Source organism: Chiloscyllium plagiosum, unplaced genomic scaffold (assembly GCF_037043375.1).
Source record: "Chiloscyllium plagiosum isolate Xiang-an unplaced genomic scaffold, Cpla_swu_hap1 HiC_scaffold_34, whole genome shotgun sequence".
Lineage (NCBI taxonomy): Eukaryota > Metazoa > Chordata > Chondrichthyes > Orectolobiformes > Hemiscylliidae > Chiloscyllium > Chiloscyllium plagiosum.
Genome location: NW_028270172.1, coordinates 16,262,630 through 16,799,879, shown reverse-complemented (window position 1 = coordinate 16,799,879; position 537,250 = coordinate 16,262,630). Strand labels below are relative to the sequence as shown.

Sequence of the window (537,250 nt, the reverse complement as noted above, 5' to 3'; positions counted from 1 at the left end):
CCCACCCCTCCCGACCCAAACCCTCCCACCCGCCCCAAACCCTCCCACCCCCCCCCTCTCCCGACCCAAACCCTCCCACCCCCCCCAAACCCTCCCACCCCCCCCTCTCCCGACCCAAACCCTCCCACCCCCCCCCAAACCCTCCCACCCCCCCCTCTCCCGACCCAAACCCTCCCACCCCCCCCAAACCCTCCCACCCCCCCCAAACCCTCCCACCCCCCCCTCTCCCGACCCAAACCCTCCCACACCCCCCAAACCCTCCCACCCCCCCTCTCCCGACCCAAACCCTCCCACCCCCCCCCAAACCCTCCCACCCCCCCAAACCCTCCCACCCCCCCTCTCCCGACCCAAACCCTCCCACCCCCCCTCTCCCGACCCAAACCCACCCCTCCCGACCCAAACCCTCCCACCCCCCCTCTCCCGACCCAAACCCACCCCTCCCGACCCAAACCCTCCCACCCCCCTCTCTCCCGACCCAAACCCTCCCACCCCGACCCAAACCCTCCCACCCCCCCTCTCCCGACCCAAACCCTCCCACCCCCCCCAAACCCTCCCACCCCCCCCAAACCCTCCCACCCCCCCTCTCCCGACCCAAACCCTCCCACCCCCCCCAAACCCTCCCACCCCCCCAAACCCTCCCACCCCCCCCTCTCCCGACCCAAACCCTCCCACCCCCCCCTCTCCCGACCCAAACCCACCCCTCCCGACCCAAACCCTCCCACCCCCCCTCTCCCGACCCAAACCCACCCCTCCCGACCCAAACCCTCCCACCCCCCCTCTCCCGACCCAAACCCTCCCACCCCCCCTCTCCCGACCCAAACCCACCCCTCCCGACCCAAACCCTCCCACCCCCCCTCTCCCGACCCAAACCCACCCCTCCCGACCCAAACCCTCCCACCCCCCCCTCGCCCGACCCAAACCCACCCCCCGACCCAAACCCTCCCACCCCAAACCCACCCACCCCCCCGACCCAAACCCTCCCACCCCTCCCTCCCGACCCAAACCCACCCCCCCCGACCCAAACCCTCCCACCCCTCCCTCCCGATCCAAACCCACCCCTCCCGATCAAAACCCTCCCACCCCTCCCTCCCGACCCAAACCCTCCCACCCCTCCCTCCCGACCCAAACCCACCCCTCCCGACCCAAACCCACCCCTCCCGACCCAAACCCTCCCACCCCTCCCTCCCGACCCAAACCCACCCCTCCCGACCCAAACCCTCCCACCCCCCCCTCCCGACCCAAACCCACCCCTCCCGACCCAAACCCTCCCACCCCCCCTCTCCCGACCCAAACCCACCCCTCCCGACCCAAACCCTCCCACCCCCCCCTCTCCCGACCCAAACCCTCCCACCCCTCCCTCCCGACCCAAACCCTCCCACCCCCCCTCTCCCGACCCAAACCCTCCCACCCCCCTCCCTCCCGACCCAAACCCTCCCACCCCCTCCTCCCGACCCAAACCCTCCCACCCCTCCCTCCCGACCCAAACCCTCCCACCCCTCCCTCCCGACCCAAACCCACCCCTCCCGACCCAAACCCACCCACCCCTCCCGACCCAAACCCTCCCACCCCTCCCTCCCGACCCAAACCCACCCCTCCCGACCCAAACCCTCCCACCCCCCCTCTCCCGACCCAAACCCACCCACCCCTCCCGACCCAAACCCTCCCACCCCCCCTCTCCCGACCCAAACCCACCCCTCCCGACCCAAACCCTCCCACCCCCCCTCTCCCGACCCAAACCCACCCCTCCCGACCCAAACCCTCCCGACCCAAACCCTCCCACCCCCCCTCTCCCGACCCAAACCCACCCCTCCCGACCCAAACCCACCCCTCCCGACCCAAACCCTCCCCTCCCGACCCAAACCCTCCCCTCGCCCGACCCAAACCCTCCCCTCCCGACCCAAACCCTCCCACCCTCCCCCTCGCCCGACCCAAACCCTCCCACCCCCCCCCCCGACCCAAACCCTCCCACCCCCCACCCCGACCCAAACCCTCCCACCCCCCCCCTCCCGACCCAAACCCACCCCTCCCGACCCAAACCCTCCCACCCCACCTCTCCCGACCCAAACCCACCCCTCCCGACCCAAACCCTCCCACCCGCCCCAAACCCTCCCACCCCCCCCTCTCCCGACCCAAACCCTCCCACCCCCCCCAAACCCTCCCACCCCCCCCTCTCCCGACCCAAACCCTCCCACCCCCCCCCAAACCCTCCCACCCCCCCCCTCTCCCGACCCAAACCCTCCCACCCCCCCCAAACCCTCCCACCCCCCCCAAACCCTCCCACCCCCCCTCTCCCGACCCAAACCCTCCCACCCCCCCCCAAACCCTCCCACCCCCCCTCTCCCGACCCAAACCCTCCCACCCCCCCCAAACCCTCCCACCCCCCCAAACCCTCCCACCCCCCCTCTCCCGACCCAAACCCTCCCACCCCCCCCTCTCCCGACCCAAACCCACCCCTCCCGACCCAAACCCTCCCACCCCCCCTCTCCCGACCCAAACCCACCCCTCCCGACCCAAACCCTCCCACCCCCTCTCTCCCGACCCAAACCCTCCCACCCCGACCCAAACCCTCCCACCCCCCCTCTCCCGACCCAAACCCTCCCACCCCCCCCAAACCCTCCCACCCCCCCCAAACCCTCCCACCCCCCCTCTCCCGACCCAAACCCTCCCACCCCCCCCCAAACCCTCCCACCCCCCCAAACCCTCCCACCCCCCCTCTCCCGACCCAAACCCTCCCACCCCCCCCCTCTCCCGACCCAAACCCACCCCTCCCGACCCAAACCCTCCCACCCCCCCCTCTCCCGACCCAAACCCACCCCTCCCGACCCAAACCCTCCCACCCCCCCTCTCCCGACCCAAACCCTCCCACCCCCCCTCTCCCGACCCAAACCCACCCCTCCCGACCCAAACCCTCCCACCCCCCCTCTCCCGACCCAAACCCACCCCTCCCGACCCAAACCCTCCCACCCCCCCTCGCCCGACCCAAACCCTCCCACCCGACCCAAACCCTCCCACCCACCCCTCTCCCGACCCAAACCCTCCCACCCCCCCCAAACCCTCCCACCCCCCCCTCTCCCGACCCAAACCCTCCCACCCACCCCTCTCCCGACCCAAACCCTCCCACCCCCCCCAAACCCTCCCACCCCCCCCTCTCCCGACCCAAACCCTCCCACCCCCCCAAACCCTCCCACCACCCCCAAACCCTCCCACCCCCCCCCTCTCCCGACCCAAACCCTCCCACCCCCCCAAACCCTCCCACCACCCCCAAACCCTCCCACCCCCCCCTCTCCCGACCCAAACCCTCCCACCCCCCCAAACCCTCCCACCACCCCCAAACCCTCCCACCCCCCCTCTCCCGACCCAAACCCTCCCACCCCCCCCAAACCCTCCCACCCCCCCAAACCCTCCCACCCCCCCCAAACCCTCCCACCCCCCCTCTCCCGACCCAAACCCTCCCACCCCCCCCAAACCCTCCCAACCCCCCTCTCCCGACCCAAACCCTCCCACCCCCCCTAAACCCTCCCACCCCCCCCAAACCCTCCCAACCCCCCTCTCCCGACCCAAACCCTCCCACCCCCCCCTCTCCCGACCCAAACCCACCCCTCCCGACCCAAACCCTCCCACCCCCCCTCTCCCGACCCAAACCCACCCCTCCCGACCCAAACCCTCCCACCCCCCCCCTCCCGACCCAAACCCACCCCTCCCGACCCAAACCCTCCCACCCCCCCTCTCCCGACCCAAACCCACCCCTCCCGACCCAAACCCTCCCACCCCCCCCTCGCCCGACCCAAACCCTCCCACCCTCCCCCTCGCCCGACCCAAACCCTCCCACCCTCCCCCTCGCCCGACCCAAACCCTCCCACCCTCCCCCTCGCCCGACCCAAACCCTCCCACCCTCCCCCTCGCCCGACCCAAACCCTCCCACCCTCCCCCTCGCCCGACCCAAACCCTCCCACCCTCCCCCTCGCCCGACCCAAACCCTCCCACCCTCCCCCTCGCCCGACCCCCTCCCACCCCCCCCCCTCCCGACCCAAACCCTCCCACCCCTCCCTCCCGACCCAAACCCACCCCTCCCGACCCAAACCCTCCCACCCCCCCTCTCCCGACCCAAACCCACCCACCCCTCCCGACCCAAACCCTCCCACCCCTCCCTCCCGACCCAAACCCACCCCTCCCGACCCAAACCCTCCCACCCCTCCCTCCCGACCCAAACCCACCCCTCCCGACCCAAACCCACCCCTCCCGACCCAAACCCTCCCACCCCAAACCCACCCCCTCCCGACCCAAACCCTCCCACCCCTCCCTCCCGACCCAAACCCTCCCACCCCTCCCTCCCGACCCAAACCCACCCCTCCCGACCCAAACCCTCCCACCCCCCCCTCTCCCGACCCAAACCCACCCCTCCCGACCCAAACCCTCCCACCCCCCCTCTCCCGACCCAAACCCACCCCTCCCGACCCAAACCCTCCCACCCCCCCCTCTCCCGACCCAAACCCACCCCTCCCGACCCAAACCCACCCCTCCCGACCCAAACCCTCCCCTCCCGACCCAAACCCACCCCTCCCGACCCAAACCCTCCCCTCCCGACCCAAACCCTCCCCTCCCGACCCAAACCCTCCCACCCCCCCTCTCCCGACCCAAACCCTCCCACCCTCCCCCTCGCCCGACCCAAACCCTCCCACCCCCCCCCCGACCCAAACCCTCCCACCCCCCCCTCCCGACCCAAACCCACCCCTCCCGACCCAAACCCTCCCACCCCACCTCTCCCGACCCAAACCCACCCCTCCCGACCCAAACCCTCCCACCCCCCCCCTCTCCCGACCCAAACCCTCCCACCCGCCCCAAACCCTCCCACCCCCCCCCTCTCCCGACCCAAACCTTCCCACCCCCCCCAAACCCTCCCACCCCCCCCTCTCCCGACCCAAACCCTCCCACCCACCCCAAACCCTCCCACCCCCCCCTCTCCCGACCCAAACCCTCCCACCCCCCCCCAAACCCTCCCACCCCCCCCTCTCCCGACCCAAACCCTCCCACCCCCCCCAAACCCTCCCACCCCCCCCTCTCCCGACCCAAACCCTCCCACCCCCCCCAAACCCTCCCACCCCCCCTCTCCCGACCCAAACCCTCCCACCACCCCCAAACCCTCCCACCCCCCCTCTCCCGACCCAAACCCTCCCACCCCCCCCAAACCATCCCACCCCCCCAAACCCTCCCACCCCCCCCTCTCCCGACCCAAACCCTCCCACCCCCCCCTCTCCCGACCCAAACCCACCCCTCCCGACCCAAACCCTCCCACCCCCCCTCTCCCGACCCAAACCCACCCCTCCCCCCCCAAACCCTCCCACCCCCCCCTCTCCCGACCCAAACCCTCCCACCCCCCCCAAACCCTCCCACCCCCCCCTCTCCCGACCCAAACCCTCCCACCCACCCCAAACCCTCCCACCCCCCCCTCTCCCGACCCAAACCCTCCCACCCCCCCCAAACCCTCCCACCCCCCCCTCTCCCGACCCAAACCCTCCCACCCCCCCAAACCCTCCCACCACCCCCAAACCCTCCCACCCCCCCTCTCCCGACCCAAACCCTCCCACCCCCCCCAAACCCTCCCACCCCCCCCTCTCCCGACCCAAACCCTCCCACCCCCCCCCAAACCCTCCCACCCCCCCCAAACCCTCCCACCCCCCCAAACCCTCCCAACCCCCTTCTCCCGACCCAAACCCTCCCACCCCCCCCAAACCCTCCCACCCCCCCAAACCCTCCCACCCCCCCCTCTCCCGACCCAAACCCACCCCTCCCGACCCAAACCCTCCCACCCCCCCCTCTCCCGACCCAAACCCACCCCTCCCGACCCAAACCCTCCCACCCCCCCCTCTCCCGACCCAAACCCACCCCTCCCGACCCAAACCCTCCCACCCCCCCCTCTCCCGACCCAAACCCTCCCACCCCCCCCAAACCCTCCCACCCCCCCCTCTCCCGACCCAAACCCTCCCACCCCCCCAAACCCTCCCACCACCCCCAAACCCTCCCACCCCCCCTCTCCCGACCCAAACCCTCCCACCCCCCCCAAACCCTCCCACCCCCCCTCTCCCCGACCCAAACCCTCCCACCCCCCCCAAACCCTCCCACCCCCCCCAAACCCTCCCACCCCCCCCAAACCCTCCCAACCCCCTTCTCCCGACCCAAACCCTCCCACCCCCCCCAAACCCTCCCACCCCCCCAAACCCTCCCACCCCCCCCTCTCCCGACCCAAACCCACCCCTCCCGACCCAAACCCTCCCACCCCCCCTCTCCCGACCCAAACCCACCCCTCCCGACCCAAACCCTCCCACCCCCCCTCTCCCGACCCAAACCCACCCCTCCCGACCCAAACCCTCCCACCCCCCCTCTCCCGACCCAAACCCACCCCTCCCGACCCAAACCCTCCCACCCCCCCTCTCCCGACCCAAACCCACCCCTCCCGACCCAAACCCTCCCACCCCCCCTCTCCCGACCCAAACCCACCCCTCCCGACCCAAACCCTCCCACCCCCCCCTCTCCCGACCCAAACCCACCCCCTCCCGACCCAAACCCTCCCACCCCCCCTCTCCCGACCCAAACCCACCCCTCCCGACCCAAACCCTCCCACCCCCCCTCGCCCGACCCAAACCCTCCCACCCTCCCCCTCGCCCGACCCAAACCCTCCCACCCTCCCCCTCGCCCGACCCAAACCCTCCCACCCTCCCCCTCGCCCGACCCAAACCCTCCCACCCTCCCCCTCGCCCGACCCAAACCCTCCCACCCTCCCCCTCGCCCGACCCCCTCCCACCCCCCCCCCTCCCGACCCAAACCCTCCCACCCCCCCCTCCCGACCCAAACCCACCCCTCCCGACCCAAACCCTCCCACCCCCCCTCTCCCGACCCAAACCCACCCCTCCCGACCCAAACCCTCCCACCCCCCCTCTCCCGACCCAAACCCACCCCTCCCGACCCAAACCCTCCCACCCCCCCCAAACCCTCCCACCCCCCCCAAACCCTCCCACCCCCCCTCTCCCGACCCAAACCCTCCCACCCCCCCCTCTCCCGACCCAAACCCTCCCACCCCCCCCTCTCCCGACCCAAACCCTCCCACCCCCCCCTCTCCCGACCCAAACCCTCCCACCCCCCCCTCTCCCGACCCAAACCCTCCCACCCCCCCCCTCCCGACCCAAACCCTCCCACACCCCCCCCTCTCCCGACCCAAACCCTCCCACACCCCCCCTCTCCCGACCCAAACCCTCCCACCCCCCCCTCTCCCGACCCAAACCCACCCCTCCCGACCCAAACCCTCCCACCCCCCCCTCCCGACCCAAACCCACCCCTCCCGACCCAAACCCTCCCACCCCCCCTCTCCCGACCCAAACCCACCCCTCCCGACCCAAACCCTCCCACCCCCCCCCTCCCGACCCAAACCCACCCCTCCCGACCCAAACCCTCCCACCCCCCCCTCTCCCGACCCAAACCCACCCCTCCCGACCCAAACCCTCCCACCCCCCCTCTCCCGACCCAAACCCTCCCACCCCTCCCTCCCGACCCAAACCCTCCCACCCCCCCTCTCCCGACCCAAACCCTCCCACCCCTCCCTCCCGACCCAAACCCTCCCACCCCTCCCTCCCGACCCAAACCCTCCCACCCCTCCCTCCCGACCCAAACCCTCCCACCCCCCCTCTCCCGACCCAAACCCTCCCACCCCCCCTCTCCCGACCCAAACCCTCCCACCCCCCCTCTCCCGACCCAAACCCCCCTCCCACCCCCCCCCTCTCCCGACCCAAACCCTCCCACACCCCCCCTCTCCCGACCCAAACCCTCCCACACCCCCCCTCTCCCGACCCAAACCCTCCCACCCCCCCTCTCCCGACCCAAACCCACCCCTCCCGACCCAAACCCTCCCACCCCCCCCTCCCGACCCAAACCCACCCCTCCCGACCCAAACCCTCCCACCCCCCCTCTCCCGACCCAAACCCACCCCTCCCGACCCAAACCCTCCCACCCCCCCCTCCCGACCCAAACCCACCCCTCCCGACCCAAACCCTCCCACCCCCCCCTCTCCCGACCCAAACCCACCCCTCCCGACCCAAACCCTCCCACCCCCCCTCTCCCGACCCAAACCCTCCCACCCCTCCCTCCCGACCCAAACCCTCCCACCCCCCCTCTCCCGACCCAAACCCTCCCACCCCTCCCTCCCGACCCAAACCCTCCCACCCCTCCCTCCCGACCCAAACCCTCCCACCCCTCCCTCCCGACCCAAACCCTCCCACCCCCCCTCTCCCGACCCAAACCCTCCCACCCCCCCCTCTCCCGACCCAAACCCTCCCACCCCCCCTCTCCCGACCCAAACCCTCCCACCCCCCCTCTCCCGACCCAAACCCTCCCACCCCCCCTCTCCCGACCCAAACCCTCCCACCCCCCCCTCTCCCGACCCAAACCCTCCCACCCCCTCCCTCCCGACCCAAACCCTCCCACCCCTCCCTCCCGACCCAAACCCTCCCACCCCTCCCTCCCGACCCAAACCCTCCCACCCCTCCCTCCCGACCCAAACCCCCCCCTCTCCCGACCCAAACCCCCCCCTCTCCCGACCCAAACCCTCCCACACCCCCCCCTCTCCCGACCCAAACCCTCCCACCCACCCTCTCCCGACCCAAACCCTCCCACCCACCCTCTCCCGACCCAAACCCTCCCACCCCCCCCCTCTCCCAACCCAAACCCCCCCGACTCAAACCCACCACCCCCTCCCCAAACCCTCCCACCCCCTCCCTCCCGACCCAAACCCTCCCACCCCTCCCTCCCGACCCAAACCCTCCCACCCCTCCCTCCCGACCCAAACCCCCCCTCTCCCGACCCAAACCCTCCCACCCCCCCTCTCCCGACCCAAACCCTCCCACACCCCCCCTCTCCCGACCCAAACCCTCCCACCCACCCTCTCCCGACCCAAACCCTCCCACCCCCCCCTCTCCCAACCCAAACCCCCCCGACTCAAACCCACCACCCCCTCCCCAAACCCTCCCACTCACCCCTCCCGACCCAAACCCACCCCCCTCTCCCGACCCAAACCCATCCCCCTCTCCCGACCCAAACCCACCCCCCTCTCCCGACCCAAACCCATCCCCCTCTCCCGACCCAAACCCGCCCCCCCCCCCCCCCGTTACCTTGGTGACGATGTTGTGGGTGAGGGCGGCGGGTATCCTGTATTCCCGGTGTTTGCACCGACAGCTCTGGCTGCTGTTGCTGTTGGCCCCGGAGGGGCCGGCGTCCGCCGCCCGTTCCCCGCCGCCGCTGTGGGTGAGTGTCCGGCCGCTCCGGTTCGCGGAGACCAGGGCGTGAGCGGCGTGTCCCCCGGGGGCTCCGGCCAAGCGGCTGCTGCTGCTGCTGTTCGCCCAGCACAGGATCTCCGGCTCGGCGGTGAAGAAGCAGTCGGAGCTGCGGCTCAGCCCGATCAGGAGAGCGGGGATCCAGGTCAGGAGCAGGATCTTCTTCTGGTACCTCCCCAGACCCCCCAGACCCCCCAGCAAAGGCAACACCGTCCCATCCACATCCCGGCACCGGGGAGCTGGCAATTTACCCCCGGAGGATTGTTGCTGCTGCTGCTGCTGCTGTTCCACATTCCTTTCCACTGCCATTTACACTTAAAAATTATAGATGTATATATATATATATTTTTAAACACCCAAACCCGAGGCAGTTGCAAAATTATTCCATTGGGAAACCAATTTGGAAATTGATAAAGCTGGCTGTCAGCAAAACAAAAAGGGTTGAAGAGTGGGAACCCCAGGCGGTAGAGGGATGAGTGAGCTGCTCTCAGTCACACACTGGGCAGCGCTAACCAAGACTGGATCAGCATGTCCTCTGGCAGGGACTGAGGCTGCCTTTCTTTCTCCCCCTCCCACCCCACAAACGCCTTTCCCGGAAGATGGCTCGGAGTCCTCGCCTCCCTCCCTCTCTCTCTCTCCACCTCCTCATGACTTACACACAGGTAACCACACCTGCCCTCTCCGACACGCCATCTTTCCCAATCCCTGCAGCAAAGAATGAAACGCGTTTTGTTTTTGAGAGGTTGACTTCCTCGCCTCTGTCAGACCTACACCCTGCCCCTCACTGAGCCAGCCCTCCGCCAATACCCTACCTAGCTCCGAAACCAACCTGCCTTAAAGCTGTACAGTCCCCTCTGGTATCAAACCCCTCGGGCACTTTCCTCTCCACAACCTGTTAGTTCCCAATCCCGCCTCTCGTTTAACTCACGCCCAGTGCTTCCTGAATCAATTGTACAATTTCCCTTGTGCAACTGAAATTAAGGCTGGTCTTTAAGAGACTCGCAACTTTAAGGACACTTCTGCGGATAAGGCTCGCTAGGAATTCGACATTACGGAAAATGATTTTTGAAACTCTTACATAAGATAATTATATCTCATTTAAAAAGTATTTTTGAAACATTTATGATTATGGAAGGGAGGGTGTTGAACTCAAGGACAAAATAATATAGATTTTGTGCAAAGTGAGACTGGTAGAAGGTGTTTGGGTTCAATTTCGTTCTTAACACATTATAGACTACTGCTCAAGGGACTGCTGGAACGAGGGGAGTTTGAATGAACGCCCCGTGGAGATTATTGATTTTTTTTAAATCCAGTGTTTATCTGGTTCCTATAAAGCAAAAAAAAACAAATTACCCGGCACACATGACTCATCGAGAAACCTTACTCACTATACCGTCAGTGGGGCTGCGGTATTCCACTCGAACGTGTTGTTAAATCAATTCTGTTCCCCACGAAACTCAAACTCAACGAGGGAGTGTTGATTTCCCCGTATAAAAGTTTTGAACTTTTATGGATTTTCAACATTTCTCTGGTATATGCTTTCCCTAAACACTGACCCATAGGCTCTTTGTACACAGTAATCAAATAAGCATTATTTTAGTGCTAATCAATATTGTTAGGCATCAGATCAATATTCAGCCTAGAGAACAAAAAAAACCTTGAAAAGCTTCCTTTCATGCATTAATAACCTTTGCAAGATAGCAACAAGACAGCGAGTTATGGAAATGGGTATGCAATATGTCACTATGCCAAAACATTCTCTTCTAGGTTCCATTAACATTGGCCTAGATCAGCAGGGAATGGGGGGTTTGAGTTATAAGGAAAGGCTGGGTGGGCTAGATGTTTTCACCGGAGTGTAGGAAGTTGAGGGCTGACCTTATAGAGGTTTATGAGGGACATTGATAAAGTGAATGGCAGATGTCTTTTCGCTAGGGTGAGGAATTTCAAGACTTGGGGCACATTTTTATGATGAGAGGACAAAGATTTAAAAAGGACATGAGGGGCAACATTTTTACACAGAGAGCGGTTCATGTGTGGAATGAACTTGCAGAGGAAGTGGTGGATGCAGGTTCAGCTAGAATGTTTAAAAGTCACTTAGATAAGTATAAGAATAAGAACTGTTTGGAGGGATTTGGGCCAAGTGCAGGTAGGTGGGACTGTTTTGTTTGTGATTATGGTCAGTATGGACTGGCTGAACCAAAGCACATGTTTCCATGCTGCACGACTCTATGTAATTAGTTGCAAAGGAACAGGGCTTGTCATTCAGCTTACAAACACTTACCCCACAAAATGTAAAACTAACTTTAAAGTAGAGACTTCCTGTCACCAGGCACGTGATCCAGAGAGGATCCAGGTGATCCAAAATATATGAGGCTCTTCAACTAATCAATCATCACTCAGATTCACAGAGAATAAAGCAGAAAATATAATTTGGAGTTAAGTACAGATAGGATTAAGGGAGTAAGGTATTTAAAACAAACTGTGAAAGAGTAAATCCACAACTTTGATTTTCTTCTGAGATAGTGAACGTTTTTCAGGATCAGAGAGGCTCTTCAGCAGAAATGATCAGTTATGCTGTTGATAACTCATTTATTCCTGAATGAAGTCTTGGATTTTTTTAGTGGGAACTATTAGCATTTGCACTAAGTCCATACATAGTGGTGATTTCAATCCTCAGTGTATAAGCGCAAACTGAAGCCAACAATCTGGCAAGCACCTTCTAGATTCCACATCTAACTGCACAAATGTAGACCTCAAATGTTACTTCAGTTTACTCTGTAATATGAGTGCTAATAGTTTCAACATTATTATTACATTAAGATCCAGGGCCAAATCTGATGAAAAATTCAAATATCTGTTGACAAGTCTTTGTCCCATTCATTTCTTTATGTCTGTTTGCATTAAGTTGCTTCTAATCCTATTGCTTTAAGGAATTATGTCAGTTTTATGATTTCCAAGCCTCTCAAAGTTCAAGAAAGTTTAAATTTGGATTTTCAGCATCAATTTGTGTCAAAATTTCTTCATGTTTTCTGTACCATATGGTGAACCCATTAAGTATTACTGATAATTAAATATTAACTTGACATGGTAGAAAAACTTGATTGTGACATTGTTGCCACTTAATTACAAAGGAAATGTAGCATTGTAGTGATGTTCTGGATGAGTGATCCTTAGGCCTAGCCTAGTGAGTTCATATTAAATTAATCAATCTGGAATAAAGATCATGAAATTACTGGATTGTCATAGGAATCCATCTAGTTCGCTCATATTTTTCTAAAGAATCCTTGCCCATTCTGGCAACACCTGACTCAACATCCACAGCAATGTGGTTGACTCACTGTAACCCTCCGAAATGGCCTAGCAAGCCATTTCATTGTATCAAGCCCATGTGGAAAGAAACACTATAAGTAATTCAGTAGTTTGTGAATGTGGGTCACCAATTACTTACCTATGCAATTAGGGATGGATTAGAGTTAGTTCCCATTAATAAATAGTAGAAAAAAAAGTAGATAGTGGCCTCCCCTATATTGGGGAGACAGGCCGCCTACTTGCGGAGCGATTCAGAGAGCACCTCTGGGCCACCCGGACGAACCAACCCAACCACCCTGTAGCACAGCATTTCAACTCCCCCTCCCACTCCACCGAGGATATGCAGGTCATTGGACTCATCCACTGCCAAACCACAACAACGCGACGGTCGGAGGAGGAGCGTCTTATCTTCCGACTGGGAACCCTCCAACCACAGGGGATGAACTTGGACTTCACCAGTTTCTTCATCCCCCCTCCCCCCACCTTGTCTCAGCCGAATCCCTCCAGCCCGGCACCGCCTTCCTGACCTGCAGTCTTCTTCTTGACCTCTCCGCCTTCATCCTACTCCAACCTATCACCCTCGCCTTGACCTCTTTCCACCTATCACATTTCCAACGCCCCTCCTCCAAGTCCCTCCTCCCTACCTTTTATCTTCTCCTGCTGAACACTCTCTGCTCATTCCTGAAGAAGGGCCTGTGCCCGAAACGTCGAATCTCCTGTTCTCTGGATGCTGCCTGACCTGCTGTGCTGTTCCAGCAATAAAGTTTCAACTTTGATCTCCAGCATCTGCAGACCTCACTTTCTCCTCACAATACAAGGTGGATTGCATATCCAAGTTTTCATGTTTACTTGGCACTTTGTTCAACAATAAACTAATTTTTAAAATTCTGTTTAGCACCGACAGCTAAGTATTCAGTACAACGCCAGTTTCTCAAGTTGTTTGGGCTTTGTGAATCAGATATTGTTAATATTCTAATTCTTCTGAAGGTGCATATTAATTCCAATCTGTGAGCCATGACCTGGCAGTTCTCCAATACCTCACCCAGAGAGTCATTTCTCTTGCAAAGGTTTAGATGGAAGCTCAGTTTTCTGAAGTGCATTAGCAGTGGAGGAACATACAACATTACTCATCTGACCTCAGGAGTGTTAACTACTTACATGATCATGGAGCATATGAGAAGTGAACCTAATTCTGCCTTTAGCCAAGGTCCTTACTTCTAGCAGAGTCGATGTATAACCATCAGCAATGGCTGATTGTTGCATGAAGTTAATTTTAATTTTAGCAATTCTGACAGATTTAGAATGATAAGAATCCATTCTGCATGACTCAATAAAAAACCACACCTTGCATTTTACCCTAAAGTCATTAGGGTGTATTTTATATTCTGACAAGTACTTCAAAGTCAATGACACGTAGGTTATGACCAGGGGAGGAGAGGAATTGGCTTCCCTCTTTTTAACGCACTCTTGGTCTGTTGCAACAATTGTTTTAAATTCTTGTAAGCATGCAGCCATCACATTTCAATTAAAATGAAAGAGCCAAACTCCAAGTCTTGTGTGAAATTAGGAGGCATTTTAATATCAACTAACCTCAAGAAAAAAGACAATGCAACATCAAACACATATATAAACAATTAATACATTTTTTTTCAAAGAGGGTGGTACAGGCAGAAAGAAGTAAAGCTACACTGTTCAGTCTTTAGAGTCTTTGAGGTGTAAGATTTTAAATTGAGACCACAGTTGGTTAATTGTTGACTCGCATTTTCAGCAATAGCGGAATCAATAAATACCTTTGAATCCTTGGTGAATGGTTGCTTTTCCAAGTTGCTATTTCACAGACATCACTTGGCAAGATCACAGAAGAAACAGATGGATTTCGTTTTTCCTTCTCTCTGCTCTACTACTCCAAAGCAGCTGTTGAAAAGTAGTTCAGTGTGTTGTCCAGGGTCTGGCTCCATTGGCTAACTGGTGGGCCAGCCTTTCATGTCCCATTATTTGAAATTATCATACATGTGTGAACTAAACAGGAGTGATGAAATTCTTTATGTTGACTCAGTTGCCTGGTTTCACTGTCTTTAGATGCAAATAGTAATTGCAATTTATCTGACTTCCACATGAACCTCAGAAAATTTTCCTCAATCTGTGGTCAGATGACCACTGCTACCATTTTAGGCTAATGGGGTTTATTCCTTTTCAAAAAAAACTGTCCAGTGAAAGTCTCAGATGTAATAATCAGATGGTGAATGTTAAAATTTAATAATTTCTAACATTTACTATTATTGTAATAGGCATGGCTTAGATCTTAGCATGAATATAAAAAGGTGGATTTTTCATCTAAGCAGCATGTCATAATCTCCCTTTTTGTGCTGTGTGTCATCATATACCAATTACAGTGAATCAATCCCAGAATATAAAATTTAAGCACAGTAAATCAGGGAGATTAAAATAATTGTGCCTGTATTCTCTAAAGTTTAGAAAAATGAGAGATGATCACATACAAAATTCTTATAAGGCTCCACAGGGTGAGAATGTTACTCTTAGCTGGGATCTAGAATCAGAGAAAACAGTTTCAGCTGAGGAGGTAAACCATTTAGTTATGAAATGAGGTAGAATTTCTTCACTCAGAGGGTGATGACTGTATAGTATTCTCTGTCTCTGCTGATTGTGGAGGTTTGGTCACTGAGCATACTCTTGGTTTAGACAAATACATTTGTAAAATATAATGATGTCAAGTGATTTGGAGATGGTGATGTAAAACGTTCTCTGTGTTCCTATCTTGATTCAAGGAGGTCTCTTATTATACAGCGTATATATGGTAGATTGCAGAATAGAGTTTCAGTTGTCAGCATTGTTTCATTGGGAGATTTCTTGCATATCTGATTTTGAAGGTTATGGCTTTCAGTCCCACACTAGGGCCTGTAAGTAAACTCAGCTGATTCTCATGTGGAACTTTGGGAGATGCCCTGTTGAAGGTGCCATCCATTGGATTAGATGTTAAACCAAGGCCCAGAGATAAATCTTCCTCTAGCCTCAAGAAAACTCAGTTCTGTGCACACAGACCTGACCCATACCTGACTTCACATGTTACTATTGCCTTTTCACACCAGCATTGGGTTTGTTGTATGGTTTGTGAGTGTGGAGGTGGGTTAGTTAAAACACCTACCTCAGTTCCTCATCACAATATACCAGCATCCGACAGTGTTTGTGCAACACTAAAGCTCCTTTCTCACTTCCCTCAGCTTCACCTACCACCTCCTGACCAACCCAAGATCTCCAGATCACACCATGCCAACTCTATTTCTTCCAAGACACTTCTATGTCTCCGATGTATCCTCCATAGCCATTCAGTCAATGTGCACCTTGAACACTCCTCAGATTCAATGCAATTCCAAAAGAAAATATTTTACATTCCAAGGAATAAAGTAAATATCTCACCACCTCCATATCCATGGGCTATCAACTCCATAAACGCCTCTATATTATTGATACTGAGGAGAATATTCTACCATGTGTTACGTCACGGGGTAAACCCCCCCTGCTTAATTTAAACCAGGAACACAGAACAGGTTTATCCCATGCAGTAATCTGTGAAAATTCGAGAGGCCAAGAACTAGTTAAAGTAAAAAGTAACAACTTTATTTCTTAACAGAGAATAATTAACTAATAACTATTACAACTCCATTCTTTACTTTCCCTTCTCTAATACTAGTCTGATAAAACCCCCGATTAGATTAGATTAGATTCCCTACACTATGGAAACAGGACCTTCGGCCCAACAAGTCCACACCAACCCTCTGAAGAGTAACCCACCAAGATCCATTCCCTCTGACTAACGTACCTAACACTATGGGCAAGTTAGCACGGCCAATTCACCTGACCTGCACATCTTTGGATTGTGGGAGGAAACCGGAGCACCCGGAGGAAACCCACGCAGACACGGGGAGAATGTGCAAACTCCACACAGGCAGTCACCCGAGGCTGGAATCGAACCTGGTGCTGTGAAGCAGCAGTGCTGACCACTGAGCCACCGTTCAAATTTCAAAACCAGCCAGCTGTCGAATCTTCTCTTGGTATCTTCTCTGTAGATTTTCTTCTTCTTAGGAATTTCTGTTTCAAAACTCACTGATCATTATAGGTACCTTTAAGAGAGCTAATTCTCCGGGCAGTCTGTAAATGCTGGAGGCTTGGCAGTCCTCTCTCAACTGTTGACGTTTGCCCGGATTGTGTCATTGGTTTTTAATATTGTCAATATACTAAATTCAAACTTGATTGGAGTTTGGTTCTTTTTTAGGGTATAATTTAAACTGATTGGGCTAATTTGAATTTGTTTTTGTATTCAGGCAACCAGCTGCTGGACCAAAAGGTTGCATTACATCTTGTTGAGAACACTTGGTGCTGTCAGGTAGTTCTGCTAGCTTTTAACTTTCTTAAAGATACAGTACACTTCTACACCTTCATAACACTTGGAAAAAAAATTCTTATAATCTTATTAGCTGGTGTCAATAAACCAGCAATCAGTACAAGGTGGCAATCTGTTAATCCAATTTCTTGAAACTGTTAGCTATTCTTAGATGAATGAATGAAATGCATTCGACCTTGAAGCACAGCCCAGCATTATAATTGCCTCAGTTACTCACTGAGATGGACAGAACAGAAGGTAACAATTTGAATTTCAAACCAGAACCTTTGTCAGTCATTATAAGGCTGGTTATACTTCTGCAAAATTATTGAATTATTTTCAAGCATAATGTTCCCTTATCCACCCAAACCATCTAAATCATAGTAGCAATTATGACTACACTGGCTGACAGGACATTTTGAACATTATTCATTCTATTTGTCTAATTAGAAAAAGTCATTATCAGACATGTAAACAAATACACAAGGCTGCCTAATGTGTAGGTTGTATATTTTAAAGGGCAGATCTCTGACATAAATCACTGCATTAAAACACATTATCATTGCAATAGAGTATCTAATAGGGAAATCTGTAGCTATGAAAGAATTTGCACTTACCTTTCAGAATATTCAAAACTCCTCCACAGATTTGTGGGCGGCACGGTGGCACAGTGGTTAGCACTGCTGCCTCACAGCGCCAGAGACCCGGGTTCAATTCCCGCCTCAGGCGACTGACTGTGTGGAGTTTGCACATTCTCCCCGTGTCTGCGTGGGTTTCCTCCGGGTGCTCCGGTTTCCTCCCACAGTCCAAAGATGTGCAGGTCAGATGAATTGGCCATGCTAAATTGCCTGTAGTGTTAGGTAAGGGGTAGATGTATGAGTATGGGTGGGTTGCGCTTCGGCGGGTCGGTGTGGACTTGTTGGGCCGAAGGGCCTGTTTCCACACTGTAAGTAATCTAATCTAATCTAATCTAATCTAATAGATTTCACATTTCCTTCATGGACTCCTAGATATGCCAAATTTTTACCGGCCTTCCAAAACCCCCTACCACCAAATGTAAATAGCGCATGGGAGGAATGCAGTTTCCATCCTCAATATAAAATACACCAATTCAGTTGGGGGGGGAGGCGGGGGAATGTATTTTGCACACTAGGCATTCACAACTGGAAAAATTGCAAAGGAAAATGGCGTGGAATCAGGAATGTGGAGGAAAATCGGATTTTTCCCAAAATGATGCAAAGTGTGACCATTTGTCTACTGAAAAGCACACTTCACGCAGTTGAAACAACTGCTCCTGGCAGTTTAATGGGTTGCGTAGCCATCGTACTATTTATAGAAGAACAGGAAATTCATTCAATGTCCTGACCAATTCTACCAAAGCCAGAGAAACCAGGCATTCGTCTATTGTTGCATTTGGAACTTTGCTGTGGGAAAAAGTGATTGCACTTCAAAGATGCCTGGTATTATGAGGTGTTTCTGAGAACTTTCATGCAGCATCAAATGGTTCATTTTCTCTGAGTTTGTGTGGCCCGCCTTGCAGGTTATAGGTTTTGTCTGGAAATAGTTTCAAACATGTCATAAAATGTACCAATACTTGTCTACATAAGTCACCAAATATTGTTACTTAAAGAGCCCTGTAATTTCAAGGTACGAATCAATGATGACAGTAAAACATTAATGCTCAAATCCAGAGAATCCAAATAATATCCAGACAGATGCTATTAAAGTCAGAATGTTGCGAGTGCACTGGGTTGTTGTGCCTCCTCTTTATCTCAAAGCAAGGCAGATTTAGTCTAAAACGAAACAGTTTATTTATGGAACATTCAAATATCTGCAAACTCGTCGGGTTTCCAAGATACGTGGGGCAGAATCTTTTACTCACTGACGTGACAAGATTGGAAGTGCAAAGAGCACTTATTGAGGTGAGGTGGAAATATCTGTAAATGCAGCCTCCTTCTCATCTCTATCAGAATGAAGTTATGAGCAAGAAGTCAACCATGGAAAAAGTGAGGACCACCGACGCTGGAGATCGGAGTGAATAAGTGTGGTACTGGAAAAACACAGCAGGTTAGGCAGCAGCCAAGGAGCAGGAGAGTCGACATTTTGGACATTAGCCTTTCATCAGGAATGTGGGATGTGGGGAATGGGGTGGGGAGCGGCGAAGACGGCTGAGAGATCAATAGGAGGATGGGGGTTGGGCTGGGGGCGAAGGTAGCTGGGAAGACAATAGGTAGATGCAGGTGGGGGATGAAGGTGATAGGTCGGAGAGGAGGGTGTAACGGATAGGTGGGAAGGAAGATGGACAGGTAGGACAGTTCATGAGGGTGATGCTGTGTTAGAGGGTTGGATCTGAGATGAGATGGGGAAAGGGGAGATGAGGAAACTGGTGAAATCAACATTGATCCCATGTGGTTGGAGGGTTCCAAGGTGGAAGATGAGGCGTTCTTCCTCCAGGTGTCAGGGTGGCTACAATTTGGTAGTGGAGAAGGCCCAGGACCTCCATGCCCTTGGTGGAGTGGGAGGGGGAGTTGAAGTGGTCAGCCACAGGGCAGTGAGGTTGTTTGGTGCGTGTCCCAGAGGTGTTCCCTGAAACATTCCGTGAGTTGGCATCCTGTGTGTCCCCAGTGTAGGGGGGACCACATTGAGAACAACGGACACAGTTGATGAGATGTTTGGATGTGCAGGATCTGCCAGATCTGGAAGGATTATTTGGGGTCTTGGACGGAGATGAGGAGGGAGGTGTGAGTGTAGACTTTACACCTCTTGCAGTGGCAAGTGAAGGTGCCGAGAGTGGAAGGTGTGATGGTTGTGGGGAGGAGGGGTTTGGGGCGTAGCCTTAATGAGGGAGTTGTGAAGGGAAGGGTCTCTGCAGAATGCTGATAGGGATAAGAAGGGAAATATACCTCTGCTGGTGGGGTCTGACTGTAGGTGGTGGAATTGGCAGAGGATAATGCGCTGTATCCGGAGATTAGAGGGGTGGAAGTGAGGACGGGGGGTGGGGGTTCTATCTTTGTGGTTGGAGGGGTGGGGTTCAAGGGTGGAGGTGCAGGAAGTGGAGGAGATGCGCTGGAGGGCATTGTTGATCATGTCGAGGGGAAGTTGCGGTCCTTGAGCTAGGGGGCCATCTGGGGTGACCTGGAGTAGAATTGCACCTCCTGGGAACAGATACGGCAGAGGCGGAGGAATTGGGATTAAGGGATAGTGCTTTTACAGGAGGTGGGGTGGGAGGAGGTGTTGTCCAGGTAGAGTTCTTTGAGGAAGTGACTAAGTTGATGGATGAAGGAAGGGCTGTTAATGTCATATATGTGGACTTTAGTAAGGTATTTGACAAGGTTCTCCATGGTAAACTAATAGAGAAAGTGAAGTCACATGGTGTGCATGGTGTTCGAGCTAGGTGGATAAAGAACTGGTTGAGCAACAGGAGACAGAGAGTAGTAGTTGAAGGGAGTTTCTCGAAACGGAGAAAGGTGACCAGTGGTGTTCCACAGGGGTCAGTGCTGGGGCTACTGTTATTTGTGATATACGTAAATGATCTGGAAGAGGGCACTGTTGGTATGATCAGAAAGATTGCAGATGACACGAAGATTGGTGAAGTTGCAGAAAGCATAAGGGACTATCAGAGAATACAGGAGAATATAGATACACTGGAGAGTTGGGCAGAAAAGTGGTAGATGGAGTTCAATCCAGACAAATGTGAGGTGATGCATTTAGGCAAGTCTAATTCTAGAGCGAATTAAACTGTAAAAGAAAGAGCCTTGGGAAAAGTTGATGAGCAGAGAGATCTGGGAGTTCAGGTCCATTGTATCTTGAAGGTCCCTGCACAGGTGGATAGAGTGGTAAAGAAGGCATATGGTATGTTTGCCTTCATCGGGTGGGGTACATAGAACATAGAACATAGAACAATACAGCACAGAACAGGCCCTTCGGCCCACGATGTTGTGCCGAACATTTGTCCTAGCTTAAGCACCCATCCATGTACCTATCCAATTGCCGCTTAAAGGTCACCAAAGATTCTGACTCTACCACTCCCACAGGCAGCGCATTCCATGCCCCCACCACTCTCTGGGTAAAGAACCCCTGACATCTCCCCTATACCTTCCACCCTTCACCTTAAATTTATGTCCCCTTGTAACACTCTGTTGCACCCGGGGAAAAAGTTTCTGACTGTCTACTCTATCTATTCCTCTGATCATCTTATAAACCTCTATCAAGTCACCCCTCATCCTTCGCCGTTCCAACAAGAAAAGGCCTAGCACTCTCAACCTATCCTCGTACGACCTATTCTCCATTCCAGGCAACATCCTGGTAAATCTTCTCTGCACCCTCTCCAAAGCTTCCACATCTTTCCTAAAGTGAGGCGACCAGAACTGCACACAGTACTCCAAATGTGGCCTAACCAAAGTCCTATATAGTTGCAACATCACTTCACGACTCTTGAATTCAATCCCTCTGCTAATGAACGCTAATACACCATAGGCCTTCTTACAAGCTCTATCCACCTGAATGGCAACTTTCAAAGATCTATGAACATAGACCCCAAGATCCCTCTGTTCCTCCACCTCACTAAGAACCCTACCGTTAACCCTGTATTCCGCATTCTTATTTGTCTTTCCAAAATGGACAACCTCACACTTGGCAGGGTTGAACTCCATCTGCCACTCCTCAGCCCAGCTCTGCATCATATCTAAGTCTCTTTGCAACCGACAACAGCCCTCCTCACTATCCACAACTCCACCAACCTTCGTATCATCTGCAAATTTACTGACCCACCCTTCGATTCCCTCATCCAAGTCATTAATAAAAATTACAAACAGCAGAGGACCCAGAACTGATCCCTGTGGAACTCCATTTGTAACTGGGCTCCAGGCTGAATATTTGCCATCTACCACCACTCTCTGACTTCGACTGGTTAGCCAGTTTTCTATCCAATTGGCCAAATTTCCCTCTATCCCATGCCTCCTGACTTTCCGCATAAGTCTACCATGGGGAACCTTATCAAATGCCTTACTAAAATCCATGTATACTACATCCACTGCTCTACCCTCATCCACATGCTTGGTCACCCCCTCAAAGAATTCAATAAGACTTGTAAGGCAAGACCTACCCTTCACAAATCCGTGCTTGCTGTCCCTAATCAAGCAGTGTCTTTCCAGATACTCATAAATCCTATTCCTCAGTACCCTTTCCATTACTTTGCCTACCACCGAAGTAAGACTAACTGGCCTGTAATTCCCGGGGTTATCCCTATTCCCTTTTTTGAACAGGGGCACAACATTCGCCACTCTCCAGTCCCCTGGTACCACCCCCGTTGACAGTGAAGACGAAAAGATCATTGCCAACGGTACTGCAATTTCCTCTCTTGCTTCCCACATAATCCTAGGATATATCCCATCAGGCCCGGGGGACTTGTCTATCCTCAAGTTGTTCAAAATGTCCAACACATCTTCCTTCCTAACAAGTATCTCCTCTAGCTTACCAGTCCGTTTCACACTCTCCTCTTCAACAATACGGTCCCTCTCGTTCGTAAATACTGAAGAAAAGTACTCATTCAAGACCTCTCCTATCTCTTCCGACTCAATACACAGTCTCCCACTACTGTCCTTGATCGGACCTACCCTCGTTCTCGTCATTCTCATGTTTCTCACATACGCATAAAATGCCTTTGGGTTATCCTTGATCCTATGCGCCAAAGATTTTTTATGCCCTCTCTTAGCTCTCCTAATCCCTTTCTTCAGGTCCCTTCTGGCTATCCTGTATCCCTCCATTGCTCTGTCTGAACCCTGTTTCCTCAACCTGATGTAAGCCTCCTTCTTCTTCTTTACAAGACATTCAACCTCCCTCGTCAACCAAGGTTCCCTCACACGACCATTTCTTTCCTGCCTGACAGGTACATACATATCAAGGACACGTCGTATCTCTTCCTTGAAAAAATTCCACATTTCCACGACATCCTTCCCTGACAGCCTATGCTCCCAACTTATGCTCCTCAGATCCTGTCTTACAGCATCGTAATTACCCTTCCCCCCAATTGTAAAACCTACCCTGTTGCACGCACCTATCTCTCTCCATAACCAAGGTGAAAGTTACAGAATTGTGGTCACCATCACCAAAATGTTCACCCACTAACAAGCCCATCACTTGTCCCGGTTCATTACAGAGTACCAAATCCAATATGGCCTCCCTCTGGTCGGACAATCTACATACTGAGTTGGAAAAGCTTCCTGGACACACTGCGCAAACACCGCCCCATGCAATCTACTTGATCTAAAGAGCTTCCAATCAATATTTGGGAAGTTGAAATCGCCCATGACTACTACCCTGTGGCTTCTGCACCTTTCCAAAATCTGTTTCCCAATCTGTTTCTCCACATCTCTGCTGCTATTGGGGGGCCTATAGTAAACACCCAACAAGGTGACTGCACCTTTCCTATTTCTGACTTCAGCCCATACTACCTCCAAAGGCAGATTCCCCAAGAACTGCCTTTCTGCAGCCGTTATACCATTTCTAATTAGCAATGCCACCCCCCCCTCCTTTTTTACCACCCTCCCTAATCTTACTGAAACATCTGTAACCAGGAACCTCCAACAACCATTTCTGTCCCTCTTCTATCCACGTTTCCGTGATGGCCACAACATCGTAGTCCCAGGTACCGATCCACGCCTTAAGTTCACCCACCTTATTTCTGATACTCCTTGCTTTGAAGTATATGCACTTGAACCCATCTCTGTGTCCGCAAGTATTCCCTGTCTGTGCTACCTTCTTCACAGCCTCCCTACATTCTTGGACATCCTGACAAACAGCTAGCCTACTTGCTGGACTACAAGTCCGGATCCCATCCCCCTGCCAAATTAGTTTAAACTCCCCCAAAGAGTGCTAGCAAACCTACCCCCCCAGGATATTGGTGCCCTTCTGGTTCAGGTGCAACCCGTCCTGCTTGTACAGGTCCCACCTTCCCCAGAATGCAGTCCAATTGTCCAAATACCTGAAGCCCTCCCTCCTACACCATCCTTGCAGCCACGTGTTCAACTGCACTCTCTCCCTATTCCTTGCCTCACTGTCACGTGGCACTGGCAACAACCCAGAGATGACGACTCTGTCTGTCCTAGCTTTTAGCTTCCAGCCTAACTCCTTGAGCTCTTGAATGATCTCCCCATCCCTCTTCCTACCTATGTCATTGGTGCCAACGTGCACCACGACTTCTGGCTGCACACCCTCCCCCTTAAGGATTCTGAAGACACGGTCTGAGACGTCTCGGACCCTGGCACCCGGGAGGCAACAAACCATCCGAGAGTCTCGCCCATGTCCACAGAACCGCCTGTCCGTCCCTCTAACTAGAGAGTCTCCTATAACTAGCGCTCTCCTCCTCTCCCCCTTTCCCTTCTGAGTCTCAGAGTCAGACCTCGCGCCACAGACCCGGTCTCTGCAGCTTACCCCTGCTACCCCAACAGTATCAAAAGCGGTATACTTATTGTTTAGGGGAACGGCCACAGGGGATCCCTGCACTGCCTGCTTCCTCCCCTTCCCACCTCTAACTGTTACCCAGCTACCTCTGTTCTCTGGCGTAGCTATGTCCCTGTAGCTTCTATCTATCACCCTCTCAGCCTCTCGAATAATCCTCAGTTCATCCAACTCCAGTTCCCGTTCCCTAACTCGTTCTGTGAGGAGCAGAATCTGACTGCATTTCCTGCAGATGAAGTCGGCAGGAGTATCGGTGGTCACCCCTACCTCAAACATCCGGCAGGAGGAACATTCCACTCCTGCGCTGCCATTACTCTACACCTCGTCTCTGAAAACAAGAACACTGAGTAGCTTACCTGTGGACTTTAAAATTAGATTAGAGGAGGAGGATGGGAGGGAGGCCTGGGGTCTCGAACACACCCACTCAAATATCAATTGAGTGGGTATTGAGTATAAGAGCTGGCAGGTCATGTTAAAATTGTACAAGACTTTGTTTCAGCTGCATTTAGAATATTGTATACAGTTCTGGTCGCCACATTACCAAAAGGATAGGGACTCTTTGGAGAGGGTGCAGAGAAGGTTTACGAGGATGTTGCCTGGTATGGAAGGTGCTAGCTATGAAGAGAGGTTGAGTAGGTTAGGTTTGTTTTCATTCAAAAAAAGGAGATTGAGGGGGGACCTGATTGAGGTTGACAAAATCATGAAGGGTATAGACAGGGTAGATAGAAATAAGCTTTTTCCCAAGGTGAAGGATTCAATAACGAGAGGTCATGTTTTCAAGGTGAGAGGTGAAAAGTTTAAGAGGGATACACGTGGCAAGTACTTTACACAGAGAGTGGTAGGCATCTGGAACGCTTTGCCAGTAGAGGTGGTAGAGGCAGGTACAGTAGATGCATTTAAGGTGCGTCTGGACAGATGCATGAGTAGGTGCATTGAGGAAGCAGAGGGATACAGATGCTAAGGAATTGGGCGACAGGTTTAGACAGCAGATTTGGATCAGCTCAGGCTTGGAGGGCCGAAGGGCCTGTTCTTGGGCTGTAATTGTTTTTTGTTCTTCTTCTTCTGTGGGAGTCGGTGGGTTTGTGGTAGATGTCCGTGTTGAGTTGGTTGCTGAAGATGGAGTTGGAGAGGTCCGGGAAGGGGAGGAAGGTGTCTGAGATGGTCCAGGTGAACTTGAGGTCAGGTTGGAAGGTATTCATGAAGTTGATGAGCTGTTCAACCTCCTCGTGGAAGCATGAGGTGGCGCCAATACTGTTATCAATATAGCGGAGGAAATGGTGGGAAATGATGCTGGTGTAACTATGGAAGATGGACTGCACCACACACCTAACAAAGAGGCAGGCAAGGCTGAGGCCCATTTGAGTGCCCATTTGACCCCTTTGGTCTGAAGGATGTGAGAGAATTTAAAGGAGTAGTTCATCTCTGGCGATCGACTCAACACGGACATCTACTTCAAATCCATCAACTCCCACAGCTACCTGGGCTACACTTCTTCCCACCCCACCTCCTGTAAAAACACTATCCCTTATTCCCAATTATTTCACCTCCACCATATCTGCTCCCAGGAGGAGCAATTACACTCCAGGACATCCCAGATAGCCTCAAGGACCTCAATTTCTCCTCCCATGTGGTCAACAATGTCCTCCAGCATATCTCCACTTCCTGCACCTCCACCCTTGAACCCCACCCTTCAACTGCAACAAGGATAGAACCCTCCCCTCCAGTCCTCACTTTCCAGCCCAGTAATCTCTGGGTATAACGCATTATCCTCCACCATTTCTGCCATATACAAACTGACCCCACCACTAGAGATATATTTCCCTCCCCAACCCTATCAGCATTCCGCAGAGACCATTCCCTCCGTGACTCCCTTGTTAGGTCCATGTCCCCCACCAACACACCCTCCACTCCCGGCACCTTCCCTTGCCACCGCAAGAGGTGTAAAACCTGCACCCACATTTCCTCTCTCACCTTCATCCAAGGCCCCAAACGATCCTTCCACATCCAGCAGAGATTTTCCTGCACATGCAAACATCTCATCTACTGTGTCCATTGTTCTTTATGTGATCTCCTCTGCAACAGGAAGAAAGAATGCCAACTCGTGGAATGCCTCAGAGAATATCTCTGGGACAGATGCACTAAACAACTCCATCGCCCTGTGGCAGATCACTTCAAAACCCAAACCCCCCACTCTGCCAAGGACATGCAAGTCCTGGGCCTCCTCTACCACCAAATCCAACCCACCCGTGCCTAGAGGAAGAACGCCTCATCTTCTGCCTTGGGACCCTGCAACCACACGGCATTAACGCCGACTTCACCAGATTCCTCATCTCCCTTTTCCCCACCTCATCCCAGATCCAACCCTCCAACTCAGCATCACCCCCTTGAACTGTCCTGCCTGTGCATCTCCCTTCCCACCTTTCTGCTTCACTCCACTCCAACCTATCACTATCACCTTCCAAGTGTATCTACCTATTGCCTTCCCAGCTACCTTCCTCTCCCCACCCCCACCCTTCTATTTATCTCTCAACCCCCTTTCCCTACCTCACATTTCTGATGAAGGGTGTATGCCCAAAACATCAATTCTCCTGCTCCTCAGACGCTGCCTGACTGCCTGTGCTTTTCCAGCACCATACTTTTCGACTCATAGTCAACCATCCCCACTACAAATCTGAGGCCCTTAAATGACCAGTGAAGGACTATTTAAGAGCCCCAGCCCTTAAATTACCTGGTAGACAATGGCCTAATGGTATTTTTGTGAGATTATTAATCCAGAGACAACAGTAATTTTCTGAGGACCTGGGTTCAAATCTCACCATGGCAGATGGTGGAATTTGAATTCAATAATAATCTGGAAATAAGAGTTTCACAATGACCATTGCCGATTGTCAGGAAAACCCCATCTGATTCACTGAGATATCCTTTAGGAAAGGAAACTGCCATCCTTAACTCCTAGCTGCCCTCTGGGCAATAAGTGCTGGTCCAATCAGTGAAGTCTACATCCTATGAATGAATAGAAAACCCCCATTGTTTGTAGTAGGCCCGGAGATGGGGTGATCTGGTTATCAGTGAGGGGGTGTGGCAGCTCCTGGTTGTAGTAGGCCCGAAGCCCAGGTCTCCTGGTTATCGGTGAGGTAGTGCAGCAGCTTCCTGTTCTGGTAGGCCTGGAGCAGGGACTCTCAGTTCTTGGTGAGGTGGTGGTGGCTGCTCCCGGTTGTGGTAGATCTTGAGCTGGGACTCCTGATTCTCGGTGAGATGGGGTACCAGCTCACAGTGTGGTAGACCCTGAACCAGGGTCATCTGGTTATCAGTGAGGGGTGGCAGCAGCTCCTGTTTGTAGTAGGCCCGAAGCCCAGGTCTCCTGGAAATTGGCAAGCTGGCAATGGCAATGGGGTCAGGGGCTCCTGGTTGTGGTCTGTGTGTGGGTCCATCACGAGACCCAGCATCAATGGCCTGTCAGCAATTCAGGACCATCAGTGAAGAGATGGCACCTGAAGAGTGGCGACTCCGATGTTGATGGGTCCAGTGCAGGCAGCAGAGGGCGGTAGTGCAGGTGTCATTGGTCAGCCACCTCAGGACTTATGGCGGAAATGGTGGAGTGAAGATGGACTTTATTTCAGCTTTATCTTTTTATTCTTAAAATATTCAAAACAGCAGCGGTTTGGCGGGGGGAAGTTGATGTTTTTCACCGTATTTTATTGTGTTGTTCATTGTAAAGTACAAATGACAATAAAACATCATTCATTCATTCATTCAGGTGTTGCTGTATGTTTGGAGGTCAATCCTCATGGTACATCAATTATAACCATAAATATTATTCAAATTCATAAACTGGGACTTGCCTCAGCATTTCTCCAGGGAATGGGTTACTTTTCAAATCCTGTAAAGACCGTGCTGACTCCAGCCACACTTCCTGCACGTTGCACTGCAGTCCATGATTTCCCACAATTCCACATATGACTGTGAGTGATTGTCCTGTCTGCTGCAATTCTTTCTGTATCACCATCATACTTCCTTTCATCAAAAGGGCCAGTTCCGGCTACATATGCTCACTCCAACTGCTGGCCCCAGTTTCCCGTAGAGAAGTGTCCAGCTGCCTGGAAGTGAAAACAATAGCTCCTTAAGAGTGGCCACCTCCCAGGGATTTTACCTGCTACCAATCATAGTGAACACTCAGGAAGGAGTGTATTCAGATTCAACTCCAAAAAGCTAGTGACATGGAGGCTTTGTGAAAACAGACCCTTTCAACAATAGTTGCTGAATTTGGTCCCACTCTGATAGCAGTAAGCTTGCAACTTAACATTTTTGAAGCTCAAGCCAATTAAAACTACACTACGATCTTTGTGCTTTCACCCCGAGCATATGTAGCTTCACTCAAGTTCAGTAAAATTCAATATATGTCTTTTTTCCTGAAGTTCATAACTCAGAATGGGATATTTATCCTCCTATGATTATTTATAGGGCATCTCTGACAGTCCTTGAGAAGATGTTGTTAGCCATCTTTCTGAGTGTAATATGAGCAGTTTACTAAGCTGTTTTAGAGTGTAGTTGAGAGTTAGAAAACTAATATCTTGCTGTGGGCCTGTCATATTGGACAGAAAGGGTGAGGCTGGCAGATTTGCTTCCCCTCTCAGTCATTGGTGAATCAGGTGGATTTTTATACCACAATCTGATATCTTCATGATCACCATTACCAAAGCTGTTTCCTTTTAAATTCTGGATTGATTTCATTAATTGAACTGGATTTCCTCAGTGATTCTGGTGTTTGGCTTTGAATTCCTGATCATTCTTTGATTTTCTGGATTACCAGTCCAGTAATATAATTACTATGCTACTGTACCCCATATTTCCACATCTTCTGATAGCCCGCTGATGCTGAATGGACGTGATTCACACGGAAACCTAAGAGGAGAATATTCAACTCTAAACAGTGACGGTGCCTGATCTAGTGGGGCAGCACGGTGACTCAGTGGTTAGCACTGCTGCCTCACAGCGCCAGGGGTTCAGGTTCAATGCCCACCTTGGGCGACTATTTGTGTGGAGTTTGCACTTTCTCCCCATGCCTGCATGGGTTTCTTCTGGGTGCTCCAGTTTCCTCCCACAATCCAAAGATGTGCAGGCCAGGTGAATTGGCAGTGCTAAATTGTCCATAGTGTTAGGTATGTTAGTCAGGGGTAAATGTACAGGAATGAGTCTGGGTGGGTTACTCTTCGGAGGGTTGGTGTGGACTTGTTGGGCCGAAGGGCCTGTCCCCATACTGTAGAGAATCTAACCTGGTCTTGTCCTCTCCCAGTTTTCCAATTGGACTCACTTGAGTGAGAACTTTTGGTCATTTCTTTGACCAGCCAAGATAAAAAGATGTTGAAACTAATTAGGGCAGTCCTCACCATGTTCATGACCATTTTCAAGGATTGCATTCGGAACCTTGGCTGTATTTCCCACTACTTTACCACGTAGACTATTTACCCGCTGAGTTTTTTTGCTGACCCTGTTGATCATATTTCATATAATACAGATGCCTGGGGCTTAAAGGTAAATCATTGCTCGAAAAAAAAATCAGAACTCCAAGTGCCTTTGAAACAGCATCAAAGATTTGCATCCAAATTCTTGACTCTAGATTTGTCATTTCCTTTGCCAAATGTACAGCTTTAAACTTTTGTGTGCAGCCATGCAGTTCAGTCCCAGGTCTGTTATTCTGTAAATACAGGACTTCCTACTCATGTACAGAAAGCAACTAATTTCATGTCTCTTCCAAACAATACAGCATTTTCCCCAAACTTCCTAGGCATTTTTTTTTTGACTAATGCCTTTATTCTAAATGTTAAAAGCCACACTGAGGACATATGCTGATTGGATCTCCTCCCATAAGGCACATCTATCAATTTTTGTACTTATTTGCATGAAAGCATTCACCATAGCAACAAGCAGGAAAATGAAACAAGGCGGTTTCGTGTTGTAACAAAGTTCTAACACAATGGATTGGAATGGAAGCGACTTGTTGTTTGCATGTTTTCATTGGTTCTGCTAGATGGCGTCCCACATTCCCCTTCCGTCAAGTCTGCCAGTGTGCCTCCACTGTAAACCCACCCCGACTCCAAAAGAAACTTACAATTTACAAGGACAATACCTCCCTTTGATCCATGTAAACGGTGCAACATTTTACAAAGGGTGGCTAAATCACGTAGTGGGTACAAGAATAGTGACACTCGACCAGCCCACGCCCAGTGGTTGTGGATTGCGGGCAACATGCCAACTTTATGCTATTTCCCATTTGCACATGCCCAGTTTCCAGCCACCAGCAATCTCAGTGTTCATTGGTTGGATGCAGCTTCAGGGAGTCACGATTGTGAGAGGTTAGTGCTAGGTAAAGCTGGACAACACTGCTTAAGGCCTGGAGATAAAGGGGGATGGAGATTCCCTCGTCACACAGTCAAAAGGCAGTGGGAGCAGTTAGTTTTGTGGAGGCTAATGATAAGAATCAAAGCCTGAAGACCTGGATCAATTGCTGCAAACGTGGTCAAGATCAATGAGTCCATCTTCAAATGCCATGCTTTACCACCTGCTCAGTTTGAGAGGGCATCGGATGATTATTTACACAGATGTGATGTGATGTGTTTGAGGAACAGGTTGAAGATTGGCACTAGGGAATAGAACCAGTGCAGGCAGGATGGGCTGAATGGTCTCTCTCTGTGCCATCGTAATCCTGTGATTCTGTGAACTGCACTAGCAGCCATAGCAACTACTCATTGACTAGACCTCATCCATCGCCTCCTTCTATTAATAAGGTCTCGGATCCTATCCAACTATCCTATCCCTTGCCTCCATTTTACACATTTAGCACTGCTTAAGCCTCACACTCTCATCTCAATGGTGTGCACAATCCTTTTAATATGTGGACAGCCTTTAAAATGAGGAAGCTGGCTGACTTATGTGACCAGCAAGCAATGCTTCCAGGCCACCTTGCTGTGTGCAGGGGCAGCACTGAGATCAGAGGAATAATGTAACAGGCGGTGAGACAGATGCGTGGTGCAGCAATACACTCGAGGAAACGCAATGGGTACTGTACAGCAATACTTGACCCTCAATTCTGAAAATCAGAGCAAGCAAATTCTGAACCCTATATAGTTCCAATGTACGTTGTCAGCAAATTGTATATGATGTAGGCCCAATTCCTCAATATAAGCTTCTTCAGATGATAGTATGCCTCCTGCTTACAGTGTGCCTGGGGATGAAAGGAAGAGAGTGGAAGTAATAAATAAAAACTTTTTTAAAAAAACGTATATATATATATATATATATATATATAAAACATTTATATAGCCTCTTTACTGTGTCAGCTCTGGCTTAGTTGGTAGCGCACCTACAGCAGAGGATTCTTTGTTAAAATCTCCAGGGTATGAGATCACAATCAAAGCTAACTCTCCAGTTGTGTGCTGCAGTGTATTGTTGGATGAGATGTTAAACTGAGGACCCCATCTGTTCTCTCCAATGGATTTTAAAGATCTCATGGCACTATTTCAATGAAATACAGAGGAGTTATCCCTTAGTCAATGCACAACCTCCAATCAATATCCACAGAAAGCTGGTCATTATCACATTGCAATCTGTACAGTTTGTTGTCCTCAAATTGGCTGCTGTTTCCTACATTACAATAGTGACTGCACGTCTGCAGTGTTTCAACAATTGTAACTTGCTTTCAAATGTTCAGTGGTTATGAAACACACATATTCAAACATAACACTTTAGGAAGGACATGAAGGCATTAAGCAAGGGTGCAAAAAAGATTGATGAGAATAGTTCCAGGGAGGAGGTTATGTCGCTAGATTGAAGAAGCTGGGACTGGAGAAGAGAAGAGTGAGGTGGGATTTAATCAAGGCAATTAAAACCATGAGGAATTCTGACAGGAAATGATGAGGAACTTTTCCTTTTGGTGGGAGCCCAAGAATTGAAAGAAATCAAAGTAAACTACAATACAATTATAAAATACAATTCAATACAGCACAGCACAGGAACAGGCCCGTTGGCCCACCAAGCCTGTGCTGATAACTCATCCTTATTTAGACCCAGTACTTATTGCCCATGCATGGTTTCTATCCCCCTGTTCACCTCCCATTCATGTGTCAATCAAGATACTACTTAAATGTTGTTAACGTGCCTGCTTCCACCACCTCCACTCACAGTGTGTCCAAGGGCACCCACCACCCTCTGGGTAAAACATTTTCCCCAAACCTTCCCCCTCTCACTGTGAACCTGTGCCCTCTTGTAGTTCACCTTTCCACCCTGGGAAAAAGCCTTTGACTAACCACCCTATCTATGCCTCACACAATTTTGTAGATCCTATCTTGGTCGCCCCTCACCCTCCACCTTTCTAGTGAAAACAATCCAAGTTTATCAAACCTTTCCTCATAACTAAAACGCTCCAGACCAAGCAACATCCTGGTAAACCTTCTCTGCATCCTCTCCGAAGCATCCACCTCCTTCTAAGAGTGCAGCAACCAGAACTACATGCAATATTCCAAATGTGGCTGAACTAAAGTTTCGTACAGCTGTAACATAACTTGCCAACTTTTATGTTTGATGCTCCAGTCGATGAAGACAAGTGTGCTGTATGCCTTCTTGACCTTATCTACCAGCATTGCCACTTTCAGGAATCTGTAGACCTGTACACTCAGATCTCTCTATGTGTCAATGCTCCTAAGGGCTCTGCCATTTCTTGTCTAATTCACAGCTGAATTTGATCCAGATTAAATGCCATCTGCCATTTCTCTGCAGAAATCTGCAAATTGATTGGTAGAAGAAGCAATGACTGCAAAATGTTGAACTATGAAGTATTCCATCTTACTCTGGACTCAGACTTGAGGGAAAATTTCTTTCAGCTACCAGGGATATCATAGCTCAGTGTGAAGCTGTCCCATCAGAACAGGATGGAGGAAATCTTGCATTAAATTTGGTTTCAGACCAGGAGAAAATAAAATGTTACTTAAGAATTCAGGTGAATGAGACCGATATGCCTTGCCTGAGAAGGTGGTAGAGCCAAATTCAAAGTCTTTCCGAAGGGAGTTGAATTGTTACCCAAAGAGGAAATGTTTTGCAGGACTACAGGGAAGTGACAGGGTAGTGGCACTGGGTGAGTTGCTCTTGCTCAGAGCTGGCAAAGACTGAATGGTGTCCTTCAGGTCTGTAACAATTTCTACCATACTGAGCCTTTCCTTGTAGTTGTGAATTCATGTCCCTCAGTGTATGGTTCCTGACTGCAAAATGTTGAGCTATGAAGTGTTCCATCTGGCTCTGGACTCAGCTTGTTCAGTCCTCGCAAAATGTTTACGAAATGAAGCCTATGTTTTCATTTTCCACAGCTCAGATTTTTAGTGCGATAAAATTTAAGCTGTTTTGCCACAATGCTGGAAAAGATTCGATTTTGTAAATGAATGTCATGGTTGCAAGTTAATCCCATCCACCTGAATCCTCCAATCGCATTTCATTTTTTCCCAATTTGAAACAGAGAATTTTACTTCAGCTTTCCTCCCTCCTGTTCTGAAGGTACAGGTTCATACTGAGCTAAGGTATTCCCGGTATCAGGATCACTCAGTACTGATTATTGGCTCCACACAAGCCCCAAGCTGGGGCCTGATTTGATCCTTGCGCACTTTACCATTATTGAGTAATAGAGATTAGGGGCAAGACTTCACAAGGCCTGCCTCCAGTCAGGAGCGTGTTGGAATTCTCTTCACTTGCTTGGATGAGAGGAGTACACACACAAGAAGGTTGACTTTTTCCAGACCAAGGCAATTGGAACCCCACCCACTCCCATCAGCATACATTTCCTTACTCGCTGGCTCACAGAGGCAAATGTGTGTACCGTCTACAAGATGCCTTGCAAAAACTCACCAAGCCTCCTTTGACAGGACCATCCAAACTCGTGACCTCTACCATCCAGAATAACAAGGCCAACAGATTGCAACATCATTACCTGTAAGTTCCATTGAAACCATCCTGACTTGGAACTATATTGCTGTTTTTTCACTGTCGTTGGGTTAAAATCCTTGCACTCCCATCCCAACTACACTGAGGGTGTCCCCACACGGCATGGACTTCAGCATCACAAGAAGGCAGCCCATCATCTGTAGAGCAACTAAGGATCGGCAAAAATACTGATCTCATCAGTGATGGCCACATGAATAAAAAGAAACATTCGCTTTTTTCTCACTTCCCTAGCCCAGAATACTTAAGTTCAACTGTGCAATCCAATAGAGATTATGGTGACTCTTTGCTGAAAAGTACGGGACCGTCGTAGTTTGTAGCATAGAGTTCCATGTCTGGTAATGGATTTAACAAATCTGAGGCCTCTTTCAGTTAAAGAAAGCATAGTGATGTTTTTTGCTGGTGTATTCTATCTCCAGATCAGGTGGTGTTAAAATGGAGATCTTTCAGGACCTAAGAACACTGTGTAACTTTAACCCAGGGTATGGCTGTTGGACAGTACACTTTGTGATCTTAATGTAGCCCTACTTTATGAAGATTTCACTGTTCATCCTAGCATTTTTTGCTTTTCACAAATGGCTCATAAATGGATTTTCCTGTAACAATATTTATTTACATAGGGGATGGATAATTTCCTTTGTTCATTACTTTGGAGGATTAATCTTTCCCTCTCCTGCTCTCCTGAAGTCACTGACCCCTCATACTGGGGTACGGTTCCATATGGGTTCTGACTGCTCTTTTTCTTCAAGTTCAAATGGCTACTTCACTCTGATTACCAATCTCTTCATGACTCACACAGATTGCCAAGACTGAGGTCAGCTAGTTCAGCACAAAACCGAGGAGGGTGGCATGTTTCTGTGGTGTGGCTTCATTCCACACAAAACAATGTGGCTGCCAAATGAACTGTTGGTAAATTAGTTTTCAAACACATCTAATGCATGTGTAGCACAATAATTCTGTTTCGGTGCAATGCAGTCTCAGTACTGTTGAGTCAAGTACATTGACAGTGGCCATTGTAAGTCTCTCTCACCCGTTTGTGTGCCTCCTGCTTTGTTGAATGAGTTTTATTGTCACATGTATTCATATGAGTACAGTGAAAAATCTAAAAGTCGCGACTTACAGTGCCATCATAGTATAGATTCTAGATACAAATTCTTGAGTACAAATTCTTAGGAAAAAAAAGTTAGAAAAATTAAGAGATAATAAGTTCAGAATAACAGTCCTCCCACAATAACATAATTTAAAAAGGAAATTAAGAAAAAAGAGAATTTAAGACAAAGTCCACTTAGTCCATTTCATGGCTCTGGGCTTAAGGACCCGATCCCTAGTTTGGAATCCTGGGCCTGACTCACCATGATGCCTAAGAAAATGCCGCATGGAACCTTGGGCTGATGGAAGCCAGAGAAAGGCATCCCAGGCCAGTGCTGTAGCTGCTGAAAGGAGCACAGACACTGACCAAGATGTAGCAAATCAAAATGGTCAATACCGAAAACACTCAACACATCGGTCAGGACCCGCAAAGACAGAGACAGAGAGAGAGGGAAAAACAAAATTAATAGGGTGGCAGGGGATGGGAGCGTTTTATGAGTATCTTTTCTAGCAGTGGTGTGGTAGAGTGACATGCAACATGGTGTTTACAATGTTATGGGTGGCCAGCCCAGTGCTACCTTTCTACTCTGGGCTGACCCCTTGCCACACTGAGGTAACACTCAGCCCTCCACCAGGGTTGGAGCTATCCCTATTGCAAAAAAAATCTCAAGCCTGAAGGCGACCAGTTCATTTTCCCTTCAGCAGCTGCTGTTAACTATAGCTCTTAACTGATAAGCCAGAGATTTACAGTCACTCTGTAAACACGTGAAAAGAGCTGGAGAAGACGGATCATGGAGAGGCACGTTCTGACCATCTGAAAGGCTCATCGTAGTGACCAATGGGAACACAGCACCATGGAACTGCCTTCCCAGTTACTTCATCTGTCTATAACATTAAATGTTTTCTTTCCTGTCTGTGTTCATGTCTATCTGTATGTGTGTGTAAGAGGGTTAAAATTTTAATGTGTGGGATTATATGTCAACAGTTTGTAATTATTTGACTTAATAATTACTTAAATTATTTAGCTTGAATTTATTTATTATTCATCAACGCAACTTTGGAACCTGGAGTGTATGTTTTGTCAGTCTGGGTCTAAATGATACGAAGGCTGGGGAATTGTGATGAAACCCTTAAATTTTGCGACAGCTCCAGGAATAAATTGATTTCCAGAGCATTATGCCAGTGAGGTATAACAATATCAAGTATATTCTTTCCTTCAATATGTGAATGTGCATCTCAGTACAGGACACATGCTGTGACACAGAAGAGAAGAAATGAGTATTACACAACATCACCACGAGGAACACTACCATCCTTCTTCAACCATCACGTAGCCTGCTGGACATTTGGCTCCTGAATCTGGACAAAGGAAGTTATAATGGTATGAGCTGTGAGTTAGTTATGATAGAGTCATAGAGGTGCACAGTGTGGAAATAGACCCTTCGGTCCAACCCATCCATGCCGACCAAGCATCCCAACCCAATCTAGTCCCACCTGCCAGCACCCGGCCCATATCCCTCCAAACCCTTCGTATGCATATACTCATCCAAGTACCAGCCTCCACCACATCTTCTGGCAGCTTATTCCTTACACGTACCACCCCCAAGTGAAAAAGTTACCTTTTAGGTCTCTTTTATATCTTTCCCCTCTCACCCTAAACCTATGCCCTCTAGTTCTGGACTCCCCGACCCCAGGGAAAAGACTTTGCCTATTTATCCTATCCATGCCCCTCATAATTTTGTAAACCTCTATAAGGTCACCCCTCAGCCTCCGACACTCCAGGAAAAACAGCCCCAGCCTGTTCAGCCTCTCCCTATAGCCCAAATCCTCCAACCCTGGCAACGTCCTTGTAAATCTTTTCTGAACCCTTTCAAGTTTCACAACATCTTTCCGATAGGAAGGAGACCAGAATTGCAATATTCCAACAGTGGCCTAATGTCCTGCACAGCTGCAACATGACCTCCCAACTCCTGTACTCAATACTCTGACCAATAAAGGAAAGCATACCAAACGCCTTCTTCACTATCCTATCTACCTTCGACTCCACTTTCAAGGAGCTATGAACCTGCACTCCAAGGTCTCTTTGTTCAGCAACACTCCCTAGGACCTTATCATTAGTGTATAAGTCCTCCTAAGATTTGCTTTCCCAAAATGCAGCACCTCACATTTATCTGAATTAAACTCCATCTGCCACTTCTCAGCCCGTTGGCCCATCTGATCAAGATCCTGTTGTAATCTGAGGTAACCCTCTTCGCTGTCCACTACACCTCCAATTTTGGTGTCATCTGCAAACTTATTAAGTGTACCTCTTATGCTCGGATCCAAATCATTTATATAAGTGTCAAAAAGTAGAGGGCCCAGCACTGAGGTTTTCCACTTTGTTGGTAAAAATAGGAAGGCACATTATTTTCTGAATGGCTATAAATTGAGAGAGGGAAATGTGCAGCAAGATCTGGATATCCTCATACACCAGTCACTGAAGGTAAGCATGCAGTTTCTTAATAAATGTGAAGAAGGCTAATGGCATGTTGGCCTTCACAGCAAGAGGAGTTGAGTACAGGAGCAGGGATGTCTGAGGAAGGATTATTCAACTCTAAATGTTAACTCTGATTTCTCTCCACAGAAACTGCGAGACATGCTGAGCTTTTTCAGTAGTTCCTGTTTTTTGCCTCTGAATAGTTTGTTGAGGTCGTGTAATTTGATTTCTTGCAAACAGTGACTGTGAGACATGGAGCTAACATCTCCCCTTCTCCCACCTTGACTATCGCAATGGAGGTGGTGCCCTCTGCGTGTGATAGGTCACCCTGCCTCTGGCAACATGTCCTTTAACTTGCCCCTGATTGAAACCTTAAATATGCAGAGTGGCTGGGCAGCTTCCTTGAGCAAGCACCTCAAAATGCTTTCCTGTCTGCCACTGACACACTACCCCAGCAGTGGGCATATTGTGGCTATGTATTAAATAAAAGCCCTTTCAACAGTGTAATGAATCCTCAAGGAAAACAAATAAATCATTGGAACTTTCTTTCCAAAGGGATAGAATCAAAGAAGTGATGCTAAACTTACGTAGAAACTTACTCAGACTACAATTTGAATACTGTGCATAATTCCGACCTGCATTTTATTAAATGTGTTAGAGACATTGGAGAAGCAGCTAAAATATTTAAGAGAATGATATCGGATATAAGAATGATCAGGAATGTTGGAACAGGTTAGGGCTGTTTTTCTCTAAACAAAAAGAAAAGCTGAGGGGTGTCTTGATTGGGGTCTTTAACATAGAGTCATAGAGCTGTACAGCACGAAACACACCCTTCGGTCCAACTTGTCCATTTGGACCCCAGATATGCTGAGTTAATCTTGTCCCATTTACTAGCATTTGGCCCATATCCACCTTCCTATTCATATACCCATCTAGACACCTTTTAAATGTGTAATTGTACCAGCCTTCACCATTCACTGGCAACTCATTCCATACACGCACCACCCTCTGCATGAAAATGATCCCTTTAGATCCCTTTTAAACCTTTCCCCTCTCAGCTTAAACCTATGCCCTCCAGTCTGGGCTCTGCTAACCTGGGAAAAATACCTTGGCTTTTCACCCTATCTATGGGCTTCATGATTTTATAAACTTCTATAAGGTCACCTCTCAACCTCCAACGCTCCAGGGAAAATAGCCCCAGCCTGTTCATTCTATCACTATAGCACAAGCCCTCTAACCCTGGCAACATCCTTGTAAGTCTTTTCTGAACCCTTTCAAGTTTCATAACATCCTTCCTATAACAGACAAACCAGAATTGAATGCAGTATTCCAAAAGTGGCCTAACCAATGTCCTGTACAGCCGCAACATGATTTCCCAACTCCTATACTCAGTTCACTGACCAATAAAGGAAAGCATATCAAACCCCTTCTTCACCACCCTGTCTACCTGTGACTTTACTTTAAAGGGACTATGAACCTGCACTCCAAGGTCTCTATGATCAGCAATACTTCCCAGACCCTTACTACTAAATATATAAGTCCTGCCCTGATTTGCTTTCCCAAAATGCAGCACCTCCCATTTATCTAAATTAAACTCCATCTGCCATTCCTCAGCCCATTGGCCCATCTGATTAAGATCCTGTTGTAATCTGAGGTAACCTTCTTCACTGTCCACTACACCTCCAACTTTGGTGTCATTTGCAAACTTACTGATTATTCCTGTTATCTTCACATCCAAATCATTTATATAGATGACAAAACCAGTGGACTCAGCACCGATCCTTGTGGCACACTGCTGGTCACAGATCTCCAGTCTGAAAAGCAGCCCTCCACCACCATCCCTCAGATAGTGAGAGTTGCTGCAGACATATATTAAAAAGAGCTAATAAAATGATCATCAGCTTTGTAGAAATTGAGCCTAGGGAATTATTAATGGAAAATAAAAAGATTGAAGATGAATTGAACAGTTACTGAACATTGGTTTGGAGCTGCAGACTGACAAGTCATTGGCTGCTAATGAGCTTTATCCTTGGGTCTGAAAAGAAATGACTGGCGAGATAGTTGATGCTTTAATTTTAATTATAGAAAATTTCTTAGACTCAGGGAATGTTCCATTAGATTGGAAATGTAACTTGCTAAAAAGAGGAGGGAGACAGAAAATAATAAACTACAGACCATGTCCTTCAAGATCTGTCATAGGGAAGATGTTAGAACCTATTCTTAAAGATTTTGTGACAGGGTACTTAGAAATGTTCAAGGTAATCAGGCAGAGTCAACATGGTTTCCTGAAAATTTTGTTAATGGAGTTCTTTGGGAAAGTAACATGTGCATTGATAAAGGTGGATGTGCTGCACCTTGATTTCCAGAAGATACTTGATAAAATGCCATATCAATGTTTATCGTGGAAAATAAAAACTTGTGGTGCTGGGGGGAGATAACATATTCTCAGGGAGATAAGATCGGCTGGCTAACAGGAAGTAGAAAGCTTGGTATAAATAGATCATTTTCTTGTCAAGTGTAATGAGCAATGTGCCATAAGGATCAGTGCTTTTTACAGTTTATATGAATGATGAGGATGAAGGGATTGAAGGTATGGTAGCTCAATTTACTGATGACGTAAAGTTTGGCAGGAATGTAGGTTGTGAAGAAGACAAAAGGAGGCTGTAATGAGATAGAGATAGGTTACATAAATAGATCTGGCAAAAGGATTAAAATGCAGAAAAATGTGAAATTGTCCATTTTGGCAAGTAGACTAAATAAAGAAGTCATGATTTGGAGATGCCGGTGTTGGACTGGGGTGTACAAAGTTAAAAATCACACAACACCAGGTTATAGTCCAACAGGTTTAATTGGAAGTGCACTAGCTTTCGGACCGACGCTCCTTCATCAGGTGACTATCATCACCTGATGAAGGAGCGTCGCTCCGAAAGCTAGTGTTCTTCCAATTAAACCTGTTGGACTATAACCTGGTGTTGTGTGATTTTTAACTAAATAAAGAAGCGTATTATCTGAAAGGTAAGAAATTGCAGAGCTCTCAAACGCAGAGGAATCTGGGTGTCCTAGTGCATAGAGTCATAGAGTCATAGAGATGTACAGCATGGAAACAGACCCTTCGGTCCAACCTGTCCATGCTGACCAGATATCCCAACCCAATCTCGTCCCACCTGCCAGCACCCAGCCCATATCCCTCCATCACAAACGCTGAGTATACCTGGCACAGCATGTAATTATTGAAATCAAGCAGATTGTTATCACTGGGGAGGACAAGGGTTGGAAGTTATACTTCATTCATACTGAGCATTGTGAAGACCGTATCTCGAATCCTTACACAGTATCGGTCTCCTTACGTAACCATCTCTGTGCAATGTATGTAAATCCATTAGAAATAGTTCAGAGATGGTTTACCAGATTAATTCCTGGAATGGGTAGGTTGATCTTTTGAGGAAAGATTGAACATGCCAGACCTGGATCTCTGGAGTTTAGAACAATTGGAGGTAACTTGATGGAACCTGAGGAGTCTTGACAGGGTGCATGTGGGAAGGATGGATCCTCTTGTGGGAGAATCTAGAGTTAGGGGACCTCTCTTTAAAAATAAGGGGCTGCTCATTTCGGCCAGCGATCTGGAAAATATTTTTCTCACAGAGCATTTTGCATCTTTGGAACTCTCTTCCTTGAAAGGTAGTTGATTTGATTTGATTTGATTTATTATTGTCACATGTACCTAGGTACAGTCAGAAGTTTTGTTTTGACTGCAGTATGGGCAGATGGTACCAAACAAAATGCATTATGGTAACAGAACAGAGTGAAGGATACAATGATATGAATGCAGAGAAGAGTGAGAGTGGCAGGAAATTTGAAATTTGAGGGGTCCATTCAGAAGTCTAATAACAGCGTGGAAGAACTTGTTGGTCCGTTTATATGTATTTTCTGCTCAACAGAAGAGGGTGAAAGAGAGTATAACGGGGTGGGAGGGGTCTTTGATTATGATGGCTACTTTCCTGAGACAGCAGGAAGAAAAATGGTTGGAACATGGTCTTTGAATAATTTTAAGATAGAGGTATTTGGATTCTTGATAAACAAGGGGGTGTAAGATGATCAAGAATAGACAGCAATCTATGGGGTATTCACATCAGCCAAGATTGATTTGAATGGTGGAGCGGGTTTAGGGACCAAATGGCATAATTTATATACTCCAGTGGGTAATTCAGGAGAGATGTCTTTACCAAGGAATGGTTAAAATGTGGGACATTCTAGTTTGGACTAGTGACTAAAAAGAAGCACTTAAGAGCATTATATATAGAAATGCACGAGGAATAAGGGAAGATAAGGAGATAATAATGGGATTAAACGAAAAGGGGTGGGAGAAGGTTTATGCAATATATAAACACCAACACTGAGCTGTTGAGCTCAATGAACAGCTTCTGTGCTGTAAATACTGTGTGACTGTGTAATAGTATGTAATGTTTGTATAGTGTGGCTAGGATTATTTAAAGATTATTTCCAACTCTATAATCAACTGCAGGGAGGTGTCACAGCAGTCTGAGTGACTCAGTCCCTAATATCGTTCTCTGTGGGGAAGTTCCCAGCAACATTTTACACTGCCAAGTGAACAGGCTCAAGAAAGGCTGCTTCCCTTCTTTACAGAAAGTTATCCAAAAAAAAGTGTTTTTGCAGAGCACTTTTCATGACCAGCAGACATCCCTAAGCACTTGGCAAGTGATGAAGTGTTTCTAAAGTGCAGTTATCACTGTTCTCTCTAAGCTGCATGGCTGTATGAAGGTCCTGTGCATATCGTTTGGCACCAGTGCATTGACTTGCACAAGTGAAAATTACTGCCGTGCACTGACCTCAGAGATCAGTGAAAATCAGGGAATGCAGATACTCACTATTGTAACATTGGGCAATGTTGTGTAGGACTGTTAGTACCTGAAAGGGTTAACTGCTATCACAATAACCTCTGTCCATCAGGATCTTATGGACTGTTCCCATAAGAAGATAACCAATTCCCCATGTGTTCCCCAATCTGTAAAGTGCTTCAGCGAGAGTTCTTGCTGCTCTAGCTAAACTAGAATATGAACTTACTCCTAAGTAATCCTTAGATAAGCACATGGATGATGATGGGATAGTGTAGGGGGACGAGCTGAGAATAGTTCACAGGTCAGCACAACATCGAGGGCTGAAGAGCCTGTTCTGTGCTGTATTGTTCTATGTTCTATGTTCTATGTAATGTAAGTAGCTACTAAGTGATATGTCATAAGCCTACAGGTTGTTCTGCAGTAATGGGCATTTTGTTAACACAAATTCGCTGTTAACATGATTACTGAATTGGAGACACTGTTTGTAAAGCGCAAACCTTTAAAGCTTGTATTGGTTATAATGCATTTCCGGTCCCTTTAGTTTAAATGGTGCTTCTGTTACATGATTTTCCGATAACCCGAGATTGCCCAAGGATGGGACTGCCGTGTTATAGCAGAACTGACTGTATTTACTGTTCATCAAGATTGAGCTGATCCTCTGCCTGTGGGTATGCCTCCTTCCCCATGGTACCAGCCCTGTAGACTCATACCAACAAGAAGGACTGGGGGGGGGGGGGGGGGGAAGCCATTTACCCAAGATATCCCAGATCACACCTAACATCATAAAGATGGTGACAACAGCGAGGCCTTTGCCAATTCTGAGACAACACACAGCAGCCAGCAAGATCCCATAACCCGTTAGGCGATAATGACTACATGTTGTGATGTTGATTTGAGGGGTGAATATTGACCGGGCAACCAGGGGTTATCTCTCCAGGCCTTGCTTAAAATGGAGGGCCACCACAACAGGGAGTACAGACCCTCAGTGTAATGTTTCATGTGAGAGACAGCACCTTCAATAGTGAAGCGCAATCTCAGCATTTCATTTGTGTGATCCTTGCATTAGGTTCCCTCAAATTCATTTACCTTCCGCACAGATCTCCAAGATCTGGACATGCCAGTGATTGCTGAAGTCAGTGCTGGGAGCGGCGTCATCGCACCAATTGTGAACACGGACTCTCGAAATGCCCATGTGGCTGTAGAGGGAACATTGCCCTCGAGTGAGACTTGAACCTGTGACTCGAAGGCAAGAGCACTACCAACTGCTGCCCCCCCTGGAACAAAGCCAAGAGCAAGTTGCTGGATCGGGATTCAAGAAGGAGTTGGAATAGCACTTGGGGCTAAATGGATCAAGGATATGGGGAAAAATCGAGGTGGATGATCGGCCATGATTGTAATGAACGGCAGAGTGAGATTGAAGGGCCAAATGGCCTACTCCTGCTATTTAATATGTTTCTTTAATTGGTGGGGGCAGATTTATTGCAATGTATCAAAAAAGGAACAGCATGTGCTTTGTTCAACGTCTCATTTTACTCTGATAGGTGGGCCTTGGGTTTGACCTTCATCATCACCCGGAACTCATTTTCATTGCTTTATGGGGTGAGAAAGGAATTTTTCAAATTTCCACCACTCCACCGTTGATGTAGGGTTTTAAAGCTCCTGTGTTAGTCTCTCCCAGGAGATAGAAACATAGAAAATAGATACAGGAATAGGCCATTTGGCCCATCGAACCTCCACCACCATTCAACATCATCACAGCTAATCATACAGTCTCAGTATCCCACTCCCGCCCTCTCCCCACTTCCCTTGATCCCCTTAGCCACAAGGGGCACATCCCAATCCCTCTTGAATATATCTGACAAACTGCCCCTAACAGCTAACTGTGGGAGAGAATTCTACAGGTTCCCAACTCTCTGAGTGAAGAAATTCTTCCACATCTCAGTCCTGAATGGCTTACCCTTTATTCTTAGACTGTGACCCGTAGCTCTGGAGTTCCCCAACATCGGAAACATTCTTCCTACATCTAGCCTGTCCAGTCCCATCAGGATTTTATATGTTTCTATGAAGTTCCGCATCATTCTTCTAAGGTCAGTGAGTGCGTGCTCAGTCGATTCAGTCTTTTTTCAGTCCTGCAATCCCAGGAATCAGTCTGGTGAATCTTTGCTGAACTCCCTCAATAGCAAGAATGTCCTTCCTCAGAGAAGGGTGGTGCAGTGGTTGGCACTGCTGCCTTACAGTGCCAGGGACCAGACTTGACTCCAGCCCTGAGTTCTCCTCCTGTGTGGGTTTCCTCTGGATGCTCTGCAGAGGATCAGGCAAACAGACTGGGCCGGCGAGCAGGTCTATGAAGTGTTACGAGGCCAAAGATTGGAAAGTGAATTCACTGAAGCATGAGAAAGCAGTGAAGCTGAACAATGACACAGTAATGGAGAGCTGGATTTGGAGACGGCGTAGGCCACAAAATTAAAGATTAGCTGCAATAACAAACAGCAAAGGATGGCTGAAAGAGTATTTAAAAAATCAAAGTTAAAAATCACACAACACCAGGATATAGTCCAACAGGTTTAATTGGAAGCACACTAGCTTTCGGAGTGACGCTCCTTCATCTGGTGATAGTGGAGGGCTCAATCGTAACACAGAATTTATAGCAAAAATTTGCAGTGTGATGTAACTGAAATTATACATTGAAACATTGATTGTCTGTTAAGCCTTTCATCTGTTAGAATACAGTGATAGTTTCACTTCTTTCATGTGTAAATCACAAAACCTTTTTTTTAAAGTTGCATTCTCGGGTTAGCTGTTAACAATGGTGATAGCTAGACAATATGTTGAAGGTGTTAGCCCCCTGTGTTCTCTGTCTATGACCTGATGTTTAGATTGATTCTAATCTAAAAAGTGAGATAACAGAGTTTTACATAAATTCATGCAGTTTTTGAGTTCAGAGTTCTACATGAATGTATGCAGTTTTTGAGCAAAGTGCAATGTAACTCTTCAAGTACAAATTCACCCCACAAAATATATGTGCACATGTGGGTCTTTGTCTGTGTGTGTGTGTCTGTCTGGGGTGGGGGTTGTGAGTGTGAAAAAGTGTGTGTGTGTGTGTAGTGAGTGTAGAGTGTCTTAAGTCTGTGAGGGGGTGCATGTGTGAGTGTGGGAGTGTGTGTGTCTATAAGGGTGTGTGTGGGTGTCTGTGTGCGCGTCTGTGTGTACCTGTGTCCGTGTGTATGTGAGAGTGTGTGTGTGTAGGAATATCTGTGTGTGTGTATAGTGCAATGGTGGTCACCTGTAATGTGACATGAACCCAAGGTCCCGGTTGAGGCCCTCCCTATGGGTACCGAACTTAGCTATCAGCCTCTGCTCGGCCACTTTCCTCTGCTGCCTGTCCCGAAGTCCACCTTGGAGGATGGTCACCCGAAGGTCCGAGGCTGAATGTCCTGGACCACTGAAGTGTTCCCCAACTGGGAGGGAACCCTCCTGTCTGTTGATTGTTGTGCGGTGCCCATTCATCCGTTGTCGTAGCCTTTGCTCGGTTTCCCCAATGTACCATACCACCGGGCATCCTTGCCTGCAATGTATAAGATAGACAACGTTGGCCCGAAATGTCGATTTTGCCTGTCCTCGGATGCTGCCTGAATTGCTGTGCTCTTCCAGCACCACTGATCCAGAATCTGGTTTCCAGCATCTGCAGTCATTGTTTTTACCTCGTTGATTTAACCCTACTGCGAATCCTCTTGCAAGGATGCCTGCCTTGAAGAAGTTTTCCTCCTCTCTCTACAAGAATCTCAGGGAGTCTCTCTCCCACTGCAACTCCCAGGTCATTTCCTCAGCCCTGAAGCTCTTCAACCATGTCCTGAAACAAACTCGACCTTCAACTCCTTCCCCACTGACCTATTGTACTCTATGCCACTCTCTCCCCACCCCCACCCTCCTCTAGCTTATCTGTCCACGCTTCAGGCTCTCTGCCTTTATTCCTGATGAAGGGCTTTTGCCCGAAACGTCGATTTTGCCTGTCCTCGGATGCTGCCTGAATTGCTGTGCTCTTCCAGCACCACTGATCCAGAATCTGGTTTCCAGCATCTGCAGTCATTGTTTTTACAACGTTGGCTGAGTCACATGAGTACCTGCCATGTACAAGGTGGGAGGTGTTCCCACGCGTAATAGTGGTATCTAACACCTTCAACATATTGTCTAGCTATCACCATTATTAACAGCTAACCCAAGAATGCAACTTTAAAAAAAGGTTTTGTGATTTACACATGAAAGAAGTGAAACTATCATTGTATTCTAACAGATGAAAGGCTTAGTGGTATCTGACATGTCTTGCAGCATCCACCGTGACAGGGTTGTATGGAGTTATCCTGAGAGCCGGGCAGTTTGCTACGAACAATGATCTGTTTGAGGTTTGGCGGTTGTTTAAAGGTAAGTAGTGGAGGTGTGGGGAAGGTCTTGGTGAGGTGCTCATCCTCATTGATAATGTGTTGCAGGTCACGAAGAACACGAAAATCAAAACTTTGATGTAATACGGATGGGGATGGAAAATTTCCAGAGTAATCTTTTCTCCAGAGTCCTTGCTGTTTTTCCTGTAATCTCCTAATTCAAATTTTGGTGAAATATCCATCCCCCTCTAGTTTGAAAAAATTGACACCACAGCCAAATAAATCTAACCTCACTCAGTAACGCAGGCACGTGATTGTGTGTCCACAGTTAGACCTCATAGACATGAGTGCAGCCTGCAGCGTGTCCCATTCTCAGTAGCCAGCTTCATGCTTATTCCAAATGTCACTTAAGAAGCAGCTATCATCTCTCTGAAGGGCTGGTACGTCCAGTTGTGGACCAGGAGAAATCCTTGGAACAAAGTACTGGAGGTACAAAACCCACAGACCAAAACTAGCAGGTTAAAATCTCCTTTAAGCAATACCATGGGGTTTGCTACACCCACTATAGTGCTTCAAGAAGACAGCTCGCTACCACAACTAGGCGTGGTCGATAAATGTTGGCCTAGCCAGCGAAGCTCATATCCAAAGGAAAGAATAGATATAAAAAGCCCTTTCCTCCCTTTTCTTCAGTGTTATTCTGGAGGCCCTTGTCCAGGCAATGGATGAAAGCAGCGAGATTATTCATTCCCCGCTCCATTGTGGTCTTTGCTCACCCAGTCAATCTCAATAGTAACCATGACTACCAAGATATCACATAATACATACCTGGGGTCTCAAATCAACCTGCACTGAGGGAGTGAAATTCGCCATCTCTATGGCCTTCATGATTTTATAAACTTCTATAAGGAGCTGAAGGCTCCAGGGAAAATAGCCCCAGTCTGTTCAATCTCTCCTGATAGCTCAAGTCCTCCAGCTCTGGCAATATTTGTGTAAATCTTTTCTGAACACTTTCAAGTTTCACAACATCCTTCCTATAGCAGGCAGACCAGAATTGAATACAGTATTCCAAAAATGGCCGAACCGATGTCCTTTACAGCCGCAACATGACCTCCTAACTCTTATACTCAATGCACTGACCAATGAAGGAAAGCATACCAAACGCCTTCTTGACTATCCTGTCTACTGGCAACTCTTTCAAGGAACTACGAACCTGCATTCTAAGGTCTCTTTGTTCAGCAACACTCTCCAGGGCCTTACCATTAAGTGACGAAGTCCTACCCTGATTTGCCTTACCAAAATGCAGCACCTCACATTTATCTAAATTGAACTCCATCTGCCACTCCTCTGGCCATTGGCCCATCTACTCAAGATCCAATTGCACTCTGAGGTAACCTTCTTCGCTATCCCCTGCACCTCCAATTTTGGTGTCATCTGCTAAATTGCTTACTATATGTCCTTTGTTCACACCCAAATAATTTATATAAATGACAAAAAATAGTGGACCCATCAATGATCCTCGTGGCACAGTCCTCCAGTCTGATAAAACAACCCTCCACCAACACCCTCTGTCTCCTACCTTGAAGCCAGTTCTGTATCTAAATGGCTAGTTCTCCCTGTATTCCATGTGATCTAACCTTGCTAACAAGTCTACCATGAGGAACCTTGTCAACTGTCTTACTGAAGTCAATATAGATCATGTCCACCACACTGCCTTCATCAATCGATTGATTGAGTGAATGGTTTATTGTCAGGTGTACCAAAGTACAGTGAAAAGCTTTGTTTATGAGCAGTATAGGCAGATCATAGTAAGCAAAGATATACATAGGTTATATTGCAAAAGCTGTGCGCTAGGCGGGATCAATGTTAGCAAGATCAAAATTATTTGAAGTTAGAGAGTCCACTCATCAGTCTAACAATGGTCGGGAAGAAGCTGTTCCTGAACCTGCTGGTGCATGTGTTCAAGTTTCTGTATCTTATGCCTGATGGAAGGTGTTGTAGGGAAGCATTATGGGGTGCGATGGGTCTTTGATGACTTTGGCAGCCTTTCCACATTACTTCTTCAAAAACCTCAATCAAGTTAATGAAACATGATTTCCCACGCACAATGCCATGTTGACTCTCCCTAGTCACTCCTTCCCTTTTCAAATACATGTAAATCCTGTCCCTCAGGATTCCCTCCAACAACTTGCCTACTGCTGATGTCAGACTCACCGGTCTAGAGTTCCCTAACTTTTCCTTCCCACCTTTCTTAAATAGTGGCACCAGATTAGTCAACCTCCAGTCTTCCAGCACCTCATCTGTGGCTATTGATGTTATCTCAGCAAGGGCACCAGCAATCACTTCCCTAGCTTCCTGCAAAATACTGTGGTACACCTGATCAGAGCCATCTTTATGCATTTTAAGACATCTAGCACCTCCTCCTCTGTAATATAAATATTGGTAATCTGTGACTATGGTTCATTAATAATCTTCCAAATGGAAACAGAATGTCAGTTGTTATTAGCTGTTAACAATCGAAATAGAATGGTCTTTGTTATACGTGTGTGAGCTAACAGCAGGAGTCCGAGAGAAAATAAAATAGCCTTTGTTATCTGACTGTAGGACAGTAAATCTTTGAGGGCCAAGGGAGAATTTTAGTTATGAACATAAAGATCATTTTAGTTTTATTGCGTGAGTTTTAGAGTGAAGATATTTTATTTTTTTCTCTCCGGTTCCCTCCCATCTTCAAGGGCTGTCATTCACGTGTGCTAGCAGCAACTTCCCAGTGTCTCACTGAGCTTGGGCAATCTGCTCATCGAGAGCAACACAATTCTTGATACCTGAGGTACCACTGAGTCCTTTCTGTTTGGTATGGCTCAGTCTCTCATCATGCACTTACTCCTAGCTCACCACCTTAGTGTCAGCCATCTCTGAGTTGGTCACATCTTACCTCTGAGTTACAAGGTTCTGGTTTTAAGAAGCCCCACCAGAATTTGTACACCAAAATCAGGACTGACACCCCTGTGCAGTACATAGGGAGTACTGCAGAGTTGGAGGATCCTGTTTTGGAACCAGCGTTAAACTGAAGCCTCGTTTACCTGCTCTGGAAGGTTATAACAGATTTGTAGCTCGGGTGCTCGTTGCTGTGTTTCAGTTCGCCGAGCTGGAAGTTTTTGTTGAAAACGTTTCGTCCCCTGTCTAGGTGACATCCTCAGTGCTTGGGAGCCTCCTGTGAAGCGCTTCTATGGTGTTTCCTCTGGCATTTATAGTGGCCTGTCCCTGCCGCTTCCGGTTGTCAGTTTCAGCTGTCCGCTGTAGTGGCCAGTATATTGGGTCCAGGTCTATGTGTTTGTTGATGGAGTTTGTGGATGAGTGCCATGCTTCTAGGAATTCCCTGGCTGTTCTTTGTTTCGCTTGCCCTATAATGGTAGTGTTGTCCCAGTCAAATTCATGTTGCTTGTCGTCTGCGTGTGTGGCTACTAGGGATAGCTGGTCGTGTCGTTTCGTGGCTAGTTGATGTTCGTGGATGCGGATCGTTAGCTGTCTTCCTGTTTGTCCTATATAGTGTTTTGTGCAGTCCTTGCATGGGATTTTGTACACTACATTAGTTTTGCTCATGCTGGGTATCGGGTCCTTCGTTCTGGTGAGTTGTTGTCTGAGCGTGGCTGTTGGTTTGTGTGCTGTTATAAGTCCTAGTAGTCGCAGTAGTCTGGCTGTCATTTCAGAGATGTTCTTGATGTATGGTAGTGTGGCTAGTCCTTTGGGTTGCAGCATGTCCTCGTTCTGTTGTCTTTCTCTTAGGCATCTGTTGATGAAATTGCGAGGATATCCGTTTTTTGCGAATACCTTATATAGGTGTTCCTCTTCCTCTTTTTGCAGTTCTGGTGTACTGCAGTGTGTTGTGGCCCTTTTGAATAGTGTCTTGATGCAACTTCGTTTGTGCGTATTGGGGTGGTTGCTTTCATAGTTCAGGACTTGGTCTGTGTGTGTGGCTTTCCTGTGTACCTTAGTGGTGAATTCTCTGTTTGGTGTTCTCTGTACCATCATGTCTAGGAATGGGAGTTGGTTGTCCTTTTCTTCCTCTCTAGTGAATCGGATTCCTGTGAGTGTGGTGTTGATGATCCGGTGTGTGTTTTCTATTTCTGTGTTTTTAATGATTACAAAGGTATCATCAATGTATCTGACCCAGAGTTTGGGTTGAATTTGTGGTAAGACTGTTTGTTCTAACCTTTGCATTACTGCTTCTGCTATGAGTCCCAAGATCGGTGAGCCCATGGGTGTTCCGTTGATTTGTTCGTATATCTGGTTGTTGAATGTGAAGTGTGTTGTGAGGCACAAGTCCAGTAGTTTAAGTATGCCGTCTTTGTTGATGGGTTCAACGTCCTGTTGTCTGTTATGTGTGTTCAGCAGATTGGCACGACCAGCTATCCCTGGTAGCCACACACGCAGACGACAAGCAACATGAATTTGACTGGGACAACACTACCATTATAGGGCAAGCCAAACAAAGAACAGCCAGGGAATTCCTAGAAGCATGGCACTCATCCACAAACTCCATCAACAAACACATAGACCTGGACCCAATATACCGGCCACTACAGCGGACAGCTGAAACTGACAACCGGAAGCGGCAGGGACAGGCCACTATAAATGCCGGAGGAAACACCACAGAAGCGCTTCACAGGAGGCTCCCAAGCACTGAGGATGTCACCTAGACAGGGGACGAAACGTTTTCAACAAAAACTTCCAGCTCGGCGAACAGAACCACAGCAGGTTATAACAGAGTCACCATTTTGACCATGAGCAGGAATATTCCCTTCAGTGCCTTGGAGAATACTTATCCCTCTTTCTGGCCATAATCATGTTGCTGTTTGTGGGAGCTTACTGTGTGCAAATTGGCTGCTGTGTTTCCTACACAACAGCAGGGACTACACGCCAAAGGTAATCCATGGTTAGAAAGTGCTTTTTGATGAGGAAACAGAACTCAAAATGGCACATCTCCATAATAGTATTGAAATTTAACTATATTTCATGATAGTGAATGGTTCCCAGTATCTTTACAGTCCCATTTCTGTCCATGTGGAGATAATGTGACACTCGTTTAACAGTGAGTAACATATTAATGTCATTAATCAGGTTTTAGAGGCATTCATGTGCATGCTTTGTGAAAAAAATCATTTGTAGCAATTCTAGGATGATCAGTCCTCTCCTCTGAGCCAGGCAATTATTTCTTAGATTTTTAGATTTCAGCCTGTGTTCCAAGATCCCACTGATGATGATAATGAGGCCAATGTATGTTGGGGGCAGCTTGACAATGACCATAAGTTTAGAGTTAATACTGGCACCTGACACATCCATATGGGCTATTTAACAGAGAGGTTGCTGGATAATGTTTTTATTCATTAATGGGATGTGGGTATCATTGGTTAGACCATCATTATGGCCCATCTTTAATTGCCCCGGAGGAGGTGGTGGTATGTAAGGTACCTTCTTGAAGGGCTGCTGTCTTTTGGGTATAGGGTGGGAAAGGAGTTCCAGGATTTTGACCAAGTGAAGGAATGACAATATACTTCCTAGTTAGGATGGTGTGTGGTTTGGAGGGGAACTGACAGCTGGTGGGTGTTCCCATACATTTGCATTTATCCTTCTTGATGGTAGAGGTGCCAGGTTTGGATGTTACTCAGTGCGCCTCATACGTGGCACATATTACTTGCTTATGCCTGAAACGTCGATTCTCCTGGTCCTCGGACGCTGCCTGACCTGCTGTGCTTTTCCAGCACCACACTTTTCGACTCTGACTCTTTAGCATCTACAGTCCTCACTTCCTCTCAATATTCACTGAGTCAGCGGTAGAGCTGAACAAAGTGTATTATTTTGCAAATAAAGTTTGAACAGTATGTACAGAGAAATCAAATATAAACCAGAAAAGGCAACCTTGTACCTTCGAAGGACAGCAGTGGACAAGTTTGGCGAGGGCTGCTAATAATCCAGAGGTTGCACCTCTGTTTATGTCATCTCTTTAGAGAGAGGAGGGAAGACCCAGGGAGAGTGTAAACTTGAAAACCAATCATTTCATTGGTGCAGTTATCTCTTGTTTCCAGTGTAGAAATTGTGGCTTGTGGTGGATTGCTGGGTCTTGTTTATTCCATGCTACATGGGTTACATGATACCATGGACAGGCTAGTGTGTTCCTCTGGTAGAGCTGTCCATGTTGGTGGGCATTGGTGCTGGACAAAGTAGAATCTGAAAAATCAGCACTGAGAGAACAGCCAAAGAAAGACTGAGCAGAGACACAACAAGACTCCAGTGGTTAGCTGGTCCCAATCGTTGTGGCTTAACGTGTTAACAAAATCTGACCACTAACCCACCAAAACTGTGTGGTCCCCAGGTCCCCACATGAATCAAAGCCACGTGCGGACTTATAAGGCAGGTTGCATGTTTTTCTTCTACTATACATCATGGATTCCATCTCACACCAAAGTACGCAGATTTAGTACTACACCACTTAGGGACTATTTGGGAACTCTGTGAGTAAGTAGTCGGCGAATAGTCCTCCACCTAAAAAATCTTAATTCCTTGTGCCAGAGCATCTAAAAAAAAGCTGTTAGTTAGACTTGTATTTGCATATTTAGGTTTTTAAAATGTTTGTATCACAATTTGTTTGACCAGATGAGTTGCTAATGTAAAGAAGATACATGGGACCTGAACCGACAAATCAAGCTACTCCTGAAACAATTCAGCTGAAGGTTTGTGGAAATTAGCAGTGTGAGGCCTGCAAGTTACAAACCAAAATACCAAGTTGGAAATCTGAGATCATGGAAAAAAATATAGAAACACTCAACAGGTTAGCCAATGCCAAAGAGAGAAATACAGGGGTTAATGTTACTGATTGATAATTTTTCATTAAGGTATAAATTGCGGTGGGTGAATTCAATGTCAAATCAGGCAAATAAAGTGAATGAAAGAAAGATTGGATTAACAGCAAGTTAAATAATATACGGGAAAAGTTAAATACATGTTATTAAATTCCTAAAACCTCTAACAATTGAAATCTTAAGAAATGAGACTTGACATCTTTAATCATTAACATTGAGTGTCAGAGAGATTGATTGGCAGAAATTAATGCTTACCATGTTGCGAATAGTGCACTTAGACTTGAAATGATTTGACTTAATTCTCTGCTTTGAGTTTTGTTTGTATCTGCTATGCAAGCTACAGCAACCTCATGCCAGTCAATGAATTTTAATAGTGAGAGACGATGAGCAGATTAGCTAAAATTAAATGAAACTAAACAGACAGCATTATATGCAATTAAAACATCAATGTTCCTTCTCAGCTGTGTGACTGCACAGCATCTGGAAATTCCTGTGCAGGCTACACACAATTTACCCTTTAAATTATTCCGCCGACAAAAAAAGGGGGCCACGCACTTAAACAAATTTCCCATGCACTCTGGAAACAACAGGGTTTATTGCAGTGTGTGGCAGAAAATATTAAACTTACAAGCAATATTGCAAATAATTTAACCTGAGCGTCTCATGATTCTTCTCATTTGAGGACTTCAAATTATCTATCACCTTCTTCTCCCCTTTAATTGTTTATTGTGCTACCCTCCCTCAAAACCCCAATCATGAGTTCCCAACCTCCCGCTGCACCGGAATGGATTAACTTCTCAATTTTGATTATTTCAAGCTCCATCTGAACTCACTTTGCTCTCTTCCTGATTCCACACCTTCCTGTCCTATTCACACTTTTATTTCTCCCTCCATGTAAAGTTTCGGCAGCACGGTGGCTCAGTGGTTAGTCCCTCCCAGCGCCAGGGACCCTGGTTCGATTCCAGCCTCGGGTGACTGTCTGTATGGAATTTGCACATTCTCCCCGTGTCTGCGTGGGTTTCCTCTGGGTGTTCAGGTTTCCTCCAACAATCCAAAGATGTGCAGGTCAGGTGAATTGGCCATGCTAAATTGCCCATACTCTTCAGGGCTGTGTAGGTTAGGTGCATTAGTCAGGAGTAAATGTTGGGGAATGGGTCTGGGTGGGTTACTCTTCGGAGGGTTGGTGTGGGCTTGTTGGGCCAAACGGCCTGTTTCCATACTGTAGGGATTCTATGGTTCTATGATATTCACGCTATGGTTTCCCCCTGTCAGATCTGTCCACTGCTGTGGCCCGATTGCAAAAATCGCCTTTTCCAATCTCTTCCTTGCTTCTCTTGTTGCCTGCACCAACAAACCTTCTTCCAACATGACTTCCTTCTGTTCTGACCCAAGGAAAACTTTCCCCAAATCCATTGATAGTTGCATTTTCAAACTGCCATTGCACTTCCGTTGGTAAAGTAGTAAAATGAGGGAGAGCCATCGGTGTGCTTGCACGTGCCTGTTGTGGTAACTACCCATTTTGTACTTTTGCTGTTGTGGATTAAGGTAGGCACTTACTCAGGTTATAGCATCTACACTGCACTTTTAAAGTGAAAAATCACACAACACCAGGTTATAGTCCAACAGGTTATAGTGACAATCACCTGATGAAGGAGCGTCACTCCGAAAGCTAGTGTGCTTCCAATTAAACCTGTTGGACTATAACCTGGTGTTGTGTGATTTTTAACTTTGTACACCCTAGTCCAACACCGGCATCTCCAAATCATTTTTAAAGTGACACATGCTTGTTACAGCTGCGGTAGAGGATTTTGGAATTCATCATAGGAATGAAAAGTGACAGTGTTGCTGTGACATCCTGTGAAATATAATTTAAGTTGAGTCTGCCCTCACAAACCTACTGGTCCATTCAGATTTGTAATGGATAAAAGAGTGATTGGAGCGGGAGAGAAAGGTAAGCATTTGTGGTAATAGACACTTACACATGTATTGGATTCGTCTGTTTCCTAATGATGTAGAGTAGTTCATGAACATTTGCGCATAGTAAATTGGCAAGTTAGGAAATGTAGCACAGGCCAGGACTCTTGGTCCTTTGTCAAGTCGATCTAATGGAAAGTCCTCCTTCTGAGCAAGAGACTGGTAACCCAAAAAAAACTACTTGGATGTTGATAATCAACTGATAGCCATGGTTACTCAAGAGGTGGACAAGGTACTGATATTATAAGAACTAAAACTAATTATCCACTTTCCATCTATTCTACCTCCAATTGAACATTATTGGGATGAGAAAATTATTGATAGTAGACCAAATGGCATGTGCGGGAAAGCATTGGTGCTCATTAGATGAGCCAGTGGGTCAGCTTCTGTGCTGAGCATGGTGCTGGAAAAGCACAGCCGGTCAGGCAACATCCAAGGAGCAGGAGAATCGACGTTCCAAGCATAAGCTCTTCATCAGGAATTATGCTTATACTCGGAACGTCGATTCTCCTGCTCCTTCGATACTGCCTGACCTGCTGTGCTTTTCCAGCACCACACTCTCGACTCTGATCTCCAGCATCTGCAGTGCTCACTTTCTCCCATCTTCTGTGCTGTAACTCTGTGTTTGATCATGAAGGGCTCGAATTCAATTCCTAATCTATTTGGTAATGGCTGCACTATGATGAGACAAAGGAACCTGGATATATGTTCCCAACGGCCAAATACTAATCCCTTTTGGAAGGTATGCTTGTCCAGCTCTCAGGGTGTGGACATCATCGCTAGCTTTTCCTGATGCCCTTCATGTCTGAGAATGTTCAGCAGCACTCAATGCTTCAAGAGCTGCCACTTGGTAAGAAAACTGCAAAGCCTCATGTGTCCCTGCGAGGCAATTTTCCACTAAACCCATAGCGTGGCAATCTGTGGAATGGATAACCCATATTTTGTTGAATCCATTCAATGTTTAGTCCATTGGTTTCAGTGGAGTAAAGTCAGGGTTATCTTCATGGATGGGAGGTTACCATCCAGAGAGTGAAATTAAAAACGATCATCAACATCATAAAGATAACGCTGTCTCATCTCTCCAACATGTCCACCCCCCTTCTCTCTTTCTTCCCATAAATTACTGGCCCTAGGAAGCAGATTATGCACATAAAAAAGGACAAATCAGAAATAAACCTTTAGAAAGCAGGGGCAAAATGATGACAATGAACTCCACGGCTTTTAGCAGAATATTTACACGACAATCACAACAAAGACCATCTGAAGGGCTTCTCTGAGCTAGTCCTTCACAGTTCCCTAATGAATAATGCATTCCATTTAATTATATATTGCATTCAACTCCATGCCCTCTCATTAGCTTCTGTGTAAACAATAGACCACTTAATTGCACCTGTTTAAGTGCTCAGGCCACTTTATTGCTTAAAATTGTGGCCACGTATTCCCATTTGTAGCAACCCTTGTCTGAAGTACCATATGCCCCTGTGAAAAGTAACCAGCCTTCGAAAGAATCAGTTTCACTTCTGTATTCTAAGCAATCCTATTGCAACAGTTTATTTACAGATGTATTCACAAACTCAGAATAGCTAAGGCAGACTGAATTACTCTTTGACGGTTTTCGCATTCTCATAACCCCCACCCTTTAATTTCTGGTAGTTTTTCACTTGATGTTATTATAAAGGCCCAAACAGCCATGATGTTTTTAATAATGTGCCATGAGTAAAATTATAGGAGTTCAGTGGGTATTTTAAGGTTCATGAAGCCATGTTGGAAAATTGGTGGGTGGTGTACAACTAAATTAGCTTTCCAAACTGGTTCATGGTTTAAACATCTACTTCCTGGCATCTTTTCAGAATAATGCTCTCACAGATTAGACTGTCTACAATAGGTATTATCCTACATTCTACAAAAACCCATGCAGTCAGGCAGCTGTGCTGATCTGTTTGACCTCTCTCACATCCACTTCAACAGGGGCTCAATGGGGCTAGTCACCTGCAACTCAGATTACTGGTGTGTGTAACTGTGCTATTTGACAACATAAGAGTCACTTGCTGTGAGGCTGTAAGATTCACAAGTGGTTTCTGCCTTGGTTTTTGTGTACATGGTATTTTTTATGATTCCTTAAATACACATGTTTCGCTGATTTTTAATGTGCAATCCAGGCAGCACTGTAAATTGTCAGGCAGGTGAAGATGTTTGGAGGTAGAATCCATGGTAATGTGAGTGTGGGTAGTATTGCTTTAACCAAGCCAACATGCAGATCATTTCTGTTTAGATATGGATAAACCCAGGATGTTCTTGCTGTGAAATGATAAACAGAAATTCTTGAACTGAGCCAAGACTTTGTTTTGTCACTAAGGGGAAAGTAGGACAATAGCAATTTCAGTCAGCTCAGTCTGGTTTAGCTCTGTCAAAAGAGTCTGGTTCAGCATGTTCTGTAGCGTATTTTCCCCCCAAAAATGTAAAATACAAGCAAAAGTATAATTGCTTCCACAGCGATCATTCCTATTGAGGGTCTCCTTGGTGTGGAGAACAAGGTGAACAAAAACAGAAATTGTGTGAAGGGGACGTGTGGGGTTGGGGGATGAAGGCGGGGTGGTGGGGAATGGGGGAGTGAAGGGGGCAGTGGGGTGGGGGTGTGAGAGGGAAATGGTGAGGAATTGGGTTATGAGGAGGGGATTGTGGAGATGCAGATGTGAAGGGGGTGCTGGGAGGGTGGGCTGTGCAGGGGTGGTGGGTGTGTGAAGGGGCAGTGGTGTGGGGTGGGGTGGGAAGGGAGTGTGGTGGAGGTGGGTTGTGATGGGACTGTGGAGGTGGTGGGGTTGGTGGTGTAGAGGGGAGTGATGGGGGTGGGGATGTGAAAAGGCTGGGGGTACAGGTGGGGATGTGAAAAGGTGTGTGTAGGAGTGGGGGTGGGGAATGGGAGTGGGGTGGGGGTGGGGTTGTGAAAGACTGTGGGGAAAGATGCGCCATTAACTCCACCCAATTTTCCACTGCCAGCTGTTTTCCCCAATTTGTGCTCTTTCATCTCGCTCTTTTAACTCAGCGTTGAGCACCTGGCAGTGGGAGAGAGATAACTGAATGATTGCAGCATCAATTGCCAATATATTTATGACTGACCTTTGGAATGGTTTAACCTTGCTATTTCCAGTGGTAATACTGTGGAGCTATAATTTCCATTCTCTGCCTCCAAACACGATTTTTATACCATCTTTGCTATTTTTGGAAGGAGAAAGTAGAGAGGTATCAGACCAATCAAGCATCTCTGCAGGTATGTGCTCCTGGTCTGCTTTCACTCCCACACAGTCGTGGTCATACCTGCACATGTTAAAGGAGCAGCATCAATGGGACCAAGGAACTCCTTCACTGAATTATGTCATATCCCATGGTGACTGGCTCCTAGGCTGCCATTAGAGTCTTCAGGAGATGCCCTATCTAAGGGCATTCTCAGTTGGATCTGTTGTGTGCTGAATAACTCCTAAACTCAATGCACTGACCAATTAAGAGAATCATACCAAATGCTTTCTTCACCACCATGTCTACCAATCAGTCTGCCATCCTTCATTAGTTGCTGAATGAACCTATTGATTTCAACTTGGCCAATCCAAACCAAATCGATATCAGGTTCTATCTCCCTATACCGTCTGATGTTGGGGTCCCAGTCGAACAACACAAGACCCTGCCTATGGCCTTGTAGGTACAATTTGCTTTCTGCCACTCTGTCCCAATTTAGTTAGGATTAGTCAATCCATCTCCACAGGGTAAATATGAAACTTTATGGACTGATATTTAACCGTTAATTATGAATGCCTATTCTTCAAGAGCAGGGGATTGTGGATGAATATGGACTGTTAGCAGTAACAGTGATGATGGATGTTAGGAAAGAAATTCTTAATGGAATTCAGAGTCAAAGGTCATTGTCCCCTGCAAGGGCTGAGGTAAATCCCACAGGAAAAAAAGACTCAAAAGCCACTATGTTTGGCAAACTGGTCTCATTCTGTGAGACTAACCTTTGCCAGATCAAATGGTCTTATAAATATGTCCAATATGGTGATTTGTGGCATATGCAATTGAGCAGTACTTTTTGTCTACTTCTCTGACTGTTGACTCAGATTAATTCTCTTCTTGAATCTTGTCTAGGTGACTATAATTCAGCTTTAATAGAGTGCAGGCAGATTATTTCCAGTAGCGGAGCTGTGCTGAATCCAACTAATGTCAACATGTTCCCTTGTGAGCAGCAGCCATTGAATAATGATCAGGAGTGGGCACTAATCTCTCCCTTGTGACTGGTAATCACCTTCCAACCTTCAAGTTAAGATCAGTTAACTCGCCACAGATCAGAGGTCAAATCTAATCTGTTTAGAAAGTACATTAAGCAACGTTGTTATCGACGGGTCCTCAGGGAATTCAGTAGCAGTTTCTTGTTTTATTGATTAATTGGAAGCTACAGACTTTATTTTCAAGCAGTCCAACTCCAAGTGCAGCTAGAGAATGTAACTGCTTGATCTGACTGAAACCCAAGCTACCATTTTACTCATGCTAGAAATATACTAGAAATATATAGAAATATATGTGATGAAGTTGAAGGTGTGTACGGTACCTTTAAGAGAGAGTGACTGCTGTTTGGACTGAGAGCTTACAAGCACCTATCATATGACTAGCTAGCAGTCTCAGAATGTACTGAAGAATTGACAATATATAACATTTGACTGTGAAATGGATACCTGAGTTTTGGTTGCTATTTTGATAACAATTCGAATTTAAGCCATCAGTTTAAATTATCTACTACAAGCCCACTGACTCCCACAGCCACCTGGACTACACCTCCCTACATCCTGTAAAAACACCACCCCTTATTCTCAATTCCACCACTTCTACCACATCTGTTCACAGGATGACCAATTCTACATTAGAAAATCCCAGATGACCTCCTTCTTCAAAGACCGCAATTTCCCATCTCATGTGGTCAATGATGCCCTCCAGCACATCTCCTCCACTTCCCGCACCTCCACCCTTGAACCCCACCCCTCCCAATGCAACAAGGACAGAACCCCCCTGGCCTTCACCTTCCACCCCACCAATGTCTGTATTCATCGCATCATTGTCCGCCATTTCTGCCACCTACAATTACACCCCACCACTAGAGATATATTTCCCTCCCCACCCCTCTCAGCGTTCCGGAGAGACCATTTCCTCCGCGAGTCCCTTGTCAGATCCATCCCCCCCAACCCCCCTCTCCCACCAGCACACACCGCACTCCCGGCACCTTCCCCTGCCACCACAGGAAGTGCAAAATCTGCACCCACACCTCTCCCTTTACCTCCATCTGACAGAGTTGTAAATAGTTGTTGTTTCATGTTCACTTTTAGAGTTAAAGAATAAATTGATATTTTTTCTTTAAATAGTGGAATTTGGGAGTTGCCACAGATTATGAGGCAAGGTGAGCTTTTCTGGGTGTTTGGTTTAATTAGCAGAAGGGTTCATTGCCCTGTTGTAACATTTATCTGTATGGTTTTGCATTGACTAATAAGTGTTGGTATCATATGAAAGCACAAAGCAGCAAACAGTTCTCTCTCTTGCTCTCTCTCTCTCTCTCTCTCTCTCTCTATATGTATATATATATATATATATATATATATATACACACATTTTATACACGCACCAGTAGAGACTAGAGTCTTCCAAATTGAAAATTGGTTAATTCAGTGAATGATACTCCTATTTATAACCACGTACATTCGATCATAACTTGTCGTGAATCTGTGGAATTACTAACCCCAGAGGGTTGTGGATCCTCTATTGTTGAATATATTTAAAGGCTGGGGCAGATTAGGGAGCAGGCACAGGAAGTGGACTTGGGTCCATGATCATATTAAGTGGCTGAATTGGCCTATTTCTTATGTTCTCATATCACTGCGACGTCACATCCATTTGTATGACTGTTTGACAAAAAAGGTAATACTTGATTAAATCCAGCACGGGAATGAAGGAATCTCTCTAATGTTTTGGATGTGAAAGCCCCATTAAGGTAATTGACCGCCTTGTGGAGCTTGTTGTGTATGAGTTTCTATGTTAACAGGCAATGGCCTGCCTAGACAGAACTCATCACTTGAACCCTTGGTCAAGTAGACCAAGGGATGGGTCTGCAGAACAGTCTGTCCTGCTGGAAGTAGCCTATGTATGTCGTGAGCAGTGGCTCTATTTTGGTGTTTAACAATAAGTGATGCTCCTTCCCAGTTGATCTTCCTGAGTTATCACAGTGGATTAATCAGTAAACCTTGGCTCTGCTCTCTAGATAATTACATAACCTGGATTCTCCTTGTGGTAGGTCACTACATTGACAGAGGTACTACCAGGTGGGATTTTCACTACCCAATCTGCCATGGTAGGGACCCTACCTTGAGCCCCAGGGACAGATTGAAAAATGAGTGCTTGTGGGTTCCTGAATCCCATTCTGAAGGGGTGCCAGGAATTTTCCAGTGAGAAGTTTTGCAGTAATGTAGCCAAACTGTACAAAGGACTATGTCTTCTTCCTGAATTGTTTAGTTACTGCTTTCCTGTGATTGATGGACATTCAAAAATGTCATAATGCCAAGGAACACGGTAAAGAGCATTGCTCTACCCTGGAAATATCCTCCTTTAGTGGCTCCTGACCAAAATAGACACAATGACATTTGCTGGGTCTACTGTGGGCTGGGCTGTGTTAGACTTCTGACCAATGTTTGTGTGGCTCTATTTGGCACATTCATGGTTGCATCACCATGGGAGGTCATGCAGCCTGTCTGCACATGTAAGCTCCTCACGAGAATAACTCCGATAGGCTCACCCCCCACCTTTACCTCGGAGTTCTGCAGATTCTCCCCCCTATCTTGTTCCCTTTCGAAAGGTGTGATTGAATCTGCCTCCACCATTAGTGCACTCCAGATCCTGGCTATTTTGGGCACAGAAAAACATTCCCTCGAGTAGTCTTTGGTTCTTATGCCATTCGTCTTCAATTGGTGCCTTCTGGTTCTTGATCCTCCTGCCAGTGGAATATGGAAAAAAAGGCAATGGAAGCAAGAGTTGGCCATTCAGCCCTTCGAGCCTACTCTACCATTCAATGAGGTCATGGTTGATCATCCAGCTTGGTTCCTGTTCTCACTTTCTCCCCATTCTCTTTGATATGGACAAGCCTGAAGAACTGTCCACTTCAATCTGGTTTATTTGTTTCTTTCTTTCTCTTTTTACTTTTGCTCTTTTCCTTTTCTCTTCTTCTTCAGTTTGAAAGCCTTTGTCTGTGCCTTCGGCGGGGCCCAGTCTCCCGAGTATGTGCAGCTGCAATGGCCTTGGGGATGGTGAGGCTGATGAGAGTGAGCCCAGGACGGGGCGGGAGAGTGAGGCCTGATGCAATGTCAGCGAGGTAGGCCCAGTGACAGACAGCACCTGAGGATCGGAGACTCCAATGTGAGTTGGGTCATGGCGGGAGGTGGTGGTTTTGAGCAGGCTCAGAACTCGCAGGTAGACCTCTCTTTAAAGTTATTATCAGTCACTTTCTCATATTCTTAAACTGCCAAAATGGTGCCGGACTATGGTGAAAAATGAAAGCTTTTCATTGTAAAATACACATGACAATAAATCATTCTTGAAAACATTCAATTTTTTGGGGTCTAAACCCCCTTTCTGGGTACGGCAGAGAATTCCCCAGGCTCACCACTCTCTTGGTGAAGAGGTTTCTCCTCAACTCAGTCCTAAATGGCTTACCCTGTATCCTTTGACTCTGACCCCTGTTCTGGATTTCCCCGTCATCGGGAACATCCCTCCTGTGTTTACTATGTCTAGTCCTGTTAGAATTTTATAGGTTATATGCGATTCCCTATCATTCTTCGAAAGTCCAGTGAATATAGTCTGAATTGATTTGGTATCTTTTCATATGTCAGTCCTGCCATCCCAGGAATCAGTATGGTAAATCTTTATTGTACTCAATCCATAGGCAGAACATCCTTCCTCAGATAAGGAGATCAAAACTGCACACAGTACTCCAGGTGTGGTCTCATCAAGATCATGTACAATTGCAGCAAGACATCCCTACTCCGGTACTCAAATTCTCTCACTAGTAAGGCCAATATGTCATTTGCTTTCTTCACTGCCTGCTGCACCTGTAATATTGACTTTCAGTGACAGGTAGAAAGTGAGCACTGCAGATGCTGGAGAGAATAGAGTTGAGAGTATGGTGCGGGAAAAGCACAGCAGGTCAGGCAGCATCTGAGGAGCAGGAGAAACGGCCTTTCAAGCATAGATTTCTGAAGGAGGGCTTATGCTCCTCCGCTTCTGCGCTTTTCCAGCACCACACTATCAGTGACTGGTGTCCAAAGACACCCAGGTCTCATTGCACCTCCCCTTTTCCCAAACTGTTGCCATTCAGATAATGATCTAACTTCTTGGTTTTGCTATGGAAGTGGATAATCTCGACATTTATCCACACTAATTTTTGTTTCTCGTGCATTTGCCCAGAAACTAAACCACAGAATGGTTTCTTCCTATTACCTGTCAAATCTCCCCTCAACCTCCTCTGCTCTAGGCAGAACAGCCCCAGCTTCTCCAGCCTGAACCACTAACTGAGATTCCTGATGAAGGGCTTATGCCTGAAGCGTAAACTCTCCTGTTCCTTGGCTGCCGCCTGACCCACTGTGCTCTTCCAGCGCCACACTTTTCAACATGAACTGATCTCGCTCATCTCAGTTCTGGTGAATATTTCCTGTCTAATGCCTTCATATCTTTCTGATGGGAAACGAGCAATGTGATTAGATTAGATTCCCTACAGCGTGGAAACAGGCTCTTCGGCCCAACCAGTCCACGCCGACCCTCCGAAGAGTAACCCACCTAGACCCATTCCCCTCTGACTAATGCACCTGACACTATGGGCAATTTAGCATGGCCAATTCACCTGACCTGCACATCTTTGGACTGTGGGAGGAAACCCACGCAGACACGGGGAGAATGTGCAAACTCCACACAGACTGTCACCCAAGGCTGGAATCGAACCTGGGACCCTGGTGCTGTGAGGCAGCAGTGCTAACCACTGAGCCACCATGCCACCAGGTGGTGGGACAAGCAAAGATGGGGAAGAGTTGCACATGCACAAAACTAACATCACTGGTCCCCGTGGGGTTTCTGACAAGAGTGCCAGTAACAAATCTCAGACCACAAGATGTTAATACTTGTTCCAAGGATCATTACTTTAATCACATTTTGAGCTAAGGAGGAAGAAAGCGCAGGCGCACTGAAGCCTGTAACTCTATTTCAAGGATTGACTAAAAGTTTCTATTAGATATTTTGTATGGACAAAGGTATGACTGCAGTAATAAATAATGTGCCTTGAAAATGACCTTCAGTCTGCAGTCTGATTCCACTCTGCATTTCTAACAAAACAAATCAACGATAATGATGATCTATCGTGTAGACTGTGAATGTCTAAGATTCGAAGGAGAAGTCATTCTATTGCAATCCTAATATACAGGAGTTATTAGGGATAAAAAATACATTACTCCAGGAGATTAATTTCACATGCCATCCACACTTAATGGACAGGGTTTAATGTTCTTTATTTCTAATTATATTTGTCCTGAAAAGTTCCCAGTTTTAAATTTTTAAGGACACCCAGTTCACTGGGGTCATTCTGATGGTAACCAGATAAATTGTTAGCAGGATTTTCCACATTGTTTGGAACTATTAAAAATTCTTAATCATGAGAACACATATTTACAGAAAGTCTTAAATAATCAGTGACAGTATTTGTCTGGTTGTACCTGATGGTTAAATAGTCCACACTGCTTTTCCCAAAATGTTTTTGTTGCTCTGTTGAATATAGATATAAAACAGAATCCCCAAGAGCAATTAAACTGTATTGTGTAGTAATTCAGTTATATATTCTATTTGGTCTGTCACTATGAGTTTTGTACATACCAAGCACTTTAAATTGTTATTGTATTTTTTTTAATTGCGGAAATATATCTTCAATTTTTGTTTAAAGCAACTTTAAAAACCTTTTCGAAATTTATTTTCCACATGAATAGGATTGGGATTGTTGACTGATTGATGGGGCAATGGTTTTGAATGATTGGTGACATGGTGCTGTCATGATTGGCAGAGTCTGTGATTGGTGGAATGGTTCCAATGGTACATCCTCTTCTGAGGACACACCTGTCTAGCCATGAGCTGATGGAAGATCATGTTTGGCAATAATGGCCTCTTTGGGTAAAAGTCTGCCAATACCCAGAATCAATATTCACACATGAAGACCAGATTTAAAGAGTAGAGCAATTGGTACATGCTGGTTTGAGGCCCATCTACAGGAAAGGAGAAAAATTGCAATCATAAAAACCTGTGATGAATCAAACAAAGTGAATTTATTTGTGTTGGGTGTATCTACCTTAGGGAAGTTATAATGAAGTATAGTCTGATTGGTGCTATAGCTGTTTGAAGGGCTATACGATAATAAAAGAGAGTAAATATAACGTGCAACATTTTTATTTACCTTGTGACTTTCCTTGTGACCTTGGTAGCTTGTTACACTAAGTAGTGGCCTAGTGGCATTATCACTGGGCTTTCGGGTAATGTTCTGGGGACAACGGATGGTGGAAATTGAATCTAATAAAAATCTGGAATTAGGAGTCTAATAATGACCATGAATCCATTGTCAATTGTCAGGAAAAACTCATCTGATTCACTAATGTCCATTAGGGAAGGAAACTGCCATCCTTACCTGGTCTCGCCTACATGTGACTCCAGACTCATAGCATTGTGGTTAACTCTTAACTGCCCTCTGGGCAATTAGGGATGGGCAATTAATACTGGCCTCAATGTACGAATGAAAAATAAGAAAAACTTCCATCTGTTTTGTAGAAACTTCGTGCAGTGCACCTATGGAAATGAAAATTCTACCCATACAAATATTACGGGATGATTTAACTCACTTGGCTAATGCATAATGCAGAATGACCCTGGCAGTATGTGTTCAATCCTGATACTGACTGTGGTCAGTTATAGATATCCTGCCACATTGCCTTTAGCCATGCCTGCAGAATGGAGTCCCCCATATTGTCTCCCTATTGGAGAGAGACACCTTTGTGGATTGTGGCTGATTTTGGGGTGGTACCCTGGCTCAGTGGTTAGCATTACTACCTCACAGCATCAGGGACCTGGGTTTGATTCCAGCCTCAGGTGTGGAGTTTGCATGTTCTCCTCGTATCTGTGTGGGTTTCCTCCGGGTGCTCCAGTTTCCTTGCACAGTTCAAAGATGTACAGGTCAGGTGTATTGGCCGTGCTAAATTGCCCATAGTGTCTAGGGGCGGGTAGGCTGGGTGGATTGGCCATGGGAAATGCAGGGTACAGGAATCGGATGGTGGGGGTGGGTCAGGACACAATGCTGTTCAGAGGGTCAGTGTGGACTCGATGGGCCAAATGGCCTGCTTTCACACTGTAGGGATTCTATGATTCTAATTACTTACTTATAAATGCATGCCTTCATTACTGTGAAAGTGCCATTTAATGAGTGATTTGATCATGTAACCCACAATAGGGTGTGACATAAATCACCGGTTAAACACTCTCCAAATTTAAACATTTCTTGTGCCACCTCTTCTGTTTATAACTCAGAACTGCAAAGAAACATTGATGTTTGCAACCTTACAATTACCTTTCTAAATATACAATTAGACACGAATATATATATCGCCATTTGCCTGGAGACGGAGTGGTTATTATCTTCATTTGATAGTCTCTGTAAGAATGCAGCAGTTTTCAAGGGATGGACTTAATTTGCACTGCAAAAGCCTCAAGTGCAGGACATCATTGAGATTATAAAGAAGAGCAGGTAAGAGATGTTGCAGTGTGATTCTGGTTTTCAAAGATTATGCTGAATAAAAAGAAGAGAGATTAATGTGCAGAAGCATGGAGAGACGGTGGCATTGTGGTAACATTATTGGGCAAGTAATCCAGAACCATAGTATATTGTTCAAGGGACAGTGGTTTGAATCCCACCGTGGAAGATGGTGAAGTCTGAATTTCATAAAATCTGGAATTTTTGTTTAAAAGCTAGCTTATTCGGTGACCATGTAACCATTGTCAATTGTTGTAAAACTCTACTTGGTTCACTAATAGCCTTTAGGGAAGGAAACAGACATCCCCAACTGGTCTGGGTTACATGTGACTCCAGACCCACTGCAATGTGGTTGACTCTAAACTGCCCTCTGAGGTGTCTTAACAAGCCACTTAGTTCAAGGGCAACTAGGGATGGTCAATAAATAGCCCGGTTAGTGACACCCACTTCCCATGAATAACTGAAACGTTCTTTTCCATGAGCTAATTTGGGTCCCCATTCAACACTCAGGCACAAATGTTCAAGCCATGGTCCCTGGTTAATGACATCTTAAATCCCTCCCTCCACCTCCTCCAACGGCTATATCTCATTTCTCTCCTGTCTCCCTTCACACTCTCTCAATGTCCTCCTGTTTATAAGACCTAGCTCCTGCTCCCTTCATCTCGTTCCCACTAAACCGCCAACCACGGAATTTTCCTTCTTGACTCCAGGTTGGCTGATATTGTTGATGGTTCTCTCCCTTTGGATCTTGTCACCCTGTCTTTCAAATCTGCTGTCACCAGCTCCCTCCTCAAAAACCAATCCTTGACCCCTGTACTCTTCCAACTATTGCCCTCATTTCCAACTTCCCTTTCATGTTCAACGTTCACTGATGTGCTGTTGCTTCCCAAATCCACGCCCATCATTCCTGAAACTCCATGTTTGAATCCATCGAGCTGAGATTCCACTTTTGCTATAGTAGAGAGTTTATTCTTATTACAGTCACACATAGCCTTCGATGAGAAGGGCTGATTAACCTGTCTCATGTACCAAGTGCTGTGTATACCTTTTAATAAGGTTGACTACACCATCCTTGACCATTGTTCAGCTGGGTGGGACTGCATTCGATTGGTTCTATTTGTATCTATCTAATCACAGCCAGAGAATCAACCGCAGTATCTCTCTCCTTGCTCTGGCACCATTACCTCTGGTGTGCCTCAAAGGACTATCATTGGTCGCCTATTCCTCATCTTAATGCTGACCTTAGCAATGTCACAATATACTGTCAGAATGAGACATACTCCTGACAAGACCCAGTTGTATCTCACCAACATTTCTCTCAATGCCTCTGTCATCTCCGAACTGTTAGACTGCCACTCTGGCATTTGGTAATGGGTGAGCCAAGATTTTCTCAACTAAATATTGGGAAGAATTAAATCATTGTCTTTGGTCTCCTCCACAAATTCTGTTTCTTGGCCATTTACTCCAATCCCCAACTTGTAAACAGTCTGAACCTGAACCAAATGTTCACAAACTCAATGTCATGTTTGACCATGAAATGAACTTCCAGCCATGCCAGAATGGCCACACCCTGCCATTTCTATCTCCCTCCTTTGAACTACCTACCTCTTCTGGCTAAATCCAATGGAACAACTGCATTCCCATGATTTCCTAGTTTCTCAGGAGTATATCCCACTCTGTTCCACTTATCTGGGTCCGACCAACCAGGGAAACGAACAGGATACTGCCTGAACCTATCAGATTTAAGTACTGAGAAATAAACAGAAGGATTGAGAAGGAGGCAGAATTAGAGTGGGTAAGCTCAATGACACATGAATTTCTTGTGCTAATTTCTCTTTCCTTACATAAGGAAAGAAGGATTATTAGCACAAGAGGACAGTGAAGCAGAAAGTGAAAGCAGAACAGTAACATTTTAAAATGTGGTTTTGGTTAGGTCGTATAACCTTCTTGAAAAATTCTCAGCTTGGAGAAATGAAACTCCATACTTGTTACTAGTTATTTATCAGTACCAGAGAGGTTCTAGAACTAGGGGTATTGCCTGAGAATTAGGGTCAGAACATTCAGGAGAGATGTTAGGTAGTACTTCTACACACAAAGGGTAGGAAGGGTAAGAGTTCCAAAGAGGTTTGGAGCCCTCTTTGACAAATGGTAGTGGATGCGGGATCAGTTGTTAATTTTAAATCTGAAATGGTTATATTTTTGTTAAACAAAGGTATTAAGGGATAAGGGCCAAAGGCATGGAGTTGGCCACGGATAAGCCATGATCTCATTGAATGGTGGAACAGGTTTGAGAGGCTGAATGGTCTCCTTCTGTGCCTATGTTCAAAGACAGATGAATAATAACTACAAAAGCTTGAACAAGACTTAGCTTTCTGCGGTGAATTTAATGGGCCATATGTAAAATAACTGGCTGTGTTGGCTGTTTCTGGAGAACTGTCCCACATCACTGACGTTTTCTCTTCCCTCAGATATTTATCCAATTGCCCCTTCAGAAACTTGTATCCCAGTTGGCAGTCCTTTCCAAATCCCGACTCCATGTGTAAACAGCTTTTGCCTCAAGTCACCTCTTGTTCTTTTGCTAATCACCTTAAAACAGCAGGAAGTTCCTACAGGGAAAAACACAAAGCCAGGAAGCCGAGCTGTGGTGCCACTGAACCCTATGGTTGGATCTTCACCTGCCCTTAATCTGAAGCAGATGCAGCATTTACCCAGAAATAACAAGTAACCTCTCTGTTACTTCAATTTATCCATTATTCAAAAATAGATAGCAGCCAAACGTTGGTACACTGATTAAAATATCATTTAATTGATTAATACTGCATCCAATAAAATACATTTGAAGATACACTGTATAAAACCATCTAGACTTTAATAATTTACTATTTACATAAGCCAAAAATAGTGAGTTAGTATATATTTGTTGAAAAGGCGCTTATACAAGAGAATCTGTGACTGTGCACTCCACAGAGAAGCAGCATGGTGCAGGCACAGCATCTCAACTCAGGCTGCTTTTCTCAAAACCTTCAGCAGTTCCAGTCATTGGTGTCCCTCAGGTGCTGGTGCTGCCTGTGTGAATACTGATCGGTATTTCTGTGTTCGCTTTGCAGCAAAAGCTTGATCAGTGTGTGTGTGTGTTTGTGTGTTTGTGTGTGAGTGTGTGTGTCATGGTGGGAGACCCATGTAGATCTTGAAACAGCTCCTTGCTGACAGGATTGCCTTTCCAGATGGAGCAGCCTGGTAGGTTGTCCCTGATGGCCTGTTGCTTGAGAATCAGTCAGACTGAGTTAAACAGCAACCCTTCTCCACGGAAATCGACTCTGTGACTCAGAGACAATCGTCCATCAGCATTGCTTCAAAGGGATGGGATTTGTTGTTAATCTACGGTGGTCTATTTGCTTACTGCAGCATTAATTAATTTCTTTTTGAATGGAGGAAACACCTCGTGCACTAATTTCCTCACCTCAGTCATGTGAATATCCGGTGTCCTTTGAATTAGCCAAAGGATTCATTGTTGAAGCAGCTTTTCATGTGTCACTTTAGTCCATCTTCTGTAAACATTTAAATGAGAAACTGAAGTAAGAGGGGGTTACCCAGCGGTATTCAAGTATCCTTCATCAATTTCAGCCAGCTGAAAGAGGGCTCCACTGCTGACCAATAGGTAAGGGCTCCTGTGACACAGTGGTAGTGTCCGTACCTCTGAGGCAGGTGACCTGGATCCAAGCCTCACCTGCCCCAGAGGTGTGTCATAATGTCTCTGAACAGGTTGATTAAAGATAATTAGAACTGCACGTTGGTTAGCGAACAGCATCATTCCAGGGTGCGGTTGCACACTCCGACAGACGTGTGGTTGTGGGCAGTGACTGGGTAGAAAGAATGGGGACAGCGGGCAGAACAGCAAACCTTTGTAATAACCTGCGTCCCCTGCTGGAATCACTCCAAGATATCCGTTTCGAAAGGAACTAGCTGATAGTACGACAAGTTTGTAACATAGGCGCTGGGATCATTGTTCTCGGCTTCTTCGGGAAACTCAGTTCCAATTTCAAACCTATAAAAGAGAAGATTGCAGCCAGTCATAGAAATCTACAGCACAGAAAATGGACCTACCAGCATCCAGCCCACTCCCCATCTCTATTCCAATCCCATCTCCCAGCACTTGGCCTGTAGCCCTGGACACCTTGGCATTGCAAATGCACATCTAAATATTTCTTAAAGGTTATAAGGGTTTATGAGGCCTCTCCACCCTCAGAGGCAGCGAATTCTAAATTCTCACCATCCTCTGGGTGAAGGATGTTTTTCCTCACATTCTCTCTAACCCTTCTGCCCCTCAGTTTAAATCTATGCCCCTGGTCACTGGTCCCTGCATCAACGGGAACAGTGCCTTCCTGTCTACCTTATCCATGTCCCTCATAATTTTATACATCTCAATCATGTCCCCTCTCAATCTCCTGTGCTCAAAGGAAAACAAGGAAAAAGTGAGGAGTGTAGATGCTGGAGATCAGAGTCAAAACACGTGGTGTTGGAAAAGCACAGACGGTCAGGCAGCATGCGAGGATCAGGAGAATCGACATCTCAAGCATAAGCTCTTTATCAGGAAGCGTTTCTTCTTCCTGATGAAGAGCTGAAGCTCGAAACGTTGCCTCTCCTGGTCCTTGGATGCTGCCTTACCAACTGTGCTTTTCCAGCACCACACTTTTTGACTTGAAGGAAAACAAGTCCAGTCTCTCCGATCTCTCATCGTGACTGAAACTAGGGGGCAATAGTAGACCCCCAGCAATCTGATTACTCCTTTTCGGCCATTAAGATGGACCTATATGGCTCCATTTGAGGAACCTTCTAAGCTGTCATACCTCCTTATTGCTAGTATAGACACCCTGATCAAAACTGCAACATCTTTTTTACCTCCTTTCCTGTCTCACCTGTAGACCCGTCAGGTGCATTGGTCACAGGTAAATATAGGATAATCGGATAGGGGAATGGGTCTGAGTGGGTTCCTCTTCGGAGGGTTGGTGTGGACTTGTTGGGCCGAAGGGCCTGTTTCCACACAGTGGGGATTCTATGAAGACAGTGTACCGTGGAATATTCAACTGCCAGTCCTGCCCCTCCCTCAGCCACTGTGGGCTGGAAACATGTGACAAGTGAGTAAACCATATCAGTTTGACTAAACCTGCAGAGTGCGTTGGAGGACATGTTGCAATTGAACCACATCAGCTGGTTCCATATATTTTGGAAAAATTCCTTTCTGTGAAGGGACAGTTTCTGTCCGTTCTGGTAAATGCATTATGATCTCATTAGTGAACAGTGACAACGTTGTGGTAATTTATCGTGCGTGAGTTCTCAGACATTTCTGAGAAATAATGAAAGAGTCCTTTTCTTTCCTTAAGTAATTCGGAAGTTACCTCCTGTTCCAACACACTTTGGATCTTCAAACTCCACGAGACAGACCACAAACAGCAGTTCAGGAAAAGTGCACGTCCTCAAAATGTCCCTAGCCTCGCCCCACGTCTGAATGTGTTTCCATTTCCAATGCTCAGCACTTTCTCACAGTCGTGTGATGAGGAATGACTCAGCAGTGGTGGGGGTGATGATAAATGTACATGATTCAAAGGCAGTTTGTCCATTAGTGTTCTATGCAACTCTATCCACTAGTCAATATTTCCAAACAAATTCAATAATGAACAATTCAGAGGGAGGGGCACTGGACTCAAAACATTCACTCTGATTTCTCTCCCTGGATGCTGCCACACCTACTGAGCTTTTCCAGCAAGCAATTTCTGTTTTTGTTTCTGATTCCCAGCATCCGCAGTTCTTTCGGTTTTTATTGAAGAATGACCACAGCAGGTAGTCACATTAAGCTTGTTAATGACCACCGAAAGACAATTAAAGAGGGATTCAAGTCCAGGCTGCAGGAGATGCAATTTAATTGCCTGGGGGCCGAGCCACAGGGTGTCAGTGGTTCATGGATGTGCCGAGAGGACTTGCTTTTCTGCAGGTATCAGGAGCTGGAGTCCACCCAGTAGAAGAGCTCACTGCATTTCTCACTCCCCCTGACCATCCCTGTCCTCAACACTTCCCCCAAATTAAAACTCTGCAAAAGCCACGTTTTATTTAAATGTTGTAAAATACCCCTCCGAATGGAATAACAGGACAGGGATAACATGCATAAACTTGAGGGTTAATTGGATATGAATCAGTGGTAGAAATATGAGGAATTAGAATTTTTTTTAAGAATTAGAATTCCTACAGTGTGGAAACAGGCCCTTTGGCCCAACAAGTCGACACTGCCCCTCCAAAGAGTACCCCATTACTCTACATTTCCCCTGACTAATGCACCTATCCTCCGCATCCCTGAACACTATGGGCAATTTAGTATGGCCAATTCACCTAACCTGCACATCTTTGGATTGTGGGAGGAAACTGAAACCCACGCAGACATGGGGAGAATATGCAAACTCCACACAGACAGTTGCCTGAGGCTGGAATCAAACGCAGGTCCCTGGCGCTGGGAGGCAGCAGTGCTAACCACTGAGCCACCGTGCCACCCTAGGAGCTAGTCATCAGTGGAGTGTGAGTTTTGTGAGGTGTGGTTTAATAAAGCTCTCAGTAAATGGTGTGGCCTGTTCAAGCTCAGTCACAGCCTAAGGATTCCTGTGACAGAGATTACACCAAATCTGCTACTGCCATTGAGTAAGTTCAAGGGACCTGCACAGCATCCCCAGGAGTCTGACGACAGGTTAAATGTTAATTCTTTGACTCCATGGTGTAACTTTTCAATATTACTTCCCGCGTAGACAAAAGAGTCACACAAGACATGAATGATGATTGTGTGTGAATTGCTGAGTTGTTTGTTCACCCCTGCCACAGCACGTTTTGCACAGGTGAGTGCTAATTCACAAAGTGGAGGTGCTCATGTTGGGACTGGGGTGAATAAAGTCAGAAGTCACTTCAACTGACGAAGGAGCGTCGCTCCGAAACCTTGTGATTTCAAATAAATCTGTTGGAATATAACCTGATGTTCTGTGACTTCTGACCTAATTCATAAACACCACCCACATATATATTTCTCAGGAAAAATAGTAAGACCTAAACCACCTTTCCCTTCAAAATTCCTACCCAGTTCTGGGCAGAAGTTAAGGTTCAAACAAACAAAGCAATTTCTATTTTAAAAGTTTGAACAATTGCAAAAATGAGCAACACACTGCCCTCTTGTGGAAAGTCCTATATTTCCCAGCAGCAGCCTTTAATTAAATCCACTCTGTTCCATTTTTTTTCATTGTCTCTTGTTGGAGCACAGACCCAGAGATACTGAACTGTGTTTTCTTATATCTGTATCACCTTTCCAGTTCGATATGCTATGACCAAGCCCATAAGGTAACGCTGAGGAGCTCTAGCAGTGCAGTGGTAACGTCCCTACCTTTGAGCCAGGAGGCCTGATTTTAACTCCTACTTGCTCCAAAGCTGTGTAACAACATCACTGAGAATATCTATAAGGTAGTTCTTCCCCAAGCTTATTCCCACTATAACCCCATTTTGAGGCTTTCAAGTTGTCACACCTCCCAGTAAGAATGGTGAGAGTTGATTGGGTGGAGAAGAATTCTGTCAAAGTTCCATGGTGGCTATTGCCATCTCAGAGCTCCTAACCCCAAATTTTCAGCTCACTTGGGGTCCTCACCGTCACTTTGGGGAAGTCTGTTGCAAGGTCTTTAAATTCTTACTCATTTGCCATCCCTCACCATCTGCTGTAGTGGGATTGGAACCTGGATCAACGATTAACAGGCCAGCGCCATCACCTCCCCTTGTCTGCTTATTGCATCTACATTGCCCTAAGTCAAGTGAGGGAATGAAGAAGTTACAAGGTGGAAGAGAATTCACAGCCATATGGGCTCCCAGGTTAATGGAAAGATTAGGAATTTGCATTCATGTAGTGTTCAAAACTGTTTCCAACTGTGTCACGTACAGTGATCTATTTTAAGATGAAGTCACTTAAACACATGACTTCAGAGCAACAATAATGAATGGACCAGGCTTTGGGTTGGCTGGTCAAGGAGAACCTAGGGCTCCTTCGTCTGAACAAAGTGCCACAGGAAGTTTGACATTTGGCTGACCCGTGATAACGGAGTTTAAATGCCTGACCCATAGAGAGCCAAGTCTAACAATATGCACATTACCGCTGCCCTTAAATATTTCCAGCATTGACTGCAAGTGACAGCAAATAATTGGACTGACGCAACACCATGTGGGGAATGTCATGAACTCCATCTCAACACTTCTGGAATAATGCCCAAAAAACTGGGTAAGTGGAAGAGAAAAGAAATAAATCACGCTTCCGTCTCTCCTGTTGTTTAATTCCAATGCTCAGTATGGTGCCAGGGGCGAAACAGATGCACTTAGCAGCCACTCGTGTTTGTTTGAGCTATATCAAGGATGATAGCTTGGATGAGCTGGCAACCCAGTACTGCATCACTGGCTCCATGATCTGGGTCAACTATTAATGTCAACTGGGTTTGGTTTGAGCATGTGCAGGACAAGTATTTGCTACCCAGTTCCTGCCCCTTATGGCAGGTCCTCAATGCTAGGTGCAGCCATGTTCTCCACTGGATAAATCAGGGAGAGCCCAGGTTGGATTTATGCTGAAAACCATGCTGTCAGTCAGAGTGACAGTGGGAATTGGTCTCAGTTCCCCTCTGTAGAGGAACTGCAGATATGTTGTCTGAAAATGTCGAAATTCATGATGCATATGTTGTGTGAATATAATATTTAATTTTAGGGGAAACTAGATGTGTACATAAAGGTTATTGAAACTCGGGAATTCAGAAGTTGCTCGACCACGCAAAGTTACACAAAAGTCCTCCATGTGGTGTCACCCAGGGGTGAGAGCTATAAGATAGCTGATAGGCCCATTTATTTGGGTAATTGAAGACAGTCTGTCTCAGAAGGATTGCCCTGGCATTGATAAAGTTATCGAAAGTATCTATATATTTTTCAGATCAAAGGGCATGTTTGGGAATTTAAATTAATCAGATGAGATATCTATCTGAGACATACTGGGTGTTTCATGTTGTCATTGAAGAGGTCCTGAGGAAGGGTCACTGGATCCGAAATGTTAACTCTGATTTCTCTCAGCAAATGCTGCCAGACCTGCTGAGCTTTTCCAGCAACTTCTGTTTTTGTTCAATTTGGGAAACTTGGTTGGCCTGGATGAGTTGGACCGAAGGGTCTGTTTCTGTGCTGTATGAGTCTATAAATTATATTTTAAATATAATTTGCTAACAACCATTGCACAGTGGTAGTGACCCTACCTCAGAGCCAGGAGGCCTAAGTGCAAGTCCCAAATGCTTCAGATTTGGGTCATAACCAGTCTGGACAGGCTGATAAAAAATATCTCCCGATACTTGCTGTTCAGACCCATTGGTGATAAATGAGCATGTCAGCAAGGCACTGTAAACCCGTTATACCCATCCACTTGAGATGAACATTTGTAATGCCACAGCATATAGACCACAGGCCAATGGCTGGCAAGTGGGATTAGAATAAATAAAAGAATGATGAGCCAGAAGGCCTTCATGCACATCGCAGAAACTCTATGGCTATTGATCATTTCAACATCACCATGCGAAACACTTTCAATTCCATTATTTACGTTTCATCAGGTGCTACAGGGAGATTTGAACCCATACACCCCAGAGCATTAGCCTGGGCCTCTAGGTTATTAGATTAGTGACAGTACCACTATGTCACAAAGTTTGCTGCAGATCTACAGTAGCAGTGAAGTGACACGATATTGACTTTAGAAAGGGAGGAAAAGTTAGATTTTGAAATGCCAGCCAGTGATGGACAGAAGCAATTACCAGACTGTGCACACTTCAGCACAGACTCATTAGCTGCTTAACAGTTGCCCTTTCAATATAAAACTCAATGAAATGAATCCGGTTAAAAGAATCAAAGAGCTGAGATTAGCACCGTTTCAGCTGAGTGATGAACAAAGACATTTGAAGGCTGATGTTGCACTGTCCTGGGTGAATGGAGTGGAGCTGGAGTGCAATCAAGCAGCTCGTAGAGCTCAGACTTGGTTCGAATTATCAATCACTTCACCTGCACAACAGACAGCAAGGAAGCTGGCTCTGGGAGCTCAGTCTACACGGCCCTAACATGTAGATATCTAACCCTCTCTGTCTCCTTCATCACCCAAAGGGCTGTGAGTCTGTGGAATTCCCTGCCCTGTGCAGCAACTGAGACTATCTCATTGAATGTTTCTTAGGCAAAGATATTTAGATTTTTGAACCTGTGGTGAGCCGGGGGGGAGAGTGGAGCCCCTATATTATCGAGTGGCAGAGCAGGCTCAATGGGCCAGATGGTGAGAGTGTGGTGCTGGAAAAGCACAGCAGGTCAGGCAGCATCTGAGGAGCAGGAAGGTCAACGTTTCAGGCATAAGCCCTGAAACATCGATCCTCCTGCTCCTCGGATACTGCGTGACCTGATGTGCTTTCCCAGCTACACAGTCTCGACTCTGATCTCCAGCATCTGCAGACCTCACTTTCTCCTCAATAGGCCAGATGGCCTATTCCTGTTCCTTTTTCTTATGTTCTTAAATGTAATTTGCTCCCAACCATTGCACAGTGGTAATGACCCTATCGCTGAGCCAGGAGGCCTAAGTGCAAGTCCCAAATGCTTCAGCCAATCTGGACAGGCTGATTAAAAGCTATCGCCTGTTACTTGCTGTTCAAACCCATTGGTGATAAGTGACCATGTCAGCAAGGCACTGAAAACCCCTGATACCCATCCACTTTAGGTGAGCACTTGTAATGTCGCAGCATACAGACCTCACATCCCGAAAACGTTATTTGTAGTCACTGCAAGATAGTAGGCACACAAAATTTCCATTCTCCCATTTTGATTCCTCATGGTAAATGATGCAGTGCTACTCCCTGGCTTGGAATCCTGTGACTTTGAAGAAAATTGTATCTCTACAGCAGCTTGCACAGCCCTAGGAGGATCCAAAATGAACAGAGTACCGGGCATGCAAGAGTGTGGTCATTGCTGCAACATCAGAAACAGAGTGACCGATTTGTACACAGCAAGCTTCCACAAATAACCATGTGATAATGATCGGATAATATGTTTTAATGACGGGGATTGAAGATTCAAAGTCTATCACAGCATCAGACAGACCTCCCCTGCTGGTTTTCAGAGTAGTGTCACGGGATAATTTATGACACCCCGAGAGAGTTGAAGGATCCTTTGTTTAATGAGAGTTTAGCAAACAGTCCTGTACTGGAATGTGACTGGAGCCCATGACCTTATTGAACCAAAGTTCACGTCCAATTGGTTAAATCTGAGCAAGTGATGTCCCAGCATCAGCATACGCATCCTCAAAATAACAACTTCTATTTATGAAGACCCTTTCACGTAGTGAAGCATCCCAACACATTTCACAGGAACCATGATCAAAAGGAACTACACCAGATAAGGGGAGGTAGCTGAAAGCCTGGTCAACAACGTGAGGTTTCAAGACGTGACTTAAAGGAAGAGAGTGAGAAAGAGAGAGAGAGAGAGAGAGAGAGAGAGAGAAAGAGAGAAGTTGAGTGATGGAATTCTAGATCAAGGCATCTGAAGGAACAACAGCCATTGGCGAAACAATTCAAATGGGGGATGGGTGAGAGGCCAGACTGGGAGGACAGCAGTGATCCTGATGAGTTGTAGGACTTGAAATGTTGGAGGTCGTGAGGGTGAATGGGAATTGGAACTGAGTGCACACAGTTTACAATGGAAACCCTGATGGAACAGGAACCAACAAAGACCAACAAGCACAGAGTGATGTGCAGCTGGGATCGGGTGAGAGCTAGGACATGAAGAGCAGAGGTTTTGATCAGCTGGAGTTTACAGAGAGGATGTAAGGCAAACGGCTGGGCAGGAACTGCCGAACCTCATAGTAACAAGGGCATGGACAAGGGTTTCAGCAGCAGGTGAGCTGAGGGAGGTAGGCTGGCGTTTGGCAAAGAGCTGATCCCAGGGAAACGCTGTTGGAAACAGCATTCCAAGATTGTCTTTTTTAATTCTTTCATGGGATTCTGGTGTTTCTGGGAAGACCAGCATTTGTTGCCCATCCCTTGAACTGAGTGCATCGTTGGGCCAGTGCAAAGGGGGGTTACTTTGGTTCTGGAGGGAGGTGCAGGCCAGATTGGGTAAGGATGGCAGATTGCTTTCCCTTTAGTGGACCTAATAGATTTTCATGACAAACAATGGTAGTTTTGTGGACTTCATTACTGAGAATAGACCACAGAATGTAGAACATAGAACAAATTTCTAAATCACAATTTGAAATAAAATGTAGATTACATGTTACCAGAATCAGCATGAATAGTAACACAAAATCTGTGATATACAACTATCTTGATTTAAAGGTTATCCATAGAATCCTGACAGTACAGAAAGAGGCCATTTGGCCCGTTAGGACTGCACTGACCCTCCGAAGAGCATCCTACTCAGAATCCTACTGCCGATGAAGGGTCACTGCACTCGAAACATTAACCCTGCTTTCTTCCCTCAGAGCCTGCTCAGTTTCGCCGACAATTTCTATTTTGATGTCAAATTTGATTTTCTTGTCTTGCAGGAGGATCAGGATGTCAGACATTTATTAAATTAAACAAAGGGTTGCTGCTGGGGTGTTTTGCTGATGACCATAAGTCTGTCTGGGAGCTGGGGAGCTGCTGTCGTTACCCCCCCCCGGTGGTTAACGGCCACAGTACACATGCTCACTGAGGGAAAATCACAAAGGCCCATCTCATAGAAGAATACAGCGCAGTACAGGCCCTTGGGCCCTCGATGTTGCGCCGATCCAAGCCCACCTAAACTACACTAACCCACTATCCTCCATATACCTATCCAATGCCCTCTTAAATGCCCATAAAGAGGGAGAGTCCACCACTGTTACTGGCAGGGCATTCCATGAACTAACGACTCGCTGAGTGAAGAACCTACCCCTAACATCAGTCCTATATCTACCCCCCCTTAATTTAAAGCTATGCCCCCTTGTAATACCCGACTCAATACGCGGGAAAAGGTTCATACTGTCTACCCTATCTAACCCCCTAATCATCTTGTACACCTCAATCAAGTCACCCCTAAACCTTCTTTTCTCTAGTGAAAACAGCCCCAAGTGCCTCAGTCTTTCCTCATACGATTTTCCTTCCATACCAGGCAACATCCTGGTAAACCTCCTCTGCACCCGTTCCAATGCCTCCACATCCTTCCTATAGTATGGCGACCAAAACTGCACACAATATTCCAGATGCGGCCGTACCAGAGTCTTATACAACTGCATCATGACCTCAGGACTCCGGAACTCAATTCCTCTACCAATAAAAGCCAGTACGCCATATGCCTTCCTCACCACACTATTTACCTGGGTGGCAACTTTCAGAGATCTGTGTACATGGACACCAAGATCCCTCTGCTCATCCACACTACCAAGTATCCGACCATTAGCCCAGTACCCCATCTTTTTGTTATTCTTCCCAAAGTGAATCACCTCGCACTTAGCTACATTGAATTCCATCTGCCACCTTTCTGCCCAGCTCTGCAGCTTTTCTATATCCTGCTGTAACCTGCCACATGCTTCCTCACTGTCAACAACTCCTCCGACTTTCGTATCATCCGCAAACTTGCTCACCCAACCTTCTAACCCCTCTTCCAGGTCATTTATAAAAATGACAAACAGCAATGGTCCCAAAACAGATCCTTGCGGAACACCGCTAGTGACGGCACTCCATGAAGAAACTTTGCCATCAACTACTACCCTCTGTCTTCTTCCATCCAGCCAATTCCTAATCCAAACCTCTAACTCACCCTCAATGCCATATCTCCGTATTTTCTGCAGTAGCCTACCATGGGGAACCTTATCAAACGCCTTACTAAAATCCATATATACCACATCTACCGCTTTCCCCTCATCAACCTCCTTCGTCACCTTTTCAAAGAATTCAATAAGGTTTGTGAGGCACGACTTGCCCTTCACAAAACCATGCTGACTATCCTTGATCACATTATTCCTATCGAGTTTCCTGGGAGTTTCCTCATCTCCAAGATGAGGAAACTCCCAGGCTGGGACTTCCAGGCTGGGACTCCCAAAGCTTGTCTTAAGCAAGAGAGAACAGAAATCAAAATGAGGGCCAGTCCCTTAAAACACAGGATAACTGATCACCCTGCACCCTAACCACATCCAAAGGGCATGTCGCAATTTCCCCTGCTGCTGTCTGAGGACAAATCATGAGCCCCATATCCCAAGGATGGGCTGGGACATGGATAATTCAGGCAGACTTGGTTTTTCTGTTGAATTCCTGCTGACGTCTGGTTCAAAGCACAGCTTTGGAGATCCTGAGTGATGGCGAAATAGCCAAATGCCAATCATGTTCTGGATCCTAAACCTGACAAGTAGCCACTTAGGGGAAAGTTGCAGAGGAGGTGAAACAGTAAACCCCACATTCAGGAAGCAACGAGAGGAAGCTGGTGATGTTAGCAGGAATGATGTCAGCTCTTGTTATTGCAAATAAACAAGGGGACATGTCACCTCCTGAAACAAAGTATGACATCCCCTTTTAGTCATAGAATCATAGAGATGTACAGCTCGGAAACAGACCCTTCGATCCAACCTGTCCACGACCAGATATCCCAAACCAATCTAGTCCCACCTGCCAGCACAGATCTGATCTATCCTTTTCCATCACTATTTAAAAACTAATAGAATTATGGTTGCTGGCCCCAAAGTGCTCTCCCACTGACACCTCAGTCACCTGCTTTGCCTTATTTCCCAAGAGTAGTTCAAGTTTTGCACCTTCTCTAGTAGGTACATCCACATACTGAATCAGAACATTTTCTTATACACACTTATCAAATTCCTCTCCATCCAAACCCTAAACATTGTGGCAGTCCCAGTCTATATTTGGAAGTTAAAATCCCCTACCATAACCACCCTATTATTCTTACAGGTAACCGAGATCTCCTTACAAATTTGTTACTCAATTTCCCTCTGACTGTTAGGGGATTAGACTTTACATTAACACTAAGACGTAGGTTGAGCTTTACCTGTTCCTGCGATGGCCTGCATCTCAGCTGATAATTAATGTTTACCACGCACAGATGTTTTCCTGATATCCCAGAACAGTTTAACTGGGAGTGCTGATTGCTTTGTTAACTGGTAGCCAGCTTACAAAACCAGGCCCTTCCATCTCCTTTCATGTCTCTCCTTATTAATTGACGTCACCTCAGATCACACAAGTGGGTGCCCTTTAGTTTTGAGAAGGACAACTATGTAGCTCAGTAAATGAAGAATATAAAGGGTGAGTTGGAAGCTATAATCGAATGCTGTGGGTTCTGCTGGTGTCCATAAATTACTTTAGAAGATGTCGCCACTCAATTACGGCCTTGGAGCCAAACTTCAATTATCCATTATAAAACCGCACCACAGAAAACATTCATCTTAAAGTCAAGGGAAGATATACTCACAAGTTTTCTGCAGAATCTGCTGCCAGGTGCTGCTCTTTGCCGTTTGGAATATTGCTGTCGAAAACAATTGTTTCTGTGTTTGCTAAGCAAAATCCATTTGAACGCATAATATCTGTGGAGGGGGAAGTAAGGAAGTAAAACTGATTTGTTTCAGGTGACTGGCTTCGCTATATGTCTAGATAATATTTCATGGTAAGCTCTAAAGGGATGGGGTATGAACAGTTAACATTGGCCAGGGAGAACAATAGAACCACAGAAACACATGAATGATACAGCACAGAAAGGGGGCCTTTTGGCCCATTTTGTCCATGCCAACCCAAACACAACACGACAGGGAGAGGCTGAACAGGCTGGGGCTGTTTTCCTTGGAGCGTCAGAGGTTGAGGTTTATACAAGTTTATAAAATCATGAGGCTATACAGATAAGGTCTTTTCCTTGGAGTCCATAACTAGTGGGCATAGGATTAGGGTGAGAGGGGAAAGATTTAAAAGGGGCCTAAGGGGGCAACCTTTTCACACAGAGGGTGGTGTGTGTATGGAATGAGCTGCCAGAGGAAATGGTGGAGGCTGGTGCAATTACAGCATTTAAAAGGCATCTAGATAGGTACAGAGGAAACTTGATTATCCAGCATTCAATTAATCAAATTTCAGATGATCCAAACAAAATTACAAGGTTCCAATGCATGGCTAACTGTGTTATCCAGCATAAATTATCTGGAATTCGATTAGCCAAACAAAATACTCCCTGCCTGTGTCCTTCAGATAATCAAGGTTCCTCTGTATATGAATAGAAAGGGTTTAGAGCAATTTGGGCCAAATGCTGGCAAATGGGATTAGATTAGGTGAGGATATCTAGTCAGTATGGGCGAGTCGGACCGAAAGGTCTGTTTCTGTGCTGCACACCTCTTTGACTCTATGACACCTAGATACCCTTTGTAATCCCATCTTCCTGCACTCGGCCTATAACCCTGCAGCTTACCGCACTTAAGGTGCCGATCCAGGTACGTTTTCAAAGAGTTTAGAGTCTCTGCCTCCACCACCAACTCAGGGAGCAAGTTCCAGGCACCCACCACCCCCTGCGTAAAAACAGTTTTCCTCACATTGTCTGATCTTACACCCACCCACACAGATGGGGAGCATACTGAACGCAGGGAAGTCACAGTCTGATTAACACAATGCAATTTTAACCCAAGGAAAGGGGGAGGTCTGTACAGCACCAAACATGCCATCAGAAGCTATCAGCAACTTGCCTAAGGCCACAGAGGCCCAGGTTAAGATTTCTTTCTAAAACATTTTCTTAAAATTGATTGTGGCCCATGAGGAGGAAGTTTGCCTCCTCTTCCTGAGTCGATAAAGTGTGGAGCTGGAGAAAGCACAGGATATCAAGCAGCATCAGAGGAGCAGGGGGGTCAACATTTCAGATCAGTCCAACTCTCCTGCTCCTCTGATGCTGCTTGACCTGCTGTGCTTTTTCCAGCTCCACACTTTATTCACTCTGACTTTCCAGCACCTGCCATCCACACTATCTCCAAGTTGGCTCCTCTTTCTGGCCTCAGCGGAGTCAGACATCCTCCCGTGTTGCATCTTCTGGTTTCTGGGTCCTTCCTGCCAGCTCCTATCTCATCCCCACCAGTCGGTGGACAATCCTGAGGGACGTGCGTTTTAAACAAAGCCCAAAGCCTTACGTTCAACAGCGTGCAGATGTTTACAACCCACCCACACCCTCCAACCTTCCCCGAGGTCGTCAGCACACCTTCAGTTCCCTTTGTGCCAAGTGAACCTGCTGATGTAATTTGGAGTGATGTCTTCAGTGAACCTGATGTTGCGATAGCAATGTCCGACAGGTGCAGGCTCTCCTCCCGATAATGATCACCAGTGTTTGTGAAGACGGAACAGTTACAGGAAAAAGGGCTGCTTTCTTCATTAAAAAACACATCTGCCTTTTCTTGCCTTTTCTTTTTGAGAAGCTTTGAGGATGATCATTCTTACTTATTCGGCAAAATGGCCCACGTTCATCAATCTCCCATTAATAAGACCATTCTGAGGTCAGGCCAGGACAGAGACTGCAAGTCAGGGTCAGGGGTCAGGGGTCATCAAGTCAGTAGTTAGAACAAGGGGAGATGATGCAAGTTGCGTGGAGGGTTCACAAGTTGGAGAACAGGAGATGGTACAGGCAAGAGTGCATGGGAAACAATGTTAAAATTAGTTTCAGGAGGCTCACAGAATTGTTTTGGAGCAGAAAGGGGCCATTTGGCCCATTCTGTCGGTGCTAGCACACTGAGTTTTTCAACTCTCCCACTTAGTGCCAATCTCCAGCATGTTGCTTTTCTTTAAGTAAGATTGGTCAGCGCGATTGTAACCCCTGTTCACACCAGTGTGAAATCGTCTGTGTGTGTGGGGTACAATGTTAAATGAGGACCACCTACGTGTCATTTTTGTGACATGTGACATCAGTGACCGAATGCAACTTTTCAAAAAAGGTTTTGTGATTTACACATGAAAGAAGTGAAACTATATGGTATTCAAACAGATGAAAGACTTAACAATCAATTTTTCAATGTATAATTTCAGTCACATCACACTGTAAATTTTTGCTATAAATTCTGTGTGTTAGGATTGAGCCCTCCACTATCACCTGATGAAGGAGCAATGCTCCGAAAGCTAGTGTGCTTCCAATTAAACCTGTTGGACTATAACCTGGTGTTGTGTGATTTTTAACTTTGTACACCCCAGTCCAACACCGGCATCTACCAATCTCAACCAGAAGGTGGCAGCAAAGTACCAAATTTCAACCTTCCAGGAAGCAGGAGGTGCCACAAAACCAGAGAGAACTCTAATTGACATCAATGGCCAATCCACATTCAGGACAATGATATTCTCATGGCTGCATTGTGTCATTTAACTGTGCTGCTATTGATAGGTGCCTTATACGGTCAGCACTGAATCCACCAGAATTTCAAATCTGTATTGACAGGTTTATTTTCAGAAATATTGCGGGCTTGGTTTTCAGCTAGGAACTTGGGAACCCAATAGCTCAATCATTTCCTGGTTCCAATCCCACAAATGTATCACTCAATCCAACCTTCATTTGCAGATTCTCTTAATGGACTGGGAACTGATTCCCCACCCACCCTCATCCTCCTCAATCCCACTTCCCTTCCCCCTCCTCATCCTCCTCCCCAGCATTCCCCCTTATCCTACTCTTGCTGTCCTCCTTTCCTGTCTCCTTCCCCATCCTCTTCCCGCCCAGGTTCTTAAAGATAAAGGGACAAACATTATGCCTGTTTAACACCTCGTTTCAACAATCTCTCAGCCAGGACTCTCTTCTCCAGAGTGGAATTGAACTGACAACTTTCAGACTGAGGATCATGGGGGCTACTCACTAAGGCACAGTAAACATGTAGCTGCGATGCTACTCTGGTGAGGAGCTGGCAATGTGACCACCAAACATGGCCACGATAACAAATGTACAGACATCCCTATGCCACAGAGGACAGGCCTCAATCTCCCTGTTTGGAAAATGAGTCCATTCTGATACTGGTTGCAGTTGTAGCTGGGAGGGCGATTGCTGTCTGTGTTAAAGAACAATATGCAGTTTGCCAGCTCACTAACAGCCAGGCTGTCTGAATATGCTAAAGGCATGGTAGCTCAGTGGTTAGCACTGCTGCCTCACAGTGCCAAGGACCTGGGTTCAATTCCAGCCTCGGGTGACTATCTGTGTGGAGTTTGCACATTCTCCACACATCTGTGTGGGTTTCCTCCCACAGCCCAAAGATGTGTAGGTTAGAGTGGATTGGCTATGCTAAATTACCCATAGTATTCAGGGATGGAGAGGTAAGGTGCATTAGCAGGGGAATAGGTCTGGGTGGGTTACTCTTCAGAGGGTTGGTATGGACTTGTTGGGCTGAAGGGCTTGTTTCTACACTGTATGTATTCAATCTCTGTTACTGGTACCTTCTGCAGTCTTTATAATGGAGGAGAAACAGCATGCATTTATATAGTACTTTCCATGATTGTCAGATACCATGAAGCACTGTACAGCCTGTGAATTCATTTTTGAAACGTACTTCCGGTCGTAATGGAGGCCAACTCAGACATAGCAAACTGCCCACAACCAGCAATGTGATAATGACCAGATACTCTGTTCCTGTAATGTTGATTTAGGGAATAAAAACGAGTCAGGACACCGGGCAATAACTCCCATTGGAAGAGAAACATGGGATCTTTAACACCCACCAGAACGACCCATTTAACAGCTCAACTAAAAGACAGCAACAGCTTCTGTCAGTGCAGCATCCTCTCGATACTACACTGGGGCAGCGACCCTGATTTCTGTGCACAAACCCCTCAGTGGGACTTGGACCCAGACCTTTGTGAGTTGGAGGCAGGTATGCTGACAAAGAAGACACAACTTTACAACTGTCCCTTCACCACTGACTCAAGCATGAGCTGTTTGATTATGCAATTAAGTGCTATTTGATCCAGCTTGGAGAGGCGACGCAGTTTCAGTCAATGATCACACTCAAACCCTTTCACTTAAATGGATTCTGTACCAATTAATTGAAGGGCTGTTCCTAAGATGGAGCAGGATTCCTCAAGGGTTTTCTCTCCCATTGTAGGGCTCCCAGCAAACACGACCCAGTCCCCCCGGTGATGGAGCAAACATGACCCCACTCCCCCCCGGTGATGGAGCTAACATGACCCCACTCTCGCTAGTGATGGAGTTAACATGACCCCACTCCCCCCGGTGATGGAGCTAACATGACCCCACTCCCCCCTGATGATGGAGCTAACATGACCCCACTCTCGCTAGTGATGGAGTTAACATGACCCCACTCCCCCCGGTGATGGAGCTAACATGACCCCACTCCCCCCCGATGATGGAGCTAACATGACCCCACTCCCCCTGGTGATGGAGGTAACATGACCCCACTCCCCCTGGTGATGGAGTTAACATGACTCCACGCCCCCTGGTGATGGAGCTAACATGACCCCACACCCCTGGTGATGGAGCTAACATGACCCCACTCCCCCTGGTGATGGAGCTAACATGACCCCACTCCCCCTGGTGATGGAGCTAACATGACCCCACTCCCCCTGGTGATGGAGTTAACATGACCCCACTCCCCCTGGTGATGGAGTTAACATGACCCCACTCCCCCTGGTGATGGGGTTAACATGACCCCACTCCCCCTGGTGATGGAGTTAACATGACCCCCCCCCCCCCAATGGTGAGATTAACATGACCCACTCGCCCTGGTGATGGAGCTAACATGACCCCACTCGCCCCGGTGGTGGAGTTAACAAGACCCCACTCCCCTTGGTGATGGAGCTAACATGACTCCACTCCCCTCGGTGATGGAGCTAACATGACCCCACGCCCCCTGGTGATGGAGCTAACATGACCCCACTCCCCCTGGTAATGGAGCTAACATGACCCCACTCCCCCTGGTGATGGAGCTAACATGACCCCACTCCCCTCGGTGATGGAGCTAACATGACCCCACTCCCCCTGGTGATGGAGCTAACATGACCCCACTCTCGCTAGTGATGGAGGTAACATGACCCCACTCCCCCTGGTGATGGGGCTAACATGACCCCACTCCCCCTGGTGATGGGGCTAACATGACCCCACTCCCCCTGGTGATGGAGGTAACATGACCCCACACCCCTGGTGATGGAGTTAACATGACCCCACACCCCTGGTGATGGAGTTAACATGACCCCACTCCCCCTGGTGATGGAGCTAACATGACCCCACTCCCCCCGGTGATGGGGCTAACATGACCCCACTCCCCCCAGTGATGGAGCTAACATGACCCCACGCCCCCTGGTGATGGAGCTAACATGACCCCACACCCCCTGGTGATGGAGCTAACATGACCCCACTCCCCTCGGTGATGGAGCTAACATGACCCCACTCCCCCTGGTGATGGAGGTAACATGACCCCACTCCCCCTGGTGATGGAGTTAACATGACCCCACACCCCTGGTGATGGAGTTAACATGACCCCACACCCCCTGGTGATGGAGTTAACATGACCCCACTCCCCCTGGTGATGGAGTCAACATGACCCCACTCCCCCTGGTGATGGGGCTAACATGACCCCACTCCCCCCTGTGATGGAGTTAACATGACCCCACTCCCCCTGGTAATGGAGCTAACATGACCCACTCCCCCTGGTAATGGAGCTAACATGACGCATTCCCCCTGGTGATGGGGCTAACATGACCCCACTCCCCCCTGTGATGGAGTTAACATGACCCCACTCTCCCTGGTGATGGATCACATCTGGAATCCAGACTAACATTCTGAAGACAGGCATTTGAATCTCACTGGTGGAACTTGAATTTGAATTTAAACAAAGCAAGCCTAATGATGAAAACCTTTTATTAAAAAGTAATTTGGTTAATTAATATCCTTAAGGGAAGGAAACTGCCATCCTTACCTCGTCTGGCCTACAATGTGGAAATGAATTCTGGCATAACCAGTGATTCCCATATCCCATGGGGTGAATGAAACAGAAGTTAAGGACATTGAGACTCCCCCTGAGCCGTGATTTAATGTCCGTGTAGTTGTGTTTTGTAGGGGTGTCTCTCACAGACATCTGCTAGAGCTGGCAGTTCACCCAGCACAGAGTGAACCTCACAAATGTGAATGTTGCTTTAATGAGTCCCTAATAAAAGACAGGCATTAACCTATTGATGGTAAAACTCAATTAAAACCGTGTACATAATGGGCGAATAAGTTGTTTAAACAATCCCTGCAATGGAAATACTGTGTAATAGCTAAGAAGGTTCTGGGCATCGCCTCTGTACACTTTATTTTTAAATCCTCGATTGCATAAAATCACATAGACATCTCAAAGCTGAGCTCTACTGACAACTAATGGACAGTCGTTTCCATTTGGCTTCAAAGCAGCAATTAATGATCCCTTTGTAAAATGTACCTGACCCACTCGGTGACCCATGCGTGAAGCAGGAAGAATTGTGAAGTGACTCACTCACCCGATATTTTGACAGGGCTTTGGAAGCTCATCTGAACTTTCTGGATAGAGTCATTTTTTAATACTTGATCTATCGAAGATCTTTCGAAGAAGGTGAGAACAACTTCTGACCTAGAATACTAAATGAAGAGGCAGAGAATAAATGTGTAAAATTCAATAAACTGAGAAAAGCACTACATTTATACAATACATTGCATTTACTTCTCCTAGGCACTTTCAGCTTGTTGCAATGAATTACTTTGGGAATGCCTGACAGGCTGTTGTTACTGTCGATAAATAAGAGGCCTATGGTTTATCTGTAGTAGATCACACAAGTGGTTGGATGGGTCTGGGTATTTTCTCTGATGATTATCATTGAGTGAACAATGTTGGTTCAGACACATAACCTCCCTGCTCACATAAACTCCCTGCTCACATGACCTCCCTGCTCACATAACCTCCCTGCTCACATAAACTCCCTGCTCACATAACCTCCCTGCTCACATAAACTCCCTGATATTTTTGCATCATTGTAAGCCACAGGTGAGGTCCTGGAAGACTGGACGGTAGCGAATGCTGTGCCGTTATTCAAGAAGGGATGCAAAGAAAAGCCTGGGAATTATAGAGCAGTAAGCTTAATATCAGTGATGGGTAAGTTACATGAGAAGATTCTGAGGGATAAGATATATGCATTTGGAAAGACAGTGTTTGATTAGGAATAGTCAGCATGGCTTTGTGAGCAGGAGATCATGCCTCACAAATTTGTTAGAGTTCTTTGATGAAGTGACCAGGAAGGTTGAAGAGGGCAGGGCAGTAGATGTGTCTATATGGATTTCAGTAAAGCCTTTGATAAGGGTCTACATGGTAGGCTGCTCTGGAAAGTTAGATCGCATGGAATCCAGGGCAAGCTAGCAAATTGGATACACAATTGGCTTGATGGTGCGAAGCAGAGGGTAATATTAGAAGGATACTTGTCCGACTGGAGGCCTGTGACTAGTGGAGTGCCTCAGGGGTCAGTGCTAGGCCCATTATGGTTTGTTATCTATATCAATGACTTGGATGAGACTGTACAAGGCATGATTAGTAAGTTTGCTGATGACACTAAAATAGGCGATATCATGGACAGTGAGGAAGGTTCTCAGAAATTGCAGGAGAAACTTGATCAGCTGAGGAAGTGGGCCGAGAAGTGGCAAATGGAGTTTAATATAGGTAAGTGTGAGGTCTTGGAATGTCAAATCAAATACGAGGTTTCATGGTGAATGGTAGGCCCTTAAGGAGTGTTGTGGAACAGAGGGATTCTGGATTTCAGGTTCACAGTTCTCTGAAAGTGGAGTCACAAGTAGACAGAACAGTGAAGAAGGCTTTTGGCACACTGACCTTCATCAGTGAGGGCATTGAGGATAGAAGTTGGGAAGTTATGTTCTAGTTGTACAGGACGTTGGTTAGGTCGCACTTTGAGTATTGTGTTCAGTTTTTGTCACCTTGTTACAGGAAGGATGTTATTAAACTGGAAAGAGTGCACAAGAAATTTACAAGGATGTTGCCTGGACTCAATGGTCTGAGTTATAGGGAGAGGTTAGACAAGCTTGGACCTTTTTCTTTAGAGTGTAGGAGGCTGAGGGGGTCGTTATACAAGTGTATAAGATCATGACAGACATGGATAGGGCGAATGCACTCAGTGTTTTTCCCAGGGTTGGGGAATCGAGGACTAGAGGGCATCAGTTTAAGGGAAAGACTAAAAGGGAACCTGAGGGCCAACTTTTGTGCACAGAGGGTGGTACGCATATGGAATGAGCTGCCAGAGGAAGTGGTTGAGGCGGGTACATTAATAACATTGAAAAGGCATTTGGACAAATACATGGATAGGAAAGGATTAGAAGGATATGGGCCAAGTGCAGGGACATGGTGTTAGTGTGGATGGACATTTTGGTCGGTATGGGCCAGTTTGGGCCGAAGGGCTTGTCTCCATGTCTACAACTCTATCTTTGAAAGTGAGATATTTAATCTAACCTGACCAAGCATGTGGGATTTTAGATCATAATGTGCTCATTAATTCTTGCTGGAAGCAGCTAATATTCACATTCAAGGTCCCAGTCTCTACAAACTAAAGGAATACATTCAAGCCTTGTGCCTTTTTGTGAATGACCTGGCAGGTTGGAGAATCTACATTCCCTTTCTCCATGGCAATACCTCACGAAATCAGAGATAACTTGCCAGCCAATCAGCAGCCTTTTCTCCTGTGATGTAAGTTGATGTCATCATTTAAAATCTGACGTTCTTGAGTTTGTTCTGATGAATGTAAGATGAAAGGTTTCAATAATGTGTCTCTTGTTTCAGCAACGTTGAAGTTCTCCATATTTGCAACAATGCACATCAGGCTCAACCTCCAAAGACTTCCACAAATGAAACTGGGTGATATGGTTTTCCCAAACCTCATTATTCCATGGGCACTGGGCAAGAACGAAAGAGAGTCCCCCTTCTCTTTTCCAATGGATTACTGCAATTCCACCTCAAACCAGCAGATGGGAGTCTTTGTTTAACCTCTCATCAGGAAATACAGCACTCCCAGTGCTCCAGTCTTGATTTTTGTGCTTGAGTCCTGGAGTGAGATTTGAACCTACAACCTTCCGTCTTAGAGGCAACTAAAATGTGACAGATTAATCTATCGCAATTGTCAGAAGGACTTGGTGGTCCTTGTAGGTGAATCACAGCTAATCTGTAGTTAGAGCAAGCAAATGGCATCTTAGCCTTTAATGCAAACTGGTTGCAATTTGATAATAATGACATTGAACGTTATCATTATCACCGCAGAAACGCCCCACCGTTATCAACGGCTTGGGGGTTACTGTTGACCAGAAAGAGAACTGGAGAAGCCAGCTAAATAATGTGATGCAGGAGTAGCTCAGTGATAAGGAATCCCACACAGAGTAGCTCACCAAAACTCATCTACCATCTACAAGGCACAAGGCAGGAGTGGGATGGAATATTCCCCACATGCTCTGGATGAGTGCAACTCCAACAACTATCAAGAAGCTTGACACCAGCCCAGATAAAGCTGACCTCGTATTTCACATCACATTGACAATCATTCACTCCCTCCCTGACTGATGTACAGCAGTAACAGCATGTACCATCTACAAGATGAACTGCAGCAACTCAGCAAGGCTCTTCAGACATCAGCACCAAGATCCATGACCACAACCATCCAGACAGGGGCAGTAGATACATGACCACAACCAAACGGACCCCACCACCAAGGATATATTTCCCTCCCCTCCCCTATCAGCATTCCGTAAAGACCACTCCCTCCGTGACTCCCTCGTCAGATCCACACCCCCCCACCAACCCAACCTTCACTCCCGGCACCTTCCCCTGCAACCGCAGGAGGTGCAAGACTTGCGCCCACACCTCCCCCCTCACCTCCCTCCAAGGCCCCAAAGGAAACTTCCATATCCGCCACAGATTCACCTGTACCTCCACACATATCATCTATTGCATCCTTTGCACCCGATGTGGCCTCCTCTATATTGGGGAGACAAGCCGCCTACTTGCGGAGCGTTTCAGAGAACACCTCTGGGACACCCGGACCAACCAACCCAACCACCCTGTAGCTCAACATTTCAATTCCCCCTCCCACTCCACCAAGGATATGCAGGTCTTTGGACTCCTCCATCATCAGACCACAGCGAAACGACGATTGGAGGAAGAACGCCTCATCTTCCGGCTAGGAACCCTCCAACCACAAGGGATGAACTCGGATTTCACCAGTTTCCTCATTTCCCCTCCCCCCAGCCTGTCTCAGTCAAATCCATCAAATTCAGCACCGCCTTCCTAACCTGCAATCTTCTTCCCGACCTCTCCGCCCCCACCCCAGTCTGACCTATCACCCTCACCTTGACCTCTTTCCACCTATCACATTTCCGACGCCCCTCCCCCAAGTCCCTCCTCCCTATCTTTTATCTTAGCCTGCTGGACCAACTTTCCTCATTCCTGAAGAAGGGCTAATGCCTGAAACGTCGATTCTCCTGTTCCCTAGATGCTGCCTGACCTGCTGCGCTTTTCCAGCAACACATTTCCATCTCTGATCTCCAGCATCTGCAGACCTCACTTTCTCCTCAGGGGCAGTAGATACATGACCACAACCAGCCAGATAGACAGGGGCAGTAGATCCATGACCACAACCATCCGGACAGACAGGGGCAGTAGATACATGACCACAACCAGCCAGATAGACAGGGGCAGTAGATCCATGACCACAACCATCCGGACAGACAGGGGCAGTAGATACATGAACACAACCATCGGGACAGACAGGGGCAGTAGATCCATGACCACAACCATCCGGACAGACAGGGGCAGTAGATCCATGACCACAACCATCCGGACAGACAGGGGCAGTAGATACATGACCACAACCATCCGGACAGACAGGGGCAGTAGATCCATGACCACAACCAGCCAGATAGACAAGGGCAGTAGATACATGACCACAACCATCGGGACAGACAGGGACAGTAGATACATGACCACAACCATCGGGACAGACAGGGACAGTAGATACATGACCACAACCATCCGGACAGACAGGGGCAGTAGATCCATGACCACAACCATCCGGACAGACAGGGGCAGTAGATACATGACCACAACGATCCGGACAGACAGGGACAGTAGATCCATGACCACAACCATCCGGACAGACAGGGGCAGTAGATACATGACCACAACCATCCGGACAGACAGGGGCAGTAGATCCATGACCACAACCAGCCAGATAGACAAGGGCAGTAGATACATGACCACAACCATCGGGACAGACAGGGACAGTAGATACATGACCACAACCATCGGGACAGACAGGGACAGTAGATACATGACCACAACCATCCGGACAGACAGGGGCAGTAGATCCATGACCACAACCATCCGGACAGACAGGGGCAGTAGATACATGACCACAACGATCCGGACAGACAGGGACAGTAGATCCATGACCACAACCAGCCGGACAGACAGGGACAGTAGATACATGACCACAACCAGCCGGACAGACAGGGGCAGTAGATCCATGGCCACAACCAGCCGGACAGACAGGGGCAGTAGATACATGACCACAACCAGCCGGACAGACAGGGGCAGTAGATACATGGCCACAACCATCCGGACAGACAGGGACAGTAGATCCATGACCACAACCATCCGGACAGACAGGGGCAGTAGATCCATGACCACAACCATCTGGACAGACAGGGGCAGTAGATCCATGACCACACCCATCGGGACAGACAGGGGCAGGAGATACATGACCACAACCATCCGGACAGACAGGGGCAGTAGATACTTGACCACAACGATCCGGACAGACAGGGACAGTAGATCCATGACCACAACCAGCCGTACAGACAGGGACAGTAGATACATGACCACAACCAGCCGGACAGACAGGGGCAGTAGATACATGACCACAACCAGCCGGACAGACAGGGGCAGTAGATACATGATCACAACCAGCCGGACAGACAGGGACAGTAGATCCATGACCACAACCATCCGGACAGACAGGGGCAGTAGATCCATGACCACAACCATCCGGACAGACAGGGACAGTAGATACATGACCACACCAGCCGGACAGACAGGGACAGTAGATACATGACCACAACCAGCCAGATAGACAGGGGCAGTAGATACATGACCACAACCATCCGGACAGACAGGGGCAGTAGATACATGACCACAACCAGCCAGATAGACAGGGGCAGTAGATACATGACCACAACCATCCGGACAGACAGGGGCAGTAGATACATGACCACAACCAGCCAGATGGACAAGGGCAGTAGATACATGACCACAACCATCCGGACAGACAGGGACAGTAGATACATGACCACAACCATCCGGACAGACAGGGGCAGTAGATTCATGACCACAACCATCCGGACAGACAGGGGCAGTAGATACATGGCCACAACCAGCCGGACAGACAGGGGCAGTAGATCCATGACCACAACCATCCAGACAGACAGGGGCAGTAGATACATGGCCACAACCAGCCGGACAGACAGGGGCAGTAGATACATGGCCACAACCATCCGGACAGACAGGGACAGTAGATCCATGACCACAACCATCCGGACAGACAGGGGCAGTAGATCCATGGCCACAACCAGCCGGACAGACAGGGGCAGTAGATACATGACCACAACCAGCCAGATAGACAGGGGCAGTAGATACTTGACCACAACGATCCGGACAGACAGGGACAGTAGATCCATGACCACAACCATCCGGACAGACAGGGGCAGTAGATCCATGACCACAACCATCTGGACAGACAGGGGCAGTAGATCCATGACCACACCCATCGGGACAGACAGGGACAGTAGATACATGACCACAACCATCCGGACAGACAGGGGCAGTAGATACATGACCACAACTAGCCAGATAGACAGGGGCAGTAGATACATGACCACAACCATCCGGACAGACAGGGGCAGTAGATACATGACCACAACCATCCGGACAGACAGGGGCAGTAGATACATGATCACAACCATCGGGACAGACAGGGGCAGTAGATACATGACCACAACCATCCGGACAGACAGGGGCAGTAGATACATGACCTCAACCAGCCAGATAGACAGGGGCAGTAGATACATGACCACAACCATCGGGACAGACAGGGGCAGTAGATACATGACCACAACCATCCGGACAGACAGGGGCAGTAGATACATGACCAAAACCAGCCAGATAGACAGGGGCAGTAGATACATGACCACAACCATCCGGACAGACAGGGGCAGTAGATACATGACCACAACCAGCCGGACAGACAGGGGCAGTAGATACATGACCACAACCAGCCAGATAGACAGGGGCAGTAGATACATGACCACAACCATCCGGACAGACAGGGGCAGTAGATCCATGACCACAACCATCTGGACAGACAGAGGCAGTAGATACATGATCACAACCATCCAGACAGACAGGGGCAATAGATCCATGACCACAACCATCTGGACAGACAGGGGCAGTAGATACATGATCACAACCATCCGGACAGACAGGGGCAGTAGATCCATGACCACAACCATCCGGACAGACAGGGGCAGTAGATCCATGACCACAACCATCCGGACAGACAGGGGCAGTAGATACATGGCCACAACCAGCCGGACAGACAGGGGGAATAGATACATGGCCACAACCATCCGGACAGACAGGGGCAGTAGATCCATGACCACAACCATCTGGACAGACAGAGGCAGTAGATACATGACCACAACCATCCGGACAGACAGGGGCAATAGATCCATGACCACAACCATCTGGACAGACAGGGGCAGTAGATACATGATCACAACCAGCCGGACAGACAGGGGCAGTAGATCCATGACCACAACCATCCGGACAGACAGGGGCAGTAGATACATGACCACAACCATCCGGACAGACAGGGACAGTAGATACATGACCACAACCATCCGGACAGACAGGGACAGTAGATACATGACCACAACCAGCCAGATAGACAGGGGCAGTAGATACATGACCACAACCATCCGGACAGACAGGGACAGTAGATACATGACCACAACCAGCCAGATAGACAGGGGCAGGAGATACATGACCACAACCAGCCGGACAGGCAGGGGCAGTAGATACATGACCACAACCAGCCGGACAGACAGGGGCAGTAGATCCATGACCACAACCAGCCGGACAGACAGGGGCAGTAGATACATGACCACAACCATCCGGACAGACAGGGACAGTAGATACATGACCACAACCAGCCGGACAGACAGGGACAGTAGATCCATGACCACAACCATCCGGACAGACAGGGGCAGTAGATACATGACCACAACCATCCGGACAGACAGGGGCAGTAGATACATGACCACAACCATCCCGACAGACAGGGACAGTAGATACATGACCACAACCATCCGGACAGACAGGGACAGTAGATACATGACCACAACCAGCCAGATAGACAGGGGCAGGAGATACATGACCACAACCAGCCGGACAGGTAGGGGCAGTAGATCCATGACCACAACCATCCGGACAGACAGGGGCAGTAGATACATGACCACAACCTGCCAGATAGACAGGGGCAGGAGATACATGACCACAACCAGCCGGACAGACAGGGGCAGTAGATCCATGACCACAACCAGCCGGACAGACAGGGACAGTAGATACATGACCACAACCAGCCGGACAGACTGGGACAGTAGATACATGGGAACACCTGCTCCCCAAGCCACTCAGCACTACACCAGATAGACCTATCTCCAAACAGTGGGATGTATTCAAGAAGGAGATTTGGAGAGTACGGACCCAATATGTTCCAATACAGCAAAAGGGTGAGATCATCAAAAACCTGTGAATTCTGCTTATCAAGGGATACACCGCACTGTGTAAAGAGAAACAAAGAAGGATTATGACGAATACCGAGGGTCCAAAACAGCAGAAACTGTATAGAATGGACAAGAGAGAACTTAAAAAGGAGATTAGGAGAAGGAAAAGGTGACATGAAAGGATGCTGGCAGGTAAAATAAAGGAAAATGTTCAGGTGTTTTACAGGTACATAAATAGTAAAAGGATATTGAGGGAAACAGTAGGGCCCATTAAGGCCCACAGCAGTAATTTATATGTGGGGCCAGGGGACATAGATAGGATTCTAAATGAATACTTTGTGTTGGTGTTCACTAGTAAGAGGGACACTACAGAGAGAGAAATCAGGGGGAGAATGTCTGTGATACATGAAAGAAATTTGAACAGACAGAGGAGGAGGGTTCTGAGTGGTCTGGCAGGTTTAAAAATAGATGAACCTTCCGGGCTATTGGATGAGGGCACCGAGGAAATAGCCTGGGCACTGGCAATAATTTTCAATTCCTCTCTGGCAATAGGAGAGGTGGCAGACAACTGGAGGACAGCCAAGGAGGGAGCAAGGATAAACCAGGAAACTACAGGCCAGTCAGTCTAACCTGGATGGCTGGGAGGAATTGAAAGCAATGCTGAAGGCCAGAATTAATCTGCATTTGGAGAGTCAGAGATTAATCAAGAACATGGTTTTGTCTGACCAACTGAGTAATTGAATGTTTTGCAGGGGTGACCAGGTGTGTAGATGAAGGCAATGTTTTTGATGTTGTCTACTTGGACTTCAGCACGGTTATTCTTAAGGTCCTCCATGGGAGACCAACAGCAAAGGTAGGAGCCTATAGGATCCAAGGAAATTTTGGCAAATTGGATCAATAATTGGCTGAGTGGCAGGAAGCAGAGGGTGATTGCATTTGCAATGCCAATTCATGAAGGCTATGCATCAAATGCTGGGAAATGGGATTAGACGAGTCAGCTGGTTGTTTCCAATGGCATGGACACAATGAGCCAAAAGCCTTTTACTGTGTTGTAGACCTCTGCAATTCTATGACCACCCTAACTTGGAAAAATATCATCGTTCCATCAGTGTCACTGGGTCAACATTCTGAAATTCCCTCCCTAACAGCAATGTGGGTCTACCTACATTAAACTGACCTTTCCCAGGGCAATTAAGAATTGGTACTAAATGTTGGCCCAGCGGAGCTCCCAAAACCCAAACTAATCAAAGGAAGCATCAGGACCTCTTCCAGAAGTTGTGTACATCTTTAGCAAGGTGACAGCTGGAACCTGGTCTGGGATGTTGGCTTCCTTATCTAAGGGAGGATACTCTCACTCCAGTAAGGGATGTAATAAAATGTCACTAACTCTAAGAGCTGTGCTGAGGAGAACGGGCCCATTTCTTCTCGAATTTCAAGGAATCACAGAATCCCCACAGGCCATTCGGCCCATCGAGTCCACACCCACTCTCCAAAGAGCACTCCAACCCAAACCCACCCCCCTACCCTATCCCTGTAACCCGGCATTTCTACATCCCTAGAAATTATGGGCAATTTAGCATGGCCAATCCACCGAGCCTGCACATTATTGGACAGTGGGAGGAAACCGGAGCACCCAGAGGAAACCCACGCAGACACGGGGAGAATGTGCAAACAGACAGTCGCCTGAAGGTGGAATTGAACCCAGGTCCCTGGCGCTTTGAGGTTTAAAAAAGTTGGATCTCATTGAAACATGATATTCTTAAAGGGCTTGATAAGATGGATGCTGAGAGGCTGCTTCACTGGACAGGAGAGATTCGAACTAGAGGCTCATAGTCTTGGGAAGAAGGGGTCAGCCACTTTGTCACTCGGAGGATTTTTACCCCAGACCGCTATAGATGCTGTGTCATTGGGTATACTTAACAGTGAGATCGACAGCTATTTGGGCAAGCAACAAAGGAATTAGGAAGAGGATAGATAAGTAGAATTGTTTTGAAAGTTCAGCCCCAAACTGATGGGAAGTACTCCTGGCTTTCTGATTCCTTAAACTTGTGTTTACTAAACTTGCACAATCAATAGCTGAATTCAGAACATAGCAAATTATTTTTCCAGAACTCGTTTGGTTGAAAGCGCTGGAGTGTTGGCAAAGTATGTAGGTGCCTTCAGTAATCTGAGAATAAGGAACACCCAATGCCAGATACTTACTTTGCAGGGCAAGTTAATTATAATCTTCAGAACTTTCTCAATTTCGTTCAGTCTTGCTTCTATGTCATGGGCTTTTTTCACTGCAACTAACCCTGGAAGAAAAATAAAAAGATGATAAGAATGGATTGTTCCCCAGTGAAGTGTCCAGGTGAATGATCATCTGGTGAATGCAGCAACAACTGAATCTGGGGAAGCAAATTAGGCATCAGACGTAGAAAGCTTAGAATTGGGAAAGGACCAATTTCTCATACTGGCTTTCAACGTCATGTGCTACATCTGTTGTACCCAGTCACCTCCCATGAAGCAACCTTTCTGAGCAAGCTCCACCAGCCTCTGTCCTTCGGAATAAGGAATGGGAAATGCAGGAAGTCACTGTGTTTCTCCAGACACACCCCCTCTGTCAAACAGCAGGTTTGAACTCGCATACGAGTGTGATTATTGTTCACTAGTTTCAGGACTAGTCAGAGTCACTGTGCAGCCAACCCCTAGCAATGGAGTCTCAGTAAAAGCTCCTTACGCACTTGTGAAGAGCTTAGGTTAGCACTGCTGCCTCACAGAATCAGGGTCCCAGGTTCGATTCCCGCCTCAGGCAACTGTCTGTGTGGAGTTTGTACGTTCTCCCTGTGTCTGCAGGTGCTCTGGTTTCCCCTCCACAGTCCAAAGATGTGCAGGTTAGGTGAATTGGCCATGCTAGGTGAAGGGGTAAATGTAGGGGAATGGGTCTGGGTGGGTTGCGCTTCGGCGGGTTGGTGTGGACTTGTTGGGCCAAAGGGCCTATTTTCACACTGTAAATAATCTAATCTAAGTAATCCAATCTAATCTAAATAATCTAATCTAATCAATCACGGTGGACGTTCCTGAGGAGTGCTCCCTCTATAGGTGAAGTGGAGACCACATCACACCTCAAACCCAGCTGGCTTCAGGAATTTGTACTGACTGAATAGAAATGAATTTCCTCTTCACAAAGACAACCAACTGCTCCCTAAACACATGCCGTTCTTGTAACTTATTCGACAACTTTGTGACCTCTTGAGTGAAACAGCTAAAGGAGCTCCTGCTGTCATTCGGTGACACACATCACTGCGACTTGGAGATCTGATTCTGCCACCTGTAATCATTTCCTCAGTTCATTGGGTTCTCTTTCTTTCTGGTCTGCGTTTGCTGCAACATTTCGCTGAAGCGCAACGCTAGCTCAAGAAATGACACCTCATTTTCTGCTCGGTCACTTTACAGCCTCAAGGTCTCAATGTCGAATTCCCTAACTTCCAAAACTGACTGCATAATGTTTATCCCTCATTTTTATACATTTTCTCCACCTCTCCCCTCTCCCCATTACAGCATTGTTTTGCTTGTATCTTATTTAGAATTAGATTTTATTGTCACATGGATATAAAAATGCAGTGAAAACTGTTTTATCGTGTGCAAAATGAGAGGTGTCGTCATGTTCCAATGCCACCTTTGAAACACTGAATATTACGCAAGGTTTTGACTGCAATAGAGATCATCATTCCTTCATCTTTTTGTTACCTTCTGCTACTCTTACCTCTCCTTCACTTTAACCCTCTGGTGAAGTCGGTTGGTTTGCGAAGTGGTTTGATGCCAACAGTGTGGGTGCAGCTCTCATCATCAGCTGAGGTTACCATGAAGAACTCTCCTTCTCAACCTCTCCCCTTACCTGAGACACGTTGGCCCTCATGTTAAATCGCCACCAGTCATCCCTCTCAAATGGGAGAGCAGCCCTATGGTCTGGTAAGACGATGGTGACACAGCATCCCTTATCGATAGATCCTTCCCCCTCCCCTGTGTTTCTTATTGAATTGGTGCTGCTGGGTGACATTGGCTGGAAACATAAATGCAGGTTCCGTGGATACACTGACAACACTGAGCTCCAAGTCAACACTATGAGCGGGAATGCTGTCCTGTTATGGGGATGGGGTGCAGGCAGCTGGCTGTGGAATTTTGTGCTGCTGGCTGGCATGGCATTTTCCCAACGCCACTCCATTCCTGAGCCATCTTCCACGATGGATGAACAGAATGCACACTTGCCAGACAGGAGTGGATCACTTTGTAAGATCATTAAGAGGCCAGTTAGGACCAGAGGTCAGAGGGCAGCTGGAATTGGTTGATCTTGATAGTGAACCTAATGTGAAGCCAAATGGACACAGATCTGACTCCCCCCCATGCTCTCATTGATTTTAAACTAATGGGTTGATTTGAAATTACAAGCTTTCGGAGTGCTGCTCTTTCATCAGGTCATAGGAGTCATTGAGTCACAGAGATGTACAGACCGGAAGCAGACCCTTCGGTCCAACTGTCGAACCAGATATCCTAATTTAATCTAGTCCCATTTGCCAGCACTTCACCCGTATCCCTCTAAACCCTTCCTATTTATGTCGCCATCCAAATGCCTATATTTGGATATTGTAGCATGCAATAATTCAATTTATTACAGCTATATACCAACAATGCATTCACAGAGACTCCAGGTCTGGGCTAACATTAAGCTTAGGGTGGCACAGTGGCTCAGTGATTAGCTCTGCTGCCTCATAGCACCAGGGACCCAAGTTCGATTCCACCCTCGGGCAACTATTTGTGTGGAGTTTGCACATTCTCCCTGTATCTGTTTCCTCCAGATGCTGTGGTTTCCTCCCACAGCCCAAAGATGTGGAGGTTAGATGGATTGGCCTTGCAAAATTGCCCGTCATGTCTAGGGATGTGCTAGCTAGCCTACTTCAACACTATTAAGAGTTCTATTAGTTACGAAAGAGCAGCATGCTTCTAGTAGAGTGCTCTGCTTCAGGTGATCCTGGTCTCAGATGGAGTTTGAGATCACATGCTATGATATAATGATGATATCACAAGCTTGTCTCTTATTGACATACAGTGCCTCTTAAAGGTAAACTGACATACTGACTGTGAGACATAAAATGACAGTAACTTGGTCACTAATGATTTGCGTTTCTCTCTACTTAAGTATGACAGGTTTGTAAGCAAAGTTGGAGGTCATGGAACAAAAGGAACCGGAGCAGCTTGGTTGAGTGATGGGAAACAGTAGTGCCGAATGATTAAAGTTCATCCTGAAGGAAAGTAAACAGAGGGGTTTCCCGGAGTTTCACAATATTAGGACATCAGCTTCTCTTGATGACCCTGACCTTGATGTACAAACACACATCAAAAATTTGCGGATGTCATAAAACATGGAAGCATTGTGAGGAAGATAACTTAAGAGTTCATTATGAGGCTGGGGCAATGAGTAGACAAGTGACCGATGTCTTTTAATAGGGAGAAGTGGGGAGCAATCACACTGGTAGGAAGAATGAGGTTGGGCAACATAAAATAAAGGGCATAATTTGAAAGAGAGTGCAGGAGCAGAACAGCCAGGTAAATACATACGTGCACAAATCATGGGAGGTGGCCGCAGAGATTGAGAAAGGGGTTAATAAAACATGTACAGAATTCACAACAAAAGCCAAAACAACTGCAGATGCTGTAAATCGGAAACAAAATGGAAGTTGCTGGAAAAGCTCAGCAGGTCTGGCAGCAGCCACAGAGAGAAATCAGAGTTAACATTTCAGCTCAGATGCTGCCAGATCCACCAAGTGTTTCCAGGAAGTTCTGTTTTTATATCTGGAACGCACACTGCCTGACAGGGTGGTGGAGGCAGAAATTCAAAGAGGCTTTCAAGAGAAAATTCAATAATTACCCAATGTTTTTTTAAAAATGGAGTGTTATGAGGAAAAGGCAAAGGGAGTGCGGGCACATGTGGGTAGCCCAGGCAGAGAACCAGCATTGATGTCTTGGGCCAAAGGGCCTACCCTCAGTGCTGATAGCCATTCTGAGAGCAGAAATATTGAGTTGCAATTGATTAGAAGATCCACGCACAATCTTATAATGCCTGTCAAAATCATCATGCCACAATTTACTGCCGAGCTTAGCAAATTGATTCTTCATGTGTGAGCCACTTGACAAAAGAATTTTTCATAAGTAACTCATCAAAAGAGCCTTGCCTTCAGTATGACCATTTGCTGCAGTCAGTGTATCATTCAGCACCAGAGCCCAGTGCTGGGTGCTGGAGGGAGCAACAGCAGCTGGACTCTGACATGGAGGTGATGTGGAACCTCACCTCCAAAATGTTTGCAAGTGCAGCATTTGTATACAGTGTATGGTGTCACTTTGACAGGATTATTCCTGTTTCCACAGGGAACCTTCACCAGGACTGACTGCCATGGAAATGCTGTCAAATCACCCGCGTTAATTTGAAGTTCCGAAATTTCTGTTTTGTATTAGATGATAGGACACTGAGCCTCAGTTGAATCCCCTTCTCCCCACCCCAAGACCTGATGAGACTGAAACATGGAAGGGAGTTTAAATGAAGGTGCGTTCATACCACATTCCCCTCGAAGAGGTTCTGTCAAAGAAAGCCCAGTGGCAAACAGGATCAGAGTCCCAGAAAGGGCCCTGGAAGACAAGCTTTTTCTGCAAAGATACAAATTAGGAGCAGAATCACGTGACTCAATAGAATCATGGCTGATCTGTTTGTGTTGTGAGTTCCACATTCCCGACCTTTATTCATTCACAAAATGAGGGCATCACTGGCTCAGCAGCATTTATTACCCATCCCTAATTGCCCAGAGGGCATTTAAGAGTTAACCATATTGCTGCGGGTCTGGAGTCACATGTAGGCCAGACCTGCTGAGGGGGCGCAGTTTCCTTCCCTAACGGCATTAGCAAACCTGATGGGGCCTTTCCCAACAATCAACAATGGATGCATGGTCATCTTTAGACAATTAATCCCAGACTTCTTAAAAAAATTATTGAAATCATATTCTGCCATGGCAGGTTCAAACCCAGGTCCCCAGGATCTCTGGGTTAACAGTCCAGAGATTAGACCATTAGGCCATTTCCTCCCCCATCTGTCACCATCACATAGTCATAGAGTCATAGAGATGTACAGCATGGAAACAGACCCTTCGGTTCAACCCGTCCATGCCGACCAGATATCCCAACCCAATCTAGTCCCACCTGCCATCACCCGGCCCATATCCCTCCAAACCCTTCCTATTCATATACCCATCCAAATGCCTCTTGCAATTGTACCAGCCTCCACCACATCCTCTGGCAGCTCATTCCATACACGTACCACCCCCAAGTGAAAAAGTTGCTCCTTAGGACTCTTTTATATCTTTCCCCTCATCCTAAACCTATGCCCTCTAGTTCTGGACTCCCGACGCCAGGGAAAAGACTTTGTCTATTTATCCTATCCATACCCCTCATAATTTTGTAAACCTCTAGAAGGTCACCCCTCAGCCTCCGACACTCCAGGAAAAACAGCCCCAGCCTGTTCAGCCTCTCCCTATAGCCCAAATCTCCCAACCCTGGCAACATCCTTGTAAATCTTTTCTGAACCCTTTCAAGTTTCACAACATCTTTCCGATAGAAAGGAGACCAGAATTGCACGCAATATTCCAACAGTGGCCTAACCAATTGTCTGTACAGCCGCAACATGATCTCCCGACTCCTGTACTCAATACTCTGACCAATAAAGGAAAACATACCAAGCATCTTCTTCACTATCCTCTCTACCTGTGACTCCACTTTCAAGGAGCTATGAACCTGCACTCCAAGGTCTCTTTGTTCAGTAACACTCCCTAGGACCTTACCATAAAGTGTATAAGTCCTCGCATTTATCTGAATTGAACTCCATTTCAAAACTCCATTCAACTTCTCATCCAATTGGCCCATCTGGTCTAGATCCTGTTGTAATCTGAGGTAACCCTCTTCGCGGTCCACTATACCTCCAATTTTGGTGTCATCTGCAAACTTACTAACTGTGCCTCTTATGCTCGCATCCAAATCATTTATATAAATGACAAAAAGTAGAGGACCCAGCACCGATCCTCGTGGCACTCCACTGGTCACAGGCATCTTTGTTCTGTCTTAAAATTAGTCAATGACCGGTTCTCCGCCATCTTCTTAAGCAGATGGTTCCAAAGCTGAGAACCCTCAGAAAAAGAAAAAGAATACTCCTCATCTCTGTCGTAAAGGGTGGTGCCTAAATTTAAAACTGTGTTCCCCAGTTCTGGACTCCCCCACAAGAAGAAACATCCTTCCCACATCATTTCCACCGTTTATCATATGGATCGACTATAATTACAGGGTTGAGCTTTACTGGCTGTCCATTGTTCAAAGGCCAGACTCCAGTCTGGAGTGACTTATTATCGATAGCTCAGTAGGTATGGTCCACAATACACTGCCTTCAGGTACAAAGCAAAGAAATTGTAAAATCTTAAAAAATGTCGTTGACTGTTAACAGCCCTCTGAAATGGCCCAATAACCCACTCAGTTCAGTGAGGGATGGGAAAATAAATGCTGGCCTTGTCAGTGAAACACACAGTTTAAAAAAACTGGATATGCCAGAGGTATAGTTGCTGCTTTTAACTCAGTTTAACTCAGAGAGCTTAGCGGCAACATATAAAGAGAACAAACTCTATGTCAACCTCAATAAAACGAAGGAGCTGCTGATTGATGTCAGGAAGTGGAGTGGAGGGGCATGTGCCTCTTTGCATTGATGATGCTGAGGTGGAGACGGTCAAGAGAATCAAGTTCCTGGGAGTGATGACCACCAAGAATCTGGTGGAGCAAATCTTTCCCATTTCAGCGAACAACCTGATTTTCAGTTCATTCTGTGGGGAGATGGGAACAGGAGTCATTCAGATCCTCAACGTCTTTTGTTTTTACATTAAGCCGACCTATTGTTTGACTAAATATACAGACCTTTTTCCAAATCTTTTGATAGATAGCCTTAGCTAAGAAATATTCAACAATCTCAGTATCGAAATCTTCAAACAATCCAGCATCTCCAACTCTTTCACAGAATCACAGATCGGTTACAAAGCAGAAGGAGTCCACTCAGCCCATCATGTCTGTGACAGTTCTTCAATAGGGTGATGCACCTACTGCCATTCTCCCTGTAATCCTGCACATTCTTCCTTTTTAGATAATAATGCAGTTGGCTCTTGACCGATCCTGCCTCTGCCACACTCTCAGACAACACATTCCAGATCTTAACATCTGGGAAGCATGGTGACAATTTCAATTAGCAGTTTTGGTTATAAGTTCTTCTCGATTTCACTTCTATCGGGCCTAGTTCTAATTTTCAAACTGTGCCCCTTGATCTGGACTTGCCCAGATGAGGATGTAATTTCTCTCTATCTACTCTATCTTGTCCCTTTAAATGCCTTGGTCAGATCAAACGTCTGTATATAACATTCATGTTTGTGTAACCTGTCCTTGTAATGTAACCCCTTAAATCCCAGCAGCGTCCTGGTGAAACAGCACTGCACCACCTCCAAATGCAATGTACCTTTCCCATAGCTAAGTGCCCAGCATTGAAGACATTATCCTAATGGGCTCTAACCAACTGAAACACCATTCCCTCATGTTTCATTTTCAGTCCCTAAATGATCAACATTCCATTAGCCTTCTTAATTTCTTTGTGCATGTGCACTAATGTTTAGTAACTTGTGCACAAGGAAATCTAAATCCTTTTGCTCCTTCGCACTCATTATTCATTAGGAAAATATTCCCATTTGCCTTTCTTGGATCCCAGGTGGAGCAGCTCATATTTCCCCACATTGAATGTCATCTGCCCTCATTTTGACCACTTGCTTAATCCACGTCTGTTAGTAGTTCGTCCCTGTCTCCACATATATTGGGAAGTGAAAAATAAAGTAGCCTGGGTATTATGACCTAGGTAGCCAGGGCTCCAATATGAGAAAGTGAGGACTGCAGAATTCCTGATGAAGGGCTTTTGCCCGAAACGTTGACTCCCCTGCTCCTCGGATGCTGCCTGACCAGCTGTGCTTTTCCAGCACCACACTCTTGACTCAGGGCTCTAATATCACTGAGTTCAAAATTATCCCATATAATAAACCAATGGAGTATGGGAAGGCAAATGGGAATATTCTTTGGGGTAGCACGATGGCTTAGTAGTGAGCAGTGCTGCCTCACAGTGCCAGGGACACGGATTCGATTCCAGCCTCAAGCGACTGTCTGTGTGGAGTTTGCATATTCTCCCCATGTCTGCGTGGGTTTCCTCTGGGTGCTCCAGTTTTCTCCCACAATCCAAAGATGTGCAGGTTACGCCAAAGATGGCCATGCTAAATTGCCCATAGTGTTCAGTGATGTGTAGTTTAGTTGCATTTGTCAGGGGTAAATGTAGAGTAATGGGGAATGGGTTTGGGTGGGTTACAGGGTCAGTGTGGACTTGTTGGGCCGAAGGGTCTGTTTCCACATTGTAGGGATTCATTGATTCATTATTCTCAACTACATCACCATGGGCTGTTATTAATTATAAGTTAAGCATTTCTCAGCAGAAAGGGAAGGGAAACCAAGGGAATGTTGCTCCAATCTCACATTCCCTTCCCAAATAAAGTCACCATAGGTCCAGAAGGCTGCTCATTCATCAGAGAGAGAGTCAGAGAGAGAGAGATAACCGATGGTGAGTTTAACGGTCGGCACTCCTCACAGGGCAAGGTTTGAAAAGGCAGGACCTTCACAGTGATTTCAGCCTGGATGTGAATTGAAGCCACACTGTTTGTGCCACCCTGCACCATAAACCAGCTAACTGACTACTTTGCCCCCAAACTGGATCTAGCCAAGCAACAGTCTCAGGGAAAGCATCACCTGCTTTTCCTCTTGGTCTGTGCTGGCAGTGCTGTGGAGACTGTAGAGAAGAGGGGAAAAGCAATAAATATTCTGCTAGAGAAGGAATTTAAAGTATGTGTTTATATGCAGAAGCTCTCAGAGATACGCATCATAATTTGGCAAGTTCTTTGGGCTATAACTCTCTGTTAGCATTTTAAATTCCAGCATGAAAATACAACAAATACAATGGGTGCAGAGGGATGACACCTCCAATCTGAAAACTATTTTTCTCTAAATTGAAAACAGCCAAGTGACGGTTTCAATTGGGAATGTTTTAGTTTTAATGGCAACAGTGCGGTCCAATGGAAATCTCTGAAATGTAAGCCGTGACTTTTTATTTAACTACAGCAGGTCAACCTTGTGGTTCAAGTATGAAATACAATTTTTCCTTTTCTTTCTCAATACATTGAGTTCCTGAATCCTGGCTACTGTTTCTGTTCCATCTTACACATGTGAATTGCCGGCTGGCATCCTCTCCTACTCATGTGTAAGATGGCAATGATTGAACAGTGTTGAGGAAAGCCTTGGAACAGCTGCATTGATGTTGCCTCCTACATCACAGAGACATAATTAAAATGAAGGCGTGAATGGGCCAGGGGAATAAACTTTCCAAATAAATAAGTTTGTAGATAAGTGAAGAGGATAGGGGACAAAAAGGATTTGATGTAAAAACAGAAATTGCTGGAAAAGCTCAGCAGGTCTGGCAGCATCTGTGGAGAGAAATCAGAGTTAACATTTCGGGTTGAGTGACCCTTCCTCAGAACGGTCACCAGTTCTGAAGAAGAGTCACTGGACCCGAAACGTCAACTCTGTGATTTCTCTCCAGAGATGCTGCCAGACCTGCTGAGCTTTTCCAGCAGTTTTTGTTTTCGTTTATGATTTACAGCAACTGCAGTTCTTTCGATTTTTATTTAGTAACATTTTGGACAATTCAGTTCCAAAGAAGATTCATATCAGGCTCAAAATGTTCATTGTTTCTCTCTCCACGGTTACTGAGTTTCTCAAACACTTAAAGATTTTATTTCAGATTTCAAGCCTCCATAATATTTTGCCTTCATAAAAAGGTTTGATACTCTGATTTTCTTGGGTGGGAAGAGAAGCTACACTCGATGTGATGGCCTTGGCAGAAAGATAGTGGCCAGACCAGAAAAAAAAGGAGACAGAATACACTAATCCCATTTTACCAATTGATAAAATGATAGCTCATGATCTGGCCATAAACCCCTGACCTGTCCCTTTTAACCACACTTAACTTTTGGCACAAGGTGACAGATTATGAGCTTTATGTCCCACATTTGCTCCACTTGAAATTTCTTATTCCAAAATTCAAAATCCTTCTGTTCTAAGTCCCTCTCTAACTCTGTAAAGTTTCTGCATTCTATTTCCTCTTGTCCCTTCCAGCTTTCCTCCTTCCACCTGAAAATGATAAGCATTGAGGTCGAAATGGTTTGAACCACAATATTAGTTCCAAGGTTCATGGCTGCAGGCTTTGGAAGCTTCTAGAAAGAGGCTGTGACTTTATCACTGGGGAAAAGGAAGATAAGATTGGCGAGTCACACTGCTTTCGTACTAAGGCTGAGGAAATGCTAAATAAGGAAGCCTTGGACAATAGCATTGTGGTAATGCTCTGGAGACATTGGTTCAAGCCCTGTCAAGGTAGATGATAAATTCAATTAATAGATGTGGAATGTAAACTTAGTCTCAGTAATTTTGACCATGATAACTATCAGCATTTGTTGCTTAAAAAACCTTCTGGTTCCCTAATTTCCTTTAGTGAAGGAAATTGATCTTTCTACCCAGTCAGGCCTACATAGGTCTCCAGACCCATTACAACATGGTTGATTTTTAATTAGCCTGTCCAGCTGCTCAGTCTAAGGGCAATTAGTGATGGGTACAATGCCTTGTGAAAAGCTTTTATTTTAAAGAATGAGATGGTGCAGGGAAAGCTTGGAATAATATGGGATAATCTGATCAAAGTACAATTTCATGGCAAATTAATCATCTGAAAATGTAAAAAAAAATTAAATAAGTTTTACGTTTTTTCCTTCTAGATGTTTTAATAATCACTTTTGAAAGTTTAAATGTATAATATTGCCAACTATTCAAATGGATTGCCGTAACACTGGGAGACACTGGCTTCAGTGAGATTGAGTTTAGAAATGACTATCTTATTCTCAGAAATTTAAAAAAAACACGTTTCTCTTATATTGTTTGGAGAAGCCAATGGAGGAGGCACAAAATCAAGAATAATTAAATATCATATTTGAGGTAACTAACATAATCTTGTGTAACTGCTTTATCTCATCCTCGTACTTGTTGAATGCTTATGGGCAGAGCAACTTTAAAAAAGGAAATTAAATCAAAGTAACCCAAAATTCGAAGGTGTGTCTGCTCTTGTGTCAATATTGTCCAGTGAATACAGTATTTGATTTATAGTTTGAACAGAACACCTTTTGAAAACAGCCTATCCCCAGTGTTCCATTGAGAAACATTAATTAAGTTTCCCAAATGACTTTGTGAATAAACACTCTCCCAAGACTGTGACAGATTCATGAAAACCAGCTATGATTGATGGATCTCAAAAAAACCTGGAATCAAGGAGAATAGAAGTAAAAATATCCACTTGCCAAGAGCAAGAAATCTGGGGCATAGTGCATTTTCATGGTGATTTTGTGCTGATCAAATTATTTCTTTTAAGTTCTGGAACTGGCCACTTGATCGAACACTTCCCACCACGTCAAGATGTTCCTATAGACCTTATGAAGACTCTACCTTTATCCCAAACATGTGTTTGCTCCATGGTAGATTTTCTTAAATTCTATTCAAATAATTGCCTATTCAAAAATATCAACCTGTCCTTTCTCTCTTGCTTGCTGTACACATTTAATATATTCTTTACTGTTTCTGCTCCTTCTTTGGAAGCTTCACTGTCCCATAATTAGCTAAAGATTGCGCCACTGTCAGGCCATGGGAGACCAATGAAAGCCACAAAGGAAACATAACACTCCTGGCTATCATGGATCTCCGTCATTTCTAAACAGCCTCCATTTTGACTTAAAATGGGCAGGACCACTGCACCGCCCTCACATACTGAACACGCCTGGAAGTGATTGGGCCCTGATATGGATGATATGATGTAATAGATGTGACAAGGACTGTTTCCATGCTGTATAACTCTATGACTTCCACAAGTTCACACACAGACCCCAAAGGTGGAATGTACCTCCAAAGAGGGACATACATATAAAGTAAAAACATTTTATGGCTTGTCCCTTGCATGCTATGAGCAGTGAAGGCATTTGGAATGACATTTTAGAATGACAGGATTGTTGCAATCCAGAAGGAGGCCATTTGGCCCATCATGTGTGCACCAGCTCGTTGAATGAGCCCATTAGCCAGTGCCAATCTCCTACATTTGTTCCCCATACCCTTGCACATTATTTTTATTCCAATAATCATCCAGAGCCCTCCTGGATGCTTCAGTCGAACCTGCCTTCACCACACTTCCACATAATGCATTCCAAACCCTCACTACTCGCTCGGTGGAAGAGTTTTTACTCACTTCAAACATGCTCCTTTTGCACATAATTTTAAATCTACGTCTATTTGTTCCTTTCATGAGCAGGGTGGGGTGAGGGTGGGGTTTGTTGGGCAAAACCTTCCGTTGGTGACTGTCAAATTCCAAGGTGCATATTGTCGATGGGCAGTGCACTCTTATAGCCCAGTGTTGGAGGGCACTAACAAGAGGTTGCCCCACCAGTTGTAGTGACAGCTAATGGAATTTCAGAACTGTTCCTTCCTAACTGCAGAAATAGTCTACACTTAACCTTTGCTCACTTCCTCATTTTTTTCAAATTAACCTTTAATTTTTTTGTTCTTGTTCTTTTGACCATATAAATTGCCAAAATTGTATTCCAGTGGAGATCTGGTTAAAGCCTCAGTAAAAACTTTCAGGTCAATATGCTATTGTTCTGACAGGATAACTCACAGTCTGTTTATTGCTTCTCCACACTGACCCTGAATCAGAGGCAGCTCTAACATTGCTCAATGGTGCAGTTACCGAGGCATCACAGGGGTGCTGTAAAATTGTCGTATAAATCCACAATGGAAAGTTCAACCTGACTCGAGAATTTAGTGCAACATTGGCTGCAACAGGTAGCGCCATATTACTTCAGTTTTGCATCACAAGGCATATAATTCTAACAATCTGCATGAGCCTTCCTGTAACCTTAGCTACAGATCATTTAAATGTTCAGACTGAGTATACGCCACTGCCTATACTCCCTAAACATTTCAGCTATAATTACTGGGTACAGAAATCTACGAGAATGCATAACTACACACGTATTGAGAGTGTGTTGCTGGAAAAGCACAGGGCTCCTTCCTGATGAAGGGTTCCAGCCCGAAACGTCGATTTTCCTGCTCTTCGGATGCTGCCTGACCTGCTAGGCTTTTACAGCAACACACTCTCAACTCTGATCTCCAGCATCTGCAGACCTCACTGTCTCCTAATTACACACGTGCTCAGCTCTTTCCTACAGGGGAGCACTAGAAGATGAGGCAGGCACCCATTACTGCAATACTAGCCTGACATTGGCTGTTACACCATAAATCCAGCATTGGTCACTCTTTGCTAAGTATTTCTTTATTGTTCATTTCTTGACTAATATTCTAATATAAATTTAATTTTAAAAAAAGTTATTCTTAAGATGTTCAAATTGCAGGCATGGCCAGCTGATTGTCCTAGAGAAGGTGATAGTGAGAGGAGTCAGATGAGTGATCTGGAGGGATTTTAAGGGCAGTGATGTTCCCCTGCATCTTGTTCTTCTGGATGGTAGAGGTGATGGGCTTGGAAAGTGCTGTCAAAGGTGCTTTGGCAAGTGTATTTGTTACTTAGCTATAAAGTTGCATAACTAGTGCAAATTTCTTCTTGTTAACTGCACATCCTCTTTCCCTGTTCTTCTCCCAATGTCAGTGACCACTGACAAGTTGGACGCTTCAGATCATTTATTGTTTTCAGGTAATAGATGTATCTAAGAAGAAGCAAGTGTCCAGATACTGACTGCCTTGGTAATTCACCTGCCGTGTATTTCATGACTTTTTCAAGGTTAGACTGTTTCTTACTTTTATCTATTTCTCCAGTCCCATGTTCACTGAAGTCTCATGACTTTTTGGAGGCTTTGGAACAAGGGCTTTGTCAAAGGCATTCAAGCCACCAAATGGCAGGGAGCTCTATTCACTTCACTCTGCAATATTTTCAAAAGATGTCAGGAGGTTTTTTCCAAATACATGCTGTCTTCTTATCGCTAAACCATTTCATAGCCAGCGAAACCATTTCACAGGTACACCTCCAGACATTTTCCTCAGAATCATTTCTATTATGTTATCAAATGTGGACTTTAGGCTCTGAATGTGGCTTGGGTCAGATTCACCCCTTTGGAAATATATTACAGATATTGTGGAAAGCAACAGTCTGAAATAAATCTGTATTGATTGTAGCCAGCACCCACTACTGTTTCCTGAGATACATCCTCCTGGGATTATATCATTTGGACCATCAGACTTCATCCTCTTTTGAAGGTCTGTCATCTATTTTCAATTTAGTTGCTAATCATAGTCAATCAATACTCATACATTTTGGGAACTGTTTGTTTAACTCACACTTAACTTCCTTTAATCTGTACAATTTAATGCGAATTGCATTTATTGAATTCTTACAGTGCGGAAATAGGCCATTGGCCCAACAAGCCCACACTGACCCTCCGAAGAATATCTCACCCAGATCCATTCCCCTATCCTACATTTCCCCTGACTAATGCACCTAACCTATACATCTCTGAGCACGATGGGCAATTTTTTTTTTTGCATGGTCAATTGACTTTACCTGCACATCTTTGGACTGTGGGAGGAAACCTGCAGAGACACAGAGAGAAGGTGCAAACTCCACACAAACAGTTACCCAAGGTTGGAACTGAACCCAGGTCCCTGGTGCTGTGAGGCAGCAGCGCTAACCACTGAGCCACAATGCTGCCCTAAAGATTCCCTTTACTGTTTATAAGTGGTCTGTTCTTCTTCAGCTTGACTATCCCTCAGCACCATGTTCACTCAAATCCTTTCCTTCTTTTTGTTGGGAGTACAGAGTTTGAGTATGATTTGGAAAATTATGAATTTTGACAAAGCTTTTCATCTTGTACCCATCAGGACACTTCACAAGAATTACCAATTTCAGAAAATGTCAACTAATGTGTGCTATATTCTTTACAACAAAGTAACGGTTCACACATCTCACTGAGTCTTTACTACCAAAAACCTCTACAAACCTCTCCCCAACTCTTGCCTCAGTTTCCCGATGTTGCTCTCGACTTCACACTTTTTCCAAAAGAGTGAAACCGGATGATTCATTTTGTTTAATTCTTTTCTGTTCTAGTTTATATGAACACCTTTAATTATTGCTCAACATCATTCAACTTGAAATGTGAACTGTTTCTCCCAATATATTGAGTTGCTTTGTTACCTGTTAAGCAATGTAGTGCCCTGAATGTTTACAGTGAACTGTATCCTTGTAGCAAGCTATTCATTTACCTCGATGTTTTATTCATCTGCCTTGTGAATTGGAACATAAATTAAAAACCAATCACTGACAGACAATAAGCCTTGCACCAATTATTTAGATCGATTCCCATTTCTGGAACCGACTGGTTTCTTACCTCATGCCTGAAAAACCCTCCAGAATCTCTCAATATTCTGACACTCAAGTACCAGGATCATTGCCGGAAACAAAATGAGTCAAAAATTGCAGGTGACACCTATGCGTGGTAACGCAAGTTAATTTCAGATGATCCATAACAACAGGGGTGATCACATTCAATTTTTTTTTGTCAAAGGTGTGATGCTGAAAGGAATAGAATGCCTCAGGACTGAGAAAGGGGGTGTGATAAGATGGGTACTAATTGCACAATAGGAGCTACTGAAAGGATTTTAATTTATATACCACCATGTATGACCACTAGATATTTCAAATTCTTTCACAGCCATTACCCTTTTGAAGGGTAATCACTGTGTTAAAGTAGGAAGTGTGCCAGCCAATTTTCACACAGCAAGCTCTCGCAAACAGCAACCAGGTAATATTGTGTGTTGTGAAATGGACTGAGGGATAAACATTGGCCAACCCAATTCCCCTGCTCCTCTTCAAAGCAATGCCCTGAAATCTTCTGCATTCACATTGTAAGCAGATAGGGCCTCAGATTAGCATCTTTTTAACCAAAAGACAGCACTTCCGACAGTGCGGGACTTCCGACAGTGCGACACTCCATCAGTACTACACTGGCATGTCAGACTTGGTTTTTATTTTCGCACAGACCATGAAATCAGATGTGATTAAGAGGCAAGAGGGCTACCATCAGAGAAACAGAGCAAGAATCCCAGTCCAGTCTGAGCGAGACCCATTTTACAAAGCTATCTGATGGATGCCTGATCATGGACAGGGTACGGAGAAAGCAATATTTATGCCCATGTACTGTCCTACAATTCCATAGAAAGGACATTTCCCCAACACTTACTTTAAAACCTTGATAGACTGTCATAAACCAAGGCAACGTAAATTGGAGCAAGATTAGGCCCCTTGACCCTCCTCTGCCATTCAATAAAATCACTTAAACTAAACCGGACAGTGCTTTTCCAACATCTGATCCTTCAGAGAGGAATCCCTCCCTCCCTCCTGGAGAAGGATTATACCCAAAACATTGACTTCTCCACCTCCTGATGCTGCCTGGCTGGCTGTGTTCTTCCAGTCTCCTGTCTGATCATCAGCATCTGCAAATTTGTTTGTCTCTATTTATTAAAAGCATGACTGATCTGATTGCGGCCTGAACCCCACCTCTGCCTGTTCCCCTTTGTCAGTCAGGAATCTAATTCCAGCCTTGAATATATCCAATGATCCAACTTCCCTCGCTTTCTGGGAAAATAATTTTAAGCATTACTGACCCTCTGAGAGATGAAATTCCTCCTCACCTTCGCCTTAAATGGGAGAACATTTATTTTTAAGTTGTGTCCCCTGGTTTCAGACTCCCCTGAGTGTGGAAACACACTTTCAATATCCACCCTGTGGAGCCTCTGTCAGACTCTTATGTGTCACATATGTGTGTGTGTGGTGATAAAAATGACTCGTGGCATTTTCTCTCTCTCTCTCTCTCTCTCTGCAAACTGTAAAACGTTTGCTCATCACTTTTCCAACAAGACTGTGCCCTTTTCATTTCTGGAGGCTAATAAAGGAGTAACCCACTCCTCTCCGGCCCACCATCCAACACACACACACATAGGATTTTGTTGACAGCTATTTTTGGACGTGGGATTGGGGGAGGGGTCAGTAAAATGTTAAAATAAAACTACTGTACTGTGTTGGATGATGCTTGGAAACTAATTTTAAGGTTTATTTTGTAATACCCCCATGTAGCCTGGAAGGGGCGACAAGCCCCTGTCAAGCTCCAGTCAAGAGACAGTGAAAGGGGCAAGTTCAGACCAAATGTGACTTAACTTATAAAAACAAGAGGAAGATGAGGAAGGGCGTAGAGCAGGAGGAGCAGAGTACAAAGGGGAAGGAGATGTAGTTCCCTGGAAAACTGCTAAACAGTGACAGAAAGTGGCCGGCTTTTGTGTGTGTGGGGGGGGGGGGGTTCACCGCAATAAGCGAGCGATTAAAAGAACAAACCAAAAGCTCTACAAATAAAGTAGGAGAGGCGAGGGAACGGAGTCCAGAGAATGTTATCCTCTCTGTGTAGCGTCTCCAAGTATCAATAATACAAAAAGCTGACAGCCTCGCGGTAACTGTACACCGGAAAACGCGATGCTGCCACGCGTAAGGGTTTCGTTGTTTCCTTTTTTTGCGAATATGAGGAGGGGAGGAGAGAGGGAATTAAAAACTCTGCTACTTGGAGGAAATAATTCTCCAAATCATCAATCTCGCCGGCCACTCGTAGTTGCTGAGGTAGCGTCACCGGTTTTTTTTGGGGGGGGGGGGGTTACAAAACGGTTACAAAGTCAAATTGTATTTCAGGATTTTTGTTTAAAAAGTCACGGTCAATTATGTTCTGCGTTTACTTTTTTGTTTGAAGAGTGAGGAATGTTCCGTTTGTTTAATTGTTTTGAAAACACTTTCTGAAGTTGTATATGAGAACCCCCTGACGATTCAGACAGAGAGAAGCAGTTGTTACTGAGCTACACAGACCGTGGGATGTTTAAAAAAAAACAGATTAAAGTTAATAGAAACTTCACCCACACACTGACAGCTGTCTGAATCTGAATTTAGTGACCTCAGGCACCACCACTCCCTCCTTCAAATCACAATTGTTAAATTCAATTGTCTTTAAAACCACTTCACTCTGCCTTTCATTCTTTTAAAAAAGACTTTGAAGCTAAACTTGTATAAAATGCATTAAATGCGAGGAGTCAAAACTTATTTTGTTGGTGTTAATATCAATCACTTACCATCATTGGCAAATAAACTGGATTAGTTCAACTTGTATTCTCACACAGACACACACACAACTCCCCTCACAGAAACATTCTCCTCCATCCTACATACACCATCCCCACACCCACACCCACCCACCAAGCAGACCCCCACACATAGACCACTCCTCACACATAACCTCCAGTCTACATACACATACCATCTTTACGCACACAAACGCACAGACCAACCACACACAAACACACCACAAACATACTACCCCACAAACACACCACTCACCACCTCTCACATACACACACACCACTCCCCATATACACACGCACATGCCACCCCTACACACATACACACACACCATTCCTCATATACACACACACCACCCCTCATATACACACATATACCACCCCTACACACATACACACACACCACCCCTCATATACACACACATACCAACCCTTACACACACCACCCCTCATATACACACATATACCACCCCTACACACATATACACACACACCACCCCTCATACACACACACATACCAACCCTTACACACACCACCCCTCATATATACACATAGCACCCCTACACACACACACCAGCGCCTCCCACACTCGAACAACATATACACCCCACTCCCACATCCACACACATACCATCTCTACAAACACACACACGACACCCCCTCTTACATATACGGCACCTCTACACACACCAACCCCCCTCACACACATACCAAACCTACAAACATAACAACCTCCCTGTCACACTTATATGCCATACACACATCACCCTCACATACACTCACTCCGCCCCAACGCACATAGACACACACAGACACCCCCCCCCCCCCTCCACACACACACAAACACGGTACACGTACCCTTACAGACACACACACACAAGCCCCTCCACATACACACACACTCACACCCCGCCCCCCACACACACATCTCCCCCCAACACACACATTGCTCTGTTGTTGGCTGAGGCGAGTCTAACTTGAATCCTTAATTTAGACAGGAATGTGAAGTGACCAAACCTTCGACCAGAGGGCAGCGGGAAAGTTCCGCCTGGTCTTCGGGGAAGGCGTCCGTCAGCCTCTTCAAGACCCTGGCCAGGTCGGCGTAACTCCGGTGTAAGTACAGCACGTTCCTGTCCGACCACTCGGTCCTGATCTCGAAAAACTCTTCCTCCCTCCGGTTGACGATGAGTTTCCTGACGCCGTTCACCCAGCAGTCCCTCACGAACATGTTCACCAGAGAGGTTCCTTCAAACACCGCGGAGGCCATTCCCCCATCAACCCAGCATGTTGGGGTTGGGTGGTTGGGGGGGGGGGGGGGGCAGAGGAGAGGATCGAAAATTCAAGCAAAAAAGTTAATCTTCCTCAACCGATCCAAGTTTGAACTGGTAGTGGAGGTCTGTAATATTAAACAAAATGAAACGCGCCGACTAGATTCCAGATCCTCACTTTGATGATGCTTTTCCAAAGCCTTGAGTTGCTCCTGTGTCTGTTTTATCCTTTCTCCCTCTCCCCCGTCTCCTGCTCTTTCACCTCACCTTTAGGAATGTGAATGTTGACAGTTCCTTTCAGGTCTTGCAACTTAGCCGAGCTGTCAGTGCTGGCCTGTCACAAAATGCTGCTGTCATCTGTCAACCATAACCAGCCCCTTCTCTCTCTCTCTCCCTTTCCCTCTCTCTCTCTCTCTCTGTGTAGCTCTGATCTCACTCTTGGCCGACAGCTCAACTTTACTTCAGACACGTACTTCCAGGGAAATGAGGTTTCTTCCGCAAGATCCCTGACATCATTCCCAGGAATGTCTCTCTCTCTCTCTCTCTGTGTATGAACGCTGCGTCTGTTTGGCTGGGGAGTAACACCAAGGCACTGCACACAGAGACACATTAAAGGAATTATCCCTGACAGAATGTCCCGCCTTTATCGACACTCAGCCCCTCCCGGAGAGAGCAAGAGACAGCCCCTCATCCCAAATGTTACCCTCTGCTCCCTCACCACATTCACTTCCACAAGCGAAACGCATCCTCTCTCCACACACAAAAAATAACTGAATTGCTCTTGTTCAATAATAAAGTGCCCCCCAGTAACGCATCTTCTTTACTCCCATGGAATCATATATTCCCTACAGTGAGGAAACGGGACATATCCACACCGACCCTCCAAAGAGTATCCCACCCATACCCATTCCCCTACCCTGATCTATCCAGCTAGCCTACACATCCCTGAACATTACGGGCAATTTAGCATGGCCAATTCACCTAACTGCACATCTTTCTGTGAATCAATACAGAAATGTTTCCACAAAGTATATAATGTGCACGTGGTGGAATGTAAACACACTGAAACCCAGGGGTGAACTATGTCCCGCCCCCATCGTGTGCAGAAAACCTCCATTTCCTGATTGATTGCAAATTTTCCCTCTGATGTAAGTTGTCAGTAGTTAAGGGGCTCTTGAGGTAGTGCCTCTGCCCCTGGACTGAGAAACCCAGATACAAGTCTCACCTTCAAGTATGTAATTACATCTCTGAAACAGGTTGTATCGGAAAAAAAATAGGTTTATAACTTATCATCGAGCCATTTTTTAGAAATAGCACAAACGTAAGTGAGATTTTTATTCACTCGGTTCAGGGATGTTTTGAACAATAATCTATATTATGGCGCCACGATACACTTCAGGAGTAGGTGGGATTTGAAACTGCATCACCTGTCTCAGAGGTGAGTACACTATCACTACAGGACAAGACCGTTGGTTGGATGGAGTTGTTGAAAAATCACACACACACATACATACAGATTGGCATTTCATTTTGGAAACCATTGGTGTTAAACAGCCAGATCCGACACAAGGTGAAGGTGAGAGTGAACATCTAGTTGTGGTGAAAAGTCCCAGATGGTGCATGGCGTGCTAAAAATTACTAGTATTGTTTTTTTTATCTTTCTGTGTTCTTAATTAAGATAACGAGGAAACGGCAGTGACACGGGAAGGCTTTTTTGACGACCCGTGACGATAACCTGTCACCGGGTTGTATTGTTCCATTTGAAGGACATGCTTGTGTATTTCTGGGCCTTGTGGAGACTGGGCTGCAGTTCTGCTTTCAGGAAACTGAGCGAGCTGTGAGACAGAGAAGTTGCACATGAATGGCGTGACATTGTGAAATCAGTATTTAGGGTATTCTGAAAAGGCGGAAGTGTGTCTTGTCTGTGGGTGTGTGGAGCGGTGGGAGGGTCTAATGTACAGCCCATCCACAGACAGAGAACAACAAAATCCGTATGGTTTACAGCTGGCAAGAAACGTTACATTTTCAATGCAAAGATAAAATATGTACTGAAGTTTAGCAGGCAGTGCATATCCTCCCCGGTCAGGCCGGGCAGTAGGTTACATCAGGTTACTCAATAGATAAACATTCCAGTGCCACCAAAGATGCTCTCAGAGCAGTGTTACACAGAACGTGTCCTAACACAGCAGACAGGGTCTCATCTGACCCCTTCGGTACACATCAGAGTGCAGCCCCTGGGTCTGAGTGCACTTGAAACAACATTGAGCGGACTTCCTGACATCACAGCATTCTTTAAAACGTTCGGCTGGTGGTCTAGATCTTTTAGTCATTTCACAAAGCGAAACAGGATCCATATTTGAAAAATATTGAAAAAGCCATGGGCTGGGATGGGAATCTCTAACACAATGTGCCTGCATTCAAATACAGAACCTTACCTGGTATGTTTGTACACAAGTACACAACTCTAACTGGGTGTATTTGTATGAGTACAAAACTCTAACCAAGTGCATTGTACATGTGTGGTCTGTTTGCACACAAATATAGAATCCTAACTGGGTGTACTTGTATATGAACACAGGAGTCTAACTGGATATGTCAGTACATATGTACAGTATTTCAACCAGTTGTGTTCGTACATGCAACTGACATACCTAAAGAATAATTCAAGTTGGCCAATGTAAATCAGATGTTGCTGGCTATGAAGTGAAGTTTATGCTTGGAGTCATGTGTTATTACCACAACTTTAAATGGATAAAGCAGGCCACAGAGAGTGCACAGATAGATGTGAAATCCACAGACTCCAGTAATTAAAAAAGTTGGTACATAAAACAATGTAAACAATGTTGGTACATAAAACAATTATCTGCAGAATCCAAACTAAATGTAAACAATATCACGCACTAAATGACCATAACAGCCCAGATAACAATCTGCTGCATAGGCCAGAGTCTGCAATTCCCATTTGTAAGGAATGACTGCCAGGTTTGCAAGACTGTGGAAGAAGTCCTATCTATCAGGCTGTTTCCCTTTCAACTTAGCTGCCTAGTCATGCCAATGGAGTGGTTCTTCCGCCATCTTGTATCTTTTATTAGCTGTTGCATTGTCCATGAAGATCAAATGGAGATGAGCTTGAATTTACATTCACAATATAGTTGGATTCAATGTTGCAGGCAGCACATTGAGAATGTTCCTTCTAAAACCTTGCCCCACGTCCACTTTACATGAATTTCTGGGTGGAAGGGTGTGGGTAAGTTTCAGGGGCATGAACTCCATAAGTTAATTTTGAAGATGGTGTTTTCCCATGAACATTTCACAATTTATAGTTTTTTGAATTAAAATGATCTGCAAGATAAGTTGCATTTGTTTATTTCTTATTTTATAGAGACTACTGCTTCATTAAAACCTTTCTGAACACTCTCCCACATACCTGTCACCTTTTCACAGAAGTCCCCTTCCCAGCCAGTGGTTTAGCCGTTTTGCTCTGCCCACTCCAAACCCATTAATTCAGAGAGATCCTACTCCTTCTCACATCCTGAATAATATAGGTGTTTTTCTTCGCCCTGTACCTCCCAATCCCACCTACTCTAAGATGTGTGCACAATATCTCCCTAATCTCTCTGCCAGTCACAACTCTGACCTGAATGATCTCGTTTCATTCTGGGAGCAGCTTCTGCATAAGGGAGGAAGTTCCAGACCTATTAACCAGACTAGAAATTCCTTCTTGTAGCCACAAAGCATAGGTATGTGCTGAAGCTGTGATCAACACTGTGAAGGTAATTAGGAATGAAGAGATGGATGATTTCATGCTGTTGCATTCTGAATTTGCCAGGTTTTGTAGATTTGTGTAGAGCACATGTCCATCTCATTTCTCCTTGGTTTTATGATGCTTGTAATGCAGTAATGTGTCACTTAATTACTATTAATGTTAATTCATTCACAAGCCAAAACAATCTAGACAGCAACCTTTTTACGTAACGCTGGATGTATTTCCAGAATGCAACATTACGTATGTCAGCCTCCTCCCTAACCAGCACTAACGTGTTTCTGAAAACCAAAATAATTCATTAACAAGTAACAGCCCTTTCAATGTGCACCATAACAGGAATTAAATCCTCAAAGGAAACTTACAAAATTTAAGTTAACATTTGATTATCGGGAGTATTAGTTCATTCCAGACCCAGAGGTACCATCATAGAATCCCTACAGTGTCAAAACAGACCATTTAGCCCATCATGTCCACATTGATCCTCTGAAGAGTATCCCACCCAGACTCACTATAATCCTGTATTTCCCATGGCTAACCCACCTAGCCTGTACATTATGGGCAATTTAACATAGTCAATCTACCTAATCTGCACATCTTTGCATAATGGGAGGAAACTAGAGCACCCAGAGGAACCCCATGCAGATACAGGAAGAATGTGCACACAGACAGTCACCTGAGGCTGGAATCAAACCTGGGTCTCTGGTGGTGTGAGGCACCAGTGCTAACCACTGTGCCACCATGCTGTACCCATCGGTCATGGAAGTCCTCAAGTGTACAAGTAAACACTACATGCTCTTTCAGCTGTGGGTGCAGGCATGACCATAGGAAAAGTGCAGGCAACTGGATCTAATGAGTCCTCCCCCTCCACAGCCCACAGTCTGAACCTGTGAATTGCCATCTTGACTGGACCCAGCAGCAAATCCAGGAGGTGGTCCTCTGATCTGACCAGAAACGCGCAGCAGGTTAGGCAGCATCCAAGAAGCAGGAGAATTGACGTTTTGGGCATAAGCCCTTCTTCAGGAATCCTGAAGAAGGGCTTATGCCTGAAACGTTGATTCTCCTGCTCCTTGGATGCTGCCTGACCTGCTGCACTTTTCCAGCAACACATTTCCAGCTCTGATCTCCAGCATCTGCAGTCCTCACTTTCTCCTCTGATCTGACCACACCTCCTTCCTCACCAGATGGCTGAGGGTGGGTTTGAAATGAAGCCAAAGATTAAGAAGAAGCCCTTCAAAAAAAGAGGAAGTATCCCTTCATACGTGTTCGATAGGCTTAATCATTCAGTATCCTCCATCTGGACATTCTTAAGTTTAAGAATACAATTAACAATCATAATCATTATATGTTCCTATTTCCTTCCACATTGTTCTGATATATATGGAAATCATTCTTTTTCTTTTTGCTTTACAATTACCTGAATATTAAATCTTGCTCTGCCTTTGATTCTCATCTTCCATGAGACCTGTATCATCTAGAATGGCAAGGCTAGCAGACACAGATTCCCATACCATCCAGACTTGGAAATATATTGCTATTCCTTCACTGTCATTACGTCAAAATCCTGCTCCAAAAGCACTGTGCATGTACCCACTTTGTACAACTCTGTTCAAAAAGACAGCTCACCACCACCTTCCCAATGGCTGCTAAGGACACATCATTAGTGAATTAAGTGCAAATAGAGTTAAATTTTTCAACAATTAATATCTGCCATTTTTTAATCAGCCAACTGCACACTTCAGATTAATTTGCTCTTTTTTCTGATCCTCTGGAAAGGGTCATGGTACATACACATCTGGTGTGAGAATGACCATTGGTTAGAGTGAGCTGAATACCAGCTGCTATGAATTCCAGGTGGAGATGGTTAGTGGAGAGAGCAATCCTCTCTAGGTAAATGTGAAGGGTATAAAAACTAAAATCCTTCAAAATAAATGAGAGATAAATCTAACTAATGGCTTCTTCAAGAGAAAATAAAATAAAAATCACACAACACCAGGTTATAGTCCAACAGGTTTGTTTGGAAGTAAACCTAGTGGACTATAACCTGGTGTTGAGTAATTGTTAACTTTGTCCACTGGCACTGGCACCTCCACATCAAGAGAAAATAATACAGTGGGTGGAATTTTCCCAACCCCTCATTGGCATGGGCGATGGCGAGTCAGTTTTGGGAAAATATGAAGAGAATGGAAAAAAAAAGATTTTTAATGTTGACAGAAAAAAGTTGGATTTTCTACCCTAGGTCTCGCTAGTGAGAGGTGAGGGCCCTATTTGCATTTCTTTACATCTCATTTTAACCTAATCTTGCTGCATTTATATGCAAGTTGTTATATTCCCAGGAAGTAGAGAAAAACTAGACAGCAACAATTCCCGGCCTGAAAGTCTGAGCTGGTATTGAACAGTTCTAGCATTCCCCAGCATCTCAGGACACGGTCCATGGAGCAGCAAATACCTGTTTCTCTCCTCCATGGAGATTACTATCAGCAAAGCACCAGCTCATCATCATGGCAAATCTTGGACTGACTTATAAAATAGTTCATTGCTTCAATATTGCTTTTTAGAGCTCACCAAGCCCTACATTGCAATGCTGCTCCCAGGCCACTCAGGGACACAGATCAGAATTCTGATCCCAAGCATCAGTAGAGAGAGTATCTCAGGGTTCCTAGCTTGCACTCTTAGCACTGAGTCACTTTGCACCTTCTTGAACACTCACTGCATCATTTTCTTTCCCTACTTTTTGGAGCATTTTGCCACCTCATTCAGAACTTACACATTCACAGTATTTCTGTCTTGCCTTTACTTTTAGCACAGACACAAAGCCAGGAACACGTCATGTTTGTCAGGAATGATCACTAAAGGGGTGGACATGCTGCTGTACAGTGCTGCGTCAATGGAATATCCACACCATGTTTCAGCAGCTTATCCGGAAAATGCAGTGAATGTGTTTCAAGAAAATTGCCATGTCTCAAAGTCTAAGGAGTGTAGTCTTCAAACATGTCTAGGGGAAGATTTTTTTAGTCAGGAGGCGTTGGCACAGTTAGTGAGAGCACTATCCCATCTTGGTCCAAGGGCTTAGAAGGAGCACACGTCCATTTGGAATGTTCAGGATCAGGAGTCCTGTATCATTACGCCTTGGGAGGGCAGTGGATCATGGTCAGTCCTGCAGGTTCACTGCAGCCAGTCTGGAGATTAGTGGTAAATCAGTCGCAGAACTGGACAGAGATTAGTCAGGGGCCTGGTCACTCATCATTCAGCCCTGTTCTCCCAGTTCAGTCAGGGGAGTGGGCTACTGCCAACCATGTTGACTGAAAATCAAAGGGGCAGTTCTTAGGGGTGACTGCTGTGCTGTGCAAGTTGAAAAAGTCAGGTGTGGTAACTGGAGGCTGTATGCTGGGATGCAGAGAGGGCAATCATTGTGGAGTACAGCAATAGATATGAACTGGGCAAAGTCTTCATTAATCGATTATAAGTCGGTTGTGTTTGAAAGTCAAGTAACCGTCTATTTCCAGAAGCAAATGCAGTTCTTTTTGTTTGTCCTTTCTTTGCTTCTCCTGTTGTTTAAGAAAAAAAATAACAACTGTTTGAAGGCTTTACAACTTCTAATGTTTCCAAATTCATCAAATGACAAGATGTAGTGCTCGGCTGGGTGATAAGGAGAGAGCAGCAAGGACAGGTAGCCCCTGTATCTATAGCTGCAGCTACAATGACAGATCAGTAGACCGCTGATGTTTAAATGTATTTATGAATGTGATTTTCTGTTTGTAATGACGTGTCACCTATATGCCCTCAGAAACGTTTGTGTTCCATTTACCTCCTACTACATCCAGAGTGAAGGTCTTTTTCTGGCTTACAGCATTTGAATGGGTGAGCAGCTGGGTTTTAAATATGATGCTGGCAACAGGAAACCCACTGGGGAGCACAAGATACACGAGAGCACTGCCATTGAGGTATGGTGTATTTTTAACAAGGTGGGGTCGGCTAGATCAGTTGGCTGAATGGTTGGTTTAAAATGTAGAATGATGCCAAACAATGTGAGTTCAAGACCTGCAGCAGCTGAATGAACAAACTGCATGGAGGCTGATGTCCTGTTACCAAGCTGCACGTGGACAGTCCTTGACACTGATCCAGCTCTCAGAGTCAACAGGATGTCTGACACTCTTGTTCTTATCTGTCAGCCAGGGCTCCCTGATTGGACCAGATTAACAGCCCCAATCTGGGCACTGATATTCTATGACGTCCACCTGGCTGACCTCACTCCAATCATTGCACTAAGATTACCACAAAGATCCTACCTTCTCAACCTCTCCCCTTGCCTGAGGTGTGATAACCTTCTGGTTAAACTCACCACCAGTTATATCTCTCTGATGAGAGAGCAGGCCTATGTGACTATGGTGAGTTTACCTTCACTTCATGACATGAGCAGCAGTGATAACTTAACAGAATGAAACCATCTGTGAAACATTATCAGAAGCTTGACCCTGCACAGAACAATTAAGTTGAATATGTTTCCTTTTGTAATTTTGAGATCATGGATCATTTCTGAATGAACACCCTCACAGCAGGATAAAGGGGTACAAGTTCAAATAGCTGGAGGGAATTTAATTTCAGCCAAATTCCTTGTGATTTCAATAGTCTACACAGTTTGCTGGACCCAGTTGAACAAGTAACATAAGGTTGAGCGAATGGCCTTTCTCATATATGGTTACCTTGTGACATTGAGAAATTGATCTGTTGTCATATGAATAATTCAAAATAACAGGGAATAACGGCAGTATTTAAGTCTGATTGGATGCAGGCTGGAGAAAGAAATATAGAGGCTCAACATAAACTACACAGAATACATATTAATCTAAAGGTGAAATATTTTAGTTCTCTGTAAATCTGGATTATAGGGAGAGGTACATAAATTGTCCATCCTCAAAAAGTGCATTCCAGACTTTGATTAAGACTTAAGGCTTATGGTTCTAACAGCCTAGAAATTTGAAACAATCGGGACTATTGTATCGCAGTCACCTTGTTTAAGTCAGTTAACAATCTGTGAGACTTTTATTTGAACAACGCTACAACCAATTCAGTACTGTACCTCAGGAACGATTTGTAAGCTTTAAAGGAGTATAATTTCCTCTACATACTTGATAATTAGGCTTCATACACAATTGATGGTGAGACCCAAACACAGACCTGCAATAAAAATGATACGGTCATATGTACATTGTGCTTGGGATAAAGGCCTTTGGTTCATTCTTTGAAATGCACTATTTTGTACCAGAAACAGGAAATCCAATAGAATCAGGTAGAGACCATTCAGCCCATCAAGTCTGATGGAGCCATTTTAGTTTACAATACTTTTGCATCACGGGTATTGGTCTTAAAACTATTGAACCTCAAATAGATTTTGTGGTGATTTTAAATGAGTTGAAGGTCTCTTCCATTGCATCATGGTTGATCCATCCCACAGATCCATGCTGCCACCATTGTTCCAAATCCCACACTATCCTAATCTGATAAAAATTCATTGATTTCATTCTTTCAACGTCATCAACTCAGCAACCACAGCCTTTTGGTTTGGGTGAGAGCTGAGATTTCATCAACTCTTTGTGAATTAGCGCTTCTTGCCTTTTTTTTTAAATGGCCCTAATTCTAATTTTTGAAATGAAACCAATTTGCTGGATTCCCCCACCTAAGGAAATCATTTCTCTCTATCCCTCCTTTGACATCTGATTATTATTTTAAATAACTTGATTAAATTATACCCTCCCCACCCAACTTTCCAAATTCAAGGAAATCTAAACCAATTTGTCCTCATAACTTAATCTTTTATGTCTGGATATTTTTCTGATTATTTTCTGTTTTCACTCTGTTTCAAAGTCAATGTACTTTTTTCCCTCAGATTTAGTTGAGGCATCCTGACTGCAGGATGCCTAAAGGCCTCTGTTTAACTAGTACATTACTACCTCACTTCTGTATTTCTACCATCTACCTTTCAGGTTTTAGTGCACTTGTAGTTCAACAGCTACCAGTTGTTCACATTGAAATAAAAGCATTTGGCTCCAAAGTGAACGAACCCCCATTTTGCCATATTGAACACCTATTTGCCACTTCTGAAGTAGTCATGCTTGAATGAAACACATTTCTCTCTCCCCTCAGGCTTCAAGGCCTGCTGAGAATTTAGTGTCATAGAGATGTCCAGCACAGTCACAGACCGTTTGGTCCAACTCATCCATGCCGACCAGATATCCTAACCTAATCTAGTCTCATTTGCCAGCAGTTGGCCTATATCCCTTTTAACCTTTCCTATTTAAGTACCCATTCAGACACCTTTTAAGTGTTGTAATTGTACTAGCCTCCACCACATCCTCTGGCAGCTCATTCCATATACACACCATCCTCTGTATGAAAAAGTTGCCCCTTAGATCCTTTTTAAATCTTTTTCCTCTCACATTAAACCTATGCCCTTTAGTTTTGAACTCCCCTACCCTGGAGAAAAGACCTTGTCTATTTATCCTATCCATGCCCTTCATGATTTTATAAACCTCTATAGTGTCACCCCTCCGCCTCTGACACTCTAGGGAAAATAGCCCCAGCCTATTCAGCCTTTCCCTATAACACAAATCGTCTAGCCCTGGCAACATACTTGTAAATCTTTTTTGAACCCCTTCAAGTTTCACAACATCCTTCTTAAAGCAGGGAGACCAGAACTGGATGCAGTATTCCAAAAGTGGCCTAACCGATGTCCTTACAGCCTCAACATGACATCCCACCTTCTATACTCAAGGTAAAAACCAATAAAGGTAAGTGTGCCAAACACCTTCTTCATTATCCTGTCTACCTGTGACTCTACTTTCAATGAATTATGCACTCCAAAGTCTCTCTGTTCAGCAATACTCCCCAGGATCTTGCCATTAAGTATCGAAGTCCTGTCCTAATTTGCCTATCCAAAAAGTAGCACCTCAACCTTCCAGTACTTATGGTTTTTATTTCAGATTTCCAGCATCTGCCTTTATCCTATTTGCCATTGCTCTCTTCGAATCTGCTGAATGTTTCACAAAATCCTTGCAAGTCATTGAGACTTGGTGGCAAGTGAGGAGAGCTGAAAATGTGTTGCTGGAAAAGTGCAGCAGGTCAGGCAGCATCCAAGGAGCAGGAGAATCGACCTTTTAGGGCATGAGCCCTTCTTCAGCCCTTCTTTCCTGAAGAAGGGCTCATGCCCGAAACGTCGATTCTCCTGCTCCTTGGATGCTGCTTGACCTGCTGCGCTTTTCCAGCAACACATTTTCAGCTCTGATCTCCAGCATCTGCAGTCCTCACTTTCTCTGGCAAGTGAGGAAAATTAGAATTCAGCTCAGCACAGAAGAACAAAGGTATGGTTCAATATTCAGCACAAATCCAATTAATGTCCTAACAATCTGCACTGCAGAGCTTTCAGCAACTTGAAATTAATTCAGTTTGTACTGGTATCATGGGCTGTTGTGGCACAGTGGCAGTGTCCCTACCTCTGGGCCAGAACCACATGTTTCATGTCCCATCTGACCCAGATATGTTTCATGGCATTTCTAAACAGGTTGATGAATAAAGTCCTCCTGATCCCTCCAGAATGTTGTCTCTCCCTACTCTTGTGAACTGCTTCAGCTTTACTGCCCAGTTCCTTTTGCATCAATCTTGGTGGCTGTGCCTTCTGCTCTTTATACCCTAAACTCTGGCATTTTCTCCATAAACCTCACTACCTTACCCTCCATCTGAAAGACCCTCCTTAAAATCAACCTCTTTAAATAATCATCCTAATGTCTACTTTATTGGCTCAGTGCCTGGGACCAGCCTTGAACTGTTTCTCCTAGGTTAATGGTCAATATTAAGATAAATTGTTGTTGCTTAATCCCAGTCAAAAAGTGTGGTGCTGGAAAAGCACAGCTGTTCAGGCAGCATTTGAGGAGCAGCAGAGTCGATGTTTTGAGCATAAGCTCTTCATCAGGAATGAGAGGGGGTGGGCCAAGAGCTGAGGGATAAAGGGGACGGGGGTGGGGCTGGGGGCAAGGTAGCTGGGAATGCGATAGGTACATGAAGGTGAGGGTTGATGGTGATAGGTCGGAGAGGAGGCAGGAAGGAAAATGGACAGTTCAAGACGGCAGTGCTGATTTAGAGGGTTGAATCTGAGATAAGATGGGGGCAGGGGAAATGAGGAAACTGGTGAAAACAACATTATTTCCATGTTGTTGGAGGGTCCCAAGGCTGAAGGTGAAGCGTTCTTCCTCCAGGCGTCAGGTGGTTGGAGTTTGCCAGTGGAGGAGGCCCAGGACCTGCATGTTCTAGGCAGAGTTCAACTTCCCCTCCTCCTCTCACTCCGCCACGACTGGAGGGAGAACTGCCCTCTTGAACTGCTCTACCTGTCCTACTGCATTCCCAGCGACCTTCTCATCAGCCCCATCCTCCCTTCCATTTTTCTCTCAGCTCCCTTAGGCACCACCTCATTCCTGATGAAGAGCTTATGCTCGAATCGTCAACCCCCATGCTCCTCAGATGCTGCCTGACCGGCGGTGCTTTTCCAGCACCACACTCTTCGACTCTGATCTCCAGTATCTGCAGTCCTCACTTTCTCCGAGTTGTTTAATTCCAGGCTGTATTGAACTAGCTAATTCTATGCAAATCCAGCAGTGCATTAAAATAACCCCAGATCTATGAAAAGAAAGATAGAGAAAGAGAGATGTCATCAAGCTCAGCTCAGTTATGATGTTTGTGTATGGTATAGGTGTGATATGTTATGCTAGTGCATGTGTATTTATGTGTGTATGAGTCTATGTTTATGCCTGAATGTAACTGTGTATGTGTGTATGCTTATTTGTGAATGCATGTATGTGTGCATTTTGAATTTGTGTATGTGTCTAAGCGTTTATGTGTACATGTGTGTTTGTCTATATATTGGTAGTTGTGTCTGTGCATTGGAGTGTCTGTGTACACCTGTGTTTGCCTAAGTATGTATATATGCATCTGTGTGTGTCTGTTTGTATATAAGTGTGTCTTTGTGTATGTACATGTGTGCATGCGGGTGTGTCTGAGCGAAGTGAATTAATTTTGTCAGAGTTCATTCAGCCTCAGTAGTACCATGTCAGATTGAGTACCACATAATTCCATATGTTAAGCAATACTGATGGGTTCAGTAAAAAAATCTAGTAAACACAGTGAACATGCTGTATCAGAGATGACACTTGAAACGTCAGTTCAGCGAAATTTTGTTTTGGTACCCTTGCTACACAGTGAGTGCTGTGGTTTATGTGCTGATGACAGAAATATAGAGAAATTATATACAGAAATATAGGCACAAAAGTGTGCCTCACAACACACTTCACATTCAACAACCAAATATATGAACAAATCAACGGCACACTCATGGGCTCACCCATCTCTGGACTCATAGCAGAAGCTGTAATGCAAAGATTAGAAAAATCAGTCTTACCGCAAATTCAACCCAAACTCTAGGTCAGATATGTGGATAACACCTTTGTAATCATTAAAAACACAGAAATAGAGAACACACACCGGATCATCAACGCCACACTCACAGGAATCCGATTCACTAGAGAGGAAGAAAAGGACAACCAACTCCCATTCCTAGACGTGATGGTACAGAGAACACCAGACGGAGAATTCACCACAAAGGTATACAGGAAAGCCACGCACACAGACCAAGTCCTGAACTACGAAAGCGACCACCCCAACACACACAAAAGAAGTTGCATCAAGACACTATTCAAAAGGGCCACAACACACTGCAGTACACCAGAACTGCAAAAAGAGGAAGAAGAACACCTAATCAATGTATTTGCCAAAAATGGATACCCGCGCAATTTCATCAACAGATGCCTAAGGGAAAGACAACGGAACAAGGACATGCCACAACCCAAAGGACTAGCCACACTACCATACATCAAGAACATTTCCGAACTGACAGCCAGACTACTGCGACCACCAGGACTCATAACAGCACACAAACCAACAGCCACTCTCAGACAACAACTCACCAGAACGAAGGACCCGATACCCAGCATGAGCAAAACCAATGTAGTGTACAAAGTCCTATGCAAGGACTGCACAAAACACTACATAGGACAAACAGGAAGACAGCTAACGATCCGCGTCCATGAACACCAACTACGCATGAAACGACACGACCAGCTGTCCTTAGTAGCCACACGCAGATGACAAGCAACATGAATTCGACTGGGACAACACTACTATTAAAGGACAAGCCAAACTGAGAACAGCCAGGGAATTCCTAGAGGCATGGCACTCATCCACAGATTCAATCAATAAGCACATCGACCTGGACCCAATATACCAGCCACTGCAGTGGACAGCTGGAACTGACAACCGGAAGCGGCAGATTCAAACCATTATAAATGCCGAAGGAAACATCACAGAAGCGCTTCACAGGAGGCTCCCAAGCACTGAGGATGTCACCTAGACAGGGGACAAAACGTCTGCAACACAAATTCTCAGCTCGGCGAACAGAACCACAACAGCACAGGTGCATTGCAGTGAAGGTGGGGTTGGCTTAACAAACTCTGAAGCAGTTTGGGCTGAAATGGAGCCCCGAGTGTCTTAAAAATCAGTAAGAGAAAGGCTTTAGGTACAAAAGGCTGTTGAAGAGGTGCTTAAGGAACCCATCTCAATGAATAGTTGAGTTCTGTTAGTAGTTTGTTTAAGGGTCTCAGGAAGAGACAGTGACTAAAGAAACGGTAATGAGTGAATGTAGAAGTTTCCCGAAAAGAAATCAGGTGCAGTCATTATCTACTGAACAAGTCGAAACAGGATGACCCTACATTGAGGTTTGAGTCTCTTGGGTTAGAGTTGAGGATAAAGGAGTCAAATCTTTATTTCTGATAGATGTAATAAGACCCATTCTAATAATTCTTACATAGTGTAAAATAGTTCATATTCCTTTTTGTTTTGTGTCCAATAAACATTCTCGTGTCTAAAGTACAATGGCAGCCTCTTGTGAACGTGTTCACCTTGGTAAACAGCTAGAAAAAATTAAACTTATGTTCTAGCAAGCTACCTTTCATTCGGGAATCTGATTTTTCCAGTATTACCATCAGCTGGAATTGTACAATAGAAGCCAGAGAGAAAAAAAATCAGGATCAAGTAGGCTGCAGGCTTCAGTCATTCTTAGCAAATACTGTGCTTTCAACACATTACATAAAATTGAATCATAAGACCAGCTATATTCCCAGTGCACAAAACATCAGCAAACATTTTCTAGAATTGAACTTCATTGAAAACCCATCAGATTTCAAGTGCAATCTTCACTCCCCATAATTTAAAATAAATTGAAATGGCACAAAAGACAGAAGCTTGTAATATTGATGTCTTTGAGTGTGGTGTCAGTGAATGCCTTTGAGAGGCCCAGAAACTATGGTATTCATAAAATCTTCATGTATTCTAAGCCCTAGAATAGACCTGAACATCCAGCTTTTAAAGCTCAGAGTCCATTGATTTAATCAGCAGCATCCCTGGTAGTTTTGAGGTATACATTGACAAATATTCTTCAGATTTTTACAAGGAGATTTGAAGGTTCAGTGCCTAGTAAAGACTGAACACTAGTTACTTTGTGAGAACTTTATATTCCTTAGCCTATTGGATAATGATTTCTTTTTCCTTGATATTAAACTGCAAATAGGGAGACCTATTCAAAGCCATTGCTAAGCAACCAAACCCTTCTCATGATAGGAAGGAAATAAACAGGCCATAAAGGAAATCCATTACATCATTTAGGATCCTAACACTGCTTCTATCATTAAGGATGAATTGCATTCTAAGAAGTTGTTTGTGTATTCTAGTATTTTGATAAAAGTAATAGAACATCTTTTGTGAGTGACTGTGTCATTATTTATGTGACCAGATAACAGCAGCTAATGGCAAAAAAGACAAATTAATTAGAGAATGGAGAGCTATATGATCAATATTTTCAGCGATGAAGATGTAATATTCATGAGATGGACAATCCACAGCCTTACGGGCAGAACTGAATCATCCCAAGAGAAAATTTGAAGGATTTTCTGAACAAGAAAAGGAGGATCTACCAGCATTCAGTAGAAGCAAAGAGTTGAGGAACAGCTTGGTCCTTTCCATTCATGATCCACAATTGTTCTATTTAAAATGCAAGGGAGATCATAGAGATGAACAGCACAGAAACAGACCCTTCGGTCCAACTAGTCCATGCCAACCAGCAGGGGATTGTGTTGTAGTTGCAGTGCTTGCATTTAGTCACATTTCTGACCTTCAGGTCTGAAATTTAAAAGCTAGGCATGGAAAGAATTCCTGTGTGGTTCTCTTACTTTACCAGAGTAATGTAACTTCTGATTTTAGTAACATGGGCAATGGGCCAACAAGATAGAAAATGTGTCTTCCAGTTTAACACTGCAGTGTAGTAAAAATCATTTATCATATCTTAATGCCAATGGAATGGATGAGGAATGGCAATCTTGTTTTTAAAAAAATACTTGAAGTACCACAGGGTATTAAGGAAGGACTATTTTATTTTTATGTGCTAAGCTATTAAAATTAAAATTCAATCAATCTGAGATACCAACTCTCCATCTAAGGGTGACAGCACCTCAAAGGATCTAAAGTAAACGTTGCAGGTGATAGAAAGAATGACGGGCTGTCCTGTGTGTTAAATCCTCTTAGCACCTTTCAGCAAACATTTGAATGCCATCATGAAAACTGACAAAGATCTGACACCAAGCTGACAGGTGAAAATTAAAAGAAGAGATTTCCCTTCAAAGAATGGATTGCTTTGCTTTGCTCCTTTTGAGTAAAGGTGGAGATATCAGGAGTGGGAGCAGTAGTTCTGGTGCAGTGATAGAGCCTTGCCTCTGAGACAGCAGCTGTGTTCAAATCCCACTCCAGGACCTGCCATCAAGGTGGAATATTGATCTAAAAATCCTTTCAACGTGTACCAAAGGCAAGCAGTAACAGTGAGAGAGGTTCTTGGCCAGCCAAATGATAGCTATGGACCTCCAGACAGCAACATAGGTTTAAACGTTTGTGTTGACACAGCAATTTAGACTCCTTGGATAGGACTGGTTAGCTCTTTTGGATAGACAAATGGTCTGGATCAAATTGATGCTAACAACATAGGGCTTAATCCCTGTTCTGGCTAGGGTGACTTCAGGACCTGACACTTACCCAACCCATAGCTCCGGCAGTGCTCACTTTCTCCCAGTTGTTGCTATTATGTGTTAAATGTGCCTTCAGACAGAGAAGGGAGTGAGACTGTCTGTGTGGGAAGGATCAAAAAGATAAATTGATGATTAGATTCCCTACAGTGTGAAAACAGGCCTTTCGGCCCAACAAGCCCACACTGACACTCCGAAGAGTAACCCACCCAGTCCCCTTCACTTACCCTGACTAATGCACCTAACACCACAGGCAATTTAAGATGGCCAATTCACCTAACCTGCACATCTTTGGACTGTGGGAGGGTACCCACGCAGACACAGGGAGAACGTGCAAACTCCACACAGACAGTTGCCCGAGGCAGGAATTGAACCCGGGTCCCTGGCTCTGTAAGGCAGCAGTGCTAACCACTGAGCCACCCTGGACACATTCCTTTTCAATAATCCCTTGCTAATTTTTCTTCCACAAGAAAACTAGGCAGGGTATGGAAGAGCTTACTTCCTGACACTTAATGTGATGGGGAAAGCAACACGACAATATTTTCCTATTGGAATTAGTGAAGTTATGACTGGGGAACAGCCTAATATTCTTTTCCTCGGTGGGCTGAAGACTGAACTGGCTGTTACAACCAGTCCCTATACCAGATTCTTCAATTTGTTATGGCTCAAGATAGCAATGCCACAACCCGGCTGGTAGCACGGCGGGAGGGGGATGGGTTCACTCCTCTGTGTGCAGGAGTGCACCTACCTGCCTGGCACAATAACAACATTCCACGTACTGCATAGGCACCTCTGTTCAATGGCTCCTCCTTCCAACCTCAGTAGCAGTCACTTCTTTCATTCTGTTCAATAAAACCGCTCTACAGTGCCTCTGTCTGCCCACATTGGGTCCGACGGTGTATCCACAGGGTGCTAGTAAAATTCCAGTCAATGACGTTTCAATAGAACCCCTGGATTCAGTGCATTTAAATGTTCAGTATCCTCTTGATCTGGTGGTTGTGTGTGTAAAGTTGAATGACAGTAGTTCTGTATTGCTGCCCTTCTCTCCTTTTGCTATTCCCTGAGGACAGTGTACATCCACGATGTGGTGGTCTGGCTAAAAACAGGTTCAGCTGAAAAACAATTGCATTCCGTTATGCATCAACCAAATGGGCGAGATTCAAATGAGAAGGTGGTAGGGTGGGATTGCTCTGACTGGAAGACAATGTTGGCAGTTGGGGGAAAGGATGCATTTGGAGGGCTGTCATTGGATATAATGCAAGGCTACACAGAGAGGAATGAAGGAGACGTTAAAAGACTTACCTTTTGTTGTAATTGTGAGGTCATTAGATTTCTTCCTCCACTGCAACCATGTCAGCAAAATACAGGGAGAAGTGGGAGAGTGGGCATATGTCCAGCAAGCATCAACTTAGCCAGCTCTGCCACATCTCTAGGGGATTTGACATCTTTCTCTAACCAGTCCTTCCTCTCACTAATCTTCTCCACAATTCTCCACAACAGAATAAAGAGGGCTCTATCGTGCCATTGTTCACAATCCTCATTGATAGTTGCTCACATTCATGGCAGTATGTATCATTGCCTTCATTTGGGGGGTAGAAGAAGACAAAACTGAAACCACAAGACAATTGTCCAAATGTGAATAAATTGGAAGTAGGATGGAAGGTTGCTGGTGGCGAGGGCAGCAGTGAGTTTAACATTACACGACGGACAACAACATTGAGCTGATTTTATTTCACACCTTAATCTGCAGATTCTGTGGCAGCTGCACCTTTGAGGGAGTGTGCTCCTTATTACAGAGGGCAACATTGTTTCACTATTATTGCAGTTTTTAAGTTTTGTCAATACATTACATTTTTATAAGGAAAGGTCTCTTTTTATGTTACGACATCTAATTTGTTTCGATTTATGCTTCAAATGGGATTACGTTATGTACATAAAGAGGATGTAAATTCAAGCAAATTTCTGACAAAAACTAATGGTAAGATAAAACTCAGCAGTATCCTCCAGTAACTGTGACTTATATATTATAAATGTAGTATTATATTATGTGTGTGTCTCTCTGGTACATGCTGTAAATTGTACATTGCCCGTGAATCAGTGCAGGCTGTGAAGTGAGATGATAAATTAGGCTGTGTCACATTAAGTATTCATGTGTAATTACATTGGCCCTGGTTGTTACTGGGAGCGAGTGGGGGTTGGATCATAGCAGCCAGGAAACACGGAGTGGTAACAGGCAGCTTCTATTGAGTTTAACAGCATCTCCTTCATTGATATTATTTCTCTATTTCCCACTCAGTGGTCAGTCAGGCTGAGAGACTCTCCAGATGTGAGGAAGATTGGGAAACTATACACATTAGAGGGAGATTGAGGGCTGAATCGGACCATATTTTGACTCAGTAAAATTTGCGTCGAGTTTCATGGAGGGTTTGTCTCTGCAAGGTCGAGTCAGTTTTCTTGCGCGATTGTACCAAACTCACCTCATTAATTACCTACCATTCCACCTACAGTGCCCAAGTGTCTACTGTCTCACATTTGCAAGCCAGAGTAGACTGGCATCTTTGTTGGCGATGCCATATTTAATGGATATTGTGTAGCCAGTCTAGTCTTGGCAACATGTAACTGCCCTGAGTGATGGGAGATCTTTGCCCTAGCAATTCCAGCCAAGGGGAAATGAGTGCTCTGTTTTTTAGTTGGGGTCTGTAGATCCTGGTGGATAGGATGATGCATATGGCCTCACTCACAAATTAAATTAAGAAATTCACCTCTAGACTATGGACTATATTCCCCCACAACTATTAAAATAGGAACTTGGAGATGGTCTGGGACTGGGTTTCAGCATTTGGAAATTCTAACTTCCTCCCCCATGTGTCCTGGGAGGTTAGAATTACTCCCATGGTCTGTTAGTGAAGGTATAGTGGATGCAGTGATTGCATTAAACTTATAGGAATTCTGCCCAGTATCTTTGAAAGGTGACATGACAGGATGAAATCTAATTACAAATTCTTATCCAACATGAAAGCATTCCTTAAAATCAGAGTCTCCTCCTTTATATCAGATGAAAGTCAAAAAGACGCAAGCCTATAATGTTCAAGAAGAAATATCTTTACTATCTATGGAAAGGTCTTGCATGTTCCTACACTCTAGTTACATACTTACAAAGTCATTTCTCCCCCATTCACTTGTCATTGAAATGGTCGATTGTTCTGAGTTTGAATATGTGAGTCTGTTCTTTATTGATGTTTGTTGACCTTGATTGGTTAAGTCTGGATGTGGACTCCAAGGAAAGTAACCAAAGTGAGAGAATGGCCTGGAAGCCAGAGCTGTTAGTCTGGGTGAAGATATGTTATGACTGCAGAGATATTTTAAAATCCTGTGAATAAAGTTCTTACACACATAGAAATCAATGGCATCTCTCTATTTATGTAAGGTATAAAGCTTACAGCAGTGAAATAGGATGTTCCATTGTGTAATCGTTCAGAGAGACTATTGGAAATATCTCTACAAGTTGTCAGAAGACAGGAGTTTTCAGGCTGTGCCTTCAAGCAGCAGGAAGGAAATCTCTTGAAAAACATCAGCAAATAGAAATTGCTTTCTAAGCCAAATCAGCAAGTTTTCACTGGTTGTGGATCAGGCAGTTTTATATCTCGTTCTCTTCAGTTTTTCTGTTGATGCAGAATACAATGAAGCTCAGCTCACCTCAGTCCTGTGCTATGATAAGCTTGTCTCCAAAGAAGCTTTTGACTTAACATTGAATTTCTGATCAAAAGAGGAGACTCATTTCCCAGGGGTTTCCCTGCTCCACTGCAACTCTGCCTGAAGAGGATCAGGATGCCTATAGCAATAGTTAAACCCCTCTTTTACTTTGATTTTTCACAATTTTATCACCATACTGCTGTTTGTGAGAATATGCTGTGCATACATTGGCTATCACATTTCCAACATTACAACAGCAATTACTTCGAAAAGTACTGCACTGGTCATAAGATGCTTTGAGATGTATAGTGGTCATGAAGGGTGCTATATAAATGCAAGTTTAAAAAAAGTTCTGCTGACAGCCCCTGGCTTAGGATTTCAACTCCACAAAGGAAGAAAGTTGCTGGAAACTTTCAGCAGTGCCATGGAATGTCATTTCAATCATTTGAGTGAGCTGCTGGTTCTCATTGGGTCTCCAAAGGGAGTTCACCCATTCTGTAAACAAAAACGTCCGTTTGAGGTTTCTACTCTTTTAAACAATAAGACAGAAGCCATCACATAACATTCCCACCCAGAATTGGGCTGAGGACCATTTCTATAAAAGGCAAGCAATGTTAGCCACTACACTATGGAAGCACTGAGGGCTCTGGGAGATGATGTGGAGGAGCTGGTGTTGGACTGGGTTATCTAAGTTAAAAATCACAAAACACCAGGTTATTGTCCAACAGATTTATATGGAATCACTAGCTTTCGGAGCGCTGCTCCTTCGTCAGGGAGCGGGTGAAAGCTTCCACTTCCAAGTCAACCTGTTGGACTATAACCTGGTGTTGTGTGATTCTTTTAACTTTGGCTCTTAGAGAGAGGACATGGGCTGTCAGGCTGTTGCCAGGTGGAGGATGAGGGTGGGAGGAGTTGCTGCTTCCGATAAGTGGAGGAGCCAGGCGAAATCCCTATTGTAGATTTTTTAAAAAACAGAAAATAGTGGAAATACTCAGCAAGGTCAGGCAGCACCTGCAGAGAGCGAAACAGACCTGATGATTCAAATCATTGGCTTCACATCTGTAATATTAGCAGAACTGATTTCGGAAGATATCACAAGCGTCAAAATGTACCTTTCACCCACCAACTGACTTGCAGTTTATCACTGATGAGATTTATTGATCTCTTTCTGAATGGTGTGGTTACAATTTGAGATTACCTCCCAGCTCAATGCTTTTTCTTAAGCTTATTCTGCACATGCTGTAGACTACCTCCAAGCTTCTCATGAACCAATGGTGGTTAGTGTACCATACCTGGTTAAACATAGTGAGGTCTAACATGTCCAAAGTGCAATAAATCGCTGACTACTTAATATGTGGTATTAAAGCTCCTACTGTTTGTCCAGAAACTACTCGGTGCTTATCTATAGTTAAAATAAAGTCAGAAGTCACAAAACACTAGATTATAGTCCAACAGGTTTATTTGAAATCACAAGCTGTCAGAGTGCTGCTCCTTCTTCCTGGACACTTAACCCGATGAAGGAGCAATACACCAAAAGTTTCTGATTCCAAATAAACCTGTTGAACTACAGCCTGATGTCATGTGCCTTCTGACTTTGTCCACCCCAGTCCAAAACTTGCACCTCCACATTATAGTTAAAATAACACACAGGAGTAGAAAACATGGGCAATATCCTCTCACAGTCCAATAACAAAACTAACATTGTGTTCATGAATTGACTTGTCACAAAGTCAATGCTATGATTAGCTTGGGATCAGTAAACTCAGCAGTACTTAATTTGTCAACATCCAATTAAAGTAGCAGAACTGGAAACTGAAATGGTCTTCTAAATAGTCCAAACATTGTACTAAGTGTCGAGAAATCTTTTAATTCCAGTTTATAAATAATCCTGTTTCAGTGCTATAGAATAGGGGAGTAAAATGGTTCCACGGATGAAAGATTTCAGATACATGGATAGATTGATGCAACTAGAGCTGTTCTCCTTCGACAAGGTTGAGACAAAATTTGACAGAAATATTTATAATCACGAGGACTCTGTACAGAATAGATAAATTGTTACCATTGATGGAAATGACAAGAACTATAGGACTCTAATTTAAGGAGATTGGCAACAGAACTAATGGCAACATGAGGAAGAAATGTTATTTTCCATTGCAACTGGTTAAGGTCTGGAATTAATGCTGAACATGTGGTGGGGGCAGATTCAGGCACAGCTTTCAAAAGGGATTTGCATAATTACCTGAAGAGAACAGATTCGCTGGACGTACAAGGAAAAGGTGAGGGACATGTCTTTCTCTTGGAGTGAGCCAGCACAAACATAACAGACTGAATGGCCTCATTTTATGCTGTGATCTTTCTGTGATTCTATTAAACATGTAGTTGCCAGAGAACTTGGAATCACACTGGCAGATCACTGAGGAGCTGGCTTCACAAATGAGAGTTGAAGCAATATCATTGCTGTAACTGCTAAATGCTGTTTTTTTCTTGGAATCTATCTGAAGTGCAAGGACTAATTAAACATATTGACGTTGTGGAGCTATCACTGTGTGTAATCCCTGCATGAACTGAGGCTGAGAAGAGTTTTGCAGGATCTTCATAAAATGAACTAATTGCTGCATTGGCCCTAAAGCATCTGAATTAATATGACATTTGGTTTCAGATCATCCAATTGCTCAGATCGGGAGATGCACCATTCAGTATCAAACATAGAAAATGAAAACTTCTACTGAGTTTGGGCTGACTGAAGCTACTGGTTGTTAAGCTCAAAATATTGAGTATTTTGCATATGCATTAGGAAATTGCGCTGAAAAGGTCTACATTCACTATCACCCACTAACAGATAATGGTCAGCATGCTGGAGTCACACATCCAGAGACAGAGTTAAAAATCACACAACACTAAGTTATAATCCAATAGGTTTATTTGGAAGCACTAGCTTTCAGAGTGCTGCTCCTTAATTAGGTGGTTGTGGAATATAAGATCATAAGATCTTATACTTCACAGCCACCTGAAGAAGGAGCAGCGCTCCAAAAGCTATTGCTTCCAAATACACCTGTTGGATTATAACTTAGTGTTGTGTGATTTTAAACTTTGCACACCTCAGTCCAATACCGGCACCTACAAATCCAGAGACAGATCTGTCCTAAATTTACATTTGGATTCATTGTAATAACTCTGTTGGAATAAATACACTGCTGTTTCCAGCAACAGTCTGATTTCCCCATGATTCCAGCCCTTCAAGCCTGGGCTGTTAAAGGTGGCTATAATTACAATTCTTGAGAATTGGGGTGAGTGAGACTTGTAATAACTTAAAGAGAAACAGGATGTGTACATTGCTTCCCTCTGGCTCCAGATTAATGTAGGCTTTCCATTTAAAATGAAATCTACCTGACAGTTAGTTGTGCACTCCACCACCCCAACTTACTTTAGATAAAGTAGTCACTTTCACAGGGCTAGCTCTGTGTCATATAAACAAATCTCTCCGAAATGGCTGCAGGACACCTACTTCAATATTGTAAAGAGGTTTGTGCTCATTTCAGGCATGTGTCAGGAGGGTGAGGAGCAGTGCAGCCAGGGGATAAAGAGTGTTTAGTGGAATGGGATGTTGACAAAGGAGGTGTTGAACACAATGAAGGATTATTAGTAAAGAGGAGGTCTTTGTACATCTGGGTTACACAGCCCAGAGAAAGGTGCAAAATGCCTTGTGTTAATCCAATCCTAATGAATAATAATGCAGCCAATAAATAAAACAAAATCTGTGATTGAGATCACAAAGTAACCTTTTTATTGGGGTTGCAGTATAAGTCATTGCAATCATATTTATTCACATTTACTCTCAAGTTCCACTGTAACTTCAGATAAAACTGAAGAACTGTGGAAGCTGGAAATTAGAAACAAAACCAGAAGCTGCTGGAAGAGCTCAGCAGGTCAGGAGGGTGAGGAGCAGTGCAGCCAGGGGATAAAGAGTTGTTTAGTGGAATGGGATGTTGACAAAGGAGGTGTTGAACACAATGAAGGATTATTAGTAAAGAGGAGGTCTTTGTACATCTGGGTTACACAGCCCAGAGAAAGGTGCAAAATGCCTTGTGTTAATCCAATCCTAATGAATAATAATGCAGCCAATAAATAAAACAAAATCTGTGATTGAGATCACAAAGTAACCTTTTTATTGGGGTTGCAGTATAAGTCATTGCAATCATATTTATTCACATTTACTCTCAAGTTCCACTGTAACTTCAGATAAAACTGAAGAACTGTGGAAGCTGGAAATTAGAAACAAAACCAGAAGCTGCTGGAAGAGCTCAGCAGGTCGAGGAACGGTCATTAGATCCAACTCTGATTTCTCTTCACGGATTGTACACTTCAACACTTACCAATCTTCTTTGAAAGTGTCACTCATACAATTTTATGCACAGAAAATTAAAAAGGACAGAATGGGCATGACCCTGAAATGAATTATCATTAAGAGAACACTTACAATCATGAGAAAACGCAGGTTTACAGTAAAGACAGGAGGGTGCAATCTAGAAGGCGGCCAATTAGCCTTTTGAAACTACTGGTGCCAGTTCAGCAACTGGGATTCTTTACGAGATTACAGACAAACTCAGTAAAATTAACAATATTGTGGTGCTCCAGTAGAATCTAGTTCAGACCAGATCAAAACCAGATAATGCCAGTTTGGGTCAGTTAAATCTCAGACTGGTTGAGGTACGGTCAGAACTGTTTTTTCCCTCTGTGTATTGGTGGTGTGGAATAGGGTGGTGTGTGTGGTGATTGTAATGAAGTCAGCTGGGTGGCCTTTATAGAAAAGGGGTTGCCTGATTGGGGCTGTTAATCTGGTCCAATTAGGGAGCCCTGGCTGACAGATATAAACAGGAGTGTCAGGGATTCTGTTCATTCTGAGAGCTGCCTCTGAGAGAGCTAGATCAGTGAGCAAAGGACTCTCCAAAAAAGAAAAAAAAAGAAAAAAAGCAAAAGAAAAATGAGAGTCAAGGGATTCTGTTCACTCTGAGAGCTGGCTCTGAGTGAGCTGGATCACTGTCAAGGACTCTACATGTATAAATAAAGGCTGGATTAGTGACAGGATACCGGCCTCTATAGAGTTACTTCAGTGTGGAATGAGGTAGTGGAGTAGGGTGGAGTGTGGTGATGGTTAGAGTAGCATGAAGCGGCAAAGTAAGAGGTGAAATGCTGTTGAGTGGTCTCCATTTGAGTGGCATTCCATTTCATCGACTGAGGAAGGCACAATTTATCTCATACACTTATATAACCTCAATTTTGAGGGCATAATATTTCTCATTTTATTGCAATTCAGATCTCACATCAGCTAATAATAGTAGAGTCAAATTTGACTCAAAACTTTAACTCTTCTGTTCTTTCCACTCTGCTGCCTGAGCTCCTGAATATTTTTTCCAGGACTTTGCTTTTATTCAGATTTCAAGCATTTGTAATATGTTGTTTTTAATTTAATTAATGTCTGTTTCTGCCTTTCATCTGGAACCAAAATGTTGTATAACAACAGGAACTGTGTTTTGTTGAGTCATATTAGTCATTCTAGTAATTCAATCTATGTTAATTATTCAGTCTGTATTAGTTATGTGTAAAACTACAAGTAGAGGTTTATTAAAGATATTGTTATAAAGGAACTGACTGTCAGGGTAGCATTAGACAAGGAGCCTGTTCAGCCAATTTGGTAAGTTATAATTGGACTCATGTTAGACAGTGCCAAGATAGTACATTGACAATGATCCAAGTCTGTTCTGTAATTTGTAATCATTTACAGGCTAGGAACTTAATCTCCTGCAGGACTATGTTCCAACCAAAGAGATAAAAGTAATTTCAAAGCTTCAGATGTTTAATGAGATGTAGATATTGATAAATGTGCTAGTTTGAGAGTGGACTATGTGGGATTGATTGGCAAAGCTGGAAAAAGCAGAAAACTCAGGTCCAAACATTCATGAGGCATAGTCACCCTCCATCATTATCCTGTGCACCCCCAGCCTCCATTCCCCGCTCTCACTGCCCATCCCCTGTGCCCCATTCCCTACTCTCCGGTCACCACTGAACAACATCAGCTGACTTTGCTACAGAGAGCCAGCACAGACACAAGCCACCACAACAAGAGGGCAGGAGGGTCACACAGCATCACATCTGGTTTCAGAAAGCAACGAGTGTTTCTCAAGAGGAAGAGGAGACAGAGGCACCTACAAACTGCAGAGTCAGACCAGCAGAGTGACTTGATCTAAAGAGTTACATCTATGTAGGGTTTTCCCCATCCATAGGCAACTTGCCTCCCAAACCCCACACTCCCTTCATTGAAGTGAGGTCATTGGATGCCATGTAGGAAATTCAGCAGCCAATTTGTACACAGCAAGCTTCCAAAACCAGCTTTGGGATTTCACCGGATCATCCACCCGGAGTCCAAAGATGTGCAGGTCAGGTGAATTGGCCATGCTAAATTGCCCGTACTGATAGGTGCATCACTCAGAGGGGAATGGGTCTGGGTGGGTTACTCTTCGGAGGGTCGGTGTGGACTGGTTGGGCTGAAGGGCCTGTTTCCACTCTGTAGGGAATCTAATCTACTTTGTTTTAGTGACATTCACATGACTGAGGGATAAATATTAGCCAGGACACTGCGCAGAGTTCCTGGGCCCTTCTTCAAAAGTGTGGATACAGAGTCCGTTTAATGTTGCAGCTGAATATGGCACCTCCAACAATGCAGCACTCCTTCCCAACTGCACTTGAGTGTCAGCCGACAACTTTCATACTCACAGCAGGAGAGTTAGCAAAGGAGCCACGGCCAGTGTGTCACAGAACACTGCAGGGATGAAGAGTTACCTGTTATGGAGCATAAAAGAGCATGAGGACCATGCTGATCCCAACAAGAAGCCCCTTATAGGAAATGGGTACACAATGAGCTTGCTGTAATACCCAGCACCAAGTGATGTTGGAGACACAGGCAGTTGCACCAGGGGTGCTACCACCTTGCTAGAATCTCAGTTGTCATCCTGAGATGTTGGCTGACTCATTTGTTAAGCATGATGAATTATGGCTCTCATCCCTGACAGGAGCTCAAGGCTGCCACCTCTTTGCCCAAGAGGCTCCAGACTGGGGCAGCAACTCAAGGCATCAGTAAAAGGGACCAACTGCTGTCATCTTTCCAGGTGGCAGAACCAGCCAATTCAGGACTGAACTTCCAGCAGCACATATGGTGTCAGATCCACAGGACAGGCTGCACAAAGCAAACATGGATTTCTGTCCTGGGATATAGGTATCGGCAGTGCCAGTCACAGAGTATGGCTACCAGTGTGTCCCGACCACAGGCCAACAGCTCATCAGCTTAGTGATGAGTAATGAGCCTGAATTAGTCAGCTGTCTAATGATGAAGGAACACAAACAGTGACCTTAATACAATACCATTTGGCAATGCATAGCAGTGTGAGAAACCGCTATGTCATGTCATGAGCTAAGGCTTAAAATTTGGGGAAGGAAGAGGTTAGGGAAGTAATATTTGCACAACACAAGTTCCAGGTAATAATCATCCCCAGCAAGCAAGAACCTAACCATCCTCCTTTGACATTCATTGCTGAATTCCCCCACGATCAACATCCTGGGGATTACCATTGTCCAGAATCTGAATGCGTTTAACTGTCAAGATTCTATGGCTCCAAAAGCAGGTCAGAGACAAGACATTCTGCAACGAGGAACCCACGTTCTGTCTCTTCAAAGCTTTCCCGCCACCTAACAGGCACAATCAGGAGTGTGATAGTGTAATGGATTACTCTCTGTTACCTCGGTGAATGTGGCTCCAATAACATTCAATAAACTTGCATTCTCCAGGACAAAGCAGATCACTGGCTCTGCAACATACCCACCACCTTCAACACTCACTCCCTCCACCACCTTCAACACTCACTCCCACCACCACCTTCAACACTCACTCCCACCACCACCTTCAACACTCACTCCCACCACCACCTTCCACACTCACTCCCTCCACCACCTTCAACACTCACTCCCACCACCACCTTAAACACTCACTCCCACCACCACCTTCCACACTCACTCCCTCCACCACCTTCAACACTCATTCCCTCCAACACCTTCACACTCACTCCCTCCATCACCTCCACACTCACTCCCTCCACCACCTTCACACGCACTCCAACCACCACCTTCAACACTCATTCCCTCCACCACCTTCAACACTCATTCCTTCCACCACCTCCACACTCACTCCCTCCACCACCTTCACACGCACTCCAACCACCACCTTCAACACTCATGCCCTCCACCACCTTCAACACTCATTCCTTCCACCACCTTCCACACTCACTCCCTCCACCACCTTCAACACTCATTCCCTCCAACACCTTCACACTTACTCCCTCCACCACCTCCACACTCACTCCCTCCACCACCTTCACACTCATTCCCTCCACCACCTCCACACTCACTCCCTTCACCACCTTCAACACACACTCCCTCCACCACCTTCAACACTCACTCCAACCACCAACTTCAACACTCACTCCCTCCACCACCTTCACACTCACTCCCTCCACCACCTTCAACACTCACTCCCTCCACCACCTTCAACACTCACTCCCTCCACCACCTTCACACTCACTCCCTCCACCACCTTCAACACTCACTGTATCCACCACCTTCCACACTCATTCCCTCCACCACCTTCACCCTCACACCCTCCACCACCTCCACACTCACTCCCTTCACCACCTTCAACACACACTCCCTCCACGACCTTCACACTCACTCCAACCACCAACTTCAACACTCATTCCCTCCACCACCTTCAACACTCATTCCCTCCACCACTTTCAACACTCACTCCCTCCACCACCTTCACACACACTCCCTCCACCACCTTCAATACTCATTCCCTCCACCACCTCCAACACTCACTCCCTCCACCACCTTCACACTCACTCCCTCCACCACCTTCAACACTCACTGTATCCACCACCTTCAACACTCATTCCCTCCACCACCTTCACCCTCACACCCTCCACCACCTCCACATTCACTCCCTCCACCACCTTCAACACTCCCACCCTCCACCACCTTCAACACTCACTCCCTCCACCACCTTCAACACTCACTCCATCCATCACCTACAACACTCATTCCCTCCACCACCTCCACACTCACCCTCTCCACCACCTTCAACACTCACTCCCTCCACCACCTTCACACTCACTCCCTCCACCACCTTCAACACTCATTCCCTCCACCACCTTCAACACTCACTCCCTCCACCACCTTCACACTCACTCCCTCCACCACCTTCAACACTCATTGCCTCCACCACCTTCACCCTCACACCCTCCACCACCTCCACATTCACTCCCTCCACCACCTTCAACACTCACTCCCTCCACCAGCTTCACACTCACTCCCTCCACCACATTCACACTCGCTCCCTCCACCACTTTCAACACTCACTCCCTCCAACACCTTCAACATTCACTCCCTCCACCACCTTCACACTCACTCCCTCCACCACCTTCACACTCACTTCCTCCACCACCTTCAACACTCACTCCCTCCACCACCTTCAACATTCACTCCCTCCACCAGCTTCACACTCACTCGCTCCACCACCTTCATACTCACTCCCTCCACCACCTTCAACACTAACTCCTTCCACAACCTGCAGCACTCACTCCCTCCACCACTTTCAACACTCACTCCCTCCACCACCTTCACACTCATTCACTCCATCACCTTCAATACTCATTCCCTCCACCACCTTCAACACTCACTCCCTCCACCACCTTCATTAAACTCCCTCCACCACCTTCACATCACTCCCTCCATCACCTTCAACACTCACTCCCTCCACCACCTTCAACACTCCCTCCCTCCACCACCTTCAACACTCATTCCCTCCAACACCTTCAACACTCACTCCAACCACCACCACCAACACTCATTCCCTCCACCACCTTCAACACTCACTCCCTCCATCACCTTCAACACTCATTCTTCCACCACCTTCAACACTCACTCCCTCCACCACCTTCAACACTCCCTCCCTCCACCACCTTCAACACTCATTCCCTCCACCACCTTCAACTCTCACTCCCACAACCACCTTCAACACTCACTCCCTCCACCACCTTCGACACTCACTCCCTCCACCACCTTCAACACTCATTACCTCCACCACCCCCACACTCACTCCCTCCACCACCTTCACACTCACTCCAACCACCACCACCAACACTCATTCCCTCCACCACCTTCAACACTCACTCTCTCCACCACCTTCAACTCTCATTCTTCCACCACCTTCAACACTCATTCCCTCCACCACCTTCACACTCAATCCCTCCACCACCTCCACACTTACTCCCTCCACCACCTTCAACACACACTCCCTCCACCACCTTCACACTCACTCCAACCACCACCATCAACACTCATTCCCTCCAGCACCTTCAACATTCATTCCCTCCACCACGTTCAACACTCACTCCCTCCACCACCTTCACACTCACTCCCTCCACCACCTCCACACTCACTCCCTCCACCACCTTCAACACACACTCCCTCCACCACCTTCACACTCACTCCAACCACCACCATCAACACTCATTCCCTCCAGCACCTTCAACATTCATTCCCTCCACCACGTTCAACACTCACTCCCTCCACCACCTTCACACACACTCCCTCCACCACCTTCACACTCACTCCAACCACCACCATCAACACTCATTCCCTCCAGCACCTTCAACACTCACTCCCTCCACCACCTCCACACTCACTCCCTTCACCACCTTCAACACACACTCCGTCCACCACCTTCACACTCACTCCCTCCACCACCTTCACACTCACTCCCTTCACCACCTTTAACACACATTCCCTCCACCACCTTCAACACTCACTCCCTCCACCACCTTCAACACTAATTCCCTCCACCAACTTCAACACACATTCCCTCCACCACCTTCACACTCACTCCCTCCACCTCCACACTCACTCCCTCCACCACCTTCAACACACACTCCCTCCACCACTTTAACACTCATTCCAAACAACCACCTTCAACACTCATTCCCTCCACCACCTTCAACACTCACTCCCTCCACCACTTTCAGCACTCATTCCCTCCACCACCTCCACACTCACTCCCTCCACCACCTTCAACACACACACCCTCCACCACATTCAACACACAACCACTCCACCACCTTCACACTCACTCCAATCACCACCCTTAACACTCACTCCCTCCACCACCTTCAACACTCACTTCCTCCACCACCTTCACACTCACTCCAATCACCACCTTTAACACTCACTCCCTCCACCACCTTCAACACTCACTCCCTCCACCACCTTCACACTCACTCCCTCCACCACCTTTAACACTCACTCCCTCCACCACCTTCACACTCACTCCCTCCACCACCTTCAACACTCACTCCCTCCACCACCTTCGCAATCACTCCCTCCACCACCTTCAACACTCACTCCCTTCACCACCTTCACACTCACTTCCTCCACCACCTTCAACACTCACTCCCTCCACCACCTTCACACTCACTCCCTCTACCACCTTCACACTCACTCCCTCCACCACCTTCAACATTCACTCCCTGCACCAGCTTCACACTCCCTCCCTCCATCACGTTCACACTCGCTCCCTCCACCACTTTCAACACTCAATCCCTCCACCACCTTCAACATTCATTCCCTCCACCAGCTTCACACTCACACCCTACACCACCTTCACACTCACTCCCTCCACCACCTTCATACTCATTCCCTCCACCACCTTCAACACTCCCTCCCTCCACCACCTTCAACACTAACTCCCTCCACAACCTTGAGAACTCACTCCCTCCACCACCTTCAACACTCACTCCCTCCACCACCTTCACACTCATTCACTCCATCACCTTCAACACTCAATCCCTCCACCACCTTCAACACTCACTCCCTCCATCACCTTCATACTAACTCCCTCCACCACCTTCAACACTCAATTCCTCCACCACCTTCAACACTCATTCCCTCCACCACCTTCACACGCACTCCCTCCACCACCTTCAACGCTCACTCACTCCACCACCTTCAACATTCATTCCCTCCACCACCTTCAACACTCACTCCCACCACCACTTTCAACACTCTCTCCCTACACCACCCTCACACTCTCTCCCTCCATCACCTTCAACACTCACTCCCTCCACCACCTTCACATTCACTCCCTCCACCACCTTCAAACTCACTCCCACCAGCAACTTCAATACTCACGCCCTCCACCACCTTCAAACTCACTCCCTCCACCACCTTCAACACTCACTCCCTCCACCACCTTCACAATCACTCCCTCCACCACCTTCAACACTCACTCCCTCCATCACCTTCACACTCACTTCCTCCACCACCTTCAACACTCACTCCCTCTACCACCTTCACACTCACTCCCTCCACTACCTTCAACATTAACTCCCTCCACCAGCTTCACACTCACTCCCTCCACCACCTTTACACTCGCTCCCTCCACCACTTTCAACACTCACTCCTTCCACCACCTTCACATTAACTCCCTTCACCACCTTCAACACTCCCTCCCTCCACCACCTTCAGCACTCACTCCCTCCACCACTTTCAACACTCACTCCCTCCACCACCTTCACTCACTCACTCCATCACCTTCAACACTCAATCCCTCCACCACCTTCAACACTCACTCCCTGCACCACCTTTCACACTAACTCCCTCCACCACCTTCACATCACTCCCTCCATCACCTTCAACACTCAATCCCTCCACCAACACTCACTGCCTCCACTACCTTCACACTCAATCCCTCCACCACCTACACACTCACTTCCTCCATCAACGCTCACTCCCTCCACCACCTTCACACTCACTCCCTTCACCACCTTCAACATTCATTCCCTCCACCACCTTCACACCACACCCTCCACCACCTTCACATTCACTCCCTCCACTAGCTTCACACTCACTCCCTCCACCACCTTCACATTCACTCCCTCCACCACCTTCAACACTCAATCCCTCCACTACTTTCACATCCAATCACTCCACCACTTTCAACACTCACTCTCTGCAGCACCTTCACACTCACTCCCTCCACCACCTTTAACACGTAATCCCTCCACCACCTTCACACTCACTCCCTCCACCACCTTCACACTATCTCCCTCCACCACCTTCAACACTCACTCACTCCATCACCTTCACACTCACTCCACCCACCACCTTCACATATACTCCCTCCACCAGCTTCATACTCACTCCTTCCACCACCTTCACACTCACTCCCTCCACCACCTTCACACTATCTCCCTCCACCACCTTCAACCCTCACTCACTCCATCACCTTCACACTCACTCCCTCCACCACCTTCACACTATCTCCCTCCACCACCTTCAACACTCACTCACTCCATCACCTTCACACTCACTCCACCCACCACCTTCACATATACTCCCTCCACCAGCTTCATACTCACTCCCTCCACCACCTTCACACTCACTCCCTCCACCACCTTCAACACTCACTCCCTCCACCACCTTCAACATTCATTCCCTCCACCACCATCAACACTCACTCCCTCCACCACCTTCAACACTCACTCCCTCCACCACCTTCAACACTCATTCCCTCCACCAACTTCAACACACATTCCCTCCACCACCTTCACACTCACTCCCTCCACCTCCACACTCACTCCCTCCACCACCTTCAACACACACTCCCTCCACCACTTTAACACTCATTCCAAACAAGCACCTTCAACACTCATTCCCTCCACCACCTTCAACACTCACTCCCTCCACCACTTTCAGCACTCATTCCCTCCACCACCTTCACACTCACTTCCTCCACCACCTTCACACTCACTCCCTCCACCACCTCCACACTCACTCCCTCCACCACCTTCAACACACACTCCCTCCACCACATTCAACACACAACCACTCCACCACCTTCACACTCACTCCAATCACCATCCTTAACACTCACTCCCTCCACCACCTTTAACACTCACTCCCTCCACCACCTTCACACTCACTCCCTCCACCACCTTCAACACTCACTCCCTCCACCACCTTCGCAATCACTCCCTCCACCACCTTCAACACTCACTCCCTTCACCACCTTCACACTCACTTCCTCCACCACCTTCAACACTCACTCCCTCCACCACCTTCACACTCACTCCCTCTACCACCTTCACACTCACTCCCTTCACCACCTTCAACATTCATTCCCTCCACCACCTTCACACCACACCCTCCACCACCTTCACATTCACTCCCTCCACTAGCTTCAACATTAACTCCCTCCACCAGCTTCACACTCACTCCCTCCACCACCTTTACACTCGCTCCCTCCACCACTTTCAACACTCACTCCTTCCACCACCTTCACATTAACTCCCTTCACCACCTTCAACACTCCCTCCCTCCACCACCTTCAGCACTCACTCCCTCCACCACTTTCAACACTCACTCCCTCCACCACCTTCACTCACTCACTCCATCACCTTCAACACTCAATCCCTCCACCACCTTCAACACTCACTCCCTGCACCACCTTTCACACTAACTCCCTCCACCACCTTCACATCACTCCCTCCATCACCTTCAACACTCAATCCCTCCACCAACACTCACTGCCTCCACTACCTTCACACTCAATCCCTCCACCACCTACACACTCACTTCCTCCATCAACGCTCACTCCCTCCACCACCTTCACACTCACTCCCTTCACCACCTTCAACATTCATTCCCTCCACCACCTTCACACCACACCCTCCACCACCTTCACATTCACTCCCTCCACTAGCTTCACACTCACTCCCTCCACCACCTTCACATTCACTCCCTCCACCACCTTCAACACTCAATCCCTCCACTACTTTCACATCCAATCACTCCACCACTTTCAACACTCACTCTCTGCAGCACCTTCACACTCACTCCCTCCACCACCTTTAACACGTAATCCCTCCACCACCTTCACACTCACTCCCTCCACCACCTTCACACTATCTCCCTCCACCACCTTCAACACTCACTCACTCCATCACCTTCACACTCACTCCACCCACCACCTTCACATATACTCCCTCCACCAGCTTCATACTCACTCCTTCCACCACCTTCACACTCACTCCCTCCACCACCTTCACACTATCTCCCTCCACCACCTTCAACCCTCACTCACTCCATCACCTTCACACTCACTCCCTCCACCACCTTCACACTATCTCCCTCCACCACCTTCAACACTCACTCACTCCATCACCTTCACACTCACTCCACCCACCACCTTCACATATACTCCCTCCACCAGCTTCATACTCACTCCCTCCACCACCTTCACACTCACTCCCTCCACCACCTTCAACACTCACTCCCTCCACCACCTTCAACATTCATTCCCTCCACCACCATCAACACTCACTCCCTCCACCACCTTCAACACTCACTCCCTCCACCACCTTCAACACTCATTCCCTCCACCAACTTCAACACACATTCCCTCCACCACCTTCACACTCACTCCCTCCACCTCCACACTCACTCCCTCCACCACCTTCAACACACACTCCCTCCACCACTTTAACACTCATTCCAAACAAGCACCTTCAACACTCATTCCCTCCACCACCTTCAACACTCACTCCCTCCACCACTTTCAGCACTCATTCCCTCCACCACCTTCACACTCACTTCCTCCACCACCTTCACACTCACTCCCTCCACCACCTCCACACTCACTCCCTCCACCACCTTCAACACACACTCCCTCCACCACATTCAACACACAACCACTCCACCACCTTCACACTCACTCCAATCACCATCCTTAACACTCACTCCCTCCACCACCTTTAACACTCACTCCCTCCACCACCTTCACACTCACTCCCTCCACCACCTTCAACACTCACTCCCTCCACCACCTTCGTAATCACTCCCTCCACCACCTTCAACACTCACTCCCTTCACCACCTTCACACTCACTTCCTCCACCACCTTCAACACTCACTCCCTCCACCACCTTCACACTCACTCCCTCTACCACCTTCACACTCACTCCCTCCACCACCTTCAACATTCACTCCCTGCACCAGCTTCACACTCCCTCCCTCCATCACGTTCACACTCGCTCCCTCCACCACTTTCAACACTCAATCCCTCCACCACCTTCAACATTCATTCCCTCCACCAGCTTCACACTCACACCCTCCACCACCTTCACACTCACTCCCTCCACCACCTTCATACTCATTCCCTCCACCACCTTCAACACTCCCTCCCTCCACCACCTTCAACACTAACTCCCTCCACAACCTTGAGAACTCACTCCCTCCACCACCTTCAACACTCACTCCCTCCACCACCTTCACACTCATTCACTCCATCACCTTCAACACTCAATCCCTCCACCACCTTCAACACTCACTCCCTCCATCACCTTCATACTAACTCCCTCCACCACCTTCAACACTCAATTCCTCCACCACCTTCAACACTCATTCCCTCCACCACCTTCACACGCACTCCCTCCACCACCTTCAACGCTCACTCACTCCACCACCTTCAACATTCATTCCCTCCACCACCTTCAACACTCACTCCCACCACCACTTTCAACACTCTCTCCCTACACCACCCTCACACTCTCTCCCTCCATCACCTTCAACACTCACTCCCTCCACCACCTTCACATTCACTCCCTCCACCACCTTCAAACTCACTCCCACCAGCAACTTCAATACTCACGCCCTCCACCACCTTCAAACTCACTCCCTCCACCACCTTCAACACTCACTCCCTCCACCACCTTCACAATCACTCCCTCCACCACCTTCAACACTCACTCCCTCCATCACCTTCACACTCACTTCCTCCACCACCTTCAACACTCACTCCCTCTACCACCTTCACACTCACTCCCTCCACTACCTTCAACATTAACTCCCTCCACCAGCTTCACACTCACTCCCTCCACCACCTTTACACTCGCTCCCTCCACCACTTTCAACACTCACTCCTTCCACCACCTTCACATTAACTCCCTCCACCACCTTCAACACTCCCTCCCTCCACCACCTTCAGCACTCACTCCCTCCACCACTTTCAACACTCACTCCCTCCACCACCTTCACTCACTCACTCCATCACCTTCAACACTCAATCCCTCCACCACCTTCAACACTCACTCCCTGCACCACCTTTCACACTAACTCCCTCCACCACCTTCACATCACTCCCTCCATCACCTTCAACACTCAATCCCTCCACCAACACTCACTGCCTCCACTACCTTCACACTCAATCCCTCCACCACCTACACACTCACTTCCTCCATCAACGCTCACTCCCTCCACCACCTTCACACTCACTCCCTTCACCACCTTCAACATTCATTCCCTCCACCACCTTCACACCACACCCTCCACCACCTTCACATTCACTCCCTCCACTAGCTTCACACTCACTCCCTCCACCACCTTCACATTCACTCCCTCCACCACCTTCAACACTCAATCCCTCCACTACTTTCACATCCAATCACTCCACCACTTTCAACACTCACTCTCTGCAGCACCTTCACACTCACTCCCTCCACCACCTTTAACACGTAATCCCTCCACCACCTTCACACTCACTCCCTCCACCACCTTCACACTATCTCCCTCCACCACCTTCAACACTCACTCACTCCATCACCTTCACACTCACTCCACCCACCACCTTCACATATACTCCCTCCACCAGCTTCATACTCACTCCTTCCACCACCTTCACACTCACTCCCTCCACCACCTTCACACTATCTCCCTCCACCACCTTCAACCCTCACTCACTCCATCACCTTCACACTCACTCCCTCCACCACCTTCACACTATCTCCCTCCACCACCTTCAACACTCACTCACTCCATCACCTTCACACTCACTCCACCCACCACCTTCACATATACTCCCTCCACCAGCTTCATACTCACTCCCTCCACCACCTTCACACTCACTCCCTCCACCACCTTCAACACTCACTCCCTCCACCACCTTCAACATTCATTCCCTCCACCACCATCAACACTCACTCCCTCCACCACCTTCAACACTCACTCCCTCCACCACCTTCAACACTCATTCCCTCCACCAACTTCAACACACATTCCCTCCACCACCTTCACACTCACTCCCTCCACCTCCACACTCACTCCCTCCACCACCTTCAACACACACTCCCTCCACCACTTTAACACTCATTCCAAACAAGCACCTTCAACACTCATTCCCTCCACCACCTTCAACACTCACTCCCTCCACCACTTTCAGCACTCATTCCCTCCACCACCTTCACACTCACTTCCTCCACCACCTTCACACTCACTCCCTCCACCACCTCCACACTCACTCCCTCCACCACCTTCAACACACACTCCCTCCACCACATTCAACACACAACCACTCCACCACCTTCACACTCACTCCAATCACCATCCTTAACACTCACTCCCTCCACCACCTTCAACACTCACTTCCTCCACCACCTTCACACTCACTCCAATCACCACCTTTAACACTCACTCCCTCCACCACCTTCAACACTCACTCCCTCCACCACCTTCACACTCACTCCCTCCACCACCTTCAACACTCACTCCCTCCACCACCTTCGCAATCACTCCCTCCACCACCTTCAACACTCACTCCCTTCACCACCTTCACACTCACTTCCTCCACCACCTTCACACTCATTCACTCCATCACCTTCAACACTCAATCCCTCCACCACCTTCAACACTCACTCCCTCCATCACCTTCATACTAACTCCCTCCACCACCTTCAACACTCAATTCCTCCACCACCTTCAACACTCATTCCCTCCACCAGCTTCACACGCACTCCCTCCACCACCTTCAACGCTCACTCACTCCACCACCTTCAACATTCATTCCCTCCACCACCTTCAACACTCACTCCCACCACCACTTTCAACACTCTCTCCCTACACCACCCTCACACTCTCTCCCTCCATCACCTTCAACACTCACTCCCTCCACCACTTTCAACACTCACTCCCTCCACTACCTTCACATTCACTCCCTCCACCACCTTCAAACTCACTCCCACCAGCAACTTCAATACTCACGCCCTCCACCACCTTCAAACTCACTCCCTCCACCACCTTCAACACTCACTCCCTCCACCACCTTCACAATCACTCCCTCCACCACCTTCAACACTCACTCCCTCCATCACCTTCACACTCACTTCCTCCACCACCTTCAACACTCACTCCCTCTACCACCTTCACACTCACTCCCTCCACTACCTTCAACATTAACTCCCTCCACCAGCTTCACACTCACTCCCTCCACCACCTTCACACTCGCTCCCTCCACCACTTTCAACACTCACTCCTTCCACCACCTTCACATTAACTCCCTCCACCACCTTCAACACTCCCTCCCTCCACCACCTTCAGCACTCACTCCCTCCACCACTTTCAACACTCACTCCCTCCACCACCTTCACTCACTCACTCCATCACCTTCAACACTCAATCCCTCCACCACCTTCAACACTCACTCCCTGCACCACCTTTCACACTAACTCCCTCCACCACCTTCACATCACTCCCTCCATCACCTTCAACACTCAATCCCTCCACCAACACTCACTGCCTCCACTACCTTCACACTCAATCCCTCCACCACCTACACACTCACTTCCTCCATCAACGCTCACTCCCTCCACCACCTTCATACTCACTCCCTTCACCACCTTCAACATTCATTTCCCCCACCACCTTCACACCACACCCTCCACCACCTTCACATTCACTCCCTCCACTAGCTTCACACTCACTCCCTCCACCACCTTCACATTCACTCCCTCCACCACCTTCAACACTCAATCCCTCCACTACTTTCACATCCAATCACTCCACCACTTTCAACACTCACTCTCTGCAGCACCTTCACACTCACTCCCTCCACCACCTTTAACACGTAATCCCTCCACCACCTTCACACTCACTCCCTCCACCACCTTCACACTATCTCCCTCCACCACCTTCAACACTCACTCACTCCATCACCTTCACACTCACTCCACCCACCACCTTCACATATACTCCCTCCACCAGCTTCATACTCACTCCTTCCACCACCTTCACACTCACTCCCTCCACCACCTTCACACTCACTCCCTCCACCACCTTCACACTATCTCCCTCCACCACCTTCAACACTCACTCACTCCATCACCTTCACACTCACTCCACCCACCACCTTCACATATACTCCCTCCACCAGCTTCATACTCACTCCCTCCACCACCTTCACACTCACTCCCTCCACCACCTTCAACACTCACTCCCTCCACCACCTTCAACATTCATTCCCTCCACCACCATCAACACTCACTCCCTCCACCACCTTCACACTCACTCCCTCCACCACTTTCAACACTCACTCCCTGCATCACCTTCAACACTCACTCCCTCCACCACCTTCAACACTCACTCACTCCACCACCTTCAACACTCACTCCCACCACCACCTTCAACACTCACTCCCTCCACCACCTTCACACTCACTCCCTCCACAACCCTCACACTCACTCCCTCCACCACCTTCAACACTCACTCCCTCCACCACATTCACACTCACTCCCTCCACCACTTTCAACACTTACTCCCTCCATCACCTTCAACACTCACTCCCTCCACCATCTTCAACACTCACTCACTCCACCACCTTCAACACTCACTCCTTCCACCACCTTCAACATTCATTCCCTCCACCACCTTCACACTCACTCCCTCCACCACCGTCAACACTCACACTCTCCACCACCTTCAACATTCACTCCCTCCATCACCTTCAACACTCACTCCCTCCACCACCTTCAACACTCACTCACTCCACCACCTTCAACACTCACTCCCTCCACCACCTTCAACATTCATTCCCTCCACCACCTTCACACTCACTCCCTCCACAACCCTCACACTCACTCCCTCCACCACCTTCAACACTCACTCCCTCCACCACTTTCACACTCACTCCCTCCACCACTTTCAACACTCACTCCCTCCACAACCCTCACACTCACTCCCTCCATCACCTTCAACACTCACTCCCTCCACCACTTTCAACACTCACTCCCTCCACCACCTTCACATTCACGCCCTCCACCACCTTCAAACTCACTCCCTCCACCACCTTCAACACTCACTCCCTCCACCACCTTCACAATCACTCCCTCCACCACCTTCAACACTCACTCCCTCCATCACCTTCACAATCACTTCCTCCACCACCTTCAACACTCACTCCCTCTACCACCTTCACACTCACTCCCTCCACTACCTTCAACATTAACTCCCTCCACCAGCTTCACACTCACTCCCTCCACCACCTTCACACTCGCTCCCTCCACCACTTTCAACACTCACTCCTTCCACCACCTTCACATTAACTCCCTCCACCACCTTCAACACTCCCTCCCTCCACCACCTTCAGCACTCACTCCCTCCACCACTTTCAACACTCACTCCCTCCACCACCTTCACTCACTCACTCCATCACCTTCAACACTCAATCCCTCCACCACCTTCAACACTCACTCCCTGCACCACCTTTCACACTAACTCCCTCCACCACCTTCACATCACTCCCTCCATCACCTTCAACACTCAATCCCTCCACCAACACTCACTGCCTCCACTACCTTCACACTCAATCCCTCCACCACCTACACACTCACTTCCTCCATCAACGCTCACTCCCTCCACCACCTTCACACTCACTCCCTTCACCACCTTCAACATTCATTCCCCCCACCACCTTCACACCACACCCTCCACCACCTTCACATTCACTCCCTCCACTAGCTTCACACTCACTCCCTCCACCACCTTCACATTCACTCCCTCCACCACCTTCAACACTCAATCCCTCCACTACTTTCACATCCAATCACTCCACCACTTTCAACACTCACTCTCTGCAGCACCTTCACACTCACTCCCTCCACCACCTTTAACACGTAATCCCTCCACCACCTTCACACTCACTCCCTCCACCACCTTCACACTATCTCCCTCCACCACCTTCAACACTCACTCACTCCATCACCTTCACACTCACTCCACCCACCACCTTCACATATACTCCCTCCACCAGCTTCATACTCACTCCCTCCACCACCTTCACACTCACTCCCTCCACCACCTTCAACACTCACTCCCTCCACCACCTTCAACATTCATTCCCTCCACCACCATCAACACTCACTCCCTCCACCACCTTCACACTCACTCCCTCCACCACTTTCAACACTCACTCCCTGCATCACCTTCAACACTCACTCCCTCCACCACCTTCAACACTCACTCACTCCACCACCTTCAACACTCACTCCCACCACCACCTTCAACACTCACTCCCTCCACCACCTTCACACTCACTCCCTCCACAACCCTCACACTCACTCCCTCCACCACCTTCAACACTCACTCCCTCCACCACATTCACACTCACTCCCTCCACCACTTTCAACACTTACTCCCTCCATCACCTTCAACACTCAATCCCTCCACCATCTTCAACACTCACTCACTCCACCACCTTCAACACTCACTCCTTCCACCACCTTCAACATTCATTCCCTCCACCACCTTCACACTCACTCCCTCCACCACCGTCAACACTCACACTCTCCACCACCTTCAACATTCACTCCCTCCATCACCTTCAACACTCACTCCCTCCACCACCTTCAACACTCACTCACTCCACCACCTTCAACACTCACTCCCTCCACCACCTTCAACATTCATTCCCTCCACCACCTTCACACTCACTCCCTCCACAACCCTCACACTCACTCCCTCCACCACCTACAACACTCACTCCCTCCACCACTTTCACACTCACTCCCTCCACCACTTTCAACACTCACTCCCTCCACAACCCTCACACTCACTCCCTCCACCACCTTCAACACTCACTCCCTCCACCACTTTCACACTCACCCCCTCCACCACCTTCAACACTCACTCACTCCACCATCTTCAACACTCACTCCCTCCACCACCTTCAACATTCATTCCCTCCACTACTTTCACACTCACTCCCTCCACAACCCTCACACTCACTCCCTGCACCACCTTCACATTCACTCCTTCCACCATCATCAACACTCACACCCTCCACCACCTTCACATTCACTCCCTCCACTAGCTTCACACTCACTCCCTCCACCACCTTCACACTCACTCCCTCCACCACCCTCACACTCACTCCCTCCACCACCCTCACATTCACTCCCTCCACCACCTTCACACTCACTCCCTCCACCACCTTCACACTAACTCCCTCCACCACCTTCAACACTCACTCACTCCACCACCTTCAACACTCACTCATTCCACCACCTTCACACTCACTCCCTCCACCAGCTTCAACACTCAAAAAATCCACTACTTTCACATTCACTCCCTTCACCACCTTCACACTCATTCCCTCCACCACCTTGACTCTCTTTCCGTCCAGCACCTTCACATTCACTCCCTCCACCACCTTCACACTCACTCCCTACATCACCTTCAACACTCCCTCCCTCCACCACCTTCAACACTCACTTCCTCTACTACCGTCAACACTCACTCCCTCTTCTACCTATGCACTGTGGAACCAGTGAGTACCATCTACAGAATGCACTGACATATTTCATTAAGGATGCTTTGACAGCACACTCCAAACCTGCAACCAGTATTATCTAGAACAACAAGGGCAGGAGGTACATGGGATCACCACTACTTGCAAGGTCCCCTTCAAGCCATACACTACCTTGAATTGGATCTATGTCAACTTTCCTTCACTCGTGCTGGGTCAAAATCATAAAACACTCTTCCATTTCACACTGTGGGTGTATCCACTCCATGGAACTGCTTCAGGTCAAGAAAGTGACTCACCATCACCCTCTCAAAGGCAATGAGAGACAGGCAATGAATGTTAGTCAGTGACACCTACATCCCTTCGAAGATGTTGGAGGATTTGAGCCACAGGGAGAGGCTGAATTGGCTGGGGCTACTTTCCCTGGAGTGTCAGAGGCTGAGGGGTTGACCTTGTAGAGGTTTAGAAAATCATGAAGGGCATTGGAAGGGTAAATAGACAAGGTCATTTCCCTGGGGTGGGGGGGTCCAGAACTAGAGGGCATAGGTTTAGAGTGAAAGGGGAAAAATTTAAAAGGGACCTAAGGGGCAACGTTTTCATGTAGAATGTGGTGCGTATATGGAATGAGCTGCCAGAGAAAGTGGTAGAGGCTGGTACAATTACAACATTTAAGAGTTATCTGGATGGGTATATGAATAGGAAGGGTTTAGAAGGATATGGGTCAAGTGCTGGCAAATGGGAGTAGATTAGGTTAGGATAGCTGGTTGGCATGGACGAGTTGGACCAAAGGGTTTGTTTCTGTGCAGTACACCTCTATGTCTCTATGACTTTAATAAAAGCAATGTATCTCTGTCATGCTGGATTAGGCAAATGCTTAGAAAGAAATGATCAAGAAAATAAATTGGAATATAATGGAGCGCAAGTGAACAAGATTTTTATTGAGGTACAACAGAACAGGTTCTATGTGAAGTAATCAATTAGGAAATTAAAGTAAAACCATAGATTTAATAAAAACTTAAAAGATTTATTTTTCTGATAATATTGCAGTGCTTCACTCAATGCTAGGATTTCCTAAATAACCAATGGGATTGTACAACATTCCTTCGAAGATTGTTTTCCTTCCTTGTGCAATAAATAATTACACCAATATCTCCAGTTGTTTGCTGTTTTAAACACTGTTTAGATGACTCATGAACCTGACTGCTGTGCTGCCTGCTACTTATCAAACTTTCCCATTTGTTTGGAGATTGTACCTATTTAATCATTGTCCCTAAATGTTTTTTCAGTTTCCAAATAGTGAAAATACAAATGACATTATACACATATAAAAGAGGCACTGAACTGTCACTCCCACACATTCTGTTAATGACTGAGGGAATTCTACATGAGCAGACACGCAATCTTTCAAATGAGATGAAGGCTCCATTTGCTCTCTCAGGTGGACATAAAAGATCACACTATTTCAGAGAAAAGGTTGGGAATTATCCCTTTAGACCCAGCCAGGAACTATCCCTCAATCAACATCACTAAAAGGGGATCGTTTGGTCATTATCACATTGCTGTTTATGAGAACTTGCTATGCGTTAATTGTCTGCGGTGGTTTCTGCATTACAACAGTGATTACACTTTAAAAGTGCTTTGTTGGTTGTAAGGTGTATTGGATTTTCCTTAGCTCTTGAAGGGTGCTGCATGAATGCAAGTCTCCCTTGATTTTCAAAATTCCGTGTTCAGGAAATAGCAAAGTTTCACCATCCAAGGACCATAAGCTGCATGTGACGTGTTATCATGAAGGCAGGTCAAAGATGACACTGGGCCAGTAATTGCCCATATGGTAGATTTCACTTCATTACGTACAAGCTCTGAACCTAAGTCTTAGTAACAGAGCAATAAGGAAAGGAACGCAGTGCAGGTTTCAGACAGTGGAATGTGATGAAATTAGTGTGCAAGTGCATGATGGTCAGGGTCAAAGAAATGGGCAAGATGACACCAACTCAGAACAAGGCACTTAATGATCTATTCTGATTGAGCGATGTCAAATTCTCAATGTCCCCAGGAGTTGGACTTTTAATTTTCTAGCTGGCCTTAACAAAAGGACAACATTGCTTCATAGTGTCAGAGCCCTTATACTGATTATCACAAATGCATCTTTCTCCTGAAGTCCATAGAATTATAAAGCTTATTAACCCGTTCATACAATCTGAAGAAAACGTGGGAGCAAATGGAAGAAGACTGCTCTGTTAATGCACTGAAAGAACCAGGTCGCTGCAAACTCTTCACATTGAATACAATTTTGTATCAAGCTGCACAAGGAAAGGGTTCTTGTGGTAGTGTCCCTACCTGTTAGCTAGGAAGGCCTAGGTTCAAGACTCACTTGCTCCAGGTGTGTATCATAGTATCTCAACATCGATTTTTTTTAATATCAAGTTGTGTGAAATTTGGAATCACCATCATAACATTGTGAAACTTCTTGTGTTTTTACCCAAAACATTGCTGTAGCTGGTTTTAAAAAGTTTACATAGTTCAGTGATAAATAAAGCATTCATTGCCATCATATAATTACAGATGCCTTTTTTGCAGCTTCCCTCTGTTACCTCCCTGTATTCCCATCACTTTGCCATTCTAACACATTAGACAGTGTCCTTTTTGCTGTTGCAGTCGAGGTGGGTTACATATGCATGTACATTGGCCCTGAGTTTCCTCAGACAACCAACTAACATTATCGCAACTGTGGCAGGTTTGATTTACACTTCCGATAAAAATACAATGGTGCAGCAATAGGAAGTCAAAGTAGAAAGTTAGCATCGGATCTCGTTGCCTTGCCTACCAGTATAATATATGGGACACCTTGGGCAACCTGCACATTTTATAATATCTTTCAGTGTAATTTGTGAATGAGTTGTTGGCCTTTGAGTATTCTCGACCAGAACTACTCCACCTTGATGTCTGTGCCTTCAGCTGCCTGGGTCAAAGGCTGTAGAATTTCCCCTTTGAATACACCTTCCCAGCTCTTTACCACACTTTCCTCCTGTCAGGTCCTTCTTAAAATCTACCCATCTGGCCAAGCATACGATCATTTCGCCAAATATCTATTTCTGGGACTTGTTGTCATACTTTGTTAAATAAAGTTCCTGTGAAGCACCTTGATCTTATTTTGTTGTATTAAAGGCAATGCATAAATGCAACTTGTTTCAAGTTCATCATCCCAGGCAACTGGGTTGACTTTGGCACTTAAGTAAAGCTTGCAAAGTTAGCTTTCAGTTTTTAGTCTGTTTCTGTCATTTTAATGTTTGTGCTATTTGTTACAACCCACAACAGAAAAGGGCAGGTTCAAGTCCCTTGGTTTGACTTTCCGCAGCTAGGAAGAAAATTAAAGGGTACAATCACAGAACTAGTTAACCCACAGCAGGGAGAATAGAAATGGGAAGATCAGGAAAAGCAATGCATGACTGGAGGCATTGTGCAGGATGTGAAGGCGATGGAACTAAGTCTGAGGCATGAGCTATCTATTCAAAGGGGACAGCTTGAACCTCAAAAAAACTAAGACTGGTATTGTTATGGCTGGAAGAGGTGGACCGAAAGGTCTGTTTCCATGCTGTACGTCTCTATGACTCTATAACTTAACTGTGCAGATGCAGATGTAGACAAGCCTTAAGATGTTAATATTCAAGCTGTAATTAAGCTTTACTTTTCGATTTTTGGCTGGTACTCAGTATTGATGTCAGTAATGGAAGGGACGTGAATTGAACTTACTTTGAAGGAGGGGAGAATGTCTGGTCTGGTCACCAATTACCTCTGCCCAGTTCAATTTTCTCCCAGCCCTAATTTTAAAATCTGGGATAAATTGCCATAGAGATTTAAAAGATTTGACGAGAATGATGAACTGTAACGGATAACGCTAATTCACACATAGATGAGAGTTAGATAAGATTTTGCCCAATTTTTTTTTTATTTGTCAGAATTAATATTTGCTTCTTGCCTTTTGTCAGATTAGCCTGACCTTAACTAAAAGGTCAGGTTCCTGACGACTTTCCAGTTAAACAGAGCCTCCTGCTCAAATGTATAACAATTGCACATTCAGAATGAATTGTAACAGAAGGAGCATTTATTGATTGGAAGTGCTCTGTAAATGAAGGGGTGGATCAGGCTGGGCAGAAGCAGTCAGTCTAACTTGCAGACTCCTGGTGATCAATGCAGTGAAAGTGCAAATGCTAAAGCTAAATACATTGAAAAGAACTGCAGAGAAACAGAATCGCAGGAAGTGAGACATTAGGTGAAAAGCAACATTCGGAAAGATGAAGTGGAATGTTATATAGTGAAGGTCATACAACCTACAGAGAATAAGTATTCTGGCTTCACTTTTGGCCAACCCGGGTGCACACTGAAAGGTGTTTCAGCACAATGCTCCAATCACCCGCTGAGGCTGTGACTGTGGCATGTTTTGAAGGAAATGTTTTTAGTTATTTTTTTGGGGGGTGTAATTGTTGCTGGCTGGGCCCAGCATTTATTGCCCATCCCAAGTTGCCCTTGAGAAGGTGGGGGTGAGCTGCCTTCTTGAAATGCTGCAGTCCACCTGCTGTGGGTTGACCCACAATGCCCTCAGGGAGGGAATTCCAAGATTTTGACCCAGTGACAGTGAAGGAACGGCGATATATTTCCAAGTCAGGATAGTGAGTGGCTTGAAGAGGAACTTGAAGGTGGTGTTCCTACGTATCTGCTGCCCTTGTCCTTTTAGATGGAGGTGGTCGTGGGTTTGGAAGGTGATGTCTGAGGATCTTTGATGAATTTCTGCAGTGCATCTTGTAGACAATAGACACTGCTGCTACTGAGCATTGGCAGTGGAGGGAATGGATGCTTGTGGATTTGGTGCCAATCAAACTGGAGGCAAAGACTGAAGCAACAATGACAATAAGTTATTGGCAAAGAAAGCCTTGCATTTATATAGTGAGTTTTACAACCTCAGGATGTCCTGAAGAACTTTGCAGTTAATGATGTGCTTTATGAAGTTTAGTCAATTTAAGAAACACAGCAACCAATTTGGCCACAGCAAGGTTCCACAAACAGTGATATGATAACCTGATTTTGTGCTGGTCCTGAAGGATAAATATTGGCCAGGAACCCAGGGCACAGAATCTCTGTAAAGTGGGTAGGCCATTTCAGACTGAGATATGAAATTCTCTACCCCAGAGGGATGTAGGTAGCCAGACATTGAGTAGCAGGCTTGAGTAGATTTCTAGATATTAAAGGTATCAGGGGATAGTGTGGGTTAAATGGCCAGAGACGGCTCAAGGGATGGAAAATGGCCTTTCCTGTTCCTATGATTCTCCTTGTGTTTAGCAGGTTCCACCATTCCTTATGTGAAGGGGTTCCTTCTTCTGAATTTTCCTCTGGATTTCTCAGTGGCTATTCTGTATTGATTATTCACTGATTGCCACTTTGCTGTGTATGTGAAATTGCACACAAAATAATTGTTCTCCAAAAGTGCTGTATTCACTTTGAGATCTCCAGTGATAAGACAATGTTATGAAGATGTGGGTATATTGTACCTTTAAGAGAGTAAAAGCCAGCAGTGACAGCACCAAGTGTTCTCAATAAGACACAATGTAACGTGCTCCAGCTACTGGGGTAGCTGGTTGCCTGGAAATGATAAAACAGATTTGAAGTAAGCCAATCAGTTTAAATTATACCCCCAAAAAAACCAAATTCCAATCAAGTTTGAATTGAATATATTAACAATCCTAAAAGCCAATGACACAATCTGATGCTTTGGGGTGTATAAGACCAGGGAAAATTGAACAGTTGGGAGGAGAGCTGCCACCAGACCAACAGCTGAGACTGCTAGTCAGAACTCTCTGAGAGGTACCTGTCTAGAGAACGCATTTGCACAGAGAAAAACCCCAACACTGACCTGGAGAGCCAATCTACCGATGAAAATAAAGAGAAGATTTGGCCACTGGCTAGTTTTAAAATTTTCCTGAATTTTCCTCTTAATCTTAATTGGGAGTTTTATCGGACTAGAAGGGAAGGTAAAGATAGGTTAGAGAAAGGAGGTGTAAATAGTTGTTAGTTAATTATTTTCTGTTATACTTTAAGAAATAAAGTTGTTAATTTTTATTTTAAACAGTTCTTGGCCACTCAAATGTTTACAGATTACTGCACGGGATAAATCTTTTCTGTGTTGCTGGTTTTAAATTAAGCAGCGGGGGGTTTACTCCATCTCGTAACAGGCAATATAAATGCCAATCGTTGCGCTTCTAAAAGAAACTCCATCATTGAACAATGTTCCCTGCACACCCTCCAGAAACATCCTGTTGGTGCCCTGAAATACTCAGACCACTGTTTCAGAGCCCCTGCTTTATTCAGTTTCCCAAGACAACATTCATCAATGCCTGTATTGAAGAAAAGTCGACACCTCAGAATTTCATTCTTTCCTGCAGTGTGTTGTGTTAGCGAAACTCTGTTGGTTGTCAGTGCTCAGTTAGGAAAGCTGAATCAATAAGTAAACAGGATGTGGCACATTGATCTGAAAATAAACTATCCTTACCCACAGTTGCTGAAAGTCCTGAGCTAAGTACAAATGCAGCTGTAGTACAATTCTGCTGCTAAATGGGGAAGCATCTGAGGTTGTGTTGCAATGTACAGGATGAATTGCCACTAACATTCAGCTGGTAAAACTACACGTCCTGTCATATGATGTATGACCCCCCCCCCACCCCCCACTGCTGTAGAGTTCCAGTGATGCCAAGAACCCTGTTGTACCTTCACCCAAATAGATGTTCATCATGTGTGTGACTGGGACAGGCTCAACTCCAGGGGGCTTTACCACAAGACTATAAGAACATAAGATGCAGGAGCAAAAGTAGGCCATTCAGCCCATCCAGGCTGCTCTGCCATTCAATGTGATCATGGCTGCTTCAATAATCCTCAACTTCACTTTCCCGCAGCCAACATAATTTTCCTCCTCACCCGACATTGACAATTTTCACTGGGTTTTTGGACATTAATCAGGAGTCTGAACTCTTGAGTGAACATTGTGAGTTCTGAAGGGTATTTTAGGGCAGGACAGGGTGGACCAGAGACTCTGGCCATTAGAAATCATCACATTCACCCCACTGTCCAATTTGGAAGGTTGACTACCTGAGCCGAGTGACCACAGCACCTGCCTGAATTCTAGTGAGACCTGTTTCACAAACTGGACCAGATCTCTCGCTGGGACCATCAACCACCTGGCTGCCACTCTCCAATGACAGGCTTCACTCAGGGTGAAAAGTGACCCCCTGATGTTTGCCCTCCTCTGTAGGCAAAAGGGACTGAGTCAAGTGCGACAGCTCAAACTGTTGGCATGGTGGCTCAGTGGCTAGCACTGCTGCCTCACAGCACCAGGGACCCAGGTTTGATTCCAGCCTCAGGTAACTGTCTGTGTGGAGTTTGCACATTCTCCCCGTGTCTATGTGGGTTTCATCTGGGTGTTCCGGTTCCCTCCCACAATCCAAAGATGTGCAGGTTAGGTGAATAGGCCATGCTAAATTGCCCACAGTAATCAGAGATGTGTAGGGTAAGGTGCATTAGTCAGTGGTATAGATAGAGGAATGGGTTTGGGTGAGATACTCTTCGGAGTGTTGGTGTGGACTTGTTGGGCCGAAGGGCCTGTTTCCACACTGTGGGGGTTTTATGGCGATTTCAAACTGCGTCGTTTTGTGACAATAAAGACCAGGGGCAGATTTTAAGGATTCTCGCAGGTGGGCTTGCAAGTGGGATAGAATGGGAAGGGGATTTTGTCAAATTTGACTGGGAATACTACAGTTCAAGTAGTTTAGATGAGTCAGTCTTTGTCTAGTCTGTGCAGAAGGGTTTCCTGACACAGTTTATAGACAGGCCACCAAGGGCAAGGCCACTTTGGATTTGGTACTGGTAATTAATCCAGCCAGGTGTTAGATTTGGAGGTAGGTCAGCACTTTGGCGATAATGACCACAACTCGGTTATGTTTACAATAGCAATGGGCAGGGATAACCACAGGGAAAGATGTATAACTGGGGGAAAGGAAATTATGATGCAACTAGGCAAGATTTAGGATGCATAGGCTGGGGAAGGAAACTGCAGGGGATGGGCACAATTGAAATGTGGTGCTTATTCAAGGAACAGCTACTGTGGATCCTTGATAAGTACGTACATGTCAGACAGGGAGGAAGTGGTTGAGCAAGGGAGCATGGTTTACTAAAGAAGTTGAAGCTCTTGTCAAGAGGAAGAAGATGGCTTATATTAGGATGAGATGTGAGGGCTCAGTTAGGGCGCTTGAGAGTTACAAGTTCATCAGGAAAGACCTAAAGAGAGAGCTAAGAAGAGCCATGAGAAGTCGTTGGCAGGTAGGATCAAGGAAAATCCTAAGGCTTTCTATAGGAAATCAGGAATAAAAGAATGATTAGAGTAAGATCAGGACCAATCAAGAATAGTAGTGGGAAGTTGTGCGTGGATTCCAAGGAGATAGGGGAAGCGCTAAATGAATATTTTTTATCAGTGTTCATGCTGGAAAAAGCCAATGTTGTCAAGGAGAATACTGAGATACAGGCTACTACACTAGACAGGATTGAGGTTCACATGGAGGAGGTGTTAGCAATTCTGGAAAGTGTGAAAATAGATAAGTCCCCAGGGCTGGATGGGATTTATCCTAGGATTCTATGGGAAGCTAAGGAGGAGATTTCCAAGCCTTTAGCTTTGATTTTTATGTCATCATTGTCTACAGGAATAGTGCCAGAAGACTGGAGAATAGCAAATGTTGTTCCCTTGTTCAAGGAGAGGAGTAGAGACAACCCTGGTAATTATAGACCAGTGAGCCTTACTTCAGTTGTGGGTGAAGTATTGGAAAAGGTTATAAGAGATAGAATTTATAATCATCTAGAAAGGAATATGTTGATTAAGGATAGTCAACATGGTTTTGTGAAGGGTATGTCATGCCTCACAAACTTTATTGAGTTCTTTGAGAAGGTGACCAAACAGGTGGATGAAGGTAAAGCAGTTGATGTGGTGCATATGTAAGGTGTTTGATAAGGTTCCCCACTGTAGGCTATTGCACAATATATGTAGGCCTGGGATTGAGGATGATTTAGCAGTTTGGATCAGAAATTGGCTAGATGAAAGAAGATAGAGGGTGGTGGTTGATGGGAAATGTTCATCCTGGAGTTCAGTTACTAGTGATGTACGACAAGGGTCTGTTTTGGGGCCACTGCTGTTTGTAATTTTATAAATGACCTGGATTAGGGCATAGAAGGATGGGTTAGTAAACTTGCAGATGACACTAAGGTCAGTAGAGTTGTGGATAGTGCCGAAGGGTGTTGTAGGTTAGAGAGATAAGGTGCAGAGCTGGGCTGAGAGGTGGCAAATGGAGTTTAATGTGGAAAAGTGTGAGATGATTCACTTTGGAAGGAGTAACAGGATGCGGAATATTGGGCTAATAGTAAGATTCTTGGTAGTGTAGATGAACAGAGAAATCTCGGTGTCTATGTACGTAGATCCCTGAAAGTTGCCACTAAGGTTGATACGGTTGTTAAGAAGGGATATGGTGTGTTAGTTTTTATTAGTAGAGGAATTGAGTTTCGGAGCCATGAGGTCATGCTTCAGCTGTACAAAACTCCAATGCGGCCACACTTGGAGTATTGCACACAGTTCTGGTCATCGCTTATAGGAAGGATGTGGAAGATTCGGAAAGGGTTCAGAGGAGAATTACCAGGATGTTGCCTGGTATGGAGGGAAGGTGTTACGAGGAAAGGTGAGGGACTTGAGGCTGTTTTCATTAGAGAGAAGAAGGTTAAGAGGTGACTTAATTGAGACATACAGGATAATCAGAGGGTTAGATAGGGTGGGCAGTGAGAGCCTTTTTCCTCGAATGGTGATAACTAGCACAAGGGGGCATAACTTTAAGTTGAGGGGTGATGGATATAAGATAGATGTCAGAGGTAGTTTCATTATTCAGTAGTGGGTGTGGAACAGCCTGCCTGCAAGAGTAGTGGGCTCGCCAACTTTAACAGCATTTAAATGGTCATTGGATAGGCATATGGACGAGAATGAAATAATGTTGATAGGATGGGCTTCAGATTGGTTTCACAAGTCAGCGCAACATCAAGGGCCAAAGTGCCTGTACTGCGCTGTAATGTTCTATGTTCTATGGGATTGTGACCACTCCTCAGGTGACCACCCTTCCACCCTCACAGCCATTCCTGGAAGGCAGGCAAGGTCTGGAGTTGCCCACCTGACCTTGCCCCCAGTTGAAGCTCCAGTTATCGGTCACAAAAGGACAGCTTCCCAACTGGCTGTAACTTTGAGATGATGGGTGGGGGTTTAGGGATAGTGGAGGACTTGAGGGGGAGTCCAGCAGGTGATCCTTTCTGTGTCTTGTCGAAGAAGGAAAGTTGCCACCCTGAAGGACTCCCTTTCCACATCAGATGCCTCTTGCTTGCACTCTCCACCCCCATAACACCTGCCTCTCGAAGGTGTTCCCTCATCCCTATCACATCTATCAAGAACCCTATCCCCTCGCCTCCCCTCTCCTCCTCAGAATCTCCTCACCTCTCCAGCAGTCCATCTGCTCTTGGACTCCAGCATTTGGAACCTGGCAGCCTCTTGCTATTCCAGCTGTGGCCATTGCTAGCAGTGGCATTGGGGAGTGGTTGTTTAACTGCAAATGAGCTCCTGTGATGGGCAGGGATGGGATTATGCCAATTCCCCAGATGGGAGGGCGGGAAATCCATTTGCCCTGCAAGATTCAGAGTCAAACCTGGGACTTTCAGCTCAGTCAACTGTAACTTTGAAACCACGGTATGTTCAATTGTAAACCACTTGTGAAACTTTTTCCAATTTTAGTGCCAGCACTGAGTTGTTTTATTGGTGGTGCTCTGAAGTGGTGCTGCGTAATATGTGCAATGGAAAGGCTAATGCACTTGTCAATAAAATTCTTTGTCCACAAATTTAACAAAGGATTTCATTTGTTAAAGCATTGGACATATGAATTTCATACAAATGCATCAATGTTACCACAGCCCAATTTCAAAGGCATTTGTGTAAGTGTGCCAAGTCTCCCCTAGCTGGATTTTCTTTTGATGTGGTCTTAATGGAGCATTAGATGAGTCCCACTAATGGACTGGAGATGTCAATTGAGACAATTATGAGGTAGTGGATCAAATCAGCTGTAGTAATGTGCTATTTCTGGCTGGGAAGAAAGGTAACACTACTCAGTTGATTTTGTTTAAGTATCACTTGATGGAAACATAGGTAAAACAATCTGGTGGACAGTCAGAAAACTAGAAAACATTACAACAGCAGTGTGTTAAACCACATCTAACTCCCCTAACTGCAATCGCATCGATCAATTTGATTTTAAAATTATCATCCTTGGTTTAAAATCCTTCCATGGCCTCACCACTCCCTATCAATGTAATCTCATTCAGACCCACAATACTCTGGGATCTGTATGCTCATTTAATTCTGGCCTCATGAGCATCCCCATTTCAAATGGCTCCATCATTAACTGGCCATGTCCTTAGCCGCTTAGACCCTAACCTCTCAAATTCATTCCTTAATCCCATCTTTCTTCCTTTCAGACACTTCTAAAAACCTAGTCCTTTGACCATGTCTTTGACCATCTTCCCTAATGTTGCCTTACATAGCTAGGTTTATTGATTTTGCTGTAGATCACCCATGGAAATACCTTGATAAGTTTTATTGCATTAAAGGTGTTATAAACATGTGTGTCGTTATTATGCATGTGATATTTTACTTTCTGGGGAGTATTTAATTCAGAGCATGAGGAGAATGCAATGCATTATACTTCAGCTTACAGTGCAGGAATTTATCATATCACGCCACCGATGCTTCCTTCCTGTAGTCTTTCCTCTGCAATCTTATTGGGATCTGAGCAGTGTGGGCAATGGTGGGGTTTTTGGCAGAATTGGATAGGAAGTCTGGTGAGACCCGTCTTGACATCAGAAGCATCTCGCTGCATCTTTTATAATTTTCACAAGTGGTGGGGTGAGTTTCTCACAGCGAGTTGCCAATTAAGGTGGTTTATTCCTTGTGCTTGTTGATGGTTCAATGCCTCTCATTAATAGTCAGCTTCTTATCTTACCAACATGCTGAATAATCAAGAATTATCAATATGGAACTTCAGGGAGGTATCTGGTGAACTCAGCTGGCCTTTCGTGATGGGGCAGGAATCAGATGCAACAGATGTGATAGAGCTAGAGTAGGTAATTGGTGCAATGAATTTGGTAAATTATGGTGAGAGAACTCACTGGGCAAAAATTACCCTTCAATAAGATTGCAAATTGGACTTAGCTAAAAGAAGGTAAGATTCAGTCCTTAGTTTTTTATTTAATGCATATGTTTCTTACCTATGAGTTTTTATATTCTTTCATGGAGTGTGGACACCAATGACAAGACCATATTTGTTGTCTATCCCTAATTGCCCTTGGGAAGCTGGTGATGAGGTATCTTCACTGCAGACTGCGTGGTGTTGCAACACCCACAGGGCTATTAGGGAAGGAATTCCAGGACTTTAACCCAGCAACATTGAAGGAACAGCGATATATTTCTAGGTCAGGATGTTAGGTGATTTTAAGAGACATTTGCAGGTGGTAGTTTTCTCATGAATTTTTCATCCTTGTCCTTTTTAGGTGGTCGAGGCCGTGGGTTTGGAAGGTGCTGTCGAAGCAGCCTTGGTGAGTCAATGCATCTTGCAGATGGTACACACACTGCTGCTGCTGTGGTAGAGGGAGTGAATTTTTAAGGTGATGGATTGGTGTCAACCAGAGAAGCTGCACTCATCCAGGCTAGTGGTGAGTATTCCATCACCCACTCTGACTTTTGTCTTGTAGGTGGGTGGACAAGCATTGGGGAGTCAGGAGGTGAGTTACTTGCTACAGAATTTGTATTTGTATGGCAAGTCCAGACCTTTCCGGCCATGGTAACCCCAGGATGCTGTCTGTTGGGGGAGGGGTTGGGGTGTGGTGGTACAATCACTAACCTAGTAAACCAGAGACCCAGGTGATACCTAGGACCTCAGATTACAACGGGATCTTGATCAGATGGGCTATTGGGCTGAGAAGTGGCAGATGTGAGTTTAATTTAGATAAATGTGAGGTGCTGCATTTTGGGAAAGCAAATCTTAGTAGAACTTAATGGTAAGGTTCTGAGGAGTATTGCTGAATAAAGGGACCTTGGAGTGCAGGTTCATAGCTTCTTTGAAAGTGGAGTCACAAGTAGTTAGGATAGTGAAGAAAGTATGCTTCTTTTATTGGTCAGAGTATTGAGAACAGGAGTTGAGAGGTCATGTTGCAGCTGTACAAGACATTGGTTAGGCCACTGATGGAATATTGCGTGCAATGCTTGTTTCCTTCCTATCAGAAAGTTATTGTGAAATTTGAAAAGGTTCAGAAAAGATTTACAAGGATGTTGCCAGGGCTGGAGGGTTTGAGCTACAGGGAGAGGCTGACTAGGCTGTTTTTCCTGGAGTGTTGGAGGCTGAGGGATGATCATATAGAGGTTTATAAAATCATTAGAGACATGGATAGATAAATAGTCCATAATTAGAGGACATAGGTTTAGGATGAGAGGGGAAAGAAATAAAAGAGACCTGAAGGGCAATTGCTTTCATGCAGAGGGTGGTACATATATGGAATGAGCTGCCAGAGGAAGTGGTGGAGGCTGTACAATTGTAACATTTAAAAAGCATTTGGATGGGTATATGAGTAGGAAGGGTTTGGAGGGATATGGGCCGGGTGCTGGTAGGTGGGACTAGATTGGGTTGGGATATCTGGTCTGCATGGACAAGTTAGACCGAAGGGTCTGTTTCCATGCTGTACATCTCTATGACTCTATGATACTGTGGAGGCATTGGTTCGAATCCCACTGTCCCCAGTGGAATTAAATTTCCGATATTAAACCCATTAGGTTCACTAATGCCCTTTATGAAATGAGAATAAAATCTGCCATCCTTACCTAGTCTTGAAAAATGTGGTGCTGGAAAAACACAGCAGGCCAGGCAGCATCCGACGAGCAGGAGAATCAACGTTTCGGCCATAAGCCCTTCTTCAGGAATGACTTTGTAGAGGGAGGAGGAGAGCTTCTTCAAGGTAGGCATCCTTACAAGAGGATTCGCAGTAGGTTAAGATCAACTAGGAGAAAGTGAGGACTGCAGATGCTGGAGACCAGAGTTGAAAAATGTGGTGCTGGAAATGAAGAAGGGCTTATACCCGAAATGTCGATTCTCCTGCTCCTCGGATGCTGCCTGGCCTGCTGTGTTTTTCCAGCAACACATTTTTCAACTCTGGTCTCCGCAGTTCTCACTTTCTCCATCCTTACCTATTCTGCCTGCATATGCCTCCACAGCAATGTGGTTGACTCTTAACTGACCCCTTAAATGCCTGAGCAAGCCATTTACTTCATGGGCAATTAGGGTCGAGAAACAAAGGCTGGTCTTGTCAGTGATGCTCATCGCTCATGGAAGAATGAAGCAAGATGTTCTGTCAATGGAAGGGGTGCGATGAAAGTTTACCATACTGATTCTGGGAATAGCAGGATTGAAGTATGAAGACGGACTACATTGGTTATTTACAGAAGTTTAGAAGAACAAGGAAGGCAGGGAATCTCATAGAAACCTATAAAATTCGAACAGGCAAAACAGGATCAACACAACGACTGGGAGTCCAGAACCAAGGTCACAGGCGAAAATCAAAATTAGAATTAGGTTTATTGTCACTCAATTACAGGAATACGGCGAAAAGTTCATAATGTTGCCCCACATGGCACTATCTTAAGTATAAAGTACCCTGGTACAAATCTTAGATAGAAACTAAAGAGAAAAAGAGAAAAAAAATACATTACCTTAAATAGTGTAAGTTAGAAATATAAGAACTGAAGTTAAAGAGATAAACATGACAGTCTTTCTTTAAAGGGCCGCAGTAGATCAATGCAGGGGGCTTTCACAAGTGGTCTCACTGGGCTCTCAAGGTGCTGACCGCCCGCAACAGTCCCCAGTCCATCAAGCATACTCGCTCCGGGCATGTTAGCCATCCCCACTCCACTCCACTCAAGCCTCTAGCCCCCATTCTGTCCCCACTCCACTCCACTCAGGCCTCTAGCCCCCTGACCATCCCCACTCCACTCAGGCCTCTAGCCCCCGGTCATCCCCACTCCACTCAGGCCTCTAGCCCCCTGGCCATCCCCACTCTGCTCAGGCCTCTAGCCCCCCGGTCATCCCCACTCCACTCAGGCCTCTAGCCCCCTGGCCATCCCCACTCCACTCAGGCCTTGAGCCCCCTGGCCATCCCCACTCCGCTCAGGCCTCTAGCCCCCGGTCATCCCCACTCCACTCAGGCCTCTAGCCCCCCGGTCATCCCCACTCTGCTCAGGCCTCTAGCCTTCTGGCTATCCCCACTCTGGCCTCTAGCCCCCTGGCCATCCCCACTCCACTCAGGCCTTGAGCCCCCTGGCCATCCCCACTCCGCTCAGGCCTCTAGCCCCCTGGCCATCCCCACTCCACTCAGGCCTCTAGCCCCCTGGCCATCCCCACTCCACTCAGGCCTTGAGCCCCCTGGCCATCCCCACTCCGCTCAGGCCTCTAGCCCCCTGGCCATCCCCACTCCACTCAGGCCTCTAGCCCCCGTTCTGTCCCCACTCCGCTCAGGCCTTGAGCCCCCTGGCCATCCCCACTCCGCTCAGGCCTCTAGCCCCCTGGCCATCCCCACTCCACTCAGGCCTCTAGCCCCCGTTCTGTCCCCACTCCGCTCAGGCCTCTAGCCCACTCTGATGAGGTCACCGCCACTCCAAGGTAAGTTTTCTTTATTAGATTAGATTAGATTACTTACAGTGTGGAAACAGGCCCTTCGGCCCAACAAGTCCACACCAACCCGCCGAAGCGCAATCCACCCAGACCCATTTCCCTACACCTAACACTATGGGCAATTTAACATGGCCAATTCACCTAACCTGCTCACCTAACTGTGGGAGGAAACCAGAGCACCCGGAGAAAACCCACGCAGACACGGGGAGAATGTGCAAACTCCACACAGTCAGGCACCTGAGGCGGGAATTGAACCCAGGTCTCTGGCGCTGTGAGGCAGCAGTGCTAACCACTGAGCCACCGTGCCACCCAACACTTCTTAAAAGAAGTTTGTAAAAGAGAGAAATGTAGGATAGGCAATTTTGAACTGATACGAAATGTCTTCACCCAGAGACTGGTGAGCCTGTTGAATTCTCTGCCTCAGAAAGTAATTGAGGCGTGAATATTGAATTTTTTTGAAAAGGAGTTAGATCCAGTTCTTAGGGCTAAAGGTGAAGGTTTAAAATCTGGATTTAGGCTGTTGTCAGGAACAACCGTTTAATGCATGCTTTTACTAACTACAAAATGGCTTCTTAATGCAAGTAACATAAAATAACATAACAAAATGGCTTCTAGGAGCAATGGCATCTAACTCTGCTGGACACTGCATTCCTGAACTAATTGATAGAGATTAGCAAACAATGCCCTGTCCATAGTATTAATTAAGTAAGCAAGATGGGACATTATTAAAGTATTCAAATTGACCTTGGAAACCAGATGATAAGACATAAAGATGCGAAAACAAGTTAGTTCCCAGGAAACATCATTGGCTTAATTTTATGTCTATTTGTCATATCATTTCATTTTATTGGATTAATTTTGCAATTAAGGCTCTTCTGTTTGTTAAGAAACCTATAAACGTTATCTGTGTTTTAAGATTGTGCGCAGTTTTTCTGGAGTACACAGAGATGCTTAACCCCTGTGTTGCTGGATAACCTATGCCCACTTTGTAATAAATTGTTAAAACTTGCTAAAAGAGACCAAGCTGCTAGTGTTTATTTGACCGATCATGGAATCGAGAGGCCCCTCTCGGGGGACCAGATCTTCAAAGGGATGAAAGGGTACGGGGAGAAAGCAGGAATAGGGGACTGAGCTGGATGATTAACAAGGAGCATATTGATTGGTGGAGCAGGCTCGAAGGACTGAATGGCCTACTCCTGTGCCTATTGTCTATGTTTCTATGTAAATTGAATGAATAAAGGTAGTGCTGTTGAATGTCAAGGACAGGTGTTTAGCCTTCCTCTTGTTAGAGTTGGTCACCACCAGCCACTGTGTGGCACACACGTATCACTTGTTACCGATTTGTCAAAGCTTGAGTGTGTCCAGGTCTTGCCGCAAGTTGCCATCGACCGCTTTAATATCTGAGAAGTTATGAATAGAACTAAACATTGCTCAGTCATCAGTGCTCATCCCACTGATCACATGATGGAGGATAGATCAATGGTGAAGTAGCTGAATATAGTAGGGCTTAGAACACTACACGGAGTAACTCTGGAAGAGATGTCCTGGGACTGAGGTGACTGGACTCCAAAGTAACTTCCTTTATATTGGCCGTGACTCTGAGCAGTGATAAGTGACCCCACTCCCACCCATCATTCTGACTGACTTCAGTCTTGCCAGTTCTCCTTGATGACAAACTCTGTTAAAATGCTGCCTTGATGTCCAGGACATTCAGTCTCACCTCATCTCTTGAATCCAGCTCTTTCTTTCCCATGTTTGGACCAAAGCTGTAATGAGGAGCTAGGTGATCCTGGCACACAGGAACTGAGTAAGTCATTGGTGAGCAGGCATCATTATATAACATTGATGAACACCTCTAGTATTTTGCTGCTGTTTCTGAACATGTTGATGGGGCAGTGAGTGGATGGATTGGAATTGTTCTTCCTGTTGTAGACAGGACATACCTGGCCAATTTTCCACTCTTTCTGTTTATGTTTCTGGTTTGAAGTAACTCCAGGATTTTCATTTTCTTTCTGATGGAGCTGTTGAGTTGATTGGCAATAACCCAAGTGATTTCAGTTGTTCTGTTGGTTAAAATGGCAACAGCAATTTTGAATTGCTGCAGAATCATTCCAGTCATCAGGAGTTACTCAGCTGGCAACAATGAAAGCATTATCTAGTTAACTAGCAACCTATGCCAATAAAAGGAACTAGAATCCCAGAATCAGTTGACAATTTACCTTGATATTGGAGTTCCCAAAATCCTAACCACAGTGAGAAAGATGTTCTTGAGTCTCTGTACGTCAGTAATATTGTGAACATGAGGAAGATTTTACCTGATCATTAATTCTAGCGAAACCGTCAGCACATTCTTTTGGCCTTTGCCAACATGAAGTAACCAAGGAAAATTGTTCCCTCAAGTGGGAGTGGAAATGTTGTTAACCAATCAAATGGCCGACATACTGCAAGGGCTACGGGGGCACATCCTGGTGGAGATATGCAAAGCCCCGGTGAAGCACCAATTATTTGAGCAATGTGGAATTCCTCCGATATTGCCCCACTCATTCATCCCAAAGTCACGTTGAGTTGGGTGAAACAACAGACTGCATTGCAAGTGAGGCTGATGTCATTAGCCACTTGAGCCCTGATTGAAATGGGCACGCAGGTCAAGACATGCTACTTTGCTGAGCATGCCTTTGTTATCCTGGCATACAGGTTTCAACGCCTCAGCTGGTTCTGAGAAAAAGATTTGCAAAGCTGCTAAGATCATTAGTGATGTTGTTGTGGTGCACCTATACATAGCACAACATCGCAATAAAGGGGCGTATTCACCCAGAGATTATGAAGGAACCACATTACCCATATAGGAGATGAGAAGTTGCCTGTGGGGGAAGGTGTTGTGGCCTTATATTTGTCAAGAGAAATTTTCATTTACGTCTGAGACACAATTCAGTTGAGGAAATTCATCTCAATGACAAGAGTTCTATCTCCCAAACTATCCATTTGTTTCTTTGCTGTGTATCATACCTCAGCCCATTTGTTTGATCAATAGGAAAGCTCAGGTTATTTCTATTGCCAGAATGGAAGAGTGACAGATGATGTGCTTGCATTCATTTCAAAGGACATGATAGATAAATGATCATAACAAGAACTCAGCAGTAAATTTGTTTTCCAAATTGCGAGGTGACTAATGTGTGTATTCCAGCGCTATGTCAATCTTGAAATGTTTACATTAGAGCGTCTACACTTGCCTTGCTGGTAACGTGTTGAGGCAGGACTGTTGTTAAAAACACGTGGAAGTCTCCTATTCCTCAAGTAAAGTAATGGGAATCACAGGAAAAGCAAAACGGATCTCGATTTAATACTGAATCACAGCAACATCCTCAATGCAGGCCTGGTTTGGTAGTGCACAAGAATATTAGCACAGATTAAACTTTCAAATCTACAATTTCTTAATCCAGAGATGAGCTCTGATGTGAATGTTGCAATAAAACAGGCAGGAGACTGGGACTAGCTCAGTTGTTGCTACAGAGAGCTATGGGGCTAAATTGACTCATCCTGAGCTTTTACAATTATGCAATTCTATGGCAGTATATCATACAATTATAGAATCCCTACCATGTGGAAGCAGGCCATTCAGCCCATTGAGTCCACACCAACCTTCCAAAGACCATCCCACCCAGACACACCCCCTCCCCCAACCCTATCCCTGTAACCCTGCCTTTTCCATGGTGAATCCACCTACCCTGCACATGCCTGGACTCTATGGGCGATTTAGCATGGCCAGTCCGCATACATTGTACATCTTTGTACAGCGGGAGGAAACCGGAGCACCCAGAGGAAACCCACGCAGACACGGGAAGAATGTGCAAACTACACACAGAATCCCAAGGCTGGAATTGAGCCCAGGTGCCTGGTGCTGTGAGGCAGCAGTGCTAACCTCTCCTGCAGCTTCCACGTTAATCTGATGTGTATCTGTCAAACATTTATTTCAGAATCTGTAAACAATTTGAAAATTAAACGTAAAGTATTCCAGTGGTTTACGTTTCCTGGTTTTCTGTCTGTGAAAATACTTCAGCATGTTTGGCTGATGACCCTGCTTAATGGCATCAATGTTGCTGGAAGCCGGGAGATCCCTTTGACTTGATGCCAAAAATGAACCAAGTTCAGGAAAGGGGAAATCCACATCACTGAGATCACTGAGTCTCTCTGGACAGCTTTCTTCAAGGTCTGGGGCCAGGTTGTGGCTGGATAATGAGCTAAGAAGAGTAACAGGGTAACAGCTTGTTAGATTTCATAAAGATAACCATGGAAAAGGCAGGGTTACAGGGATATAGTTGGGGGAGGGGGTGTGTCTGGGTGGGATGGTCTTTGGAAGGTTGGTGTGGACTCAATGGGCTGAATGGCCTGCTTCCACATGGTAGGGATTCTATAATTGTATGATATACTGCCATAGAATTGCATAATTGTAAAAGCTCAGGATGAGTCAATTTAGCCCCATAGCTCTCTGTAGCAACAACTGAGCTAGTCCCAGTCTCCTGCCTGTTTTATTGCAACATTCACATCAGATCTCATCTCTGGATTAAGAAATTGTAGATTTGAACAGCTTGTTAGATTTCATAAAGATAACAAGGGATAGAATTATAAAGTCATACAGTTTGGAAGAAGGACTTTAGCCCATTGACTTTTCACTGACAAAACCTACTCTAAATCTATACTTGTCCCACTTTCCAGTATTTATCCTTGGCATTTTAAGTGCTCATCCAAGTACTTTTTAAAAGTTGTGAGAGTTTCCTCCTCAGCTACCATGCCAGGCAGGGTATTCCAGACTCCCACCATCCTCTAATTCTCTCAAGTCCCCTCTAAACCTTTCATTTTAAAATTATGCTTCCTTGTTATTGACCCTTCAAACAGGGAGAATAGCCGCTTTCTAGCCACTGTGTCCATGCCCTTCATAATCTTAAACACCTCTATCAGGACTCCCTCAGCCTTCGCTGCCGTCAACTGAGCTTATCCAACCTCTCTTCATATCTGACCTGTTCCATCCCAGACAACATCTTGGTGAATCCCCTCTGCACCCCCCCTCCAGTGCAATTGTGTCCTTCCTGTGGTGTGGCGACCTGAACCGCACACACTACTCCAGCTTTTGGCCTAACTAAAGTTTTGTACAGCAAAAACTGCTTCCAAACTGTCAACCAATTTCCATCCAAAAGAGACCTTAGCAGTGTAACAAAGTCTTACACTGAAGGCATACATTTTGAATGTAATGTTATAAGGTGAGAGATGGAAGGGAATTATAATGATAATAAGAAACATTTTGAAATTGATATCCTGAGGACTGTAACCAATATGTAAATTTGTTCTTTCGTTTTGGTAATTGATAAAAGTCTGCCATATATTAAATTGACAAATCCCTGGTTCTGCCTTCGCATAGAGATGGCACTTTCTTCTACTTGTGAAGATCAGAAAATAAAAACAGAGACCATAAGACCATAAGATATAGGAGGAGAATTAAGTATTTCAGTCCATTGAGTCTGCTCTGCCATTCGATCATGACTGATATGTTTCTCAACTCCACTCTCCTACTTTCTCCCTGAAATCCTTGTTCCCATTATGAATCAAGAACCTATCTATTTCTGTCTTAAATACACTCAATGACTTGGCCTCCACAGCCCTCTGTGGCAATGTTTAACACCCTCTGGTTGAGAAAGAGGGTTGGATTTCCCCATGGGCATCAGGACCCCAATGTCATGACCAGACAGGAGCCTCTGCTTAGCAGACTGGCTGCAAGAGGAGGTGGGAAGGAGGGGCATTTTCCAGGAGGTGGCCTCCTCTTCCTCCTCAAATGCCCCTGAGCCTGTTACCCTGCTAAGGTCTGTGGGCAGGATCCTCATTCTGCCAAACAACGGGCAGCACCTGAGTCTCGGCAACTCGACTTGGAGAGGAAGAGGGAACTGCTGCTATGGCAGTGAGGAGAATGCTCGGGCACTCGAAGGGGGAGGCCCCCTCGGAGAAATTGAGATTGCAAGCTATTTCCGAAGGTGCCGAGTAAGCAGGAACTGTGATGGGAGGGAACCTCTCCCGCCACCCTCGGGGATCCCTCTGGCAGCAGCATCAGAGACACAGCAGGTGTGCTCTTTCCAGCTGCTGGCCTTTCCTAATGAATGGCTATCCCCATTGGACTAGCAGCAGGGAGTGGCTGAACTACTGGCAGCAAGCCATCTTCTACCCTAACTGACCAGGCCTGAGATGTGCAGACTGACTGCTCAATGCCTGGAAATGCTCCTTTGGTGGGCAGCTGACTGAACATGAATGCTCACTTTCCAAGTCCGACCCTTTCCCCCCAAAAACACCTCTCTCCCAGATAATTCTGACCAAGTCCTTAGATCCAGGCACTAGGATTTTATTTTCCTGGCTCTCTGCACCCAATCTCTTCATTTGAGTGTGGCCTTGGCTGGCCCTCCAACAGAAACATGGCCTCTCTCCTCCTGTCTCTATCTCTGTGAACCAAGGCCCCCCTCCCTCCCTTTCTCTCTCTCCTAGTCCAGCACCCTAGTAGGCTGGGATTATCCAGTTTTAGTCACCATAATGTAGGGGGATTGTAGTTGCACCTGAGAGGGTGCAGAGGCAATTTATCAGGATGCTGTTAGAGCTAGAGGGCCTGAGCAATGAGGAAAGATTGGGTAGGCTCAGGTTGTTATCCTTGGAGCAGCAAAGGTCGACAGGCGGTGTTTGATTGAGGGTCCTAAAATGGTAACATCACCAGAGGAAGGCACTTTTCCTTTAGTAGATGGGCCAATAAACCGGAGACATAGATTTAAGGTGAGAGATAGAGGTCTAAGAGGAGAGTTGAGGAGAAGCTTCTATTTTTTACCCAGAGAGTGGTGGGAGTCTGGAACTGACTGCCTGACAGTGGCTGAGTCAGAAACCCATGTAACATTTAAGCAATATTTAGATATTCACTTACATTGTCATAGTTTCCGGAGCTGGGGTCAAGAGCTGGAAAGTAGGTTGAGGGAAGAGAGATCTTTGTTGACCAGAAGAGGATGATGGGCTAAATAACTACCTTTTGTTCTCTAAACATCCAGGTCAAGCTTTAAGAGAAACTGCAAATTCCAGCTTCACTCAGCAGAAGATGTGGAAGGAAGTAGTTTCAAGTTATTTTGTTTAGGTTAATAAGATAATCTGTTGATGTAGGGGTAATGTAGCATGTTAATCGGTTTTGCCTTCTAATATAAAGACAGTTGTACAAATTGAACTCAGTCCAATAAAAACTATTAGCTCATGTGTTCACTTGCTGTGAAATTAAGCAGCTTAATGATTTGTATCTTTTTGTGTTCTAAATTATGTATTTCTCATGATACTTCTGAAAAGATGCACAAACACACTTGCAAAAGACACAAATATCTCATTCAGATAACAGGGATGTACCATTGTTGCACCCACAATTCTGTTGTTGCATAGATATTAAGTTATATAGGCACATTGTCAGACCATTTACTGGATTGACTGTCATTACTGTAACTGAATATAAATCTGAGGCGAGACCTTAAATTTGTAATAAAAGTGAGAAAGTGTTGGAGATACTCAGCAGGTCAGGCAGTATCTGTGGAGGGTGAAGCTGATTTAATTTGTCAGGTCCAGTATGACACTTCTTTGAAATTGAAAAGAGCTGGAAAACAATGGTCTTTTTTTGTTGATGCAACAGTGGAACAAATAGTAAGGATTCCCAGAGCATAAGGCAAAGGCAGTGATAGTGGAGCGATAGAGATATAAAATAGGTGCAAATGTTAGCTTGGAGAAGGAGAAAATGGGGCTGCTATGCTGAGAGCAAAGACAACAAGACATGGCTGACGGGGTGTGGGGGGGAGGTGGGAGATGTGAAAAGAAATGTAGGACGGAGATCATGCTCTGAAGCTGTGGAACTCAATATTGAATCCTAGAGGCTATGAAGTGTCTAAGTGGACAACAAAGTGATATTCCTCTAGCTTGCATTGAGCTTCATTGGAAACATGTAGCAGGCCCAGGAAGGATATGTTAGTATGGGAGCAAGATAGTTTGTAGAAGTGGCCAGCAACTGGGAGGTCAGGGTCATTCGGACACAGCAGAGATGGTACGCAAAGTGGTCACCAATCTCTCCAGTGTAAAGGAGATTGCATTGTGAGCAATGAACGCAATAGACTAGATTGAAAGAAAGTGTAAATTTGCATGCTGTGATCAGGTCCAACCAGTGACAAGAAGTTTAACACCATCCAGGACAAAGCACCCAATCCAACCGTCTTAAATATTCAGTCCCTCCATCACCAGCCGTCACTGGCAGCAGCGTGTACCTGCTGTGGAGATGCACTGGTGCAACTCACAAAGAGTCATTCAACAGTATGTTAAACCTGTAACCTCTACTGCTCCAAAGGACAAAGGCAACAGATGCATGGGAGCGCCATCACCTTCAAGTTCCCCTCCAAGCCAAAATCCATCTTAACTGGGTATAACCATATCACCCTCTCCTTCATTGCCACTGGTCAAAATGAGTTGCACTGTAGGTGTACCTGCCCCAGGTGGACTGCAGTGGATCTAGAAGGCAGGTCACCAGCACCTTATCAAGGGCAATTAGAGATGGCAAGAACTGCTGGCTCAGCCAGCAATGCTCACATGCATGATTTAATAAAACGGGTAGCCACATTAAATGAGATAGAGTCATAGAGATGTACAGCATGGAAACAGACCCTTCGATCCAACCTGTCCATGCTGACCAGATATCCCAACCCAATCTAGTCCCACCTGCCATCACCCGGCCCATATCCCTCCAAACCCTTCCTATTCATATACCCATCCAAATGCCTCTTAAATGTTGCAATTGTACCAGCCTACACCACATCCTCTGGCAGCTCATTCCATACATGTACCATCCTCTGCGTGAAAAAGTTGCCCCTTAGGTCTCTTTTATATCTTTCCCCTCACACCCTAAACCTATGTCTTCTAGTTCTGGACTCCCCGACCCCAAGGAAAAGACTTTGTCTATTTATCCTATTCATGCCCCTCATAATTTTGTGAACCTCTATAAAGTCACCCCACAGCCTCCGACGCTCCAGGGAAAACAGCCCCAGCTTGTTCAGCCTCTCCCTATAGCTCAAATCCTCCAACCCTGGCAACATCCTTATAAATCTTTTCTGAACCCTTTCAAGTTTCACAACATCATTCCGATAGGAAGGAGACCAGAATTGCACGCAAAAAATATTCCAATAGTGGCCTAACTAATGTCCTGTACAGCCACAACATGACCTTCCAACTCCTGTACTCATGACAAAGAGAGGGCATAAATATATTTTATTTAATGCATTTAAATTATAATTTTAAATGTAAAATAAAAGGTTAAATGATATAATTTAATATTCTATTTAATAATATGTAATATAATTATACGTTGTCATCTAAGAAAAGTGCAGAAAGAGGAATTCGAAAAAACGTTGCAAATTTTGAAAATGTTCTTGACCATAAAACATTGTTGAAGCAAAATTTACGCAGATTCCAGAGGAATGTTCATCAAAAAAATTGATGCAGCATCAAGCCGTGGGGAAATTCCTGTTTAGTTCCAGGCTTTTAGAACTGGCTATGTAACTGCTCCAGCTGACTGTCAGATACAGATATAAAAATGGAGCAACAGTTTGATCAGATACAGATTAAATGGGAGTCAAACAAACCAAGTGAAGCTACAGTCATGGCAGATCACTGATAATTTTACCCATCATCACTGGGGTAGAAAACACCTCCAAACCTAGCCCTCGTCCAGGAAAAGATAAAGAACCCTGCCTATGGGAAGTAAGATCACTTCCTCCGGTGTTGCCCAATGATAGAAACATAGAAAATAGCAGCAGGAGTGGCTCATTCAATCCTATAGGCCTTGTTCTACCATGCCAGTTGAGTTGACACTTCCTCCCCATATACTTTAATTTCTTTAGCCAGAAGTATGTCTAATACCTTATTGAATGTTTTGGCCTCAAACACCTTCTGTGGCAGAGAATTCCACAGGCTCACCACTCTCTGGGTGAAGACATTTCTCCTCATCTCAGTCTGAGGTGGCCTACCCTGTATCCTTAGAATCCAATTGTAGATAGCAACAAAATAGCAACTCCATGTTGGAACCAGCATGGGCCTATCAGCTGAATAGCTTCCTTCTGTGCCATATGGACTTGATTTTTCATGGGAATGGGACGAGTATGTAGGGAAGTCCATAATCAGGCCAGAAACCTGTGGCCTTGTCCTGTAAGATAAATCTGTACAGAGCTTCCTGACAACCAGCTGGAATAGCTGGCCACAGTGTCCCTCAGGCAGCAGGAAGTCAGGGCTTATGGCAGTCAGTGGGAGGGGAATGACTACTGATGGAAATTTGATATGGTCAGGGGATGGATAAGTCGGAACTGGGGGCAGATCTGTCAGGGCACCAGGAGGCCCTAGGCTTCTTCACTTTGGAACCAGTCAAACTCCTCCTGGCTCACTTGGAAGCATCAACTAAACTTAACTCCAGGGCAACTGCTGTCAGATGTCACCCCTTCAACCTGAATCAGTACACCAATAACTGATTCAAAACCCACAGGATTATAGGAACAGGAGTAGGCCACTCAGCCCCTCATGTATATTGCTACATTCATTCATTTGAGGTTCCTTACCCGACTCAATCACAATGATTTCAACTAGGAAGCCCTGATTTTGGCAGAGTTAAATTCTTGGTGAGTTTGATTTGTCTATGTGTGAAATTCTGCACCTTCATTTCAATTCTGACAACAATCTTGAAAGGAATTTAACTACATTTTCCTAGCCCAATTGCTTATTTCAGCTTGTACATGGAATTAACGGCAACATTTTTATTTTTGTTTTACAAATTTGTACATAACATGCTCATTGTAAATACAAAAAGAAATTTTTCTGAAAGAAATTATTCTGTTTAATTAAGGCTTGTAAACACATCCTTACAGAAAAGATGAGGTATTTCTGATTGAACATTGGGATTTGAAAGCATACACAAGGCTGAACACTTCATTGTTCCTCTGACAATCTTCTATATGAAGTTATACCACTAAATGGGGCAGCACTTTGCTCAGCATTTCCACCCTCACCCCGCCCCATCAGCTGATAGACTGTGTGGCGGTGGGGGGGTGAGCAGAGCAGTGTACATACAGTAGATTAGATTACTTACAGTGTGGAAACAGGCCCTTCGGCCCTTCAAGTCCACACCGAGGAAACCGGAGCACCCGGAGGAAACCCACGCAGACACGGGGAGAATGTGCAAACTCCACACAGTCAGTCGCCTGAGGCGGGAATTGAACCCGGGTCTCTGGCGCTGTGAGGCAGCAGTGCTAACCACTGTGCCACCGTGCCGCCCACAGGTAGCAGGAAGATATGTCAAGTCTGGTCCATGACGTAGTTTTGTTGCTGGACAGGTTTCCAGGTTTTGTAAGCCTCCTTTGGCTGGGACCAGTAAGTTCCTCGAAACAAGGGTTTGACTTATGGACTGGCTGAAGTGTATCAGCACTGTTCCCCATTCATGTGTGCAACCCGTTTAAATAATGAAAGCTTCTTTTAACTGTGGTCTTTACACAGACAAACATTCCTATTCATTCAGATACACATACACTCACACATACACACACTTATGTACATAAACTAATACACTCACAGACACACACACACACATACATATATAAACATACACATTCAGTCGTGCACATCCACACACACATACAGACATACCACACACATGCACACTCATTCATACACACACACCATCTACATACATACACATACACACTATCAATACACACACCATCAGCATTTTGTTGACCAACATCTTACTGCCATGTGGAGGCAGCCTAGGCCTGCAGCTTATCCGGGAGCCATTGGACATATTGGCTCCAACATCAAAAGAAGCGTCTGAGGTAAAGAAGGTTGTCTCCCCATCCTTTGTCCTGGGGTATCCATTGAGCTCTCCAGAGAGGCCTGTCTGCTTGGCCCCTTCTGATTCATAATTTGCTGCCCCAAATGGAGCAGCCCTCTCCCTTGCCACATGGCCCACCTCTCTCCAGTACTTCTGGGATGATTGATGAGTTGGTCCCACAGCCAATAAGTGTTGACTCTGAGCTCCATGTGGACACTCACAACCTTATACCTGAACTGTAGCCTTCACCTTCTCTCCAACTAAAGGTGTTTGCAACCCAGGAAGGATAAGCCAGCATTTCTGTGTCAGTGGATATAGGAGATGGATTGGCACTCGGGTTGGGAAACTTTGCACCCATACCATGCTGGGGTAGAGGTCTACACCTGGCAGGGCAATGAGCTGGTTCTGCAGGGTTGAAGAATCCTTCTTGTTTTCATTGCCTTCATTTCAGAGTCTTTCGTTCCCCCATCACATTCCATTATTCACACATTTCTGGGCCTTGTAAAAGTTGTTCATTTATTCTGCCTGTCTTATTGCATTGCCGACCTACATACACACTAATGCAAAGTCAAAATATTGCAGATGCTAGAAGTTGGAAATAAAAATTGAAAATGCAGGAAGTACTCTGCAGGTCAGGAAGCAGCTGTCCAGAGAGAAATAGGGTTAATATTTCAGATTGGTGTTTATTTAGGTAAAAGTTTGGGAGATAATTCAAAAGGTGAGGGCCTGGCCAGCTGAACATATGGCCATCAATAGGTTGTTTAATTTTTTCATGGGATAAGGAACAAAGCCAGTATTTGTTGCCCAACCTTAATCGCCCCTTGATACAAGTGGTTTGCTCATTCTTCTCAGAATCTACTGTATTGCTATGGGTCTACACCCTATAGCTAGCCGGACTGGGCAAGGACACTTGGTTTCCTGTTCCAAAGAGCAATAGCAAACCAGTTGGTTGACATGGCTTTTACTGTCTTAGAGAGTAGCTTCATATTCCAGATGTATTAACAGAATTCACATTCCAGCAGCTGCCACAGAATTTGAATGAATATCCCAGAGTATTTGCCTGGCCCTCAGGAGTATTGTTCCAGTAACATTCCCAGCAGCTTATGCCAGAATGATTAGAACTGAGGATTTCCAAGAGGTGTGACCTGGCGGAAGGCAGGACGGAGGATTGTGACACTGATGGAGGTTCCAGAGGTTGGGACCGGATGGGCCCATGAAGGGATTTGTAATTAAGGATGGAAAATCAAGACTTTACTTAACCTAGAGCCACTGTAGTTCAGCAAGTGTAGGCGACAGGGGAATAGGACTTGGGGTGAGTCAGCACAGAGTTTTCTCTGCTTCTTGTTTCGAAAGGTAGGCTGGAAATGATCAGGAGCCAGAAGGCTCAGCTGCCTCAACCCAAGCTGTCAACCTTCAAGCAAGGCACTACTCCAAGTTTCGCTAGGACAATGTCACTGGCCACTTCCATGAACAATTTTCATAATACATCCCTTTGTAGCCAGAGCCAGTGGCCCCCTCTATATTGGGGAGACAGGCCGGCTACTTGCGGAGCGTTTCAGAGAACACCTCTGGGACACCCGGACCAACCAACCCAACCACCCTGTAGCTCAACATTTCAATTCCCCCTCCCGCTCCACCAAGGATATGCAGGTCTTTGGACTCCTCCATCGTCAGACCACAACAAAACGACGGTTGGAGGAAGAACGCCTCATCTTCCGGCTAGGAACGCTCCAACCACAAGGGATGAACTCGGATTTCACCAGTTTCCTCATTTCCCCTCCCCCCACCCTGTCTCAGTCAAATCCATCAAATTCAGCACCGCCTTCCTAACCTGCAATCTTCTTCCCGACCTCTCCGCCCCCACCCCAGTCTGACCTATCACCCTCACCTTGACCTCTTTCCACCTATCACATTTCCGACGCCCCTCCCCCAAGTCCCTCCTCCCTACCTTTTATCTTAGCCTGCTGGACAAACTTTCCTCATTCCTGAAGAAGGGCTTATGCCCGAAAAGTGGATTCTCCTGTTCCCTGGATGCTGCCTGACCTGCTGCGCTCTTCCAGCAACACATTTCCAATCCTGTTTTCCATCAAACTGTTCCAGAAAGTACTATGGCTGCACCTAGACACACAGACTGCACTGTTCAAGCAGCCAGTTCTAAACCACCTTCTCCAGCACAATTAGGTTTGGGTAGTAAATGCTAGTCTTGCCAGTGATGCTCACCCCCCCCCCCCCCCCCCAACCAGGAGTAAATAGATAAATAACCATGAAACTTCAGGAGTCTAATATTCTTTTTCTCTTAATTATGTTGCTGAAGTCCCAGTCAGATAGGATAGTGAAGGAGGTGCTTGATACGCTTGCCCCTATTGGTCAGTGCATTGAGTTCAGAGGTCATGCTGCAGCTATAAAGGACATTGGTTAGGCCGCTTTTGGAACACTGCATGCAGTTCTGGTCTCCCTGCAACAGGAAAGATGTTGTGAAACTTGAAAGGGTTCAGGAAAGATTTACAGGGATGTTGCCAGGGTTGGAGACAGGGAGACGCTGAATAGGGTGGCACTGTTTTCCCTGGAGCATCAGAGGCTGAGGGATGACCTTATTGAGGTTTATAAAATCATGAGGGGCCTGGATAAGATAAATAGACAAGGTCTTTTCCTTGGGGTAGGGGAGTCCAGAACTAGAGGTTATATGTTGAAGGTGAGAAGAGAAAGATTTAAAAGGGACCTAAGGGGCAACGTTTTCACGCAGAGGGTGGTGCGTGTATGGAATGAGCTGCCAGAGGAAGTGGTGGAGGCTGGTACAATTACAACATTTAAAAGGCATGTGGGTCGGTATATTAATAGGAATGGTTTAAAGGGATATGGGCCAAATGCTGGCAAATGGGACTGGATTAATTTAGGATATCTGGTTGGCATGGACAAGCTGGACTGAAGAGTCTATTTCCGTGCTGTATGGCTCTATGATTGTGATAGAAGGTTAACAATGCACAGGATTCAAAAAGGCATTTGCCCAAACAAATACAATGGCTACATGAGAAATTATATATGAATTGATTGAGTTCTGCTTACATTTAGCAACAGTAGCACCAATCAAAGAAATAAGCTGATCTTCTCAATAGTCTGCGCACATAGGAGGACTGATTTGAACACTTAATGTGCTTGTATAATGAAATTTGGTTGAAAAATCTAAATAAAGCATCCATCATGGGCAAAATTGCTGCCCTTCACTTCTGTTTTGCCACGATCTGTCAGCCTTTGCAGTAAATGTCAACAGGCTAATTGCTTATTTATAACACCACAACCATGTCTGTTTCAGCTTTCACTCAGCAACTACTCATCTGTGGATCTCCAGCTATTGAGCTATGAGCAGGAGCAGTCATGGGATCCATTCTTCCCCAGGTAGTCTGTAATCATTGACAGCAATGTATCTCTGCCTCAAATACAGCACCTCCTGTCTTCAGCTAACTTCGTAAAGATCAATTCTCTTTCTTCTTAAATTGGTTTGATGTTACATACCACTTGCTAAAAAGATCAATGCATTTTCAGGGTGATACTGCAGAATTTTGCATTCATGTTGTCAGTCTGGAGAACACTGTAATATCAGAACTGAATCCATGCCAAATTTTGCCATCAATTTAGGCATTCATTTGAGAGTGACATGTATTTAATGCAGTTGGAGTTATTATAGGATCCAAGGAGCTGCTGTGGGTGCTCTCTCTTTCTCTGTGGACATCTATAATATGGATAAACTGAGCACATCACTAATTTTGGACTTTCTGCTGCATAAACCATACATTTGCTGTCACCAATTATTCTCAAAAACCACTTACGTTTTGAAACACCATCATGTCTGTGAGTAAATTATGTTAGACGTCACCTTCTCTATTTATAGATTCGCAGTGAACTCATGACAACTTGTTGCTTCTGATTGGGACACTATCTGCATTTCTTGGTGATGTCTTCCTGGATTAAGGGATTCAGGTTTTCTCAAATGGACATAAACAGCAAACAAACCTCATCCTTACACTTAAAGCCCAATTGCTCACAATCCAGCACCTGATTGTGTGTAATCCCTACAAAACATGCACACATGCTGGCCCCACTGTGCAGCACCGAGTCTGAGCACAGACCTGCCAGGCTGTGGGGCACCAGGCCAACAGGCTGGCAGGTCAACTGCCGGCAAAAAAGACCAGGCCCACCTCTTAGCTTCAGCACAAGAACACCAACAGCACTTGGTACAAGGCTGCAAGCTGTGCCACCCAACAACTATTTTGCTAAATTCTCTTCTCACGCCTCAAATAAATCAAATAGGGAATAGAGGTGAAATCCACGGGTGCCATTTCTCCAAGATCACACAACTACTCACTGTGCACGGCATCTGAACTTGGGCACATGGCTCGCCATGAGTTTTATAAAGATATGAACTGAAAATCAGACAGAGATAGATGGAGAGGGTCTCCTGCTTGAACCAGAGCCAAAACAATTTCCTTTCTATTCCTTCAAGTGGAAGGAAGGGCAGCTAAACTATTATGAATACATTGGAGTCCATTTTGATTTTGAGTAACAGTGTAAAATGAACAATATTAGCTCGCTTAAACACCTCTCCTGGCCTTTGCTTTGAGTCAAGGTCATGGCTGTATAATTGCCTCTTCTCAGTGCAATTCTTACAGATACTGTTAACCTGCTTCTAGATCTGGACACATAGTATATTTTATACCTCGGATCTGCAGAGATGACACTAGTTTCTATGTGCGTCTCAGGCTTGCTTTCCAATGCTTTAAAATGTCTGTTCCACACTTCAGCTCCAGCATCAACAGTTTGTTTACCTTTCTCTGAGTCCGTACTCACTGGTCAGGCACGGTGAGCATCAATAGTAGGCAGACTCACATACTGTGAACTGTCCCACCTGTCCATCTTCCTTCTCACCTTTGCTCCACCCTCCCCTCTGACCTATTGCCATCACACCCAACCTCCATGTACTTATCGCCTTCCCAGGTACCTTCACCCACCCCATCCCCAATCTCCTTGCCACCGCCCCCCACCCACCCCAACATTCCTGATGAAGGGCTTATGTCTGAAGCGTCGATTCGCCTGCTCCTCAGATGCTGTCTGACCTGCTGTGCTTTTCCAGCGCCACACTCTCAACTCTGATCTCCAGCATCTGCAGTCCTCTCATAAACAAAGATTGAAAAATTGAATACTGTCGAGTCCAAATTTTTTTTGAACTCTGTAAATGGATGAATTTAGACTGAGTTCAAACCTCTTGCATGCCCTGCTTTTAAAACTGCCATCATCACCATAATCCTGCCCCCGACCCCTTTATCCTTTGTCCTCTCAAATTATTGTTTCTTTTTACCTCACCTTCAGCACAACCACATCCCTACCATTTATGACTCAAATCCTTTCAGCTTGCTTCCAATACTAACCTAATTGAAGTCACCAATGCTATCCTGGCTAACAGAGACTGTAGCATGTTATTAATCCTCTTTGACTTCTATTCTGGTATCCTTTGCTATGGTTACCCTTGGATTCACTTAAAGATGCATCATTTACTCTAATATAGGTCAACTCCCACACTCTCTGCTCTATAACTGAAGACCAATTCACTTTCTGCTTGATTTTTAATTCCGAACTCTAATGACAGAGCTGCAATGTCTACATCAAGACTGTTTGAAGAAAGACAGTTTTTAATCGTTAATGAGGGGCTGGATGTTTTATTTCTGCAAACATGTATCATTAATTTGGAACTAGGGAAAAGGTCAAATTTACCACCAGGTGCTCATTCCTTCAACTTTCCCATTCCCTAATTTCAAGAGAAAATTGTAGCTCAAGCGAAACTATCGGATCTTTTTAAATTGGAATATCTAAAACTAACACAGTGACACCAAGATTCACTCCTTGCGCAGTGTCAGTGCTGGGATTAATTGTAAGTAAATTAGGACCCTGATCTCATGGGCCTGTTAAATCAATGTGATTTTTACATTTTATGGATCAGTGATAAAGATATCGACCCAGACCCTGACATTTTATCACAGAGAAAGAGCAATTAGGATCTTAGCTTGAGCTCTGAAAATCGGGCTGCCTTTGACAGTCTAGGATTTATATGTTACGTAGGTATGAGTTCAGTATTCAGTAAGCACCTCATAATGTCACTTTTTCTTCTTTGAATGTTGCAAGTTTAATTTCGCCAGCCAGTGTTATCTGAATGAATAGATGGTGTGACTCTAAGTATTGGCTGGGAAAGGAATAATGTGGGGGATGGAATGCACACACCATTATTCGTTTTTTAATGTAAATTATTGTTCATTAAAACACAGGAAATAGAAGCAGGAGAAGGCAAAACGGCCTTGAGTCTGCTCTGCCATTCAACAAGGTCATGGTTGGTCTGATTGAGGCCTTAACTCCACGTTCCTGTCAAAACCTCCATAACCCTCAGCTCCCTTCCAATTCAAAAATCATTAACTCAGTCTTGAATGTATCCACCCTGTCAAATCCCCTCAGGATCATCCAGTGTTACAATAAGATATGTTGAGGTTGTACAGGACGTTGGTGAGGCCTCTTCTGAAGTACTGTGTACAGTTCTGGTCTGATATAGGAAGAATATTATTAAACTGGAGAGTGTTCAGAAAAGATTTTCCAGGATGTTGCTGGGAATAGAGGGTTTGAGATATAAGAATAGACTGGATAGGCTGGGACCTCTTTCACTGGAGGTTGGGGCAGTGGTGGACCTTATTGAGATTCATAAAATCATGAGTGGCATAGGGTAAATGGCAAGGGTCTTTTCCCCAAGGTAGGGGAGTTCAAAATTAGGGGCATATTTTTAAGTTAAGAGGATAAAGATTTAAAACAACATGAGGGAAACTTTTTTATAGGGGCATTGGTTGTTTGTAGAATGAACTGCCAGAGAAGGTGATGGATATAGGTACAGTTACAACATTTAAAAGGTATTTGGATAGGTACATGGATATGAAACGTTTGGAGCGATATGGGCTAGCACAGTCAGATGGGACTTGTTTAGTTTGGGATTATGCTCAGCATGGACTGGTTGGATTGAAAGATCTGTTTCCGTGCTGTTTGATCCTATGACTGTAAGATGATTCTTCTAAACTCCAATAAGTATAGGCCAAACCTGTTTGATCTTTCTTCAAAGGAGAAGCCTTTCATTCGAGGAATGCACTGAGTAAAGTTTCTCTGAATTGTTATATACATTGAGGACACTTAACTTGTACACATTACACCCTTTGGAGGCTCAGCACATCCTCCTGATAACTTACTTTCCAACCTTGCTTTCCTTATAAGACCAGCCTCTCATACCAAGAATCAACCCTGGGACTGTTCTCTGAACTACGTCCGATAGAAGTGTGTCCTTCCTTCAGTAAAGAGACCAAACATCAGTCTTCTGCTTGCACTAAGTTTTATAATTACTCAGTATCTCACTCAAACTCTGTGTTTAACTGAACCTCTGTCAGTGTGCTGGGATGGTACAACATCATGGGGATACAGCAACATTGTGTGTGATGCAGATTTGTGCAGTGAATGACTGATCAAGGTGCCAGAGAGTTTGAAGTTGTGAAAAATTTCTCCATCATGGCAGCAACTCACATTATATTGCACCTTTAATGTAATACATCTGCTCAGGGCATTTCACAGGTGTTTTATAAAACAAAAATCTGATATTGAGCCACATAAAGGAGATCTTAAGGTAGAGCACCAAAGGTTTAGACTAAGGTGATGGTTTAAGGGACACCTTAAAGGTAGAAATGCAGACTGATGTATAGGGAGTGAATTCTGGAACTTGGAACAGAAGGCATGGCACCCAATGGAGCAATTAGAATCTCTGATGCTCAAGAGGCTTAAATGAGAGAAAAACAGACTTCATGGAGTGCTGAGCAGATTACAAAGATAGGGAAGAAGAGCATGTCAAGGTAGTTTAAAACAAGATGGAGAATTTAAAACCAGGGTCTTTCCAGAGAGGGAGCTATTCTGAGTTGGGAGCACAAAATTCATAGTTGACCTAGAGTTGGTGCAAGTCAGGACGCAAGCTACAGAGTGAATGGCCTTTACAGAGAGTGGATGATGGGATACTGGTTAAGAATGTATTGGAATTGTCAACAAAACATGAATGAGAGTTTCAGCAGCAGATGAGCTGAGAGTGGAACATAGGCAGGCAATGTTGCAGAGGTGAAAATAGGAGGTTCTAGTGTTGGTGCAGATATGTGATCAGAGCTCATTGGAGTGTCAAATCTGACCCCAAGGTTGCACAGAGAATAATTTAGGTTCAGGTCATTGTCAATAAGAGTGGTGGAGTTTGCAATTAAGGAATGGATTTGGAGTCTGAACCAAACAACTTCAGTCTTCTTAATATTCAGCTGGAGGGAATTTATTTTCGAGTACAAGGGAAGAATTGAAAGAGGTTGTGGTGAGATGGAAATGGGTGCTGTTAACGTATTGGCGAAAATATGATGGTGCAAAGGGGGATGGAGCATGTGGATGATAAATGGGAGGGGTCTAAGGGTCAATCCTCAGGGGACATCGCCAGAGATAGCAGTAAAGGAGCAGGGAGAGACATTATTGCAAGTGATGCTCTATCTATCACTAATGGAAGCAGGTGAGAGTAAACCTCACTGGCAGGATGATGATGAAGAGATGTTAGAGGAGGGTGATTTGGTCAATCATTTTAATGATGTGGAGGTGCCGGTGTTGGACTGGGGTGGACAAAGTCAGAAGTCACACAACACCAGGTTATATTTGAATCGGTCTATTTGAAATCACAAGCCTTTGAAGCGCTGCTCCTTTATCAGGTGAAATGAAGGGAAGCGCACAGGCACAAAAAGTGAACTATAACCTGGTGTCATGTGACTTCTGACATATTAAATAGTACAGACAGATTGAGAAGGAGAAGGGGGCGATCGTTTCCATCTGTCACAGACATATAGGATGTCACTGCTGACTTTGTTCCTAGGCTTGTCAACACTGGTTATATTATTCCGGGAGATTTAATCATGTGACATCAAATCACACGATATCTGGTCACGTGATGCATGTAACTATCTCAAATCTGACCTTGCACACATTTTCTTTCTACAAATTGCAATATGTTTCTCTATGTCTAGACTCTTCAAGATAATTTATGGGATATTTTAATATAATGTATGAAGCAAAAACAAAACCCTCTGTCAATTGAGGTCTAAACTGTCATGTTGGATAAAAATCATAATTATTCCTGTCATTTTTGGAGACAGTAGCACAATGCTTATGTGATTAGATAAGTAATTAAGAGGTCTGGGTTAATAATCCAGGGTCAGGAGTTCAAACCTCACCATTTTGGAGAAAATTCTAAAGGAGCAAATTAACCCACTCAGAAATGTGTGGGTTAATTAGGGATAGTCAGTATGGTTTTGTCAGTGGGAGGCCATGCCTAGCACATTTGTTTGATTTTTTTGAAAATACGATCAAGTATGCGATGAGGGAAGTTCAGTTGATGTTGTTTATGTGGACTTTAGCAAAGCTTTGACAAGGACCCACATGGGAGACTGAGTGAGAAGGTTAAGGCACATGGAATTGTGGGAAACTTGGTGAGATGGATGAGAAAGTGGCTTAGTAATAGGACACAAAGGAAGGAAGACTGATTGAGTGACTGGAGGCCAATGTTTAGCAGTGTACCACAAGGATCAGTACTGGGATCCTTACTGTTAGTTATGTACCTGAATAATATAGATGAAAATGTCTGGGAAATTTTAAGCAAATTTGCAGACAATGCCAAGATTGGTAAAATGGTTAAGAGCGAAGATAGTTGTAGGTTGCAGAAAGGTATAGATGGGTTGGTCAGGTGGACAGACCAGTGGCAGATGGTATTTAACCCTGGTAAGTGTGAGGTGATGCACATTGGAAGAAGAAACAAGATGAGGGAGTAGTTAATAAATGGTGGGATACTGAGTATCTTAAAGGAACAGAGGGATCTTGGGAAAATTATTCACGGATCTCAGAAGTCAGCAGAGCATAGGAATAGGATAGTTAAGGTGGCATATAGCACACTTGCTTTCATAGTCGTGGCGTAGAATATAAGAACAAGGAGGTAATGCTGTACAGAGCATTGGTCAGGTCACACTGAAGGACTATATGCAGTTCTGATCACTCACTCTAGGAAGGAAGTGATAGCACTCGAGGGGACACAGAGGAGGTCACCAGATGTTGCCTGAGTTGGTGAAATTGAACTATAAGGAGTGACTAGATAGACTTGGATTGTTTTCTTTAGAGCAGTGAAGACTGGGGTGGGAACATGACTGAGGTGTATAAGATTATGAGGGATACAGACCGGGTGAAAACAGAGCAGCTGCTTCTCTTGGTTGTGGGGTCAATGTTTAGGGGGCATAGATTCAGGATAACAGGCAGGAGATTCAGTGGGGATTTGGGAAAAACGTTTTCACTCAGCGGGTGGTGGGAATCTGGATTGCAGTCCCTGGGAATGCAGTGGAGGCTGGAAACCTTACAATCTTTCAAAAATACTTGGATGAGTCCTTCAAAAATCATAACATTCAAGGATGTGGGATGAGTGCAGGAAATTGGGATCAGGAACCTTTAATGGGAGATATGTCAGTGTAAACTCGATGGACGGAAGGGCCTCTCCTGTGCTGTATAAGTCTCTCAATGACTGCTGGGGAATTTAGGTTCAGTTCATTAAATAAACTTGGAATCAATCATTTGTTTCTGCAATGGTGACCGTGAAACTACTCAATTGCTGTAAAAATCAACTGGTTCATTAATGTCCTTTAGGGAAGGAAATCTGCCATCTTTACCTGGCCTGGCCTATATGACGTTCCAGATCCACAGCAATGGGCTTGAGCTTTAACTTCCTTCTGAATCTATTTAGGAAACCACTGAGTTGACCACTGCCCTTTGCAAGGGCATTTAAGGCATAAATATTGACATCACCACTAATGTCCAGATCCCGATAGAATAAGTAAACTGTCTTCTTGTGGAGCCTTCAGTCAGCTCATTTCAGGATTTTTAAGATGAAAGCTACACGTTAAATCAATATTCTTTTGCCACGTCTTGTGAAATGGTTTTTGTTAACATTAAGCATCTAAAGTAACGAAAGTGGATCTGCATCTCCTTGTTAAATGGATCATCTCCTCTCAACTTGTTCGGAAGAGAGACGTGCAGTTCCAAAATGTTTTTGTGTGACCTCAGGACGTGACCAAGTTATGTTAGGCCCAAGAAGTATTATTGAAGTGTGCTCACTGAGTAATACGGGAAACATAGCATGATTAGCACAGTCCACAAACAGTAATATGATAAAAACCAAAAGACCTGCAGATGCTAGAGATCAGAAATATTATTAATATCAGAAAATCTAAGCAGGTCTGGCAATGTCTATGGAGAGAAATCAGAGTTAATGTTTCAAGTCCAGTGACTCTTCCTCAGATCAGTAATATGATAATGACTCATGATGATCTATTTTTAAGTATTGAGCAGGGGTTAAGTGACCATCAGGAGACAGACGAGGATTCTACAGCTCCTCTACAAAATAGTCCCGATCGAACTTTAAAATCCATCAGAGAATGTTTTGGTGTAACACCTTGTCCAAAAGCCAACACTACCAACAGTGCAGCACACCTTCAGTGCTGCTCTGGTAGGTCAGCCTCCATCATGTGCTAACAAATCTCTGAAATGGGTTTACAATCCCACAACCTTCTACGTCAGAAGGCATGAGTACAAGCATTAAGCAACCAGCTGACACAATATATTTTAACGTATAAAAATAAAGATGTGTTTTGTTTTTAGCTGTATCAAATTATAATTAGATCCAGTAGAGTTCAGGAATGTTAACTTATTTGCTATTGTCAGTTATTTCTGGATATGAGTCAAAGGTTTTGGTAAAACAAATTTACAGCTTACAAGTTGTTTGCCAACTTTGCCTCAGACATTCAGCTGTGACAGATGTTGAAATCTGAATTAAATAAAAATCTGGAATTGGAAGCTAGTCTAATACTAATTATTATTAAAAACCATTTGGTTCACTGATGTCCTTTAGAGATCTGCCATCTTTATCTGGTCTAACCTACATGTGACTCCAGATCCACAGCAAAATGGTTGACTCTTAGCTGCCCTGTGAAAACCAATCAGTTCAAGGATAATTAGGGATGGGCAACAGCCTTGAGAATAAAAAGAAGACAAGAATAACAAAAATACAAACTGGAATTTTGATAGGAAGAAGAGTTGTAGAATCATCATGGGAAGTTCATTCTTGATCAAAGATCAGAGGCAGAATCTCCTGTGGGTTGGGGAGAAGGAAGAAGGACATTTTGTTCAGAAGGGAGGAGGTCTACCTGGTCCCTGATACTTACCCACCTCCACTTGAATTCTGAACAGGAAGGTCCATGGCTGACCTGCCTGTCCCAGCATTAATTGAGGCTCTCAACCACTAGTAGATCACTATTTGTAAGGGCACCTGCCCAATCCTGCTGGAATTAATCCTGTAGATAGGCATCTTTCCAGAGGGAAAAAGAGTGCATGTTGCTCTTCAACTTTGGGAGGGGGGGCATGGTCATAGGGAGTTTTGATCAAAAATATTCAATGCCTCATTGAGGCATTGTACATAGTTCAGGGGTTAGCAGGGTTAGCCATGTGCCCATCTTTGATTTGGATCTCCTGAGCCCACTCTGCTCTCCCTGCCCCAGAAGACCTTCACTCCCCCCTCCCAAATCCTCCACACCCGCAATAAACTTAGCCTGTGCCCTTGGACTCTGGGGTAATCATAGCTTTCTATATGGCACTTCCAAGCTCAGGAGTTTCCACGTCTGATTGGCCAGCATTTTCTGTCAGGAGGGGTTTCTGACTCCAGACTAAGTGCCTGATGGGAAGACAGTCTGGTGGCCTTCCTCGTAAGAGTCAGCATGGTCATCTCCATGTTTTCTCGGGCACCATGCCAAACAGGTAGAGGCGGCATCCTGAGTGAGTGGATAATGCAGAAGGCATGCACGGTTTATGGTGCCGGGTATAGGAATGAGTGAGAATGAGTAAGGGAAGATATTTCAGCCAATAGTGACAGTGGTAGAGTGTGATCCTTGGTGGGAGATGGGCACAGTCACACAGACATATAATGAGTGCGAGGTATCGAGAGAAGATGGTGTTAATTGCTCTGACAGAGTGAAGAAGGTCATTGACCTTCAGGCTAGGTATTACTCCAGATAGCTGAGACTGCTTAAACCCAGGTGGCACCTCAGGCCAGACTGGCATGACCAGTGCCATGGCCTCCATTGCTGGCCATGGGGGCAGAGGAAGTCCAGCCTGTGTACCACCTTCTCCAGGCAAACCTCAAGGTCCCTAATCGCACCATGGGGCACTCATTGCTTGATTCAGCCGTGTCCAGGGGGCAGATGTCAACAAATGTGGAGGACAGCTCCAAACTGGCAGTGCCAGTCCATGCACACGACCGCCTTTTAAAGATGGCGTACAGCACCAGGAATGCCAATGAATCACTGGCTATCTGATACATGGGTGGTAAGCAGTGTTCATCCTGAGCTGTGCAGCTGTTCCAAGTTTCCTGAAATTCTGAGCACACCAATCAACTTGTCAACACATTCATTTCCAGTTTCAGAATTTGCTGTCAAGCACTGACCTCAGAAGCTCACACACTGATTAAAAACAGTCAGCTGGAGTATTGGTGGCGGGTTGTTCTGGAAATGGTGGTGATAAGATGGTGTTGGAAGCAGATGTGAGGGATGCATTAGGGGTGGAATAGATAATTAATGAGGTGAGTTTATGCAACTTGGATTAGCCAAGTAAACCTCTATAAGGTCACCCCTCAGCCTCCGACGCTCCAGGGAAAACAGCCCCAGTCTGTTCAGCCTCTCCCTGTAGCTCAGATCCTCCAACCCTGGCAACATCCTTGTACATCTTTTCTGAACCCTTTCAAGTTTCACAACATCTTTCTGATAGGAAGGGGACCAGAATTGCACACAATATTCCAACAGTGGCCTAACCAATGTCCTGTACAGCCGCAACATGACCTCCCAACTCCTGTACTCAATACTCTGACCAATAAAGGAAAGCATACCAAACGCCTTCTTCACTATCCTATCTACCTGCGACTCCACTTTCAAGGAGCAATGAACCTGCACTCCAAATCCCTTTGTTCAGCAACACTCCCTAGGACCTTACCATTAAGTGTATAAATCATACTAAGATTTGCTTTCCCAAAATGCAGCACCTCGCATTTATCTGAATTAAACTCCATCTGCCACTTCTCAGCCCATTGGCCCATCTGGTCCAGATCCTGTTGTAATCTGAGGTAACCCTCTTCGCTGTCCACTACACCTCCAATTTTGGTGTCATCTGCAAACTTACTAACTGTACCTCTTATGCTCGCATCCAAATCATTGATGTAAATGACAAAAAGTAGAGGGCCCAGCACCGATCCTTGTGGCGCTCCACTGGTCACAGGCCTCCAGTCTGAAAAGCAACCCTCCACCACCACCCTCTGTCTTCTACCTTTGAGCCAGTTCTGTATCCAAATGGCTAGTTATCCCTGTATTCCATGAGACCTAACCTTGCTAATCAGTCTCCCATGGGGAACCTTGTTGAACGCCTTACTGAAGTCCATATAGATCATCTACTGCTCTGCCCTCATCAATCTTCTTTGTTACTTCATCACTTTATATCTTCAAGACTTATGTTTAGATTATTTCTATTTAATGGTTTTCATGATCAGTTCTACCATCTTCACAGCCCTAATGTTGGCAGAATGCAGAGATCAGTCTGTGATATTGTCATAAATAAAGCAGAAGCAGAACTGAATTGACCAGCTGACATACAAAAAATTCCTTCCTTAGCTGCACAGTACTTTCCTTTAAAATGTTCAGGGGGCTGTCTGGCACCAAGTGGATTCTGGGAAGGGCAGCTGCCATTAACCCCAGAATCACACAGGCATCTTGTTAAGATTTGGGAGGGGAGTATCACCTTTGGAGAAGAAAAGGAGGAACCCAGTCTCGTAATGAATTAAATAAACTGAAACTTGGAGCCAAGCAACACATGAGTTAATCCCACATATACTGATTATTGATCACCTGCAAAATAATGCTTCATGTGGGATTTCAAGGGTAAGAGAACTCTTTTAAAAATGGTAACTAATTTTCAAATTATTTATATTATTCATACATTTCAATAGATTTAAATCCAGTATTCTTGCATGTTTCCTGACTACAATGCAGGCTTTGCCTCTAACAGAAAGTGAGTCCATGGTGACAATGACAGCTACTGTCGACTAATGTAAATACCCATCAAGTTCACTGATGCCCTTTAGCGAAGGAAATCTGCCACCCTGACCTGGTCTGGCTTACATCTGACTGCCAACCCACTACAATGTGGTCAACTCTTAACTGTCCTCTGAAAATGACTAAGCAAATAGTCATAGGGTCATAGAGATGTGCAGTACGGAAACAGACTCTTTGGCCCAACTCGTCCATCCCAACCAGATATCCCAATCTAATCTAGTCCCATTTGCCAGCACTTGGCTCATAACCCTCTAAACCATTCCCATTCATATACCCATCCAGACGCCTTTTAAATAGTGCAATTGTACCAGCCTCCACCATTTCGTCTGGCAGCTCATTCCATATACATACCACCCTCTGTGTGAAAATGTTGTCCCGATAGGTCCCTTTTAAATCTTTCCCCTCTCACCCTAAACCTCTGCTCTCTGGATGCCCCCACCCGAAAGGAAAATACCTTGTCTATTTACCCTATCCATGTCCCTCTAGATTTTATAAGCCTCTATTAGGTCACCCCTCAGCCTTTGGCACTGCAGGGAAAACAGCCCCAGCCTATTCAGCTTTTCCCTGTAGCTCAAACCCTCCCAACCTGGCAACATCCTTGTAAATCTTTTCTGAACCCTTTCAATTTTCACAACACCCTTCCGATAGGAGGGAGATCAGAATTGCAAATAATATTCCAATTAGGGATGGGCAAGCATTCCACGGAAGAGTAAAGAATAAAAGAATAATGTCTGAGTCAAGATAAATGTATGTGAATGGAGGAACAAACCATATTGGTAAAGCTATTGCTCTCAGATTGAGACTCCCAGGAGACTCGTTCCCCACTCCCAGAGTTCCCAGTCATCCTGGAATGGCTGCAGCCCAACTTCCCACAGAAGGTGAATCTTGACAGACACATCCTTCTATGGCTTGGCAAAGAATCTCTCAATGGAACAAATACAATACGGCAGCTCCTTTGAAAAATGAATAACAAGGGGAGCCTAAAAGATGAAAGAAAATGGGGACAATTATGAATTTGTCGAGAAGTGTGAAACAGAATTGGAAGTACAAATCAGAAGAAATGCAAAAATAATTGCTCAGTAATACTAAACTTTTAAACATAGGTAAGAGGAGATATGAAGTTGAAGTATTTTGTCTTGTACTCATCAGGACTAGAATTCAAGAAAGACATTTGATAAAAGGAGCAGTAATTTATACGATGTGAGAAGAGTGTGCTAATTGGTCAGGCCATCATTGTCATGGAGATGCAGCAAGATCATGAAGGTGGACTCTGAATGGTCAGGGTGTTGTCATGGGAATACAGCAGGAATTGGCAGTCTCCATGACCCCTTTTATCCTAGCGACAATGGTGCTATGGATGTACAAATTTCATTTTGTCTACATAAAACAGGGTCCTGTGTGTTAATCTAAGTAACTTTAGTGTTCACAACTGCGTCTCCTTGTGAGCCCAACAGATAATCTTAAACAAAAACAGAAATTGCTGGAAAAGCTCAGCATGTCTGGCAGCATCTGTGGAGAGAAATCAGAGTTAACGTTTTGGGTCCAGTCACCCTTTCTCAGAACACATGCACATAATCTTAAATTGGTTTCTGGTGTAATTCTTAACACAGCCCAGAAATGTAGAATGGGCTGCCATTCACTGTTATACAAAGTCAAAGCTAAAATTGTCTCAACAACTTCAAAATGAGTGCATTAAAAAAAAGAGCAAAATCGCAGATACTGTTCAAGGAAAGAAAACCTGCGGCTGTGTGAGGATTTATCTCTGGTGTCACTGAGCTGGTCAGAATGGAAAGATTTGTCCAGCATAATTTACAGAGCAACCATTCACTCCTGACATTTAATCTATTGACACAAATCTCTCTGAAAGCTCATCATTTCCTATTCCCTGTGGCCAGTGGGCATGCAAAGTTTTACAAAACAACCTGGGCTCTTATGATCTCCTGTAATATGTAGCTATGTGGAGTAATATTTTCAACGCATATATATTGATTACAAGCCAGAGCACCAAACCTTTCCCAGGCTATATGTGTACCTTTCCAAAATAAAATTATCTATCAAGTTTCTTCCTTGCTGGAGTTAAACAATGTACTGTGGCAACCTTTCCATCCTGTTGTTGTTTGATGGTTTGGTGGTCAGTTCTGTTAAACATCGGCTGGTGTAACTCAGGAGCTCCACCCTGACAATGACCATCTCTGCTGCCCCCCTCCTGCTGCACAGAAAGAGAATGGGCTGAGAAGGTGTACTGGCCTTGTTTCTTCTGGGCTCTCTCTTCAGCTTTTCATTTCTGCTTGCCCCCTTCAAATGCCTTTTCAAACAGTCAGCCTCTGGATGTCACAGCAATCAACAACAGTCTCCCAGTTGTCAATATTACTGTCCGCTCTCTTTGTATTTCAATTGTAGCTGAGCTGTGGACATGCAGGTGGTTGTGACCCAGAGAAGGTCTTTGGGTACACGGCCATAAGCCTTTCGATGAAAGTGGCCAAGCCAACTCAGAAATTAGCGGTTTAGGAATGAGTGTATGTTGATAGAGTTGGCATGCATTTTTCACTGGAGCATAGAGGTTTGAGGGATGGCCTTATAGAGGTTTATAAGGGGCAGAGATAAGGTGAATAACTATTTCCTAGATTGGGAGAGCTCAAAACTGGGGGGCATATTTTTAAGGAGTGGAGAACGTTTTAAACAGGAGGGGCAAATGTTATACATTGAGAGTGGTTTGTGTGTGGAATGAACTGTCAGAGGAAGTGGTGGATGCAGGTACAGTTACAATATTTAAAAGACATTTGGATAAGTACATGAATAGGAAATGTTTGGAGGGATATGTGCCAAACAGGCAAGTGGGACTAGTTTAGTTTGGGAATGTGGTTGGCATGGACTGATTGGACTGAAGGGTCTGTTTCTATGCTGTATGACTGTATGACTCTATGCACCAGGATCTCTAAGTTGGTCTCTTTGTCCTGCCAGGTAATGCCACTGAGATACTGAAGGTGAAATATATTCAGCTTTTTCTCCTGCTTGGCATATGTTGTCTGGGCCTCATCACTGCAGAGGAGTGCTTGGGCAATCCATCTCTGGCAGACTCGCTGTTGGCTGTTCTCAATTAGATTGCTGTTGATCTACAATTTCTTACTCAGCTTGGACTGAGCAACTGGAACTGTTGCGATGCATGTATTAATTTCAGCATCAAATGACAGATTGCTGGTAAATATGTAGTCTAAATATGTGAAGTTTTCCACTGTCACGTGCTGATAGACAATGCTATGGCAACATCTGGACCAAGTAATTTGCCTTCCTGGTAATAATGGTCAAACCAAACATTTCACAGCTGTGAGAGAGTCTGTCCATTTCCCACTGGAGATGTTCCTCAGTATAGAACACTGACCTTGTAAATTAAAAGGTTGTATTTTATTTTTATGTAACAGAATCAACATCACCCATTTTACGGTATCATCCAAAGTCAAGGCTTTTTCCAAAGGGTGTAAAGTCAGGTTGGACTGTTTCCCATTCAGGTTACTGATCTCTTATGCCTAATCTGTGATCATTTACAAACTGCTATATTCCCAATAATTGTCCAAACCTCTAGATTGGCACATGACGGATTACGTCCTGGATGAGGTAACAGAATATTACCTCCACAGAAATGTTTCAATGATTTGAAAGAGGGGAGAGAGAAAACAAATTGCATGTTAGCTTCAAAGAAAAGACAACTGGCGAACAATTGCAATATTTTCAAAGTTTACAGATATTAATGGAGGTTACTAAGGGCTAATACGATACAGAATAAATTGTAACAGTCAACAAATTTCAGGACTTGCAGATTTAACAAGTTCAGCTGTTCATTGTTATTAATTGAACTAAGAATGAGCACTTTATGATATGTTGCTTGTAAACTAGGTGGTTTTAATTGAACAATCTATCAAGTACAGCACAGCAACTATTCAAAGGCAGCATTCACCAGTGAGTTATCTCATTCAGATAACCTGCGATCCCCTGTCGAGGGAATTTACTGATAGGCTGACAATGGAATTAATAATTTGCTTTTGTGAAGACTGTTCCAGTGAAATTAATGGCCAAAAATCTACTAATGCGACAAATCTCCTTGCAGATATTATTCCGAGCAATAAGCCATAGCATATTTTAATGGAGCACTTGTATGGACGATAGTTGGAAGGTGAAGTTCAATGCAGAGAAGTGTGAGATCATACACTTGTCGCAAAAGAAACATGAAGAGAATATAAACTAAACCATTCTAAAAGGTCTGCAGGAGCAGAGACACCTGTTTTTTTTTCTTCTTTCTTAAAAGGATGTTTGATAATCCTGTTTTTTTTCTTTTTTAAAATTCTATTACCCCCACACTACCGCCTAACTACGGTAGTGCTTATTTTTCCCCAGCACCCATGGTGTGTGTGTGTGTGTGCAGGTGTGAGACACAGTGAAAGACACAAGGTGCATGAATCTTTATTCAGTTTCCACCACCAGGAAGAAAGGAAACACTCGAGTGGCCAGTGACAAGCCGTGCCCTTCACATCAAAGGGCAATGCTGTGTGATCAAACAGTGAAGGGGAGGGCAGGGATTAAATCAAAATAAGAGTTGGAGGGGGAAATAATGCACTCCACTCCCTGCAGCGCCCACCTCTCCCTGAACAACTCTAGGGTGTCGGTTGACACCGCGTGCTCCTTCTCCAGAGACACCCGGGCTCTAACGTAACCGCGGAAGAGGGGCAGGCAGTTGGCCCTAATGACCCCCTCCACAGCCCGCTGCCTGGATCTGTTTATGGCCAGTTTGGCCAGGCCCAGGAGCAGACCCACGAGGATGTCTTCAGACCTGCCCTCCTTCCTCCCTACCGGGTGCCCGAAGATCAGGAGCATGGGACTGAAGTGCAACTAAAAGCAGAGAAGGTTTTTGAGAAAATCAAAAAGGGAGTGCAAACGCCCACACCCAATATATACGTGGTCCACAGGCTCCACAGCACCACAGAACAAGCAGTTGGGCTGGGAGTCCGTGAACCACCGCAATCTGCGGTTGCGGGGGACCGCTGCGTGCAGCACCCTCCACCCCAGATCTCCGAGAGAAAGGGGGAGGACTCCCGCGTAGAGAGCCCTCCACTGGGGATCCCCACCGCCCGGTGGTAAATGGGCACGCTGTACTTGATAGATTGTTCAATTAAAACCACCTAGTTTACAAGCAACATATCATGGGCACGGTGGTGGATGAGGGAGAAGCGGTGGACGGTGTGCAGCAGCAGTCGATACAGGGCCCGCATTTTTACATCCTTAAAAGGGACAAAATTAAAATTCCGGAGGCAGCTCAGATTGTGGGGCACAGGCTAGAGACCTGGTTGTACATGTGCATGAGTCATTAAAGGTGGCTGGACAGGTAGAACGAGCTGTTAATAAACCACACAGATTCTAGGGTTCTATAATAAGGGCAGAGAGTAAAGGAGCAGGTATGATGAGGCTATAATGAACCAACATAGGACACTGGTTAGACCTCAGCTGGAATATTGTGTACAATACTGGGTGTCACACTTTAGGAAGGATGGGAATGCACTGGGGACTGTGCAGAAGAGGTTTATGAGAATGTTCCAAGGATGAGAAATATTTTTTATGAGGGGTGAAGGCTAAAGAGAGATGTTGAAAACCAAAAGATGGTCGGGTGATAAGTTGAAATTGACCTTGTAGATTTTTGTGGTGGGCCAGAATGTGTTGGGATTGCTCCCCAGGTTCATCATCACAATGCCCTCCTGATCAGTGGCAGATCCTTCACCCGGCTCAACCTTCTGTCCCATGTGTCCAAAGCCTTTGACCAAGTCATTGACTGGTGAAACTGGTTCACATTGGTCCCCAGTATGAGCCCCTGTGCCAAGATTTCAAGGCCTTCATTCCAGCTGGTTGGCAGGCAGGACTCAGTAGAGATTTAGTTAAATCAGACTCTCCCATTCAGTGACATTCCCCCCCCATCCCCAACCACCATTCGCCATCCTGTTGTAACCACCATCTCCCCCTTTCTACCCATTCCCCCCCTAACCCATTACCCATCTGTCCTAACCACCATCTGCCCTGCCTTTAACCACCAACTCCCACTCCGCCAAATACATCCTCCCCTCCTCAACAATCATCCTCCCCCTTACCAGCATCTCTCCTACCACCCCTCCCAAAGTACCCACCACTAAACACTAAACACCACTTCATGCGCCAGTACAATCTTCCTTCAACCAACCCAGAACCTGCACCATCTCCACCACCACACCCAATATGCACCCCCTCAACCCCCGAACAATGTCTCATTCTCTTGCTCTCTCCATTTGCTGCAGGATCTCCAGTTGAGCTAACACTCTGTCTGCCCATGAACATGGAGAGAACATAGCACGATATCCAGGAACATCCATATTTTCCAACCAAATCTAATCATTTTGAACGCATGGATCAGTGATAACATCAGAGCTTGGCGACTGAAGCAACAGGTTTAACCGAGTCATGTGTTTGTATCCAGCATGCCTCCTGCTGCAGCCAAGTCTAAAAAGGTTAAGTCACCATAATTCAGCTCGTTCACTAGGCAGAGAGACAACGAGGGGTGGTTTACGCTGACGGTCACCAGGTAGGGGGAGAGGTTGAAAAGAAGAGTCTTCGTGGTAACCTCAGCCAGTGTGGGAATTGAACCTGCACTGACGATATCACCCTGCATTGCAAATCAGCCATCCAACCAACTGAACTAATTCACCACCCCCTCAGAGCAATGCATTGCTCCACTATTGGCCGAGATGCAGGACATGTAGCCTGAGTTCTACAAATATTCCCTGTGTAGTCCAGAGCTCCAGTAAATACGTGTCTGAATCAACTGAGTCCAATGCTACAGCCGGCACTAACTGAGCGGTAAAGGGTTACAGTTTGACTCTGCTACACAATTGAAGCCAGAACATCAGACATGTGGAAGGTTTGGGAAAGCTCGGTGCCACTTTCTCCAGGCTGTACAACGTTATGTAAGATGCAGCAATGCTTGGCCTGAGAGTGGTAGAGTTAGGGTAAGAGCCTGCAATAACCAGGAGGGGGGTGGGGGGTAAAACCAGTGGGTGGGCTCCTCTGTTCATCTGGCTGGTATCTTTAGTCAGTCATCTGAAAGGAGGGAGCTGGCAGGAGCCTGAGTGAAGGCCACTCGCTCTCCCTCTTGGCCAGCAATGGATACCCACAGTGGGGGTGAATCCTGACAGTGTCAAAAGAGTCATTAGGGCACAGATGGAGGCCATTTGGCCCATTGAGTCTATGCAAAACCTCATGGGATTGATGGGTAGGTGTAAGAGAAAATGGATGAGAAAACAACAAGTAGCATAAATACCAATCTAAGATATAAGAAAAACAGTGGAGTCTGATATATCACACCAGCTTCACAAATGTCTGAAGACACTCTCTGGAGGACCCAAAGGCCCTGAAGTTAGTGTGTCTTTCATTACTGAATAAATACATGCTTCTGTGCAGTATTCCTATACTGGATTTTTAAATCGGTTTGCATGCTTGCTAAAATAGATGGCAGAGAATTGGCATACAGACACATTAAGCATTCATCTCTGGATTTAGCAGGTCCATTTTTTAAAGGAGGGGCAGTGGAAATAAGACGTTGAAAAAATTATAATTAAATCTGTGAAGCAGTTGCCAAGTTGAACACATAATCACCATGTTAGATACTGTTTCCATTTTGAGCTGTACCACACTGTGTTCACTGGAGTTACACTACGTGTCCTACAACGAACTCGACTTCAGTTTTGGTCACGACTTTGTCCAGCTTGGTTCGCTCCCCTCCCAGATGGCCCTTTGAGTTGAAATATAAAGGCCTTTCCTTCACAAGCATGACTTCGAAATGAATCAGATTTCTGGCTGCGGCGTCCGGGAAAGTCCCCAACCTGTACCAAGAGGAAAGAAATGAACAAGAAGAGACCCGAGACTCAGAAACGCTGTTTAATCTCTCACTGAAGATGTAAAATTCCTGAGAAAGAACAACGCTTTACAATTCATGCACATGCCAGCTCCTTTCTGCTGCTGTACTTCAGTTTTGGACAATAAACCAGCCAACACAAAGAAAGGCTACATCTGCTGGGACACAAAGAACATCTGTCTGTATCCCCAGCTGTCAGGTCGTAACTTCCTGCTTCATGATAAACCCTAAACTGACCACTGTAGACTTGAACTCTATGATGATCCACTGACATATGCTTGTGGGAGGAGGGTCACGTAACCACAGATGAGTTCAGATTCCTTTATTTTTAAGTCAATGTGTGTGTTTCACTGTCAGATTAATAGAGAAGGTCACAGCATGCGTTGAGGTTATATCTGAATTACAAGGAATCAGAGGCAGTTTCTGAGGATATGACACTGAGTTAGGTTTGATTGTCACTCAGGCACACTCCCACTCACACCTGCCTCCCCTAATTTGTAATTAATTCCCAGACCATCTGCTGTTTTGTACGACACATCCACATTCCCTATTTATTGTAGTGGAAAACAGACAACAAGGAATCAGGGATAACTCACGTGACAGGTGAGTAGGCTGTTTGTAATGTAGAGGAATGGATAAAGCAAGCAAAACTGAGGTCAACGGAGGCCGCTGGGAAAACCCTCCAATGACTGGAGTCATATCTGACGCAAAGTGGGAGGTTTATTTTGCTGGTTGGATACCAGTTGTCACAGCCACAGGACATTGTGACCAGGCTTCCTCCAGTCAATATCCTCAGCTCAGCCGTTCTGATTTTCCTCGGTATGTCCTTCAAGATTGTAAGCGATTAGGTCGTGAACGAGATGAGAACTGGTGGCTACAAATATCAAATAATCACTGATAATTCTGACAGAGAGTGGAGGGAACGCCTTGATACCCAGTGAGAATAGGGAACTCACTGCTACAGAGAGAGAGAGAGAGAGCAAAGAAGGGAGAGAGAGAGAGAGAGTCATTGAAGAAAATACCATGGGCACATTTAAAGAAAAGCTAGCTGGGCAGATGAGAGATGAATGGATGGCTTTAGATGAGGAAGGTTGGGGGTGGAGGCTCATGTGGGGCAGAGACACCAGCAACAACCTGCTTCAGTGGTGTAAATGCTCAAAGTGTCACACCCAAATGGGAGCCCATGTTGAGATGTCACGCAGGAGAGGGGCAATATCATCAACAGGAATTTGGGTATGGCTACATGGGTCAACCTTTCATTGCTCAAAAACAGTAAATAAATAATCAATAAACACACAGGCCTTCTCGAGCAGATTATGCTGTTGACTTCAGCCATGATCCCAGAGGCAGATATTTTTCGTCACCCTTATACTGAGTCTTTCTATCTTTCACATAACTTCAAATCATTTTCCCATCACTGAAATTTTCAATGCCCAAAAAACCATTTCAGACAATTTGGCCTTCAACAAGATTGATGGCTCGTTGTTTCAACATGGGAGACAGGCTTTCTTCAATGGTTAGTACAGGGTAGTGAGATCTCTTCAAAGTTTTATTGAGATCTTTTAGAACCGTGCACAATCACAGCCTTTCGGGATTTTTTTTTCCAACTGTGACCATGCTGCTGATCCAGTTTTGGGAGTTTTCATCTTCTTGACTTCTGCTTTTGTTTCTCAAACTTTTGCCCCATCTTTCAGGTTGGATGTGAGGGAAGCAGGAATTCTCCTTGGAAGATATTGGGTTGGGGTCCGACATTCTCATTTGACATTCGCAAGGAATCAACCAAAACCTCCAAAAACCCTTGCAAAGTTTTGAGGTCTGTTCTGCAGTCACTTAGTGGCTTGCTGAACATAGCGTCTCCCTGTCATTTCTCTACTAATACTTTAGCACTAAATTATTAGACTTCTGAATACACCTCTCAATTTTCAAATCTAATGTTGATCTTGCTTTTTGTGTACCTTCTTTGTGGCTGTAACTTTGTACTCTTTGCTCTGTTCAATCACCCTATGATCTTTGTATGTTGTGATCTGTCTGTATTGCATGCAATACAAAATGTTTCACTATCTAGACACACGTGACAACAATAAATCAAATCAAATCAAGTAAGCACACTTGATGGATCAAAATCTTGGAACTGGCTTCCTGACATCGCCTGTGCTCCATAGACTGCTGTGGTTCATGATTGTAGCTCATCATCTCTAAGGGACAAGCAGCAAATGCTGGTTTGGTCAGTGACGCTAGTATCCCAACAATGAGCATTAATAGACAGAAGACTCTGCTTCAAATGAAAATACTTAAGTTTTTTGCTCCATGTAGCATACTGGGTGAGATTGTAACTCACTGAAAACCCATCAAGTTAAAATCAGGCCTGGTTCAGGAGAAAACAACTACCTTAGAGCAAGGTCTTAAATCCCCATAGGAAACAGTGTTCCCAGCTTTCATAACTTAAGTCAAATGTTTATTCTGTTTATAAATTATACTTTTTGCAAAATCTTCAGTTTTTTAGTGGATTCTGATTGATACGTTCAAATCTGCAATCAAACTCATTAGAGTCAAAGATTCAGAAAGTTCTACAGCACTGAAAGAGGCCCTTCAGCCCATCATGATTGATATCATTATCTAATTCCATTCACCATTTTCCACCCACGTACAGCTCTCATGCTCCATTTTTTGGCCTGCTCCAGCTGGGAGCAAGTATACTCAGCCTTTCTGCAAGGAGAAAAATTCTCTCCAGCACTGCAAGGTATTGTGTTGTAAAATGGTTTTTCACAAGTAATTTCTCTGGGGAAAAGCCTCAGAGTGAAACATTATATTGTAATCTTACTCCTATTGTCTTGGAAAGAAACAGTGGCTGGAATCTTTATGTTGCTGTGGACAGTTTGCCAATACTGTTGCTGTTGTCACTTACTTACAGAGTAAGTCCCAAGCTTTCCCTTCAGACTGCAGCCTGGATCATGACCTTCAAGCAACGCCTGCTCTTAATCTCCCTGTGTATTTTCAGACTGAGTGCATGTCCATGCAAACTTTGCCAGCCAACACGATTATCAATCTTATCAGAACCGTTACTAAGCGAACAAACAATCTTATAAATAAATCAAGAGTTCCTATAATATATCATGTAACACCTATGACATATGGCCATATTCCCAAATCTTCTAACTCTAAGGTATCAAAAATATGATGTATTTCATCAAAGTATATTTTTCCTGTCAAAAAAACGTTATTACAATTTCTTTCAGAATGACTCCTTTCAAGTATATTCTGTGCAGATCCACTTGCAATCAATGTAACTTAGAAGCTCACAACATACTTGGCACGGTATTTGTTTTCATGTGATTAAATGGCACCTGCAGTTTGTTGATTTTAAAGGCATTGCACTAGGAACTGATAGTGAGATGCATAGGTTGTACCAATAATTCCTTAGGCAGTGAGTTTTATCAGTTTAGAGTTGAGGGGAAATGAAGGATGTTGGATCCTGGGGGGAATGAAGGATATAGGACCTCCTCACATACATGACCCATCAATCAGATAAACCGCATCATTGGCTGAGATATGAGCATGCTGTTTGGGTTCAGAGATGCTGAGTGGCTCCAGAAAACATAGCAGAGACAGCAGGGGTGACAGACATGAAAGCAGTTGAAGAGGAAGGCTAATGATAGTGGGTGATGGAAATCCCGTTTCAAATTCATGCTGCCTTTCAGCTATTATTGCTGGAATTTACATCCTTAACTTAAAAGTTGAAGCATCTATTAAATGTTTGTTGAAAGGTTTGGCTCAAAGTTTGGTTCCCCAATAATTAGTCCAATCTAATTAGGAAAAATGTTAAAGCTTTTGTATTTTAAACAGTAATTATTTTATTATCAACTATTAATTATTTACAGAAGGTACTTGAAACATGCCTGTTTCTATTGAAGGCTGTGTAAGAGGTCTAGTATGTTGTCTCTGAAAACACTACACGGGCATTTTCACTCGCACTCTATCACTGTCAAACCTTCTTACACTACATCTACCCTCAAAGTCTTTATTCTGACTACCATTGTCCATGTACTGATTTTTGTGATTGCATTTTATTATTGCCCCATCTCCTCCGGGTCTCTGATGTCATAGATTTAATCTGTCAGCAGGTTCCTTCAGTCTCCCTGATGATGTTTTTGATGAGCCTGGATGATCAATACTATTTCTTTATAACTTATTTTTCTCTTGGTTTGAGGGTTTTCACTGGAATCTATAGAAAATGGTTCTTTCTGGTTTTAGGTTCATCCAAATAGATGCTTGCTGTGTTTCAAAATATTGGAGTAAAATTTCACCTATCACTTAGAGTCATTGAGTAATAGAGATGTACAGCATGGAAACAGACCTATCAGTCCAATCCGTCCATGCCGACCAGATATCCCAACCCAATCTAGTCCCACCTGCCAGCACCCGGACCATATCCCTCCAAACCCTTCCTTCTTATAATACCTTTTGGTGTGAGTTCCAAGAAAGATTGTTGTTGATTTAAATCTCTCCGGACAATGAACTTTTCTCTGATTTGATTTCTGATCCATAGTCTTTGACATTCATTTAGTTTTGGTAGGTTCCTAGCATGGTATCTCCTATTGTAGCTTTTAGCTTGGGGAGTTTGGGAAGATTTCTCTTTGTCTTGCACACTTCAATAAACTTGGATGTTTAGACTCAGAGAAATTTCTATTTTGTTTTGAACTTCTGATTGACTCACTGGTTATATTGGTTTGTTTTCAGCGTGAGATCTTCTTTTGACTGTAATAAGTCTGAGAGAGATGCATCAGCTTTTCAAACAATAATTCAATTGCTAAAAATTTCTTTTTCAAATCTCCATAGTTTCATTCACCCAAATAATCTATATAAATCATTGATTAAAATCTGCTATTGATTCACCTGGTTGCTGAATTCTTCTATTAAACTTGTGTGTTTCCAAAAGTTTATTTGCTCTGAGACTGAAAACACTATCAAAGGCTTTTAAAGCTTCTTTAAATTGGTCTGATTCTTGCTTGAATTGCCATCATATCTCCGATGGAGTAAGTCTGTATGTTAACACATGGTTCAGATTTGTTGTCTTGAAACAGTATTATATTCCAAGAATCACTTTCTCCTCAATGTGCAATCTTATGTCAGATTTGTTTTATCCTTGTGTTTAAATCCTCTTTTTTTGAAATTGTTTCTTTCTTTATCTGGCATTTTAGTAATGGAATTTCTTCCTTGTTTCTGAGTTTCACTTTGGCTATCAGTTTTTTCATTTAGATTGTCACTGTTGGATCAGGTTCTTCACTCAAAAAGCCATGAATGCTTTAAAAGCTTTCCTGAACTTATGAAACATTAATCTTATTTTGCCTTATGCTTACAGCAACATTCTAAACTGCCCTTCTTTATGATATTCTGAACTACACTCTATATGCCAACTGTAGTCATCTTTATGTTTTGCTTCACCAGTCCAGTCTCATGGCCTTGACGAGATTTTAAATTTTTTAAGTATAACTTTTCAGCCTGGGTATTTTGTGTTGTTTTCCAAGCTGTTTTGTTTAAAAATTATTTTATATTTTTACTTTTTTATTTAAATGTCTGTTTGAGGTTTTTTACCCAGACCTCAACCTTTGTCTCACCAATATACATCTGGGATCACGATCTTTCTGTTCAGTTGAATATTTATGTTTCCTGTGTTTTTCTCTTCAGGTCTGTTGTTGGTTCTCCTTTCCTATAGGTTCCATGCATTTTCTCAAATCAGCTTATCTTTTATGGGTATCAAAGGAATGTTCGGAGAGATTGTAATGATACTGTGGCTTTAAGAGGTGTGTTTTGTCTTGGTTTCTTTTAAAGAGAGACTGAGGGACAGGCAAAGAGCAGTTTATGAAAAGATAAACAACTTGTGTGGCCTTGGGGATATTTGTAAAAATTGGAACAATAGAAGCAGCCTGAGTGGGTGTGGTCATGTTCTCACAGATCCAGAATTTCTTGCTAGCTTTCTGCCATTATTGCTGGGGTCTCAGCAGAGTTGGAAGGCAATGAATCTCTCCCAGCTGCTACATTCTGTCTCTGAGTTTTCTTTGCATGTTATCCCTCCCGGGAGTAACATGTGAGACAATTCTGTCTTCTGAATTTGCCTTTTTGCCAAGGGTGTGTTAATGGGATGTTGCTATATTGGAACAGGTAATTAGTAATAGTTACTGTATCTATTATTCTGTTAAGTTTTCCAATAGAGTTAAGTTATTCCAATTTCTTCTTTCTTTTGTTGTATTTTAACTATAGTGTTTGAATAAATTACGTTTTGCTTAATGTTAACTAATTTGACCAATTGAATTACAGCTGGAACACAGCATCTTGTACTTACCTTGTAAATAAGAAAAAGTTAGGGTCTTGGCTACCTTCTTAATATATTTTGAGGGGCTCTGGTCTGGTCTGGTCCATAACAATACAGCTTAAATATCTGAAATCAGCCATTCATCTGTGACTTCCAATGATCTGCCATCAATGTTTTGGCAGCTTAATGGGAATTCAGAAATGTTCTCTTTACACAGAGTGAAGTTAGGGTGTGAACTCCTCTGCTACAAGCTGCAATTCAAACAGAAATGCTCCAAATACGTAATTGAATTGACAACATTGTCAAATTCAGCAGCAAAATTGCATTCAACTTGTGGCTGACTTTGAGGAAAGCATTAGCACAGTCTAGATGGGTTGAAGAACTGATACCTGCAGAATGCCGATTGTGCCACGTCCATTTCTCAGGCACAAGAAGCACACCCAGGCACAGTGGGCTCAATTTTGTTCAATGCCTCCGAAATGCAAAGAAGATAAACACCAGGTTAAATATCTGAACAGGAGCTTGACTTTAAAATCCTGCTCTGATGCTTAATTAATCACACAGAGAGAGCAGGCAAAGGCAATGAAACACTGAAGAGTTGAACAATGCAGGCAGGCCATAGACTCTCATAGAGAGCTGGCAAAGCACTGTTTGCCATATTGGATCAGACCGAGGCTTGGGGATTCAGAACTGTTTCAGTCTCTGATTAATATATTCGTATTAGAATCCTACACTTGTTATCGAATCCCCATGTGAAATTGGGCTGGAAAATAGCTGACTCTCCCAGAAACTAGTGGCAGTAGCAGACAGGAGGGGCCTGCAGCATTGCTATTTTAAGGGCTTATCCACTAATTGCAGGCCAGTTACTAGTCTATCATTTGATGTTGCTGGCTGACCTCCAAATGTCTTTTGGCTTGTTTCTGAACAGAGGACTGATTCCTGACTCATTAGAACCATAGAACCATAGAAATGGTACAGCAGAGAAGGAGGCCATTTGGCCAGTTTGCCCAGGAGAAAGTGAGGACTGCAGATGCTAGAGACCAGAGTTGAAAAGTGTGGTGCTGGAAAAGCGCAGCAGGCCAGGCAGCATCCGAGGAGCAGGAGAATCGACGTTTCGGCCATAAGCCCTTCTTCAGGAATGAGGCTGGTGTGCCAAGCGGGCTGAGATAAAAGATGGGGGGGGGGGCGGAGTTTTGGGGGAGTGGCACTGGGAATACGATAGGTGGAAGGAGGTGAGGGTGAGGGCGATAGGCCGGAGAGGGGTTGGGGATGGAGAGGTCGGGAAGAAGATTGCAGGTCAAGAGGGCGATGCTGAATCCGGGGTTTGGGATTGAGATAAAGTGGGGGGAGGGGAAATGAGGAAGCTGGAGAAATTTGCATTCATCCCTTGTAGTTGGAGGGTTCCTAGGTGGAAGATGATGCGCTCTTCCTCCAGGCATTGTGTGGCCAGGGTCTGGCAATGGAGGAGGCCAAGGACCTGCATGTCCTTGGCGGAGTGGGAGGGGGAGTTAAAGTGTTCAGCCACAGGGCGGTGCGTTGGTTGGTTGGTTGGTGTCCCAGAGGTGTCCCTGAAACGTTCCGCAAGTAGGCAGCTTGTCTCCCCAATGTAGAGGAGACATTGGGTGCAGCGGATACAGTAAATGATGTGTGTGGAGGTGCAGGTGAATTTGCGATGGATATGGAAGGATCCTTTGGGGTCTTGGAGGGAGGTGGGGGGGGAGGTGTGGGCGCACGTTTTGCACTTCTTGCGGTTGCAGGGGAAGGTGCCGGGAGTGGAGGTTGGGTTGGTGGGGGATGTGGACCTGACGAGGGAGTCGCGGAGGGAGTGGTCTCTCCGGAAAGCTGATAGGGCTGGGGAGGGAAATATACCCCTGATGGTGGGGTCTGTTTGGAGGTGGCAGAAATGACGGAGGATGATACGATGTATCCGGAGGTTGGTGGGGTGGAAGGTGAGGACCAGTGGGGTTCTGTCCTGGTGGGAATTGGAGGGGTGGGGTTCAAGGGCGGAGGTGCGGGAAGTGGAGGAGATGCGGTGGAGAGCATCGTTGACCACATCGTTGGGGAAATTGCGGTCTTTGAAGAAGGAGGCCATTTGGGCTGTTCGGTTGTGGAGACTCGATGTTTCGAGCATAAGCTCTTCATCCGGAATGTGGGGGAGGCCCCAGGGGGCTGAGAGGTAAGTGGGAGGGGGATGGGGCTAAGACACCCAAATGCCCTTCCTAATCCCATCTTCCTGCACATGGCCCATAGCCCTGCAGCTTACTGCACTTAAGGTGCAGATACAAGTACTTTTTCAAAGATTTTAAGGTTTCTGCCTCCACCACTAACTCAAGCAACAAATTCTGGACGCCCACCACCCTCTGCATAAACAAGCTTTTCTTCCTGTCCCCTCTCATCCTTCTGTCACCTAACTTGAATCTAAATGACGGCCCATTTTTGAACTCTCTGTATATCTATCCCTCGTAATTTTGTATACCTCGATCATATCACCCCTTGGACCTCATCCCAGATCTAACCCTCCATCTTGGCACCACCCTCCTGAACTATCCTATCGGTCCATCTTCCTTCTCATCTATCTGCTCCACCCTCCACCTATCACCATCACTTCTCACCTTCATCTACCTATTGCATTCCCAGCTACCTTGCCCTCAGCCCCATCCCCCTCCCACTTACCTCTCAGTCCCCTGGGGCCTCCCCCACATTCCTGATGAAGAGCTTATGCTCGAAACATTGAGTCTCCTCCTCCTCGGATGCTGCCTGACCGGCTGTGCTTTCCCAGCACCACACATTTTGACTCTGATCTCCAGCAGCTGCAGTCCTCACTTTCTCCAACATTCTAGTAAATCTTCTTCACCTTCTGCACCTTCTCCAGAGCAATTACGTCCTTCCTGTAATGTGGTGACCAGAACCGCACACAATATTCTAGTTATGGCCTCACCAGCGTCTTACACCATTTCATTATTATATCCCTACTTCTGTATTCTATACCTCTGCCAGTGAAGGAAAGCATTCCATCTGCCTTCTTTACAACTTTATCTCCCTGTACTGTTACCTTTAGAGACCTGTGCATTTGCACACCAAGATCTCTCACTTCACCTACCTCTCTCAGTTAATTTCCATTTGTTGTGTATTCCCTTTTCCTGTTTGACCTTCTTAAATTCATCACCTCACACTTATCGGAGATGAACTCCATCAGCCACCTTCCTGCCCACTTCACCAGCCCACCTGTATTATACTGGAGCTTACAGCTATACCCTACACTGTCCACTACAAAACCAATTTTTGTGTCCTCTTCAAATTTCTCAGTTGTACCCCCACATCCAAGTCCAAATTGTTAATGCATAAAACAACAGCAGAGGTCCAACACCGAGCCCTCTGCAACATCCCTTATGGAATGTCCGATCCCTTGTCCTGGATTTTCTACAGGCTGAATGCTGAGCAGTTTTATTGCGGTTATGGGTTAAGCAAACCAGGCCCTGCTGGGAGAGAAGGCAGAGTTGGAGCATGATTTGTAGAAGAGAGAGGACAGTAGGGGGGGCACACCAATTTCAGGTCTTGTGGAAGCACCATGCCAACATGAACTATCTTGGCAATACCCTCTTAAATGCCTCAGTTGAACCTGCCTCCACCACATTTCCACGCCCTAAATATTTACTTGTTTCTGTTATCACTCGTGCTTTTTGCAAATCCCTTTAAATCTATGCCCTCTCATTCTTGTTCCTTTTACCAGCAGGAACAGTTTCGCCCTATCTTCTCAATTCAGCCTATACATGATTTTGAAAACCTCTATCTTTTTAGCATTCTTCTGTCAAAGGTGAGGAGTCCCAAATTCTTCAATTTGTCCTCTTTACTGAAGTTTCTCATAACTGGAGCCACCCTTGTAAATCACTTCTGGACTCCCTCCAATGCGTTCACATCCCTCCTATAATATGGTGCCCAGCACAGTTCAGAATATTCCCTTTGAGGTCTAACAGGTGTCCTACACAAGTTCAACATCAGCTCCCTACTCTTGAACTCTGTCCGCCTATTAATAAAACTGAAGATATTGTAGGCTTCATTAAGTGGTCTCTCCACCTGTTCTGCCACCTTCAATGATCTGTGCACATCTGCACCCAGATCCCTGTGCTCCTGTGCTCCCTTTGGGATTGTACCCATTATTTTATATTATCTGCCAATGTTCTTCCAGCAAAATGCAGAACCTCACACTTCTCTGCAGTGAACTTCATTTGGCACTATGCATTCACTCCACCAACCTTTCAACGCCTTTTTGAAGTTCCACACTCTTCTCATCACAGTTTTACAATTCTTTCAAGTTCTGTGTCATTTGAAAACATTGAAATCGCACACCAAGATGCCAATCATTAACATATATCAGGCAAAGCAAGGGGCTCAATACCGATCCCCAGGGAAGTCCACTACAAACCTTGTCCCAACCCAAACAAAATCCAATGTACATTACCCTGTTTCCCATCACTTAGCCACATGAAATTTGCTTTTATTCAATTACCTGTAACATTCCTCACAAGGATGTCATGTGGAAAATCTGAAAGCACTTAGTATGTAGTTTCAGCTTAACTCAAAGGTTTTTGGTGCCACTGCTCTGTCTCATAAAGTATCCACCTTCTACTTCTCTGAAAAGTAACAGAGAGGCTGAATGCTCTTGGCCTTTGAAAGGAACTGGGTAATGATGAGTTAGTTGGGAAAATACGGCGAGATCAGAAAAATAATACTCCCAACATTAATGAGAAAAGTATGCAGATTGGAGGGTGGCTAATGTTGTCCCACTTTTTAAGAAAGGTGGGAGAGAGAAAACAGGAGATTATAGACCAGTCAGTCTGACCTCAGTGGTGGGAAAGATGCTGGAGTCAATTATAAAGGATGACATTACGACACATCTGGATAGCAGTAACAGGATAGCTCAGAGTCAGCATGGATTTATGGAGGGGAAATCATGCTTGACTAATCTTCTGGAATTTTTTGAGGATGTAACTCTGAAGATGGACAAGGGAGATCCAGTGGATGAAGTGTACCTGGACTTTCAGAAAGCCTTTGATAAAGTCCCACATAGGAGGCTAGTGAGCAAAATTAGGGTACATGGTATTGGGGGCAAAATACTGACTTGGATTGAAAATTGGTTGGCTGAGAGGAAACAAAGAGTAGTGATAAACAGTTCCCTTTCGGAATGACAGGCAGTGACCAATGGGGTACCGCAGGGATCAGTGCTGGGACCGCAGCTTTTTACAATATACATTAATGATATAGGTGATGGTATTAAAAGTAATATTAGCAAATTTGTTGATGATACAAAGCTGGGTGGCAGGGCGAAATGTGAGGAGGATGTTAGGAGATTACAGGGTGACCTTGACAGGCTAGGTGAGTGGACAGATGCATGGCAGCTGCAGTTTAATGTGGATAAATATGTGGTTATCCACTTTGGTGGCAAGAACAGGAAGGCAGATTACTACCTAAATGGAGTCAAGTTAGGTAAAGGGGCAGTACAACAAGATCTGGGTGTTCTTGTACATCAGTCAATGGAAGCAAGCATGCAGGTACAGCAGGCAGTGAAGAAAGCTAATAGCATGCTGGCCTTCATAACAAGAGGGATTGAGTATAGAAGCAAAGTGGTCCTTCTGCAGCTGTACACGGCCCTGGCGAGACTGTACCTGGAATATTGCGTGCAGTTTTGGTCTCCAAATTTGAGGAAAGACATTCTGGCTATTGAGGGAGTACAGCGTAAGTTCACGAGGTCAATTCCCAGAATGGTGGGACTATCTTGCATTGAAAAATTGGGGCGACTGCGCTTGTATACCCTTGAATTTAGAAGGCTGAGAGGGGATCTGATTGAGACGTATAAGATTATTAAAGGATTGGACACTCTGGAGACAGGAAACATGTTTCCGCTGATGGGTGAGTGCCGAACCAGAGGACACAGTTTAAAAATAAGGGGTAGGCCATTTATGTCAGAGATGAGGAGAAACTTCTTCACCCAGAGAGTGGTGGGTGTATGGAATGATCTGCCCCAGAAGGCAGTGGAGGCCCAGTCTCTGGATAGTTTCAAGAAAGAGTTGGATAGAGCTCTTAAGGATAGTGGAATCAAGGGTTATGAAGATAAGGCAGGAACATGATACTGATTGAGAATGATCAGCCATGACCATAATGAATGGTGGTGCTGGCTCGAAGAGCAGAATGGCCTACTCCTGCACCTATTGTCTATTGTCTATTGATTTTATTTACATTCAAAGTTTAATTGGTGTGATGAGAATCTTGCTGCTGAGCTATGAGAGTTCTATTTGAAACAAAAACAGAAATTGCTGGAGAAACTCAGCAGGTCTGGCAGCATCTGCGGAGAGAAATCAAAGTTAATATTTCGAGTCCAGTGACCATTCTGAAGAAGATGACAGATTTTCCAGCACCACTGTAATCTAGACTCTGGTTTCCAGCATCTGCAGTCCTTGTTTTTACCTTGATGACAGATGCTGCTGGACCTCCTGAACTTCTCCTACAATTTGTGTTTTTCTTTCAGATTTCCAGTTCTTTGTTTGATTTGAGTTCTATTTGCAAGCATTTACATCTCATTGGTACCTAATCTCGTGTCATTTACATGCACTTTGCTATTCGCCCCTGTAGCAGAGAGAAACAAGACAGAAATGGCATCAAAGTCAGACTGGGTACCCAGCAGCTGCAGCAAGTAGCCTGCTCCTCTGGGCACCCAGCAATCACCAGCATCTCCAGACATTCCCCCTGGGCAGTGACTATCTGTAGCAAATGTGACCATTTACTTCCAGCAAATGGCCACATCTCCAAGTCTATGGGGAATGGTGCTTGGTCAGGTCAAAGGTCATTAGTCAGGTGGTGTCACCACAATCAATCGAGAGCAGTGCGTGATCCCAGTCTGGGGCTTGGACATGGTCAGTTGGCGGCTTGGGGAAGACCAGGATCAGAGGTTCTGTATCGTGCAGTCCAGGGAGTCACAGTAAGTCATTTGGGAAACTGCACAGAGATCAATCAGAGCTGTCTGTCCAAGCTGGGAGTTGAGGGAGGGGAAGGGGGAAGAGTGGGTATCAGGCAGTCTGAGGGGTCTGCACCATGCAAGTCAAGGAGTGAGGCCGAAGTATCAGAGGCTACTGTTGCGGTCGAAAGTTGGGAAGTTAATTGTGGGGATTGGAGGCAGTGTATGGGGACACACAGGAGGCCATAACCCTGGTTTCTCACACAGTTTCATCTTCTCCAGTAAAACCCATACACCAAACTTGATTTTCAAGTTGCAGACAAAAACAAATTGTCCTGGTGTATGTAGTGATATAGCGATGTGCAGCTTCCATTTTCTAATTTATGGCCAGGAAGAGATAATGTCAGAAGGAGCTGTATTTCCAGGAAGGGAATGGGAATAAAGGTGAGGAAGATCCAATGGGAGGGGTTTGAATTGTTTGGGATGGGGAGAGGTTGAAGTCCCGGCACTGGGACTAAAAGTGAGAGCATCTCCCATTCTGCCAGCAGCAGTCAATTAACAGGCCACCAGGACCAGTGAGCATCGCCATCCAATGGAGGATGGTGACAGGTCCCCAAGAAGTGCAGGCTCAACTAAAGGACCAGCACCGCCACTACTAGTGGTGGCCATTGCTGGGACTGCACCTCCAGGTCAATGGCTCCTCAGTTCAGTAATGAAAGACCCTCAATGATATATACCATTGGAGTGGGTAGCGCCTGACCAACAAGTCCTGGTGACAAGGTGAAAGAATTGGTGATGCTGCCTTGGCATGGGAGCAGACATAGCCATTGGAAGGCCTGTGACTTGGTCATGGATGCTCCTGAAGGAAAGCACCTATTTCCATCTTAAAGTTGCAGGGAAAGGGCAGGGGATTGTCACTAAATGTTTTGATCTTTCACAGAAACAGCATGGACGTGACAGAATTTCACGGTTCCAACTCATGTTTTCACAAAAAAAACTTATTTGCAATACCACTACACACACCTACATACACACACATACGTGCACATATTCACACACAGATACATATACTTACAGACATGCATACACACACACAGAGACAAACACACATATTCACACACATACTTACAGACACACACAGACACACATATATATACACACAGACACACATACATACAGCCAAAAACATACACACACATATACAAACAGGTGTAGAAATGCTTACAGACACTTGAAATGAGGCATTTTAGTTGATGTTTATGTAGCTGCTGCACCATGGTAAAAGATTCCATGTCTCTATTTTGAAGAAGAGTTGTGAGTTCACCCTTTTGCCCTCGCCAATACTTATCCTTCAACAATCCCAAAAAATAAGATTATCTACTCATTATCACATGATTGCAGGTGAGAGTTGGCTGTGAACAAGTTGGCTGCTATGTTTCAAATATTAGGGGGTTGCTCAGTGGTTGGCACAGCTGCCTCACAGAGCCAGGAACCTGGGTTCAATTCCAGTCTCAGGCGACTGTCTGTGTGGAGCTTGCACATTCTCCCCGTGTCTGCGTGGGTTTCCTCTGGATGCTCCGGTTTCCTCTCATAATGTGCAGGTCAGGTGAATTGGCCATGCTAAATTGCCCATAGTGTCGGGTGCATTAGTCAGGGGTAAATGTAGGAGAATGGGTCTGGGTGGGTTACTCTTCAGAGGGTCAGTGTGGACCTGTTGGACCAAATGGCTTTTTCCACGCAGTAGGGAATCTAAAAAAAAGTCACTATATTTCAAAAAGTAATTAATTTGTTGTAAAGCACTTTGGGATATTCTAAGGACATGAAAGGCACTATATAAGTGCAAGAAAGATTTTTATTCGTCTCATATACTTGAATCCAACAAAATGAAAATGTTGGAATGAATTGAACACAATAAAGAAGAAAGTTAGATACAAACAGCAAAATTGAAAATAAATCAGGCTGTATTGAACCATAACAGAATGTGAATAAAGTCAGCAGAGCTTGGCGTTTAAATGATAATGTGTGTTTTCAATGTCACTGTCAAGCTGTGCTGGAAATAGTCTGTGGGATGAGTATGCTAGTTGGTGGGTGTATGCTGGAAAGCAAGGCTGAAGCATCAGTTTAGGCAGAGTAACCGCCAACTGCTTTCACTCATACAGTAGCAAACAACATAATGTTGTGTCTTCTTACTGTGTGTGAGGACAGAAGCATTGTCAGCGATAACTAGGATCAGTGACAATTTTTTTATTGATCTTTACTGAACAATTATTCATGAATTAGTGGAAAAAGGTTGGGGTGAGGGGTGTGGGGATGAAACCACGCATTGTGCAACCATTGAGAAAATCATAACTTGCAAACTATTTGATTGTACAAACAACTGTCAGTGGGGGAATGGAAGATTAAAAATACAAAAAGAATACAAAATAGCTCAGACAAAGAAAAACTCATGGAAAATTGCTCTCTTCCAACATCTTCCATCATGGAGAAGGAGGTCATGTTGCGGCTGTACAGGACATTGGTTAGGCCACTGTTGGAATATTGCGTGCAATTCTGGTCTCCTTCCTATCGGAAAGGTGTTGTGAAACTTGAAAGGGTTCAGAAAAGATTGGAGCGTCTGAGGCTGAGGGGTGACCTTATAGAGGTTTAGAAAATTATGAGGGGCATGCGTAGGGTAAATAGGCAAAGTCTTTTCCTTGGGGTGGGGGAGTCCAGAACTAGAGGGCATAGGTTTAGGGTGAGAGGGAAAGATATAAAAGAGATCTAAGGGGCAACCTTTTCACGCAGAGGGTGGTATGTGTATGGAATGAGCTGCCAGAGGAAGTGGTGGAGGCTGGTATAATTGCAACATTTAAGAGGCATTTGGATGGGTATATGAATAGGAAGGATTTGGAGGGATATGGACCGGGTGCTGGCAGATGGGGCTAGATTGGGTTGGGATATCTGGTCGGCATGGACCGGGTTGGACCGAAGGGTCTGTTTCCATGCTGTACATTCTATGACTCTATGACTCTATGGAGAAGATACAGAAACTTGAACATATGCACCAACAAGTTCAGGAACAGGGTTCTTCCCTGCCAGTATCAGACTGATGAATGTATCTCTCTAATTTCAAATATAATGTTGACCTTGCTTTGTGCACTTCCTGTGCAGCCGTAACATTGTATACCTCACTCTGTCTAAGCACCCTATGATCTGTATGTCCTTGTTTGCTATGATCTGCCTGCACTGTTTGCAAAACCAAACTTTTCGCTGTACTCAGGCATTGGAGGCAGCACAGTAGCTCAGTGGTTAGCACTGCTGCCTCACAGTGTATGGGACCTGGGTTTGATTCCAGCCTTGGGTGACTGTCTCTGTGGACTTTGCACATTCCCCTGTGTGGGTTTTCTCTGGGTTCTCAGGTTTCCTCCTACTGTACAAAGATATGCAGGTTAGGTGCATTGGCCATGCTAAATCACCCACAGTGTGCAAGGCTATGCAGGCTAGATGGATTATCCATGGGAAAATGTGGGAGATAGAGGAGGCAAGGTGGCTGTTCGGAGGGGCGGTACAGACTCGATGGGCTGAATGGTCTGCTTTCACACCGTAGGGCTTCTACAATCTATGACACATGACGACAATAAATCAAACCAAAAAAATTGGTGAAAATGAAAAATAAAACTGAAATTTAGAAGTTCTGTCATGCAAGAAGAGAAAACTGCTGGGAAATCAGGAGGTGCTAGCGTCAAAGATTAAAAAGAGGTCAACTCCATGATGCAAAATTAGTAACAACTTGCATTTATTTCATTCCTCTCATGAGGAAAAGATCTCAAGGTGTTTCACATGAGTGAAGTTGACAAAATTTGATGTTAAACCATACAGGGAGATATTAGGACTGATCACCAAAAGCTTCCTCAATGATCTGCTTTCAGGAGTTTCCTAAAAGAAGAGGGAGAGAGGTGGAGAGATTTAGGAATAGAATCCCAGAGTTTAGGCTTGGCAGCAGAAGGCATGGTTGTGAATGGTGGGGACATTAGTCCTCATTATTTCTGATGAAGTATCTAATCCTTTCCCAGACCCACTCCATCACATCACTCGCTCTTCCTACTGAGAGGAACTGGAAAGGGTGATAAGCGTGTTGAGGTACTCACGTCAATATTCAGAACAGAGGGCTGCACATTGTCCACACAAATACAATTCCTGAAGCGAGCAGGTGGTATAGGAGGCTAAAGACAGAGATCAAGGTTGGAGTGGGAGAAGAAATCAACTACCCATTCCCTAAGAGCTGGAATCCAGAAAACCGCCTTAACTGGTCTGGTTGACATGTGACTCCAGACCTACAGCAGTGATTGACTCTTAATTCCCTCTGGGCATCAAATGCTGGACCAGAAAGCAATGCCCACATCCTGCGAATGAATTTTTTAAAAATTTCTGTCCCAAAACTTCTCCACTTCTGTACCTCACTAAATACTGGAATTCCATTCCTTTCCACCTCATTTCCTCCTTAAGACACACCTCAAAAACTGCCTGTCTAAGCAAACTTTGGGTCATCTGTCCTAATATCTCCTTATGCTTAGGGTCCAATTACTCCTGTAACATGTTATTCATTAAAGACCCTATCTGAACCGATATTAAAATAATGATTTGGGTCAGAATCACACACTTGTAGATAAACCAGGTATTTGGCAAAACAATCATCAAATATACACCTTAGTCAGATCATTCATTTCCACTCAATAGAGTGGAACATCTTTCTATTTTAATGTATCTGCATTTCATCCATAAACAAATGTTTACTAATGCCAATCTTCCTACTCTGTGACCCAAAATGTTAACTAGTCTTTTCTCTTTCCTGAGATTGAGTTGCTGGGTGTATCAGTATTTTAATTTCAGATTTGCAGCACTTGCAGATCGGTTTTCTTCTTTACATTTCAGTAAAGTCTCTTAACCTGCCAAATAAATACATACTTAACTAAAGCCCCCATTAGGATTGAATGGCTTGGTCTTTGTGGTCTAGATTTTTGTTTCTGAGAGCTGTGCCAGTGTAACTGTGGTAGAACAAGACTTCTGTCTGCCTAACCGATTCACCTCTGACTCTGGGTTATTCTGAGTAAGTGAGCTTCCAGTGGTGTTTTAGCACATTTTGGGAAGGGGGTGCTGAGAGATGGCAGATGGAGTTTAATTTAGATTAATATGAGATATAGTATTTTGGGAAAGTAACTGAAGTCAGGACTTATACACTTTATGGTAAGAACAAAGTGACCTTGGGGTACAGGCTCATAGTTCCTTGAAAGTGGAGTCACAGGTAGATAGGATGGTGAAGAAGGTCCGTTTGTCTTCATTGGTCAGTGCATTGAGTACAGTGCATTGGGAGGTCATGTTGCGGCTGTCCAGGACATCGGTTAGGCCAATTTTGGAATACTGCATTCACTTCTGTTCACCCTGCTATAGGAAGCATGCTGTTAAACTTGAAAGGGTTCATAAAAGACTTACAAGGATGTTTCCAGGGTTGGAGGGTTTGTGTTATAGGGAGAGGCTGAATAGGCTGGGGCTGTTTTTCCTGGTCTATTGGAGGCTGAGGGGTTTATAAAATCATGACGGGCATGGTTGGGTGAATAGACAAGGTCTTTTCCCCAGGATAGGGGAGTCTAATGATTTAAAAAGGACCCAAGGAGCAACTTTTTCATGCAGAGGGTGGTGCGTGTATGGAATAAGCTGTCAGAGGAAGTGGTGGAGGCTGGTACAATTACAACATTTAACAGGTATCTGGATGAGTACATAAATAGGAAGGGTTTTGAGGGGTATGGGCTAAGTGCTGGCAAATGGGACTAGATCAGTTTAGGATATCTGGTTGGCATAGACAAATTGGATTGAAGGGCCTGTTTCTGTGCTGTATAGCTCTATGACTCTATGTATCATGTGGAAGGGGAAGTGTGGAGGATTCCCGGATCTGTACCAGAAAACAGAAGTTGTTGCTGTCCCATTACCAGGATCTTTGGGCTCTGGCAGATCCCTGTGAAGTCTCACTGGGAACTATAAATAAATCACCCCACAAACAGGTGCAATCGATATGAATAGCTTTTATCTGTTTAAAAAAATCATCTGCATATAAATGTTCCTTAAATGCAATATTGATATTGTGATACTGACAGAGAATATGCCATTTGCACCTTATTTTAGGTCACATTGTTACTACATCTTTGCATTACACCCTATGTCAAAGTTACCCAAACCTTTCCCACTGGGACCCCATTCTCAGACTTGAAAACCATCACAAACCCCTCAATGAGCACTGGGAGAGTAGGGGCATGTTAGAATGGACTTCATTGCAGCCATTGTTGCCTGGGAACTTGTGAACACAAAACCTCAGCTCGGAGGCCTGAACCCCAATCCCTTGCTCCAAGGGAGAACGATACCATCTGGGCAGGGGTCCTTTCCAAATTTCCATTCCGAGCAAAGGTTATGCTGCAAAACTGGTGTCATTTCAGTGGAAAATTCTCCCTGTGCATTAGGACAAAATGGACCCTTCAGTGTGAGTGCAGCTTGCTTTATACAGGATCCTACTTACTCGGTATTGAGAAGGAAACTGATGTCCTAGCACAGACACAAAACTGTTTCAATTTTGTCAGCTATGCTGTTACAGATCTCCATGTCAGTTCAGCACTGCCTTGTTCATTAACTGGGAGCATGTTCAGAATTACCTAATTCAACTGAGTGAATGAAGACTTTCAGAGATTTATTCAAAAATGCACCCAGGTTATCTAATTCGATAGGGGGACTTAAACAAATTCAATAATGAACCTTCCTCTATTCACCTAAAAGCCTGGCTCAGAGAGGAAAGTCTCAGTTGGAACATTTGTTGTTTTGGAACGCTTGTCTTTTTGGAAACCATACGAGACAGACACTGTTTTTAATAACAGTTTCAAATATTTCCTTTTTGAGTTTTCTTCTGGAAGCCGGCTTTTGTTTGAAGAGAGACAAAATACATTCTTTGTCGGATAGTCTACTAGAATTAGATGACATGTCAGTCCAGCACTGGAAGGGCATACAATTGAAATTAGAGAAAATTATAAGATGACAAGACCTTCCTGCTTTCCCCGAAAGAACTGGGGTTAATTTCCAACAAGGCAGGGCTTATTCATCCCAGACAGTTGAAATGAGCATTGCTCTTAATAAATGGGCCTGACAACACTTATATTCAATACACATGTCCCTGGGCCTCTGCCAGAGAATGGCACAAGTCTGAGAGTTATCAGAGGTTTGCCTCTTTAAAATAAATGTTTGTCTAAAAACACTCTCAAAGCGTGTACAACTTATATGGGCACTCGTCTCCCCTAGTGCAGCTTCTGTTGATCTCACAATTTTTTATTAACCTTTCATTGGAAATACATATCATTGCCAAGCTCCCTGAATGGCACACTGGGCTACTTCAGAGGGTAGCCAAGGTTTAGCCACATTGCCATGGGTTGTTGGAGTCACATATAAGCGTGGCAGATTTCCTTTCCAAAAGTGCTTTGGTGAACCAAATGAGTTTTTCCAGTAATTGCGGATAGCTGTCATTGTCACCATCACTGAGACTCACTTGCAATTCCAGATTAATTCATTGGTGTTTAAATTCTATTAGTTACCAAGGGATTTGAACCCAAGCCTGGTGTTAGTCTGGCTCTTTGCTTTGCCAGTTAGGTGACATTACCATTGTATCACCATCCATCCCTTTACAGGATGATCAGAGCTAGAAGGCAGCCCTACTATTCGGTCAGTGCGACAACTCAAACCGTTAGGAACACAGCAGGTGTGGTTCGTACAACAAGGCTAGTCAAGACTCACACCAGAGGCAGCAACACAGCAAAGTGTGTTCTCTGTCCAGGGACAGGGGCAGGAATCATGGGGTCCAGTGCTGCTCAGAGGCCCTATCTCCCACACTTCACCCCAATCCCAGCTCCATCCCTGACCTGAGCACAACAGGCCCTGCTCATAGGCCCTGAGCCTTAGGCCCAGTTTCTGCTCACTCCAACTTCACCATAAATGCCTCCATAGAGAGGAGAAAATCTCAGCCCCAGGGGTAAGATGTATAAGAAAATAAATAAGCATTGCTGATACAAGACAGCAACAGGGCTGTCTGGCTACTATTGCAGTCAACCTTCGACTGCCCATTAGGCCAAGTAGCCTCCTGGGAAGGAGTGTTTAGTATAAATGATGTTCCACTGGAATGTAATCCATTCTTAGTCATTACAACTAATGGGTTCAACAAGATAGTACTGATGCCACAAAATGATTTGTTTATTCCATCCTCTTTTGATCCTCTTCCTTTTCTGAAAGCATCGACACCTAGCTGGAGTATGGTCCCCCATAAGTACTGGGTGTCCTCTGATATTTCTCCAAATTGTCCAGTCTTCATGCAGGAGTCTGGTGAGTGGACATGGGTAATTTGACATAGAAAGTATTGGATGCCAGCTCAGCCATTTGCACAGCCAGTCTCTATGTGCATTTGTACAAAATGTCAGAGGGGACAGCCCTGGCTGGTTTGTCGTTGCCTATTTACAGGAGATTGAGTTCAACAGTATCACACTCTCACCCCACCTGCTAAGATAAGCTAATGCAGGGGACTGTTCAACTGTAAGGGTTCAGTATCAGAATGTCTCAACCAAATGAATGATGTGGATTCACAAATGTAGTCCATTTGTTGATGTGAATCCCTTGCAAAAAACAATCATCATGCTAAAGGAACAACAAGGTCTGATAGACTAGGAACTCTGAACATTATTTGCTGCAAGTAATGACAGCAAGATTGCTGGAGAAAATAGAAAGAAAGTTATTTAACTGCATCACAAAGAAGAGTTTGAAGACTGCAGGTTGGTCAGTGCAGCATTCCTTTTGCCTTTTAAACCATCAGGAGAGAAACAGAGTCGCTTTACTTCAACCAGCCAGCTGTTCCTGGAGCTCGATGGAGAATCACATGAAAGTATTTAACTTATTTAACTCTGACAAGTTGGTGAATGAGGCTGATCTTTCTCAAAAACCTAGTTAAATTTTCTTTATAACATTTAAAAGAAATGTCTATATCATCTTGAAAAATGATCATATCATTCTGATAAATGTCCATATTACAAAGGAGGAAGTGATGGATATCTTAAAATGCATAAAAGTGGATAAATCCCCCAGGACCTGATCAGGTGTACCCTAGAACTCTATGGGAAGCTAGAGAAGTGATTGCTGGGCCAACAGGCCGAGGAGTGGTAGGTGGAGTTTAATTTAGATAAATGCAAAGTGCTGCATTTTGGAAAGGCAAATTAAAGAACAATTCATACATTAAAGGTAAGGTCCTGGAGAGTGTTGCTGAACAAAGAGACCTTGGAGTGCAGGTTCCTTGAAAGTGCAGCCACAGGTAGATAGGATAATGATGAACGTGTTTGGTATGGTTTCCTTTACTGGTGAGAGCATTCAGTAATTGAGTTGGGAGATCATGTTGCAGCTGTACAGGACATTGGTTAGGCCACTTTTGGAATATTGTGAACAATTACGGTCTCCCTCCTATAGGAAGGATGTTGTGAAACTTGAAAGGGTTCAGAAAAGATTTACAAGGATGTTGCCAGGGTTGAAAGATTTGGAAGAGGCTGAATAGGCTAGGGCTGTTTTCCCTGGAGCGTTGGAGGCTGAAGGGTGACCTTATAGAGGTTTATAAAATCATGAGGGGCATGGATAGGGTAAATAGACATGGTCTTTTCCCCAGGGTGGGTGAGTCCAAAAATAGAGGACCTAGGTTTAACGTGAGAGTGGAAAGATTTAAAAGGGGCCTAAGGGGCAACATTTTCATGCAGAGGGTGGTGCATGTACGAAATGAGCTGCCAGAGTGAGTGGTAGAGGCTGGTACAATAACAACATTTAAAAGGCATTTGGATGGGTATATGAATAGAAAGGGTTTACAGGGATATGGACTAAATGCTGGCAATTGGGACTAGATTAGGTTAGGACATCTGGTTGCCGTGGGCTAGTTGGACTGAGAAGTCTGTTTCTGTGGTGGACATCTCTATGACTCTATGATGATATTTAACTGTGTTTGCCACAAAGACTGAAACAAATTAACTCGTGGCAGCTGTACAGTTAGAAATTAGGTGCAGAAGCAGAACTTGCTGGAAAAGCTCAGAAGGTCTGGCAGCATTGTGCAGAGAAATCAGAGTTAACATTTTGGAACCAATGACCCTTCTTCAGAACATTTTGTAATTATCTCAAATGATGATAACACTGGACAACTCAGATTCTAGAATGAAACCTGGCCTGATATATCATATGTTTACATTTGCATGAAGGAACCTTAGCATCAATCTGCATCTATTATCATAGAGGGAGAGCCGTACTGCACAGATACAGGCTCTTTGGCACACCATGTCTATGTTGACAAACAAACAGCAAACTCATTCCATTTATCTGAATTTGGTCCATAGCTTACTATGCCCTGAAATTGTAAGGGCTCACCCAGATGCTTCTTAAACATTGCAAGAGTACCTACCTTCACTTGCTTCTCAGACAGCGCATTCAATATGTCTACCAATATTTGTGTGAAAACATTTTTTCTCAGATTTCCTTTAAACCACTTAGTCCTCACCTTAATCCTAATCCCTCTGGTTTTAATACGTCTGCCACAGAGAAGAGATTCTCATGATCTACTGTCTCTGCCTTTCATGATTTTAAAAACCACACAACACCAGGTTATAGTCCAACAGCTAGCTACCTGATGAAGGAGCAGCACTCCAAAAGCTAGTGCTTCCAAATAAACCTGTTGGACGATAACCTGGTGTTGTCTGATTTTTAACTTTGTCCACCCCAGTCCAACACCGGCACTTCCACAACATTTCATAATTTTGTATACCTCAATCAGATTCCTCCCTTGGCCTCTTCTGCTTCACGATTAAACAAACTCAGTCGATCCAGTCTCTCCTCAAAACCAAGGCTTTCCATTCCAGGCAACATCCTGATGAATCCCCTCTGCACCCTCTTCATTGCAATCATGTCCTCCCAATTGTGTGGTGACCACACCTGCACACAGTATTCCATCTGTGGCCTAACCAATATTTTATAAAGTTGTAACAAGACTTCCTTAGTCCTATATTCTATGCCCTGGCTAATGAAAGCAATCATCCCATATGCCTTCTTCACCACCCTGTTGATCTGTGCTAACATCTTCAAGGATGTGTGCACTTGTACACCATGGTCTCTCTGTTCCTCAATAGTCTACCATTCATTGTCCATATCCTTCCCATGTTAGAGATCACAAAATCCTACACTGTTCAGGATTAATTTCCATCTGCCCTATATGTCAGCTGATCAATATCAGACTGTAGCCTGACATTCATCCTCCTAACAATTTGCATGTCATCTGTCAACTTACTAACTATACCTTCTCCATCCACATCCAAGTTGTTAATCTTGGTAAACTTGACGATTTGCTCTTCTCCTCTCCTGCTGCTGCTACAACTGGAGTTTCAAAGAAAAAGAGATGACCAGATTGAAAAACATAAGATTGTGAAGGAGCTTATTGGAGCAGACAGTGAGAGGTTGCTCCTGCAGGCTGGTAACCTAGAGAGTACAGGCAGACTCATACAAGTGGCTGATCATTTATTCTTCATTCTGAGGATTGTGAATTATTGGCATTCTTAATTCTGGCAGACTCAGGATGCTCCATCACTGAATATATTCAAAACTGAGACTGACAGATCTTTGATCCTTCAGAGAATCAAAGGTATGATGACTTGCTCAGAAAGTGGCGTTCAGTCTGAAGATAAGCCATGATGGTACTGAATGATGGAATAGGCACAAAAGGTGAATAGTTTAGTCCTGCTCATTTTTTATATGTTCAGGAGAAGGAACATAAAATTAAAATAAATCAGTAGTAGAATTAGGTGGGCTTCATTCAGGTCAGAGAATATTTCACAAATCCAATTTAGAGTCTCTGCTCATTGTTTATGCCTGGACAATAGAATTGGACACTTCTGCCATCAAGTCAAAGTTATTTCAACAACAGGGAAATATAACCCAATTTTCTTCATGCTGCTGAAGATGAGATAGCTTTCTGGTATGAGGCGGGTTACAGACAACGTAACAGCCATAACATGGAATTAAAATTAAAACCACAATTGCCGTGTCAGCAGTAGCAACATAGACAGCAGCCCGTTCTGTACATAATATTTTTTCTCTGATGAGGTAAAATGCTGTTTTCAAATCAAACACAAAATATTCTGACTCTGACCCTACTCAGTTAGCAGGAGGGTGTGTGAGAATTGTGAATCATTTAATTTTGTACTTTTTATTTCAAATGACTAAGAAATGAGTTCACCACAACGCCATAACGGCCACTTACTGAATTTTACATGCAATTACTTTTGTATATATTCATATAAAATGTTATGGGACAAGTTATGTGGCTGTGTATTTCAGTTAGAGAAGTAGAGATTACAATAGGGCAAGTCAGCCTGAAGCCTATTTCAGAAAATGTTGACAGGCCCCTATTCTGCAGCCAGGCTATGATTTAAGAGCGATAAGTGATTTCCATTTTCTAGATAACTTCTTAATTAAACCATTGAATATCCTACTCTAATTTAAAGTACATATTGCCGTTTGGATGTTCAGTACCCTTGTGAATACCCTTCAGACGTTTTGGTCACAGCACCTAAGAAGGCAATTTGTTTTACGTCAGCACTTGGTTTATAGTGTTGTCATGTATACTGCTTTGCTTTTTCTGGATCTGTCTCTGACTCCACCTGCAGCTTGTTAACTTTCTGGAGTTTAAAGTCCATCCATAACATCAATGGACACCCCAACGAATTTACTTCTCTGTCAACTGGCCATTTGCATCTACAGATCCAAAAGCAGCTGCTTGGCAGTGTCATAATAGAACTGCCTTTTCTTCCTTAACAGAATTTGAGACACAGACACAATAATACTTGCCAAACCTCAAGATGTATACCAAGACAGGAAAGTGTTCAATAATTTCTTTAAGGGGCTGCATCATTTTCTCTGTGACTGGATTGTGACAAACAATTTGTTTTCCAAGTTGGCAATTAGCAATGCACTTAATTTATCCAGCGAATGGCAGATATAGGGCTAAATCTTTCTGAAGTGCCAGTCTGTCCAATGCATAGCGGTAATATCCACGTAAGTCCAGAAAAGTGGACTGTAACACATTCATGCCTTCTGCTCTGCATTAGTCCTGACATTTTATTAAAAAAATTAGGTACATTCCCTGAGAATGCAGCACAGATTGGCAATGATCCATCTTCAGATCTGAAAAGCTAAATGGCTGGCTGTTCAGTGTCAATATCTGCCAGCCATAAAGAAAGTGATCTAGTGATTCCTTGTGCTGAGTAATGAGATGGCTGTCCAATTGTTGTCAACTCATTTGAATGGAGTTACTGGAATATCCTCTTATCTAAAGAAAAATATTCAGGGGTTCCCACACATTCGCAGGTGATATGTTCCAAGACCTATTGTGGATGCCAGAAACTGTGAATATTAGCGAACCTATCATTCAAACAGGAAACTCACCTCCTCAACAGTCCCCTGGAATTTTTTCTGCAATGTTCCATGTAATACTTTTGGGCTGTGGTAACCACAGATAACTGAAACCATGGAAACCAAATTCCAGGATATGGGGGTTCTACTGTACTGGCATTGGAGACAGACCAGAGAAGGCTGACTCAGTTGATCCTAGTTTTGGAGGCATTTTCTTCCGAGGAAAGATTAAGTTGGGCTTGTATTCATTGGAATTTAGAAGAACAAGAGGAGAAGTCACTGAAAAATATAAGATTTTTAGGGAGCTTGACATGGTAGATGCAGCAAGGTCGATTCCCATTTATTCAATTTATTATTGTCACATGTACCAAGACACAGTGAAAAGTATTGTTTTGCGTGCTGTCCAGACAAACCACCCCTTACATAAGTACATCAGTGTAATAGAACAGAATGCAAAATATAGTACTACAGTTACAGAGAAGGTGTAGAGAGAGATCAACTTTAATATGTGAGAAGAAGCTGTTCTTGAATCTGTTGGTAGATACTTTCAAACGTTTGTACCTTCTGCCTGATGGAAGAAGTTGGAAGAGAGTGTGACAAGGGTGAAATGAGTCTTTGATTATGTTAGCTGCTTTCCCAAGGCAGTGAGACATGTAGACAGAGTCAATGGAAGGAAGGCTGGCTTTCAAGATGGACTAGGCTGTGTTCACAACTCTCGATAATTTCTTGTAGACTTAGGCAGAGCAGTTGCAAGACCAAGCTGTGATGCATCGGGTAGGATATTTTCTATGATGCATCTATAAACATTGGTGAGTCATTGTGGACACGTGGAATTTCCTTAGCCTCCTGAGCAAGTAGAGGCATTGGTGTGCATTCTTGACTGTAGTGTCAACGTGGCTAGACCAGGATAGATCATTGGTGATACTTACACTTGAAGGTCTTGACCACCTCCGCCTCAGCACTACTGATAAAAACAAGGGGGGGGGGGGGGGTGTCCTCCATTCCACTTCCTGATGTCACTGACCAGCTCCTTCCTTTTGCTGACATTAAGGGAGATATTGTTGTCTTTACACCATGCCACTAAACTCTAAACTCTTACTTATACTCTGCCTTATTGTTGTTTGAGATCCAACCCACTATGGTGATATCATCAGCAAATTTATAAATGGAGTTAGCACTGAATTTGGCTGCACTCTCATGGGCATATAAGGAGCACAGTGACTAATGTAACTTCCCTGTGGGAGAATCCACAAACAGAGGGCATAAACTCAGCATAAGTTTAAGACAGAGATGTGGAGGAATTCTTTTCTTTCAGAGGGTAGTGAATTTGTAGAATTTGTTATTGAACAGAGCTGTTAAGGTAATCATTAAGGTGGTCAAGGGTGATTGGTAAAAAACAGCAATGTGGAGTTGAGAATGATCAAATCAGCCATGATCTCATTAAATGGCAAGGCAGACTGGAGGGGCTAAATATCCCACATCTGCTTCTATATATTATACAGCGTTGTTCTGTGAGAAATATTCAATACCTCCACTGTTTCCTGTGTCTCCCCTACTGCCCGGCCACGGTCCCTCATCACATCCAGAAATCTCTGTGGAAAATCAATACCCCAGCATTTTGTAACCAGGTGAGGAAGATGCTATAGTTTGGCACCCAATCTAGCTATAAGCACAACCCGAGGTGCTTCAAAGAGCAGAATTATCGGTATTGCAGTACTCAACATCACAGCTCAACTCAGAGGGAGTGTACACAGGAGCACCAGAAATAGGAACAGGTGTAGGCCATTCAGCCCATTGATGCTGCTCCACCAATCAACTAGATCAAAATTGATCCTGTACCTCACTGCCATTTTCCCCATTGCTCCCTATACCCCTTGATATCTTTAATATTTAGAAATTTATCTGTCTGGAATAAACTCAATGATTGAATCTCCATACACCTCTGGGACACTGAATTCCAAAGATTCATTACTCTGAGTGAAGGAATCACTCCTTATCTTAGTTCTAAATGGCCTAACTCTTATTCTGCTACTGTAACCTTTGCTTCGAGGTTCTCCCAACTCGAGGAAACATCCTTCCTGTATCTGCTCTGTTGAATCCTATAAGAACTTTGTATGCTTCAATTCAATCTTCTCTGATCCTTCTAAATTTTGGAAATTATAGGCTCAATCTCCTCATAGGATAATCATGTCACCCCAGGAATCAGTCTGGCGAATCTTCATTGCATTTCCTCAACGGGAGTACATTCTTCCTCGAGAATAAGACAAAACGCTACATAATACTCCAAATCTGGATTAGAGTGGTGCTGGAAAAGCACAGCAGGTCAGGCAGTATCCGAGGAGCAGAAAAATCGACATTTCGGGCAAAAGCCCTTCATCATGAATAGAGGCAGGGTGCCTGCAGAGTGGAGAGATAATACAACAGTTTGATGAAAAATGGAGAGCATGCAGACCTAAACATGAGCTGCCATGTTGGGAAAGTTGCAAGACAGGGCTCATTTTTGATTTCTTGCTCATGTATGGTCATCTGTTGGACTTCCTATTTTATCTCTCCACTCTGCAGGCACCCTGCCTCTATTCCTGATGAAGGGCTTTTGCCTGAAACGTCAATTTTCCTGCTCCTTGGATGCTGCCTGACCTGCTGTGTTTTTCCAGCACCACTCTAATCTAGACTCTGGCTTCCAGCATCTGCAGTCCTTGCTTTTACCTATAATCCTCCAAGTGCATGTTCATCAAAGGTCTACACAACAGCAAGATTTCTTTGCTTCTGTACTCAGAATGACAATAAAATCTCTAAGGCAGTTAAGTGCTCACTACTTAAACTTTGGCACGAACTGCACAATAGGGTGAGATTAAAGCTAAGGACTCCTTGGAGGTGAATTCAAGAAATGCTGCATAATTAGCAGACTCTAATAAAAATGCACAAGAAAAGCCACCTGGGGAGTGATCTTAAGTAGTCACGTAAAACAAAGTTGTGCCCCACTTGCTTTTTTGACTTCCTATGCTGGTTGATAAAAATCGAGGAAAATAATAGTTTTTTTAAGAAAGCATGGTTCATTTTATTGAAGGTTGTCGATCTTCAGGTATCATGGCTTACAACTGTAGCTGTGTGCCTGTATGTATGCTAATCTGCTCAGGAAGTGCAGCAAAATTCATTTCAAAATAAAGCGTATTCAGCCCTTTGTGCAATTTACACTCCAGTCACACAGGGGGTAAATTTCACTTCAGACATTGTTACTTTATTGCTTTCGTTTTATTCCTTCCTGGGATCTTTTCATTTTATATTTTTTTTCCCACTGCTTCCTCATTTTGTCCAAAATCATCACTGTATGAGTCAGTAAGACAGATGGAACGCAGACTCAGAATGCTGGAGAAACTCAGCAGGCCTGTCAGCATCTGTGGAGAGTTAATGCTTTGAGTCTTGTATGACTTCTTCAGAACTTCAGATGAGGGATGTGTCTATGCATTTTGTCTGTTTACGTTCAGACCCTAAACAGAGATAAGCAGCGCATTGAAAGTCTATATCCGAAGTACAGCATTTCTGCAGGGTACACTCCACTACAGTTGTAGAATGAAGTGAACATTGTTGGAGTTGGATTTATTGGCAATTTTGCAATAAATTTTACTCGTTATATCTTATATAGGTTTGAAACGGCATCCGGGGAAGTGACTGCTAAATGTTGGAGGCCTGCTTTACTTTGGTAAAATATGGAATAAAATTGGAGAGAAATGAATCGGAATTTTATTAAATGGCAAAAAGATTAAAGAACAAAAATGTTGAAAAGGTCCAGCTGTGACATAATGTGAACAGTAAATATGATAAAATCATTAGAAAGATATAAGTAGTTATGTACACAGCCTTCAAAATTGCCAAAAGCATATTATATTCGAGGCAACTATTTGGTATAACATGGAAGAAAGTTTTTAAAAATACTGTGATCCAAAGCTTGCTGTAGTCCTTTTTTTTTACTATTCCTTTTCTGTAGTGCTCTGTGATTTTCCTTGAACAGCTCCTTCTGCTGCCAATTCACAAGCTCCATACACTTCCTACCCCCCTTTGACCAGAAGCCCCTGAGACCTTTTTCTCAAACACTGCTAATTATGAAGAACTGGATTACATTCCAGTCAGGGTCAACACTGCTGTTGTACAATGTTCCTTGCTACACGTCAGTATAAATTCACCAAGGGCTCTTTGTGTTGTTTAAACAATACAGCAACTTGTGCAAACAAGGAATTCAAATTAAAGCTGCCTAACTTGGGTTTTACTTTGTCTCTCCTAATAAAAATCACCTTGTTCAGTTGAAATGACAAATTCTAGTTATTTTGTACATTTTCAGAGATACAGAGAAGGAGTAGCTCAAAACGTTCACTTGATTCCAAACATGCTTTTTCATGCCAGTTACAAAGTATTAATGCGATATATCAAAGAGAAATATTGTCACATATGAGATTTCTAGAAACACTTTATCGATCGGTAAAAATCATTTTCACATAAATTGTTAATCAGATCAATTAGTTAGCCTCCTAACATACCCATTCAATAGAGAACAAACAATTACAGTCACAAATCTTAATGAGCACAGTTGATCAATTAACATGATGAATCACCCCAACTTCAAACAGAAACACTGCTGACACCACGTAATTAATGTGTAATTGTAACATAACATTTCCCATTAAGATCTCGCCATGTTGTGGCCTGACAGTATATCTATTGTTTCAGAAACCTAATGCTCACACATTTAGGTTTCAATGAGCACAGATAGGATTTATTTATTCCTGACTTTGTCAGTCTCAAGGATCCAAGCAGGGGTAAAGTTGCTTGTTTTGATGAAGACGACAGAAAACAGACAGAACAGGAACTCAGTTTCTTGTTTATTCATTCATGGGGTGTGAACATCACTGGCTGGACCAGCCACCAGTCATAGTTGCCCAGAGGACAGTTAAGAGTCAACCATAATGCTGTGGGTCTGGGATCCCATGAAGGAAAGACTAGCTGTGGATGGCAGATTTCCTTCCTTGAAGGACATTAGTGAACCAGGTGAACTTACTTTTAATGACAATTTGTTTCATGGTTATCATTAGGTTATCTTCTTATTTTAGATTTATATTTATTTCAAATGTCACCATCTACCATATCACCAGATTGTTTGCCTAGATTTCTGGATGACTAGTCCAGTGACATTACATTACACCACTGCCTCTTACCCAGGGGTAACTCTGCTAATCTTCTCTGTAAAATGACCACAATGCCACTCATCATTAGTTTCAGATTATTTTATGTTCAACTGCAAAAGGGGCATAGATATACAAGAGTTGCATAATTGGATCACATACAAACAGCAAAATACTGTGCAAACTGGAAATCTGAAATAAACACTGCAAGGATGAGCCAACAGACCAGACAGAATCAGTGGAGATTAACAAAGTTAATGTTTCAGGTTGACATGGCTTTTCATCAGAACCATTTACATTAGATTCCCAAGAGTGTGGAAACAGGCCCTTCAGCCCAACAAGTCCACACCAACCCTACGAAGAGACCCATTTCCCTCTGACTAATGCACCTAACACCATGGGCAATTTAGCATGGCCAATTCACCTGACCTGCACATCTTTGGATTGTGGGAGGAAACCGGAGCACCTGGAGGAAACCCACACAGACACGGAGAGAATGTGCAAACTCCACACAAAGTCATCAGAGGCTGGAATTGAACCTGGGTTCCTGGCGCTGTGAGGCAGCAGTACTAACCACTGAGCCATCGTGCCACCCAAGTCCGTTACTACAAAGAAAGGTACATGAAAAGTGTTAGTAGCTATCACCTCTTCACAGAATTCTTAAGCTAGAAGAAAGGAAATTAAAATATCCAGACCTAAAAAATGAGATGAGATAATTTCCTGACAACTTGTCTGCTAATGCGTCACAAAGTGGCATTCAATTAGATTCATCCATCCTGCTCCTCTCCCAGTTAGACTGTTGTTAACATGATGCCCAAAGTGGCATAAAGATTGCTAGACATATATACCCCTACACTCCCTTATAGACGCAATCTATATGGACTTCAGTAAGGCATTCAACAAGGTTCCCCATGGGACACTGGTTAGCAAGGTTAGATCGCATGGAATACAGGGAACTTCTGTATTCAGTTCTGACATCTGGATACAGAACTGCCTCAAAGGTAGAAGACAGAGAGTGGTGGTGGAGGGTTGTTTTTCAGACTGGAGGTCTGTGACCAGTGGAGTGCCACAAGGATCAGTGCTGAGTTCACTAGTTATCATCATTTATGTAAGTGATTTTGATGTGAGCGTAAGAGGTATGGTTAATAAGTTTGCAGATGACACTAAAATAGTGGACAGTGAAGGTTACCTCAGATTACAATGGGATCTTGCTCAGATGGACCAATGGGCTCAGGATGGCAGATGGAGTTTAACTTAGATAAATGCAGGGTGCTGCATTTTGGAAAAGCAAATCTTAGCAGGCCTTCTACACGTAATAGTACGGTCCTAGGGAGTGTTGCTGAATAAAGAGACCTTGGAGTGCAGGTTCATAGCTCCTTGAAAGTAGTCACAGATAGATAGGATAGTGAAGGCGGTGTTTGGTATGCTTTCCTTTATTGGTCAGAGTATTGAGTATAGAGGTTGGGAGGTCATGTTGCGGCTGTACATGACATTGGTTAAGCCACTGTTGGAATCTTGCGTGCAATTCCAGTCTCCTTCCTATTGGAAAGATGTTGTAAAACTTGAAAGGGTTCAGAAAAGATTTACAAGGATGTTGCCAGGGTTGGAGGATTTGAGCTACCGGGAGAGGTTGAATAGGGTAAGGCTGTTTTCCCTGGAGTGTTGGAGGCTGAGGGGTGACCTTATAGAGGTTTAGAAAATCATGAGGGGCATGGATAGGATAAATAGACAAAGTCTTTTCCCTGGGGTGAAGGAGTCCAGAACTAGAGGGCATAGTTTAGGGTGAGAGGGGAAAGATATAAAAAAGACCTAAGGGGCAACTGTTTCACACAGAGGGTGGTACGTGAATGGAATGAGCTGCCAGACGAAGTGGTGGAAGCTGGTACAATTGCAACATTTGAAAGGCATCGGGATGGGTATATAAATAGGAAGGGTTTGGAGAGATATGGGCCAATGCTGGCAAATGGGACTAGATTAGGTTGGGATAGCTGGTTGGCGTCGACGAGTTGGACCAAAGGGTCTGTTTCCATGCTGTACATCTCTATGACTCTAAATGTGTATTGTGAATGCTTTGTGGGACACCAACGTTCTGTCCGTAAAATGACCCCAAGCTTCCAGTTGTCTGCCTCTTCAACACTCCGCAGTGCTCCCACTGCTAACATTTCTGTCTCAGGCCTGCTGCAGTTTCCAGCAAGACACAGTGCAAACTGGAAGGAAAAACCTCCTCTTGCGCTTGGGGACCTTTCAGACATCAGGACTCAACATCGAGTTTAATAATGTTAGTGCATGAATACCTCTTTCCATGTCTTTTACCCATCCTACAACACAGGCCCTGTCATGACATGGGTTGCTTGCAGCACAACCAACCCTATCCCAAAAGCCCTGTCATAGAATCACAGAATCTCCACAGTGTGGAAGAGCCCATTCAGCCCATCGAGTCAACACCAACCCTTGGAAGAGCATCTCAATCAGACCTACCTTGTACTCTAACCCTGTAACAGTATATTTCCCATGGTTAATCCACCTAGCCTGCACATCCCTGGACAAAAGTGGGCAATTTAGCATGGCCAATCTATCTAACCTGCATATCTTTGGACTGTGGGAGGGAACCGGAACACCCGGAGGAAACCCATGCAGACACAGGGAGAATGTGGAAATTCCATACAGTTGCCTTCGGGTGGAATTGAATCTGAGTCCCTGCTAAACACTAAGCCACCATGCTGCCCACATCATCAGCATAAATACTACCTTGTCCTGTCTACTATCAGTTCTGAAGAAAGGTCACTGGACTCGAAACATTAACTCTGCTTCCTCTCCACAGATGCTGCCAAACCTGCTGAGTTTTTGCAGCTATCTTGGTTTTGTTTCACAATCCCAGCACCTGCAGTTTTTTGGTTAATTTAAAAGATTGCTAGAACTGAGCAACTAGTTGGGGATTCCTGCAGCAGAAACAACCAGAGTCCTTACCTATAATCACAACAACACAGCATTCTCAGTCATATGGCATCCAACATACTTTTACTTCTATTTAAGTGAATGGTTGACAAAGCAGATGTGTGACCCACCTCCTCAGAATTGTCGCATCCAAGAAATTTTTTCGGTTCTTTTTTTCAAAACAAAATCTTTTGGGGAAATTAATGCAGAATGCCGATGGAACTGTACACCAAGAGAAGTCAAAATCTTCAGGGAGAAGGGGACACTAGTACCACAGTGTTCTTCAAACTGTTCATCAAAGCTAATCATGCTATAAAAACAATCATTTATTTGAGATACTGGGCAGAGATCCTGCCTGCCCTCACAAGTCAAAGAAAAAGTAAAAGACTTCCACTTGTAAAATATCACAGGACATCCCAAAATGCTTCACATCCAAGTAAACACTTCTGAAGTGTAATCATTGTTATGATGTAGGAAAATCAGCAGCCAATTTGCACACAGCAAACTCCGACCATCAGCAAAGTGATAGTGAACAATCTGTTATTCTGATGCACAGAATGTTGGCTAGCTCTCAGGGCTAACAGCCCTGCTCTCCTTTGAACTAGTGACGAGATTGTTTACTTTAATGTCTGATCCAAAAGATGCAGCGGAGACTGTGCAGCACCATTCAGTATGCTATCAGAATGCTAGTCTAAATTTCTGCACCAAAACTGACATGGAAGATCCCATGGTAGTATCTGAAGAAGGATTCTCCTGGTGTTCTGGAAGATATTTTTTCCTCAATCAATGTCTAAAACTGATGATCTGGTTATTTGATAACCATTTGCATGGAGGTAGCTATGTGCAAATTGGCAGCAATGCTTCCTACATTATAATAGTGACTGCACTTCAAAATCATTATAAAATTGACTACAAAGTGGTTGGAATGATCTGAAAGTCACCATTATAAGTTCATTTTCCATTCCTCAAGCTACCATTTAGGAATGAAAAATAACTTTCCTGGCATTTGTCTCATTGCACGAACAAAATAAACTTTCATTCCAGCTAAGATCAATTTGTGCAACTCAGGCTAAATACTGAACCTAGGGCCTTTTTTATCACTGTGTATTAGCAGTCCATATACCACTTAGCTCCAAATTTTATAGAAAGCATTTAATACATAGAATATATTCTGAAAGATGCTAAACATTGCAAAGATTACTGCTTGTTTGTATGTCTTTTTCCAGCTTTGTAAACAAAATATTCTAAGCATGCATCATTTCCCAAAAGCATAGAAGGAATTCATTTCCAATATCTCATTTGAATAAATACCCTCGGTCGGGAACATTAATCTGTAAAATACGGATGGCTACAGGTTCTCTCTCTCTCTTCTCTGCTGACTTAGTTGAGCAGCTGAAGGCTGGCTGAGGAAAATTTACAATCAGCACCAGCCTGCCCAGATGGTTCGATGGGTGAATTCACTGCCTCATGTGGTATCTAGCCACACAGATTAGAAAGTTCACATCTTCAGCCAGCTTAGGACATTCTTAAGACCCTTGGTAGAGACATTAGTGTTAGATCAGGGGGCCTGCAGTCATGTGGACACCACAATATTTTTGTTTCTTCAGTGTTGTCAACTGTGCACTGAGAGCAGAGAGAACTAATGTAAGGCAACAGACTTGAGTTGTTTCAGAAATGAGAAGCAACAATGGAGCTGGGTCTTTGCCAACTCCAAATGCATGGACTCTCAGGGATGAGGTTTGCTTCTTTCTGTATTTCATAAAAGATGCTGAAATCAGCAAATTAGTATGCAAATGTAACTTCCCTTCAGAATACTAAATACTGTCTTACAGAACTGAAAGCCAAGCTTCAAACAAAACAAACCTATACAAATACGTGAAACTGTTCCAAAACCTTTAAAAGGAGAAAACACAATGGTTTTGCAGGGTAGCTCTCGTGGGCACATTAAGTTAATGACTTAAACCAGATTGCTGTAAACTTCACCACTGGACTTTTACATCTTTGCCTGGAATACAACATCAGAACTCTGCATTTCACCTTGATCTACAACTCCACTGTTTCCACATTTCTTACCATTTCACTTCTCTGGATTGCAAGTGTAGTATTAATGATCAACTGAACCAAAGGTTGATCCCCTTTGGAGTGTGGCCCATCTTTCATATTGAGGTCAAATTGATAATCATTTCTACCAATGAATTTTGCATTTGTTTGCAATCCTATTCTTCATCAATAGGGAGAGCATTCCAAGAAACTTTTAAAGGAACTGATCCACCAAAGAGAACAAACAAGGCCTTTCTTTAACCTCCATCAGTGCAGTGTTCTCTCAGTAGAGTACCATGCTAGATTATAAATTCAAGTGCCAATGATGAAACCTGAATCCAGGACATTCTAACTCAGAGGTCAGAGCTACTACCAAGTCAACACGGACATCAACAAACCAATGCATTAAGTGCTTGAATAATATTACCAAATGTAATTTTTAGGCTATTCTTTTTCAGGTAAAAATGCATTTTAAAATCTGCGCCTCATAGTCTATTGCTTGTAATTCTGTTTAAGTGCCTATATACATTTTTTTAAAATTAATAGCTTTACTGCATTTGGTGATTCAGATAATAATGAGATTATTAAACTCTAAAGCAATTTTGCAATTTCATGCAACTAACCCATATTCAATTGTGGGCTGTGTTGGTGGAAACATTTTACAGCTGTGTCTGGTGTAACAGCAGAAGGTTTAACAGTTGGACCATCAGAATGCATGATGAAACCAAACGTGGCAGAAAAGCTCCAGAGAAAGTCAAACTGCTCCTTTGTTTTAAAATGCATGTGCATTGGGAAACACTGTTTATTAACAACATGCTGAAAGTATAGAGCAGTGGGCTTGATCAAGAGGCTTCTTCAATCTTTGGTTTAAATTTTAATTCATTCTCTAATTTCTTGAGGAAGCCTCAGTGCAAATACAGTCCTTATAAAACTAAACCCATCACTTTAGCTCTTCCTTGAAAAGTAAATAAGTAGTGGGTTAATACTGGGGTCGAGCATGCTCAGTTGGAAAAGGTCTAAAAGGCTGGAAAACAGAGACACTGGGTTTTTGTAAGCATAAAGGATTGTGCAGTTAACTTTCTCACAGTTCACTGGCACATTCTAACTCTGACATACCAAAGCTCCTTTCAGAATGCTAACAATCTTGGAACACACTCCGAGCCATCAGTGAATTTCATTATTGTTGCCAGCTCCTTCAGTATTGAGATAGTAATAGCTGGCCCAGCTAACCTATTAGAAATAATGGGGAGAAACCTCTAGTTTCCAGACATCTGAACATGGCTTCTTAAGGTTTGCCAGTTTGCAGGATGTTACAGGCTCCCACAAAATGTTCGGTCGTAAATGGCTCCACTCTAGGGGTTGTTTGAATGCTCCTTAAAGTTTCTTCCATCTCCTTCTGGTGTTTCTTCAGATGCTTTTGCAAAAGCTGTTTGTCAGGAGAGGAGTAGACACATAAATGGCACCCAAAGGTCTCACCCGTGTGATGCCTACGCACATGAAGGTCCAAACTCTTCTTTTGGATGCTGCACAACAGAGGGAGAATCAAAATTAATTAAATTTATCATTTCAATAGACATTTGTACTGTATAATCTATGATGCGGAGGAGCCGGTGTTGGACTGGGATGGACAAAGTTAAATATCACACAACACCAGGCTATAGTCTGAAGGATTTATTTGGAAATACTAGCTAACTAGTTAACCAATGAAGGAGCAGCACTCTGAAAGCTAATATTTCCAAATAAATCTGTTGGACTATAACCTGGTATTGTGTGATTTTTAACTATATAATTTGGACAGAAGCAGTGCCATTTTGCCTGGTTTTCGCAATTTCCCCCACTTACAGTATTTGGGATACATTCCAAAGCTCCATGGCAACACAAAAACACCCTGCACTAGTGAGCATGCCTGTTCCCAAGTCTGCTTGCTCAGAAAGATCTGTACAGCTGGACAATGAAAGAACAGCATTGGTGGGCTAAATGGACAGTCCACAACAACCAGAAAAATGGCAGCTTACACCATTAACCATGCTGTGGATAACAAGGTTCACTTTTTTTGTAAGTTCTATTGCTTTTTGTGAACATAAGAACAGGAAAGACCATTCAGTGCATCGAGCGTTCCCCATCATTCATATAGATCCTAGAACATAGAACATAGAAAAATACAGCGCAGTATAGGCCCTTTGGCCCTCGATGTTGCACCGATCCAAGCCCACCTCAGCTACACTAGCCCATAAAGAGGGAGAATGGCAGGGCATTCCATGAACTCATGACTCGCTGAGTAAAGAATCTACCCCTAACATCTGTCCTATACCTACCACCCCTTAATTTAAAGCTATGCCCCCTCGTAATAGCTGACTCCATACGTGGAAAAAGGTTCTCATGGTCAACCCTATCTAAACCCCTAATCATCTTGTACACCTCTATCAAGTCACCCCTAAACCTTCTTTTCTCCAATGAAAACAGCCCCAAGTGCCTCAGCCTTTCCTCATACGATCTTCCTACCATGCCAGGCAACATCCTGGTAAACCTCCTCTGCACCCGTTCCAGTGCCTCCACATCCTTCCTATAGTATGGCGACCAAAATTGCACACAATACTCCAGATGCAGCCGCACCAGAGTCTTATACAACTGCAACATGACCTCAGGGCTCCGGAACTCAATTCCTCTACCAATAAAAGCCAGTACGCCATATGCCTTCTTCACCGCACTATTTACCTGGGTGGCAACTTTCAGAAATCTGTGTACATGGACACCAAGATCCCTCTGCTCATCCACACTACCAAGTATCCGACCATTAGCCCAGTACCCCGTCTTTTTGTTACTCCTGTTGGTTATCTACCCTCAGCGCAGGAAAATGGCAATATCTTGCGTCATTAGATTCCAGAAATCTATTGATCTCTGCCTTGAACATGCTCAATGATTGAACCTCCACATTGATCGAGTCCTCTGGGATACAGAATTCCAAAGATTTTCAAAGTTTTGGACTTATTGTTATTTGCTACTATAAAAGTAAATAAGCATTTAGAACGAATGCAAGGACGTTACAACCTGCTAATTATATAATTGAAATTCAACCAGTTTTAAAATCTAAACTTTGCAGAGTTAAACAGAAGAACTCCATTTTGAGAAACATCTCTGCATTAAATAACCCCTCTCCTTGTTGAAGTCAGAATGTTGACTTATTCTTCAGTTCTAATAATTTCCAGCATTACTTTTCATTTGATTGGTCACTTTTAATTTGTTATTTCATATTAATCCACTTCCAAGTAAGTATAAAAGTCAAAGGTAAGCTTGAAAATAAGGTTGGAAAGAAAACCTCAAGAAGAGTCAAATCCACTGATTTTTCTCTTAAGATATGAGCAATTCAGTTTTGAGGAAACTCATTGAAGTGAAATCCAAAAAATAGCATTGAGCACCAACGGCATGTCAAATGCCACATAAAAATTCACCCTGACCAGTCAGAATTCTGTCATGGAAGCTGAAAATGAAGACTGTTAATCAGCAGTGAGTAAAAAATCACAGATGAGTCATTAAAATAAATTCAAAAGTAACGGTGAGAGAAAATTATGATATTCTGCGGTTGCTAAGCAACAACATGTTCTCATTCCATTAATGCTTTTGGGTATATGGTTGTTTCCCCAATATAAATCTTGTTTTATTAACAACCATTTCTATAATATATTCATTTTTATTGCCTCTCATTTCGCTGGTGTTACAGGAGCAGAAGATAAAAGACGATTCACGATTCCCAAAAGAGAATAGGAGGGGCACACAACAAAATCAAGAGAGCATCAAAGTGGGATGCAGAGATCGTGAGTGAGAAAAATAAATAACAAATAAAGAAATATGAGAACAAAGAAACAGACAGCAAAGTAATCAGAATGTAAAACACAAAAGCAAATGTTCACAAGGCCAAGAGTGCAACTTAAATCAGAATTGACAAAGGAGAGAGTAAACAAACAAGAGATGGTTACACAAAAAGAGACAAAATACAAATAGGTGTCAGATTAAAAGGCTATAGCTGGGTGTAAACATAACTTCCCATTTACTAACTGATAATAGAATATTTTTGGTACTACATTTTGCAAGTCCACCCCACAGTTGCAATAGGGTGAGCCTGGGCTAAAGTGGTCGACAGTGAACCTCCGTCCCTCAGTTGAGAGGAATCCTACCCTCAAGAGTTGCAATAGAATTGGTAACATCAAAACCCAGTAGTGAAGGAAGGAGCAGGGTGATGAGATGCCTTCCTCAGAAAGGAGTTTTGTGGCAGGAGGAATCAGGGAGGGAAGGGAGTGAGTTTCGGGCTATGTTTTGGGAGGAAGGTGGGGGATGCCTCCAATGTGCACAGGATACACACCTAATGGAGATATCTGCACCCATCTCCCTTTTTTCACTAGGCCATGAAAAAAAAATAGGATGCCAACCACATTACTTGAATGGACACTATATTATCATAGTTAATAGCCTCACCAACAAGCCCCACTATCTTTTACTTATTCATTTATTACAATTATTTATTTCCATATATCAGACAGGCTGCTGAATTTTATGCCAGGCCTAGTTTGTGTATTGTGGAGAATAGTTTAAAGGTGTGGGCGGAAATGTGGTAGATTATGCAGCTGACCTATTTTATGTGCTGCCCTGGTTAAAGATACACGTGGAAGGGTCACTTAAAATCAAATTTGAGGCTTCTTCCTCTATGGAAAAAAAAGGTAAATCTAATCCACTTGTTAGAGAAAAAAGTCTTTAGGCCTATGCAAAACTAAATCTCTTACTGTTAAATGAAGAATCAAACTGAGAGCTGTAGAGTTCCAGAACAATTTCCTTTAGCATTTTCTTTCTGAATGACAATAATTTTGAATTATGTAATTTTTAGACCTGGGTTTTAAGTTTCTAATATCAACCATCTCATTTTAAATCAGTATGATAATTGGAGGAGTATACCAATGCATTAGCAGGGTATTAGCTGGGCAAGTATACTACAGTTCAAGCTACTGAAAAGATGGCAAAACAGAGTCCATAAATGTTTCCTAACTTCTTTTTAACAACGACGCTGAATAAAATACCTCCATTGACACCCAACTGTGACCAGCGAACTCAGCACAGATCAAAGTCTAAACATTGATCCAGAGATCAATAACATTCCACACAATACATTTAACTACAGAGTTGGCATTTAATGTGCAATATTAATAAACACCCAGAAACAAAGTACAAATTTTACCACACGGAAAACATTTTTTTTTAAAAGTGTTGTTGATATATTTTCCTGCAATATATCAACACTGTAGCTAAGATCTACAGGATCGGAGTACCAGAGGCCTTTTGTTTCCTTCCGGCTTTAATGTTAATCACGGAGCTGCCTGATTTACTTTAATTTTTGTAAGAAAGACAAGTCATTCTCAACTTTAGAAATGAGCACTAAAACTGAATACAATGAAGGAAAAACTACGTAAACTGAAACCAAAATGGAGACAAAGAGAAATAATACTTGTGTTTGACCATTAAAGCAATCTTGTAATGGGAAAGGAGGCTCCCTACAGCAGCTGGGGTGGAATCCACCCAGACAAAGAATGATGCAATTGATTTCTGAAATTGCCACCCCAGTGGCCAGGCTTAGGTAGGCCTCTTTGTAGAAATTGATATATTTTCTTACTCCACTCTCACCATGGACTGTCAAAGATCTTCTCACACAGAACTTCTGACTTCAGAATGCTCCTCAAGGAAATGCAAACTTTCAACAATGTTAAGCAGCAAAATGTTCTTGAAGAGTCATCAATTTCATCGGCCATTACAATCAAATATTTATTGAGGGTTGGGTTCATGGCCCTGTTCCTGCTGCTAGGCCAATTGAAATGGGAAGGCTAAATAAAGTCAGGAATATATTTTGATAATTTGTCTACTCACCAACTATAAGTGCACAGCTGGCATTTGTAAGGTTTCTCAGTAGAATGTGTGCGGGAATGCCGCCTTAGAGAGCTGGCATCAATGGAAGCATATTGGCAGATTGTACACTTGAAGGGCTTCTCACCTTTGGAAAGGGAGAAAAGAATGCGACAGGTCTTATAAAACAACCTCATTCAGATGTTCTTGCGCACTTCAGAAGTACAATTTTTTCCCCATTTATTCTCCCTCACAAACATAGAACTTTCAACCTCAGCAGGGTTGTAGACATGTAGACTCAGCCTCCTGTATTTCATTATTGTAGACTTCATTTTTAATGCTCTTTGCTCTCCTGAGTTTTGAGCAGCGTAAGTATTACAGTAACAAATCACACTGTACTCAATATGTTCACCTCCCTGACAACCATCCTTGTTCATGCATCAAACTGAAGAAGTAAACTCTCAGAACCTGAATACTTGCTGCTCAGCAAAGGGCCGGCACTGACCTAATAGATCATGTACAAGAAATACATGAGCAGTAACTCAACAGCTCACACACAGTGATTGCCATTGCCTGAATGATCATGTACAAAATACAATTTGCAAATATAGTAAACCTTCAAACTTTTCTAAATGAGGGCTACTATAACACTCTGGGAGCTAAGTACCATTCAGGACAAAATAGCTGCTTCATCCATGTCCTAGCCTACATTTTAAACAGTCACTCCCTCCAGCATTGGTGCACATGATTGCCATGTGTAACATTTATAAGTTACATTACAGCAACTCCTCACTGTTTCTTTGATGGTACCCTTCAAATGCCTAATCTCAAATGGCTAGATTGAGAACAAAGTGTTCTTTGCTGCCACTCACAAATCATGTATTACCCTGTCTTTGAAATATATTGCTGTTCCTCCGTCGTTGCTTGTGCAAAATATATCCTGTATCCCCAGCCATACCAGCACTGCAGGTGTACCTACATTACATGGACTGCAATGTTTCCAGAAGGTGGGACACCACCACAAGGGTGGCAAGGGATGGAAAGAAAGTGCAGGCAACACAGTATCCCATGACACACAGATTTACCAAATAAGCTGATATACAGCTGCAAGTGGAAAGGAGGAAAAAAAAAGTTGTGCGCTTCCCTAACAGAATTTTTAAAATATTGATTCCTATCTATTCTCCTTCAACTTTTCCTTCTATTTCCTGTCCCCATTCAAAGCTATCTCCTCCACCTTGTTGTCTCTCAAAATGTAATCAACGCCAAGGCCATTCTTTACAATTTCTTTGTGTCACTGTCACCCACATCCTCCCCATTCTTTTCAAACAGCACTTCCTTCTACATCCACTCCAATAAAGAACAGTCCCCAAGGTCTCTGCAGCTACACTTTTAAACTGCTAAGTGTCATGTCTTTGACCCTTCACTTGCTATTGTTCATTGGCTCGACCACTTCCCCAAGTCTGACACCCTGACAGGAGAGGGAGTGGGGAGTAATGTCTAATCATTATGACAAGTTCTGAGAGGGGTTATTGCAGTCATTTCCAGGTCAATTCCTGAGTCTACCACAATAGAATTATTGAATAAAAAATTGACAGTATGTTGGTCCTGCTGCTTGGGCTTCCAGATCCACAGAAAACATAAGGGAAACTGGAGAGAAAACATTGAGAGAGAACTTTACACCTTACAATGGAATAGCACAGTTAAAATCATTTCAAATTTTTCTTGGACAAATGCCGACAAAAGTTTACAGCACATATTAGGCAACAAAAAACATTTGCGATTCTTACCTGTGTGGACTCTCATGTGCTGTATCAGTGATGCCTTTAGCCTGGTTTTATAATCACAGTGCTGACAATGAAATGGTTTTATACCAGTATGTGTTCCCATGTGTCTCTGTAGTGCCAACTTGGAGGAGCATTTCCTGTCCAACAGGAAACAGACTTGTCACCATCACAAAGCACCTCACTGCACTCCTCATTCACAATTCAAAGTTATAATTGCTTAGTACCATTTAATAAGCATGGCTTTATTTAACTCTCATCCTACTGGTTAAAATTGAGAGCTCTAAATTATTAACATTAACATAAATAGCACTACATAAACAACTTGCATTTAAAAAGTATCCATATGCCTCAAAATACTTAAACATTACCAAAATGTACATGCAAATATCATTACCAATAATATTACAGACATTTTTATTACAATCAACTTTTCCACATCTTCCCCGCAAACTTATTCAAACTTGCTAAATTAATCTGCTTTCCTATCCAATGATATTTGGCTTTAATAGTTTTATCAGTGCATATAATTACACAACACAAGCATCTACCAGACAACGTGGAAAAATGCTCAGCTTAGTCTTGTGCACAAAAAAAATGACAAATCCAATACAACTAATTACTGCTCTGTCAATCTACTCTTAATCTTCAGTAAAGTGATGGAGGGTGCTATTAAGCAGCATCTACTCATCAATAACCTGCGCTGTGATACCCAGTTTGGGTTCTGGCAGGGCCACCTGGCTCCTAACCTTATTACATCCTTGGATTTTCAAATGTGGACAAAAGAGCTGAATTCCAGAGGTCACATGGGGGTATGCACCCAGATGTTAGGTGATCACATGATCAAACAATGTTTCAAACTCCATCATTTACCTCCTAAATAAGGCATGCTATCAGAGGACAAATAGCATTCAAAGAACTATAACAGTCTGTGGGGGCTTTGGGAAAGGTGAGGTAAAAGGAGAAGGATGAAACAAGATAAAAGTGGACAATTTGGTAGTCATTTCACAAGATCATATATTATGACAGTGCAGGAGGTAGCCATTCCATCCACTGTGTATGTGTCAGCTTTCTGAACAAACAATTCACTTAAGTGCCATCCTCAGCCTGCTCCCTGTAGCCCTGCGCATTCTTCCTTTTCAGATAACAATCCAATCCCCTCAAAAATACCTCAACTGAACCTGCCTCCATCACATGCTCAGCCAATATATGTTAAACCCTAACCACACGCTGCATGGAAATATGCTTGTTTTGTCAATCATCTTAATAGTGTGCCCTCTTGTTTTCAATTCTTCTAACAATGGGAACAATTGCTCCCTATCCACTCTGTCCAGTATCCTCATGATTTGAGTACCTCTATCAAACCTTCTCAAGTACTTTTGAATCAGACATCTTGTAGTGAAGGAAACATGAAAACCAATTTACACACAGTAAGATCCCATGAACATCAATGCAATAATGGCCAGCTATAAATGGTTAAGATAAGTTATTGTCTGGAATATCAGCAGAGTACTTTTCTTGGATGTGACCATGAGATCTGTTATATTTATCTGACAGCAACTAGGGCTTCGATTTACTATCTCATCATAAAGATGGTACCACCGACAATGCGACAGTGCCTCTGGACTGAGGTGCAGTTTCTGCCTAAGACAGGTGCTCCAGTCTTTGGAACGGGGCCTTATATCTACGTCCACCTGATTCAAAGGCAAGAGTACAACCATCGAGTCAAGGTTGACTCTCTTTGTATTAACTCTGCAAAACAAATTGATCTCTAGGTGAGTTATCTTGATTGTCAGATCTATTAAGTAAATAGAAGTTTGATGAATAACCAGTATGAAGGCAAAGATCAAGGAGCTTAAACACATTACCTCACCTGCACAGTTGAAACAACAGCTTTTTTTTGTTAAAACACATCCAAAAGAAATCTGGCAAAAGTCCGAGAATCAGCCACATAATTGCTACTTAAAAAGGGAATTCGTAAGGTCAGAAGACAGTAATTCAAATAGGACCAAGAGGAAAACAAATTAAGGCAGGAGTCAAACATGACATGCATCATCAAGGTAGCAGAAAGAGACTCAGTTAGTGTGTTATTCCTTTGCATGTTCCACTTAGTAGCACTATCAAAAGCTCTACCCATCACTTTGCTGATGACCAAGAGCAGACTGATTGGACGGGTATTGACCAGATTTGTCCTGTTTTCCTGTTTTTAGAGCACAGGACACACCTGGCCAATTTTACATATTTCCAATAGATACCAGTGTCTTGGCTCTGGGCTCGAGGCGTAGCTAGTTTTGGAACACAAGTCTTCAGCAATATTGATGAACTGTTGTCGTAATCATCTTCAGAGAAAGCAGAAAAGACTGGGTGGGGGGAGCAGGAGAACATCTTTATTGATGTCATGTGTGAGGTAAATGTGTCCAGTCTCATTATAGAAGATTATTTCTATATGCACAAATTCAATATCAAACCAACTGTGAGCAACAAGATACAAGCCATATTCTATTACTGTGTCAAATATTAGTCTCAGTGTGAAAATCTGAAAGCATAACTTGTTTTGACATGATAAGGGACACTTTTCTGGGACAGACAAAGTTTGCAACTTATCCATAAAAAAAGTTTTAACAAATTTTGGTTACAGGGACTCTTTGAAATCTAAATTATAACCATAGTTAATGAAGAATGGTCCCAAGACAATAGAAACTGCAGCACAGAAACAGACCATTCAGCTCATGTGTTTATGCTCTACACAAGTCTTCTCCAACCTGACCCCATCTACTGCAGTTCCAGCTATGCCTATCTCCTTCTTGTACCTGCATTGTCCTGATTAATTCAACTGGTTGGGTTCAAACTTTATGCCCAATTAACATCATTTATTCTTCCTGGACTGATCTAGCTTCCCCTTAAATGCAGATCTCCACATTCTCACTACTCTCAGAGTACAGCTCTTCATTAGATTTGTTACCACTTTCTATCCAGTAGAACCAACCATACAGGTAACTAGGGAGGGGGGAGGGGGGGGGGGGGGGGGGGGCGGGCAGCAATGTTTAATTTTATTACAAAGTAAAGTTTTGTGGAAAAATTGTCTTCATATTGAATTGGGAGGGACTGATAAGGAGAGCATGGAAGAGTTATCCTTTTCTGCCCTCTACTGGAAATGCACTAAACAACAAAAATAGCTGCTGCATGCCCAAACTCAACGATATGGCATACATAGCACTGTTACATTAACCAGCAGTTTCTTTAATGAATGCAGAAATTCTCTTACACGACCTGTGTGGAGCTTTCACTGGCACATTCTTACAGAAACACAAAATTATTTGATAAGTATTATGGAAGATTTCCAACCCTCTGCAATTTCTTTTTAAAAAGTTCAAATGTGTAGATTTTCCAATAGAGTAATAAGGGAGGCAGGTCGAGGTATGCACTAACACATGCAGTAATGCACTGCCACTGGTGTGACTCACACCAAGGATGAAGCAAGGGACAGCAATATTTTCCACGTTTAATTGTGGAATGCTGGGAGTGTGGAGACTATGAAGCAACAGGATATATGGAACAATTCAAGAACAGCTGTTGCCTCATCCTTAAGGGCCTTTGGCACTTCCTTTTGCAATGAAACACTCGCTGGCATTTCATTTTAGTTTGGAGTTTTCTGAGGATGTCGAGAGTGTTGTGAGAAAAGGCAGACCATTCCTTTTTCTGAAATAAAGCTGAGGAATACGTTCCAAAGATAGATCGGTATGTTTGTTCAGAAGAGAAACTTCCTCAGAGGGAGCTGTACAGGTAACCCTGACGCAATGCAGGACCAAGATAATGATTAGCTGAACTATCTGTTTCCATTGTTCCTCTGTATGAGAGTAATACTGAGCATTAATACCATAGCTTGAATATACAAGTAGTATTCTTGTTTCTCTTTTGGGAACTCTAGCCTGTCCACCACCATTAACACCTAAAAAGGTTCAAGATACTGTCGAACGTAAATATAACACATACAATGATGCAGAGACAAGTGGGAAAATTTAAAGTACAAGAGAAAGCAAGTCAGAAACATAAAAACAAATAGTTCAGAGTTTCTATATTTAAAAAAAGACAAATTAAAGCTAACAAGTGAATCTGGAAAATGGATAATTGGAAATAAAGAGATGGCAGTTGAATTGAACAGGTCATTTGTATCAGAGTTAGGAAGAAGTCATAGAAGGATACAGCACAGAAAGGGGCTATTCAATACCTCATGTCAGCACTGGCTAAATGAACTAGCTGTCTAATCTAATCCAATTTTCCAGCACTTGCTCTTTAGCCTTTCAGGTTATAGTGTTTGAGCTGTGGATCCAGGCTCCTTTTCAATGCATTGAGGGTTTCTGTCTCAACCACCAAAAAGGGAGTAAATTCTAGGTAGCTATCACCCTCATGTCCTTCAATCTATCCACTCAATCTTTTGACCTCCTTGCTAGGGGGTACAGTTCTAACTTGTCCACTCCTTCCAGGTACCTCATTATTCTGTACACCTTGTTTAAGTCATCTCTCAGCCTCCTGCATTCTAAACAAAATAACTCAGTCTATTCAATCTTTCCTCATAGCTACAACTTCAAGCAGTGGCAATATTTTCATAAATCTCCTCTGTACAGTCTCTAGTGCAATCAGGTCGTTCCTGTTATGTGATGACCAGAACTTGTACACAAAACTCCAGTTATGGCCTCACAAGTGTCTTGTATTGTTCCAGCATTGCATCCCTGCTTTTGTATTCAGTAGCTCACCCAATGAAATGAAGTATCCCATGTGCCTTGTTTATTATCTTATCCAACTGCCCTGCAACCTTCAAGTGCCTGTGGGCATGCACTCCAAGGTCTCTCATTTCCTCCACCTATCTAAATACCCACTTCTTCATTGTCCTTTCCTTTGCTTTCCTTGCCTCCCTTCCTCCTCCTCCACCCCCCACCCCCATCACCCACCCAAATGAATAGCTTTACTCTTCTCAAGATTGAAACCCATTTTCCACTTTTCTGCCCAATCAAACCATTGATGTTACCCTGCAGCAAACAGACATCCTCTTCATCATCACTACTCAACCAAACTGAGTGTCATCTGCAAATTTGCCAACCATGTCTCCCACATTGTATTCTAAATTATTAATAAATATCACATCAGCAACCAATCCAACAATGAGCCCTGTGGAACAAAACTGGATATCACTTTCCATTTGCTAACCAATACCCTTTGGTTCCTAAGTCTGAACCAATTTTGGATTCAACTTACTACATTCCCATGTTTCACAAAAGGTTTAATGTTTATTTACAGTCTGTCATGTCGAACCGTGTCAAATGTCTTACTAAAATCCACGTAGACAACTACTTAAAAAGATCAATTAACTTAGTAAGAGACAACCTTCCCCGATTAATCGGTGCCATTTCAGGCAACAGTTAATCCTCTCTTCTCAATATTGACTCTGATACTTATCCACCAATGAGGTCAGACTGACCAGACTATAGTTATTTGGTCTACCCCCTCACCATTTTTGAATCAGCAACATTCACAGATCTTCAATCATCTTTCTTTTGGAATCCCTCTGCCCTCCTACTCCTTTACACGGGAATATATGACACAGAAATGGATCATTCAACCCAATCTGTCCATCACTAATTTCATTCTCAAAGCCAACTTTTTAATCAGCCTTTCAATTTCCTCTCCTAAATCTCTTACTGTGATTCACGGTATACTGTTTTTATAAATACTGCAGAATTCATTCCACTAAGTGCTTAGACATTTTTCCGTAATGTGTACTACCATGGTGAATTGAAGGTTATTCTTTAATAACAGCAATAACTTTAGAAAAATTAATTGGAAGTTTTATGTGTGGGTTTATAAAGGATAAATTTTAAGATTTACTGTACTTGTGCAGTAAAACTTTCAGAAGTATTGCTTCTTCCTATACATTTCTGTATTAATTATTAAATCATTAAATTCAGCTCAATCTTCATCTATCTACATAGTAATAAATGTTAGGAGTGACATTTCTGATCAGCAAGAAAAATGCATATTAGGAGAATATCTTCTCTCAGGGCACAGCAAATTTGTGGAATTTTTAAAGCAGAGGGCTGTATCATGATAAATGTTAGGAGTGACATTTTGTATCAGCAAGAGCGATGCATATTAGATCTTCTCTCAAGGACAGAGAATCTGTGGAATTTTTTAATGCTGTAGAGGTTGGGTCATTAAGTATATTCAAAGTCGAGATAAATAGTTTTTATTCAGTAAGGGATTCAAAGTTTGTGGAGAAAGCGTAGGAAAGTGGAGTTGACGATGGAAGGATTACACCCGAAGCGTTGGACTTCTCCACCTCTTGATGCTGCCTGGTTTGCCTCCTGCTTATCTACTTTTCTTTGTCTCTCACTAAATAACACAGCAAGCTTGATGGGCTGAATGGCATGCCTCTGCTCCTGAGTATTATGGTCTTGCATATTTGAATGCAAATGACTGTGCTGTTTGTCCCAAAAGGCATTACAATATTTGAGTGATCTTCCTCCTTGTGTCCTTGCATCCCTGTGTTGTATTGCAAGACCCCGATAAATGAACAGACTGCTGGAACTGACGCAAAATTGCATCCTGAGATTGAGTTAAATAGCACCACCTCTAGCAACCTTACTTCACAGTGACCACTTATTATGCAAGGTTTACAAAAGGCATGGACACACCCAGCATGAGAGACTGAGTTGCATAATTATATCTAAATTAGGAGAATGATTATGGTGGAATTGTCACCTTTGAGAGTATAGAGTAGTTTGTAATTTCTCCAGACCTGATTCTCAGTTACCGAAATGCTCAGTTCCTTGGAGGATTGCCAGTGACTTTTATTGAAAGTCCTCAGGTTCTTTTCCTCTGACTCACTGGATTGTGGTGCTGTCAATAGCAGGGGAATGTGAATGACCCAACTGTTACTCCTAATCACTGGAAGGCCTAAAAGGATATGCATGGTGAAGAGCCTGAAAAAAACCCCATAAAGCCCAACTTCAAGGCACAAAAGAAAAACTGATAACCTTGACAGAGATTGGATTTTGATGACAGAATCTGAAGGACAGTTTCTGAAAGGACAAAGGCAACTTATGGGCAAGTTTGAATACATTGATTTATTTAGGGTTGTCGTTTTTTAAAATGATATAAACCTTTTACCTTTAAGAGGTACATAATGAGATTCAGAAACAAAAACAGAAGTTGTTGAGAAAGCTCAGCAGGTCTGGCAGCATCGGAGTTCTGAGGAGGGGTCACCAGACCCGAAACCAAGAGAAAGTGAGGACTGCAGATGCTGGAGAGTCAGAGTGAGAGTCAGAAGTGTGGTGCTGGAAAAGCACAGCAGGTCAGGCAGCATCCAAGGAGCTTATACCCAAAACGTCAACTCTCCTGCTGCCTGATCTGCTGTGCTTTTTCAGCGCTACACTTCTCATAGAATCCCTACTGTGTGGAAGTCCACACCGACCCTCCGATGAGTATCCCACTCAAACCCATTCCCCCACTTTATTACTCTACATTTTTACCCCTGACTAATGCACTTAACCTACACATCCCTGAAAAAGATGGGCAATTTAGCATGGCCAATTCACCTAACTTGCATATCTTTGGATTGTGGGAGGAAACCCATGTAGACACGGGGAGAATGTGCAAATGCCCACAGTCATTCAAGGTTGGAATCAAACCCGGGTCCCTAGAGCTGGGAGGCAGCAGCTAATCACTGAGCCACCATGGCACTGGATCAGAAACGCTAATGCTGATTTCTTTTCACAGATGCTCCCAGACCTGCTGAGCTTTTCCAGAAGCTTCTGTTTTGTTTCTGATTTACAGGATCCACAGATTTTTTTGTTTTTTTACATAATGAGATTGTTGGGGAAGGATGTGATCAAAGAAAGAGTTGAGAAGATAAACAAAAAGCATCATGCTCCAGAGAATTGGCCAACACTGCTGTGATGCAGCTGCTCCAGGTAACTTTCAGCTTCCACACCAAGGGGAAGCAAATGGCCATCACCGAGGACCTTCCTGTATCTGACTGAACTCTGAGAAACTACTAGTGTATCCCAGTATGAAATTACAACTCAGAATGTTGCTGTAACAGACTGCACTGTTTTTAATCACCAAGAATAATGATGTGTTGGTTTCCGTGGAAATTGAAGTACTAAAGAAACGCAGGGGCTGCAGGGAGTGAATTATAAACTATATCCTTAGCAATTATTGAGCAAGTTAACATACTGTTAACTTAAAGGTAAATTGTTACATCAATAATTTCAAAAGTTCTGTAGACTAATGATTTGAATAATTAACATTTCCAGAAAAGAGGGGCCAATTTCCCTGTAGCATATATCATCATTAGCTGCTACTGTGATAAATTATGTCTGAGTCAGAATCAGAATTTTTGACTTAATGACATGTGAAAAAGCTTATACTATTCTGTGACAGCAGATACAATAACCACCCAATTAGCTGAAATGAGGCCACCAAATCTTGCAAGTGCAATTCTTGACAGTTGCTGAACAGGCCTGATTTAGAACCGGACTCATTCAGGCTAATTAATCTGGGGAAGGTTGAACAATCAAACCATTTTTATTTATGTAACTTGAGAGAAGATGATTTCTGAAGTATAACTGTACTAGTTAGTGATATCACTGCAGTGCTGTTCCTACTGAGGTTTGTGCACAAATATGTACAAGGTCTGGCTACTTTCAAAAGTAGATTTTAGGCCTACATTCTTCTAACAGATCAGATACAGAGAAGGACAAAATGAATCTCATTGTTTAAAAAGGGGGTAATGTTAACTTTGCATTAAATTTGCAAAATGGGTGATAACACACCTGAAGTTTAAAGATAGAAATTGCACACAATGTCTTCAAAACTGTACGTACATGTGAAAACCTACACTGTGCTTTCAGATGGCATTCCCATTAGATGAAAAATAGGAACAGAAAAAGTAATTTTTTTTTTAGGAATGCCTTAAGTGAAACAATGGCATTTTGAGAAATCAATATTATTGTGATTAAAATTTTTTGAAAATTTTTAAAATTATACTTCCATATATTGGTACAGGTATTTTTAGATTAGATTAGATTTTTTTTAAAGATTACATTACAGTGTGGAAACAGGCCCTTCGGCCCAACAAGTCCACACCGACCCTCCGAAGCGCAACCCACCCATACCCCTGCATTTACCCCTTACCTAAGGCTACGGACAATTTAGCATGGCCAATTCACCTGACCTGTACATCTTTGGACTGTGGGAGGAAACCGTAGCACCCGGAGGAAACCCACGCAGACACGGGGAGAACGTGCAAACTCCACACAGTCAGTCGCCTGAGGTGGGAATTGAACCCCGGTCTTAGGCGCTGTGAGGCAGCAGTGCTAACCACTGTGCCACCGTGCCGCCCACGATTTAACGTGAGCTCTTTAATGCAATTCGAAGAACTTACTTAAACAGTGTGTTTTAGCACGGGTTCTGAACACTGTTGTTGATTTTCCAGTGCACATACTCACCAAGAAGCACTATGGATATCACCACAAGCCATGCACCAGCAACCATGCTTATCAAGAGGCATTGCACATGGAATAGTCAAAAAGATGTGGCTCGTGGAGGAGAAGAAGCATAGGGCCTTAAGGAGGAGTTCCAAAGATTAAAAACCCAGGCAGTTAGCAGCTCTCACATAAATGATAGGCAAAGGGAGGCCAAGGAGGAAAACAGTGACAAGAGACCTTACTATTCAAGAGGAAATACTAAAATTTACAGGGCTAGGTGAGAGAGACTTGGAACTTTAAGCCTGAAGATTTTAAATTACAGACTGATGTATGTCAGTGGCGATGGGATGGTAGGACTTAGAGGAGGACATAAGGACAGCTTAGATTTGGAACTGTTGGGTTCTGTGGAGCAAGGGAATTCGAGGCCAGGAGGGAGAATGGGAGAAACCATGACCTAAGATAATAAAAATGCAGGGAAGTATGTCTGAAATATCCCCTATGTTTCAAGAGGCAATAAATGCTGTTTAAAAGCCCTTAGTATTTCATAGTATGGTAAGTTAATACCTGGTACAAATACTGCAGTCAAATTCTTTATTTGGCTTTTTTGACTTATTTTGAGGCTCCTTCTTCACGTGCTGTTTACTTGTTGAATCATTTTCATGTTCTCTCCTTTTTTCCTTTGCCATCTGATGGACATGTCTGTGATGTTTATTCATCTGCCTTCTATACTTGAATGTCCGTCCACAAAACTGGCAGAGAAAAGGTCTTGCTTCGTTATGCCTCGCCATATGTTCCTTCAGTTCAACTCTGACAAAAGCAGAAAATAATTCCATCTCATGCTGCAAAAAAAGAAGCACATCACCCTGCTCATACTTATATTGCTGTATTTTGAACAGATTTACAGTTCATTGAAGTATAAGGTCCAACGATTGAACATAAAGCTTATTAAAAATTGGATTCACTCTATAAAAACATTAATTTTCTCTCCAGTTTTTTTGTCTCTGTTCTGCCTAAAGACGTACATCCTTGGTATGATATGGTTCCACAGAGAGTCTATTACCCTCATACCACTGTCTGAACGTTGTTGAGAAATTAATATTATCTGAGGCAGTTAGGATTAGGCAGGCAGATAAAATCTTCGAGGCAACAAGGTCTCTAATGCTCCACTTGTACCTGCCCTTCTGAGATGGTAGAAAGGGGAAGGGGGGACTCTTTGTTAAATATACAGATCCTACTCCCCATGGCTTTATTAGCATCTGACTACTGTTTAAACAGTGTTTCTGAGCAGGGAAGCCATTGTAACTTTCTCGGGAGGTCAAATCTGTAGAAGAGCCAGAATCAGTAGAGACCCAAAGAAGTTGATCTCTTAAATAATCCCTATGTGGGCCAATGGAGTTTATGGGGTTTTACTTAAATTTCAGTCTAGGATTTCTTGTGCCAAATAAGCAGGTTACAGCCCTCGAGATTTGACACAGAGTTCAAAAATTTCCAGCCATAACCTTTGCCCCAATTTCTTTCCTGTTTTTAGGCAGTTACTGTTTGCAATGATTATGCTTCTCTGTACATCTTCTCTGGATTCATCTTTTACTGCAACTCCTCACTTAATGTTGTGGATGCTTTCCTGAAAATCCCAACCTTGAGTCAATGTGAAAGTCAGACTTGGGAAATTTCTTACCAAATTACCAAAACGCAGGTTCAAATCAGGCACCAAAAATGAATTGCACTGTGCATTCCCAACTGAAATAAATCGCAAGACAAAATGCACCATTGAACATAAAATGAAATAAATACATACAGTTGCCTTCCATCCAATTAGAGGTTTCTCCTTTTGTTTCCCTACCTTTATACTTACTTAAAGCCTTCTACATTTCTAAGTTTTTCCAGTTTTGATGAAAGGTCTTTGGTCTGTAACAATAACTCTGTCTTTCTCCCTTTACGATGCAGCACGACCCATTCAAAGTACCCAGCATTTTCTGTTTTTATTTAAAACAGGAATCGTGTTTTACACGTGTTGAGAATGCATTTTATAAACAATAGAATTGGGGCATTTTTATGGATAATATTATCTTCCCTGATATTTGCTTCTGACATGCAGAGAGTGGTATTGACTGCTCTTCTGGCTGTAGGTCTTGGGTGATGGCTCATGTTGCCTCGTTTTAATTGCAGTACATTAAGCTGATTTTACTGCAATTAAAAAAATAGGCATCAAATGCCTTGAAATAGTTGTAAAACACATACAACATAGAACAATACAGCGCAGAACAGGCCCTTTGGCCCCTCGATGTTACGCCGACATGTGACCTAATCTAAACCAATCCCCCTACATTATCCCATCATCATCCATGTGTTTATCCAAGACTACATTTTAATTTTATTGGACTATAAATTGAAATGGTACTTGGACTGCTACAACTGAAATAAAGTGAGGATTTCAGATGCTGGAAATTGGAGGCGGAAAGTGTGGTGCTGGAAAAGCACAGCAAGTCAGGCAGCATCCGAGGAGCAAGAGAATCGACGTTTTGGGCATAAACTGTTCATCAGGAATGTATTCCTGATGGAGGGCGTATGCCCAAAACATCGATTCTCCTGCTCCTCAGATGCTCCCTGACCTGCTGTGCTTTTCCAGCACCACACTTTTCAACAGCTATAACTGAAATACCAGGACATTTTAAAAAATATGAAGTGCTGCATATATTGAGTTGTAAAAGGAGAATTTGAAATTGAATGGCTGAAAGAATCTTTTGAGTTAAGGAAATTCTGAGTTGCAACACCCTCTGATTGGTTGAGCTGTAGCTTGTTGAAAAGTGCCAAAAGCTACAGAGGAGGAGAAATATTCAGTCTGCAGACAGAAAACACCCACCTCTCCCACTCTCTCACTATGTGGGGAAAAGACAGAAAAACCAAGAAAGCTTAAAAGAAAGGATTCATACAAGACTCGAGTGCAACAGATCAACTATTGAATCAAAGGATGACCATCACCATTCACACAACAGAGGGTCATCATTGCTGAAATCAAAAGAGAAATTTTGATCTTGAGAATTTTGTTAACTATGTCTATATTATTTTTTCCAACCACAGTACGTTGGAAACAGTTTTCTTTTGTCTATCTTAATTGTGAATGTGTGTGCTTGTGTATTTGGGGTTTTGATGTTTAAGTGTAGTTTAAGTTGCATTGTAGATTAGAAATCTTTTATTTTCACTGCTCTTGTCCAAATTAAGTATGTTACAATACAGTTATTTTTCTATTACTGACAAAACCTAGTATGAATTTGTCCCAAACATCAGTCGAGCAAATTGGTCATCTTGACTGGTCTCATTGGAAGTTTATATATTTATACATCTGTGATGGCTTGCGGAATGGGGCACAACTATTGGCATATGCTTCCCAGTCGTGTCTCGACATAGTATATAGCACTTTGAATGGCAGAAAGGAAATGCAGAAAATGTTTTATGACCACTGTCAAACCTTATCAGGATTCGAGCAGTATTTAAATTGTACTATTAAACAAACGGGAACATGGGATTTTCATTGCAAAAGACCTTGCTTTTTGGGAACATCAAATTATTATGAAAATGGGAAGCTTTGGCCGATGTTTTACTGAAACAGGTAGTTTAACTATGTAGGTAAAAACGAGGTAAAAACAATGACTGTAGATGCTGGAAACCAGATTCTGGATCAGTGGTGCTGGAAGAGCACAGCAATTCAGGCAGCATCCGAGGACAGGCAAAATCAACGTTTCGGGCAAAAGCCCTTCATCAGGAATCGGACAGGCAAAATCGACGTTTCGGGCAAAAGTAATCAATTCTTCCACAATCTCCATTCCGTTCCTGGCTCAGGGGTAAGGAAAATCTAGTTACACTATTAAGTACATGAAACACTTACGTTCTGAAGAATCTCTTGCCACAATCAGTACATCCATGTGGCTTAATACTATTGTCATGGTTGCATAGATGTTTATAGACCTTGGTCCATGCTTCATCTAATGAAAAATAATGAAAATACAGTTTGTTGTAAATCATTACAGTGCTTATACTTTGATCAATATCTTAAATGTGAAGGCAATGCTATTCTGAGGGATAGGAAAGTATTTCTGCTTAGTATAAGGAAAATACGTGTGGTCATATAAATAGCTATGTACCTTTTTCTCTAAAGTCTTTGTGCTGAGGAGCGGTTTTCAGCGAGAGTAGGCAATTTAAGTGGTGTTACTGCTTAGAGGAGAAAGGTATCCATGATTCCGGTGTCTCATCACTGTCTGGCAATTCTAATTTGATTCGTGAATGTTGGGGCAGGGTGGATTGCAATGGCATCCACAGTTCTGTCTGTCTGTTATAGTTCATCGAGGAGTTATAATAACCTGAATGTAGCACTGCAGGATAGCAGTGCTACATTTTAAATGTGGCAATTGTACCAGCCTCCACAACATCCTCTGGCAGCTCATTCCATAAACTTATCACCCTCTGTGTGAAAAAGTTGCCACTTAGGTCTCTTTTATATCTTTCCCCTCTCATCCTAAACCTATGCCCTCTAGTTCTGGACTCTCCAACCCCAGGGAAAAGACTATCCATGCCCCTCATGATTTTGTAAACCTCTATAAGGTCACCCCTCAACCTCAGACGCTGCAGGGAAAACAGCCCCAGCCTGTTCAGCCTCTTCCTATAGCTCTAATCCTGCAACCCTGGCAACATCCTTGTAAATCTTTTCTGAACCCTTTCAAGTTTCACAACATCTTTCCGATAGGAAGGAGACCAGAATTGCACGCAATATTCCAACAGTGGCCTAACCATGTCCTGTACAGCTGCAACAAGACCTCTCTACTCCTGTATTCAATACTCTGACCAATAAAGGAAAGCATATCAAACGCCTTCTTCATTATCCTATCTACCTGCGACTCCACTTTCAAGGAGCCATGAACCTGCACTCCAAGGTCTCCTTGTTCAGCAACACTCCCATTAGACCATTAAGTGTATAAGTCCTGCTAAGATTTACTTTCCCAAAATGCAGCACCTCGCATTTATCTAAATTAAACTCCACCTGCCACTTCTCAGCCCATTGGCCCATCTGGTCCAGATCCTGTTGTAATGTGAGGTAACCCTCTTCGCTGTCCACTACACCTCCAATTTTGGTGTCATCTGCAAACTTACTAACTGTACCTCTTATGCTCACATCCAAATCATTTATATAAATAACAAAGAGTAGTGGACCCAGCACCAATCCTTGTGGCACTCCACTGGTCACAGGCCTCCAGTCTGAAAAACAACCCTCTGTCTTCTACCTTTGAGCCAGTTCTGTATCCAAATGGCTAGTTCTTCCTGTATTCCGTGAGATCTAACCTTGCTAAACAGTCTCTCATGGGAAACCTTGTCGAACGCCTTACTGAAGTCCATATCGATCACATCTACTGCTCTGGCCTCATCAATCCTTTGTTACTTCTTCAAAAAACTCAATCAAGTTTGTGAGACATGATTTCCCACGCACAATGCCATGTTTACTATCCTTAATCAGTCCTTGCCTTTCCAAATACATGTACATCCTGTCCCTCAGGATTCCATTAAACAACTTGCCAACCACTGGTCTATACTTCCCTGGCTTGTCCTTACCACCCTTCTTAAACAGTGGCACCACGTTAGCCAACCTCCAGTCTTCCAGCACCTCACCTGTGACTATCGATGATACAAATATCTCAGCAAGAGGCCCAGCAATCACTTCTCTAGCTTCCCACAGAGTTCTAGGGTACACCTGATCAGGTCCTGGGGATTTATCCACCTTTATGCATTTCAAGACATCCAGCACTTCCTCTTCTGTAATATGGACATTTTGAAAGGTGTCACTATCTATTTCCCTACATTCTATATCTTCCATATCCTTTTCCACAATAAATACTGATGCAAAATGCTTGTTTAGTATCTCCCCCATTTTCTGAGGCTCCACACAAAGGCTGCCTTGCTGATCTTTGAGGGGCCCTATTCTCTCCCTAGTTACCCTTTTGTCCTTAATATATTTGTAAAAACCCTTTGGATTCTCCTTAATTCTATATGCCAAAGCTATTTCATGTCCCCCTTTTTGCCCTCCTGATTTCCCTCTTAAGTATACTCCTACTGCCTTTATACTCTTCTAAGGACTCACTCAATCTATCCTGTTTATACCTGACATATGCTTCCTTCTTTTTCTTAACCAAACCCTCAATTTCTTTAGTCATCCAGCATTCCCTATACTACCAGCCTTTCCTTTCACCCTAACAGGAATATACTTTCTCTGGATTCTCGTTATCTCATTCCTGAAGGCTTCCCATTTTCCAGCCGTCCCTTTACTTGAGAACATCTGCTCCCAATCAACTTTCAAAAGTTCTTGCCTAATACCGTCAAAGTTGGCTTTTCTCCAATTTAGAACGTCAACTTTTAGACTGGTCTATCCTTTTCCATCACTATTTTAAATCTAATGAAATTATGGTCGCTGGCCCCAAAGTGCTCCCCCACTGACACCTCAGTCATCTGCCCTGCCTTATTTCCCAAGAGTAGGTCACGTTTTGCACCTTCTCTAGTAGGTACATCCACATATTGAATCAGAAAATTGTCATGTACGCACTTAACAAATTCCTCTCCATCTAAACCCTTAACACTATGGCAGTCCCAGTCGATGTTTGGAAAGTTAAAATCCCTTACCATAACCACACTATTATTCTTACAGATAGCTGAGATCTCATTACAAGTTTGTTTTTCAATTTCCCTCTGACTATTAGGGGGTCTATAATACAATCTCAATAAATTGATCATCCTTTTCTTATTTCTCATTTCCACCCAAATAACTTCCCTGGATGTGTTTCCAGGAATATCCTCCCTCAGCACAGCTGTAATGCTATCCCTTATCAAAAACGCCACTCTCCCTCCTCTCTTGCCTCCCTTTCTATCCTTCCTGTAGCATTTATATAATTTATTTTATGACGGCAGGACTTTCCTAAAACTTTTTCACCCAATTAAGACACTGTTGGAATTTAGGCAAATACTGTATAGCAAAGTCCCATAATGAACCAAATGACAACATAATTTCTTTTTAGTGATGTTGATTGAGAGATAAATACTGATCAGAGCTGTACTTCTTTTCAAACAGCAGTATGAGATCCTTTACGTCCAAGGTGGCAGACAGAATTTCTGTTTAAAAAACCCATCCAAATGCCAGCATCTCTGACAGTGTAGCATTTCCTCAGTACCACACTGCAGTGTACACTGTAATCAAGTCTCTGGAATGATCTTGAATCCATGACCTTTTGATTTAGGTGGAAGTGTTATCCACAGAGCTAAGGTCACTGGCTCCACTTGCATATTGTTGGTCATATTAAAATAGACAACTTTTGTAGCACTAGATATTAAATTAACTTAGACAGTATTTAACTTGGGCAGTACCACAGCATGTTGCTGTCCCACGGATTTGTTAACTGCATGTCAATTGTGGTCAACTATATGCAGATGGTGAGCATATTGGTTGTTACGTAAACACATATAAGGAGAAAATTCCTGACCCTTTTGTAGCTGACAGCAAGAACTTATAATATTTCACTGTATGAATAAATCTAAACTGAATATACAGGCTGTGGTTTTAACAATGGCCATCAGGAGTTTAATTTGATATAGCACCCGCATCTCATTATTAATTCTTTTGGCAGATGTAAATATAGACTAAGGCAAGATGCTATATCCTAGCAAACCAGAAAAATAAAGCCAAGTGAATCATTACAAAATCATATTTGTACATCTTTTAGTTACGGAATGATTTTCATTGACCCAGACAGAACAGTCTGAATTCCACTAACAGAACTTTTATGCAATGCATAATTAACAAAAACAAAGCAGAAATATAAACTGGGCAGCAGTAGAACAGGATAACTGATCAGAAGTACAGCTCAAATTGTTGCCATTGTGACAATCTGGCAATGTTCAAACCATACTTTCTTGAATGTATGAACTTATTTTCTAACAAAGAAATTTAAAACTACTATTGCAATGCTGTGAAGGAGAAATTGAATTTCTAAGGTACAAATAATCTGCTCCTATTTTTTGTGTTTCCAATACAATATTATACTGGCATCCCCATTGGTGAAGTTATATTCTGAGAAAGACATTGAACAGTAAAATGAGGTTTAAGATTTTTTTAAAAGGAGAAAGTGAGGACTGCAGATGCTGGAGATTATAGCTGATAAAGGGCCTATGTTCGAAACATTGACTCTCCTGTTCCTCGGATGCTGCCTGACCTGCTGTGCTTTTCCAACTATGATTTTTTTTTTTAAAGTGTTGGCAGGACTGAAATGTAATATTTGTCCACGATCCAAAAGTTGATGGTGAACTATCAACTTTAAAAAAAGCAAGACCCAACAATTATCTAGCTTATATTATTTCTAGGTGATCTTAACTGTCATTGCTCAAGCTAGAAGTTCCAAGTTTGAGTCCCACCACAGGACTTGATTACTAAGGAAACTGAGCTCACAGCACAGCCAGAGAGGTTGCATATTAACTTGCAAGCCCTTCAAACTCTCGCCAAGACAGACAATAAGAGCAAAAGCGAATCGCGGTCAGCAATGTTATGGGAAGAAATTGGAGCCTCTGCTACGACTGTCCAGAACTCCAGGCCACAACATGCACATAAAAACATATGCTTCCACAGCAATGTAGAATTCTTAGGGAGCTTGAAGACCAGTGTGTACCAACTCAGCGCCAATATTACTTGAATATATTTTAAACAAGAGTTGCATTGGACCTGAAATGTTAACTCTATCTCTTTCCACAATCCTGCTGACTTTTTCCAGCTATACTTCTTTTTATCCTGCTTTCTATAAATGCTCCATTCTCAGTTTCTCCCCATCTTTGTCAGAATGATTGTTAATACAATGGCTCAAAGAATCCTTGATATCAACTTGTTCTCTCCACCTAACTGGGCTATGAATGTTTTGACAATTTTTTATATTCTCCTTTTCAACAGACTATCCACCATCTCTTTCTCTATTCACACAATCTGTGTCTCATGGACCTGGCTTTTTCTTGCGTGATACTTCCTATCATCTGTTTACATTATTTCGGTCATTGGCCTATTTCTATTTGTATATGCAGTAAACCACAGAAATATAGAAAGGTTATAAATGAATAATGGCTTTTTAGCCCATCATGTGTTTTGGCATCTACTTCTTTTTCTCAGCTCCTCTTCTACCAGGTTCTGTTTCATTTTAAAATCTACTCATTAATAACTATTTCCAGTTTTGATGAAGATCCTAACCAGAAACACTGACAGTAATTTATCTGTTGTCTTTTGTTTCCAGCTTTTTCTGTTTCAACTCTGGATTTTCAGCTTCTGCAATACTTTTCATCAGTGTTTAAGGCTGCATTTCCAGCTTATTCCAGACTGTGGGCACTATGATTTGTTTTACTGCTTTCATGAAGAACATTATGATGTGTGAGATCTTTTACACAACCATTCTCTTCCCCATTCCCACACCCCTCACCAATGCTGAAGAATTGTCCTATGGGTCTTTACTATTTTCTGGTTGCGCTGGCACATGACCAAGCTTTATTTAGAAATGTGGATTATATGTTGAGGGGCCAGAGAGAAAAAAGAAGGCTGCAAAAATCAAAGTCTAGTGCTGCGCCCACATGTGTGCATTTCTCAACAAGAATTACTGGAAAGCGAGCAGCAGAGGAATCTTTACTGCTTTCAAATACTGAGGTCAATTGTAGGTGACCCAATTACTACTCTAGCTGAGATAAGTGATTAGACACAAGACAGGCACCAAACTAGGAAGAATCTGTCCTAAAAGTTGAGTTTCAAAGCTTAAAATCTGTTTACTCATTGAATACTCAAAATAATTCAAAAGATAGTAAAGAAATTCAAAGCATCTGAGTCACAATGACTTATTGAAATATTGTGAAGAGATATTCTCCAAGCACTATCACTTACAAAATTGGAAGCTCATATTTTTAAGAACAGACTTCAGTACCGTTTCATCAGAAGCAATGAATAAAACACATTTAATATGTCAGTATATAAAGTCTAGATGATGGCTGACTGCAAATAAAATGCAATGAGTCAGAGAGTTTTTGCCAGTTTTCTGAGGAGAGAAGAGCCACAGAAAATGGGGGAGATACTAAATGAATATTTTGCATCAGTATTTACTGATGGAAGATATAGACTGTAGGGAAATAGATGGTGACATCTTGCAAAATGCCCAGATTTCAGAGGAGGAAGTGCTGGGTGTCTTGAAACAGTTAAAGGTGGATAAATCCCCAGGATCTGATCAGGTGTACCCGAGAACTCTGTGGGAAGCTAGAGAAGTGATTGCTGGGCCTCTTGCTGAGATATTTGTATCATCGATAGTCACAGGTGAGGTGCCGGAAGACTGGAGGTTGGCAAACATGGTGCCACTGTTTAAGAAGGGCGGTAAAGACAAGCCAGGGGACTATAGACTGGTGAGCCTGACCTCGGTGGTGGGCAAGTTGTTGGAGGGAATCCTGAGGGACAGGATGTACATGTATTTGGAAAGGCAAGGATTGATTCGGGATAGTCAACATGGCTTTGTGCGTGGGAAATCATGTCTCACAACTTTGATTGAGGTTTTTGAAGAAGTAACAAAGAAGATTGATGAGGGCAGAGTAGTAGATGTGATCTATATGGACTTCAGTAAGGCATTCGACAAGGTTCCCCATGGAAGACTGATTAGCAAGGTTAGATCTCATGGAATACAGGGAGAACTAGCCATTTGGATACAGAACTGGCTCAAAGGTAGAAGACAGAGGGTGGTGGTGGAAGGTTGTTTTTCAGACTGGAGGCCTGTGACCAGTGGAGTGCCACAAGGATCGGTGCTGGGCCCTCTACTTTTTGTTATTTACATAAACGATTTGGATGCGAGCATAAGAGATACAGTTAGTAAGTTTGCAGATGACACCAAAATTGGAGGTGTAGTGGACAGCGAAGAGGGTTACCTCACATTACAACAGGATCTGGACCAGATGGGCCAAAGGGGTGAGAAGTGGCAGATGGAGTTTAATTTAGATAAATGCGAGGTGCTGCATTTTAGGAAAGCAAATCTTAGCAGGACTTATACACTTAATGGTATAAAGGGAGTTGCTGAACAAGGAGACCTTGGAGTGCAGGTTCATAGCTCCTTGAAAGTGGAGTCGCAGGTAGATAGGATAGTGAAGGTGGTGTTTGGTATGCTTTCCTTTATTGGTCAGAGTATTGAGTACAGGAGTTGGGAGGTCATGTTGCGGCTGTACAGGACATTGGTTAGGCCACTGTTGGAATATTGCGTGCAATTCTGGTCTCCTTCCTATCGGAAAGATGTTGTGAAACTTGAAAGGGTTCAGAAAAGATTTACAAGGATGTTGCCAAGGTTGAAGGATCTGAGCTACTGGGAGAGACTGAACAGGCTGAAGCTGTTTTCCCTGCAGCGTCGGAAGCTGAGGGGTGACCTTATAGAGGTTTACAAAATTATGAGGGGCATGGATAGGATAAATAGGCAAAGTCTTTTTCCTGGGGTTGGGGAGTCCAGAACTAGAGGGCATAGGTTTAGGGTGAGAGGGGAATGATATAAAAGAGACCTAAGGGGCAACTTTTTCACGCAGAGGGTGGTACGTGTATGGAATGAGCTGCCAGAGGATGTGGTGGAGGGTGGTACAATTGCAACATTTAAGAGGCATTTGGATGGGTATATGAATAGGAAGGGTTTGGAGGGATATGGGCCGGGTGCTGGCAGGTGGGACTAGATTGGGTTGGGATATCTGGTCAGCATGGATGGGTTGGACTGAACGGTCTGTTTCCATGCTGTACATCTCTATGAATGTATGAATGAATAAGCCTACCTGTAAAGTCGCACTCTGTACACTTAAAAATGTCTTCATAATGGCAAGCAGAATGCATATCTCTCACATGCTCAGAAGAATAGAAGGATGGGCACTTTGAACAGTAGAACAGGCCTGGCTTTTGTTGATGGGTGACTTCATGCAATTTCCAATCATTCCGCCTGGTGAAACCCTTCTTGCAAACTGAGCAACTGTAGCTCAAGCTTTTGGGATTGTGGCCCTTGAGGTGCTGTTCCATCAAGGTCCACTCTGTCATGCAGGAGCTACAGTACATGCATTTAAAACCTGTATCACTATCATGACAGTTCAAGTGAAGGTTATAAATATCTTTTGACTTAAAGTCTAGTTTGCACGTCTTGCAAATATAAAATTTATTTTTCAAGCCAGTTTGAGAGTTACCAGCATTATTGGAATGTCGGTTTTCACTCCGCTTTTTCTTACTGAGATGCCTTTGCTTCTTCAGAATGATATGATCATCACTGGTTTCCATGTTCATTGTATGAGTTTTATTACTGTTGGATATTCGGCAAAGGCCTAGTGACATAAGGTGCTCTGACTGAGCTTCCTCATCATCTTCAGGCACAGCTGTCCCAACGGACCCTGGTACCACAGAGTGAGGTCCGTCCAACTGAAAAGGTGTAGACTCCACTTCAAACAGTGTGCTGACCTCACATGCATCAGCAGAGTGAAGATTATCATTGTGCCCTCCCAGTCCCATTTCACAGGACACTGGGCTAATGTTGTGAAACATTCTGTACATAGGAAGAAGAAATGACATCCTCTCCAGATTATCCACAATAATGTCCTCAGCCACTTTACTTTCAGTGTCAATTTCTACATCAGTACTGTATGAGGAGTCATGTTCTGTGTGACATGTGCTCGTCACTTTCTTAGAAAACTGATCATTTCTTTTGGGTTTATGAAGGTTTTCAACATGAGAGTTCATTCTGACCTTCAGGCTACTGGTGAATGTGCAGATTTTACATCTGTAAACTTCGACAAGGAATATTTCCACAAAGTCTTTAAACTGGTTCTCAATGTCTTCCATATTCCTTACACATAAACTGCACGTGGTAGTCTCTTCTGACAAATGTAAAGTCACTGGTGGAATGTTCTGGTACACAAATTTAGCTTCATTCATCTTCTTTAAAATGATAGTATCTGCAAATACAGAACACAAACTGAAATGGCAAACTGTAAAAGCCTCTACAAGTCTAGTTGTCACTGCTGTGTAAATCCTTCATCAAAGTTTATGATGTAGAAAATTGTCGAATATAGCTTTTAAAATACAATTCATGAAGGAAAATATATTAAACAAACAATTAACTCTGCATTTTTTGATTATGAAGTTAGATTATGATATTAGTTATAGTGGCGGCTAAAAATGAGGCAATTAAATAAATCAAAATGACAAAGCAATCGGGGATTGAAATTCCTTGTGTCAATAACTTCAGCAAGAATGCTGGCACGATTACAGGATGAGGTTTTCCATTATTAATCACAATGAATTATCTTTAGAATTAACTAGATCTTGTTTTTCTTTTATCCTACACTCAAAGTATGGTGCATGGTGTAAAGCTGTATATTTTCTTGGTTTATGAAACTTTCAGGATTAGAAAATGTGGGTTACATAGGTTGCTCTTCTGTATATTCATCATCATAAAGACAAACTTAGATCCCAATACTGACTTAAAATCATGCATGTAAAGATACTGGCAGACATTTCCTTTCATGCCAGTGCCACAACCTAGGGTCAATACTGTTGGAGCTGAAAATGTGTTGCTGGAAAAGCGCAGCAGGTCAGGCAGCATCCAGGGAACAGGAGAATCGACGTTTCGGGCATAAGCCCTTCTTCAGGAAACGTCGGGCTTATGCCCGAAACGTCAATTCTCCTGTTCCCTGGATGCTGTCTGACCTGCTGCGCTTTTCCAGCAACACATTTTCAGCTCTGATCTCCAGCATCTGCAGTCCTCACTTTCTCCTCAATACTGTTGGAGCCTGGTTACTGATGCTTGCAAAAGATGTAGAGTGTGAAGATAAAATCCAATACCAGGGTCCTGTGCTTAAAAAACGGAGACTACAATAAGATGAGGGATGACTTGGCTAACGTAGACTGGAAACAAAGACTTTATGGTGGGACAGTTGACGAACAGTGGAGAACTTTTAAAGCAAAAGTATATTCCAGTGAAAGGGAAGGACTAAAAGAAAAGGGGTATTCTGCCATGGGTGTCTAAGGAAATAAAGGAGGCTATCAATTTGAAAGGTAAGGCATACAAAGTGGCTAAGATCAGCAGGAAACTAGAAGATTGGGAAAGCTTATAAAGGAGGAGAAAGTGAGGTCTGCAGATGCTGGAGATCAGAGCTGGAAATGTGTTGCTGGAAAAGCGCAGCAGGTCAGGCAGCATCCAGGGAACAGGAGAATCGACGTTTCGGGCATAAGAAGGGTTTATGCCCGAAACGTCGATTCTCCTGTTCCCTGGATGCTGCCTGACCTGCTGCGCTTTTCCAGCAAAGCTTATAAAGGTCAACAGAAAGCCGCAAAAAGAGCTACAAAGAAAAGTAAGATAGAACACGAGAAAAAACTAGCACAGAATATAAAGACAGATAGGAAAAGTTTCTATAAATATATAAAATGAAGAAGAGTGACTAAAGTAAACAATGGTCCTTTAGAGGATGAGAAGTGGCATTTGGTCATGGGATGTGATGAAATGGCCGAGGCATTGAATAGGTATTTTGTGTCGGTGTTCACAGTGGAGGACACTAATAACATGCCAGTAATTGACAAAGAGACGATGATAGGTGATGATCTGGAAACAGTCATTATTACAGAAGAGGTAGTGGTGGGCAAGCAAATGGATCTAAAGATAAACAAGTCTCCTGGCCCTGCTGGAATGCATTCCAGGGTATTAAAAGAGATGGCGGGAGAAATAGCAAGTGTACTTGTGGTAATTTTTTCAAACCTTGCTGGACTGTGGGGCAGTTCCAACAGATTGGGAAACAGCAAATGTGGAGCCACTGTTTAAAAAGGGCAGTAGACTAAAAAAAGGGGAATTATAGACTGGTTAGCTTAACTTCTGTAGTGAGGAAGATGCTTGAGTCTTTCATTAAGGAGGAAATAACAAGGCATCTAGATAGAAATTGTCCTGTTGGACAGATGCAGCATGAATTCATGAAGGGCAGGTCACAGTTAACTAATCTTTTGGAATTCTATGAAGACATTATCAGCACGGTGGGCAACAGGGACCCAGTGGATGTGATGTACCTAGATTTCCAAAAGGCCTTCAACAAGGTGACACACAAGAAGCTGCTACATAAGATAAGGATACATGGCGCTATGGGTAAAGTATTAGCACAGACAGAGGATTGGTTGACTAACAAGAAGCAAAGAGTAGTGATAAAGGAGTGCTATTCTGGCTGGAAATCAGTAACTAGTGGCATGCTACAGGGATCAGTGTTGGGAACACAATTATTCACAATTTATATAGATGATTTGGAGTTGAGGACATGTGTAGTGTGTCAAAATTTGCAGATGACACTAAGATGAGTGGCAGAGCAAAGTGTGCAGAGGACTGTGAAACTTTGCAGAACACAGATACTTTAAGTGAGTGGACAAAGGTCTGGCAGATGGAATACAATGTTAATAATGTGAAATCATCCATTTTGGTAGGAGTAACAGTAAAAAAGGACTATTACTTGAATGGTACAAAGTTATAGCATGCTGCTGTGCACAGGGGGCTAGGTGTCCTAACGCATGAATCACATGGTCTGTAGGTACAACAGGTAATTAAGAAGGCAAATGGACTCCTGTCCTTCATTGCTAAAGGGATTGAGTTAAAAGCAGGGAGATTATGTTACAGCTGTATAGGGTGAGGCCACACCTGGAGTACTGCATGCAGTTTTTGTCTCCTTACTTGAGAAAGGATGTACTGTCACTGGAGGGAGTGCAGAGTAGGTTCACTAGGTTGTTTCTGGAGTTGGTGGGGTTGGCTTATGAGGAGAGACTGAGTAGACTGGGACCATATTCATTGGAATTTAGAAGAATGAAGGGGGATCAAACAGATAAAATTATGAAGGGGATAGATAGGATAGACGTGGATAGGATGTTTCCACTGGCAAGTGAAACTAGTAAAAGAGGTCATAGCCTCAAAATTAGGGGGAGCAGGTTTAGGACTGAAATGAGAAAGAACCTCTTCACCCAGAGGGTTGTGAATCTATGGAACTCCCTGCCCAGTGAAGTAGTTGATGCTACTTCAATAAAAGTTTTTAAAGCTAAGATAGATTTTTTTTTGAACCATGAAAGGATTAAGGGTGATAGTAAGAAGGCGGGTAAGTGGAGCGAAGGCCACGAAAAGATCAGCCATGATCTTATTGAATGGCAGAGCAGGCTCAAAGAGTCAGATGACCTACTCCTGCTCCTAGTTCTTATGTTCTGCCAGACCCTTATTACCATTCGCAACACTATACAAGATCCATTACTGATAAAAGGATTCACAGTTCAATTTATAACTTCAGTACAACCCTATGCATTCTGCCTGTGGTTAAGGTGACACAATATTTATAGTTTATGACATAATTTTAACAATAACTGTTCCAAGGGACAAACAGAGAGTTAAAACAGAAATAATGTTTTGGTCATTGAAGTACCAGGGTTGAGTCATTTCAAGTATTCAGACCTTCCTCTTGAAATCCTAATTTTACTCCTGGTGGTAACATGTATCATATAATCTGTGAACATATAACAGGACTCATAGATGGGAGGTTGTGGGCAGTGACAGTGTTTCTATCAGATAGTGTGGGTTCAAGTCAGACCTTTTTTTTAAAAACTTATTCACTCCTGGGACATTGCTGACCAGCCATCCCTGGCTGTTCTTGAGAAGGTGTGGTGAGCTGCCTTCTTGAACTGCTGCAGTCCACATGTTCAGGTTAACCCAAAATGCCCTTAGGCAGGAAATTCCAGGATTTTGACCCAGAGACAATGAAGGAACAGTGATATATTTCCAGGTCAGGATGGTGAGTGGCTTGAAGGGGAATTTGCAGTTGATAATGTTCCCATTTATCTGCTCCCTTTGTCCTTCCAGATGGAAGTGGCTATGGATTTAGAAGGAACTGTCTGAGAATCTTTGCTGAATTTTTGTAGTGCATTTTGTAAATACACACTGCTGTACTGAGAGACGGTGGTGACAGGGTGGATGTGGTGCTATTCAAGTGGGCTTCTTTGTCCTGAATGGTGTCAAGCTTCTTGAGTATTGTTGAAGCTGAACCCAGCTAGGCAAATAGGGAGTATTTCATCATATTCTTGACTTGTACTTTGAGGAATCAGGAGATGAGTACTTTGGCAAGGCTTTGAGGAATCAGGAGATGAGTTACTCACTGCAGTATTCCTAGCCCCTGACCTGCTGTTGTAGTTACTATGTTTATGTGGCGAGTCCAGTTGAATTTCTGGTCAGTGGTAATCGCAAGGATGTTGATAGAGAGGATTCAGTGAGGGCAACACCACTGAATCTCAAGGGGCGGTGGTTGGATTGTCTCTGATTGGAGATGATCATTACCTGGCATTTGTGTGGCATGGAAATTACTTGCCGCTTGTCAGCCCAAGCCGGAATATTGTCCACATTTTATTACATTTGAACATGGACTGATTCATATCTGAGGATTTGCAAGTGGTGCTGCACAGTATGCAATTTTCAGCAATCATCCTTATTATGGAGGGCATGTATTGATGCAGCAGCTAAACACAGTTTGGCCTAGGACACTACCCTGAGCAATTCCTGCAGAGTTGCCCTGCAGCTGAAATGACTGGTCTCCAAAAGCTACAACCATCTTCCTGCATGTCAGGTATGTTATAGACTAGGCCAGACCACTGAAAACATTCTTAAGCAGGCAGCCCACACCATAATTTTGCAATTTATTTCAGTAAGTGTACAGTGAAAATTATCCAGGTAGCTAGGTTGACTACCAGGTTTTAAAACAGACAAAAATTTATTCACAGAATTATACAATGAAACACAAAAAACAGAATAAAGAACGCCTACAGAAATCAGTCTATCCAAACTAGACTTAATTTTGCTGCTCCGAATATACACAACAGTCCCAATAAGCAAACCCTCTTGCATCACAGCTAGAAAGAATGGAACACATGCTTACAGGTTGAAGTTAGAAGGGAGGGAGAGAGAGAGAGAGAGAGAGAGAGAGAGAGAGAGAGAGAGAGAGAGAGAGAGAGAGAGAGAGAGATTCCACACGGCTCACTGTTGAACTCCCGACAGTTCTGGACTGAACTAAACTGCTCAGCTAGAGAGATGACCACTCCCCTTTCATTATACAGATCACTTCTAAAACATGACCACTTTGGCCTTAAGTCCCAGCTATTTACATATAAACAAAAAGACCTCTCAATACCCTTTAACCTCTGTACCAAACTAGACTACTCGGAACCGAGAGCAGTTCATTACCCCTCTGGAATAAACACCAAGGACATATTAACCTTGAGAAAAGAAACCAGCTTTGTGACACATTTAACTCCAACAAACAGAGATTTTGCCCCAATACCCACTGATTCCAGTTTTGCTAGGGTTCCTTGATGACAAAAGGTGTTACTCTCCCTCCAACTCCGGAATTCAGCTCTTTTGTCCATGTTTGAACCAAGGCTATAATGAGGTCAAGAGCTGAATGGTCCTGGCAGAACCCAAACTGGGTGTCACTGATCAGGTTGTATCTGAGCAGGAACCCATCACTTTACTGAATATCAAAAATAAACTGATGAGGCAGTAATTGGCCAGGATGGATTTGTCTTTCTTTTTATGTACAGGTTCCCTGACGCTGTGAGACAGCAGTGCTAACCATGCCACTAGTGCTGGGGACTACTGCAGGAGACTGAGATGGATCATCCACTTGGCACTTCTGGCCGAAGATTATTGTGAATGCTTCAACTTTAACTTTTCACATTAATGTGCTCGGCTCTTCCATCACTGAGGATGGGAATACTTGTGCAGCATCCTCCTCCAGTGAATTATTAATTGCCCACCACCATTCACGACTACGTGCTGCAGGGCTGCACAGCTCAGATCTGATCTGTTGCTTGAGGGATTACTTAGTGGTCTATCATTTGTTGCTTATGCTGTTTGGCATGCAAGAAGTCCTGTCCGGTAGCTTCACCAGGTTGAAACCTCATTTTTAGGTATGTTTGGTGCTGCTCCTGCACACATACCTCCCTGCACTCTCCATTTAACCAAGGTTTGATGGTAATGGTTGAATGGGGGAATATGTCAGGTCATGAGGTTGCAGATTGTGTTGGGATACACGATATCCCACAGCACCTCATAGATGTCCAGTCTTGAATTACTGGATCTGTTCGAAGTCTACCACATTTAGCATAGTGACAGGGCCACACGACAGAATGGAGGGTTGGCTGTGACATAACATGCCTGAACAGATTGATTAAAAATATTTTTAATAAACAGGACTCCTGTGCAAAGAGACTGGAGTTCTACTGCACGACCTGGTGTAATGATATGCTGAAAAAAAGGTCTGTGACCCTTAGTGAAAAAAGCTGGCCTGCAATGCCAACATATTTAAACATAAACAAAAACATTTGGAAAATAGCTGTGCTTACAGTAACATAAGAGAGTAATGCAGATATTAAGCAGCACTCCCAGCTACAAAACATCTGGAAAACTACCAGTAACCAGGGCAACAGGAAATGCTGACCCTCGCACCCCAGAGATGGATAAAGGAATATCATAATATAGCAGTTTAAATTCTTGTCGACAATCATCTTATGGGATTACAGACCTCAGGTAGAATCTATCGTCATGAAACGGAAACTTTCCACAGTGACACTTGCTCCGCTCGGGCCAACGATAAGTCAGACAGCATCACTCTCTCCCACTGAACTGCCGGAAGCTGAGCCTGGCGCATGCGTTCTGGTGGATTGTTGGTCGGTGACGTCACCAACCCTCGGCAAGGACTTCAAGTCCCAAAATGCAACCGTACTAGACCTAACGACGTCACAGATCTGACGTCTTCTCTCCCCAACCCCCACCACCCAAAAGTCAGGACATATGCAAAGAGACTTTGTTTCTGCAATGACTTGGTTTATAACTTTTTGGTGAGCTCGAGTAATAAACAACTGCATTGATTTCTGTAAACAGTTGTGCGGTGTTTGCTTTTGTTAAGAGAACTGTAAATCTTTTCCTTCAGAATCCCAACATTTTTCCAGGCTATTCAGGAATGATTTTAGGAAATACAATTGCACACAATGTGGCACAGTAATTTGGATCTTTTAGAGGGTTCTTTAGAGGGTAGTGCAATGGTATGCCCCTACCAGAAGACATGGGTTCAAATCCCATCCTCTCGAAAGATGTTGTAATAACATCTTTGGGTGGTATAGTGGTTCAGTGGTTTGCACTGCTGCCTTACAGTACCAAGGAGCTGGGTTCAGTTCCTACCTCGGGCGACTATCTGTGTAGAGTTTGTACATTCTCCCTGTGTCTGTGTGGGTTTCCTCTGTGTGCACTAGTTTCTTCCCACAATACAAAGATGTGCAGGTCAGGTGAATTGGCCATGCTAAATTGCACCTACTGATAGGTGCGTTAAATGGGGAATGGGTCTGGGTGGGTTACACTTCAGAGGGTCAGTGTGGACTTGTTGGGCCAAAGACCCCGTTTCCATACTAATCTTTCTAAGCAGCTGATTAGGAAAATATTTGGAATTGTCTTCAGCCAGAAATGGAACTGGGCACGTCAATTTAGCAACTCAAGCCTGATGTATTTCAGGGCTGATCTGCAGCCCAATTACATACATTACATTACATCTCACCAAGGTACTGCACAGCTGCAGTAAAACTTCTCCTTTATATTTCATTTATCGTGCAACAAATGACATTACATTTGCATTCCCAATCACTTGCTATAACTGAACAGTAACTTTTTGTGACTCTACAGCCAGGACACCCATATTCACCTAAACTATCCAGATGCAGTTTCTTTCTATATACTATACTGCTTTTGTATTCTTCCTGCCAAAGTGGACCAGTTCATATTCATGGAATCCCTACAGTGCAGAAAGAGGACATTAGGCGCATCAAGTCTGCACTGGTCCTCCAAAGAACATCCCACCCAGAACCAGTCCCTAAACTATCCCCATAACCGCGCATTAACCATGGCTAATCTATCTAGCCTGCATATCCCTGGATACTACAGACAATTTGGCGTAGCTATTCAAGTTAACCTGCACATCTTTGGACTGTGGGAGAAAACCAGAGCACCATGCAGACATAGAGCGAATGTGCAAATTTCACACAGACAACCTGCATCCCTGGTGCTGTGAGGCAGCAATGCTAATGACTAAGCCACCAACCTGTTCCCATTTTATATTTTCTCACAATATACTCCATCTAATAAATTTTTGCTCATTTACCATCTGTCTTTGTTCCTTTGTATAATCTTCAACTCCTAATGACTGGAGTTTTTCAGACTGGAGGTCTTAGACTAGTGGAGTACCAGAAGGAATGGTGCTGGGTCCACGACTTTTCATCACTTATGTAAGTGATTTGGATGTGAACATAAGAGGTATAGTTAGTAAGTTTGCACATGACACTAAAATTGGAGGTGTACTGGACAGCGAAGAAGGTTATCTCAGTTTACAATGGGATCTTGATCAGATGGGCCAATGGGCTGAGAAGTGGCAGATGGAGTTTAATTTAGATAAATGTGAGGTGCTACATTTTGGGAAAGCAAATCTTAGCAGGACTTATACACTTAATGGTAAGGTCCTAGGGAGTGTTGCTGAATGAAGAGACCTTGGAATGCAGGTTCATAACTCCTTGAAAGTGGAATCGCGGGTCGATAGGACAGTGAAGAAGGTGTTTGGTATGCTTTCCTTTATTGGTCAGAGTATTGAGTACAAGAGTTGGAAGGTCATGTTGCGGCTGTACAGGACATTGGTTTACAACGAGATCTTGATCAGATGGGCCAATGGGCTGAGAAGTGGCAGATGGAGTTTAATTTAGATAAATGTGAGGTGCTGCATTTTGGGAAAGCAAATCTTAGCAGGATTTATACACTTAATGGTAAGATCTTAGGGAATATTGCATGCAATTCTGGTCTCCTTCCTATCAGAAGGATGTTGTGAAACTTGAAAGGGTTCAGAAAGGATTTACAAGTGTTTTGCCAGGGTTGGAGGATTTGAGCTAGAAGGAGAGGTTGAATAGGGAGGGGCTGTTTTCTATGGAGCGCGAAGGCTGAGGGATGACCTTATAGAGGTTTATAAAATCATGAGGAGCATGGATTGGATAAATAGACAAAGTCTTTTCCCTGGAGTGGGGAGTCCAGAACTAGAGGGCATAGGTTTAGGGTGAGGGGGGGAAGATATAAAAGAGACCTAAGTGGCAGAGACCTAAGTGGCAACTTTTTCATGCATAGGGTGGTACGCATATGGAATGAGCTGCCAGAAGAAGTGGTGGAGGCTAGTACAATTGCAACATTTAAAAGGCATCTGGATAGGCATATGAAAAGGAAGGGTTTGGAGGGATATGGGCCGGGTGCTGGCAGGTGGGACTAGATTAGATTAGGATATCTGGTCGGCATGATCAAGTTGAACCGAAAGGTCTGTTTCCATGCTGTACATCTCTATGACTCTATGACAACTTACCTTCCTATTTATCTTGGTGCCATCAGCAAATTAGCAGCCACACATCTGGTCCTGCCATAAAAAGTCAATGACATATTATTACAAATAGTTGAGGCCCCAGTACAGATGCTTGTGGCATTTCACTAGTTGCTGTATGTCAACTGAAAAATATCCTTAGCTCTCTGCATCCTGTCAGCTAATCAATCTTTTCTCTATGCTAATATGTTACTCCCTATATCATGTACTCTTGAGTAATAACCTCAGATGTGGCACATTATCAAATGCTTTGGAAATCCTATTACACCACATATTTTATTCACTTTCCTTGTCACTCCCTCAAGAAGTTCCAATAAATAAGGTAAACACTACTTCCCTTTCACACAGCCTCTCAGCCCTACTCTGCATGATCATATTCTGACTTGCTTGCTTAATATTGGATTCTAGCTGCTGTGACAGATGCTAGGTTAACGAACCTATTGTTCTCTGCATTTTGTCTCTTTTCCTTGAAGGCAAAGCATTACATTAGTTACTTTCCAATCCATTGGGACGTTTTGGAATCCAGGTCACCAACGAACGTACCCTTTTATCACACAAACTAAACTCTTTTAATAACTTTAAATTTGTCATTCGTGTATTTGGCGTGATGAGTGCAACATGAACATTTTCGGTAAATGTGTCTCTCTTTTTAGCAATGCAGAGTTCATTATTTAGCAAAACAAAAGAATATTGATAAGATTATAGATTGGCTACATTCATCGTCAATAAGTATGAAGTGACGAAAAACATAAAAATGGAATATGTATAGCAGACACCTCAAATCCTTGGAGAGTTATCAAGAGTGCAAAACTCAACAACAATGTCCACTGGCAGGACAGGTTTACCAGTGTAACAATCCTCTCCCATGCCAATAGCCCAGTATTAAGGCACTGTTCCCGCTAAACCAGCTGAGATGGCTGGGCCGCTTTGTCTGCATTGTCCAATGCAAAACATTCTAAACGTGTGGGAGAAAGTGAGGACTGCAGATGCTGGAGATCAGAGTTGAAAAGTGTGGTGCTAGCAAAGCACAGCAGGTCAGGCAGCATCCTAGGAGCAGGAGAATTGACATTTTGGGCATAAGTATTTCATTAGGAAGGGTGAAGGGATTATGCCTGAAACCTCGATTCTCCGACTCCTCAGATGCTGCCTGACCTGCTGTGCTTTTCCAATGCCACATTTTTCGATTCTCAATAAGTGCTCTACTCCGAGCTCTGCAATGGTAAGAGATCACTAGGAGGGCAAAGGGAACACTATGAGGACATCTTGAAAGCCCCCCCCTAAATAAATCTGACATCTCCACTAACACTTAGGAATCACTTGCCCTAGAAAACACAAACTATCGAAGAAGCATCTGCCGAGGAGACAACCACTCTCAGCATCACCAAATGGAGCATGTGGAAGCCAAACACAAGCAACGGAAAGAGCCTGCAGAAGACACAGTGTCTCATCCATCCTGCTCCCCAACATCACTTGAGGCAGAATCTGTGGCTGTAAGTTTTCAGCCACTGAAGAACCACCCCGTTAGAGTGAAAGCATGTCATCCTAGATGGTGAGGGAATGCCAAAGAATAAGAAGGTATACTCACACTCTTCCAAGTTTTTGCCCCATAGACTGTGAAGGAACAATGATATATTTGAAAGTCAGGAAGATGTGTGACTTGGAGACGTTGCAGGTGATAGTATTGCCATTTGTTTGTTGTCCTTGTCCTTCCGGGTGGCTGAGATTAGCTGCATCCATGCATGACCAAATAATTCAGGGCATACTCCTGAATCTCTCAAATGAGTAGATAATATTCAAAAACCAGGACTCGTGATGTCTTAACTGATACTAGGTGAGGAAACCAATAGATTTGTTGCAACCTGATGTCAGTGTCTTTGGGTTAAAAATTGGTCAGATTTTTCCTCCCGATTCCTACTTGATGATTGAAGCCAAGGAGGAGTGAAAAACCTTGCATTTAAAAGCAGTGAGGAAGAGAAAGTTAAATGACAGAAGAGACAAGTTTCAAGATCAATAGAGTGATGAGAGACAGCAATAGATCCAAGACAGTGCCAAATTTTTTTAAATTTACTAATGGGATATGGGCATTACTGGGTGGCCAGCATTTATTGGCCATCTCTTGTTGTCCTTGAGAAGATGGTGGTGAGCTGCTTTTTTGAACTGCTGCAGTCCACAATGCCGTTAGGGAGAGAATTCCATAATTTTGACCCAGGAACTGAAAAGTAATGGTGATATATTCCAAGTCAGGATGTTGGAGGGGAACTTGCAGTGGTCATGTTCCCATATCTCTGCTGCTCTTTACCGCCCATGAAAGTGGTTGTGGATTTGAAGGTTCATCTAAGGATCATAGATGAATTTCTGCAGTCCCTCTTGTAGACAGTACAAACTGCTGCAGCATTAATGGTGGAGGCAGTAGATGTTTGTAGATGAGGTGCCAATCAAATGGGCTGCTTTTTCCTAGATGGTGTCCAGCTTCATGAGTGTTGTTCAAATTGCACTCATCAAGGAAAATGGGTAGTATTCCATCACATTCCTGACTTGTGACTTGCAGATGGTGGACAGGTTTTAGGAGTCAGGAGGTAAGCTATCTGCTGCAGTATTCCTAATCTCTGATCTGCTCTTGTATCCACAGTCTTTATATATCAAATACAGTTGAATTTCTGGTCAATGGTAACCCCCAGGATTTGGCCATGGGGGATTCAGTGATGGCAATGCCATTAACTGCCATGATGGTTAGATCATTTGATATTGGAGATGATCTTTGCCTGATACTTGTGTGCTTCAAAAATTACTTTCCACTTTTCAGCCTATGTCCGGATATTGTCAAAGTTCTATTGCATTTGAGAATGGACTACTTCAGTACCTGAAGAACTGTGAATGTTACTGAAGACTGCAATCATTATAGTTAATATCCTCACTTTTGACCTTATGGTGGAGGAAAAATCATTGATGAAGCAGCCGAAGGTGGTTGGGCCTAGGACACTGACCTGAGGAACTCCTGTAGAAATGTCACAGAGCTGGGATAACTGACCTCCAACAAACACTATCATCTTCCATTGTGCCAGGTTTGATTTAAACCAGCAGGGAGATTGCCTCTTGATCCCCATTGATTCCAATATAGCAGAACTATTGAGCTGAGCTACTTCTTTGTGATATTTAGTAGCATCACACAGCTATGATCATCACCTTCAACTAATTAAAGTATTTGACCTCATACTTACAATATAAGTAATCCTGAAACATGCTTGCTGATCCAAAATTCCTGATTCAACACATTTCAGTTCCTACAGGCAATGTAAAAGTTCATAATTTACTTAATTAAGCCAAGTGTTTTTGAGTTAAGAATCTCTCCTCCACCTAATTCCATTGCCCATTGTTCTCCCCTTTCTGGCCTCCGATGCCTCTCTGTCCTGCCCCCTTCTCCCAGGTGTGACTTGGTACTGCAAACTTTGCCACATGCATGACCAGCTAGAAAACAAAAATGTTTAAATTGTTGTCTAAGGTAATGGTTCTGAAAGAGTTAATGTTTAAGCTGCATTAGTTCTGCTCTACCTGATATCACACACAGTCTTTGTGTAGAGACAAGGAGTTTGACACTCGCCTTCTTAGGGAGCAGGCATATTTTTACAGATCCCGAGAGTCTTTAGAAATTATGCCTGACTAGTAATACAAAATGTAGTTATGTTATTATGTAATAAATCATCTTGTTAGTTTAGATATGGCTCTTCTATTTAGACAAATCAGTGATCTATCTTCTACTACTAATAATTATACTAAATACTCTTTAAACAAAGGAGGATTGGTGGTGGTCAACTATGGCAAACAAACTTTACCCTGTGGCACATACTGGCAGAAGTGACAGATACCATGAGGTACCAGCTGTGGCAACCAAGACAGATGCCACATAAATAATGGTTAAATTTGCCAGGACTTTGGGTCACTTGTATCTTTGTTTTCTTGAGTGGCTTTGATCCCTGTTTCTTCATAAATATTGAGTTCACATTTAATTTACGGTACTGATTTAATTTGAGCTCAAAGGTTTGATTTCCCCAATTAAGCAATTGCAGAAGTTAATGAGGACAATTGTAGATTTGTTTAATCAACCATTTCAAATGCATTATGACCTATGTCTTCTAACCCAGAGGTATGGATATTACTGATGTACCAAAAGTGCCTCCAAAGCTTCAGTGAATTAGACCAATTGTAGACTGAGAGATTCCAAAGATGTGTCCCAATTTGATAGCTTGGAATGTTACATTGAACTGGCTAAGTGCGAATCTTCCCCTTCCCAAATTAGTTGTTGTGATGTGTTAACCTTGATTTCAACACCTGGCCTCTAAGGAAGTCTGACCAACCAATCAAAGTTCTTGTTTTTGCCAGCAATTCTACTAACAGTGAAATCTCTTGTGTTCTCAAGGAACAAAAATAGTCAGCATTTCCGACCCTAAGTTTATGAGTCAACACTTAAGCCAGAAATAAATTTTAAATAGTTACATGCTGCAAGAGATTATGCATTCACAGTTGTCTTTCTGTTGTCCCAACTATAGGTGATTTTTCCCAATACTTTTTCCAGCAAATTAAACAATGCTGCAGAATTAAAGTTTTGAAGTTATTTTTGGTTCATAACGGGCCCTAGTGTAACTCATCCCTTTATGGTGATACGGATTTTAAATTGATAATTATCAGTTATAAAAAGGAGCTGCTATACAAGTGCATTTTTTAAAACATGAAAGCATGTTAACTTGTATTAACTTGAATATTGTGAAATTTTCTCACAAGATAATAAATATTTTTAAGAACCCAAAAGGGAATTGAATAAAATGACAGATCTAGTTAAGTCAGTAGATAACAATTAGTAGAGACCAGTTTTCTTCTTCTCTATTCAATAAGTCTTCTTGCAACATTCACAGTTGTTGGGATGAAAACAACTGTGCATTTGTTTCTGCGATTCTCTTTTCCTTTCTGCACTACTGAAGGTTTTCCTTTTCCTGAGCAGTGCCTCTTTTGTTCTTGGTGTTATTATACTGTTGATAAGTTTCCTCATAGTTGAATCTAACTTTGTGCTAGAATTGGCATAAATCTTCTTTTTAATTTCTAGATATTAAGACAATTGCTGTGAGCCTTCCTACCTGTAACTCAGCTGCTCACACATTTAATGAGGTGAGCCACTGGGGAAAACTGAGGCAATTAGGCAGGCTAACATAAATGAGAAATCTGAAATAAAAGCAGACAATGTTGGGAAAGAAAATACAGCAAGTGTATTAGTATTTTTAATCTGCAAATAAATTACATACAAATAAACAAATATGGTTCAATACCTTATGGTGAGAGACTGCTAGATGTTTGTCAATATTGGATTGTATTTATCATGCACTCCCAACCAATTAGATGTTTCATTGTTTACCTATGCAGTCTGCAGCACCTAGCTTCTTGCTCCTCTAAGACCAGAACTGGACACAGGACCGAAGATGTAGCCTGATCAGAGCGCAATACAATTTGATTACAGCTACATCTAACATGTCTTCTACCATTTCAACTATGCAGTACAGGTATATCATTATATTGATTTTGTTGGTTGCCACTGTGCATTTGTCAGATGTATTATGTTTTGAATTTATATCATCTTTAACAGGGATTGTTAATCCTTGAGATTGCCCCAAAGTGGGGTAGGGATCTCTCAGGTCCTGCTGTTTGCAGCAGTGGCAAAATTCATCTTTTGATGATCTGATGTAACAGTAAGTGGCCAGTTTGGATACATCCTTTTTAAGGACAACATGCACCTGGGCAGTTTTTTCATACGATCAGGTTGATATCAGTATTGTACCTTAATGGAACAGTTTGGCCTGGGGTACATCAGAGTACAAGTCTTCAGTACTATTGTGAGAATGCCGTTGCATGTTTGTACGTATGAGTGGAAGGATGCAGGGTGTGGTTGTAGACAGGTAGGTGATATCAACAGATTTCATTGCCTATGTTTTACCCTGTGCTGTGCAACTTAATGAGTTTAGGCTAAGCACTATCAAAGCAACTTCTTCCTGACTACATACTTCTGCACTGCTATCATTGTCAAGGATCATACCAATCATAGCCGAAGGAAATCCTTGGTTTAAAAACAAGGAAACATGTTGGAAGAGCTGACATAGAAGGTGGGATGATCTTAAGATGGAGCAAAACTGGAAAAATATCTCCATCTGCAACAGACTTGGGGGAAATGTAATCCAGGTAGGCATGGGTTTATAGTAGATATGAGTTAACAGTCATTGAGAAATTGAGAAGGAGAATTTGATGAAGGGAATGAAGTTAAGTGAGAGTTGTGAATTGGGAGAGACACCAACAGTATTGGTGATATACTGGATAAAATGAAAAGGGAAGGGTTGTGAGTAGGACTGGGTTAAAAATTATGCCACCTATTTCAAGCAAAAATTCAGACACAGCCAGGATCCATTGGAATACTTGTTATTTAGATGAAGTGAGTTGAGTCAAAAGAGCAATTGTTCACTGTTCTAGTGTTGGCTGTGACTCAGTTGGTAGCAACCTTACTTCTAGTTGAAATGTTGTGGGCACAAAAATCAAGATGGAAACTTCATTGTTGGAAGTGGTATATTTTGTATGAGATGTTAAACCAAAGCACATCTCAGATGGATAAATGTATTGTTTTATTGAAGGATAGGGCTGTTATCTCTCGTGACTAATATTTATTTCTCGATCAAGATCACAAAAACAGATTATCTATCATTATGACATTGCTTTTTGTGTGGGCTTGCTGTGTGCAAATTGGCTGCTGGATGCTGCCTGACCTGCTGCGCTTTTCCAGCAACACATTTTCAGCTGTTGGATTATAACATTACAACAGTGACACTTTAAAAGCATATCATGGGCAGTAAAATACTTTGTGACATTTTGTGGTGATGAGAGTTGCAGTATAAATTCAAGTCTGTCTTTTTTTTGGTTTTCTTTCTTCCTTTGCACAGGAACGGCCTTCTGATTCTCAAAACCTCTGAGTTTCTGAAGTGAAACTACATGCAAGTACTCACCATTTGCGAATGGCTTCAATCTTAAGTATATTGTTATCAACTGTCTCTCAATTGGAGGATGACATCTACTCAGAATTGCAAGTTCCTGCTTTTACATTCATGTGACTGAAATGTCCAGTTCTTTGTCTGCTTATATTTTGAGACATCGAGCAGGACACTTCACAAGGTAGTGGGATCTAGAGTGCAGGATTTTCTTCCTTTTCTTTCCTGCTGTTCAGCTGCTCTGCTTCATTAAATTGTAAAACATTTTGATTAACAACTTGGCACCACTTTAAACAATAGTAAGTTTCTTCCAGTAATCAACGTTAATGCTGGCTGCACTTCAAAGAAAGCTTCTTCAAAGGATTTTCTTTGTCCTCCTTAGATTAGATTACTTACAGTGTGGAAACAGGCCCTTCGGCCCAACAAGTCCACACCGACCCGTCGAAGCGCAACCAACCCATACTCCTACATTTACCCCCTTTAACCTAACACTATGGGCAATTTAGCATGGCCAATTCACCTAACCTGCATATCTTTGTGACTGTGGGAGGAAACCGGAGCACCCGGAGGAAACCCACGCAGAGACAGGGAGAATGTGCAAACTCCACACAGTCAGTCGCCTGAGTCGGGAATTGAACCCGGGTCTCTGGCGCTGTGAGGCAGCAGTGCTAACCACTGTGCCACCCACGGAATGCTGGCTATTAGAGAATTGAAAGAGCAGAATCTGGTAGGGGAGATACTTGATGCAAAATCCAGTCCATTATGGTGATTTTGCAGGATTCTTGCCTGAATGCTTGTGAAACTGGCTTCAGGGATACCAGCATTTATTCAAGTTTTTCAGTGAATTTGGAAGTTTTGATGGAGGCATTGCTGTTGGGATTCATCTATCACTTTATATGTGTCACTGACATACATCAGGTCACACTGCAGTGCAAAGTAAGATGACAACTGCTATGTACACTATGACTTTTGTTGACTTTGGAAGTCTTTATTGTCAAATGCGCACTGCCACAGTCTGTCAAAGGCAGAGCTGACACAGCTGATCTGGTGTTGGGATCTCCTCATCAGTATTGATAGAGATGGCTGCAAGGTATGGAAAATGGTCAATGTATTCCTGAATGTCTCCCAATATTTACAGGAGATGTAAACTTTGACGGACTAGTACTGGGCTAAGTTTTGTTTTGGTAATATTCAAAAACCGGTTGGATCTCTTAAATGCAGAATTTAAAAACTTGAGACAGATGTGCAAAGGGCAACAACGTAAAACATAAACAATGCAGTCATGACATACTGGCTCTGCCACACATGCACAATCACTTATCCATGGTGGTCAAATTAGTTTTGGCATGGAGTTGAAAAGTTTTCTACCTAGCCAGCATTTAATGCTCACACTGGAGGGCAGATGATCTTTGAGGTGAATAGCCAGTGTCAGTTAAATCTAAATAAAATAAGTGGGCTATCATACAGTCATGATTACTGCTAGTCGCGATGTTGAATGCAACTATTTCAAATTTCTTATTCCAGGCAGTTGCTGTCACATCATCATGAAGCAGTTGCAAGATTGTGATGAAGCTTCTTGGACATCAAATTCTTTGGAAAAGAATCTCAATCTACTGAGTCAAATGTTTTGGCTAGGTCACTGATTGCAAGGAAGAGTTCCTCAAAATTTTCCTTGGATTCTGCTAGCAATAAAAATCATGCCAGAAATTACTCTGGAAGGTCAGAGAACACACTCTCTGTGGGAAGATTTCTTCAGGCGTACAAACAAGGCATCCAGGCGAGCGCACGTCTGAAATTTCCCTGCTGAGAACAAGAAAATACTTCAACATTTCCACAGGCATGATTTATCTCCCGTCTCAAAGATAGTTACAATTGTTGTATTCCTAAAGTCTGGTGGGTAGCTTGTATTTCTTAACAAATTTGTAGGATTTTGGTCAAACTGCCAAATTTAAGAACCTCACTTGTAAGAGCTTCAGGATTTATGTCTTTCACCTTTTTGATTGCTTGTTGTCGCTCTCTCATTAATGGTGGCTCACTCATGGATCCTACTACAAGGTATGAGAGAATAACCTAGAGAGTCTCAAATTCCACTATAGTCTCAGTTGAGGTAAACGGAACAACCTTTACTAATATCACTACTCGCCGACATATCCAAAAACACCTCCAAACAGAATTGACAAGCCACCTTTGACTATTCATTAAAATAATCTCACTTTTCCCCCAATTTTTTGTTTGGTTCGATTAAATAGCTCACTTTTTTTCTTTTTTAAACATTGCTTGTCTTTTCTCTTGACAACTTGTGACAGGCCTGCTTTTATACTTTATGCCCAAAATTACCTATTAATTTCACATTTCCAAGTTTATCTACATTTTTGTGGGAGTCTCTAAATTAACCTACGCATTCATGAGAAGGAGAAGTAGTAATCATTAAATGAGTTCTTAACCACTTCTTTATCCTTCTCACCTACAACAACCTCCAGGGATTTAGTCTGAGCAAATGAATGCATTGTGGGATCTAGGAAGACTGGTGCCGTGGGATTATGGGAAGTGTGCAGCGGGATTGTGGGAACTTGGAGGATCTGCACTGTGGGATTGTGGGATGGTGGAGGACGTGTGCGGCGGCATTGTGGGATAGTGGTGGAGGCGAGCGGATGGTGAAAGACGGCCCTGGCGAAATGGCGGACGTTCACAGCCAGGAGGAAGAGGCGGACTGGCGCCGGAACGAGCGACTGACGGCTACTTTGGAGGAAGAGTAAGGGGAGCCTTCATTGCCGATGCGGATAGAATTAAGTTAGCGGCAGCCGTTACAATGAAATGTTCCGGTCAACCTCGTGTGTGAGTGGGAGAGCCGGTATGCGGCGGGCCGCGCTGAATGTGGTTTAAATAATAACGAGTGGCCTCAGTGCTCCATACATGGCCGCGGAAGGCGTTCTCCTCACTCCCACTGCAGGCCCTTGGGCTTCCGCGCTGCTCTTCCATCTGGGTTTCTGGGACCAAGAGGTTTCCACCTCCCGCCTCTGAAAACCAGCGAGTGCTGTGGGCCTCGCTCAGCATGTGACAAAGTGGTTTGTTCTTTCGGGAGGACGGATGCCTCCGCCCTTCACTTTCCTCCCCAGGTCTCACTTTACTCTCCACCCTTCTCTTTAATGCGTCCCTCTACGTTAAACCTATCATTCCCCACTTCGACAGACGTTGCCTGGACGTGCGGAGGGTTTCCAGCGTTAAAAAAAATAATCTTCAAATTCTCCCACTTGTTTCTATTCTGAATTGATCATTCTTGCCGTTTACTTTGCCCTATTTATTTTCCAACTTATGTTTTTTCTTGTTTAACGTGACCTGGCCCTCTTTCAATTGGATCTTCAAATTGGTCTACTAAATTTTAATGTTATTTTCCCTAAACTTTCTTTTTCTATATAAATGAGAATGTTGACAAAGTAGACCAATAATCCATGCACTGAATCAAATCAACTTGCTTAAATATTACCAGATCAAATGCTTGGCATATTTCAAAGTACTTCAAATAATGGATTATATTTGAAGTTTAGGTGTTGCTATTAGTATGTGAAGGTGGCAACTAGTTTCTGCATAGAGTATTGAGTAGATAATCTGTTTTGGTGGCGTTGGGTGAATAGCAATTATTTGCTAGAACACTGGAAGAATTTTGCACACTGTACTTTTTGCTGTCGACTGGAGGTAGCTGACAGGATCTCTGTTTAATGTCTAACCTGAAAGGTGACACCACCTGTAATATAATGTACAGTCTCTTGTTAATTTCAATTGCAGATTGGGGTTCATAACCTTGATCAAAAACTACTACAAAAGAAGTCAGACTGACATTTTAATACGCCCAACAGGCAAGTCTGTGAATCACTAGTTTCCACTGTGAAAATAATTACAACTCACATTTTTGGTTCGACTATACCTTCCTTTTTGTTTGTAAATATCACCAGAACTTTTAATATCATGGCATATATGGTTTTTGTGTAGAAATGACTTCAATGGTGCTGAAAAGAAATACCACCAAACATAGTAGTCAAGAAGGGTTACAACTGAAACATCAATTTCTCCACCTAATGCTGCCTGGCTTGCAATGTTCTCCCAGCCTCCTCCTTGCCAAATATGGTACTCGTCAGGGGAAATTTAGTGCCAAAGTTTAAACAAACTCAACGATTTATACCATAGGGGCAAGGGTGCAAAAAGGGGGAAATAGCTGCACTGACAACCAAGCTAAGTTAATTCGTCAAGCTTGGAATGTCGGTCAGTTGCACTTGCTAGAAGTGAGTACCATGATCTGTAACCAAAACATATGTTCAAGCCTTGCAACTTATTTCCTTAAAACAAGAACTTGAGTGCATGGTTCCTTGTTGCTGTGGAAAAATCAGGATTGACTTTTGAACCAGTCAGTTTGTTCTTCTTCTTTATAAATTGTTGTGGTTGTTTGAAATTTGTAATTTTTGAGTTTGCCTTGATGAGTGCAGACCAGAAGTCAACAACATGTTGTTGATCACTACACCACTACATTCACTGCTATCAAGCAACTGTAGAAATTGCTTCAGCAATTATGGAAGTTTTCTTAAAACTCTCTGCATTTTAAACCATATCATATGTATTTTTAAAATTCAGGATTGCCAGAAGCAGCAATTGTGATGAATTTAAGATTTTATAGTGAAATTTAATTTTTAGATTTGCTTCAAACTTATTTTAAATTTGAGCTTGGATTTTTGTTTGTTCAACAAACAGATGATTGATTTTCATATGACTGACTTAGGTTGGGGAACTTGTAATTCACTGGTGAGATGCTTCATTTTCTTTTAGTGTAAATTAATATCTCCTTTTCACAAAGTATTTGTCTTGTTTGAGGATTTGTTTATAAAATATCTCCAGATAACTTGATCAATCTCATCATCCATCAATTCTATAGCCTGTAGGTGTAAATATTTTTTTTGTCTTTTCACTGTGCTGTGTTAAAATGCATTGAGTTTCAAACTTATTGCTGATTGATTTGATTTATTATCACATGTACCTAAGTACAGTGAAAAGCTTTGTTTGCAAGCAGTACAGGCATATCATAGTAAGCAAGGACATACAGATCAGAGAGTGGGGAAAAAAAAAGCTTGGACAGAGTAAGGCATAAAAGTTACACCACACGGGTCGTGTGCTCGACAAGATCAACATTAACAAGATCGAATGACACCAGATTATTGTCCACTAAGTTCATTTGAAATTACAAGCTTTTGGAGTGCTGCTTCTTTGTCAGGTAGCTAGTGGGGCAGGATACTGTTGGTCTGGGCTGTGCACACAACCTTCTATATGTTTTTTACGGTCCTGGTGAGAACAGTTGCCATTCTAGGCTGTTATGCACTCAAACAATATGCTTTCTGTGGTGCATCTGTAAAAGTTGGTAAGGGACCTTATGGACATGCCAAATGACCTGAGCTGCCTGAGGAAGAAGAGGTGTTGTTGTGCCGCCTTGACCACTGCATCTGCATGGCAAGACCTGGGCAGGTTGTCTGTTATCATCACTCCTAGGAACTTGACGCTGTCAACCCCCTCGACCTCGACTCCATTGATGTAAATGGGGGCATGTTCTCCTCCTTTCTTTCTGAAGTCAATGATCAGTTCTTTAGTTTTGCCAACATCGAGAGAGAGGTTGTTGTTATTGCACCATGTCACCAAGCCCTCTAATTCCTTTCTGTATTGAGTCGTCATTGTTTGATATGTGTCCTACCTCGGTGGTATAGCCAGCAAACTTGTAAACGGCGTTTTGTTTGGAGTTTGGCAATATGGTTGTGCAGGGAGTACAGTAGGTGGCTGAGAATGTATCCTTGGTGGGCCTCTGGTGTTGTGTTGTCGTGGAGGAGGTGGAGGAGGTAAAGTTGTTCCGGACTTTTGAGATCAATTTAGAGGGGATAATGCTGTTGACTGCAGCTCCACTTTCAATGAGCAGGAGTATGACGTAGGTATCCTTGTTGTCCAGATGTTCCAGGGATGAGTGCAGGGCTAGAGAAATGGCTTAGCCACTGTCAACCTTTTGCATCGGTAAGCAAATTGCAGTGGATCAAGGCAGCCTAGGAGAATAGAGTTGATCCATACAGGAATCTTGGTCATTTTAAGTTAGAAAAAGTGTTGGACCCAACAATGAGCCTTAAGGCAACCCAGTTTTATAAGCCCTCTGTCTTCTGCCCCTCACTTTTAATCTGTTTCTTGCTTGGATGATATCTATGAGTTATTTTAAAACATTTATTCCGACATGGGATATGAGCATTTATTGTCAGTATAATGTCTTTGAGAAGGTGGCAAATCTTTGCAGTGCAACTTATACTGAGTGATAAACAAAGAAACCAGTAGGCTATTCAGACACACAAGGATGGGATGTTCCCGATCTGAATCCGTGCTGGCACATTGAAACTGAATTCTTCCTTTGACCTAAAATAGAAGCAATGCTTCATGGCTGTTTGCACCCTTTTTAATAAGAGACAGCATGTTAAATTGTTTCTTAACATGTTATACTACTTATGTGTCTCGTAATGATTTCAGCGTTTCACAAATACATCTCAACACTCTTGGATAAATAATGTATGTCTCAAGGATTTAGTTGAGTCTGATTAGCTTGCCTAGACTATAATTTATAACAAGCTTGTGTATTGTCTTTTGAATTGTTTGCTGAATACATGCACAAACTTAGTGGAAGTGAATTTAAGGCATTTTCACAATGCAAAAGAGGAAGTCATGAATCTGGAACCCTTGAAATAAAGGTCATTCAAACTTAGAAATAGGCTGTATGAACTTTCATTACTTAGAAAGGTAGGTGGTTTTCGTGAATGTTTAACAAAATGTATATATAGAAAACCAGTATTTGATTTTAGCGTTTCATAATGCAGAGAGAAAATTTTGATGGAAGCTGTATCATTCATTAATATTTTTTCCACCCCATCTTCCCTATTCCTGAGAAGCTCGGTGGAGTTTGAATTAGGCCAAACTCGATCTTCAAAAGAGACAAGTGGGGATACATTTCTGATCTTGATTTTCTTTAACACACAAAACAGGGATACTGCTGGCTGAATTAAAGTTACATTGTCGAAATTTTAAAACTTTAAACATGTCTCTTCACACTTGATTGCTATTTGTTGAGATGATATGGAAGCGGAAAACATTGGAGATAGTGATAGGCTTACAACCTGCTTTTCTATTCCATGGAATAATGCAAATATTACAAATTTGTTTTGGTTTCAGTGCTGCTTACAGACCATGGAACACTTGTCATTGCTTTTCTGCCAATATTTGATTATTACTGTAACCTAGTTATTGATAGCTAGATGACTTTCAGGAAGTGGGGTGAGAATATATTCAGAATCTTTCAATTACAAGATTTTTGTGTGAAATTGAGAGAAATTCTTTATAAAACAAATGGACTACCAGTGCACACTATTTAGACAGTCAGAGGAAGTGGGAAGTTAAGTTTATTTTTATCATAGCCAGGTTGAGAGATAAAAATTTTTAAGAAAAATGTGGATGGAGGATGTAATGAAGCTAAAGATGGATTATGCAAGTAACCTTATGCTTCCTTAGCTTTTGCACTTTCAGATCTACCTTAAAATGGTAGTCAAATCTCTGTTTCTAACTATAGTACTGAGTAGTTCACTTGGATAACATAAATAACTCCACAATACTGTAATGGAAACACTTTTAAACTATGCTGGCTGCCAGAAAGAAATTATTGTTAGATTGGACAGATTGTGAAGGTTAATCAATTAAATTTAGAAATGTTTATTATTTATTGCTTCTCTTGCATTTAAACACTGCTCTATAGAATTTCAAGGAAAATATGGTTCTGTCTTATTTGAGTACTAGCCTACATTAAAAGTTTTTCATCAAACTGTTTTTTACAGCAGCTCTGCATTAAGATTTCTTTTAAAAAATCCAGGTATGGGGAGATAGTGGCACAGTGATAATGTCACTGGACAAGTAATTCAGAACTTCAGGTTAATGTTCAGAGGATGTGGGTTTAAATTCCATCCTTGAATTTGATTAAAAATCTGAAATTAAAAGGTAGTCTAATGGTAACCACTCAATTATTGTGTAAAAATTGTCTGGCTCACTAATATCCTCTACTGGAAATAAATCTTCCTTCCTTTAGGGAAAGAAATCTGCTGTTCTTGGGGACCATAGTAGTGGGTCAGCAAATTAAATGACAAGGAGTCTGAGACTAAGGCTGGTAAGGCTATGAGGAACAACAGACAGGGTGGTTATTGAATACAGCAGAGTTGGCAATCTAAAGTGTATTTGTTTTAATGCAATGAGTATGATGGATAAGGCAGATGAACTTAGAGCGTGGATTAATGCATATAACGATAGTGTAGCTATTACAGAGATTTGGTTGAGAGAGCAACATTCTGGCAGCTTAATCTTGCAGGATTTAAATGTTTCAGGCTTGACAGAAATGGATGCATAAGACATGGGTGAATTGGATTACTGATTAGGAAGAATATCACAGCTGTACTGAGGATCTGACCTTGGTGGGCTTGTCCAGTGGGGTAATATGAGTACAGCTCAGGAATAGGAAGGGTACAGAACCTTTGGTGGGATTGTACTACAGGCCTTCCAACAGCCAGCGAGTGATATAGAAATAAATATGTGGACAAATTATGGAAAAATGTGAAAATAGGGTTGTTGTAGGTTATTTTAACTTTTCCTGTATTGACTGGGACTCACTGAGCGCCAATGGTTTGGATGAGGCAGAATTTGTTAGATGTTTCAAAAAGCCATTCTGGACACGGTATATAAGTAGTCCAGTTAGGGAGGGAGCCATACTGTACTTGGTATTGGGGAATGAGTCCGGTCAGGTGATCAAAGTTTCAGTGGGGGATCATTTCAGGGATAGTCACTGTAATTCTATTAGTTTTATGTTACTTATGGGTAAGGATAAGAATTGTTCTCAGGTTAAAGGTCTAAATTGGGAGATACCTAATGACCACAATATTAGGCACGAATCGGGGAATAAAGTTAGGGAGGAGATGTTTGAGGGTAGATCCACATTTGGCATGTGGGAATCTTTTTAAAGGTCACTTGATTGGAGTTCAGGACCAGCATGTTCCTGTGAAAATAAAGGATAGGTATGGCAAGATTCGGGAACCTTAGATGCACCAGAGAAATTCAGAGGCATGTATGATTTCAGAAACTGAAGACACAGAGCCCTCACAGAATACAAAGTTGGCAGGAAAGAACTCGAACAGGAATCAGGAGGGTTAAAAGGAGCCATGAAATAACTTTAGCAAACACATTAAGGAAAATCCCAAAGCATTTTGTACTTGTATAAGGAGCAAGAGTGTAGCTAGGGAAAGGGGTATGTCCTCTCAAGGACATAGTGAATTTATGGGGCTAGATGTGAGGTTCTTAATAAATACTTGGCATGGTATTCACAAAGGAGAGGCGAACATGGTGGATGGTGAGTCTCCGGAGGAATATGTTGATATTTTTAGGGCAATATAAGAAGTAGTAGTGTTGGGTGTTTTAAAGAGAGTTCAGGAAGACAAATCCCTAGGACCTGATTGGATCCATCCCAGAATGCTGATGTATACAGATGATGCAATTGCAAGAAATCTGTGTATCCTGTTAAGTCACAGGAGAGCTCTTGGAGGAGAATAGCATAACTTGGGGTGTGCATAACATGTAAAAATTGGGAAGTCATGTCGCAGCTGCACAGAGTTTTAGTTAGGCCAAATATTGTTTATAGTGTCAGTTACCACACGACTAGAAGAATGTTGGAGCTTTGCTGAGGGTGCAGAAACAGTTTACCAGGATGTTGTCTGATTTGGGGGTATTAGCTGTGAGGAGAGATTGGAAAACTTGGTTTGTTTTCACGTGAATGTTGAAGGATATTGGTAACCTGATAATTTTATAAAGTGAGAGGCATGGATAGAAATGTCAATTACAAGGGGATGTAAATTCAATGTAAAAGGGGGTAACTTTAAAGGAGATTGTAGAATACCTACAGTGTACGTAGAGGCCATTCAGCCTATTGGGTTTGCACCAAGCCAAACCCAACTTCCACATTTACCATGTCTAATCCAACTAAGCCTGCACATCCCTGGACTCTACAGAGCAATTTAGCACGGCCAGTCCACCTAATCAAATTTTGTTTTAATCAGTGGTATGTGTTGCCAGAGGTGGTGATTTAACTGACACAGTAGTGATGTTTAAGATGCATCTTGACAGATATATGAATAGGCAAGGAACAGAAGGATGTGGACTGTGTGGAGGCAAGAGGAAACTTTTAGTTTAGAAAGGCATCATGTGTTGGCGCAGACTTGGTGGGCTGAAGGACCATAAATGCTGTGCCTAAATATCTTTCTTTCTTTATTTTACTTATTGTAAAGCCACAGTGTATTGATGAGTATACAGATGCACATCTGTATTTTCTTTAAAAATCTGAACTCTACTTCCAGTTTATAAGAACCTGAAGACAAACTAATGGTAAGTACCATTTATCTTTTGTAAGTACCAGTGTAGTCCCATCGTACTGCTCTTTGTTTCAGTTAGATCTTTCCTCCATTTTTTTGGGGGGGGGGCGGGGACTTTGCTTGGCAGCTTTATCATCTTTTAAGAAAGATGTACGATTGGTATAATTTATTTTAACAATTTAATATATCCTGTTGCTTATTTCCTTGAGTTACTTTGAAATCATCTTAAAGGTTACCTTAGATGCAAATTAATATTGTTTTCAGTGAGGTTGTTCCTCTTTGCAAACGCATCTTTTCACTGCTTTCTCATGAGTTTTTCTAATCTGTCTTCACTGATTCGATCTGCATGGGGAATGATCTGTCTTTCCAATCAGCTCATATTTTCCCAAAGCTTATTTATAAATTGGAAGGGACCAGGTCAGGACACGATATTCCCAAGTCTTGTCTGACAAGTGCATTATGAAGAAATTGCATAAACTTCAACTTAGCTGTTCTAGATATATGGAAGCATTCTTTTCTCTGTTAGCTTTGTCATGCTGAAAGTTACTTGTTAACTATTATTTATATTTTTCTGTAGACATTTGAGCAATCATAGTATCTGTAAAGACAAGTGAGCAGTATTCACATGTTTAAGGCAGTCTAATGTGAAAAAGATCAATGATAGTCTTTACCCAAGATTACCTTTCCAGGGAAAGCAACTGCCTGTATTAGTTTCCTGATGAGAAACTGGTGTAGTAAAAATCAGTTGTGCTGAGGGATTGTGGGTTTTCACTTGAATTCTTATACTCTGGCAAAATCTTAATGCCAAAGTAAAATTAACAAGATATACATGGATGTTACTGAGATTGGAAGGTTTGAGTTATAAGGAAAGGCTGGATCTGCTGGACCATTTTCCCTGGAGCATAGGAAGCTGAGAATTGACCTTTTGGAGGTTTATAAAACCATTGGTCTTTTCCCCATGATAGGGAGTCCAAAACTAAAGGCCATAGGTTTAAGGTCAGAGCATAATATTTAAAAGGGATCTGAGGAGCGACTTTTTCACACACTGGGTGGTGCGTATACAGAACAAGCTGCCAGCCAAAGTGGTAGGGGCGATTACAGTTACAACATTTAAAAAACTTTTTGTACAGGTACATGAATAGATTTAGAAGGATATGGGGCAAACACAGGCAAATGGCGCTAGTTCAGTTCAGAAAGCCTGGTCAGCATGAAGGAGTTGGGCCAAAGGCCCTGTTTCCATGCTATATGACACTATTAACACAATCTGTTTTAAAATGACTTGATTCTGAATTTATTTATTTTATACTCATGGGACTGATTTCGTTTTCTAGGTGCAATGCCTAGTGTCATCAAATCTCTAAATGTTTTCCGAAATATTTTATGACTATAATCTTTTATTTCTGGGAACATTCTTATGAATCTTTTCTATACTTTAAAAGGCTTTATCGTCTTTCTTATAACGGTGCCTAAAATGTGGTGCAACTGTTGTTATCCAACTGTCAGTTGTTTTTGCGCAAATTCAACACCTTGCTATTTATATAGTTCCAGTGTGCATCATGGTCAGAAACTCTTGAAAATCTTTTCTTAAAGTCCTTTTTTTTTTAGAAATGAAAAACTGTAATCCCACAGTTAAAGATCCATAGCACTGTTCCCTCCAAGCAGTTGTTCCCTGATCTATTCCACATTGGAAAGCAGATTGTTGTCAATCTCATGGAAGCATGTCAAATTCTTAAGGACTTTGACAGGGTAAATGCTGAGAGGATGTTCCCCTCATGGCAAAGCCTAGAATCAGAGGGCATCGTCTCAGAATTATGGAGTGCCAATTTAAGACTGTGATAAGGTGGAATTTCATCTCTTTGGAACTCTCTTACCACAGAGTTGTGGGGGCAGAGACCTTGCATATATTTAAGACTGAGATAGATTCTTAATCAGTCAGGGAATCAAGGGTTATAGGGAAAAGGCAGGAAAGTGGATGTGAGGAATGTCAGATCAGCCATGATCCAATGGAATGGTGAAGCAGGCTCAAGAGGCAAAATGGCTTGCTCCTGTTCCTGTTTCTATGGTCTTATAAAATATATCCCTGAAATGTAGCTTTACTTCCAGAATAAAATTTGCAACTATTTTGGTTGATAAGCTAGTCCTGGAATATGTGGGAAAAACTTAGAGAATAATGTATACAGTTTATAATAATGTTTAATTTGAGGTTTGGGAGTTGTCCATTGTCCTGATGTCAAAGGAAAAATTAGTTGATATTGATCATCCATGCCTCAAGCTAATTAACTAGTGTAATTGAAGTGTACTTAAGGTTAGGACCATATCTTAAAATGTTTCATTTTACAAGTTTCACAACTTGTCTTGTGTTCCAAGGTTTTGTGGCTTCTCTATTACAAGCCAACAATATGAATAGCTCAGTCCAAAATTGCACCAATGCACAAAACAAATCGAGCTTTTCAAATCCTGTTTTCTAAGTTGAACTTCACAGTTACTGTTTCTGTTCATTTTACCAAGTTCAAGAAATTACATTAAATACCCTAATTATATTCTTTCCTGTCCAAGTGTTGGAAATTTTTCTTAGCTATACCATGTCAGTATGGCGGTTATAGATATGTCACAATCGAATGGCAGAGAATACTTGATGGGCAAAATGGCCTAAACCTGCAGCTGTATCTTATATATTTAACTTTGTACAAAAAAGGATGCAAGGTTAATTGAGATTGTTTTCTATTTTCATTCTTTTCTGTTTTAATTTACTATTGTAATATTCTCTATTTTAACTGTATTCAGAAATGAGTCCACAATCAATTTCAATACTGCATTTCATTTTTAATATTGAGAGTGAGTGAGGAGTTAAAGAAGAAATCTACTCTAGAATGCTGCTATTTCAGTTCAGTCATGTACAGAATGGCAGTGTCACAAGGCATGCTAAAGTAATGTCAGTTTAATTTCAAGTACAGTACACAGGAAAATAAAGACGATGTGTTTTTTTTGGATTGGGGTAGTAGGGTATTCTGGATGCTTCTAAACAGAGTTTGTACATATTTTTGATCTAAATGGAGGAATTGACTTCAAAACCCCTACTGTAAATGCAGCGAGATGTTCAATGTGAATGTTAGAAGTTCTGTTCATCCTCAGTTACTAGTTCATTTGCTAATGTAGTATAGTTGCATATTCATTATTTTTGAGCAAATTCCTGATGTATACACTTGCAAACTAGAAATTAAGACCCTTAGCAAATGTTGCAGAAACCTTGAATTTTATATGTTCCCAAAAGGTGGCTTATGGGATGTTCTTTGTCTCTACGCAAATCCCCATTGGCATGTTCAGGGATATGTTACCACTGGAGACCTGTTAGTGATTGGCCAAGAAGGTGTGCAGGCTGGTTATGGGATCGTGTTCCCTAGACTGTCATTGCTTGGAGGGTTTCTTGTGCAAAAAATGTAAATTTGCTGCCAAACTATTACAATGAATATTTAGATTTACAAGTGAGCTCCAGTTGTAATTTTTTTCCCTGCTAAACATCTTTCTCATTGCTTAGTTTGAACATATTTTCTTTTTTACAGTCCGGAAGCTGCAGATTCTTCTGAAAAAAGTGGGAACGAAGAGAATGGAGAAGTTTCGGATGAAAATAGAGATCCAAATACTGCTGCAGGCAAATCAATTAAACACAAGAAAAAGAAACACAAGCATCGGAGTAAACACAAGAAGCATAAGCATTCTTCGGAAGATGACAAGGAACGAAAACATAAGCACAAACACAAGCATAAAAAGCATAAAAGGAAAGAGAATGAAATCTTTGAGAAGGATGGTGATCACTCAATCAAAAGACCTAAGTTAGATGATTATGCTCTTTTGGAGGACTTAGAAAAACAAAGGGCAATGATAAAAGCAGAATTGGACAGTGAACTAATGGGAGGGAAAGTTCAATCTGGTATGGGTTTAATTCTGCAGGGTTATGTGTCTGACTCTGAGGAAGAGGGGGAAATCCATGAGAAGACTCGGAATGGTGAAAGAATTGCATCCAATCGGGACGTTTCTGAAATCTTGCCTGTTAGAGACAACAAAGTTAAACGGGAGCCTGTAGAATCTAAGCCTGTTTCAAAGAGGCGAAGTAAAAGCAGATCAAAAGACAGGACTAAACATAGCAAATCTGAGAAAAAGAAAAATAGGCTGAGTTCAGAACACAGAAAAGAGAAAGAGAAAACGAGAAGTAAATCACACGAGCGAAAGCGTTCGAGAAGTCCCATCAAAAGCAGTAAGCCTGCAGAAAAGCCAAGGTCTCCAACATCCATGAAAAGACGATCTCAAGAAAAGAGTAAAAAATCAACTCTGGCAGAAGATGGGACAAAGTCGAAGGATCGCAAGAATGTAACAAATGAAAGCAAAACAAAGGAACGGAATAAAAAATCAAAATCTCCTCCAGTGAAAAGGAGCAAATCGGGAGAGAGAAGTCAGAGATCTAAATCCAAAGACCGTGAGAAGAGATCTAGAAAATCTGAAACGGAAAAGGAAAAGAAATCTCTGAAGTCTCCATCCAAGGATGTTCCTTCTGGGAAGGAGAATCGATCGCCACTCAAGAAACATGCACTTTCTCCTAAACGGAAAAGCCTTTCTCCAAAACAGCATAGAGAAAAGTCATCCAAACATAGCCGATCGCCTATTATTAATGATCGTGCACCTAAAAAGAGTCAGTCTCCCTCACGGAATAAGTCCCCACCCAGAAGAGCTAAAAGTAGATCGATAGAACAAAGGCGGAGGGAGAGTGAACGAACAAGAGCTTTATCTCCAAGGTAATGCAGCACCCTTCTTTGAGACGCATTCAATTGTACAAGAGTGGTTTACTTGACCTTCAAATATATTAGCTTTCATCATGTATTTCCTCTGCAGCTCTTTCTATTGTTACTGTTTTTATTCATACTGTTTTATTCCTGAAGAAGGGCTTATGCCCGAAACATCGATTCTCCTGTTCCTTTGATGCTGCCTGACCTGCTGAGCTTTTCCAGCAACACATTTTTAAGCTCTGATCTCCAGCATCTGCAGTCCTCACTTTGTCCTTACTATTTTTATTGCCTTGTTAACCCATTGTTGAGCAAAGCATTGCACAATTGTTTTTCTCAGCTTGGTTAGCACCTTATGATACTGTAGCACAAATTTGAGGACCCTTGGAATCTACAGTCCCTATGATACTTGCACTGAGGTCTCATACATTGTCCTTTAACCTACTCCAAAAGGCCTCGTGTAACAGAATGGTATTCTGATGAAACAGTATTTAAATTAAATAATGCACAGTCTTTTCCTTAGCTCTAGATATTTTGTTTATCTTCAGAAACATCTAATTGAGGGGTAAGGGCAGAGGGTGAGTGAAGAAAGGAAGCATTCAGTCTTGATGCTTTGGCAATCAAACTGTGGAGCAGGCTTAATTAAACTGTTGGTCTTTTCCTACCTGTGAGCAACTATGCATTATCTTTGTATTGTCCCATCAGTACCTTCAATCAGCATTTCTGTGCCTCTGAAATGTTTCAAACATCCAGATAAACTAAACTGCTTGCTTAGGCAATTAATTCTGTGGTCAAAAGAATTTGAAACAAAATAGAAATTGATGGTAATGCTCAGTGGGTCTAGCAGAGTCGGTGGAGAGAAAGCAGAGTTAAAGTTTTGGTCAAGTGACCCTTCCTTATAATATCTAGCTGGAATTTGTCAGGTATAGATGTTGTCAGGAATGAAATGGATGAATTCTGAATGCTATCAGGCTAATATTATAGCTAAAGCATTGAGTTCTGTAAAATAATTGCATTAATTTGTAGTTAGTTGGGCAAAATTCTCCGGCAATACATGGTTATTGGATGCCATTAGTGAAGAGAACGCCTGTGGACAAAAAATTGCCAGGCAGGGAAAGACCAACTGTTTAAGCCTGCTCCATAGTTTGGCCAGAGCATTGAGACTTAAATGCTTCCTTCCTTCACTCATTCCCCTGCCCTCACTCCTCAGACAAAAGTTTCTGAAGATCGTTAAAAAAGTATTAAGGAAAATATTTTTCCGGAAAATTGCTCTCCAAACTCAAGTGATCAAAGCTACTCTGGTAGGTCACATTGACCTATGGTAGTTACCTGTATTTAATAAAAGACTTATCTTCCATATCATGTAATCACTGCCATTTTTAAGTGGCTCAGCCCTTCAGGGTATGCAGAAATGCCATGCCTGTGCTCTAGCTGACAGTGAATTCCAGAGGCAGACTATCCTCCAGGAAATGGAAAACTAGCTTACATTGAGTTCATTCCTGTTCTTCCTTAGACTAAATTTATATGCGTTATCATCCTCGATCTGTGAAACTGAAATAATCCTTCTCAGTCGGCAAATATCCACCCCAACATTGTTTGTAGTTTTTGATCAGATTGCTTCCAACTATGCTGCTGGAAATTACTATAGATTTTGAGTCTGCCTTGGGTAGTTAAAGTTCTTTAGTCTACCAATTGTTTCTGTGACTCCTCAGAATCTTTTTCATGGACAAGCTAACCAAAGGAGACCAAAATAGAGGGTAGTACTTCAGATGCTGTTTGGCAACCTGTACTATGTTTGTGGTGTCCTTTGACTTGCACTGAATTAGTATGTTAATGCAGAAAAGGATATGTCTACTCTTTCTTCTTAATTTGACATGTGTTAATGTACCTGCAAGTGTTTACACAAGTCCTCTTGCTTTGCAGAGGCCTCTGTTGGCAGAGGTGAGGCCATGACATTTTAAATTCTAATGGCTAGTGACGCAACAACAGATCAGAAAATAAGCTTCCATGTGACCATATTCTGTTAGCATTTTAGAGTAGGGATCATCCTTCCCTAAGCCAGTTTAATTAACTTCAACCCAGGGACGGGGCACCTGTCAGGATATCAAAGTATAATATTTATTTACTTTCATGCAGATATTGAAAGGTATTAGAAATTAGGCTGCATAGTGTTAATTGTTTAATTTGATTAGATTAGATTACATTACAGTGTGGAAACAGACCCTTCGGCCCAACAAGTCCACACTGACCCGCCGAAGCGCCACCCACCCATACCCCTACATTTACCCCTTACCTAACACGGGCAATTTAGCATGGCCAGTTCACCTGACCTGCACGTCTTTGGACTGTGGGAGGAAACCGGAGCAACCGGAGGAAACCGACGCAGACACTGGGAGAATGTGCAAACTCCACACAGTCAGTCGCCTGAGGCGGGAAATGAACCCGGGTCTCCGGCGCTGTGAGGCAGCAGTGCTAACCACTGAGAAGGTGTTGTATTGTACATGTTGCTAGGCCCCATTACTGATTGCACATCACTTGCAGGGAACAATACTGAAAGAGCTTGAATGAAAAGATCTAAGTGATATGGTGCAACAGATTGCTGAAGTTTCATAAGTAGCATAAAGAAACTTGGCGAAAGCATACAGGGAATTAGATTATATTCATGTTTTGATTTTGTTTTGTTCAACAGTATACCATTTCTGACTGACTCATTTTAATTCTGAAAACCTTCCCTTTCAAAATAATGTGACTCAGTATCAGTCCATGGCCTTCTGGTGGTAGAGAAAGTATGTTATCCTGCACTTGCAGGAATTCAAGAGGTTTGAAACAAAGCATTTTTAACTGGAAGTATAAATTCTATTTTCTGGGCCTAGTTTTGAAAAAATTCAATTGGTGCTTTAATATGATTCCTGTGTTAATGTGTGTTCGAGCTAGAGTGCACTACCATAATTTGATGAAGCATTCACATTGCTTGCAAGTGGCCTCTTGTGAGGGTTTCTTATATTCTTGCAATAATGAACAATTAGTGTCTATGGAGCCAACCCACAAAGAATATTCGTGTTTGTATTTTAACATTTCTTTTCCCCTGCATTTGTTAAAGTATTGTGTTTTCTCAACTTTAGAACAAGGTCGCGAGATGAGCCAGCAAATAGGCTAGAGCGATCCAGGGACATAAGCTCCTCTCGCCGGTCTCCTGCAAGGAGAAGGGCCAGCAGATCTCCTATCCGGAGGAGATCTCGTTCACTCCTCAGACGAAGTCGATCTCCAAGGAGACGAAGTCGATCGAGGAGGAGGTAATTAAATATCTTTCTGGAAATATAAACATTTTTAGTAATTGGGGACAAATTGTAGTTTGGGATTGTAAGATTCAGGAATATATGAATAATTTGGGTTTGAACTAGTTTTTCTGTCATATCAATATTTCGACATGAATTTTAATAATCAACATTGAAATGACTGATATGCTTCATCTGATAATTGTATTATAAGATTTCTTCTTTGATCTGTAGAATAAAAGCTTGATCTGAAGAACTTATGCTTAATGCTAAGGTCCGAGAGAGTGTTGCTGAATGGAGAGACCTTGGACTGCAGGTTCATAGCTCCTTGAAAGTGGAGTCGCAGGTAGATAGGATAGTGAAGAAGGCATTTGGTATGCTTTCCTTTATTGGTCAGAGTATTGAGTACAGGAGTTAGGAGGTCATGTTGCGGCTGTACAGGACATTGGTTAGGCCACTGTTGGAATATTGCGTGCAATTCTGGTCTCCTTCCTATCGAAAAGATGTTGTGAAACTTGAAAGGGTTCAGAAAAGATTTACAAGGATGTTGCCAGGGTTGAGCTACAGGGAGAGGCTGAACAGGCTGGGGCTGTTTTCCCTGGAGCGCCAGAGGCTGAGGGGTCACCTTATAGAGGTTTACAAAATTATGAGGGGCATGGATAGGATAAATAGACAGTCTTTTTCCTGGGGTTGGGGAGTCCAGAACTAGAGGGTATTGGTTTAGGGTGAGAGGGGAATGGGTATATGAATAGGAAGGGTTTGGAGGCAAGTAATGAAATATTTCTGTTCAGGCTCTTCTCTTCTTGGGTACATTTGAAGCGGTGGTTCAGTTTTCCTATTTTTACCAGATTCATTAATTTTGTTTAAACTTGACATGAAAAACAATATTTTGAATCAGGTGCAAACTAAATTTGTTTGAGAAATGTCCTAAAATTTGAGTACAATGCGTGGTGAATAATATCCTAGACGTTTCAGTTTAAGTTTCTTTTTGTTTACAGTTGTTTCTAGGGATGATGTTTCCATTTTGCATTGTTAAAATTGTGGACAGAATTTGATTTTTTTTTATCTTTCCTGAGGTTAATTGGTTAAAATATTTCCCAGCATGCAAATTTGTTAATTTATTTGAACATCTATCCTTTCAGCACAATGGAAATGGGGAAGAACAGTTTTCTGCATAAACCACAATGTTATAAATTCTCCAACCCCTCCTAATCCTGTTGCCTTCTATCCTTTGGATATGGATTCTTGAATTGGTGTAATTGCTAAAGTGATATCCGTGAATTTTATTCATGGAGGTATTGTTACCAGTTCACTGGAAGTCTTTTCCAGTTTGTGCTAGACTAAATTCTCTTTCTTAAATAGAAGTCTAATTTCTTTTTATTGCTGCTTCTCATACTGTATCTCATTAGGCATTCCATGTCCTAACAGCCAATGACTGCTCTAAAGTTTACTGTTGTTCATGGTTTGCATATCTGAATGCTCAGTTCCTTTTAACTTTGTGCTCAGTCATTCATGTGTTGTATTGTAAAGAGTGTGGCACGTGGTACCTTCTGGTTTGCTGCTTACAAGATACATTGATAACGATCTGTATATTCTTCTATACAAAACACAACTTTTTTTTGTTATTTTGGTGATGGGTCTATTCTCTGCTTAAAATTTAGTCTCAGTGGAAATGATTATGTACTTTTTAATTAACCCAAGCTCTTCATAACACTTCACCTGACAGCCTCAACTTTAGTTTCTAGTCTGTTCTAACTAACATTTTCTGTCATTTAACTTCAAGGCTTTCCCAGAGTAGGACACCTAAACTGAAAATGAGCCCGTTGTGTTCCAACCACAGATTGTATTGGTTTAGCATTGTGTCTGGAGTTGTACTATTTTTACTCTGGATTCTAAAGTTTATTAACAGACTGCTTCTCTTAAAAATATTTGCTGTCTTGCATTTAATGAGGGGTACATGTGAACCATAATTGATTTATTGTTATCACATGTACAGAGGTACTGTGCAAAGTGTTTTGCGTGCTACATCCAGGCATATCATACCATACAAAAACACATTAGGATAGCATAACACAGTGCAGAATACTCTGATACAGAGAACGTGCAAAGAGAGAGAGAGATCGGAGTTATCATTGAGAGGTCCATTCAAAAACCTTGGTAACGGGGAAGAAGCTGTTATTGAATCTATTTGGATGTTTATTTAAACTTTTATGTCTTCTGTCTGATGGAAGAGGGTGGAAGAGAGCATGATCAGAGGTCCTTGATTATGTTGGTTGCTTTCCTGTGGCAGTGGGAAGTACAGATAGAATCGATGGATGGAAGGCTGATTTGTGTAGGATGGCCAAATGCTGGCAAAATTGGGCTAGAATAATTTAGGATATCTGGTTGGCGTGGACTAGTTGGATCGTAGGGTCTATATCTCCATGACTATAACTGGGCTGTGTTAACAACTCTAGTTAGTTGTGATCTTGGGAAGAGCAGTTACCGTACCTTTAAATCATACTTCTCATAGTTCTTATTGTTTACCCTTCCTTGTACTTCGCAATTCACAGTTTTAGTTTAAATCCTTCGTCCGTCTGGTTTATTGACCTGCATGCCTCCTTAATTATTTGTGGTTCTCTTCTCAGTACAATGTTTCTGTGTGTGTGTGTGTGAGATACCTTTTGTGTGCAGGCATCGATTGTGGGTGAGTTGATCTCTTGGGACACCATAGTTCAGTCCTCCAGTTTGGAAAAAGAGCCGCTACTGTTTTCTGTCTCTTATATTCCTATCTCTTTAACTAACTTCATACTTATTTGCAAAATGTCCTGTACTTCAGTTTTACTGAGGTTATCATGTGACACCTTGTCAAATGCTTTTTGCAAATACATACATGATGTCCACTTATTCTTTGCAATGCAGTCAGGAAGTTTATTGGCTCTATGTCTGGGCAAGAACTTGGGTCGTTAAGGGAACTGAGAGGTGTAAAGCTATTTTTAAAAAGTAATTTTCTTTCCTCTACCAATAGTTTTATTACTTCCATCAAAAGAATACTTTTGCATTTGGCGTGGAGATCCTTGTTCGAACCAAACCTAGCAGTGCAAAAGATATTTTTAATTTTGTTTATTCACTTGTGGGAGTGGGCATTGCTGGCTGAAAGCATTTATTGCCTGTTGCTAGTTGTGATGGTGAGCTACCTCCTTGAGTTGCTGTAGTCTGTGTGCTGTTGGTACATCCACAATGCCATCAGTGAGAGAATTCCTGGATGTTTACCAGTGACCATGAAAGAGTGAAAAATCTATTACCACATCAGGACAGTGAGTGGTTTGGAGGGGAGCAAAGAGGTGGGGGTGTTCTTGTGTGTTTACTGTCGTCCTTCTAGAAGGAAAGTACGAAGGGTCTTTGAATTACTATGGTACACATTGCTGATACTGATCATTGGTGGTGGAGCATGTGGATACACTTGAGAGCAAGTGGAAAGGTAAAGTTTAATTCAGTGGGAGATCAGGCAGTTGATGAAAAGTAAATCTGCCATGCTCAAAAAATCAGGAGGAACAATATTTGTACTACTTCCTTGGGATTTTACTTTGTGATGCTTTTTAAATGGACAATTTGTGCATTTTAGCATTTCTTGACTTTAATGTTATGATTGCATTTACATGTGGCTTCTGGAATTTCACGTTACATCTTGAGACTCTGGTAAAGTTAGCATACCAACCTTTTTGTCTGACAGGTCTCTGGAGAGAGACTGGAATCGAAGAAGCAGGTCTCGCAGAAGACGATCAAGGTCACGAGGTCGACGCAGGCGTAGAAGTGGGAGCAGAGACAAAGAAGACAAATTTAAAGGAAGCCTTTCTGAAGGAATGAAAGTTGAACAAGAATCTTCTGATGAAAAGTAAGATTCTTTATTTAAGGTTACAAGGATGTTGCCAGGGTTGGAGGATTTGAGCTACAAAGAGAGACTGAATAGGCTGGGGCTGTTTTCCCTGGAGGGTCAGAGGCTGAGGGGTGACCTTATAGCAGAACTGTAAAACCAAAACTGCCTCAGCAGTCCCAAAAGGAGAAATAGAATTAGTCCAGACAGAAATTAATGAGTTGAGAGGAGTGTTTATTTCTGAGGTCTTGAGTACAAGGTCATGCTGTGGCTGTACAGGACATTGGTTAGGCCACTTTAGTAACACTGAGTTTAATTCTGGTGTCGCTGCTATAGGGAAGATGTTGTGAAACTTGAAAGGGTTCAGAAAAGATTTACCAGGGTTGGAGGGTTTGAACTATAGAGAGAAACCGAATAGGCTGGGGCTTTCTTCCCTGGAGCGTTGGAGGCTAAGGGGTAACCATAAACACTTAAGTCATGAAGGGCATGGATAGGGTGAATAAACAGGGTTTTTTTTTCCCCAGGGTGGGGAGTCCAAAACTAGAGGGCATAGGTTTAAGGTAAGAGGGAAAAGATTTAAAATGGACCTGAGGAGCAATTTTTCACGCAGAGGCTTTATGGAATGAACTGCCAGAGGAATTGATGGAGGCTGGTCCAATTACAATGCTTAAAAGTCATTTAGATGGGTATGTGAATAGGAAGGGCTTTGAGCGATATGGGCCAAATGGTGGCAAATGGGGCTAGATTAATACTTGGTTAGCGTGGGTGGGTTGGACCAAAGGGTTTATTTTCGTGCTGTACAACTATATCTCTGTCTGTAAAAAGATATTCCTGGCAAACAGGTTGAAACTCATGTTTTCCATTTATTGTAAAATCTTTCTAAGCTGCCATAAATATAGCTTTGCTTTTCTTTGTTTAGTGGGATAAACTGCTTTTGTGTAAACGAACATTGGTAGCCTCACATAATATGTGCAGTGATTAAACACCATGATAACCAACTGCAAAAATTTAATTTGTAATCTATCAAGCCAGGTTTCATTAAAATCTTTCTTGCTCAGTATTGACATCAATTGGGATCATAATACATTTATATGTAAAGAGTGGTCAGCATGGATTTCAAAAAATATAATGTTTTAACAACCTTATTGAGTTTCTTGAAGAAATAAGAGCAGACTAGAGTAGTAGTTTTAATATATTTGAATTTTTAAAAGGTGTTTGATATGGAAGCATCTAATAGATTCAACACTAAGGTTGCAAAGTGGAATCAAAGGATAGGGAGCAAACTAAGTAGCAAGCTGACTACAGTATAAAACTGGGTAGATATCAAAAGTCACCACTCGGACTGGAAAATGTTGAAGTGGTGTTTCAAAAGGGCAAGTGTTTATCATTTCCACAAAATATTTGGTCTCTAAATCCGAAGTGCAGTTTCAAACTTAATAGCTGTTGCTGAATTGGGAAATGTAGTTAATTGTGTAGAGTGTGTGGCAAGTTAATAACATTAATAAACTTTTAAAACAGAACCATCTCTAAGTTCCCCCTTTAAGCCCTCTTTCATTCTGATTTCGAAGAATATTGCTGTCCAAAACTGGAGTCAATGAATATTGGATAATAAATCAAATGGAGAGTTGCAAGTAATGTTTTAAACTTGTAGTTAGCTTCATTTAATGCTATGTAACTTTTTTATGCATTTAGTCTTGAGGATTTTGATGTAGAGGAGGAAGATGAAGAAGCTGTTATCCAACAAAGGCGTGAACAAAGATTGGCAATTGTTCAGGTATGGTATCAAGCTTTAGTTTCTAACTTTAAATCAAAACAGAATCTATGATCTGTTCATACTGGTTAGAACTAGTCAGTAAAATATTTTACAAAAGCAGTTTTGTAACATCTGATGTTGCTGCAAGCAGCTTCTCTTGGCTCAGGCATTTTGTTAATTTCTAAATTTTAGAAACTAGAAGATGGCGCACCTTATAGTTGTATCTTGTTTTGTTAAATCCTTCCTTGATTGGTGTGAGATGAATATTTGTGAAAATGTCAGTGGTCTAATTTGGGAGTGGGGTCATCCTCCCTCACTATGACTACTTCCTCCCATCATGACCTCTTTCCTCCAATCACATCTTCCATGTGTATGTATTATGACTTTATATATCTGCTTAATTTACTTCGTGAGTTCTACGTTCTTTTCACTAATTTTTTAATTTGATATGTTAGTGGCTATTTTATAACCCCATAAACAGAAGCAGCTTCTCCACAGGTACCCTTTCAAATCCTTTCATAATTTGAGTTTTGCCAGATTTCATGAACTGATTCCCAACTTCATTTTTTGTAATCGTTGCACCTTCTAAATTCTAATCTCAATTTTGATTTTTTTTTTCTTTTTCCTGTGCTTTAATATCCTCCTTCTGCATATGGAGACCAGAGCTGCACATGGTACTACATTGTGTTATTTTGGCTATACAGGGCATTGTTTAAGCTACTTATACTTTTGGAATGTTGCGTGCAGTTCTGGTCTCCTTCCTATCGGAAGGATGTGGTGAAACACGAAAGGGTTCAGAAAATATTTACAAGGATATTGCCAGGGTTGGAGGGTTTGAACTCCGGCAGAAGCTGAGTAGGCTGGGACTGTTTTCCTCTGGACTGAGAGTCTGAGGGGTGACCTGATAGAGGTTTATAAAATTAAGGGTCATGGATAGAGTAAATAGACAAGGTCTTTTCCCTAGGGTCGGGGTGTCCAAAGCTAGAGGGCATAGGTTTAAAAGGGACCTAAGGGATAACTTTTTCACACGGGTGCAGGTATGGAATGAGCTGCCAGAGGAAGTGGTGGAGGCTGGTACAATAACAGCATTTAAAAGGCATCTGGATAGGTATATGAATAGGAAGGGTTTAGAGGGATATAGGCCAAGTGCTGGCAAATGGGACAAGATTAATTTTGGATATCTGATTGGCATGGATGGGTTGGACTGAAGGGTCTGTTTCCATGCTGTGCATCTCTCTGACTCTGAGGATGCCACTCATCCCACTCCTCCAAACCTCTCTGGATTTCTATTCATCTTGAACTGAATCTAAACACTTTACAGCTTGTCACCATGAAACAAATTTGTTTATATGAATCTAATTATGATTTCAATCTACAAACTGTACGTACGTTAGGTTTGAGATTTCAAGCAGTTCTTTTCACCTACATGTTCACGTTTTGAAGGTGGTCTTGCTTTTAAGGCAGAAACATAAAGAATAAGAACCAAGGATATGAGGTAATGTTTGTAAATGTTAAGGGATTAAGTTGCAATTCATTTCTCTTTTGCAGAAATATCGAAACCCAAATGAAGACAGCAACATGTCTGGATTGTCTGAACCAAACAGTCCTCAGAGCAGCACTAGAAGTCGCTCTCCTTCTCCTGATGACATTTTTGAGCGAGCTGCAGCTGATGTCAAGGAGTATGAAAGGGAGAATGTTGATACTTTTGAGGCTTCTGTGAATGCCAAACGCAACCTCATGGCACTTGAGCAGAAAGAAGGTGGGATTCTGAAATGAGATTGGGATTGGATTTGCAGTATTATTTAATGTTTTGCAGCCTGAACGTTATTCCTCCTTTAACTTCTTCCTGGCTTCACTTCAAGTTTGCAGCGTCCACTCAATTTTTGACAATGAGTCAAACAAAGTTGCCATACGTGAATTATTTAGTTACCCCTCTCGTTTAGCTCAGTTGTTCCCTTTTGCACTCTAACAATATCAGCTCCATGCAGCGCTACAGTTCTGTGGTGGCCAAGTCCCTTTTCTCCCAAAATCATAGTACTTCAAGTTTGCGCTTCATATAGGTTTTTGCTGTGCGAGTATCCAACCAAGCCCAGTACTGTCTTCAACACTAATTGGTAGTTGCTTATGACTGGAACCCCATTTTCTGGCACCCAAACTAGGGGTGCTAAAACCAGCATTCCTAATTTCCTGTCTTCTCTGAGAGCAGCAGCTCAGTCCTGACTGAGAATGGAATCTGGGACCAAAAAAACTTTCAGTTACTTTAATGTGAACTGTTCTATATCCTCTCCTGTTATCTTCCTGAGTTTTAAAAAAAAGTCTGGATTATTTGATTTTAATTTGTTGCTCTGTTGGGTTTTTTGATAATTTTTTGAGATATTTACTTTGTAGTCTGCTAAGGGATAAGAAGTTAGTTGGATTGACTGAGTGTCGAGCTACTTGATTCTGGTTTCCAGATTTAAAATATCCTTCATGTGCAGCATACCTTTAAAGTTACTGATTCCCATGGCATCTTTCTTCTTTAATTATGATTTTACAGTGAAATTAAGTTCTCATCTGAGTAGACGCAAGAAACCTATTTTCTCTGAAAAGCCATCTCTTGGCTGCTAAACTGTCATCCATATTTGGATCATTCTTATGCAGAAATCAGAAACTGCTGATGGGCAGGAAATCTTCCTCAGTCCATCAGGGGATCATGTAGATGGGATTGTTACAGGATCATTTCACTAAAGATATGTCAGTAAATGAAACTTTGAAGCCTTATAGGGGCTTTCATAATTCCTTCAGCATTTAGAGGTTGTAATGGAAAATTAACATTTATTCTGAAATCCATTCATTCTGAAATCTGAAAGAGAATGCTTTACTAAATTCAAAACTTTTCTGACACATTGCAACTTTGCTGAAGTCTGCAGTCGAGGGACAGCTTGTCTCTGCGGAACATTGTAAACATTCAAACTGGCCTTGTGAGCAGTCGATTTCAAATTTGAGCTAAGGAAAACATAAAGACGGTTATGTCCACAGCAAGGGAATGGAAAAAACAAGGACTCGACTGTTCCCTACCCCTGTCCTTGAGCGGGTGATAAGAATGGTATAAGAAGAATGTGAACCTGGTTCGAAGCCCTTACATGAGGCATTTCTGCCAAGTGCATTGGCCCTGCATGCGGCTTTTTCTTTGCTCTTGCTAACATCTGAGTCGAATCAGTTTAATTTCCATGATAAGGTTCAGCTTGCATTCCAGATTTTACCTCTGGCCTAGTTAGTGCTCTGAAACAGATTTGTAAATATTGTTTCCTGTATCACCCGATTCATTCTAGACCCTAGAACTCTTAGTCGTTTAAGACTATGCCATTACCGCAGAGATGAAGTTTCCATTTTGTAACTTATTCAAGAAGTGTCCACCAAAGAGAGAGCTCCTAATTAATCTGAGAAAGAAATTGAGAAAGCAGCCTGAGGCCTTATTCCCACTTGCTGCATGTGGCTTCATGTAAAGCCTAGCACAAACTATTCACCAAGGTAACTTTACCAAGTGTAAAGTTAACCATTGCCAAGAATTTTACCAGATGCAAACAAATGGTGAGGCATCACCATCCAGTCAATAGTCAATCATGGATGCCCTCAAGTAAGGGCCATTGTGGATATCTAATGATCTCCCCATTTCAACTGGTAATGTACAGTGTTCTGTCTGATATGTGTCAAAGAATAATGGAGTTGCTGTTGACACCAAGTAGCTGGGTGAAATCTGTGCTGGGTATTTTTAGGAGTCATCATAGGAAAGGTCTACCCTCAAAATTAATAATAAACTCATCCCTCCCTGTTCAAGCCACTGCTGTTATTTTTGATCAAACATTCATCACAGAATTAAACATTCCTACCCAATATTCAAGGAAGCACATTAAAAGGGTTTTAAATAAAAGTCATAATGCACCATTTTTTATTTGAGTACATAACTTAAAGCAGTGATAATGTAAGTGTGTCCAATTGCAATCAGTGCAATATGTTTACTGTATCCAGCAGCAAGAAATGTGATGTGAATTGTGTGTTGGAGAATCTAAGTCCCTTGTGCCTGTATTTTGCCTCCAATATCTTTTTTCAAGTCTGCATAATGTTTTCCAGCAATTTGATTTTTAAAATATGGCACGTAACGTTTTTTTAAAGGGTGGTATTTTTCCTGATGGTTGAAATATGCAGATTGCGCTTTCTCTGTGCTATCTGTGGTAGTGAATTTGGCATATTGGCAGTGTTAGATTTGTATTTGAAGATCTTGTCTGAACTTAATTTTATTTGCAGGAGCTACTTTGAAAAAGCCAACAGTTCCAGATATGTTTACTGAATCTGATGACATGTTTGCTGCCTACTTTGATGTATGTATGTTCTACCTTTCTTTTAGAAAAGACAGAATTCATGTGCTGCCAAAGATTGTGGTCAAGCCAGTTCCAATTCACCTCTTTTAGACTGTAAATGATGAATATTAACTGTTTTTGTTAATAGTTTGTCTGATAATCATCTGTAGGTCTAATATGATGCTTAGATTATGTTGAGCAGAATCTTTTGAAGCTGGGGGCATTATAATATTCAACCTGACCATCTTAGAACAAATGTAAGCACCACATTTAAAGCTTAAGGGCTTTGTTGCTACCAAACTTAATGTTGTGATCCCTGCAATTATTGCGGTTTATTGGTTGATAAGCTAGAGTTATATCATGTCTAAAATTTGAAGTTTCAAGAGAGTGCTACTTCCAAACTTCAGGGCAAGAGCGTACACAATCAAAACTTGTAACTGGGTTAATTTCTGTTTCCAAAATGGTTTATTTTATAGTTGTTTTGACTTTTGGCTTTTCTCTTTAAGTCTTATGCCATACAATTTCTATCTTTACATTTTTCTGGTTTTAAAGATGTTCGTACTTATTTAGAAACAAAATCTGAAGTGCTGGGGAAAAATAATATTTGTTTTATATTTTAATCTCACCTTTTGCACCCCATTTTTACAATAAATGCAACTCAGATGTGTTAATTCTAATTAATTGCCAAAGCAACACACACCAGAGAAACAAATTAATGTTGTATGCATCACTTGAGAGTAAAGTAACTTGCTTCGGAAAGCTCTAGGGGAACCTTAAGTTTTAGCTCAACATCATTAAAAAATAATTTAGAAACTTGCTAACTTACTATGCATTGCCAGATAGTCACTTGTGTCAAGTTTGAGATACTTTAATTCTCGTCTCATAACTGCCAATGAGTAACACTTGTAGTTGTTGGATCATATCTGTTTCCTCCGAGCGAACCTAAATTATTCCAACTAAATGCAACGTCCAAGCAGTTTCACAAAATCCTAGTGAAAAACTTTGGTGACCCTGCCGTGCACTATGATGAATTAAAAGTATCGCAAATGTTGATGGGAATGTAAAAAGGCTTGCATGGGAAAACATACATGGCAGACGTGGTTCAATATACATTTTAAAAGAAAAATACATTTTGGAAACGGTACAAAATTCTTAAACTGCAGGATTTTTTGTGGAATGTTACAGATAGATGTTGATATGCAAATATAAAGTGTAATCAAATGTAGCCGAAGAACTAGGTGCAATCATAAGAACATTTAGTTTTCAAATGGAGACATATAAACCAAAAAAATGGTGGTAATAAACTCTTGCAAAGCTTTAGATTACTGCTGAAGGTTGAGAGAAGTTTTGGGCATCCTTCCTCAAAGCTGTAAAGACCATTTTAAAATTGCAGAATAGATTCCTTAAGCTGTTACCAGAGATGTGGGAATCATTTTCAAAAGAGACTTAAGAACGAGTGGGTTATTTCTACTGGGGCTGAAATGTTCTATGCCCACCTTTAAGAAGATAGCATTTGAAGAGAAGGCTGTGATAGCATTATAGATTGTCAGGAGTTAAACTGATAAGAAGCACAGATTTGCATGTGAATTAGAGAAAGGTTTATGTGAAAGATGGTAAGGATACACCGTTATCTGCCACAAGTATTTTGAAAACAATGATCATGATTCTTTTGAGCAGCTGTTGGATATCAGCTTAAAAAGGGACTTTCGGTGAGAGATTCGAGTGGATAACTGGTAGAGAGAAACAATGCTTAATGTGTCAAATGATATATTTTTCTGCTATAATGCTATGTCCACATAATGTAGAAGTCCCAAAATGCATATCCTTAGTTGGCACAGCTTTCCATTTTGTTGCCTGCAACAATTTGCCTTTATTTGCCTTAAATTTACTTGATCGTTAGAAGCCATAGATATCACTTGACATTGTGTTTTAGAAAAGCTGATTTTGAAAATAAAACATTTCTAGAAATGTCTACTGAGAAAGAATTGTATGTACTTGGTCCAAGATAATATACCTTTCACAAGTCTACACTGACTGGTTTTCAACATAGTTTTTCAAAGTATTTATTAACTTAATCTTGTATTGTCAACATGTATTATTGGGGGAAGAAATAATGTTTGATTTCATGAGTCTCAAGTATACCAACTTGGAAGCATAAATGATCAATAGAACCTTAATTTAAAGAATATTATGTTTGTCTTTAGAGTGCTCATCTGAGAGCTGCTGGATTTGGAAAGGATTTCAAAGAAAATCCTAATCTCAGGGATAATTGGACTGATGCAGAAGGCTACTATCGTGAGTATTTAGAAATAATTACCCTGTAAATATTGAAAAGGGGATGAGCAGGCTTAATGAAATGATGTACGCTCTGTCTAAATCACCTAATTTTGCTGTCACTTAATTGCTGTACTGGGTGAAATGCTGACATGCTAATCAGAGGCTTCACCTGTCCTGTCAGATGGAGGTGAAAGTTATTTGAAGAGCAAGGCAGATCTGGTGTTCTGGCCAATATTTCTCCCTCAAAACACCACCATTGCTAAAGTAGATTTCTGTTCATTTATCTTCAAATTCAAAAGTAACTGTGATCAAAAGTACGTAAATTTCACTGAAAAGCTTTGGGAACTCCTAAGGTCATAAAGGCAATATAAATGCCATGTCTTCACTTTTTGTTTTGCTGCCAGACCTTGCATTCCAGTTTTTATTTCTTCTTTGATTTCTTGGCTTTGGAAGAAAATTTTGGGTGAAAGTGACTGTGTATAATATTCTTCAAATAAAACAAGGGACTTGGTATTTTGGAAATCTGAAACACTCAAACAGAAATTGCTGGAGAAACGCAGCAGGTCTGGCAGTATCTGTGGAGAGAAACCAGAGTTAATGTTTCAGGTGCAGTGTTGAAGAAGGGTAACTGAACTCGATGTTAACTCTCTTTCTGTTCTGATCTGAGATGCTACCAGATCTGCTGAGTTTCTCCAGCAAAAGTTTTGTTTGTGTGTAATTTTTTTTTCCAAGTTTAGTAAAATAGTGTTCTGATAAATGTATTGATGTTTAATCTCCAGTGTAATTTCTTTTGCAGTAGTAGGAGTATTGAATGCTTGATGTTTTTCCACATCTGTATTTTGCTGGTCAGGATCAAGCAGACGCAAGTTGATACATAGAGTTGAGCTTTCACTATTCATAGAATCAGAGGAAAGTGGTTGTATTGTATTCTTCTGTTTTGTTTTCTTTCTAAACTAAACTATGTACAGTTAATTTAGTATTGCTAAGCTGGTAGTCGGACTATCTGTTGGAGCTTAGAGGCTGTGAACGGCTTCAGAGTGTGACTTTGTTAGAATATAGGATTGTTGACTTACTTTAAGTGGCCATATCTGCTGTTTTTGTGATGAAAATGGGCTACCTCTTAATTTCTTAATCTGCACCTGCTGTCATTCTAACCCAATAAATAAACTGTAGTCATTAATATTGATTGTAAGAGAATGCCATGCACTATTTCTGTCCGTGCAACAATGTCACTTTTCCAATCTAGGATCATCCACTAGCTCCTTATCAATTCCTTAGTTTCGCAACAAAATTGCAAAAAGGCAGTTGAGGTGCAGTGTAGTGCCTGTACCTCTGGACTGAGAGGCCCAGGTTGAAGCCTCACCTGCTCCAGAGAGGTGTAATAACATCTTGGGACAGGTTGATTGGAAAATATTTACCTTGAGGTTGCTGCAGTCCAGGTGCCCTGAATTTTAGTATGTCAATCTCAAGCATACTTATTCAAGTAGCCTCTGAAAATTTGTGTAAGTGATATTGATGAACCTTTGTCACCTGAAGTAGCTATCTATGTTGAAATAAAAACAAAATACTGTCGGTCCTTGAAATCTTAAATAAAAGCAAAGTGCGAGAGAAATTGAGCAGATTTGGCAAGATAAGTATATGAATAGGAAGGGTTTAGAGGGATATGGACCGAATGCTGGCAAATGGGCATGGACAAGTCGGACCAAAGGATCTGTTTCTGTGCTGTACATCTCTATAACTCTGTAACTCTATCTGAAAAAGGAGGTATTATGCTGGGCTGTCAACATTGAGTCTTTCTCTTCAAATGTTGCCATATCTTCTGAGTTTCATCAGCACTTTCTATTGATATTGCCTACACTTAATGCTTGCTACCATCTGATTCTCTGGTGTTGTCTCTGAATTCATGGATCTTTGAAAGATTATAACTAATGCATCCCCATTCATTGCTTTTTTTCTTCAATGTACAAACCTACATCCAGAACCTCAACCTGAGGTACAACCTTCTCAAAACTTGCTATTGCCTTTTTCTTTTAGTAATTTATGCAAGATCTCAAGACCCAGTGATTCTTGTGTTTAGTTAATTCCCATTAAGTCACCATGACTGCTTTTCTGTTGTATTCTAATTCCTGAGAGTTTATCCTCTGTGTTACTATCTAACTTTCCCTGAACCTCTGATATTACATTCGTTTTAATTGAAGACTGAAGAAAAAATATTTCTTTTAGGTTGAAATCTATTCTTTTGAATCAGTTTTTCTTTTCACAAATTTAAGCTTGTTTTCTTCTATACGTGAACAAAACATTACGTTCTGTAGTTAAATACGTGATTCAGTCACTAGTTGCCTTGTTACTATCTGACAGACTATAATTTCAATGATGAATCGAAAAGATATTTCTATCCTTGACGCTATGTTGGTGAAGGCAGAAGTTCTTAAAATTTAACCATTTTGCTCAAAATACATTCCCAGTGAAATTTTGGACTTGTTTCAGTAATTCGAATTACCATTATAAACCAGAATTAACTTGTGATAAGACTTGAGGCAAGCTAAATATGCCAAGCTATGTTGTCTGACATGCCTACATCCTATAGATCCTTGTTGTGGTTCTGTTCGCCGAGCTGGGAATTTGTGTTGCAGACATTTCGTCCCCTGTCTAGGTGACATCCTCAGTGCTTGGGAGCCTCCTGTGAAGCGCTTCTGTGATGTTTCCTCCGGCATTTATAGTGGTTTGTCTCTGCCGCTTCCAGTTGTCAGTTCCGGCTGTCCGTATCAGTGGTCGGTATATTGGGTCCAGGTCGATGTGCTTATTGATTGAATCCGTGGATGAGTGCCATGCCTCTAGGAATTCCCTGGCTGTTCTCAGCTTGGCTTGTCCTATAATAGTAGTGTTGTCCCAGTCGAACTCATATTGCTTGTCATTGATTGTCATGACAAGCAACATGGAGGCACATAAGAGTCCCATGGTGACTTCTCTCTCCCACAACCCCACATTTGACCATACTTTGGTAATGAGCTTTCAGGCTCTAAATTGGTGTAGAACTGCAGCAAATGATATTAAAGAACTAGAACAGATCTAGTTTTGGGTTAAACTGAACTAAGACCTTGCTGATCATTTCAGTTGATCACAATGTGAAAAGTTATAGTATCTGCACTAAATATCAAACCACAGTCCTTTAGTTGAAACTTTAAAATTGGCATTTGAAAATGATCAGTGTTTTGGTTGGGTATGCTTATTGACAGTGGACATGATATTCTGCATAATTCAAACTGGCTGTTATTCTTCCCAAAATGGAGATAAGTTTGAGGGAAAATTGGTCCGCTTATGAAACATAGGAACTAATTCAGGTGCTTTCCTTGGTGAATAATGACACTAGGGATCTAATGGGGAGAGAAACTGCTGAAGAAAGAAACAAAATAAATCAGTCAGAGAAAGTATTAATAAATAGCTATGACACCTTCTAAAATAAATCAGTTTAGATTAGAGGGAAGCTGTAGATTCTTTTGATCAGACCAAGCAATAATTAGTCATTTTGAAGAAAGGTTCTCACCTTCACCAATATCACGACTTAGTTTATAACCTATTGTAAATATTCATCTTGTTTTGCAGGTGTAAATATTGGGGAAGTTCTTGATAAACGTTACAGTGTATATGGCTACACTGGTCAAGGAGTCTTCAGTAATGTTGTACGTGCCAGAGACATGGCAAGAGCTAGCCAGGAGGTGGCAGTCAAAATCATCAGGAACAATGAACTCATGTAAGTCTGTTTTGATGGGAAGTTTGGATTGTGTCAAAATATTGACTTGAGATCATAGATATGGTGCTGTACTACAGTCTGAAGTGAGATTTTGGTTAATTGCTGCAATCTGCAACCAACATTCCTGTAGTAACGGCATCAAAACCAAGAACGATGCAATAGCGTACATGACAACTGGTTAGGGGTAAGAGTGGAGGAAGAGCTCTCAAATAATTCCCCTTTCATATAGAGTAGTACTCTGGCACTTAACCATGCAGAACGGCATGATCCACGTATTTCTATAGTAAGAGTGCTACATTTTTCTGAAAGCCTATATAAACGAATTAAACTAGAAGTCATTGCTGGCTGAGGAAAAGGAAGAAGTGGGTCTAGGTGTCACATTAAAATTAATCAATGACTTGCTGATTCATTTGAACTATATTTCCGTAATTATGTTTGGGTGACCAGTAGCCAGTTTTATTTACCTTGCACATGGTTTATAGGATCTTATAGCATAGATAGGAGTTGTTCTCGCTATCCATCTCTTCAAAAGAGCATTTTCCATTTAGTCTGACACTGCAACATTCCCCGTAACCCTCCAAATGAGTCTGTTTCATGTATGTGCGAATTACTTTTTGCAAATTCCAATGGAATTTGTTTTCAACACTCTTTCCATAGTGTGACCCAGAGCTCAACTATCCTCCTGAGATTTGTCTTGTTCTACCCACTAATTCTTCTGGCAATTATTTTAAACCATTAACCTGATTTCTGAATCACCTGCTGGAGAAACTGTTTTTCTCAATCACTTTAATTTGACCTTGAAGAATATTTCTCCCCAGTGCCTTTTGGTTTAGCACCCCGTCATAGAATTTAGATTATACTGCCTGTCCATTTTGAATTTTCCAGACTGCTTCATTACATAATTATAAGTAATAATTGTATCTGCACAAGCTATCCATTTCACTGGTCTGTCATCCTGAATTCTGCAAATATCCTTCTCACTATTTAATATATTGTTAAATATACTCAAACAATGAACCCCTGGCATCCTCACCGCATACTGGTATCTAGTTAGACAAGCATCCCTTCCCCACTATTCTTTACCTCCTACCCTTTAGCCAAAAATGTTCTGTCCCTTAACCAACACACAATTGTTTAAATTGCATTAGGAGAAGCAATGTGGGGCCCTTAAACTGTGGTGATGTTTCCCAGTGATAAGGGAATAGTGAACGTACTGAATTGTTTGCATTAATGTTTGCCAGAGGAAGAGGTCAGCAAGGCAGATAACCTTGAAAGCTATCTCTGGGATATGGACCCATCTAAATTAACATAACCAAGTTAGCAGCAGTTGTAAAACTGATGGCACTAAAGAATGGCTGATCCTCAAGACCAGGTGGATACTGTTCCAGGGTTTAAAAAGTAGGGCAATGTTGTAGGTGCCTGAACTAATATTCTCCAAATTAAAGCATAAATTACTTGAGAAATTTAGCAGGTACTGACAGCATATGTAGGAAGAAAGCAGAATGAACTTTTTGAATCCAGTGACTGTTCATCAGAACATCCTCTGAAGTTGTCTTGCCTTGAGCACTTGCATTTGGATTGGAAAGTTGTGCAAGTCAATCACTATTAAGAAAACTGGGATTGGCTGGCTAGCTGGCATCAGATTTGTTGTTATAAATTGTTAGTGTAGACATGCTCACTGAACACTGAAAATTTTCATGTGATCAGACAAGCAAGCATAGTTTTTTTTCTTGTTCACTCATGGGATATGGGTGTCACTGGCAGGGTCAGTATTTATTGCCTATCCCATGTTACTCTTAAGGTGGTGGTGAGCTACTGTCTTGAACTACTGCAGTCCATGTGCTTTTACTAGATCCACAATGCTGTTAAGGAGTGAGTTCCTGGAATTTGACCCAGGGACAGTGAAAGAATGATGATATATTTCCAATTCAGGATGGTGAGTGGATCAGAGGGTAATTTGCAATGGATAGTTTTACCATGCATTTGCTGTTCTACTCTTCCTGGATGATGGTGGTCATGGGTTTGGAAGGTGCTGAGGATCGTTGACAAATTTCTGCAGTGCATCTTGCTATTTATACACATTGCTACTGAGCATTGGTTGTGGAAGCTGTGGGTGTTTATGGTCTTGGTCCCAGTCAAGCAGGCTACTTTGTCCTGGATGGTGTCAAGCTTCTTGTGTTGCAGCTGCACTCATCCTGGCAAGGATGGAATTTTCCATTACGCTCCTGACGTGTGCCATGTAGATGGTGGACAGGCTTTGCAGAGTCAGGAGGTGAATTACTTAGTGCAGTATTCTCTATGACTTGCTCTTGTAGCCTCTTTATAAGGAACTTTTGCATTTATAAAATGCAAAACAAAATGTGAACTGTTAAATGTGATACTATGATTAGGTAGGATCTATCGAACAATGCTGTGTGTGCTAATAGCTGCACTAACCAGTTTACCACAACCAGTTGTCACAGCATGACTCATTTTATGTTCACTAAAAGCAATATACAATGATGCACAGTACTTGTTCCATATGAGCAAAGGTATTATGTTCATGCTTTACGTCACTTTGGAATTCTTAGGAGAACTTTTGCTTTCTCAATGGCACAGTCTTGACTATCATAGTTCATTGTAGTGTAAATTATTTGAATTTGGTATTCTTATGTTTATCCTGATGAGTGCAAGTCAAACACCTTTGATCTGTCTCATTTTCTATTTCAGCATGACTTAGATTTTCCAAATAAGGTTGTTACACAGTTCTTGACTTGCAATGTGGGCTCTGGTGGTGTGTTAACTCATTAATTGTAGGACGTATCACAGTTCAGTGTCATACAGTCCTACCTCAACACTTTAGTGCATTCCCAGCAGAAACGTGGACTGCTTTCAGTCTCCTTTTTGACAGAGGGAATTTGTTGTCAGTTGTATCACTAGCACCTCCAACTGTATTGTATTTTTGTGTTTTCCTTGTAAAATATAATTAATTTCATTGTAGTTCATTTTCTTGAATAAAATGGAGGTTTATTGATGCTTGTGTTGATAGGCAAAAGACTGGTTTGAAGGAGCTAGAGTTCCTGAAGAAATTGAATGATGCAGATCCTGATGATAAGTTCCATTGCCTGAGACTTTTTAGACACTTCTACCACAAGCAACATCTCTGCTTGGTCTTTGAGCCTCTGAGGTAACTGGTTACTGCATAACTCTGTAAATATAAATGTTTTTCTCACCCACCACTGCTATTACCAATACATCATTAAGAAATATCAGATATTGGAATTGAGGCAAGCTGTGACAGGTGTTGTTCAGATTTCTATGGTCAGCGCAAAATATGGCCACAGTCCTTGGATGACCGTTGTGTTTGAACAAGATTTTGCATTCCAATCTAATTATTAACATGATGTACTATTGAAGCCAAAATGGTTGTAAATTCCTTGATAGGCTGTAGTCTGCTTTCAAAATTCAAAGTATTTCACTATTTTCAGGCATGTAATTTTTGCTTCACCTTCATTTTGACATTAGAGATTTCCGTGCTGGCCATTGACCTTTTCACAATAGCTTTATGCTATGAACCCCGGTCCTAAGGGGTCAGTAGAAGGGGAATCTTAAATTGCTTATTTGCACCTTGCTTTTGACTGGTAATCTCTTTTTTGTTCATTCTCAATACAAGCTTGTAACCATAGGAAGAAGAGTAAAGAGACCACACTAGAGTTGTGACCTTCTGTCTCATAATGTCTTTCAGGTGCATTGTTTCGTCATTCTTCTTAGTGGTAACTAGAGGTGATCCTCGTGGTAAGTGGAGGATGCCTTTATATTTAAAGAACTTTAGAAGTATGTAGTTTCATTCTCCTGGTCTTGACAAATGAATTCAGAGGCAGTGCTCACTGAGTATACTGACAGGCTATCAGATATAGTGTAGCATATTATTTACCAAGTCAGTGGTCTTAAGCTTTTTAAAGTTTCAAAACAAATCTACCCCATTTTGTTTAGAAGCAGATATTAGTGCTTTTTTCCCCCACTGCCTTTCTCCAGCAAAAGGAAGCTGAGAATTTAAAAGCATGACCAATGCTTGGTGCTTGTGACAAAGCTATTGTGAAAATGGGAATCAACTATCTTTACTGTAGGAGAGGTTAAAATGGAATTACTTACTCACTGCACAGTTCACACTTGACCATAGTGTTAGTATTATGACAACACAAAGGGCTTGTTTGACATCTCTTCTGAAGCAACATTTAAACTATTATGGGTTTTTTGAATTGGAACAGAAAGACCAAATGGATATGAAGTAGTATTTTGGCTTCAGTTGAGCATCACTTGCTTTATTTTTTGGAAAAAAAATGTTTTGTCCATTTTTTAAGTAAAAAGGATATAAATTGTGTTATGTTACTTATAACATTGCTTAAAATTAGTTGTGTGCTCTAAAAATTGTATTATTGAGTGACGCCAATATTTTTATCATTTATATTTATTTCATTTTGAGTGTTAAAACATTTTGCTCCCCTTTTGCACAGTATGAACTTACGTGAGGTGTTGAAAAAATATGGGAAAGATGTTGGTCTTCATATAAAGGCTGTACGATCATACAGTCAGCAACTTTTCCTAGCTCTGAAATTGTTGAAGAGATGTAACATCCTTCATGCTGATATCAAACCTGACAACATTCTGGTAAATTGTAACCTTTTTTGCTAATATAAGCTTAAAATAGTGTATTGCATAAAAAGATTGTGATATCTAGATAATGTTGGGCTATGGATATGGAGTGAGAGAAAATCTTTGTAAATTTCTTCTTCAAATCAATCACATAAATCAGGTTTATGTTGAGCTCTCCTTGTCTGTTGAGTTTTGTAATTTCGTGGATTCATCAGTAGACATTTGTGTTTGAAATCAAAATGCAATGATGGAAAAGGAGGAGTAGAAGATAATGGCTAAATTAGTTTGGGGCAAAACGTGGATTTAAGGTTTGAGATTGCATTTTAATTTACTGATGCAAACAGGCATTCCTTTTCCAGATTAACAGGATTTTTAGTGTTTTAATTCATTTGCATAGGGGTTTTATTGACTTTGGTGAGTGAACATTAGGATGTACATCTCTTTTGCAGAGAGAGAGTATTCTGTGAAACTTATGAAAAAGTCTCCGTGTTGGATATAAGGATTATTTAAGCAGTGTGCTTCTTCACTGAGGCAACATGACGAAAATGTTGTGGAAAATTCAGAAAGATGATCTCAACCAGTCTGAACATTTATTTTCAGAGATGTAGGCTCTTGATACTACTTGCTGTGAAACTATTCATGTACCAATATGTCTCTTTTGAAAATTTGCCAAGATGTAAATTTTGTGATATTGTGTTTTAACACCATCCTGGTCCAATTTTACTGAACCCTTGTAATCAATACATTTGAAGTCTTCATTTTACACCTGAAGTACATAGCTCCATGGCAGTCAGCTACCAGTTTAAGTTGATTTGATGTCCTTGAAATCGCAAATATATGAAGGTGGCGATTATGAATTTCATAGAACTGAAGTAAACATCTGAAATCAGTAAAGATTTCAAAAGTAATGTATTGTTATGCACTGAAATATTTTGTTGTTAGCGAGTTTTGAGATGATTTGTAGCTCAGGTTGAGGTTCTGGATGTAGGTTTGCTCGCTGAGCTGTAAGGTTCGTTTTTAGATGTTTTGTCACCATACAAGGTAACATCATCAATGAGCCTCCGAATGAAGCACTGGTGGTGTGGCCTGCTTTTTATTTGTTTAGGCTTCCTTGGGTTGGCGACGTCATTTCCTGTTCTTTTTCTCTCGGGGCGGTAAATATCCCGGACAAGCCAAACAGAGACACGTGTGAGAATTCCTAGAAGCATAGCATTCCAACCGGAACTCTATCAACAAACACATTGACTTGGATCCCATTTACCACCCCCAAGAGGAAAAAAAAACAGGAAATGACATCACGTAAAATGGTGTCACCATAGGAAATATCACCGTGGGAAATGATATCACCGTGGGAAATGACATCACCAACCCAAGAAACCTAAACACAAAAAGCAGGCCATACCACCAGTACTTCACCCCAAGGGTCACTGATGATGTTACCTAGTATAGTGATGAAACCTCTGAAACCAAACCTTCCAGCTCAGTGAGCTAACCTACATCCATATTTTGTTGTGAACAGGTATATGATAAATGCAGTGGTGTAAGATTGCAAACTGTTTCCTCTGAAATAGTGTCACCAGAGTAGTTCAACATTTCCAATCATGTTATTGTGCTGAAATTATTTAACTTAAAATTTATTACAATTTGTGCTGTCAAAAATGGATCTGAAATTTCTGTGTAGGCTCTTGGAGATTGATTGCTAAGTAAAACTTGTTTCTTTAAAGGTAAATGAATCCAAAACCATCCTGAAGCTTTGTGACTTTGGCTCAGCTTCACATGTAGCTGATAACGATATAACACCATACCTCGTCAGCAGATTTTATCGAGCACCTGAAATTAGTAAGTTTTAAATGTTTATTTAACATTTGAAGCAGATGAGAATTTGCACATTTAGTCGTGGTACTTAGATTTCTTTCCTTTGGGTTATCGTTGATCTCATTTACTGTGGCCAAGAAAGTAAATTGGTGCGAGCACCATCCCTCCAGAAACACAAACACCTGCACACATCCAAAGTGAAATCTTATAGCTATGATAGTAGGACCCATTGGTGGTTGAGCAGTCCAAGCAGACTTCATAGCACCACAGAACAAAAAATTCTGTTCAGCAACATAACCTGGGTAAATTATAGATACAATCTTGCATATTGTGTTTACATGCTGGAATTTATTATGCACCTTTATTGTTGTCCTATCCACTAAACTCTTAACAGAATTGTACTTCCTTTGATCTGTTAACTTTCACTTTCCTCACCATAAAAGTATTTTCCAATGCTTTGGGGCGTTTTAAAGGTCTATAAATCTAGGTTGTTGCTGGTCAGTCATCACATTAAGGGAACAGTCTGAGTCAATTTATTTTATTTTTTCTCTGCTTTGTGTTTTGCTCCAGTGATTTAGTTAAATATGCCAGTTTGCTTTAAAAAATATACATATAATCTGCAGTTTTGTTATTATTTTAAAGAGTTCCTTAATGCAGTGTCAGTTGTGTGCAGTGACAATGTACACTTTGAGCGTGACCTGTTTATTTACAATACTGATTATGAAATTTTGTCTTATTTCTAACACTTTGATCAAAATGCACTAAACATAAGCAAGAATACTTCAGTATCTAAGCTTAAGCACTTTCTATTTATCTCTTGCAGTTATTGGGAAAGTTTATGATTATGCCATAGACTTGTGGTCTGTTGGTTGCACACTTTATGAGCTTTACACAGGAAAAATTCTATTTCCTGGCAAAACTAATAATCATATGCTGAAACTCATGATGGACTTAAAGGGCAAGATGCCAAATAAGGTAGGTGAATTAATCTTGGACCTAGATTTATATTCATTTGATAACGAACATTTTAACTTGCAAGTATTTTATACTTTATTGATCATTTGAATTTAATGTTTTTGACAATGAATTCTTTTAATTTCTTTATGATGTCAAATTGGTAAGGAAAACCAAATTTTAAAATTGAAACTTTGTATGTGGGATAAAATATTTAATTTTCCTATTAAAGTATAATGACCATGCTCTCTGTATGGATATTATCATATTTGTTTATATATGTGCATTAATGAATCAATTGTATATCAGTTTGTATAAGACTGACACAGAACACGTAGAAAGATTTGCGGATTAAACTGACACTTTTGCTTTTGAAACTGAAAAGGAGATATTCTTCCACTGTTTATTTTTAATTCATTCATGGAATGTGGATGTTGTTACAAGACCAGCTTTATTGCCCTGAGGCTTTACTTTGTATTTATCCTGTAGTGGCCCTGTCCTGGGATTGTTTCATGAGAATGTTGTCAAGGGAGCTTTACTTTGGGTTTAAATGAGCAGAGGAGCCTTCGCTCTATTTCTAACCCAATGCGGTAGCAGTTCCGGGAGGCTTTAATGGGGGAAAAGTTTCAGTTTAGAAGATCTTAAGTTTAGTAGAGCAGTGTTCTGCCACCTTGAACAGCTGAAGTCTGTGTGATGACGTTGCAACCACAATCCTGTTAGCAAGTTCCAGGATTTTGACCCAGCAATTAATGTGCTTTAAACAGCTGGATGGCTAAAAGCCATCTTTATCTTTATTTATGTTGCCAGAAAGCCAAAAGTCTTACTGGCTCATTGCTAACAGTAAAAGCTTTATTGGTGCTTGGATACTGGAGCGCAGGATTCAGTATGTTTGGAATTTTGAATTTTTGATGGAGGTTGAACAACATCCACTGAGTTTGGAAGGTTGGCCTCAAGATCGGTATGTTAGTGATTTTCCTATTTCTTGAATCCTTTACTAGTTTGTGACCTTCACTAGAACTGTCTTCAGGTTCTATTTTGTTTTTAATGTTCCATTCTGTGGCTGCTATATCTTGAAAAATTATAAAATCACTGTCAGAGAAACCTTCAGCAGTATCACCTTGTATATTTATAAATTATATATCCTTCCATATTTTGAAACTGATGCAATGGCAGTATTTGAATCATTGTTTTTTTTCCCTATAAGATCTTATATTTTTAAAATTTTCCCATTAAATTATAATGACCATTTGTTCGTGCTCTCTGGGCATTATCATATTTGTATATGTATGTGCCTTAATGAATCAGTTGTATATCAGTTTGTATAAGACTGACACAGAACATGTAAAAAGATTTGGGGATTAAACTGACACTTTTGCAATTAATTCTGAAAATTAAACAGAAAATTTTTATTTTCTGTAACTTTCTCCTTTGCCATTCTTAAAATGCTATTAGTTTGCACAATATTGTGGGGAAAGAAAACCATTGCGCAGACCTTTTGCACTGACGCTTCTACATTTTTCTATGATCCATAAAAGATCAGGGTCTTCGAGTGGTAAAATGTATCATTGATTGTCTTGCATATTTGTATAATTGTGAAATATATTTAATTATTTTCAGATGATCCGGAAAGGTGTTTTCAAGGACCAGCACTTTGATCAGAATCTGAACTTCATGTACATTGAGGTGGATAAAGTGACAGAAAGGGTTTGTATTCTTCACCTAATGTATTCCAGAGCATAGTCCTTAGTATATTTGCACAAAGGAACTGATTTTTGAAGGAAAAGACTTGAGGAAATTTTGAATTTCAGTTTGTCAGCTTGAATTGTACCCTCCATTTTCCTGATCTTTGACTGCAGGACAAAGCAACTTGCTGCTTTTATTAAAACTATAAAACATGTAATTCAGATCAATGTATTCCTTCTTGTGTTGCTAACGGCAGGCAAATTTTTAGTTGAAATGAATGGAGACCTTGAATATTATGCTGAATGTTAGCCTTTGTGCACCACCACAAACATTGAATTTGAAAATGTAATATAAAAAGATGAACAATTGATACTTCAGATGGAACAACTATGAGAGAGATGTTCTGAGTCCTATTTTGGGCCTCATCGTTTTGCAGTGGGTTCAGAGATATGTGACATTCATGGAGGCTAACAAAGTAAAAAATTGAATTTTTTTTTGTAATATTTTGTCATCACTTTTGTATCCCTTTCCGTTTTCTGACCATGAAAGTGAGTAGGTGACCCACTCTAGTCTTTAAAAATGTCTGTTAGTAATTACCAATTGGAAGTATGTAGAAACAGTCCACCTTACCTTACCTATGTGAATAAAGCTTCTCCAGGGTATTCCAGCTGGTACATAGCTTTGGAATTGTGGCAAAATTTTATTTAACTCTCTGCATTATGTTGGAGTTTCTTTTCTGTTCAATCTCGTGCACAGCCACAACATACTGAAAATGGCAGATTACCTTAACCAAGAAAATACTGAAAATGGAATGTTTTATTTTTCTGATTAAAGAAAAATGAAAAATAGAAAGTTACTTCAGTTTTTTTAAAGGTGAAAGTTAATCTCAGCAGTCAGCTAAAAATGATCCTAAATGGGGAATACCACTGTGCTTACAACACCAGCAAAAAGACCCAAAATAATCCACTTGGCTACTTTATGCAAAGAATGAATTTTGTTTCCATTTATGTTCATCATAACTTGCTATCTTTGAGCCAAGTGCCACAGAAATTGCGGCTGTTAATATTTATTGTCTGATTTCTGAATAAGAAGCCTTTCTACTTTCTTCATCCAAAAATAACACATTGTGAAATGCGGTCAATATTTTGTGCATACATAGTGTTTCAAAATGTGTCAGTGTGCCAAATTTTCACTAACGCATGAAGTTGAATTTGGCAGTTTTTGGTGCAACTAATGCTGGATGGAATCAGTCTGGGGAATGCTGTTTTGCATAACAGCTGTGGCTTTCAGAAGGTTACGAGTAACAGCGCCGATAGCAGTTGTGTAAGGTAGCAGTGTTGAGTGGGCGGTATTTCAAGTGGGAATATTTTGTAAAATTGGTTTGTGAGATTATATCAATCACTAGATTGAATGAGGAAATACACCACTTCTTGTACTCTGTTTAAGCCGCAGGTCTATTAAGTTAGATAACTTTATTGACTAATTCATGACAATTTTCTTGTCATACCTGGTATACAGGGAATCTTCATGTAAAGTTGTGGCTGCATTCCTGAAAATAGCTACTTAAAAGGAAGACTTCAAATGAAGCATCAATTTGCATTGGGATGAATGTTAAAATTGCTATCGGGTTCCGTGTGGCCTGTCTTAGCAGAAAAAGCATTATATCTGTAAAAATATTGTTGTAAGCAGTATTTTAAATTGTTGAATTCCTACATTGGTAAATGAAATAAAATTTTTAAAATCGAAAACTGTGATTTTGCATTTGAGTGGAGCAGAGGATGCCACTTCCCAGAATCTGAACCAGGGGCATTTGCTCATTGGGTTCCTGTGAGACCTTCACTTGTCCTGACCACATCCTCATCACTACCTCTTAGAGGAATCATGTAACTAATTGCCAGCATCTATTAGTGTTTTTCAATATCCGTGTTGCTTTAGTGTGGCAAAAAATAATAGTTATAATACTTGTCTGAATGTGATTTCTCATGGCCATCATTCAGATTGTGAACTATTGTACGCTTTGACATATTGTGCACAAAAGAAACTTGTGGAATAATACACTGCAGGTGGTGAGATCTGCAAAGAACATGGCTTTTACCTGATATCAATAATTAAAAGATGTTTTAATAAGTTGAAAATGTAGAACACAATATAAACCTTTTAATTGGAACCCGGCAGAAAGCAAATATTACTGTACCTTATTCAGCAAGAATAGCATGAGCATGGATTGGTACCTGAGCTGCCATATCCTTGCAATGAAATGAATGAGACTAAACTCCATTTCGAGATTCAATGGAAAAGCATATACTGCATGGTAGATTGCCCTAAGTTCAGTGTATTCTGCTTCATTACTATTCAGCTGTATTGCCATAGCACATTATACTTTTTTCTCTATTTGCAGCTAGATTTACAAATCAGTATGAAATTAGTGGTTAATTTAAATTTTAACTCTAAATTAAAATGTTACAATGTTGCAGGCTAATTGTATTCAACTTTAAGCTTGCTTCACTTTTGGCTATAATGCTTTAAAATCGATAAATTGTAATTAGTAATGATGAAAACTCATTGGGGGGACTAGCAAGTCTGTGTCCTGATGGACTTCATTCTTTGGTCTTAACAGGGTGGCTGATGAATTAAATGTGTTGGTGTTAAATTTTCTAAAATTCACAATTTTATGGGAGGGAGATAGAAAGCAGGAAACTAGGCCGGTTAGCTTTAGATGTCTGTGGGGAATATGTTACAAATAATGATTAAGGAGGCTGTATTTGGAAAAAAAACTAAGGTAATTGCATCATGTTGAGGAGAATATGCTGTTTAACAAATATATTGGAGTTTTTGGAGGTATGATGTGCTGTATATAAAGATGTGCCTGTTGTACTTAAATTTCTAGAAAAAGCATTTGACAAGGAATCATGTAAAAGTAGAAGCTGAGACATATTTACCTGCAAGGAAGATTGGCTGGCTGGAAAAAATCAGTAGGAATTAATGGGTCCTTTTCTGATTAATGGGATGTGAGGAGTAGAGTCCCATAAGGATCTGTGCTGGGGCCTCAGCTTACAATTTACATTGATGACTTAAAGGTGCAAAGGTTTGACAGCAGTACTTGCAGATGACATAAAAATAAGTAGGACAATATGTTGTGAAAGAAATGTGGTGGAATCAAACATATATGTTTTGAGTGAGCAGCAAAGATCTGGCCAATGGAGGATCATGTGAAGTTTGCTTTGACAGGAAGGATACACAAAGTGGTTATTTGTCAACACCGCACACTAAGTAGCACAGCAGTTGGTGATCTCCAAAGATCTGAAGTGGTGTGCTGTAGAGCGAGCCGGGAGTGGGGGGTTTGCAGGATGACTGTCAGAAGGTTTTGTCATGAGGCTGTGTTGTGATGCTCTATCTTCAATGCGACCACCTGTGCATGCATGGGAAACTCAAATGTGTATGCTGTTTAAAATAAAAACAGTATTACTTAAATGGAATGACTGCAGAATTCTGAGATGAAGGGGATGAGATATTCTAGTTTTGAGTCATGAAAAGTTAGTTCGCGAGTCTAGCAAGTAATCAAGGTTGAAAGATTGCTATTGTTTGTTTCTATAGGAAATGAACATTGAAGTAAGGATATTGTGCTTCATTTATACAGGACATAATCTGATATCTTGAATACTGTGTGCATTTTAGTATCCTTATTTAAAGAAGGATTAAATGCATTGGACATGTTTCATGGGGGTTGACTAGATTGACACTTAGAATGAACAGGTTGTCCTGAGGAAAGACTGGGATAGACTGGGCTTGTTTCCTTGAGTTTATAACAGCTGAAGGGTAATGATCCCAGGTATAGAATGGTCTTCACACAGTGAATGTGGAAAGGATATTTATTCTTGCATCCAAGACTAAAAAGTGTTGTTTAAAAATTAGGTGCTGCATTTTTTAAGACTGACATGAGGAACAGTTATTTCTCCCAAGGTCTTGTGGCTTTTGACAGAAGGCAATGGAGGTGAACTAATTAATATTTTTAAGGCAGTAGACAAGATTCTTGTTTGATAAGCTTTTGAAGTCAAAAATCTCACAACACCAGGTTGTAGTCCAACAGGTTTATTTAAAACTGCAAGCCTTTGGAGCCCTTCTTCCTCAGGCAGCCTGAGGAGGGAGCAGAGGCTCCAAAAGCTTGTGGTTTCAAATAAACCTGTTGGACTATCATAGAATCCCCAGTGTGGAAACACTCCTTTTGGCTCAACAAGCCCACACCGACTCTCCAAGAAGTATCCCACCCAGATCCATTCCCCTACCCTATTACTCTAATTTAACCCTGACCAATGCACCAATCTACACCTCCCTGAACACTATGGGCTATTTAGCATATTTCACCCTAACCCCTGCACATCTTTGGATTGTGGGAGGAAACCCGCGCAGACACGGGAAGAATATGCAAACTCCACACAGTCCCCGAGGCTGAAATTGAACCCAGGTCCCTGGCGCTGAAAGGCAGCAGTGCTAACCATTGATCCACTGTGCCACCCTAACCTGGTGTCGTGCTTTTTTTGACTTTGTCCACCTCAGTCCAATACCGGTACCTCCACACCAAAGCTTTTGAAGGTCATCGAAGTAGACAGGGATATGGAATGGTGGAGGCTTGAAGTACTGTATGTCCTACTTCTAATTTGTGTGCGTGTATGTAAATATTAAAGCACCACGCATTTGAACTAAGACTGATTTTTTTTTTTGTTTTACTTTAGGAGAAAGTCACTGTTATGAGCACTATTAATTCTACTAAGGACCTGCTGTCTGACATGATTGGTTGTCAGCGTTTGCCAGAAGACCAGCGTAAAAAAGTTCACCAGCTCAAAGACTTGCTGGAACAGATTCTTATGTTAGATCCAGCCAAACGTGTCAGCATTAATCAGGCCCTACAGCACCCATTCATTCAGGAGAAGATTTAATCGGAGGATTTAACGGGTTTGAGCAATTAAACAAAGACTGGAAAAGTCAGAGAAAAGTATTTTAGTATATGTGAAACACGATGTTTACCATGAAATATGCATGAAGTTAAGTTAAAAGAGAAATGTTATTTCTAGTAGGAATTTGAGTCACTGTAAATATATTGATTTGTTTTTTCCAAATGTTTTCTTCATACTTTCACTGTAGTTTTGTTGAATTGTTTTAACAGCTAAGGCTGCACACAAACTGTTGATAAAGAAAAATTATTTTAAGATCTTGTAATAATGGTGTTTTTGGAGAAGAATTTTGGCTGCAGTTCTTCAAAATACACCTTTTTTGTTTTTGTGCAGGCTTAGCCCATCCTTGTCTCTGTAACAATGGCCAAGGTAAAATGATGTTTATATTCACGTTTTCCTAGGTGTGTGTACGCAGGCCAGCATGCCCTTGGTGTACTCAGTGCCGAAGGGGTCTGTCCCTACCTGTGCCTGCTCGCAGGGATGGTCACATCATTTAAAGCAGGTTGTGTACCACTTTCAGTACACTGAAGGTAAGCTAAACCATCAACATTACTGGTGTATTAGCATTCATTGTCACAAATAGGCACAGCTCATGAATGGGAAGTAGTAGCATCATGGCAGAATGCCTTGCATGCTGGCGAATGTAATGATATTAACTAGCTTGTGAATTTGCTAATGTAGTGCTGAAACTATGCCAATTTATAGACTTGAGTGCAGGGAAGCTTGATGATATAGCACCTTCAGTGTACTGTTTTTCACCATTTGACACTGTTATAGAATTGTGGTAGAAATTTGTCAATGCCATAAAATTCTGTTTTAGTAAATCTGTACCTATAGTCCATTAATAAACAAACAGTTTCATTTAGTCATTGAAATGGAAAAAAATTGGGATTTTATATTTCTTTGTAGATGGCTAAAATATGACACTTGCTGAATTTTTAAAAATTAAAGTTAAATTGTTTTACAGTAAGAATTTCCTTTGCTACGTTATGTGCATTGGTTTCATTATTTGTGATCATGTTGTCTCTCAATACAGGCATACATAACCTTCCACTCTTGAGCAAAGAAGCTGCTTTTTAAAGCGGTAATTGCTTCTTTACCTTTTTTCTTTTGTACATTTAATTTGGCATTTAGTTTTTTTTAAGATGAGTTGTGATGACTTTGAATTGTAGCTCTGCACTTAGCCCCTTCACTGGCGCAAGTCAACATCTGGCTTCAGTCTGACAGGATCTGTGAAGCCGTGGGTTTCTGATTGCATGGTAGCTTATTTTTGATTCAGTAAGCCATTGTGCTTATGGGGGACGATTAATTTTTAATGGGCATAAATGTTCGTATTCCTCTTGATGAAATCAACCCACAAAGGCATAGAAAACCTTCAATAGTTCATCAGAGCTTAGTGTTGTACTAATGCCTTCTTACACTTAAGAACCAGTGAAGGAGCTAAAATAATTGCACAATGCCTTTGCTTATGTATAGAAAAGGTAAGTCGGGGCATTTTGTCAGACAGCAGCACACTCCACCTGCACCTAAAGTTACCCATGCAGAATACTGAAGGATTTTGGTTGTGCATTTATAAATACACTGGTAAATAGTGTTTGTTTTGAACAAGCATTATAGCCATTTCACAGTGGTCCAGACGTGCAGTCAAGTCTCTGTACAACTATAAAACTAAAGTGGTGACTTGCTGATCTGATCTGTTTTTTAAAATTTTATTTTATTATCCCAATTGTTTTCGTATGAGATGTTTAACAAACGTCATTTTCTATGTAAATGTGACATTTTTATCCAACTACCTTTTGTACAAAGTAAAAAAAAAAGTAAGATTATCAAGTCACAAATCAATGCACTCAACGTAAATTGCCTTTAGTTGCTGTAAGCCTTTCACTTACTATTTCAAAAAAAAATAAAAACTGGTAAAAGAAATGATTTATGCAAAGGAGTAGTTGATCAGTTTTCTAGTGTCTCTTCTTCACATCAGTTCAGTTAATGTTCTAACGTATTGTGGAAGTAACTGTTAAAAGTGGATGTTGCTTATTGGAGATCAGTGTCTCAGTTAATGCCAGTTAAAGGTCACCACAATTCACAAAGCTGTTTGGAAGTCTGATCCAGTTATCCTGTTATTGCAAAATAACTAATGTTTTGTACTGTTTTCTTACTTCCCTTCGATGGTGCTGAGAGAGAAAGGAAAGCAAGTTATGTTGCTATGCTGGGAGGCAACAGCCCACGCCGCCTATTCCATGGGCCTACTTTGAATGAGACACCTCCTTCACCTTCTCCACAAGGTCATTTCTGACGGCATGCCTAGATAAGCATTTCATACCAGATGAAAAGTGCATTTCTTGCAACTATTATCTTTAAAGAAATGTTTTGAATAGCTGACACTTCTAAGGATTCTTTGCTTTGCTGCAGTTGAATTGTGATGTATGTAAAAAAAAGTAAAGTTAAGTTAGCATCAGCTTTTGAGGTGTTTATTCAAGAAAATTATTTACGTTCCTTATTGTTATGCAGAATTTTTTCACAGGCTTTTTTTGTAAAAAGAAAATCACAGCAAAACATAAGGGATCAAGGTGTTTCTTTACTTGTTCTCTGTCTCTTAGGTGCACCCTGATGGGAGACGATGCATATTGCAAGAAAATGAAGACTGACTTAAGGTTTCTGTCCCCTAAAGACAACATTTACAGTGACTTTAAGTAACTGGAATATCACTGTTTACTGGTGATTTTTCAATAAATATAGTGTCTTTAGAGTCCTTCAGTGCTAAATTTCAGCGGGAAAGGACCATTATTTTATCGTTATTGTTGCCCTTCTACTGAAAGATTGATAATTTAGTTACAGATTTAAAGGAATCGTGCAGACTTTAAATTGAATTTAGTTCTTGGGTAGTTTATTTGACAAAGAATGCTAGTGCAAGCTTGACATAGTTAATTTTTTTAATATCAAGGAGCCTGACACTTAGATCTTTACCAATTATTAATGGTTTCAGAAACCAAAGTACTCCTTTTTGTTATTGTTGCCTTTTATGAAGGAAATTATTTACTTCAATAAGATTTTTATAGGCGATAATTCTATAAGCCCAAAGTGAACATTGCATGCAATCTTTGGTAAATTTGGCTATCTTAAGACTTCTGTTTTCTTAAGGATATGGCATCACTAGTGATATTCTTTTTGCAGGATCTTTTTAGGTTGTACATGAAAACTTTTTAATGTACATCAGAACTAATAGAGTTAATCCACATCTCAATTATAATTCTGAATGACCTAACTACCATTGTATCAGATAATATCCAATTTTCATCTGCATTTCTCATTGACCCAGTTAAATATTTACTATAAAGGACTTTTTGGTGCAGAGATTCTATTATAACCAGGCAAGTTGAGAAGGGTTCATAAGTAAACTTGTTTAATGTTTGAATCATGTTATACTATTTTCTTATTCTGTGTTTTATTTCATAGGTAGGGATCACAAATGTAAAATGCCTGCTCCTGAGAATGATGATTCATTATCTTAGCTTCAACACGCGTTACTGACAGCAAAGAATTCTTCAGTATTCAATGAAAGTGAAGATGGTGGTTTCACAGCTTATTTTTCAATACGGTTATGCATAAGAGTACAATTATATCGGTGTATGTTGAGATATTTGCTTTAAATTATAGAAATGTAAATGTATTATTGCAAGAATTTGACTGTTTTACTAATCTTGGAAACTGATCATTTTGAAACACAAGAAGCCCCAAAAACTGAACAAGAAATCTTAAACTTAACATCTTGGTGGTGAACTTGAATGCCCATTTCTAGGTGTTGAAACCACAATGTGTGCATTTTGTATTGTCTAACTGGAATATTGTAAATTTAACACTTTGGCAACACAAAATATTTTGTTAATTGCTTTCAGTGCGTTTCATTAAAAACAATTTGGTATCAAAGTGGTTGCTTCCAATGAAAAATGCGCAATGTTTTTTCCCGGTCGAGGAAGGAAATTTCCTGTGGTGTTTTTGCAAAGCATGTTCATTTTCTCCAGTCAATCGTAAAATTCCTACAGTGTGGAAGCAAGCTATTTGATTCTAGTCCACACCAACCCTCTGAAGACCATCCTACCTAGACGCAACCCCTAGACCTATCCCTGTAACCCTGAACTTCCCAAAGTGAATCTGCCTAACCTGCATATCTTTGGATGGGAAACCTGCTCAGACGCCCAAGGGTGAAATTGAACCCAGGTCCCTGGCACTGAGGCAGCAATACTAACCACTGAGTTACTGTGCTACCCTGCTAATGTTAATACTGGGGAAAGGATAATCTGTTTTCTATCACCTTTTGGCTTGCTTCTCTGCATCACGACTCTACTTACAGAAGAACTAGGAGCGGGAGTGGGTAAATTTTCTGTCAACCCGAATTTTGACATTGATCTCCTCTCAGCCTCAACTGCACTTTGCTGCTTGCTCCCTGTAACTCTTTAACTGAATACTAATTAAACCTCTATTGATCTCAAATTTATTCAGTGTCCCAACATCCCACCACAATTTGGAATAGTGAATTCCACAAATTAATGACCCTTTGCAAGGAGTAGTTCTCAGAACTCGTTGGGTCTTCCACCCCTTAATGCTATCACCTCTTATTCTTGATAGCTCCACAAGGGGAAACATTTGCTCTATGTCTACTTTGTCAATCCCCTTAACATCTTTATATCTCAATTAGATTGCCTCTCATCATTCTAAACTATAGTGAGTGTGTGCCTAAATTACTTGAACTCTCTTCATAAGAAAAGCCTTTCATGGCTGGAATCAGTTTAGTGAACCTTCTCTGAATTGTCTGCATCTTCCCTCATGTAAGGGGCCCAAAGCTATTGTGCTCCAGTTGCAGACTCATCAGCATATAGTACAATTGCAATAATACTTTCTTGCTTTACTATTCCACCCCTTTAACAGTAGAAGCCACTATTCCATTAGTTGCTGTTGTGATACAAGCAATACCTCAAAAAGAACATACTTCACGCTGTAAAGTGTTTTGCTACATTCTGTTTCATGAGGGGAACCTTGTCTTACAATGAGCTCCCTACCAGCCAGTTTGCAGGATTCTATATGGTTTCATAATGCGTTTGAGGGTGGATGATATCTATAGCAGGCAGATTTCAATAAGCAGTTTAACTATTAATGGAATTCTGACCCCAATGCATTCAATGTGACCAAGACCATGCATATTTTCACACATTTGCTTTAACAAATGACTCTGTGAGGCTTACAGTTTGTAGCTTAACAAATGCACTGAGGAGGCAGGATGCCTCTGATCAATCAGGACTGTTACATAATGAACCAAGGACAGCAGCTGAGGATTAGAGCTTAAATAAAACAACGAATTGCAGATTCTGGAGACCTGAAACAAACAAAAAAAACACAGCAATGGGATCAAATGAATATAAGCAATGAAGGGGCATTCTTAAGAGGAAAATCAGGAAGGCAATGAGTGGATATGAGTTATCTTTGAGTAAGGTTAAGGCTGAAGAGATTCTACAAGTGCATTGAGCAAAACAGCAACTAGAGAGAGAGTAGGGCCTCTTAAATATCAACAAGGTCATCTGTGTTGAACCTTGAGATGGAGAGATTAAATTAGTATTTTGCGTCAGTTGTTTTTACTGTAGAGAAAGAAATGGAGACGAGAGAATAGAGGGAAATATTGATGTTTTCAAAACGTTCCACAGATCAGAAGAGGAAGTGCTGGAGGCCTTAGAAAATAAAGGTGGACAAATCTCTGGGACCCAATCAAATGCATTCAAGGATGTTGTGGGAAGTTAGGGAGGAAATTGAGACCCGTAGCAGAAATGAGGAGTTTATAACTCTATAAACTCAGATGCTGCCAGGCCCACTGATACCTACCAATACCAACTAAAGTAGAGCAACTTTTCAGACAGTATTTATCTAAGAGGTACTGCAGTGTATAATGCTGCTTACTGCAAGGCTGTGACCTGTAAATGTTATCTGTATGTTGTAGCACATCCTTGGTTCTTTTACCCCAAAATAAATGTTGTGATTTGTGTGTACTGCTCTGCCATGAACACTGCCAACTATTAAACTAGTTTGTTCATGAATGGAATTATTTACATGAGTGAACAGTATTACCAGAATTTGGAGTGTACTGTGCAAACTCAGATGTGGACCCAGTTTTCAATGGATTAATTAAGCAAGCAAGAAAAGTCCCTTCAAGCTAGAGTTTACTTTGACCAAATTAATTAGCCCTTGCTCTGTGAAAGTAAAATGCAACTGTTTGAATTGCACAAACATGAACTTACAGGGGCCAAATTCATTACAGTTCATCATATGCTGATATACTGGATGAACTGTAGGGAGTTTATCTTTCATATTCACTGCAAATAAGCAGGCTGTTGGTAAAGCAGCTATTGTTTCTGCCTGAGGCAGATGGAACAGGCTGCACCCCATTATCATCTACTGTTCATATGCTCTTGCACCAAGCTGAGCAGCCAGTCAGGGCACAGTTTGAAAGCCAAATCTGATTCCGCAAGGGACAAACATAGGCTAACTCTAGGCCACTGCATCTTCAAGTAGCCAGAAGCAGGACTCTTGCTCCTTTTAGACCCATTGAAAGAAGGTGTTTGCTAATGTGATGACTATTATGCCAACCCAATATGCGATGGACAGAGCACATTCCAAATATTTGCATTGGAGCTTGTTGGTACACCTGTGGGTCTCTGATTTTCATATGGAAAGCATCCTGCTCATGTTGAGTGCCCATTTATAAGCCTGCCTGAAAACTGGTTAAGGGGGAACCTTGAGGAGAGGTTCCACAGATGGCATTGTGTTAAGGAAACCCAAACACACAAATAGAAAGCCAGTCACTAACACCAGTGCTTCACTGGAGGCTCATTGATGATGTTAACTAGTTTGGTGATGAAACGTCTGAAAATGAACTTTCCAGCTCAGTGAGCAAACTTACATACAGGCATTGTACCTGTCCATAAAGGTGCCTCTCCAAAAGTCAACTGTCAGACATCAGGCAGGAAATGGGCAGCAGGCAGTAGAGAATCACTGTGGGGAAAGACCATTGCTGATCATCCTTTTCAGAAATAGAAACTTGTCTTATCTAATAAAGATGACTGGCTGAAGAATACCAGGAATCTTTACAACAATTTGATTGTAGTTGATTAAAGAAAAATTGAACCAAGCAAGCACCCTTCTTTATGAGGCTTAGTCCTAGTCCATGCATTAGCAATGTCAAACATGCTTCTGGTCTTGCCAAGATAATAGATGAGAGCTACGTCGTGGCTATGTGTCTTGGTGTTCAGTTGCCAAAATTTGCTGAATATATTCCTGGAGATACGATTATGTGCATTTAAAAGCAAGAATAGGCCACGTGGCCGCTCAAGCCTGCAAGAACGGTCTCTCTTTATTTCTGTGTCTTGGACTGCAAGGAGAAAGAAGATCTTTTGTTTAAAAAAAAAGGGATTTACCATCATTTCACAACAACAAACTTGGTACCGATTGTGAAGTCCATTTTCTGGCTATGGGCTCCTGCTATATGCAGACAGTTGCCAAGAAGTTGTTTACAAGTAAAGCTGATTGGTTCTCAGCTACTTGAGCACGTTGGAACTGCAAACATGTTAGAGAGACATAAAGAAAGATATGGAGGAGCGTACTGATATTCTTCCCCAGCAGCTGACTGCTCTCTGCAGTAAAACAAACCTTGGTTGAAACTTGAAAGCCAGCTATCTTTCCTGCAGAAAGCTGCTGCGAGCTCTGACATTTTGAACTGATAAATCAGATATGTTTTCCCAGTAAATTTGTCACTCTGTACTACTTACAAACCAGTGGAAGCTTTCAGAAGAAAGACATCTGAACACCCAGGGCCTAACTAGACAAAGAAGAGTATCTCAACATTCGAACTGGGAAGCAAAGATACAATTGACTTTTCTATGCTAAGAATTTATTTTCCACAGAGGTTTATATGTGTGTAAAGAGATATTTGTAAGGAGATTAGAGTTTTAATAGTGTTATATGCCAATGGGCTATATTTGTTTACTTTATCTATAGTCAAATAATAATATTTAATACAAAAATCTGGTCCATGTTTGCTGTCAACCTTTATCTGAAAGTCATATAAATGGGGTGCTGTATGTAATTTTCTAAAAAACATTAATGTTTGGTATGATTCAGGAAATAGCAGGGTTCGGTTTGCATCGTACCACTCCAATGGTTTGTGACACGTCTGTTACACCATTCAATAAGATCTTGGTTGATCTGATAGTAGCCTCAACTTCACTTTCTCTCCTTCACCACCTCACCTTCACCATAAAACTATTCAATGACCTCCACTGTCCTCTTGGGAAGAATGTTCCACAAATTCACAACATGATCTGCATCCTGACTCGGAGAGATTTTTTAAAAAGAATTCAGTTACGGGACGTGGATGTGACTGGCCAGGACCAGGGTTCAGTTGAGAGTCACTGCTATCGGTCTGAAGTCACATGTAAGCCAGACCTGACCAGATAAAAACAGCAGTTTCTGTCCCTAAAAGGCATTAGTGAACCAGATGAGTTTGTTCTCACAATTGACAGTGGTTTTGTAATTATCATTAGACTTTTAATTCCAGGTTTTTATTGAATTCAAATTGCACCATCTGCCACGGTGGAATTTGCATCCAGGTCTCCCAGAACATTAGCTGGGTTTCTGGATTAATAATCCAGTACTAACCTTGGAAGGTTCTCCCCTAGAGGACAGTGTAGAAAAGGTTCCTCAACAATCAGGAGGCAAACAATCTCAGTTTCTATTACAATCACTGTCAAACATTCTTTTTCTTCTTTTAATATTTTTAGAACAAATAAATGAGGAAATAGAATAGAAACACCTTTAAGACAACATGCCTAGAGTCTTGGTAGCAGATAATTGTGTAATTCGTGAAGATTCTACATCCTACTGCAAAGTGGTTTTTTTATGGATTAATGTTGGAAACTATATTTTCTTTTAAAAGGCAAAAAGAAACAGTGAAATGATGTACAAAATCTATTTTTGTCACACTATTGAGTTCTGAAAGTTGAAAGGGGGTGGAGAAAGAAAATGGGACAAATATTTGGGCAGGACTCAAAAGGGGAAGCTGGCAGTTGGTTAGACTGTGCTTCAGAATCACGTTAACAGTGTAGCCTCTGTTCCTGTTTCAGCCAAGACAATCTTGGGATCTACCTCTGAAGATGGAAGGCAATTACTAACTGCTGCTGAGCAAAACAGCCCAGGACGAAGCATTAGCAGACGTTGAGCCAAGGACTCACCTTCCTGCATATGTGGGAATTGACAGTAAAGCCAGCATTTGTTACCCACCCCTAATTACCATTGAATTGATTGACTTTCTTGAAAATTTTAGAGTCACAATACATGTAGGTCTGACCATGTCAGAAAGACACATTTCCTTCCTTAAAGCAGATTAGTGGACCAGGTGAGTTTTCTAAAACATCAAAATGGCTTCAAAGCTATTACTGAGACTTGCTTAATGTTTCAGATTTATAAATTGAAATTCCAACAGCTTCTGTGGTGGGATTTTAACCCATGGACCATAGAGTATTAGCCTGGATCTCTAGGTTACTATAGTCCATTGACAAAACCACTACACTACCCTCTCCCCATTTGTGTCCACTTATAGCAGGCTTTGATCTCTGTCCTTCAGTTGGGCTTAGTTTAGGAATCGGAGGGTCTTAGTGATTTTTTTTTCAACAGAAGGGACAAGTTTTTTAAACCTCTGCACTGACTGATTAATTTAGTATCTTGGGACTGTCAATTGGATCAGTGGGAATTTTCAGCTGCTCCCAGCACATACACAACTTTCCACTTTGCTCCACTCAGGCACTGTTGGTTTTGTGTTAGCAATTATGCATGTGGCATCAGGGGTCATTGTTTGTTTTACTGGAATCAACACAAAATGCTGCCATTGCCAATTTAATTTGGCCCAGGAAGTGATTTAAACATCATAATAATTGATTTTGTATTTTTGTAAATACATTAATCTTCCTCAAAGAAACTTCCAAAATTGATTATAAGTACAAAAAATATTTGTTCATCAGAATCTGCTGTCTCTGATTTATTAAATGTCTAAATAGTTTCATCATAACTTGAGATTGGAGTCTCATTGCAGGAATGTGTCAGACAGCCAACTGCATGCCTTTGTGATCTTATTGTAACTAATTCTCAACCCAGGACAATCTGTACTCAACATAGGATATATTAATTCCAAAACCATTAATTAAACAACGTAACTGCACAAAAATGAAGATATTAGATTATTTGGATATCCAAGTTATTACATACTGTACACCACAATTATGTTCAATTTGGCTAATTGTCCTAATTTATTTCAGCCAAATCATTACTCTGGGTGTTTTTGGATTCAGTGTGTCATTTAGGAAATTGCAGCAGCCAATTTGTACAGACCCAATTCCCACAAACAAAATGAGATGAGCAGTCAGCTAACTTGGTTTAGTTAAGAAACTAAGAAACAAGACAAGAAATCTCCTGTTCTTCATCAAACAGTATCAATAATTGAGACATCGAGCAAGATTTCAGTATCACATTGTAACTTGTCAGCAAATCTCTAACTGTCGCACTCCCCCAGCAATACAGTAATATGTCAGCCTGTGTTATGTGCTTAAGTCTGTGGACCATGGTTTGAATGAATAATCCTCTGAACCAAAGGAAGAGTGGTGTCACTGTCTAAAGCTTCATGTGTATACTTTCGCTGACTGAAAAATTACCCAGTCTTTTTATGTCTTTTTTCTGAAGAGTTTGAAAGATTTGGACCATACTGTTGAATGCTTCAAAGATTTTAAAGTATTAACATTCATCTTTATTTCCAGCATCAAAAGTACATTATATAAGTTTTCTTTAAAAAGTATACAGTTTTAATTCTAAATGTCTGTTAAAAGCAACATTTGGCTTACTTGGCCTATTTGTCTCAGAAATTGAGCAGATAAGTTTGATAATGTGATTAGTGGTGTTTCTCAGAAGAATCAATTAATAACTTTCTCTGCTGAGAAAACAATGTTTTGCTCTACCTTCTGCAGACCTTCCTAATGCTGCTTGGATATATTTCTGTTTCTTTTTGTACTTACAAGGACTGTTGCCTGAAGACTTCTGTCCAGGCAGTGGATTCACAGATTTCACTGCAGCAAAGGCTTGACTGTTAGCATAGTTTGAGGCAGTCCTACTCAATATTATCTGGTTTGAACTGTACATGGACCTTCTGAAATGTTTATACACATTACAGTTTGCTCTAAGTCGCCTCTTGAATTTCACATCGTCGTTAGATAATTGAAAATCTGGGGATTCATCGCACGAGTGGCTGGAGCCTATTCGGTACAAGTATTTGCGTTTTTCAAGTTTGCCAGGGGTGGCTTTCTTAAAGCAAACCTCGACATGTGGCGGCTGCATGCAAAGAAGATCACATTGACGAGATTTTCTACTTCTCTTTGAACTTTTCCTCAAGCTGGAAGTGTTTGCAGCAGCAGCGCTTGGCAACATCCCAGCAACTTTGTTTTTCTCCTTCTGAATTGTCAAAAACTGAATCTTCTCCATCTGCACAATACGATCAATTAGCTGTTCCAGAGGTCTGTTTGGCCTTGCCGGTAGAGCTTCTTTCCACTTACAGTCCTCCAGCATTGACAGCTCACTGAAATCTATTCTGTTAAATGGCGGTGGGAGAAAGTCAGGGTAGGGGTACAAATTGGCTTCTTGTTCACGATTTGAGCTGGGAGATAGACTCTCAGGGTCAATAATCTCTGGTCTAAAGTCTAAGCATGGTTGCTGGTAACAACTGGGAGGAAAGGTTTCTGACTGATCAATCTCCAAATAATTTGTTTTATTTTCAGTAGGTTTCAATATCCAAAGGGGAAAAAAGAAATTCTGATTATTTCTCCTGATGTTAATAGGTGCTGTACCATAACGAAAGTTTTCAATAGGCTTACTTTCAACTTTATGGCAGTCATTTTCCATCATTATTTCTCTTCGATTGCTGTTCAGAGTAGACACATTGGAGCAGAATCCTGAAAGTTCATCCACCCTTCTAAGTGGATCTAAAGTTGTCAGGCTGTTGGATAGGTGTTTGAGTTTCTCCTGGTCAGAAATGATTAAAATTTCTCTCTCATTTTTTCCAGGTCCCTCTCTTGAATAACCTCTGAAGATGGAATTTTTGTATGACACATCAGTTAGACAAGGACATACTGTAAAAGGTGTGTACCACACCTTACAAACATTGAATTGCTCATACAAAATCTATCCCTAAAACAGCAATAGATGCATTCTATATTTATTGTGTTCAGTTCTGGTTGCTTTATTATACAAAAGATTTGGAAGCTTTAGAGAGGGTGCAGAGGAGACTTACCAGGATGCTGCCCTGGATTGGAGGGGATATCTTATGAAGAAAGGTTGAGGGAGCTGGGGCTTTTCTTATTGGAGCAAAGGAGAGGGGACTTGATAGAGATGTACAAGATGTTGAGAGGCATAGAGTGGATAGCCAGTGACTTTTTCCCCCATAGTGAAAATGTCTATCACAAGGGGGCACAATTTTAAGGTAATTGGAGAAAGGTTGAGGAGAGATGTCAGAGGTAGGTTCATTACACAGAGAATGGTGGGTGCATGGAATGCATTGCCAGCAGTGGTAGTAGAGTCAGCTACAGTAGGGACATTTAAGTGACTCTTGGATCGGCACATGAAAGATAGTACAATATGTAGGTTAGTCTGATTAGAATTAGAATTCCTACAATATGGAAACAGCCCCTTTGGCCCTACACGTCTACACCAACCATCTGAAGAGTATCCCACCCAGACCCATTACCCTACTACTCTATATTTCCCCTGACTAATGCACCTAACTTACACATCTCTAAACACAATGGGCAACTTAGCTTGGCCAATTCACCTAACCTGTGGGAAGAAACCGGAGGAAACTCACGCAGACACGGGGAGAATGTGCAAACTCCACACAGACAGTCACCTGGGGCTGGAATCGAATCCGTATCCCTGGCGCTGTGAGGCAGCAGTGCTAACCACTGTGCCACCCTAGATCTTAGAGTAGGATAAAAGACCGGCACAACATCGAGGACTGAAGGGCCTGTACTGTGCTGTAATGTTCTATGTTTTTTATATGTCTTCATGAAGAATAAAACCCCACTGATTTAATGGGCTTGTAAACATGGCGCGAACTGTGAAATTTAATCCAAAGAATTCAATGAAAATAAGATTTATTCAGTTACTAATTCAGCTAAATGGTCAGATACATGGAAACACCACTATGTACATGTCCCCTCTAAACCACACATTCTGACTTCGAAATGAATCACCATTCCATTACTGTTACTAGGTCAAAATCTTAGAACTTCCTTCCTAACAGCACAAGGACTGCAGCAATTCAAGAAACCAGCCCAGCACTCTCTCCAGGGCATATAGGATGGATACTAAATGCTGATCCAGCTAGTGATGCCCACATCTCTAACACAGAGACTAAGGAACAAGAATATGCCATTCATCGCACTGTACTTGCCCCACTATTCAAAACAATCATGGCTGATCAAATACTTTTTACTCACCCCTGACGTGGAGATGCCAGTGTTGGACTGGGGTGGACAAAGTCAGAAATCACACAATGCAAGGTTTTAGTTCAACCGGTTTATTTGAAATCACAAGCTTTCGGAGTGAAGGAGCCCCTTAGATGCAGTGAGAGGGAAGCATAGAATTTATGGGCAGAGACATCAAAAGATCATATAAATGATGTGAGTGAAGGGTCGAATAATAAGTCTGCAGGTGACCAAGAGTGTTAAACAGTGAGTAAAGTGTCAACAGCTGAATGTCAACCAAAGGGAGACCTATAATCTGGGATTAAATGAGGCAGAGAGATGAATACAAAAAATTAAAATAAGGTGGTGCTGGAGACAAACCAAATGACTGGAATAACATGGAACACAAACAGATGCTGCTGGAAAAGTCCAACAAGTCCAGCAGCATCTGTGAAGAGAAACCAGAGGAAGGGTCACCAGACCCGAAACGTTAACTCTGATTATTCTTCACAGATACCACCAGACCTGCTGAGCCCCCTCTCCCCCCATCAAACCTTCCCCTTACCCCGATCTACAGCATCCGCAGTTCTTTCAGTTTTTAAAAGAGTTGCAGGCCGAGGGTCTAACCAAAGTAATAAGTAATCCAAAACTCTACAAACTAATTCAGGTAGAGAGTTCATAACAATTTATCAGGGTGATGGTGTCAAAACAGGTCAGTCCGGAAGATTTTACTGATTTAGAACAGTGTAGTGGGGTCACATAAACCCAAGATCACAGTTGAGGCCGTCTTCATGGGTATGGAACTTGGCTATCAGATTCTGCTCAGCGATTCTGCGTTGTGTATCTCGAAAGCCAGAGCTGAAAAATGTGTTGCTGGAAAAGCGCAAGAGGTCAGGCAGCATCCAAGGAGCAGGAGAATCGACGTTTCAGGCATAAGCCTTTCTTCAGGAATCTCGAAAGCCACCTTGGAGAACACTTACCTGAAGATCAGGAGCTGAATGTCCTTGACTGCTGAAATGTTCCCCGACTGGAAGGGGACATATCCTGTCTGATGATAGTTGTGTGGTGTCCATTCATCTGTTGTAGTAGCAATTGCTGAGTCTCGCCGATTAGCATGCCTTAGGCATCCTTGCCTGTAGCGTATGAGTAGACAACATTGGCCAAGTTACATGAGTACCTGCTGTGCACATGGGTGGTAGTATCCATCTCAATGATCTGACATGTCTTGCAGTGGTTGCCATTGCAGGGTTGTGTGGATTTATGGTCGATATTGTCCTGAAGGCTGGGTAGTTTGCTGCAAACGATGGTCTGTTTGCCATTTTGGTGGTTGTTTGAAAGCAAGACGTGGAGGCGTAGGGATGATCTTGGCGAGATGGTCATTGTCATTGCTAACATGTTGAAGGCTGTGAAGAACACGGCATAGTCTCTCTGCTCCAGGGAAGTATAGGACAACAAAGGGTACTTTATCGGTTGTATTCTGTGTCTATCTTCTGAATTACAGTTTTGGATTACTAAATATTTTGTCTAGACCCTCGGCATGTGACTCATACCTATCATGTTATAAAATAAATATAAATAAAAGCTGAAAAAACTGTGGATGCTGTAGATCAGGGTAAGGGCAAGATTTAACGGGGGTGAGGGGAGCTCAGCTTGTCTGGTGTGGTATCTGTGAAGAATAATCAGAGTTAATGTTTCAGGTCTGGTGACCCTTCCTCTGGTTTCTCTTCACAGATGCAGCCTGACCTGCGGGGCTTTTCCAGCAGCATCTGTTTGAGTTCCGTGTTATTCCAGTCATTTGGTTTGTCTCCAGCACCACCTTATTTTAAATTTTGTATTCATCTCTCTGCCTCATTTAATCAAATTATAGGTCATCCCTTCAGTTGATATTCAGCTGTTGACACTTTACTCGCTGTTTAACACGCTTGGTCACCTGCAGAGACTTATTATTTGATCTTCCACTCACATCATTTATATGATCTTTTGATGTCTCTGCCCATACATTCTGTGCTTCCCTCTCACTGCACCTGACTAATGGGTTCCTTCACTCCGAAAGCTTGTGATTTCAAATAAACCGGTTGGACTATAACCTGACGTTGTGTGATTTCTGACGTTTTGCTCACATCTGTTGCCTTAACCCTGAATGCCACCGGTAATCAAAAATCTGTCAGTCTTTACCTTAAACATACTCAAACCTGCACAGCCCTCTGGCATTAAAAATTCGAAAGGTTAGCAACTCAGTAAAAATAATTCTCATCTCAGACCTTACTTTTAAACGCTCCTTACTTTTAAACTGTGCCTCAATATTCAAGACTTCCTAACCAGGGGAAACATCTTACCAGTGTCTACCCTGTCAATCCCTTTAAGTATTTCATAATCTTCAACAAGATCATTTCTTGTTCTTCAAAACTCTGGAGGATAGAGGCCATGTCCAATCTCTCTTCATCGGACAGTCTCCCTTCCGGGAGCAATGGCAATAATACTTTTGCTGAGATTGTCTTTTCCTCAGGTTGGGGGATTTCAAGATTACAGGCACGTTTGTAAGGTGAGAGGAGAGAGATTTTAAAAAGACACGGGGAGCAATTTTTTTCCACAGAGGGTGGTTTGCATATGGAATGAATCTCCTGAGGAAGTGGTAGATGTAGGTACAGTTACAATGTTTAAAAGACATCTGGATAAGTTCATGAATAGGAAAAGTTTGGAGAGATATGGGCCAGGAGCAGGCAGGTGGGACTGGTTTTGTTTGGGATTATGTTCGGCATGCACTGGTTGGACTGATGAGTCTGTTTCTGTGCTCTCTGACTCTGTGACTACTCCAGGTATTGTTTAACCAAGCTTCTAAGCCAGCTTGAAGCAAGACTTCACAACTCCTGTACTCAAATCCTTTTTCAGTAATGGCCAACATTCCATTAGCCTTTCTAAGAGCTTGCTGCACCTGCATGTTTATCTTTCAGTAACATGTTGACAGGTTTACCCAAGTCCCTTTATGCAGCTATACTTTCCAACCACTTACCATTTGAGAAATACTCTACACATTTGTTTCTCCTACCAAAGTGGTAACCTCACATTTTTCCACATTATATGCTATCTGCCAAGTTCTTATCCAGGAGATACTAAATGAATATTTTGCATCAGTATTTACTGTAGAAAAGGATATGAAGATATAGACTGTAGAGAAATAGATAATGACATCTTGCAAAATGTCCAGATTACAGAGGAGGAAGTGCTGGATGTCTTGAAACGGTTAAAAGTGGATAAATCCCCAGGATCTGATCAGGTGTACCCGAAAACTCAGTGGGAAGCTAGAAAAGTGATTGCTGGGCCTCTTGCTGAGATATTTGTATCATCGATAGTCACAGGTGGGGTGCTGGAAGACTGGAGTTTGGCAAACTGTTTAAGAAGGGCGGTAAAGACAAGCCGGGGAACTATAGACCAGTGAGCCTGACCTCAGTGGTGGTCAAGTTGTTGGAGGGAATCCTGAGGGACAGGATGTACATGTATTTGGAAAGGCAAGGACTGATTCGGGATAGTCAACATGGCTTTGTGCGTGGGAAATCGTGTATCACAAACTTGATTGAGGTTTTTGAAGAAGTAACAAAGAAGATTGATGAGGGCAGAGCAGTAGATGTGATCTATATGGACTTCAGTAAGGCATTCGACAAGGGAGACTAATTAGCAAGGTTAGATCTCATGGAATACAGGGATAACTAGCCATTTGGATACAGAACTGACTCAAAGGTAGAAGACAGAGGGTGGTGGTGGAGGGTTGTTTTTCAGACTTGCGGCCTGTGACCAGTGGAGTGCCACAAGAATTGGTGCTGGATCCTCTACTTTTTGTCATTTACATAAATGATTTGGATGCAAGCATAATCGGTACAGTTAGTAAGTTTGCAGATGATACCAAAATTGGAGGTGTAGTGGACAACGAAGAGGGTTACCTCACATTACAACAGGATCTGGACCAGATGGGCCAATGGGCTGAGAAGTGGCAGATGGAGTTTAATTCAAATAAATGCGAGGTGCTGCATTTTGGGAAAGCAAATTTTAGCAAGACTTATACACTTAATGGTAAGGTCCTAGGGAGTGTTGCTGAACAAAGAGACCTTGGAGTGCAGGTTCATAGCTCCTTGAAAGTGGAGTCGCAGGTGGATGGGATAATGAAGAAGGCGTTTGGTATGCTTTCCTTTATTGGTCAGAGTATTGAGTACAGGAGTTGGGAGGTCATGTTGCGGCTGTACAGGACATTGGTTAGGCCACTGTTGGAATATTGTGTGCAATTCTGGTTTCCTTCCTATCGGAAAGATGTTGTGAAACTTGAAAGGGTTCAGAAAAGATTTAATGGATTTTGCCAGCGTTGAGCCACAGGGAGAGGCTGAACAGGCTGGGGCTGTTTTCCCTGCAGTGTCAGAGGCTGAGGGGTGACCTTTTGGAAGTTTACAAAATTATGAGGGGCATGGATAGGATAAATAGACAAACTCTTTTTCCTGGGATCAGGGAGTCCAGAACTAGAGGGCATAGGTTTAGGGTGAGAGGGGAAAGATATAAAAGAGACCTAAGGGGCAACTTTTTCCACACAGAGGGTGGTACGTGTATGGAATGAGCTGCCAGAGGATGTGGTGGAGGCTGGTACAATTGCAACATTTAAGAGGCATTTGGATGGGTATATGAATAGGAAGGGTTTGGAGGGATATGGGCCGGGTCCTGGCAGGTGGGACTAGATTGGGTTGGGATATCTGGTCAGCATGGATGGGTTGGACCGAAGGGTCTGTTTCCATGCTGTACATCTCTATGACTCAATGACACTAAGTCTGGCCAAATTCTCCTGAAACTATTTTACATATTCCTCGCAACACACATTCCCATTTATAGACAAGGAAAAGTAATCAGCTTCATTGTAAAAATGCCATCATAGAATAAGTCTCTACACTGTTAAAAATTCTCATACTCCATGTAAACAAACCGAAGCTGATGTTTTTAGACTCTATTAAGAAGGTAAATATTGATATTGCACATCAGATCCTCTGATGTGATGCTGGCTCAATATTAATATTGCACCCTCATGTTAGAAGATGATGGATTCAAGTCCTCAATGGATTTAACCCCCTGCAACAGTGCAGTGCCCCCTTACTATTACACTGAGCTGATAGCCTTGAGTATGTGCTCGAACCTTGGAACAAGGCATCAGTAGCCAGAATGCTAGCACCAAAACACATTTCACAACAACAACAGCAACAGAACAAAAATAAAGTAAAAGGAGGGATTATGACATTTATCTTTAACTTGATTTAATCTGGTGGTTGAGGAAAATTGGGATTCAAAGCTTAAAGAAGAGGGACACTTAAAGTTGTAGAAAATAAATGTTAAACTCACGGGAAATGTATGTTATACAAGAGACTTCGACTAAAGCATTAGTCAAACTTATTCTTTCCAGAATCATGATTTTAAAGTAGAGAGTAGTGATGCAAGGCCTCCTGGAGTGTTAATGGAAATTTATTTATATTGTGTGGAATTTAAGACAGGAGAGAGAAAACAATGAAAGACATTAGCTTGCTTTTGGGTTTAAAATAATCAAAGATTGACATTGTCATACAGAAACCAAGAGATTGGAAAGCTTTTGGGCATTTCAAAGGATACCTGACTGACGTAAGCATGATTTGAAGATGCCGGTGTTGGTCTGGGGTGTACAAAATTAAAAATCACACAACACCAGGTTATAGTCCAACAGGTTTAATTGGAAGCACACTAGCTTTCGGAGCGATGCTCCTTCATCAGGTGATTGTCACAATCATCTGATGAAGGAACATCACTCCGAAAGCTAGTGTGCTTCCAATTAAACCTGTTGGACTATAACCTGGTGTTGTGTGATGTTTAACTTTGACTGACGTAAGTGTGGTTTCACCTCGAAAAGGAGATTGTTCAGAATAATTAAGAGAATATGTTCCCTCAGTTTAAGAGTTAAAGTTTATGAAAACTTCCAATGTTATGATAACAATGTTTAAGAGGCATTAGGCTGACATATGAACGGTCTGGGAATAGAGAGATACAGATCATGTGCATTAGACAGAATTAGTCTGGAGTGGCATTTGGTGGGCCCGTTCCTGTGCTGTACTGTTCTGTTCCAGACCAGCAATATTTGATTAGAACTCAGTGGAATATTAAAAGATTAAGAAAATCTAAGCTTTCAGGTCTATGAATATCCAAGGAAAACTCTTCACAGCTTACAGGACAGGAACAATTAGGAACCAATTAAGTCAAACCTATCAGATTTGATAGGTAAAGAAAATTTCTTTTGATTTTGATCAGCTGTAAAGCGATAGTGTTGGGCAATAGTTGGAATTTTGTCTTGCTGTATGTTTTGAAATCTTTCAAACTGTTTTATTTAGATAATTTGGATTGGTTTATTTGATTTTTTATTTCTTTTGTGTAACAAACTTTTGTGTAATTGTCAAAACCAAATCTGCAGCCTTGTGTGCTTATACCAGAAGGTAAGGGAAACAGTAAAGCTTGAGATATGAGGAGCCAGGGAAGAGGAAAGGAGATGGGATAGTGGCATTGGGGAAAGGAAGGATGAAATATTGGGAAGGGCCAAAGATGGGATGCAAGGAGGATTGACAGAAGTAGAAACAAGGCAAAAAGGAGAGAAAGGAGAAAAGGACAGAAGATGAAAATGGGCAAAACGATTCTCTGTAAAGTGGGGAGCGACTTGGGCCTAGGTAGGTGGGGCAGCAGCCGATTTCCCACAAAGTAGTAACAGTATTTGGCAAGAGGTGGGAGGAAAGGGTGTTGGGAAATTCAGCTGCTGACTTGCTAAATCTATGGAGGGGACTGGAGCAAATTACTGCTATTAAACAGCCGATGTGTGTTGAGTTGTCAGATCTCATGTAACATTTAGAAACCCCTTTACAGCATCATAGACAGTGTTACCAGCCACTGCAGCTCAACACTGGCACCTTCATGGGGGATACTGGAGAGATGGATCCTGATATTACAGTCTTCAGCTGTATATTAAAATGAACTCAGGACTATTTCGATGCAGCAAGTAAATATGTTGTTCGTTCATTCATTTGAAAGGAATGATAGATGCAATCCTCATTGTCAAAAGTTGTGGAATTGTCCCATAATTTTTAAGTGTTTTAGCTGATAACAACACCATGAGGAAACGCATCAAAGCCTGCTTGGTCTGATTGGTGAGTCTCTTGGCCAATCACAAGCCTCAACACTGGTAGTCTGAGTCACCAGAAGCTAGTGGCCAGTCAGATGCTGGAAGCCTCTGAGCCCTAAAGCTTGATGGCTGGGGCCTACTCCTTGGGGAATTCAGTGGCAAGAAGCTAACTAACTTTTAATACTCCTTTCACAGGATGGGATTCATGAGATAGGGAAGGTCAAGAGGATCAGAGGCAAGGGCAGGACTGCAGTTATCAAAGGTCACCTCCCCCAACCCAAGCTATGTGTCAACCCACCAGATATGTCTCCCTGGATCCCCAGTTGGAAAATTACCCATTTTCACACCCACCAGGGAGGCAGGCGATTGGGGAGGTGCCAAGTCGAAGGTTTTACGTGGCCATTAATTGAACACGGAGGGAGTGTATTTGATGGTGGATTGAGGAATTCACTTGTGGATCTTCTCACCAACACCTAGTGAGGTGGGCAGATGGGGAAAGAACGGAGCAAGTTGGCCTTAGAGAGAAGCTCACCTTCTCAGATCTAAACTTGGCATGGTGGCTCAGTGGTTAGCACTGCTGTCTCTTAGCGCCATTGTCTCTTAGTGCCAGGGGCCTGGGTTTGATTCCAGCCTTGGGTGACTGTGGGGAGTTTGCATGTTGTCGTTGTGTCTATGTGGGTTTCTTTCAGGTGCTCTGGATTCCTCCCACAGTACAAAGATGTGCAGGTGGCCATGTTAAATTATTCCATGATGATCAGCGATAGTACATGTGGGGTTACAGGGTGGAACCTGGATCTGGGTAGGATGCTCTTCAGAGGGCTAGTGGAGACCCGATGGGCCGAATGGCCCCTTTTCACACTGTAGGGCCTCTATGATTTTTCTTGCTTCCTCCAGAGAAGTAAAAATATTGTACAGTAGTTGATGTATGTGTTTTAGAAACTTTGCTCAAAATATAATTTCAAACTGCAAGACATTATAGAGAAGGCAATATTCACCTGCTCCTGCTGATAGAGACTTGTTTAGCATGGTGGTTTGCTGAGTTCCTTTTTGTCACTTCTTCAGAATCTAGTTCAGGACTGTAAAGCTGTAAAAACAACAACATCATTTCTCTAAAAATACTTTCTCACAGAGGGTAACTGGAACACTCCTCATCTAAAAGGTGGTGGAAACAGAGGCCTTTGCAGTGTTTTGTTTCAAAACAGAGATAGATAGATTTTTGATACGGAAGGGGGTGACAGATTATTGGAGTTGGATGGGAATGTGGAATAAAGAGATCAGCCACAATCTTATTGAACAGTGGAACAGGCTAAAGGGGCACAGTGATCTACTCCTGCTCCTAATTCATACGTTTATGAGCTTAGCTGCAGGACAACCTTTCCTGGATTCCTCAGGGGCAGTGAGTTTTAAGTAATTTGTGCAAATTCCCTCTATGTTTTCCACATAGGAGCCAGCTGTGCTGAGGGTGGCAGGGAGGTAGGAGGTCACTGCAGCTCCTCAGAGTGACCTCACAAAAACGTGTAGGCTTTTGGGGGTCACCAAACTCCAGCACACTGTGCCAGCTGCTGGCAGGTCTGTCCACCTTATTCTTTAATATAAGCATGGAGCCTCCTCCCGATGACTACACCGGGACTGTGATGTTTCCTCTCTTTCTTTGTCCAACTTCTTGCGGGGCTTTAGGACAGGATTTTCTGAGGTCTGGTGTCACCTGTTGGATGTGCTAGCCCAAACTTGCCCGTATGCCAATCACTGAATGATGGAAAACAACTGGTGACTTTTCAAGAACTAGTATCAGACAAGTTGCCTGCTGCAGGGTTCCACTGAGGCCAGGGAGTTATGAAACTTCCAACTCCAGGAGCTACTGCTAATCATTCATAGATCTCTTGGAGGACATTGAACTTCATTTAGGTGTTTTCAGGTCACAATTTAAGTCTCTAGTTCGTAATACATCTTTGTCTATTTACTTAAATACATATTTGAAACAAGGCAGTTTTACAATGGTAGCAAGATAAAAGTATTTTAAAAGGTCACCATGAGATTCATGATCGACTTTGTCACAGTTGAAAGAGATCTAAATACCGCAAAACATGAGACTCATACCTTCCTAAATTTCCTGTCATGTCGCATCATGCTCAATTCTTCCAGCTGCTGGATTAGCATTCTATACGATGCCTAGCAAGAACCAGACAAGAAAGCTTTACTGGCATGATACAAATTAAGTTGGTGAACTGAAACTGGCCCAGCAACAGGTTGCTATAAAGACAAAAACAAGTTGAGTGTTATGTTCTCTCTCACGGTCACTAGGCCTTAGAGAGGCCAATACTCTCATAATATCATTATCACAGATTGGGTCTGGAGGACATAGATGTCTCAGAGATCAGCTTATTCGGAATCACTTGAAGCATGAGACACTGATAGAAGAATGTTCTTCCGCTGTAACTAAGTAGCCCAATACTAGCCCAGACACTGATGTGCCTGTCAATGTAATATTTGTATAAATTAGCAAGCATTATAAACATCTGGTGGATCTTTCAAAACCATGTTGTCCATGCCTAGTTTTCTATGTTATGAGGGTCAATACAAGTACTGTCACATCAGTTGAAAATATCACCCTGGACTTAAAGCCAAATCAAAAAAAAGCAGTGAGTTCTACAATGTGGAGACCATGAGAACATTTATGCCTGACACTAACACCGGGAATTTCCAGGGGTTCTCTTGCTCTAAGTTGCTGCCATGCATTTTGCTTGAAGGTGTTGATGGATTGCCAACAAAGTAGGGCCAGAGGAATGGGAGCAGGATATTCTCAAGGTCAGCAACATTTACAGATGATATGGGAGTTCACAAGTTATATGTGAAAACTATTAAGTGGATAGGAGAAGGAGAGACTGAAGAACATTAAGTGTATTGAAAATAGTCCCTTTCATGTGTTTTTGTGCTTTACAATAAGTGATGATTTGATCAGGGTATCCAGTATCACGTAGGATAGTTTTGATATTCCCGGATTCAGCATCAAGCTTACACAGTGAGCAGATGGCTGGGGCTCTATTTATAACACTATCAATAAGATCGATCTTGTAGCCAGTGGGACTATAGAAATCCCAACGCTTAAATTGATCAGTGTATTGGGAATCATACATGGTTGCTCACCCAGTCAGCACTTTCCTCTCATGCAGTGTAAAATGATGTCCCTTTCTTCAAAGTCTGATTCTTGCGTATTTGTTCCAGTGAGGGAAAGATTAAAAACTTCAACGTCTAGTCTTCTTTTAGCAATGTGACTTTAAACCAATCTGGAGGATTTGCCAACTTCATATTCCTCACACAGCTTTTGAACTGACACACACCTAATCATTTCTGCAATCATTCCACCTTTGTGATTATAGACAAGTTATTAAGGCTTCTATTATCAGTGCTAGGGGATGTCTGCTGTCCATTTTCACATGATGGTCAGAACTTCATTTTCATATCTATATCAAAATGTATATTATTTCATATATATGGACTGAGAATAACAGAGTTAGATCTGGTTGATGCAGTTTGGGCCAAATTGAGTGGTTTGGGTGGGTCAAAGATTGTCAAGCAGAATATGAGGGAACCAAACTGACAAATGAGGTTGAAAAATGTTGCTATGATGAACCAGCACCTGCCAAAAACCATCCTGGCAAGTCAGAATTAAGTTTAAAATAATTCTTGGGAAATTGAACTGCCTCTGCATAAGATAGGATCTACGTGATTTGCTCCTGAACAGAGCAGAGAATGAGCTCCTTGTGGAATGTTTTGCCAGTGCTGTTGGGGGAGGCTTTAAACTAACTCTGCAGGAGTGTGGGAGAAATTAAAAGCATTTTTAATCAGAGTTACATACCACATAAGTGAATACACTAAGGTAAGTGAGATTAGGGAGTTATAGGTATGAATTGCCATGTGGAATTATTACATTGTGGCAGGAACACTGAACCAGCTGGGTGTAAAATATTCCTGAATACAAATTGTTAAGGAAAGACAGGAAAGCAAGCAGAGCAGATGGGGTGATGGTGTTAGTTAAGAGTGCATTGCAGTTCTTGAGAAAGAGAATGCCTCACAAGGTCCAAGATCAAAATTAATTTTGCTATGGCTAAGGAACAAGAAGGATACTTTCTCAGTGTAGTCTGCAGACCACCCATTACTGAGAAAGATGGATACAACATTGGTTGAAGCTATGAACATATTAGAGAGTGCGAAAAAGGTTCATAGGTGGTCTGCAGACAACATTGAGCAATGATCTGCACCCTTCTTGTTCCTTAGCCCTAGCAAAATTAATTTTGATCTTGGATCTTGTGAGGCATCCTCTTTCTCAAACACTGCAATGCACTCTTAACTAACACCATCACCCCATCTCCTCTGCTTTCTTTCCTGTCTTTCCTCAACAATTTGCATGATTTTTAATAAACTGCAAAGCTATGGGCAAAGAGAGGGAGAATGGTATAAAGTCATGATGATTATTCAGAGATCCAGTACAGACATGATGGGTTGAATGGTCTGCTTCTGCACCATAACAGTTATGCAACTTCAGTGTGGGTGACACTAAACTGACAGCATAGGCATCCATTAGTCTGTTGAAACACCTGAGCCCTTGCATGAAAGCTCTGGCAGTCTGACCTTTGTGATAAATTGCAATATGATAAAGAGGAGTACTTGAACTTGAAATAATGACTCTTTCTTTCTCCACAGATGCTGCTAGACCTGCTGAGCTTTTCCAGTGCTTTTGGTTTTTATTTTAAATTTTACAATGTTTATTCTCACAATGTTAAGAGATGTCAAGTATCTGCTCTGTCAACACTTGGATTTAAAGAGTTTGTTCCTGCCTTGTACTAGAAAGTAGCTTTCTTTTATATACACGAGGAAAATTATCAATTAATAACTGTTTTTTTTATGCTTTGTTTTAAACAGATAAAAATATCACTACAAGATTCACTGCATCTTTACAGAGTATAGCAGATGAATCAGTGCCATGGGGAAATGAGAAGTCATGGGATTACTTAAGGGGTGAAGGGGTAGAGAGAATGCTGGCATGACTGGTGTGAGGAGTCACATCAGGGGGCAGGGAAATGGGGTAGCATGGATAGGGCATATGACGTGTATGGGGTGAGGGTGTATTATATTGTAACTAGGATAAGTTCCATAGTTACTAAGGTGGGCCTTTTAAATAGGCTCCCACCAAGCTCTGGAGCTCATGTTACCCTCCTCTGCCCTGTTAACCCCTCTGATTTTTTTGCATAGTCAGCTGACCTGACTGCATCCTGAAACCATACACTCCCTCTGCCCCGGAAATGAAGATCCTATATTGACAGACAGTTTCTCCCTGGGCACTTGGGCTGAGCCAGAAGTCTTCAGAGCTCCTGGTACTCACATTCAGGATGCAAGTCTAACCCTCTGTACTGGGCCACCTCTGAAAGAAAGTGAGGAGGTCAGGGTCAAAGAATGTTGTGCTGGAAAAGCAGCATCAAAGGAGCAGGAGAGTTGACATTTCGAGCAGAAGCTCGTCATCAGGAATGGGGGGCGCAGGTTGGGGGGGGGGGCGGCGGAGCGGAAGAGAAGAGGGGTGGCCCAAGGGGGACTTTGAGATAAATGGGAGTGGGGTGGGACTGGGGGGAATGTAGCTGAGGATGCGATAGGTAGATGAAGTTGGGGGTGAAGGTGATAGGTCGGAGAGAAGGGTGGAGCAGATAGTAGGAAGGAAGGTAGACAGATAGGACAGGTCAAGAGGACGATGTGGAGTTGGAAGGTTGGATCTAGGATAAGATGGGCGGAGGGGAAATGAGAACACTGGTGATCCACATTGATTCCGTGTGGTTGGAGGGTCCCAAGGTGGAAGATGAGGCATTCTTTCTCCAGGCATCAGGTGGTTAGGGTTTGGCAGTGGAGGAAGCCCAGAGCCTGCATGTCCTTGGCAGAGTGAGAGGGTGAGTTAAAGTGTGCAGCCATGCGGTGGTGGTGACGATTCGTGCGTGTATCCCGGAGCTGTCCTCTGAAGCATTCTGCAAGTAGTCCACCTCTGTTAGGATATGCCTGAAAGTCAGCAGGGCAAGATGGACTGAAAGCTGCAGATATAAGGAGACAAGGACAGAACCATCTTATAAGCAGCTCACCTCAACCCCATTGTATCTAGTGAAACTCTCCAACCAGTGAGCGCACTTGAGAATGACTCAGAAGAATCAGGAGATAGAAGTGACAGATGGTGACTCATGGTAAAACGTACACAATACGATAAAAATGCTAGTCACTAAAGTTACTGACTCGCGACAGAGAGCAGCAAATTTATCAGTCAACTGCATTTCACGGACACATTTGCTGCCACCATTAGTTCAGCAAATTGAGTGACAGTTGGTCAAGCGTACTCCTCCCAGTCTGGCTCTTCCTGAATCCAGACAGTAATGAAACAGGCCCCTCTTCTCCTCTCAGCTTCCTTCCAGGGCTAACTTGCTTCAATTGTCACTAGAATATCAGGTTTGACTGTCAGGCTCTTCAAGGCACATTGCTTACCCCAGGCCCACAACTGGCAAGATTATTCCATTGTCAACATCTGAAATTTCTCTGAAACCATAGTACCTCCCTTCCTGGCACCGGATGCTGGAGACTGTGATAATTCCCCTCATGATCGTCCCTGTATCTGTATTCAGAGAAATAACTGGCAACTCTTCTGGCCTTCCTTCTAATTCAATATCAATTTTGGAATTGAGTTTGATAAAGTATTTATCGCATTTAATTGGTGAAGTTCTAAAATGACTGCATTAATTTGAGCATGACCTGCCCACCAACCCTATGCCAACATGCTAAAGATGGTTTCAACCCACAAGTGGAGGATAAACAAAATTGTTGAGTTGCAATTTTAATCTGTAAGAATAAAATAAAATTCTAATGAGGCAACGTTAATAGCAAAACTCAGCTGAAACTGGCCATCAAAATTACTTGCATTTATAAAAGTAATCAATTCCAGCAGGGAGCACTCAAAAATTGACTTCTGCTCTTTACAGCTTAGATGAAGACCCACAGTCAATAATGAGCCAGTCACACCATGTGGTAAGTGAGGACTAGGTCAGATAGTAAGCAGACAGGGATCAAAGGCTATCACTTGTACATGTTGCCCATATCAAACAGGATAACCATAGCAGCATAACAGGTGTGTTACCCTGTTTATAATGCTGTTTTAAATAGATGGCATGAATAATGCTCCATCTAGCTACAGAATGTGTGGATTCTCTTTTGAAGTGCTGGCCATAATATTCACGCAGGGCACTGATAAGGACAGAGTTAGCCTATTACACGCAGTTCTCGACAAGATTTGTGGAAAGGATTAACATTAACTAGAATAACACCACGGATAAAGGGTTACAATTACCAGAAGGGGCTTCAGAAGAGAAAAAAGTAATGTGCACTTAATTGAGGTCCTCAACATAATGAAAAGATTTAAGAAGAAAAATTGATAATTATGGGCATGTACTCAAAATTATCACTTGGAGGATTAAGAATGACAGAAATTATTTTTTCTCTACAGAGAATTATTATAATGAGGAATATTTTACAACAATTCCTCCGCCTCCACCATATCTGCTCCCAGGAGGATCAGTTCCACCACAGAACACACTAGACGGCTCCCTTCTTTAGAGACCGCAATTTCCCTTCCCACGTGGTTAAAGATGCCCTCCAACACATCTCGTCCACATCCCGCACCTCCGCCCTCAGACCCACCCCTCCAACCGTAACAAGGACAGAACGCCCCTGTGCTCACCTTCCACCCTACCAACCTTCGTATAAACCAAATCATCCGCCGACATTTCCGCCACCTCCAAAAAGACCCCACCACCAGGGATATATTTCCCTCCCCATCCCTTTCCGCCTTCCGCAAAGACCGTTCCCTCCGTGACTACCTGGTCAGGTCCACGCCCCTACAACCCCCCCTCCCATCCTGGCAACTTCCCCTGCCACCGCAGGAACTGCAAAACCTGCGCCCACACCTCCACCCTCACCTCCATCCAAGGCCCTAAAGGAGCCTTCCACATCCATCAAAGTTTTACCTGCACATCCTTTATTTCATTTATCATTTATTGTATCCGTTGCTCCCGATGCGGTCTCCTCTACATTGGGGAGACTGGACGCCTCCTAGCAGAGTGCTTTAGGGAACATCTCCGGGACACCCGCACCAATCAACCACACTGCCCTGTGGCCCAACATTTCAACTCCCCCTCCCACTCTGCTGAGGACATGGAGGTCCTGGGCCTCTTTCACCGCCGCTCCCTCACCACCAGACACCTGGAGGAAAAACGCCTCATCTTCCGCCTCGGAACACTTCAACCCCAGGGCATCAATGTGGACTTCAACAGTTTCCTTATTTCCCCTTCCCCCACCTCACCCTAGTTTAGATTAGATTAGATTACTTTAGATTAGATTACTTACAGTATGGAAACAGTCCCTTCGGCCCAACAAGTCCACACCGACCCGCCGAAGCGTAACCCACCCAGACCCATTCTCCTACATTTACCCCTTCACCTAACACTACGGGCAATTTAGCATGGCCAATTCACCTAACCTGCACATTTTTGGATTGTGGGAGGAAACTGGAGCACCCGGAGGAAACCCATGCAGACACGGGGAGAATGGGCAAACTCCACACAGAGAGTCGCCCAAGGCAGGAATTGAACCCGGGTCTCTGACGCTGTGAGGCAGCAGTGCTAACCACTGTGCCACTGTGCCACCATGCCGCCCACAGAATTTACTTGGAAAAACGCAGATGAGCCTCTCAGATGTAAAGTTTTATTGCCAAGGGTATTATCTTAGAATCCCTAGAGTGTGGAAACAGGCCATTTTGCCCAATAAGTCTATTTCAACCCTCCAAAGAGTAAACCACCCTAACCCATTCCTCTACCCTATTACTCCACATTTGCCCCTAACGAATGTACCTAACCTACACATCCCATGCAGTTTAGCATGGCCAGTTCACCTATCCCACACATCTTTGGATTGTGGGAGGAAACTGGAGCACCTGGAGGAAACCTACACAGACACTGGGAAAATGTGCAAACTCCACACAGTTGCCTGAACCCAAACTTCCAGCTCAGCACTGTCCCCATGACTTGTCCTACCTGCCTATCTTCTTTTCCACCTATCCACTCCACTCTCCCCCCCCCCCGACCTATCACCTTCATCCCCTCCCCCACTCACCTATTGTACTCTATGCTACTTTCTCCCCAACCCCATCCTCCTCTCACTTATCTCTCCATGCTTCAGGCTCTCTGCCTTTATTCCTGATGAAGGGCTTTTGCCCGAAACGTCGATTTTACTGCCCCTCGGATGCTGCCTGAACTGCTGTGCTCTTCCAGCACCACTAATCCAGAATCTGGTTTCCAGCATCTGCAATCATTGTTTTTACCTAATATTTTACAGCAGCTGACCATTGAGCAAGAGATTACAGCATTATTTAAAAAGGGAACTGGATTTTGTGAAGGAAGAACATTATCTGAAATGGAGAAAAGATAAAAGATTGAGGTTAGGGCAATTCAGATTGAAGAGCCAGCACAATTGTTTCGATGGGCTCTTTTTCCATTTTAACTTTTATGATTCTGATGAAGCTGACCAATCAACTGAATCAACCATTATTGACTAGTCCTTTATTTGTCTAAAGTGGTGCTGGAAAAGCACATGAGGAGCAGGAGAATCGACATTCTGGGCAAAAGCCCTTTGTCAAGAATGAGGGCACCTACACAGGCCCTAGTTATGCCAGTCTTTAGATTAGATTAGATTCCCTAGTGTGGAAACAGGCCCTTCGGCCCAACCAGTCCACACTGACCCTCCGAAGAGTAACCCACCCAGACCCATTTCCCTCTGACTAATGCACCTAGCACTACGGGCAATTTAGCATGGCCAATTCACCTGACCTGCACATCTTTGGATTGTGGGAGGGAACCGGAGCACCCGGGGGAAACCCACGCAGACATGGGGAGAATGTGCAAACTCCACACAGATAGTCACCCGAGGCTGGAATCGAACCTGGGACCCTGGTGCTGAGAGGCAGCAGTGCTAACTACTGAGCCACCATGCCACCCATATGGTACTATCCATGGAACTTTTGGAATATTTTTCGTTCCAGACCTCCTTTGGCTCCCTCCCACAACTCTTTTCCCAATGCATCATTGATAATATTGGTGACAATTCCTGCTGTCATCCAGAACTGGAGGAATTAATCTATTTCTATCTTCTATCATTGTCATCTGGTCCATCTCTGACTTTTCTCTTCCCTTCCTCAACTTCTCTCTGTCCACTTCCAGAGCTAGGCTATCTAATAATCATTACCGACTCCCACAGTTACCTCAACTACACTATGGACTGCATTCCATTTTCCCAATTTCTCCAACTCTGTCTAATCTGTTTCCCTAGCTTGCCTTCCACAATGGTACTTCCAAAATGTCTTCCATTTTTTTGACTGAGGATTCTCCCCACTGTGATGGACAGGGCTCTCAACAAAGTCAGACACTTTTACTGCTGTTATGGGCCAGGCCAGATCCCCTCAAATCATTTCAAAAGGGTAGCCACCCAGCCCCTAACTCTTGTAGTTGTTTGAAGCAGGTGTAAGTGGATATTCCAGGAGGGATGGAGCTGGTCAAACCCCTCCACTCAGTCTTAAACAAAACAAGATTTACTTACAGACTACTAAATGAAACAGGAACAAAAGAGAACAGAATATAGACTAACAACCCATGTGAAAAACCAACTGACTCTATCATAACTTAATGATAATGTCCCAATTTCCTGCAAGATCCCCGTAAACACACCCCTTGGCAAAAAGTAAATTAAAACACAGGTTCTTACAAGGGAGATGTCAGAGACAGAATCAGCATGGAACCTCTTTTTACGGTCGCTGTATCTTTGGGTCCCCAGCTAGAAATGAAACCAAACTAGAAAAATCCCTGTACTGGGAGAACTGGCCACACCCCTTTTATTATACAAGTGTTTTTTTAAATAAAAAAGCCTAAAAGTCCCTTTCCCTGATTGCTGCTTTAGGCAGTACATGTAAGTCACAATCAAAGTGGCCTAACCCCAGACAAATTGGAACCTCTGCCTTTTACACCCCCCTTTGAAAAAAACCAAGGATAACATTACTTTGTTAAAGGAGCAGCATCATCACACTGTCCTAATCTCAGACTGCCATATGGTTTCCCTTGTCCTCATTTTCCACCATCCTGTATTCAAAGGATCATCTCTTCCCCAACTCCAGCATGGTACTGCCATAAAACACATCTTTCCCTTCCACCCCCTCCACTGTTAGCATTGTGAAGGGACCATTCCTCTATGACTGTTGTTCACTTATATATCATGTCCAACACATAATCACACCTCCTATGGCATCTTTTTATGCAATAGCAGGAAGTGTAACACTTGCCCTTTTAATTCTGCCTTTTTCACCGTACAAAGCCAAACATCTCTTTCAGGTGAAGCAGTATTTTACTTGTACTTTTCAATCTTGTCTACGGTATTCGCTGCCCAGAGTGCAATCTCTTTGACAATGGGGAGACTGAACACAGACTAGGTGACTGCTTTGAGGAACTCCTCCACTTCGTCTGCCAGCATGACCCTGACCTTCTGGTTGCTTGCCATTTTAATGTGCCATCTTGCTGTTATATTCACTATTTTGTCACAGTGATCCTGTGAAGTCCAAAGCAAACTAGAGGAATAGCAGCACATTTTCCATTTTAGCACTTCACAGCTTTTGGACTCAGCACTGTTTTCAAGAACTTCAGACCATGAACTCTGTCCTCCCTTTCCCTTAAACCCCTGCCCTTAAAAGCCACCACCCAAGTTTCTGATTTTGTTTTCAGCAGAACTGACTTATATTCTGTTATTAACATCTTGTTAGGACCAGGCCAGACCTCTCAAAACACTTCAAGAACGTAGCCCAGACCCTAACCTTGCTCGTTGTTTTAAGCGAGTATACAGTGGATATTCCAGGAGAGCATCAGCTGGTAAACAAAACAGAATTTATTTACAAGATTACTGAATGAAACACAAGCAACAGAAAATAGAATACCAAACAACTTATCCTATCTGAAAACCCAACAGACTATCCCAACTTAAAAATGCTGTTCCAAATACTTGCGACAATCCCCATAAACACCCCTTGGCACAAATGTAAAATCAGACACAAGTTCTTACAGGAGAGATCTCAGACAGAGAGTACTAGCCTGAACCTGCTTCTTTGGGTCCAGCAGCATTTTTTTCACAGCTGCTAAAAAAAACCCAAACCAGAGAAAAGCTGAGCTGGGACAACTGGCCACACCCCTTTCATTGTACAAGTGTTTTATTTTAACTTGAAAGCCTCTTCTTGAGGCATTATCTGTAAACTATAATCAAATTGGCCCTAAAACCCTATACTCCAGACTTTTCAGAGTCTGTGTCATTTACGATGTCTCTGAAAAAACAAACCAAGGACTGTACCACCTTGTTAAAGGAGCAGCTTTGTCACAATCTATAATTAACACATTCCTTGGATCTATCTCCCTTCTCTACAGCCATTAGAATTATTCTGTAATTTCTAATCTTCTTCACCCTGTAATATTCCCCTGACTTTCCCTTCAGATTCACCTATTCTTCATCTTTCTTCTACAGTATAAAACTCATTACTTTTCCGCATATCTCTTCAATTCTGCAAGAAGAGTCAGATTGGACTTCAAATATTAATTCTATTTTTCTCTCTCCACAGATGCTGCTGAATATCTCCAGCACTTCCTTTTTTTAAATTTTGGATTTTGCTGTCTTGAATGATGTCCAGTTCTTGCTGTGTGTGTGCACACATTATCTGAGAGGCGTGAATGGTACCAAACCGTTTGCAATCATCAGCAAACATCCCTGCTTCTGATATTACAATGGAGGGAAAATAATTAAAGGAACATTGAAGATGACTGGTCTTAGAATGTCACTATAATTTTCATTGGTACCCCTAGGTTAAGGGAGGAAAGTGTTGACTGGGTTTCAGATCACAATTATAATTCAGTGAGCCCAGTGCATCACCAGAGATCTAGCTGTGAAGCTCCCATGAGTCAAACAAGACTGGTGTTGATTAGCTAGACTCATACATGAATAGTACTTGGGGATAAGTGCATTAAAAATCAAAATCTTCAGTAGAGTTGTTGTGAAAATGGGTAGAAATAACGTGAGGATGTCAGCAAATATTTCTCATCTTCTCTTTGGAATAATTGGATTTCCCAGAGAAGGTTCTTAGAGGAAAGCTGAAAGAGGAGGATCACACTCTTAAGATGTAATGATGAAAGATGTAGTGGGCTACCTCAATGAGTATTCGCTAGCCCACTCAATGCTGCTTTTAACCTGATCTTCCTCTGAGCTGGATGTTTCCTGGACAAATTCTTTATATTTAATAAATGAAAGATCTGTCCCCACACATGGTAACACTTTGAAACAAACTTCTGGGAAATAAGATGGGTGGAAATCGAAGGTGAAAACAGTCACAATTCAGTGCCACAGCAAACACCTCCGCTCCCAATTTATTTAATAATATTTAACAGACCCAGGGTAAATGAAAGAAAATAATTACCTTGTTTCTGGCCAGTGTTGACTCTTCTGTGGGAACAACATTATGTTTGTTATAGATTTTCTTATGTTGTAAGATTTAAAAACCACACTTCTAAAATATGTGTGGCATATCTTAGCAAAACTGAAATACTCACCAATTTTTGTCAAATCAGTTTCGGACTTACTGCCATGTCTGTACACTGAAGATAGGTCCAATTCTAAACTGCCATCCGATGTAAGCTGAATTAAACAGAGGCTTTTAAATAATTTTATGCCAAGCAATAATACCAACACACAGCTCCATAACATAACAATCTTCAATTTGGATATCTTGAAGCTCGCAAACTCTCTATGTTGCAGGCATGAGATACATATCTGTGTATATTAACAGATTCAGGATGAGCCAGATTTCACTGTTATGGTGCACCTAATAGCATTTGCCATGAACTCAACATCCTCCTGCACCCTTTATCTCAAAACTCTTTGCCCACTGAATTATTGAAATGCATGAGCTGACAATATTGTAGTGAGGGAAATAGAGCATTTGGAAACTTAGTGAGTAGAGCAACCAACTGTGTACCTAGTGAATTAAACAGACTGAAGGATTGTGATATAAACAATGTGTTTTGAGAAGGAGAATTCAAAAGGGGTGGATTCAATATTAAATGAAAATGTAAAGAAAGAGAAAAATATAGAAGGAAAGCACGGATGGACTGAGAGAGTAAGGAGGAGACAGAAAGAAAAAGTATCATTTAATAAAAGATTAAGTTTGGCATTTTTAAAATCTCAAATAAATATCAGTACTTAATGGAACAATATCCCATGCTGTCATTAATTAGTTATCTTTGCTGGAGAAGTTGAGTAGGAATAATTAACAATTATATTGTTAAAAATGAAATTACTATTTAAATGATAACTTTCTATGGGAGATTTAGTTAATATCATAGAAAATACAGCATGAAGGCCAAAGGTTGTTATGAAGTAACATATTGGGCGGCACGGTGGCACAGTGGTGTCTCGCAGCGCCAGAGACCCGGGTTCAATTCCAGCCTCAGGCGACTCTCTGTGTGGAGTTTGCACATTCTCCCCGTGTCTGCGTGGGTTTCCTCCTAACCAAAAATGTGCATGTTAGGTGAATTGGCCATGCTAGTGTTAGGTGAAGGGGTAAATGTAGGAGAATGGGTCTGGGTGGGTTACGCTTCGGCGGGTCGGTGTGGACTTGTTGGGCCGAAGGGCCTGTTTCCACACAGTAAGTAATCTAAACAATGGAGCAGTGCAACTTCAACAATGACTTTTGGATATTAATATTTAATTGTACATCTGCTCTCTACCTGCAGCTGCTCTTTACAGCTAAATAGCAAACAAAAGTCATTTACTTTGTTGTTATTTTGACAGTAAATTTTGGCTAACTTATGTAGGCGTGATGACAGACAGTAATTATTTTAGAGGATCTACAATGTCATGGAGTCCGAAGAGAACTCAAGAAGTTTCTAATCATCATTCAAAATGTGACTATTGCTTTGAAATCAACCCAGGTTTTAAACAATTTATTGCAAACTGTATGTTCATTAACTGGTAGGTTTTGCTTCAGTGCAATACGTTTGCAGGTATTGAAAGTTGTCATGTGCTTGACATACCCACCCAACTGAACGAGCGACAGATCGGAGGCAGGCAAAGGTGGAAAGCAAGTTGCAGATACATACTGCCTTATTAGGGGCAACTGTGTCTGCCCATAAATGGGGAACTCAAGCAAATAAAGTAAGTACCTATATTACCTATATTGCTGTGGTCCATATGTAAATTGTGGATGCAATACTCAGATGTTTGATTAGATTAGATTTCCTACAGTGCTGAAACAGGCCCTTCAGCCCAACAAGTCCATACCGACCCTCCAAAGTGTAACCCACCCAGACCCATTCACCTACTCCGTACTAATGCACCTATTACTACGGGCAATTTAGCATGGCCAATTCACCTGATCCGCACATTTTTGGAGGAGACTGGAGCACCTGGAGGAAACCCACGCAGACACGGGGAGAATGTGCAAACTCCACGCAGACAGTCGTCCAAGGCAGGAATCGAACCCCGGGTCCCTGGCGCTGTGAGGCAGCAGTTGATGGAGGAATCTTGCCTTAAGCACGGGGGTAATGGAATACGAATGCTCTCAGTTTTTCAAAGGTCAACTTTCTAGGGTCCTTCAGGGCTGTCTGTTTATTCTCTGCGATATTTGATCGGCTATGTGCTTTTCCATTACTGCCACTTCATACCTCAGGAACATGGACAGATGTCGATTTGAATGAAATCTTTATATTTAATAATCTTTGAGGACTTGAGTTTGAAGGATTTTGGATGCATGGATTGTCTTTTTAAAAGAGATCAATTAAAGGACATTGGACTTGCTTTTATCAAGGTGTTTCTTAGTAGTCATGTGTTTTATGATAACAGCTAGTTTATTTGTTGGGTGTCACCTGACTGGATTTTGTAGCTGGCGTTTTACAGGCTCGGAGAGAGTTTGGAGTTGGTGACCAGCTTGGTCCTTCCGTTTTGGAAAGGAACTCTGGTTGTGCATCCGGTATGAGTCCTGGAACACTGTTGTAGCTGCTCTCACATTAGAAGCCTCTGAAAGGATTTCTCAGCATTTCCTGAATGATTGCATCTGCAAAGGTCCCCTGCAACAATTGCAAATGCTCATCAAGATCTGAACTTCAGGCCAATAACCATATGAACACCTCAAATATTATTGTTTTTGCTCTCAATAACTAAGACTTATTGGCCAAAGATTTCTTTTTCAAAACAAAAGCTCTGCAAAGAAAAATCTGTTAGTTTTCTCCCTTTATCTAGTTGTTTGTGTTTTGGGTTATTTAAGAGGGAAACATTTTATGTAATAAGACTTTTCTTCATTATTAATCAACAATTTTGTGTTTATTAAAAGTCTTTTCATTCTAAGTCTAATATAGTGAAATTACTTGATTGGCCACATAGGAGTTGGGTAAAATGTCTAAATTTATGCTGAGCAGCAGGGCTAGAGAGAGACAGCAAACATCTCCATCCTTGGTCATATCAGCATCCGTAGTTGTTCTGATAGCACCAACATGAGTTTAAAATTGATTGCATTCTTGTGATTTACAGTTTGCAGGAGGACTTTGCCAGTGTAAGATCCATGTGAATGCTGAATGCACAATGATGGCTTGTCAGAGGAGGTTGACGTGAAGACCAAAGTGGCACCTGGTGCCCGTGTATTAGCAGCATAATTGCTTATATTTTTCGGCAACAAGGCTCAGAAGCAGTACACCGGATAACATGCCTTCTCAATGTAATTCTTATCAACATGGCCATCACTTTGTTTGCTTTCAGAAACTGGCTTCTACACTAACAAAGCTGAAGCAAATAATGGTGGGTGGGAGTAGTTTTGTACTCTCTCCATTTTCCAGCATTTATAAAAAGTGTGCACTGATTTTGTTTTTTAAATTTGCTGTAGATTATATCTGAAAGATTTCTGGCACATTTTTGTTAGTTGATGCCAAAGCTCTGTGTGTACTCCTGTTGACAGCAACTGAATTAAAAGTTGCAGAGAAATGACTGATGATTTAACTCGAGGGTCGCCGTGCCTCAGGCGAGGAGCACCTGCAGTTCTTTCCTCTGTCCAGTTGATATTCTCAGCCTCCATTTCCCTAGCATCCTGTATCATTAGCCACCTTTTCCATCAGCTACCATGTCTTGGCAATGAATTCATCCCCACATTACAACTCCTGTGATTCACAGAACATTCAGAAGCCTTCTGCTGTCCCAAGTCAATAACTCATACTCATTAAGGTCATTACATTTTTGGTGCACCACATCCCCTTGCATTGTGAACATACCTATGAAATCATAGTGTCTTTATGGCGGAGAGAGATGTCACTCAGTCCATCAAGTACACTCATTGCAAAGCAATCTAATCTATCACCTTCTGCTTCTCTATCCTTATATATTTATTTCTCTCAAGTGCCCATCCAATTTCCTTCTGAAATCACTGACTGACTGCCTTTATTTCCAACTCCATAGTAGGCAGTGATTTCCAGGTCATTACCACTTCACACAGAAAAGTCTTCCTCATATTGCCCAAAACCTTAAATCCCTGACTATAGTCCTTGTACCATCAGCCAATGAGTACAGCTTGTCTTTGTCAGCTGTCTTATTCATTAAACTGTTATAGTTTTGTACAGCTGTACTAAATCTCCCATCAACCTCCTTTACTCCAAGTAGAACAATCCCTGAATTTCCAACCTAACCTTGTTACTCAAAATCTCATCCCTGAAAGCATTCTGGCAAATCTCCTCTGCACACTCTCAAGAACATCCCAAACATCTAGTGACCAGAACTGGAATGCAATATTCTGGTAGTGGCACATGCGGAGTTTCTTGAAGATTTAGCATGACTTCCCTGTTTTTGTATTCAACACCTCTATTTAGGAAACCCAAGATCCCATATATTCAATGATTCTCTCAAGCAACCCTGCCAGCTTCAAAAATCAAGGCACACAAAGCTCTTTCCATGTACAGTCTTAGAATGGTGCAATTACATTTCCATTATATCTCCCTTTCTCTTCTGCCAAAATGCAGCGCTCACAGATCTCTGTGCCAAATTCTCTCTGCCACTTGTCTGCTTATTCTGCAAAGGCTATTCATCCCGTGTTAGCAGTTAATTAGTAGCATCTTCACTGCCAAACCTCCAACTTTGGTAACATCATCAAATTTTAAAATGCTACTCTTTATTCCAATACCCAAGTTATTCATTGTTATTAAAAATCAGTAGACCTAGAACTTGGGTTTCTTGGGGAACACCAGTGAACAGTGAAATGCCAGTGAAATGATAAATATCTTTCAACAATCTTTTTCCAATTGAATTAAAAAGACCATAAACAATATCTTGAATGCATCTGGAACATTGCAGTGTAATGACCAGAGGAATTTTTATCCTACAATTACTGAAAACAAACTTTTCTGAAAAGCACTGAGGTCCATCAAACATCCTTTCCCTGGGATCACACAATAGCAGCATCTCCATCAAACACTTTTTAAAATTGTATACAGGTAATTTCACAAATAAGCTTTGTTAAGATTTTTTTTTCAATCTTAATTGCATCTTGTCTAAAGTGCTTATCCAGAATACAGCATGATGAGCAGCTCAGTACAAATATTCCTCTCATGCCTATAGAATTGGTGAGCAAAAAGTTAAATCATGAGTCGATTATTATGTCCAAAGCTTCTCATTATGTTTCTTGCAATATTAATTTTATACTCAGAAACGGTAGCCAAACTAGACAAAGTTCATTAGAATTACATTTTATATCTAGTCTAAATATTGTATTTTTGTGTAAAACATTATTTAGTATTAAAACAACAACTGTCAAAAATAATCCCAACATTTAGCATTCATTGATTGAGGAACAGAAATCAAAAGCTGAAAGATTTTGCTCATCTTGCATAGAATCTTTGTTTGGCCACCCTTTCTGCATGCATTCTGTATTTCATATTACAAAAGTAATGTGGAAGCATTGGAAAAATTTCAGAAAAAGGTTTACAAGGACAACACCACAACACAGAAGGTACAAACTACCATATGAGATTAAACAGCCTTTAGAAACGAGAGCATTACAAGATGATCTGATTGAGTTTTCTTTTAACATTATGAAGGGGTTCAACGCAAGATTAGAGATTTTTCACTTCACAGGAAATCCAAGTTCAGGAGGTATAAAATATGTCATTAATAAAACCAACAAAGAATTTGGGAAGAATATTTAGTCAAACAATAGTGAGAATGTGAAACTAATTAACAGTGGATTGGTTGTGGCATAGATGTATTTAACAGAAAACCATACAAAAGAAAAAGGAAGAAAAGGTTATTTGATAGGATGGGAGAAGATCAATGTGGAGCAGAAAAAACAGCATGGATCTGTTGGGCTGAATGGCCCGTTTCTTTGCTGTAAAAATTCAATGTGGTATCAATGCAGTCAATAAGCCTGCCTATAATACTTCAAAGAATGTGTCCAAAGCATATATTCACTTTTCTTTAGATTAGATTGTTCACAATCTTTATAAAACTCTGGTTAGGCCACAACTAGAATCTTGCGTCCAGTTCTGGACACCACTCATTTCCCAGGATTGTAAGGATCCTCAGGAGAAGTGCAGCTGAGATTCACTAGAATATTTTCACATTTGATGGCTTTGAATTAGGAAATTTAGGTTGGGTAATCTTGGCCTGATTTCCTTAGACCAAATCAGATTAAGGGAAAGATTTCCTAGGGGGTGTACAAGATTATGACAGGTTTAGGTAATAAAAGCTATTCCCACTAGTTGATGTTAAGAAGACTAGAGAGTTGTGGGAGAATGTAAGGAAGAATGTTTTCACACAGTGAGATGTAATGATCTGGGAGTAGGGGTGGGAGAAGAGGAGATGAATGATTTCAAAAGGAAATTGGATGGGCACTTGAGGGAATCAAACTAATATGGCTGGGTGTAGATACAAAAGTAGGATTGACTGGATTGCTCTGACATGTTCTGGTTGGGAGAACAGTTCAGATTATCTCAAGCATTTTCTCTGTGGAGAATTATCAATGTCTGAATCCATCATTGCTGACATTAGGAGGAGGGCTCTAAAAGTCTAGTTTTTAGGTGGCCTTCAACTTACAAATATAAAAAAATTTTTTATATGAAATATATAAAACTGTCATGACTCCAGAAATGATACAAATCATGGGACCAAGCCCACTCAATACTTCAAACTCAATATCACCCTACCTGCTGAAACTGGTTTGAATAAAGATGGTTCACTCCAAAGTTACTGCGGATGGTCGGATTTCTCCACACCTCGCCAATGGCGGAGAAGTAACCTTTCTTTTTGAGTCTGTAGCGCAAAAACAAGTGAGAGGCGTCAACCCTTCAAATGGTCAGAGTTACTCCAAGGGACAAAACAGAATTACCTTCCCTGGGCACCCATCCTGCCTCCCATTTCCCACATGATGAGACACCTACACTGAGTGGCGGTGTTCCTGCTGGTCCTCCTCGCTGGCTGAGATGGGCCAGTACTTGTTGTAGTTGATGCTGAGATTGTCAGACTCTCGCCTCCAGTCGCTGCTTCCCATCATCGTGCTGCCGGCGAGGAGCTGCCTGTCCCGCTGCGTCAACTCATCGGCGGGGGGCGAGGGGAGAGCTGCCTCCCATTTCGTCCCCATCGACTGGGTCCACTTGGTCAGCGCTCAGCAACACCCCCGCCCTCCCCTCCTGCTTCTCCCAGCGACCCCCACCCCACCCCCTCCCCACACAACACCCCGCCCCACCCTCACCAACCCCCCCCCCCCCCCCCCACACCGTGCTGGTTGTCAGTGTCCCAGGTAACAATTCGTTACCATGGCGACAGAGGACTCATTCCCACCCCCACAACCTCAGCTTCTCCCCCCTCACCCCCACAACTCACCTCCCCCCACAACCTCAGCCTCTCCCCCCTCCACCCCCACAACTCACCTCCCCCCACAACCTCAGCTTCTCCCCCCTCACCCCCACAACTCACCTCCCCCCACAATCTCAGCCTCTCCCCCCTCACCCCCACAACTCACCTCCCCCCACAATCTCAGCCTCTCCCCCCTCCACCCCCACAACTCACCTCCCCCCACAACCTCAGCTTCTCCCCCCTCACCCCCACAACTCACCTCCCCCCACAACCTCAGCTTCTCCCCCCTCACCCCCACAACTCACCTCCCCCCACAACCTCAGCTTCTCCCCCTCCACCCCCAACTCACCTCCCCCCACAACCTCAGCCTCTCCCCCCTCCACCCCCACAACTCACCTCCCCCCACAACCACAGCCTCTCCCCCCACCCCTACAACTCACCTCCCCCCACAACCTCAGCCTCTCCCCCCTCCACCCCCACAACTCACCTCCCCCCACAACCTCAGCCTCTCCCCCCCAACCCCACAACTCAGATCCCCCCACAGTTTCAGCCTCTCCCCCCCACACCACAACCCACCTCCCCCCACAACCTCAGCTTCTCCCCCCACCCCACAACTCACCTCCCACCACAACCTTAGCCTCTCCTCCCCACCCCCACAACTCACCTCCCACCACAACCTTAGCCTCTCCTCCCCACCCTCACAACTCACCTCCCCCCACAACCTCAGCCTCTCCCCCCCACCCCCAAAACTCACCTCCTCCTACAACGTCTCAGCCTCTCCCCCTCCACCCCCACAACACACCTCCCCCCAAAACCTCAGCCTCTCCCCCTCCACCTCCACAATTCACCTCCCCCCACAAGCTCGGCTTCTCTCCCCCCAACCCCCACAACTCACTTCTCCCCACAACCTCAGCTTCTCCCCCCCACCACCACAACTCACCTACCCCCACAACCTCAGCTTCTCCCCCCCACCCCCACAACTCACCTCCCCCAACAACCTCAGCCTCTCCCCTCCACCCCCACAACTCACCTCCCCCCACAAGCTCGGCTTCTCCCCCCACCCCCCCCACCCCCACAACTCACCTTCCCCCACAACCTCAGCTTCTCCCCCCCACCCCCACAACTCACCTTCCCCCACAACCTCAGCTTTTCCCCCCCACCCCCACAACTCACCTCCCCCCACAACCACAGCCTCTCCCCCCACCCCCACAACTCACCTCCCCCCACAACCTCAGCCTCTCCCCCCTCCACCCCCACAACTCACCTCCCCCCACAACCTCAGCCTCTCCCCCCCAACCCCACAACTCAGATCCCCCCACAGTTTCAGCCTCTCCCCCCCACACCACAACCCACCTCCCCCCACAACCTCAGCTTCTCCCCCCACCCCACAACTCACCTCCCACCACAACCTTAGCCTCTCCTCCCCACCCCCACAACTCACCTCCCACCACAACCTTAGCCTCTCCTCCCCACCCTCACAACTCACCTCCCCCCACAACCTCAGCCTCTCCCCCCCACCCCCAAAACTCACCTCCTCCTACAACGTCTCAGCCTCTCCCCCTCCACCCCCACAACACACCTCCCCCCAAAACCTCAGCCTCTCCCCCTCCACCTCCACAATTCACCTCCCCCCACAAGCTCGGCTTCTCTCCCCCCAACCCCCACAACTCACTTCTCCCCACAACCTCAGCTTCTCCCCCCCACCACCACAACTCACCTACCCCCACAACCTCAGCTTCTCCCCCCCCACCCCCACAACTCACCTCCCCCAACAACCTCAGCCTCTCCCCTCCACCCCCACAACTCACCTCCCCCCACAAGCTCGGCTTCTCCCCCCGCCCCCACCCCCACAACTCACCTTCCCCCACAACCTCAGCTTCTCCCCCCCACCCCCACAACTCACCTTCCCCCACAACCTCAGCTTTTCCCCCCCACCCCCACAACTCACCTTCCCCCACAACCTCAGCCTCTCCCCCCCACCCAACAACCTACCTCCCCACATAACCTCAGCTTCTCCCCCCCACCCCAACAACTCACCTCCCCCCACAACCTCAGCCTCTCGCCCACCCCCACAACTCACCTTCCCCCACAACCTCAGCTTCTCCCCCCAACCCCACAACTCAACTCAACCCACAACCTCAGCCTCTCACCGCCCCCCACCCCCACAACTCACCTTCCCCCACAACCTCAGCTTCTCCCCCCACCCCCACAACACAACTCGCCCCACAACCTCAGCCTCTCACCCCCCCACCCCCACAACCCACCTCTCCCCACAACCTCAGCCTCTCCCCCCCACCCCCACAACTCACCTTCCCCACAACCTCAGCTTCTCCCCCCCCCACCCCCACAACTCACCTCTCCCCACGACCTCAGCCTCTCCCCTCCACCCCCACAACTCACCTCCCCACAAAAGCTCGGCTTCTCCCCCCCCCCCCCCACCCCCACAACTCACCTTACCCCACAACCTCAGCTTCTCCCCCCCACCCCCACAACTCAACTCGCCCCACAACCTCAGCCTCTCACCGTCCCCCACCCCCACAACTCATCTTCCCCCACAACCTCAGCTTCTCCCCCCACCCCCACAACTCAACTCGCCCCACAACCTCAGCCTCTCATCCCCCCCCACCTCCACAACCCACCTCTCCCCACAACCTCAGCCTCTCCCCCCTACCCTAACAACTCATCTTCCCCCACAACCTCAGCTTCTCCCCCCACCCCCACAATTCACCTCTCCCCACGACCTCAGCCTCTCCCCTCCACCCCCACAACCCACCTCCCCCCACAACCTCGGCTTCTCCCCCCCCACCCCCACAACTCACCTCCCCCCACAACCCACCTCTCCCCACAACCTCAGCCTCAACCCCCCACCACCACAACTCACCTCCCCCCACAACCTCTCAGCGGCTCCCTCCCACCCTCACAACTCACCTCCCCCCACAACCTCTCAGCGGCTCCCCCCACCCCCACAACTCACCTCCCCCCACAACCTCAGCCTCTCCCCCCCACCCCCACAACTCACCTCCCCCCACAACCTGTGAGCATCTCTCACCCCCACCCCCACAACTCACTTCCTCCCACAACCTCTCAGCCTCTCTCCCCACCCCCACAGCTCACCTCCCCCCATAACCTCAGCCTCTCCCCCCACACCCCCACAACTCACCTCCCCCCACAACCTCAGCCTCTCCCCCCTACTCCCACAACCTCAGCCTCTCCCCCCCCACCCCCACAACTCACCTCCCGCCACAGCCTCTCAGCGCCTCCCCGACCCCCACAACTCACCTCCCCCTCCCAACAGCCTCCCCCCCACCCCCATAACTCACCTCCCCCTCCCAACATCTCAGCCTCTCCCCCTACCCCCACAACTCACATCCCCCTCCAACATCTCAGCCTCTCCCCCCAGCCCCACAACTCACCTCCCCCTCCCAACATGTCAGCCTCTCCCCCCACCCCCACAACTCACCTCCCCCCACAACATCAGCCTCTCCCCCACCCCTACAACTCACCTCCCCCCACAGCCTCTCAGCGCCTCCCCCGACCCCCACAACTCACCTCCCCCTCCCAACATCTCAGCCTCTCCCCCCACCCCCACAACTCACCTCCCCCTCCCAACAACTCAGTCTCTCCCCCCCCCACCCCAACACCTCAGCCTCTCCCCCATCACCAAGACCTCAATCTTTCCCCCATCCCCAAGATCTAAGCCTCTCCCCCATCCCCAACATCTCAGCCTCTCCCCCCACCCCAACACCTAGGCTCTCCCCCATTCCCAACACCTCAGCCTCTCCCCCCACCCCAACACCTAGGTCTCTCCCCCATCCCCAACACTTCAGTCTCTCCCCCATCCCCAACACCTCAGTCTCTCCTGAATCCCAAGACCTCAGCCCCCATCCTCAACACCTCAGCCTCTCCCCCCATCCTCAACACCTCGGCCTCTCCCCCCACCCCATCACCTAAGCCTCTCCCCTATCCCCAAGACATCAGTCTCTCCCTCATCCCCAACACCTCAGTCTCTCCCCCCACCCAAACACCTCAGCCCCTCAACCAACAACCTGTATCTCTCAATGACCTGCTCTGATTTTGGTCTTTCATTTGCTGTTCTTCCCCCACCCCCAGCACCTCAGTGTGTCCCCCTATCCCACCATCACCTCTGTGTGTCACATATCTACTAAGCCCAGCAAATGTGCTCCCCCTCATTTTCCTTTTGAATGGGCAGAGCTCATTCAAAGTTGAGGAGGAAACATTTTACAGAAACATTGGCCACCCATTGGGGTTGATCACTGCAGACCCTGAGGTCCACACCAGTCACAGATAGGCTCAAGCATGCCAGCAAACCCCTTCCCCAAAGCCAGGACCAGCCCCATCCCCCACTACACCGCTGTCCCCACACGCCCCCACTACATCGCTGCCCCCACACACCCCACTACATCGCTGCCCCCACACACTCCACTACACCGCTGTCCCCACACTCCACACTACACCGCTGTCCCCACACACCCTACTATATCGCTGTCCCCACAGCCCCCATTACACCGCTGCCCCCACACGCCCCACTACACCGGTGCCCCCACACCCCACACTACACCGCTGCCCCCAAACTCCCCACAACATCGCTACTCCCACACTCCCCACAACACCGCTGTCCCCACACCCCCCCACTACACCGATGTCCCCACACACCCCACTACGCCACTGTACCCACACACCCCACTACGCCGCTGTACCCACACACCCCACTACACCGCTGTCCCCACACCTCCCCACTACACTGCTGTCCCCACACTCCCCCACGACACCACTGTCCCCACACCCCCCACTACACCACTGCCCCCACACTCCCCACTACACCGCTGTCCCCACAACCCTCCACTCCACCGATGTCCCCACACACCCCACTACACCGCTGCCCCCACACCCCATTACGCCGCTGTACCCACACTACCCACTACGCCGCTGTACCCACACACCCCAATACACCGCTGTCCCCACCCCCCCACGACACCACTGTCCCCACATCCCCCACTACACCACTGTCCCCACACTCCCCACTACACCGCTGTCCCCACACCCCTCCACTACACCGATGTCCCCACACACCCCACTACACCGCTACCCCCACACCCCACTACGCCGCTGTACCCACACAACCCACTACGCCGCTGTACACACACACCCCAATACACCGCTGTCCCCACATCCCCCCACTACACCGCTGTCCCCACACCCCCTCACTACACTGCTGTCCCCACACATCCCAATACACCGCTGTCGCCACCCCCCCACTACACCAATGTTCCCACACACCCCACTACGCCGCTGTACCCACACACCCCACTAGGCCGCTGTACCCACGGAACCCGCAACACCGCTGTCCCCACACCCCCCCACGACACCACTGTCTCCACACCTCCCACTACACCACTGTCCCCACACTCCCCACTACACCGCTGTCCCCACACCTCCCAGCTACACCACTGTCCCCACACACCCCAATACACCTCTGTCCCCACACACCCCAATACACCGCTGTCCCCACACCCCCCCCTCCCCGCTACACCGCTGTCCCCACACACCCCAATACACCACTGTCCCCACACCCCCCGGCTACAACGCTGTCGCCCCACACCCCCAATACACCGCTGCCCTCACACCCCCCACTACACCGCTGCCCTCACACCCCCCCACTACATCACTGTCCCCACACCCCCACTACACCCCTGTCCCCACACCCCCCATTACACCGCTGGCCCCACACGCCCCACTACACCGGTGCACCCACACCCCCCACTACACCCCTGCACCCACACTTGCCACTACACCACTGTCCCCACACCCCCCACTACACCGCTGTCCTCACCCCCCCCACTACACCGCTGTCCCCACACTCCCCACTACACCAATGTCCCCACACACCCCCCACTACACCGATGTCCCCACACCCCCCCCACTACACCGATGTCCCCACGCACCCCACTATGCCGCTGTACCCACACACCCCACTACTCCGCTGTCCCCATGGAACCCACTACACCGCTGTGCCCACACACCCCCACTACACCGCTGTCCCCACACCCCCCCACTACACTGCTGTCCCCACAACCCCCACTACACCACTGTCCCCACACTCCCCCGCTACACCGCTGTCCCCACACGCCCCAATACACCCCTATCCCCACACCCCCCACTACACCGCTGTCCCCCCACACCCCAATACACCACTGTCCCCACACACCGATGCCCGCACACTCCCCACTCCCCACTACACCGCTGTCCCCACACTCCCCACTACACCGTTGATCCCACACACACCCACTACACCGCTGCCCCCACACCCCCCACTACACCGCTGTCCCCACACCCCCCCACTACACCGCTGTCCCCACACCCCCCCACTACACCGCTGTCCCCACACCCCCCCACTACACCGCTGTCCCCACACCCCCCACTACACCGCTACCCCTACTCTCCTACTACACTGCTGCCACCATGCTCTGCACTGAGCTGCTGGTGTCTTTGTCATTCATGCCACTGGCTCTGGCATGCCTGCTTCAGGTTCCTGGGTACCCACTTTGAGGCCGATGGAAGGGAGGAGAACTGAGAAAAAATGAAAATGAGGCAAAAAACGGGTGGAGCAGGTGAGCTCGGGTTGGATTGTCCTACTCCGTCACCATCAAAATTGGGTTTTCAGTCCATCTGAGGATTCTCCTAGTCCGACAGACATCAGACTCGATTCTGAGGACTACTACGGATGCTACCAATTGGGTTATAATGTAGGAAACATGCAAACAATTTAATACACAGAAAACACTCATTAACGATAAGGTGATAATGTCAAATCCATCCATTTTTGCAAAGTTAACTTAAGTATGAAGCTTGGCCAGATCACAAGGAATAACACCCCCTTTCTTCTTTGCAATAATGCTGTGTGAGCTTTTATGTCCACTTGAGACATACAAGGGCTTGGTTTAACATTTGATCCGAAATAGGGTGATAGATAATCACAATATTCTCATAGGCAGTGTCCGACCTTGAACTGTGGATGACCATCTTTACCAGTTCTGGAAGCATGGATGTTGTGTTTGTCAGGGAATGGGCTAATTCATGGGGCTGTTTTAGTTGTGATCACAACATGATGCCAATCACTTTGTATTCTTATCAGTTGTAAAATGTTAATCTGCCTTTCCAATTTCTACTTTTGTCCCTTGGAGGTATTGTCTGATACTTGACTTCATTTCCACACTCTTCACCACAAGAACTCAATATAGGCCGATCCCTGTATACAGGGAATAGTTTTCAGCGGTTTCAGTTACCCAGGGTTTACTGCGGGCCGAACGTATCATAGGGAACCTTCCAGAACCAGGGACCAGGAGGCTGCTGGGAAGGTACATTTCCTATTGAAATGAATGGGTTCGCTGCTAACCGCAGTTTTGGGTTTCCGTGGTAAGTCATGAAACGTATCTCCCGTGGGTACGGGTGGGGGGGCTATTGTATTTAACATAATGTCTCTAAATTAAAGATCCTGCCCAAAGTCCCCACATAAACCAAAAAAAAAATGCAGACAGCAAACTGCCTATGGACACACTGAAAGATTTTTTAAAAAATTATTTATTCACAGGTGTAGCTGTTCCTGACTAGCAGTTATTGTTCATTCCTAATTGCCTTGGAGGCAGTTAAGAGTCAACCACATCACTGTGGTTCTAGAGTCACATGTAGGCCAGACCAGGTAAGGTTGGCATCTTCCTTTCCTCAACGACATGACTGAACCAGATGGCTTTTCCTGACAATGGTCATCATTAGACTCGGAGGTCCAGATTTTTATTCAAACTTCACCAAGACAGGGTTTGATCAAAGGTCCCCAAAACATTACCAGGGATCTCTGGATTAATAGTCTAGTGATTACACAACTAGGCCAAAACCTCAAATAGAAAATCTCATATTAATACCTAATTAAATCTGGACATTTAAAGCTGTCAAGGAAATTTAAACATGGATCAACACAAAAAGGTTATAGAGTTTCCAGATTCATGCTTCATGCTAGATAAAAGGGAAGATCAAAGCTCGGTTTGTGACAGATAGGAATGATTTGCCACTATCAGCTAGCCTTTGTATCAGGATGGTATCCCCATCTGAATGAAACTGACAGGACCTCAGGAGTATTAATCCACAACACGGCATCAACATGAATAGTACTCCTTATTTGGAAGAGAACTTGAGCTTGTGAAAAGCTCAATGGAGGCAGCCACATTTTGTCTGTTTTAAAGATAGCTAGGAGTTGTTTAAGGATACTTCCATTAAAGCTATCAAACTATCAGTTCAACCAATCTGTGAACAAGACTCATTTATAAGCATCAGGCCGTTAACGCACAGAACCCGTTCCAGATTGCCTGAGAACTAACTTCTGAGCTACACAACTAAAGGCAACTTCACAACCTGTTGTCATTCTTCACTTTCCAAGACTCCAACTTTAACTTTAAATCCCAAAACCAATAGGCCTGCCATGTGTGAGAGAGTGGAAATCATGAGCCAGAGAGTTAATTGTAAATGTATATTACCTTTATCTGTATTCAATCTTTATATATATGAGTGCGAGTGAGTGTATGAGATGTTAGCCTAATTCAGTTTAAATGAATGAGAACAAACATCCTTCACATTTTTAAAACTCACAAGTGCTTGCTGCTGAATTATTTGAATTAGGATCAACATTCCAACAATAAGGAAAGACAGACCTCTTTTTCAACAAAACATGCAGATTGTGGGCAATAAAGGAACATATACATTCTGATCATGACTAACAGCCAAGGAGAATAGAAGCTGTGATTATAAAGATGTGTTTTGCAGTGATTGAGGCTCAAAGCTTCCTTTTGACTCTTTGCTCTCTGTGTTGGAGGCTATCTTGTTCTTTTGGAGGTTTCTCTCGTAAACCTATTTGGTCATTACTCTAAAACGAATAGGAAGGTTGCAAAATGTTACTCCTGAAGATGATTCACTCTTTTATTTCTTGGAGGATGAAGAGAAACAGCAGGAAAACTAGGAAGTCAGACTCATAAGGCAGCACCACAGGGTTCTATGGAATGAGAATTCTTGGCATTGGAGGTTGGCTTATTCACACAGTGCCATGAAAGATGTCATTATGCTCACCCATGCACACATCTTCATGTGCCTTTGTATCATTTTGATGCTCTGTCAGCATTTGGCTTTTAACATCAGTGTCAGTGCAAACATTATTTGAATGCCAAGCAGCCGACATATAGTATATGTCCTAAGCTTCCATCCAGATACATCATATGGTATCTTTATTTTCTGACCATCTTATTTCTTGTGAGCTGTGAATCACGCAATGTCAACTCTTCATCTGGATAGTTTTAATTACCCCAACAGTTGTCTGGTGAATACCAAAGATAGTGTTAACAATAGAATGGACCGACTTATTCTGGCATTGTTAGATCTAAAAGGTTCTAGTGTTGGTTCCTTATCTGTCCCTCCAGAGTCTTTTCTCTGACTTCTGCAGAGATAAGAATGCAAAATGTAATGAGTTTCATGTTGTTTCCTGTTTTGTAGGGACTTCCTCAGAGTTTGAGCCCAGAAGATCATCGCTAATCTTAGTACTTAGTCAGCACTTACTGTCTGTGAGTAATACGCTCTCACACATCTCTATTCCAACAGCTTTAGAGTTGCCAGGACTTGCTGTGCCAAATTCTCTGCTGTTCCTTCTCAGAACCTCTCTTCCCAGGAACTGCATACAGTCTTGACCTGTTTGGTAGGAATTCTCACTGCCATCAGTCTGATGCTGCTGAATTTGACAACTATTTGAAATTTTGCATCAGTTTTCTTATGGAATTCCTACACAAGCAGTGAGGTTTCAACATACATGTATGTTGTGCAAAATTCTAAATCCTTTTCATTAAAACATAGATGTCGCCCATATCGATTAGTGCACAGGATAATGCTCTTAAATGAGTGAATGTGGTCTGATGGTAAGTATAGATCTACTATCTGAAATACACAAAATATATATCAGCAGAAGTTCACAGCCACAACAGCTAATTTTTCTGACTTTTGCAGATCCTGTCCTGTATTGCTATTCTGTTTTTTTCCACGTGGTCATAGCTGCTGTATGGATAACTCTTCTTGTATCAATCTTGTTTTCATTGCTTGTGTGCCTGATCGAGAGATGTTTAAGAAAGAAGGAACAAATGTGCATTTATGTAGTACCTTTCACTACATTATGGATTGGTTCACAGCCAATGAGATAATTGGAAACAGGCCCTTTGGCCCAACCAGTCCACACGAACCCTCCGAAGAGTAACCCACCCAGACCCATTTTCCTCTGACTAACTGACCTAACATTATGGGGCAATTTAACATGGCCAATTCACCTGACCTGCACATCTTTGGACTGTGGGAGGAAACCCACGCAGACACGGGGAGACTGTGCAAACTCCACACAGATAGTCACCTGACACTAGAATTGAACCTGGGACCCTGGTGCTGTGAGGCAGCAGTGCTTACCACTGAGCCACCGTGCAGCCCATTGGTGCAATATAGGCAAGCATGACAACTGAAAAGCGAGTGTTGTTGTATATAAATTGTAGACAGATGTTGACATGAACTGGAGATTCATTCATGCCACTAAAAAATGGATCAGAATAAAACAGTGGGGTTATTAGGCGATGTGGTGTGTGTTTATAGTGTGAATCTCTGTAACTGGATGTTTACAGAAGGGTTTAAAGGTTGGTTCTAGTTGTATTCTTCAGTCACTGGAATATAACACACAACAGTGTTCAATAAATGCAAATGTGATAAATGACCACCTAGTTAGAGTTAGTCACACATTCTGAGCTTTTCTTCAAATATTAACTCAAGATCTTTCATGTGTTACCTAAGAGGACCGATGGTACCTCGATTTAAAGTATAATTTGAAATATATCACTTTCGGTCTCCCTGACTTAAATAACTTTGTTAAAATTTATCTCTTAAGATTAAACAGTGATGAGAATCAGGACAAATGGAATGGCAGACTGCCTGCTCCCCTGCACTTACACCAACAGATCATATGACTGGAATGTTCGTGCTGTAGTGTTTAAATTGATACATTGGGTTACAGAGAGATAAGGGGAAGTCAGCAACGATGAGAATGGTAAGTGAGCGGGACAGGACAATTGCATTTTGGGCAAGTTATGGAGGATAGAATTTGAGAATTTTGGAGCAAGGTCATTAGGGTCATTGAGTCAGAAGCAGAAGAAGCATGAATAGTTATTTCAGCAGTGAAGCAGTAAGGCTGGAATGTAATTTTTGGTGATACAGGATGTAGCCTTTGAAGTTCAGCTGTAGGTTGAACAGACACCACATTTCTTATTAATTCAGTTTTCTAAACAAGATGCTACACAGAAGTTAGAAAGGGAGGAGAGTTTACAGTGGAAGCTGAAAATGATTAAATCCATTTCCCTAGTGCTTTGTTGAAGAAATTATGACTCAGCCGTTGCTTGATGTTCGACTGACGGTGATAAATCTAATCATGGTTGGGGAGAGGTAGAATGATTAAATTAAATGAGATGAGATCAGCAGTCCATTACTAAAGGGATGAAACTGAAAGGGATAAAGCAGGCAGCAGTGAAATGAACCTTTTTCAGGGTTAAGCAGAGAAAATGAAATTATAACCTGAGCCCAGCAATAGTGATGACCATTGCAGTAGCCAGCAAAGAAGTGAAAGTCCTATTTAAGGGGTAGAAGTTGATCAGTTGTGACTGGAGATGTGAAAGATAATACAGTTGGCACTAAAGGAACAGACAATTGGTTACAGGTCAGTGGACTTTGATCACAGAGACTTGTGAAGAAGCAGAGGTGCAGTTGAGGAATGCAGACTCTTTCAGGAGGACAGCAGTGAAGCAGAAATGATCGATGGATACCTTACCATGTAACTGTCCTAATCACTCATGTTTGCCACATTGGATGTTTTTATTTCAATATGGTGCTCTCTTTAACTTCCTTGGTTAACAAGGATTGACTTATCCCCAACCTAGAATCCTTTTTCTTCACAGGGATATATCTTAAGTATGTAAGTTAGCTCGCTGAGCTGGAAGGTTTGTTTTCAGATGTTTCGTCACCATGACTAGGTAACAGCATCAGTGTGAGTCTCCAGTGAAGCGCTGGTGGTATGTCCCACCTCTCTATTCATAAATCTTCCAGCTCAGTGAGCTAACTGACATACTTAGCATCAACGTGAGCTACAAATCTTCTCAAAAATCGCTAATGTATCTTTGCAGTTAGCCATGAACTATTTTCTTCTTTTAACTATCTTTAGTGCTAAACCCCTTTCCCAGTCCACTCTCGCTTGCTCTGACCTGATTTCTTTGTAATTACCCTTTTATAGCTTTGCATAGCTGTTCCGACCAACATTCCTCCCTTAAATAAATAATCCACTTATTTAAATAGATTAACAAATCTAATAAAATGAAACTATAGGAATTTACACAGATGCATTAAGTATTCATGTTAATATTTTCAGTGCAAAATTTCAAATCATTTGTCTGCAATTTCCATTGAATAGCTAAAAGGTGCTGCTTATACTATTTCTTCAGGGTTCCTGCCAATCATACATTGCAGTTATGGTGAGAGATTAGACAAACCCTATATAGTGATTGGAACCAGGTAGACCTCATTGACTATGGTCATTGATTGGGATTGTTAACCTGGGCCAATCAAGAAAGCCGTGGCTGATCAGTAAAACTAGGAGATTGCCTGCCCCTCTTCTGCGGTTATGTTAGAGCCCGGGTGTCCTTGGAGAAGGAGCACGCGGTGTCCACCAACACCCTGGAGTTGTTCAGGGAGAGGTGGGCGCCGCAGGGAGTGGAGTGCATCATTTCTCCCTCCAATTCTATTTTGATTTAGTCCCTACCCACCCCTTCACTGTTTTGATCACACAGCACTGCCCTTTGATGTGAAGGGCAGTGCTTGTCACTGGCCACTCGGGTGTTTTTCTATCTTCCTGGTGGTGGAAATTGAATAAAGATTGGTGCACTTTGTGTCTTTCACTGTGTCTCACACCTGCACACACACACCATGGGTGCTGGGGATAAAATAAGCACTACCGCACTTAGGTGGTAGTGTGGGGGTTAAATAAAAAAAAAAAAAAAATAAATAAATAAATAAATAAATAAATAAATAGGGATTCACACAGCACTAGAAGAAAAAAAAGAAAAAAATAAAACTAGGAGATTGCCTGCCCCTCTTCTGCGGTTATGTTAGAGCCCGGGTGTCCTTGGAGAAGGAGCACGCGGTGTCCACCAACACCCTGGAGTTGTTCAGGGAGAGGTGGGCGCCGCAGGGAGTGGAGTGCATCATTTCTCCCTCCAATTCTATTTTGATTTAGTCCCTACCCTCCCCTTCACTGTTTTGATCACACAGCACTGTCCCTTGATGTGAAGGGCAGTGTTTGTCACTGGCCACCCGGGTGTTTTCCTATCTTCCTGGTGGTGGAAATTGAATAAAGATTGGTGCACTTTGTGTCTTTAAGAAAAAAAAGAAAAAAAAAAAAAGAAAAAAAAAATAAAACTAGGAGATTGCCTGCCCCTCTTCTGCGGTTATGTTAGAGCCCGGGTGTCTCTGGAAAAGGAGCACGCGGTGTTCACCAACACCCTGGAGTTGTTCAGGGAGAGGTGGGCGCCGCAGGGAGTGGAGTGCATCATTTCTCCCTCCAATTCTATTTTGATTTAGTCCCTACCCTCCCCTTCACTGTTTTGATCACACAGCACTGTCCCTTGATGTGAAGGGCAGTGTTTGTCACTGGCCACCCGGGTGTTTTCCTATCTTCCTGGTGGTGGAAATTGAATAAAGATTGGTGCACTTTGTGTCTTTCACTGTGTCTCACACCTGCACACAAAAGAAAAAAAATAAATAAATAAATCCCCCCCGGTCTCTCTGGGGAAGAGGCACCGGCCCTTGGAGGGGAGGGACTCTCCTGCAGCGCGCCGGCGGTGCTGCCCCTCTCCGGGGGACGAACCAACGGTGCCCCTCGACTGTCCCGCACCGGGAAAAAAAAAGAAAAGAAAAATAAATAGGGATTCACACAGCACTGTCCCTTGCTGTGAAGGGCAGTGTTTGTAACTGGCCACCCGGGTGTTTGCCTATTGTGAGAAAAAAAAAGAAAAAAAAAACTAGGAGATTGCCTGCCCCTCTTCTGCGGTTATGTTAGAGCCCGGGTGTCTCTGGAGAAGGAGCACGCGGTCTCCACCAACACCCTGGAGTTTTTCAGGGAGAGGTGGGCGCCGCAGGGAGTGGAGTGCATCATTTCTCCCTCCAATTCTATTTTGATTTAGTCCCTACCCTCCCCTTCACTGTTTTGATCACACAGCACTGTCCCTTGATATGAAGGGCAGTGCTTGTCACTGGCCACCCGGGTGTTTTCCTATCTTCCTGGTGGTGGAAATTGAATAAAGATTCGTGCACTTTGTGTCTCTCACTGTGTCTCCCACCTGCACACACACACACCATGGGTGCTGGGGATAAAATAAGCACTACCGCATTTAGGTGGTAGTGTGGGGGTTAAATTAAAAAAAATTTAAAAAAAGAAAAAAAGAAAAGAAAAAAAAATAAAAAAAAATACAAAAAATAAAAACAAAAATAAAACTAGGAGATTGCCTGCCCCTCTTCTGCGGTTATGTTAGAGCCTGGGTGTCTCTGGAAAAGGAGCACGCGGTGTTCACCAACACCCTGGAGTTTTTCAGGGAGAGGTGGGCGCCGCAGGGAGTGGAGTGCATCATTTCTCCCTCCAACTCTATTTTGATTTAGTCCCTACCCTCCCCCCCACTGTATTGATCACACAGCATTGCCCTTTGATCTGAAGGGCAGTGCTTGTCACTGGCCACCCGGGTGTTTTCCTATCTTCCTGGTGGTGGAAATTGAATAAAGATTGGTGCACTTTGTGTCTTTCACTGTGTCTCACACCTGCACACACGCACCATGGGTTCTGGGGATAAAATAAGCACTACCGCACTTAGGTGGTAGTGTGGGGGTTAAAATAAAAAGGAAAAGAAAAAAAAAAGAGAAAAAAAAACTAGGAGATTGCCTGCCCCTCTTCTGCGGTTATGTTAGAGCCCGGGTGTCTCTGGAGAAGGAGCACGCGGTCTCCACCAACACCCTGGAGTTTTTCAGGGGGAAGTGGGCACCGCAGGAAGTGGAGTGCATTATTTCCCTCTCCAACTCTATTTTGATTTAATCCCTGCCCTCCCCTTCACTGTTTGATCACACAGCATTGCCCTTTGATCTGAAGGGCACGGCTTGTCACTGGACACTCGGGTGTTTCCTTTCTTCCTGGTGGTAGGAATTTGAATAAAGATTTGTACACCTGTTGTCTTTCACTGTATCTCATACCTGCACACACACAACATGGGTGCTGGGGAAAATATAAGCACTACAGAAAAAAAAAGAAAAAAAAAGGATAAAAGAAAACAATATAACTAGGAGATTGCCTGCCCCTCTTCCATGGGTACATCTGAGCCCGGGTCTCTGGAGAAGGAGCACGCAGTGTCCACCAACACTGACGGTATTTTCAGGGAAAGGTGGGCATTGCAGGAAATGGAATGCATTATTTCCCCCTCCAACTCTATTTTGATTTAGTCCTTGTCCTCCCCTTCACTGTTTGATCACACAGCATTGCCCTTTGAGAAGGGCATTGCTTGTCACTGGCCACTTGGGTGTTTCCTTTCTTCCTGCTGGTGGCAGATGACTAGATGGCTGGCATGGACCAGATCGGTCTGGGTTTAAATCCCCATTCAGTCTGTGGTGAAATCAGGGCTTAAGTCCTTGTCCTTTATATTCTTTCATGGGACATGGGTCAGCATTTATTTCACATCCCCAGTTGCCCTAGAGACAGTGGTGGTCAGCTTCCTTATTGAGTCCGTAACATACTGTATGTGCTATTGAGGGTCAGACCTACCTCCTGGCAGACAACTGAAAATGGATCTCAGCGTGCAAAGTTGTAAATATGTGCATTTGCGTAACACTATTGCTGAGAGAAATTCATGATTTTAGCTCCTCATTTACAGCAAAAGAGCAGCTATCTTTGAGGTCAGAACACCACAAGCACCAACAATTTACAGGCCAGTGAGATAGATTACCAGCTGATTGAAATGTTTATTCCCACTGTCAGACAACATATCTTCCTCATCAGCTAAAAATTCACTGCTGATTAAAAGTGATACGTACAAAGGGCACCACAATTTCAATCAATTTTACTGACATGTAATTTGTTGTATATTACATATGAAGCCTGAATAAATGTATCCCTGTAGGCATTACCATTTTCACATTCAAAAATGGGAAGATAAAATGCTGGCAGCAAGGTCTAAAAACATAAATTCATATTCATAAAATAAAAAAATCCCTGATGTATTCTGGAATGCAAGAGCACTGCAATTACCCACTGACCCAGAAGGGCCGATATTATTTCAACTAACTCATAGATTTCTTATGTCACTGATTTGCTATAAAGGCAAAATATTTGACAAATATAACCAAGTGTTTTGAAGAACTGACATATTTGACAAATTGAAGGAATGCAGGAGATGGGGTTGATACAGAGCTATGTGGATTTTGAATTGAGAACAAAATCAAACAATTAAATCACAACATTTATATTAAATATGTATTGTCCAATTAAGTTGGATGGAATATGAGAGAATGCAGGACCTCAAATGAAAGGTTGGTTAGAGTTGCATTACACAGGTGTTGCTAACACCAGAGTTGGATTGCAGCCTCCAGGGGTCAGTGTTGGGTTCTATTTTGGAGAATCTAGAAATGATTTGGACTTAGGTATAGGAAAATCTATCTCAACATTTGCTGAGAAGATAATGGTTTACAAAACAATGAAGTGGACTATCAAAGATAATCAAGATTGACATACAGGTGATTAATGCAAGGGAATGTGATTCACTGTGAAGTAATATATTCTGGAAAGAAAATAAGAAATGTGAAAAGTACACACTGCAAATATGCTGAAAGGAGTTGTAGAGTCATAGAGATGTACAGCATGGAAACAGACCCTTCGGTCCAACCCGACCAGATTCCCACCTGCCAGCACCCGGCCCATATCCCTCCAAACCCTTCCTATTCATATACCCATCCAAATGCCTCTTAAATGTTGCAATTCTACCAGCCTCCACCACATCCTCTGGCAGCTCATTCCATACACGTACCACCCTCTGCGTGAAAAAGTTGCCCCTTAGGTCTCTTTTATATCTTTCCCTTTTCAACCGAAACCTATGCCCTCTAGTTCTGGACTCTCTGACCCCAGGGAAAAGACTTTGCCTATTTATCCTATCCATGCCCCTCATAATTTTGTAAACCCCTCAGCCTCCGACGGTCCAGGGAAAACAGCTCCAGCCTGTTCACCGTCTCCCTACAGCTCAAATCCTCTAACCCTGGCAACATCCTTGTAAATCTTTTCTGAACCCTTTCAAGTTTCACAACATCTTTCTGATAGGAAGGCCAGAATTGCACGCAATATTCCAACAGTGGCCTAACCAATGTCCTATACAGCCACAACATGACCTCCCAATTCCTGTACTCAATACTCTGACCAATAAAGGAAAGCATACCAAACACCTTCTTCACTATCCTATCTCCCTGTGACTCCACTTTCAAGGAGCTATGAACTTGCACTCCAAGGTCTCTTTGTTCAACAGCACTCCCTAGGACCTTAGCAAGTGTATAAGTCTTGCTAAGATTTGCTTTCCCAAAATGCAGCACCTCGCATTTATCTGAATTAAACTCCATCTGCCACTTCTCAGCCCATTGGCCCATCTGGTCCCGATCCTGTTGTAATCTGAGGTAACCCTCTTCGCTGTCCACCGCACCTCCAATTTTGGTGTCATCTGCAAACTTACCAACTGTACCTCTTATGCTCGCATCCAAATCATTTACGTAAATGACAAAAAGCAATTCCCAGGGACACAAACCTCTAGATGAAGGGGAGGAAAACAAATCCAACATCATGTTCATGTTGGGGGAGACCTTTCTGAGTGGCTGCATCAAACTGTGGCCCCTTGATGTGCAAACAGTAGTGACACTACTTGCTGCAGTTCCATCTGTCCCAGATGTTGTGAAGCTTGGGCCTGGCTATTTTGCCGTGGAATATTCCAAGTAGTTGGAATCATTCTGCACCAACTATCCTTTGTGGAGAAGTTTATTCAGAAAAATGCCTGACCACAATCCACTAAGCAGTGATCTGCCACGTAACATCTTTAAGATCCTATGGGAAAAGGAAATGGTAGATTCTGTCAGATGCTTCCCAGGGCAGACTGTCACCTGGCAGAATGCTTCAGCTTCTAGAACTTTCAAACAAACAACCAAGAGTTAGCCTGATTGGTGTTGAGATTGGCACTTGCATGCCTGGTGTCTCATCCACAAGACATTGCAGGTCTATGCAGCGACAGGTAAGAGATGGATATCTAACTCATTCTGGAATGTGTCTTTACAGAGAAGGTCTGCAGAGGGATTTGGTGTTTTTTACTGAAGTACATCCCCATCAACTTTGTCCTTTGGGCTGTTCCAAGTGTCATGTGTTGCAGTACCAATTTCTGGTGGCTTATGAAAGGGGCTCAGCACTGCCATCTATGCTCTTTTCCATGCATAATGCATGAGCCTATCTAATTACAGTGATAGAGGGTAAACCACTGAGTCTCTCTGAGAAGAGATACTCGTTTTAAAAAACAAGGTCTATTTTATTGCATCCCAATAGTAAAAGATTACATTGACTAGATAGATATAATTACAAAGACAATCAGGACCCAGAGACAATATATGTGTCTGCTGAGATCTCATACTAGGCTACTTCCCCTTCAACCAAAGACTGTAACATTGTCAGATTAGGTCGATCTTCAGGTGGATTAATGCAGCTTCAACATGAACTCTTTCAGAACCAGTAGCTTAAAGAACACAAGAATGCTCATTAAAACAAACAGCAATTTGGTAAGAGATGCTTTTTGGGCTTCCTGAATCTGCTTTTTTATTGAGTATGAAGTATTGTCCTCGATTGATTTTAAGGTCCAGGACTACTTGCTGAAGGATGTGCTAAGTTTGGGGCAGCTGTCCCAAAGACTCAATTTGGAAAGGCCACTGTCTTAAGGTCCAACTAGCATAATATACTGAATGGTTGAAACCTGGTAAAATCCCCTCAGCTTGCGAGCTTGATCAGAAATGAATATTGTAAATCTTGTAATTGCAAATGTAGTGAGCAACATAGGGTATTGAAGTAACTAACTGATTGGTTTTGCACTTTGTATGACACCAAATATTTTCACTGCAGCATTGGAAGTTGAGAAGTGATCTGATAGAAGTTTATAAAATATTGAGAGGTACAGATGGAGTTGATGGAAGTTGTTTTTTCCCTAGGATGGGGGATCTCAAGTGTAAGGGGCACATTTTTAAGGTGAGAGGAGAGAGATTTAAAAAAGACATAATAGGGAAATTTTTTACACAGATGGTGATTTGTGTGTGGAATGAGCTTCCTGAGAAAGAGGTGGATGCAAGTACAATTACAAAGTTTAAAAGACATTTGAATAGGTTGGAGGGATATGAGCCAGGTGCAGGCAGATGGAACTAGTTTAGTTTGGGATTATGTTCGGCATGGACTGGTTGGACCGAAGGGTCTATTTCCGTGCTGTATGACTCAATGATCAACAGCCATGTGATGTACTTTTAGAAATGTTATGCATGAAGTATGTTTTTGAAAGAAAAGAATAAACATTTGATCATGCAGTAAGAAGTGCGTATCTGTCTTGTTTTAATAATTGGCTAGTCCACATTTCGAATGCAGTGTGCAATATGCTGTTGTATTGTCTAACATTTAAGATCTCATTGATCTGGTGGAGAAAGCTTAATATGGCAAGAATGGCTATCCCCTTTACCTTTGCTTGTGTTATGGACTAGGCCAGACCACACAAAACATTCTTAAGCAAGCAGCCCAACCATAACTTTGCAGTTTGTATTGGTTAAATGTACAGTGGAAATTACCCAGAGTAAGTTAGCGAGGTTGAATACCACGTTAAAACAGACAAAAATTTATTCACAAAATTACACAAGGAAACACAAAGAACAGAATAAAGAACCCTTACAGAACTCAGTCTATCCAAACTAGACTTAATTATGCTGTTCTGAATACACACAACAATCCCAATAAGCAAACCTCCTTAGATACCAGTATAAATGAACGGAACAGATGCTTACAGGTTGCAGTTAGAAGGGCAGAGAGAGAGAGTTTGTGCAAATTTTAACACCTGAAATAAAAGAGAGTTCATCTTGCTGTGCTTTGACTCACAGATGCAAGAGTGGATTCCAGCAGCTGCAGTTTTTTGTCTCTGGCATAGTAGGGTCAAGGGGCGAAATGTCCTACATCTACTTATTTCTTGTTAAATTTTTGTATAAGCGCTCTGTTTAGTGATTAGCTCAAAAATAGTTATATTCTTCTGCCTGATGTAGAAGTTGTTTCTAGTCTTCCCCAGAACTGACAAGCAGGAGGGTGGGAGAAACAGAAAGCCAGGTAGCATCAGGAGGTGGAGAAGTCAACATTTAGGGTGTAACCCTTCTTCAGGACTGGAGATGGGTGTAAGGAGAGCTGTAGATAAAGGAGGTGGGGAGGCAGGGTCATGAAGCTGGGATAACTGGAGACAGGCAGAGGGTTGCTTGGAGGGGGATGAATCTGGTAGGTGGCTGAGAGGATTGGAAGTTGGGGGAGGGGCTGGGAAGGGACTCGGGGAATGGGAAGGAAGGTTATTTGAAATTGGAGAACTCAGTGTTGAGTCCTCCGGGCTGTAGGGTGCCCAAGCGGAAGATGAGGTGTTGTTCCTCCAATTTGCAGTTTGATTAATTGTGGCAATGGAGGAGGCCAAGGATGGTCATGTCGGAAAGTGAGTGGGAAGGGGAATTAAATTGGGCAGTGACCGGGAGGTCCCATCAGCCCCTGCAGGTCTAGATGAGATGCTTTGCTGGATATTTTGCAAATTTGTTTACAGTGAGGATTGAGATGTGAATATTTTTACAAATTAATTTCTAAGTTAAAGCTTGCTTTAAAGAAATTACTTTCACCAGACAGCAGAATTGTATACAATTCTGATGGGATGCCTGAACCAGCATTCTGGAAACATAATGAAAGATAATTTGACATTAACATGGCCATTCATGCTCAATGCACTGCAACGTTCTAAAGCATTTGAACTCAGCAGGGATTATGATTGCTAGGTTAGGTTGGTAGATGTCTCTTTTGGTGGGTGAGTGGCAGGGGAGGAGCAAAGAGAGGAATAGGATGATTTCATTAAAGCTGACACTTAATCATTTAACTGACCAGAAGGCAGTTTTGTAAATGGGACGTGGTACAGGCTACAGTAATAAACTTATGAGACATATGGGCTCCAGGGGCAATAGTTCTGTCTTGGGCAAAGGGCAGGGTGCAGTGAATTTTGTAAACATTAACTAGGTTGATTACTGAGGTGGATTAGTAATATAACTACTCTATAATAGAGATCCATGGATATAATTCTTACCAATTGAATGAAATAATTTTGGCCACACCAACTGGCCTTTGCATTTCAATTTATTCTGGAATTAAGTATCTTCCAAAGCAAACTAATTTGGTTTCCTCTAGTAGGTCCCTCAAAAAGAACACGCAGAGGTATCCAGTTTTGATCATAAGGTGTTATTGTTCCATAACTGTGTTATGCTATCATTAAAATGCAGAAGGCTTCCATTTACATTGCATGCTTTGTGACCCCTGTATGTCCTCAAATGTTTAACAGATGATGGGGTACTGTTAAAGTTTAGGTACTGTTGTAATGTAGGAAATGTAGCAGCCAAGATGATACATGGCAAGGTCCTGCAAACAACAACAGCATCATAATCACAGAATTGTTTTTCATGTTGGTTGAGGGAAAGGTATTGGCAGGACACCTGGGAAAGCTATCCTGCTTGTCTCCCAAATAGTGGCATTGTATCTTTAATATCCAGCCCAGATGGCAAAGGTGACCTCAGTTTAGTTTCTCACCCAAAAGGCAGCACCCCCAACTGCACAGCATTCCCTCCAATTCCATTGGAGTGTGTCAGCCTGGAATATGTCCTTAAGTTTCTGAAGTGGAACTTATCGCAACAAACTCCTAGATTTTAATTTGAAGCAGACACAGATTAATGTTTGCTGGAAGTTATTTAGTGTGGGAGAAGACAGAGAGAAGATGATCAAAAATCTTACAGGAGATGGCCTCCAGCCTGTCCACTCACATTGCCTTCGAAGTGGCCGAACTCCAAGTTCCCATGACTTCTTCATTGATTGAAAAGACTACCTGCTGTCCTTCCTCACCACTCCTCTATTATTGTTCACCAGTTTTTTTCCTACAGATAGGAAAAGAGAATGTTAGCAGTAGCTTAGTAAGATAATTTAAGAATGTGCATATCAAGGTATTGGTTACACAATGGAACACAGTATGAAAGAGCCCAGCTCTAGTTGTGTGATGTGCAGTGGAAATGTGAGGAAGCAGAGGCAGCTTTGTTAGGAGAGTAGCAGCTATAGAGTATGGCATTAGGAAGTGCTGTTAATGTGTGTTACAATAATAATGGGAATTGCTGGTAGTTGAAGGAGGGACAGTTGGTGAGTGCTGGAAGTCAAGCTAGTTCAGGGTGATGCAAAGTGTGATGCAAGCTAGGAATTAAGATTATTGCCTACTCAGGTCATTAATCACTTTTCTGCATTGCATTTAGGTCAACCAGGTTATAATCTTGTTACTGACCCACTTTGCTATATGTGCTCTTTTCTTTACCTTCCTGCCCATCATCTCCAGGGTTGTTTCTGAGTAGTGCATCATTTGAATCTTCTGCTTGGCTTGCCATTTTGTTAGTTGAGTTCTGGTTTATAAGAGAAAGTAAGGACTGCAGATGCTGGAGATCAGAGTCAAAAAGTGTGGTGCTGGAGAAGCACAGCCAGTCAGGCAGCATCTGAGGAACAGGAGAGTTGACGTTTCGAGCATTAGCTCTTCATCAGGCATGAAGAGCTGACAAAGAGCTTATGCTCAAAGAGCTGACTCTCTTGCTCCTTGGATGGTTGTGGTTTTGCTTGTGCTTTTCCAGCACCACACTTTTCTGGTTGTGCTTTTCCAGCACCACACTTTTCTGGTTGTGCTTTTCCAGCACCACACTTTTGCATTCGGGTTTGTAAACAAAGCTCACCTCCTTAAAGTGGGGCAGGCTTCAAATATCATCAGGACCATTCAGCATGGAAGTCTCTGATCCATCAAGCTGCCATTCACCAGTTGCTTTAGACCTGGCTGCTCTCCTTCCTCATGACAACAAATGCTCCTAATTAATTTTGAAGCCTAATTTTGCCCAAAGTTAAAAATCACACAACACCAGGTTATAGTCCAACAGGTTTAATTGGAAGCACACTAGCTTTTGAAGCGTCGCTCCTTCATCAGGTAGTAGTGAGCGACGCTTCGAAAGCTAGTGTGCTTTCAATTAAACCTGTTGGACTATAATCTGGTGTTGTGTGATTTTTAACTTTGTACACCCCAGTCCAACACCGGCATCTCCAAATCATAATTATGCCCATGTTGCAGACTGCCAATGCAATGCCAACTCTTGGTATCAAACAGTTTAAAATCAATACCACAACCTTTGATTCATTTCCCCAATGCATTTAACAATCATCTTGTTAAACACTGATGTAAAATATTCATTTAGTATCTCCCCCCTCTCCTGCGGCTCCACACAAAGGCTGCCTTGCTGATCTCTGAGGGGCCCTCTTATCTCCCTAGTTACCCTTTTGCCCTTAATGTATTTGTAAAAAACCTTTTGGATTCTCCTTAATTCTATTTGCCAAAGCTATCTCATCTCCCCTTTTTGCCCTCCTGACTTCCCTCTTAAGTATACTCCTACTTCCTTTATACTCTTCAAAGGATTCACTCAATCTATCCTGTCTAGACCTGACATATGTTTCCTTCTTTTTCTTAACCAAACCCTCAATTTCTTTAGTCATCCAGCATTCCCTATATCTACTAGCCTGCCCTTTCACCCTAACTGGAATATACTGTCTCTGGACTCTCGTCATCTCATTTCTGAAGGCTTCCCATTTTCCAGCCATCCCTTTACCTGCGAACATCTGCCCCCAATCAGCTTTTGAAAGTTCTTGCCTGATACCATCAAAATTATCCTTCCTCCAATTTAGAACTTCAGCTTTTAGATCTGGTCTATTCTATTCCATCACTATTTTAAAACAAATAGAGTTATGGTCACTGGCCCCAAAGTGCTCCCCCACTGACACCTCAGTCACCTGCCCTGCCTTATTTCCCAAGAGTAGGTCAAGTTTTGCACCTTCTCTAGTAGGTACATCCACATACTGAATCAGAAAATTTTCTTGTACACACTTAACAAATTGCTCTCCATCTAAACCCTTAACACTATGGCAGTCCCAGTCGATGTTTGGAAAGTTAAAATCCCCTACCATAACCACCCTATTATTCTTGTAATAACTGAAATCTCCTTAAAAATTTGTTTCTCAATTTCCCACTGACTATTAGGGGGTCTATAATACAATCCATGGAAGGTAATCATCCCTTTCTTATTTCTCAGTTCCACCCAAATAACTTCCCTGGAAGTATTTCTGGGAATATCCTCCCTCAGCACAGCTGTAATGCTATTCCTTATCAAAAGCGCCACTCCCCTCCTCTCTTGCCTCCCTTTCTGTACTTCCTGTAGCATTTGTATCCTGGAATTTTAAAGTGCCAGTCCTGTCCATCCCTGAGCCTCATTTCTGTAATTGCTATGATATCCCAGTCCCATGTTCCTAACCATGCCTTCCCTGTTAGTACTCTTGCAACGAAATAAATGCAGCCCTCCACCCCCACCTGACGAGTTTAAATCCTCCTGAGCAGCTCTCGCAAATCTTCCTGTCAGTATATTAGTGCCCTTCCAATTCAGATGCAATCCATCCTTCTTGTACAGGTCACTTCTACCCTTGAAGAAATTGCAATGATCCAAAAATGTAAATCATTCTCCCATACACCAGCTCCTCAGCCATGCATTCATCTGCTCTATCCTCCTATTCCTACCCTCACTAGCTTGTAGCACCAGGAATAATCCAGATATTATTATTCTTGAGGACATCCTTTTTAAATTGCCACCTAACCCTCTATATTCTCCTTCCAGAATCTCATCCTTTTCCCTTCCTATGTCGTTGGTTCCAATGTGTACAATGACCTCCTACTGGGCATTCTCCCTCTTGAGAACATTTTGCACCCTCTCTGAGACAGCCTTGATCCTGGCACCAGGGAGGCAACACACCATTCTGATTTTTCACTTCTGGCCGCAAACACATCTGTGCCTTAGACGTGAGAGTCCCCTAACACAATAGATCTCTTGGAACCCGACATAGCCCTCATTGCATTAGAGCCGGTCTCAATACCAGAAACTTGGCTGTTCGTGCTACATTCACCTGAGAATCCATTACCCCTACATTTTCCAAAACAGCATACTTGTTTGAAATGGGGATAGCCATGGAGGATTCCTGCATTACCTGCCTACCCCTCCTACCTTTCCTGGAGTTAACCCATCTACCTGACTGAATCTGCGACTTTTCTCCCTTCCTATAACTGCCATCCATCACACCCCCTTGCTCTTGTAAATTCTCTGTTAATAGATGCTAGAGGTTGGTGATGGGACACTGTTCAAGAAACATGGGTGGAATTGACAGTGTCGTGTGCCTGGGATCTGAAACAAATGGCATCGGTAATTTCCCAGATGGATTTACGTATCAAAGATTGGGAAATACTTCACAGATCTCCGATTAAAAGAACTGCTAAAATAAAAATCCAAGGAGCCAAATTATGGCCACTGGGATGGAATTACCACCAGTCCATTTGAGCAGAAGTGCCCCTCCAGCAGGTAACACAAATCAGATATGGTGGGCTGGGACATCCTTAATCAGTGCCTGAACTGTCTTAGATGGCTGAAGAAAATGATGATGGATGCAGGATCTCATTTCCCTTTGAAGACTGTCCGGCAGACATTATAGGCCGTAGGTTTTTCAGACAGCGTTGTAACTGCTGTCTCTCCCTGCGTAGTTTTCAGAGCAGGAAGGCCACAATCACTCCAGAAATAGCATTCTCCATGTGAGATCTTTGAGTAGATCATCTGTGGGAAACGCCAAAATGGGGCATGGAGACTTCCTAAGGAGATCATTGCCATGCCTCCATGAGGTGTGTGACCTTATCCAAATGTACATTGTGCAAGATTTCATGTTACTCTGGGAATAGAATTCTGCCAGTAAGCCACCATGATAACCCCCTTATACCCAAAGAAAAGGCTCTTTTCTACATCACAGACAACTTCCTTTCATACTTAGAGCTCAGAGTGTGTTTCTGGCAGCTGTGAAGTGTTATCTTTCAGAACTTTCCCTGGAATGTGGTTGTGAAGTGGGAACTTCGCTTTCCCTTTGAAGTATCTTGTTCTCAGTACAGTTCTGACATAACAAGGAGGCAATTAGTGTGTGCAATGTAATGGTCATGATTAGATTAGATTAGATTACTTACAGTGTGGAAACAGGCCCTTCAGCCCAACAAGTCCACACCGCCCCGCCGAAGCGCAACCCACCCATACCCCTACATTTACCCCTTACCTAACACTACGGGCAATTTAGTATGGCCAATTCACCTGACCTGCACATCTTTGGATTGTGGGAGGAAACCGGAACACCCGGAGGAAACCCACGCAGACACGGGGAGAACGTGCAAACTCCACACAGTCAGTCACCTGAGGCGGGAATTGAACCCGGGTCTCTGGCGCTGTGAGGCAGCAGTGCTAACCACTGTGCCACCGTGCCGCCCACTTGAGGCCATAATTTTTAATGTGCATTCTTGGACAATGAATGATTTTCTGAAAATGTGTAAATTGAAGTCAGATGGATGGCATTCAGTGGAGGCATGATTTTTGCAAATATCCCAATTAGGACCTCAAATTTCAAGAGTTTTACTCTGTTCCTGAAGAAACAACCAATAACTTACTCCATTCACTTTGTATGCAGTGTTCACCATTTTTGTAATTTTTGCACAACTAACTTTTCGATCTGACCTGGCAAAGTTCCAATTTCATTTTAATGTAATTTGCAGGCTCTGCCTGGGATGCATCAGTATCCCCCCATCCTTTAGGTTCTATTTATGCTTCTGTCTCAATGATCTATCAGCCTCACCCTCCCATTTCCGTTGAGCCCTTTTACATAATGTGGCCACTTTACCCTAGAGCCCATGACTTTGGGAATTCTCATGCCTTACACTCTCCTGATGTAGAGGCAAGAATTACTGTGACTTGTTTAAACACCAAACCCTGATCTCCCCCTATGCTTTGGTTCACTATGAAGTCCCATCCTACTATCTTCAATTGCCTCTAATCACAGTCACCATTTCCTTAGAAACCAAATACAATGAAGCTGATCTTTAGACTTGAGATGCCCATTTACCACAGGACCAATATTGACTGAACCCCCAGGACTGACCATGGACTAACCCCAAACAACTTAGCATATCAACTTGAACTCACTATTATGCACCCTCTGGCTTCCTGTCTCCCCAGCACCAGGCTGGCCAACTGTAATCCTGCTTTTTTATCCATTCACGTGATGAGGGCATTGCTGGCCAGACAGCATTTACTGTTCTTCCCTAAATACCCAGAGGGCATTTAAGAGTCAAGCACATTGCTGTGGGTCTGCAGTCACAAATAGGCCAGACTGAGTAAGGACAGTAGTTTCCTTCCCTAAGGGACATTAGTGAACCAGTTGGGTTTTTCTGACAATGGATTCATGGTCATCATTAGACTCTTTCATGCCAGGTATTTATTGAATTCAAATTCCACCATTTGCCATGGCAGGAACTTGGATCTCCAGAACATTATCTGGGTCTCTGGGTTAACAATCCAGTGATAATACATCAGGCCATTGCCTCCCCATCCCTCAATAATGCTTACATTTGACCTGCAGGATTGAATGTTGCCCCACTTCTGAACTGGAAAGATATTGGTCCCCAGACTATGGTCGGACCAAATGTCTGACTGACCATTGCCACACTCTTGAACTTGAAATTGGATGAGCCTCTAGACTGACTGTAGACCTCCACCACCCCACCACGAATACTTCCATTTAACTCATGGCCAATTGCTTGCAGTACATGCAGAATGTTTGTCTCCTGTGACATGGCCAGCACAGTGGCACAGTGATTAGCACTGCTGCCTCACAGTGCCAGAGGCCTGGGCTCAATTCCCGCCTCAGGTGACTGACTGACTGTGTGGAGTTTGCACCTTCTCCCCGTGTCTGCGTGGGTTTTCTCCGGGTGCTCCAGTTTCCTCCCACAGTCCAAAAGTACGCAGATTAGGTGCTAAATTGCCTGTAGTGTTAGGGGCAGGGGTAAATGTAGGGGAGTGGGTTGGTGTGGACTTGTTGGGCAGAAGGGCCTGTTTCCACACTGTAAGTAATCTAACCTTATGACACAGGGTAAACTCTCCTGCTTAATGTAAACCTGCAACAGAGAAAAGATTTATTCCGTGCAGTAATTTGTGAAAGTTCAAGAGGCCAAGGGCTATTTAAAGTAAAAATTAGCAACTTTATTTCTTAAAGTATAACAGAGAATAACTAACTAATAACTGTTTATAATTCTTTCCTCTAACCTATCTTTTACTTTCCCCTATACAATACTAGTCTGGTAAAACCTTCTGCTTAAGATATATGAGAAACAAGACTTCTTATCTCAAAACCAGGCAGCCTTTGACCTTCTCTGTATTTCAGTCTTTTTTCTTCTCCTTGGGAACACTGCTTCACAGGTTACTGATCGATAATGGTACCTTTTAAGAGAGCTATTTTTCCGGGCTGCGTGCAGATGTCATTGGCTTGGCAGTTCTCCCCTCAACTGATCAATTTTCCCCAGTCTTATACCCCCAAGGCATCAGATTGTGTCATTGGATTTTAAGATTTTCAATATACTAAATTCAAACTAGATTGGAGTTTGGTATTTTTCGGGGTATAATTTAAATTGATTGGCCTAATTCAAATCTGTTTTGTCATTTCCATGCAACCAGCTACCCTAGCTACCCCAGTAGCTGGAGCACATGTTACATTGTATCTTTTTTTCAGAACACTTGGTTCTGTCAGGTAGTCATGTTGCTTTTAACTCTGTTAAAGGTACAGTACACCCCACATCTTCATAACATCTCTCCCTTCAGAAAAAATTGAGCCATCATAATGAAACGATGGCTTCATTTTTTTCTCTACTTTTTAAACACATTACTCTAACATACAGATAACTTTAATATACGTTCACCTTAACTTCTTTCCATATACCTATATATAAAACATTAAATAAAGACAAATCTTATCTAAACTCCATCAATTAAATCCGCAATAACGCATCTGCGATTACATTCTTCTGACCTGCGACATGTATGATTTTTAAATTAAACATCTGTAACATAAGACTCCAACGAAACAGTCTCATATTCTTGTCTTTAAAGCATTCTAAGAATGTAAGCGGATTGTGATCTGTGGACACAACCGTCTCCAACACATTGTTCATGACATACACATTACAATGTTGTAAGGCCAGTACCAAACTCAAAAGTTCCTTTTTGATTGTGGAGTATTTCCTCTGGTGGATAGTGATCTTCTTCGAAAAGTAACCAACTGGCAGTTCAATCCCATCATCATCTTCCTGTAGGAGTAGAGCTCCAACTCCAATGTCACTAGCATCGATGGCGACTTTAAAATATTTTGAAAAATTTGCTGTAGTTCAAACTGGTTTGGTCATTAATATTGATTTTAAATGGTTGAATGCCTCCTGGCATTGTTCTGTCCACTGAAACTTTGTGTTCTTCTTCAGCAAATCGGTTAACGGTGTCACTACACTGCTGAAGTTTGGAACAAACTTCTAATCGAATCCACTGAGTCCTAAGAATTGAAGTACCTCTTTCTTTGAGGTTGATCGTGGAAATTGCTTGATGACCTTCATCTTTGCAATCCATGGGGGCAACCTTCCATGACCGATGTTAGGTCCCAAGAAAGTCACCTCTGCTTTTGCAAATTCAGTTTTATTTAAGTTTATCACCAGATTTGCTTCTCGTAGTCATTCAAAGAGCTCTGTTAACTGTACCATATTATCTTTCCAGGGCATACTAAAGATCTTTACATCCTCCAAATAGACTGCACAGTTTGTTAACCCAGCCACAACTCTGTTCATGAGTCTTTGGAATGTGACGGATGCATTCTTCATTCCAAAGGCCATTACTTTAAAATGATATAGCCCATTTGGGGTTACAAATGCAGAAATTTCTTTCGCCTCCTCTGATAAAGGTATCTGCCAGTAACCACGCATTAAGTCCAACTTGGTGATATAACTGGCTTGTCTGACCTTCTCGATACAGTCCTCCAATCTAGGAATTGGACATGAGTCCAATTTTGTAATGGCTTTGATCTTCCAATAATCCATGCAGAGTCACTGAGTCCCATCTTAGGTTTGGGAACTAAGACAATTGATGAACTCCACTCGTTCTGGCTTGGTTCAATGATGTCCTCATCAAGTATGGCCTCCAGCTCCATTTGGACCTAGAACATAGAACATAGAACATTACAGCGCAGTACAGGCCCTTCGGCCCTCGATGTTGCGCCGACCTATCATACCAATCTGAAGCCCATCTAACCTACACTATTCCATGGATGTTCATATGCTTGTCCAATGACGACTTAAATGTACTTAAAGTTGGCGAATCTGCTACCATTGCAGGCAAAGCATTCTATACCCTTACTACTCTCTGAGTAAAGAAACTACCTCTGACATCTGTCCTATATCTATCACCCCTCAATTTAAAGCTATGCCCCCTCGTGCTCGCCATTCTTGGAAAAAGGCTCTCCCTGTCCACCCTATCTAACCTTCTGATTATCTCATATGTCTCTATTAAGTCACCTCTCAACCTTCTTCTCTCTAATGAAAACAACCTCAAGTCCCTCAGCCTTTCCTTGTAAGACCTTCCCTCCATACCAGGCAACATCCTAGTAAATCTCCTCTGCACCCTTTCCAAAGCTTCCACATCCTTCTTATAATGCGGTGACCAGAACTGTACACAATACTCCAAGTGTGGCCGCACTTGAGTTTTGTACAGCTGTAGTATAACCTCGTGGTTCTGGAACTCGATCCCTCTGTTAATAAAAGCTAAAAAACTGTATGCCTTCTTAACAACCCTGTCAACCTGGGTGGCAACTTCCAAGGATCTGTGTACATGGACACTGAGATCCATCTGCTCATCTACACTACCAAGAATCTTGCCATTAGCCCAGTACTTTGTATTCCGGTTACTCCGACCAAAGTGAATTACCTCACACTTGTCCGCATTAAACTCCATTTGCCACCTCTCAGCCCAGCTCTGCAGCTTATCTATGTTTCTCTGTAACCTACTACATCCTTCGTCAGTATCCACAACTCCACCGACCTTAGTGTCGTCTGCAAATTTACTAACCCACCCTTCTACGCCCTCATCCAGGTTGTTTATAAAAATGACGAACAGCAGTGGACCCTTGCGGTACACCACTGGTAACTGGACTCCAGGATGAACATTTCCCATCAACCACCACCTTCTGTCTTCTTTCAGCAAGCCAATTACTGATCCAAACTGCTATATCTCCCACAATAGCCTACTCTGGGGAACTTTATCGAACGCCTTGCTGAAATCCATATACACCGCATCAACCAGTTTACTCTCATCTACCTGCTTGGTCACCTTATCAAAGAACTCAGTAAGGTTTGTGAGGCACGACCTACCCTTCACAAAACTGTGCTGACTATCCCTATTCAAATTATTCTTTTCTAGATTATTATAAATCCTATCTCTTATAACCTTTTCCAACAGTTTACCAACAATTGAAGTGAGGCTCACTGGTCTATAATTACCAGGATTGTCTCTACTCCCCTTCTTGAACAGGGGAACCACATTTGCTATCCTCCAGTCTTCTGGCACTATTCCTGTAGACAATGATGATTTAAAGATCAATGCCAAAGTCTTGGCAATCTCCTCTCTGGCTTCCCAGAGGATCCTAGGATAAATCCCATCTGGCCAAGGGGATTTATCTATTTTCACACTCTGCAGGATTTCTAATACCTTCTCCTTGTGAATCTCAATCACACCGAGTCTAGTAGCCTGTATCTCAGTAATCTACTAGGAGAAAACGAGGACTGCAGATGCTGGAGATCAGAGCTGAACAATGTGTTGCTGGAAAAGCGCAGCAGGTCAGGCAACATCCGAGGAGCAGGAGAATCAATGTTTCAGGCATAAGCCCTTCTTCAGGAATGAGGAAGGTGTGCCAAGCAGGCTAAGATAAAAGGTAGGGAGGAGGGACTTGGGGGAGGGGCGTTGGGAATGCAATAGGTGGAAGGAGGTTAAGGTGAGGGTGATAGGCTGGAGAGGCGGTGGGGGCGGAGAGGTCGGGAAGAAGATTGCAGGTCAAGAAGGCGGTGCTGAGTCCGAGGGTTGGCACTGAGATAAGGTGGGGGAGAGGGGAAATGAGGAAGCTGGAGAAATCTGCATTCATCCCTTGTGGTTGGAGGGTTCCTAGGCGGAAGATGAGGCATTCTTCCTCCAGGCTTCGTGTTGCCATGGTCTGGCAATGGAGGAGACAACATTGTCGTTTTCTAGAGTGAATACTGTTGAAAAGTGTTCATTTAGTGCTTCCCCTATCTCCTCTGACTCCAGACACAACTTCCCACTACTATCCTTGATTGGCCCTAATCTTACTCTCGTCATTCTTTTATTTCTTAAATACCTATAGAAAGCCTTAGAGTTTACCCTGATTCTATCCGCCAACAACTTCTCATGTCTCCTCTTGGTTCTTCTGAGCTCTCTCTTTAGGTCTTTCCTGGCTACCTTGTAACCCTCAAGCGCCCTAACTGAGCCTTCGCATCTCATCCTAACATAAGTCTGTTTCTTCCTCTTGACCAGAGATTCCACTTCCTTCGTAAACCACGGCTCCTGCGCTGAACTGCTTCCTCCCTGCCTGACAGATACATACTTATCGAGGACACATAGTAGCTTTTCCTTGAATAAGCTCCACATTTCTAATGTGCCCATCCCTGCAGTTTCCTTCCCGATCCTATGCTTCCTAAATCTTGCCTAATCGCATCGTAATTGCCTTTCCCCCAGCTGTAACTATTGCCCAGTAGTATACACCTATCTCTTTCTATCACTAAAGTAAACATAACAGAATTGTGGTCGCTATCACCAAAGTGCTCATCTACTTCCAAGTCTAACACCTAGCCGGGCTCATTACCCAGTACCAAATCTAATGTGGCCTCGCCCCTTGTTGACCTGTCTACATACTGTGCTGAAAATGTGTTGCTGGAAAAGCGCAGCAGGTCAGGCAGCATCAAAGGAGCAGGAGAATCGACGTTTCGGGCATGAGCCTTTCTTCAGGAATCCCGAAACGTCGATTCTCCTGCTCCTTGGATGCTGCCTGACCTGCTGCGCATTTCCAGCAACACATTTTCAGCTCTGATCTCCAGCATCTGCAGTCCTCACTTTCTCCTGTCTACATACTGTGTCAGGAAGCCATCCTGCACACACTGGACAAAAACTGACCCATCTATAGTACTCGTACTATCGTGTTCCCAGTCAATATTTGGAAAGTTGAAGTTCCCCATGACAACTACCCTGTCTCTCTCACTCCAATTGAGAATCATCTTTGCTATCCTTTCCTCTACATCTCTGGAACTATTCTGGGGCCAACAGGGTGACCTCTCCTTTCCTGTTTCTAACTTCAGCCCATACTACCTCAGTTGACGAGTCCTCAAACATCCTTTCTGCAACTGGAATACTATCCTTGACCAATAATGCCACACCTCCCCCTCTTTTACCATCTTCTCTGCTCTTACTGAAACATCTAAATCCTGGAACCTGCAACAACCATTCCTGTCCCTGCTCTAACCATGTCTCCGAAATGGCCACAACATTGAAGTCCCAGGTACCAACCCATGCTGCAAGTTCACCCACCTTATTCCGGATGCTCCTGGCATTGAAGTAGACACACTTCAAACCAATTTCTTGCTTGTCGGTGCTATCTTGTGTCCCTGAAACTTGATTTCTGACTTCCCTACTCAAAACCTTTTCTATACTTGAACTACAATTTTGGTTACCATCCCCCTGCTGGATTAGTTTAAACCCACCCCAATAGCCTTAGCGAATTTCCCCCCAGGATATTGGTACGCCTCTGGTTCAGATGAAGACCATCCTGCTTGTAGAGGTCCCACCTACCCCAGAAAGAGCCCCAATTATCCAAGAATCCAAAACCCTCCCTCCTGCACCATCCCTGTAGCCAAGTGTTCAACTCCTCTCTCTCCCTATTCCTTGCCTCACTAGCATGTGGCACGGGCAACAAACCAGAGACAACAACTCTGTTCGTCCTAGCTCTAAGCTTCCATCCTAGCTCCCTGAATTTCTGCCTTAAATCCCCATCTCTCTTCCTACCTATGTCATTGATGCCTATGTGGACCACGACTTGGGGCTGCTCTCCCTCCCCCTTAAGGATTCAAAACACACGATCAGAGACATCACGAACCCTGGCATCTGGGAGGCAACACATCAACCGTGAGTCTCTCTCGTCCCCACAGAACCTCCTATCTGTCCCCCTAACTATGGAGTCCCCAATGACTACTGCTCTGCTCCTCTTCCCCTTTCCCTTCTGAGCAGCAGGGACAGACTCTGTGCCAGAGCCCTGTACCACACTGCTTTTCCCTGGTAAGTCATCCCCCCCAACAGTATCCAAAATGGTATACTTATTGTTGAGGTGAATGGCCACAGGGGATCCCTGCACTGCCTGCCGGTTTCCTTTCCATCCCCTGACTGTAACTCATTTGCCTTTTTCTTGTACCTGAGGAGTGACTACCTCCCTGTAACTCCTCTCAATAACCCCCTCTGCCTCCCGAATGATCCGAAGTTCATCCAGCTCTAGCTCCAGTTCCCTAGTGCGGTTTTCGAGGAGCTGGAGTTGGGTGCACTTCCCGCAGATGTAGTCAGCAGGGACACTAGTGGTGACCCTTACCTCCCACATTCTGCAGGAGGAACATTCAACTGCCCTAACCTCCATTCCCACTATTCTAAATTCCCAAAGAGACTGATGAAAAAATAAGGAATAAAAAAAAACTCGTTACCTTACCAATCTGGCGCACAGGTCCTGTTTTTTGGTTAGAGGAGGAGGATGGGTGGGAGACACTACCCGAGTAGTGTTTCAGGTAATGCAACCACACAAATATTTGTCTTTCCAGAAGTCCTTTGCTCCTCTGGCAAAATGGAGGCCCGACTCCCGAGGTAAGTCCTTTTTAATGCGGAAAAACTCACCCTTCCCAGCAGCCCTCGCTTCACCTCTCCTTCTCTCCTCGCCGCTCTGGTACTTGTCTAGCTTTGAAAGGATTAAGCTGATAGGGGTGTTGTTTTATTGGAACAGTGTTCCCTATGTCTACTTCATGTACAATAGCATTAGTCCTCCCCTTTTGATTACGTCCTTATACTGTAGTAACTAATCTTTAAACCACGTTCTATGCTCCTGAGACAGGTAGCTTACTAACCTATCCCACTCCTCAAGGACATCTTCATTTTTTAATCTATTTTGAGGCACATCAAATCCATATCATCTGGATTTGATCTCTCACTCTGCGGGGCAGTAACTAACACCTGTTTCTCCAGTTCATTCTCTCTAGCATTATACGGTTTCAACATGTTCACATGACATACTTGATACCTTTTTTTTCTATCTGGAATCTTTCCTAATTGTTCACCTGACTCAACTTTTTCTCAGTTTGATAGGGACCACTAAACTTGACTTTGAAGGGATCTCCTATCATTGGTAACAGTACTAACACATTATCCCCTTGGGAAAACATCCAAGTCTCAGGACTTTTATCGGCCACCTGTTTTATTCTATACTGTACCCTCTTTAGGTGCTGTTTACCTAACTCACCTACTCAATTTAGTCTCTCCCTCACCTCCGATACATAATCTAAGTGTGAGATCTCCAACTTTGGTCCTGTCAATTTTTCTTTAATTAATTTCAAAGGGCCTCTCATTTCATGACGAATATTAACACAAAGGGAGTGAACTGAGTAGATTCATTTGGAGCATCTCTAATGACAAACAATACGAATGGGATACTTTTATCCCAATCATTCAGGTAGTCCTGATAGTATGCTCTCAATATGGTCTTCAAGGTCTGATGCCACCTTTCTAAAGCTCCCTGGGATTCAGGATGACATCCACTGGATTTAAAGTGCTGTATACTGAAGCTATCCAAAACCTCCTTAAACAGCCTAGCCGTAAAATTTGCCTCTTGGTCCAACTGAATCTCTCTGGGTCGCCCATACCATGTGAAGAAAGCTACTAACTCCTCTACTACCCTTTTTTGCCTTGATACTCTGTAATGGAATTGCCTCCGGAAATCTGGTAGACACATCCATTATGGTTGACAAGAACTGGTTCCCACTTTTCATTCTCAGGAGGGGACTTGCACAATCAATTGTAACCCGCATGAAAGGTTCTTCAAATGCAGGAATTGGCAACAAAGGTGCTGGTTTTATTACCGCCTGTGGTTTACCTACCCTTTGGCATGTATGACATGTATGGCGGAAGTTAACCACATCCTTGTGCATTCCCGGCCAATAAAAATGTTTTTGTACCTTAGCCTGAATCTTTCGTATGCCTAGATGAACAGGTGGTTCATATGCTACCCGTAACATATCCTGTCTATATGCTACCAGCAACACAATCTGGTGCACAATCTGCACTAATTTGCCATGATCTCCAATTCCGCCTTAGGATTTTATGTTTCAGATAATAACCCCTCCAGAATATGTTCTACCTCCTTTTCAGAGTACGCCTCACATATATATCTTTTATCATCTTGTCTTGCTGTTGCAAGTTTCTTAGTCTTTCAGCAGTAAACACTTCTGCCTGACCCTCTGCCTGTTCAGGTTTTTCCTGTACCATTACATCAAACAGAGTATCTGCTAACTGAACCTCCACTCCTTCATCTTTCTCTTTACTTTTCACTTCGTGCAGTGACTTAGATTGTGGGATTTGGTTACCACACACAGTCTGGGAAAATACCAGGACATTTCTGTTTTAACTCCTCAGTTTCTTGGTCTTCCTTGGGCTTCTCCACAACAACAGGTGTCACTCCCACCTTGGATCCTGCCAAATCATTCCCAAGAACAAACTGAATTCCTGGAACTGACACTGCCAATCACTCCCACTGTAACTTCCCCAGTCTCGAGTTGGCACTCCAACTTGATCTTAGATAGGGGAATGCTAAATTTCTGTCCATCTATCCCACAAATTACCACACTCTTGTGTAACAGATCAGAAAGAAAGCATATTTGCTCATCTCTTATGATCAGCGACTGGTTAGATCCTGTATCTCTCAGAACTATAATGTCTTGTCCTTCTCTCCTTGTTCTGAGTAAACTTTATCCACAGAGGTGAATTCTTTGTAGAGATCAGCTACCATCTCCATACCCAGCCCTTGCCTCGGCTGTGCACTCTCCTGCATCTCCTTGGCACTGCTTGGGGTCTCCTTTACTACCTTCAGTTATGCCACTGGCTTAGTTTCTTTGACCACATATTTTCCCACAGCGCCTTTCTGCAATGACCAGCACTGTCCCAATTTACCACAGTGGAAACACCTGAGGCTTTTTACCTCCTTTCCACCCTCTTGAGCTTCTTTTTTATCCTGTGGTAATTTCTTACCAGTGCTGTTTACTCTTGGTTTAGTAGTGTAGGATCTCCCCTTCTCCCAACTTTTATCCCTCACAGGACGAAATTCTAGCCAGAAGCTTGTCTTATGCACCAACATGTACTTGTCTGAAATTCTGCTGCTCTTCTCACTTCCTGAACTTTCTGTTCCTCTACGTGAATTCTTACCATCTCTGGAAGTGAGTTTTTCAATTCCTCCAGCAGAATAATCTCTCTTAGTGAGTCAAAGGTTTTATCTATTTTCAAAGCATGTACCCATCAATCAAAATGTCTATGTTTAATTCTTTCAAACTCAACATAAGTCTGACCTGGTTCCTTCTTTGTGTTTCTGAACTGCTGACTATTTGTTTCTGGCACCAATTCATAAGCACTTAAAATAGCCTGTTTAACCTCTTCATAATCTGACAGCACGGCAAATACCTCACTAGCTCTGCCTACTAGTTTAGTCTGAACTAGCATTACCCATGAATCCTCGGACCACTCCATTTGCCTAGCCAGCTTTTCAAATGAAGTAAAGAAGGCTTCAACATCTTTCTCATCAAAATGTGGCAGAGTTTTGACATTTATATATATCACTATCTTCTCTTTTAATCTCCATCATGTTAACTTGACTTTCTAAGTCACAACTTCTCAAGTTCAAATTCTCTCTCTTTTTCCTCTTTCGCTTTCTTTCCTCTATCTCTTTGTTTATCTTCTAACTCCATTTCTCTCAATTGTAATTTAAGTTTTTCTACCTCTAGTGCAGTTGTCTGTTTCTCTGACACACCTAAGTGTTTGAGTAATTCGCTTACAATTTCATCTTTACTTCTGTTGTTGGTTAAACCCAAATCTAACTTATTTGCTAATTCTAAAAGTATGGCCTTTTTCTTTCCTTCTAAACTTTCTTGGCAAATTTGAAAACCATCTTCAAATTCCAGAACCTCTTTAGCAATTTTGAGCTACTTCTCTCTAGGACACTAACCTGCAAGTGTTTAGATTAGATTAGTAACAGTGTGGAAACAGGCCCTTCGGCCCAATAAGTCCACACCGACCCGCCACCCACTCACCTACATTAACCCCTTCACCTAACACTACGGGCAATTTAGCTTGGCCAATTCACCTAACCTACACATTTTGCTTGGACTGTGGGAGGAAACCGGAGCACACCCACACAGACACAGGGAGAATGTGCAAACTCCACACAGCCGCCTGAGGCGGGAACTGAACCTGGGTCTCTGGCGCTGTGAGGCAGCAGTGCTAACCACTGTGCCACCGTGCCACCCATGTTTAAACCTGCCGGAATGTTTCATACTTCCAAATCTATACAAATCTGTCTAAACCAGTTCAAATTCTGGACCCAAGCCTCAAATTGTTATGACACGGGGTAAATTCTTCTGCTTAATGTAAACCCGCAATACAGAAAGGATTTATCCCATGCAGTAATCTGTGAAAGTTCGAGAGGCAAAGAAATATTTAAATTAAAAATTAACAACTTTATTTCTTAAAGTATAACAGAGAATAATCAACTAACAACTATTTATAATTCTTTCCTCTAAACTATCTTTTAGTTTCCCCTATATGATACTAGTCCAATAAAACTTCCTGATTAAGATTTATAAAAAACAAAACTTCTTATCTCAAAACCAGGCAGCTTTCATTCTTCTCTTTTTTCGGTCTTCTTTTCTTCTCTTTGGGAACACTGCTTCACAGGTTACTGATTGATAATGGTACCTTTTAAAGAGGCTATTTTTTCTGGGCTGTGTGCAGATATCATTGGCTTAGCAGTTCTCCCCTCAACTGTACAATTTTCCCCAGTCTTATACTCCCAAAGCATCAGATTGTGTCATTGGCTTTTAAGATTGTCAATATACTAAATCCAAATTGGATTGGGGTTTGATATTTTTCAGGGATAATTTAAACTGATTGACCTAATTTGAATCTGTTTTGTTGTTTCCAGACAACCAGCTACCCTAGTAGCTGGAAAACATGTTCCATTATATCGTTTTTTCAGAACACTTGGTTCTGTCAGGTAGTTATGTTGCTTTTAACTCTCTTAAAGGCACAGTACACCCCCACCTTCATAACACTCCTAAACTGCTCACACATGCTGCAAATATGACATTGACAAAACATAATTTCATACAGTGACATGTGCCACCATGTCTGATTTATTGTTGAATGGTTCCCATCATCATAAACTGCCTGCTCTCCTGAAGCACTGAAAAGCAAATCAAAACAGAGGCTCTCAGCTTATAAAGTCAGTGCTGAAGATAATAAGCTAACAAAGCAATGTAATATAAAATGTTGCTGGCAGTTCCAGGTAAATAGTAAATTGAGTGAGCACTAAGAAACCAAGGTCAGAGTCATTAGATGTATCCTGAGCAGTTGCACAAAATGGCTGTGTACCTCTGCTCACAAAGTGACCGGGCAGAAGCATGCAAGTCATCGGTATCCCTAAACTCCAACAGCGGTGTAAGTTCGTCTGAGAGCCTGCATGATGATGTGCTGAAGTTGATCTTCTACTGCTGACTTACATGGATGGTGACCATGGAACATGGGGGACATTGTTGCCAAGTTGTGTGATATTTGGAAAAGGCATTCAATGAGCTGTTCTGATTTACATAACAAATTTCTACCATCTAGTTTCCTGATGGAGAAGAAGAGAATCGAAGTAACATTTAAATAAGGCTTTAATGAGGTGCCAAAGCATGGAAATAAGGCAGTTGCTACTCAATGCTTAGATTCAGAAGTTGCCATTTATGGCTTGAGGGGAAAATCAGAAACATTTTTCTGAGATCATGAATCTGATTTTTTTTTTGTTCTCCGTGTATTTCCCCACTTCTCTCACCATTGTTCACACACACTGGAGTGGAATATTCTCCCTTTAGACTTCAAAAGGGTAAAGCTTGCTTGACAGACTTCACTGAATTGAGAGAGAGAGTAGACAGATGTAATATATGTAAGATAGATGGATACTCAAAAGACCTTTTTAATTTGGATCTTAACTCCATAAACTCTACTCTCTTAGTAGAACATCATTCCCATTTCTGTTCTCCCTATGTTATTAGTCTTTACGTGGACCACAAAAACTAGATCTTCCCCCTCCTACTCTAAATTCATCTTCTGTCAAGAAGAGATGCCTTTATCTCTGGCACCCAGCAGGTAACACAGAACACCGGTCAGAACTCCCAGTTGCAATTGCAGAGAACAGTATCCATTCCCCTGGAAATATTGGTTCCTGTCACTTCCCCATTCCTTTCACCAATCCCTTTTGAATGACTTCCTGCTCTATGACTTTGTGTATCCACCCCACATTCTTTAGTTCATCCGTACAAATAGCTATTTGTCAAAGTCAAGGGTCAAGGCTTCACTATCATTAAATCATTCCTAGTTGCAAAACTTTGTGTTATTCATGGGGAAAAGATATTATTGCAGGAATGTCCTTAGAATTAGCAAAACTGTAATGCTTTTGAAAACAGTTCCTGTTATGACTCATTCTTACTATTTGCTGCTGGATGCTGTCTTTTACTTTAACTTATCTTTTACTTTCCCCTATACAGTACTAGTCTGAGTGATATCCTGAGAGCTGTTAATTGATGTGATGACTTAATTTCCCAACTTTTACATTTCCATTTTGCTTGCTGTGCATTTCAGAAGGATGCACAGTCAAGGCTATTTAAAGATCCATTTACCTTTTATGCAAAACAGCCGTAGGAGTCAATTTTGGTTTAACCTAGGCAATAAAACCAGTGATCTTAAAGAACATCAAACTCAGTGACTTTTAAATACAAGCATTTTAATTTGAAATGTGCAGAAAAGCACTTCAGTGTCTTTAGAACGCTGGGAACAATTGTCTTAATACATTTTGTAAATTGAATCTACTGTACTCAATTTATAGAAGATCTTATTCGTCAGGACAATTGGTAAAATGGCAAGTGCATTAAATATGAAGCATGGGACATCAGTCACCATTGAATGAGACATGGGTTTCTACAGACTTTACTGAAATTCACTGCAGCAGCAGGGTATGAAATAATGTATTTGATCATATGTAGAATTGTTTTACTATTCTTGCTGTTAATGAAATGGAGTAATTCAAAGTTTAAATGTTAAGGTCTCAGCAGCAGTGGAAGCAGTTCCTTCCTGGGGGGTCAGCAGCAGTGGGTTCCTTTGTTAGAATGGTGGTCCCAGGAGGCAGCAGCAACATGAATCAGCATGAGGCCCTGGCTGCTTCAGGGACATGGCAGCTCTTAGCAGACTCATGGCTGCATTGATGTTGGTGGAGGCAAGTGGCACCAAAGAATGGCGATGCAGTTCCAGCAATGGCGGCACTGCTCCAGGACATGGGTGGACTCAGATATCTGATGGAAAAGGCTGTGCTTTTCTGGCTGCGTGCCAGGGCTCAGGCAGCTAAGTGTTGACAGTCTGAGGGATGGGCTTGGTGGCTTTGTTATTCTGGCAAAGAGGACTCCTGGCAGATGTGGGGGAGTGATCTGGACACTTACTTATCTTTTTGCTGTTCTTTTTATTTCTGCTTCTGTTTTTAATCCTGTTCTTTTGTATACTATGATGGACAATGGTGACTACGTCACTCTTCAGTACAGTCAGTTCTTCCATAATGTGATTGTTGTGTTCTTTTGCAACCCAGTGTTATAGAAAAATTGTGCTTTAGAAACAGCATTTAAAGTGTTGGTGCCATAATCATGTTACAGTCCAACACATGTTTTAAAAGTTCAAGCTTTAGAATTCCTGAATAGCATTACAGCGAATTCATGTTGATAAAACGTGCATTATAACAGAATGACCTGTATTCTCTATTCCTGTATTTGGGTACACATGAAAATAAAATCTAAATCTAATGATAGACGGAAGAAAAAACTAGTAGTAAACTAGGCAAAACTGGAAATGAGCATATTGGTCATATTAGAGCTCCATTTTGAAGTGTACAAATTGAGTTGGACTAGTATATGTCATTTGCAAGTTTTATTGGCTTTTCCATAGCAATCTTACTTTTGGCTACTAGCAGTGTTTAACTAAATATTCAATATCAGAAGTTATTCAACTTCAAAAGAAGCTTGCAATTGCCTACATAGATACATCTTAAAGACTTTTTAAATCATCTGTAAGAGTTGACTTAGGGTAAGGAAATGTGTTGCTGGAAAAGCGCAGCAGGTCAGGCAGCATCCAGGGAACAGGAGAATCGACGTTTCGGGCATAAGCCCTTCTTCAGGAATGAGGAAAGTTTGTCCAGCAGGCTAAGATAAAAGGTAGGGAGGAGGGACTTGGGGGAGGGGCATCGGAAATGTGATAGGTGGAAAGAGGTCAAGGTGAGGCTGATAGGTCAGATTGGGGTGGGGCGGAGAGGTCGGGAAGAAGATTGCAGGTTAGGAAGGCGATGCTGAATTCGATGGATTTGACTGAGACAGGGTGGGGGGAGGGGAAATAAGGAAACTGGTGAAATCCGAGTTCATCCCTTGTGGTTAGAGGGTTCCTAGGCGGAAGATGAGGCTTTCTTCCTCCAACCGTCGTTTTGTTGTGGTCTGACGATGGAGGAGTCCAAAGACCTGCATATCCTTGGTGGAGTGGGAGGGGGAATTAAAATGTTAAGCTACAGGGTGGTTGGGTTGGTTGGTCTGGGTGTCCCAGAGGTGTTCTCTGAAACGCTCCGCAAGTAGCCGGCCTGTCTCCCCAATATAGAGGAGGCCACATCGGGTGCAGAGGATGCAATAGATGATGTGTGTGGAGGTGCAGGTGAATCTGTAGCGGATATGGAAGTTTCCTTTGGGGCCTTGGAGGGAGGTGAGGGGGGAGGTGTGGGCGCAAGTCTTGCACCTCCTGCGGTTGCAGGGGAAGGTGCCGGGAGTGGAGGTTGGGTTGGTGGGGGGTGTGGATCTGACGAGGGAGTCACGGAGGGAGTGGTCTTTACGGAATGCTGATAGGGGAGGGGAGGGAAATATATCCTTGGTGGTGGGGTCCGTTTGGAGGTAGCGGAAATGACGGTGGATGATGTGCTGTACATGGAGATTGGTGGGGTGGTAGGTGAGGACCAGTGGGGTTCTGTCCTGGTGGCGGTTGGAGGGGCGGGGCTCAAGGGCGGAGGAGCGGGAAGTGGAAGAGATGCGGTGGAGGGCATCGTCGACCACGTCGGGGGTGGAATTGCGGTCCTTGAAGAAGGAGGCCATCTGGGTTGTGCGTTTTTGGAACTGGTCCTCCTGGGAGCAGATGCGGCGGAGTCGAAGGAATTGGGAGAATGGGATGGCGTTTTTACAGGGGTCGGGATGGGAGGAGGTGTAGTCCAGGTAGCTGTGGGAGTCGGTCGGTTTGTAGTAGATGTCCGTGTTGATTCGGTCGCCTGAGATAGAAATAGAAAGGTCGAGGAAGGGGAGGGAGGAATCTGAGACTGTCCAGGTGAATTTGAGGTCGGGGTGGAAGGTGTTGGTGAAGTGGATGAACTGTTCAACCTCCTCGTGGGAGCACGAGGCGGCGCTGATACAGTCATCGATGTAGCGGAGGAAAAGGTGGGGGGTGGGGCCAGTGTAGTTGCGGAAGATGGATTGTTCCACATATCCTACGAAGAGGCAGGCATAGCTGGGGCCCATGCGGGTGCCCATGGCTACTCCTTTCGTTTGGAGGAATTGGGAGGATTGGAAAGAGAAGTTGTTCAGGGTGAGGACCAGTTCAGTCAGTCGAAGGAGGGTGTCAGTGGAAGGGTACTGGTCGGTACGGCGGGAAAGAAAGAAGCGGAGGGCTTTGAGTCCTTCATGATGGGGGATGGAGGTGTACAGGGACTGGATGTCCATGGTGAAAATAAGGCGTTGGGGACTGGGGAAGCGAAAATCATGGAGCAGGTGGAGGGCATGGGTGGTGTCCCGAACGTAGGTGGGGAGTTCTTGGACTAAGGGGGACAGGACGGTGTCAAGGTATGCGGAGATGAGTTCGGTGAGGCAGGAGCAGGCGGAGACAATGGGTCGGCCGGGGCAGTCAGGTTTGTGGATTTTGGGCAGGAGGTAGAAGCGGGAGGTGCGGGGTTGTGGGACTATGAGGTTGGAGGCGGTGGATGGGAGATCCCCAGAGGTGATGAGGTTATGGATGGTCTGGGAGATGATGGTTTGGTGGTGGGGGGTGGGGTCATGGTCAAGGGGGCAGTAGGAGGAGGTATCTGCAAGTTGGCGTTTGGCCTCAGCGGTGTAGAGGTCGGTGCACCAAACTACTACCGCGCCTCCCTTGTCTGCTGGTTTGATAGTGAGGTTGGGGTTGCAACGGAGTGAGTGGAGGGCTGCGCGTTCCAAGGGTGAGAGGTTGGAGTGGGTGAGAGGGGTGGGGGAGTTCAGGTGGCAGTTAATATCGCGGCGGCAGTTGGCTATGAAGAGGTCGAGGGCAGGTAGGAGGCCAGCACGTGGTGTCCAGGTGGATGGGGTGTGTTGGAGGCGGGAGAAGGGGTCATCAGAGGGTGGTGTCCAGGTGGATGGGGTGAACGCTCCCGGATTAATGAGTTCAACACGCGGCGTGACATCGAACAATTCTTCCACCGCCTTCACCTCCGTGCCGCCCCCATTGACTTAGGGTAAGTCAACATCAGTTTCTTACTCAGGTCGAACAGACGGGTTAATCTGTACAAACCAAATCAGAACAGTTCAAGTAAGATCTTGCAATGAACCACACTCTGTCTTTTCTAGTCCTTTAATTTAATCCTGAATACTTCCTGTAGGTTTTATTTAAGAAGTGTTTCTTAGCCTTGGTAAAGGAATGGTTCTGCCAGATCGCACAGAATTTAAGGATTTCGAAATCATATCAACTGATGATTTACCAAAATAAATTGAAAATCGATAATACGTTAAAGAATGTAACAGACTTCAAAGTATCAACGTTACTTAACATTTAGCACTTTTACAGAGTGGATCTTGGAACACAGCGAGGGGTAGAAGTGAAAGCCCGGGAGTGATTTCAGGAACAGTTGGGTGCGATGAGGAATGAATTGTTGATGTCGAGATGGATCAAATGGCTATTGGATCAAGTAGCCAGAGTTGGAAACTTTAGAACTTGGGATGACAATTGCGAGAACACACAGTCTGGAACTTGGAATTGGAAATACATACAATTTCATCCAAGTTTCAGTCTGCACCACTATTGAAAACAGATGTTACTCAATCTGTGTATTTCAATCATGTTGTTATTCTTCCATCCATTCTGTGGTAGAGGATGGTGGCAATGGAATCACATATTACAGTATATGGTGAGTTGTGCTGCTCATTGTGTCCTGGTGGGAATATTCTGGCATTTGCTGTCTGCTTACTGATGGCTGAACATGTCTGTTATCTGACAATTAACCTGTGACTAACCACCTTGGAGATAATCATTGTTTGAGGTAAAGTCTGACCATAGGGGTTTGGACCCAAGGAAGCCGTCTGTGGCACAGCCGAGTCGAAAACATGCCAGAGACTAACCAGCCAATGGAATAGGAAGGAGTTCCATCTACCCACTAGGGCTGCATTTAACCCCTTTGGTTCCAGCTAGGCAAAGCTGCTAAATAAGGTTCCCAAAATAAAATTGGGAGCAATGTGAGGCCAGGGAACACACATTAGAATCATCCTCTTACGTTGTTTCCCACTGGGAATAAATTTGGTGAATTGTCCTTGTTCGTGTCCCATGAAAATCCAACAGTATTACAAAACGCGTACTGCAGGCGAGGACTTGTGTGTGTGTCTTCACAACAGAAGGATATTAGGACAAGAGGCGCTCAGAAGCTCTTTTCTTTTCCCACGGAAGTTGATTTTTAATCAGTGCCGAATCCCTTAAGGATTCACAACTTGACCACATCCGATTCCTCGACTGGAACTCACGACACTGGACACTGCTTTGGGTGAATGAGCGGGTGGTTCGAGATGTCTCATCATCTGAGGCCGGGGTGGGGGGAAGGGGGCAGTTTCATGATGAACGTCACGTCAAATGGGTTTTGTGATGGAGCTGCGTTCTCTGAAGATTGCAGCTCCCTCCTGGTTAGTCATTGACAGAGGGAGGGAGGGTGGAGGAGGAAGCGGGAGAAAGGATGCTGTCTGACTAATGTAATTTGATCTTTCAAACATTAACACACACACACACACACACACTTCTTGTCAAAGTAGGTAGCGGTGAACAGATAAGACTATGGGCGATAGGGTGCCCTCATGTAGATGCGTATAAATGTGCCATTGGAAGTTTTAAGTAACTAAGCAAATGTCTCCTTAACACCAAAAAATGCCAAGGCGTCACACGCGGCTAAACCTCCCTCCTTTATTTTCCATTCCCAAAAATAATGAATTGCCCAAACAGGACCCTAATATTTCTGCCACATGTCTGAGGCTCTCACGAATCCACACCAGACTTCCCAACAAAGATCAGAGCACCACCCAGGAGAGAAGTGAGTAAAAACAATTCTAATGCATTATAGTTTGCGGTTAAATAAAATGTCCACTCCAAACTCTACCTGTTAAGTTGGCAAGGTTTGGGCGGGAGACAGGGATTGATTGAATTTCCCACTGGAATACTTGGTGGAAGTTTGACCCCTCCCCCACCTGTGGTCAAAAGTTCGAGCAAGTCACACAATGTTTATGTGGGTCTACTTCCTCGTTTTGCATTCGTGTGGTTTCTCTCGTGCCCATTTTTTTTAAAAAAGTAACCAATAGAATTAAAATAATACAGGGAGAGGCTGAACAGGCTGGGGCTGTTTTCCCTGGAGCGACAGAGGTTGAGGGGGTGACCTTAGAGAGGTTTATAAAACCATGAGGGGCATGGATAGGATAAATAGACAAGGTGGGGTGGTGCAGTCCAGAACTAGAGGGCATAGGTTTAAGGTGAGAGGGGAAAGATTTAAAAGGGACCTAACAAGCAACTTTTTCAAACAGAGAATGGTGCGTGTATGGAATGAGCTGCCAGAGGAAGTGGTGTAGACTGGTACAATTACAGCATTTAAAAGGCATCTGGATGGGTATATGAATAGGAAGTGTTTAAGGGGATATGAGTCAAATGCTGGCAAATGGGACTAGATTAGGTTAGGATAATTGCTCAGCATGGACGAGTTGGACCTAAGGGTCTGTTTCTGTGCTGTACCTCTTTCTGACTATACATCTCCATGACCCTTTCAATAGGAGTGACCGTGAAGCTGTTGGATTGCAAGGGAACCAATGTCTTCTGGTTCATTACTGTCCTTTGAACCATAAGTAGGCATATGGCCTCTGGAACCTGTTCAACCTCCACAGAAATTTGCCCTATCCAAAAATGTATCAATCTCAGACTCGAGCATACTGAGTGGTTGGGTGTTCAGAACTCTCTGGACTAGAGAATTCCAAAGATTTACAATCCTTGTCTCAATCTCCAATCATCCTTTATCCTTGGGACTATGCTCTTACTTGTAGTCTCACCAGCTAAAGGAAACTATCTCTCCAAATTTATTTAATAAATCCCTCCAAGAATTTTAAATTGTTTCAATGAGACTTCTTTCTGCACATCAAAGAATTGGGCTCGGGAATTAATTCAGTTTAGGGTGGCATGGTGGTTCAGTGGTTAGCACTACTGCCTCACAGCACCAGGTTCCCAGGCTCAATTCCACCCTTGGTTGACTGTCTGAATGGAGTTTGCATGTTCTCCCTGTATCTGGGTGCTCCAGTTTCCTCCAATGGTATAAAGATATGCAAGTTATGTGGATTGGCCATGCTAAATGAGGGGTTGCAGGGGACTGGGTCTATGTGGGATGTGATGGGCTAAATGGCCTCTTTGCACTCTTTAGGGATTCTGTGATAGATCCCAGGAAAAAATCCACTCCAGGTGTGGTGTTACCATATTCTGGATTGGTGGTGCTAGAAGAGCACAGCAGTTCAGGCAGCATCCAAGGAGCAGCGAAATCGATGTTTTGGGCAAAAGCCCTTCATCAGGAATAAAGGCAGAGAGCCTGAAGCGTGGAGAGATAAGCTAGAGGAGGGTGGGGGTGGGGAGAAAGTAGCATAGAGTACAATAGGTGAGTGGGGGAGGGGATGAAGGTGGTAGGTCAGGGAGGAGAGGGTGGAGTGGATAGGTGGAAAAGGAGATAGGCCTTGTATACTTGTAGCAGGATTCTTTTATGCAGGAACAATAAACTAGGGAAGGAAATTTGCCATTCTTACTCATTGCAGCCTACGTATGTCTCCAGTTCAATGTCAGTTGATCCTTATTAATGGTCTAGCCAACCATTTGGTTGCCTTACTTTAGAAGTCACCACCATCTCCTCAGGATAACTAGATATAGGTAGATATTCCAGATTTGTCTGTAAAGCCCACATCCCAAAAATTGGTTTTAAAGAATACCACCACCAGGAACATAGTACTCTTCAATGATTGTCATGGTACAGCACTGAAACTGGGTATTTTACCACAAACAACATTGAGCCTATCCCAAAAAATAATGAAAATTGTTGACTTTACAAATTGAAACTGAATATTTTATTCAACTTAATATCCATGAGAACAGTTTTGTATCAAGTTACAGATGATATTATTAGACTGTTCCTGTTTTGCCAGTAGTTAGTGGTGTTAACTGGGGTAGCATGGTAGTTCAGTGGTTAGCACTGCTGCGTTCTGGGTTTGATTCCACCTACTGGTGGTGACTGTGTGGAGTTTGCACATTCTCTTTGTATCTGTATGGTTTTCCTCCCACAGTCCAAAGATAAGTGGATTGGCCATGCTAAATTGCCCCATAGAGTCCAGGGATGTAGAGGCTCAGTGGGTGAGCCATTGGAAATGTGGGGTTACAGCGATAGGGTAGGGGTCTGGGTCTGGGTGGGATGCTGGTTAGAGGTTCAGTATGGACTCGATGGGCCAAATGATCTGCTTCCACACTGTAGTGATTCTATGATTCTTTGAACTGAATGCATCCATTACATTGCGTACCACACAAATACTGATGTATTTATACTGATGTACCATGGCTTGTTACAAATATCGAACACGCCTGGCAGCATCTGTGAGAGGAACAGAATTAATGTTTCAGGTCAGTGTCCCTTTTTATCTGAACAAAATGAGTATCTCCAGCATCTTTGGTTCTTGTTTCAGGTTCTGACTCTTACAGTGTTTTACAATTTTGTTAAAAGCATTCTTTTTGCCAGTGTAGAAAGTCATTGGATCTCTTCCCCATGCGCAAGCAAGGAAAGACTGACAATCTAGAGTCTAAATTCCACATCATTTCACCAATTTATACAGGGTATTGCTGAAACCATATCTGGAGTACTGTGTCTTGGTCAATGGACTTATAGATGTTAATGTGTTGGAAGCAGTTCAGAGAAGGTTTCTTAGACTAATACCTGGAATGAGCAGATTGCCTTATGAGGCCAGACATGATCCAGTTGAACCACATAAGATCCTGAGGGGACTGAACTGGGTGGGTGTCAAAACGATGTTTCCTCAAGTGGGAAAATCTAGAACTGGGGGGTCAAAGTTTAGAAAAAATAAGGGATTGCCCATTTTAAAACAGAGATGACAAAACACATTTTCGCTCAGAGAGTTATCAATCTTTGGAGTACCCTTCTCCAAAAGGCAGTGGATGTGGAATCTTTAAATATTTTTATGGCAGAAGTAAATAGATTCTTGATTACCAATGGGATGAAAAATTATCGGAGACGTGCAGGAATGTGGAGTTGAGGTTAAAGTCAGATCAGCCGTGATCTTTATTGAATGGCGGAGCAGGCTCAAAGGGCCATGTGGCCCATTTTTGTTGCCTGTTTGTATCATCATACATTCGGTTTCTCAAATGTAAAATGAGTGGAACAATGAGACTGTGCCTGTTTGTGTCCCGGAGTAATTTAGTCTTGAAACCACACTTAGGCAACCCTGGCAGTTGCCCGTATTGGGAACATAAATTACTAAAATATAAAAATCAGAATGTTGTATTTAAATAAGAGTCCATTCACAAAACTTCATGCTGTGGAAGCACTCAACTTAATTAAATCTTAATCTTGCCTAAGAGATCATTCTCTTAACAGTGGGAAGCATGCTGCTTAAGTTCTATTTAAAGGAATTATTGCTTCCATACAGTATTTTTAATTTTTGGCTGCTGTGATGTCCTTATGAACTCGGAGAGTGATGTTGCACAAGCATGTTGTCTCTCAATTGTCCCAACATTGTCATGCTGGTGTTCTGTTTTGTCTTTGGTGCTGTGACATAATGGGGAGACGTAACAGCAGGAGCTAATAGGAGAGAGCTGCAAAGGCTGATAGAAGATGGTGCAGGAGGGAAAGCAGATGGAAGCTGTGCAGCAAAGGCACAGGCCACCTCAGCTTTACAGAGAAGGCAGCGTGTTCGGTTGACTCCAGGACTGGGCATTTGAGTCATGCCACCTGCCAAACCAAGGATTGACGTTCAGCACCGAATCATCCATTTGTGGCAGTCAACACCAGGGTGGCCCTATGCATCTGTACACTGGGCTCCATTCAACATCCAGCAGGTGGTATGACTTAACATTCCTCAATGGCTGCAAACTGATCAAGGAGGGCACAGGTGCACTGTTTGTGGGCTGCCAGGAACGTATGACCGTCTCAATGCACAAGCAAAATGCTGGAGAATTCTGGAGGTCTGAAGTAAATACAAAAAGAAAATTAGCTGTTCTGGCAGCATCAGTGGAGAGAGAAACAGTTAATGTTTCGGGTCTGTGACTTTCTATCAGAATGGAACATCTCCCGAAAGTATGGTGAACACAGGGAGCACCTGTAACTGGTTTATTGAACAAAAATTAAATACTAGATGCTAGAGAACTGAAATAAAAACAGAAAGTGCTGGATAATGTCAGCAGGTCTGGCAACATTTGTGGACAGAAAAGCAGAGTTAACTCTCGAATCCGAGTTGAAAAGTTAACTGTTTCTCTGTCTACAGATGATGCCAGATCTGCTGCGTTTGCTCAGCACTTTCTGTTTTCATTAATGACTTTTTTAACATTGAGCAGGTGTGGTGACTGCTATAGCATGTCTACCAAGGTTACTCCATTGGGGAGGGGAAATAATTTCAGTCCTGTTTTTGGCCAATTATGCAAATCAGTTTGAATTAGTCACTTGGCCCAGTCAGTGTTCAAATGTTTGGAAATTTAGTGGAAGAGGTTTCCAAGAAGTCTAAAGATGTGAAGGTTCGGTGAATTGGCCATGCTAAATTGCCCATAGTATCCAGAGATATATAGGGTAGGTGGATTAGCCATGGGAAGTACAGGGTTACAAGGGTAGAGTGGGAGGGATGGGTCTGGATGGGATGCTCTTCAGAGGCTCAGTATGGACTCAATGGGCTGCATGGCCTGCTCCCACACTGTGGGGATTCTATGATTCTATAACAGTTCAGTAGTGCCTGAAAGTTTCCTTGCTACATGAGTCTGAATGTTCGTTCATTAGGGACACAGGATATTGACTTGGTTTTCTAGGTGGATATGGAGTATTGAGTACTGAAAGTTTGAGAAATTCAAGCAGAAAAGAGCACAGGTTTGAATTGAAGTTAGTCCAATTTCCTGACCCTTAATTCACAGGGATGGAGGATCCTGCAGTCTCCTGTGTGGGTGTACATTTGTCCCACCTGTTTGTCAGGACACCAAGGCAAATCACCTGCTTTTTGAAAAGTATCACACAAACATTTACATCCACCAGAGAGCACCTTGATCTATTATCGTACCTGAAATACAGCACCTCCCACGTTGCAAAGCATTGCTCTGACCACCCTACAACACTGTGTACAGTTTTGGTCTGCTTACACCTTAAGGAGGAATATACTTACACCAGGAGCAGTTTGTTCATCAGGTATGCTTGTACTACTTTTTAAAAAAAAAATTCATTTGTGGAATGTGGGCATTGCTGGCTGGGCCCAGCATTTATTGCCTGTCCCTAGTTGCCCTTGAGAAGGTGGTGGTGAGCTGTCTTCTTGAAGCATCTGCTGTGGGTGACTCACAATGCCGTTAGGGAGAGAATTCCAGGATTTTGACCCAGTGACAGTGAAGGAATGGTGATACATTTCCAAGTCAGGATGGTAAGTGTCTTGGAGGCGAACTTGAAAGTGGTGGTGTTCCCATATATCTGCTGCCCTTGTCCTTCTAGGTGAGAGTGGTCATGGATTAGAAGGTGCTGTCTGAGGATCTTTGCAAATTTCTGTAATGCATCTTGTAGATAGTACACACTGCTCCTACTGAACACTAATGGTGGAGGGAGTGGATGCTTGTGGATGTAGTGTAATCAATTGGGCTGCTTTGTCCTGGATGGTGTCAAGCTCCGGAAATGTTGATGGAGCTGCACCCATCCAGGCAAGTGGGAGTTATCTGTCATACTCCTGACGTGTGCCTTGTAGATGATGCACAGGGTTTGGGGAGACAGGACGTATGTTACTCACTGCAGTATTCCTAGACTCTGACTTGCTCTTGTAGCCGTTGTGTTTATGTGATGAGTTCAGTTGAGCTTCTGGTCAATGTTAACCCCAGGATGTTGATATTGGGGAATTCAGTAGTGGTAACACCATTAAATGTCAAGGGGCAGCGGTTAGATTGTCTCTTATTGGTATGGCCATAGCCTGGCATTTGTGTGGCGCGAATGTTACTTGCCACTTGTCAGCCCAAGTCTGGATATTGTCCAGATCATATTGCATTTGGACATTGTCTGCTTCAGTATCTGAGGAGTCGCAAATGATGTTGAACATTGTACAGTCATCGGCGATCATCCTCACTTCTGACTTTATCATGGAGGAAGGTCATTGATGAAGCATCTGAAGATTCCTGAGCCTCGGACACTTCCCTGAGGAACTCCTGCAGAGATGTCCTAGAGCTGAGATGACTGACGTCCAACAACCACAATCATGTTCCCATGTGTCTGGTATGACTCTAACCACTGGAGAGTTTGCCCCTAGTTTCCCATTGATTCCAGTCTTGCTAGGGCTCTTGGATGCCACACTCGATCGAGCGCAGCCTTGATGTCAAGGGCTATTACTCTTACCTCACCTCTGCAATTCAGTTCTTTCATCCGTGTTTGAACCAAGGCTATAATGAGGTCAGGAGCTGAGTGGAACCCAAACTGGGCATCACTGAGCAGGTGTTGCTTGACAGCACTGTTGATGACACCTTCTATCACTTTACTGATATCGAGAGTAGACTGATGGAGCAGTAATTGGCCGGGTTGGATTTGTCCTTTTTATGTACAGGATATAGCTGTGCAAGTTTGCACATTGTCGGGGAGATGCCAGTGCTGTAACTATACTCGAACAGCTTGACTAGGGGAACAGCAAGTTGTGCAGCACAAGTCTTCAGTACTATTGCCAGAATGTTGTCAGGGCCTGTAACCTTTGCAGTATTCATTGTCTCCAACCATTGCTTGATGTTACATGGAGTGAATGGAGTTGGCTGAAGACTGATATCTGTAATGTAGGGCACCACTGGAGGAGGCAAAGATGGCTGAAGATTGCTGTGAAAGCTTCAGCCTTATCTTTTGGACTGATGTGCTGGGCCCTTCCATCATTGACGATGGGGGTATTTGTGGAGCCTCCTCCTCCAGTGAGTTATTTAATTGTCCACCACCATTCGTGACTGGATGTGGCAGAACTGCAGAGCTTAGACCTGAACTATTGGTTGTGGGATCACTTAGCTCTGTCAATCACTTGTTGATTGTGCTGTTTGACATCAAGTAGTCCTGTTTGGTAGCTTCACCAGGTTGACATCTCATCTTTAGGTATGCCTGGTGCTGCTCCTGGCATACCCTCCTTTACTGTCCATTGAATCAGGGTTGATCCCCTGGCTTAATGATAATGGTTGACTGGGAGATATGCCAATCCGTGACGTTACAGATTATTCTGGAGTACAATTCTGCTGCTGCTGATGGCCCACAGCACCTCATGGATGCCCAGTCTTGAGTTGCTGACCATTTGAAGTCTGTCCCATTTAACACAGTGATAGTGCCACACAACACGATGGAGGTTATTTTCAATAGGAAGGCGGGACTTGGTCTCCACAGGGATTGTCTGGTGGTCATTCTTACCGATGCTGTCATGGACGGTGGATCTGCAGCTGGCAGATTGAAGGATTAAGCATGCTTCCCAATTGCACAGTCCTCTGGGAACAGTCTGCCATTTGATATTGTGTTTTCATTGCAGGCCAAACAGGATGCAGTGGAAGAGAAAGATTGAAATTTCAAGTGTGCCAGCAGGTCTTCTATGGCTTTGACTTGCAAACATTGAACTAGCATTATATAATTGCACTATGGTGATGTTTGGATTAACCTTATTAAAATGATATCAAAGGGTATCATGTTGCTTGCAGGGAGCTTTGCACATTGACATCTGTATCAGACGTTTTGGCAAGCTCTGAAATACCTGAAGTTCTAGAGACATAGATATGTTGGACAGGAAGACTCTTTACCCTCTAGAGGCGTTCACCATAACTCTGATCAAATGGCTAACATTCTCCCTCCTGGATGTCACTTTCTAGAGTTCCTCTTGCTGTTGCAATTTCAAGTACCTCTTTGTTTGTCTTATGTTTCATTCTGAATCATAACTGTCATGTTCCATTACCATTTATCCCATCTGGACAAATGAATCTACTCAGTCCAAGGTGGCACTAGAACAATTGCTAAACAAATTTATAAATTCTTTGATATAATCCCTCCTTGTGCCTATGCTGGCTGCATAAACTAGCCACCTCCCCTTTCCAACACTTGGACTTTGAAGGTTACGGTGCTTTCGGTGTGGATCCAGATTCCTTTTAAATGAGTCAAGGGTTTCCACCTCGACCACCAAACCAGGGCAGAAAATTCCAGACACCTTCCACCCTCTGGGCAAAAAGTTTTTATATGATCCTTTACTCCTTCTACCAATCACCTGAAGGCAAGTGTAAACAAAGCTTCACTAAACTCATTCCTAGGATAGAAGGATTGTTCTATGAGAAGAGATGGAATGGACTGGGTCTTCAGTCTCTGATGTTTAAAGCAGGGCTCTCCAAAGTGGGGGTCAGGACCACTGTGGGAGCAGGAGCTGAGATTTTGTAGCCACAAGCCCTGATGCAGCAATGGCCACTGTGGAACTCTGACCAGGTAATAACAAGCTGACTCTAGCACTCTAGCACTCCCTCAAAGAAGATTCTTGGCATTAATTTTAATTGAAAATAACAGCTGCAAATTTCCAGTTCCCATCTAAGTGCAGTACTGGGGTGAGCTGGATTTTGTTGATCAACTGCTCAATATTGTCTGTCATTGGTTACAGAGTGGGCTTGCGTATCAACATATCGGAAAGATATGCAGAAAAGAAACTGCCACTCAACTTTCTTGTCTAGATCCTTCCTACTTTGCCCCTCAACTCCACGCCCCATGTAAACACACAATCCTGTGTGACAAGCTTGGGAATTCCTGGAGGCCTGGCAGTCAGCCACTGGTTCCATAAACAAACACACTGAAATAGACCACATCTACAGACCACTAGAGTACAAAACCGGAAATAGAACCATCCGCTGTGACAGACTGAACCGTATAAATTCTGGGCAGATCACAACTACAGCTCTTCATCCAGAGGCTACACAGCACTGAAGATATCACCCAGTTGGGGGGGTGACGCGTTTGCAAAAACATCAACCAGCTTGGCAAAACGACCAACAACTCCAACCACAACCCGAGCTCCAGATCTTCATAAAAATCTTAATCATGTTAACTCCAGGGGTAGACAGACAACAGAAAAAAATACGTTGAAGGCCAAACTGGGAAAAATAATCCAGAAAAGACCTCGCCAACTCCTTCAGCTGTTCAGAATTAGTCCAGGCACCACATTGAATATATTGTTGTCAACTGTTAAGTGACTGCTGCCTGAAGAAGGGTTACACTTGAAACGTCGACTTCTCCACCTCGTGATGCTGCCTGGCCTACTGTGTTCTTCCAGCCTCCTGCCTGTCTATGCTGCCAATATTTGTCCCAGCTCCCTTTCAGGAGCTGTAACGTTAACTCCATTTCCCTCTCCACTGATGCTGCCTGATCTGCCAAGTATTTGTAGTTTTCTCTGTTTTTTTCAGATATTCAGCAAATGTGTCATTTCACTTTCATTCAGCTCAACGAAGGTCTCATGTAAATAGACCCAGCTCTTTAAGTCTGCTGAAGTAACGCCTTTTCTTTAAACTAAGAATCAATTGTTTACACACACCTCTGAATTGGTTAGAATGCCACTAGCATTAGTCCCCACAAGAGGGAGCTTCAGTTGGGCCCTGTATTCTAGATATGATCTGACCAAAGGCTTCTGCCTTGACAGAATTATGACTTTCACGTATCCTTGATATTTCTGTTAGAGCAACCCGAAGTCTTGTTTGCTTTAGCTCTGGGTCTGGCTTCGCTGCATTAGTCATGCCTCTTGAATGATTTGTGTTCTTGTCTCTGCTGACTAGTTTCAATATGGTGCCCAGTATTTGAGTGTTTTTGAGGTGACAAAATATAGGTCTCACTGGCACGTACCTGGGAGGATTGTGCTGGGTGGGAGGAGGAGTGTTTGTACAGTACATGGAGCTACAGGATTAAAATTGGACTGTTCATAAAACAGAATTGACTGAGGCAGGAAGGTAAAAAGGTAAAACAAGTAAAACAAGATCTTTCAGTAACTAAAGTAAACATTCCTCTAAATAATTAGATGAGCAAGAAATTGAATAGTAGGTGTTCTAAAGCAGTGATGAGAGCTGTGTGGAAGTAAAGGCCAAAAGCCACACCCAACACTCAATACAAGTGATGGAAAACATTAGTGACCTCACTAGGTCAGCAAAGCTAAATACAAAAGCAATCAGCTAAAAGTAATCTATACTTTAAATTTTTACAGATTATGAATTGAAATATGGCTTGAAAGTGATCAACACAAAGAAATAAATTGCCTCATTGAAAAGACTTGTCCCTATAGAAGAACTGTATTTATCAATGCAAGTTCCAAAAGAGGAGTTGTACAAGTTCTGCAAAAATTGTTCATTAGGACGGTTTGTGCCTGAAAGTGATAAACATGAAGGTCTTACCTAAGAATAGAATATACATTATTGAGGTGGCAAGCTGTATGAAACAGAACATTCATCGATTAACCTAGCAAGCGGAAATGGGATTTCAGCTGAGATGGTAGAAAACAGAGATGTTGGAGGGTTTAGACCTACAGGTTTTTTTTGTGCCACAACTCCATGCGAAGTTTTTTTCTAAATTCATCTTTCTGAATCATACATCTGGAACACACTTGCATGAAGAGACAATAAGAAGAAGTAACCTCAACACATTTTCTCTGTCGTTGCTCTTCACAGAAGCTGGAAGCAAAAGGAAGAATGCTAAGAGAGAGAGAGAAATGATTGCAACCCAGAGACCTTTAGCATCAGAGACCAAGTGAAGAAAGTTTCTCACACTGACATTCATGCTCTCATTTACAGTCACCAGCACAGAATGAGTCACTCAGATTGATAAAGGGTTGGATGTAAGGTGAAGTAAAATATGCAAAGAAGCTAGAGGAAGAAGTACTGGAGAAGCACTAGTGGCCAGGACTAGTTGGATGTCAAACAGGAGAAGCTGCTGACGAATTGTGAAGGGCTGAATGTGAATAAAAAGTGATGGATATTTAAAGATCATTTTGCAACTAAAGGACAGGAAGTTTGTTTCAGTATTGTTTAAACAGTAACAGGAGTGCCTGCAGCAGAACTATTTTTAACCACACAACATGACCCATAGCCATTTGTGGCACTGTCTTAGAATATCAGGACTAGGAGGCTCAGTGGTGTAGGGGATATGGGAGATCAATGCCTCACTAAACAAACTACCCAAGAAGCAAATTTACAACCTCTTAGAGTCATAGAGATGTACAGCACAGAAACAGATCCTTCGGTCTAATTCGTCCTTGCCGACCAGCCCAACCCAATCTAGTCCCACCTGCCATCACCTGGCCCATATCCCTCCAACCCCTTCCTATTCATACAATTATCCAGATACCTTTTTATGCTGTAATTGTACTAGCTTCCATCACTTCCTCTGGCAGCTCATTCCATACACGCATCACCCTCTGCATGAGGGCATTGCGCCTTAGGTCCCTTTTATATCTTTCCCCTCTCACCCTAAACCTATGCCCTCTAGTTCTGGACTCACTTACCCCAGGGAAAAGACTTTGCCTATTTATCCTATCCATGCCCCTTAGAATGTTATAAACCTCTATAGGGTCACCCCTCAGCCTCCGATTCTCAAGGTGAAGCAGCCTGAGCCTATTCAACGTCGCCTTATAGCTCAAATCCTCCAACCCTGGCAACATCCTTGTAAATCTTTTCTGAACCCTTTCAAGTTTCACAACATCTTTCCGATAGGAAGGAGACCAGAATTGCACACAATACTCCAACAGTGGCCTAACCAATGTCCTGTACAGTTGCAACATGACCTCCCAACTCCTGTATTTAATACTCTGACCAATAAAGGAAAGCATACCAAATGCCTTCTTCATGATCCTATCTACCTGCGACTCTACTTTCAAGGAGCTATGAACCTGCACTCCAAGGTATCTTTGTTCAGCAATACTCCCTAGGACCTTATCATTAAGTGTATAAGTCCTGCTAAGATTTGCTTTCCCAAAATGCAGCATCTTGCATTTATCTAAATTAAACTCCATCTGCCACTCCTCAGCCCATTGGCCCATCTGCTCAAGATCCCGTTGTAATCTGAGGTAACCTTCGCTGTTCACTACACCTCCAATTTTGGTGTCAACTGCAAACTTAGTAACTATACCTCTTATGCTCACATCCGAATCATTTATGTAAATAATGAAAAGTAGTGGACCCAGCACCAATCCTTGTGACATTCCACTGGTCACAGGCCACAAGTCTGATAAACAACACTCTGTCTTCTACCTTTGAGCCAGTTCTGTATCCAAATGACTAGTTCTCCCTGTATTCCATGAGATCTAATCTTGCTAACGAGTCTCCTTGTCGAATGCCTTATTAAAGTCCGTATAGATCACATCTACTGCTCTGCCCTCATCAATCCTCTTTGTTACTTCTTCAAAAAAACTTAAGTTTGTGAGACATGATTTCCCACGCACAGTCCTTGCCTTTCTAAACACATGTACATCCTGTCCCTCAGGATTCCAACAACTTGCCCACCACCGACTTCAGGCTCGCTAGTCTGTGGTTCCCTGGCTTGTCCTTACCACCTTTCTTAAACAGCGACACCACATTAGCCAACCTCTAGCCTTCTGGCACTTCACCTGTGACTATCGATGATACAGATATCTCAGTAAGAGGCCCAGCAATCACTTCTTTGATTCCCCACAGCGCTCTAGGGTACACCTGATCAGGTCCTTTGATGAAGGAGCAGTGTATGTAGTGAGACTGAAGCTCAGCTGAAAGGAAGAAAATCAACCACCTGTACAGTCAATTCTTCTATAATGCAATGGTTGTGTTCCCTTGCAACCCGGCGATATATAAAATTTGCGCTTTAGAAACAGCGCTTAAAGTGTTGGCAATGTAATCATGTTACAGCCAAAACACATAGAAACATAGAAGATAGGAGCAGGAAGAGGCTATTCAGCCCTTTGAGCCTGCTCTGCCATTCATCACGATCTGGCTGATCAACTAATTCAATAGCCTGATCCTGCTTTCTCTCCATAACCTTTGATTCCATTCACCCAAAGTGCTATATCTAGCCACCTCTTGAATACATTCAATGTTTTTGCATCAACTACTTCCACAGGCTCACCACTCTTTGGGTGAACAATAGTCCCCTCATCTTCATTCTAAGTCGTCCACTCTGAATCCTCAGACTGTGCTCCCTGGTTCTGGACGCACCCACCATTGGGAACATCCTCCCTGCATCTATCCTGTCTAGTCCTGTTAGAATTTTACAGGTCTCTGTGAGATCCCCCCCCCTCCCCTGGCCTGCCTCGTCTGAAACCAATGAAAACAATCCTAACCTAGTCAATCTCTCTTCATACATCAGTCCTGCCATCCCTGGAATCAGCTGGGTAAACCTTCACTTCACTCCCTCAAGAGCACCCTTCCTCAGAAAACACTGTTCAAGGTATGGCCTCGCCAACGCCTTGTATAACTGTAACAACACATCCCTGCTCCTGTACTTGAACCCTGTCACAATGAAGGCCAACATCTTTATCACTTGCTGCACCTGCATGCTTACCTTCAGCGACTGGTGCACAAGGACATCGAGGCCCCACTGCACACTCCCCTCTCCCATTTTACACCCATTCAGGTAGTAATCTGCTTTCTTGCATTTATCCAAATCTGCCATTAATTTGCCCACTCACCCAACCTGTCCAAATCATGCTGAAGGATCTCTGCATCCTCATCACAGTCCACCCTGCCACCCAACTTGGTATCATCTGCAAACTTTGAGATATTACATTTTGTTCTCTCATCCAAATCATTAATATATATTGTGAATATATATTAATATCTTAGCACAGATCCCTGCTGTACCACACTAGTTACTGCCTGTCAATTTGAAAGCACCATTAATTCCTACTCTTTGTTTCCTCTTGCCAACCAGTTTTCTCTCCCTCTCAATACACTTCTCCCAATCCCATCCGCTTTAATCTTGCACAATAATCTCTTATGTGGGACTTGATCAAATGCTTTCTGAAAGTTCAAATATACCACATCGACTGGCTCCCCATTGCCAACTCTACTAGTGGAGATGGAATTCTATCTTCATAGAATTCCAAGAGATTTGTCAAGCATGATTTCCCCTTCATAAATCCATGCTGGATCTGTCTGATTCTGCCACTGTTTTCTAAATGGTTCACGATAAAGTCCTTGATAATGGATTCGAGAATTTTTCCCACTACCAATGTTCAGCTTACTGCTGTATAATTTGCTGCTTTCTCTCTCCCTCCCTTTTTGAATATTAGAATAACATTAGCTACCCTCCAACTTTTCCAGAGTCGACAGAATGCTAGAAGATGACCACCAATGCATCCACTATTTTTAGAGCCACTTACTTAAGTACTCTGGGATATAGATTATCAACACCTGGGGATTTATCCATCTTCAATCTGCTCAATTTTCCCAGCACCATTTCTCTACTAATATGGATCTCACTAAATCTTGCATTCTCCAACATTTCTGGTATCTGATTTGTGTCCTTTTTTGTGAGGACAGTACCAAGGATTGTATTCAGCTGCTCAGCCATTTCTTTGTCATTCCTGAAGAAGGGCTCATGCCCGAAACATTGATTCTCCTGCTCCTTGGATGCTGCCTGACCTGCTGCGCTTTTCCAGCAACACATTTTCAGCCCTATTATACATTCCCCAGTTTCTGTTTGTAGGAGACCTACATTTGTCTTCACTCATCTCTTTCTCTTCACATATCTATAGAAACTCTTAGTGTCAGTCTTTACGTTCCCAGCAAGCTTACTTTTGTACTGTATTTTCCCCTTCTTAATCAATTCCTTGGTCCTTCTTTGCTGAATTCTAACCTGCTCCCAGTCCTCAGACCTATTATTTTTCCTGGCCAATCTGTATGCTTCTTCCTTGGATCAGATACTAATTTCCTTTTAAAAGTTCGCGTATTAGGAACAGTGTCCCCAATTTTTCAATCACATTACAGTGAATTTGCGTTGACGAAATGCGCATTATAGCAGTGTAACCTGTACTGAACTCCACTTTCCAGTCATTTACATCACTGCAATCCTCTAAACATGGGATCAAGGCAGGGGCAGCCACTTTCATAAGCTAATGCTAAAGTACCTAAATCACAGCCACATCTCTCAGCATTCTCACTTTTGCTTTATATTGATGAGGTATTTGAAACTCTCTGGGCGGCTTTAACCTCACCCTGCCTGGTGAATGTTACACTGCCAAATCTGTTTGTCCAGGCATGTTATCTGGAATGTCGTGTAAGAAGGCTGAATGGATGCTACCTGAAATAGTTGCGCTTATCCTGTTATAAGTGCAGCTTTTGTGATTGCTTTAGAAATTGTTAGTGCCACTTGTAGGAATAGTCATTGTTGTATAAGGCAGTTAGTACCTGTTAGGGTTAACTAACATGATGCAATCAGCTCCTTCCATCAATATATGTTCCTGGGAGAAGCTAACCATTCTTTGTAAGCACATGTATTACTAGAATGTTTCTGTAGTGGTAATGTAGACCTATTCTTAAATTGAATCTGATGTCTCACAAGGGACCATCATATATCTCAGATGTAACATTACTAGCTATTAAATAGTAATAAACCTTTACTGTTTATTATGGCCAGTCTTCTATCTAAGACACCATATAGGCATCCTTCCCCATTTGGGATCAGTAGCTTAGACTGATACCAGTAAAAAGGATTTGTGGCAAGACATCTACCCAAACATTCTAGGTGTTTTAGCCAAACACCGTAATGTAAGATGGTGAACTGTGGTGAACGAGGATGTCACAGTGTTAGGCATAAATGTGAAAGTATACATGGTGGAGACTAAAAATCAGATTCAATCATCATTTGTGTGAATACAAAGTATACAAAGCATTGTCACCTGGGAACATTCTTTACAAGTAAAAAATCAGTGCAAATGGAACCTGTTACAACAAGTTCCTCATCTGGGTGGGGAAAACAATGCTAACTTAAGTGTAAAATATTTCTAAAATGTTTGTGCTTTCATTACCATTGTTTCTTTTCCTGAGTATTCAATGTACAAGGTTCCAGATTTTTTTTCTTCACTTGGAAAAGAATCTATAATTTCAGAATAAATAGTTTGCATCAATACTATATAATCAGAGGATTTATCTTAAAATTCCAATGGAAGAGCCTTTGTTAACTCCTACATTATTTCCATTGTTAATAAATTCTATCACTGTCACTAACTTCTGAAATAAATAGATAAATGAGTCACAGGAATTTTACATAGACACCTGATCTTTTTGCACCAAAGTTAAATTTAATTCAACTCTTAATATTTTGAAGCAAAATTTGTTTTTCTTGCTTCAAGCCAGAAAGCCAATATTTTCAACCTGAAAGATGTGTGAACAATAAAGATCTTTCATCTATCAATGATTTGTGCCTGAATAAGTTCTGCAAAGTTGGGAACTTTGAACCTCCTCAGTTTATTTTCTTGCAATAAATTTAGTTTGTCTCTAACACGGTGAGATGCTGTGAAATGGAATACTGTACAGTGCTGTATCTGTTGGATCAATATGTTCATGTGGTTTGGGGTGTGCAGGGACCTGTCAGAGGGAGCCCTGAAAGATTACCTGGCTCATTCCACTCTGTGAGCCAGAGTAAATCCAGTGGGAAGTTTAAGCCTTTACATTTTGCTGCTTGATTCATCAGGGTGATATTGTATAGGAGATGCGGAAAAGCGTGAGGTAGTTCACTTCAGAAGAAGTAACAGGAATGCAGAGTACTGGGCTAATGGTAAAATTCTTGGCAGTGCAGATCAACAGAGAGATCTCGGTGTCCACGTGCATAAATCCCTGCAAATTGACACCCAAGTTGATAGGGTTGATAAGAAGGCATATTATTGTGTTGGCGTTTATTGGTAAGGGGATTGAGTTTCAGAGCCACGGGGTCATGCTTCAGCTGTACAAGACACTGGTAAGGCCACACCTGGAGTGCTGGGTGCAGTTCTGGCCACCACAATATAGAAAGTATGTGGAAGCTTTGGAAAGGATTCAGAGGAGATTTACTAGGATGTTGCTTGGTATGGAAGGAAGGTCTTACGAGGAAAGGCTGAGGGAAGGCTGTTTTCATTGGAGAGAAGAGGTTTGAGAGGTGACTTAATAGAGACGTATAAGATAATCAAGATTAGATAGGTGGACAGTGAGAGCCTTTTTCTTTGGATGGTGAAGGCTAACATGAGGGAACATACCTTTAAATTGAGGGGTGATAGATGTAGGACAGATATTCGGGGTAGTTTCTTTACTCAGAGAGTAGCAGGGGCATGGAATGGTTTACCTGCAACAGTAATAGACTCGCTGACGTTAAAGACATTTAAACGGGCATTGGACATAACATGAATAATAATGGCATGGTGTAGGTTAGATGGGCATCAGATTAATTTTGCAGGTTGACGCAACATCAAGGGCCGAATTTACAGGGCCTGCACTGCGCTGTAACGTTCTATGTTCTATGTGAAACTCATTTTTATTTCTATTTTAGTAGAAGCACTACTCATTTAAATTAAACTATTTGCATCATACTATGCTGGAGATTTGATGGTCATGCCAATCTCTCAAACTTACCTGTGGTATGAGAGACAGGCCTCAGTCAGTGTAGCTACAATAGGTCATCAGAAGGAAGTGAAAATGATATGGAATATCTTGTTTCCTCATAGCTGGGTAAAGCAGAGACCCAGGGCTTACCCATAATGTCAGAACTACAATCAGAAATTTGCTAAGTGGAGATTCAGAAGAGTAATGCCTTTGCTAATAATTAACAGGTAGCTGGGTCTCCTTTTCCCTTAAAAAAATTGAAGGCTGAGAAATGACTTCACAGAGACATTTAAACTATGAAAGTTTCAATGAGTGGTTACAAAGAGTCTGTTTCTTCTTGTGGGGAAGAGCAGAAAAGGCAGCTATCAATATATGTTAATCACCGAACAAATCCAACAGGGAGGTCAGAAGACGCTTCTTTACTCAAAGACAGGTGAGATTATAGAAGGAGTAATTGAAGTGAATATATAAATGCATTTAAGAGGAAGCTAGGCAAGTACCCATCTTCATAACTGAAACTAAAGGTTTGTGATGATAGATTTCAATGGGAAAAGATGGAAAGAGGCTCATGTGGGATCTCAGCTATGAGCATGGAGATGTTAGTCTTTTTTGAGCTATAGATCCTGTGTCAGCTTGTATTATATTCCTGTGAAGCACCTTATTATATTAAAGGCATTATGTTAGTGAGAATTATCTTGGTTTATAAACATTTGTTGGAGAAATAGTTTGCATTTCTGAAAATCACCTCCCCACCACAGTTCTGACAAAATAAAAATTTTAATTTGCATTCATATAGAGACTTTCCTTATGCACATCAAAGGCTATTCACACACTATCTAATTGCAATCAATCATTGCATATTGAAAACAATAAATGGAAATATATCCAAAGGTATTTCAAAGACCACTAATTACAAGGGTCTTAAAGGCGGAGAGTGAAATGAAGAGACAACAGCAATGTCAGTAGAATCCCAAACTTGAGGAAGAACAACAGAAACCTAGGACATAAAATAACAATGAATTTTGCACCACAATAAAACAGTCCATTCAGTCTGACTGGTCTGTGCCAGTTCTTATGTTCCTTATAGCTTATTTCAACTCACCTATCAGCATCCCTTGATTTTCCCTTCACATAATTATAAAGCCTCTGAAAAGGATCTCTGCTTATAGTTTCAGTCATTCAACATGTTTGCAAGTTTTACATTTTCCACACTTAATGGTGACAAAAATATTATGTTCATTTTTTTCTGCTTTATTTTTAATTATTTTGCATTGCTTTTGTCTTTTACAGCACTTCTTGACTTTTTGTTCTCACAAATGTAGTGAACTAGAAACTGCAGTTGTATATAGATATAGTTAGACATGAAGCAAAAAAGATGGTCCAATGTATTTAATGTCCGCCTTTATGATTCCTGAAAGGAAATTGCTCACAGCAACAATCCATCCTGTCAATTATACTCTGAATGACTTTATTCAAAAGTTGCCTTGGAATGTTGACATTTATATACTGTTGTTTCTCTGTGCACATTAGAGGCTAGTCACACACTATCTATTCACGATCAATCACTAAGTAATGATTTTTCTTGGACACATTGAGGAATGCGCTCGCCTCAGTAACTTTTGGTGTCTATATGGAAATCAGTCAAACAGCTGATCACAGAGAACTTTCATTAGCTGCCATCATGCCTTTGGAAAGAAACAGTGCTTTTCAACTATGCATCCTTTCTCTGCTGATGGTCTATAAAAATTGAATCTTCTCAATCTCAATGTACGACAGAACCACAGAATTGTTTCAGTGCAGAAGGAGACCATTCAGCCTATCGCGTCTGCACCCGTGCTCCAAATGAGTAATTCGTTAGTGCCTTTCCTCCACCTTCTCCTCATTAACTTTCAAATTGCTGCCTTTCAAGTAACGGTCCAGCTCCCTTTAAATGTTTCAGTTGAATCTGCATGATCATACACTCAGTCCACAGTGTGTTCCAGATGTAAGCAAAGTATTTTGAATAGAATGGACCTGACCAAGCTGTAGCCTGGTGAGTGGGAAGCATTGCTTGGCTTCTGCCAGCCTTCCTGCCCAGGTTGCCATCAACAAGCACATACCTTCTGATCATTTGGAAGATTTTACAGAGAAAGATGGGTACATTAATGTAACTGCCAGCTTTCTACCTGTAGTAAGCCACAGTTTGGACATTGAGGTTGCATCACATAAGGCTAGTACACAAATTTCAGCGTACGCTTGACCCCGTGGTGCATTTTTTAAGTTGGTGGAATGAAAATACCAACTTAACCAAGGGAGAGGGCGGTTAACATTTAATTTGCTTGAGGAACTGTATAAATTTTAAATCATATGTGGCATGTCCTATTGACAACATTATCACTCAATGCAGTGAGCTTCTATCTCCATGAGTAGAACTGCAAAGCTAATATGACTGGAGGAAGTGATGACATTTAGTGTATCAAGTGTGAACAAAATGGCTTTTATTTCACGATAAGCAAAAATGTCAAGTTTCAAGAAAACAAAGTGTCACATGCTTTAAATGCAATAAAATTCTGAGTAAACTTTACCCACAGAGGCGAATTCTTTGTAGAGATCAGCTACTGACTCCATACCCAGCCCTTGCCTCGGCTGTGCACTCTCCTGCAGCTCCTTGGCTCTTCTTAGGGTCTCTTTTACTACCTTCAGTTATGCCACTGGCTTAGCATCTTTTACGATATCTTTTTCCACAGAGTCTTTCTTTAACGACCAGCACTGCTGCCCTTCTCACTTCCTGAACTTTCTGTTCCTCTATGTGAATCCTTACCATCTCTGGAAATGAACTTTTAAACTCCTCAGCAGAATAATCTCTCTTAGAGCCTCAAAAGGTCTTATCTAGTTTCAAAGCACGCACCCATCGATCAAAATGTCTATGTTTAATTCTTTCAAACTCAACATAAGTCTGACCTGGTTCCTTCTTTGTGTTTCTGAACTGCTTCTGGTGCCAATTCATAAGCACTTAAAAACAGTCTGTTTAACCTCTTCATAATCTCCTGACACCCGATCTGACAGTGTGGCATATAACTCACTAGCTCTGCCTATCAGTTTAGTCTGAACTAACATTACCCATAAATCCTTAGACCACTCCATTTGCCTCACCAATTTTTCGAATGAAATAAAGAAGGCTTCAACATCATTCTCATCAAAATGTAGCAGCATTTTGGCATACTTGTATATATCACTACCTTCTCTTTTCATCTCAATCCTGTTAACTTGACTTTGCTGACAAAGTCGCAACTTCTTAAGTTCAAATTCTCTCTCTTTTTGCCTCTCCATTTTTTCTCTTTCTGCGCAGCTAAAACCCTTCTGTCGCTCTTTTTCCTCTCTTTCTTTTTCCTCTTTCTCTCTCTTTCTTCTCTCTCTTTCTTTTTCTCTCTTCCTCTGTTTATCTTCTGACTCCATTTTCCTCAATTGTAATTTAGCTTCTTCTACCTGTACTGCACTTGTTTATTTTTCTGACACACCTAAATGTTTGAGTAACTCCCTTAAAATTTCAGCTTTACTTCTGTCCTTGGTTAAACCCAAATATAACTTATTTGCTCATTCTAAAATGATGGTCTTTATCTTTCCTCCTCAACTTTCTTTGCAAATTTGAGAATCATCTTCAAATCCCAAAATCTCTTTAGCAATTTTAAGAGCCATTTCTCTCACTTTTAATTTACTCAACCACAAGTCACTGAGATCTAGGTTTTATTTAGAGATCTAGGACACTAACCTGCATGTCTTTGAATGTGTTGGGAATTTTTCGTACCCCCAAATCTATTCAAATCTGTCTAAAACAGTTCAAATCATGGACCTGAGCCCCCAAACTGTTAGAACACAGGGTAAACCTCTCTGCTAATTTAAACCCCAGAACACAGAATGATTTAACCCATGCAATAATCTGTGAAAATTCAAGAGACCAAGCACTATTTAAAGTAAAAATTAACAACTTTATTTTTTTGAGTATAACAGAGAATAATGAACTAGCAACTGTTTAGAACTCCTCTCTAACCTATCTTTACTTTCCCATCTAGTCCGATAAAACTCCCAATTAAGATTTACAAAACAAAACTTCTTATCTCAAAACCAGGCAGCTTTCAGTTTTCTCTGCATTCCTGTCCTTTGTAGGGGTTCTGCTTCACAGGTCACTGATTGATAAAGGTACCTTTAAGAGAGCTATTTTTCAGACAGTCTTGACATGCTGGTAGCTTGGCAGTTCTCCTCTGAAATGTTCAATTATCCCCAGTCTTATATCCCCAAAGCATCAGATTGTGTCATTAGCTTTTAAGATTGTCAATATACTCAATTCAAACTGGATTGGAGTTTGGTATTTTTTTAGGGTATAATTTAAACCAATTGGCCTAATTCAAATCTGTTTTGTTGTTTCCAGGCAACAAGTTATCCTAGTAGCTGGAGCACATGTTACGTTGTATCTTTTTTTCAGAACACTCGGTGCTGTCAGGCAGTTTTTGCTAGCTTTTAATTCTATTAAAGGTACAGTACACCTACATCTTCATAACACTATCACACTATCTACTGCCTTTGGAAATTTGTATCACGATTTGTAGCAACTGTAATGCTATCAGACCAAAATTAATGAAGTCTGTAGCTTTTCCTAAAGAGGGAATCTATTGTCAGTATAAATTGCATCTTAACTGATATTAAAGAAGTTGCTAGTGGCAGCTAGTGTCTCAAGAGTTGAGAGCATTCGAGATTATTTTTACTGACATCAACATGGGAAATTCCCTAAAGATCTGCATTGTCTTGTTGACTAAGGTTCCCTGAGGCAAAGTTCCCCAAAGGTACCTTCCTACAATTTTCAGGCCTTATGAATACATATGCTTGAATATTGATGTGTTGGTTTCAGTCTGCTCCTGTTAGTCCCCTTTCCGAATCTTCTTCCTTTTCAACAGGTATAAAATAAACAGGGAACCCTTTGGAAGACCCCTGGTTTCAATGTGTTGTGGAAGTCAGTAAACCTGTAGATTACTGAAGATTCTCTCACTCCAGCAATTCCCAGAGATCACAGCAACTCTAAGACATCCAAATTAACTAGTAAATGCTCACATATCAGGCAAAGTTCTATAGATGAATATCTGTTTTGAAGGAAGCCAATATACTGTGATCCATGGATCATAAACCTCCATTAAACTTGTTCAAATGCCCGTTATTCACTGCAAGCACTACTGATGAGAGAATTTTGGTTATTGGTAATGCTATAATTATTTGACTTATTCATATCAACTAACAAACAAAATGTTGTAAGCAACATCCTCCATGCTGGCAGAAATGTGATCAGGATGAAAACAAGGTGTAAGCCAGTCAAGAATGGATCCACTAAAAGGTTTTCCCTCAAATCACTGCTCTTTGATGCTGCTAAAAGAGGATAATGTACAATTGTTTGAATAAAAATAATTTGCAAGGATATTTGAATAAAGTAAGATATTGGCACTCGAAAAGGCTGCTCATGATGGACCAAACGGCCTCCTCCTGCCTTGCATGATGTTGTGATACTGTGAGGAAGTGGGAAATCTGAGGCCATTGTGTTTGACATTCCTGGACATTTTGATGAATTAAGTTGCTGCAATATGCTCCCTCTTCAAACGTACCCTAATAATCAGATTAGTGACTGGGTGCATTTTGGAAAGATAATATAATTGCAGATAATACCCATTTATGTCAATGCCTCTGGACCCATAGAAATTTTGTCAACATAGCCTAATTAATGTCCTAAGTTTCAAAAGGCCCTGCTGTATTCAGAATTCTCACCCCACCCCTTTCCCCCCTTCCGACAAAAATGGATCTACTGACACTGCAAGTTGGACTCCAAACCTGAGACCCTCCTGCCATTTTAAAAGCCCTCCAGGATTTGGTCCACAGAAATCCAGCCTAATTATTTCGAACCACATTCAAAGCAAGTGGAAAAGCAGAAGATGTTGAGATATATGGAGCTTTTTTCAATGGTGACATGCGCTAAACAAAGACTGGTTGTCGACCTATTCTTGTAAACTTTTAAGATAATGTTGAGGTAATAAAGTAAAACAGACTAGACAATTAGAAGAATGGAGCAGGATTTCATTTTATGTTCGAAATTGGCAGGATGTTTATTATACAGAGTCAAAGTAAATGATTAAATCTGTACATACAAATAAACCTAAAATTATTTCCCTCAAAATATCGACTCAATCCAAGTTTTCAAGATAGTTACAAACAATAAATAAAATGATTAAAATAATGGTTCTAGAATAGATGGTGCATTTCTAAATAGTTTCCCCATGAGGGAGAAAGCTCCAAGCTATGAATGATTTAACAAGAGTTGAGGTGAATGTGAAACTATTGCAGTAAAGGAATTGGTGTGTTCACCAATTTGACTCCTAAGTGTAAATTCCACTTCTTGTGATACGATTTTAGTTTCTGCAATGTTGTGTGAAAAGGCATTTCACATTTAACAAAATTCCTACCAGAGAAAAAAAATCAGAGGGGTCTTTAATCAGTACATGGGAGTAAAGTTTTATCTTCAGGATTACCAACACTGATCTTATGCAATTATATTCAGGAAAATGTTGTAAGGGTATATCCTCTTGCCACTCACCCGCTGGTCAAGTCAATAAGAGTGAGACAAGAATGGAAGGATGGTTAAGAGTGACGTGGGTAACATTAAAGTGAGGAGGAAATGCTGGCAATGTGCATGTGGTGAGAAGAAGAGGGTTAAATAGGGAATGAGAATGTGAAGGAATATGTGGAAGAATGGGGAAACATTGGAAAGTAAACTATGCCATTCTCAGTGACTTCCTTTCTTGCCAGAACAATCCAACCCTCAGCGCATTCTGTCAAACATCTTGTCACAGCTGAGTAGCAAGGAAAGCACAGAGGGAGAAGATGAAGACCTTTGGAGAACAAAATTCAGGAAAAAAACCAAGACAAAAGAGAGAGGTAAGAGAGAGTTCAATTTCACTAACTTATAAAAAAGTCCACTCCATATGAAGTCATACATCAAATTTAGAGTTGACCATTTTGATGCTATTCAACATATATGTCACATGCATTTCCTTGCATTGTTATAGGGGAGATGCGGATTGAAGGACATGGGAACAGATTTGATAAATGGATCAGAACTATTTGTTTAGCTGAAGGGGAAAGCTGGATAGTCAGACCAATGTTTGGTACCAATGAAGATTGTGCCTGGCTCATGTTCTGCCCATTATAGTACCTCAAATAATGCTGATCTTGCTAACATTAATCTTACCTAGTGCATGTCCCTGTTTAAGTCTTTTTGATCTGTGCATCCTTGCTTACTAGGATTGGCCTGTACTGCTCGTAAACAAAGCTTTTCAATGTACTTTGGTACACATGACAATAAATCAATCAATTAATCAATTAAAACCCATGCAAGGGTAGAACAAAAATAGTAGCAGCTATACCAGCAGTAGAAACAAGGCAACATTTCCAACCCATGAAAGCCCTGTTCCTGCCAAAACGAGGCGATGGGATTGATCCCAATTTCATTTTGGTTTTGTAAATGGCTAGATGAGTTTGTTTATTGTGTTGGGCTCTTTTATTTCTATGTATCCTTTTACGCAAATAAATCTGACCAAGTAGTTTTAGCCTGGCGTGGTGATATGTCACTTTCTGGAATAGCAGAGGAACATATACCTTAAATAAGTTATTTGCTGTTAATTGATAAACCTGAACATGTTACCGATTCAAAGCAGAAATTAAAGATGCAAGTTCATAACTGGTCTAGACTGGCAATTACCAGCCATTTCTGAACATGAACAATCAGTAAAGACTGAACCTGAACATTCAGTTGTAAATAAAGTTATCTCACTGAGATCTTAACCTATCTTCTCTGTTTTCAGACACCACCTGTGTATATCTAGCATTTTCTATTTAAATCCCAAATCATTTAGAATCCACAAATAAGGCCTCAAGAGGTGCAGGAGCTGATATGTGGTAATTGAAATGAGGTCCCTCTTGGCCTGTTTTCAGTGAGGAATTCTATACCGAACAGCAACTGTTTTTCCACCTGCTATTCTCTGGTGTCTCGTTTTAATCACATTCCTGTTTAGCTCAGGGAAAATGGAATTGTGTTTATACTCCTATCGTGAGTCACAGGCTTGTTCTGCTTGTTTTGTGTGAAAGAAATTTGTGACTCGAGGTAAGGGATTGAATTAATTTTCCTGAGCTGCCTTCCTATAAGACAAAACAGCTTGGGCAGGTGTGAGGTGGGGCAGATTGCTGTGTGAACCACATTCACCCTGTCAGCTCAGGCACACATCACCACGATGCTCCAAAGGGTGATAAATGGAACAGATGGAGGACATTTCGTGGTCTGTAAAATTCTGAAATGCTCACTGTGCAATTTTAAAAGCAACCTGCATTCACATGAAACATTTGAAATGATTTGTCAAATTCCATTCTCTGAATGTCTTAGGTTAACAAGAGAGTGAAAAAAATTCCATGAAGGTGCCAAGGTGCAGGTTAGATATTCCGGTTTTAAGCTGTATTTTGTGTAGGCAGGAAAAGGAAGTGTGCCAAGAGCCATTCACTTCTACAATTTTAATTTGGCTATAACAGACAGCTTCCTGATTTTCACATGTTAAGCTCCTAATGCCTGTTTCATGTCTAGTGGAACAGTTCTCTCAGTTTTGGCACAAGCCCCCACATGTTTGTAAGGTTGAACTTTGCAGGGTCAATACATCCATGTTTGTCACTGTTCTTTGTGCCTGGGTCAATGTCGGGTGACACATAGGCCTTCATTCCTTTTTTCAGACTTTGTAGCAGTTTGATATTCTCAGAAGACATTGTGATGATACTATGGCTTTAAAAGGTGCATTTGGCCTTTGTTTTTTTTAATGAAGAAAGGTTGAAGCAGGACAAGCAATCTGCTTCAAAGCTGATAAAGGGGAAACTTTTTCATGCAGAGGATGGGTAAGAATATGGAATAAGCTGCCAAAGGGGAGCTTGGGGATTTTCTTCTGAATTCAGAACAATAAAAGCAGCTTGAATGGGTGGGGTCAAGCTCCCACAGAACCAGTATATTTAGCATTAGTTTTTAAGTAGTAGTTGTTGTTGGGGGTCTTGAAGCTGGGATTGGAAGCTGGAGTACATCTCTCTCTCTGCTACTCTCTTTCTCAGAGTTTCTCTTGATGTTTTTCTTCCTGGACTGGAGGATTGCATGTGAGACAATCTATCTTACTGAATTTGCCTTTGCCAAGGATGTGTTTTTAGGATGTTACACACATTATATTTGTTAAGCATTTGGATATAGTTAAGCCAATTCATTTCTTTTTTTTTGTTTTGTCCATATTTTAATTATAGTGTATGAATAAAGTGTGTTTCGTTTGAAGTCTAGTAGTTTGACCAATTGAATTGCATCTGGAACATAACACCTCATACTTACCTTGAAAATAAGAAAAGGTTAGGGTCTAGGCTACCCTCTTCATATATTTTGAGGGGATTTGGTCTGATTCATAACGACATCTAAGAGCCACGCACGTTGCTGGAAATCTACAGCAACATGCAGGCCAAATTTCCTTCTCTAAAGGGTATCAGTGCACCAGAAAGGTTTTATGACAATTAGAGTCATAGAGATATGGAAACAGACCCTTTGGTCCAACTCATCCATGCCGACCAGGTATCCTATATAGATTTAGTCACATTTGCCAGCATTTGGCCCATATCTGTCTAAACCTTCCTATTCTTATACCCATGCAGCTGCCTTTTAAGTGTTATACTCGTACCAGCCTTCACCATTTCCTTTGGCAGCACATTCCATATTCTTACCCATCCTCTGCATGAAACAGTTTCCCCTTAGGTCCGTTTTATATCATTCCCCTCTTACCTGAGACTGATGCTCTGTAATTTTGGATTCCCCCTTCCTGGGGAAAAGACCTTGCCTGTTTACCTATGCATGCTCCTCCTGATTTTATTGTCACTATCTATAACATCACCCCTCCATCTCCAATGCTCCAGGGAATGTAGCCCCAGCTTATGCAGCCTCCCTCTAGAGCGCAAACCTTCCAACCATGGCAGCATCCTTGTAAATCTTTTCTGAACCATTTCAAGTTTTACAACATCCTTCCTATAGGAAGGAGACTAGAATTGTATGCATACTCCAAAAATGAACCTGTACTCCAAGGCATCTTTATTCAGCGACACTCACTAGGATCTTACCATTAAATGTATAAGTCCTGCTCTGATTTGCCTTTTCAAATGCAACACCTCACATTTGAACCCGGGTTCAAATTAACCCTACTTCCTATGTTCACATCCAAATCATTTGTATAAATGATAAAAAGCAGTGGATCCAGAACTGACCCTTATGGCCCACTGCTGGTCACAGGCCTCCAGTCTGAAAAGCTAACCTCACCACTGCCCTCTGTCTTGTATCTTTGAGCCAATTCTGTATCCAAATAGCTAGTTCTCCCTGGATTCCGTATGATCTAACTTTGCTAATCAGTCTACCATGAGGAACCTTGTTGAATACCTTACTGAAATCCATATAAATCACATCCACTCTCTGCCCTCATCAATCTTCTTTGTTACTTCTTCAAAAACCTAATCAAGTTCCTGAGACACAATTTCCACTCCACAAAGCCATGTTGACTGTCATCAAACAGTCCTTGCCTTTCCAAATGCATGTAAATACTGTCTCTCAGGATTCCCTCCAACAACATGGGGGGCACAGTGGCACAGTGGTTAGCACTGCTGCCTCACAGCGCCAGAGACCCGGGTTCAATTCCCGTCTCGGGCAACTGTCTGTTTGGAGTTTGCACATTCTCCCTGTGTCTGCGTGGGTTTCCTCCCACAGTCCAAAGCTGTGCAGGTTAGGTGAATTGGCCATGCTAAATTGCCCATAGCATTAGGTGAAGGGGTTAATGTAGGGGAACAGGTCTGGGTGGGTTGCTCGTCATAGGGTTGGTGTAGACTTGTTGTGCCGAAAGGCCTGTTTCCACAATGTAAATAATCTATTCTAAAAACTTACCCTCCATCAATGTCAGGCTCACTAGTCTATAATTCCCTGGCTTTTCCTTACCACCTTTCTTTAATGGTGGCACAACGTTAGCCAACCTCCAGTCTTCTAGCACTCGCCTGTGACTATCGATGATGCAGATATCTCAGCAAAGGGCCCAGCAATCTCTTCCCTAGCTGTCCACAGAGTTCTAGGGTGCACCTGATCAGGTCTTGGGGATTTATCCACCTTGATGCATTTTAAGATGTCCAGCGCCTCTTCTTCTGTAATTTTGACATTTTTCAAGATGTAGTTAATTATTTCTCCATGTTCTATATCTTGCATATCCTTCTCCATAAAAAAAATTGATGCAAAATACTTGTTTAGTATCTCCCCCGTTTGCTGTGGTTCCACATGTAGGTGGCCTAGTTGATTTTTAAGGGACCCTATCCCTCCCTAGTTGCTCTTTTGTCCTTTATGTATTTGTAGAATCCCTTTGGACGTTTCTTAATTCTATAGGCCAAAGCTATTTTGTGTCCCCTTTTTGCCCTCCTGATTTCCCTCTTAAGTATGCTTCTGCTAACTTTACACCCTTCTAAGGATTCACTTGATCTCTGCTCTCTGAACCTGATATATGCTTATTTTCTTTCTTGATCAAACCTCAATTTCCCTAGTTATCCTGCTTTTCCTACACCTACCAGTCTTGCCTTTCACCCTAACAGGAACATATTATCTCTGGACTTTTGTTATCTCACTTTTGAATGCTTCCCACTTTTCAGCTATCCCTTTTCCTCTGAACATCTGCTCTCATAGAACATAGAACATTACAGCATAGTACAGGCCCTTCAGCCCTTGATGTTGCGCCAACCTGAAGCCCATCTAACCTACACTGTTCCATTTTCATCCATATATTTATCCAATGACCAATTAAATGCCCTTAATGTTGGCGTGTTGCAGGCGGAGCACTCCACACCCCTCTACTCTTTGGGTAAAGAATCCCAACCAATTTTTAGAAGTTCTTGCCTAATACTGTCAAAATTCGCTTTCCTCCAATTTAGAACTTTAACTTTTAGATATGATCTATTCATTTCCATCACTATTTTAAAACTAATAAAGTTATGATCACTGGTTGCAAAGTGCTCCCTCACTGCCTTAGTTCCCAAGAGTAGGTCAAGTTTTGCACCTTCTCTAGTAGGTACATCCACATACTGAATCAGAAAATGTTCATGTACACACTTAACAAATTCCTCTCCATCTAAACCCTTAACATTATGGCAGTCCCAGTCTATGTTTGGAAAGTTAAAATCCCCTACCATAACCACCCTATTATTCTCACAGATAACTGAGATCTTCTTATAAATTTGTTTCTCAACTTCCGGCTGATTATTGCGGAATCTATAGTGTAATTTCAACAAGGTGACCATCTCTTTTGTTATTTGTTAGTTTCACCCAAATAACTTCCCTGGACGTATTCTGAGGAATATCCTCCCTAAATATAGCAGTAATTTTATCCTTAATCAAACATGCCTCTCCCCCTTCTCTCTTGCTCCCTTTTCTATCCTTCTTAGAGGATCTATGTCCTGGAACATTAAACTGCCAGTCCTGTTCATTCCTGAGCCACAAATCTGTAATTGCAATGATATCCCAGTGCAATGTTCCGAACCATGCTCTGAGTTCATCTGCCTACCCTCTTGCATGGAAATAAATGCAGTTTAATTTGTCAATCCGACCTTGTTCTCTGCTTTGTCCCTGCCTGCCCTGACTATTTGACTTACTCCTTTTTCCCAACTGTACCAGTCTCAGATTGTTCTATCTGCTCTTTTTCCTCACTACCTCCCTGGGTCCCTACCCCCGCCTTCCCCCAACCTTACTACTTAAAATCCTTCTGAGCAGCTCTAGCAAATCTCCCTACCAGTATATTAGTCCTCTTCTAATTTGGATGCAATCCGTCCTTCTTATACAGGTCACTTCTACTCCAAGAGCAAGTGAGGACTACAGATGCTGGAGATCAGAGATGAGAGTGTGGTACTGGAAAAGAACAGCAGGTCAGGCAGCATCCGAGGAGCAGGAGAATTGATATTTCCTGATGAAGGGCTTGTGCCCAAAACGTAGATTCTCCTGCTTTTCCAGCACCACACTTTCGACACTCCTAGTCCAGAAAAGATTCCAATGATCCAAAAATATGAATCCATCTCCCCTGCACCAGCTCCTCAGCCACAAATTCATCTGCTGTATCCTCACTAGCTTGTAGAACAGGGAGTAATCTAGATATTACTAGCCTTAAGGACCTCCTTTTTAAATTCTTGCCTAACTTCCTATATTCTCTCCTCAGAATCTCATCCTTATTTCTTCCTATTTCATTAGTTCCAATGTGTCCAACAACCTCCTGCTGGTCCTTCTCACCTTTGAGAACATTCTGCACCCTCTCCGAGATATCCTTGATTTTGGCAACAGAAACGCAACACACCATTCTGATGTTTTGCTGTTGGTCGCAGAAATGTCTGTTTGTGCCTCTGACTAGAACCCATGCCCCAAGAGCATTAGCCTAAATCTCTTAATTATGCGTCCAGTGACATTGTCACCAAGCCACAGCCTGTGCTCTTGTATTAATTGTACAAATTGCCCCGTGAACTTGGTGTCTGTTTTTAAATTCAGAGAATAAGTAAGCTGTAGACTGTTTTATTGCCTCCTGTAGAGTTGGTCACCCTAGCAACCCTTCTATCACTGGAGCATCAAAATGTCAGCATCTTTGTTCAGTTAAGTGTAGCTAACTCCTTTGTTTAACTACTGATCAATTTGGGCTGTGGTTTCCTGCCTAGTGTTTCAAGGTGCTATGAGATTTAATTAAAACTGGGATACATGTTGTTTTGCTGCCTGTCTACTTGCCAGTTCCTGCCTCTCCATTGTTGAAATCAATTTGATATTAGCCCTTGCATGGAGTTGTCCTCCACATAACGTATGGAGCTGTTCATCAGTTTTCTCGCTCCTGCTTTTGCAATGTTCCCTGAATCTGATGAATGGCATTCTAAGATTTTATAGGAAGTACTTTCAGAAATAATGGATGCACCAGTATTAATCTTCCAAGAATCACCAGAGCTTCCAGAGGATTGGAAAACTGCCTCTGTAACTTCCTTATTCAAAAAGGGAGGGAGACAACTAAATAGGTATGCCAGTCAGCTTAATCTATCATTGAGAAAATGTTAGAGTCCTTGATAAAAGATGTACTAGCAAAGCATTTAGAAATATATAATATAATCAATCATGGCTTCATGAAAGGGAAATCACACTTGAGAAATTTGTTATTATTTGAGGTGGTAATAGGCAGGGTAAATAAAGGGGAACCAGTAGATATAATATGTTTGGATTTCCAAAGGTGTTTGGTAAGGTAATACACATAAGGCTGCTTAATAAGATGAGCCTATGGTATTTGGTATAGTGTATTAGCATGGATAGAGGACTGGATAAGTAAGAGAAAACAGAGTGTTGAGATAATGCTGCAGAGATCAATGCTGAGGCCAAAATTATTTACAATATGAATTAATAAGAAGGAGTTTAATTTAGATAAATGTGAGGTGCTGCATTTTGGGAAAGCAAATCTTAGCAGGATCTATGCATTTAATGGTAAAGTCCTGGGGAGTGTTGCTGAACAAAGAGATCTTGGAGTGCAGGTTCATAGTTCCTTGAAAGTGGAGTCGCAGGCAGAACAGGATAGTGAAGAAGGCTTTTGGTATGTTTTCATTTATTGGTGAGATCATTGCGTATAGGAGTTGTGAGGTCATGTTGCAGCTATATTGGTTAGGCCTTTTGGAATATTGTGTGTAATTCCTGTAGGAAGGATGTTGTGAAACTTGACAGGGTTCAGAAAAGATTTACAAGGATGTTGCCAGGGTTGGAAGATTTGAGCTCTAGGGAGAAGCTGAATACAAATGGCAAATAAAAACGACCCAGAACCAATCCCTGTAGAACACCGCTGGTGGCAGGCCTCCAGTCACAAAAGCAACTCTCCACCATCACTCTCTGTCTCCTGCCATAGTGAATGTACAATGGCCTGTGTCTGTTCTCATGTCTTATGGTCTCCAGTGTTAGCATATCCTCATTGGACAATGGCTCCAAGGTGTTCTGATGTGTCGGCAACCTATGGGTTTAAACATTATCCCCATGAATAACTTGTAGTACGCGATGGCTAATCTGAATAAATAAGAAATAACATATTCACCTTTCTTCCCAATCTTCATTCATCTACGGTGGCACAATGGTTAGCACTGCTACCTCACGGCACCAGAGACCTGGGTTCAATTCCCACCTCCTGATGAAGGGCTTATGCCCGAAACATCGATTCTCCTGTTCCTTGGATGCTGCCTGACCTGCTGTGCTTTACCAGCAACACATTTTCAGCTCTGATCTCCAGCATCTGCAGACCTCACTTTCTCCTCAATTCCCACCTCAGGCAACTGACTGTGTGGAGTTTGCACATTCTCCCTGTGTCTCCGTAGGTTTCCTTTGGGTGCTCCGGTTTCCTCCCACTAATCCAAAAATGTGCAGGTCAGGTGAATTGCCCATGCTAAATTGTCCGTAGCATTAGGTGTAGGGGAATGGGTCTGGGTGGGTGGCAGGTTGGTGTGGACTTGTTGGGCCAAAGGGCCTGTTTCTACACTGTAAGTAATCTAATCTAAAGTAAGAAAGGACAGCTTTCAAGTGTTTGACATCATAATGATGTGAAGGACAAGAGGGAGAAATGAATTGAATTATTATATTGGCCATCTCTTCTGTTTGTGACAAAATTTATTTTTAGTTTCTTTTCCTGTTAATAGGCTGTACTGCATTTCTCAAACACTATTTGTGAAGTCCAGTTTAAAAATGGGATTTATTAATGCATTCAAAATCCATTGGAGGGAGAATGGTTATTATGAGACATTCACGCATACGAGCATACAAAAAAGAAAGAAAAGAAATAGAGGAAGAAAGGAAGATAAGTTTCAGTTATGAATTAAGTTTTTTTAAAAATTTAATGCATCGGCATTAATTCACATGAAATAGAGTTCAGTAAGTCAGTGTCCTTGCAGTTAGTTGATCTGGTCAAATTCTTTCTGGTAGTATCTCAGATGCAGACAGATGCAGCTGAAGGCACATAAATATAATTTTGCACTCTGAGAATTGAATTCATTTTTCAGGTAAAGTACAGCATTGTTTTTGAGAGCGGCCAAGACATGCAGTAGGCTCTACCTAAGCCTGGAGCTGCTTTGCTGGTTGCAATACTAAAATAAAAATCAGATTTAACAAAGAAATCCAAAGCTGCAATTAAAGCTATTTTGAAAAACGTTTCAGTCATGTGACTAGGTTTGAGCCACTCGGCGAACAAGGTGGGTTTGATCCAACCCCTAACAAAAACTGTTCTGTAGTAGATAAGTGCAGAGTCATTAGTACATTCTCAGACATAAGGAGCTCTTAGTTCTTCTTTTCTTCAGAACTGTCTGACACTGACATCTCTTCTGCAGCTCATTTGCATTGTCTTGACTGGAATGTCTACACAGTGCAGGGAGTGGTGACATTCCAAGAGGATGATGTCAGCATTTGACTTGTTGTTGCTACTGGTCAAAACTTACATGATTGGTGAGCCATGTTGTCACCCCAGCAAAGAGTCTGTATTTCGAAAACAAATCAAACAAGATAATGTAGATTTGAAGAAAGTCAATTCAGTATATTCCTTTGTTCCTTCCAGGCATGACAAAGGGAATTTGCAGCATGAATACAGAGAACCATTAGTTTAGTCAACTAGAACACATTCAAAAACTGCAAGTGGAACTCCGCATAAGGAAAACTTGTTCACACTTTCAGTCATTGAGTTTGACGCTTACAACCGAAGTTACTGTGTTATTAGAAGCATTTAGAATGGTCACATCTTCATTAAGCCAGGGTATGAATTTGAGAGAAAGCTGAAAATGATCAGACTCAGTGATGGAACTGGAATGGCAAGGTGCATTGGATGAACGAAGTTTTCTTGATCTTATTGTTGAATGTATTTTCCTGTTTCATATAAGACATTAAGACCAAAATGTATGTATATTACAGGTGCTAACATCATAACTACCTCTATGGCTGGATTAAAAAGTCATTAAAGCAATTAACACTTTGCACCAGCAATGATAGAAAACCAATATCAACTCAATTCTTGTTTAATAATTGATACTTCCTTGAGGAAAATTCAAAGAGTATCTTCATGACTTATTCATTGCAGTTGCCAATTCTTCCTTCTCATACATGCTCAGGGGAAACAGCAGAAATGCAATTTATTTCATCAAAGATGTGACTATGGGGAACAGTGAGCTACTTAAGAGAGTTTTGATTTTGTCTTTAAAACAAATTAAAGTTTACTGCTAGAGTTCTACAGCACAGAAACAGACCTTTGATCCAACTTGTCCATGCCAATCTGATATCCTAAATTAATCTTGTCCTATTTTACAGCTTTTGGCCCATTTTCCTCTAACCTTTTCCTATTCAGATACCCATACAGATGCCTTTTAAATGTTATAATATTACAAGCCTCCAGCACTTCCACGGCAGCTCATTTCAGACACGCACCAACCTTTGAGTGAAAAATTTGCCCCTTAGATCCCTTTTAAATCCTTCCCTGGTCAATTTAAACCCTAAGCCCTCAAGTTTTGGGCTTTCCTACCCTGGGAAAACAGGCCTTTGCCATTCTCCCTATCCATGCCCCTCATAATTTTATAAACCTTGACAAGGTCACCCCTCAACCTCCAACATCCAGGGAATATAGCCCCAACCTATTCAGCCACTCCCTATGACTCAAACCTTCCAACCTGGCAACATCCTTGTAAATAGTTAGTAAGTGTGCAGATGACACCAAAATTGGAGGTCATAGGGTCATAGATATGTATAGCACTGAAACAGACCCTTCGGCCCAACTCATCCAAGCTGACCAGATATCCCAACCCAATCTAGTCCCACTTGCCAGCACCCGGCCCATATCCCTCCAAACCCTTCCTATTCATATACCCATCCAGATGCCTTTTAAATGTTGCAATTCTACCAGCCTCCACCACTTTCTCTGGCAGCTCATTCCATACACGTACCACCCTCTGCGTGAAAAGGTTGCCCCTTAGGTCTCTTTTATATCTTTCCCCTCTCACCCTAGACCTATGCCCTCTAGTTCTGGACTCCCCGATCCCAGGGAAAAGACTTTGTCTATTTATCCTATCCATGCCCCTCATAATTTTATAAATCTCTGTAAGGTCACCCTCAGCCTCCGACGCTCCAGGGAAAACAGCCGCAGCCTGATAAGCCTCTCCCTATAGCTCAAATCCTCCAACCTTGGCAACATCCTTGTAAATCTTTTCTGAACCCTTTCAAGTTTCACAACATCTTTCCGACAGGAAGGAGACCAGAATTGCATGCACTGTTCCAACAGTGGCCTAACCAATCTCATGTATAGCTAGCTGCAACATGACCTCCCAACTCCTGTACTCAATACCCTGACCAATAAAGGAAAGCATACCAAACACCTTTTTCACTATCCTATCTACCTGTGACTCTACTTTTAAGGAGCTATGAACCTGCACTCCAAGGTCTCTTTGTTCAGCAACACTCCCTAGGACCTTACCATTAAATGCATAAGTCCTGCTAAGATTTGCTTTCCCAAAATGCAGCACCTTGCATTTATCTAAATTAAACTCCATCAGCCACTTCTCAGCCCGTGGGACCATCTGATTAAGATCCTGTTGTAATCTGAGGTAACCTTCTTTGCTGTCCACTACACCTCCAATTTTGGTGTCATCTGCAAATTTGCTAACTGTACTGCTTATGTTTACATCTAATCATTTATATAAATGATGAAAAGTAGAGGGCCCAGCACCGATTCTTGTGGCACTCCACTGGTCATAGGCCTCCAGTCTGAAAAACTACCCTCCGCCACCAGCCTCTGTCTTCTACCTTTCAGCCAGATCTGTATCCAAATTGCTACTTCTCCCTGTTTTCCATGAGATCTAACCTTGCTAACCAGTCTCCCATGAGGAACCTTGTCTAATGCCTTACTGAAGTCCGTATTGATCACTTTTATCACTCTGCACTCATCAATCCTCTTTGTTACTTCTTCAAAAAACTCAATCATGTTTGTAAGACATGATTTTGCATGCACAAAGCCATGTTGACTATCCCTAATCAGTCCTTGCTTTTCCAAATACATGTACATCCTGTCCCTCAGAATTCCATCCAACAACTTGCCTACCACTGACATCCGGCTCATTGATCTATAGTTCCCTGGCTTTTCCTTACCACCTTCCTTAAACAGTGGCACTGCGTTAGCCAACCTTCAGTCTTCCAGCACCTCACCTGTGACTATCGATGATACAAATATCTCAGCAAGAGGCCCAGCAATCACTTCCCTAGTTTCCCACAGAGTTCTAGGGTACACCTGATCAGATGATTTATCTACTTTTATGTGTTTCAAGACATCCAGCACTTCCTTCTGTGTAGTATGGACATTTTTCAAGATGTTACCATCTATTTCCCCACCTTCTGTATCTTCCATATCCTTCAGCACAGTAAACACTGGTGCAAAATATTCATTTAGTATCTCCGCCATCTCCTGTGGCTCCACACAAAGACTGCCATGCTGATCTTTGAGTGACCCTATTCTCTCCCCAGTTACCCTTTTGTCCTTAATGTATTTGTAAAAAAACCCTTTGGATTCTCCTTAACCCTATTTGCCAAAGCTATCTCATGTCCCCTTTCTGCCCTCCTGATTTCCCTCTTAAGTAGACTCCTCCTGTCTTTTAATTCTTCTGAGATTCACTCGATTTATCCTGTCTATACCTGACATACGCTTCCTTCTTTTTCTAAACTAAACCCTCAATTTCTCTAGTCATCCAGCATTCCCTGCACCGACCAGCCTTTCCTTTCACCCTAACAGGAATATACTGTCTCTGGACTCCCGTTATCCCATTTCTGAAGGCTTCCCATTTTCCAGCCATACCTTTACCTGCGAACATCTGACCCCAATCAGCTTTTGAAAATTCTTGCCTGATACCACCAAAATTAGACTTCCTCCAATTTAAAACTTCAACTTTTCGATCTGGTCTATCCTTTTCATCACTATTTTAATTATGGTCGCTGACCCCGCAGTGCTCCCCCACTGACACCTCAGTCACCTGCCCTGCCTTATTTTCCAAGATTAGGTCAAGTTTTGCACCTTCTCTAATAGGTACATCCACATACTGGAAACACTTAACAAATTCCTCTTCATCTAAACCCTTAACACTATAGCAGTCCCAGTCTATTTTTGGAAAGTTAAAATCCCCTATCATAACCACCCTATTATCCTTACAGGTAGCTGAGATCTCCTTACAAGTTTGTTTATCAATTTCTCTCTGACTATTAGGGGGTCTATAGTACAATCCCAATAAGGTGATCATCCCTTTCTTATTTCTCAGTTCCACCCAAATAACTTCCTTCCATGTATTTCCAGGAATGTCCTCCCCTCAGTACAGCAGCAATGCTATCCCTTATCAAAAACACCAGTCCCCCTCCTCTCTTGCCTCCCTTTCTATCCTTCCTGTAGCATTTGTATCCTGGAACATTAGCTGCTGATCCTGTTCATCCCTGAGCCATGTTTCTGTAATTGCTATGATATCCCAGCCCCATGTTCCTAACCATGCCCTGAGTTCATCTGCCTTCCCTGTTAGGCCTCTTGCATTGAAATAAATGCAGTTTAATTTATTAGTCCTACCTTGTTCCTTGCTTTGTCCCTGACTGTTTGATTTGCTTCTTTTCTCAACTGTACCAGTCTCAGATTGATCTCTCTCCTCACTATCTCCCTGGGTCCCACCCCTCCACCTTACTAGTTTAAATCCTCCCGAGCAGCCCTCGCAAATCTCCCTGCCAGTACATTAGTCCCCTTCCAATTCAGATGCAATTCGTCCTTCTTGTACAGGTCACTTCTACCCCAGAAGAGATTCCAATGATCAAGAAATGTGAATCCTTCTCCCATACAACAGCTCCTCAGCCATGCATTCATCTGCTCTATCTTCCCCTTTCTACCCTCACTAGCTCGTAACACCGGGAGTAATACAGATATTACTACTCTCCTTTTTGAATTCCTGCCTAACTCTCTATATTCTCCCTTCAGAATCTCATCCTTTTCCCTTCCAATGTCATTAGTTCCAATGTGTACAATAACCTTCTGCTGGGCCGTCTCCCCCTTGAGAACATTCTGCACCCTCTCTGAGACAGCCTTGATCCTGGCATCAGGGAGGCAACACACCATTCTGAGTTTTCACTGCTGGCCACAGACTGTGCCTCAGACTAGAGAGTCCCCTAACACAATTGATCTCTTGGAACCCGACGTACCCCTCATTGTATTAGAGCCAGTCTCAATACCAGAAACTTGGCTGTTTGTGCTACATCCCCTGAGAATCCATCACCCCCTACATTTCCCAAAACAGCATACTTGTTTGAAATGAAAAGACTCCTGCACTAACTGCCTACCTCACTTACCTCTCCTGGAGTTAACCCATCTATGTGACTGAATCTACGACTTTACCCCCTTTGTATAACTGCCATCCATCACATCCCCTTGCTCTTGTAAATTCCTCATTGCCTCTAACTGTCACTCCATTCTATCTATTTTTGATCTTATAGGATTCACAACCAACTGCATTTATTTCAGGTATAATCCTGAGTAACATATAAACTCTCCCTAAACTCCCACACCCGACAAGAAGAGCATATCACTCTACTAAGGGCATTTTTGTTTCTTCCAATCTACAGACCCAGAAAATAGCACTGTCTTATTGCTCTACAAACACTGCTCCAGGCTAATTTAATACTTATGACTTTTATTTTTAAGTTTGATCAAGAGACATATCTCAGTAAAACAATTAATCAAGAAAGAACCCACTCTACTCACTATTGTAGATTTACAGCAAGGCTATACTTAAAACTATTCATTTATCTGTTTCTGTGCTGTGACCTCTTCCAAACAGGTTTCTCCAAGATTAGTTGTGAATTTCACTGTTTGGTAAGTTTTCCTAGACGCACACCAATGCCCAGCGATACATGAATTCAAACAGCAAAAGCAGTAACTGTGCAGGTTCTCTGCTGTGTCAGTTAGCAGTGTGGGTTTCTCTCTCTCTCTATTTCTTCTGCACTGACCTGACCATGTGCTGCCTATTGTCTGTCCCTCTCCCTTTTAAAAGTGCCGTAGTTTTGACTTTATTTTCCTCCAAAGTTCCAAAACAATGCAACAGCATTTAAACAGTAATAGTTGCTCCTGGAAGTCGAGGAAATCACATCCAGCATCTAAAATACCTCAAAAAAGGAGCAGCCTGTTACAGTCAGAAATATTTCCCATCCTCCATCTTGGATTACCAGTGGGCTGTGAAGAAGGTTACCTCAGAGAATAACAGGATCTTGATCAGATGGGTGAAGTGGCAGATGGAGTTTAATTTAGATAAATGTGAGGTGCTGCATTTTGGAAAGGCGAATCAGAGCAATACTTATAACACTTAATGGTAAGGTCCTGTGGTGTGTTGCTGAACAAAGAAACCGTGGAATGCAGATTCATAGTTCCTTGAAAGTGGAGTTAGAGGTAGGTAGGTTAGTGAACAAAGCGTTTGGTATGCTTTCTTTTATTGCTGAGAGCATTGAGTATAGGGGTTGGGAGGTCATTTTGTGGCCATACAGGACATTGGTTAGGCCACTGTTGGAATCTTGTGTGCATTTCTGGTCTCCTTCCTATTGGAAGAGTATTGTGAAACTTGAAAGGGTTCAGAAAAGATTTACAAGGATGGTGCCAGGGCTGGAGGATTTGAGCTACAGGGAGAGGTTGAACAGGCTAGGGCTGTTTTCCCTGGAGTTTCAGAGGCTGAGGGGTGACCTTGTAGAGGTTTATAAAATCATGAGGGGCATTGATAGGGTAAAAGGCAAGATCTTTCTCCTGGGGTGGGGGGAGTCCATAACCGGAGGGCATAGATTGAGGGTGACAGGGGAAAGATTTAAAAGGGACCAAAGAGACAACTTTTTAATGCCGAGTGTAGTATGTGTATAGAATGAGCTGCCAGAGGAAGTGATGGAGGCTAGTACAATTGCAACATTTAAAGGCATCTGGAAGGGTATTTGAATAGGATGGGTTTAGAGGGATATGGACCAAATGCAGACAAATGGGACTAGATTATATTAGGATATCTGGTTGGCATGGACGAGTTGGATGGAAGTATTTGTTTCCCTGCTGTACGTCTCTATGACTCTCTATGACTCTAATTCTTTATATATCCGTGTAGGGGTAATTTTGTTCATATCAATATTTTTGTTTAAAACATTTTCAACATTTACTTTCATGAGGATTATCACGAGCTAAGGGGTGTTCTAAACTCTTGGCGGTATGATTTCAGTTGCCTGTCTGGAAGGTGTGTGACTGACCAGAATCTTGTTGCTAACTTTGGTTGCTAACCTTCATGGAGTGACTTCAACTGTAGTCATTTCCGGTGAAAGTGTTTTAACTACTTAGTATGTGCATCAAGGTCCTATCCACGATTAGTATAAATCAAAAGTGGTTGGCAAATTGCTTATTGTTCAAAGAAAATGTGCTTAGCCTGCCACTGTTCCATCACAGAGAAAAGCTGGTTTACAGAAAAAACCAGTTGGGAGCTGATATCTCGCCTCAAAGTGATTGATGATAAATCGTTGCAAAACAGTGTGGGATGGGAAGATGGGAGTGCATTCATCTGTGGGGCTCTCCTGCTGGGCATAAAATCCAGCCACTGGCCTCAGTCTTAAAGGTCATCTGTTCACATTAGCTTTGCTTTCAAGGATGATCCTAGAGTGATGAGTGTGTTTTGACTGTGAGGGACTTGATAACTAGATTATGGATGAAACTACTGCACAGCAGGTAAGGTCAAAACTCTGCCCCTCAGACTTTAAAAAGTGATAGATGAAGGGTGCTGAAAGCATAAAAGGGGAAAAATTCAAGTCAACAAGAGTAAGACTCTTGCTGGAGATATAAGTATTGACATTCAGTGTTTATTAGCCTGGACCAGTTAAAAGTCACATGTAGGTCAGATCAGATGAACAGGTCAGATTTCCATCTCTAAGGGCATTAGGCTAGCTTTTAATTTGAGATTTTTTGCAGTTCAAATGTCACTAATGTAGTGATTCTAGTGGGGTTAGGCAGGTGGACCTTGTAGAATATGAGTTCCATAATTCATCTGTTCTAATCAGGGAGTCCTGGCTGACAGATATAAACAGGAGTGTCCTGGGCTTCTGTTCACACTAGGAGCTGGATCTGTGGGAGCTAGGTCAGTGTTATGTACTATGCAGGTGTAAATAAAGGGTGACTTGGTGACAGGATACCGTGGAGTTCCATGGAGCTCCTTCAACTATCTGCCATCACCTTCACCTGAAAGCTGCCCTTCAACAAATCATTGACAGGCTTCTTGTCAATAACTGACAATGTTCAGCTCTATTTGTCCATCATCTCTCTCAAATTGTGGCTGTTATTACTGGGTAGTGCTAATCATTAAGAGAATCAGTATATTGATTTCAGAACTTAATGTTTTCACAGGCGTGCTTATTCAAACATGTCTTTACACCGAGGTCATTAAATCACAAGATGACAGGAAATATTCAGCTTGACTCACCCATTCTATCATTTCCAGATAGAGTGAGAATGATCAGTGTTCTCTGATTCTGCACCTAACCTGGTAAATCAGCTGCTGCAAAACAGTTTCTCCCTGTTAAGACTCTCTGCAACTTTAGGGAAATTGGAAGATCTCTGGGCCAAACATCTGAAAGATCCTGGACCAGTAGCAATGGGTGTAATTTAAGAGTGAGAAATCAAGATTTAAGATTTGAGAAACACAGATTTCCTTCTTAAAAGATATGACTGAATCAATCCAATCTAGTGATGTTTACAGCTGTATCTTTAAAAAGTTTGCCCCAACATCTACCTAACCCAAGCCTTTTTCACCCCTCACATCAGCTTCCAGCCTTATGATGGACCATTCTGGAACAACTCATAACTCATCAATATCTGTGGAAAAACAGACATCCCTTCGTCCGCGCCATTCCTGAAAAGCGGCTGATAAGGATTGGCAATCCATGTTGGCCCTCCCTGACAAGGCACAGCAGCCACAAAGACGCACTGACCACAGCACACAACCAGCACGGCTGACACACCTCACATATACAACCCCAGTGTCACCGAGTTTCTGTGTAAGCACCACATCACACCCTTCACCTGTCCATACCTTCTGAACACCCTCTAAGTTAGAACTAGCCTGTCCCCAGTGCCCACTGTAAACCTGCAGCTTGTCATTGTCCAGGAGGGCAACATCCCACAGAAACAACAAATTGGACCAATACAATCATGAGTTTTTATTTACGGAGCGTAAAAGGGAACCCAAACAAAACCAGTAGAGGCTGAAGTTTGTCCTCATAATGTAAACCAGATTTCAGCATCATCACCAATAAATATGTTACAGTCCATGATTGTCTGCTGCACCCAATTTCCATCCATAGCCAACGAGTATCAGTGAGGTCCTGTCTAGCTTCTGTGTCCAATGCAGCTGAACTCTCTGATGGATTCTTTCCAATGTCCTCACTTTCCTCTTTGGAAGACCGCTCCCATTCCCCCAGTTCTTCACCATCTAGCACATTACCTTGTTGCTGGTGCCAGTTGATGTGGCACACTCCATCGAGAGTGTACTTTTTATTTTATTCATTTGTGGGACATGGACAGCACCATCTGGCCAGCATTTATTGTCTATCTCTAGCTGTCCTTGAACTGAGTGACTTGTGGGCCATTTCAGAGGGCAAGCCAAGAGTCAACAACATTGCTGTGGATCTGGATTTACATGTAGGCCAGATCAGGTGAGGATGGCAGATTTCCATCCCTAAAGGACATTAGTAAGCCAGATGGGTTTATCCTGGTATTCAACAATGGTTTCATGGTCATCATTAGAGTCTTCGTTCGAGGTTTATTTTTAAAATTGAATTAAAATACCATCACCTTCTGTGACATGATTCAAACCCGGGTCCCTAGAACATTGTCTGAATTTCTGGATTAGTATTCTAATGAAAACACCACTAGGCCATTGCCTCCCCTACTATATTGGAAGGGGTACTGGAACTGTCCCCCTACAACTCCTCAGACCAGTTCAAGCAATGGAACCACATCTTCACAGCCCTATACTCTACGCCACCACAGTCCTGGTTGAAGTATGGGTAGTATCGCACCTATGCTTTCCATCAGCCAGCAACTTATGCAATGGCATCATGAGTCATGGTCACAGTGGGTATCCCTTTACCCCAGTAACTAGCCTTGTAAGGCTCCTGTATCCTCAAACAGACCAAGTACTTGAGAATGCTCCGTGACCGGGAAGTGGTAACTGTGATCACCAACCACTTGAATCTTAATGGAAAGGAACTCCTTCCTGTGGAGGAATTCTGCAGTGTTGTGAAACAGCCCTCTCAGTTCCCTGTCTGTACAATGACACTCTACACACGGCGGAACTCAGTTGTGTTCATATATCCTACTTCTCAGGCTGCAGCACTGACTAATCACAGGCAAACTAAATGAACCAATGTGACCTTACTCTGCTGGCATCAGTCACTGTCCTGGTACATTTGTGGGAGCATGACTTAGCGATCCCAAACAGGTCGCCTGTTTCTACCTGGAAGGAGCCAGCTCAACGTTGCACTGACCTTCACAGCCACCGGTAGAGGATAACCTTCCATTCCCGCAGCCCTCAGCTCCAGCATCCGGCACACTATCATCACAGTGTCCTGAGATGTATGGAGCCTGTGTCGAAATAGCCATAGAAAACTGAGTAAGGGCTGCTTCTGCATTCTGAGGAGCTCTGTGTCTGCAAACTCACCCTGAGCTGTGTGCTTCTTGACCTCCCTGAGGGAATGCTATAAGCCTTGAGATTGTCATCAGCACTGCTCCTCCTACATCCACTTTTGCCTTCTTAAGAGACAGCCACAGTGACCAACATCCCACCCACTGCTGGATGCACAGCTCTTGTTGAAAATGACTTAGGTTGGGAACACAAGGAGCAAAAGAAGTTCTTACATCTCAGAACAGACATCGGTGGCATACCTAGCAGTGAGACAGCAGCATACTGATAACAAAGGACATGTGTCTGCCATCCATCTCAGCCTGTGTGGCAATTTGAGGGTGAAGATGTTGCACCAGCTGAGTGACCACCACATGTCATCAAGAAAGGTGAGCCTGCAGCACTCCAACACCCTTCCTGCTCCAGATCCATACCAAACACTCACCTTCTCACTGCATTCACTAGAAACGATTGTATCACTTACATGACAAATGATGAATCAATGGTGTGTGGCTCACACAGGAACCTTAGAAGTTACATGAATAATGGTTCGTCCTCAGATTCAGTCTTTTATCATAGCTGCTAACTTCACCATTGAGATGCCCAATTCACTCGGGGGCACCATTGGCACAATGCCAATGTCCTTTGACCAGCATTTGATTGTAAACATCTTCACTCAAAATGCAAAGCATATAGATGATGAAATGGTGACAAATTAAGCATGGTTGGGGTTTGCAAAGGGCTGCTTCCTGTGTTTGTTCTTTCAGTGTCTTCATGTTCCTGTTTTCTCCATCCAAGTAAAACTGACTCTGACCTCCCTAGGCATTGTCCCAGCTATTTTCCAGTAGCATGTCACCCCGAGAGACTGGCAAATGATGACAGTCAAAAATAAAAATAAAAATAAAATGGAATGTAATGTTAAGGAAACAGAAATGAAATGCGGCCTTTGACGGATATAAAGGAAGCAGAAAAGAACTTAAACAAGAAGTTAGGAGGGCTGGAAGAGGCCACAAAATTTCCTTTGCAAGTTGGATTCAGAGAATCCCAAGGCATTTTATACACATATTGGGAGCAAGAGGGTAGAACCATTCAAGGACAAAGGATATGCATAAATTGGGTGATGTCCTTAATGACTATTTTGCATCTGTATTCACCAAAGAGAAAGTCATGGATGATGGTAAGATTAGTGAGAAGTATGTTGATATTCTCTCAATATTCACCATCAACCTGAGACATGCAATATTCACAGTCAACCTGAAAAAAATCAACCTGATACACTCAATTTTCCCCGTCAACCTGACCCACTCAATATTCACCATCAACATGACACACTCAATATTCACCACCAACCTGAAAAATCAACCTGACACACTCAATATTCACCACCAACCTGACACACTCAATATTCACCACCAACCTGACATACTCAATATTCACTCTCAATCTGAAACATTTTATATTCATCACCAACCCAAATGACTTCTGCAAATGAGAACATGTTTCTGTCCTTTAGAAAATGTCAGGCTATTCCACTTGACAAAGCTAATTGCATTACATAATAAAATATAACCAATTACTGGAACAAATTGCAGGGTTATCAGCTCCTCAAAATGAAAGCATCTCAAGCACGACATTTTCAAATCAGCACTGAATGATTTGTTTGTTTTATTTCTTTACGTGGTATTTTAATATATGATATTGTATCTCTTTCCTCTATAAATTATTTGAAATGATAAATGTAATCCATTTCAGAGTAGTAACTGATATCAGGATAATCCCAGGCAGTACCTCAGACAGAAGTATCTTTTTTTCTGTGCTTTATAATGTTCTGCTCTGTGTGTTGGGAAGTACACGTCAGTGCAAGCAATTTTTCAGAGTTTCTTGATGACTGCTCAGAAACTCATGATCAGTAAACAGGAAGTGTGTCAGCTACACAACATGTGGTCCTTGAATTCAAGCTCGGGGACAACATGTTGAACTAGCTCACCAGGGACAGCACCGTTACTGCTTTCTGACAACAGATAGTGTTGTGGTTGTCCTCAAGTTGTAAGCAGGGGAATATGGGAGGGAACAAAGAAGGATTAAAGTAATAATTTTATTTGCATTTTTAGCATTCACTTCTAAAGGTTGATGAGAAATAGTTCATTGAGATTTTGGTCATGTGAAGCAATTTGGAACATTAATTTTTATTTTTCTGTGCTGGAGTGGCTCAGGGTAGATTTTTACTTTTCCATGCATGGTATGATACAGCACAGAGTAGACAATTCAGCCCATTGTACAAATGCTGACTCTGTAGTGGAGCTATCTAACATGGACATATGGCTCTTCCTTCGTTTGCCTGTTATCTTTACACCTTCAAATATTTCTCTCCAATGTTTACTACGGAAAGAAACTTTTACAAAGCCAGAAAGGTGAATGAGAAGTTTGTTGGACTATTGGGTGAGACAAAAACCGATAAAGTGGAGGCATTATAAAGGGGCAGTGATAATTAGAGTGCATACATCACACGGTCTGGATGGGATACATTCCTGATGGCTGAGAGAAAACCTAGTAGCAATTGTGGCTGTGAAGGTCTCCTCAGGTACAGGAGTGGTCACAGCAAAGGTCAATATGGCAGTTCTAGGCAGGTATATGGAATTAGGCCAAAGATCATCCATGATCTCATTAAATGGAGGAACAGTGGCTGAGTGGTCTACATTTGTTCCTATATTTCTATGTTACAGAACAGTCAGCTTAATGGGGAGACAATGGCCTATTGGCATTATCAGTAATCTATTGATCCAGGGACCCAGACAATGGTGGAATTTGAATTGAATAAAAATCTGGAATTAAGAGTCTAATGATGACCATTAGACATTGTTGATTGTCAGGAAAATCACATCTGGTTCACTAATGTTCTTTAGGGAAGGAAACTGGTCTGACCCACTTGTGACTCCAGGCCTACAACTATGAGCTTGACGTTTAACTGCTTCTGGGCAATTTGGGATGGGTAATGAGTGCTGGACTGGCCAGTGTATACCCACATCCTGAGAATGAATATAAAAAAAGTCTATTAAATGTTCGTGGTAGAGAAACGTTTAGAATGGATGAGGGGACTTTTCTACCTTTAAGCTCTCTCCCCCCTAAAAAAATGGTCAGTTTTAAGTTGGTCAGATTACTAAAAGTTGAGAAACCCGAATCTAATTGTAAAGAGCTGACTTCTAATTTTAATGATGGTGAGCATCCCAGTCATTGGTTGGCGATTTCAAAGTTATAATGGAACAGTGTATCTCAGAACCCCCATTTAAAATTTATCCTTAGCTGGCTGAACTTTCCAGGGCTCAGACAGTAGCCAAAGGGCTGTTTGGCTAAAGGGAGGTAAGGACTTCTAGATCCAGGAGGTAATTGCCTTTTTATTTCACTGCAGGATCCAATCTCCCAGTTTCACCAACTATTCCTGATCAGACACTGTCCACAACTCAACCAATCTCTCTCTAGCTTCTCTGATCTCTTCTCTCCGACACTGCCAATCTCCCCCAACTCTTTCAATCTCCCCTCAGCTTTTCTGATCCTAACACCACACCACGTTTTGATATACATTAATAACATGGATTCAAGATACAAGGCATAGTTTTGAAATTTGCAGATGATTCAAAACTTGGAAATATAGTGAGATGTGAGGAGGATAACAGTGAACCTCAGGAGAACACACATTGCTGGAAACATAGAAACAGAAAATTGGTGCAGGAGTAGGCCATTCGGCCCTTCGAGCCTGCACCACCATTCAATATGATCATGGCTGATCAAGCAGTTTCATTATCCCACTCCTGCTTTCTCTCCATACCCTTTGTTCCATTTATGTCCAGCTCCCTCTTGAAGATATCTAACCACTGGCCCCAACAGCTTTCTGTAGCAGAGAATTCCACACGTTTACAACTCTCTGAATGAAGAAATTCTTCCTCATCTCAGTCCTGAATTAATTACCCCTATTCTCAGACTGTGACCACCAGTTCTGGACTTCCCCAACATTGGAAGTATTTTTCCCGCATCTAGCCTGTGCAGTCCCATCAGGATTTTATGTGTTTGTATGAGATCCCCTCTCATTCTTCTAAATTCCAGTGAGTGCGTGCCCAGCCTTTCTTCTTATGTCAGTCCTGCCATCCCAGGAATCAGTCTGGTAAACCTTTGCTGGACAACCTCAATAACAAGAATACCCTTCCTCAGACTAGGAGACCAAAACTACACATAATACTCAAGGTGTGGCCTCACCAAGGTCCTGTATAACTACAAAAAGACATCCTTACTCCGATATTCAAATCCTCTCACTATATAAAGGCCAGCATACCATTCGTTTTCCTCACTGCCTGCTGCACCTGCATGCCAACCTTCAGTGACTGTTCCACCATGACACCCGGGTCTCGTTGCACCTCACCTTCTCTTAAACTGTCACTGTTCAGAAAGACGGAATCACTGATGTGTCATGGGCAGAACAGGGCCACTCAGCCCATCGTGCCTGCAACGAATCTCCAAACAAGTATCACTACCTCGGGCCAATCTCCTGCTTTACTCCCTTATACTCTTGTGTACTATTGCTATCCAAATAATCAACCAACATGCTCTAGAATGCCTCAGCTGAATCTGCCCCATTTCCAGGTGGTGCATCCCATACCCTAATTGCTCGCGTGTGAAAAAGCCTTTTCTCACTTATTCTCCCTTTTGCAAATCATTTTAAATCTACACCCACTCATTCTTGACCTCTTTATGACTGGCAACAATTTCTCCCTATCTATTTTATCCAGTCTGCTCATGATTTTAAAAACATCTATCAGAGCTCCTCTTAGCCTCCTTCTCTCCAAGGAGAACAGCCCCCAACCTCTCAAATCTACGCTCATAATTGAACTTTCTCATCCCTGGTATTATTTTAGTAAGTCGCTTCTATGCTGTCTTCGATGCGTTCCTATAACAAGGCATCCACAACTACTGTATCAAGATAGATGAAATTTATCGCAGCAACATGTGAAATGACATTTTGGAAGGAAGAACGAGGAGAGAAAATACAACCTAAATGATTCAAAAGGGTACAAGAACAAAGGCCTGAAGGTGTTTACATGAATCTTTGAAGATGGCGGGAAAGATTAACCAAACAGTTAATAAAATATCTGGGATTCTGGGCTTTGCAAATTGAGGTAAAGTCTATTAAAACCACAAGAAAATGCTAAATCCATATTAAACAGTAGGGTAACTCCAACCAGAGGATTGAATCTAGTTTTTGGCAGCACACTTTAGAACAGACAATGAAGCTTTGGAGATGGTCAGAAAAAGTCTTGTTAAAATGATTCTAGGGATTGTTTGCCTCAGAGCAGAGAATATTGAGAGGAGATTTGAAAAGAGTGTTCAAAATTATTCTATTTGAATGTTTAAATAGAATAAATAAAGGTAAATCACTTTAATTGACTGAAGATTCAATAACCAGGGCACAGATGTAGGCCGGGACTGGGAAAGGAGCCTGAGGTGACATCAGAAGCAATTTTCTTTTCAAGGAGTGGTTAGGACTTGGAATGCACTGCCTTATAGAGTAATGGTTACAGATTCCGTAGTAATATTCAAAATGAAATTGAATAAATACTGGAAGGAGCAAAGAAAACGCAGGAGTACTATAAAAGGACTGAATTATACTTTAAGAGAGGCAGTACAGACTCTTTAAACTGAATTATGACTTTCACCACTCATTTAGGCGGTGCCTTTCAGATCATGTCAATTCTCAGTATCAAATGAACGTAGATTTAATTTAATGCTCATAATTCTTTTTTAGGTTTTCTGCTGAAGGATATTTATTGTTTTTGATTTTGAATTTTGTTTGTATTATAATGAACTTATGTTAATGGCCTTACCTGAAAAGGCTATCACACTTTGAACCTTTCACGGTGTGTCTGTATGAATGGCACTCTAATTAGCTTGATAAATTGTTCTTTGTGAAACCACAGTTGGTTGTGAGCAGTGACACAAGCTAATGGTTAATTTCTTCTCCCTGACTCTTTACTCACTTCACTGGTTTACATCTGCCCTCCTTCTCATTTCTCTTGGTTGCCTTCCTTTCAGCATTGCCTCCAGTCTCGTCATTGTTTCTATCAGTGCACTAATGTCAAGAACTTTATTGTTATATTGGAAATAATAATACGTCTCCATTGTTCGTCTTAATTTTAATAAACTGCTTGGTGAATGGAGGAAACACAACATGCCGCTGTGAAAAAAAATCACTTTGAGGTTTGTAGTTGCTTTTATGGAAAAAAATTAAACATTAATCCAATTACTGTATTTTAACTTATCCCATTAATGATTGTTAAAATGTTCTGTGTTTCTGTGTATGGTTTTAATTCTGCTTTGTTGTGTTCAATATAAATTTATTAGAAATTTTTTTTCAGATTAGATAATAAGAATTGAATGCGAAGAAGTTGCATAATTTTATTCACACTTTCTATAATGATGTCTTACAGAAAGTGTATTATAACTGAGACATATTATGGGATCATATACAGAAAACATTGGATAAAGTTTCTGATCTGCCAAAGCATACTGCAGTATGGAAAACCAACATCTGTGTACATTTAAATTTACATTAATTATTCTAGGCTGCCTATCCATAACACAACCTTCTACTAACAGGATAGTTTGACTCAAGATTACCCCAACATCTGTGCCAATATCTTGTTTGATTAACCAGAAGGAATGAGTCAAGCAGCATTAGATTTTTCTCCTTTTGTCAAGGTACAATCTCTTCCGCATTTTGTTGCATCTAGTGGTGCAGATTGAGCGCTGAAGATCTCTTACAACAAAGGAGCAAAATTAATGGGAATCCCAGTGAACTGATGACCTGCTGGTTGAGAATGAAATGCTACTTTTCTCGAGTTTCCAGAACACCAATGTTATTAGTGAACACTTTATTTGTAATAATTTAAATACTTAGGATTCAAGAACATATGATCAGGAAAGGGTCTTTTGGCCTCATCAGCCCACGTTTATCAATGAAGTAAATTGACTTGGTTTGCCATGAATGCTCCTTTTTTTTAAACACTTCAAAAGATGTTAGAAGAACAACTGCGCTGAGAAGAGAAGACCTGAAACTTTTTAATATTTAGTTAGCAAAATAATTCTTTCAATTCAATGCTGACTAACTCAGTTTCTTTGATGTATGATATTATTTTATTCCCAAATGACTGAAATCTGTTTTATCATTGAATATTTCACCATCTATGGGACTGTTTATCAGCATAACCTCAAACTCAATCAGATGTCAGCGCTCTTTGTTTTTAAAGGGATTAATGGAAGCTGAATTAGACATTCGTACACAGTGCATTGGAAAAGACTTGAACCTCGAGCGTGACGTGGTCTCTGATCTTGGAGTCCGAGTTGAGATTAGACCATCAGAGTGCATTTCAGTGTACTTCCTTGCAATTCACTTTCCTTGGTCATTGTCCACAATCTACCAGTTCGTTATCAAAATATGTTAGAAAGGGGAGTTAGTAAAATGATTTAAGGGGAGTGATGTCCTATTGGTATTATCACTGGACGGTTATTCCAGAGTCTCAAGTAATGTTCTGGGAACTTGGGTTTGAATCCCATCATGGCAGATAGTGGAATTTGAATTCAATAAAAATCTACAATTTGAGTCTAGTGATGTAGCAAAGTTTGCTGGTTAATCAATGTCCATCAGGACATAAAGAACTGTTTCTGGAGTGGTGGGGTGGGGGGTGCAATTCTAACGAGATTTCGATAGTTGTGTACCAGAATGTTTCAGTAGCAGTAATGTGTACTGAATCTTAAGTTGAACCCAAAGTCTCACAAGAGATTATCATGGATCTCAGATGTAATGCAACTAGCTATTAAGTAATATGTAATAAACCTATTATGATTGTCATTACTGGGCCTATTTTCTGCTGAAAACCTCATGTGGGCATCTTTCCCCATTCAGTATCAGTAGCTTGAAATAATACCAAGGAGATGAATTACTGCCATGAATCTACCCAGTGTATCCCAGATGGTTCCTTTGAATGTTGTGCCACCCACTGTTGTTGTTATGTGATGTTTTAGAAAATGTTATGATGCATTACTGTGTGAAAGAGAAATAGTATGAGGTTTGCTTTCTTTGGACATGGAAGTGCGTGCTTTTCTTAGGTGGTTTTCACTTGCTTAAATGTAATTTGGGTGATCTCACTTGGGCAGCTCCTCAGATCCATTTTAATGGCTTAGAAGTGTAGAGTAAGAAGTTAACTCAAACACTAACCATTGAACATTACATAAGAATCCATGTCGTTGAAAATGAAGGGAAGACTCTAAGGAAGGAGCCCCTGCTAAGCTGAAGTGTATGTAGTTAGTATAATATCAATAAAGCATAACTTTACAAAATCCTCGGATACTAGCTGTATCTGTTTCATAGGGTAGCACCCTAAATCCTTCTATGGCAGCAGGTGATTAAAGTAGATGGTTGTACCATTGAAGAGATCCAGCAGCAAGTTGAACCGTCTGATAAAAGTTGAAAGAGATATCCAACAGCAGAGAAGGAGGAACAAGTGAAAACCTTTAAGGACAATCCAGAGAACAAACTAAACCGGAGAAGAAAGTGACAAAGACAGCACAGCTAGTGGGAGAAAGAAAACTTCTAGCTCAGGTGACCTCACTCTACAACTTCTAAAAATGTTCAAGCAGGTCATGACAGAAAGAGAAATGGCAAAGTTGGGAAAATTATTTACTTGTTCTAGAGACATTTCAGATTTTCAGCAGAAACTAATAAAAATCAATGTTGCACACAGTGGGCTACATACCAGCAATACTCAGGATGAATGAAGAGTCAGTCTGTAATGAGGAGCCCTTAGATCATATTTTAATGCTTGACACAACAGTATAATTAAGTGAACAACCTTTAGCTGAAGAAATCATTTAGGGCATTTTAAAGCATGATTTAACCAGGGATGGAATGCTTTATCTTCACCCTTTCAATAGGCATGAGTGTCACCAGCAAAGCCAGTATTTTTTGCCCATCCCTAATTGCACCTATAGGCCATTTCAGGGGGCAGTTAAGATTCAACCACATTGTACATCTGGCGACACATGTGTCTCAGACTGAGCAAGGAGGGATATTGTCCTAACAATCACTGATTGCTTTACAATCACCATTACTGAGACAAGCTTTCAATTCCAAATTTATTAATTGAATTTAAATCCCACAAGCGGTCATGGTGAGATTTGAAACTGTGACCCCACAGAATTCGTCTGGCCCACTGGATTAGTGGTTCTGTGAATTTACCACTACACCATCACCTCCCCATAACTAGAATAGTAGGTGGTGTTTTAGAAGAAATACTTTTTAGACTTCATACAGTTCAGAGATGACCTAACATTGGCTGAGGTGCAGTAAATGACTAGAGAGGCCAAACTATGAAAACAAAGTCTGTTGTAAAAGCTATTCAACTGATTGCATGTATCAATGAAAATGCATCTTGTCATTATTAACATAGGGTTCTTTTGCCATGTTACAAATTTTGATGCAGGAGCAAATTTGTCAATGCTTTCTGACGAATGGAATGGCTGAACAGAATAATTCTGCAACCGTTGTCAATTTGACTGCAGGGTCCAGGAAGGTTCAAGTTAAAAGTTAAAGGGCAGCTGAATACAACACTGAAATACAAAAACAAATAAAATTCTGAAACACTCCACATCATTCAGCACGGTGGCACAGTGGTTAGCACTGCTGCCTCACAGTGTTAGAGATCTGGGTTCAATCCCTGCCTTGAGCAACTGTCTGTGTGGATATTTGTACGTCCTCCCTGTGTCTGCATGGGTTTCCTCCCATAGTTAAAGATGTGCAGGTCAGGTGAATTGGCCATGCTAAATTGTCTGTAGTGTTAGGTGTAGGGGAATGGGTCTGGGTGGGTTGCTCTTCAGAGGGTCGGTGTGGACTTGTTGGGCTGAAGGGCCCGTTTCCACACTGCAAGTCATCTAATCTAAAAAAAAGTGCAAGTTATTAAGGAGAAAAGGCTGAATAGATCTGACATTAATTTTTAAATTTGATGAAGTCAATGCCGAAGTCCAAAGCAATTAATTCAGAATGGTATTCCTCAATGAAATTTGGTGAAACTGAAAACTTTGTACCACATAACTGAATCTTGGTCTGTTTACACACAGGCAAGTCATGAATCAACTTCTGAAAAGGAAGTGAGAATTGGGATAGAGGCATTGCTCCAACATGGTGCAACTTTACCAGTAACCAGACCAATGAAGTGATGTTCTGACATGGTAAAGTTCCAATATCAAATGGTTCTATAAGAATTGATGTTGACCATACCCCCAAATTGAATAAAGCGACAGGGTAATTTTCAAAAAAAGTGTGTTGTACATCCAATGAAATTAGTAAATGGAAGCTTGGCAAAATTTGCAAGTGTACCATTTTTATAAGACTTGATGCAAACAGCAGACTCTGGCAATTATCGCTGTGTGAGAAGTCAACCTCTAATGGGAGTTGAATTCAAAATGCAAACATATCAGCCATGGTCATTGAATGCAGGACAGGCTTGAGGGATCAAATGATCTACTTAGAGTCATAGAGTCATTCAGCATAGACAGGCCCTTCGCCCCAAGTTGTCCATGCCGACCAGGTATCCTAAACTGAACAAGTTCCATTTGTCTACTTTTGGCTCAAATCGCTCTAAACCTTCCCTCTCCATTATATGTCTAAATGTCTTTTAAATGTTTTAATTCTACCCGCGTCTATCACTTTCTCTGGCAGCTCTTTTCATATATGCCCCACCCAGTGTGTGAAAAAGTTGGCCCTTGGCTCTTTTTAAAATCTTTATCCTCCCACCTTACTCCTTGAGGCCTAGGAGACCTTGCATAAACCTTGTAGAAGTTCTGGACTTGTGTTCAAAGACCCCTTGCAGAGAAGATGAACTCTATTTATCCAAATTCTTTTTAATCTTTTTCTAACTCAAAATGGCGCTAGGTTATGGTGATAAAACACTTTTCACTTTATCTTTTAAGATATAAGTAACAATAAATAACTCACTCACTCACCTATGCCCTCTTGTTTTGAACTCCACTATCCTGGAGAGAAAACTTTGGCTAATCATCTCATCTATGCTCCTCATGATTTCATTTTTTTTTACTTCTATTCCCATGTTGTTTATTCGTATGTTTGTATATCAGTATGACACTGATTTCTTTCTGCTCTCTGGAATACTCAGTACATAATTCACATCAATGATTATCTTTATGATTTGATAATGTCTGATGTACCTTACTTTTAGTGATTCCCTTTACAAGTAACACGTTGTTTCCAATAATAAAATTTTGAATTTTAGGCTTTTTATCTTGTAGTAGTTTTCATTGTTTGTCGAGCACTTTTCAAATTTTTTTGGCCAACTCACAAAATTTTGTTAGTTTGTCTTTGAAACTTGGATCATGAGTTGGAAATGTAGTTCTGAGCTTTGGTTTATAAATTTCTCATTAAATAATTTAAAGAGTCATCTCATTGTCCACGTATCAGTTTAAAAAGATTGAATCCTGCAGGCTCATGAGGGACATTCCCAATGGTGAGCAGTAATAGGGAATTCCTTTATCCCAATCATCAGGATATTCCTGACTATTAGCCCTAATCACATATCTTTAAAGTTTGATGCCATCTCTCTAAAGCTCCTTGAGTTTGTTCATGATAAGCTGAAGACTTAATCTATTTCATTCATCATATCTTTGCATATTTGTGACATGAAATTCAAACTTTGACCTGATTGTATTTCTTTACATAATTCATATCTTTAAAAAAATTAAAGTAACTTTTCCACAACTATGTCTGCCATAATTTCCCCCAAAGGCACTGCTTCAAGAATTTTTTTTGAAACAACCGTAAATGTTATAAGATACCAATTCCCATTCCTGGTAGGAGTACTACAAAGTCTATCAAGACGATAACAAGAGTCCAGAGACAGTATATTCCTGTTAAGGTGAAAGGAAAGGCTGGTCGGTGTAGGACATGTTGGATGACTGGAGAAATTGAGGTTTTGGTTAAGAAAATGAACGAAGCATATGTCAAGTATATACAGGAGAGATCAAGTGAATCCTTAGAAGAGTATAAAGGCAGTAGGAGTATATTTAAGAGGGAACTCAGGAGGGCAAAAAGGGGACATGAAGTAGCTTTTGCATATAGGGTTAAAGAGAATCTAAAGGGATTTTATAAATACATTAAGGGCAAAAGGTAACTAGGGAGAGAATAGGACCCCTCAAAGATCAGCAAGATAGCCTATGTGTGGAACTACAGGAGATGGGGGAGATATTAAACGAGTATTTTGCATCAGTGTTTACTGTGGAGAAGGACATGGAAGATACAGAATGTGAAGAAGTAGATGGTGACATCTTGAAAAATGTCCATATTACAGTGGAGGAGGAAGTGCTGGGTGTCTTGAAACACATAAAAGTGGGTAAATCCCTAGGACCTGATCAGGTGTATCCTAGAACTCTGTGGGAAGCTAGGGAAGTGACTGCTGGGCCCCTTGCTGAGGTATTTGTATCATCACTAGTCACATGTGAGGTACTGGAAGACTGGAGGTTGGCTAACGTGGTGTCACTATTTAAGAAAGGTGGTAAGGAAAAGCTAGGTGAGTCAGACATGAGTGGTGGGCAAGTTGTTGGATGGAATTCTGAGGGATAGGATTTACATGTATTTGGAAAGGCAAGGACTGATAGAGTTATTCAGCATGGCTATGTGCATGGGAAATCATGTCTCAAGAACTTGATTGAGTTTTTTGAAGAAGTGGATTGATGAGGGCAGAGTGGTGGATGTGATCTACATGGACTTCAGTAAGGCGTTCGACAAGGAAGACTGGTTAGTAATGTTAGATCTCACGGAATACAGGGAGAATTAGCTATTTGGATGCAGAACTGGCTCAAAGGTAGAAGACAGAGGGTAGTGGTGGAGGATTGCTTTTCAGACTGGAGGCCTGTGACCAGTGGTGTGCCACAAGGATCGATGCTGGGTCCACTGCTTTTTATCATTTATATAAATGATTTGGATGTGAACATAGGAGGTATAGTTAGTAAGTTTGCAGATGACACCAAAATTAAAGGTGTAGTGGACAGTGAAGAAGGTTACCTCAGAGTACGACGTGATCTTGATCAGGTGGGCCAATGGGCTGAGAAGTGTCAGATGGAGTTTAATGTAGATAAATCCAAGGTGGTGCATTTTGGAAGAACAAATCAGAGCAGGACTTATACACTTAATGGTAAGTTCCTGGGGAGTGTTGCTGAACAAAGAAACCTTGGAGTGCAGGTTCATAGCTCCTTGAAAGCAGAGTTGCAGGTAGATAGGATAGTGAAGAAGGCGTTTGGTATGCTTTCCTTTATTAGTCAGAGCATTGAGGGTATAGCTTTGGAAGGTCATGTTGCGGCTGTATAGGACTTTGGTTAGGCCACTTTTGGAATATTGCGTACAATTCTGGTCTCCTTCCTATTGGAAGGATGTTGTGAAATTTGAAAAGGTTCAGAAAAGATTTACAAGGATGTTGCCAGGATTGGAGGATTTGAGCTACAGGGAGAGACTGTATAGGCTGGGGCTGTTATCCCTGGAGCGTCGGAGGCTGATGGGTGACCTTACAGAAATTTATAAAATCATGAGGGGCATGGATAGGGTAAATAGACAAGGTCTTTTCCCTGGGGTGCGGGAGTCCAGAACTAGAGGGCATAGGTTTAGGGTGAGAGGGGAAAGATATAAAAGAGTCCTAAGGCGCAACTTTTCCACACAGAGGGTGGTGCCTATATAGAATGAGTTTGCCAGAGGAAATGCTGGAGGCTGGTGCAATTATAGCATTTAAAAGGCATCTGGATGGGTATATGAATAAGAAGGATTTAGAGGGATATGGGCCAAGTGTTGGCAAATGGGACTAGATTAGGTTGGGATATCTGGTCGGCATGGACGAGTGGGATTGAAGGGTCTGTTTCCGTGCTGCACATCTCTATGGCTCTATGACCTGGCTGAATGTTTTTTGACAGCTAGTGTCAGAATTAAAGTTACAAGTTTATTTGAATGCTGGGGCTTCCCCCCTAACTGACATACCTGACATGTCTGACAAAAGTTAACCACATCTTAGTATTTTAGCCTGTATTTTCCTAACACCTAAGTGACCTGCCTTAGGAATTTCGTGAGTGACTTGAATAGCTTTGTTACAATATTCAGATGGAACTATCACTTGAATTACTATTACCAATTCCTCATTAGCTGGTATTTGAATTAGTCTCCATTTCCATATTATTACTTTGTCTTTCAAATAATAGTACTCAGCTATTAAGTCTGATTCAGTTTCAAATAACATTTTTGATACAACTCAGCTAAGTTGGGATCTGTTGTTGCATCTCCATTTAAGGCCTAAACATTTTTTCTTCATTGTTTTCATTTAAAGTTTGAACGCTTAATTAATTTTCTGTTTTCATAGACTTGTCCTTTGCCTGCCTAATTCTATTGGCCTGATATCTAGTCACAACACAGTCGGAAAACAATCCAGAATGTTCCTCTGAAGCATCTCGGTTTCCTTTAGTTCTACTGGTTATCCGAGCACCGTCGAGTAAGGTGAATATTTTTAACCTACCCAGGTTATTCCCAAAGTAAAATCTGTTCATTCGAGAGAAATTTATTTCAGTACTCCAACTCCAACTTCTCCATTTACTGAGACATTCTTCAATTCAAGTCTGTTTGATGGGACTAGTTCATAACCTCTATGAATATTTTGTCCTTCAGTAACCCCTCTGGAAGCCAGTTGGTATCATCGACCAGCATCAGAGACTGACTTTTCCAGTGTATCTTTGATTCAAAGAATGAGGAAATACCTCTACTTCTGAAATAAAATATTCAGAACGCTTAGAAAGAATGATATTTACTCTTTAAAGTCATTTCTCTCTTAATAGATTCTAAGGAAACATGTTCTCTTTGTATTACTGCTACAGACTTAATAAGGGGTTCCTTTCCTCTTGCACCTTTTCTGAGGGTTCCTTAGATGTTCCTACTACTGCAATCCATCTCCCATTTAACTTGCAGCAATTAGCTTTGATATGTCCAGTTATTTTTTTTCTATATCAGTTTTAGCTTCTAACATCTGTGCGTTCTCTAAAACTGGTTACTCTTCCATCCATTCCATGAAATAGAATGGAAACCAAAACAACTGTGGATGCTGGAAATCAGAAATCCTGTTCTGAGGAAAGGTCACTGGATCCGAAATGCTAATTCTGATTTCTCTATACAGAAGCTGCCAGATGTGCTGAGGTTTTCCAGCCATTTAGGTTTTATTGCCAAGGAATAGAATGCCTTGATTTCTTTATTGATTCCTCATAATCCCATTTCCCTACATATTTGCTGTGTTTCAGATTTTTGATACTTGGAGTTCATCGAAATGTATTCTAAGGTTTACTGGATACTGTTTTTGAATTCTTATTTAAGCATTATTTCACTCACATTCTCAATTTTCTTTTTGAACTTCAGTGAATAAAACCATTGATCCCATGCCAGTTATACAGTCATAGAGTTATAGAATCACGCAGCATGGAAACAGATCCTTTGGTCCAACTCGTTCATGCCGACTAGGTATCCCAAACTTAACTAGTCCCACTTGCCTGCATTTAGCCCAAATTCCTCTATACCTTTCCTATTTGTGTACCTATCCAAAAGTCTTTCAAATGCTGTAATTGTACTTGCCTCTCCCACTTCCTCTGGTAGCTCATTCCATACACAAACCACCTTCTGTGTGAAAAAGTTACTTTACTGTTGTAAATTAAGCAAATATCTGATTACATTTATTTCTTAACATCTTCCATTTTAATTGATAAGCTTTAGGGATGAGCTCATAAGGTTTGTGTATTACTTTTTAAAAACTATTTCATTGTTTGCAGGTCGTTGTTCTGACAAACTGATATATATATTTATAGCTGCACCTGTCAAACCATTCTTTAACATTGAGGTCCCAACATAATTTTGGTACCTTTCTGCTGAGCTACCTTTTCAAATGAGGTGAAATATTGTTCCTCTTCATTGTTTGTAAATTTTTGAAGTGCTAAACCTAGATTTCTAATTAAATCAAATCCTTCACTGAAATCAATATCATCAATCTCATCAGCTATTATTGTTTTGTTCCTTTATTCGACACTTCTCCCTCTCCAAGTCATGTTGTCTGATTTCTCACTATCTCTGGAGATCAATTTTTAAAAATTCTATTTCTCTTTCCATTGTGGATTATTTTTCTAACTATTTGTTTTCCATTTCTTGTTGAATTTTAGCTAATTGTAGCCATCTCAAGATTGGGTTTCCCTACTTTTAATTCTGAGTAGTGGATATTCACTTTAAGCAACTCATCCTTGTTCGATTCTGCCTTTATTTGCATCTACAATCCATCTGCCAATTCCCTCAGTTTAGCAAAGATATCAAGTAATCTACTCTTATATTCTCTATTCACAGAAAAGTCTTAACAATATATAAAGAGCAATTTGAAAGTAAACCTATGTAATAAACTTTACCACAATATTCCTACTTTATGTCCAGTACCTTCACATACTCATTTCTTTAAAAAAACCCTTCTTAAATGCAATGAATACAAATCCTGTCAGTGCTCCATTTTGTTATTATCTCAAATGATGATAATGCTGGGCAACTCAGATCCTAGAATGAAACCTGACCTAATAAGTCATATGTTTAATTTTGCAGATGGTCACTGAAACCTATTCACGTGAGGCTGTAAGTGTTATTTAATGACAGAACATATGTTTATTACACAAGATATGTAGAGAAGACCATTAGAGAGATCTTAACACAAACATCAAAACAAAGTTTCAACTTTTTTCCCAACACTATCTACTTCAGAGAATCAACCCCGGAGAATCCTTACTGCCTGCTCAACTTTTTATATCCCCTCTCAACCATCACTTACCAGTTTCTTTTCCTTGAACTGTGGAGACAGTTTTATGATTACTTTTTGAGTGCATTGGCGCAAACTTATCATAATTCTAATGATCTAAATTTTTTTAGTTGTAATAACTTGAGTATTTATATCCAAACTCTCCTAGCTTGGAAGCTCCCCAGACTAGAAATCACTCCTGCTGAGGTGGTTGGTTCCACTGAACTGGACTGAAAAATGTTCTCCCGCTGGGAGAAAAAAAAACTTTCTGAACTGATCTCTGGGTTCTTTAGTTATGAACGTTCTAGTAGGAAGTCAAAACCAAACATATTACCGTAATGTGGTTATCTATCAGAAAAGCAACAGTATAAACTGTTTATCTGTTAACACCACAGGGATCTGCTGGGCAGTTAACTGGAGTTGAAAAGCGTGTGCAGCAGTGCTTTACCAGCGCCACACGTTTTGACTCTGATCTCCTATGTCTGGTGTCCTCACTTTCTCCTAGTTAGCTGGATTTACATGCCTTCTTATGAATTATGTATTTAATTCATTGTCTAAACAATGATTGACATTTTAAAAAAAAGTATGTTTGCAGGACTGACCAAAACCAATCTGCCTCAATTTTTTTTAAAACTCCAAATTCCAGAATGCGAACAATATGTAATGCGTGTTTATCTCAAGTGAATCTGACCCTAAGTCATTGCAACCTTACTAAATATGAAAGAAATTGTAAAAATGCTAGCAAAGATTCAAAGGCTCAAATTGAGGGTGATGTAATACAATATCCATTTTTGAATATGCACAGGAGAAACTCCAAACTATTGCTGGCACACTGTCCAGAATGACCTCCAGTTATCTAGAGATAAATAGGAGGACGTGATTCTGTCCCTAATCCCTAAGTACTTGCATAGACCCCCTGAAAAAACGTCAAGACATTCACTGACTTCAAAAACATGTAAACATTCCACTCCAATGAGAGGAAAGATGAAGAAGAAAATGGAGAGGAGCACGATTGAAGGTAGAGTATGATTTTTCAGAAGACACATTTTCAACAATCTCAAAGAAAACATTGTATGAGATTGAGAAGATTGGTGACACCAACATAAACATTATCATTATAAAAGTAGAAACGTTGGGTGGACTATATATAGTGTGTTATATCATGCAAAATATTGCATAGCGTATATATAATACAGAAACAAAAGATTTGGAGGAGATATAGAATACAGGTAGTTCTTCTATATCGCGATGTTTGTGTTCTTGTGTAACCCTGCATTATAGAAAAATCACGCTTTAGAAACAATGTCCCTAATTCATCAGTTTTGGTACAATGAATTTGCTCATTAATGAAATGCATGTTCTAGCAGAATGAGCTCTGTAGGGTTAACTCTATTACGAACTACTAAGCATGTGCATAAAAAGCAATGTCAATGATGATGTAATGATCACTTGAGGATGTGGAGACATTGAGGAAGAGCACATCTCAAATCTCATGCTGAGCTAGAAAGGAATGCTTCAAAATATTCCTAGGATATAGCCATATCCCTTTATTAGTAGAGTACACCCTCAACCTCTCCGTGGATTGTCACCTTGTTGTGGAGGAGAAGCTTGTGTGGTCCTGAGATCTCATGAGCGATGCCATCTGGAGCTGTGCTCCTATAGGTTCACCCATAGTAGTAAGGTCGAGGGGAAAGTCCCTGACAAAGAACAATCCAACCGAGACCTCAACGTTGGAAAAGGCGAACAAAGTTACTTCAAACTCAATGGCTGTGAAGGTGGATGAAGGCTGCAACAAATCCATCAGCTCCAATCATCATGGTCTCCATGCCATTGGAATCAGTTAGTTGAGTTGTGAAGTATCGTGTGCTTCTTGGAGTGCAACATCAAGTATACATTAAACAAATACACGCACAGGTGTCTTCATTCTGTGGGCTACTTCTTAAAGTTTCCAGCAATTGGAGGGAGGGCAATGGGAGCAGGCAATGTGATGGCTGAAAGCTCCTACTTAAGAACCGGCATGAAAACGGCGAATACTTGAGTGAGTCACTCAACACTTTGACAGAAGCAGGAAAATTGTTCAGTAGCAGTATTCACGTCTGAGCAGCCCGGTTTAGGATCCACTCTGCTCACCCTGAACATGGAGGGGGCTAGAAAAGGTGCCCTAAAAATAGTCTGCTTCACTCTATTCTATGAGGAAAGCCATGTCCAGCGGGATCACCATTATGCGGTCAAAAAACATTGAGAAGTGAAACAATGAAATTTAGAATTTGGAATATACAAGCTCTGATGGATAACCCAATCTCAGACCAGCCAGAAAGGAGAACTGCATTTGTTGCCCGAGAACTCCAAAAATTCAACTTTGACATCATTGCTCTGAGTGAGACCCGCAGAGCTGGAGAAGGGAAACTAAAGGAAGAACAACATCAGTACACCTTTTTCTGGAAAGGACTTGATCCTGAACAACTGAAGATCTATGGAGTAGGTTTTGCCATCCAAAACAGCCTACTTAAGAAGTTGTCAGAGCAACCACTGGGAATCAATGAACGCTTCATGACTCTGCGAATCCAGCTCACCAAGAACCAACACACCACCATCATCATCAGCACCTATGCTCCAACTCTGATGCTGAGGATGAAGTAAAGGAGGATTTCTACGCCCAACTTGACAACGTCCTTTCCAATGTTCACAACAATGACAAGATCATTCTTTTGGGAGATTTCAATACCAAAGTGGGGAAAGATCATAGGCTCTGGACTGGAATAATAGGCAAGGAAGGAGTCGGCAAGATCAACACCAATGGAATGCTCCTCCTCATCAAATGTGCTGAACACAATCTGGTGATTACAAACACCCTATTTCATCAGAGAAACAGGCATAAAGTCTCTAGGCAGCATCCATGCTCCAAACACTGGCAGTTCATCGACTACATCATCATACGATCTCAGAACCAACAAGATGTACTGATAACAAGAGCTATTACTGGTGCCGACAAATGCTGGGCAGATCATTGACTCATCTCATCCACCATGGGAATGAAGATTCGGACCAAAGGGAAACACCAAAATCAGAACACTATCAAGAAATTCAATGTTGACATCCTCCAAGACAACAACCATGTACAAAGTTTCAACAAAATCTTCAAGAACTTCTGCCTGAACAAATCCCATCATCTGTAGAAGAATACTGAAATCAATTGAAGAATGCTATCATCACCTCCTGCAAAGAAACAATTGGGTTCAAGATGAAAAAACATCAGGATTAGTTTGATGATAATGACAAACTACTCCAACAACTGATCAATGAAAAGAGAAAAGCTTTTGAGAGGGTGGAGAGCATCAAGTTCCTCAGAGTGACGATAACCGACAACCTGTCCTGGACTCCCCACGTATATGTGACGATCAAGAAGGCACAACAACACCTCTTCTTCCTCAGGCAGCTCAGGAAATTTGGTATGTACAAAAGGACCCTCACCAACCTTTACAGATGCACCATAGAAAGCATAATGTCCAGGTGCATAATGGTCTGGTACAGCAACTGTTCTGCCTAGGACAGAAGGTTGTTTGCTCAGCCCAGACCATCATGGAAGCCAACCTCCCATCCATGGATTCCATGTATGTGTCTCGTTATTGCAGAAAGGCTGCCAACATCATAAAAGACTCATCCCATCCGGTAATGTTTTACAACCTCAGGCACAAAATAAAGAAGCTTGAATACATGCAGCAGCAGGTTCAAGAACAGCTCCTTGCCTGAATGGATGTCTAACTTCAAAGAATGCTTATCTTGTTAATGTCAATCTTCTTGAGCACATGTCCTGTGCAGTGTAACCTGTAGGCCTCACTCTGTCCGATTTTTTTTTCACCCTATGATCTGTATGTCCTTGCTTAATCCTGTATTGCTCACAAGCAAAGCTTTTCACTGCACTTAGATACATGTGACAAAAAATCAAATCAAATCAAATCAACTCAAGCTGAATTGAGGCCTGGCTTCTGAAGTAGGTCTCTCATAAAGCTTTTTCGATGGTCAGTCTCTGTGGCCCACAAGCTGCCCAATCAAGAGTCAAAATTTCTCCTGAAATGTCACCATTACATTCTCAACATTATTAAGTTTATCTCTTCAAAGATCACTTTGAATGAATTTGTTTCTAATTTTTCACAATCCCACTCTATTCTCACTGTTCTCCTGGGAAAAGAGAAGATTAAGCGATGGTTTGAAAAGCATATGCAAAAGCATGAGGGGCCTGGACAGAATAAAGAGTTTGAAATTGTTCTCATTGGCAGGAGAGTGAGGACCAGAGGATACTGATTTAAAGTGATGGAAAAGGAGTAACACTGTCATCAGTAGACACTTTTTTTTAAATGCAGGTGATGATAAAGGTATGGAATGTATTGCTTGGGAGTGTGGTGGAGACAGATTCAATCATGGTCTTCTAAAGAGAATTGGATAATTATCAACAGAGAAAGGATTTGCAGGGTTATGTAGAAAAGGCAAGGTAGTGGCACTGTACATCACTTGCCTAGAAACAATGGATTGAATGACCTTCTGTACTATTGAGTTTCAGTTTTCTTTTGTGTTTCTGATGGAATACTTCTTACATTGTCTGGCCTTGTGAGTAAATTAGATGTTCTTCATTGTCACTGAATCTTTAGACAGTGGTGGAACAATTCAACAAATACCTTGTTGAGCTTCAATCATTTAACTAACTGTAATGCGTAACTGCACGACAAGTAATGAAGTGCATTAATTCTGATGTGTTACATTTGCCCAATTTTCAACCACTTACATTAATCAAAATGCATTAACAGAGCTGGTGGAATTACTCTCACAGCTGTGTTTTTGAGAATAAAGTGGGATATATGGATTAAGTGCAGTTTTGTAGCATTTATTGCTCATCCTAACTTGCCCTTGTGAAGTTTGTGGTAAGTCCTTTGCAACTGAGTGGCTTCTAGGTCATTTGATAGTCAAGCACATTGGTGTGCTCAAGAGTCATACGCAATCTTAGTTAGGTAGAGGTCAGCAGCTTCCTCTTCTGAAGAATGTTAGTGAAGCAGATGGGATGTTTTGGCAAAAAAATTGCATTTTATTCTAGATATATTTAATTACTTGAATTAGAATGTACAGCTATAATGGTAGGATTTGAATTCTGAACCATTTGTCCAGATCTCTGGATTTGTTGTTCAATAACATTAACACTACGCTACATCTTCATGTAGCCTATTGGAAGAGCTGAGTTCTGAACCTTTGCAGAAACAATGGAATGAAAATGGAAAGGAACAGAAAGCAGCCAACATAATGAAAGACCACTCCCACACCCAGTTATATTGGGCAGAAGATACAAAGGTTTAAAAACACGTATTAACAGATTTGAGAACAGCTTCTTCCCTGCTATTACTAGACCTATGAACCGACCTGTCATATATTGAAGTTGATCTTTCTCTGCACCTTCTCTGTAGCTGTAATACTATGTTCTGCATTTTGTTCTGTTACATGGTGGAAGATGTGATTTGTCTGGTTAGCACGCAATACTTTTCACTGTACTTCCGTACATGTGCCAATAATAAATCAAATCAAATCAAAAATAAATCAAATGACTTGCAATTGGATCAACTCATGAAACCCATTTGGAAGTTTATATAAATCTCTTCACTTGCTCAATCTGATCATCCTGCTATGTTTAGTTTACAAGAGCCACACTGAGAAAGTGTCGACAAAAGTTCCATGAGAGGCTTTTCATTTAGAACATCTAGATCTAAGATTTTCTCAGGAGGCTTTTGTTTTGGCGGGAATCCTGAGCATTAGCTTGTAGATGTGAACTCTGCATTCACTTGTAACCTCCATACTGACACCCTGCCAGGTTCAGTATAAAATTGTGTAGGCAATCATTATTTTTTTGCAGGACAAATCTACCCTGCCAGTGTTGTATAGGTACATATATAACAAACTTCTGCAAGTAGTGTATGTTCTAAATCACCATGTCAGCTATGAAAATTGTTATTGTCATTTTCTATAATATATGGTACAAAGGCAATGGTTTCATACACTTTAACAAATAATGTCATGAAACATAATCATTTTTCATGTCTCAACTGAGCACCTACTGTACTTTCATGCATTCTTAATAAGCTTTGAACATCACGGTTATTAGAAGTGCTGTGTCAAGCTGCTCAATGTGCCAAATACAGCTTTGCTAACCCAAATGCCAAGTCAGCTACTTAAACTACAAAGGACCACATTGTGAGTCAAGTGCCTCATATATTGACATGTAGCCTCAGTAGGGGCTCTTTATATACAAATGATGCTTAGTAATTGAAATTTCTCATCCTTTGGGTGCATAAAGATATCACCACATATTTGGAGTAAGAAGTATACTCCTCAATGTAAGGAATAATTACTATTAGTTCAAACTGTGAATTTTGGGTTGGATCACATATTGGCGTATGGCGGATCATCGTCTGTTGTTTCCTGTACATATTAATTCAACAGAATTCGTACAAGGCCAGTTGTGAGCTATGACATTGTGGTGGAGACTGCAGAATGGAAACATTGAGATTGTAATGTTCATCACTGATGAGCTACATGCTGAGCAAGGAAGTTGTGGTGGAGTTTTGTTGCTATGTGCAGTGAAGCCAAGTGCAAAAAAAATCGATAGCAGTGTAATTGGAAGTCAAGGTGACTTCTGAGTTTCTAAATTAAGGGCATCTTCAAGCAACCACTGAAAGTCAGAATTCACAGAAATCAGCGTTCATGATATTTCTGAATCTCTCCACCTCAAAGGCAAAGTAATGTATTGAGGTCAGTGTGAGCTGCCAGAGTAAGGTTTTATATTTTATAGGAGGAGTATTAAATGCAAGAAGAGATGGAGCAACAGGACAAAGAAGAAGATCCCATAGAACCAATGGTTTAAGTTCAGGTCCCAAAGACCAGCAGTAGGAAACAGTATTGGAGACAACTTTGTTCACAAAGTTAAAAACCGCACAACACCAGGTTATAGTCCAACAGGTTTAATTGGAAGCACACTAGCTTTTGGAGCACCGCTCTGAAAGCTAGTGTGCTTCCAATTAAACCTGTTGGACTATAACCTGGTGTTGTGCGATTTTTAACTTTGTACACCCCAGTCTAATACCAGCATCTCCAAATCATGACTATTATTCATAAAGGTCTCCTTAATATTTCAAATTCATTTCATTTTCTCATCGGTATTCAACTGTGTCTTTTGCTCTGGACTTTAAGAGCTATACATTTTTGTCTCATCGAAATGGTCAAATTTCAGTCCATTTTCAATAGCATTGTGAAATGATACAGCACAGGACAAGGCCATTTGGCCTGTTCTGTCTGTTCCTGTTCTTTGATCGTGTTGTTCATTCAATCCCATTCTCCAGATTAGGTGTCACAAAATGAAACACCAAATTTAAAGCTCAGAAGCTCAAATTCAGTCACAAAAGGTAGTGTGATGTTTCCCACTGCAGTTGGAAGATTTAAGGAAAACAAGGAAGGAACCTTCAATGGAGATCTTTTGTCACTTTGCTCTGGAATATTTAACAATGGAACATTACTAAAGTCATGAGGCATTTTTGTTGCTAATGTAACCTTGCAATGACATGAAAATGTTTGTAAGATTTTCCAGAAAAACCAATTGATCCCTTTTTTTCTACAAGATGTGAGATTGAATGGGACAAAACAGTAATCGTGACAGCTTTTATTTATATACCTCGTTTAGGGGTTAATGATAAATCCCAAGACATTTCACAATGTAGAATAAGGATTCCAGAGCTGGACTCCCAAGACACTGAAGTACAGGCACTAACAGTGGAGAGACTATAATTGGAAATGCACAGGAAACCAGAATCAGAAGAGCACAGAAGTCTTACAGGGTTGTTGGGCTGCAGGAATTTACAGATATAGAGAGGGGTAAGGCTGTGGAAGATTTGAAAGCAACGATGAGTATTTTAAAATAAAGGGACAGGTTGCCTTACATAGTATAATAATGCAATTATGAAAACAACAATTGTGCATGCAGCAAATTGAACACCACCTGCTGCCTTTAATAATTCTAAACCCAATCTCCAAATCCCTAAGCTCATCCAGAACATTGAATGTACAACATGCAGAGCATAACTCCTGCTGTTACTCTTCTTTTCATTAATTGGAATGTATCACCTCATGATTAGTGGATGGTTTTTACTTGGGAGAATCAATCACAAAAAGAGATTAGCCATGAAGCTCTGGGTGGACCCAGAATCAGATAGGTCTGAATCCTGTATAAATTCTGTTTGAAATTCCAGTGAGTGTTTAAAGGACTACCTTCCCTTGAGTCAGCGTCTGTGGATGGATAGAAACTGTGCTTAATTACAGGTTGTCTGGTGGAGCAGGATTCTTTGGTTGACACCTGTTCAGCAACAGGTGATGAAGTGTGCACAGACCTTCTCTAAATTGGTCAGTAGGACTAGGTCTGAGTAGAGTTAAATTCCCGCTGTCAGTTTGTGATGCCCAACGCGCCCCACCTAAGGCTTTAGGCTGTCTTTAACTACACCAAAATGTGACAACTGGGTGATTTACACTGTTTCTAATCCCCTTAGTCAGCCACAACTAAGATTTTATTTCTTTTTAGCATCCAGCTTTATCACACTTCAATTAAAGCAAGGTTGTTCACTAATTCAAAGTTAAAGAGACAATAACAAGGTTTCCACATGAGCGAAAGAAACAGTAATTTTATTTCTTACTAATATCTAAAAATAATTAAACTGGCATGAAATTCACACAAATAGGAATTTAACTCTATTCGGATCTCTAGCCTTAATCACCAATTTAGTGAACTTCTGTACAGACATACAGTTTAGAAAGGCAAGAATGTCAAGTACAACGAAAGGAAGATTAAAGAATGTACAGTTTAAAAGTTCTTAGATTCCTTGTGATGTTCAAATTTAACCTGAGGCCTTGCTTGTTTAATTGATGTCTTGAGTCCTTAGCAGCAGCAAATATTGCAAATACCTTTGAGTTCTCAATGGAGAAGGTGTTTGGTATGCTTTCCTTTATTGGTCAGAGTATTAAGTACAGGACTTGGGAGGTCATGTTGCAGCTGTAGAGGATATTGATTAGGCCACTTTTGGAATATTGCATGCAATTCTGGTCTCCTTCCTATCAGAAGAATGTTGTGAAACTTGAAAAGGTTCAGAAAAGAATTACAAGGATGTTGCCAGGGTTGGAGGATTTTAGCTATAGGGAGAGATTGAATAGGCTGGGGCTGTTTTCCCTGGGGCGTCGGAGGCTGAGGGGTGACCTTATAGAGGTTTATAAAATCATGAGGGGCATGGATAAGATAAATAAAGTCTCTTCCCTGGGGTGGGGGTGTCCAGAACTAGAGGGCATAGGTTTAGAGTGAGACGGGAAAGATATAAAGGAGACCTAAGGGGCAACTTTTTCACGCAGAGAGTGGTACGTGTATGGAATAAGCTGCCAGAGGAAGTGGTGGAGGCTAGTACAGTTACAACATTTACAAGGCACCTGGATGGGTATATGAATAGGAAGGGTTTAGAGGAATATGGGCTGGGTGCTGGCAGATGGGACTAGATTGTGTTGGGATATCTGGTCGGCATGGACGAGTTGGACCAAAGGATCTATTTCTCTGCTATACATCTCTATGACTCTATGAACGGATGTTTCTCTAGTTTACTCTGTTACTGGGTGTTGTCTTTCAAGTGGCTGAGTGAAAGCACGGAGAAAAAAATTTCCAGTTCTGCTGACACAAATCCTCTTTTCGCTCACTCTGGCATTGCCCAAACATTGTTGCTTGAAATACAGTTCTTTACTGTATTGTCATGTCTGGTCTCATTGTTTTCTAAGCTGGATACTTTGCAGGTCATTTTTCTATCCCAATATGTGAAATGTATGCGTAAAGATGTAAAGCAAATAGGAGATACAGATCTGAATTTCAATGCCTTTTGATAACAGTCTCACTTGTGGCTCAGATTTGTGCTTGCTTATTGATATTTTCATGAGCTGGTTTAATCTGTGGTCAGCTGGTTGTTGTGACTATTTTGAGTCAGCAGTTTTCCTTTTTAAAAACCATTCCAAGTCCCTGATGATCCCAGGTATTAATAATCAGATGATTGAAGTTGAAAACTGACAGTCCATTCTTATTATAACATTGATACAGCCTTGGTGATTTGAAGCAGAGCAAGCTACAATTGTATTCAAAATACATACTTTCAAGGCTCTTGCTAATCGATGCCAATGTTCCTTCTTGGTTGGACTTTATGCAGTGACATTTGCAGTTATAGATAGTTGTTATGCCTCCAAGAGAACAGAACTCTTAACAGATTATCATCCATTTCTCTGTCTCACTATTTTAGTCAGAATTAAAGGACTATATATTCTAGCTGAGCAACTTATATAGGAATGGTCAGCACTTGCATCTGCTGCTCTTCGAGAAGTCCCCATTTCTTCCATATCTTTGCTAAGATCAAGCTGGACAATATCTAATCTGTGTCGGTTTGGCTCAGTTGGTGGAAATCTTGTCCCGGATTCTCCAGGTTCAAGTCCCACTCCAGAGATTGAGCATAAAAGAGCGATTGACACTGCAGGGAAGTCCTGAGGGAGTGCCAAACTGTTGAAGGCACCATCTTTAAATGAGATGAGAACTGATGCCCTGTTTTCTCCTTCAAGTTGTTCTACAAGATCCATTGGCATATTTTGGTGAGGAGTTATCCCCAATACTCAATCCCTTAATCAATATCATAAAAACAGATTGTCCAGATGGATTCCTAATATTGCTATTTGTGGGAGACCTTACTGTGCGTAACTTGGCTGTCATATTTCCTACACTGCAATTGTGACTGAACTTCAAAAGCACTTTCATGGCTATAGACTGCTATGAGGGGTCCAGAGGTCATGAAAAACAGAAACAAGTCATCCTTTTCAACTATTTTCCCCAGCAGGTTTTCTGATTGCCCATATTTATCTCTCAAGTAGCACCACTACAGGTGCAGATTGAATCTGGCCATTTTCTCATTTCTATTTATGAGACCTTGCCATGTCCAAATTGGTTGCAGCATTTCTTACGTGTCCCAAAGTATTTTGTCAGCCATACAGTGGTCAGGGTGTCCAAAAACTTTGGGAAAGGTGTCATATTAATACAAGCTCAAGTCTTCCTTATTTCTCCATACACATATAAATCTCTGCATAAAGCTTTCCTGCCATGGCGTCTCTGATAATCTAGAACAGCTTTTTCAAAGAGCACTTCTTTAACTCTACCATAATTTTCATATTCAGATTTACATTTCAGAAAACAAGAAAGAAGATGAAATTTTGCAATTCTCATACAATGGACTACTTTAAAATGCATGATTGTCATCATGTGGGCAAATGCAGTAGTCATTTTGTGTAGCACAACCTTAGTAATTATTATAATAATAGCCAGTATTTTGGTACTGTTGGCTGAGGAGATATGTTTAGAAGAACACTGGGACTTCTTCCTATTTCTCAAACAAGCACCCATCTGCCAGTTTTAGCTTTTCATGACAATGTAGATAATAATACCAGCACCTGTCTCAATGAATAGTCCCAATATTGGGCTACAGAATCTGCCAATAGATTTCAATTTATTATGTTAAATCGACAAGTATAGAAAATCAGGTCTACAGCTGACTTAACAATGCCACGTATTTGCATGATACTCCAACAATAGCAACCACTTTATTTATATAATAGCTTCAACACCTTTATCAGTAGCATTATAAAGCAAATTCTGACAATAAACAAACAGAAGAGATATTAGGGCAGGGTTGAGAGGGGCAAGACCATAGAGGGATTTGAGGATGGGAATTTTAAAATCAACATGTTGCCTGATTGGGAACCAATGCAGGTCAAATGCAGAAAATGCAGAAGAGGCTTTGTCACAAACAGTAGAATGGCTATATGTTTATAGCAGATAGGACACAGGAGAAGCAAGAGTTTGTTGGAATAGTCACATGTACAGGTAACAAGGGCATGAATAAGGATTTCAGTAACATGATCTAAAGCAGGGACAGAATTGGACATGGTAATGGGGCAAAAATAAATAGCTTTAGAGATATGCAGTCGGGAGTTATTCTTGAAGTTACATGTTACAATAAAGTTGTGAAAGATTTGATTCAGTCTCACTCAGTTGCCAGGAAGAGGGTGAGAGTCAGTTGGAAGAAAACTGAATATACTTTAATGGTGCAAAAGTAGAGGTAAGGTTATTTTTAAAAGTTTGAACTTCACTTTCCACAAACTATTAATCTTCAGGTGTTGTCAACGTCTAGACTATCAAAGGGCCATTTACAGACTCCTCACTGGTGGAGTTCATCATATAATCACCTTTTAGTGATGAACTATTAATATTCAAAATTCAGGTTCAACAGAAGCCTGCGGTCCAGATGATACACTTCAAGTAACCCAATTGCCAATTTTGGCAAGAAAATCAACAATAAATGAATGTCGGAATGAGTTTCGGAAAGAGCTGAAAAGAAATAAAGAATGTACACCTCTGTCAACTGTGATTGTAAGGTAAAATATGTTTCTAAGTAATATTATTTTGCAAAAAGTTCAAGATAGTCAAAGAATGTTATGAGACAAAAAAATAACATTTTCCTAATGGTATGTATCTAACAAATTAAGAAGTTACGGAAGAATCCAGAACAAATTGTAATTTATAAAAATAATCAGAAATTCAACCATGTAATGTTGATGATAAATTCTGTACAGCGTTCACCTTTTATATTACTTAGTTGATATTTCTTCACCTGTAAATGCTTGCTGTAAATACTTGTGCAGAAATTTCAATGTCATCCTTAGGGTAAGTGGCCATAACAAATTAGAATTTGTTGTCTTCAATTCATAAAGCATTGATCACTACTTTCTGTTTTATACCAAAGAAACTTAACACTGTGATATTATCATGATATTGGTCCAGATGATGGAAACGCTAATCCCTCGGAGGCTAGTACTGGTTAAATGCCTAATTAAATGTCTAATTAGGGATACATTTGTCACAAAGCCAGTATTTTCCCAATGGAAGACTGCCTCTCCCCACCCCATGCTGCTGAGAATAAACCACAGCAGTTGTCCAGAAAGAGCCTCCCAGCAACAGTTGACTGCCTCCAAAATAATGTGCAGCTGGATGAGCTTGGATCATAGTTCCAATGCATAAGATTCCAGATTCAGAAGACTCTGCCCAAGGGTTTGCAAATCAGTCATGACTTGCCAAAGATGTAATACATCTCATTAAGTTACACTTTCCTCTGGACCAACATGGCTTTAATGGTATCCAAACCTTAAACCTTCATATAATTCCCATTTGAAGCAATGCCATCAATATTTAGTATATGGTACTCTCAAAGACTTTTCAATTGCCATTATTTTTGTACAAATCAAGCTGTTTAAAAGGCATGATCTTCTATTCTACTGATCACAACATAAATGGATCTGATATAACACTCTAATTATGGTTACAGTCCAAAATAAATTATTCTATTTCTCAGGAGACCATTGTAATTTCTTCTGATTGACTATCCTATTAAATGTGCCAGTTGGAACGTCATTGGTCAAACTGTTGCCTCTGAGCTGTAAGGTTATAGGTTCAAGTCCCACTTCAGGACTTAAGCAAACAATCATGCCTGACACTCAGTGCAGTGCTAAAGAAGTGCTGCTTTATTGTGGGAGATTTCTTTTGGATGAAATGTTACTGAAGGGGTTCATCCTGCTACTTAGGTGGACGGCAAAGACCCTGTGGCATTATTTCAAAAACTGAACCAGGGTGTTCTCCACAGTGTCCTGGGTCAATATTTATCTCTCAATCAATAATGCAAAACAGTCATTTTCGAATTGCAGTAGAATCTCCTGGTTATATTTTAAAAATTTTTTAAACTTTCCTTTCTTTCCACCACACTACTGCCTAACAGCGGTAGTGCTTATATTTCCCCAGCACCCATGTTGTGTGTGCAGATGTGAGACACAGTGAAAGACACATTTTCCACCACCAGGAAGAAAGGGAACACCCGAGTGGCCAGTGGCAAGCAGTGCCCTTGACATCAAAGGGCAATGCTGTGTGATCAAACAGTGAAGGAGAGGGCAGGGATTGAATCAAAGTAGATTTGGAATGGGAAATAATGCACTCCACTCCCTGCAGTGCCCACCTCTCCCTGAACAGCTCAAGGGTGTTGGTAGACACCGCGTGCTCCTTCTCCAGGGACACCTGGGCACAGATGTAACCATAGAAGAGGGGCAGGCAATTGGCCATCACATTGCAGTTTATGTGGACTTGCTAATTGAAACGTGGCTGTCACGCTTCCTACAGTGGTTGCATTTCAAGAAGTATTTCACCACTGTAAAAACACTTCAGAACATCCAGCGGTCATGAAAGTTGCTGTATAAATGCAAAGTCTTACTTTCAGAAGCTCTCTTTAGTTAGTACAAAATAGATAAGCAATTCAGGAGGGACTGTATATTATAATTAGTCTTAGGCATTGTAATGCAGCTAGTTGATTCTTTTTTGGCAATAGATGGACATTTCTCCTCCTTGGTATGGCTTGTGCATTGGCAAGAAAGTTGGGAGAATATAGCAAGAGTGAATAAATAAGAATTTTGTTGCTGAGAATCTTTTTCCTGTTTTTCCACAAAGCATTAGAAGCCAACTGATCATCTCAACTATTGAGCTGTATCTACCTTTCTTCCGTGCATTTGAATCTCATTAACAGCCCAACTTGCTTTATTTCTTTGCCACTTTCAATTCTCCACTCATCACCAAAGAAACTAGAGAGTGCAAAAGACTGCAAGAAATTACAGAGTAGTGAATGCAGCCCAGTCCATCACAAAAACCAGCCTTCCTTCCATCAAGTCCATCTACACTTCCTGCTGCAGGAAAGCAGTCAACATAATAAAAGACTCCTCTCATCCTGTTTATACTCTCTTCAACCCTCTTCCATCGGGCAGAAGATAAAAAGTTTGAAAACAGATTTAAAAATAGCTTCTTCCCTGCTGTTATCAGACTTATGAACGGACCATTCATATTTTAGAGTTGATATTTCTCTGCACCATCTCTGTTGATGTAACACTATATTCTGCATTCTGTTCTATTAGCCTTATGTATTTATTGTAAGGGATGATTTGTCAAGTTGGCATGCAAAACAATACTTTTCACTGTATCTCGTACATGTGACAATAATAAATCAAATCAAATCAAATCAATCTAGGAGATTGACAGTGGTCAGTCAGCTGCTTGGTCCTTCCTGAGTCCGGGGATCAATGACCTTCCAATCTGGAGAATAGGCCACAGTCAGTCTTTCAGTGCAAATGCAACCAATCTGGGGATTACAGGTAATTGATTCTGAGTGCTGGGGAGACATCAGTGCAGGGGCAAGGATCAATATTTCCTGCAGTGATACAAAAGAAGGGATTGAATATGATGGAAGCAAGTGGAACAGCAGATGATGCAGGAATGTGAGTGTGGTAATGTGACCCAGTGAGTGAGCAGAAACACAGGAGGAAAGAAAGGTTAGTAGTGTGGGATGATGATGTGGGTGGGAGCTATTGAGTGAACATGATGCATACAATCATGAGAATTGTATTCTGTAAGCCTTGGTGAGGGGGAACGTTGACCCTGTGAATAAGAGATATCAGAGGAAAGATGCTGGCATTTAGACTTACAGAGCACAGAAGATCATTAAGCTTCTTCCTGCACTGCAGGGTATTCCGTTTTACCTGGGACACATCACCAAGTGGCTATCTGAGTCCAGTCTGGCTTGCTCTGATGGTGTGACATACTTTGGTAATGAGCAGGTAATGATTACCCTCCTTTCCACCGGTGCCTCTGGCTCCCTGTCCGTGAAGCAGGAGTGAGCTTTGCTTTCTGAACCATGTCCTCAGTTATAGTAATCGAGCCTCACTTTGTGAGGGACAGATGTTACAGTGTTTGAAGTGGTGTGCAGCTGAGCTTTAAGTATGGCACCAGTGGTTTGAAAGCCAAAAGGTCCCGGCAATGACGAGCACATCAATATCTCCTGCCTCATGGTTCTACAAGAAGGGTACGGAAGAGCTCAGTTGCATAATTAACGAGTTGAAGATTGTATGAGAAAAGTCAGTATGAGCTGTAGTGTACTAGGTAAGTACTAGCGTAATAGAAAGCAGGAAGCATCAGCTGGAGGCTCACTGAAGATGTTACCTAGTATGGTGACGAAACATCTGAAAATGGACCTTCCAGCTCAATGAGCAAACCTACATTCAGCGTGTACTAAGTGCCAAGAATAACAGTCAATAAAGTGCTTTCACTGAAAATTGGAAAATTCAGTCCTGTGAATTGACATTGAGAAAGATTTTTATACCGTGAGCAACCAAAGCTTTTTATGCTTGGTGTACTGATTTCATTGACCAGTGTTTCAGAATATTTAATTAATTCTTCAACTAAAAGGAATCAATGGAAATGAATGGAATTAGGACATTGTTTTTTTTTTCCCTAGGGTCTCTCTTGGTTTTAGCATTCTTAACAGCACAATCCTATAAGCCAAGCTCATTCATAAAGGCCAAGTGGCTTGTTCCAGTGGATAGCATGCTAAATATGGTAGATTTTAAGAGAGGGAAAAGCTTCCACTTTGGGCACGATTATATATCTGGGCACACTTTGAGCTTAAAGTTGCACACAACTTTACAAATTCAATTTAGTTGCTCAATATTTTACTCAAACCCATTTGTGTAATCACAAACATAAACATTTCCATGAGCCAGCACAATCAAATAGTTGAGGAGATAAAATTGTGCAGGTTCATTGATCCAACAGTAACAAGTTTTATTACAAAACTTAAGCATTTTAAAATCTTCCCAGTTCACCACCTGTGACCCCAAACTATGTGGAATCAGAAACCATTCCTGGAAAGAGGGCCTGTTGTCAATGTTTTCATCTTTTACAGTGCAAATACAGGACAAATGCAAGAATGCCAAATTTCAGATCATTGCAACAATTTACAGGAGGAAAGGGTGCTCATTAGTTGTCAAGTCTACTCTAATAATTTCCATTGCTTTCACCAGTCAGATTTGACTTGTCCATCCCAGCCACCCCAAGATGTCCCCTTTGTTCCTCCTCTAGTATCCTGGCCTCTAGTATCAGTCTCACCCACCCGTCTTACCTGTCCTCCTGAGGATGCTCGATTTATTCCCCCTTTAAAAACCTTGGCTTACTGGGTCTAGACCTATTGATGATCTCTGCCTGTCACCTCGCAATCCTAGCAGCACTGACCAATCTGTCCTTACAAGAACTGCTAGAATTGTTGATCAGTCAAATTTACTGACAGCTCTCGAGATTATGACTTTCCATCCACTGAAGGTTAAAGTCTGATCCTCACTTTATTTAGTTTGCTGCCATGTGCTATCACTGCAGGGAAAGCATTTTAAAAGATGGTTAGTTTGGAATGGAGTTGGTGGCGTCCTCCAGAGTTTTCTGTTTGATGTTTTAGATTTTTAAAATCTGCAGTAGTTTGTTTTTAATGGTATGTGTTTTTAAAGATGCATGTATAAAATCAGCTGATTAGCTCTTCCATTTCAGAGTGAGGAGGATGAGTGTGTGTCATTTTTACAGATTACTGTTGCTATCCTATGGTATCTGCCTCCTCTACCAGTGTATGGTACTGGGTAAAGGTAACTTACCAAACCTCCTTTGCATTTGCTTTGTCTTAGGCCTATCTAATGATAAAGGGTAGAAGATATGGCACCATTGATTATCTATTAAAGAGATATTGTTCTTAAATAACAAGAAGGTGTATTATATGATAACAATAATTAGAACTACATTTGGTTGGACCTAGTTACTAGGACTTTAGGGGGCTGTACAGATACATTTGTTCCCTCCAATATCTAGAGTATAATCCACAGACTATCTTCAGAGTAATGGGTGGAGCTGATGTAACATAAGCATTAAATCCTCCAGACCATTACCTTATACATCTTTTCCCAAGATTTGTCTCCCATAGTTAACCTATTACACAATCATCCATGTAACTATACTACATTTACAACTAGCCTATCTTTCCTAAAGTCTATGATTTCAAAATTTCAGGCACTCTGGGTGTTGCTGTATTTTTCTAGCATTAACTCTCTTCAAACTTAGAAGAATGACAGATGTCTTGCTTAAGAACTATTTAGGAGAAAGTGAGGACTGCAGATGCTGGAGATTAGAGCTGAAAATGTGTTGCTGGAAAAGTGCAGCAGGTCAGGCAGCATCCAAGGAGTAGGAGAATCGACATTTCGGGCATGAGCCCTTCTTCAGGAATGAGGAAAGTGTGCCAAGCAGGCTAAGATAAAAGGTAGGGAGGAGGGACTTGGGGGAGGGATGTTGGAAATGCGATAGGTGGAAGGAGGTTAAGGTGAGGGTGATAAGGTGAGGGTAATAGGCCGGAGTGGGGGTGGGGGCGGAGAGGTCAGGAAGAAGATTGCAGGTTCGGAAGGTGGTGCTGAGTTCAAGGGTTGGGACTGAGACAAGGTGGGGGGAAGGGAAATGAGGAAACTGGAGAAATCTGAGTTCATCCCTTGTGGTTGGAGGGTTCCTAAGCGGAAGATGAGGCGCTCTTTCTCCAGTTGTCGTGTTGCTATGGTCTGGCGATGGAGGAGTCCAAGGACCTGCATGTCCTTGGTGGAGTGGGAGGGGGAGTTGAAGTGTTGAGCCACAGGGTGGTTGGGTTCCAATACCGAACAACCCAGATGGCCTCCTTCTTCAAAGACCGCAATTTCCCCCCAGATGTGGTTGATGATGCTCTCCACCGCATCTCCTCCACTTCCCGCTCCTCCGCCCTTGAGCCCCGCCCCTCCAATCACCACCAGGACAGAACCCCACTGGCCCTCACCACGGCATGACATGACACGGCATGACAAAGAACAACATGACATTTGGACATTTGGCGGCACGGTGGCATTTGGGCGGCACGGTGGCACAGTGGTTAGCACTGCTGCCTCACAGCGCCAGAGACCCGGGTTCATTTCCCGCCTCAGGCGACTGACTGCGTGGAGTTTGCACGTTCTCCCCGTGTCTGCGTAGGTTTCCTCCGGGTGCTCCGGTTTCCTCCCACAGTCCAAAGATGTGCAGGTCAGGTGAATTGGCCATGCTAAATTGCCCATAGTGTCAGATAATGGGTAAATGTAGGGGAATGGGTGGGTTGCGCTTCGGCGGGGCGGTATGGACTTGTTGGGCCGAAGGGCCTGTTTCCATACTGTAAGTAATCTAATCTAATCTAATCTAATCTAACCTACCACCCCACCAACCTCCATATACATCGTATCATCCATCGTCATTTCCGCCACCTCCAAACGGACCCCACCACCAAGGATATATTTCCCTCCCCTCCCCTATCAGCGTTCCGAAAAGACCACTCCCTCCGTGACTCCCTCGTCAGGTCCACACCCCCGACCCACCCAACCTCCACTCCCAGCATCTTCCCCTGCAACCGCAAGAAATGCAAAACCTCCCCCCTTATTTCCCTCCAAGGCCCCACGGGATCCTTCCATATCCACCACAAATTCAACCTGCACCTCCACACACATCATTTACTGCATCCGTTGCACCCGATGTGGCCTCCTCTATATTGGGGAGACAGGCCGCCTACTTGCGGAACGTTTCAGAGAACATCTCTGGGACACCCGGACCAATCAACCCAACCACCCCGTGGCTCAACACTTCAACTCCCCCTCCCACTCCACCAAGGACATGCAGGTCCTTGGATTCCTCCATCGCCAGACCATAGCAACACGACGGCTGGAGGAAGAGCACCTCATCTTCCGCCTAGGAACCCTCCAACCACAAGGGATGAACTCAGATTTCTCCAGTTTACTCATTTCCCCTCCCCCCACCCTGTCTCAGTCCCAACCCTTGAACTCAGCACCACCTTCCTAACCTGCAATCTTCTTCCTGACCTCTCCGCCCCCACCCCCACTCCGACTTATCACCCTCACCTTATCACTCTCACCTTAACCTCCTTCCACCTATCGCATTTCCAACATCCCTCCCCCAAGTCCCTCCTCCCTACCTTTTATCTTAGCCTGCTTGGCACACTTTCCTCATTCCTGAAGAAGGGCTCATGCCCGAAATGTCGATTCTCCTGCTCCTTGGATGCTGCCTGACTTGCTGCGCTTTTCCAGCAACACATTTTCAGTTAAGAACTATTTATCCAGGTTCTGATTTATGGGTCATTACTCTGTTGGATAAACTTTATTTCCTGGATGTGGAAGTTTAATCTCCTGAGTTTTCTTCACTCTTCTCTGTAAACAGAGGCAGTTGCCCTGTAATATCATCTGGGGTTTCTTTAATCTCGTGAATGTCCATCATGGAAGATAGCTCCTCTGAATCAGGCAATCACCTTCAAATTGGAAGAGGTATTCACCATTTTGCAGTATCAATGGATGTTGGCTTCAAATCCTTGCAAATGCAAATTATTATCAAAGAAAATATAAAATCAAAAATTCAAAAGACCTTGTAAAGCAAATGTGTCTAGACAGGCCCAGCACTGATAATAACCAACTGTTACCAGAGAAACCAAACAGGTCTGGCAGCATCTGTGGAGAGAATGCAGAATTAACATTTCAAGTTCAGAAGGGGTACCGAACTGTCACATTGCCCTGCTTTCTCTCCACAGACATTGCCAGACTTACTGAGTTTCTCTGGCAACTTCTGTTCTTTGTTTTAGATCTTCAGCACCCACACCTCTTTGTTTTATTTCAGTGTTTCCTGACACTATCAAACTCTGTTTCATTCATACACCTATTTTCCGTGCCTGCAAGGATTTTACTGTATGGATGATGTTGAGGGGTTCAGCCATGAATCTAAGAAGCCCAATGAAATCTTCTATAGTGATGACAGCAAATTAGTGTGGCTGCAGGGAATCTGAAAGAAACACAGTGAATGCTGGAGAACCTCAGTGGGGCTGGCAGCACCCAGACAGAGAGAGTTAACTCAAGTCTGAAGAAGAGTCACAGATTCTTTCATACAGCACAGAAATCATACAGCACTGAAAACATTAACTCTGTTTCTCTCTCTTTATTGATACTGTCAGACCTGCTGAATTTCTCTAGCAGTCTCTGTTTGCTTGAAATCTTGGACACGTTGACAATGGTTTGTTTCTCGATCAATTATTGTCTGAGAGGTAATCAAATTCCTTTAACTCTCCTAAGGACGTTGATGTTGTGACGTGTGTGCAAGCTCAAAAATGAAGCTGATTAATTGGGAGCAAAGTGTACACTTTCAACTTGTTTGATAATTTTCAGCCTAAATAAATTCTAAAGCCTTCTGTAGCCTTCAGAGTAATGATCCATAGACCAGAACCTGGGTAAATAGTCTAAATTTCTTTTCTGGCCCTATCACTTTTCTTATAGCTCTGCTTTGTGGAATATAATGTTAATGGTGGCACTGTTTGTCGTGAAAGGTGAGAACTATCTTTTACACTCCTTTTCCTTCCTGTCTGGTCTTTCCATAATCTTTCATCAATCTATTCCTTTTTCATTAGAATCTGTGGCTTTACTCTTGGAGCCTTCTGTTGCTCACCTGTGGAGCCCCCTTTGCTAAGGTCTCTGTGTTTTCTAACTGTGGCTGGCTTTTCTCTTTCTTTCCTGGTTCACGCTCTTGACCTTGTCCTAGTGCTTCCTACCAGCTTCTGAATGAATTTTGATCTTTGGAATACTGAGTGCCTTTTCGCTGCTTCCACGGTGGTTGCTATCCTTCTTTGTCAGTTTTATGGTACTAGCAGAATATCTTCATCTCTTTTAAGATGGTAATGCCCTGACAGCAGGAAACTCACTTGCTTTAACTTCTATTTTGGATCTTCTGAATATTTTCCCCTCCTTGTGGTGGGGTTCGATCCATACCGCTGTGAGCATGTGACATTTTCCCAGATAATCATATCTAGTATCTTGTAGTATCTACCAGCTCTACTAGTATATGGTACTGGGTAAGAGTTGTTTGAGGTAGCTTGTTGGCATTTACATCCTCTGTCCTGTCTTAGGTCTATCTAATGATTAGTGGTATAGGCTGCACCAGTGTAGAGTAGGTATAGAAGAAGCAGTATTCTATGACAAAAAGAAGGTTTATTTAGTAACAATAAATACAAATAAATTTAATCAAACACAGTTACAAGGATCCAAGGGAGCTGGTACAGTTACATCTGATCCCTGCAAAGGCTAGAATAGCCTTGTCTCCAGCCAGACCTATAGTAGAAAAGGTGGATCTAGGGATCAGGGCAGAAAGGTTAAAGGCTTTGCTATGCTTGGGTTGGGGACTTCTGAATCTGCTCTTGGGTGGAGCTAATATAACAGAAACATCATTTATCCAAAAGAAAGGTGTTCTCTTTTCTCATTCAGAGGATCAGTAACAGTCATAGTTTTTGTATTCCAAAAGATTCCAATTCAGGTCTCCCTCCTAGTGGAAGGATGTTGGGAAATTTAAAAGGGTTTAGAAAAGATTTACAAGGATGTTGCTGGGGTTGGAGTATTTGAGCTATAGGGAGAGGCTGAATAGGCTGGGTCTGTTTTCCCTGGAGCGTCAGAGGCTGAGGGGTGACCTTATAGAGGTTTATAAAATCATGATGGGCATGGATAGGATAAATAGACAAAGTCTTGTTGAAAAGTGTGACGCTGGAAAGGTACAGAAGATCATATAGCATCTGAAGAGCAGGAGAGTCAATGTTTCGGGTGTAAGCCACTCATCAGGAATGTGGGGTGGGGGGAGGAGGCTGAGCGATAAATAGGAGGGGGGTGGGCCTGGGAAAGTGATAGGTAGGTGCAAGTGGGGAATGATGACGATTGCTCAGAGCGGAGGGTGGAGCGGATAATTGGGAAGGAAGATGGACAGGTAGGACAGTTCAAGAGGATGGTGCTGACTTGGAGGGTTGGATCTGGGATAAGGTTGAGGGGGTGGTGAGGAAACTGGTGAAATCAGCATTGATCCCATGTGGTTAGAGGGTCTCAAGGTAGAAGATGAGGTGTTCTTCCTCCAGGCGTCAGGTGGCTTGGATTTGGCAGTGGAAAAGGCTGAGGACTTGCATGCCCTTAACGGAGTGGGAAGGGGAGTTGAAGTGGTTGGCCACAGGGTGGTGGAGTTGTTTGGTACGTGTGTCCCAGAGATCTTCCCTGATACATTTCGTTTGTTGGTAGCCTGTATCCCCAATGTAGATGAGACCACATCGAGAGCAACGGACACAGATGGTGCGATGTTTGTGCAGGAAAATCTCTGCTAGATCCTTTGGGGTCTTGGACGGAGGTGAGGGGGGAGGTGTGGGTGCAGGTTTTACACCTCTTGCAAGGGAAGGTGCTGGGAGTGGTGGTTGGGTTTCTGGGAGCATGGACCTAACATGGAGTTGCAGAGGGAATGGTCTCTGTGGAATGCTAATAGGGGTGAGGAGAGAAATATATCTCTGGTGGTAGGGAAATGGCGGAAGATAATGCACGATATCCGGAGATTAGTGGGGTGGAAGATGAGGACAATGGGGGTTCTATTCTTGTTGCGATTGAAGGGGTGGGGTTCAAGGGCAGAGGTGCGGAAAGTGGAGGAGATGCATTGGAGGGCATTATTGACCACGTGGGAGGGGAAATTGTGGTCCTTGAAATAGGAGGCCAACTGGGATGCTGTGGAGTAGAATTGCTCCTGCTGGGAGCAGATACGGCAGAGGTGGAAGAATTGGGAATAAGGAATAGCGTTTTTACAAGAGGGAGGGTAGGAGGAGGTGTAGGCCAGGTAGCTAGGGGAGTCGGTGGGTTTTAATTAGATGTCCGTGTTGAGACAGTTGCCAGAAATGGAGAACGGACAGGCCCGGGGGGGAGGGAGGTGTCTGATATGGCCCAGGTGAACTTGAGGTCAAGGTGGAAGGTGTTTGTGAAGTTGATGAACTGTTCCATGTATCCGATGAAGAGACAGGCATAGCTGGAACTCATTCGGGTACCTCTTTGGTCTGAAGGAAGTGGGAGGATTCAAAGGAGAAGTTGTTGAGCGTGAGAACCAGTTCAGCCAATCGAATGAGTGTGTCAGTGAAGGTTTACTAGTTAGGTTGGTGGTAGAGGAAGAAACAGAGGGATTGGAGACCTTCGCCATGGTGGATGGACAGGTATAGGGACTGGATATCCATGGTCAGATGCACTGGCACCATTCCCCACATTTATCTCTGCTATATCGACGACTTTGTGCTCCCAAAAGGAGGTCGAACAGTTCTTCAACTTCACGATCACCTTCATCCTGACCTCAAGTTCACTGGACCATCTCAGACACATCCCTCCCCTTCCTGGACCTCTCCGGCGACTGACCCAACTTCATTGACTTCAAACCTACCGACTCCCAAGCTACCTGGACTACACCTCCTCCTACCCCACCTCCTGTGAAAATGCTATCCCTTGCTCCCAATTCCTCTGCCTCTGCTGTATTTTCACCTAGAAATAGCTATTCTACTTCAGTTCATCCCAGATAGCCTCCTAGTTCAAGGACTGCAATTTCCCCTCCCACGTGGTCAACAATGTCCTCCAGCACATCTCCTGCACCTCCGCCCTTGAACCCCACCCCTTCAACCACAACAAGGATAGAACCCCCATAAGGATAGAACCTCACCTTCCACCCCACTAATCTCCAGATACAGTGCAGTATCCTCTGCCATTTCCACCACCTTCAGTCAGACCTGAGCACCAGAGCTATATTTCCCGTCCCACCCCAATCAGCATTCCGCAGAGACCATTCCCTCCGCAGCCCTTCGTTAGGTCCATTCCCCCCACCAACCCACCTTCCACTCCTGGCACCTTCCCTTGCCACCACAAGAGGTGTAAAACCTGCACCCACACCACTCCCCTCACCTCCATCCCAAGGTCCCAAAGGATCTTTCCACATCTGACTGAGACTTTCCTGCACCTCCACATATCTATTGTGTCCGATTTTCCTGCACATCCAACCACCTCATCAACTGTGTCCATTGCCCTCGATGTGATCTCCTCTACACTGGGGAGACAGGACGCCAACTTGCAGAATGTCTCAGAGAACATCTCTAGGAAACACGCACCAAACAATCCCACCACACTGTGGCTGACCACTTCAACTCCCCCTCCCACTGTGCCAAGGACATGCAAGTCCTGGGCCACCTCCACCACCTGACAACTGGAGAAAGAAAGCCTCACCTTCCGCCTTGAGACCCTTCAATCACATGGCATCAACGTCGATTTCATAATTTCCTCATCTCCCCTCCCCCAACCTTATTCAAGATCCAACCCTCCAACTCAGCACCACTTTATTGACCTGTCCTACCTATCCATCTTCCTTCCCACCTATCTGCTCCACCCTCCCGACTGACCTATTACCATCACCCCCTACCTATATCTCCCTATCACCTTTGCAGCTACCTGATCCCCACCCTCCTATTTATCTCTCAGACCCCTTCCCCCTCCTCCCCCACCACTCCCACCAGACATATTCCTGATTAAGAGTTTATGCCCAAAACATCGATTCCCCTGATATTCGGATGCTGCCTGACCTGCTGTTCTTTTCCAGCGCCACTCTTTTCGACTCTGATCTCCAGCATCTGCAGTCCTCAATTTCTCCAAGATCTTCTCCCTGGGCTGGGGGAGTCCAGAACTACAGGGCATAGGTTTAAGGTGAGAGGGTAAAGATCTAAAAGGAACCTAAGGAGTAATGTTTTCATGAAGAGGGCGGTGTGTGTATTGAATGACCTGCCAGTGGGAGTGGTGGTGGCTGGTACAATTACAACATTTAAAAGTAATCTGGATGGGGACATGAATAGGAAGGGTTTAGAGAGATATGGGCCACGTGCTAGCAAATGGTACTAGATTAATATAGGATATTTATTCATCATGAACAAGTTGGACCGAAGGGTCTGTTTCCGTGCTGTACGGTTCTATGTCTCTATGAGTCTATGACATGATTTCTCTACAATTTGCTATGGACCAACCTGAGACACCTCAGGATGCTGTTTTGCACATCCAACCACCTCATCAACTGTGTCCATTAAAAGCTGAAATTCACATTGTTCAGCATCAGTATTAGCACAATTTGGTTTTCTTTAGGCCACCATAATAATACAATTAAAGCAATTTGTTTCAATTTCATTAGATTAATCCCAACAGATATCGTCATTATTTTTATTAATTTATGTTCTATTGTTGCTTGATCTTCAAATTTGTGAGTTTACAGAAAACAACAAAGATGACTGCCACTAATTCAGGTGCTTCCCCATACCATTTCCATGAAGATTTCTCTGTGTTTCCCCACGCTGCTATCAAATTGTACATTTTCCCATAGCACAGAATGGCTCAATAGATTAGATTATTCTCTGTGCGGGTGTGCATGCAATATCTGATGTGAAATCACAAACTTCAGGATGACATTCAATTACAATCTAATTTGTGATCCCATTGACAAATGTATGAGCGTTAGCAGGTCCAGTCACAACATCCGTTCAAATAATTAAAATCCCTTTTACTCATCCAGAAGGGATTTGGGATCTCTTATTAACTTTTTTTCCAATTGAGATGCTCTCAGTTAATGTACATGCATTTGTGGGAAGACCATGTCATGAGCGTGTAAAGAAAGACAGATGGAATAAAATAGAATAGCAATTTATTGTAATGTGTACTTTTACGAAAAAAATACTGCGAAATGTTTTACAAGTCACCATACCATGGTGCCTAAATTAATGACAGAAGTCATAAATAAGAAGTAGTAATTTATCACAGTTGAATTTACGACTCCTGGTTTCGGGTTATGCTGGAAAACCAGGCCAAAACTGCCTCTTGGGCCTGGCTGAGACTGAGAAACTGGACCAAGACCGCCCCGCCATGCCAAGATGAGACTTCCATGCCAGGTCTAGACCTCCACACTGTGAAGACCTAGGAGCCACCTCCAAAGCAAAGACGAAAGCTCAACACCAAGATGAGACCTCCCTGCCAAGACTGGACCTTCATGCCAGGCTATTGGAATACTGGAAGCCATCAAAGAAAACCTCCACGATGGGACGAGACCTCCATGCGGAGTCTGAAACGCCACTCCAGGTTGAGATTGCCCCTCATGAACAAAGTTAAAAATCATGCAACACCAGGTTATAGTCCAACTGGTTTATTTGGAAGCACTAATTTTTGAAGCGTCGCTCCTTCAACAGCGCTCCAAAAGCCAGTGCTTCCAAATAAACCTGTTGGATGAGGACATGGTGTTGTATGATTTTTAATTTTGTCCACCCCAGTCCAACACCGGCTCCGCCTGAACAAGACTGCCAGGCCTGTACAGCCTTTCTGGGCAGCTGGAAACCACCGCGTCGCTGGGCCTGGGCCAAGAGAAGACCCCTTCTGCCAAAGTCAATAAGAGAAGGTATTGTACCAGAATCATCTTTAACTACCTTCATTCAAAAGATTGGAGGCCATCTGGTTCATCAAGGCAGTGCCACCCAACCCCTTTACATTTTGGCCACTGATGCACTCCTGCAGAAGACAATAACAAGAGGAAATTTGAGACTAGTTCCAGAAAAAGTTTAGAAAGTTTCACTCTATTCCTAAAATCACGCAAGGTTTCAGGAGACCATAGTGCATGCCATTCTACCACTTGAGAATCGTCTTCCCTGGTTTTGAGGCCACATTTTCCGACTTACATTTTGGGAATTGTTGGGTCGTTTATGAAATAATGGTCAATGTGAAACTACGTGATGTAATGTGTACAAAATGTTCCAGACGCTAGTTTTGTGGATGCTTCGAGATATACTCCTTTGTAGTTGTGCCAAGTAGAGGAGCCCATTTCCCTGGTGGTTTTCTTTGTTGATATTCAGTGGAGTTCTGTCAAACTCTAGAAGAAGCAATGCAGTGTCAAGCGTTCGGTTGATTGATTTATTGTTGTCACATGTACAAAGATTCAGTAAAAAGTGTTGATTCGCATGCTAACAGGCAGGTTGTATCATATTAAGTGCATCAGGGTAGCAGGACAGAATGAAGAATTTGGTGTTACAGCTGTCGAGAAGATGCGGAGAGAGAGATCAGAATTAACATTTGAGAGTCTGATAACAGCAGGAAGAAGCTGATCGTGAATTTGTTTGTATGTGTTTCCAAACTTAAATATCTTCTGCCCGATGGAAGAAAGTATAATGGGGTGGGAAGGATCTTTGATTGTGTTGGTTGCTTTCCTAAAGTAGTGGGAAGTATAGATGGAGTCATTGGATGGAAAGCTGAGCTTGCGTGATGGACTGGGCTGTGTTCACGACTCTGTAGTTTCTTGTGGTGTTGGGCAGAGCAGTTGCCAAACCACGCTGTTGATGCATCCAGAGAGAATGCTTTCTGAGTGTCTACACTATTCTAAAAATAGCCTCGAGTACTCTTGCTTTGAATCAATTCAGTTTTTAAAAATGATTCTGTTTACGCTCGTGTTAAGAGACTTGCTGGATACTGAGGTAAACAGCTTGTGAATGAGTTTTCTTTAAATACTAAGTTTAATCAGAGGATTAGAAATATATGACTAAACAATTAATAGTTCATGTACTTACTCTTACCTGTTCCAAAATTACTCCTTAATATAACAACTGCTGGGCTATTGGTTACAATTTAAAACAAACTGAAATAGGTCAATCAATCAGTCTCGTGAATACAATTGAAACACTTTTAACATAAATGAATTAAAAAGAGTTGTCAGTAGTAATGAATATGATTTCCTCTTCTATATATTATCTTGGTTTCAGTTTGTCTGCATATGACTATCTTCATTATTTTTAAAAATCCAATTGTAAAGTCTCTAAAAAGGAGAATAACAATCTAGTGAAGGAAAAGAATTTGTAATTACAACATAGTAATGTTCCATGGCCTGCCAGAATGGTTCAGCGACTTGATGTGAAATTTGACCAGGCTAGTGGCGTGATATTTATGCTAACCTTCAGATTAAGTCGTTAAATGCTAGGCACATAAAGTGAACACTTCCCGGCTCTGCAGCTGGGATGGAGGGAACTGCCCTATAGTATAGACAGTCGAGCAGATGGGCCTAGGGGTGTTGTGTCTTGAGGGCCCAGAAATGCTGAGTAAGTTCTAGCTAGATGCAGGCACTTAGTGGGCGGCACGGTGGCCCAGTGGTTAGCACTGCTGCCTCACAGCGCCTGTAGACCCGGGTTCAATTCCCGACTCAGGCGACTGACTGTGTGGAGTTTGCACATTCTCCCCGTGTCTGCGTGGGTTTCCTCCGGGTGCTCCGGTTTCCTCCCACAGTCCAAAGATGTGCGGGTCAGGTGAATTGGCCATGCTAAATTGCCCGTAGTGTTAGGTTAAAGGGGTAAATGTAGGGGTATGGGTGGGTTGCGCTTCGGCGGGTCGGTGTGGACTTGTTGGGCCGAAGGGCCTGTTTCCACACTGTAAGTAATCTAAAACTTCCTCCTCAGCTTGAACTTTCACAGGCTTAGGAATAGGAGGAGTGTGAAGGTGGAGAGGCAGGACACCTCTGGAGAGGGGACTTCTGGGGTAGTGGGGAGGTGGGTGGTGTGGCACGCATGGTGTCTGTACATGGCTCCACCCCCATATGAATGCCTCCCAGCACCACCCTGTCCCCTTCTGAGGAAAGGGTACCTGGAGTGAGGACAAGCTCTGAGCACTAATCACTAAGTGCAGGTCCATGCGTTTATCAAGGAGACACTGAATGTGACAGATCTGACGCTTCATAGCAGCTCCAGCTTGACCATGGAGACAGAAGTGGAATGATGTATACCAGAGCCAGCACAGTACATATGATGCTGGTGTACTCCTCCAACCTTCAATCCTGTTTCTTAAGTGGCTCTGACTAACCTGCCTGCTGCTCCTGTGACATCTTATGGATTTTAGCAAGTTATAAATGGCCAATGTCATGGGCCCTGGGCTGTTTCATCTTCGACCAGTGGCGGAGATGCGCTCATCAGAATGTGCTCCTAAGCCTAACCTAACTAATGTAGTCACTGAGGTGTCAGTATCTCAGCTGGTGGAGGGTACAAGAGGCAGCCTTGCTGATTCTTCTTTTGAGGCATTTGTGTCTCCTTCCTCAGAGCTGGAGGAGGTGGTATTGGCTGGAGAGCCTATTCTCTTTAGCGTAGGTACTTTGTGGATGCTGCTGGTACCTACAGAAGATGAGAGATGGAATGAGTTGTGCAATAATGGTAGATGCTTGACCATGTTAACATTGCATTCACAATGGTGGTAATGGAGGAACAGAGTCAAAAAAGTATGATGCTGGAAAAGTACAGTTGGTCAGACAGCGTTCGAGGAGCAGGAGAATCAACGTTTCGAGTATAAGCCCTTCATCAGCAACGTAGGGGTAGGGGGCCTCTGAGATAAATGGGAGAGGGTATGGAGAAGGGGGCAAGGTAGCTGGGAATGCGATAGGTAGATGCAGGTGGGGGTGATGGTGACAGGTCGGAGAGGAAGGTGGAGCACATAGGTGGGAAGGAAGATGGACAATAGGACCGTTCAAGAAGGCAGTGCTGAGTTGGAGGGTTGAATCTGGAATAAGGTGGGGGGGGTGGGGGGGAAGATGAGGAAACTGGTGAAATCGACATTGATCCTGTATGGCTGGAGGGTCCCAAGACAGAAGATGAGACGTTCTTCTTCCAGGCGTCAGGTGGCTAGAATTTAGTGGTGGAGGAGGCCCAGGACTTGCATGTCCTTGGCGGAGTGGGAGGTTGGGTGCTGACCCAACCAGTAGCCTTCCACTGACATACTCGTTCGATCGGCTGAATTTGTCCTCACCCTCAACAATTTCTCCTTCGAATCGTCCCACTTCCTTCAGACCAAAGTCATCGGCATCTGCATGGGCCCCAGCTATGCCTGCCTCTTTGTTGGTATGTGGAACAGTCCATCTTCCACAGCTCCAGCAGCACCATTTCCCACCTTTTCCTCCGCTACATTGACGACTATATCCACGTCACCTTGTGGTCTCACAAGGAGGTTGAACAGATCATCAACTTCACGAACACCTTCCACCCTGACCTCAGGTTCACCTGGACCATCTCAGACACCTCCCTCCCCTTCCTGAACCTCTCCATCTCCACTTCTGGTGACTGACTCAACACAGACATCTATTTCAAACCCACCGACTCCCACAGCTACCTGGACTACACCTCCTCCCACCCACCTCCTGTAAAAATGCTATCCCTTATTCCCAATCCCTCCGCCTCTGCCACATCTGCTCCCAGGAGGACCAATTTCACTCCAGCACATCCCAGATATCCTCCTTCTTCAAGGACCGCAATTTCCCCTCTTTCATGGTCAACAATGCCCTCCAGGCATCTCCTCCACTTCCCAAACCTCCGCCCTTGAACCTCACCCCTCCATTCTCAACAAGGACAGAACCCCCCAGTCCTCACCTTCCATCCCACCAACCTTTAGTATGAGACCACAGCTGGAGTGCAGATTTGGTCTCCTGATCGAAGAAAGGATATATGTGCCTGAGATGGAATATAACAGAGATTCATCAGATTAATCCCTGGAATGACAGGATTGTTCTATGAGGGGAGATTGAGAGGAATGGATCTGTATTCCCTGGAATTTGGAAGAATGAGGGGATAATCTAAATGAAACTTACAAACTTATTACAGGGCCATGACAGGGTGGATGTAGATAAGATGTTTCCCTTTGCTAGTGAATAAGGAACTAGGGGCTATAACTCAAAATATAAGCTAAGCCATTTAAGAGTGAGATGAGAGGTGCACCTCTTCTATTAGAGGTGCTAAATCTTTGGTATTATGTACCTTAGTGGGCCATGGAACCTCAGTGTATGAACATGATCAAGTCATACATCAATATATTTTGAGATGTTAATGGCTTGAGAGGTCATGGAGATCATGCAGGAAAGTGGCTTTGATCTGTTGGTGGATCAGGCCTGATGGGCTGAATGTCTTACTCCTGTTCCTGCGTTCCTAATTAGGATATCAGTTACTATCTTATTGACAGGCAGAGGAGTCTTGAAGACTCATATGACCTACTCCTTTACTTCTGCTTTTATTTCCTACATTCTTTTTTTGATGAAGATTTTTAATATTTTACAAAATTATAAAATTACAATAAAAATAGTATAACCATCTTATAGTATAACAGCAATAATAATAAGCTAACTACTACACTACATTACAAAACAAATAAAAAAATCTACCCATACCACAATTCAATAAATAATTAAACAAAATAAGTTAAATTAAATTAGGTTGAATTAAATTGAATTACACCACTCAGTGCAACCCCACCGAAGCTCACAATCATCGGGAGCATCAGTTGGCATACCCATATTTATTCGGGATTCTTCCTATCGGAGTCCCCGGCCCATCAGACCCAGTCTTTGTAGCTATACAAAGGCCCTGCTGACAAGTCTGTGTCTATATAGTTCAAAAAGGACCACCACATCCTATAAATAAGTGCCATTTTCTGGTGCACCATACTTGTAAGGAAGGCTAAGGGGACATGTTCCATCACTAACCTGCGCCATCCTGCCAGGCCCAGGGGATTTTCTGAGATCCAATTCGTCAGAATATTCTTCATCACACAATATGTAAGAATATTAAAGTTTCCTCCCATGCTCACCGAAAGAAGGCAGATTTGGCAGGTTTAAGAGGAGGGATACCGGATCTGCCTTGACTTTGGTTCCAAAGATCCCTTCCAAAATATTTGCCATAGCGCCCTAATACCTGCAAAGCTTGTGGCGTGACCACAAGCAATGGCTGAGAGTACCAATGTCTATTTTACATTTGGGGCAGTTTGGAGACACTCCTTTTTGAAATTTCTCAAGCTGCTCTGGGGCCATATAGGCCCTGTGGAGAACCTTCTGTTGCATAGTCTGCGTTCTATTACAGATCAAAATCTTTGTCACATTCTCCCAAATGTCCTCCTATGCCTCTGATGAGATCTCCACCCCCAATTCCTGAGTCCAGATCCTGCAGAGCCATTCAATGTCTTTTGAGACACCGCTTCCCAGTATATGGTAGAGGGTACAAATCGAAAGAGTAACTGGGGACCGAAGTATTCTCCTCTTCACATCAGACCTATAGGGATTAATCAATAATGTAGTCTTTTTCTGTATAAAGTCCCGAATCTGAAAATAATGAAAGAGGTCCCTACTGGAGAGTTCATATTTCTGGTTCAGCTGATCGAAAGACATCATGATCTCCCCCTCAAATAAGTTTCCCAAACAGGAGACTCCTTTAGACTCCCTGAGCCTAAAACCAGAATCCATTGATCCTGGCATTCCTACTATGGGAGTAAGAAGGGAACGTTTTATATGAATTGCCCTCGCTTTATCACATCATTTTCCACGCTTTAACCATGTTAGTGACAATTGGGTTTCTACAGTGCTCCAGTACAGTCCTCATCTTGTCCATAAACAGCAAATTAATAAGGGGACATTTTATCAATGTCCAGCCATATTGAACTTGGGTCCTGACAAACCCAATCATTCACGTGGGATAATAGGGAGCTTATTTGATATCTGTTGAAATCTGGGAATTTCCCATCCCATCCCCAGTGGAAGCTGCAGTTTAGTAAGCTTTAATGAGAGATCACCTGCGGTACTAGATGAAAAAACCGAGCCAATCATTAAGTCACTGCAATGCTTGCCGAGGTGTCATTAGAGGGAGCATTCTCATGGGATATAATAAACTGTAGTGGTTCTGTTCGCCAAGCTGGGAATTTGTGTTGCAGACGTTTCGTCCCCTGTCTAGGTGACATCCTCAGTGCTTGGGAGCCTCCTATGAAGTGCTTCTGTGATCTTTCCTCCAGCATTTATAGTGATTTGTATCTGCCGCTTCCAGTTGTCAGTTCCAGCTGTCCGCTGCAGTGGCCGGTATATTGGGTCCAGGTCGATGTGTTTAATGATTGAATCTGTGGATGAGTGCCATGCCTCTAGGAATTCCCTGGCTGTTCTCTGTTTCGCTTGTCCTATAATAGTAGTGTTGTCCCAGTCAAACCCATGTTGCTTATCATCGAATGGTTTCATTCGATGTAACGGCACTGTTCACCTCTATCAACAAAACCCTAGCCAGAGAAACAATAGTCAACCTGCTGGACATACAGAACAGACAACAAGACGGGGAACCTATCAACAAAGACTGCATACTCAGACTACTGGACCTGTGCCTCACAACACACTTCACATTCAACAACCAAATATATGAACAAATCAACGGCACACCCATGGGCTCACCCATCTCTGGACTCATAGCAGAAGCGGTAATGCAAAGATTAGAACAAAGAGTCTTACCGCAAATTCAACCCAAACTCTGGGTCAGATATGTGGATGACACCTTTGTAATCATTAAAAACACAGAAATAGAGAACACACACTGGATCATCAATGCCACACTCACAGGAATCCGATTCACTAGAGAGGAAGAAAGGGACAACCAACTCCCATTCCTAGACGTGATGGTACAGAGAACACCGAACGGAGAATTCACCACAAAGGTATACAGGAAAGCCCAAGTCCTAAACTACGAAAGTAACCACCCCAACACACACAAAAGAAGTTGCATCAAGGCACTATTCAAAAGGGCCACAACACACTGCAGCACACCAGAACTGCAAAAAGAGGAAGAAGAACACCTATTCAATGTATTTACCAAAAACGGATACCCCCGCAATTTCATCAACAGATGCCCAAGGGAAAGACAACGGAATGAGGACATGCCACAACCCAAAGGACTAGCCACGTTACCATACATCAAAAACATTTCTGAACTGACAGCCAGACTACTGCGACCACTAGGACTCATAACAGCACACAAACCAACAGCCACTCTCAGACAACAACTCACCAGGACAAAGGACCCATTACCCAGCATGAGCAAAACCAATGTAGTGTACAAAATCCCATGCAAGGACTGCACAAAACACTACATAGGACAAACAGGAAGACAGCTAACGATCCGCATCAATGAACACCAACTAGCCACAAAACGACACGATCAGCTATCCTTAGTAGCCAGACACTCAGATGACAAGCAACTTGAGTTCGACTGGGACAACACTACTATTATAGGACAAGCCAAACAGAAAACAGCCAGGGAATTCCTAGAGGCATAGCACTCATCCACAGATTCAATCAATAAACACATCGACCTGGACCCAATATACCGGCCACTGCAGCGGACAGCTGGAACTGACAACTGGAAGCGGCAGGTACAAATCACTATAAATGCCGGAGGAAAGATCACAGAAGCGCTTCATAGGAGGCTCCCAAGCACTGAGGATGTCACCTAGACAGGGGATGAAATGTCTGCAACACAAATTCCCAGCTCGGCGAACAGAACCACAACAACGAGCACCCGAGCTACAAATCTTCTCCCAAACTTTGATATAATAAACTCTAGTTATTCTACCCAACCAATATATTGATAGAACCTCCCAAGGCTGACGGTCCTGTCTTATCTTCTCAAGCAAATGCACAAAATTAACATTATATAATTGATCAAAGGCCGGAGCAATAAAAATACCTAAATAGAGAAAACCTCGCTGTGACCACCTGAAAGGGAATTGGATTCCACCTTCAAGATCGGCTGCTCCGATAAGACCCCCCCATTGGCATGGCCTCCGATTTCATAAAGTTGATTTTATACCCCAAGAAAGAGCCAAATAAATAAATAAATTCTAGTGAATGGGGCACCGATGTTGTCGGGTTAGATAAAAAAAGAATGTCATCTGCATAAAGGGTGATTTTATGTCCCCCTGATCCTCTTCCGCAGTAACTATATCGGGGTCCCTCTGGATCACCTCTGCCAATGGCTCAATCACTAATGTAAACCGTAGCAGTGAAAGGGGGCACCCTTTTCGGCTGCCTCTACCAATACTAAAATGGTCAGACCATTAGTGAAAACCGCTGCCATAGGATCACTATATAACACTGCCATAAGATCCCGCCTCCCAAGACCAAACCGTTCCAGGATATAAAAGAGGTACGGCCATTCCACCCGGTCAAATGCTTTCTCCGCATCTAGGGAAACTACCAAGCCCGGCACACCTGGACCATATTCAGTACACTTCCAATGTTATTAGAAGACCCGCGGCCCTTAATAAAACCTGTCTGAGACTTTGCCTCCCTTTGGAATAAGGGAGATATTAGCTTCTCTCAGAGAGGATGGGAGGCAGTTCAAACTGTATGAAAAATTATACATGTCCAACATTGGCCCGGCCAACACCGTTATAAACTTTTTATAAAACTCGCTCTGAAATCCATCTGGGCCAGGCGCTTTACCGCTCTGGAGCTGCCTCACTGCCTCCGCATTTGGTGAGTGCGGAGTTCAGAGTAGCCCTGAGGGCTGCAATCCACTGCACTTTGGTCACAGACACCTGTTAAAAAATGCCATCTTGGCTGCCTTCGCCCAGGCCACAGACATACGCTGCTGCTCTCCCGTCTCTCTCACTTCCGGGTCACTGAGTAAGAAATCATCAAACCCCTTACATAAGCTTTGGCAGTCGCCCAGAGCACCAATGGGTTACTGGGTGTATCTGAATTAATATCCCAGAAAATATTAAACTCCCACGAAAAGTACTCAGTAAACTTGCTGTACTTCAGGAGAAAAGGATCCATGCTCCAATGCCACAAGCCTGTCCCATTGCCTCTGGCCTTAACCTCCAAACACACTGCTGCATGATCAGAAACGGCTATGTTCCCAATTCTACAGTACAGCACCAAATCCAAAAAGACTGGTGGAACAAAAAACATATCAATCCTTGTGTAGTACCTGTGTGGGTTAGAGGAAAAGGTAAAGTCCCTACCTTCAGGATGAAAGCATCTCCACAAGTCCACCAACCCCAACTCCCCACTCAGGTTCACCAGTTGTCTGGATTGCGGGGATATGCCCGCGAGACCCCTGGGCATCCTGTCTACCTTGGGGTCTATAAGACAATTAAAGTCTCCCCTGATAATCATGTGGCATGCTCCAAGGCCATCAAACTGGAAAGACCATCCGTTAAAAATTTGAGAGCGTGTGCTGGGGGGAATATACACTCAAAATCCCATCCTTCTCCTCATGTATTAGAGCTTTGAGGATCACAAAATGCCCATATTCATCCTTAATTTGGTCTAACAGCTGAAATGGGAGTTTCTTCTGGATGAGTGTAGCTACTCCTCTGATTTTAGAATTAAAACAGCCGAACCCTCCCTGCTGTAACTTTAAATGCTCCCTATCATCTAGGTGTGTTTCTTGCAACAGAGCAACATCGACCCTCTCTTTTCTAAGACTTGAAAGTATTTTCTTTCTCTGAATCGGTGAGTGACTACCCTTAATATTTCAGGTGCACCATTTAAACAAGCAACAATCCATAGCCGTGTGAAACAGCCTGTGACCCCCAACTCATAACGCACTGAATGGAAACAGTAAGAGATTAATAAAATCTAGAAAATACAACTATAAAGACTTCCAAAGCAAAACTTCTAAAAACCACCCCCACAGTAAACGAACACATAAAACAAATAAGAGGAGACTTTGCCCCTTGGGCACAGGGGGCATTCACACTCCCCACTAACCCCTCCATAACTCCTTCAAGCTGAAGCCGCGCCCCAAACACAGGCAAAACAAAGTAAAAAAATACATGTATCTTATAAACAAGGAAATTAGAAGTGGGCATTCAACCCATCGTACCCATACATCGACCCCAGTTATTATTGATTAAAAAAACACCCCAAACCAAGAAAAAGAAAAAAAGGGAATAATAAAAAAGGGGTAAAAAGACTCCATATGTTAAAGGAGCAAAACCAGGTAAACAAAATAAACAACAGAGAAAGCAAAGGACACACTATTGTCCATATTGCTTGAACCAGCCAGACTATTTTAAAGCGTCCAGGACGTTCTTTGCCTTTTCTGATGAATCAAAAAAGTGCACAGACCCTCTGTGGCACACCACTGCCGGGTACCTTACAGAATACTGAATATTCAAATCTCTCAGCCTCTCTTTTCATCAAAAGCCTTCTTCTTGAAGATCGCAGCCGCAGAAAAGTTCTGAAAGAACATAATTTTCGATCCCTTGCAGATCAGAGCCTGTGGACTCTTCCCCATTGTGCTGGAAGCTTCCAATACCATTTGCTTGTCTCTGTAATACTGAAATCAAATTAGGACCAGGCGTAAGAGCTGGTCTGATCCGGGCCTGCACACCGCGAATAGAGTGAGCCGGCTCGACTTGCACCTGGCCTACCTTGGCTTCCAGTCCCAAGAACTGTGGGATCCCTTGCTCAAGGAAGCTGACTGGCTGATCTCCTTCCTCTCATTCCGGCAGTCCGATAACGCAAATATTTTTCCTCCGACCTCAATTTTTGAGGTCATCAACCTGCTCCACCAACGCCCGGACCTGTGTCTTCAGGGCCTGGAGCCGTCCCGCCGAGGATTCTGCCGCGGTCTCCGATGCCACTGTCCACAATTTGACCTCCTCCGCGTGTTGTCCGTGACACTGGATCCTCTGCTCATGCTTTTGTAGCATGGTCGAGATCAGTTCCAGCCTAGTCCAGGTCTCCTCCATTGCTGACTTGATCTTTTCTTGGAGTTTAGCAAACTCGGAAAGCAGGCTCTGCTGTGCAGGTAAGTTCAAAGGACCCTCCGTGGAGGTCGATGCTGCGGGCGTGTCCGTTACTACAGGGTAGTGCCCTGTTTGTTGCAATTGCAATGACCTTTTCCTTTGGTCATCTTCTCTGATCGCTAAAAATAATGTATAAAGATTCTGAGGACTTAAAACTGCTGACATTTACAAAAATGGATAGTGAAGGAAGAGTAAAAGCACCACTTTGCCTAGGTTGTGGTGCAGAGCTCAGCAAGGCAGACCAATCAGATCACTGCCATCTTGAATCCCCCATTTCTTACATTCTTAAAGGGGCTAGCTACCTGCCATCTACTGTTTCTAATTGTAAAATGATTAAAGGGAATTTTGCTAAAATAGAGTCTTCCTAATAGTTTCTATTCAACAGTTTATTGCTGAGTGTCAAGCTGCATCTGAAAATGGTGACTTGTAAACTTTTCACCTCACTCATTTGAGTACATGACAATAAAGCTAACTAATTCTCAGGTTGATGTAGATTCAGTGCAATATATTTGCAATTCAAGCAGTTGCACATTAACAGAGCAATGCACGTGGTACTGAATAACTAAAGTCAAAGCAAATAATTTATTTTACAATATCCTCATTTACTTTATGTGCTTTAAGTGTGTAGGATTGTTTATTTTTGAAA

At 43.2% G+C, this 537,250-nt stretch overlaps 6 protein-coding genes and 1 long non-coding RNA gene across 19 annotated transcripts in view; 3 read left to right on the top strand and 4 right to left on the bottom strand.

Moving 5' to 3' along the window:
* The window catches only part of slc22a23b (solute carrier family 22 member 23b), a 47,232-nt gene extending 37,066 nt beyond the window's left edge, over positions 1-10,166 (bottom strand). Inside the window, exon 1 of the mRNA XM_087978432.1 lies at positions 9,156-10,166. Within this exon, the coding sequence (XP_087834558.1) occupies positions 9,156-9,626 (471 nt within the window). The 5' untranslated portion in view covers positions 9,627-10,166. The remainder of the gene's footprint in view (positions 1-9,155) is intronic.
* Positions 10,167-70,727: 60,561 nt separating this feature from the next.
* On the bottom strand, positions 70,728-121,056 carry LOC122564501 (PX domain-containing protein 1). 2 transcript variants are annotated; one of them, XM_043719478.2, is made up of 5 exons: positions 120,226-121,051; positions 101,013-101,104; positions 90,449-90,566; positions 83,442-83,553; positions 70,728-71,988 (listed from the first exon to the last, which is right to left on the bottom strand). In XM_043719478.2, the coding sequence occupies exons 1-5, from the start codon at positions 120,473-120,475 to the stop codon at positions 71,874-71,876; spliced, it is 687 nt and encodes a 228-aa protein (XP_043575413.1). In that variant the 5' UTR covers positions 120,476-121,051; the 3' UTR covers positions 70,728-71,873. The 2 variants fall into 2 exon arrangements, with proteins under 2 accessions (XP_043575413.1, XP_087834637.1); XM_087978511.1 differs by lacking the exon at positions 70,728-71,988 and adding an exon at positions 82,035-82,509 and having other exon boundaries at positions 120,226-121,056.
* On the top strand, positions 120,201-256,504 carry LOC148141126 (uncharacterized). Of its 4 annotated transcripts, none has more exons than XR_015752822.1 (3): positions 120,201-120,321; positions 177,492-177,653; positions 256,367-256,504. It is a non-coding gene; the product is annotated as an uncharacterized LOC148141126 (long non-coding RNA). The 4 variants fall into 4 exon arrangements; XR_015752821.1 differs by lacking the exon at positions 256,367-256,504 and adding an exon at positions 214,147-214,825; XR_015752824.1 differs by lacking the exon at positions 256,367-256,504 and adding an exon at positions 187,726-187,916.
* On the bottom strand, positions 245,579-289,703 carry LOC122564502 (uncharacterized). The gene is made up of 7 exons (XM_043719479.2): positions 289,424-289,703; positions 281,636-282,796; positions 273,681-273,777; positions 270,362-270,604; positions 260,319-260,452; positions 258,556-258,679; positions 245,579-254,171 (listed from the first exon to the last, which is right to left on the bottom strand). Exons 2-7 carry the CDS (start codon positions 282,774-282,776, stop codon positions 253,934-253,936), a joined length of 1,977 nt encoding a protein of 658 aa, XP_043575414.2. The 5' UTR covers positions 282,777-282,796; positions 289,424-289,703; the 3' UTR covers positions 245,579-253,933.
* A 12,239-nt stretch (positions 289,704-301,942) lies between these two features.
* LOC122564503 (serine/threonine-protein kinase PRP4 homolog) lies at positions 301,943-351,748 on the top strand. Of its 9 annotated transcripts, none has more exons than XR_015752815.1 (17): positions 301,943-302,062; positions 313,331-314,557; positions 317,668-317,838; positions 321,533-321,694; positions 323,366-323,447; positions 324,975-325,185; positions 327,711-327,784; positions 329,968-330,058; positions 333,644-333,791; positions 336,820-336,957; positions 338,285-338,438; positions 340,148-340,262; positions 341,062-341,213; positions 342,810-342,896; positions 347,606-350,106; positions 350,422-350,475; positions 351,278-351,748. XR_015752815.1 is itself a non-coding variant. In XM_043719480.2 (15 exons), exons 1-15 carry the CDS (start codon positions 301,962-301,964, stop codon positions 347,807-347,809), a joined length of 3,117 nt encoding a protein of 1,038 aa, XP_043575415.2. In that variant the 5' UTR covers positions 301,943-301,961; the 3' UTR covers positions 347,810-351,748. The 9 variants fall into 9 exon arrangements, 1 of the variants encoding a protein (XP_043575415.2); XR_015752819.1 differs by having other exon boundaries at positions 350,422-350,514; XR_015752818.1 differs by having other exon boundaries at positions 350,422-350,539.
* A 6,907-nt stretch (positions 351,749-358,655) lies between these two features.
* LOC122564273 (uncharacterized) lies at positions 358,656-389,282 on the bottom strand. The gene is made up of 7 exons (XM_087978431.1): positions 389,083-389,282; positions 388,849-388,987; positions 382,225-382,309; positions 382,092-382,117; positions 370,619-370,690; positions 369,517-369,605; positions 358,656-359,984 (listed from the first exon to the last, which is right to left on the bottom strand). The coding sequence occupies exons 1-7, from the start codon at positions 389,280-389,282 to the stop codon at positions 358,826-358,828; spliced, it is 1,770 nt and encodes a 589-aa protein (XP_087834557.1). The 3' UTR covers positions 358,656-358,825.
* A 47,167-nt stretch (positions 389,283-436,449) lies between these two features.
* LOC122564274 (testis expressed protein 56-like) overlaps positions 436,450-537,250 on the top strand; it is a 116,351-nt gene continuing 15,550 nt past the window's right edge. The window contains exons 1-3 of the mRNA XM_043718949.2: positions 436,450-436,658; positions 461,204-461,332; positions 510,465-510,618. Of these exons, the coding sequence (XP_043574884.1) occupies positions 436,496-436,658; positions 461,204-461,332; positions 510,465-510,618 (446 nt within the window). The 5' untranslated portion in view covers positions 436,450-436,495. The remainder of the gene's footprint in view (positions 436,659-461,203; positions 461,333-510,464; positions 510,619-537,250) is intronic.

Excerpts from the sequence above, each read along its gene's own strand:
- LOC122564501 (XM_043719478.2), bottom strand. The coding sequence starts at position 120,475 with ATGGCCTCCGCGGTGTTTGAAGGAACCTCTCTGGTGAACATGTTCGTG. Across the intron at positions 90,567-101,012 it reads TAATTAACTTGCCCTGCAAA|TATTCTAGGTCAGAAGTTGT; the intron begins GTAAGTATCTGG and ends CTCTTCATTTAG. Across the intron at positions 83,554-90,448 it reads AAGCCCTGTCAAAATATCGG|ATATTATGCGTTCAAATGGA; the intron begins GTGAGTGAGTCA and ends CCCCCTCCACAG.
- LOC122564502 (XM_043719479.2), bottom strand. The coding sequence starts at position 282,776 with ATGAATGAAGCTAAATTTGTGTACCAGAACATTCCACCAGTGACTTTA. Across the intron at positions 270,605-273,680 it reads GGCAAGAGATTCTTCAGAAC|AGTTGAACTGAAGGAACATA; the intron begins GTAAGTGTTTCA and ends TGCTTTTGTCAG. Across the intron at positions 254,172-258,555 it reads CAGCTGTGCACTTATAGTTG|CATCCAAAAGAAGAGTTTGG; the intron begins GTGAGTAGACAA and ends TCTGTTGTGCAG.
- LOC122564503 (XM_043719480.2), top strand. The coding sequence starts at position 301,962 with ATGGTGAAAGACGGCCCTGGCGAAATGGCGGACGTTCACAGCCAGGAG. Across the intron at positions 340,263-341,061 it reads TTATCGAGCACCTGAAATTA|TTATTGGGAAAGTTTATGAT; the intron begins GTAAGTTTTAAA and ends TATCTCTTGCAG. Across the intron at positions 342,897-347,605 it reads TGGATAAAGTGACAGAAAGG|GAGAAAGTCACTGTTATGAG; the intron begins GTTTGTATTCTT and ends GTTTTACTTTAG.
- LOC122564273 (XM_087978431.1), bottom strand. The coding sequence starts at position 389,282 with ATGGGGACGAAATGGGAGGCAGCTCTCCCCTCGCCCCCCGCCGATGAG. Across the intron at positions 388,988-389,082 it reads CAGGAACACCGCCACTCAGT|GGTTGACGCCTCTCACTTGT; the intron begins GTAGGTGTCTCA and ends GACCATTTGAAG. Across the intron at positions 369,606-370,618 it reads ATGACAGGAAATTTAGGAAG|CTTTACAGTCCTGAACTAGA; the intron begins GTATGAGTCTCA and ends TTGTTTTTACAG.